Source organism: Nomascus leucogenys, chromosome 22a (genome assembly GCF_006542625.1).
Source record: "Nomascus leucogenys isolate Asia chromosome 22a, Asia_NLE_v1, whole genome shotgun sequence".
NCBI classification, from domain to species: domain Eukaryota; kingdom Metazoa; phylum Chordata; class Mammalia; order Primates; family Hylobatidae; genus Nomascus; species Nomascus leucogenys.
The window spans coordinates 81,793,297-82,310,200 of NC_044402.1; the positions used below are offsets into that span (position 1 = coordinate 81,793,297).

At 37.7% G+C, this 516,904-nt stretch overlaps 3 protein-coding genes and 2 pseudogenes across 8 annotated transcripts; 3 read left to right on the plus strand and 2 right to left on the minus strand.

The window, feature by feature from the left end:
- Positions 1-72,832: 72,832 nt before the first annotated feature.
- On the plus strand, positions 72,833-158,592 carry ITGA4 (integrin subunit alpha 4). Of its 2 annotated transcripts, XM_003253800.4 has the most exons (28): positions 73,174-73,799; positions 74,144-74,265; positions 96,275-96,381; positions 96,474-96,603; positions 100,086-100,153; positions 101,445-101,574; positions 102,910-102,995; positions 103,680-103,742; positions 103,834-103,971; positions 107,200-107,311; positions 114,313-114,407; positions 115,715-115,805; positions 116,369-116,414; positions 116,776-116,930; positions 119,657-119,811; positions 130,663-130,812; positions 132,712-132,788; positions 143,195-143,345; positions 144,420-144,515; positions 145,154-145,233; positions 146,192-146,281; positions 148,293-148,383; positions 150,489-150,596; positions 151,461-151,586; positions 152,614-152,733; positions 155,205-155,303; positions 155,750-155,869; positions 156,354-158,592. In XM_003253800.4, exons 1-28 carry the CDS (start codon positions 73,603-73,605, stop codon positions 156,447-156,449), a joined length of 3,099 nt encoding a protein of 1,032 aa, XP_003253848.1. In that variant the 5' UTR covers positions 73,174-73,602; the 3' UTR covers positions 156,450-158,592. The 2 variants fall into 2 exon arrangements, with proteins under 2 accessions (XP_030658252.1, XP_003253848.1); XM_030802392.1 differs by lacking the exons at positions 100,086-100,153; positions 101,445-101,574; positions 102,910-102,995; ... (19 more) ...; positions 155,750-155,869; positions 156,354-158,592 and adding an exon at positions 97,133-97,523 and having other exon boundaries at positions 72,833-73,799.
- Positions 158,593-158,924: 332 nt separating this feature from the next.
- CERKL (ceramide kinase like) lies at positions 158,925-287,714 on the minus strand. 5 transcript variants are annotated; one of them, XM_012501495.2, is made up of 14 exons: positions 287,376-287,711; positions 231,617-231,859; positions 201,060-201,191; positions 193,570-193,633; positions 192,950-193,027; positions 186,120-186,262; positions 170,977-171,051; positions 170,031-170,208; positions 169,894-169,953; positions 169,179-169,204; positions 168,975-169,083; positions 166,058-166,154; positions 159,888-160,063; positions 158,925-159,055 (listed from the first exon to the last, which is right to left on the minus strand). In XM_012501495.2, exons 1-14 carry the CDS (start codon positions 287,611-287,613, stop codon positions 158,995-158,997), a joined length of 1,680 nt encoding a protein of 559 aa, XP_012356949.2. In that variant the 5' UTR covers positions 287,614-287,711; the 3' UTR covers positions 158,925-158,994. The 5 variants fall into 5 exon arrangements, with proteins under 5 accessions (XP_012356949.2, XP_030658256.1, XP_030658253.1 ...); XM_030802396.1 differs by lacking the exon at positions 201,060-201,191; XM_030802393.1 differs by lacking the exon at positions 192,950-193,027.
- Positions 287,715-305,354: 17,640 nt separating this feature from the next.
- Positions 305,355-309,535, minus strand: NEUROD1 (neuronal differentiation 1). Its single transcript, XM_003253802.4, has 2 exons — positions 309,300-309,535; positions 305,355-307,740 (listed from the first exon to the last, which is right to left on the minus strand). The coding sequence occupies exon 2, from the start codon at positions 307,727-307,729 to the stop codon at positions 306,659-306,661; it is 1,071 nt and encodes a 356-aa protein (XP_003253850.1). The 5' UTR covers positions 307,730-307,740; positions 309,300-309,535; the 3' UTR covers positions 305,355-306,658.
- Positions 309,536-313,946: 4,411 nt separating this feature from the next.
- Positions 313,947-324,045, plus strand: LOC100603121 (annotated as a pseudogene).
- A 46,940-nt stretch (positions 324,046-370,985) lies between these two features.
- On the plus strand, positions 370,986-371,095 carry LOC115832692 (annotated as a pseudogene).
- The last annotated feature ends 145,809 nt before the right edge of the window (positions 371,096-516,904 follow it).

The following is a 516,904-nucleotide window of genomic DNA, read 5'->3' on the forward strand; positions in this document are numbered from 1 at the left end:
TGATGAGCAGAGAGCCTCCTAGGCATGTACCCCTTCCTGCATCTGTTTCTTCAGAAAGATATAAATGCAGTGTCCTATTTTTACCCACAAGCAAGTCCGTGATGAGATATTATTTATGAAATGGCGAAATAAAGAACCTCAATTTAACCGATGTAATAGCAAATGTGATTAATGGAATCCATGCAAAAGTTTGGCTTATTTATTTGCCTTAATTGAATGCCTAATCATGACTCACAGATGTTAGAGTTAGTTTTTTTTTTAATATGGGCATAAAATATGCAAACTTTTTGTCTAGTCCAGTTTCTTTTGGAGACTTAAATTAATATTTATTTTGCAATCCACTTCAGTTGTACTGTTTCCTCAAACCTTGCCCAACAAATGTTAACAAAAATGTTTTTGAATGAAATCTACTCACTAATATAAAAAAAATCTCACAAAACAATAAACCAAAAAAATGTAGCTCGAAATTTTACTATATTCATTTATAATGATTACTCAGAAAAACAGTATTAAATTAATATGTGCCCAAAAGGGATAAAAGCTTCATAAATGTGTTTATAATCTAAAAGAAGATGACAGACACAATGTATGTGAGTTTTAAGAAAAGGAAAAGAAAGAAAAAGAAAATTGCCATCAGATTTATTTAAGGTATGAGGCATCAAGGTAACTCTAGAGCCAAGTAGACTTAAATTCAAGATATTCTAGTCTTTGGCTTATTAACTTTGGTGGAGTAACTACAAACTTATACCTGGTGCTATGTTTATTTGTTAAAATTCTTCTGTTTTCTGAATTACCTGGATTTTTAACTTTTTATTTTCTATCATATTTATCTAAAACACCAATAATATCCTGCCTTCTAAGTTTTTCTTTGAGTTCTGCTGCTTTTCTTATATATTTTATGTAAGAATAAGACTCTGAATTAAATAAATACATTTAAAATGGAAACTTAAAATTCCTTACAGAAAAAATGCTATTTTAATAAAAATGCAAATAATGTGTCAAAGAAAAATTCTATTCTAAGTTAATTTGCATCCTTTGGATACCGGGAAACTGATCTTTGGTTTCAGCTTTAATTCTTACAAGAAGCAAATCACTATATTTATATAACATTTTTCAATATGCTTAATTGCTACAGTTGGAGGTTCTTGTATTTCTCTAATGAATTACTTTTCTATTATGAAGAAATGACTCTCTCAAAGGACAATCATTTGTTACACCTGAGCCTTCCTGGTCCCAATTGTGCCACATGCTGCTTAATAATTTGCAATGATTTAGGAAGATTGCCATAACCACTCAATTACTTAAACAACAGCTTTGGATGCAATCTATATAGCATGAGACACATCCTTAGCCCACATTTAGAACTGTCTTGTTAATTATATAGAATCCAGCAACCACTAGGTTCTGAGTATTTCACAGACAGCAGGTAACCTGTCCTAGAGGACTAAAAGTAGATGCTCATTTTCTTTGGCCTGTCTAGGCAGCTGCAGCATAACCATACAGTGGAATATAGCAGTGGGAAAAAAGAAGTCAACTAAGGTTTAGGAAACCTGATTTCTAATTCTGGCTCTATTGCTTTTTAGGTTTTGACCCTCAGGTAATGATATTCTCTGACCTTCAGTATTCTTCCCTTCATAGAATGTGTGCACTACAGCTGATAGTTTCTTAGACATTTGCCTAATCAATGGCCCATTTCTATATAACCTAAATTAAAGGTATAAGATATTTTGCAAATTGTACCAAAATGTTTATAAAAAGTCTTAGTAACTTATTTTTATGCAGCATTCTGAAACAACAAGATGAAAAATCAGTCAATCACTGTAAGACAGGGTAGCTCATTTAAAATTGTGATTGTCAAAAATTGTTAATTACTTCTGGGCCACTGAGATAGAATTGCTAGGCAATTTACTTTAACTAACATAGCTTTGTGGCCAGAATTAACCTTTCTATAAGGAAAAGAGACACATGTCCATGTGTCTACGTAATGAAATTTGAAGGCCAGGTAATATGAGTGAGTTCTGAAAATAAGTTTTACTGAATTCGCAATTATACCTTGGACAGGTCCTACACAATTAAGGTGTAAAATATGAACCCCTTCTGGTTATATTTTAGACTGTTGAAAATAAGTACAGTGTATTAAAATATGTAGTCATCTAAATAAATGAATTATCTTGGTACATAAATAAAACATTCAGATTTAAAGTAAACGCTTTTAGCTTCATTTATTTATCATATCATTTCACTAATAATCTACTTGTGAAATTCAGTGTTATCTTCATATCAAATTTTTTGCCCTTCATAAGTAAATGAGTATTAATTTACAAAGACTAAAATGTCTAGGGAAATATGACTATACAATTCTCTTTACCTAGTACCTAGTGTAGTGCAATAGAAATTCAAAATGTTTCCCGATGCTACTCTGCACAGTGGAAAGATCATAAGTTTTGGGGTATATCTAGTTTTGTTCTCAGATAATTTCCGATGGTTACTGGGTAATCCATTTAGACTTTCTGGGATGCTTTTCCCCATGTGTAAAAACAGGCATAATAATATTATCCATGACCTTTTCAATGTGTAATAATATGATTCATTCATTTTCAGGATAGTACGTGTCTATGCACATTCATTCAAGTAAATTACTATTCCTATGTCCATATTCATCCCTTAAGAACAAGAAGGGCATTTGATAACTTGTTCAGTAATAGGAAGGGGAATGTAGAAAGAGTGGAAGAACAAAACGCCATTTTGCAATTTTTCAGCAGGGACACTGTTTCGTGATATCTGGATTGCAACGAGAAGACTAGAAGTCAAGGGGCTAGAATTATCTGAAGGGTTACTCTCATATGTTTAGAGGTTAATGCTAGCCATCAGTTGGAGGCCAAACTTCTTCACAAGCTGGCTGGGCATCAAGAGCAAATAGATAGAGAGGGGCTACGTATGTGCACAGTAGATGAAGCTATATTGCATTTTATTACTTAGACTTCTGCTACATTCTATTAGTAGAAGCAGTTATAAAGGTCACCTAGGTTCAAAGGGAGGGGACATGGATCCCATCTCTCAATGGAGGAGTGTTGATGTCACGTTGTAAGAAAAACATGTGGCATGGGTTATATGTTGCTACCATCTTCGCAAAACAATATCTGCTCAAGCCAGTATAAGGGCTTTTGATTTATATCACCAAAGTGACCTTCAGTAATAGTATAAGATTTGATTTGTATCTTTCCCCGTCTAATGATAGGAAAAATTGTATTTCACTATTGTTTCTTTTTATAATTAAATATACCAAACATTGTTTTACAAGTTATTTGCCACTTACATTTTTTCATGATTAAAAAAATTATTTGACATAATCAGTATGCTCCTGTGGGTATTCACCTGCTTAATAACAGTTTATAAAACATCTTCAAACATTACACTAAGGAAACAACAGTTTCTCAGTTTTGTTGAAAATATTTCCCCTGGTGTGCTATTTTATTTTCACTTTGTTTTATTGCATTATTTATTCTTTATAAACTTTTTAATATGGTTGCTATATTATATACCATGCTTATAATGTATTCCTCATCCCAGGATTATAAAAATAATTTCTACTTGTATGCTACCTTTGTTCTTTATAAATTATATCAAAATAAATTCTGTATAAATTAAATAGAAGATCTAACATTTTTCAGGCTTTTAACTGTTCAGCTTCATTTGTTGAAAGAGTCAAAATAACAACTAGTTTTAGAAATAGTAGTATCCAAAGAAAACAGACATTATCTGTTGAATAAGCTTATACCTCCTCTACCAGTTAGAAATATTAAAATTATATATTGATTCATATATATACTTGAGTCTCTTTCTGGACACTTTATCATGGATCTTTCCTTTAATTCACTATCATTTTTTTAAATCATTACAGTATAAAAGTACATTTTAATATCTTAAAAGCCCCCCTCTGAACGTGGTTTGTAATTCATGAAGAGCTTTTCAATAATCAGTGCCCAACCTACTTCCTCCCTGATGATTTCATTCAGGCTCATGTCCATAGCAACAACTTCCTATTTATATCTCCAGTCCACATCTCTCCTGTGAGCCTCAAACTCTATTACCCACTGGAAGGTTGAACAAGTCTCTGTTTCAACTGATCAAAACTGAGCTCTTGATATTTTTCCCAAGTCTCCTCCTCCTCCAGTCTTCTTTATTCAAATAAAGGGCATTATACCAGCTAATCAGATACCAAAATGAAAGTGAAAGTTAATATCATTGTAGCCAATCTTTACATGAGAGTAAAAATGGTTGAATTCTTGTAATAGAAAATTAAAGTGGGGCTGGGCACGGTGGCTCACACCTGTAATCCCAGCACTTTGGGAGGCCGAGGCAGGCGGATCACGAGGTCAGGAGATCAAGACCATCCTGGCTAACACGATGAAACCCCATCTCTACTAAAAATACAAAAAATTAGCCAGGTATGGTGGCGGACGCCTGTAGTCCCAGCTACTCGGGAGGCTGAGGCAGGAGAATGGCGTGAACCCAGGAGGCAGAGCTTACTGTGAGCCAAGATCACGCCACTGCACTCCAGCCTGGGCAACAGAGCGAGACTCTGTCTCAAAAAAAAAAAAAAAAAAAAAAATTAAAGTGGGAAATGTGCCTTTTGGGGAGGCACAGTGTGGTTACATCTACACTGCATCTAAGATGTCAAAATCGTACCTGGTTTAGCATGTGAACAAGGAGTGCTAAAAAAAAAAAAAAGTTAAGGACCATTGATCCTGTGGAGCATTTCAAAAATTTATTTTTTATTTGTAGCAGGGGGTATGTATCTTAAGCCTCTTTCTCAAAGTTATTGCGGTTTCCTGCTAGTTTGGGAGTGCTAAACAATGCTAATAAGTCTGCCCATGAATGTACTATTACACTTCTACATGTCTCATAAGCAGCATTTTTTTCTTGAGAATATTTTATGTATTTTCCCATATATTTTTAAAAATCTAATTATGTAGTGATTTCTAAGAAGTAAATGCAAATATTAATAATCATATATTAAAATAAGATTAACTTCTAATTTTTACTACTGTTAGACTGATGGTTTAAAATATAGCAACTTAATAAAATGTAAAATCAATGGAATAATATAAGGTTATTTTCAGAAAAACCTTAGCTGTATGTGGAACAAATTATGTAATTTCATCTCCACATTGCTCTATTCCCAGCAGGAGGACTTATATAGACCGCACCATCTGATCTTCCTTGCACTTTTACTTCCAGTTGGTTTCATCCAATGACAGGGACCAGGTAGATATCAGAGAGCAGAAGTGGAGAGAGACACACAGACAGAGAGACAAACAGACATCAGGGTGTTTAGATGTGTGTCTCTAACCCTACTACCACTGCTGGCAAGTTTTGATATTGAGTACCTTGAACAATCTTAGCTCTGTTAGTTGGTCCATTTCCTGCTACCTAACTGTCATCTGGCTGTAACACTGCCATGCCTTCACCCCTGCAGGTCTTGAGGTGGTAAAAGCTTCTCACAGTTGCTACCCTGAGCTGCTTCACCATTCTTTGCTGGTTTCCACAATCCTGCCACCCTCCGTAAATATTCTCTTCATTAAAATGTCTCCCATCACTTCTGTGAGAAAGCCTTCTGTTTCCTGCCCTGACCTTGACTGATACAGGCTCCAACTTTGGTTCTTCTTCAGTTGTACTCATAAAAGGAAACAGTATAGCTCATGAACTCTACCATGATGGTACCTACAAAGCTTTTTGTAATCATTTACTACTCGTATTATTTTATAATTTCAGTCCAATTCAAACTTCCTTTGGGTGGTTTTCAATAAACCAACCACTAAGCAAATATTAGGATGATAAAGAGGAAGATATGACAGAGTACATTCCTCAAGAAGCTTGGTTTTTTCAGCAGACAATTCATAAACACTTGAAAAAGTTAAACAAGCTTATGTATGACAAAACGTTGCAAAGGAACACTAACAGACCGTAAATATAATTTGAAACTAGAGAAGAAAACAATGACATAGTCTAACAGGAAGGGCTTTGTTGAGGAGGTGGGACTTTAATTGGATCTTGGGGGATAGAGATTCTTCAGTGTGATTCCACCGTTGAATATTTCTTATCTGTTTTGTCACACAAAGAGTAATTTTTTTTTTTTTCATTTAGGTCCCTCTTTCAATGTCCTAGAGCCATTTATGGGCCACTTGAAATAGTGTCTACACATGACAGATAAATTGTTTTTCTTGCCTGACCTACCCTGAGTCAGGATAGGCTTTGAGAAGCATAACAATTCCTTTGCTTATCCATCTGATGCACATTGTGCCACACTGTGTCAGGTATCAGGAAGATTTGCATGAGAAGGAGTCCAGAGAAGTTCTAGATGATCACTTTTGGATTTGCCAAAAGTGACCCAAAAAGACTCCATGGGGCAAGCAATAACCCAGGCTCTGGGGTCGCTGGATCTGTATCTAATTTCCAGCTCCTCCAGCTACTGGTCATGTGATCTTAAGAAACTTTGTTGTCTCAGTTTCCTCTTTTATAAAATTGTGGTTTGCATGTCTTCTCAGCTTGTATCAAGAGAATTTGCTAAGCGTATACAATAGCAAAGTCATAATTTGTGACATATTTTAGATCAACTAGCAAGCCTCAAAACAATTTCACGTTAACATCCATTTTATTAGTATTTCAGGATAATTTTTCATATAGAAAAGCAAAGCTTCACTGAAACATAGTCTTTTGGTGAGTCATACCTTTAAATTTTAGGTTTATGTAAAAGGAGTATAATAATTGAGCTTTTATCAATCCTTTTAATCTTTTAAATTTGTATTCCCTTGCATAATGGCCTCAAATGACTTTTTAGTTAATAAATAAGCAATTGTGGTTTCAAAATACCAGTTGAATTCAGGGGCATAATTAATTACTGAAATTGAAAAAGAGTCCGTTATTTATATTACTAATTACAATGTAGAAATAGTCCTTAAGTCATGAATTCTGATTTTTTTAAAATTTCATTTATATTCCCTCTCTTTCATTTAATATTTTTCTCAAAAACAGCTTCTACTTTAAAAACAAAACACTTTTAGATATGAAGTGTTGGAAGTGTTAGATATGAAGTTATGGAACCCAAATTAATGAGGAATTTCCATAACCTAAGATGGCATGGTCATTAAGAATAAAACCTCTAAAATTTTACCTTGTGACTGACCACAGAAAATGATGTAAAGTACAATTATAGCCAGAAGAATTCTCCAACCCAAATGTGCTTGTTAAGTTTGTTTATCCAGTTGCACCACATGCCATGCAGCTGTGAACTATTTAGAGGTTTACTAGACACTCCTGTCTAGGAATTGTTTCTTTCTTTCTGATTTTCTGCCTCATATCACACCGGCGACAATTTAATGTGACTACATTAGGTGTTTTCTGAACTGCTGCTATTTCTAAATAGTTCCGATGTCTCTGGGGCATACTTTCCTCAAAAGCCAGATTTTCGTAAGACTTTGGTTCAATTAATTTAGTACATTGAGCATATAACTTGATATAAACAACAACAAATACTATTTTGTCTGACAAAGTCTAGGTTCTCGGGCTGAAACAGGGAGCAAGGCACACAGATGACTCTTTTGATGGGGAGTACGTTATGGCGGGGAAGACCTAGAAGCAATAAATAACCAAACAATTAAGAAAAAAATATTCCAGAAAGACATGATAGTCAAATAAGAGTTGGCTGGGCAACTACTTTCCTGGAAGGTCTTTTACAAGTCTACTCTCTGAGGAAGCTAGAAGAGCATAATTCTCATCAAGAGGTAGCAAATCCCTATCATGCCTCCTTTTGCCTGCTGGAACTTTAGAGGGAGAAAGAGGAACAGGCATGACTGAAGACAATAAATAAAAGAGCCAACAAAAAGGAATACAGAGCCAAAGGTGGCCAGATGAACATGTGCCCACGGGAATATGTGGGCATCCTGAGTGGCCAGCGCCGCCACAGAGGCTCTAAGTCACGTACCCCAAGCCCTCTTCTTTACAGATGGCATCTAAAGAATGACAACACTCACCCAATTCATATTTAGAGATTTTGAACCAGAGCTGGAAGTTAGACTCCCTGGTATATTTCATTTACATATCTACTAAGAATTGCCTTCATCTGACTTACTTGCAATGTGGGCACTAACAAATATGATTACTGAGCAAGAATCGAGGAATGATACTGTGGGGTTTACAGTACCCACAAAATTGGATATCTGCTAAATGAACTATGTGGCAGATAATAGATCAGTGTGTCAGAACATCTGAAAATTGCTAATGAGACTGGCACAAGTTGTCTCTTCGAATGGGGCTATGGAGAAGTGCAAGCTGTGCGCCTCTTCTCTAGGAACAAAAGCAGCCTGAAATGTTTAAGATAAACAACCTTCTATTCTGTTCAAAGAGAGGCACTTGAGAACAGGCCCAACTAGAAAGAAAGGAAAAATGGAGCTAAGATGATTAGTTTCTTAATTATTTGGAAGGAATTCTAGAGAAGATTAAAAAACATCATGGTCTGGTCTGTAGTTAAATCCCATGATATATAATTTTAGTGATCATCTGGGAGATGGCTAATGGCAGAGATAATTATGGAAATGCTGACACAGCAAAACACAGTCAAGGCCAAATTAATTCTCAACATGTATACCCAAGACATAATAAGAAAATTCCATTGATGACAAGAAAATAAATCAGAAGTAACAATAAAATGGTGAGTTAGAGTAGGTGAGTAAATAGAGAAAAGGAACTCAATTCCACTTACTCTTTCACTATCTTCTTTCCACTAGTTTCATCCTAAACTGAGAGACCAACATCAAAAGAATCTTCTCAAGTTTCTGAGTGATGGCAAGAAACTAGACTACTGTTACCAAGGAACTTTTTAAAGCAAACTGCTTTTGCTGATATGAGGAGAAAGTTAATTAATAAGAAAATACCTTAAATGTGTTTTGAAGCTGTTAAAAGTGTGTAACAATTACTCTGAATTTATTATAGCACCAGTTAGAGACCCAGGAAAACTATAAAATTGCACATGAGGGCAGAGCTGAGAGATGACATCTGCTTTGGGATTGAAAAAAAAAACACAGAAAGGGAACAAGAGAAATAGCAAGTCATTTAACATTTGGAATGCGGGACTCCAGACTCATCTGTAGGACCAAACTGCTCTTGAAATATACTAGATTTCCCTTGGCTCCAGAGGTTTTGCCTTCATCAAATGCCTATAACACCCTTATTGTCAAAAGGAATAAGTGATGGTGAACACTGTGCCAGATACGAGGTACCATACACAGGTTCAGCAAAAAGCAGAAGCAAGAGGTATATTTTTTGTTAGATCTTAGTTCATCCCTATATAACAGACATTTCAGGGAAGGGAGTAGAAAATAACAAAGCTACCTATGAGCAAAGGTAAATGGGATTCCCTATCCTTGTTTCCCAGTTTTGGTCATGGTATTGCTTATCCATTATTAGTTATCCACTGCTGTGCAACAAATTACTCCCAAACTTAGCAGCTTCAAACAACAATAAACATGTATTATGTCACATAGTTTGTTTCAGAACTTTGGGAGTGGCTTAGCTGAATGGTTGTAGCTCCAGGTGTTCTTGTGGTTGCAGTCAAGAAGTCAGCCCACTCGCATAGCTGCAGACAAAAGGACTCAGTTCCTTGCAAGCTGAGGCCTGATTAGGCAGGGGTCCTGAGTGTCTCGCCACATGGACCTCCCCATAGGGCTGCTTTTCATGGCATGGCAGCTGACTCCCCCCAGAACAGATGATCAAAAGCAGCAAAAGAGAAGCCTCACATGACTTTTGCCCTAGCCTTGGGAATCACACTCTTTCATTTCTACAATATCCTATTGGTTACAAAGCAGCCCTATCCAGTGTGGGAGGGAACTGTATACAGGCATGAATATCAGGAGTGGAAAACCACTAGACACTGGCTACCATGGTCATTTACACACCAACATGAAACATTCAGCCTTTCCACCACCTACCACTTATACTATATTTAATGTTTTTCCTGTTATGGACTTTAAAAAAGAAGCCATCATAAGCAATAATATCCATGAAATCATGGATATCATGTGATCTTTATATTTATTTTTATATATTAATTTCCAAATAAAAATAGAACTACTAAAACAAAATGTATGTTATCTTCTCATAGCAAGTCAAGCATCAGCAGTGTTATATGTACTACCGTTTGTGAAGTACCACTAGCCGCAAGCTCAAGCTGTTCTTGCTTGAGGGAGATCTTTATAAGCTCAGTGTAAGTCGGGAGGCATTTGTTTCACGTGCCATCCTCACTTACACTAAATTCCCTAGAAGTCCAAGGTAATAGTACTTGGGTGTAGGCTACAACGCTGCAACAAAGCCATTTGCTACAGTGGTTATAACTGTCACTTGCCAGCCATCGTTTGTAATTATTTAAAACAGAAACAGTTTAAAGAATTAAACCAGAAGGGTAAAGCAGATTGTTCTCAGGACATAAAACTAAACTCACCTTATTATGTATTGTTACACTGCTGTCCACTTTCATTACCAAAGGCAATAAAGCAATTTTAACTGTTCCCTGGAATGTCACCAGCAATAAGTGGTTTTGCTTTACTGTTCTGTTGAGCTGAATATAATAGTTATATTTTAGATCTCTTGCAGCTGGGAAATCTAGACATGCCTTCTGGTCTTTGTGAATTCATTAAAATATTTGATTTGGGTAACCTTGGTGTTACTTTAAGTATAGTTGGGGAAATCATGTCATAATCACTGAATTTTATTAGTGACTGGCCCTTTTTAATCATAAAATTCAGTGTTCTGAAACCTATTGCCTATTCTGTCCTCCACTTGTGACTTTATCTCTTCTCTTGATTGTACAACCATGAGCCCTCATTATGCTTTCCTGAGGGTGTTGTATTTACTGGTGTCCTTCATGGCCAAAGGTGACAATGCAGGGAATGTAGGAGTACAGCTGGCGAGAAGAATCTCTATTCCGAGTACACGGAGCATGTCCCATACTTCAGCCTGCAGAGCCCGTGACTACTAGCAGTGTCAAAATTGTGTCATTTAGGCTGGGCACAGTGGCTTGCACCTGTAATCCTGGCACTTCAGGAGGCAGAGGTGGGTGGATCGCTTGAGCCCAGGAGTTTGAGACCAGCCTGGGCAACATGGTGAAACTCCATCTCTACTAAAACGTACACACACACACACACAAGCCAGGCGTGGTGACACATGTCTGTGATCCCAGCTATGCAGAAGGCTGAGGCATGAGAATCGCTTGGACCCAGGAGGTGGAGGTTGCAGTGAGCCGAGATCACGCCACTGCACTATAGCCTGGGTGACAGAGCTAGATCATTTCTCAAAAAAAAAAAAAAAAAAGTCATTTTACCATATGCCTGTCAGGTTTACGTTTTTTACTTCATTTGATAAGACAATGATTTATTTTATTTAAATTCTAAATTCATATCTGAATTAAAATAACTATTATATTGTTAAGTAGGTTTTCTTCATCATTATTTTTCAGAAACCTGGAGAAAGTGTAGGAAGCTCCAAAGCAGTACGTACACTTACCACGCCAATGCCATTATTTTCCAGAGTACTTCTTCCTCCTTCACCCAGTTTCTTTATTACGAAATTTAACTTCCCAGAATAAAGGTTTTTCCACTTACAACTAATATGCCCTATTCTGCTTCATGAAGAGTAGAGGGAGAAATAGCACCCAGGACTATTCTGGAGACATTAATACCTGATCTCTGTTATACTATTTGTGATTTGGGCATATTTGAAGGTAATTTATACAGTTATTATTTCCCTCTTTTTTGACATCCAGGTAAGAAGTGCAATGAACCTTCATGATCAAAAACTCATTAAAACTAAATAAAATAAAAATAAATGTACTTAAGTCTATAAATAATCATAGTGCTTTGTAGTTAAAGAAGTTAAGTAGTTAAGATAAAAGAGTCCAGGCGGGGTGCACTGGCTCACGCCTGTAATCCCAGAACTTTGGGAGGCCAAGGTGGATGGATCACCTGAGGTCAGCAGTTCGAGACCAGCCTGGCCAACGTGGTGAAACCCTGCCTCTACTAAAAATACAAAAATTAGCTGGGTGTGGTGACATGTGCCTGTTATCCCAGCTACTTGGGAGGCTGAGGCAGGAGAATCGCTTGAACCTGGGAGGCAGAGGTTGCAGTGAGCCAAGATCGCACCATTGCACTCCAGCCTGGGTGACAGAGCAAGACTCCATCTCAAAAAAAAAGAAAAAGAAAAAGTGCAATTAGAGCTGGAGCTAAAAGTGGGGAGTCATGGTCAGGAGTTGTTCTTCATATCTCTCAAACACCATGTGTTTTCTATCATCCTTGTTTCTCCCTTTGCATCTCCACTCTCCAGTGACTTTCTCTGCTTCCCACTGGACCCCCACTTTTACAATACATAACTATTTCAATGCCAGCCATCATCTAATATTTCTCGGTATGTATCCATTCAAATTAGAGAAAGAAAGAGGTCTGAATGTTATTTATACTTTCTCCATAGAGATTCTAAGGAAGACAATATTAATGACAGTTTTTTGTTTACTGAATGGGACGAGGAATGTGCAAATAAAAGATTACATAAGAAATGAGATTTAAAATTTTTCGGGGAGAAGGAAAAGTTAAGAGAAAGATGAATCATCTTGAGAGCCAATAAGAAAGTTTGGTGAGTTGTTGAAAATGACACAGTGTTTAATGAGAACTTCTGTTACATTTTTTTGTATACTGTGTGATAGAATTCTCTTTCATTTCCTCATCGAACCTTCTGTAATACCTCTTTTGGCTAACCTTTGTGAGGCCAAGATTGCCTTCTGTGCCTGTGATTAAGTGTTAAGTCCAGGTATAGCTTGAGAAAGCAGAGAGACCACACTCAGTAATGTAGTCACACCTGTGGGATAGAAAAACACCCAGACTCTTTAGTTTCCTAAGTTCTTCCATGATTTAGCACATAGCTAGTTTTGCAGCTTTACTGACAAGAAATCATTCTCTCATACCCCAAATCCATCCAAGATGAACTTGTTTCTATAGGCCCCTTGTTTTTACATTTTTCTGTGCCTTTGCTCATGTTATTCTACCTCCTCATCAAAAACCATTTCAGCAATTGTGGAAGCTACTCTACCTCAACACCCAACCCAAATGCTACTCTTTGTAGCTAAAATTAACCTCTCCTTCTCAACTCTCATAGCACTTGGTTTGGTACTCATATAATATCTCTATCACATTTGCCTTGCACTAAACTTAATGATTGTATGCTTCATATATCCTATCAGAATATAAGCAACATCTTACATACCTCTCAGATTCTCCAAAGAAGCCAGGCTCAGTGCTTGACATATATGAACACTCGGTAAATGTTTCTTGAATTAAATGAAAAGGCCAGTAACTCAGTTCACTGTGTCTTTTTTTCCAGATTTTTACAGTACAACAGTAGAAAATAGTAAGCTAAAACATGTACACTTAAATAAATGCATTTTCATAATGAAGACATTTTGGCTTCTTACTGGTAAATAATGAGCTTTCCTCTACCTGCCATGTAGTCTGTTCTGAAGATAAATAGAAGTGTGAATATGCAAACACTTTGGGAAGTGAAAACATGCTACAGAGAGTGTTTATTGCTATAACTACTACATGGAGTCCATCCTCATAACTCAGTGTTTCTCTATATTATAGGGAATCATGATAGCTTAGGATAATTTGAAGCCCCCAAGTGAATGCTCCTCAATTTGTGAACTGTGGACCAGTACCAATCTGAGAACCGTTACTAGTCTATACAGAGATAAGTATAAACACTGGGACTAGGCATTTAAAAATTTGTATAGCAATTTGACAGAATGACTACTGAATTTAATAATAAATATGTGACTATGTCCATATGCCTTTCTCTTATTAATTTCCTTTTGCCAGCAATAGATTTTCATTGATTATATAATAAAGTTGATACACAACAGATTGCCAGCAAAAATAAAGCAACATCAAAAAACCTGGTACTTCAATATAGATAGGTTGAGAAGCACTGTTATAGATAATTCTCTCAAGAATGGATAATACCCACATTATGAACATGGAAGTTCTGGGGAAAAGAAGGAACATAAATTTGTAGATATTGTGGGTTATAAAATACTAGTTTCAACAAAGGTTATAAAATACTAGTTTCAACAAAGGTTAATATAAAAGAACAAGAGAGTGAATGGTAATGAGAATAAAGCATAATGTGACAGTCTGATTCATAATATTCGTTTTGATCATCTTTTTAAAGCTTTTTGTACATCTTTAACAATCCTCTGCAGGCTCCTCTCTCTAGGAACTGAACTTACATCTGGAACTTTCAGAGAAACTAACATTCTCTTCTGTTGTTAAGTGAATTTGGGGGTTTCGTTGGCTTGAAGAAAACAACTGTGCACCCATTTAATTAATATTAACAGTAATTCCCCAGTCATCTATAAATTTTCTCTATGAAAAAGTCCTTCAGGAAGCCAATAAATTATTGTCTTTAAAATACAATTGAGCTTTAGTAATCCTTTGCTTTTTTGCCAGTTTAACATTGACCTTTTTTTTTTTTTTCCCTTTTTTATTTTTTATTATACTTTAGGGTTTTAGGGTACATGTGCACAATGTGCAGGTTTGTTACATATGTATCCATGTGCCATGTTGATTTCCTGCACCCATTAACTCGTCATTTAGCATTAGGTGTATCTCCTAATGCTGTCCCTCCCCCCTCCCCCCACCCCACAACAGTCCCCGGAGTGTGATGATCCCCTTCCTGTGTCCATGAGTTCTCATTGTTCAATTCCCACCTATGAGTGAGAACATGCGGTGTTTGGTTTTTTGTCCTTGCGATAGTTTACTGAGAATGATGTTTTCCAGTTTCATCCATGTCCCTACAAAGGACACGAACTCATCATTTTTTATGGCTGCATAGTATTCCATGGTGTATATGTGCCACATTTTCTTAATCCAGTCTATCGTTGTTGGACATTTGGGTTGGTTCCAAGTCTTTGCTATTGTGAATAGTGCCGCAATAAACATACGTGTGCATGTGTCTTTATAGCAGCATGATTTATAGTCCTTTGGGTATATACCCAGTAATGGGATGGCTGGGTCAAATGGTATTTCTAGTTCGAGATCCCTGAGGAATCGCCACACTGACTTCCACAATGGTTGAACTAGTTTGCAGTCCCACCAACAGTGTAAAAGTGTTCCTATTTCTCCACATCCTCTCCAGAACCTGTTGTTTCCCAATTTTTTAATGATGGCCATTCTAACTGGTGTGAGATGGTATCTCACTGTGGTTTTGATTTGCATTTCTCTGATGGCCAGTGATGATGAGCATTTCTTCATGTGTTTTTTGGCTGCATAAATGTCTTCTTTTGAGAAGTGTCTGTTCATGTCCTCTGCCCACTTTTTGATGGGGTTGTTTGTTTTTTTCTTGTAAAGTTGTTTGAGTTCATTGTAGATTCTGGATATTAGCCCTTTGTCAGATGAGTAGGTTGCAAAAATTTTCTCCCATTCTGTAGGTTGCCTGTTCACTCTGATGATAGTTTCTTTTGCTGTGCAGAAGCTCTTTAGTTTAATGAGATCCCATTTTCGATTTTGGCTTTTGTTGCCATTGCTTTTGGTGTTTTAGACATGAAGTCCTTGCCCACGCCTATGTCCTGAATGGTATTGCCTAGGTTTTCTTGTAGGATTTTAATGGTTTTAGGTCTAACATATAAGTCTTTAATCCATCTTGAATTAATTTTTGTATAAGGTGTAAGGAAGGGATCCAGTTTCAGCTTTCTACATATGGCTAGCCAGTTTTCCCAGCACCATTTATTAAATAGAGAGTCCTTTCCCCATTTCTTGTTTTTGTCAGGTTTGTCAAAGATCAGATAGTTGTAGCTATGCGGCATCATTTCTGAGGGCTCTGTTCTGTTCCATTGATCTATGTCTCTGTTGTGGTACCAATACCATGCTGTTTTGGTTACTGTAGCCTTGTAGTATAGTTTAAAGTCAGGTAGCATGATGCCTCCAGCTTTGTTCTTTTGGCTTAGGATTGACTTGGCGATGCGGGCTCTTTTTTGGTTCCATATGAACTTTAAAGTAGTTTTTTCCAATTCTGTGAAGAAAGTCATTGGTAGCTTGATGGGGATGGCATTGAATCTATATATTACCTTGGGCAGTATGGCCATTTTCACGATATTGATTCTTCCAACCCATGAGCATGGAATGTTCTTCCATTTGTTTGTATCCTCTTTTATTTCACTGAGCAGTGGTTTGTAGTTCTCCTTGAAGAGGTCCTTCACATCCCTTGTAAGTTGGATTCCTAGGTATTTTATTCTCTTTGAAGCAATTGTGAATGGGAGTTCACTCATGATTTGGCTCTCTGTTTGTCTGTGATTGGTGTACAAACATGCTTGTGATTTTTGTAAATTAATTTTGTATCCTGAGACTTTGCTGAAGTTGCTAATCAGCTTAAGGAGATTTTGGGCTGAGACAATGGGGTTTTCTAGATATACAATCATGTCATCTGCAAACAGGGACAATTTGACTTCCTCTTTTCCTAATTGAATACCCTTTATTTCCTTCTCCTGCCTGATTGCCCTGGCCAGAACTTCCAGCACTATGTTGAATAGGAGCGGTGAGAGAGGGCATCCCTGTCTTGTGCCAGTTTTCAGAGGGAATGCTTCCAGTTTTTGCCCATTCAGTATGATATTGGCTGTGGGTTTGTCATAGATAGCTCTTATTATTTTGAGATACGTCCCATCAATACCTAATTTATTGAGAGTTTTTAGCATGAAGGGTTGTTGAATTTTGTCAAAGGCCTTTTCTGCATCTATTGAGATAATCATGTGGTTTTTGTCTTTGGTTCTGTTTATACGCTGGATTACATTTATTGATTTGCATATGTTGAACCAGCCTTGCATCCCAGGGATGAAGCCCACTTGATCATGGTGGATAAGCTTTTTGATGTGCTGCTGGATTCGGTTTGCCAGTATTTTATTGAGGATTTTTGCATCAATGTTCATCAAGGATATTGGTCTGAAATTCTCTTTTTTGGTTAAGTCTCTGCCAGGTTTTGGTATCAGAACGATGCTGGCTTCGTAAAATGTGTTAGGGAGGATTCCCTCTTTTTCTATCGATTGGAATAGTTTCAGAAGGAATGGTACCAGATCCTCCTTGTACCTCTGGTAGAATTCAGCTGTGAATCCATCAGGTCCTGGACTCTTTTTGGTTGGTAAGCTATTGATTATTGCCACAATTTCAGAACCTGTTATTGGTCTATTCAGAGATTCAACTTCTTCCTGGTTTAGTCTTGGGAGGGTGTATTTGTCAGGAATTTATCCATTTCTTCTAGATTTTCTAGTTTATTTGCATAGAGGTGTTTGTAGTATTCTCTGATGGTAGATTGTATTTCTGTGGGATCGGTGGTGATATCCCCTTTTTCGTTTTTTATTGCATCTATTTGATTCTTCTCTGTTTTCTTCTTTATTAGTCTTGCTAGCAGTCCATCAATTTTGTTGATCCTTTCAAAAAACCAGCTCCTGGATTCATTAATTTTTTGAAGGGTTTTTTGTGTCTCTATTTCCTTCAGTTCTGCTCTGATTTTAGTTATTTCTAGCCTTCTGCTAGCTTTTGAATGTGTTTGCTCTTGCTTTTCTAGTTCTTTTAATTGTGATGTTAGGGTGTCAATTTTGGATCTTTCCTGCTTTCTCTTGTGGGCATTTAGTGCTATAAATTTCCCTCTACACACTGCTTTGAATGTGTCCCAGAGATTCTGGTATGTTGTGTCTTTGTTCTCGTTGGTTTCAAAGAACATCTTTATTTCTGCCTTCATTTCATTATGTACCCAATAGTCATTCAGGAGCAGGTTGTTCAGTTTCCATGTAGTTGAGCGGTTTTGAGTGAGTTTCTTAATCCTGAGTTCTAGTTTGATTGCACTGTGGTCTGAGAGACAGTTTGTTATAATTTCTGTTCTTTTACATTTGCTGAGGAGAGCTTTACTTCCAACTATGTGGTCAATTTTGGAATAGGTGTGGTGTGGTGCTGAAAAAAATGTATATTCTGTTGACTTGGGGTGAAGAGTTCTGTAGATGTCTATTAGGTCCACTTTATGTAGAGCTGAGTTCAATTCCTGAATATTCTTGTTAACTTTCTGTCTCGTTGATCTGTCTAATGCTGACAGTGGGGTGTTAAAATCTCCCATTATTATTGTGTGGGAGTTTAAGTCCCTTTGTAGGTCACTGAGGACTTGCTTTATGAATCTGGGTGCTCCTGTGTTGGGTGCATATATATTTAGGATAGTTAGCTCTTCTTGTTGAATTGATCCCTTTACCATTATGTAATGGCCTTCTTTGTCTCTTTTGATCTTTGTTGGTTTAAAGTCTATTTTATCAGAGACTAGGATTGCAACCCCTGCCTTTTTTTGATTTCCAGTTGCTTGATAGATCTTCCTCCATCCCTTTATTTTGAGTCTATGTGTGTCTCTGCACGTGAGATGGGTTTCCTGAATACAGCACACTGATGGGTCCTGACTCCTTATCCAGTTTGCCAGTCTGTGTCTTTTGATTGGAGCATTTAGCCCATTTACATTTAACGTTAATATTGTTATGTGTGAATCTGATCCTGTCATTATGATGTTAGTTGGTTATTTTGCTCGTTAGTTGCTATAGTTTCTTCCTAGCCTCGATGGTCTTTACGGTTTGGCATGTTTTTGCAGTGGCTGGTGCCAGTTGTTCCTTTCCATGTTTAGTGCTTCCTTCAGGAGCTCTTTTAAGGCAGGCCTGGTGGTGACAAAATCACTCAGCGTTTGCTTATCTGTAAAGTATTTTATTTCTCCTTCACTTATGAAGCTTAGTTTGGCGGGATAGGAAATTCTAGGTTGAAAATTCTTTTCTTTAAGAATGTGAATATCGGCCCCCACTCTCTTCTGGCTTGTAGAGTTTCTGCTGAGAGATCAGCTGTTAGTCTGATGGGCTTCCCTTTGTGGGTAACCCGACCTTTCTCTCTGGCTGCCCTTAACATTTTTTCCTTCATTTCAACTTTGGTGAATCTGACAATTATGTGTCTTGGAGTTGCCCTTCTCAAGGAGTATGTTTGTGGCGTTCTCTGTATTTCCTGAATCTGAATGCTGGCCTGCCTTGCTAGATTGGGGAAGTTCTCCTGGATAATATCTTGCAGAGTGTTTTCCAACTTGGTTCCATTCTCCCCATCATTTTCAGGTACACCAGTCAGACATAGGTTTGGTCTTTTCACATAGTCCCAAATTTCTTGGAGGCTTTGTTCATTTCTTTTTATTCTTTTTTCTCTAAACTTCCCTTCTCTCTTCATTTGATTCATTTCATCTTCCATCAGCGATATCCTTTCTTCCAGTTGATCGCATCTGCTACTGAGGCTTCTGCAATCTTCGCGTAGTTCTCGAAACTTGGCTTTCAGCTCCATCAGCTCCTTTAAGCCCTTCTCTCCATTGGTTATTCTAGTTATCCATTCTTCTAATTTTTTTCAAAGTTTTTAACTTCTTTGCTATTGTTTTGAATTTCCTCTTGTAGCTCAGAGTAGTTTGATCGTCTGAAGCCTTCTTCTCTCAGTTCATCAAAGTCATCCTCCATCCAGCTTTGTTCCGTTGCTGGTGAGGAACTGCGTTCCTTTGGAGGAGGAGAGGTGCTCTGCTTTTTAGAGTTTCCAGTCTTTGTGCTCTGTTTTTTCCCCATCTTTGTGGTTTTATCTACTTTTGGTCTTTGATGATGGTGATGTACAGATGGGTTTTTGGTGTGGATGTCCTTTCTGTTTGTTAGTTTTCCTTCTACCAGACAGGACCCTCAGCTGCAGGTCTGTTGGAGTTTACTAGAGGTCCACTCCAGACCCTGTTTGGCTGGGTGTCAGCAGCGGTGGCTGCAGAACAGTGGATTTTCGTGAGACCACAAATTCAGCTGTCTGATAGTTCCTCTGAAAGTTTTGTCTCAGAGGAGTACCGGGTTGAATGAGGTGTCAGTCTGTCCCGACTGGGGGGGTGCCTCCCAGTTAGGCTGCTCAGGGGTGAGGGACCCACTTTAGGAGGCAGTCTGTCCGTTCTCAGATCTCCAGCTGCGTGCTGGGAGAACCACTACTCTCTTCAAAGCTGTCAGTCAGACAGGGACAATTAAGTCTGTGGAGGTTCTTGCTGAGTTTTTGTTTGTCTGTGCCCTGCCCCCAGAGGTGGAGCCTACAGAGGCAGGCAGGCCTCCTTGAGCTGTGGTGGGCTCCACCCAGTTCGAGCTTCCTGGCTGCTTTGTTTACCTAAGCAAGCCTGGGCAATGGCGGGCACCCCTCCCCCAGCCTCGCTGCCACCTTGCAGCTTGATCTCAGACTGCTGTGCTAGCAATTAGCGAGACTCCGTGGGCATAGGACCCTCTGAGCCAGGTGCGGGACACAATCTCCTAGTGTGCCGTTTTCCAGGCCCGTTGGAAAAGCGCAGTATTAGGATGGGACTGCCCCGATATTCCAGGTGCCGTCTGCTTCCCCTTTCTTTGACTAGGAAAGGGAACTCCCTGACCCCTTGTGCTTCCCGAGTGAGGCAATGCCTCGCCCTGCTTCGGCTCGCGCACAGTGTGCTTCACCGACTGTCCTGCACCCACTGTTAGGCACTCTCTAGTGAGATGAAACCGGTACCTCAAGCAGAAATGCAGAAATCACCCGTCTTCTGTGTCGCTGGGGCTGGGAGCTGGAGACCGGAGCTGTTCCTATTCGGCCATCTTGGCTCCACCCAGCAATAAAGCTTTTTTCTAACATTGACCTTTTATGAAAGTTTTCTTAAGTTGGGTCGAGATGACATTTGGAGCAAGCAATATGTGGTCTTCTTATTGTCAGAATATTTTGTTTTTCCAGATTACCAAGATAACATATTTCACGGGGGTTTAGAATGTGTTCTATAGATTTCTCAAACTATTGAAAATGATAATTTGCAAGTATATTAAAATTTAACATTTATGAGTCATGTTGCAAATGTTGACTTGAGAAATCTTGGTTTCATTATTTAGATCACAAAATCGGAGGACGAGGACTGAATTTGACATGAAGCTTTGTGCTATGCCTTCTGTGGTAGTATTGCTCAAAAAAGATTCTTAATGTAGAGGAGGTAGAGTCCCCAACAATGCATCCATTTAGACAAAACAGTGGGGTATGCTGAGGGTGGGGGTTGTTGAGCCATTTATAAAATACCTTTAACTTTGCTATATTTCATTTCTGCTTTCCTTCCTTTTGCTGCTAGGCAAATCTGGCCCCCTGCTGCACAGGTTCCATGTGAACTGAAATCAGGAACCTAAGAAGCCCTGTGTGATGGTTTTCTGGGGCCCACACACCATCTCTACTTTTCTCCTTCTACCTTTCAGGCTCTGATTATCTTCACTCATTTCACAAAGTAGCCCATTTTTCTTCAGCAGTCTTTAAAAAGGGGAATTGGGATGTTTTATGTAGATAATAATACTCCAATAAAAAGAAAATCAGTTTCCTGCTAACCAAATTGCTTCCTCTATATATTAATATCCAAATCTGCTCTAAAGTATGTGCATTTAAAGTTACTTCTTATATAACTGTGGGGGAGAGAGTAAAGAAGGTGTAAATTACACCCACTAAAAGTTCTGAAAGTTTTAACTTTTGAAATTCTTTAGTTCAGTAAGCACAGATTTAAATCCAAAAAGACAATAATTGTGAAAATAAGATGACTTCTTGATTTTTGACCTTATCTTTGCCTCTTGACCTTGCTATCTTAGGAATTCTTAATGGCCTTTTTCTGAATCTTTTTCCAATCTAACTTTGTTTAAGACACTGTTCCCAAAGCATGCTGTAGGCGTAATGCATTTTCTTCAGGCATGAGTTTAGCTGCAGCTGCTCCAGAACACACCCCCTGCAGACTCTTGACTTCCCAATCCATCAGACCATCCCTCAACAGCCCTCCCATTCTCCTGCCTCTGCCTTCCCTCTCAATGACAGATCCATCACATCTGATCCTAAGCTGCTTTAGGCATGTTGTTTTGATCTCCATTTGCCTTCTTCCCTGTTCTTATTGACAACTCAGCCTTCCTAAACACATAGTAGCTAGCTCCATCTCCACCATCACTCAGTTACCCCTTTTCTTTTAAATTCATCTTCACTCCCAAACCCAATTCTGACCTCAAGTGCTCAAGAGGAAAATCCAGACATCTTGAGATATGATCAGCCATCTTAATCATGAAATTGAGAGTGAGGGTGATTTCAACAGTGGCCAACCCTTCTCTGGCTCCACCCTACAGTTCTCTTTTACCCTTAGTTAAATTGTGAGCCCTATTTTGCGGAATGTACTTGTATCAATGATATTATTTTAACTATACCTGACCATTTACTAGAACTTAAATAACCTCAGTAACTCATGCTCCAATGGAAGCAGGAAGAGAGGCAAGTTTGGTGTGTCTTTTTGTTTGTTGACAAAATTATTGACAGTATACCTCTATCATCTATGCTTATCTACTCTTGATTGTTTAAAAAGCTGCCAATTTAGAAACCTAAAATGCAATTTTCCATTGTGCTTACTACTTTCCACCCTCTGAGGCTGATGTCTATACCTTGCCCTGAACTGCACTCCACCTATGGCATCCTATGTGAGCATTTCACTTGACACCAGCAACTGATGCTTTCTATGGCAAATCAGCTGTGAAAGCTCATCAGCCTAGACTTTTCACCTGAGTCCATTTAAACTTCAATGCATAAGATGTGACAGACATAACTAGACGTATCTTTCCAATTTACCATCTTAGCCTTATGCTTGGAACAAGCAAGAAGATTTGGTCTGTTCCTCAGGTATTAGGAAGAATACCAAAAGCTTCCTGTCATGAATAACACTTCTTTCTACACTAATCCTTCAAATCTCAGTGAATTTCTTGAGAACAAATAGAATTGACTTCCCCAGAGACTGACTTCTCTCTCATTGGGTTACAATATAACAAATTTCATCTTTTTGAAGTGAGCAGTCTGTCAGTTTCAACACATAATTTCTCTTTTTCTCCCATATTTACATCTGGAGCCAAAACTGATTCTTTTCACTTGCCAGCAACTCTCAGAAGAATTAAGATGGTTTTGTTTATACCTATCTATCTTTCTGTCTATCTATATACCTACTTACCCATCTATTATTTAATATGGTCCCTACCTTAGTCTCTGGTCTAGGTGACTGTCTTTTGAATGATCTGATATACTTTCTCTTCTACTCACCTATCCATTGATCTCTTCTTTCTTTCAACCTTATGGCTCCTGTTCCGCTGGCTTTCACCAGGCTAAGACTGTTTTGCTTTGCAGTTCCCTTCCTTTTCTGTCTGCTGCTCTGCTCCTAGACTAACACAATCCTATTGAACCTTTTGCTTATTATCATACTACCATGTGTGAGCTTCATTTCTGTTGAATACTATCTCTGAGATGCTAGTCCTCTACACCTGTACAGATCACAACTGTCGAAGAAAACAAAAGCTAGATCCTGTCCACTGTTGTACTCCTGGCAGATGTACTTGGGAAAGCCACTTCAGTGCAATCCCAAGAATTGCTGATGTTGTTATTTACATTGTAGATACACAATGTGGTCCATGTTCTAAGTGTTCTATACATATGCACTCATTGGATCCTTAGCAACCCAGGGAGGTTTAGAGCATCATTGTTCACATTCACAGGTAAGAGATTGAGTCAAAGAGGGATAAGTGACATGCTGGTCACATAACTTGTCAGTGAGAACTAGGTTTGAGCCAGGGAGTTTGGTTCCAGAACTCATGCTATTAACCACCATGCTCCAAATAGTGTTTCAACATCTAATACTTCTGCTTTCCATCTCTTCTCTTGGCCTCGTGAGGTTCTCCTATAGTCCCAGGCTCCTCTTCAGCCACATCCTGACAAACTAGAAGGAAATGAAGATGCCTTCTTGAACCTTGAAATCTCATGATTTCCTCTCTGCACACCACATCTTCATTTCTTTGTGCAAACTGAACTCAGTTCCTTTATCTTGATGGCCTTACTCATGACTCACTTTACCAAATATAGACAGACATTTGTAATCCTCTTACAAATGACATTTCCCGTCAGGAAGGGCAGCACCAGAGACAGCATAGCTCCTCTAAGGATGTGCACAGCCTCATCTCAGCTCCCAACTCTTGAGACTGTAGAATGAAAGTCTTTATTTTCCTATTTATATTACTTGATGACCATTACAGAGTTTAAGTAATTGTAAAGCACAGACAATTATTCGTAATCTGTTACCTTCTCAATGAGGGATGAAAACCAACCACATAATAAGGCAGGCTTTTAATCAGAACAGCTGGTGTGATGGCAAAGGAAGGAGCATTGACTCACATACTCACAAGGTGAGGTCCCACAATAGGTTGTCTGCAAGCTGAAGAGCAAGGAAATCAGTCTGAGTCCCAAAGCTGAAGAAACTGGGAGTCTGATGTTCGAGGCCAGGAAGCATCCAGCATGGGAGAAAGATGTAGGCCAGAAGACTAAACCAGTCTAGTCTTTTCACGTTCTTCTGCCTGCCTTTATTTGGCTGTGCTAACAGCTGATTAGATGGTGCCCACACAGATTAAGGGTGGGTCTGCCTTTCCCAGGCCACTGACTCAAATGTTAATCTCCTTTGGCAACACTGTCACAGACACACCCAGGATCAATACTTTGCATCCTTCAATCCAATCAAGTTGACACTCAGTATTAACCATCACACCTTCTGTGCTTGACACATAGTGGACCTTCAATAGATGTTTCATGAATGGCAATGGTTGTCTCAGCTGATTTATAACATAAAGTTAATGAGACCAAGTTCATATTCATTTGACTAAACATACTTCTTTTGGAACCAAAACACACTGTATCTTTATTTTCAGCTAGAAACTCACCATATACTGTATCCTTATTTCCATCACCCAAGTTACTCATTAGCCACAAAAGAAAATGAGCCAGAGAATGCTTCCAATTTAATATAACGTACACAACTTTTCAACAAAGGCTGATAATGTCACTTTCATATACCAAGAGCAGCATAAGTATATAAATAGATTGATTTAGGTAGATACATACATGTAAATATACACATATATACACAATGCATATAGGTGTGTGCATATATATAAAATATAGTGTATGTGTATAAACTGAAAAGATGTGTGAATCGATGTTATCATTATTTGTATAATAGATTGTTATAATTGCAAGGGGAAAACAGTTAATTGCTCATTATCACAGGCCTGACACACATTGAAGTTTTAGTGTGTGTTCGAGTGATCCCACTGAATAGCTAAATATATTTAAAGCAAATAAAAATAAAAGGTTTTTAAAAAATTGTGTTGAAACTCTTTACACAACAACTTTTATTCCACTTTCTGTCAAAGCTTATGTGTTTCCAAGGGAGTACAGTAATTGTGCATTTTCTATTTTTAAATCATTCATTGTTCTAGTTAAATATTATGAATGTATGCCAATTCTTAAAAGAGCCATGCAGAGATAGTAGGTATAATTGTGTTGTACTCAAAATAAATTCATGGTTAAAGCAAATATTTAACAACTGCCAAATACTGGATTGCATGTAGAAAATGAAGCCTGTATAGCTCTGGTAAATTAAAGCTTCAATCCAAACCTTCCTTCTGTGCTTTATAATTAGAAAACCAAATGAGGAACTTGTCCGGGCAGTCTGGTTTAGAAAGCCCACCTGTTTTCTGTTTTTGAAAATACATTTTTTCAAGTTAATATTTTTAAATAAAGGATTCAGATGACTCAAAAAAAAAAAAACTGGAACTGAGTTGTAGACTAAAGAATACCTTCTCATATTTAAATTACTATGTATGTTGTGGTACGCTGCAATTTGTTAACTGGCTTATGAGACATTAATTACAAATAAAATGCACTGAAAAAGAATTGGACTCAGGGTATGCAAAGAAGACAACACTTGAGATATGGCAACCTCCACATGAGGTCACTCATCAAGCCTTATATCCAATGACTTTCTATTTTCTCCACATCAGCTGCCCACCATCTGGGTTCATCCTGGGTTTTGTAAGAATTCAAAACTATACTGAAATATTAAATCAGACATTCAACTCCCTGGTCATCAGTTTCCACTATTATCCCCACCACATCTGTCTTCAGCCTTTCAGGGACATTTTAGTCCCTTGAATTTATAATTCTCTCCCTACCACTAGTTTCCCTATGCAAACTAAATTTTACGTTCCATCATTTGAAATATTCACTCTATAATTCCTTGACTCTTTTTTTCCTATTGTCCTTTAGTCTGAGTACTTGGAAAAACCCAGCCTTGGCTCAATCTAATTTTTCACCTTTTCTGAAATAATACCCATACTTCTCCTGTGCCTCTGGGGAAATTTCATACAACCTTGCAGATTGGTGTCAGTCTAAACGCATGATTTTAAAACTTAACTAGGTTCTCAGAGTTCTTTTCCCAAAAAATATTCAGAAGTTTCTCTTTTTTTTTTTTTTTTTTTTTTTGAGACGGAGTCTTGCTCTGTCGCCCAGGCTGGAGTGCAGCGGCGAAATCTCTGCTCACCGCAACTTCTGCCTCCCGGGTTCACGCCATTCTCCTGCCTCAGCCTCCCAAGTAGCTGGGACTACAGGCGCCCGCCACTACACCCGGCTAATTTTTTTGTGTTTTTAGTAGAGACAGGGTTTCACCGTGTTAGCCAGGATGGTCTCTATCTCCTGACTTCGTGATCCGCCCACCTTGGCCTCCCAAAGTGCTGGGATTACAGGCGTGAGCCACCACTGCCAGCCTTTCATTCTTAAATCTCCAAATCCATCACTCATTTTCACTTTCATCAGGTGACATTGCTTTTAGCTTCACAAGGAAAAGAGAAGCTATCAAAGCAGAATAATCTCATTGTTGTATTCAGATTTCCCTGCATACACAAACACACTTTCCTCCTGTGACTGCGGAATAGGGTCTCTTCTGTCTAACACTAGACTTTCTGTTAGGGGAAACTCTTTTCTCTCACCTTCCTAGGGGACCATGCATCCATTGCTAGCCTCCTTTTCTACCATCCTCAATCTCTCTTTCTCTACTGAGTTATATTCACAAATAATGAAATTGTCAAATGAAATGATCAAATCTTCATCTCTGGATGTTTCTTTGTGGATGCTACCACTTCTCTCTTCAACCTTTACTAGCTAACTTTTTTGAAAGAATAGTCTACTTGCCATTTTCTTTTCCTTGTCTCCCACTTACCCCTTGGTTTGTCTATAATGTAGCTTCTACCTCCATCACACCTGTGAAAAGGCTTTCACCAAGTCATAGATTACCCTAGTGCCTGTCACGATTCTAGTAGGAAAGAAATGGGATGAGACTGAGAAATACTTTAGATAAAATGGATAGAAATTCTAATTACAGGGGGCAGGACCAAGATAGCCAACTAGAAGCAGCGCCGTTGGGAGGCTCTCATAGGAAAAAACCATAATAAGCGTGTGAAACCTTCACCAGCAACAAAGGTATCCAGGTTCCCTCATCAAAATTCAGTAGAAGACTGGCAAGACCCACGGAGAGAAGGAAGAGCAGTGTGGTGTGGCAGCCCACCTGAGAGCCACACGGGGAAGGGTAACCTCCTTCCCCCAGCCAAGGGAGGTGGTGAGTGAGCCTGTTACACAGCTAGGGAAACTGTGCCTTTTCCACAGAACTATGCAGCCCACAGATCAGAAGATCCCACTTGTAAGCCTGTGCTACCAGGGCCTAGCATCCCAACCCTGGAACAGCACAGATTCTTACAGCCTTTCAGCTGGAAACTGCTTAAGCCTACTGAACTCCCGCGGGCGGAGGGGGAGGCGGTGGGGGGGAGTGGCGACCAGCACCAGCTGCCTTCTGTCTAAGCCTATTGAGCTCCTTGGGGGAGGGGCAGCGACCAGCACTGGGACTCGCAACTGCCTAACACACTAAGCTCCCTGGGTGGGGGAAGGGCGGCACCCATTTCTATAGCTCCAGGCTATGCTTTTCCTCTGCTGGAGCCAGGGAGGCTGGATGGCTGGGTCCCAAGACTTGTCCTCACAGCCCAACACACCGGCTGTGGCAGTCTGCAACCAGAGTGCCTCTTCAGATATAACCCTGACCCATCCTTCTTCAGTTGGGGGAGGATTCCCTGCAGGATCTCCAATAACTTCAGCCACAGGCTCAGGGATGGAATTCAGGTCTCCCTGGGCCTGAGCCCCTAGGAGGATGGGTGGTCACAGTCTCTGTGGACCAGCAGACTTAGCCTCCCCTCCTGGTAGTTCTGGGGAATCCAGCCAGTCCAGTGGGTTTTCCCCAAGTGAAACACACCCTCTCCACCAAGGGACAAAGTGCTTGGTTAAATGGGTCCTGCTCCCAATGACACCCAACTGGGTGAGGCCCTCCAACAGGGGTTGTCAGACATCCTATATAGGAGCAATCCTACTGGCATCAGGTTGGTGCCCCTTCAGGTCAGAGGTCCCAGAAGAAAGAGCAGGCACCCGTCTTTGCTGCTTTCCAGCCTCCTTGAGTGACATCTGCAGGCTTGGGAGCAAATCAGATGAATAAGGCCTGAAGTGAACTCCCAGCAAATGGCAGAAGCCCTACAGAAGAGAGACCTAACCATTGAAAGAAAAACAAACAAGCAGAAAGTGACACCAACAGCATCATCATCAACAACAATGACAAGAAAAAGGCCCCCCACAAACCCTATCCAAAGGTCAGCAGCCTCAAAGACCAAAACTAGACAAACTCACAAAGATGAGAAAGAATCAACAACAACAAAAAATGCTGAAAATGGGTAATAAAAAACTACAGTGGTTAACAAAAAAACTACAATGAGCTAAAGGAGCACGTTCTAACCCAATGCAAAGAAGCTAAAAACCTTGATAAAATATTAGAGGAATTGCAAACTAGAATATCCAGTTTAGAGAGGTATATAAATGGCATGATGGAGCCTGAAAAACACAGCATGAGAACTTTGTGAAGCATACAAAAGTATCAGCAGCCAAATCAAACAAGTGGAAGGAAGGATATCAAAGTTTGAAGACCACCTTACTGAAATAAGATGGGCAGACAAGAATAGAGAAAAAAGAATGAAAAGGAATGAACAAAGCCTCCAAGAAATATGGGACTTCATAAAAAGACTGAACCTATGATTGATTGGAGTACCAGAAGGAGAGAGGGAGAATGGAAATAAGCTGGAAAACACACTTCAGGATATTATCCAGGAGAACTTCCACAACCTAGCAAGGCAGGCCAAAATGCAAATTCAGGAAATACAGAGAACACCATTAAGATACTCCACAAGAAGATCAACCCCAAGACACGTAATCATCAGATTATGTGTCAAAATGAAGAAAGGTCAAAATGAAGAAAAAACTGTTAAGGGCAGCTAGAAAGAAAGGCCAGGTTACCTACAAAAGGAAGCCCATCAGACTAGCGGTGGACCTCTCAGCAGGAACTCTGCAGACCAGAAGAGATTGGGGCAAATATTCAATAGTCTTTAAAAAAAGAATTTTCAACCCAGAATTTCATATCCAGTCAAACTAAGCTTCATAAGTGAAGGAGAAATAAAATCATTTCCAGACAAGCAAATGCTGAGGGATTTAGTTAGCACCAGGCCCCTTCTGCAAGAGCTCCTAAAAGAAACACTAAATATGGAAAGGAAAAACCGGTACCAGCCACTGCAAAAGCACACCAAAATATAAAGAACAATGACACTATGAAGAAACTGCATCAACTAGTGTGCAAAATAACCAAATAGCATCATGATGAGAGGATGAAATTCACACATAACAATACTAACCTTAAACGTAAATGGGCTAAATGCCCCAATTAAATGACACAGACTGACAAATTGGATAAGGAGTCAAGACCCCATCAGTGTGCTGTATTCAGGAGACCCATCTTACATCCAAAGACACACACAGGCTTAAAATAAAGGGATGGAGGAAAATTTACCAAGCAAATGGAAAGAAAAAAAAAAAGAAGGCAAAGGTGGTAATCCTAATCTCTAAGAAAACAGACTTTAAACAAACAAAAATAAAAAAAGACAAAGAAGGGCATTACATAATGGTAAAGGGAATAATTCAACAAGAAGAGCTAACTATTCTAAATATATATGCACCCAATAAAGGAGCACCCAGATTCATAAAGTAAGTTCTTAGCGACCTACAAAGAGACTTAGACTCCCACACAATAATAGTGGAAGACTTTAACACCCCACTGTCAGTATTAGATCAACGAGAGAGAAAATTAACAAGGATATTCAGGACTTGAACTCAGCTCTAGATCAAGTGGACCTGGTAAATATCTACAGAACTCTCTAAACCATATCAACAGAAAATACATTCTTCTCAGTGCCACATGGCACTTATTCTAGAATCGACTGCATAATTGGAAGTAAAACACTCCTCAGGAAATGCAAAAGAACTGAAATCATAACAATCTCTCAGACCACAGTGCAATCAAAGTAGAACTCAGGATTAGAAACTCACTCGAACTCACAAAATTTCATGGAAATTGAAAAACTTGCTCCTGAATGACTCCTGGGTAAATAATGAAATTAAGGCAGAAATCAGTAAGTTCTTTGAAACTAATGAGAAAAAAGATAAAGTATACCAGAGATAAATATACCAGATAAAATCTCTGAGACACAGCTAAAGCAGTGTTAAGAGGGAAATTTATAGCACTAAATGTCTACATCAGAAAGCTAGAAAGATTTCAATTGACACCCTATCATCACAATTAAAAGAGCTAGAGATGCAAGAGTAAAGTAATCCAAAAGCTAGCAGAAGACAAGAAATAACTAAGATCAGAGACGAATTGAAGGAGATAGAGACACAAAAAACCCTTCAAAAAGTCAATGAATCCAGGAGCATTTTTTTTTTTGAAAAAATTAACAAAATAGATAGATCACTAGATAGATACTAATGAATAAGAGAGAGAAGAATCAAATAGGCACAATAAAAAAATGATAAAGGAGATATCACCACCACAGAAATACAAACTACCATCAGAGAATAATATAAACACCCCTATGCAAATAAACTAGAAAATCTAGAAGAAATGGATAAATTCCTGGACACATACACCCTACCAAGACTAAACCAGGAAGAAGTTGAATCTCTGAACAGACCAATAACAAGCTCTGAAATTGAGGCAGTAATTAATAGCCTACCAACCAAAAAAAGCCCAGGACCAGACAGATACATAGCTGAATTCTACCGGAAGTACAAAGAGGAGCTGGTACCATTTCTTCTGAAACTATTCCAAACAATGAAAAAGGAGGGACTCCTGCTCTAACTCATTTTATGAAGCCAGCATCATCCTGATACCAAAACTGGGAAGAGACATAACGAAAAAAGAAAACCTCAGGCCAATATCCCTGATGAACATCAGTGTGAAAATTTTCAATAAAATACTGGCAAGCCAAATCCAGCAGCACATCAAAAAGCTTATCCACCACAGCCAAGTCGACTTCATCCCTGGGATACAAGTCTGGTTCAACATACGCAAATCAGTAAACGTAATCCATCACATAAACAGAACCAATGACAAAAAAACACATTATTATCTTCATAGATGCAGAAAAGGCCTTTGATAAAATTCAACATCCCTTCATGTTAAAAACCCTCAATACACTAGGTACTGATGGAACATATCTCAAAATAATAGGAGGTATTTATTACAAACCCACAGCCAATATCATATTGAATGGGCAAAAGCTGGAAACATTCCCTTTGAAAACCAGTACAAGACAAGGATGCCCTCTCTCACCACTCCTATTCAACATAGTATTGGAAGTTCTGGCCAGGACAATCAGGCAAGAGAAAGAAATAAAGGTATTCGAATCAGAAGAGAGGAAGTCAAGTTGTCTCTGTTTGCAGATGACATGATTTTATGTTTAGAGAACCCCATCATCTCAACTCAAAAACCTCTTGACCTAATAAGCAACTTCAGTAAAGTCTCAATGTACAAAAATCACAAGCATTCCTTTATACCAACAATAGGCAAGGAGAGAGCCAAATCATGAATGAACTCCCATTCATAATTGCTACAGAGAGAATAAAATACCTAGGAATAGGCTAACAAAAGATGTGAAGGACTTCTTCAAGGAGAACTAAACCACTGCTCAAAGAAATAAGAGAGGACACAAACAAATGGAAAAACATTCCATTCTCATGGATAGGAAGACTCAATATCATAAAAATGGCCATACTGCCCAAAGTAATTTACAGATTCAATGCTATTCCCATCAAACTACCATTGACACTCTTCACAGAATTAGAAAAAACTATTTTAAATTTCATATGGAATCAAGAAGACACTGTATAGCCAAGATAATCCTAAGCAGAATGAACAAAGCTGGAGGCATCATGCTACCTGACTTCAAACTATACTACAAGGCTGTAATAACCAAAACAGCATGGTACTGGTTTCAAAACAGACATATAAACCAATAGAGAAGAACAGAGACCCCAGAAATAACACCACATATCTACAACCATCTGATCTTCAGCAAACCTGACAAAAATAAACAATGGGGAAAGGATCTCCTATTCAGTAAATGGTGTTGGGAAAACTGGCTAGCCATATGCTGAAAATTGAAACTGGACCCTTCCTTACACCTTATACAAAAATTAACTCAAGATGGATTAAAGACTTAAATATAAAACCCAAAACCATAAAAACCTTAGAAGAAAACCTATGCAATACTATTCAGGACAGAGGCATGGGCAGAGACTTCATGACGGAAATGCCAAAAGCAATTGTAACAAAAGCCAAAATTGGCAAATGGGATCTAATTAAACGAAAGAGATTCTGCACAGCAAAAGAAACTAGCATCAGAGTGTACAGGCAACCTACAGAATGGGAGAACATTTTTGCAATCTACCCTTCTGAGAAAGGGCAAATATCCAGAATTTACGGGGAATTTAAACATATTTACAAGAAAAAGACAACCACATCAAAAAGTGGGCAAAGGATATGAACAAACACTTCCCAAAAAAAGACACTGACATGGCCAAGAAACATGAAAAAAACTCCACATCACTGATCATCAGAGAAATGCAAATCAAAACCACAATGAGATACAATCTCACACCAGTCAGAATGGCAATTATTAAAAAGTCAGGGAACAATAGATGTTGGCAAGGCTGTGGAGAAATAGGAATGCTTTTACACTGTTGGTGGGAAAGTAAATTAGTTCAACCATTGTGGAAGACAGTGTGGCAATTCCTCATGGATCTAGAACCAAAAATACCATTTGACCCAGCAATCCCCATTACTAGGTATATACCCAAAGGAATATAAATTATTTTACTATAAAGACACATGCACATGTATGTGTTATTACTGCGGCACTATTTACAATAGCAAAGACATAGAACAAACCCAAATGCCCATCAATGATAGACTTGATAAAGGAAATGTGGCACATATACACCATGGAATACTATGCAGCCCTTAAAAGGACTGAGATCATGTCCTTTGCAGGGACATAGATGAAGCTGGATGCCGTCATCCTCAGCAAACTAACACAGGAACAGAAAACCAAACACCACATGTTCTCACTCATAAGTGGGAGTTGAACATTGAGAACACATAGACACAGAGAGGGGAACATCACACACTGGGGCCCGTTGCGGGGTAGTGGTGAGGGGAGGGAACTTAGAGAATGGGTCAATAGGTGCAGCAAACCACCATGGCACATGTAGACCTATGTAACAAACCTGTACATTCTGCACGTGTAGCTTGTATTTTTTTTTAAGAAGAAAAGCAAAAAAGAAATTCTAATTACAAGTAAATGTGTTAGGTCAAGGATGAATCCAAAATTTCTATTTTGGGCAACTGTAAGAATGATTGTTTCATTTGCTAAAGTAGGAAATATGAATGGAAAGGATTTGAGGTTGGATACGATAGTTCAATTTTGACATGTTGATCTTGAGGTATTTATGAGGCTTCGTAGTAAACATACACATAGACAGACAAGGAAGTGGGCCTGAAGCTCAGGAAAAATATCTGTGTTCAAAATATTCTTGGGAATCATGAAGCTGTTGCTGATGACTGAAACAATAGGAATAGATGAGACCCACTGAGGGCCAATGAGCGGAAAACAGCTTTTGAAGAGCCACAGCTCTGAGGGCATCAGCATTTAAATAAAGGGACAGATACTGCAAAGGAGGCTGAGGTAAAAGACAGGTAGATTGCACGGTCATAGGCCACAAAAGGAGTTTCAAGAAGTGGCCAAAATTGTTAAACACTACTATGAGCTTAAGGAAGATAAAGACCCAGAGGTGCATAATAGTGCTAGCAATAAGTTTGTGCAGGTTACCTTCTGTTTGCCCTCCTTCTTCATCTGGCTCCATGACCCAGGGGTTTGACTAACATGGATGGCGTCAACGACTCTACTGCCTTCTATCTTCTGTTGAAGTTAGAACAATGGTGAGCATTAGCATAAGATGACAGGGAGGGAATAAGGGAGAACAGTGAGTGGGAATATGTATTTTCCCCACTCTGGATATGTCTCAGGCTATGTGTTATTGGACTTAAGGTCAGAGTTCCTGCCTGCTTACCCCTTTTGGGCTAAAGTTGAAAATAGCTTCCTGCAGTTATTAGCACTGGGATACTGCACTACTACTTAGAAGTTATAACCTCATTGCAACCTCTAATTCTCTTTATAATTTTTCTTTCAAATATATTCCCCTTTCCAAATCCCTTATTCTGGTAAATGACAGCACTTTTCCCTTCATCTTCACTGCCTCTACACAAGTCTAGTCCACTATAAACTCACATCTGGGTTCCAAAAGCAGTCTCCTACCTGGTCCTTTGCTTCTTTTCTGGGCCCATGCTACAACCACCAGCCAGAGTATACTTTCTGTGACAAATCTGCTCGTCTTCTTTTCTTTCTTTAAAAGGCCGAATAGCTTCACATTTTTCTAAGATAAAGTCAAAGTTTTTTATCCTAACTTGCAAGATTTATCCTCTCCTTTCTTAGGTATCAATATATTACATTTTAACAAAGCAAAATTGCTTTCAATTACATAAACTAGCCATGCTCAGTCTCACCTCTAAACCTTCATACGTTATTTTCCTTCTGCTTGGTAGACTGCTTGACTGCACTTCACCAGGAAATTCCTGCTTTGCATTCAGGCCTCAGTGTGAGTATCACTACCTTTGAGAACCCTTCTCTGATGACCCAAGGGTATTTTATGCCTCTCCTATCCTATTGCATTTGGTACTTCACAACAACAAACTTGTTTGACTTGTCTGTGTCCTTCTGGACTCCAGATGATGTGTGCTCAAGGACTGTGTCTTTGATTTTCACTGCTGTATCCCCCAAGCTTTTTTTTTTTTTTTTTTTTTTTTTGAGACGGAGTCTCGCTCTGTCGCCCAGGCTGGAGTGCAGTGGCACGATCTTGGCTCACTGCAAGCTCCGCCTCCCGGATTCACGCCATTCTCCTGCCTCAGCCTCCCGAGTAGCTGGGACTACAGGTACCTGCCACTAGACCTGGCTAATTTTTCGTATTTTTCGTAGAGATAGGGTTTCACTGTGTTCACCAGGATGGTCTCGATCTCCTGACCTTGTGATCTGCCCACCTCGGTCTCCCAAAGTGCTGGGATTACAGGTGCGAGCCACCGCGCCCAGCCTGCAAGCATTTTTTTAACGAATTAATGAAATTACCTTTGAAACTATAAAGGCATTTTACAGGAGTAAGATTAAAGTATATAATGGGTGAGGTTCAGAGAGGCTGCATCTGCCTTAATGGTATTATAATTCCATCTGAAGTTTTTCATTTATTCTGAGGTCAGTGGAAGCCACAAAATAGTCCTTAACAACAGAGTGATAAACAGAAGTTGTGTTTTAGAGAGAGAAATTTGTTTACTGTGCACGGGATAAACCAAAAGAGAGGAGAACCTGGAGGCTGGGAAAACAACTTTGCAGACTGAATGAATTCAGGCAACTAATGAAACTTTCTAAAACTGCTAAAGAGGATATATTTATGGGAGCTGTTTGAAAAACGTAGAGAGCAGGACTTGGATATTAAATGCACGGTAGATGGAGAAGTACAAAACGACAATGATTTTGATTCGTAGTAACTAAGGAGAACAGTGCTGTCATTTACCAGAATAAGGGAGTTGAAAAGGGGAATTTATTTGAAGGTAAAATTATAAAGAGAATTAGAGGCTGCAATGAGGTCATAACTTTTAAGTAGAAATGTTCTACTAAGAGACAGAATATAGGGCAGGACTAAAATATCCCCATGGTTTATAAGAGAGAACGTCTTTTTCTGATCCCAAAACATGTGTTCTGGCACCAAAAGAAGCGCCCTAGGACCTACGTTCTTTTTGTGAACTGCTGCCTAAATTCTGAGTCCTAGAAAAGACTAATAATGGTGGTGGACAGATGACAGAGAGGTATAAACTGCATCATGTGTACATACGTCCCCTCTTGAATGAGAGGCACAGTTGAAGAACAGGCAAGAAAAATTTAACAGTTTTGTTTTGTCTATTGTAAGTCACCACCTTGCCGAAACAAGATTTCTAATTACAGCAATAATTTTTGCCACACTGCCTTGAGTTGATGTTTATTAGTTGAGAGAATGCTTAAAATATGCAGAGAAATACTTTTTAATTTTCAAACGTTGGGAGTCTGTGTACATGTACATGGTACATATGACGCTGCATGTGGGTAAATGGCCTCCATAGACTCTCTCTTCATTATAAAAAATGAATTATCACCTGACAAAAGAATACTCACTACACATAAGGATATTTGAGTATTTTTAAAAGAAAAGAAAACATATTTACAAATCAGAAACCAGCTTTCTTGTTTCTCCCTCACAGTCATTTAGAGCTGTTTTGTGGGACTGATTTTTTTCCTCCCCCTTGAAAGGTCCATGACTTCAATTCTCTGGGTTTGGCAAGTGTTTAAAGGGACCCTTTCTCTTGTGGGTATTTGCTTGGGCTCTTCTGAGATCCCTCATCTCTAGCGATATCTCACCTGCACTTCTCAAGTTCTCTGCTGGTTCCATTGTTTCTCCCTCAGCCACTGATTATCTAGTCACCCTGATTATCTAGTCACCACTAGACTTTCGGCTGAGGCCCCCTTAACCCTCCAGCAGCTTTCTGGGACAGAACCCAAGAAGACCCCAGATGGTATGTAATCCTCATCCGGGCCCCTGTAGGCCATGCAGTTACTTCCAAGTGCAGAACTCTCCTCTGTCACCGTGGGTTGCTTCAGCCAGTCACCTGTCATCATGAGACCCTCAGGCATGACTGAAGTTCATATGGGAGACGCATAGGAAACTCTGTGCATCGCCTCCTCAAAGCCCCTCTCACTTGACTCGAGGTAACAAAGGTACACCTTTCAACCCCAACCCTCTGTTCCTCAGAAAGAATCACAGCCCAATGACACTCCCCTTTAAGAATCCTCCTTTAAACCCTTTCTCCTCTCTTGAGCTTTCTTAACTTCTCTAAAAGCTAGAAGGGTAGTTTGCTAAGGGAAGCAAAGTCTCCCTCTTGTACCAGTCTGTTGAACTCGGTTAGCACTTCATTTTGAAGGTGGGGACACACTTGTCAACTCTTGTTTGGGCCTCAGCAGAAACCCAAACAGCAAAAGCCCTATGTAACATCCTGTTACCTATCACAATCATAAAATTAATATCAGTCTGTAAGACAAAGCTGTGTAAACAACGCCCAGAGACGGCTAATGAGGAAGATTCTGACTGGTGGGATGAGAGATAAGGCCCAAGTGCCTGAAATATGTACAACTCATCTAACCTGATCTTTGGTATTTGTTTTTATAGAAACTATACATTCAAATCCACATCGAACTTCAAAAAGAAACTTCTCTCTACATCTGTAAAGCAAAGTTACAAGGAGAAAGAAATGAGTCATTGTTTCACTTCAGAATGTCTGCATGTGTATTTTGTATGAAAGACTAGATAACAAATGAGGGATGTTTATTAACAATAAACACTAAATATATTCCACAAAATTATTCAGATATTGAAAGAATAGAAAACGGCAAATTTCACTTTTAGCTCATTTTATTTTTTTAGATGTTTTAATTGCAGGAGGACTTACATGATCTAAGAAGATACCTGATCTCTTAGAACCTCATTTCAACCTGAACATATGACCTCAGAGGGACTCATTGCTCTTTGGAAACTCTTTAACCTTTACAACAAAGGCACGTGCATGGGATTCATGATTCCTAAAAGCTCATATTGTTGTGGGTTAAATTGTGTTCTCCCAAAAGATATATTGAAATCCCATTCCCTAGTATCTGTGAATATATCCTTATTTTTAAAAAAAGATTTCTACAGATGTAATCAGGTTAAAAAGAGGCCATAGACGCACAGGGAAAATACCATGTGATAACAAAGGCAGAACTTGGAGTGATGCAGTTTCAAGCCAAGGAACGCCAGGGATTTGTAGCCGCCACCAGAGGGTAGGAGGAAGCAGGAGGAAATCTATCCAGAGCCAAAGAGGGAGCATAGCCTTGCTGACACTTTAATTCCAAAGTACTAGCTTCCAGATCTGTGAGATAATAAATATCTATTGTTTTAAAACACCCAGTTTGTGGCATTTTGTTAGGGCAGCACTAGGAAACTAAAACACACAGAAAGGTGCTTGGATTGATGGTCTTTTTCTTGAGGAGTGGCATTTCCAGTTTTGGTGCTGATAGAGAGAATACCAATGGAATCAGTTGTTTCAGTTCAGCAACTGGGTCTTGTCCTTTCTGCCTTGTGTATTGATCTAAATAGATTTCAAGCCCCATGTATCCGTAAAAAGAAACACTGTCATCTCTCAGAATGATTAAAGATCAGCTTGTAAAATTATCTGTAGAGATACGAATTGTATTTTTTTTCCTGTTTTAGGAAAACATTGCAACATACAAGTAATTCAGTTAAAATTTCAGCCATCTCCATGGTTGAATAAAATACTTAACAGCAACTACATTTTACCCAAAAAGCTCGTCAACTCAATGATAACAAAGATTTCTAGGTATTACTCTGACTACAAAATCCACAATTTAAGTAATAACTTCACTTTAGAGTATTTATAATCATATTTTTATATTGTTTTTATAAACAGGAGTCACTTATTTGCTGTTGTTTCACAAATTTAAAAATCAAGGAGTCTCTCTTTATGAAGTGATGCAATTGTTTTAAAATCAGATTGAGGTGATGGTCGCACAACTCTAAATTTATAGAAATCATCATGTTATACACTTAAAATGAGTCAATTTTATGGCATTCAAATTTTACCTTAATAAATCTACTTAAAAACAAAGATTCTACTCTCCTAGTAGGAAATGGCAGTTCTACAGAATTCCTTGCAGATTCAGCATTGAGCAAATGATAATTGGTGATGGTATTTACATCACTCTGGTAATATTGAAAGCAAAACAGAGATACCATGGATCTATTGCAATTTTGTCTTGCTCAGAGATGAATGTGAATAACTAGGGCCCTGCTGGATGAAAGAAATTCCAGATACAATGACCCTCAGAGAATACGTGTTTCTCCTACTGTCGATCTACAGCATGGGATTATTTTTTTGAAGACATTTCAAGGAATTATCTTTACCAGAATTTGTAGAGGAGAAACATCTCTAGGAATGTTATGTCAAATATATCAATCTCTATAATACTCAATTTTAAACAAGTTGTAAACATGACCAAAAAAATACAAGCAGAATTCCACTCAAATGACACATCGTGTTAGAAAATAATTCTCTATTGCCTAATAGAAATATAAAAGCTATATAGGCCTAAATGCAGGAGTTTCTATTATTTGAGATAGATAAAGCATGCTGATCCTTTTTTAATTACTTAGCTTAATTATAACAATCTTTAAGACGACAAATCCTTTGAATTGCAAGCAGAAGGAGAAATCATCTAGCATAAGAAGTCAGCAAAAGGAGGATTTTCTTTGTAACGAAATCACTGTTGAGTATCTCTTCCAGTTCTCACAGACACATCCGCTTCTGCTTTTAAAAATGGGACTGGAGTATTACTTACCTCAGTGAGGTTTTATGCGGTTCCAGTTTTATAAACCTTCCAAAGTCATAATTCTATGAGAAGTACTATATGCAGAACAGCAATAATTCAGATTTTATATCATATCATGTTTAATTTTGATTTACTAGTTAAGCTCTGAGTTTTCATTGATTTTTGTTGATTTTCCTAACATTGACATTGTCAGAAATAATTTTTCACAATATTTTTATATTTTTTGCATAAATCATCTTAAAACACTTTTATAGTAAATTGTTTGTGTAAATCCATTTTCTCTTTATTAAACAAGTCATATAAAATATGATTTAACTAATATCTTGCAAAATTTTTTTTTTGCTCCTAGCAAGTAATAACCTTTGTAACTTGAAATATGATTGCAGCATATTTGGTCTTATACTTTGAGACTATTTAAATAAATTTCCTGTAAGGGAAAAAATGTTACTTTCAAGTAATTGGGTTTTGACTATTCTCTAATATTAATAGACTTTGATAATATAGAAAAATTCCTTTTTAGCCATTTTTAGTCATTTTATTTTAAACGATGTTAAGTTCATTGTTATTATTAAATATGTTTACCTCAGAAGTAATATCTGAATATCAAAAAAGATAATACTAAAATAAAAGGTATTAATAATTAGAGTATATCTTGTGTTTATCTGTGACAATAGAACTGTATTTAGAATTAGAAAACCTGAGTTAAATCTGACTCCATGGCTAACTAGTTATGTGATTTGGGGGTGTCATTAAGCTCTATATAATTTAGTTTCCTCATTGGTAATATTGGAGTAAATAAAATGTGGCCAATCCACTGATAGGTAGTTATAAGTGTTAAATGAGAAGTTGTATGCAAATGTAGAGTACCCTAGACAGAACTGTTAACAAGATACTAACAAGAACTGTTATCAAGGATAATGTTACTCTACTAATATGTAAATTCCTTCTTTCAGCACTTAAAGATAATGTTGCCTTGGTAAATTCAGGGTATCAATATCAATTTCCTCTTTGCACTGTTCCCAACTATACCTCCGCATCCCCACCCCCCACACACTGATCATGTGAGAAGGGTTTAGTCAAGGAAATGATAAAACGTATGACCTTGGAAACACTTAATTGATGTTTGCATCTATAAGAGACTCAATCTATGACTGACAGCTAGCCAATTGCCCTGTTTCATGACATATTTACTCAGCAATGTTATCATACACTGAGTAAGTGAGTCAGTCGGGGAGAGAAGAATGAGAAAGATAATTTTTCAGGAATTAAAATACATCCTATATATTCAGGATGGTGGTGCCCCGCCTTTCTTCCTTAAAGAAGGTGGGCCAATCAATAAACCAAAAAGATGTCACAATCCCACCTACACTGTCAACATTGACACTGGTGTATATGAGCTTCCATTCAGTGACTTTTCTTTCACAAACAGCTCTCAAGCTTACATTTTAGGAAATCTGAGTATATCAAAGAGTCTTGTTCTTCCAGACTCATTTTATGTGCATCTTCAGTCTGCTCTGAGTGTCAGGAGGCCAATTTCTATAGGCTACATTAACCGTATTCTTACCCTCTTGCTTCTGGTTGACCTTAGTCATTGGGAGCCCCTGACAGAAGATTAAAGAGTACCAGGGGAAGAGATTTGTAAATTTTATTTCATGGCAGACCATGGGCTGTCAGTAGCTTGGTTCCCCCAACTGCCACAGCTCCTGTGGGGTAGCTCTCCATCGGCTACATCTATAGCTCTCTCTAGGACCCAATAGCTGCTCCCTCACCTTGCCTTTCAAGTCTAGTGGCGATCCTGGTGTCTTACCATCCCTTTTTAGCTACCCATAACGCTCACCTCACACTTTTAAATAGTATCTTTGTGACTCATGTCAGTAGTTAGTCAGACATGAGCCGGGCAAGACAGACACCCCTTCACGAATGTGAGGCAACCATCCAGTGATGGCCAGATGGTTGTTAAGCTGTCTCCCTATAATAATAATTGGTCATAGCTGGTGCCAGGAAGAGGCTGTCTCCCACCAGATAGAAACACCTGAATGTAATGATCAGCAGCTTCCCCGTAAGATCTCAGGAGTTAGGGGAATGAGTTCAAGCATGTGCACTAAGAGGCAAAATGGTGACGTTTAACTGGCAGGAACACTAGACTGGTAAGGGAAGAAAGCCTCAGGGGAGCATGCGTACAAATTCAGTAAACACACTGCACATGCGGTCTCTCCCACGTGCTGGCAGGGCACTGCACCTGCAGACAGCCCAACCCAAGAGAAGAATCAGGGGATAAGGGATGCAGCCCTCCAGAAACATGCCAATCTATAAAACCCCAAGTCAAAAGTCAAATCACCCACTTGAATCTCTCAAGTCACCTGCTTGGCCCTCTTCCAAGTGTACTTTACTTGCTTTCGTTCCTTCTCTAAACTTTTTAATAAACTTTAACTCTTGCTCTAATATTTGCCTGTCGCTTCTTCTGCCTTATGCTCCTTGGCCAAACTCTTTCTTCTGAGGCAGCAAGAATTGAGGTTCTTGCAGACTCGTACAGATTTGCCCCTGCTAACATATTTTGGTGCCATGTGACTTCGATATGTTCTGTAGTGGTAACACCCTGATTAAATTTATTTCAATTACCCTTTTTGAGCATCCCAACCCTTTCCTGACAGGATCTCTACTGTTAACACTGAGACCAGTTTTTCCATAGACAATTTCTGCTTGCCAAATTCTTTCTCAGGCTAGTCATTGGTGTTTCTTGAGACTTTGGAACTCAGTCCAATGTCAAATCATTGAGGATTATATTTTCAAGAGGGTAAATTGACTTTATATGTATCTGAGAGACCACAAAGTATTTTCCACAAATGATTATGTGTAACTAAGCTCATAGCTCATGGATATACCACTGCCCCCATTTACATCTTACAAACAATAAGAAAACACTATTCCAAAAACTATGTTTCAAAGTTCAAAACAAGCTTAAGGGATTTTTTTTTTTTAAATTGCATTTTAGGAAATACCTTTCACATACCACCTACCTAACTCCCACTAATTTCTACCAGGTGGGAAGGTAGAATCTACTAAGAAGGGAGGCCAGTGCCCTACTAAGACCTCCTTGATACATTGCTAAGGCACAAAGCAAAACACTAAAAACCACCTGTGATCTAAATTTATTATGAGGAAAGTGTTGTATAAACCGGTGGGACTCAAGGGTTGCTGTCTGGAAATCCTGATTTACTAAAAGAAGAAGAGATTTGTAGTTTCCACATCAAAGGAAACTGTGCAGAGTGGCGTTTGTTCATGTGGCAGTTACAGTGTTTGTACACTTCTCAAGTGCTTGAAAAGAGTCCTCCTCCAGCATTAAGGTAGAGGGGGGCACTATTCATTTGCTTAACAAGCTACTTTCCCTCCTCTCTTCCTTTCCCTCCCCTCTAAAGATAATACAAAAAGATAAACAGCACCCTAGGGCCAATTTAAATAATCATAAATTTTCTATCAGAGAAGCTTGAAAAACACACTTAATTTTCTTTGACCTTTTTATTTTTTGCATATTTTCAAACACTTATGTGCTCACAGATACTGAGCATCTTAACACAGTGATTTATTTTATGGTGAAGTTTTAGTCACGTGTAAAGCCTGTAGATTATTTTAACACTGTTTTTCAATAATATTACATAGAGAAAAGGTAAAGCCGTTTCATAAAGCTTTCAAATATACAATAATGAGCTATCAATTCAAGTATGAACAGTATAATCTTAGAATAACTGAAATTATTATAACCAAGTGTTCTTAAGACATGAGTTTTGATGTTTTATCCTTTTTCACTTTTAATGGTGGTACTTTTGGGTAAATTATTGAGTTTGTAGATTATTCTCAGAGGGGTGGTTTCTGAAAAGCAGAATATTTTACAGTTGAAGAGTTAAACCACTTTTCAGGACAATATAATTATTTTCATCTGTTCATCATTTAATCATGTTTGTGCTCAGATTTTCTCTTCACTGTAGAATAGACAGTGGTGCAGGTTATTAGTTAAGCTACTAGATATGATCATTCATAAGATAAACTAGTGTGTCAGTATTTCCAACTAAGGCAATCAGTCAGGAGTTTCTCCTTTCCCTCTATTTATATTTTTGAGTGTTTTGGTGAATGTTTTACACATTTTAATATGTATAATAATTAAATGAATGCATCTAGTTATAAGTAATTTCATCTGGAATATAAGGCATGCTATATATAAAATTTGAAATTATAAACATAGTTTGCAAATTACAGGTATGTGCATTCTACCAAGTAAAATATATTTTTTTGCATTTAGGATAAAAAATTATTTCTTGACCTCCTACCCCCCAAAAGATAATCTATAGCAGAAACCACAAATGGATTTGAGCATGAATCTGAGCAAATTCCTTTTATTGCAATAAATAGCTTCTCATATAAGCTGTTAAATCGTACATTGTGCAATTGTACATTGGTGCTTTCCCGGAAAGGATCTCTATGGTGCTCTGAGTACAGCACGATATTGTCCATGATTGAGGAAACTTAAAATTATAGAACTATATGTTTAGTCCATGTGTAAATTAAGTTATTGACCACAGACAAATTTATATTGTGGAAGCTTTTCTTTACAAAGGCATTATTTTATGTAAACTAGAAGAATGTTGGGATTTGGGGATTGATTTTTATGGAAGCACAGAGAATTAAATAGTTTTGCAAAAGAATGGCACTGGACCTAACTCCCTGATACATAAATGTGTAGTTTATTATTACATGGCACTGTAGCACTTTAAAGGTTAATTTAAGAGACTCCATTCAATGATGTTAAGGCAGTAGCCTGGGTAGGTAGGCATCCATAAAGAGGAGTCATCCTGTTTCCAAAATGATCTGATGGGCTAAAGCAAGTGTTTTTTTAATAGTAAATAATACATTTTGCATCACAACCCAGTACACATTCACACTCACCCTAATATTTATAGAATGTTGGAAACTAAATTTCCAATGGAAACTAAAATTTCACAAAACAATACTTGCTGGAATTATAGTTGAAGTACTATTATACAATTCTATTCTATTTATACTTTTTCATATGTTGACTATGATCCAGTAAGTTATTTCATATCCCATGAAAGAGTAGCACCCAGCAGTGTGCAAAGTATTAGAAAGTATGTTATAAAAACTGGGATGTAGAATGAAGACCTGTTATTCTCTGATTTATAAGTGGAGGTGGCCCAGAAAACATGAACATTCTTTGATCAGTGTCATCTACAAATTCTTTCACTTTTTGCCCCAAGACAATTAAGTTGGAAAGTGTGAGGCAGTACTCAGAAACTTTAAGCTTCTGATTCATTGTAGCAAGTAAATGGAAACTTCTGAAATCTAAGTTGAATCACGCAATCTCATTAGTTAAATTTGTTTACAGATAGTAGATAGGAATTGATATTTATTTAGTTCATGACTGTTTGAAACAATAAATTAAGCCTACATTTGAGACAATCTCTTACTTCTGGCCATCTAGCAAACAGTGACAAAGAAATGGGAACATCTCAGCCTCAATTTTCGTTCTTTTTCTGTCTTGGAAGGGAAAGCTGAGCTCTGCTCTTGCCTGAGAATCTGAAGGGAAAAAAGTTACCCCTTTTTTTTTTACAAAAGGTAAAATCCAACATTATAGAATATAATTGAAGAGACACTAGAATAATCTATGGACTTCTGCTGGAACTTCTGCCAATTAAAAAAAAATCTATTCATTTGGATTAAGTCACAACTCTGAGGTAAAATAGTGCCTTTTATCAGACATAATGGTCTATAAGCTTCTAAAACATTGACTGAGTTAATTAGATGCCTTAGAATGAGCCAAATAGGTAAAACTAAATGCAACAAAACTCAGGATTTAGAAGTCAAGCAAGCCAAAATCATGAAGAAAAGAATCCAAAACAGAGCACACATGCAGGTAGCTTCCTGAGGGTTCTGGCGAATGAGGAGCTACCGTGAAAAAAGAGCAGAACATGAAAGTGGGGTAGGAGGGCACCCAAGATGGCTTTAGCCCCTGTATTATTTAGCATAAAAGGCCAAATTGTTATAATGCTATTACGGTAAGTCTTCACAGTGGAGTGGCTTTTAAAATGGTTTTTATTTATTCCTTACATGTCAATCCAGAGCAAATAGGCAGCCTGCTGTGGTCCATACAGTCATTCTGGGATCAAGTCTTTCCATTTTCTCTCTCCATTATCATCTGGACTGTTGCCCTTAACCCCATGAGGGATGTTTCTAAGGAAATTTTCTTTAAATAGTATTTATTCCAGTTTATGGGAAGAGGAAAGAGCATCAACGAATATACACCCAATGTTTTAAATCCCAGCATTACCAGAAAAGGGTCCTGATCCAGACCCCAAGAGAGGGTTCTTGGAACTCGTGCAAGAGAGATTTTGAAGCAAGTCAAGGAATAAAAGAATGGGTCCTCCATAGGCCGAGCAGCCCCAAGGGTTGCTGTTTTGCTATTTTGATCGTCATTTATTGATTATATGCTAAACAAGGAGTGGATTATTCATGAGTTTTCCAGGAAAGTAGTGGGCAATTCCTATGAACTGAGGGTTCTTCTCTTTTAGACCGTATAGGGTAACTTCCTGACATTGCCATCACTTTGTAAATTGTCATGGCACTGGTGGGAGTATCTTTTAGCATGCTGATACATTATAATTAGCATGCAATGAGCAGTGAGGACCACTAGAGGTCCCTTTTATCACCATCTTGGTTTTGATAGGTTTTGGCTGGCTTCTTTATTGCAATCTGTTTTATCAGCAAGGTCTTTGTGACCTGTATCTTGTGCTAACCTCCTGTCTCATCCTGTGGCTTACAATGTCTAACCTCCTGGGAATGCAGCCCAGTAGGTCTCAGCCTTATTTTACCCAGCCCCTATTCAAGATGGAGTCACTCTGGTTCGAATGCCTCTGACACTAGGCCTGGAAGAGCTACATATCACTTCCATTTATTTTCCAGTGGTGAAAATGAAGTCATGCAGTCATGCTTTTCTGAAAGGATTGACAAGGGATGACAGTGCTAGAAAATGTAGTTCCTGTTTTTGTGGTCACCTCTTCAGCCCAACCGTATTACTAGAGCAGAAGAGGAGAATGAACTTTGGTGAACAGCCAGCAGTCCCTGCTACAGCTACTTCTTAGCCTTGTTTAACAGAACAGTTCTGTGTCTATTATCCAAATGGAGACTGTGACATGTGCAAGATGCAGTGACAATGTATAAAGCATTCTTAAAGGTGCAAATTTTACTGGAACATTTATCATTAGGTCATTGACATAACTCTAAAGGCTTTTGAAAAATAACCTCTCATTAATTTTAATCCAATTTTTCTATTAGCTTGGAATGCTTTACATTGCTAATATAAAGCTTCTGGGACTAAGGCCATGTTAAAAGTGAATGTCTTTAATCAGTTCCAGATTTTTAAAATATAACTTCTGTTATAAATCTTGCTACTTGAATTTAACATATAGAATAACAGACAAGGTATGATAGACAAGCAATAAGCTTTGAAAACATAACAGAAATTAAGCTGAGTGTTAAAGTCTGATGATATCATCTATACTCAAAATATTCTTGCATATAAAGAAAATTGGTTTGAGTCCTTTACATGTAAAACAATGCCCAACCCAGACAAAATTGTCTCTTAAATTTATGAATAATCTAGACTTAAATTTTAGTGTCTTAGAAGATGTTTTCTAAGGAAGTTTTCTTTAAATAGAATTTAATGTAAGGAAAGATCAGTTTTCGGATAAGTGGAAAACTGGAATTTAAAACCCAATAGTTGGAAGACACCTTAGATTCTGTCTAATTTAAAATGTTCATTTCAATCTATAATTTTCTCTAGGAATCAGTACTTTTTTCCTAAATCTTTATAGGTAGCTCTCCCTTATATTGGTAAGAAAAAGTCTCTAATTCCAGCATCTAATGTGGTAGAGTTGCAGATGCCAAAGTTGTCAGCAGAGAGCTCAGATGGGTCTCCAGATCGGATTATTAAGGCAGAACTTTCAAATCAAGCATTGCAAATGCATGTTATCACCTGAAACTACTTATTTAATTTTTCTTTAATAATTTTTGTTTTTATTTTAATGACTTTTGAGGTACAGGTGGTTTTTGGTTACACGGATAAATTTTTTAGTGGTAATTTCTGAGATTTTGGTGCACCCATCACTCGAGCAATGTACACTATACCCAATAGGTAGTCTTTTATCCCTCACCCCACCCCCAGCCATTGCACTCCACACACCGAGTCCTCAAAGTCCATTCTATCATTCTTATGCCTTTGCATCCTCATAGCTTAGCTCCCACTTGTAAGTGAGAACATACAATATTTGGTTTTCCAGTTCTGCCTGAGTTACTTCACTTAGAATAATGCCCTCCAGCTCCATCCAAGTTGCTGCAAAAGACATTATTTCATTCCTTTTTGTGAATGAGTAGTATTCTATGGTATATATATATATATACATTTTTTTTCTTTATCCACTTGTTGCCTGATAGACACTTAGGTTGGTTTCATATCTTTGAAACTGTGAATTGTACTGCTATAAACATGCATGTGCATGTGTCTTTTTCATATAATGACTTCTTTTTCCCCTGGATAGATACATTTAGTGGGATTGATGGATCAAATGGTAGTTCTCTTAGTTCTTTAAGGAATCTCTGTACTGTTTTCCATAGTGGTTGTACTAGTTTACATTCCCACCAATAGTGTAAAAGTGTTCCCTTTTCTCCACATCCATGCCAATCCATTGTTTTTGACTTTTTAATTATGGCCATTCACGCAGTAGTAAGGTGTTATCTCATTGTGGTTTTAATTTGCCTTTCCCTGGTAATTAGTGATGTTGAGCATTTTTCCTATGTTTATTGGCTGTTTGTATACTCTCTTTTGAGAATTGTCTATTTGTGTCCTTTGCCCACTTTCTGATGGGATTATTTGATTTTTTCTTGCTGATTTATTTGAATTCCTTGTAGATTCTACATATTATTCGTTTGTAGGATGCATAGTTTGTGAATATTTTCTCCCACTCTGTGGGTTTTCTGTTTACTCTGCTGATTATTTCTTTTGCTATGCAGAAGCTTTTTAGTTTAATTAGGTCCCACTTATTTATTTTTTTTTGTTGCATTGCAAATGCAGTTTTTTAGATTTGTTAACATCCAATAAATTCAGCCCCATCTCTGGGTCTAAATGAGATCAAAGATGTCAATAAGATTTTTGCTATTCAGAGTTTTCATTAGGTCTCCAAATGAGTGCCACTACTCTGTATTTTTTGTTTACAAACAACCCATCATCTTCTATTTTAACTGGCTATGAGTTTCTCTTTTAACTTTATAGATTTCATTCATGTAATCCACATATATTTGCTAGTCTACAATGTAAGACGGTTGTAGGTAATGACATTCAGCGATAAGCAAGATCAACTCATGTTTCCATATTTTAGTGGAGGTGACAGAACATAGACAAGTATATAATTAAAGGACAAAAAGAAAGCAGATAAGAAAAATAAAGCAGTGTCTTAGAGAGTCTGATCAGGAACATTGTCCCTGAGGAGGTGATACATGAACAAGAATAGGGGAGAAAGTCATGTGAAAATATGAAGAAAGAAACTTTCAAGCAAAAAAAAAGAAAGTATCAATGGTATGAGATTAAAAAAAATAACCTCGCATTTTGGAGGAAGAGCAAACAGCCAAGACTAGAATAAAGTGAACAAAGCATGAGATGAGGTTGTTATATGGTTTGGCTGTGTCCCCACCCAAATTTCATATTGAATTGTACCTCCCATAATTAATTCCCAAGTGTCATGGGGAGGGACCCAGTGGGAGATAATTGAATCATGGGGGGCTGGAGGAGTCTTTACCATGCTGTTCTCATGATCATGACTAATTCTCACGGGATCTGATGGTTTTATAAAGGGGAGTTCCCCTGCACATGCTCTCTCTTGCCTGCCACCACGGTAAGAAGTGACTTTGCTCCTCATTGCCTTCCACCATGATTGTGAGGCCTCCCTAGCCATGTGGAACTGTGAGTCCATTAAACCTCTTTTTTTTTTTTTTTGCAAATTACCCAGTTTTGGGTATGTCTTTATTAGCAGTGTGAGAACAGACTAATACAGGTTGCAAAAGTTCACAGGACTTTTTAGCCATGACCAAGGGCATGGAGTTTATACTAAATGAAATGGAAAGCCATTGGAGGGTTTGTAGCAGGGAAGTAACATGACTTGATTTATGGTTTTAAATGATCTTCCTGGCAGCCATCTGGAGGACTAATAGCAAGGGAATAAGAATGGAAGCATCAGCCCAAAGCTTCTGCAGAAATGAGAAAAGATTTTGGTTTAAACCAGTATGAAAGCAGTGAAAGTGATGCACACATTTTTCTAAAAAATTTCCTTTAGAGACTCTTAGTTACCTTCCCAGAAGCCATCCCTACTTCCATTTCTTGCTAATAGTGCTCCAGTGTTATGTGATGCATCAGCCCCAAGTGAAGAGTCACGATTGGGCCACTTGTGTATAAGGATGGTTCAACATATACAAGTCAATATTATTTACTACATAAATAGACTTAAAAACAAAATCATTTGGTCATCTCAATAGATGCAGAAAATATGATAAAAAGCCTCAATAAACTAAACATCAAAGGAGCATACTTCAAAATAATCAGAGCCATCTATGACAAATCCACAGCCAACATATTGAACGGAGAAACATTTAAAGCATTTCTCCTAAGAATGAGACCAAGACAAAGATGTCCGCTTTCACCCCTCCTGTTTAGCATAGTAGTGGAAGTCCTAGCCAGAGCAATCAGGCAAGATAAAAAAAAAAAGGCACTCAAATTAGAAAAGAATAAGTCAAATAATCTTTCTTCACTGGTGATATGATCTTTCTATCTAGAAAATTTTAAAGATTCCTTCACAAGACTCCTAGGCCTGATAAATGACTTCAGTAAAGTTTTAGGAGACAAAATTAACACACACAATCAGCTGCATTTCTATACACCAACAGTGCTCAAGCTGAGAACCAAAGTAAGAAAGCAATCCCATTTGTAATCGTGCCCACCCCACCCCCCCAAAAATGAAACTATCAAAACATCTAATAAATGGAGGACTTTCACCTCCATTTAACCAAGAAAGTGAAAGACCTCTATACGGAGAACTACAAAACACTGTGAAAGAAACTGGACAAACAAATGGTAAAACATCCCATGCTCATGGATAAGAAGAATTATTATTAAAATGACTATACTTTCTAAAGCAATCAACAGATTCAACACAATCCCTATCAAATTAACAATTTCCTTTTTCACAGAATTAGAAAAAGTAATTCTAAAATTCATATGGAAGCAAAAAGAGCCTAAATAGCCAAAGCAATCCTAAGCAAAAAGAACAAAGCCAGAGGCATCACATTACCCAACTTCAAACTATACTACAAGCCTATAGTAACCAAAACAGCATGTTATTGATACAAAAATAGACATACAGATCAATGGTATAGAATAGAGTACCCAGAAATAAAGCCACATAGCTACAATCCACTTATCTTTGACAAAGGCAACTAACATAAACGATAGGGAAAGGACACCCTACTCAATAAATAGTGCTGAGCAAACTGGCTAACCAAATGCAGAAGAATAAAACTGGACCCCTACTTATCATCCTATACAAAAATTAACTCAGTATGAATTAAAGACTTAAATGTAAGACCTCAAAAAATAAAAATCCTAGAAGAAAACCTGGGTATACTTTTCTGGACATGGGCTTAGGCAAAGAATTTATGACTGAGATCTCAAAAGCAAACACGACCAAAACAAAATTGACAACTGGAACCTAATTAAACTAAAGAGCTTCTGCATAGCAAAAGAAACTATCAATAGAGTAAGCAGACAACCTACAGAATGGGAGAAAATATTTGCAAACTATGCAAATATTTTTTGACGAAGAACTAATATCCAGAATGTATAAGTAACTTAAACAAATCCACAAGAAAAAAATAAATAACTGGTTTAAAAAGTGGGCAATGGACATGTACAGACACTTTTCAAAAGAAGGCATACAAATATCCAAAAACATGAAAAAGTGTTCAACATCACTGATCATCAGAAAAATGTAAATTAAAACCACACTGAGATACCATCTCATACCGATCAGAATGGGTATTAATAAAAGTCAAAAAATAACATTTTTAAAAAATTATAAAATTGTTTTCAGAGAGAAAAAGGAATACTTACACATTGTTGGTTGGAATGCAAATTAGTTCAACTACTGTGGAAATCAGCATAAAGATTCTCAAATAACTAAAAATAGAACTACCATTTGACCCAGCAATCCCACTATTGGGTATCTCCTCAAAGGAAAATAAATAGTTTTATTATAAAGAAATAGTTTTATTATAAAGATACCTGCCCTGGCATGTTCATCACAGCACTATGCACAATAGTAAAGTCACAGAATCAACCTAAGTGTCCATCAACAGTTGACTGGATAAAGAATATATATATATATATATATATATATATATATATATTCTTTGTATATATAAAGAATTTATATATTCTTGGTATATATAAAGAATACATATATTCTTAATATATATATATTCTTATGAATATATATTCTTAATATATATAAAGAATATACGTATATATAAAGAATATATATTCTTTATATATATTAAGAATATATGTATATATACTGGATAAAGAATTATATATATATATATATAAAATGGAATACTATGCAGCCATAAGAAAGAATGAAATCATGTCATTCACAGCAACATAGATGGAGCTGGAGGTCATTATTTTAAATGAAATAACTCTGAAACAGGAAATCAAATACCATATGTCCTCCCTTATAAGTGGGAGCTAAACAATGGCTCACATGGACATAAAGACGGAAATAATGAACACTGAGGATTCCAAAATAGGGGAGGATTGAGGGGGTGAGAGTTGAAAATTTACCTATTACATACGATGTTCACTATTTGAGTGATGGGTTTTCTAAAAGCCCAACCTCACCATTATGCAATATGCTGATGTAACAAACCTGCATGTGTACCCCCAAATCTAAAATAAACAAGAAAAGATTGGTCCAATTATGTCCTGATCATCCCGTTCTCCTTTGTTGACCATTCACTTGCATGGCACCTCACACAGCTCAGCATATCCTCCTTGTCCAAAAAAGACTTCAGAGATAGTCAACTGGGGAAATTTCTGCAAAGACTGTCACCTTACTAATGATAAAAGGAAAGGCATTCTGCCTAGTTCTTCCCTAAACCAAAAACTTGATTAATACGGGAACAGGTAGAAAAGTGGCAAAAGCAAACATTTTCCAAATTAAATGGACAATAAATTTGTGATAGAGTACAAAAATTGTTTTCATAACTTTTCAAATAATGATATGCTTTAGTTCTCTACAAAAGAGAACTAAAGTACCTAGATTTTTTTCAAACTTTATGTGACCATGGAACTCTCATTTGGGAAATAATAATCTTGTTCACAGAACCACTCTTCTTCAAAACACCGTTACTGGACAAAGGAGTGAATTTTACAGAATCAAATAGTATTTCTCAAAATCATGGCATATCAGTGATATGCTTTGAAAGCCCACAGCAGTCTGTAAACATCTAAAAATTTAAGCGTTAAAATCTTTCTTGGTGAAAAAGATCAACTATTTGGGAGAATTTACCAAAATTAATGCTTGCTGTTAAGATTTGGATTCTCAGAAATGTTATTAATTCTCAAGAATTAGAAGCCTTGTTTATATCAAAGTTCCTGTAAAGATATAGCTAGAAAATTGCTCCCTGTATTTTTCCCTTTCCCTTATTAATTAAAATCATTATAAATTTGAGTTATTAGAGAAGCTGCTATCCACCTCCTTCTCTTCCTTCTCCCCCAGAGGCAGGCAGGCAGACCCACAGGGAGGAAGGAAGAAAGAAAACAGGTAAAAGTATTTTTTATACATAGTTCCATTTGGTGGTATTTCAAAAAGGGCATTTAATTTAAGTTAAATATCTGTAACTACACTAGAAATTTTACCATGACAGTATCCAGACAGGGAGAGACAAAATTTCTAACTACAATTCATTGAATCTGGTCATTAAAAAATAGTATGCCACAAAATTTTATCTCATCTATAAAAAAGGATTTATATGACTTCTAACTAAATGTCAAAATAGATTTTCATTACATAGTCTAATTTAATTTTTCATCCACAAGATATTGACCCAAAATATTGATTTACACTTAGCTGCTCAGTTCAGATTTTCTTTGCTGGCATTTCTGACAACAGCGTTTATACTTCGCTGGTATAACTGTGTAATGAGACTCAACTAAGAATACTCTTAAAACTTTACTACCAAAGTGTGATCCATAGCCTAGCAGTTTGGTATCATCTGGGACATGTTAGAAATGCAGAATCTCAGGCCTCATCCAGACCTACTAAATCAGAATTTGCATTTTAACAAGATCTCCAGATGATTCACACCCACATTAAAATTTGAGACTCACGGTCTTGGAAGACATTCTCCAGGTGTTTTGCTATCATTGGGGATTGTTTTGTCACCACCTGGGGGTGATCAGCAAGTTTTCCTAAGAACGCAACACTGGAATTTCTGCTTAACCACTTAAAATGTATGACCTACAACTGACTGAAAATACTGCTTAGAGTGCAATATACGTAACACCTTTTGTGCAGATCTCACATTCTAATGTTGAATAGAAAATTAATTCCACAACTTGCCTATCTTCTCTCACTTTAGTAGAGCACAAGTTTACAAAACGTGTGTGTGTGTGTCTGTTTCACAGTCACTTTACATCCCTAGTTAACATCAGAGCTGCCTTAGCTTCAAGTTTACCAGTTAGCAAAAATGCAAACAGCCAAGTCTGTGGCCACTAAATTCTCCAGAATAAGATTCCCACTTTATTGAAAGTATTTGGTTCCTTGGAAATGGCTTCAAATTCTCCTAGATTCTGAAATCTCCAAGTTTATTTAAAACTCAACCTGCTCTCAGAAATATCACCAGAGCACCTGGGTGGGATGAGCTCACTTAACATTTCGAGAACTTCTGATCTTCTCGGAGAAGATCTGAGCTTCTCTATCCGCCTATCTGAAATGCAACAACATAATTACATGCTGACCGCTCAGCCCAAGCACTGTGCCATGGGGACAGTGAGAACAAGAAGATTTAACATCTGAGAATAGAGTCTGGCGTGTCATGTCCAAGTACAACCATGTCTTTGGCTGCATTCAGTATTTCCCTGCTGAGCCCCAAACTTGGGTTCTGTTGCCTCCTGCTTTTTCCAACACTCCTTATTATAGCTACATTCTCCATGTGAGGTTTTTAAGCACTGTGATTCATATGCCTATCACCTCCCTTCCTAAATTCGAAGAAACCGAAGTAGCGGGAATTTGGGGTAGTAAAGCTATCATGGTCCATTGTCATGCTTAGGGTCATCCTAAGAGGAGATAGGAAAATTAAAAATTAACACCAAAGCTGGTAGATGGAGATTTGTGAGAGGGTTTCGTATCTGGTAGTTATAGAAGAAAAAGAGAAGATGGGGCTTATGTCAGCAGAAAAGAGTGGGTAGGGAAATGAGATAACCAGCTGTATGGAAAAAACAATTTTCAGAACGAGCAGACTTCCTTTCCAGAGACTAATTTTTGGTCTTCATGCTGGTCCAGAGAATAAGCCTGTGATGATCTCAAAGGGCCGCCACTCAGGCCTCCCTCTTGGATAGAGCAAACATGCAGCCCCAGGGTCAGTTTCGAGACTAATTTTTCTCACCCATCTTCCCCCAGACACTCTAAGTCTTACAAACTATGTGTCCTCCCCAAACCCCTAATTGCTAAATCCCTGTTGTATTTCACCTGAAAGTCACATTCACGTGTAAGCCACTTTCTTCTTAAAACTCTACACTTTCGGTCTTCTGAGACACTTTCCTGGTTTTCCTAGCTCTCTAATGACTCTTTCTTAGATCTAATTATGGTTTGCTTTTCTTCTGCTGGACCCAGAAGTTTATTATCCTCCAAGATTCTTCCATAGCTCCCTTCTATTTTCCTTCCATATCTATCATCCACCTATATGTTAATAATGCTACTAAGATAATATCTTTAGCAAACATGTCTCTTGTGGGTCCCAAATTATATATATATTAGTTGTCTCTGGAACACATTCACTTGCATGTCTCAGAAAATTCAAGCTCAACACCCTAATCAACTCTACCCTAATTATCCTTCCATTGAGACCTGTTCCCCTCCTTTACACCTTATCACACTGAATGGCATTACCCAGTCCCCCAAAACTGTGGACACCATGCTCAAGTTCTCCCTTGCCCTCACCCCATCCATTTCTCTTTAGCCATTTAAGACATTTAATTAGGGCTCTTGGCATATTTCTGCTATACTAATACATCAGTCATTTAACTAGGCTGTGTATTAATTTCCCATCGCTTCAATCTATGTAAGCATTTTAGTCTACTGCATAAGGTAATTTTTTCTGACTTCACTAAAAATCCATACTTCTTAGCATGGCATATGAGCTTGACACAATCTAAACTTTGCCTACCTCTTCTGTCTGTTCCCACCACTCCCTGTTCTATGACAGGTGCATAAAGTTTCCTGAGTTCACACTGTCTTAGTGCTCCACCTTATCTCCCTGGTAAGCACCTACTCATACGGAGAGATTCGGGTGGCCCCCTCTGATAAAGCTTTACCTGACTCTCAGAATTGGCCATTCCTTTCTTTGTTCCCACACAGAATATTGCACTTTTTTTAAAGTATAGTATTTTATTCATTTGTTTTACATCAATCTCATTTGTACATACAGTAATTTCCTTGAATGTGGGATCCTGCCTTATTTATGTTTGTATTTGTAGCACCAGGCATACCTGGCATAGGGTAGATGCCTCTAAATATTCACAGAGAAAGAATGACGAGGCATAGAATGCTTTTGAAGAAAACAGCAAACTTGTGTATACTTTACTTGATGATGCCTAAAATTTGTCCATGAGGACAAAGCCAGTTTTAAAATCAAAAGCCTCTGGTAGACTGAACAGTATTTACAGTACAGGCTAAAGGGATAATATCGGAATCATTCTTGTTGTGATGAGGGGATCCTGAAAGAAGCAGATTCGAGTTCTAAGTATACTGACACTGACAGGTGGTCAGGGAGGTTGCAAAAGAAGAGGGGGGCAGATTTTAATCTGTTAACAGACATCTGAGTTACAAATCAGAGGGATATAGGAGAACAAGAAGGCTGCCTTTACCTGTTTCTTTCTTCAGTTCAACTCCCGTACAGGAGCTCTTCTGATGTTATTTACAAGTCAGACTGTGATCTCACTTCAAACAATACACTTAGCCTGTGTACACCTCCTGTCTCTTTTAACTGAGTTCTCTTGTGAAAAATAGGGAATTCCTCTGCGTTGAAGTCAAAAGCCCTTTGGAATTCCTGTCTGTGAAAGATTATCAAATGAGGTTATAAAATCTTGGGCTTTTGTTGTTGTTGTTCTTAAAGACAGTTCTCCTGAATTAAAAAAAATGTCTGATGCTACTGGCAGTCTGATTTAGAATGTGAGTCTATTATGAGGACAGTGAGAAAGGTTTAATCCTGTCCCCACCCCTTATTCTGCTCTTGTAGTTTTTATTTTATGAAAAACTCAAGGGACTCAAAGTTACACAAATGCCCATTGGCAGTATCTACTGTTAATACCAGCAGTGATCCCATAACAAGGATTCATTTCAGTCAAGCCAATAAAATTTTATTTGATTCAATGAAAATTTTTTCAGTGGAGCTATGAAAGCATTTTTGCCCATTCCCTAAACTATTACTTGTTGAAAACTGAATTGAATTTCATAAAGATTTATGAGCACTTCCAAAATCACTTAACAGCCAAAAGCCATGTAGTACCTTTACCAATGTTTGAATAAAACGTGATGCTAGTGGAAGTTACAGTTGTAAAAAGGAGTGGTAAGATTAGATTTGAATCATTTCCACCCAGACCTTGCTCTATCTGCTGCAGGGCCCACAGCTCTGCTGTTAGTCCATATCTGCTGGCCCTAAAGAATTATATGAGATTGCTAAAACCATGGGCCTTTACAGTATCAGCTTATTAAATTTTAGTATAACGCTCATAAATATGGACAGAAATGTAGGAGGGGCAATTACGTCTCAAGGGTAAATAACCTGATAATCATTCTAGAGTTTGAAATAGATTTATTTTTATATTTATACTTGAATATAGGAAGGTCAGTGGTCCAGTAATTATTTTAAATAAAAAGTTTCATTATGAAAACTGAACATAGATCTAAAAATCCATTCTGCTTTATTTCATTCCTTCAGGTCCATTTTTAAATATTTAACTCTTGCACATGAACAGCACTAAGCTAGTTAGGGTGGCTTCTCAAAACTGTCTTGATAAAGAGAATTATTAAGAGTTTGAATTTCTAAGACTTTCTTAATTTACAAGGAAAACAAATTGTCAATCTAAAATGAGCTAAGCTAGGAATTACATAAATAGGTGCTATCACCATTTAAAGGTAAGATTTCTTGGAGTAATCATAGGTGATTACTCAGGGTAGACTTTTTCTGATGTCTTCAGATACTGAGCTTCTCTTCTCTATACACAAATAACATATGTGTGTCTCTTCTCTATACATTGGGGGAAAAATAGTTTAAAAAAATAGTAAATTTGAATAGCTAACCAGACCTTGAACAAACACTGTCTCACTTGCTTGTTAAAATGTTATTGTTAACATGTTCCCTGGGCAATCTCCATATCTTTTTTTTTTTTTTTTTTTTTTTTTTTTTTTTTTTTTTAAGACAGTCTTGCTCTGTCACCCAGGCTGGAGCACAAAGGTGCAATCACGGCTCACTGCAGGCTGAAGCAATCCTCCCTCCTCAGCCCCCCGAGTAGCTGGGACTATAGGAGCATGCCACCATGGTGGTTAATTTTTGTAGTTTTTGGAGAGACCGGATTTTGCCATGTTGCCCAGGCTGGTCTTGAACTCCTGGGTTCAAGCAATCCTCCCATCTCAGCCTTGCGAACTGCTGAGATTACAGGTGTCAGCCACTGGCCCCCACCAATCTCAGTATCTTTAAGATACCAAAGACAAGTCATAGAAGTTTCAGCTCTGTTCACAGCCATTGCCCAGGAACATATGGACCTGTTGCTGTTTGGTTAGTTTCCACCTGTTTCCGAAACCTTACATGTGCGTTTTATATCATTGTCTATCATTTCATTGCACCATACAATGCTGCTTAGATCTCAAGCTTTACTGCAGCTTGAGAAAATGTATTTTATAAAGATCTAAACAAGTATAATTTATTATTATTATGATCATTTACCAGAAGGTTACATATGTAAGAGCACAAAGGAAAGAGAGTTTTAGGAAAGGCAATTGCAAAACACTAGAAAAGAGTGTTATCCAACAGTTCTGGAAAGAAAAGTTAAAGTTTCCTAATATGCTTATACTTAACAAGGTCATAATATGCTAAGAAGATGATATAGATAGATAGTTGATTACAGATGTTGATGTTTATTCATGATTCATATATTTCTTCTTATTGTTGCATCATCTCACCTTCTTGCACAGAGTTATCAACTGACTGAATGCTCTTTACCTGTTCATCTATCCGTGTTTGGTTTTCTGATTCCTATTGTGTGAAAGAAGAGGGTTCTCTCTGAAATAATGAGGGTTCTCTTGCTGCCTATGAAAACTGAAAACAATAACATTTTGGAAATGAATATAACTTCAGTGACAATCTGATTTACCCCTTTCATTTTAGTAACAAGACAGTTGTAAAAATACAAGGGCAGTTCCATTATTAGGAACTTCAGGTCTCTCAAATCCCTGTTTAGTTTCTAAAACTGGTTTTAAATAAGACTGCAGATTTTTATGTGAACCATGAAAAGAATAGGCAATATTTTTACATTCTACAATTATATTATTATTGTGTTGAATTAGTATTAGCAACCTTTTAGACAGAAGTAAAAAATGATTTGAATTTAAAATTTTTACTTTTATCCACCATTCTAACAAGTTTTTTTTTTAAAGAAATGAACAACATACAGTTTTAAAATCAAATAGTTATTCTAGTTTCTGTAAACAGAGGAAATTTACTTTACTGGATCAATATACCATGCAACTGTTATAAACAAAGCTGATTTCCAGTGTATACCAAAAATAGCACATCCAAGCTGTCTGCTGGTCTTTCAATGCACAGACGTAAGATAGAGCTGATATTATTTTTTATTGTAGTAATATGCACAATATTTTACTAATGAAAATTATAATTATTTTCCCCAAAATTCTGCTGGGTTCTAAACCCTTCAGGAGACTTCAGTGCATTAAATTATTTCTCTTATTTCCTGGTGTTGTTCTTACAAAGTCAGATAGCCTCATTTCACTGTTTTTTCTTCCTATTTACTGATGATATTTTAGTCTTTCATGTTCTCTTATCTCTTTTAACTAGTCTACAAGGACTCATGTTTATGTCCTTCTAGTTTGGTTGGTGAAAGAAAGAAATAAAGAGAGAGAAAGAGGAAGAAAAAGTAAGATTAAGTTTGAAGACTAATATTTAACTAAATTTCTTTTAGTCGCCCATTCAACATTTTGCTACTCTGAAAATCCCACTATTACATTATATTATTTGTGTTATATCCACAACATATTTTGTAATTTGTTTGAAATTGTTTCCTATTTTGAGTTTGTTACGTGTTTCTCCAGTTAGATTGCTAGCTGTTGATGAATAAGAACATATTGTTAGCTTCTTTTGTGTTTTCAGGGTGCTTGGATATATGTACATATGCTTGCTGTGTGATCTGACTTTTATAATTATACTTTTTTCACCATATTCCTTTCCAAAATGCCTGGAACTCTGTTTTTTCAAGATGAAGCCATGTGTGTGAGAATCTTGTGGTAAAACACCATTGTGTAGCACTTTTACGTAAAATAGATTCTAACTCCTGATAATAAAGGAAAGCGATGCTGCAAACTGTCTGTGTATCTTGTGAACCTTTGAGGGCCAGTGTGGACCAGTTGTTAAATCATCCCAGTGTATAAATTCAATCTTCCAGGTCAGATTACTTATGAGATAAAAGGTTGTCACATAATAACTATGTGCCCTGAGAGGAGAATGATTTTATACCAAGTCTTTTATATACTGTAACAAGAGGAGCAATTGTTTCTTCTTTTGAACGGAAGCATGAAATAGACTTGGTTTTAAAAGTAGCAGTAGTTTCAGGAGTTTTGAAAAGAAGTGTAAAAAGTAATATTTATCAAAATTACCCTCCTACTGCAGAAAAATTGCCCTGAACATCCCAGCCAGAAGAAACCTCTCCATCCATTCTCTGTTATGCACCATCTTGTGTGGCATTTGACATCTACTGGCTTGATCTGTCAATTTACCAAAGTAAAGGGAACGTGCTGAGATGGAAGGGAAAATAGATTATGTTTGGGGTGGATAGAAAGAGAGTTTGAGGCCAAACATGGATGGCATAAAGCCCCAGGCGAGAAATTCTAATTTACTTGAGTTGAGTAGAGGGAGGAACTATTAGGATACTCCTGAGGACAGGGTTGAGAAATGACATATTGATAGTTAAGCTGTAGAAAAAAATCTACTTGTATATATTAAAAAGCGACAAGTATATACTGAAAAGTGACAAGAAAAAAATGGAAAGATTTATTTATTATTTATTACCATGTTGCCCTTTTGGAATGCCCATCTAAACAAGATAATGATCCCAACACTTTTTGCCATGGTATGCATGGCATCTCTCAGTAACACGTAATAGGCGTTCAATAAATTTGTTGAATGAGTGAATAAGTATAAGCAAATACAGACATAAATAGCTCTTTATTAACTAAGATAATCTTCCACATATAGGTCATTGCCTTGATTTCAGATTTTTACACGTAGTTTATTTCTGTAGGTAGTTCATTTCTAAAAAAAAGGATAACATTCATGATGATGAAGCTAAAAGGGAAGAAAAGAGTGATGAAGGAGAAAGGTCTATTTACTCATTATTTGTTATGTGCTAAGCATTGTATTAAGTGCTTTGCCCTCATGTACTCATTTTCCCCATCTAACAAGAGAAAACTTAATTACACAAATAAAAAACCAGGTTTGAGCAATACTAACAAATCACTCACGGTTCTGATTGACAGTTGTAGCAGACGCTGTTGATGCCCTACCCCTTGGGCCACGTGAGCCCAACCTGTGGCTGGGTAGACAATCTCATAACATTGGCAGCTTCCTAGCTCCCACGTTTTTGTCTCTCATCGCTGCCTGAGCATACCTGGGAGCTTGCTTGCTGGCAAACAGGTACAATCTGCAAGTGTGGGGAGGTGATCTCTCTACTAGTGGAGGATGAGAGTCCTTAGATAGATGCCTCGGCCTCTCAGTCTTTCAGGGATCAGGGATTCTGAGCCATGCCTCATACACTTTCTCAGCAGGTTTCAGAAGTCTTACAGTTGAGGAGAAGCCTTTGTTTCATATTTCGTTTAAAGCAACCTTGTCACTGATACCTATAATAAAGCATCAGGGCCAAGTGTGGTGGCTCATGCCTGTAATCCCAGCACTTTGGGAGGCCAATGCAGGTAGATCACTTGAAGCCAGGAGTTCAAGAGCAGTGAACTCCTCTTGCGTTCAAGATGGTGAACCCATCTTTACTAAAAAAAAACAAAAAAATTAGCTGGGTGTGATGACACGCACCTGTAGTTCCAACTACTCAGAGAATCACTTTAACCCAGGCTTGGGCAACAGAGTGAGACTCTGTCTTAAAAAAAAAAAAAAAAAATCAAGGAATGTGGTCTAATAGTCTGTATCTGGATAGAAGAATTGAGCTTCTTGTTTCTGGTTGGGAACTTCAGTACTGTAAAAAAAAAAAAAAAAAAAAAAAGACAAAACAAAAAAAAAACTATCATCTTAGTTTGGATCCCCTAAAAGCTGACCTTGAGGCAAGCACTTGGGTGTAACAGTTTATTGTGGGCAAAGGGGTGTCTTAGAAGATTAGATTAGAGGGAGGCAGAGAAATTGTAAAAAATGTTTTATGCATCTCTAATTGTTTTACATGCTTTACCTTAGTAATTTTTTAAAATCTAATTTTAAAAAGTGTAACAAAAAACACTACTTGCCAGACGTATCTACATAAATGTCACACCAATACCTCAGACTTATCTCTAGAACCCAACGAGCACTATCTAAACACACTCTCCATCTCCCCCAGCACCATGCACCCCTCCACCCCACCCTGTTCTTCCCCATTCCAACTCTTCCATCTGGTTGCTTTATGTTTTGTTTTTCATGATGTTACCAGTGTCTCTGTCACCAGGTCTAAAAATGCTGGTCATATTTTACTTCCTTTTAGTACCTACACCACGCAATACACATCAGGTTTTTCCCCAATGCCTTACGAGTTCTTTCATTTTCCCTGCCCTGCTCTTTATGTAAGTTTGGGTCTTGAAACTGCCTTTATGCCTACACCATTTGTCAGCAACCGTCTCTTGTCTCCTCATTGTATATGATATTTAATTTGACTACATTTTATTATCTAAGGTATATCATATCTTCCTTTGTAAATGATAAACTGAGATTAGGACTCACTTTTTATACAGTTTCATATCTGCCAAAGGACTTAGCATATTGTTTTGCATGTAATAATGAATGAACATAAACCTATAAATTTCCAGTTTATGACATTAATGATGTAAAAAGCCAAAATCATGTAAAGGCCATTTAAAAAATACAGAGCACCTGCTACTTGCCAGGTAGCGTATAAAGTGCTAGAGATACAGTGGTAAACAACAGGAGCAAAACAAAGCATGTTTTCTACTCCCAAATTCTAGTGAGAAAGATATAATGAAAAAATATATGATTATAAATTAAAGAGTTCTGGAGATAATGAACAGGATTGTCTGGCAGATAATATTATAGTGACTTATTTTAAATTGGATGGGCAGAAAGTCCTCTGTGAGGACATCTTTAAGCTGAGATGGAAGAAAGAGAAAGAGGAATCATGTGAAAAGTCAGAGGCTATGTGTCCAAGGAGAGGTAATAATGCGGTCAAGACCTTGAGGATAAAAAACCTTGATGCGCTTAAGGAAATTGAGAAAGGCCAATATGACAAAAGCCAAGTGATCCAGGGGGAGTGGCCAATGCCAAGGCTGGTGCTGTAGTTAGAAGCCAGATCACAGGGTCCTTTTAGGCCACGTTGAATGTGGTTTGTACTACAAGAAAGCGATGGAAAACTATTTAAAGGATTTAAGCAAAGGAGTAGTTGCCTGATTCATTTAGAATCTTGAAAGTTCACTTTAGCTTCTGTGCAGAAATTTGATGAGGTGGGGGAATGACAAAGGGAGACCACGTAGCAGATTATTAAATAGCCCAGATGAAATTATCTTGAGAAATGGTAGTAGCTGTGCAAAAGAACATTCACATAAGATGGGCTTGAGATATATTTTAGAGGTCAAATTGATAGGACCTTCTGAATGATGGATTCTTTGTTTAACTTAGAGGGAGGTATTACTTTCCAAATTTCTGGCTTGAACAACTGGTCAGATAGAGTGCCCAGTTGTTTTGAAAAGAAAGAGATTGGGTGGAAGAATAGTTTAGATGAGAAGTCAGAGAACCAGAACTCAGTGTTAGGTATGTTACATGCACAATGCCCACTATACATCCAAGTGGAGATGTCTGGTAGGCAGTAGAACAAATGAACCTGGAGCTCTGAAGAAAGGTCAAGGCTGGAGACATAAACTGGAGACTCATGATATTTGTTTATTTTTTTCATGTCAAACAATTGAGGGTATATTTAAAAAACTCATGAAATAATCTGTTTGATTAACAGATATTTCAACATGTATATAAAAAATCAAACTTTTTTTACTATTATACTTTAAGTTCTGGGGTACATATGCACAACATGCAGGTTTGTTACATATGTACACATGTGCCATGTTCGTGTGCCGCACCCACTAACTCGTCATTTACATTAGGTATATCTCCTAATGCTCCCTCCCACCTCTCTGCACCCCCATGACAGGCCCCAGTGTGTGATGTTCCCCTTCCTGTGTCCAGGTGTTCTCATTGTTCAGTTCCCACCTATGAGTGGAAACATGCAGTGTTTGGTTTTTTGTCCTTGTGATAGTTTGCTGAGAATCATGGTTTCCAGCTTCATCCATGTCCCTATAAAGGACATGAACTCATCGTTTTTATGGCTGCATAGTATTCCATGGTGTATATGTGCCACATTTTCTTAATCCAGTCTATCGTTGTTGGACATTTGGGTTGGTTCCAAATCTTTGCTATTGTGAATAGTGCTGCAATAAACATACGTGTGCATGTGTCTTTATAGCAGCATGATTTATAGTCCTTTGGGCATATACCCAGTAATGGGATGGCTGGGTCAAATGGTATTTCTAGTTCTACATCCTTAAGGAATCGCCACACTGTCTTCCACAATGGTTGAACCAGTTTACAGTCCCACCAACAGTGTAAAAGTGTTCCTATTTCTCCACATCCTCTCCAGCACCTGTTATTTCCTGACTTTTTAATGATTGCCATTCTAACTGGTGTGAGATGGTATCTCACTGTGGTTTTGATTTGCATTTCTCTAATGGCCAGTGATGATGAGCATTTTTTCATGTGTCTTTTGGCTGCATAAATGTCTTCTTTTAAGAAGTGTCTGTTCATATCCTTCACCCACTTTTTGATGGGGTTGTTTTTTTCTTGTAAATTTGTTTGAGTTCTTTGTAGATTCTGGATATTAGCCCTTTGTCAGATAAGTAGATTGCAAAAATTTTCTCCCATTCTGTAGGTTGCCTGTTCACTCTGATGGTAGTTTCTTTTGCTGTGCAGAAGCTCTTTAGTTTAATTAGATCCTATTTATCAATTTTGGCTTTTGTTGCCATTGCTTTTGGTGTTTTAGACATGAAGTCCTTGCCCATGCCTATGTCCTGAATGGTATTGCCTAGGTTTTCTTCTAGAGTTTTTATGGTTTTAGGTCTAACATGTAAGTCTAAATTTAATCCATCTTGAATTAATTTTTGTATAAGGTGTAAGGAAGGGATCCGGTTTCAGCTTTCTGCATATGACTAGCCAGTTTTCCCAGCACCATTTATTAAATAGGAAATTCTTTCCCCATTTCTTGTTATTGTCAGGTTTGTCAAAGATCAGATGGTTGTAGATGAGTGGTATTATTTCTGAGGGCTCTGTTCTGTTCCATTCTGTTCTGTTCCATCTCTGTTCTGGTACCAGTACCATGCTGTTTTGGTTACTGCAGCCTTGTAGTATAGTTTGAAGTCAGGTAGTGTGATGCCTCCAGCTTTGTTCTTTTGGCTTAGGATTGACTTGGCAATGTGGCCTCTTTTTTGGTTCCATATGAACTCTAAAGTAGTTTTTTCCAATTCTGTGAAGAAAGTCATTGGTAGTTTGATGGGGATGGCATTGAATCTATAAATTACCTTGGGCAGTATGGCCATTTTCATGATATTGATTCTTCCTATCCATGAGCATGGAATGTTCTTCCATTTGTTTGTATCCTCTTTTGTTTTGTTGAGCAGTGGTTTGTAGTTCTCCTTGAAGAGGTCCTTCACATCCCTTGTAAGTTGGATTCCTAGGTATTTGATTCTCTTTGAAGCAATTGTGAATGGGAGTTCACTCATGATTTGGCTCTCTGTCTGTTATTGGTGTATAAGAATGCTTGTGATTTTTGCACATTGATTTTGTACCCTGAGACTTTGCTGAAGTTGCTTATCAGCTTAAGGAGATTTTGGGCTGAGATGATGGGGTTTTCTAAATATACAATCATGTCATCTGCAAACAGGGACAATTTGACTTCCTCTTTTCCTAATTGAATACCCTTTATTTCTTTCTCCTGCCTGATTGCCCTGGCCAGAACTTCCAACACTACGTTGAATAGGAGTGGTGAGAGAGGGCATCCCAGTCTTGTGCCATTTTTCAAAGGGAATGCTTCCAATTTTTGCCCATTCAGTATTATATTGACTGTGGGTTTGTCATAAATAGCTCTTAATATTTTGAGATACATCCCATCAATACCTAATTTATTGAGAGTTTTTAGCATGAAGCGCTGTTGAATTTTGTCAAAGGCCTTTTCTGCATCTATTGAGATAATAATGTGGTTTTTATCTTTGGTTGTGTTTATATGCTGGATTATGTTTATTGATTTGCATATGTTGAACCAGCCTTGCATCCCAGGGATGAAGGCCACTTGATCATGGTGGATAAGCTTTTTGATGTGCTGCTGGATTCGGTTTGCCAGTATTTTACTGAGGATTTTTGCATCGATGTTCTTCAGGGATATTGGTCTAAAATTCTCTTTTTTTGTTGTGTCTGTCAGCCTTTGGTATCAGGATGATGCTGGCCTCATAAAATGAGTTAGGTAGGATTCCCTCTTTTTCTATTGATTGGAATAGTTTCAGAAGGAATGGTACCAGCTCCTCCTTGTACCTCTGGTAGAATTCAGCTGTGAATCCCTCTGGTCCTGGACTTTTTTTGATTGGTAGGCTATTCAATATTGCCTCCATTTCAGAGCCTGTTATTGATCTATTCAGAGATTCAACTTCTTCCTGGTTTAGTCTTGGGAGGGTGTATGTGTCCAGGAATTTATCCATTTCTTCTAGATTTTCTAATTTATTTGCAGAGAGGTGTTTATACTCTTCTCTTCAAACTTTATTTTTAATTGATATATTTTTTTTACCTGCTGAGTAAAAGAACGTTACGCAAAAGCAAAACAAGGATTCCTCAAGGATTTAGAAGCCAATTATTTGGTGTGTAGAATATAGTAAGATAATATAATTTAAATTGTACCCTCTATGTACTCTTTCTTTTGTACTCTTCTATGAGGATGTTTAACACACAAAAAAAGACAGTCACGGATAATTTTAGAGGATTGTTTCTTCACGTATTTTAATTGTATCCCCCACTGACCATCCAATACAATTATTTGATATTAGTTGTGAATATATTTTTTCATTTTTTAACTTTGTTTTATTATGGTACAATATACATATAAAATTTATCATCTTTACCATTTTAAGTGTAAAGTCCAGTGGTAATAACTACATTTATATATATATTTTTCCCTTTATTGCCCTCCACCTACCCTTTCCTCCCCTGTAGTAACTACCATTCTACTGTCTATGTTCAGGAGATTCACTTTTTAAGCTCCCACATATGAGTGAGGGCATGCAATATTTGTCTTTCTGTGCTTGGCTTAGTTCACTTAACATAATTGCCTCCAGTTCCATCCAAGTTGCTGCAAATGACAGGATTTTAATTTTTTTTATGGTTGAATTATATTCCATTATGTATGTATATTTCTTTATCCATTCACTCGTTGATGGGCACTTAGGTTGATTCCATATTTTGGCTATTGTGAATAGTGCTGCAATAAACATGGGAGTACAGATATTTCTTCAATGTATTGATTTCCTTTCTTTTGGATATATACCCATAAGAATTGCCGGATCATATCATAGTTCTAGTTTTACTTTTTTGAGGGACCTCTATTCTGTTCTTCATAGTGGCTGTAATAACTTACATTTCCAGCAGCACTGTATGAGGGTTCCCCTTTGACACCACTTTGTCACCAGCATCTGTTTTTGCCTTTGTTATATAAGCCATTTTAACTGGAGTGAGATGATATCTCATTGTGGTTTTGATATGCATTTTTCTGATGATTAGTGATGTTGTACATGTTTTCATATACCCATTTGCCATTTGTATATCTTCTTTAGAGAAATATCTGTCGAGATCTTTTGCCAATTTTGAAATTACATTCTTTGTTAGGTTTTAGTTTTGTTGCTATTGAGTTGTTTGAGCTCCTTATATATTCTGGTTATTAATCCCTGGTCAGATAGTGTGCAAATGTTTTCTCTCATTATGTGGGTTCTCTCTACATTTTGTTGATGTTTTCTTTGCTGTGCAGAAGCTTTTTAGCTTGATGTAATCTCATTTGTCTATTTTTGTTCAGGTTGCCTGTGCTTTTTAGGTCTTACACAAAAAAATCTTTGCCCAGACCACTATCTTAGAGCATTTCCCCAATGTTTTCTTTTAGTAATTTCATAATTTCAGGTCTATAATTCATTTTGATTTGGTTTTTGTGTGTGGTGAGAAAGTTCTGATATTTTTTTGCATGCAGTTATTAAGTTTTCCCAGCACCATTTATTAAAGAGACTGTTTTTTTCCATTGTATGTTCTTTACAGCTTTGTCACAGATTAGTTGGTTGTAAGTGCATGGATTTATATGCAGATTCTCTATTCTGCTCCATTGGTCTATGTGTCTGTTTCTATGCCAATACTGTGCTGTTTTGGTTACTATAGCTTTGTAGTACATTTTGAAGTTAGGTAGTGTGATGCCTCCAGCTTTGTTCTTTTTGCTCAGGATTGCTTTGGCTATTCAGGGTCTTCTGTGGTTTCTTATAAATTTTAGGAATTTTTCTATTTCGTGAAGAATGTCATTGGTATTTTGATAGGAATTGCATTGAATCTGTAAATTGCTTTAGGTAGTATTGTAATTTTAACAATATTAGTTCTTCCAGTCCATCATGGAATATCTTTCTGCGTTTTTGTGTCCTCTTCAATTTCTTTTATCAGAGTTTTATAGTTTTTCCTTGCATAGATATTTTACTTTTTTAGTTAAATTGATTCCTAGGTATTGTATATTTTTGTAGCTATTGTAAAAGGAACTTCTTTCTTGATTTTTATTCAGATTGTTCACTGTTGGCATATATAAATGCTATTGATTTTTGTATGTTGATTTTGCATCCTGCAACTTTACTGAATCAGATCTAACAGCTTTTAGGTGGACTCTTTAGATTTTTCTAGGTATAAGATCATGTAGTCTGCAAACAAAGCTAATTTGACTTCTTCCTTTCCAATTTGGATACCCTTCCTTTCTTTCTCTTGCCTGATAGCTCTGGCCAGGACTTTTTGTACTATGTAGAGTAACAGTGGTGAGAGGGGGCATCCTTGTCTGTTTCAGTCCTTGGAGGAAAGGCCTTCATTTTTTCTGTGTTCAGTATGATGTTAACTGTAGGTTTGTCATATGTGGCCTTCATTATTTTGAAGTATGTTCCTTCTATATCCATTTTGGTGAGAATTTTTATCATAAAGGAATGTTGAATTTTATCAAATGCCATCTCAGCATCTATTGAAATAAGTATACCATTTCTGTTTTTGATTCTGTTAATGACTTATATTTAGATTGTATTTAAAGACATAGGAAATGGGTTAGATCTCCTAAAGAGGGAAGATGGAGAGAGAATGAAAGAGGTTCCAGAATATAGCCCTGGGGGATTTCCCACACTTACGGTGGAGGGAAAGGAGCCATCAGAGGAAACTTACAGTGGCCAGATAGAAAGGCAGGAAAAAGCTTAATAAGGTGGTATCATGAGAAGAGAGTCTTTCTAGAAGGAGAAATGCTTACTCTTGATAACAACTGAAAAATAGGGTGAGTCCACATTAGAATCCTCGCTACCGGGGAGGACTTTCTACACAAGGTTAGAGATCACTTGTATTTTGTCTACTATAACTTTAGTACATAATGCATTTTTTGGCATATAGTGGGCACTTGATACATGTTAATCTAATGACATTTAATAATTGAGTGCCCAAATATTTATGTCGAGTTGAGAGCTAGGGATAGGCATCAGTCTTTCTTAAACATCCTTCTCTTCTCCTTCCTCCACCCCCTCACTTGCCTTCAGAAGCATTGATCAGAGAGATAGCAGTATCTTCAGTTTTTTCTAAAGCAACATGAAACACACTTTATTCCTGCTCACATTAGGAAAAGCGAGCTGTTTTCCAAGCCCTGGAGGAAGGAAATTCAGCTAACATAACGCGAGATAATGTAGGGTGGCTATTTCTTGAAAGGTAGTGAATCATAACTGTAACCATACTATGGAAAAAAGTCCTGCCTTATCAACCACTCCACTGACTGCTCGTCACCAAAACTATGCTATGAAACGAGTTGTGTTGAGTGGCTTTCATTGTAAAAGACTTTGGTGAAGGGAGGGAAAGAAACTGGTAGGGGTTCAGATCAGAAGATCTGGCTTTGCCAGTTTCTGGAGGGTGTCAGAATGACTTCAACATACCTACTTCCTTGGCCTCAACTGGAGGTTTTGTAGCTGCAAACAAGAAGGATTGCGTAGTTCAGAATAACAACACCGTAAGCTAATTGTGGAACTGGGTTAAAATCAGCATGTAGATCTACTAAGAAAGAAACACACTCAGCACTACTACAGAAAGAAACAGCCATGGGCCCTGATTGTTAGCTTTCTGGAAGCCATTTCATTTTTACAATAGATTTATCACACACTGTATCGACTTTTTACGGTAAAGAGTAAGAGAAAGTTAATATTCCTCATGTTTTGTCTGTTGACAGAGTGAAAATAATTGCATTGAGTTTGGCTAGAATATCCTGTCATTCCACAAACATCTCAAACTCCACATGGCTAAAACTTAACCCATCAATGCCCCCATCTGCATGCACGCATACATGCGTATAACTTCATTTCTCAGTATTTTTTTCTCCATGAATGGTAGCACCACACACCCAGTTCCCAAATCCAAAACTGTCCTGAGGATTTTCAAAAATTATGGTGGAGGAAAATAAGCTAGCAAAGGAGATTCAGAGTGCCCAGATAGGAAAGGAGGAGAAAAAAGTTCAATAAATTGGTGCCCTGAGAGAAGAATCTTTCAAGAAAGAGAAATACTTCCCCTTGGGATTATCCTATCTCTACTTATTGCTGCAGGGGCTTCCAAAATTAGGTTTTCTGTGTTCAGTCTTGTGTTCACACTTCTGAAACCCAGAACTGACCGAGACAAATTCTTCAACTTCCTATCAGCCCCAACATAGATTTAAAATTCCTAACCTGGCTTATGAGGATCACCATGTATACCTGCTTCCCTAAATCAGCCTCATATCACACCAACCTGTGTGTGGGGTGGCTAAATACCCTAGCCAGGCAAGCTCTCTCAGTTCTTCTACCTGGCCCCGCTGGAGCCCTCCTTATTGCTCATCCCATTCTTAGCCTGATTCAAGATTCCTGGTCCTTCAAATCTCTCTTTAAGCGTCCTTACCTGGATCTTTCTCTAGTTAGTACAAATTTTTCTATCTACCATTGGAGCGAACATTTTTTGAAAGTTTGTATCAGTCCTGCCTTACTCTTGGTGGAATCCTGTGGTCCTAGCCAAGTGCCTGCTCCATGAATGTGCTGAATAAATGAATAAGCATTTTAATTGTGTATCTGTCATTAGTGTCAGATGTGTTATTCCAGCATGGTTTTAGCACACAGACACGCTCTTTGATGCAGACTTTTCGTTTCTTTTCTTTTTATATATAGCAACAATAAAAAACTAGACTTTCATCTCCTGAAAATATCAGTCTAATAATCACCTATGGCTGTCTCTCTGGTTGCTGAAGGAAAACAAGGCAGGGCACACCTGGATTGCATTAGAATGAGACTCACTACCCAGTTCAGGTGTGTTGCGTCGTGGGTCTCCGGCACATTTCAGAGGCTCATTAGGACCCCGACCCCACACTGGGGTTTACACCCCTAATAGCAGGTGTGTCCCGTGGCAACTGAATGGGTGCGTGAAAAGGGGGCTCATCAATTACCAGCTGGAGCAATCAGAATCGGTTAAAGTGAATCAAGTCACAGTGCTTCCTTAACCCAACGTCTCTGTTGGGGTCAGCCACAGCCTAAACCGCCTGCCGTTCAGCCTGAGTGGCTGCTGCTCGCCTGCTCACGCATGCAGCCCGGGCTGCAGAGGAAGTGTGAGGAGGAAGGAAGTGGGCATAGAAGGGTGCCGAGATGTGGGTCTTGAAGAGAATAGCCATTGTCACTAAAATGTTCTCCAGGGGCCTTCGGCGAGTCTTGTTAGGTTTTTTGTTTTTAATCTGTGGCTCTTGATAATTTATCTAGTGGTTGCCTACACCTGAAAAACAAGACACAGTGCTTAACTATCAACGAAAGAACTGGACGGCTCCCCGCCGCAGTCCCACTCCCCGAGTTTGTGGCTGGCATTTGGGCCACGCTGGGCTGGCCGCAGAGGCTGGGCGGTCACAGCGAGGGGCGCGCAGTTTGGGGTCACACAGCTCCGCTTCTAGGCCCCAACTACCGTTAAAAGGGGAAGCCCGTGCCCCATCCAGGTCCGCTCTTGCTGAGCCCAGAGCCATCCCGCGCTCTGCGGGCTGGGAGGCCCGGGCCAGGACGCGAGTCCTGCGCAGCCGAGGTTCCCCAGCGCCCCCTGCAGCCGCGCGTAGGCTGAGACGGAGCACGGCCCTGCGCCTCCGCACCACGCCCGGGACCCCACCCAGCGGCCCGTACCCGGAGAAGCAGCGCGAGCACCCGAAGCTCCCGACCGGCGGCAGAAACCGGGAGTGGGGCCGGGCGAGTGCGTGGCATCCCAGGCCAGCCAGATCGCTCCGCCCGCGGTGGGCCGACTTCCCCTCCTCTTCCCTCCCTCCTTCCTTTCCTCTAGCCCGCTGGCGCCGGACACGCTGCGCCTCATCTCTTGGGGCGTTCTTCCCCGTTGGCCAACCGTCGCATCCCGTGCAACTTTGGAGTAGTGGCCGTTTAGTGTTGAATGTTCCCCACCGAGAGCGCATGGCTTGGGAAGCGAGGCGCGAACCCGGCCCCCGAAGGGCCGCCGTCCGGGAGACGGTGATGCTGTTGCTGTGCCTGGGGGTCCCGACAGGCCGCCCCTACAACGTGGACACTGAGAGCGCGCTGCTTTACCAGGGCCCCCCCAACACACTGTTCGGCTACTCGGTCGTGCTGCACAGCCACGGGGCGAACCGATGGTGAGTAGAGTTGGACTGATGCGCCCTCAGCAGCTCAGAGCGGCGTGAGAACGGCGCCCTAGGGATTCCCTGCCCGGTTCAAACTTTCCTCCCGCCCAAGGAGGCAGGAGGGAAACGCTGCGAGAGCCAGTTCGCTGGAGATCTGCCAGGGGAACTAACTTATCTTCGGGTGGCAGCGCCCCGGGTGCGTTATGGCGCAAGGTCTTGGAGCTTCGAGTCGGGAGTGGTGGGCGGAGGAGGAGGTGGGGAAGCTGCCCTGCTGCGGACTGCACATCTGTGGCAACAGGGAGCTCAGTGGGCAGCACAGCTCACGTCTGAGCGCACGTGCACGTGTCTCGCTTTAGGCTCCTAGTGGGTGCGCCCACTGCCAACTGGCTCGCCAACGCTTCAGTGATCAATCCCGGGGCGATTTACAGATGCAGGATCGGAAAGAATCCCGGCCAGACGTGCGAACAGCTCCAGCTGGGTGAGTTGGGTATGGGACCAGGAGTTAGTGACCTCCCGACCCCCCCCATGTGGACCCCACCATAGGGCAAGTCCTGGAAAGATTCATGTCGCCTGTTACTTCTGGTTTAAAGAGCGTAAAGTTTTCAGTTTCAACTCCATCTCATCTTGCCCCCTTAATGTAAAAGGGATTCCCTTTCTGTTAACATGGTTATCCCTTTTCCTTATGGCAATGATTGCAGTACTCTGGCAACCATGCTAGAGAAATTTCTTATGATACCTTCTCTTCATCTCTCCCCCTGTCTCTCCGTGTGGAAAGCACATTTTAGATTCTCTCAGCGTATTAAGGACAGGATCCAGCTAAGCCAAGACTTGAGAATTTTATTTCCATCTTTGACCTATCAACCCTCTTAAAGAACAGGCTAAGGGGCATATCAGGAATAGCAATTGGAATTGATCCCATATCCCGTCGTTTAACCTAAAGGCCTAAAAAAAAAAAGTGATAGTTTTACTTAGAATATACAATCTAAAAGAAAAGGAAAATTGGCATCTTCATCGTTAATGTAGTATAATTTTCCATTCCCAAAACCGTCATCCAAAACTCTCATGTTATGTGGATCCATCTTTTTGCAGTCATTTCTCAATGTCTCAGATTTGTGACACGTTGAAAAATGTGTACTGATAGAGGGGAGAAGTTTCATGTTTCAAAGCCAAAGACAAGTTTGTTGCACACAGACAAGGGGGAAAGGGGAAGGAATATTAAATAACAAGACCTATCTTGTTCCAAAGTGTTGCTGCTATACGTATTGCTTAACTTTTTTCCCCTTAAAGCAACCCTGGGTCATGGTTGACATTGTTCCTAGTTTATGTATGAGTACTGTGGCTCAGAGTTGCAAATATCTTTTTAAAAGTTACTTAGCTAGTGACTGATAGGTGGGAGCTAAAGTCAAACTAGGGTCTGAATGGGTCCACAGCCTAAGCCATTTTCTTCCATGTATGCATCTTCGATGCAAATAAAATTAAGTGAATGGTTTAATATGTTGTCTGCTGAGCTGATGGGTCATCCGTAAACAGTGAATAAAATTGGTACTTCTTTATGTTTCTTTGCTATAAATGGACTTTTGAGATTAGTTATTGGATCTTTAACTTCTTTTGTATTTTATAGTAGTCTTTGCTCTTTTTCAAACTGAAGCTGGTTCCCTTCATTCGGATGAATTCAGATAGAGTATAAACATAATGGAATTTTTACTTTTAACTCAGAGCACCTATAAAAGTCTACGAGTTGTCTGTAGCATGTAGAATAAGCCCTAGCCTCTTGTTAAGAATCCTCAATACCAGAAATCACAGTAGGAATGCATAAAACATTCACAGACCCATACATTTTGGAATGATTTTGCAAAGCATCATTTTCATTGCATGAGAGAGTTGTGGGTGAAGAATTAGGGAGTGGAGCCCACAACTTTAGTCTGCCAGAGGATCTTGGCAAGGTCTTAGGAGGGAGCAATTTTATTTCTGTTGTCCTGTCATAGTTTCCTGATCCATGACATTATAACTACTGATATTTAGTGCCTACTTCCTGTCTGGATGGACACTGAATCTATTTCTGGATGTCTGTGTTTAACTGGATAAATCATGACATAATACTGTATTAAATTTAAGATAATGCCTGTCAATGGAAGGAAAAAATTGTTTGGGCATGTGTAGCATGGGGGTTGACTGTTCTTAGAGAAATGTAAACATAGTAGATATGTAATAGATATGAATTAAATGAAGATCTTTTGGATGGATGAATGAATAAAAGTGGAGTGAAAATTTATCAACCCGATTGATGAGTAAGATAATTGATTAGAAATGATGAACCAAACTGATATTTTTAACTTTCAAAATTTGGGCCAATCTACAAGGTGTTTACTGAGCTGAAAGGAAAAAAGGCAAGATTCCTAGTCAGTCAATGAGTTAAAACATTAATAGTGACAGTAATGCCTTGAGTATTTGCCGGAGTTGACTGAAGTTATTTCTCATGTAACATTCTAAAGAATACAGATATCTTTTATTCCTCATGTAAAGAAATGGCCTCTCTCTATTCGAATAAATTCAGTGGTAGCTTAAAGCTATAAAATAGGGATTGAGGCTGCAGTCTAGAAATAAAACACTAAAAACAATACATTGGTAATAAAGATAATTTAGGATTCTTAGGTTTGTGGGCTGTGCACTATTTTGTATGAAGAAGTTTCAAAAGTGTGTGTAAATATAGATAAGCCATCTTCTGTAGAAGAGTGTATGTGTGTGTGTGAATCTTCTGTATAAAATAGCTTCAGTTGTCCTGTTTCGAATGTGGGCGACTCTAATGTTTCAAAAATGCTTAGCTCAGTACTGACACATAATAGACATTCAAAAAATAGTGGTTCTTCTTCATTGTTTACTTAAATCTAGTATCTGTATGTTATCTGTAACAAGCAGGTTGAGGTTAATAGGGACAATTGATAGACTGAAGCAAAAATTTAAAAATTAAAAGGTAATACATTAAAAGGTAGAAGTTGAAATGAAACATAATGAGAAGTTTTTGTTGGCTGAAGAAAAAAATGTTATAATGACTAAAGATTGATCTATGATTGCCATGTCAGTAAGGTATCTTCTTTCCTTTGGAATAGCTTTACTTGCTATTAAGAACCTGAAGGTGTAGGGTCTTCAAATGGTGCCCATCTCCCACACAATTAAAAATATCCACATGGACTAGTCTTTCAGTCTCTGTAGAATTTCAGATCAGTGGTTGATTCAGATAGACTCCTCCCCTCAAAAGAGGAGGTCCATATCTCCCCTACCCTACCCTCTGTGGACAAGGTGTCCCATATGGTATATTGCCATAAGCAGAAGTGAGCCTGCCCGTTTGTCTAGAATGCCCAGGGTGAGAGACGTTAGGCATGAGATACCCCTTTTAGTTAAGCGAGTTGACTGCAGAGCCAACATCAAGAGAGTTGCCTGGATAGTACCGCAAGGTGCTTTTCTTCCTGCATATATATTGTTGGCCTCCTTTCACCTCCCTTACTCCCCAAGAGACATCTCTTCTCTCACTTCTTTTGTACCAGAGGAAAGTGGTCTCTCTGCCAGGAGGGTCTGGGCCCAGACTTGCTCATGAAGACTGTCTGAGGAGACCCAGGTGATTTCCACATGTCCACTTTCCACCTGGGCACTCTGCATCATCAGGCCTGTTTAAAGGAAACTTTAATCACAGCTGGTTCCTAAATTAAGGTGTCACAAAGAATGACTCGATTAATATAATTAAGCATAGTCCATCCATGGACTATTAATATTCAAATAGAACACAATAAAACATAGAAACGATTGTCAAATTAGACTAAAAAGATGGTCTTTATTTGGTTATTCAAAAAACACTCCAGATCTTTCATTAATTTGGAGTTACCACTGAAAACATTATACACACACTGACTCTCATTTGGGTAATAGTCTAAAGTTATGCAATTACACTATCCAGTATAGTATCCACTAACCACAGGTGGCTTTGAACACATATAATATGGCTAGTCAGCAATGAGAGGGCTGTAATGTAAATTACATACTGGCTTTTGAATACTTAGTATAAGAAAACTCATTAATTTTTATGATATATATTGAAACAAACAGTTTAAAATTATTGATTACATCATAATTTGGATTTATTAGGCGAAATAAAATTTTAGGTTAAATAAAATTTATTTTTACTTTATTTATGTGGCTACTATAAAATTTAAAATTTCCAATGGGCTTGTATTATATTTCTATTGGACAGCACTGCTATAGAGAAACATTAAGTTCTCTGTGTAAAAATAACACTATCTCTTTAGGAGATGCTTTCCTGATATTTACGCATAAATGAGTAGAACTTTCACTTTCTTTTCTAGACTAAGTGTTCTATAGTTACTGGGCCTTCAAGCTGCCTGCCTGTGCCTCTCTTACAGGAAAGACCCATCTCAAGTTAGTCACCATTACCCACATTTAGATTTCTTTCTGGAAATTTTATTACCTTAGCCAGCCTCCTGGTTCATATTATATAACCTATTTGAAAGAATTTAATTAGCATTGCATTATTAAACTAATGATTACCTAATCCTCACTTCTACTTGATTCATAGGCGTTATTAGCTTAACATTAAATAGCAAATATCTCACTGTTGAAACTTCAAATATGTTTTTCTTGATAACTTTTTACTGTTTCATTTGCAATGTGCTTTAAATTGTAGCTTATGAAGCTGAGATGGCAGATTGGTCATTTTGAAAAATCATCCCTGAATGAAGGCTGTTATACAATTATGTAGAAAATCAAGACAGAGAGCTTCACTAATAAACTATCAGGTTACCAGAAGGAAGTTTCCTTATTTTCAGCAGTTTCCCAAACTTCATGTCCAAAAGGATGAGGTTTCCACCCAATTTGAGAGATGAGGCTTTCTAAATGCACTTTAGTTTTTGCCCTAAGTTTACTTGGTCACTGAGTGATATACCCAATGACTTGAAAATATATCCCCTTGGCAACAGTTCTAGGGCCAGATGTGGAAATCCATTGCACATGTGGGTAATTTATCCATTCAGTTGTTCATTGAGGGATGCCTAAGGGCCTGAACCTGGGCATACAAAAGAAACATACTCCTTGTCCCAAAGGCTTCAAAGCTTATAAGATAGGTTATTATAAGAAAGTATGGTGAGATTTAATCTAGGCAAGACAATAAAGTGAGGCATTCCTGAGGAACTGGTGTTCAAGTGGGGGAACTGAAAAATAATCAGAAGTTAGCCAGAGGAAAAGGCTATGGAAAAGTTTGCCAGAAAGAGCAAACTGTGTGTATAAAGACCCTGAAGTCTTTGAGAGCATGATGCTTTTCAAGAATTAAAAAATGTGTACAGTTGCACTATGCAGTGTGAACTAAACTGTAAGTTAGAGAGGCAGGCAGGGATTACTTCTGATTCAACTCTGTAAGTATGAATTAACCCTAGGTTATTTAAAACTGGGGAGTGACATGATCAGATTTGTGTGTTTGACGGATTCTCTGGTTGCAGGTTAGTGAATGCTTTGGAGTAGCTGGGTCAAGACTGAAGGCGATGAGACAGTTGTAGGAAGATTTTGTTATAATTTAGACTACAAATGACAAGTGTCTGTACAAGGATACTGGCAGTAGCAATGGAGAAGAACATGGAGATGCTGAAGATATTTAGAAGATAGTATTTGGTAATTATTGAATGAAAGAGATGAGTGAGAAGTTTCCAAAGATGTTACTGAAGTTTCTAACTTGGGCTGTGACATGGATGATGGTCCAATGTAGTGAAGAGGGGAAGAGCAGCAGGTTTTCTGGCAAAATGATGAGCGTCATTGGCTTGAGATTCCTGTGAAACATAGAAGTAAAAATCTAGTGATCAGTTCCATGATCAGTTCCATGTATGGGTGTGGTGGACAGTAGAGAGGTCTGTACTAGCAAATCAGAGGTGAGTAATTGACATAACCCCATTCACCTCCAAGGCTTTGATTACCATCTCTCTGGGGTAAATAGATCAAATGGCCAATGGCAAATTTCTAAGGATTCCTACAGTTTGAGAAGTGGTTAGAATAGTGCTGCTCAAGTCTGGCTGCAACTGAAATTCTCATGCAGAGCTTTAACAGTTCTGGTGGCCCATCTCAAACTGATAAAATCTCTGGGGTAAGTCTATAGGGCACCAGAGGTCCCCAGATGATTCCAGTATTCATCCTTGCTTGAGAACCGCTGGAGAAGAAAGGAGGCTGAAAAAAAAATAAAAAAGGCCAAGAGGGTGAAGCCAAAGAGGCAGCAAGAAAAATCAGGTCTATCTGACATTAATCTGATTAAAGGAAGAGAGTGTTTTGAGAAGAGGTGAGTAGTTGGCAGTAGTAAAAGTTGCCAAGACATCAACCAGGGTGGTAAATTATGAGTTCTTATTAGATTTAGAGAGAATTAGTTCATTTGTAACCTCGGTAAGACAAGCTTTAATGGTGAATCCACTGCAGAGGGTTGAGAAGTGAGAAACAATAGCAAGTGTCAATAACTTTTATCTGGGTCCTTCCTTCATTAATACATTTTATTAATTACTTATGTACTGGAAATACATAGTTGAATAAGACATGGTTGAAGCCCTTGAGTAACTCAGTTGAGATGATGGGAGAGACAGGTAAATGGACAATTAATTATGAGATAATAAGCATGACAGTAGACAGGTACACAGTGATGAGAAGAAATGAATGGGAGAAGGCTTCCTGGAGGAGTGAAATCTGAGTAGTGGACCCAGTTCTGACTGGTTTTGAAGAGCACATGTAAGGGCTTAATGAATGTGAAATAATTTTCATCTTTTTTATAATTTGGGCAAAATCCCCTGGGATTTGCTGCACATTTCAGCCTCATTCCAAAGTGTCTAAGTCCGCCTTGGGTTCCAAAGACTCATATCAGGTAGTTCAGACAGTAACACCTGCTCCTGAAATAGGGAGCTTGGAAATGACTGTCTTTAAAAGCAGGGATTTTTAATTTTGAGATTAGCTGGAAACATCAAATTAGAATATGGAAGTGGACATACAGGTGATAGGTCTGGGCTCAGTGTGATTGTTCTCAGTTTACCTCTGATAATTTTTAAAAATCATAGAAAATCTTTTTTATATAAACTACATAAAACACTATACTTCACAAAAATGTTCAGAAAATAGTAAGATTGTAGACTTAGTTCTAAAAACCCCTTTTATGGGACTCCTTGTGTGCAGTGGATTAGACATGTTCTTTTGACATTATGCCCTATGTAGAAAATGCTGGTCAATGTGTACCATCTGTTTGTAAATCCCTTCAAGGTTTACCTCACCACAATACCAGTCTGTTTTCTTGTGGAAGTTTTCTAGAAGTCATTAGACTGTCATCATTTTGTCTGCCAGTCATTGTCAATATCACATTTTATCCTTTAAACTCTGCCCAGAGAAACGTCCTTTGATATCTGTAACTCTTCATCTCATTCTGATCCTCCATTGGTCAGGATAATATGATACATTCCTCACTGGTTTTTCTCTCATATATTTAAGCCTTCCTATCTTCCTGACCTCCTTTAATTCTTTCGTTGCTGTCTTTTTTTTTTTTTTTCAACCATCCTACCCTGTGAATTCCAAAACCAAGCATAGAACTTTAATACTGACCACCAAGCAGATTTACCTGGAGTATTTTCTGCTTACATTTTTGTATTTTCTTGTTTCAAAGATATACAAAGTGGCATCCACACATTAGTGATTGTTTTTCAAATGAATTTTTAAATCCAAGAGATTAATTGAAAACCATGGAGGTTCAGAATTTTCTTTCCTTATTTTCTAATGTTAGAGGTTAAAATATGATCTTTTAATAGGTTGTTTCACAATAGTATAGGTTTATTCAAAATCTCCATATTTGAAAATAATGGAAAAGTACTAACAACTAATTGTCTGACAGCATCAGATGGTGGTTGATAGTGTGAGTTTTAATCCCTTCCTTCCCCACTTACAAGTGGCATGACCTTGGGCAAGTGCTTAGTCATCCCTTGTTTCAGCTTCCTCATCTATAAAACTGGGATGATAATACTATTGTCTACTTCATAGGGATGTTATGAAAAGTGAGTTAATACATGTCTTTGCATGTATTAAAACTGTGGTATGTAGTAAGCATGCAGTAAGTATTAGTGATTAGAGAGTAACTTTCCCTCTTTAAATTATGCTTACAAAATGTATCAGCTGGGGCACATTTTTCAGCTTTAGTTATTAAAAAGACTTGTGTACATTTTCTGTGGGAATTTGAAGAAGTCTTGGCAGAGACCCCAAACCTAAAATCAAACCCACAAATGACCCAGTTGTTAGAGTTCTGAGGCCGCATGATGACTCAGGATCAGCCCAGATTTATAAAATTGGAACCATAAAGCTTGGCACTACTCTCCGGGGACATTTACCTCTTGAACTCTTTCTAAATAGAATAGAATAAGATAAAAAAGAGAGCTGAAATAACTGGCTTTCTCAGGCCTACAATTATATAAACTGTTTCTCACATAAATTGAGCATGATTATTGGCTGTTGTCAGATTTTGTTTAGGCAATATGAAAATAGAACATTTAAACACATTTTTTAAAAAAACATACTTTGAGAATGGTTTCCAACTTTGATGTTTTGCTCTTTTGACTTTTTTTTTATTATGCTTTTAAGTTTTAGGGTACATGTGCACAATGTGCAGGTTTGTTACATATGTATCCATGTGCCATGTTGTTGTGCTGCCCCCATTAACTCATCATTTAGCATTAGGTATATCTCCTAATGCTGTCCCACCCCCTACCCCCACCTGACAACAGTCCCCAGAGTATGATGTTCCCCTTCCTGTGTCCAAGTGTTCTCATTGTTCAATTCCCACCTATGAGTGAGAACATGTGGTGTTTGGTTTTTTGTCCTTGTGATAGTTTACTGAGAGTGATGGTTTCCAGTTTCATCCATGTCCCTACAAAGGACATGAACTCATCATATTTTATGGCCGCATAGTATTCCATGGTGTATATGTGCCACATTTTCTTAATCCAGTCTATCATTGTTGGACATTTGGGTTGGTTCCAAGTCTTTGCTATTGTGAATAGTGCCGCAATAGACATACGTGTGCATGTGTATTTATAGCAGCATGATTTATAGTACTTTGGGCATGTACTCAGTAATGGGATGGCTGGGTCAAATGGTATTTCTAGTTCTAGATCCCTGAGGAATTGCCACACTGACTTCCACAATGGTTGAACTAGTTTACAGTCCCACCAACAGTGTAAAAGTGTTCCTATTTCTCCACATCCTCTCCAGCACCTGTGGTTTCCTGACTTTTTAATGATGGCCATTCTAACTGGTGTGAGATAGTATCTCATTGTGGTTTTGATTTGCATTTCTCTGATGGCCAGTGATGATGAGCATTTTTTCATGTGTTTTTTGGCTGCATAAATACCTTCTTTTGAGAAGTGTCTGTTCATGTCCTTTGCCCACTTTTGATGGGGTTGTTTTTTTCTTGTAAATTTGAGTTCATTGTAGATTCTGGATATCAGTCCTTTGTCAGATGAGTAGGTTGTGAAAATTTTCTCCCATTCTGTAGGTTGCCTGTTCACTCTGATGGTAGTTTCTTTTGCTGTGCAGAAGCTCTTTAGTTTAATTAGATCCCATTTGTTAATTTTGGTTTTTGTTGCCATTGCTTTTGATGTTTTAGACATGAAGTCCTTGCCCATGCCTATGTCCTGAATGGTATTGCCTAGGTTTTCTTCTAGGGTTTTTATGGTTTTAGGTCTAACATTTAAGTCTTTAATCCATCTTGAATTAATTTCTGTATAAGGTGTAAGGAAGGGATCCAGTTTCAGCTTTCTACATATGGCTAGCCAGTTTTCCCAGCACCATTGATTAAATAGGGAATCCTTTCCCCATTTCTTGTTTTTGTCAGGTTTGTCAAAGATCAGATAGTTGTAGCTATGTGGCATCATTTCTGAGGACTCTGTTCTGTTCCGTTGATCTATGTCTCTGTTGTGGTACCAGTACCATGCTGTTTTGGTTACTGTAGCCTTGTAGTATAGTTTGAAGTCAGGTAGTGTGATGCCTCCAACTTTGTTCTTTTGGCCTAGGATTGACTTGGCAATGCGGGCTCTTTTTTGGTTCCATATGAACTTTAAAGTAGTTTTTTCCAATTCTGTGAAGAAAGTCATTGGTAGCTTGATGGGGATGGCATTGAATCTATAAATTACCGTGGGCAGTATGGCCATTTTCACAATATTGACTCTTCCAACCCATGAGCATGGAATGTTCTTCCATTTGTTTGTATCCTCTTTTATTTCATTGAGCAGTGGTTTGTACTTCTCCTTGAAGAGGTCCTTCACATCCCTTGTAAGCTGGATTCCTAGGTATTTTATTCTCCTTGCAGCAATTGTGAATGGGAGTTCACTCATGATTTGGCTCTCTGTTTGTCTGTGATTGGTGTACAAGCATGCTTGTGATTTTTGTACATTGATTTTGTATCCTGAGACTTTGCTGAAGTTGCTTATCAGCTTGAGGAGATTTTGGGCTGAGACAATGGGGTTTTCTAGATATACAATCATGTCATCTGCAAACAGGGACAGTTTGACTTCCTCTTTTCCTAATTGAATACCCTTTATTTCCTTTTCCTGCCTGATTGCCCTGGCCAGAACTTCCAGCACTATGTTGAATAGGAGTGGTGAGAGAGGGCATCACTGTCTTGTGCCACTTTTCAAAGGGAATGCTTCCAGTTTTTGCCCATTCAGTAAGATATTGGCTGTGGGTTTGTCATAGATAGCTCTTATTATTTTGAGATACGTCCCATCAATACCTAATTTATTGAGAGTTTTTAGCATGAAGGGTTGTTGAATTTTGTCAAAGGCCTTTTCTGCATCTATTGAGATAATCATGTGGTTTTTGTCTTTGGTTCTGTTTATATGCTGGATTACATTTATTGATTTGCATATGTTGAACCAGCCTTGCATCCCAGGGATGAAGCCCACTTGATCATGGTGGATAAGCTTTTTGATGTGCTGCTGGATTCGGTTTGCCAGTATTTTACTGAGGATTTTTGCATCAATGTTCGTCAAGGATATTGGTCTGAAATTCTCTTTTTTGGTTGTGTCTCTGCCAGGCTTTGGTATCAGGATGATGCTGGCCTCATAAAATGTGTTAGGGAGGATTCCCTCTTTTTCTGTTGATTGGAATAGTTTCAGAAGGAATGGTACCCGTTCCTCCTTGTACCTCTGATAGAATTCGGCTGTGAATCCATCAGGTCCTGGACTCTTTTTGGTTGGTAAGCTATTGATTATTGCCACAATTTCAGAGCCTGTTATTGGTCTATTCAGAGATTCAACTTCTTCCTGGTTTAGTCTTGGGAGGGTGTATTTGTCGAGGAATTTATCCATTTCTTCTAGATTGTCTAGTTTATTTGCATAGAGGTGTTTGTAGTATTCTCTGATGATAGATTGTATTTCTGTGGGATTGGTGGTGATATCCCTGTTATCATTTTTTATTGCATCTATTTGATTCTACTCTCTTTTCTTCTTTATTAGTCTTGCTAGTGGTCTATCAATTTTGTTGATCTTTTCAAAAAACCAGCTCCTGGATTCATTAATTTTTTGAAGGGTTTTTTGTGTGTCTATTTCCTTCAGTTCTGCTCTGATTTTAGTTATTTCTTGCCTTCTGCTAGCTTTTGAATGTGTTTGCTCTTGCTTTTCTTGTTCTTTTAATTGTGATGTTAGGGTGTCAATTTTGGATCTTTCCTGTTTTCTCTTGTGGGCATTTAGTGCTATAAATTTCCCTCTACACACTGCTTTGAATGTGTCCCAGAGATTCTGGTATGTTGTGTCTTTGTTCTCGTTGGTTTCAAAGAACGTCTTTATTTCTGCCTTCATTTCATTATGTACCCAGTAGTCATTCAGGAGCAGGTTGTTCAGTTTCCATGTAGTTGAGTGATTTTGAGTGAGTTTCTTAATCCTGAGTTCTAGTTTGATTGCACTGTGGTCTGAGAGACAGTTTGTTATAATTTCTGTTCTTTTACATTTGCTGAGGAGAGCTTTACTTCCAACTATGTGGTCAATTTTGGAATAGCTGTGGTGTGGTGCTAAAAAAAATGTATATTCTGTTGATTTGGGGTGGAGAGTTCTGGAGATGTCTATTAGGTCTGCTTGGTGCAGAGCTGAGTTCAATTCCTGGATATCCTTGTTAACTTTCTGTCTTGTTGATCTGTCTAATGTTGACAGTGGGGTGTTAAAATCTCCCATTATTATTGTGTGGGAGTCTAAGTCTCTTTGTAGGTCACTCAGGACTTGCTTTATGAATCTGGGTGCTCCTGTGTTGGGTGCATATATATTTAGGATAGTTAGCTCTTCTTGTTGAATTGATCCCTTTACTATTATGTAATGGCCTTCTTTGTCTCTTTTGATCTTTGTTGGTTTAAAGTCTATTTTATCAGAGACTAGGATTGCAACCCCTGCCTTTTTTTGTTTTCCATTTGCTTGGTAGATCTTCCTCCATCCCTTTATTTTGAGTCTATGTGTGTGCGTGTGCACATGAGATGGGTTTCCTGAATACAGCACACTGATGGGTCTTGACTCCTTATCCAATTTGCCAGTCTGTGTCTTTTAATTGGAGCATTTAGCCCATTTACATTTAAAGTTAATATTGTTATATGTGAATTTGATCCTGTCGTTATGATGTTAGCTGGTTATTTTGCTCGTTAGTTGATGCAGTTTCTTCCTAGCCTCAATGGTCTTTACAATTTGGCATGTTTTTGCAGTGGCTGGTACCGGTTGTTCCTTTCCATGTTTAGTGCTTCCTTCAGGAGCTCTTTTAGGGCAGGCCTGGTGGTGACAAAATCTCTCAGCATTTGCTTGTCTATAAAGTATTTTATTTCTCTTTCATTTATGAAGCTTAGTTTGGCTGGATATGAAATTCTGAGTTGAAAATTCTTTTCTTTTAGAATGTTGAATATTGGCCCCCACTCTCTTCTGGCTTGTAGAGTTTCTGCTGAGAGATCTGCTGTTAGTCTGATGGGCTTCCCTTTGTGGGTAACCCGACCTTTCTCTCTGGCTGCCCTTAACATTTTTTCCTTCATTTCAACTTTGGTGAACTGACAATTATGTGTCTTGGAGTTGCTCTTCTCGAGGAGTATCTTTGTAGCGTTCTCTGTATTTCCTGAATCTGAATGTTGGCCTGCCTTGCTAGATTGGGGAAGTTTTCCTGGATAATATCTTGCAGAGTGTTTTCCAGCTTGGTTCCATTCTCCCCGTCACTTTCAGGTACACCAGTCAGACGTAGGTTTGGTCTTTTCACATAGTCCCATATTTCTTGGAGGCTTTGTTCGTTGTTTTTTTTTTATTCTTTTTTCTCTAAACTTCGCTTCTCGCTTCATTTCATTCATTTCATCTTCCATCACTGATACCCTTTCTTCCAGTTGATCACATCGGCTGCTGAGGCTTCTGCAGTCTTCACGTAGTTCTCGAAACTTGGCTTTCAGCTCCATCAGCTCCTTTAAGCACTTCTCTGCATTGGGTATTTTAGTAAACATTCATCTATTTTTTTTTCAAAGTTTTTAACTTCTTTGCCATTGGTTTGAATTTCCTCCTGTAGCTCGGAGTAGTTTGATCATCTGAAGCCTTCTTCTCTCAACTCGTCAAAGTCATTCTCCGTCCAGCTTTGTTCGTTGCTGGTGAGGAACTGCGTTCCTTTGGAGGAGGAGAGGTGCTCTGCTTTTTAGAGTTTCCAGTTTTTCTGCTCTGTTTTCTCCCCATCTTTGTGGTTTTTTCTACTTTTGGTCTTTGATGATGGTGATGTACAGATGGGTTTTTGGTGTGGGCGTCCTTTCTGTTTGTTAGTTTTTCTTCTAACAGACAGGACCTTCAGCTGCAGGTCTGTTGGAGTTTGCTAGAGGTCCACTCCAGACCCTGTTTGGCTGGGTGTCAGCAGCGGTGGCTCAGATGGAGATGCAGAAAACACCCGTCTTCTGTGTCGCTCACGCTGGGAGCTGTAGACCAGAGCTGTTCCTGTTCGGCCATCTTGGCTCGGAAACTTCACTCTTTTGACTCTTATTTGCGACTAGACTAGCTGGAGGAAAAGAGTTCTAGAAGTTTAGTCCTTTATGTCTTGTATCACCTCTAAATCCCAAGGATATTTTACTTTTAATTACCCAAAATTATTTTTATTGTAGAATTCATAAACATTATCTTTTAGAAACATTGCCACCAGGTTTAACTAGATGTATGAAAAAAAGTACATAGTTTAATATAGTCAATTACTACATGGATTAGTATTAATGGATTTAGTATTAGGACTTAAAAGGAAACACTAAAGGGGCCATTTTAATTAAAAAGCTAAAGACTGCTAATCAATTCTTGCAGCATTGTGAGTGCCCTCTGCTGGCTCAGTTCAAAGCACCATAATGTACATACCCCGAGGAGCAGAGGCATTGATTATTTATTGACCACCTGCTAGGTGCCAGGCATTCTTGCATACACAGCATAAGTTTTCTGTCATCCTCATAGCCCTGCAATGGTAAATTTTGTCATGTTGTCATATTTGAATGGATTTTCTCACTTTTAATATATTTTTCCTAATCTGAAGTTATGTGAGCAAAGGGATTATATACTTTAATTTTTGCTTTTATAAAAAATATCTTGAATGAATGACTATAAAACATGGAATTGGAACAAGGGTCATTCATGTTTCAGGATTAAGGAAAACTTTAGAGTGGAACCGTTTGAAATGTATAGGATTTGTCTTACAATGGAATAGAGCTTCAGCTTAAAAAAAAGATGGTGGAAGGTAAGGGCTTCTACTGCTTTTCTGAAACTTCACATCACATCATGAGTTTTGAAAGATCAGGTAAGTATGTATGTTGTCTTAGTAGCCAGAAAGCCAGACTGAGAGCCCCAGTCAAATGTCTGAATTGGTGGGGAAGTCACAGTATGATGACGCAGGTAGATAAAGCAGACATTTACTTGCATTAGAAAGTCGCAAGCTTTCCTAGCCACAAAGTATTTCACTTGCACTGTCAAAAGTTATATAGAAAGAAGACCTTAGAGTCTGAACTTTTCCCTGGTCCTTCTTTCTTTAGTGGAAATGCCAAAATACTGAGAACCATTCTAAATGGAGGAAAAGAGCAGGGCAAGATAGGGAACAAGTAAGTGACCTTTTTCTTGAACAAGTGAAAGTTGATTGTACAGTCTGTGGGCATATTTGCTATATTTTATATATTTTCAGCTAAAAGCTTCAGAAAGTGGAATAGATTTCAGTTAATTCATATGTCTGAAATATTTATTTCTAGAGTTCTGTGCTATAGAGTGAAATAACTTAGAGATCAAAGATGTTATTTTTTATTCTAATCTTTCCACTTATGGATTTGGGCAAGTTATTTGATTCCTTTAAGACTCAATTTTCTCTTCTGTAGGATAGAATTAATAATACAGCCATCCTCTGCTACTACTGTGGGTGTAAAATGAGTTAATGTGTAGATTACAGTTCCCCAATAATGATATGCCACATATATTTTATGAGCCAGGTTATATGCTGCATTGCATGTGCAGCTTAATATGCTTACATTAATCTTTAATATGATGATGCCAATAGCAACTAACATTTGCATGTTTTCTCTGCCAGGCTGTCATCCGAGCACGTCACACATATCTCATTTACTCCACAGTCCTTGCAGAAACCCTCTGAGATAGGCATCTTCTGTGGACCCCAGCTGATTCTGTCTTAAGTCATCCCACTCACAAATCATCCTTTGTAAAGATCTTCAAACTCAGAGACTATTTGCTTTCAGCCCATCTGTTACTGTCTTAAAATTGAAGAAAATAATATTTTGGAAGAGAAGTAGGGAAGAATCATAGTAAAGAGAAAAGACCTTTCCAAAGCTTAGATCCCCGAATGTTTGGTGATAATTATGCAGTAGTACATTCTAGTAAAGGATTTTTTTTGTGGTGATATAATGTATTTCAAAATTCCCTCCCTCATACATACTGAGTTCCTGACTACTGCATGTAAGGCACTATCTTGAGCTATGGGAATGCTGCTGTCAACAAAAGTCAATCTGCCCTCATGGAGGTGACATACAAGGTCAAATATCTAATCTCCCATAGTCCCTGTCACACTTGGAGCAATGACACTAAAACTGGTGATATGAATAACAATGAAAGGGGGAGGAGTAAAGAATGTACTTAACTAGCTTTGTACTATTTCTTTGATCAAAATTCCTGTTTATTTGCATTTATATACACATTTATATATGCTGATACACATCAGTAGGAAGAAAGAAACTGAAGTAGTAAGCATGCATTTTTACATTTTCTTTCCCAAATTAAAAAAAAATAGGAAAGAGAAAGGCTTAAAAGGAGATGGTTTCTAATGTGGCTTTGTTTTTTAAATATCTAGTGGAAAAATGCATTTAACTATGCAAAGAATTATTCTAGTTGTTTAAAAGCAGGGAAAATTATCACATGTTAATTTCTGCTGACCTCTTTTATGTTAAACCATGTAAAGTACTTTTTCAATTATGGAGCTGATTTGATTTACTAAGAATTTAGATGAGTAACGTATGAACTGAATTGAAAACCAGATTATAAATCACCTCAGCATGGCATATGGATAAAATATAATCTGAGGTTGTTTATGGTGTTCTGTCAGAGAAATTCATGAGAATTAGCTCTCATGGCCATTATAATAATCGTCATTTTTGACCAAATTAGAAATATTGTATTTCTACCCAAAGACAATTTGCTTAACATTTGATATTTCAGTAGGTAACTAAACACAAGGGGGAACAAAGGATATTACTTTTATTTTTAAAACAGTAGGTTTCTAAATAATATAATACAGGAAAAGGCATAACCATCTGTTAATACATCAAGCTTGTCCATGTGGTCCAGGATGGCTTTGAATGTGGCCCAACACAAATCTACAAACTTAGAATGGTGATCATTAAAAAGTCAGGAAACAACTGGTGCTGGAGAGGATGTGGAGAAATAGGAACACTTTTACACTGTTGGTGGGACTGTAAACTAGTTCAAACATTGTGGAAGACAGTGTGGCGATTCCTCAAGGATCTAGAACTAGAAATACCATTTGACCCAGCAATCCCATTCCTGGCTATATACCCAAAGGATTATAAATCATGCTGCTATAAAGACACATGCACACGTATGTTTATTGCAGCACTATTCACAATAGCAAAGACTTGGAACCAACCAAATGTCCATCAGTGATAGACTGGAATAAGAAAATGTGGCATATATACACCATGGAATACTATGCAGCCATAAAAAAGGATGAATTCATGTCCTTTGTAGGGACATGGATGAAGCTGGAAACCATCATTCTGAGCAAACTTTCACAAGGACAAAAAACCAAACACCACATGTTCTCACTCACAGGTGGGAATCGAACAATGAGAACACTTGGACACAGGAAGGGGAACATTATCCACCGGGGCCTGTCGTGGGGTGGGGGGATGCGGGAGGGATAGCATTAGGAGATATACCTAATGTAAATCACGACTTAATGGGTGCAGCACACCAACATGGCACATGTATACATATGTAACAAACCTGCATGTTGTGCACATGTACCCTGGAACTTAAAGTATAATAATAAAAAAGATAAAAGATAAATGTTGGCAAGGATGTGGAAAAATGGGGAACCCCTGTCCACTGTTGATGGCAAAGTAAGTACAACTATAATGGAAAATAGTATGGAGATTCCTCAAAAATTTAAAAATAGAACTATTATATGATTCAGCAATCTCACTGAAGGTCTATATCCAAAGAAAATAAAATCAATATGTCAAAGAGAAAAAAAATACGAGATTTTCTTGCAATTTTTTTTTTAGCTCATCAGTTATCGTTAGTGTTAGTGTCCTTTATGTATGGCCCAAAACAATTCTTCCAGTATGGCCCAGGGAAGCCAAAATATTGGACACCCCTGAGCTACGTTGTAGAGCTATTGTTCACAAGCCCAACCATACTCTACAACTACCTGGGGGGCTTCAAAAAAATTCTTAGGTCTGGTTCTTAACCCAGACATGTCAAGTCTGAGCCTCTAAGAGTGGGGCCCAGGTGGAGGTACCGGTTTCAAACTCCCTTCAGTTGATTCTAATGTCCAGTCAAGGCTGAGTACTGAGTGGAAAAGGAGTGGACTCAGGATCACACAGGTTAAGGGAGAAAAGCTTTGGAGAAGGCCATGATCACAAGCTGATCATGTAGAGATCTTACCTCTTCTGCTAAGATTCCACAGGCACAACAAAAGAAAAGAGAAGCCGGGCATGGTGGTAGGCACCTATATCCCCAGCTACATAGGAGGCTGAAGTGGGAGGATTACATGAGCCCAGGAGTTTGAGGCTGCAATGAGCTATGATCATGCCACTGCACTGTAGCCTAGAAGACAGAGTGAGATCCTATCTCTCTAAAAATTAAAAAGATAAAAAGTCCCAGAAATTAAGAAAAAACCCAGAACACTAGGGGGAATAACAGGATGTTCTCTGAACAGATTCTAGCCTGTAACCAGTACTTGAAAGTTACCTCAATATTATCATTGCTGTTGGGGGCTGTCTCTATGGTAAAAGCAGTGTTAAGAAGTGAACAGGGGAAATATATCTAAATGTAGTATATGTATTTGCTCACTTATTAAGATTGGTTTTTCTTCTGTGGAAGAATGATTGTTTCATGACTATTTTCATGAACTTTCTTTCTGGCTGTGCATTCATTCTTTTTACACACGTTTTGAATTAAAATATATAAAATAAATAGAAGATGCTTAGTCAAACCATAATAGAAGCTTCGAATTGTTTTTTGTTTACTGACCTTTCCATTTCAGCACCCATTTCTGGGCTGTTTGTCGGGGGTGGGATTATGACAAAGATATAGTCCTGGGCAAGATGAATGAGGTCACTATTTACTAAGCCTTGGAAGTAGGCCAGAAACATTGTAAATAAATAAATGTAGTTAACCCTAACAAAAATGAAAATACTTCTTTCTACAAGATATTAATCAATTTCACCACAATTTCCTCTGAGTGATCGCATCCTGTGTGTCTAAGAACCCTTGAGTGCTGATGTTGAGAGTCATCTGTCAGTATCTAAGAGTGGATTAACTAACAACTGTATAGGAGATATTTGAAAATTAATCAGAAATTTTATCTATATATTAGAAGGCAACTATTTTTTGGAACCACATTGTAACAGATATGAGATTACATCTAGTGGCATTTTGACCCCCACCCCACCAATTTCCCACTTACACACCTGCCATATGTTTTTCTGTTTGAAATATCTTCTGCTCACGGGTGAATGAACCACATCACTGGCTTCCTGGGAAAGCTCTTCCTACATTTATTCTTAGGTAAACATCTCTTTCTTGTGGCTTCTGGAGGGCTAATTGTTCTCCTGTTTCTAAGAATCATTCTTTTTAACCTAGAATAAGAAGAAGGGAAGGGCATGAGCCACACTGGAAATAAAGTCCCAGGACTTTGGTGAAACTACATGGGACACATCTTAAAATGGCCTAATGATTTAGTGGCTCTTTTCCCAGAGAGGCTGAGAGGCACTCATGTGGAGAGAAAGAAGTTTCAGGGAAGTGATGTTAGTAAGTGGGAAAGTGAGTAGTTTGTGGTGTGTGTAAACCTCAGTGTGAGCCTGGGCAGTGATGACATTGTGATGTTACCTGATGGAGCTAAAACTAAAACAAGGAGGAGGCAATGCAGAATATTAAATAGATAACAGTTCATAATGCAAGACTTTGTCTAGTCTTCACTTAGAAATTTACAAAACAGTTCAGCTAAGAAACCGATAACAATATACTATTTTTGCACATAATTTTTCGGCCATTTTCATTAAGCTATTTACATGGTACTTTGTGGTTCTAAACTATTGTCTTTTTAATCTTCTGGGTGGCTCTCTCTAAAATAATAGATTTGTTTCTAAATATTGGATGTAATCATAATGAAAGTGTCTATTATACATGCCATGTTATTTGTGACCCCCATCCTCTCCTGTCCTTGATTTTCCTCTTGCTCAATTGTCTTAACTGAGTGTTGACTATAACTTCATAAAAATTTTAGTATTTTCAGAGGGAACTTATTAACATGGCTAGTGTAGTAAATAACAGGAACTTCATGTAGACTGAATCTACCATTTGTTATCTATTTTTGACAGTAAACAATTGATTTTAGTGAAAACTGAAAATGTTATTATAATGAAAATTAAAATGCCTTTTTTGTCATTCTCTTTTACTTTAAATTTTGTTGGTTTGGCATCAGGTAGCCACAATAACAACTCCCTGTTTTAGACCTTACCTATCTCCCACACACAATTTTTTTTTCTCCTACCATCTTCCCTCTGTTTTCCCCTTCTCTTTTCGTGTCATTTCTCTCTTCATCCCTTCCTTTCTCAATTTAACACGGAGACCTTATGTGTCCACCTGGACCGTTCTTTACCAAGGTTTGGGCCACAGCAAGACTCCTTTCTAATTCTAATAACAACCATTGCCAATCAACCCCAGCATTCTTTGTCCAGATGTAATCTTAGTCCTCCTCCCTTCAGTCTAGTTCTCCAGGAAGCCATTACCAGTTAGTGGGAGTTGTCATTTATTCTATGTGTATGCTGTCCAGAAAAACATTCTCTGCATTTCACAGTAACAGTGTTCCTGACCGTGAGAACCACTTAGGGCAGGGGTCCCCAATCCCTGGGCTGTGGATGGGTACTGGCCCGTGGCCTGGTAGGAACTGGGCCGCACAGCAGGAGGTGAGCGGTGGACCAGTGAGCATTCCCGCCTGAGCTTTGCCTCTGTCAGATCAGTGGTGGCATTAGATGCTCGTAGGAGTGCAAACCCTATTGCGAACTGCACAGCCGTGGGATCTAGGTTGTGCTTTCCTTAGGAGAATCTAATGCCAGATAATCTGAGGTGGAACAGTTTCACTCCAACCCTCACCACTGCCCATGGAAAAATTGTCTTCACGAAACCAGTCCTTGGTGCCAAAAAGATTGGGAACCACTGATCTAGGGTAATCAGGGCCTCACCTGGACCTGCTGGAGCAGAATCTCCAGAGAAGGGGCTCAAACGTTTTCTTCACTTCAGTTGTGATTAAAGGTTGTTTTTCCTGAATGACATTTTAGAAAACAAAAGTATAAACAAACATCTTCCCACACTCCTTAAACAAAATCTCTCCTACCCAGGAGACTTAGTGCAAATAATTTCACTTCTCAAATATTAGCCTTACCAGGCGTGGTGGCTTATGCTGGTAATCCCAGTAGTTTGGGAGGTCAAAGCAAGAGGATCACTTGAGGCAAGAGTTCAAGACCAGTATGGGTAACATAGTGAGATCCCCATTGGTACCACAAAAATAAAAATAAAAATGTTAGTCTGTATCTCTGTAAGTGTTCTGAGTTTGCCCAGGAAACTACATTTAGGGGTCAACATTATAGGAGGAGACAAAGTGCCAATGATATAGAGAATGATCACCATAAATTCATGAAAACTTGGTACCTAGTGACCAGTGTTCAAAATTAACAAACCCAAGTTCCACATCCTTATCCAATCAAATTGATGCTAATGTATTTGCCAGGAATTAAGAACAGATGCAATAGAATTGTCATATGCCAACTGAAGAGGGTGAAAATAAAGACAGCAAAAAGAATCTTAGGATACTGCATCTTACTCTCCCCCAAAGTAACTTATTTGAAATTACTTAACATAGGATTTTAATAGGAACCCAGCTATAACACAAATAATTTTTTCTAACAAAAGAAAAAAAAGATAACTGTGAAGACCACTTCTTATATAGAATGGAAGTACTATCTAGTACATGAGTATTTTATTTATGTTTGGCTATTCATGCATTTGCCAAAGTATGTATTAAAGTTTTTTATTTACTACTGAGATAATCTGGTTTCCAAATCACTTTTATCTCTGTTGAAAACATGAGTCATATTCCAATAAATGTAAACATAGGGCAGTTTCTTGTAAACGCAAGGCATTATTGGTATGCTAATTGTATGTTCCACTTTCTGCATGCTTAATCATCACCTTCCAGCTCCAATAAATTGTACCTTAATTGCTGAGGATGTATTATAGTCTTTCTATTCTTAATATCTCAGTAGAAGAAACATTTTTAAAAGTGCTCTGATAATATTGCTTACGTTGTTAGATAAATGGCTAATTCTTTTCCAAACGTTAGACACAGCAGTTGTAGTTGCACAACCTGGTATTAGCATTAAGTGGTTTTCCCCACTCCTAGTCCTGTTAGCTATCTCTTAGGTGAATGAGTCTGTCTCTTCATGGTGCTACCAGTAAGAGGTCATTTCTACAACAAAAGTCACCTTGTATTAGAGAATAATTATATTGGCACAGAGTAATTCACATTTATCCTCACATTGTGCACTGAATATAAGATAGAGTAGTTAACAGAAAAATACTGGGGATGAGTGCACAGTTTTCTCTTCTTTTGTAGAATGTTTTCAATACAACTGATAAAATTATTTTCACATGCTATAGGTAGCCCTAATGGAGAACCTTGTGGAAAGACTTGTTTGGAAGAGAGAGACAATCAGTGGTTGGGGGTCACACTTTCCAGACAGCCAGGAGAAAATGGGTCCATCGTGGTAGGTATTGGAACTGGTCCACTGATCCATCGTGAAATCAGCTATCCTGGGTGCAGCTTTCACATCATTTGGTCTACTTTTATTTTATTCAGACTTGTGGGCATAGATGGAAAAATATATTTTACATAAAGAATGAAAATAAGCTCCCCACTGGTGGTTGCTATGGAATGCCCCCTGATTTACGAACAGAACTGAGTAAAAGAATAGCTCCGTGTTATCAAGGTAAGGCACGATTTTGATATGAATTAGATAAAGATAAGTAAGTGAATACCTTTTAGTGTTTTAAATTTATGTTAAAGTTTAAATGTTCAGAGGAGAGGGAGATCTTCTAAGTAATTATGTTCTTCTTAGCTGCTCAATTTCTTTCTTTACCCAATTGCAATAGCATTATTTTTCATAAATGTACTTTGTGCTATAAAAATTCTACAATTTGAATAACTCTGAAATCTAGCTGGTTAACTACCCACTTTTGCATTAAATTTACTTTCAATTTGGTATAAGTGAGACTAGTACCCAGCAAATATAGGACATTTAAATTGTGAAATTATATTGGAAGTCTGATTAAAAAGAAAGACTTTAGGTTTCCTGTTTTACCTTTAGCTTCCAGGAGTAATCGGGAAGAATAATCAGTGTAAGCAAATCTCATTCGAACTCACTATCTCTTTTTCTAATTTACATATTTTCGTTCAAGCAGCAAGAGATTGGTGTCTTGAGTTGGAAACATTTTTCTCATGGTAACTCTATGCTATAGGTAGCATCAGCAAGTACAGAGCTAGGACATAACAGAAGTGAGCAGAATAGGGGTGAATGTCAACAAAGCATTTCAGAGGATATGTGCAGCAAAACTAAAATCCAACAATGTGTCTTTAGGAAGCTAAGAAACATATGAACGCAAATTTCTAATTTTCTAACCACCCTCACTCTCAAAAAAAATCCCTCGGCACCCAAAGAAAAATTTTATTGGTTGACAATACTTTGGCCAAGTATTTGAGTTCAATTATTGATGCTAATAAGACTTGGGTCTTTCTTCCCTGGAATGTGACATCACAGAGCAACTTATATTACATATATTCCTATTTTGCCTTTAGATAAAAAAGTGAATATTGATTCTCAGTTGCAATAAAACTCAGTCTTGGTTTCTGTATGTTTGCTATCTTCTTTTCCTAATAGTTTTTGGTTTATCTTTAAAATATTTTCGTAGTAGAGTTTTTAGTTTTTCTCAGATATACCTAGCCACATACTACAAAAATCTCAAGATGCCATAAACCTAACACGTCTATAATTGTAAACTACAGGATCAGGTAAGATATATATTTTTTTAAAGGGATGAAAACTCCTGACTGGAAATGGTCATTATAAATGACTTACCAATTTATTTAAATTTTCTGCTTAGCAAAGCCAAAAGGAAGCTGTGGTTCCAATTCTTATTTTCATAGAAGTTTTCTTTTATCATTTTTTGGAAGAAGTAAAGCTTTTCCCCCTTAGTAAGTTCCAAAAGCATTCATTCATGGGGCTTTGTAATAATAGACCTTTATGTCCATGCAGATCTTGATTCAGTCTATATTTTCAGTTGGGCAAAATCTAAGAAAGGATACTCTCTTCATTAAATGGTGTTAGCAATAGCAAAGACATGGAATCAACCTAAATGCACATCAGTGTTGGATTGGATAAAGAAAATGTGATACATACACACTGTAGAATACTACACAGCCATAAAAAATACCAAGATAATGTCCTTTGCAGCAACTTAGATGGTGCTGGAAGCCAATAACCTAAGCGAACTAACACAGGAACAGAAAACCAAATACCACATGTTCTCACTTATAAGTGGGAGCTAAACATTGGTACATATGGACACAAGGGACACAAAGTAGGCACAAACACTGGGGCCTACCTGGTGGTAGAGGGTGGGAGGAGAGAGAGGATCGAAAAACTACCTATCGGGTACTATGCTTATTACCTGCATGGGGAAATAATCTGTATATCAAACCCCCACAACACACAATTTGTCTATGCAACAAACTTGCACATGAACTCTGAACCTGAAAGTTTTTTTTAAAATGCCTTTGGGAAAATTGGCTATCCGCATGCAAAAGAATAAAATTGAACCCTTATCTTAGCAAATATACCAAAGTCAACTAAAATGGATTAAAGACTTAAACACAAATACCTGAAACCATAAAACTTCTAGTGGAAAACATAAGAGAAAAGCTACTTGACGTTAGTCTAGGCAATGAGTTTTTGGAAATTACACCAAAAGCTCAGACAACAAAAGCAAAAATAAACAAATGAGACTATATTAGAAAGCTCCTGCATAGCAAAGGAGATAATCAACAGAGTGGACAGTCTGCAGAATGGGAAATAATAATTGCATAAGTCCTATATATTTAAAATATATAAGGATCTCACCAACTCAATAGCAAAAAACCAAATAACTGATTAAAAAATAGTCAAGAGACCAAATGGCTTTCTTTCCAAAGAAGGCATCAAAATGGCCAATAAGCAGATGAAAAGGTGCTCAGCATCACCAATCATCAAGGAAATGCAAATTACAAACCACGATGAACTATCACTTCACACCTATTAGAACTGTCATTATCAAAAAGGCAAGAGATAACAAGTGTTGGCGAAGGTGTGAAGAAAAGGGAACCCTTGCACACTGTTGGTGGGAATGTAAATTGGTACAGCCATTATAGAAAACAGAGAAGTTACTCAAATTAAAAATAAAACTACCATATGGTCTAGCAATCCCTCTTCTGGGTATATATCCAAAGGAAATGAAATCAGTACCACATAAAGAGATCTGTGTTTTTATGTTCATTGCAGCAGCATTCACAATAGCCAAGTTACAGAAACAACCTTAGTGTCCATTGACAGATGAATGAATGGATAAGGAATTGTGTGAGGTATATATATATATATACACACATATATACCTAAACATATACAATGGAGTATTATTCAGCCTTTAAAAGAGGAAATCCTGACTTTTGTGACAACATGGATGACCCTGAAGGACATTATTTTAAGTGAAATAAGCTAGGCCCAGAAAGACAAATATCGTATGATCTCACCTATCTGTGGAATATAAAAAAGTCAAATACATAGAGAAGAGGGTGAGCAGAGAGAGGGTTAGGAATGGGGAGATGTTGATGAAAGTGTACAAAGCTGCATTTGTGTAGGATGAATAAGTCTAGAGATCTAATGTACAGCATGAGGACTGGAGTTAATAATTGTGCACTGGAAATTTGCCAAGAGAGTAGATTTCACTCTAAATGCACAAAAAAGATGACTGTGAGGAGGTATGTATGTTAAGTGTAGTAACTGTTTCACTATATATACATGTATATCAAACCTGATGTTATACACCTTAAATATATACAGTAAAAAGAAAACATGGACTCAAAATCACAAATCCTACCTCTTTCTTACTCATTTGACAAAAATTTTTTGAGTATATGCTGTGTGTGCTTCCTATGAAGAAGAAGCAGAGGGAGATATTTTTATTGCCATTTCATAGGGATATTTTGAATATTAATATGGAAGGGATTTGTTATATCAAGGTTACTGGTTTTTATTTTTAAAAAGTACAAACTATAGACCTTAAAGGATGTTTTTGTAAGGATTTATTCAAGAAACAAATTATGGAGATTATATCTTTATTTTAAGATAAAATTCTGAGTTGTTTTAATATTTCATTTTAGATTATGTGAAAAAATTTGGAGAAAATTTTGCATCATGTCAAGCTGGAATATCTAGTTTTTACACAAAGGTAATTGCTCAAAAAATAGCTACTATAAATGTTTACATATAGAGTCTTAATTCTTCTCATGGTTTGGAAGACTGATATGTTTTAAAGTAAAAATTGTGCAACATCTTCATCACGTCTCTTAAATTTGAGTATTACAACTTAATTTTTGCCACTCAAAATTCCACATGTATTTCAATAAAATATCAATATTTAGATGGCTATACTACATAAGATGAACTAAAATCTATACTGAAGAATATTTCTTTCATCAAGAATTTAATGAAAATCAAAAGTAGCTACAATTAATTGTCTTGTTAACTTAGGTATTGAAAATATCAACCCAAGTATGTTATTTTAAATTTCTAGTTGAGGGGCAAAGGAAGCATATCAGTCTATATTTTTCATTAAAATAATGATAATCGGGAAATTTAAGAACTTAATATCCCCTTAAATCAGATAGACAATATTCCCAAGATTTCTTACTCTCTTTCTAACATTCTAGGGTATGTATGAAAGGGCACAGTTGTACTCAACCCCAAATCTCTCAGTTTTTCTTAAAAACACACTATGAATTCAGGAATGTTTTTTGACTGCATGAAGATCAGGCGCTATATCAAGTTTGGGGTTGACAGTGTCTGCAAATATTAACAGTTATATTAAAATGCTTACAAAGAAGATGCTTTCTTCAGTTTAAGTTGACTTTTTTAAGTTTAGGATTGTTTAGGAGTATAGAAATATGCTAAAGATATTTAATTGCTGCAAGTGTTCATACTATACCAGGCAAGGGCATGCTCATTCCAATCTTCTCCTAAAGTCCTCTGTATAACAAAATATGCCCCACATTCCATTGGACTTTTTTTCCCTAAGCTAACATTATTAGAAAAATTAGTCAGTGGTTCTTTGCAAATAGAAATAAATTAAGTCTACTTTTTATTCTTTGGCAACACATGATTGTCTCCATAATTAGCACTAATGAATTACCCACATACGATTTTCTTTATAGGAACCACATTGCCTTTCTCCCAAAAGCTTACTCTAGCATTCAGTACTTCTCCCTTCAACTTTTGAAATCCACTGATAAACGCATTAAATGAGAGTTTCAGAGTTTCTTCTCTGAGATTTCACTTTTAGAAGTCCATTAGCCAACTTCTCTGGCTTTTTTTTTTCCTAGTATGTTTTAGCTTCACGGAATATTCCTACTTTGGGAATTTATTATTATAAAAGTATGTTCTCTTCACTATCGTGTATCTAGAGGAGGTTTGGGGTGGTGAGATTGAACTTTAAATAATAATAGTTTTTTTTTTTCTTACAGGATTTAATTGTGATGGGAGCTCCAGGATCATCTTATTGGACTGGCTCTCTTTTTGTCTACAATATAACTACAAATAAATACAAGGCTTTTTTAGACAAACAAAATCAAGTAAAATTTGGAAGTTATTTAGGTACTATAAAAATTGACAAACTTCAATGATCTCTGCCTTACAACTACTAATACTGTAATTATAAATAAGGAAAATGTATTTTCCAAAGATTTAAATGGCCAGTTATAATTACAGTAATAATTAGGCAGTTCAGAAACTGTCTCTTAAGGATAGGATTTATGAAACTTCAGTGAACTCACTATTTTACATTTACACATGTGACTAAAATCATCAATATATAATTCTTAATAGAACTCCTAGTTTAGTTTACTCTTTGTAGTTCACTTTAGGAAACACTAGTAAGTTTGTATCTCTGTGTAGTCAACTGATTATACAGGTTGTTTCTGTTGAGTGCCTCCCATATCTCAGGAACTTTTTGTGAGAACTTTACATGAATTAACTCATTTAAACATCTGTGTAAGTAAGTATAGTTTCCTAAGCACCAACCGAAAGCCAGTGGTACTGTCCACCACATTCCGGATGAGGGGCTCCATGAAGCATATGGGTCTAAAAACAGCTCACTGACCTTCACCTCATAAGTTCTTAGAATATTTCCCAGAGCTTAACTATTTTTATCACCTTCCTCCTCCTCACTGTCATCTCATAAGTCAATAGTAGGATACTTCATCATCTGCATTTCAACAGAAATGCAAAGTTTTCTGGCATTAATGTCCATTACAAGAAAATGAATGCTTTTCCTGTAGATTTTCAGAAAATCCAGGTTTGTTTAAACTGTATGTGTGTCAAATGTGAGCATCTTACACTCAGAAATAATTATAAAACAAGCACTCTTTCTTTCTACTCAAACAGAAAAAATTTCAAGTAGAAGAATTTGTTACAATTCAATGTTTTCTTGTTTATGATTAAAGGATACTTTGAAATAGTTCAAGAAATATAACTTGATATGCCTTTTATCACATAAAATACAAACAATTTTTTGTCATCAAAAAGTCATCACAAAATAAAGATTTGGTGGCAAAAAAAGTTGAACTTTAGCAGGATTTTTATTTAAAGTTTAAAGTTTTCATTTCCAATTGAGATTTTATATTTAATATACTCTAAAATATGTCTGTTGTAATCCTGGAAACTGATTATACTGCACCAGACGTAAAGATGCTATTTTCAATTTCTAGGACTCGGAAATACAAACCGTATGACTGCGGTTTTGTAACACATATCAAAATTGCATAAAACATAATGAATGACCAATTTTGAGTATCTCTATGCTAAATATTCTTAACTGCTTAATGTAGTCATTTTGAATTCAGTATCATTTAATTTTATGATCTATTTTACCCATATTGCCATATGATGTACTTTACCCAGGACTGTCATACTTTCTCCCTCTTCTTAAAGGATACTCAGTTGGAGCTGGTCATTTTCGGAGTCAGCACACTACCGAAGTAGTCGGAGGAGCTCCTCAACATGAGCAGATTGGTAAAGTAAGAATTACATTTTTATATTTATTTCTTCACAAAGGTTCAAATACATTGCATGAATAAGATACTAAAGGAGAAACTGCGAACGTTGTAAGGAAAGAAAGATTAGAAATGATGAACAGGTTATTACATTTAGTAGAATTGGTGAAAGATGTTATGGTTTTAGAAGAAATTTAGCAAAAACTTTCTGAAAAATTACAAAAGTCAAATGAGACTTTGTTTCCTTTAAGAAAATTATAAGATAGACCTATCTAAAAATGTCCAGGGAGTATATGGTGAACAGTTTCACAGCTGAAAAGAAGTTGAGGTAACTACATATTTTGTAGTAAGACTAGAAAGAAGGAAATATTATTTCTGGTTTTAGTTTTTGCTGTGTTGCTATGTGAACATTGGTCACTCAGCTTTTCTGAGCCTTACTTTTGAAAAGTGAGGCAAACAACACTTCCTGTGCCCCCTCTATAGGATCAATAAGATAATTCCTGAGAAAGTACTTTTGCAAGTAAGGCATATTAATGTAACAGTGGATCCCAAGCCCTTTTGTGTCACTCTTAAAAGGATTTATTTTTATATTTGAGCAATTAACTGCAAGTTGTAAAAATTCACGTTTTGATCAAACAGAAATGAGTGGAGTTTTAACAAATATATGTTATTCCTAAAAACTTTTCTAATTTTTTTCCCCAATTACAGGCATATATATTCAGCATTGATGAAAAAGAACTAAATATCTTACATGAAATGAAAGGTAAAAAGGTAATATGTCTCCACCTTTAGTATCTCTGTGGGCTTTTGCGAGTAACCCTGCTTTTTTCTTAATGAGTGGATCTGGTTTGTTTTGGGACAGCTTGGATCGTACTTTGGAGCTTCTGTCTGTGCTGTGGACCTCAATGCAGATGGCTTCTCAGATCTGCTCGTGGGAGCACCCATGCAGAGCACCATCAGAGAGGAAGGAAGAGTGTTTGTGTACATCAACTCTGGCTCGGTATGTCCAAGTGCCCCAACTGGAAGCTATTTATGGGATTATGATCAAAACTCAAATTGGTCTTATTCCAGAGATCTGAGATTGTTTTCAGGTGTCTTTTACTGACGAAAGTTAAAATTCTAATACTGTACTGATGCTCTAAAAATGAAATGGAATATGATGATGAATGGGAAAGTTTCCCATTTTGATATTCCAGAACAATCTATGAAATAGTTTGTCAAGGAGTTTCTCTGTTCACAGCTTGTATGTGTTCACTCTGGTAGCTGAAATTTCTTTCAGTTTTAGGTTGATACTAATCTAATTTGAAAGAATAATTTTTATACCTCCTTCAAAATGTAGATTTCTTAATAGTTCTAGTTAAGGTCCTTATATAAATTATAAAATATTACTAGGACTAGAAGATGAAGAATTAAGTATTTTTAATTTCTTAATTTGAAAACAATTAGAAACAAGATGTGTTTTGTTAAAACATTAATTTTCATAATTCATATATATTATGCTCTTGAGAAGAATATAAAACTGGCACAGTTTATTCCACAGTGGATATATCAATTGTATAAATAGGTAATCATTATGATTCGATTTTAAATTATTAGTGATAATTTGTGGTAGAAACTGACCACTTGATAATTCAAAGACTTCTGGCCTTATCTTGCCAGCCTAGATTCTTGACGTTAAGTCAAAACAAAAAATTGATAGAGTCTTAATGAGATCTTCTTGGCCTGTTCTTTGATTTGAAAACAAGAGTGGCCTTGTGAGAAGACCAGTTCATTTCTAATGGCATAGCATTTTTCAGTCAGGATTCAACAAAGTGGACTCTGTTTCAAGAAAGTATTTGTAACTATGTTCAGTCAATGGTTTCAGAGCATTTAGCAAGTTCTTATATTAAGCATCAGACTAAACTCTACAATTTAAGGAAGAAAACATCTAGTCTTATAAATGGAAGATTCTCTAAGCTTAAAATATAGAGCAGGGAAGTTATTTATGCTCTGGTATTTCCTAGACTGTATTTAACCTACATTTAATAGTAAAAGCAAATTATCTACACAGTGATCATTAAATCTCATTAATAGTGATATCAGATAATTTTCTTCCCTTTCTATCTCCAAAAATAGTGGTCTTTGTACTTGCTACATCCTCATGCTGCAAATTTCTCTTATTTTCCTCTTTACGACTAAACATCTGCATGTATACCTAAAGTAAAGCAATATAGAATCATTTTTCCCCCAATGAAATCTTAATCTCATTAAGAAAAAACAGATAAACCCTTCTACCCACTTGGCTACCCTCCTGTTCTTCCCTTATGCCTACCCCGAGGCACTACTCTTAGAAACACTTGGATTAATTTAATAATTGATTCCAGCTTTTAAGTCCTCTGATGTAGATTAGTCTTCCTTTGTTCCATCTGACCTCTCTCATTTCTCAACTCTCTGAAATGGCACTAACCACTAAGTGGCATTTATTTACATTGATTTGATTTGGTATTGTCTGTTCTACTGTAGTACAGATGCCTTATGGAGAGAGATTGTCTGTCTTGTTTACCGCAGTTTCATCAGGGCTTGGAAGAGTCCTAGACAAGTAGGTGAAATTGTTTTTGAATGAACTCAAGAAAGAATGATACTTGAGTGACTCTGGCTTCTACCTACTTGTACTAAAATAGCTCTCAGGGGTTCCTAGCGAACTCTCAGTCACCACTCTCTGTGACTAGGAAATACTTGAAGAAGAGTGATCACCTCTTCCTATTGAAACTCTCCTTCCAGAACTTCAGAGCCATTGCATTGTCTTAAGTCTATACCTTGTCTGTTCTCCCTGGAGCCTTTTCACCCTTCAGCTCCTTAATTTAGACATTTGCCCAGGGGCCAAGCTGTTTTATCCCTGACTCCTTTGAATCAATCATTCACTGCTTCGGCGTCAGTGATTATATTTATAAAGATGATTCCCAGTCATCTTAGTTCATTTAAAATAAAATAAATGACATTTAGTGAGTATCTGAAATGTAACCAGGACTATAAAAAGAGCTAATAATCTTAGAGCTGACCCCAGGACTTCAGGATCTTGTGAAGACACCAATGGAAGTAAACATTTGACTACGACATGGTACATGGCACGTTATAAGTACATACAAAGTGGAATAAGTGATTCCCTTTGGGTCAAGAAGCTTTTTCAAAGGAAGTAGTGTTTGAGAAAGACAAAAATCGGAATTTTTCTATTGGAAAATTCACAAGTGAAGACACTTGACAAAGAGCGTGTGTATGCTTAAGGAGTGCCAAGTAGATTTGAGAAGAATAAAGGACATGGCCTTTTTTTCTTTTTAATACAAAAGACTGACATGATCAAAGTTTGCGAAGAGAACTGGTAGCTGTTATTGCAACAGCTAATTATTACATTATTGAATGTCTTATTGTAGTAACTCATCTTCCTCCTTCCTAGTTATCAGTTGACTAATCTATGCTCCACTGCTGCTGGTTCCAAAGGCCAGCTTCTATCATGTCACTCCTCAACTCAGAAACCTTCAGTGTTTAGTATTGTTCCCTAAATTAAGAGTAAATTTTCCTCGATAATCAAGACACTACACTATAAGACTGCAGTCTGACATTTTTGTCTCATTCATTATACATACCATTCATTAGAGCCAAATTCTTTGGAATTTGTTTTGCTGCTAGTTTTTTCTGTATATCAAAATTATGCTTATCCTTCAATAGCCACCTGGCATGCCATTTCGTTTATGAAATCTCTTCTGTTATAATTAGATTTTTTTTTTTTGCATCTCGATATTGTAAAGGAGTTTCTCCTTCTCAGTCATTTATATGTTTGTGTTAAGCCTTTCCTATAACTGTGGGCTTATTGAAGAAAGGGAATGTGTTTTATACACACACTGCCTTGCCCCCTTTCACCTTTTCACTCTTTGCACAGTGTGTTGTCTTTAGTAAAGGCTCAATAAATATTTGCTAAATTGAATTATCAAAATGATTTATTGGATTTTCAAAGCTAGAGATCATGAGTTTGACAATTTTTTATGTCCTCTGAGCTCTAATCATACTATTAGGTGTTGACAGACTCAATAAATATTTATTGAATTGAACTGAGATGTGTGTACTAAAGCTCAGTCTGTAGTTTGTCCAACTTGTTTGACACATTAGAAAAAATCCATATCCAATTACAACAGTAAATCGTGTAAAGTTGTCAGGGAGTGTTATAATGACACCTTTTCTCTCCCTTGCTATCTAGGGAGCAGTAATGAATGCAATGGAAACAAACCTTGTTGGAAGTGACAAATATGCTGCAAGATTTGGGGAATCCATAGTTAATCTTGGCGACATTGACAATGATGGCTTTGAAGGTAATTAAAATTACCAATTTGGTGCTTGATTTCTGCTTTTAAAATGGTTTATGGAAGAAAATATGATTAAAGTTTTGTATTGTTTACCTTCCTATAGAAAATGGAGCCAGAATGACATGCTAAGTTTTTTCTTTTCTTTAGTATTATGTATGACTTCTCCTCAATTGTCACCCATTGATCTTTACCATGTTAATAATGGATGATATTCAAAATACCTTATTTCAGTGATTCTAAGGCACCATTGATTAGAAACTGCATTATTATTTATGTGTCCCTAAAAGCTACCTATTAAGCTGTTACACCCACCATTTTTCTGTTAAGGAAGATCCTGATTTCAGAAATAATAAAATATGGGCAGGAAATGTGTATCGTAGACTCATTGGACCACGGTATTTAACTAGCAGTACAATAAAGACACTGACCAAAGCCACCAGAGGCTGGCTGTGGAGCTGGAGCAGGGTTCTGGAAGCCCCTGCTCTGCCAGGCATTCCCTATAGCTATGTTGTGGGAGGATCTGGGGAATTCGAGAAGAGATTCTGAGCAGGCCACTGGGAAGCCTGGGGACAGTGGCTGTTTACCCACTGATATTGAAGTTTTTACTAATTGAATAGATGGTAGTGTGATAACTGTGCATATTGCCATGGATGTCAGTCTTGTTGTTGAAATCCCTGCATGTACTAGCATTCCCTGTTAAAAATTTGCTTTTATCAATCTAGTTCTAAGTGGTAAGTAACTGAGTCTGTTAAAACTGTGCGTAAAATGATGAATAGGTTTAAGAGGAGAGTGTGCAATTTCCTGGAGTTCAGCACATAAGTATTTGATACTTATTTTTAGAGTTCATAATTGTCTTCTTGATAAGGCCATTGGCAATTAGCATATGGGAATTTTATGCTAAAGCTTTTTCAGAGATTAAAGTGATGGGGTACTTTAAATTCTCATCTCCTTAATGTCTTCTTGTACCTAGATACCACAATCTACTTTAAATATATAAAATGCATTATTCTATACAAAAAGTCAGTTATTGAATACATGCTTCCAGTGAACCTTCTTAAACGTAAAATAGAGTAACTTGTTATACAAGTATTACTGTTCTGGACTTTTTGTTTACTATTTAAAAACTGAAAGAAAAAAATATGTGTATATACTTTTGGTTATTATGATTACACATAATTTTTTTAAAAAACATTTATGGAGGGGAGCCTCTCTGTACCCCACCCATCACTAGCTTCCCCCTACTTCCCTTACCCGCCCAGGACCCCAGGTTGGGCACTGGCTCATTTTCATAAATAACCTCATCCCGGACAGAGGTGAGGGAAGGTGTTGTGACTATTTTGTTTAATTGGAGCTGTAAGAGGGATCATGTTGTATTTTATGCCCTTCCTAGAAAGGGGGCAGGACACCTGGTTTGCACTCCTGTATTAGCCACTGCTGCCGTCACTCGTCACACTGAGTTCGCATCTCTTGAGAGTTTGTATAAATTCAGGTCAGCGCTGCTCCTATGCAGCCATCCAGTGTCATAGAAAACCAATTCACTGATAACTGATCTCTCCATTCAGAAGTGTGCAGTTTTAATGTACAGCAATAAGAAATTGTTATTTATCTTTTTATTAACAGCCTGATTTGATTAAAAAAATAAAGTTTTATTATGCTTGATGTTACATCTCATAAGTAACCAGCAATTCTGTGATATTTATTGAACATTTATTTTGGGTCAGATGTACCATACCAGGTACAGAATATGTGCCATAATAAATGAAAATGAAGAAAATAGTGGCACCGTTTTTTATAGTTCTACCATCAAGTAGAAAATAAAATTAATACTTGAAAACATAAGCCTTATTTAGTGGCAAGTTTAAGGGGTCTACCTAATAAAGACCTATGGATAAAACCATGTTTATGCATTTTCATTTGTCACGTGTGTTGTATGAGACAACCCAATTCTTAAAAACACAAAATCACTGTTTAGTAAAACACTTTGTCTATGATTTCTCTGTCTTGTTTTAATTGGCACATTTAAAGAAGACCATTCACTATTTTTACTCTTTTGAATGTGAAAAATATATGTATGTACACATGAGAAATTATTTTTGTGGCATCAAAATATCGATGACAAATTTGAATTATTGTTATAGTTAGAGCTGTAAAACTGTCATGAGCAATAGGCAAATTCCCTTATCAAAATTACTCTAGTACCTGGAAAAAGCCCAAGTAATTTTCCAGTGGTGTGAAGGACAGACAGAGAGTGTTCTGTCGATGAGATTTAGGAAGAGGACTTCGGAGGCGACTTTCAGGGGACAGTGCAGTCTCTCAATTTGTATATGAGACCCTGGGCTTCACACAGCTCTTGTCTCACTGAAATCCCTCAGTACCCCACTCCTAAAGGTAATACCTTTATGTCTGGAAGGTTATTATGCAAATGATTTTTGAAAATATTCTTGCATATTTTTGTGCTATTTATAATGTCATTTATAATTCACCACATATTTACATTTAGTGGCTACATTAACACTTCAATGAGTGTTTATAATGCCGTATATCTTTTTCTACTTGGTCCAGTTCTTTTTTTTTTTTTTTTGAGACGGAGTCTCACTGTGTCACCCAGGCCAGAGTGCAGTGGCATGATCTCGGCTCACTGCAAGCTCCAACTCCCGGGTTCACGCCATTCTCCTGCCTCAGCCTCCCAAGTAGCTGGGACTACAGGCACCTGCCACCACACCTGGCTAATTTTTTTGTGTTTTTAGTAGAGACAGGGTTTCACTGTGTTAACCAGGATGGTCTCTATCTCCTGACCTTGTGATCCACCCGCCTCGGCCTCCCAAAGTGCTGGGATTACAGGCATAAGCCACTGTACCCGGCCTCCAGTTCTGATTTTATCTTCTATTTTGTCCATGAGTAGGCATTTTCAATATATTAGCAAGACCATTGCTGATGTGGAAACAGGGGCAGTGTGTCCTAGTTCTTGGCTGAGGTCTTTTATTCCATTCCACCATGTCTGCCTGCATGAGGCAGCAGGAATTTACAAGGTATTTTTCTTTATGTATTTCTTTATTACTTTGCCCCATCTTCTCTTATTTTATTTTTCTGGGGTGGATGGGTAAAGACACTTTGTGTTCATGGCAAGAAGCGTAGGATTATGTAGAAAGAGACTCCAACATTGGATGCAAATCACACCTAATGTCTTTTTATTATGCAAATTTTGTGGTAATTTGCGTAGCAAACCTAAGTTACCTTGGCATTTGTCGTATCACTTTTCAATTGTTCTCAAATGGAAAAAAAAAATCAGACTATTTCCTGTGTCCTTAGAAAAGCAACACAAGCCATTTTCTAAAAACATGACCAATTGATTTGGCAAAAGTTTAGTGTAAAACTCATCAAAAGCATGAAAAAATTGGTCAGACAGACTAATATACCTGACATGACCAACAGCAGATCGCATTTTTTATTTCATATGTAAAATAGACTTGACAAGACCACTATTTATCGGTTTAGTTTTTTTTCACCTTGAGCCTTATTATCTTAATTTTAGACTATATGTTTTAATATTTTTAGAGCAGAACCATAGTAAGTTCTACAATTGTAAATTACAAGCTGTACTATTTTGTGTGCACCTGAAATATTGATATATCATCAAATCACTAAGTGAGCACTTCTGTTTTATTTGTTTATAGGGTACAAGTGAAATTTTGTTACATGCATCAATTACATAGTGATCAAGTCAGAGCTTGTGGGTATCCGTCATCCAAATAACATACATTTTTACCCATTAAGTAATTTCTCATCATCCACCCCCCACAACCTCTTTCCCTTCTGAGAATTCATTGTCTATCGAAATGTAGCAAGATGAGCCCCAGACACCGAGTTAAAGAAGGAAGGTGTTTATTCGGCCAGGGGCATCGTCAAGCCTCCTGTCTCAAGAGCTGAGCTCCCCGAGTGAGCAATTCTGTCCCTTTTAAGGGCTCACAAATCTAAGGGGGTGCACGTGAGAGGGTTGTGATCAATTGAGCAAGCAGGGGGTATGCGACTGGGGGCTGCATGCACCGGTAATTAGATTGGAACAAAACAGGATAGGGATTTTCACAGTGCTTTTCTATACAATGTCTGTAATCCATAGATAACATAACCGACTAGGTCGGGGTCGATCTTTAACTACCAGGCCCAGGGTGTGGCGCCGGGCTGTCTGCTTGTGGATTTCATTTCTGCCTTTTAGTTTTTCCTTTTTCTTTCTTTGGAGGCAGAAATTGGGCATAAGACAATATGAGGGGTGGTCTCCTCCTTTAATTCTACTTTATACATCCATGTGAACACATTTTTAAAGCACTGATTTATGAGTAAGAGCATGTGTTATTTTAATTGCTATGCCTGGCTCGTTTCACTTAAGATAATGACATCCCCCACCAGTTCCATCCCTGTTGCTGCAGAATACATGATTTCATTTTTTTTTTTTATGGCTGAATAGTGTGTGTATGTGTGTGAATGTGTGTGTGTGTGTGTGTGTGTGTGTGACAGAGAGAGAGAACCTCTTTGACACAGAACAGGAATCGGTATTAGGAAGGGAAATTTGGGGGTATGACCTCTGTTGTTAATGAGTTTATAGAGCATGGGAATAGCACAGGATCTGGGGCCAGGCTGCAGGGTTTAAATCCCAGCTCCACAATATCCTGGCTCTGTCACCTTGAGCAGGTTATACCCTGTGCCTCAGTTTCCTCATCTGTAAAGTTGGAGTCAGAGTATTTATTTAATATAGTGGTTGTGAGAGTTACTTGGGTAAATGTGCACAAAGCCCTTATCACTGCCTACATTGTAAACATAACATAAGTGTTGGCTGACATACTAATAATTTTGATTTATACTAAAAGAATGAAATAAAATGTTCGGATATGAAGTAAAAGCAATCATTAAATATCTATGTTCTGTATATTATGTCCCAAATTAAGTTGCATAGGCTTGGAAAACATTTATTGTATATATTTCAAAACATATCTTTCTCATTTGAATAATGATAGCTAGAACTTTATTATATAACAGATCCAAGTGTAATCCAGAAAGAGTTTGAATCTATATATGTGATAGTCAAAGACTGAATACACCCAAGTGTCCTCTGTATGGAAAAAAATTTATCTGGGCCTTTTTCGTATTTTGGCTGAAAAGGCTCATCTGTATTTTTCCTAAATATTTGCCTTAATCTAGATCACTCTTGCTAATAAGAGATACTGTAAGAATTACATCAACCACTTCACAATCAAGGCTTGTTACTTTCTTCATGTGTTATGAAGAATCAATATATAGCAAATTCTAGAGATTTAACCACAGCGGTAGAAGTATAAACCCAGCCCTGATTAAAGAAATTGCTGTCTTCCCTTCAATGGCTATAAAATACTTTTCCCCACTCCTTCTTCTCACGTCCCTCTTCTCTTCCTCCTCCTCTTTCTCTTCCTTCCCATTCCTGCTCCTCTGTTCCTGTATGTATATATTCTGCACAAATCTGACTCCAGTTATTCCAAACCAATTGTCATTCTTCACATGTGCCATGCTGCCTGTTGCTTCCCTGCTCTTGCACAGGCTTTTCCCTGTCTCTAAATTGCATTTCCCCTTTTCTTCACCTGTCTATGACCTATGGATACTTTAATCTTATCTTGGGCATCATCTTCTATGAGAAACCTTTCCTAATTTCCACCACTTCCTCCTCATATTATGCTGTGTTATTAGTCTATTCTTACTTGCCATTCCTCCCCACTAGACAATGAGTTTCGTTTTGTGATACTGCCCTGTTTTGCCAGCTCCTGGCAATTGCCTGGAATATAGTAGGTGCTCACTAGCTGTCCGATGAATGAATAAATGAGTGGGCATATTTGTATATGAAAGTTTGAAAAACTTTGTACAAGTCAAAAGAGGCTAGCCTTAGTATGTCTAAACAAAGTAAATATAGGTGTCTACCATTTCTTTTTAACTGAAAATAGAAAAGCTTTTACATTTTTAAAATTTTACATTGTTTAGCATGGAGTTATATATCAGAGAGATATTTTTATCCTCATTGAAATAGTAGCCAAAAATTACCACTATAGTTGATAAAATGATTTTCAATTTGATGGTAATAAGTAATATCATGAAGACAAACTACTTTAGGTTTCTATTAAAGTAATAAACCATTGCATATAAATAAATATGTGCATAAATAGACAATACTTGGTAAAATAATGAAATGCTCTTGCAACTGTAGAATATTATTTTTCTCCTTTGTGCTATATATTTATAGCACTTAAGCAACCATGTCATTTACTCAGGTTTTCTTATATTAGTTGATCAGATCTTTTTTTCCCTTGGTATCATAGTCTGACATAATTATCGATAATACAGAAAGGTGATATAATCATTATTTTACAGAACAAATCCTTTTTCTGAAATCCTGTGTGTCTGTGTGTGCAGATACCTCTAACAGATACCTTAATCATTTTCATTGGAATAGGAATTAATTTAAAAGTCATTTTGCAAATAAGGTAAGTCTAGACTCCCAAAATAAAAGTTCTTATGATCAAATATATATTCATAGATTATGAGAAGTTATTACATGCAAGGCACTGCTCTAAGCACTTTACATAAGTTATATCCTTTTATGCTGAGAGTGGTTTTTATTATTATCCCATTATATAGGTGAGGGAATTGAAACACAGATTAAGAAATGGGCCCAGCCTAGTGTGGCAGTGCCCAGTGGCAGAGCTCGGATCAGACCCCAGTGGTCTGGCTGTAGAGCCCATGCTCTAATCATTTTGTTCCACTGCCTCTCAGATGCTTCCACTCTGCTTTCTTCCATGTGCAAACTATTGTGTGCAATCCTGTATATATATGACGATGATCATATTTTCTTTTTTTCTGCCTGAGAAGACTTATTTTTCATAAAAGAGAGTTTTCTTATGTGATATGAATTAAGGTTCGTAAGGTTAGTTTTCGAAGTTGCATTCTTTGTATCAAGAATTTATTTTTCCACTGTTTAAATTATTGGATAGATGTTGCTATCGGAGCTCCACAAGAAGATGACTTGCAAGGTGCTATTTACATTTACAATGGCCGTGCAGATGGGATCTCGTCAACCTTCTCACAGGTAAGATACTATTCTATTTCCAAAGAAGCATTGGTTATAATGCGTATCCTTAAAACTTCCAGGGTTTATGTGGACTTATTTTTCTTAATTTTCTCTTTCAAATACTTAACACTTTATTTCACTGTTTATAGTGGCAAATGATCTTATTTTAAGGGATTAATAACTCTTCAATCTCCCTTTTTCCACAAATAAGAGTTGTGTAGTTCATTTCCACCCTAGCTTGTCTATAGCCCCTTAAAGATTTCTCTTTGTATTTCATTAAATTGTATTCTGAGGTAATAGCCATATGATTCTAAAATATGCCCATTTGGATTTGATTAACTGTGTCTTGGCCTTGTGGCTAGAGCCCCATATTTTGTGAAGATTGCACAGGGAGATCAAACACACATATGATTCTCTGGGTTTTTTTCACTGTTGAGTAGTAAGATGATAGCACTTTAATAATGTCTCAGGATCTTACTCTGACTTCACTTTTGTATGTTGAAAAATCATGGCATTTCAGTGCCTAGAAAAAAAAATGACATTCATATGCAGAGAAGAAAAGTTTTTCCCTTGATATTTGCATGGAAATATTGGCTGGCACAGTTATTTTTGATTAGGCAAAAATGTGCAAATGGTTCTCTGTAATTGATATAAAAGAAATGTATTTGTCTAGTAAAAAAAAATACTAATTTTCTTATTACGAATATCAGCTTAATATTTATAAACCCGCATGTGAACATGAAATTAGATATGTGGAATAGAAAGTACGTATCTGGCTAGGGTTGTTCTTGTTAAAAAGTCAGCTTTTATCAAAAGCCTCAGTCGCAGGCTCCACTAAGTGATTACAGACATCTTGTTTTACAAATTCTTATTTAGTTATTCATGTTGGGCAAGGAAGTCAATACAGAGCCTGAAGAGACCTAAGGAGGCCAGACATGGTGGTACACACCTGTAATCTCAGCTATTCAGGAGGCTGAGCTGGGAAGACTGCTTGAACCCAGGAGTTCAAGGCCAGCCCAGGTGCCATAGTGAGACCCCCATCTCTATAAAGACTTGAGAGGTAATCAGGACTATTTCAGAAAATCTGTACAGCATAATTTTCCCTTTGCTCGCAAAGTAAATTTTTTTAGTCACAAATGTCACCTGTTCATTTCAAGCTGGAAAAATTTTGTCACCCTTGGAAGTATTTGATTTAACTAAAATGCAACTTTGTTAGTAGATGTGCCAAGGCATGCCTGGGAAAGCTCATTATTTAGCTAAATTATTGCTTCTCTGGTATATTAGTATTCAAAAACCACTTCCCACTCAACTTTCCTATTTTTCAGAGAATTGAAGGACTTCAGATCAGCAAATCATTAAGTATGTTTGGACAGTCTATATCAGGACAAATTGATGCAGATAATAATGGCTATGTAGGTGAGTAACTAGTTTATCATAATTTATAAATTGGAATGAGCTCTATTATAGATACTGCTTTATAGTCAAGTACATAAAACTGGTATGAAAGACTTCATCTTACTGATAATTTTTTCTTCATTTTTAAAGTTCTCCTTAATTCATTCCTAAAATGATCAAGTAATTCCTCAGCTTAACAATGCTCGTTACTCAATGTTATAGTCTGTGTTTTTGAAAAAATGAAAGCATTCATGAAAATCAAATATATGAAGAGGAAAAGAAACAAAATTTTTATTTAGAAAGGAAATTTGAGTGAATGTTTCTAGTCCAAAAATTGAATTTTGTTTTAGTAAAGTTGTTTTTGTCATAAAGTTTATGATATATCATAATGGGATGAATGTTGTACATGAATAGATTCAGAGAAAAGTGGAATGAATCGTAAGATGTTAGCATATATTCTCTAATTTTCTATAAATAGCGTTTTTAGGTAGTCAAAGGTGATGCATAGTTAAGTATTTATGGCTGAAAAGTAATTCTCTTTGACTAATGATGATCATTAATCTGTGTTGTTTTTGATCCTCCAGATGTAGCAGTTGGTGCTTTTCGGTCTGATTCTGCTGTGTTGCTAAGGTAAGATTGATCTATTTCACTGCTTAATGGAAATTTGGTTTAACTGTAAAATGATGGGAGGCAGTGTTTAAAATCAGCAGTGGTAGTGACCTCATGATGCTCTTTTGGTATTCTGAAGTTTAATTATTGAATTTGAGGTATTTTTTTCACCTTACAGAGACATAATTAAATCATCAAAGTCAATATTTTTAGACATTTAAATAAAAAGTTATTTTGCCCTGTGCACAGATACGTAATTAGTATGTACACACATAATAAGACTCATGAAATTACTTGGTCAATGTAAACTGAAAATATGCACTTGTCTTCTTAAGGAAAAATAATTCTGCAATTAACATTGCTAATTTTATTTCCTTCTCAGGACAAGACCTGTAGTAATTGTTGAAGCTTCTTTAAGCCACCCTGAGTCAGTAAATAGAACGAAATTTGACTGTGTTGAAAATGGATGGCCTTCTGTGTGCATGGATCTAACACTTTGTTTCTCATATAAGGGCAAGGAAGTTCCAGGTTACATTGGTGAGTATGCGCTACAATATTAATGCTTGATGGGGTGCGGTTCATTAACCAATCCCACAATTCTGCTGGGAGCCCTCACCGGTTTTCACCGTGGAGATCTTTAGAGCAGGGGAGAGAAGCTACCTTCTCTTCCCGGGAGATGCGTGCTTTTCCTCTCCATCTTCCAGATTCTTGCGTTGTTCTAACCAGTGAGTCGGGCACATTAGAAGTCTGTAGTTGTTTAGAGATTATGAGAAGCAAAGGACATAGTATCACTTGCTATATTAGTTTAAGGTAAACCAACTGAGCTTAACCTGTGAAATCTCTTTCTTCTTGACATTGGATAAAATGTCAATTGACATTTTATCCAATGTCAATAATTGAAGAAAGCCAGTCATGGTAGCTCATGTCTATAATCCCAGCACTTGAGGAGGCTGAGGCTTGAGCCCAGGAGGTCCAGGCTACAGCGAGCTGTCATCACACCACTGCATTCCAGCCTGGGCAATGGAATGAGACCCTGTCTCAAAAAAATAATAACCATAAAAATAAATATTAAAAAAATTGAAGAAGCTAGACTTGATTCTGATTTCTATAAATAATACGCCTGTTAATAATTTACTGCGACTACAAGATCCTAAGAACCGTTACCTAGTTCCCTGTGTATAGACAACTCTCAGTTATCTGCTGTGGAGAAAGTATCACTGATATAGCTCATCCAACATTGTGGTGGGGAATCTCCAATCATGTATATGTGACTTTATAAGTATTTTTGCTAGCAGATTAATGTTCCTAATTATGTTTTATTTAGGCTAATATAAGAATAACTACTAGTGAAACGAGCCTGTGGTAGGAGAAGAGCATATCTGGGCATATCATTTAGAGATTAATAATTCACAACGTTTATGATCCCCTATTAGGACCTGTCAAGAGTTTATTGTATTCATGACCCTGCTGGCTGCTGTTATCTAAACATCGTGAAGGGCCCACATATTTATTAAATAATACCATGGATATGTAATAGAGGTCTCAGTATGCATTAGGTACACAATGAGCCTTTATCTGAAAGGTATACAATGAGCCTGGTATCTCTGCTTTAGATCAGACTGATTTTTAATAGTGTCCTGGAAAAGTCATGGCCAGAGCTACAGTAATAAGAGGGTGGGCAAGCCTTCATCTAGTTATGGATTGGAAAATGGCAGTTTGAGAGCCTGACCACAGAGTAAATTACACATTAACACAGACAAGCTGATGGATAATCTGAAAGACACACACTGAGTAGATGAGGCTCTTTCCTTTTATGTAAAACCAGTGTTTCCTCTACTAACAATTCAATTGTGACCAGATATTTTTAAAAATAGTTGAAGACAAACATATGAAACACATAAATAATCATCACATTATTAGAGAATCGTACCTTATAGTTATCATAAAATGACTCCCAGGAGAAATAATTCACATGGCAAGCATGTTTAATAAAACCAGGACATTGTGACTCTTACTAATAGTGGATTATTTTTCACCTCTTTTTCATTTACTCTTTTTCTGAACTCAGGGCAATGAACTTGTAGACAGCTATTTCAATTGCAGTGCTATTTCTCTGAGGTATTGAATCTCAGTTATTATAATTTTGAAATCCGATTAGCTTGGACTTCATTATTTTCCAACTAAAAAGATGATTGAAGGATTTATTTGAAATGTATAAAGAGTAATGTAGATTTTATGCTTATGTTTCCTTGAAATAAGTAGGTAAAATTCTTCTAGAAGTGTAAGTTACTCCTAAAATATAAATGAACATGTCAAGAATTACATAAATTCTTTAAACTATCACTTATGAATTATTGCCTCTATATGATGAGTGATACCTCAGCAGACTATTAGATTTAGCTTGCATGGCAAAGAACCCATTTAGATTCGTGAAATGGTTCTCACTTTCTTGGTAATATCTACCTTGGAAGTTTTTGTTTGCTTTTAAGATTTTTCTTTTTTTTTTTTTTTTTTTTTTACAAATTTGGAGATCTTCATGAGCAGATGAATATTGACTACATCAGATTTGAAATAAACTCTGCCAAACCGCTAGAATATTTATTGAGAGAATTTTTTAAAAATTGCACAAATTAACACTGGAAGGTCAAACTAGAAACCAATAACGCATAGAGGAAGGACAGATAATCAGGGCATAAGACTAGAAAGATGACATTTTTAAGAAAACCATATATATAGATTTGACTTAATCATGTGTGCACTTCATGTATAAAAAAAGCCTTTAAATCAGAAACAAATCTAAAATATAAAAAAGTCATATATAAAATTAGTCATATAACCACATAAGATAGAATTATTCCAAGTGACATTTGAGCAAAGTGCTGTGTCTATACTTCCTTAGTCAGTGTTCTGAGAAAAAAAGGACCGCAAAGGAATCTGAAACTTTATGCAAGACTTTTATTAGCAACAATTTTTATATTTTTGAAATTTTTATATGAGGATGAAGCAAATAACTAAAGATCTTAATGTTGTTAATAGAAACCTAGAGGAAAGTTCATAAATCTTTATGAAAGCAATTTTTTAAATTTGTATTTTTAATTGTTCCCTCTTTCATATTTCAGGTTAGTCTTTAAAAAGCTGTTTAATAAAGAGAATTCCAGATATTATTTCCAGTAGTCTATATACCTTTGACTATTATCACTTCAAAAATAACAATAGATGTATTTCAGTAATTAGATTAATTGCAATTCTCTATATTTTTGCAGTTTTGTTGTATAACATGAGTTTGGATGTGAACAGAAAGGCAGAGTCTCCACCAAGATTCTATTTTTCTTCCAATGGAACTTCTGATGTGATTACAGGAAGCATACAAGTGTCCAGCAGAGTAGCTAACTGTAGAACACATCAAGCATTTATGCGGGTAATGTAAGCTATTTTTTTATTAATGAATATGTGAACTTCAACGTTGTTGATAGAGAGAAACTTATTGTATTGGTATCTTTTTATAAAATGTAGATAAAAGCAACTGTTACCCCTCCTGAACCTGTTGCTACAGTTAAAGTATCAGGCAATCTCAACCCAAGTAATTCAGAGTCCTCTTATTGTATCATCCTTTTTCACATTTATCACATTTGACCTCATCATTTGAAAACACTTGCCTTTTCCTTTCTAAAATTTCATTTCTCATATCCCTGTTTATCTGCTTGCCTAGAAATATACATCTTCAGTAGCTCAACTGAGCCTCAAATCTATTCTGTGGTACCTTTTTTGGGGTGGGTCGAGGGAGGCGGGGAAGTTAGTTTGTTTTTCATACGACTCCAACGAAGCAGAATCCAAAATGACTGCTTTTGGATTATGTCTTTGTTTCCATGCCAGCTTTGTCAGTGATGTCAGTGGGAACTCACACAGTTGTGGCATGGTGGGGATCATCTGTGGGCCAGGACGACAGCTCTCATGATGGTTTGGGGTATGTCCTGCCAAAGCACAGCCGATTTCATGTTTCTTTTATTAAAACACTCATTCCCAAACTGATCATCTCACTCCTCACATTGGTCAAATTTTATCATATGAAGCTGTGCCAGGTCTTTTTCATTAGGGAACGGTGTACTTCATCAGAAAATCTATTGTCACAAAAAGCCAAACTATTCCCAGGAGCCCTTTCTGGGATTTCAAATAGTAGCTTCAGCTTAGGGCTTAATTTTCCCTTAGATACTTATTCCAAGCAAATGCAAGCAAGCATCAAGACTCCAATACGCTATTAAATGCTAAGAGCAATAATTCCCATGCTATTTCCTCATTTCCCTTAACAGTTTTTATTGTTGTACTAGAATAAAGCTATTAGATGGTTCAGAGCCAAAAGTATAGAATATTAATGTAACCATCATTTATATGGTAGGAATTAAAGAGGTTCTTTTTTTCATGCTTCATAGACATCGTTTTACTTACCTTAGTCAATTGTAGACACAAATATTGAGATCATTTTAAAGGCAATAAAAGGGCCAACATTAGATCTTCACAAAGAAACACATTGTGTTAAATTTGTAAAAGTGATCTGGTTTATTTAGTCCCGTGTTTCTTGGCATCGTTCCTATAAATAAGGGATCATTAAAATTGTACAGCTTTTTCGGAGTAAATTTGCAGCAGAAATGATTAGCAGAGGTAAGTGTTTTGTTGCATGTATATTTGTAGTGTTACCATGGTTTTGATGGTAGCAGGATTCAGCCATTGCCTTTGTACCATATTGCAAATATTAAATGATAGCACTTACTGCTGGGATTGTACATGGCAGAGACTTTTTAAGAAATGCTCGTTTCCTTCAGTATCTTTTTCTCTTCCTAAGTTACCTTGCTTGTGTTTGGAACACTTAAAACTCGTATATAGAACAGCAAAAAGTTACTCCAACCCTCTCCTTTGTAACAAACTCACACAGAAGATAAGAACCACAGTTGCAGCTACCCTGAACTTGAGTTCTGTCAAGGAGCTGTAGCTGTTACCTAAGAAGGTATAGGAATGTAATGAGTGTACTTTCCCACCTCCACCAGGGTAATAGCCCAAGGCATTAGGAAACATTAACACCTTAAGTTTCTACAGTCTGAAAGCATAAGACAGCAACCTGAATTCTTCCATCTTCCTAACACTAGAAAAGAAGACGCATAGCGGTTGGGATGCCTGGGTTGTTCCTGTGTTCCATAAAATGCATCTGGTACCATGGTACCAGGAGTGGGAGTGTTAACATATGTATCTATTTTATCTCTGCATTCCTTACAATGAAATGAAGTGACGCTTGTCAATTACGTACTGGGGCCCACAACCCCCTCTTGTCAGAGGACTCCCTGCCTGTCTGTTGGTTGGACATGCTTTACTTGTGTAGATGTCCCTACTGGCCGTTCACTCAATTAATTTGATTGGTATTTATTGAGTACCCAAATTCTGTATATACCAGTGAATAAGACATAAAAAGATAACTACCCTCATGGAGCTTATAGTCTGCTGGGGTGAGACAAAAAATAATATGATAAAAATATACATTTTATAGTATTTTGGAATTATATGGATGATAAAGGAAAAAGGAGGGCAGAGTATAGAAATTTGCAGTGCTGCAGAAGGAGTGAAGTGGAGAATTTTAAATCAGATACTCAGAGTAGGCTTTATTCAGAAAGTGACATTTGAGCAAAGACGTGAAGGAAGTGAGGAAGTTACCCATGCAGATATCTAGGGCAGTTGTTCTTAGTTTTAGGGTGTAATAGCAACAACACCTGTAGGGCTTCTGAAAATACAAATTGCTGGCCCCCATCTAGAATCCCTGATTTAGTAGGTCTGCAGTAAGGGCTGAGAATGTGCATTTCTGCAAAGTTCCCAGAGGACCCATACTTTGAGAACAGCTGGTTCAGGAGAAGAGTATTCCAGCAAGAAAAGCTGAGTCAAAAGGCCTCAAGAATGTACCTGGTTATTTTAAAGAACAATGGGGAGGCAAGGATGGCTAGAAATGTAAGCAAAGGGAAGAATGGTGGAGGGAGAGATTATATAGAACCTGTGGCTTTTTCTCTGAGAGAAAGGGAGATCTATAACAGCATTTTGGCAGAGAAGTCACATGATCTAACATACGTATACAAAGGAACACTCTAGCTGCTGTGCTGTGAATAGAGTAGGAGATCAAGAGTCGACACATGGAAAAGAGGCTACTGTGGTAACACAGGTGAGAGATGGTTCCAACCAAAGTGGTGGCAGTGGATATGGTAAGAAGTAGTTGAAGTCAATTTGCTGACATCCAATTTACAATTTGCTGAGAGACTGGATGTCTGGCATCTGAGAAGGAGGCTCTGTGATGACTCCAGGGTCTTTAGCCTGAGCCACTTGGAAATGTAGTTTTCATCAATCGAGACAATATTGCAGGAGAACACCTTTTGAGTGGAAAATTCTAGAGTTGAGTCGTAGGCCTGCTTAGCTAGAGAGACCTATTTTAAATGTAAATATCAACTAAGCCTTTGTACATACTCATCTTGAGTTGAGGACAGGCAGAGAACAGGAAAGGCAACTTAACATATCTTTGGCATATGGATGGTATTTAAAGCCGTATTAAGATGGCTGAGATCCGAAGAGGGCCACCGTCTGTACTCTGGGCCGCTACAACATGAAGAGGTTGGCGAGAAGAGGCCCACAGAGGAGATAAGAAGGTCCAATCTGTAAGAAAGGAAGAAAATCAACAGTGTGTGGCATCCTGGAAGTGAAGTGAAAAAAGGGAAAAGCATGATGATGTTTTCTATACTGCAGCTTGGTCGAATAAGATGAGGGCTGAAAACTCAGCATTGGATTTATAATGCAGAGGCTGTTGGTGGTGGTGACAAAAGCATTTCAGACATTAGTGGGGGGAGGGGGGGAAGGAAAGGAATCGGAAGCGTTATAGGTTATTCTTTCAAAAAGTTTTGCCCCAAAGGTGACCAAAGAAATAGAGTTGGGGGTCAGTAGCTGAACTGGAGTGTGAAGAGCTTTCTCGATTTTTGTCTTTTAAGACAGGAGAAGCATTAGCATGTTTTTCTGCTGATAGGCATGCTGCAATAGAGTGAAAAACTTGGGATATATGTGACGGGAGAAGAGCTGGAACTAAATTCTTGAAGGCAGAAAGGGAAGGATTAAATGTACAACTGAAAGGGTTGGTTCTACATAGCCATGTGCATGATTCATCTAAGTATGTGCTTGCAGGTGCTGGGTAGATGTGGTGGTGGGGACTGTGGAAGTTCTCATCTGATTGCTTTAATAATCTCAGTGAACTAAGAAGCAAACTCACCAACTAAAGTAGAGATGGAGGAAGTGGCATTTGGAGTTTGGGAAGATGTGAAATAGTCTTCTAGGAGAATGTGAGAGTAACAAAATACAGGATGGTTGTCAGATGGTGTTTGGGACCACCTGCACTTACTGTCATAAACTGAGTGTAGCCTGTGTGCTTGTGTTTTTCTTCCCAGTCACGTTCAATCTTGCAGGAGTAGATGAAGAGTTACAATTAACCAGGGTTGTGGTTTGGTCAAGAGAGTGAAGCAAGCAAGGAGCATGCAGCGGGAGGGAATGTACAAGGGAATGGTTATATTTTTGGTTGTGAAGTTGAAGCAGGCTAAGGAGGGGAGGGGGCACACCAAGACGGTGAGGGACCAGGAAAGAAATTTGAATTGGAGATCCCAGTACAATCAGCAAATTGTTGGAATTGACTATTAAAGGGATTGAGCTGCAAAGATGGCATAGATATTATAAAATAGAAAAGCCCTTGGAGACCTAAAAGTGAGGAAAAGATTGAATTTTGCTTTTATTTTTGCTGACATTTCTTTGATTACCTTATGCAAACGAAAGCCTTTAAATTTACTTAAAAATCCATCGCGTTCTTTGATGGCTGGGAATTCGGCTGTCAAAAAGACTCCAGATCTTAAGTTTATATAAAACTTATGTTTAAACAAAATTATTCTCTTTTAATCACAATTCTTCAGTTTTATGATAGATCTTCTTGGACTAGAGGTGCATTTTTAATAGTCTAATAAGGATCTATATCACTGGCATGTAGATTTTTGTTCTGGCATGTTATTTTTCTGAGGCTATATTTTCATTTATCTGGTTAGTAGGGGAATCAGTTTTCTTAAGTCTAATCATAAAAAAGTATCACACAGGATTACTTTGCTTGACTGGTCAAAATTTGTTCCTCATAAAATAAGAAAGAAGGAAGAAATTGTCTTTTTTTTTTTTTTTGCTTTAAAAAAACCTTTGTATTTTAGTTGATTATAATTATGCCAAGCTTTAATTTTTGCCACCAGAGCCATACAATTATTAGATTTTGCTAATGAGTTAGAATGATATTTCCATAATATAAAGGAAATGGTTAATTTCATTTATATCTTTTAGTGATTTATCTATTGAAATCGTCTTCTATTAGACATTGCTTTTTCCTCTATGAAAAGATGTTTCCCCATTTATGTAAGTATATGAAAATCTTTGTTTTTGCTTTATTTAAATATACAACTTCATCAAATTTTAGAGATTTCTTAGGACAAGGGATAATTTTGAAGCAGTTTTGATTTAGGGAAACCCAAACTGTAACTTGAAGCAGTTTTTAGACATGTTAGAGCAGCCATGGTAGTGAAACTTCCTTGAAATTTTGACAGATGATATCTCTTGGTTGAACTTGATGGATCTCTGCATCAAAATATCCACTGATATTTGAGAAGATAAGAAGGATGCTACATTGGGATAACAAAAGAAGCAATAAGATTTCCTGTTTGTCTGCATTTCCAGTAAAGTTAGAAATACTGGCTTAGCTGCTGAACGAAGAATGCCTGTCCCCAGAGATATTCTGAGAGCCAGTGAATTTTTTATTAAAATCATGACATCAATCTACCTGGGTAGATTAGTTAATTCTTTTCTTTCTTTGAGTTCTCAAATTTCTGAATTTTAGATTTCTGAAATACGGGTTTGTTTTGTTATGTAAATCTTTAGGTGACTTCTAAAACTCATCTTTTTTCCATAGTAGTTTCAGGAAAACAAATGTGTATTTGATTAGTAAATATATATTTTTCTTTTTTTTTTATTTCATTTGCTTATATTGTTGAGCGATACATGCACATAGTTTAATGAAATGTCATTTACTCCAAAGAAGAAATATTTTAACAATAGCACACTATGGACTGATTCATATCTGCAGACATTTCTGCTGAAAATCTAAGTGCGAGCAAACTATATCATTGTACTAATATTATGATATTCTAGAAGTGAACTGATTATTATAACATGTGAATTCTTTGTTAGATTGCAAGGTCTTTGAGGCAGGATATTATCTTTTGCATATTTTTGTATTCTTAGAGGTAGCACAATCCATTACATAAGGCAGAAACTTAATAAATATTTAACAAATTTATGGATGCTATGTTCTTGGTGCTATTTAAAAAATTCTATAAGAAAAATCTGAGAATGTTCTATTGGTATAATGGTTAGGGCATTTGTCTTGGGGGTGCTGTCTTTTCTCAGGAAATTGTAGTGCTAGATGTCTGACTGTTCTCTACCACTTGAGCCAAGCTTACTAGATAAAGGGACTGCAATCATACAAGATGGTGATGGTTCAGGTACCAACCTATGTCTTGGTCTCAGCTTTTCTTTCCCGAGCCCTGCATTAGCACCAGAGAGGTATTTCCAAAATCTGGTCATATTCCTTGCTTAAAATCTTCTTATGTAAGAGCCTCCCCAGCCCCTTTTATGTGTAGATTAGGTGGCCCTACTTCTTCTGTATTTGGACATGCCTCTATCAGAATATTCATGCCCCACACTGTCTATGTGGATTTGTGGAGCATAGATTGTGACAGGTACCGACTTTCAGTTTAGTATCCCTAGAGCTGCCTTGGACACAGTAGACCCATGAATAGATATCTTCAAATATTTATTTCTGACATTATTTTTTATTTAGTGATATCTTATAAATTTTTTTGCACCACCAAATTAACAGGAGGACATGGGCCTGTTGCTCAGCTCTCAAGTTGGCCAGAAATACAGATTTCCATGAAAGTCAAGCAAGAAGACAGACGTTATGTAATTTCAGGCATGTGCCAATTTGCATGCTTGTGGGCACCCTATTTTATGTAATTGTCCATAAAAATATGGCATGGAATCTTCATTATTTTTAATGTAGATAGCACATGCCCATCCAAATTTTAAAATGTAAACAAATCTACTTTTTACTCCCAAATATTTAATTAATCACTTTAAGACATTTTTGATATTACAGCTTTTGTCCTTAGGTGGAGCTGTTAAAGTTAAATAAGTGTGAAGGTCTGTCAAATACAGTTTTTGCAAGAGTGCATGTACATTTTATATATTTTAAGAAAAGCATAATTAATAGCTAATTAGGATAATGAAAGTAATATACAACAGATGTAGAGAAGACCTTGTGGAAAATTAGTATGAATTAGATAGCATGTGATTTGGTCAAAGCAAGCTTGTTGAGAAGAATTAACACAGTGGACATGTGGAGGGACAATCAGTGGCTGTCTAGCTCCTACACCTAGGGAATAATTTAATCAAGTTTGCTATTGTAATACTCAGGGCTTCAAGCTGTTCAGTTTTCACAAGTCGATAACTTGGGATTTGGCCTTGATTTGCAGCATTCCTATATGGTCAAGGTTTCATGTTGAGATGATCACTTACCAAGTAATTTAATAAAAGAATCTCTGTATCAGAATGGAAAAGTAATCAGGGATCTTGAGTACTCTGATTCAGGCTTCAAATCTTCTAAATACCATTTAATAAATAGAGCTCTATTCCTTGTTCTATAACTAATTTTCTGTTTAATGTTGATGGTTGGCAGTAGTTCAGTTTTCCTATTCCTTCCAAATGTTCACCAGAATCTCCTATTCTAGGAAACTGAAATTTAGTAATTTCTTAGTTGGCTTATATACCTGAATTTTGAAGCAACATACAAATCTTGTCATGTCTGCTTTACGGACATTATGTCGTTTAATCATCACAACAATAAGGTATAGGTATAACCACCATAATTGTTATTATTCCCATTTTCAGATAACATAACTAAGCTACAGACAAATTAAGAAACTTGTCCAATGTTACATAGATAAGTGGTGGACCCCAGATTTGAACACCAGTTCTTCACCTTCAGACCACTATTGCTTTTAACCACTATATACATAAATGGATAATGTTGTAAATGAAAAGAGAAAAAAGATTTTTGTTCATAATTACATAAAGACATAGAATATAGTCTTTTATGTGGTGTGTGTCATCTTTATTAAATTACTTCATTGATTTTTATCAAAAGTTACTATATAAATAATATAGCAACACAGCAATAATTTGTGTGATAGGGATATTTTTTTCCCTATTCCTTAAGGATTATTAATTGATGAGCTTTGAAAATATTCTATTCCTTATTTGCTTTGGGGCAGTAATGTTTAAGCCATATTACATTCCTGAAATGTCTATAGATAAATAGAAACCTGGTCCACTGACATTACTCAGTAGGAGGTCTGTCAATTGCAGTGTCATGGGTCTACCCTGAGGAACTCATCTAGCATAATATAAACCTCATTTATGGTTTAAGTTAATATGTCTAGCCTAGGTGAAAACACTTGACTCTTTAATGGTCAAGAGGGAATTTGTTCAATCTATTTTTTAAAATGGGAAGAACTTATAGATTGAAACGATCATATGAAAAGTAGAGTCAAAAACTCAGCCTTAAATTATTAGCATGAAAGACATCACAGTCTGTAACCAATTCATCAAATTGTTTGCTTCATATAGCAACAATTCTAATACCAAGAAAAACAAAAACTACATAGATTTTCTCCACTAGTTTCCGTGTAGGTGGGCTATATGTGGTGATGTGAACTGCTCTCTCATATCCTGAGATCATTTCTACTTTTAATTTTTGCAGTGTCTAAAATCTTATTTTATACATTTATCATCAACATGTCTTACTTTATGTAGTTTCTCAATTGAATTCTATTATAAATCCTCTTACGTTACTTTAGTAGTAAAATCTTATTAGTTTACCTTTTTAGATAAGGAGAAGTCTTTTGTTGAGTACCCTTTGAAAATCACATTTCTCTCTGCGCAGTGCTTGAACAGGTGCTTTCTAAGAGACACTGTGTTTTATATGTTACCTGATTTTCATATACACTTGCCCTGCAGTATCCATGGGGGATTGGTTCCAGGACCCCACTTGGATACAAAAATCCAAGGATCTTCAAGTCCCTTATATAAAATTGTGCCATATTTGCACTTTACCTTCGTAAATCCTCTCATATACTTTAAATCATCTCTAAATTACTTATAATATGTAATACAATGTAAATGCTATGTAAATACTTGTTATACTGTATTGGTTAGGGAATAATGACAAGAAAAAAAATCTGTACATGTTCAGCACTGATGCAACCATCCATTATTTGCCAACTATTTTTGATCCAAGGTGGCTGAACCCACAGATGTGGAACCGATGGGTACAGAGGGCTGACTCTTGGTTTTCATAGACTTGAGAGTCTAGGACACTTTAACTATCTAGTGAAGTGCTTACTTAATCGAATGACAAATGCTTTCAAAGATATTTTCTTGTTGATTATTTCACTGTGTGTAAGCAAATAATTTTGAAAATAATGTGGAATTTTTTAATGAGGCTAGCAAATAATCAAATGAAAAGAAAATCATTTATAAGTTGATAGAAAATATTTTTAAAAGAAAATAACGTCTGCATATAGAAATAAAGGTTAAAATGTAAGAATTGTCAATCAGTTGTAATAAACTCGAGCTGTTTCTTTGGAGACAGAAGACAATGAATTTTTAAAATCTGATTATTGAAAAAAAAAAACTTGTGACCACATATCAACAAGAATAGGAGTAATAAATGCTGTGTAGACATTAGTTAAGATATTAAGTTTAAATGAATGTTATACAGAGCAGAATGGACTGTGAATGGGTTACAATTTCTGCATAATTGGTAAATAAATTCAAGAGTTCTTTGTGAAGTATAAAAGCACAATAAACTAAAAAAAAAAAAAAAAAAAAAAATGGCCAGGCACGGTAGTTCAAGCCTGTAATCCCAGCACTTTGGGAGGCCGAGGGGGGTGGATCACTTGAGGTCAGGAATGTGAGACCAGCCCTACCAACATGGTGAAACCTGGTTTTTACTAAAAATACAAAAATTAGCTGGGTGTGGTTGTGCATGCCTATAATTCCAGCTACTCGGGAGACTAAAGTGGGAGGATCACTTGAACCCAGGAGAGGGAGATTATAGTGAGCTGAGATCATGCCACTGCCCTCAAGCCTAGGTGACAGAGCAAGACTGACTCAAAAACGAAAAATAAATAAATAAATAGATAAAAACTTTAACAACTAATAAGAAAATCAGTGAAGTGACCAGTGTATACAACTAGATGTACAAAACAAATACTTTTCCTATATACCATTCAGTATCTGTTAGAAAATATAATAGAAAAGTTCCATAAAGAAAGAAAAGGGCTGGGTAGGGTGGCTCACACCTGTAATCCCAGCTCTTTGGGAGGCCAAGACTGGAGGAGCCCTTGAGCCCAGGAGTTCAAGACCAGTCTGGGAAACATTGCAAGACCCTGTCTCTATAAATATGAAAATATTGGCTAGGCATGGTGGTGCACACCTGTAGTCCTAGCTACTCTGAAGGCTGAAGCAGAAGGATCGCTTGAGCCCAGGAGTTCAGAACTGTGGTGAGCTACACTTTGCTCCAGTCTGCTGACAGAGGGAGATCCCAGCTCTTTAAAAAAAACACAAAAAAACAAAAAAAGGAATGACTAAAAAGGATGTTTTATAATAAATCTGGAGTCAAATGAATCAAATTCCATCAAAATATTATTGAGAGAGATAAAGAGAAAACATATAGGGGAATGTTAAATGGGATAAAAAGCACTTTGAAATGATTTACAAAAAGTTTATCATGAAAGATACTTATGTTATAATATCAAGTTATCTTTTGAATGCATAGAAAATAGCATGGAAGAAAATACTCCCAAGTATAGACCTTTATAACTATTATTGGATGGTATTATTTTTCATTTTTATTCTTTTTGTGTTTTTCATAAGAAACAAATGATTTTGTGTGATATGAAAAAATATACATCTTTTTTTTAACAGTTTAGATAAAAGATAATTATTTGTTTTGTCTTCCATGTATAGTGTTTGGCCTTATTCAGGAAAGGAGTTTTATTTTTTTTTAATTTATGTGCTTCTTTTTGTTATTGATTCATATGGTTATTTTCCTTAGAAAGATGTGCGGGACATCCTCACCCCAATTCAGATTGAAGCTGCTTACCACCTTGGTCCTCATGTCATCAGTAAACGAAGCACAGAGGAATTCCCACCACTTCAGCCAATTCTTCAGCAGAAGAAAGAAAAAGACATCATTAAAAAAACAGTAGGAATTTTTTCCTTTATTCAAATTATTATGTGGCATTTAACTAAATTTTTAAAATATGGCATAATTCTGAAGAAGTGAACTATATGTCAGAATTTTTTAAAAAATTTTATGAATTTTTAAAAAATATAGATTCATGATGTGTCCTGTTTTCCATTTCTTTAAATTGTTTATATTCCCTTTAGGATATTGAACTGAATATTTTAAAATATGCATTAATCACAACAGTAGATTCTCATATAAAATGCTGATGTTCTATTTTTAATGCCTTGCCAGTGAAGAAAGATATATTACTAGAGAGAAATCATAATGGGAGAAGGTTGTATTTATAAGTTACTTATTCAGTGTCATCACGTGTCCTCAGTTTATCTTCCTCTTCTCATTTTCTCCCTTGCTTTCATCCTATTCACAGATTCACTCACGTCTTCATAATCAAATTTTCTTGCTTAGTTTTACCCATTTACAGACACATGTATTTATGTTATACAATAATTTCTTTTTAAAAATTTCATTATATGCTTTTCAGCCACATCCCAGGATCAATTGCATTTGAGATGGATCCTACATTCTAACCAGTGAACCGTTTTCTAAATTATCTCAAAATATTTAAGTTTCACTGACAGTGTATTTATTCTCAGGAGTCCTGTTGTTCAGACCTTTAGTGTCTATCAATACAAAGACATAGTGTTTGTCCAAAAACAGGATGTGTCTGGGCATGGTAAAAAGCCTTCATTAAAATGTTCACTAATGATACACAGAATGTAAAAGATGAAAGGGACATTTAAAGGTCTGGTTCATATCCTGTCCAGACAAAATTGCCCCATAGTCACTTTAAGATAATTGAGCTTACAATCACCACTAGTCTAGTCTAGAATACAGGATCAAGTGAAGATAACTGAAGAGCAGATTTTTCTCTGTACCCTCATATGAAAATATTTACGGAAGTCAGGGGTTGTTTTTACTCTTCTGTTAAACTTCAGTTGTCAACATCAACTATTTGTAAATGTCTTTAATAGTGAAAATCTCAATATTGCAAGTACACAAGCCAAAACCTTAGCAATTTGTAGTTATATTAATTTATATTTTGATTCTTAGAACAACCTGCTTTACCAATAGAAATGGCAGAAAAAAATCATATTTATTTAGAGAGATATTTACACTTCTCCCCCAGCTGTAGGCACGCTATTTGACAGTACTCTAGTCACTTTACACTTAATGAGCCTGGCTCCTTCTGACTTTCTAGATCTCTGTTTTCTGCATCTGTCTCTCTTTACCTATTCCCGTTATCTTCCCTTTTATCTCTTCCCATTTTTTCCTTTTGTCCAGCTTATGCCTTGGGTCTTCCTAGGTCCTTTGTAGTATTTATTGATCTTATTAAAAAGCTTAGAGTTAATTAAATTCTGAAACCCTTACTTATTTAATTTTGTTCAATGTTGCCTCTAAGTAAAATTTCTAAGTATCTCCATGTAGCTAATTTCAGTGAATATAAAATCACTGTCCCAACATCTGCCAAAGTTAAGTGCCATACTTACATGTAATAAATGGGATCAAACTGCAGCACCAGAAAATTGAGAGGAAACCAGTGAAAAACATCTTGGCTGCTAATAAACTCCTTTAATGCCTTTCATTTAACTTTTTTTCCAAATCTTATTTCACTTACAAAATTTGGGCTTTAAATTTCACCTATTTAGAAGTTAACTCTTTTAGCCCTGCAAGTAATTGTCATTTGAACCCTACTAATTCTCAATTTGAACTTTTTAAAAGAGATAAAATAGAGTTATCAATTTGATGTATCAATTTTATTTTCCTCATGCATCACAGATGTCGTCTTCTTTAAAATATATATAAATATACTTGCTGATTAAATCAAAATAAAAAACCTTGTCTTTTTATTTCCAGATAAACTTTGCAAGGTTTTGTGCCCATGAAAATTGTTCTGCTGATTTACAGGTTTCTGCAAAGATTGGGTTTTTGAAGTAAGTATATGTGGCATATAGTCTCTGTTATTTATCAAGAGGGGGTAATGAGTGTGTGCATTTGCATTCCCAAAAGAAAAGGAACAAGAGCTAACCCTTGAAAATTAACAGCATTTAAAGAATTAGCAACACAATGCTTAGTTTTTTATCGCCCAGAAAACTGGTTATATCACTCAGACTGATATATAATCCCAGTATGACAAATTTAAAAAGGAATAAACCATCTTGCTCTTCTAAATTCATAGAAGGGGAAACAGAGCAAAAAGGAAATAGATATGTGCTTTAGAATAGCATCTAGCACGTAGCAAAGACTGGATAAATGTTGGTTGCTGTTGTTATTTTATGATGGCAAATAAACCACTGCAATTTTTTATCATATCTGGATCCCCTATATTCAAATCATTTTGCATATCAAAGAGATGATGTGAAAACAAGGACCAGAGAGAGAGAATGAACACTTCAGGTTCAGGATTGATCGTAGAAGGCAAGTGAAAGAAGGGAAGGAGATGCATCAGTGACAGGGCAGGAAAACGGGCAACTATTTTTGGGAGATTGGGATATAAATGGAGCAGCTGTAATTTGGGGCATGTTGAATTTGGAGGGACTTTTCTATGTGGCATTCCACTTGAAAATCTAGTTCAGGATTATGTTTGGAAGTTCCTCCATACATTAGTGACTTGTGAGATGTCCCAAGGGATAGAAATGTTAATTTCATAGAGGAAAAAAATTATGGATCAAATCTTGGGGGACAATTCAAGGAGATTAAAAAGAATGGGGAGTCCCTGTAGGAGACTGAGAAGGCATCTTCAAGGAATTAAAGAGAACCAAGTCCCTGGTGAAATAGCCAATGGAGAATATAAAGAGGGAGACTTAATATTGTAAAATTTGTAAAAAGATCAGATAGCGTAATGTCTAAAGATTATGGAAGTTGGCATTTATTAATAAAATGTGATGGGTGGTGAAAAAATGGGTATCACTGGCAAATGTTAAGATAGAACTCTCGGTGCAGAAGTAGCCAAATGACAGGATTAGTGATTAAAGAAAGGAGAGTATACTGGGAACAAGTAGGTTCAAGTGAGGAATTTTTATGTATTTATCAAATGTTGTTATTTGTTTAATTATTAGAAGATGTAAATGTGAGGGCCAGAGGCAGGGAAAAGAATAAATTGGAGGGAGACATCCATACTTCAATTCCCCTCTGAAGCATTTCACCGTTGACTTCCTGTTTTGAATGTCTTATCCTTTAATTTTCATGATACTATCCTACTCCCATTGTCTTGGTAGTTACAGCCCTTTCTTTTCAGCTGTTTTTGATGGATCTTTGGTTTTGGCACCCTAAATGGTCCTCCCTCAGCCCTTTCTCTCACTACCACCTTCAACCTTGGTAGTCTTGCTCACAACTACAGCTTCAACTGGCATGCCTACACTGCTGATGCCTAAACCAGTGTTGCTTGAGTTTCACACCCACCTACATATCAAATTCCCTATTAGACATGTCCTTTTGGGTGCCCTATAGTTTCAATCTGCCTAGGCACTATCCAGGAATGACATGGACATTAGAAAGTTACCAAAGCCAGAAACCTAGGGCTCAATCTGCATTCTTTTCTCTTTCTTATTCCTGATATCAAGAATTATTAAGTTCTACAATACTACCAACTAGATGTCTTTCTTATCCATCATGTTTTGCTATCTCTACCACTGTTACTCCAAACTAGGCACTCACTATCCTACCTAGGTCACTAAGTTCTCCTGCTTTCTAGGATACTGGCCTTCGATTTTGCATTATTAACATACACATGTGATAACAGTGTTTCAGTGGCTCATTTTAGACTTAAAATCTAAACTCCTGGGTGGTATTTTTCACCAATTCCCCAGGGAGTTTTTTCATCAATGGCTGAATACTTACGGTGGTTTGGCCATGCCATGCTCTCCTGAACCTCGGTATCTTCTCACTTCTTCTGCCCATCTACCTGATTAACTTTTATTTATCTTTTAAATCTCACCTGTTTCCTAGGGGAAGCCCCCCTGGTCTTCAGCTACTTAAACTTAAGTTCTGTTGTGCCCTTGGTCCTATGGCACTGTGCTCACAATTATGGAGAGTCTGTCTCCACACTGTCCTGGAAGCTGCTGCAAAGCAGGGTCCTGTCCTTTCATCTTTGTGTTCCCAATGCCTAACAGTGCCTGGAGTGCTGCAGGTGACTGGAGAGGTTTGCTGAGAATGGAACAAGATCCCAGAAGGGATCGGATTCATAGGTAGAGGAATTAGCCTTAGTTAAGAATCTCCTTATCTTGAGCTAACAAGCTATGAAAAGATGCTTGACATTAAGAAATTTCAATGTGGAAGGAAGGGAAATACAGAGAACTCATGGATGGCTAGGATAAAAAGCAAGTTTATATATGGTAATTGAAGGCATTGAGGATATGTTTGGGAACTTGAAAGGAACGGAAAAAATTCAAAATAGATAAAGGACAGGGAGTCAACTTGGAATAAGTAAAAAGGTTGACAAACAGAGTTGAGTACCCTACTGTGGTAGGATCACATATGGCCAAGAATCAATCAATTATTTTCACTTAGGTAATGTCAGTTTAGCCTTGAGAGTCCATAGTTCAGGGCCAAAAAGCCTTGACCTATTTGATTGATGATTGGACTTTATACTTAAGTTACCCAGATTAACTGTAATCCAGAAACAGTGACTACTGACTACTTTGTATCCCAGCATGTAGGGCAGTGCCTTTGTTGATTTCTTAGTTGAATAACTTACAATCTTCCCATTTCTGTATTTATTTTCTTCCTAAACTGCTTAATTGTCTTGGTATTTTTACCCTCATGGGCCTTTGATAAGACGAGCTGTGTGGGGGAAATCTTTTCTAAGTTGCAAGCAAAGGAGTGTTTTCATTTTCTTAAATCAGACACTTGTGCTATCGCCTTTCATTGCAGTCTCTCTGGCCTATGAGAAAATGAGACATTGACATTTATAAGAAAATATTACTAACTATGCTTCTTTCCTGAATAATGAATGTGAATTATTTTTCTTTGTTACATGTTTTCTCACAGCAAAATATCTACTTTGCATTTTTAATTTAGTGATAATATTTCTTGCAGCTTATCAAACCCATTATGATTTTAAATGGCATAATGATTTTAAATGAAGTGTAAGGCTGTGTTTCTTAAGGTGTTGTCTCTGAGCCACCTTTATGAGAATCACCTGGATACTTGAAAGAAATGCAGGTTCCTAGGCCCCAGACCATCCACATCAGAACTAAAGGGGACCAGGCCACAGATCTTCACAATTAATAGAGCTCCAAGTTCTTATCACACTGAAACCTTAAGAACCAATGTTGTGGTGGTGAAGAGCTTCCAGATTTGAAGTCAAACTGACCTGGTTCAAATCCCATATCTACTGTATTACTAGTGACCTTTTCAGAGAAGACTTTTAACCTCTCTAGACCTCTTTCCTCATTGCTAAGTAGATAAAAATAGCACCGACTCTTTAAGGTTGTCTTAAAGGGTAATAATGCAGGCCAAGTGCCTAGTGCAAAGCCTGATTTACATGAAGGCTCAATAAAAGTCATTACTATTTCTATTTTTGATATATTATGGTTGGAATTTCTATAAATAAGCTTTTTTAGTTTGGCCATAAAATGAAACATTGCCAATTCTATACATAATTCTGTATATAAGCTTTATATCCTGAAAATACAGCTGGCTGTGACTGGCTCAGTAGTTGCAGTCTTACAAGGTTTGAAGTGGCATCAATGTCCATATAAGGTAGTAGGCATCATATTTTTTGTATCAACTAAGAAAGTTACAGGCTATGTATTTCTATTAGATAAATGATAATTTATTTGAGGAACTTTCAAATGACAGCCCTTCTAATTAATTTCTTAGACTCACAGTGAAAGGTTCTGACAAAGTGCTTTGTGTTTTAGTAAATTTTACTCTTATCAGACAAAAATATGTCTCTCCCACAAAGGTGTCCTCTCTCCTTTCTCAGAAACAGTAGGCGAATTGTGACCATATGTTCCGTGCATTCTCCCAGCTATAACTCTGCTGGTACTAATGGTATTTATGTGCCCCAGAGCAATAAACCTGTTTTAGGTAAATGTATTTACTCAGTGAAGAACATGAGTTTCTGAAGACTACAATAATAAACTGTCAACAGTACACTAAACAGTGCTTATCCACTCTCATCTCTTCATTAAGTTGAGGCTTCATCCTGTATGTCTAAATGCTTAGGACAATAAACTACATTTAAAAGGACTTCCAGTGCAAAATAAAGATGAACCAACACGACTTCAAGATTACAAATATAATAGAAGGCATTAGCCATCACATAGGAAGTTTAAAATCAAATCCTTGATACTCATGTAAATGACACCGCAATACATTTCTGCACCTCAGTTGTGCTTCCAGAATGAGTGATGTAAGCTTTCCCTGAAGAATTGCTTCTGTATTTGTTAGGAATACTTTTAATTGCAAGTTTTAGAGTAATTAACTAATAATGACTTAATAAAGATATTATTTTGCATAATAAGCAGTCTTGAGGAAGGACTTTCACAGGTTTGGTGAACAGCTACCAAAGACTAGACATTGATGGTTATCTTTCCAGCTCTCTCAGCTTTTCCTCATGATCACAGTATAGGCAAGCAGCATCAAGCTTCCAAGCAAGAGAAAAGGGAAAAGAGCAAAAGTGCTTTGTCATCTTTAAGTTGCCCTTCCAGGAAGGGCAGTGCCTCATTAGATGTATTCTGATTAACCAGACCTGTGTTACTTGTTTATCCCTGATTCTGTCATGGTTGAAGGAGAATGGAGTCACCATGATCATAGTAAATTGATCCTGAATCAATTATTTTGTTATTGTGATACATTCTCTGGAGTTGAACCTAGAGGTCTGTCTTCTGAAATATTAAGGGAATGCTGCCTGTCACCTGAATAATCCAGGGCTCTGTTGGCAGCTAAGAAGGGAAATCACCGTTGGCTAGACAATGAGCAATGAGCAACATCTGCCACTATGCTGTTAATCCCCCAAAGAGCTAGTCTGATGAAATTGTCCATTTTTAAAATGGAAATAGTAGGAATATTTGCCTCATTGACCGCATAAAGTTTTGAGAGAATGAATTATATGCTTTATAAACTAAGACATGCTAATTACTGGTTCAATCTTTCAATTTAAGTTTTTCTGCTGTTCTCCCCTTAACCTCAGTGAGTTTGCCTGTCTTTAATAAAATCTTCCTAAATGTCAGGTAACCTGTCTATTCCAACAGGCAAGAATTTTTCAGTATTGTCTTTTTCCCTGAAGTCAGTAGTAAAGGAAAAAAAGATAAAAATTTTACTTAGGCCTGTAGGCTACTTGCTGCAGGTTACTCTTTTGTCAAATAAATGAGTCACGTATCTTGACATAGTGAAGTGTGGTATCAGTTTACATTATATTTTATTCTAGCATCTTGATTAAAAACAAGTTAGCTATCAAGCCCTAATTCATTTTAGGGAGACAGGGTGAATTCATTATCCTAAGACTTGGGGAGCATTTCTTGCAAAATAAAGCTATATTATTCACTCAGAAAAAAACATACAGCCTGGTGCAGTACATAATTTTTCTATTTTTCCTCTGTCACTTATTAAGTTATGATTCTGTATGTACACAGTACCTTGATTTGTTTAAGTTACATGGATTCTAGGTTGCTTTGTAAATTTCAAGTCTGCATTATGCATGTTTTAATGAAGAATGAACTATGAGTCCTGGGGACAGCTCTGGTTCAGTCTTGTCGCACTTCCAGATGTGCACCTGGTTCCTTATTATGTCTCACATAGGAAGCTGGTAGGTATCTTTCTGAGAGCATCTTGTTAATCAATTTACAGTAAGATATATATTTGGGGGAAAAAAAGTAGAATTGCAGTTATGGTAATGTGGCAAAATAGCTTAAAAATGGAAAATAAACTAGGAGTCTAGCTGCTGAAATGTGAACATTGTGTTTCTCTTTAATTTGCTGTTGTCTTGGAACCTAGCTGTTTATGCAGTGCTTTCACCTTCTGTTGCTTGTCTAAGTGCCAACTTCTTTCCCAAAGGTGTTCAGTGACTAATGCTTTGGTTACAAGCCAGAATATTTTATAAATGTCTATTTCTGGGCAGCTCTTCTACAAGTCTTAATTAAACTTTAATGTCAAGCTGAAGTTTACTTTTAGAACCTCTTAGGTTGCTTTAGTCCTAACATGATTATAGAGTTTGCGGTGGGGGGGGCGGGATGTGGGACAGCCATGTTCCCACACATTTCCTCTCTCCCATTTAACAGTGCCACCAAGCAGATGCATACTACTTAACCCCAAGGTTTACAACACAGGCACGAGTAAATCACAGACATTCCCTAAAATGTTGTGGTAGCACACTGTCACTCAGACTCCTCCACCCTGCAGTGGTGCCCAGGGTTTGGAATTACTGCTTTGTTAGTTATTACACATTCTTCCAGCATATCCAACTGCTCAAATCAAGGATCCCAACGTAGAGATGATGCATGTGGAAGTAGCATTCTTTCCTTTCTTCTCCATGTCTGGAGGAGTTATGAGGACTGGGGGATCATTTTCTGTAATTCTGTATGGCTTATTGGGGTAATGAACTGCATCCTATGCCATCTGAAATAATGAAGCTTCTATTATAGTCAGAATAGTACAAAATAGATTTCAATTAAATATGGTAATATGTTATATGTTTATTTTGTAATTAATTTACTCATCGGATTGCTCTGTAGCAAGAGCCTGCATCTTTTTTCTGTGAAGGGACAGATAATAGATATTTGAGTTTTTGTGGGACAGAGATCTCTGTCCCAGCTACTCAACTCTGTCACTGTAGTGCAAAAGCATGGCTGTGTTCTCATAGAACTTTATTTACTAAAGTAGGCAGACATGTGAATTTGGCCTTCAGGCAGTAGTTTGCAGACTTCTACTCTATGATATGCTTGCTTTTTATATGGAAATTCTAAAGTATATATATTTTTATTAATTAAAAATAGTTCCTGATAGTATGTTTTGTTTTTTAAACATAGTTTATCAATATAACTTAGGCTGGTAGTGAAAGTAAGCCAAGATTCAAAGATCTTTAAGAAATTAATCCTGGGTTAAAAAATTATAAGAATCTCTCCTAGATAGATACAAAGATAGATATAAATATGTATCTAGCCTACAGAATTACATGTGTGTGTCGACCAAAAAACTATAATAGTTCCAAAAATGGAAATTGTCAAAAGTCCCATGGATAATTGAAAGGATAAATAAGATGTGGCATATTCATAAAATGGACTATATACACCAATGATAAGAAACATTTTACAACTACGTGTACCAATATATTAATCTCACAAACAAAATTTTGAATAAAAGCCATGCAAAAGAACAGATACTCAAAGATTACATTACATTTATGTAAAATACAAAACTGAACAAAACCAATTTATATTATTAAAAATCAAGGAGGGTGGGGCCAATAACTGGAAGAAAAAACCCCAGAGGGTTTTTCAGTGGTGCTGCTAATATTTGTTTCCTTGATCTAGGTGCTTAACACACGTATTCATAAAAAATATTGAGCTGTACAATTAGGATATCTGCATTTTTCAATGCATGTATTGTACTCTGATAAGTTTAAAATAGAAAAAAAGAGGAAGAATTTTCTAGCATTAAGTGAAGTGCCCATTTTCTTAGAAGTTATATTAGAGTTATAAAAGTGGGGAAAAATGTCCAAAATTATTTTATTTGCATATTCCGAGGTTCATAAGAATAATTCTCAAAAACTGTACTACATTTCCAGTTTTGATTTTGCCATGGTCATATGATGCCATTAATTCATAGGTCATTTCAGTAGGTTTATCACCACTAAAACATCAGGTTGTCTGGATGGGGTACAGATCACAATGTGATAATGCTAGATATTTACTTTCTTAGTGAGACATTTGCAATCTGTATACCATCACAGAACAGATAAACACGGTTTAAGGCTATAACGTGACAGTATTTATGCTGATAGTTTCATAGACTTCTAACAGTCAATAACTTACCGAATAATTTTCCCAGTTTTTTCTGACTTGTTGCTTGGACACCACCGAACCCTTCTTTACGTTTAATACAGACATGTACAAACCTGCTTATATTTTTTGAACACTGTGTTGTTAGGCTCTGAGAAAGCATGTGAATCACGATCCAGCATCTTCTCCCCAAGGCAAATTAGTCTAGTGATGAGAGGAACCAGAGACTTGACATTGTGAAAATACTGCATTTTTATAGAGGTGCCCAGTGTGCTTTGAGAGAGGGAGAAGCTGTCACCTTATCCTGTTAGGGGAGAGCAGTGCAGGGTGAAGGTGGTTAACAGTGAGTTTTGGCTAGAAGAACAACTAAGAATTATTGACGTCCAAGCTAAATCTTGAAGAATAAGTACAAGTCAGATGCATGAAGAGGAGATGTTGACGTCAGAGTGCCAGCTTGAAGGGAGACACAAAACATCCTGGTGTATTAGATGCCTGTTTATAGAAAAATATGACTGAAACAAAAGAATGAATTGTTCAGTGAAAGTGAAGCAGGGACCAACTCTGGAGGGCCTCTGTGTCATGCTAAGGAGTTGGAACTCTTATCTTGAAGGCAATGTAAGGTTCTCAACAGATACTTACCATTATCTAGTTTGCTTTCTTGAAAATGACCCTGTGGCAGTGTGAAGACTGGATTAAAGGAGAGGAGAAGGACTTGAGACAGATAAATCAATTAGAAACTCAATCCAAGTGAATTTAGGTTCAATCATGACATTTTCAGACTTAAAAAATATTTCTTGAGGCAGCCAATTTAACCATAGTAGTAGAGAAAGAATAAGTATCATGTCTTTACTACCTCAGGCAAAAAGTGGTTTCCCAGAGCCCTCTATTCATAACACTTGCTCATTTGTGTATCATTTTTTACATTTATTTACACATCTGTCCTTTATTATATCAGCTCTAGGAAGGAGTGAAGTTTGTTGGTATTTGGGAACGATGAACTTAGTGTCTGATTTATTGTACAGAAACTTTCAATTATATTCATGAATCTTCAAGTAATACTTAAAAGCAGAAATTTTGAAACATGTTCTTAAACTCTGTCCTTACATATGCTGTCTTTAATCAATTCACAAAAACAACTAAATTCCTACTGTATCTTTAGTATTTCCATAAATAGTTTATTCAAATACCAATCTTCTCTACAAATGTTGATTTGAATGACACAATTTAAACATTACTGAAGAAACTTTCTAAATTCTGCAGTGCTAGGTGGATATTTATCTTTTTTATCTATCCTCACCTGATATTTTGCTTTGGGTAACATGCTTCTCTACTTTGAACTCATTTTTCTAAATTTTAAATTAGTAGATATCTAAGAACTTCTATTCTTAGGGGAAAGTTTATAAAATGACCTGATATAATGGAAAGTGTTCCTTAGCACCTAGTTGTTCTAATCCTCTCACTGGGAAAAAAGAATGAACTGTGTAGAAATTTGCAATTGTTTCAAGACTTCAGAACATTCTAGCTGTGGCCTTTGAATAAGTTCCTTATGTCTCAAATACTTCATATTTAAAATATTTTAAGGACTTTATACAGTATACATAACCCAGATCTTCACTGAATGGTAGGTAGTATGGAATAGGATAACTGAGGCTTAAAGATGCTAAATTACTTCCCCACCAGAAAGAACTGCTGGCGGTGCCAGGACTTGAACTCGTGCATATGTGTGGATTTGCAGCAATCTATACTTTGCAATACACAGGAGGATGAAGCATGTCTCTAGTTCTGTTTTTAAATTTGGCCTAGTTACTGGTGGAGGTGACCAGCTGCTTCACAATTTAATTCTAGTTCTACAAATTTTAGTGCCACACACTTGTGGGTGGACATAGTAGTTCTTCCTCATGCCTTGCTCACTTCTACCAAGCATTCCTTCTAGTCTTCTCCTTTTCTACCAGTTCCTTTCATTTTCCTCCCTTGGTTCAGGCAGCAGCTAGTTCAATGTCTATTTTAGGCTTGCAAGAAAGAAAAAAACTGCTTTGCCTTTAGAAAACGTTATGAAATAATCAGGAAAATGTTAAAATTATAGAAGCAAGAGGTTATGCAGAAAAGAAATGAGAAAAGATACGAGTATAATTATAACTCATTAAACTTTCCTTGGGTAATAGGTGACTGAATTTACAAAAAAAAACATGAGAAAGAGTTCTTCTTAATATCAGCTCACATCTGCTTGCATAGGGTCAATCCCATGATTGGTTTTCCAAGAAAATTAGTATTTTATGTTCAGCATAAATTATATACATAGATCCTTGTACGCATATATATATATATAGAGAGAGAGAGAGAGAGAGAAGGATTTTTATTTCCTAAATAAGAACTAAATAATATAACTTAATTTTTAGGCCCCATGAAAATAAAACCTATCTTGCTGTTGGGAGTATGAAGACATTAATGTTGAATGTGTCCTTGTTTAATGCTGGAGATGATGCATATGAAACGACTCTACATGTCAAACTACCCATGGGTCTTTACTTCATTAAGATTTTAGAGCTGGTAAGTACTGTAAACCACAATAGCATGATGCTACTTAGTATTTTACTTAATTTTTAAAGAGTAAATTGTAGAATTCACTTCACTGATTTGGGGAATAAGTCTTAATATTTAGGCTCCTAGTTATTTTCAGACTTCTTCTGTGCCCCTGCTCAGAATGGCAAGTTCTTGGGTCTTAAGTCCAAAGGCATCAGCCTCCTGTTTTCCAGTGCTAGGAGTAGGGGGAAGCTGTTTGGGTGCCTTTACATTCTCACTGCTGTAGCCAGCACACGTCTGATGTTGGAACAGTATCCCCTTGATTGTGGTCCTTGCACAAGTAACATTGATCCTCCATCCTGGACTCCAGAGTTACCGTTCTTTATTTTAAGGTGACACTCAGACAATTAATGGAATTTTCTCTATCCTTTATCAAATTCACTCATCTTTTGTCCAGGGGCCACACCTTCACATCAAGAGTGACCTTTGACCTCTCACGAGTATCTGTTACCTTCTTTCTCTAGTGTTTGCACTACTTGCAAAAGTAACAGTGGAAACTCAGATATTCACGGACTGTATTTTTAAAGCATTTTATACTTACTGCAATTATAGCCTCATTACACCTATTGAGATTATAGCTATTTTGATTAAATACCTTAAACACATTCTCACATACCAGACAGAAGAGGACCATTAAAATATGAACCTTATGGATTCCTTGCCTCATGATTGTTCAAGGAATTCAGACCCTGGATTAAATAGGGAATATATCAAGATGAATGAAAGCTACAAGTCCAGAAATTTTTTTTGTGGAGAATCTGTTTGAATACTAGAGTATACATATATATATATACACACATACATACACACACACACATATATACACACATATATACATATATACACATATATACATATATACACACATGCACACATTTATATCATATTTCTATTTATCTCAAACATATAAATAGAAAATAGTTTTCCTAGGAAAGCAAATACTTCTGGGATGATATTCTTTTCATTAACCATCCTCAAACATATGTTACAAACTTTTTATTTCCTTCCTGTCCAAAACAGTTGTTTCATTTTTCCCATTAGGAAGAGAAGCAAATAAACTGCGAAGTCACAGATAACTCTGGCATGGTACAACTTGACTGCAGTATTGGCTATATATATGTAGATCATCTCTCAAGGGTAAGTGTTTCACATTTATGGCTTTTGTTCACTATCATGAATGTTTTTCTATTCTTCCCTATCCTTATGTGGCATATAAAATATTATAAATATTTTAGCTTAGGGTAGGTAGCTGAGTGATGAAATAAAACTGGTTCTTGAAATCTTTGAGCTTTGTGTTTATATTCTTGGCAAAGTTTGCTGTTTTAAAGGGGGTGGCATGTTTACATCGAAATGGGCATGTGCATCTGTCAATCAGAATTCTGCTCCCCCTACACACCCTTCCCCAAAACCCCCCACCCCCACCGCAGGTGGTCCTGTCTGCCAGGCATGTTACCTCTGCTATACAAAAAGGTGTTTTTGGCAAGAGTCTTCACTCAAGTTGTGAAAGCATTTCTAATTTTGTCTGGACTTGCCTGCGTTCACATTCAGAGAAGGCTTTGTCTCTGAATGTTACTTGTGGATAATGTGTGTACTTTAAAATTGCCACAAACCCAGCAACTTCACTGAATCTTACTGCCAAGGGAGGAGTAGCTGATGCCTTTACAATAGATTCAATTCTACATTCCATAGAACATAAACTTTTAAGAAAAAATTCAGATTATAAAAAATGTACTTAAGATTTTTTTTAATGGGCTTTCCTGCTCTATGTTTTACAGATAGATACTAGCTTTCTCCTGGATGTGAGCTCACTCAGCAGAGCGGAAGAGGACCTCACTATCACAGTGCATGCTACCTGGTATAACTTATTGTTAATAAAATGAACTAGAAATGTACCCCCATATTTTGAGGGGGGAATTAGGAGAACCATAAAACTGTGTTCCATTAATTGTAAGAGAAAACTTCTCTTACATGGTATGCTTTTAAAAAAACCAAACAACATAGTTAAATGGGAGTTACTGGTAATGTTTTAGCTCTTGAGCTATGTTAAGTATTTATTAGATTAGATTAGAGTGGACATGATGTGTCACGAATCAAACTGTGTATTTGAAATCAAAAACAGAATAAACCGTTTACAAGTAATAACTCTACAAGATTTAAAAGTGAGTGTAATGACTGACATAGATATGTCTCCTAGAGTAAATAGGAAATCATTAATGACTATTTCATGAGTGAAGTTTCAATATATTTTTAAAAATTCAGAGTAAACATCAAGATGGACTTCATTTTACCTAACACAACAATTTGGTCACCCTCTCATCCTAAAAATCTCTATAAGTAAAACTGATTATAAAGATACGTTAAGGCAGTACATGACTTGCTATACAGTTTAAAAAATTATATGATTGATGTGCTTTCTTTGGTCATTGAATTAAGTCTTGCAAAAATACTTCTTCAACCTAAAGAGAGTAATAAATTTGTTTCTAAACTACCCATTTATTCTGGTTTTTGTACCACCTAGAACATAAATGTTAAAAAATCTTTTAATCTAATAAATGTAACTATTTGTAAAAAAAAAAACAAAAAATTCCTCTATCTAGCATTAGAAGCAAATGATAACAGTTTAAGTAATGAGAGAAATTTTCCGCCAACCTTGTCCTAAAAAATTTTTACTACCATATCTGCTTTTATCCCCACTCCTCAAAAAGCATTTAAGCAAACCTCTGAGTATATTACGTATACAGGATATGTAATTAGTTCTCTCTGAAGACTTTTCTGCTTGGTGAATTCTAACAGGGTGTTTTCTATTTGTGTAGTGAAAATGAAGGGGAAATGGACAATCTAAAGCACAGCAGAGTGACTGTAGCAATACCTTTAAAATATGAGGTTAAGCTGACTGTTCATGGGTAAGTAGACATCAAGGCCTCCTTTCAAATTTAGAGCTGATTTACAGTTTCCTTGCTTCTTACATTAATGAAAAAACTGTATTCTAGAATTTTTTTTAAATAAAAAGGATACTCTATCTTTTAATAATTACCTCGTTGTTATAGTCCCTTACTTAGCTGTCCATTATAATAATCCATTCTATAATCAACACTGATACTACATCAAACTAGTACCCAGCTGGAGGAGATTTCCTACTGTGAGAGCCCCAATAAGATAGCAAGGCCACACTGAGCCTTTCAGTTGTGCACTGTGTAATCCTAATCCGGAATTAGGCAGTATGCAGTCTGCATAATCATACTCAATGCCCATGTCAAGTGTGAAGTTCAGAGAAGTGTGAAGTTAGTCAAATCACGATTCTGCAGACCCATATCTACACATGTGGCAAATGGATTGAGATGTGAGAGATCTGGCTGCAAGGTGTCCCTTGTCCACTTTTTATACCTATGGGATCACCGAATTCCTCAACCACAGTATCAGAATTCATTGCTTCCTCGTGATTTTAATGATTGAGTGGATCCCCCTCTCATTCAAGAAGGAGATGTGTGGAGAAAGAATAAAAGGGGGCTTACAGAAACCTTCAGTAATTCCACTGGAACTTATTCATGCTGTTAGTCCTTAAAACTACATTTTTATACAGTAGAAGATATGAGTTACAGAACAAATAGACAGATGAGCCTTTCCTGTTGCTCTAAATCTAAACCATCCCACAGTCATTTTATCCACTTAGAAAGATGATATACAGTCATGTAAATGTAAAATGTTGGTGTCTGATGGAATTGAGTATCAAGTTTGAGATAAAGCAAATGGATGGAAAAAGGCCATTCACAGGAGAATAAGACCTAGAGAATCACAAGTAAGCAAATAAAAAGTTCATTGCATGTTTCCTGGTTTTCAGTGTTTATCTTGCCATTCCTCCTGGCTTATGATGAGTGTCTTCCTATTTTTCTCTTATTCACATCTCATTATTTTGAACATGGAATGTTCACCTGTTAAACTGCCTAAATCTATGCTGATTACTTTCCTGTTTCATGAGTTTCTAATTTGGTATTACCTAATATTAGCTGCCAAATGTGAGCACCTTATGGAGTAGAGGTCTCCCTAGAAACATATTTCTTAAAGTTTATTGCAGACAAAAATGTCGAATCACAGGCCTTTAAAAGAGAGTGACAGCCTTGTATTGTAACAAAAAATTATCATACTTAATGTTAGACTTGCTCCCCAGATTTGGGGTTCATTATAAGTAGCCAGCAGGGATCATGAGATTGGAAGAAATAATTCAAACATGGGTAACATAAATTGAGGTATGAGAACCTTAGGAAAAAACTAAGAAGTTATCCCACATTACATTTGCCAAATTTACATGAATCACGTAAGGGCTGAAAGAGAAGGAATGGTCAGTAGAATGAAAAAGGTGTAGTATTGCGGAAAGCAAGAAAAGAATATCGGTGAGGACAGCTTTGTCATCCAGGTCAGAGCACATGGCTTTTTTTTTTTTTTTTTTTTTTTTTTTTAGACAGAGTCTCGCTCTATTGCCCCTGCTGGAGGGCAGTGGTGTGACCTCAGCTCGGTGTGACCTCAGTTCACTGCAACCTCCGCTTCTTGGGTTCAAGCGATTCTCCTGCCTCAGCCTCCTGAGTTGCTGGAACTACAGGCATGCACCACCACGCCCAGCTAATTTTTTTTGTATTTTTAGTAGAGATTGGGTTTCACCATGTTGGCCAGGCTGCCCTCAAACTCCTGACCTCAGGTGATGCACCCTCCTCGGCCTCCCAAATTGCTGGGATTACAGGCATGAGCCACTGCGCCTGGCCCTAATTTAATTTCTTTTTAAATAAAATGTATATCTGACCACAAAACCAAAAGTATTCCATGGTGACTTGTAAATATGCTATAATCCAGACTGTAGAAAAGACTCTTTATAATACGTCATCGAATAAGACAGTTAATTAAATTTGAATTTGTTTCTACCAGGTTTGTAAACCCAACTTCATTTGTGTATGGATCAAATGATGAAAATGAACCTGAAACGTGCATGGTGGAGAAAATGAACTTAACTTTCCATGTAAGAAAAGTTAATTGTGTTGATATTTGTAACAACCTAAAAGGATGTCACTGACGCATTGCTCCAAGGGACATTGTACACCTATGAAGTCCCTCAGCCTCTGTAGACCACGGCTGGCTGGAATGGGGCAGCAGCAGTGGTACTCCTGCCTCTCAGACCCCTGCTGCTTTCCTTCCACTTGTCTTGTCCCTGGTATTCAAGCCCGTATCTCCTTACAGCACAGGTGAGAAAGAGCATGCAGGAACAGAGATAATGCCTGAAACAGGCAAAGTTACGGGATGAGCTGAATTTGCTAGAGACACATACAGAAAACAGGACAGGCTAAGGGAAGGCACCTTTGGGTGCAAATCAGTGAAATTTCTTCTTGGTTCAAACTTATAAAAACCTCAGCACTACAAAGTAAAGGAGGCTCTTACCTCCCGTCTCCATTTAAGATCACGTTGGTCAGCCTTTCAAGCCATAAGTTTATGACCTGTGACAAGTGCTTTATCAATTATTAAATAACCTTTTAAAGAGTACTATCATAATTCGGAAGTATTAGGAGACTCATGTAAACCTAAGTTTTTAAAAACATTTTCTGCTGTCAAACTGATATTTTTATTGTATCAAAGATGTTGGTGATTAGTAAATGCAATTTCCAAAAAAAATTCTTTGAACCAAAAGCACTGTCCAAGAATTCTTATAGAATAATCTATATATGTGAGTAAATCTTGGATTAGGTATAATATTTTGTAAGACAGTGCTTTTCAAAATGTGTATTAGAATCACTTGGGGTACCTATCCAAAATGCAAATTCCTTGGCTTTGCCCCAGATCTGTGGAAAAAGAATGACCTTGAAATCCTGTTGATTCTATGTGTACTCCAATTTTTGTTACACTAGTTGATACTAATGTTGAAAAATTTTAGTTCTCCACTTTGAAGTCCCAAGAAATGCTCTTTAAAACCCAATGGGAGTTTGTGCTTTGATAAACTAAAACAGAAACCAAACTGGACTCTAGAATGTTTATTTATTAATTTACAATTAATAGTTAAAAATTTTCTACTAAATTTATAATGTAGTGACTGGGACTGGAGAAACTTGTGGTATATAGGATTTCTGTGTCTAGCCAACTATGTAGATATTCTTAGAGGTTTAATTGTTGTTAGGCAAACAGAGATGTTTGTGATTTAGATTGATATTTAATGGCATCGAGAAGACCTTGTCTGTAGTATTGGGCACTGCTAGGTATCTGTTGCTGACATTTCCTTCTGCAACTGCCCTGTGCTTTTATGGATTAGCAGTTACCACCTGTTCCCAATTTGGAGACACTTTCTTCATCTATGTCACATGCATTCATAAAATGACTGCAGGTCTGCAAGTCGTCTTTTTTAATCGAGGTATTGGGATGCATCTTTCTGACTTAACTGTATTGGTTTTACAGTTAAGCTGCCAGTTCAGTAAGCTATATTTTGGCCCCATTTCCCTTTTCAGGAATCTTCAGTCCCCAAATTTATCATCCTCTTATGCATTTTTTGACAAGTATTGTTAAAAACCTTTTGTGCTTTCTCAAAATCCAACAACATACTTTTTTTTCTGAATGCATCAGCATATAGATGCTGATTATCCTCTTAGCACAGAGTGCTTTTGCGATAACATCATAGGATTTAGAATTACAATACCTGAGTTTTGGTCATAACTCTTGTCATTTTTTAACTTTTGTCTTGGGAACACTAAGAACACCTGTTAGCATTTCCCTTAGCTGGTGAATACCAAAATGTTGGCCTACCTCATGAGAACCAAATGATATTTTTAAAACATGTAATGTAACATACAAATATGTATTGTTTATGTCTCCTAAGACTGTTTCTCCAATAAACCATCAGCCTGTACTTTTTGTTTTCAACAATACCAAAACTAGGTTAGAAATAATGACTCATTTGAAATTATTAGCAAACTTTAAAAATTCTGACTATGGATATCCTGTCTCCCTTTGTTATGCAGCTGCCAACTATAAACCTCCACCACTATAAATGTTGCATGGAATATGGGATCACCTAAAAGCTAACTCATATCTGTACTTACATTTATAGAAAACATTTGTTAAAAAAATTTTCCTCCTTATCAGGTTATCAACACTGGCAATAGCATGGCTCCCAATGTTAGTGTGGAAATAATGGTACCAAATTCTTTTAGCCCCAAAACTGATAAGCTGTTCAACATTTTGGATGTCCAGGTAAAAATGTATTTCTTCCACTTAACCTTTATTGTGTGTCTTAAATACTAAAATAAATGCAAACCAATCCTTTATTCAAGTAATGATGCGAAAATGGGTAATTGTTATCTTACTTCAGTCACACTCTATGAATTCACCATGCATTTATTGAGTTATGCTTTGAATATTATATATTTCTTTAGAACTGTAGTTACAGTGCAACTTTTACATTTGATTTAAATAACAACAGAACTATATTCGACCATCTCCATTGAATAATTATTTTAAGATACGTGTTTGTGTGATACGGACCTATACAGGTAAGTTGATTGGTAGAATTCTTCATAAAACTTGAAACTACTGTGCAAATATGAGGATTATAGCCTTTTTTTTTTAAGGAAGCACACTATTCAAACCACTTCTTAAGAACCAATATTCTTGCATTGATGGTTCCATAAGAATTGTTTTGAGCTTAACAGGTTGAAGACAGAAGTCAACAAATCTAAATAGGTTTGAGGTCTGATTTTTAAAAATCCTAGTTAAATTCCAGATTGAGAGAGAAGAATATGGTGTTACATTGTTTCGTCTATAAAGGCAAAGAAATATTTAATATCATGCTAATGTTCCAATATCATTTTTCACATTTCTGCAAGGTTAAGGCCATTTTATCAGCTTAGAACCTATATCCAACCTTCTGTAATTCGGCTGGATTTTTGTGTTTCTGCCACAGACATTTAATCACTCCCAAATCTGTCAAAAAAATTTCTACAATTTCAGAGGTACTTGATATATTTTAGCAAAGATAAGCTACTGGAACTTCTAAAACCTTTTGCTGTTTTTTCCAATGTTGAAAGATAAGATTTCTCTTGCTTTCTATCTTCATAGACTACTACTGGAGAATGCCACTTTGAAAATTATCAAAGAGTGTGTGCATTAGAGCAGCAAAAGAGTGCAATGGAAACTTTGAAAGGCATAGTCCAGTTCTTGTCCAAGACTGATAAGAGGCTATTGGTAAGTTTCAGTTTTTCAGGTTGTAGTTCCTGCTTTCCAACAGAGAAGTGAGACACTTAAAATCAAGTCAATGGGTTTGAGCTGTCACTTCAATGATAAGAGAGAAGACAAATTAGGTAGTATTCTTGCATGGAAGGAACAAGCATGGTTGGAGAGTTGAGATAGACCCAGGGTCTATCCCATATATAAATGTGTTGGCCAGGTGTGGTGGCTCATGCCTGTAATCCCAGCACTTTGGGAGGCTTTGGTGGGCGGATCACAAGGTCAGGGGTTCGAGACCAGCCTGGCCAACAGAGTGAAACCCCGTCTCTACTAAAAATACAAAAATTAGCCAGGCGTGGTGGCAGGTGCCTGTAGTCCCAGCTACTCGGGAGGCTGAGGCAGGAGAATTGCTTGAATCCAGGAGGTGGAGGTTGCAGTGAGCCGAGATCATGCCACTGCACTCCAGCCTGGGTGACAGAGCAAGACTCCATCTGAAAAAGAAAAAAAAATGTTATACAGTTTCATTTTTTTTATCTAACAAATGCCCACTATTTGCCAATGACATTGTTCCAGACCCTTCAGGACACCAAGAGGTTGTCTTCACCTGGGCAGCCTCTGTAGCATGGGTTAATTTTCATTCTTTTCAGCTTAGTGAATGTATGAAAAGAAACTGGAGAAGCAGTCATCACCTTGAAATGATCCATGTTTTACAACAAACATAGAATATGTAACTTAGCAAGACTCTGATTAGGAACATTTTTTTAAAAATTCTGTCCCAGAAGATTATGTTAATACAAATAATAAAAACATATGCTCCAGTTTAAATACTTTATTATAATTTAGAAAATAAACATTCATGTCTTGTTTAAAGGTAATTTAAATGCCACTAAGGAAAGCAGATGTTTAATTTCATATTTATGGAAAGATGATTTTCAAAATGCCATTAGAGTATATATTAAATTCTACATAAAATACTTTAAAAATATTTTTAAAATATTTTCCAATGTTGAAAATTTTAATGTAGCACTTTAATATTCCCTTCAAGTACTGCATAAAAGCTGATCCACATTGTTTAAACTTCCTATGTAATTTTGGGAAAATGGAAAGTGGAAAAGAAGCCAGTGTTCATATCCAGTTGGAAGGCCGGCCATCCATTTTAGAAATGGTAAGTCTAAAACATTGACAACTTGGTGGCTAAGTTTACATAAAATCTATAAATTCAGTCATATAGGCAGGATAGTATGAAGGCATTCAACAAATTAAAGTTTAAATAAAATTTTGGAGTAAAACTCTAAAACTGTATTTCTATCACTTCAACTATCTACATTGACTAAGTGAAATGGCTTTAGAAATTAACAGGTAATAAAGGCTAAAATAGGCCAGGCACAGTGGCTCATGCCTGTAATCCCAGCACTTTGGGAGGCCAAGGCAGGAAGATCACTTGAGGCCAGGAGTTTGAGACCAGTTGTATTCCTAGGTAGATGTCTGGTGTTATTTCTGAGGCCTCTGTTCTGTTCCATTGGCCTGTGTATCTGTTTTGGTTAGCCTTGTAAGTATAGTTTGAAGTCGGGTAGCCTGATGCCTCCAGCTTTCCTTTTTGCTTAGGATTGTCTTGACTATATGGGCTCTTTTATGGTTCCATATGAAATTTAAAGTAGTTTTTTCTAATTTTGCAAAGAAAGTCAATGGTAGCTTGATGGGAGTAGCCTTGAATCTATAAATTACTTTGGGCGGTATGGCCATTTTCACGATATTGATTCTTCCTATCCATGAGCATAGAATATTTTTTTCCATTTGTTTGTGTCCTCTTATTTCCTTGAGCAGTGGTTTGTAGTGCTCCTTGAAGAGGTCCTTCACATCCCTTGTAAGTTGGATTCCTAGGTATTTTATTCTCTTTGTAGTGATTCACTCATGATTTGGCTCTCTGCTTGGCTATTGTTGTATAGGAATGCTTGTGATTTTTGCACATTGATTTTTGTATCCTGAGACTTTGCTGAAGTTGCTTATAAGCTTAAGGAGTTTTGGGGCTGAGACCATGGAGTTTTCTAAATATACAATCATGTCACCTGCAAACAATTTGACTTCCTCTCTTCCTATTTGAATACCCTTTGTTGCTTTCTCTTGCCTGATTGCCGTGGCCAGAACTTCCAATACTACGTTGAATAGGAGTGGTGTGAAGGCATCCTTGTCTTGTGCCGGTTTTCAAAGGGAATGCTTCCAGTTTTTGCCCATTCAGTATGATATTGGCTGTGGGTCTGTCATAAATAGCTCTTATTGAGATATGTTCCATCAACACCTAGTTTATTGAGAGTTTTTAGCATGAAGGGATTTTTATTGAAGGCCTTTAATTTTAAAAATATAGCTCAGAAGAAAAACTAAGGCTTTCATAAAATCAAATAAAAACATCAAAATTCATCAACAAAAACATATTTAAATTTTAAAAATAATTAAATATATCTTGGACTTCTTCCTACAAAGGAGCATGTATATTTATGAGGAGTAGTTTGAGATGAAACTAGTTTTATGTGGAGTTCTGTTTTTCAGTTTTCTCATCTGTTCAATATGGATAAATGAGATGATTTTTATAAGCACTTAGTTCATAGAACATAGGAAGCCAAAGGAAATGGCAGCTGTTATGTTCAAGTGGAATTTTTGAAATTGCCAAACAGTGCTTAAGAGGAAGACACACTAGACAGGCAAAGAAGAAATATCCATTTTAGTTTCAACTGTGCTAAAAGCAAAGTCATTGAACCATCAGCAAGTCATTTAACCTTTTGCACTTTGCCTTCTCTTTTTCTCTAGGTCTAGGTTTCCCATCAGTGGCCATAATTTGCATTTTGAACCAGATAATTTTGTTTTGGGGGGCTGTCCTGTGCATTGTAGGATATTTAGTATCATCCTCAGCCTCTATACACTCACTGCTGGTAGTACTACCTCCCATGTTCTGACACTTGACAGTTTCTTTAGACATTCTTGACTGTCCCTTAGGTGATAAAACCCTCCCTGCTGAGAACCACTGCTCTAGATCTATATGAAGCTTGTCATTTTCAGCTCTAAAATGTTAAATAACATTTACACAGTAGTTTTAAAGGTCATATCCCTCTTTAAATATATTCTCATCTCCCTCAGCAAATGCACACATGAAAACATCTCCTAAAGATTCTTAGAATTTATAAAGCCCATCTACAGGTCCCCAAGCTTCATGGATTCTGCGTTATAAAATCCCTGTTTTAGACAGTAAAGTTCTGAGTTCATCCACTGATTTTATATTTGAATTCTATAATTTATTTAATTTAGAAAGAAAGAAAAAGCCCAAATAAGATAGATTCAATATGCGGTGGTGGGGTGGAGAACACTGGTAAATGGTAACTTACCTCTTTCTGTAGTCTAATATTTAAATCAAGTTATTTGCAAGGTAGCTATGTTTAATCGAAGGATTTCAATAAAATGATACTATATAAATTAATACCAAGACCACACTTTGGGAACCAAAGGAAGCACTGCAGTTAATTTTAAGTGGTGAAATAAATTGGGGAAGGTAAATTGTGAAAACCTCTAGCTAGAAGGTAAAGATCCTGATAAATTATGTCTTTATGAAATAAACCAGGCTATGGTGATCTTTCTTTTATTAAACAGGATGAGACTTCAGCACTCAAGTTTGAAATAAGAGCAACAGGTTTTCCAGAGCCAAATCCAAGAGTTATTGAACTAAACAAGGATGAGAATGTTGCACATGTAAGATTACCCTGTTAACTGCTACATTAAAATTATAGGAAAACACATTTCAAGGGTGTCTATAATTACTTCCTTTTGAGTAACTGAGTTGGGAAAGTAGAGTGTGACCAGCTTATGCAGGGCCCCCAATACTTGATTGAGAGTTGGCATTTTCCACAACTGGCAGGAGGGAACAATACAGCAGTTCTTTTAGAGAGGTGAATTGGGCAGCAGTGAGAATTGAATAGATTGGAGGAAAAGTCATGGATACAGCCCATTATACTCACTGTTTCTGCTAAACAGTTACCAGTGTTTCCTGCAATTATATTAGAACCAGCAAGAAAATGGAGTGGATAGTTCTAAATACTACTGGAGATTATGGCAGGGCTTTAAAGGAAATATAAGCAACTTTTTAAACTGATTTTTTTTTTTTGGTTTTTGAGTTTTATTTTTCTTAATTCACATAGGTTCTACTGGAAGGACTACATCATCAAAGACCCAAACGTTATTTCACCATAGTGATTATTTCAAGTAGCTTGCTACTTGGACTTATTGTACTTCTGTTGATCTCATATGTTATGTGGAAGGTAAGCATTTATTAATTACCAACATTAAACTACTAAAAATGACATTTTCTCAAAGCCAATTTGACTTCCAAGTTATTAGATTTAAATATTTCACTATTTTAATGTTAACTTTTTATGTTGCTCAGTACTGATCTCACATTTCTCTTCAAAACCAAAGTCTTTCTAGAAAAATATGCCTTAATTTGTTTTGAAAGATGTTCCTTTTAAAAAACCATCTGGAAAAGATTGTAGATCACACTGAATGTCAATTTTGGAGAGAATGTGGTGTGTATCACTGAGAATTTCTGCATTAAAAACAAAAATGTTTCTTTAACCCAGTATGTCCCCACTAATTTTTACTGATTATCTGTTAAACCTTTATGATCGATGTTACAAGGAATGCAGTTTAAGAAATATTGGTCTTAACTGCTTAGATATTAGAAATGAGTATAGTAGATAAAGTGTTCATAACTATACACTAGTGATTATGTAATGCTATTTTCAGGCCGGCTTCTTTAAAAGACAATACAAATCTATCCTACAAGAAGAAAACAGAAGAGACAGTTGGAGTTATATCAACAGTAAAAGCAATGATGATTAAGGACTTCTTTCAAATTGAGAGAATGGAAAACAGACTCAGGTTGTAGTAAAGAAATTTAAGAGACACTGTTTACAGGAAAAAATGAATTTTGTTCGGACTTCTTTTACTCATGATCTTGTGACATATTATGTCTTCATGCAAGGGGAAAATCTCAGCAATGATTACTCTTTGAGATAGAAGAACTGCAAAGGTAATAATACAGCCAAAGATAATCTCTCAGCTTTTAAATGGGTAGAGAAACACTAAAGCATTCAATTTATTCAAGAAAAGTAAACCCTTGAAGATCTCTTGAAATGAAAGTATAACTGAGTTAAATTATACTGGAGAAGTCTTAGACTTGAAATACTACTTACCATATGTGCTTGCCTCGGTAAAATGAACCCCACTGGGTGGGCAGAGGTTCATTTCAAATACATCTTTGATACTTGTTCAAAATATGTTCTTTAAAAATAGAGAGAGAGCTGTTCCCCAATTTTCTAATGAGTAGAAGTGGACCATTATCACTTTAAAGCCCTTTATTTATAATACATTTCCTATGGGCTTTGTTCTAACAGCCATTTTTTTTTCAGCAGACTATGAATATTATAGGCCTAATTGGCAAACTTCAGACTGAACATATACACTGGTTTGAGCTTAGTGAAATGACTTCCGGATAATTATTTTTTTATACAGCTATGGATTTCCCCATCTTTCTGTATATACATGTATTTTTATGTAGGTATACATTTACCATTCTTCCTATAACACACCTTTATCAAGCATACCCAGGAGTAAATAGTTAAGAACCATCTTCAAATCTTTTGTTATAAAATATTCGAATTTATATTCTGAAACAAAAGATTGTGAGTGTTGCACTTTACCTGATATACACTGATTTAAAAAATACAGAAACCATACCTCACTAATAACTTTAAAATCAAAGCTGTGCAAAGACTAGGGGGCCTATACTTCATAGGTATTATGTACTATGTAAAATATTGACTATCACACAAATATTTGCTTGGATGTAATTCTTTGTTACTCTTTACAAATATAAAAGTGTTCCCTTACATGGAAATGAAGAAACAAAATTCAAAAGTTTAGCTGAACGATATGGATTCAATTTGTATACAGTGAATATAAATGAGACATCAACATTTTCATGAAATGTTAAGTGACAGGTAAAATATTTTTGTAGTTCATACTATATGAGGTTCTATTTTAAATGACTTTCTGGATTTTAAATAATTTCTTTAAATACAATCATTTTTGTAATATTTATTTTATGCTTATGATCTAGATAATTGCAGAATATAATTTTATCTGACTCTGTCTTCATAATTTGAACATGTTATAGGAAGTGATCAAATTAGAAGGCAATTTGGAAAAACAATTCTGGAAAAGATTTCTTTATATGAAGTCCCTGCCACTAGCCAGCCATCCTAATTGATGAAAGTTATCTGTTCACAGGCCTGCAGTGATGGTGAGGAATGTTATGAGATTTGTGAAGGCGTTTGAGTAGTGAAACGCAAGCACAAAACCTCCTGAACCCAGAGTGTGTATACAAGGAATAAACTTTATGACATTTATGTGTTTTTAAAAAACTTTGTATCAATCATTATAAACAGGCTAGTTGTTCTTTCAGGAGAAAATCAAGCCCCGATTTAAAACTGTCTTCTCCAGGAAGGTCTCTAAGGAAATTTAAATTTGGTTCTTTCCCACTCAGAAACAACTATATATTTCAGGTGAAAGCAGAGTACTATGATTGTCCAACACAGGCCTCTCAGATACTTACATATTGGGCTAGATTTTGTCCAGTTCAAAATAGTATTTGTTATCAACTTTGTTACTTGTATGATGAATTTTAAAACCCTACCACTTTAAGAAGACAGGAATGGGTTATTCTTTTTTGGCAGGTAGTCTATATAACTATGTGATTTTGAAATTTAACCACTCTGGATTAGGGAGCAGTAAATCAGTGCAGACTTACGAAATCCGTATTATGTTTGTAACAGAATATAGGAAATTTAACATAATCCTGAAAAATGAAAGAATGCAAATTACAGAATTATCTAGGTTAAATATTGATGTATTATGATGGGTGCAAAGTTTTTTGTGTGTCCAATAAACACATTGTAAAAAACCAGAATTTGAATTGATATTTCATCTTGACTTTTAAAGCCCTAGAAGCTAATTGTTAGTAACATCAAAAATAGCAATGTCTATTAGGATATCTGTTTGGCCACACAGCAGGAGGTTAGAGCAATGGAGCATTACTGAGTTCCTCCCCCTGTCAGATCAGCAGCAGCATTAGATTCTCACAGAAGTGCGAACCGTATAGTGAACTGGTATGTGAGGGATCTAGAGTGCCATGTTCCTTAAGAGAATCTAATGCCTCATGATCTGAGGTGGAACAGTTCATCCTGAAACCATTCCCCCATCCAGGGAAAAATTGTCTTCCATGAAACTGGTCCCAAAAAGGGTGGGGACCACAGGTTTAAAGCGTGGCCATATTTCTTTATATTAAAATTCTACTTTGTACATTTCTTTTAGAAACAATTGCATGTTACTTTGGAATCATTTCTTCCATGCTTCCTCCATAAAGACTGATAAGTCTTGGATGCAATCTGTAAAGAAAATACATTATTTTATCAACTTATTTTGTTATTTTTCACACATACACCTAATAAGTATGGTACACAATGCCAAATACAAATTGATAACAAACATAGCATTCACAACAGAGCTGTAATCTAGAAAACTGAGAAGGTCTGATAAATCATCAACAACAGTAATTACTCTAAAGCCTCCTTAACTGACTTCCTTGATTGTCCAGTGCTCTCCATGGCCTCTGTAAAACAGTCAGTCATGCCTCTAGAACACCCATGTCTAGTGGGCACCCCTGCATGCTTCTTCTAACCACTGAGTGTCACAATGCCTACCAAGGATGCGTTTGCAGGTTCCTAAACCTGTTTATACCAGTTGCTATGTAAAATTGTTCCCAAGGGAAGTTGAATGCTTTGTAAAGGCCTAATAAAAGCAAATTGCTGAACAAAACGTGTTACAGTAATTATGAGTGAGAGGAAACTAAGATGGAAGGATAAAAATCTAACACTTTACTACTCAGATGGCTCCACTAAAAGGTTTAAGATCTTGATCCATTTTTAAAAATCCAAAATGGAAGTTGTAGACATTATCTGTAGTTTATGCACAACAATAAATTAGAAAGCCAATGTAGACACGCATAACCAAAGAAAATGCCTTGGTTCTACATAACAGTTGAATAAATGTAAAGTTACTTTTTATTTATTGAAATTTGTGCATGTCTCTTTATGCTTCCCTGATTTACTGATTTTTTAAAAACTAACCAACTGCCTGCTTTGATAGTTCAGAGAGTTTTCATTGTACCATTAGATTTATGTTTACTGGTTGACATATAAAGCAGTGAAATAGACTTACCTAATATGGACCTCTGACGCAACTTCCATTAAATCACCATCTACATTCCAAGGGAAACAATTTTCTGAAGCAGTTTCATCCTCCACCTCCTCCTCTGGATTATAGCCACCAGTATTATTCCTTGGATGAACTTTTACTTCCTCAACAGTGTAAGTCTCAACAAATGGAAAACTGAACTAAAAATAATACAAATAATCATTATACTTGGTTTATCTCTAGCTACTAACGCAAATCAAATTCACTGTGCTCTCTCTCACAAGTAAATATCAACATGTATGCTGACATTTTAATAGCTTTGAGACTATGAACAGGAATCTCCAATTTTTTTTGGAAGAAGGAATCTCTTATCCAAAGCCTTTTGGGTTCTTTTAGATCTAGCACCTAGAAATCTTTTTTGGAAGAAGGAATCTCTTATCCGAAGCATTTTGGGTTTAGATCTAGCACCTAGAAATCTTGTTTTATGACAAATAGTACATATCTGTGAGAAGTTGCATACAATAGTGATACTGTAGATTAGAAATCTTGTTTTATGACAAATAGTACATATCTGTGAGAAGTTGCATACAATAGTGATACTGTAGACTTTTTCAATTAAAGATAATCTTTAATACTGGCCTGTAGATACAGAAGACATATAATCCATTGAGTTTATCAACTTGTCAATTAGTTTAGCTGACATAAAGCAAACTAGTACAAGTTTCACACTTGGAATTTAATTTGGAAGAACACCAGTCTAAACTTCTGAAGATAAAATGGGATGTATGTCTTCTTTTAAAAGAGAAAGCCAATCAAATATGGATTTTAACAGGTGTTTGCCTGCCCCATTCCCACTTTAACAATGGACACAAGCTGCAAGATCACTGTTTACTTACCACTATAGAATGGTGCAACGTAAACTTCAACTTGTGTTTTTTCTTGTTTGCCTAAGGAAACTATACTGAAAAAGCACTATGTATTTTCTGAAGATCACTGTTTACTTACCACTATAGAATGGTGCAACGTAAACTTCAACTTGTGTTTTTTCTTGTTTGCCTAAGGAAACTATACTGAAAAAGCACTATGTATTTTCTGAAATAATTAATATAGCCAAAAAACTTGAGCAGAAATGTATAACTACTCATTTCAGTTTTCAGAAAAATGACATGAGATACATTCCTAATTAAACATCATCTACATAGTTTTTCCCCTTTTCCACATGTAAACCTCAATGAAGCATAGTTTCAAAAGTTGACAGAAAACTAATATTTTCCCCAACACCCATATTTTACATATGTAGATACCAAGGTCCAGCCGACTTTCCAGTTTATACTGTAAACACAGTTAAACAGTAGATGATATGATGGCATCAGCTGTTGTGACTGAGGTACAGAATTAGAGGGCCCCAAGCAAAACTGTTTGACAGTAACTGCATTAGACCTCCTACCTCGGGTATAAAGCCTTGGCTACATGCCTCATCTTTGTAGAATTATCTACATAATCATTCATGTTAGTTGATAATTCATTTAAAACATACAACTGCCTGTTATGGGCTAAATTATATTTCCCTCCCCTACCCCAACTATGTTCAAGTCCTAACCCCTGGTACCTGTGAATGTCCCCTGTTTAGAAGTACGGTCTTTGCAGGTAGAATCAACTTAAGATGAAGTCATTAGGGTGGGCCCTAATCCAATATGACTGATGTCCTTATGAGAGAAGAATGCCAAGGATGGTAGAGTCAGAGACTGGAGTGATGCAGCTGTAAGCCAAGGAATGCCAAGAATTGACAGCCACCACCAGTAAGTCTATTATCTTAAATCAGCAGTTGTCATGTGCACACCTCACAAAAGGAAGATACAGCCATCCTTCAAATGCTTTAACTGTGAAGCCACAGACACTGTTAAGTGGGACTTTAGGGAACCAAGAGCTTAGTATCCTGTGTGAGGGTATGTTTGGGGCATGGGGAGGAGAAGTAAACAGTTACAACTGTGATACAGAGAAGTGCCATGATGGTGCAAGCATGGAGTTCAATGGAGGAAACGAGAGGAGGCAAACAGGCTACAGATGTTGGGAAAGCTTCCCATTTGAATTGAGCCTTAAAGAACATAGAAGATTTAGCCTGGAGAAGAAAGTCTGGAGAGAGGAAGCATTTACAAAACTAGAGGCAAACAATGGTCAAGCAACTACACGGAATTCAGTGTGACTCCTAGGTGCTCAATCATGCCCCTTGGCCCTCAAATTCCTGTATTGAAATCCTCGCCCTGTATACCTCAGAACATAACTGTATTTGGAGATTAGATCTTTAAAGAGATGATTAAGCTAAAATGATGTCTTTAGGCCCTCATCCAATATGGTGTCCTTATAAGAAGAGGAAATTTGGACATAGGAAAAGGCATCGGGGATGAACAGAGGAAAGACCACTCACTTGTGGGTGCTGTGAGAAAGCAGCCATGTGCCAGCCAGAGAGAGAAGACTCAGGACAAACCAAACCTGCTGACATCGTCTTGCAGCTCTAGCCTCCAGAACCATGAAGAAATACGTTTCTGTTTGTTTAAGCCATCTTTTCTGTGGTATTTGTTATGGCAACCTTAGCCAATGAATAAAATGCCAAAACACTGGGAATGTGGTGGAGGGTGGTAATAAGAGGTGGGCTTGCAACACAGGCAGGGACCTGGATACAAAGGCCACGTGTTCCAGACTGAGGAAATTCCATATTATTCTGACAACAAGAGAAAGGCACTGAATAATTAAGCACGAGAGAAATACAATGTGTGTCTTAGAAAAAAGTTTCTCTAAAAAGAGGTATGGAAGACAAGACCAGAGAACCTGAAGGCCAAAAGGAGGCTACTGTAAGCAAGAAAGGATTAAAGTTTGAATTAAGGTGAGGGAGAATTTTTTTTTTTTTTTTTTTTTTTTTTTTTTTTTTTTTTTTTTTGAGACAGAGTCTCGCTCTGTCACCCAGGCTGGAGTGCAGTGGCGCGATCTCGGCTCACTGCAAGCTCTGCCTCCCGGGTTCATGCCATTCTCCTGCCTCAGCCTCTCCGAGTAGCTAGGACTACAGGCGCCCGCCACCACGCCCGGCTAATTTTTTGTATTTTTAGTAGAGACGGGGTTTCACCGTGGTCTCGATCTCCTGATCTCGTGATCCGCCCGCCTCAGCCTCCCAAAGTGCTGGGATTATAAGCGTGAGCCACCGCGCCCGGCCAAGGGAGAAATTTTAGAAACATTTAAGAGGAGACCAACAGAACAAGTTAGGGGACTGGTAGTGAGGAATGAGGAAGAAGGAACAGTTCAGGGTAACCTGGATGGATAGAAAGTGGTGCCATTGACCCGCACAGAGCAACGCAGAAGGAACAACTTTAGGGGAAAAGATACGGTCAGCTGTAGACATGTTGGCCTCCAGATGCCAGTGAGTTTCAGAACCTCTTCAGCATACAAGAAGACAGAGGTCCTGCAGATAAGACGAGATGACAGAACGCTTGGGAGTGCATGATGCTCAGATAGTTCAAAAGTGAGGGGCAATGAGGCCGTCCAGGAGACGGCATCCTGAGAAGATGAGAGGGCTGCAAAGAAATCCCGGGGGAAGCACTCACATTTAAGGTTTTAAACTCCCTACCAAAAATGATCACAATGAAAGAGAAAAGTGTGGACAGTGAGGAGGGGGGAAAAGCAATAGGATGGAGCTGCAAGGGCTTTGAAAGGTAGTGTTCAGCCTCTATCTAATTTACACAGAGATGGGGAAGGAACAGGATCCACTCTGCACATGGTGGTTGCAATCCGTTTTACAGTGTTATACAGTAACATTCGCTTATTCAACCTGGTAAACATGGTTCAGAGAAGCAGATGTTACTCTCCTTAAACTGAATTGCCACATTTTCCTTCCTGAATACCAGCACTGCTACGAATTATGCAGTAGACATGATTTTTACATAGATCTGATTTTCATAATCTTATAAAATTTATATAAATTCACATTTTTAATGTCACCATGAAGGAAAGAGCCTAAATACACACACCTGTGTGGATAATTAACAAATCAAATTAACATTGCTTGAAAGCAGTCACCCTGAGAATCAATCTAATTATTCTTACTATATACACTATGCAAAATATTTTAGAATTCTTTGCAAAAAAAAAAACAATAGCATGGATTTTAATTTTTGAAAGTTGATAAATAAATCAGAGTTAAGGCCAGTGAATCACATACAGGCAACTGTTTCTTGTGTCAAAAGCAAGATATGCCTCATAGAGTACATGAGAAAATATGATAAATCCTGCATAATATTATCTCTTTTAGAAAACATCCTCCTATCAATACAGATTTTTATTATTTTCTGTATGTCTGTCTTTATGTGTAAGGTAACCATTGCTTTTAAAATCAGAAGAAAGGTATATTGATTAAAAAAAATGAAGAAGAATGTTTACAAAAATTGCCTGAGAGACTTGCCCCATAGGCAATTCAAAAGAGACCTTCCATAAACAATTTGTGCAACATACACCTCCCCAAAATAAATACAGAACTTCTCAGGGGTACATTAATAGGTTAATACTATTTAAGTTCTCAAATAGAGGTACATGAATGAGGTTAATACTTACTTTACTTCTCATTTATTTAATAAAAAAGGATTCAGAAAAAATTCTACCAAGGTAATGATACTAATCTTGAGGAACATGGAATTTTGATTGCTTTAAATCATTTTCTTGTTTCTATTTTCTGACTTAAAAACAGCAATGAATATATAGTGCTTTGGGTTTTTTAAAAATTGGTTTTAATGTTCAGAAATTTATTAAAATGTGAAAAGGCATATATTCCTTTGAAAATCAATAAATCTCCATATTCCACCCAAACATATACATAAAGGTGTTATGTAGGCTCACAACCTACATTATATGCCTTCTCATCTACTTTGACATATAAAGAAAGTGGGACTGTAACTAAGTTTATATGATTTAAGTTCCTAAGCAGCCCAGTTAGTTGTTCAATACATGAGGATCAAATAATGTTATAGACAGAAGATCAAACTTCATGAAGATGGCCTAAGAAAGTTTGAAAATATAATGAGGCAAAAATGGAGAGACTTGCTATGGCTAAGGTACATAAGCAAGGTTCAGCTGCCAGTCATTGGCTGGGTTTACTCTCCTCCTCCTCCCTTCTGTTCTCTCTCAACTATATCCAAGCACCATTTTATACCTTTAAGAATGTGTGGGCCGGGCGTGGTGGCTCGCGCCTGTAATCCCAGCACTTTGGGAGGCCAAGGTGGACACATCACGAGGTCAGGAGTTTCGAGACCAGCCTGACCAACATGTGAAACCCCATCTCTACCACAAATATAAAACTTAGCTGGGCGTGGTGGTGTGGGCCTGTAATCCCACCTACTTGGGAGGCTGAGGCAGGAGAATCGCTTGAACGTAGGCAGAGGTTGCAGTGAGCAGATTACGCCACTGCACTCTAGCCTGGGTGACACAGCAAGGCTCTAACTAAAAAAAAAAAAAAAAAAAAAAAAAGTGTGAAACTATAGGGTTTTACAACCATACCTGTGTACTTCAAAGACTCACAATTTCAGAAATTCACATATTTCAAGGATCATTTTCTTAATAATCAGGTAAAAATAGCTGCCAAAATAATATGGCTTGTAATAGTTACTGTTTCTCTTTAAAGCAAATCACTTACGTGGAAATATATATCTTCACATATTCTCATTTTTAATATTTGTATAAAAGTGTCATATTTTTAAATACATATCTACAGATCTATTTCAATCAATGAGCATAGGCAGATATGCAAACAAATGTCAGGAAGATCTAAAGATCATAACTTTAGAAAGTCTGCTGCCATAATATCAAGAAGGCTAAACTCTCAAATTTCATTTCTTTTCATTCTGAAGAACAGCCTGAGTATGTAATTTTATCCTTAATTTATTTCACATTGCAATATAACACTACATTTCCTATTTTATCTTTGTGGTTACATATACATAACCACTAATTCATCATTCAAAAAAGGCCAATCAATATTAATCCTGGTGGATGCTTTTCAAAATTTGGATGAAACAGATTGGAAAAAAAAAAAGATTAATATATTCAGAAGAAAATAAAACCTTCTTATGAGGCAGGACTCGATGTCAATTCTTGTAGCATCTTTTTCTACATGATTAATAGCTTTGCAAATAAGTAACAAAAATAATTTACTATACCTGATTTTTTACACTGGCATATCTTTTCAGGTGTTTTATAAACTCTGGCCGAGAAGTGTTTCGGGCAATTATAAGAGCCATACTTCCATTATTTAATCTGAAATTAAATATTTCTATTAGACATTAAGAAGTTTACTAAGAGATTATACCAAAAATTATGACATACTGTTCCTTATAACAAGTATACTGTTTACTGAAAGTATTGGACAAGATAGATAAATCACCATGTTACATTTACGTAAAATTCATAGACCATATCTTGCTATTATTTTTTAAATGATGCAGGCTTTCAAATGAGTTTTATTAAGTCATTGGCTTCCTTCTCAATAAGCTCTTACACGACAGCATTTTACAAAACAAACCATCAAGCGCCCTACTCACATATCAAGACATAATTTAAAATACAATGTAATTAGAAATTCTAAATGTGAAACTATGTTGTTAAAAGAGGTATTATAGAAGAGTTAATATGCACAAGTGGTGTAATAAATAGCTCAACATTTTCTAAAATCTAAAGTGTGATTTAAATATTTATTTATAGACAGAAGGTCTAAGTGACATAGGAAATGAAATAAATCAAAGTGGCCTTTGGATGGATGAAATGGAGTGAACAAATGCTGCCACACATGTTCAGTCAAATGACTGAACATTTTAATCTTGCATAACTGTTCCATCCAATATAAGAGACTGAAAATTCAGAGGTGTGATTTAGTGCCAAAACAGCCACTCGCAAATGCATCAAGCTATAGAATGCAGTTTGCAGAAATACATACAAATGACTTCTAGCTTGATTTCAGTGCAAACATGAAGTTAATCTAAGAATAACAACAAAATGAAAAAAGAGCACTTAGTATCTTATGGAAACTCAGGTCAGAGCTCTAAGGGACCTTAGAGATTATCTCATCATTCTCTCATTTCATGTAGAAGGAAAAGACAACTCCAAGTTTAAGTGATTTGTTCAAAGGCACACAGAGAAAAAACGGTCATCAGCACCAATACTCCAAGTGCTCAGTATGCTTTCCACCATGCTTCTTCTTCCCAATTCAAAATAAACAGCACCAAAACTTTCATGGTAGTGTTACTGTGCATCTTTTTTTTTAATTGCATAATTTTATAAACATTAAAAGCATTATCCTATGCCTGCTTTGCAATATTTACTTGAAATAGAAACACAACTTACATGGCTGGCACTGCTTTAAATGTCTCACATATATGAGCACATTTAATCTTAGAATACTTAGAATATAAGAATATTAGTTCCTATTGGCAGTTTGCACTGAGATATTTTAACATAAATTATTATTTATCATGGTGGGGGAAAAAGAAGAAAGTGAAATCTCCTGTTCAATTGTCCTGAATCATCAGAAGCTACATCTCTGAAAAAATCTCTGATCAAATGAGTCTTGATCAAAAGGTCTTTGCAAAGATGGCATGTTGTGATTATAAACCACAGAAGAAATCTCTAATTAGTCATCCTTCTCTGAAAAATTCAATACTGATTAAGCCTGCAGAGTCAACAATGGAATTCTAGTCAAGCTGAACATTTACGGAGTGGCTTTGAAGGAGCTATGAATCGATTGTTCCCAGAAGAGCAGGTCTACCCTCCCAAGAAGGTCCTTAAACAAATAGGGTTAGATAAACATTGTCTCAAGTCCTGCAGAACATAGCTCCTTGGTCAGCTAGCCACGTCTTCAAGTTTAGTCAGGGAAACTACATTACGAAAGCACACACCTATCTAGGATTTCTGAGGGTGTGGGAGAAAACCACCAGCTCAATTTCTAAATCACATGAGGTTCAAAATACTCAAGTTTTAGCACTAGATATAATTAATGAAGATCTTGCCATCTGGGTTTTCAATATCAAAGTTTGCAGTTTCTCTTTTTTCTTCTCTAACTTTGAATATTTCCCTGTTATTGGCTATATTTCACAACACTCATGATCCTTTCTCCTACACTCTACAGGATTGGATTCAGGAAAGAAATATTTTCAGCCCCATAATGGACAGCTGCTTAAGAAGAATGTGCAAGAAAAGGAATGTCTATATCCTATGGATAAAAAGATATATATAAGATGTCTCATATTTTATTCAATTGAAAATGTGGGCAGGAGATTGATATGCACTACTATTCACATTAAATAGAACTGAAATGTTTCTTTTGACTAAAGGTATCTGATATGGTTTGGCTTTGTGTTCCCACCCAAATCTCATCTTGTAGCTCTCATAATTACCATGTGTTGTGGGAGAGACCTAGTGGGAGATAACTGAATCATGGGGGTGGGTCTTTCCTGTGCTGCTCTCATGGTAATGAATAAGTCTCATGAGATCTGATGGTTTTAAAATAGGAGTTTCCCTGCACAAGCTCTCTTGTCTGCTGCCATGTGAGATGTGCCTTTCATCTTCCACCATGATTGTGGAGCCTTGCCAGCAACGTGGAACTGTAAATCCATTAAACCTCTTTCTTTTGTAAATTACCCAGTCTCGCGTATGTCTTTATCAGCAGCATGAAAACAGACTAATACAGTATCAAATATACATATGTGTGATTTTCATGCTAAGGATATTTATGTTTGCATTAAAGTTGGAAAGCAAAGACATTCACAAGAAATATCAGTATTTAATATAATGTTCTCCACAACTAAATGAATAAGTCAAGCAAAGTAGGCATAAAATTCTATCAATAAAACTTAGGAAATATTATTTTAGCCTCAGTGACGTTAAATAGTCAATGATTATCTGATAATTATTCCAGTTCAACAGTTGTTCTCAACCTACTGTGATGACAAATCCCTTAGAATCTCTAATATACAAAGATAAACTACCTGTTAAGTTTCTAGCTAACCAACAGTTAATTGGATATCCTGGAAAAAAATGGTCTATAAGAAATGTATCAACAATTCAATAAAAATGCTTACTAACCTGGTATTAGGTGCCAAGCCTCTAGGTGCCACTGAACATAGGCAAGGAATTGCCATAATGCTGACATTCAAGAACTGACCCTGGATCATTTGCCATTGATCATTACAGTCTAAAGGTAATGAAAGTGATTGGTTATTTTCCCTCACCAGAGCAAAACGTCAACAGAACCTGGCACAGTTCTCAAGGAGATACTTTTCGACTCACCAGATTTGGGAGATCCCTGTGCCCTCCTAAAAGAAAGAAAACAAAACAAAGACATAAAACAGGTAACGTGCGCACACACACACACAAATCTATTAAATACGAGAAAATTAGAGAACTCATCATTACATATGTTACTTTCTTCGATTAGATAGTAAGTAAAAACGTGTATAATTTTGTTGCTGCCAACATAATGTGTTGATTCATTTAAAGGTAAACTAGTATTATAAGGAACAATAATGTAATATTTCTTCAAAGACTATAACCCTTCTTTAATATGGCTTTAATATTTGTACTACACACTAGGCCAAAATTATCATGAGGGACAAAACTCTGTGTTTTGTTCATTTTTTGGTGGATTGTTGTATTCAAAGTGCCTGGCATATAGTAGGCACTCAAAAGAAAAGAGAAAGGGAAAATGAAAGAAAGGGAAAAAAATAAAGGAAAGAAAGGGGAAGGGAAGGGAAAAAGAGAACAGAAGGAGGGAGGGAGGGAGAGAGAGGGGGAAGGAAGGGAGGAAAGAAGGAAGGAAAAAAAGAAAAGGCTGAGCGAGTGGTTGTTTGCTTACTAGGACCTGTAAGAGTCTCTGATTCTATATTCTTTACTACTATGTTAGAAAAATAACCAAAGATCCTAAGTCTGATCAATTGTTTGTCAGAATGTTTTACGCTTTAAAGAAAGATATAGGTTATTTGTATTACATTGAGCTTTTACCTACCTTTCTTGCACATCATCAGAGCTGTTAAATGGTAAAAATGATATTTCACAGTCTTCTGCCCTAAAATGTAATGAAATCTGTTATTAACAGTCATTGAACCTGGGATACAAAATTTTTGGCTTAAGAAAAAGACTTACTTAAGGTTTGCCAGCGCCTTAACAACAGCAAAATCTCTCCGTTGGTTAGGGGACATCCATCGATATTTTTCTGCCAGAGCCAAAGTTCTTCCACCAAAGCCAAACATGGCTGAGAACCCAAAGCGAAGAAGCTTGCCAGCAGTGCTGAAGGTGCAGACGTCGACCAGCTGTACATGCCCTTGAATATTACATTAAATATTAGTCAGTGAGTACAGTAGGACTTGTATCAAAACAGCAAACATAAAAGAGCATATTTATTGGCTTATAGGAGAATATCTGAAGGTACTCTAGACCATGAACATCCTCACTTTCTCTTCAGTTCCTTTTACCTATGATTACAACAATTACCATTTTTAACTTGTTCAGGTACTAGTGAAGAAACACAGAGTGCTAAATTTTTCAGCTTATTGCTATTTCCTATAAAACATGGTCAAAGAAACAAAGTAGACAGGCAAGGTAAACTTAGATTTAACAGTAGTTTGGTGTTACATATACCTGAGCTTATATGCTTTCTACCAATTGGGATAATAAAATATCTATAGACATATACAGGCTGAAATTTTTTTTCTGGTATATTTTTTCATTAATAACACAATCCTAGTCCTAGAGTCTTGGTACAGTCCTACATCAGTGTTGGATATACTTAAGGAGTATTCATTAATGTTCTTTATCTGGTTATAAAATTATTATTTTGAGCACACTACATATTTTTTTCTATAGAGACTACAATAAAACTTCATTTACTGCTCTTTACAAAGCAAGTATTTTGAAAAGACAGGCAATCCACATAGTAAAGCATTGCTTTTTGGTTTTTTAATCAAACATTTCTCTACTTTAAGAGACAAAGAATCTGCCCTTTCTTCAAGTCTGATGGAAATAAGATGGCCTTCTTTACATAAATCAAAATTTCCTTATAAAATATGAACTGCTTTGGAAGAATTCTTACCCATTATAATGTGCAATGTTGCAGTTATCACATGAGGAACTCCATGAAGAGAATGTGCCAATACATTGGTAGATCCTGCCAAAGCAATTTTAAACATGCACTATTAGGGTAGAATGTGTTCAAATTAACACTTGCTCTTACTTTATATAAATGTCATTCTGCAATGTTCAGATGAAAAATAAATGAGAATTTATAAAATCATGAAAGTTAATGTGAATATTAGAAGTTTAAGTTCTTATTCACAGTATAGATGCACATCAAATGTCTACACATTTGTTGAATATTTAAAATACTTAGAAATTTAAAAATAGTTTATAGTAACTGCTTACAGCTTTTTTGATCACGAATGTCTATTTTCTACCTCCCAAATGCTAGCTATATCAAAGCCCACTCCATCCAACCTTAATGAATGGGTTTTTAGCTTCAATGCCAAAATGAGGATCAACAGCAAAAGGGTGCCTCTGGGGAGCAGAGACAAATGCATACATAAATAAAAGAGAAAATAATCCAAATAATAACTCAGAAAAATAAAATAACTAGAAACTACAAAAAATATGCTCTAAATACATTTAATGAATCTTAGAGGTAAACTCTTAGCCAAATGAGAATCCCCTGTTATCTGACAAATGTCTCCTACATTGAAGAAAATGTTTAATTCAATTGTATTTTCCATGTATGAAGATTTGTATTTGAAACATTATGATTTCTGATTTTCATGATTATTAAAATTTAGGACACACCTGGATTTTCCCCACCAGTCCACAGAGGCAAAGAGCTCCCTAAGTCAGGCCCCTTTAATGTTTATGTGTGACTGAAATCTGAGATACAGGGGACAATACCAGCTAGCCTCTCCCATTCCCAGGAGGCTAGAGAATTTAAAATTATTAAGAACAGAATGAATGAAGCTACAATTTTTCTTGAATTAAAGAATATAATAAGTAAGTCCAATAATAGCCAAGAGCTGTGAAACCATGGATGTGGTGTGTTCCGGTTATCAAGGAAAAGACCAGTCCTCTGGATTTTGTTAATCAGAAGCATTTCTATGTGATCATACATAATTGCTTCAATTTGTGTTACTTTGAACTCATATGTACTTGGGTTGTTAATTGGAGAAGCTGAGGTGGCTTAGCCATTATCAACCAGGAGGTCATTAAAATCATAATTTTTTAGGTAGCTAAGAATAAGCATATTTAATTATTATTAATTATAAATAAGCACAATTACTTCTGGTAATACCAATGCAAAGAAAAGTTTATTTTAACTAACTGGCAAACTGGTTCCAACTGATTCACCAAAAGGCAAGTTATGCTGTGACCCTTGTTACTCAAAATATGGCCTACTGTCAAACAGGAATGACAATACTTGAGTGCTTATTAAAATGACTCTCGAGGTGGAGCCAAGATGGCCGAATAGGAACAGCTCCGGTCTACAGCTCCCAGCATGAGCGATGCAGAAGACGGGTGATTTCTGCATTTCCATCTGAGGTACTGGGTTCATCTCACTAGGGAGTGCCAAACAGTGGGTGCAGGACAGTCGGTGAAGTGCACTGTGCACGAGCCAAAGCAGGGTGAGGCATTGTCTCACTCGGGAGGCGCAAGGGGTCAGGGAGTTCCCTTTCCTAGTCAAAGAAAGGGGTGACAAACGGCACCTGGAAAATCAGGTCACTCCTACCCTAATACTGCGCTTTTCTAATGGGCTTGGAAAACGGCACACCAGGAGATTGTGTACCGCACCTGGCTCAGAGGGTCCTACGCCCACGGAGTCTCGCTGATTGCTAGCACAGCAGTCTGAGATCAAACTGCAAGGCGGCAGCGAGGCTGGGGGAGGGGCTCCCACCGTTGCCCAGGCTTGCTTAGGTAAACAAAGCAGCCAGGAAGCTCGAACTGGGTGGAGCCCACCACAGCTCAAGGAGGCCTGCCTGCCTCTGTAGGCACCACCTCTGGGGGCAGGGCACAGACAAACAGTCAGCAGTAACCTCTGCAGACTTAAATGTCCCTGTCTGACAGCTTTGAAGAGAGTAGTGGTTCTCCCAGCATGCAGCTGGAGATCTGAGAACAGGCAGACTGCCTCCTAAAGTGGGTCCCTGACCCCTGAGCAGCCTAACTGGGAGGCACCCCCCACTAGGGACAGACTGACACCTCACTCGGCCGGGTACTCTGAGACAAAACTTCCAGAGGAACGATCAGACAGCTGAATTTGCGGTTCATGAAAATCCACTGTTCTGCAGCCACCGCTGCTGACACCCAGGCAAACAGGGTCTGGAGTGCACCTCTAGCAAACTCCAACAGACCTGCAGCTGAGGGTCCTGTCTGTTACAAGGAAAACTAACAAACAGAAAGGACATCCACGCCAAAAACCCATCAGTACATCACCATCATCAAAGACCAAAACTAGAAAAAACTACAAAGATGGGGAGAAAACAGAGCAGAAAAACTGGAAACTCTAAAAAGCAAAGCACCTCTCCCCCTCCAAAGGAACACAGTTCCTCACCAGCAATGGAACAAAGCTGGACGGAGAATGACTTTGACCAGTTGAGAGAAGAAGGCTTCAGACAATCAAACTACTCCAAACTACAGGAGGAAATTCAAACCAATGGCAAAGAAGTTAAAAACTTTGAAAAAAAATTAGATGAATGTATAACTAAAATGACCAATGCAGAGAAGTGCTTCAAGGAGCTGATGGAGCTGAAAGCCAAGTTTCAAGAACTACGTGAAGAATATAGAAGCCTCAGTAGCCGATGCGATCAACTGGAAGAAAGGTATCAGTGATGGAAAATGAAATGAATGAAATGAAGCGAGAAGGGAAGTTTAGAGAAAAAAGAATAAAAAGAAACGAACAAAGCCTCCAAGAAATATGGGACCATGTGAAAAGACCAAACCTACGTCTGATTGGTGTACCTGAAAGTGACGGGGAGAATGGAACCAAGCTGGAAAACACTCTGCAAGATATTATCCAGGAGAACTTCCCCAATCTAGCAAGGCAGGCCAACATTCAGATTCAGGAAATACAGAGAACGCCACAAAGATACTCCTCGAGAAGAGCAACCCCAAGACACATAATTGTCAGATTCACCAAAGTTGAAATGAAGGAAAAAATGTTAAGGGCAGCCAGAGAGAAAGGTCGGGTTACCCACAAAGGGAAGCCCATCAGACTAACAGCTGATCTCTCAGCAGAAACTCTACAAGCCAGAAGAGAGTGGGGGCCAATATTCAACATTCTTAAAGAATTTTCAACTCAGAATTTCATATCCAGCCAAAATAAACTTCATAAGTGAAGGAGAAATAAAATACTTTACAGACAAGCAAATGCTGAGAGATTTTGTCACCACCAGGCCTGCCCTAAAAGAGCTCCTGAAGGAAGCACTAAACATGGAAAGGAACAACCAGTACCAGCCACTGCAAAAACATGCCAAATTGTAAAGACCATTGAGGCTAGGAAGAAACTGCATCAACTAACGAGCAAAATAACCAGCTAACATCATAATGACAGGATCAAATTCACATATAACAATATTAACTTTAAATGTAAATTGGCTAAATGCTCCAATTAAAAGACACAGACTGGCAAATTGGATAAGGAGTCAAGACCCATCAGTGTGCTGTATTCAGGAAACCCATCTCACGTGCAGAGACACACATAGACTCAAAATAAAGAGATGGAGGAAGATCTACCAAGCAAATGGAAAACAAAAAAGGCAGGGGTTGCAATCCTAGTCTCTGATAAAATAGACTTTAAACCAACAAAGATCAAAAGAGACAAAGAAGGCCATTACATAATGGTAAAGGGATCAATTCAACAAGAAGAGCTAACTATCCTAAATATATATGCACCCAACACAGGAGCACCCAGATTCATAAAGCAAGTCCTGAGTGACCTACAAAGAGACTTAGACTCCCACACAATAATAATGACAGATTTTAACACCCCACTGTCAACATTAGACAGATCAACGAGACAGAAAGTTAACAAGGATACCCAGGAATTGAACTCAGCTCTGCACCAAGCAGACCTAACAGACATCTCCAGAACTCTCCACCCCAAATCAACAGAATATACATTTTTTTTTAGCACCACACCACACCTATTCCAAAATTGACCACATAGTTGGAAGTAAAGCTCTCCTCAGCAAATGTAAAAGAACAGAAATTACAACAAACTGTCTCTCAGACCACAGTGAAATCAAACTAGAACTCAGGATTAAGAAACTCACTCAAAACCACTCAACCACATGGAAACTGAACAACCTGCTCCTGAATGACTACTGGGTACATAACAAAATGAAGGCAGAAATTTCATTTCTTTGAAACCAATGAAAACAAAGACACAACATACCAGAATCTCTGGGAAACATTCAAAGCAGTGTGTAGAGGGAAATTTATAGCACTAAATGCCCACAAGAGAAAGCAGGAAAGATCCAAAATCGGCATGCTAACATCACAATTAAAAGAACTAGAAAAGCAAGAGCAAACACATTAAAAAGCTAGCAGAAGGCAAGAAATAACTAAAATCAGAGCAGAACTTTAGGAAATAGAGACACAAAAAACCTTCAAAAAATGAATGAATCCAGGAGCTGGTTTTTTGAAAAGATCAACAAAATTGATAGACCGCTAGCAAGACAAAGAGGAAGAGAGAAGAATCAAATAGATGCAATAAAAAATGATAAAGGGGATATCACCACCAATCCCACAGAAATACAATCTACCATCAGAGAATATTACAAACACCTCTATGCAAATAAACTAGAAAATCTAGAAGAAATGGATAAATTTCTTGACAAATACACCCTCCCAAGACTAAACCAGGAAGGAGCTGAATCTCTGAATAGACCAATAACAGGCTCTGAAACTGTGGCAATAATCAATAGCTTACCAACCAAAAAAGGTCCAGGACCAGATGGATGCACAGCCAAATTCTACCAGAGGTACAAGGAGGAACTGGTACCATTCCTTCTGAAACTATTCCAATCAATAGAAAAAGAGGGAATCCTCCCTAACACATTTTATGAGGCCAGCATCATCCTGATACCAAAGCCTGGAAGAGACACAACCAAAAAACAGAATTTCAGACCAATATCCTTGATGAACATTGATGCAAAAATCCTCAATAAAATACTGGCAAACGGAATCCAGCAGCACATCAAAAAGCTCATCCACCATGATCAAGTGGGCTTCATCCCTGGGATGCAAGGCTGGTTCAACATACACAAATCAATAAATGTAATCCAGCATATAAACAGAACCAAAGACAAAAACCACATGATTATCTCAAAAGATGCAGAAAAGGCCTTTGACAAAATTCAACAACCCTTCATGCTAAAAACTCTCAATAAATTAGGTATTGATGGGACATATCTCAAAATAATAAGAGCTATCTATGACAAACCCACAGCCAATATCATACTGAATGGGCAAAAACTGGAAGCATTCCCTTTGAAAACTGGCACAAGACAGGGATGCCCTCTCTCACCACTCCTATTCAACATAGTGTTGGAAGTTCTGGCCAGGGCAATCAGGCAGGAGAAGAAAATAAAGGTCATTCAATTAGGAAAAGAGGAAGTCAAATTGTCCCTGTTTGCAGATGACATGATTGTATACCTAGAAAACCCCACTGTCTCAGCCCAAAATCTCCTTAAGCTGATAAGCAACTTCAGCAAAGTCTCAGGATACAAAATCAATGTACAAAAATCACAAGCATTCTTGTACACCAATCACAGACAAACAGAGAGCCAAATCATGAGTGAACTCCCATTCACAATTGCTTCAAAGAGAAGAAAATACCTAGGAATCCAGCTTACAAGGGATGTGAAGGACCTCTTCAAGGAGAAGTACAAACCACTGCTCAATGAAATAAAAGAGGATATAAACAAATGGAAGAACATTCCATGCTCATGGGTTGGAAGAATCAATATCGTGAAAATGGCCATACTGCCCAAGGTAATTTATAGATTCAAAGCCATCCCCATCAAGCTACCAATGACCTTCTTCACAGAATTGGAAAAAACTACTTTAAAGTTCATATGGAGCCCGCATTGCCAAGTCAATCCTAAGCCAAAAGAACAAAGCTGGAGGCATCACGCTACCTGACTTCAAACTATACTACAAAGCTACAGTAACCAAAACAGCATGGTACTGGTACCAAAACAGAGATATAGATCAATGGAACAGAACAGAGCCCTCAGAAATAATGCCGCAGATCTACAACTATCTGATCTTTGACAAACCTGACAAAAACAAGAAATGGGGAAAGGATTCTGTATTTAATAAATGGTGCTGGGAAAACTGGCTAGCCTTATGTAGAAAGCTGAAACTAGATACCTTCCTTACACCTTATACAAAAATTAATTCAAGATGGATTAAAGATTTACATGTTAGACCTAAAACCATAAAAACCCTAGAAGAAAACCTAGGCAATACCATTCAGGACATAGGCATGGGCAAGGACTTCATGTCTAAAACAACAAAAGCAATGGCAACAAAAGCTAAAATTGACAAATGGGATCTAATTAAACTCAAGAGCTTCTGCACAGCAAAAGAAACTACCATCAGAGTGAACAGGCAACCTACAGAATGGGAGAAAATTTTTGCAATCTACTCATCTGACACAGGGCTAATATCCAGAATCTACAATGAACTCAAACAAATTTACAAGAAAAAAACAAACAACCCCATCAAAAAGTGGGCAAAGGACATGAACAGATACTTCTCAAAAGAAGACATTTATGCAGCCAAAAAACACATGAAAAAATGCCCATTATCACTGGCCATCAGAGAAATGCAAATCAAAACCACAATGACATACTGTCTCACACCAGTTAAAATGGCCATCATTAAAAAGTCAGGAAACAACAGGTGCTGGAGAGGATGTGGAGAAATAGGAACACTTTTACACTGTTGGTGGGACTGTAAACTAGTTCAACTATTGTGGAAGTCAGTGTGGCGATTCCTCAGGGATCTAGAACTAGAAATACTATTTGACCCAGCCATCCCATTACTGGGTATATGCCCAAAGGACCATAAATCATGCTGCTATAAAGACACATGCACACGTATGTTTATTGCGGCACTATTCACAATAGCAAAGACCTGGAACCAACCCAAATGTCCAACAACAATAGACTGGATTAAGGAAATGTGGCACATATACACCATGGAATACTATGCAGCCATAAAAAAGGATGAGTTCCTGTCCTTTGTAGGGACATGGATGAAACTGGAAACCATGATTCTCAGCAAACTATCGCAAGGACAAAGAACCAAACACCGCATGTTCTCACTCATAGGTGGGAATTGAACAATGAGAACTCATGGACACAGGAAGGGGAACATCACACTCTTGGGACTGTTGTGGGGTGGGGGTAGGGGGGAGGGACAGCATTAGGAGATATACCTAATGCTAAATGACGAGTTAATGGGTACAGCACACCAACATGGCACATGGATACATATGTAACAAACCTGCACATTGTGCACATGTACCCTAAAACTTAAAGTATAATAATTAAAAAATAATAATAAAAATAAAATAAAATAAAATGACTCCCATGATTTGAGAAACAATGGCTTGTTCCTCAAGAAGACAATAATACCCATTCTCACCACTGTCATTAAAATAGTACTGGAAGTTCTAGCCAGAGCAATTAGGCAAGAGAAAGAAATAAAAGGCTTGCAAATTGTAAAGACGGAAGCTAAATTGCCTTTGTTCGTAGGCATGATCTTATTTATTTAGGAAACCCTAAAGGCTCCATGAATGAATTGTCAGAGCTAATAAACAAACTCAGTTAAGTTGCAGGACAAAAAATCAACATACAAAAATCCGTAGCATTTCTGTACACTTACAACTATCTGAAAAAGAAACCAAGAAAACAATCCCTGCACAGCAAAATAAACCATCATCAGAGTGAACAGGCAACCTACAGAATGGGAGAGCATTTTTACAATGTACCTGTCTGACAAAGGTCTAACATCCAGAGTCCACAAGGAACTTAAACATATTTACAAGAAAAAAAAAATTCCATCAAAAAGTGGGCAAAGGATATGAACACACACTTCTCAAAAGAAGACATTTACATGGCCAACGAACATATGAAAAAAAAGCTAAATATCACTGATCATCAGAGAAATGCAAATCAAAACCACACTCACACCAGTCAGAATGGCGATTATTAATAAAAGTCAGGAAACAACAGATGCTGGCAAGGCTGTGGAGAAATGGGAATACTTTTACACTGTTGGTGTAATGAGGTATCTGGGGGGTGGGACCCAAGTCTAAACATAAAAGTTTTATACATCTTATACACATAGCCTGAAGATAATTTTATATAATATTTAAAATATTTTTCTATATGAAACAAAGGTTTGACTGCACTTTGACTGCTACCCATCACACGAGGTGTGGAATTTTCCAGTTGGGGCATCATGCTGGCACTCAAAATTTTCTAATTTTGTAGCATTTTAGATTTCAAGTCTTCAGATTAGGGACAATCAGCTTGTTTATATACACAATGGAATACTATTTGGCATTAAAGAGTTCCTGTCATGTACAATACGTGGATGAACCTGGAGGACATTATGCTAGGTGAAATAAGACAGACACAGAAAGACAAATACCACATGATCTTACTTTAACGTAGAATCTGAAAAACTTCAACTCATAAAAGCAAAGAGTAAAATAGTGGTTACTGGGGCTAATGGGTGGGAAGGATTGGGGAGATACTGGTCCAGGATATAAAATTTCAGTTAAAAGGAATAAATTCAAGAGATCTGTTATACAACCTGGTGACTATAGTTGATATGGTTAGGCTTTGTGTCCCTACCCAAATCTCATCTTGAATTTTCATCCCCATAATCCCCACATGTCAAGGGAGAGACCAGGTAGGAGTAATTGAATCATGGGGGGTGGTTTCCCCCATGCTGTTCTTGTGATAGTGAGTGAGTTCTCATGAGATCTGATGGTTTCATAAGGGGCTCTTCCCCACTTCACTCAGCATTTCTCCTTCCTGCCACCTTGTGAAGAATGTGCCTTGCTTCTCCTTTGCCTTCCACCATGGTTGTAAGTTTCTTGAGGCCTCCCCAGCCATGCTGAACTGCGAGTCAATTAAACCTCTTTCCTTTATAAATTACCCAGTCTTGGGTGATTTCCTTATAGCAGCATGAGAACAGGCTAAAACAATAGTAACAATGCATTATATACTTGGAAATTTCCAACGGAGATTTTAAGTGTTCTCAATGTAAAATCAGTATATGATCATTATGTCAATTTTATGCATGTTTATCTTTAGCCATTTCACAATGTATACATGTTTCAAAACATCACATTGTACACAATAAATATATAAAATTTTTGTCCATTTAAAAATAAGGATAATAGGTATTAAAACTAATAGAAGTATTAATGGAAGTAAAAATATTATTTTTAAAATGTTGTCTCTCAGGCACCATTCCAGACACACTGAATCAGAGTCTGCAATTTATTAGATCCCCAGGTGGTTTGTATGCACAGTGACTTGGTGAGAAACTCCTCTGGAATGCATGGTCCAAGCAGCATCATTACCTGGGAGCTTGTTAAAAACATACATTCCTGGGTTCTACCTCCAACTCATGGAATCAGAATGTGTTTGGAGGAGGGAGGACCCAGGTATCTCTGTTTTAGCAAGTTCACAAGGTGAGTCCATGGACCCTAAGTTTTGAGAACAAGTAGTGTAGAAACCGGTTACTCAGTGGATCTTTACCCAGGTCTTTCCAATGATCTTGTGGCCCTCTACAGCCTGCCCTTTGACCATCTAATTGCTAATAAATCTGGAATGGACTGGGAGAAAAGGAAGAAACAAGTCAATCCATTGTGCTTCCCAATCAGATTTGTGGTAAAGATTTTGGAGGAGGCCACATAATTAGAGTGAGATATTTAGGATTATCGATGGATTACAGTACTCCATAAAACAGATTTCCTCCATTACCATGGTTAATTATGAGTAGACCATAAAAGCATTCCTCTAGAAAGGCTATTAAAAAACATAATATAATGTCATGTGCAATAGAGAATGACACATATCATGACTTAAGAAAATAAAGACCATTTATTCCCTGTGAGTTTGAAGTATGCTGCATATGCCCAAGTACAAATTTTTTTTTAGAATGCTAGAGATGGCTTTAAAAATTGTTTATGTCTTCTCAGGCTTTGCAACTTTTCTCTAATTCTGTAGAAGTTGGCAGTGATAACAGACATGACTAGAAGTCAGAAAATTATTTTAGTCATTGACTACTCATTAATCTGTATCTTAGTCTTTAAATGTGGTTTTTGACACTCTGAAGAAAAAAGGAAAGTTTATGAGAAAGTATATGTAAAATTGCAAAATGATAGCTTGTTCTATATTTTGTTGGGATAATCTGAAAGATGGATTACATTTTGTTTCAGGAAACCGTACTCTATTTGAAAAGATGTCTACATGCCAAAAGAACATGCTGCTCACATAAATAACAATGGTGTAATTTCAATGTTCTCACAAAAGCTATAAATGTTCTACCTCAAGGTAAACATTTTAATTAGCCTGAAAGTTATTTTTCTTAACACCACCAGAAACTTTGCCCACCACTCCCTCCCGAGAGCTGCTAAAATGTTCCAAATACAAAAAAGTAAGGACAGAAGTAGTAGTTCATGTAAAGAATTACTGATGAAATACCACGGAGAAACTATGGAGGCAAAAAAAAAAAAAAAATTGTCCTTGAAAGTGCAAGCACTTCTGCAGAACAATTAACTTAATTAACCAGATACCATGAATATTCATAAGGCTGTTAATGTCTCCCACATCCAAACAGATAAATGTGATGTAATGACTTCCTAGTCAAGCATATCTAAAATTCTCATGAAAACGGCACCTACACTTTGGTTCTTTGCCTGAAATATCATAGAAATTAACAGTCCCTCGGCAATATTTTACTCTCCTCAAATTAATTGGAAAGCATGAATTTATTTATGCAAACTCTATAGGAATATGTGGTTCACAGCCATCAGTATGTGGATTGAGCCTTGTTTTACAACAACTGGATTGCTTTTTTATTTTTATGTCCTCTCAGGCTTTTTTCTCCATTCCCCCTCCCCCTTTTAATCAGAGTCTCTCAGTATAGTTCCTTAGCACCAGTTCCCATAGCAACAAACACCATTCCTAATGGCCAGCAGTTCAAATACAGGCTTCTCCACATCTGATCCATTTGAGTCTGACCATAATTCAGCGGCTTAGTCTGTTGGCTCAGTGGATTAATTTACTAAACACTCTCCCTCTGGGTGTCTCTCTTCAGGAGGCAAATGGCTTCAAAGGCACACTGTCTCCTCATGTTCAGCTTGAAAACGTCCTGCCTAGTTCTAGTTCCCATTCTCTATCAAAAGCCCTGACTAGGCATAGAGTCCTCATATTAAATATACCCCACACATGACTTTCCCCTCCTATTAGACGGAATTAGAATGTTGGAACTCCTATGCAATGACCAGAGTTTTGGCAGCACACTGTGTCTTCTAAACATGACATATTAAAATGGCATTACTACAAATAACCAAAGAATATATAAAATGCTCCCCAAATCAGAAATAGTCTTAAAAATTATAATAGTGATAAAACTCAATGCTATTCCTTTATAAAATCTGAATTGCATACTAAAACATAAGAATAACCACCAGTTTTTATAGCCAACCACCAAATTTATGTCAAAGGCACACCTGTAAGGACACCCATCTTTCTATTTCTGATGTATGGCAGTCAATGAATGACCTCAGGAATTTAAGTACTAACGAAGTGTCCTAAGCACATCCACTTTGCATGGAAGGAAATGTTGGAAAGTTTCCACCATTACAGTCAGAACTACTAAAGTAAAGCAAAAAGGTCAAGAAATAAAATGCCATGAAAAGATGGCCCAAAATGCATCATTTTTCTCTTTGAGTCAAAATCATCTTGTTGTCTTCTACTTAGAAACCATTTTAGGTTTTCCTATATACTCTAGAATTATCAGATTATATCTGAATATCTCTCTCCTTTTAAATTCTGACTTTTCTGAAAGACTTTACACTCTAAAAGGGCATTTGAATATCTTATGCTCTGTCAACTTATCAACAATACTAAGTACACTAAAATCCATACTAAATGAATAGGGTTATGAAAATATGAATTTTTTTCAACCATGTGCATTGTTTTCTACAATCATAGGGAAAAATATTTTCCTTTTTTCAGTGATAATGTGTGACTTTTTAAAATGAAAAAATAATTTCCTTCACAATCATTTATTTATTCATTAATTTTGTGATAGCCTTTATACAATAAATTTCTCATATACATTTCAGTTGATTCTTCTAATAGCCCTGCGGGGATGGACATTATTAAACTTTTTTTTTCTTTTGAGACAGCCTTGCTCTGTCACCCAGGCTGGAGTACAGTGGCACAATCTCAACTCACTGCAACCTCCTCCACCCGGGTTCAAGTTATTCTCCTGCCCCAGCCTCCCCAGTAGCTGGGATCCAGGTGCACACCACCATGCCCAGCTCATTTCTGTATTTTTAGTAGAGATAGGGTTTCACATGTTGGCCAGGCTGGTCTTCAACTCCTGATCTCAGGTGATACACCCACCTCGGACTCCCAAAGTGCTGGGATTACAGGTATGAGCCCCTGCACCCGGCCTTATTAAACCTTTTAAATGTGTAATCAAGACTAATAAAGGCTAATTACCCACCCAAAGTCAAGTACCAAACTGAAATTCAAGTCCAGTCTATCTTACTCTTAATGTCTCCTCTGCCAGGCTATTGAGTACTTCAAGTAATGCTATTTTGCCTAACTTTCCTTTATATATATATATTTGTATTATACTTTAAGTTCTAGGGTACATGTGCACAATGTGCAGGTTTGTTACATATGTATACATGTGCCATGCTGGTGTGCTGCACCCATTAACTCATCATTTACATTAGGTATTTCTCCTAATGCTATCCCTCCCCACTTCCCCCACCCCACGACAGTCCCCGGAGTGTGATGTTCCCCTTCCTGTGTCCAAGTGTTCTCATTGTTCAATTCCCACCTATGAGTGAGAACATGCGGTGTTTGGTTTTCTGTCCTCGTGATAGTTTGCTGAGAATCCTGGTTTCCAGCTTCATCCATGTCCCTACAAAGGACATGAACTCATCATTTTTTATGGCTGCATAGTATTCCATGGTGTGTATGTGCCATATTTTCTTAATACAGTCTATCATTGTTGGACATTTGGGTTGGTTCCAAGTCTTTGCTATTGTGAGTAGTGCCGCAATAAACATACGTGTGCATGTGTCTTTATAGCAGCATGATTTATGGTCCTTTGGGTATATACCCAGTAATGGGATGGCTGGGTCAAATGGTATTTCTAGTTCTAGATCCCTGAGGAATCGCCACACTGACTTCCACAATGGTTGAACTAGTTTACAGTCCCACCAACAGTGTAAAAGTGTTCCTATTTCTCCACATCCTCTCCAGCACCTGTTGTTTCCTGACTTTTTAATGATTGCCATTCTAACTGGTGTGAGATGGTATCTCACTGTGGTTTTGATTTGCATTTCTCTGATGGCCAGTGATGATGGGCATTTTTTCATGTGTTTTTTGGCTGCATAAATGTCTTCTTTTGAGAAGTGTCTGTTCATGTCCTTTGCCCACTTTTTGATGGGGTTGTTTTTTTCTTGTAAATTTGTTTGAGTTCATTGTAGATTCTGGGTATTAGCCCTTTGTCAGATGAGTAGATTGCAAAAATTTTCTCCCATTCTGTAGGTTGCCTGTTCACTCTGATGGTAGTTTCTTTTGCTGTGCAGAGGCTCTTGAGTTTAATTAGATCCCATTTGTCAATTTTGGCTTTTGTTGCCATTGCTTTTGGTGTTTTAGACATGAACTCCTTGCCCATCCCTATGTCCTGACTGGTATTGCCTAGGTTTTCTTCTAGAGTTTTTATGGTTTTAGGTCTAACATGTAAATCTTTAATCCATCTTGAATTAATTTTTGTATAAGGTGTAAGGAAGGGATCCAGTTTCAGCTTTCTACATATGGCTAGCCAGTTTTCCCAGCATCATTTGTTAAATAGGGATGAGTGATTGTGTAATACAATCAGCTTTTGAATGGTGTTTCCTTTTTCTGGGTCACAGTGTTGCTCTCACGGTTCTCCCCGTCTCTGACCTCTACTTTCTCCTGCTCCCATCCTCTAATCATTCCACATGGTGAGGCAAAATGAATCCTCCTTGAACAAGCTCCAGTCAGGTTGCCCCCTTGCTCTGAAACATCCCATTATTCCCTACTGCTTATCAAATACAATTCAGAGCCCTTACTGTGGCATGCAGGAGCCTCCATGGTTGGGCCTATTTTGATACCATTATCTTCCATTGAATGGCCTTTTCACTATTCCTCTAACACTCCTGGGTTTTGTCTTTGCTTTATTACTTTTGCAGCCAAGAAAATAACTCATTCTCACCTTTTCAGGCCAGCTCCAACCCATTTTAGACCTAATCCAAGTGTCATTTACTGTATAAAGTCTTCTTTACATGCATTCACTTAATAGGCTTCAGTGAGCATCACTGTGGCATAGTCTATTCTGGATGCTGAAAAACTGCAGTGAGTAGAAAGATTAAAAAGCCTTGCCCTTAAGAATCTCACCCTTCCAAACCTTATCCTCCTTCCAGTCACAAGTAATTTTGGCATTCTCAAGGTTATCTGGTTATACTTCAATTATGCAAGTTACCATATTCACCTCATATGGAACTATAAGCAGCTAGACTGGAGTGGCCCTGTTTTGAAACTTCCTACCTGGTACTGTGTAATCATTAGATCTTTTTATGGGAAGGGAGAATAATAACCATTCCATATACTGATGGTTTAACTATATATTAAACCCTTTACTAAACCAAAGGTTAGTACTACAATAACCTTGTAATAAAGTGAATAATTTATCTGTGATCCCTATTCTATAGACTAGAAAAATAAGGCTCAAAGAGATTAAATGACTTGTCAAAAGTCTCACATTTGCTAGTGGGGATGCCAGAAGTCTGGATCTTTCAAAGTCTGTTCATTAATTCTGTGTTGTGCTGTCTAGGTTAGCAAGTAAGAAAGGAAAAGAGGGAGAAGGGTCAGTTTAATGAATCTGTAGCCATTCCCTTGCCTGCTGGTATTAAGCCAAGTGGAAGCTGTGCTCTGACAGGAGTCAGGATTCGGTCTGTTTCCATCCCAGCATTCTTCTGAGCTCTCAGAAGCAAAGCATGGGCGACTTCGCTAGCAGATCCATCTCCACCAACACAGACAACACTAGAAAAATACAAATTAAGCAAAGAAGGCAAAACTTCAGAATGATTGGTAATAAGTCATGAAATCTAGACTTCAAAATACTTTACTAATTTGTAGTCTATGTGCATGACTGCTCACATGTACCTTCAAACATGTTAATATGCGTCAATGGGTAAGACACAAATACTACACAGGTAAGTTTACTTCACAGATATAATAACTGGATAATTCCCCATAGACAAAATAGCTTTAAGTGTGTTAAGAGATATGAAAACACTTGAACATGTTAACTCACATCTGACCAGCGTTTTGCTCTGTTAACATCCAAAAGCATATAATTCTCATTTTTTGTTAATAATACTGTCATCTGCAATTCATTTAACTAACACCAACCAAAGTCATAAAATCCTGCTAATTCTCAATAAAGCTCTGAAAAGACAGGTAGCAATAAAAATCATGTAAAATATGAAGCTTTAAGAAACTGCTAATTATCATTAGTATATGAATGTAGTAATTACAAACCTGACCTGAATTTCATCTCCTTGACATTATTGCTATATGGTACTTCTAGATGTAATATTATTAGCCTTTGAGCCTAGATAGTACTACTGGTATATTTTTTAAGACTTTATGTTAAGTAGACTATGGGGGCAGAATCCATTAAAATAACACATAAGATACCAGAAATTCATTTCATAATCATTTGTGTTCAAAAGAAGCAAAATATTCTTATGTATCAAAATGTTACCAGTTAACCCAACGTAAAGTGGATTTTGCCTCAGTGAAGGCAGGTGTCACAACTCAAGGGCTACAAGGGCCCAGCAGGAATGGAAGAGTAGACTCAATCTAAAGGCGCAGCCACTTCTTTGCTGTGGCCCACTCACACCACGTGTGAGGCCTAATGGACCCAGATCTGGTTTTTCTAGAGAAGCCAGAGATTCTGATTTAAGGCTGAGTCTCCTAATTTGTAAATACTACCAACTAGCATTCAGTGTATGTAAAAACACTATTTCAAACAAAACTGCCTATGGGCCACAGTCAGCAGTAGTTACTGGTTCTCTAAGTTTCCGAAGCTCTGGAGGGTGGCGAACAGAGGCTGAAAGTGTCTTTCCAGCCAGTTCTCACCATCTTTCTCTCAGCCATCTATTCCCTCTAGTCCCCATCTTCCTCATCCCGCTAGCTCCACATAGCCTGGGCAATCCAAGTCTACTCTGGTTAGAAGACTCAAGATATGACCCAGGTCATGTTTGATTAGGTGTGTTTTATTCTTATGTCTAAACTGATTCCAGAGGTTCGCAATGTGACCACCTATTCAGAGAAAAGGAATGATGTTTACTAAGGACAAATTATATCAGGTAGCGTGTTTACTAATTTCTATTAAATCCTCAGAAGTCTGCAAAATAGGCCACAGTCCCATCTTTATGAATGAAAAAACCAAGGTTTGACTTGAAACTTACCTGATTTCAAAAATCTCCATGAGATTTCTAATCTATAAACTTAAACGTAACTCTCAATCCATGGCTGTCTAAATGCTGACATATGGGTGTGACCAAAAAGACTATGTGAAGTCATACCCCAAAAAATCTAATTTAGCACCAAAGAACTTGACCCTTACATACATAGGATGCGAACACTTAACTCCTAGAATCTTGCATACAATTATAGCATCATGCATATGTTAACATATTGCTAGGGTTATTAGAGGTGGCCTCCCTATGAGCATGTTCTGAAACATCTGAAATTTTGTCATAATACATTCTGTGTTAAATCTTTTGAAACTAATACAAATGACAATTATAATAATAAAGAAATATTTAGTGAATAATTACTATATATATATATCAGACATTTTCCTAAGCACTCTCCATGTATTAACTCATTTAAGTGGAAAAATAACTGTATGCAATAGGTACTATTACCTTCAATTTACAGATTAGGAAACTAAGACATAGAAAGATTAAGTAACTTTTTCAAGATTGTACCACTAGTAAGCAATAGAACAAGGATTTGAAATAAGACATTTTGGCCTTAGAAACTGCAATATTATTCAATATATTAGATACCTTTTCTATATATGAAACCTAATAAAAATAGCCTTATGAGAATTTTATTATTTTGAAAAACAGTTTACCAGTAGAACCACTGTGAAATTAAGTGAGTTAGAAAGAATATATATTTATTTATGTTAACAACTATTCAATCATTAAGATCATGTTCAGGTACAGTGACTCAACCTAGGAAATAAGTTTTGTAAAACAAAAATAAAATTCTAAGTCCTCCAACTAACTGAATGGACCCTCCCCTTTTGGCCATGAAGGTCACAAAGAAAATCTGAAAAACTATTCAGGTCATAACAGGAAGGGAGGTTGGATATGCCTCCTTATACCCTGTTGTCTTTTGGAGTTTAGGCACAAATGACCAGCACTGACATTAAGATGTAGATCACAGGCCAGGCGCGGTGGCTCATGCATGTAATTCCAGCACTTTGGGAGGCCAAGGGTGGATCACGAGGTCAGGAGTTCAAGATCATCCTGGCCAATATGGTGAAACCCCGTCTCTTACTAAAGACACAAAAAATTAGCTGAGCATGGTGGTGCATGCCTGTAATCCCAGCTACTCAGGAGGCTGGGGCAAGAGAATCGCTTGAACCTGGGAGACAGAGGTTGCAGTCAGCCGAGATCACGCCACTGCACTCCAGCCTGGGTGACAGGGTGAGACTTTATCTCAAAAAAAAAAAAAAAAGAGTAGATCATAAGACCGACAAAACAGACTTGGTAGCAATAAGATCCCCAACTCCAACCTGACTCTGGTATAGCATTAAATAACAAATAGCAGGCCCTAGAGGAAATCAAAGTATTTTATCTCAAAATGTATTTTGTTGACATATTTTGAAATGGCCCTGCAAAGCCATCATTTGCAGAAGAAATTTGCATTCTATAGAGAATCTCCTTCCCTTTCCAGGTCTTCTCCTGATCCAGGAGAGATTTAACTAAGAGTTTGACACCTTTTAACGTCTGATAAGAGATACTGACCATCTGTTCTCTCTGAAGCCTGATATCTGGAGGCTTCATCTACATAACAAGAACCTGTGTTTCCACAACCCCATTTATCTTTATTTTTATAATTTTTTATTTTATTTTATTTATTTTTTTTTTTTTGAGACAGAGTCTCACTCTGTTGCCCAGGCTGGAGAACAATGCTGTGATCTCAGCTCACTGCAACCTCTGCCTCCTGGGTCCAAGTGATTCTCCTGCTTCAGCCTCCCAAGTAGCTGAGACTACAGGCACACGCCATCACACCCGGCTAATTTTTGTATTTTTACTAGAGACGGGGTTTTGCCATGTTGGCCAGGCTGATCTCAAACTCCTGACCTCAGGTGATCTCCCCTCTTAGGCCTCCTAAAGTGCTGGGATTACAGGTGTAAGCCACTACTGAGCCACTGCACCCAGCCTACACCACCCTGTTTATCTTAACTCAAGCATTTCTTTCTGCTGACTTCTAATCTTTCAGCAAAGCTTATCAACCAACTGACAATCAGAAAATCATTGAATTCACCTGTGAGCTCCCCTCCCCACCAGCTCCATGATATCCCGCCTCTCTGGGCCAAACCAATGAATACCCTACATTTATCGATTTATGTCTTTGGCTATAACTTCTGTATCCCTAAAACGTATAAAACCAAGTTGTAACCCAACTACTGTGGGCACATGTTCTCAGGACCCCCTGGGGCTGTCATAGGCCATGATTACTCATATTTGGCTCAAAATAAACCTCTTTAAATATTTTACAGTTTGGCTTTTTTCATCAACAGCTTCTTACAAAAATATCACAAGAGTCTAAATACTACAAGAAAGGCAAAAAGCAAAATATTCAATCATTTATAGTGAGTTAATCACACTTGTGTCACTCTAAAACATCAACCTTAGAGTAACTAATCCTTGCCATGGCTCCAAACAGAATTACTCTGTCTAGAAAAGAAACACTGGGTGATAATGTATCCTTTTTTAAGGAGTGATAAAGATTTTTTTAATGAATTTTTTTATACTTATCTATGAACCCATCACCTATGAAATGTTCAATATATTATTGTAGTTTTGATTCACAGTTTTTTTCTTTCTGGAAAAAGGTTTGTTTTTGTTTTTTACCTTACTAAGTAATACAGATATGTTCAATCTGATAAAATGTCAATATAATCCAAATAATGTCTAGATTATTATGGGTCTAATTAATGGTGAAATGAACAAGAGAAAAGTAACTCAACAATTTTTTAAAAAATTCTGAAACAAATATTAATAGCGAGGAATTCAGATGTTTACAATTGCATAAAATCTACAGATTTTTTAAACTATACTCACACTTATAAATGCAAGTGTTACTGCTTCAAGTCTATGCAGCTGATATTCTTTTATTTTCCTTCCTAAAACTTCCTACTCATGCCTGGTAAAATAGGGAGCAATATAGAATCTGAAGCTCTCATAAGGTTTAACAGTGGATCTTAGAGTGTTTCCTAGGACACACTGCAGTGGAGAACCAGCTGTCATAAGTGCTGATACACTGTTTCTGTTGGGTTTAGAAATGTCACAAGATGTCTCGTAGAAACATATGTAATTCATTAAAAAAATAAATATACAACTCCAAAATCTTAGGAAATAGCATTTCTTAAACATTACTTACCAAATCGCTTTGCTTTACTAAATACTATACATAGAATCTTTCTTGGCTCTTAACTTCTTCAGCCTGTATCTAGAAACCAAACTGTTAGGTGATTTCCTAATCACTCCCTATTAATAATTCCACTAGTGTCAGACGGAGGTGCTTCAGGCTAAAGTTCTTAAAGAAATTTGAGTCTGTCTCTCATCAAAATGCCATAGCCTTTTGGGGTTAACCTTCTCTCCTCTCTGCATCTTTTCTAAAAATTTCTCCCCAAATTTTCCTTCAGCCACTCTTTGGAACAGGTTCAGGAATAGAAAACTCACCAATGTAAAATATTCCATTTTCAAACAATTTTACTTGCAAGAGAATTGTTCCTTTGAAGTACCTGAAGAAACTGTTTCTATTATTCTCCTCATACATCTCTCTATGTAATTCTAAGTACAGTGACTTAAAATTGCCATTTTATTAAGATAATTACCCAACTACCATATCAGCTTCTACTGGGAAAACTGAACCCACAAAAATAAATAAGCTATTTAAAGTGGTCCCCAATCTTTTCGGCACCAAGAACCTTTTTTTGTGGGAAGATAATTTTTCCATGGACTGCAGGGTGGGGTGGGAGACAGATGGTTTCAGGATGAAACTGTTCCACCTCAGATCATCAAGCATTAGATTCTCATCAACAGCGTGCAACCTAGATCCCTCGCATGCCCAGTTATATCCCTCGCATGCCCAGTTCACAATAGGGTTCGCACTCTTGTGAGAATCTACTGCTGCTGCTGACCTGACAGGAGGTGGAGCTCAGGCGGAAATGATCCCTCTCCTGCCACTCACCTCCTGCTGTGCTTCCCAGTTCCTAAAAGGCCACTGACTGATATTGGTCTGCAGCCTCGGAGTTGGGGACCCCTGATTTAAAGAGTCTTAGAACACGGAAGATGACTTTCAGTAGAAATTTGAAATTATTGTAAGTCTGAAATAAATCAGCATGCCATAGAGTTTAGAAACACTTACATAACTCAATTCATATAATGGTTAGGCCAAACTATTTGGTTTGTAAAATATAATAACTGAAAAATCTATATATCTTTTAGCTCTACACTGAAAAATAACAACACCTGCCATGAAAAATAAATAAGGATTAAATATGTTCAGGTAAAGAGAAAAATATTACTGTACTACACTTCAGCAATAGTCTTTCTTCATTCTGCGAAGTTCTTTTCATCCCTTTACCCAGTACAAATACCAGTAAAACATATTGATAGATACTGCATTCATCAGAACATTTGTAATGCTGCTGTGTAAGACCAAGTTTAATATCTGTGATATCTTTATTCTCTTTATCTAATCAAGTTTTGAAGCAGGGACTCATTTACAATGCAGCTACCTTCATGTACTGATGAGGTCTGGTGAGGGACTATGCAGCATATTCAAATAGGTAGTTGGTGTGCATGATTCCCACAAGGAGTTTTCTTAAATTGTATACTTGTAAGACAATTTTCTAAATGAAGCCTATTAATGTTTTTGTCTACCTCTAAGTATAAAGTTCTGAAGTAATCTCCTACCCCATATTTTTGATTCCCAATGCTTATATATTATGGCTATCTAGATTTACTTCCCTCAATTAGATTCCTTTGGGAAAAATCATGTTTTACTTACCACATTTTCTTTCTCAACAGCTATTGTTTTCTCTTCATCCAATAAATAAATAAATATGCATTTCTGAAAAACAGCCCTGCCAATGCTCCATTTTGATTGCATCACTTCCCTCCCCAGAACATTCAAATCAGTCTTTGGGAAGGTTAATGCCTTTCACTTTGGTGAAAGTACAGACCTAACTCCCTTTCCTGACCTTATGGGTCTTTGCCCCCTGCCCATCACCATGTAACACAAATAATTCACACACTTGTCAACTTTTTAAATTATCAAATATCTACTCACGTAAAAAAAACTTCCCTAAAGGAATATAATACGTTTTAGTCTTACACATCAATCCAACACTTTAGCAAATTGGTTCACCTAATTTTAAAAAATGGCAATGAAATTTATATCACTTGCCTTAGTTCTAATGTTTGCATGACAGTGAACAATCTCTGTACACTCCAATGTATTGCAAACAATGGTTTCCGATGCCCACTGTGAATAACATACCTAAATTGTAGTCACTACATTATGAGATTAAAATTATTTCTTATTCTTTCTGAAAATAATGCATTTATTTACTTGTATTTATAAAATATCTTCCCTCAATCTATCACAGACAAATTAACCAATGGGTAGCTATTAAACCTATCAATTAATTTGCAAAAGAGGATCATCATATAGTTATGCCATGTGACCAGTATAACATCTTCCATTAGTGCTTCTCTAGATATATGGTAAAAGCCAATAATTATAGATGCAAATGTATGCACATCAGTAAGTATAGGGTAGTACACTGTCATTTCCCAGTATTTATAATTAGATTCCTCTTTTTGCTTTCCTATGCCAGATCCTGAGAGATAGATGACCATGTCATATTATCATTAATTATTGTTACATAGATATGAACAAGATAGAGCCAAAGTACATAGATTACAAATATTTTTAAATGTTAGGTTCCAAATATGGAGCTAAAACTAGTGAAGGCATTTAATACATAAATGATATAACATATATTGATTAATAATATAACCTACCCATCAAATCCCTGGAGTTCACATTCCTTAAGCAGTGACAGAGCGTGCCCTTCATATTCCATTACTATTAAAAAAACACATACACATACACAAAATAAAAGTTTCAAACAATGATCACACTTTTTAACTTGTTCTGACAAAATAATATGATAAACATATGGTCAAGTCATAAAACAACATTTATTCTTGAATAGTTATATTTTAATTATGGGCAAGAGGGACTAAGTGTTACTGGCCTGATGTTTTATAGCTTTATGTAAGAGAAGGTCATATATTTGCTTCAACTACATAAGTCATTTGGGAATATCCCACACATAGTGGTTACAGAATTTATCCTGGTGCCTGTTTAGTATTCCCTAAATAAGACACATGTCCTTTAAATCAGAGGCTTAGGAGGAGCAGTATTTTGGAAATAAGGCATATTAGCTGGCATTGAACAGTCAATGTTAAATCGGTTTGGCAACCTTACATGAATAAATTAGTCAAAAGGTTAGTGTAAGATTTACAAACTAGAAGAATGTGTACTGGAACTGTTAGACTAAAAAGAGGAAGAGTTGGATGTGAAAATACAAAGTAAAGCCAACACCAATTATAGGAGACCCAGACCCAAGAAGGAGGGTGGCACACAGGCCCACCAGAGCTCAGACCCTCTGAGGAAATGAATCTGTCACTCCGTATCGCTGTCTCCACAGTCACCGATGCCCTACGCAGTATTGTAAATGCCAGTGAAGACAGGATAAACGGGCACACTGCAGATGGCACCAAGCATCACAACCACATTTAGCATTTTCCAGGGCAGCTCTGCCAGAAGAGACAGCCCAGCTGTATCTACCCATCAAAGATTTCTGCTGACTGACATGACATTGCAGATGGATTTTTTTGTGTAAGAATGTGTGTCATTATATGCAAGATTACATTAATCTTTCATGCCTGTCTGTCCCTGGTGCCAGCATGGTTCAAGCTTTTCCTACAATGTTTTTAGATATTGTTAAAAATTATTAGTCCTGGTGTCTAAAAGAATCATTCTGTATCCAGCAGTGTTACATTGTAATTCTCCCATAGCTTATTCAAAATGCCTTAACACTCACATGAATAAAACCTCTCTATATTAAATTCCAATCAGAAGAAAGCCATAATAAAACTACATATAAAATATTAATATTAATAAAGTTGAAAGGTTATCAAAGATGTGCACTGATCATTCATTTATAACTACAGCAAGTAGTTACAACCTTAAAATGCAAAATAAAACATCTTACATATACACATTAAAAATAAGATTATGAAAAAATATTTATGCTAAGAATCAGTTTACCAAGCCTTACTTTTATACCAAAGCTTACATTGGTAAAGTTTTTCAAATCCAATAATGAGCTTTAGAACTGTGTTATTATTGAATGCTATTTTTATTTTTTTTAATTTGTAATAGTCTTTTTTTGATATTATGGGTGGAATTTGATTATACACTAATGCAACCTGTCTGAAAATAGCAATTTTTAAAGTAACATTGTAAAAGTTCAGTAAAATCAAAGATCTAGAACAAAGAAAGAAAATGAAAAGAACCTGACTATCTACATCTATAAAATATATCAGCAAACTGAACAAAATGAATTAATCTTTGGCCTCAGGAATTTGCATTCTGGAGAAAGACAATATATGCTAATGAAATAATGAATTGTAATATGGAGTAATAGGTGGTTATAAAAAACGATATTAGGCAAAAGGATAAAGAGTGATCTGAATTACTATTTAGATATAGTAGAAAGGACCAAATATGTATTTAGACAGGCTATTGTGGGCCCTGGAACCAGTGACAGCCAGATTCAAATCATCCCCCTACAAACAAACATAAAGGATTGCTAGACAAATGTAATTCCAAAAAATGTAACCCAGCCTCTTCTTTCATCTATTTGCCTTTTCCTATGAGATTGCCAACCTGTGCTGTTTCTAAATAGGAGATGTGAAGCTTTCACAGTTTACAGGTCTTTGAACACAGTTCTCACTGCTGGGAATTTCCCCCTCCCCTCTTTGGTGCAAATGCAACTTCTTCAGGAAGACAAGAGAAAGTCTTAAGGTTGATACTCAATGTTGATGGGAAAATCAGCTGAAATAAAATCAGGCGAGATTTGATTTGGACATAAGGAAACATTTCTTGGTCTGGTGATAAAATTCTAGTGTGGGATATGATACTGAAATGTCATTTTCTTTCCTGTCCTGTAGGTACTTTAAAGTTAGTAAGCTCAAAACAGAATCCATTATGTATACCTTCAAATATATTCTCTCTCAAATATATTGTTCTTTTTGTGTTCCCTCATCTACTCCAAGACAGGAAAATGACTTCTTTCTAGATTGTCCCTTTCCTCCACTCTCCAGAACCACTCCATGGCCAAGGCCAGTGGTTTCTGTCTTTAAATTATGCCATAGCATTCCTCCATTTCTCCCAGCTAATTCCCCAAATTAGCTGATTGATCTGATCACTAAATATCTTTCATGTGTAGACAAGTTAAGTATCTGTAACCAGAAAATCTAAAATCCAAAACACTTCAACATCTAAAAATTTTGGAGCACTGACATGACGTTCAAAGTAAATGCTCATTGGAGTATTTTCAATTTCAGATTTTCAAATTAGAGAGATGCTGAAGTGGTTAAGTATAATGCAAATATTCCAAAAGCTAAAAACATCCTAAATCTGTAACAGTTCTGGTCCCAAGCCTTTCAGATAAGGGATACTCCACCTGTACTACAATAGCCTTTTATCTTGTCTCCCTCAAACCTCTCGCCCACTCTAGCCAGAATAACCATTTTCAGATACATATTTAATCATATCACTTTTTTGTATATACCCCATTAGTGAGTCTTCATTGTCCCCAGGTATAAAGTTCCAACTTCCTAACTCACATCTGAATGTTGGGAACAGGATTGGCCATATACACCTACAATTATTTAAGAGGTAATAAAAAGAATCTTTTACACAGAATTATCTTTCTCTCTAGCTAGATATGATGCATGAACATTTACTTTTCAGATTTTGTATTAAAATGCAGGTAAAATTGGAAGGAGTGATGCCTCAGGCTACTGCAATCTTTTGTGACACAGTTTCATTAGATGGCCTAGCTTTCTGCTGGGTGAGATTTAGAAAGGCAAGAGGCATTTCCAAGAAACGGACAGCTTCAAGTAGAGCCAAAAACAACTAGAGAAACACTATAAAGAGGCTTGTTAACAGCCATGTTAGAAGCATGATTTTAGGAGAAAGAAGAGGAAAATGATAACAAACACCACTTTCTTGACAACTCTACCCAGGAAGTAAAATTATCTGGTGACTAGGCACTCCCAAGAGCCCTGAGCTGGCAGAGATCAAGGTTTCCTTCAGATAAATGTCTTTGACTATGATAATGATAATGACCATGATAAGGTCTAGCAGCTCTGTTAATGCAAAAAGTAACTGAAGGCGATGGAAGTACCTATCGTGAACAAGAGATGAGGGGCAGACAGGATATCTGTCTTCAAATATCTCAATGACTCTTATACAACACATGGGGCACATTTATTTCATATCACAAGAGATAACATTAACTCTAGTACATAAAAATTACAAAGAGGCAAATGTCAGCTCACAAGTTCTCATTTTGTACAGTTTATGCCTAGCGCAAAGGTACTTGGCGACGGGAATGATGAATTTGCAATCTAACAAATGACCTTAGGATGAATCTAGTGACCTTGGGCTGAATATTTTTGAAATATGAATATTTTGAAAGTATGAAATATTTTTTCATAAATATCGAGCCAATATGCATACTAAAATGGTTTCATAAGCAAATGATGAATTAGCCTGGAAGAAAGGGCACCTTTTTGTAGGTCAACACAGAGGACACGCCTTTTCTAATCTGCCCAAAGGTACAGTAACTCTGAACGTTCATCAGAATGTCAAACAGTATTGTCCAGTAACAACATACTCTGCCTCTAGTGTAGGTGGCCAAGCCAAAGTTGAGTGCCACACACCTGTGCTCCACCCACAAGGAGAAAATTGAACCATATGGCCTCGAAAGTTCTTTTCAGTCTGATTTCTCTGCTGCCTTAACTTTTTCACTCTATTGCTCTATGAATTATCCTATGGATCTCTGATCCTCAAAATATCTGTCACACATTTAATGGCACAATCTCTAAAACTTGCTTTGTTTTAGAAGCAAGAGAAATGATATCATATGCCAGCATGGGCTCATTGTTCATACTCTTCTTTGTGTATGAATAGGTAATTAGGAAAAAATAATTCTTTCCAGGTTCTCCCAGAAGTTTTTCTGATGCTATTAGATAAGATACTACCTTGGTGGTGGTAGCAGATTGGGGATGCAACTTTAGCACGAATACTTCAAAAGATGCTGATCTATATTCAGAAGTAGTTAGGATTCCAGCACAGCCCAAAATGAAAGATGTATATTTTTATTAATGTGGCAAGATCCATTTTTAAAATAAATTTATGAAAAAATTACAGTACCTTAGAGTGTATATATCTAGCTGTAATTGATCATATTATACTTCATATTTATATAGCACTATTTCCTAATTAACTCATCATATAGGGTTTATTTGTAATTCCAATTCCATTTGGACTCAACCATTCACACAAGGATACATTAAAACAATGTCCCACTGGACATGCAGAAGATATGTCCTCTTTCTGCTTTACTTTGCCATATACTTTTCAAATAAAGTACGAATTCAATCTTATTATGACATAATTTTTGAAACTGAAACTAACAGTATTATGAGCATCTTTCTGTAGTATAATATACAAAGTTTCAAATACATTATTTCAACTACAAAAATAACACTGTAAGATAGGCAGGAAGACTAAAACTTTTCAAATATTCACAGGTTTATTCAAGAAATATTTTTCATAAATATTGAGCCAATACGCATACTAAAATGGTTTTATAAGCGAATGATGTAATTTTATAAATTTGCCTGTAGGAGGAGTGTTAGGCAGCTAATAATTAGCCATTCTGCACAAATGTAAGTAAATTCTAAATTTGCTTTACGGAATATTCTATTGTTTTACGTTTAAATATGGTACTTAGTAATATTTACAAATTTAGAGAAAAAAATCCTAGAACATAATATTTTTGTCTCCAATACAATTAAGAAGGAAAGCACATTTAGATGATTTCCTCTGCCTTAGTTCAGGCCTTGTATATCAGTTTTCTTGTCTCCAGTCTCTTTTTCTCTCTTCCTTTTTAATTTTAATTCTGCTGGTAGAGTCATCTTTGCCAAACCAGATTGCAACACTATGATAAAAAAAATATTTACACCAACTGTGGATCAATACATGATGAGTAAACTGCTGAGTGCAGCATAAGGATCCATCCATAACCTGGAATTATACCTCCTGTAGTATACATTGTTGAGAGCCTTCCTAGAAGTCATTTTGCCCTTTCTTCTCCCTAACAGAATCCAGATTCAACTGAGGCATTTCAGTCATCAGGAAAAGGGGATCTGGCCTCAGCCCCTGGGAAGAGTCTTGATGGTTAAATAAATGATTATTCCAGATTGACTGCGCTAATACAGTATCTGTGCCCAAACTTAAAAAAGGAAATTTTAATTCATCTTCAGGATTAAAGCATGTTGGGTCTCTCTTGCACACATATGCACACCTCTCCCTATCCCACTGGATATTAATAAGAAAGGATGAAACTCACGGGCAGCTATTTTATGATGATAGAATAAGATTTCAGATAATGTCAAAACTGAGGAAAGTAGAGCAAAGTTATGGCACAAACTCTCCAGATGTATGGGTGTAACACACGTTGACTCTCTCACACACACACACACACACACTCTCTCTCTTCGCCCCCCTCCCAACTTTTACAGTACATGCCTGTTAGCCTGACTTCCTTCCCTTTCTGTCTGCCTCTTAAAAACTGCATAGTTCAAATGCTTTTCTTGAATCTTCCGATCAAAATATCATCTCTGAGACATCAAAGTTACTTTACATATACCCCAGCTATAATGGTTTTAAGTATCTCTTTGAATCTCTAATAATGTAGAAAGTCATCCAATTGCAAGTATGATAGCTTATTCATCTCGCATCCTGCACAATGTTGAACACAGAGCACGCATACAATGAGATTCCTGAAGTGAATGCTATATAGCAATATCCATGTTAAGCTGCTTTGTAGTATTCACATGTAAAAGCAATGAACAAAATAGTCATTGAGTATGCCAATGTGTTTATTCAACTTTTAATTGTCTCACCCTAATACAAATCTCAAACTTTTCCTTCAGCCAATCTTTGGAAATCTTCAGTAGAAAAAAACCATAAATCTAAGTCTTCTCTTTTACTTTTAAATCACCTCTAAATAAGCCAAAGGTCACAAACATGAAAGGTTAACTTCTTCACTATAACTTTATTTTAATTCAAAAATTCCTTTTGAGTTTTTCACTGTAGTTTCTCTCAAACCTCTATAGTTATGCACATTTCATGGGGGCTGACCTTCCTACAAAACTTGCTTTTTTTCTTTTTTTGGAACTCTCTTCTACCTCAATCCATCAAATCACCAGGTGTAGGCTTCAATGACATTATTAACATCTTGAAACCTCTCTCCTTTGTTTACAGCTGAGTAAAGCCACATCACTGTGAATCCCTTCCCTAGGAATCTATAAATGGGACTAGGAAGTTCCAATTGCACTCTGGGCTTGTCCCCTGAGTAGTCTTATTTTATAATACTTTTCATCAATTAAAATTTATTGCAAATTTCCACTGTTAGCGAAGCCACATAAAATAAAGCTAGGAAGGTTGCGATTCTCCATAGCATCAACTCTTCTACTCAGTTCCCCACCATATGAAAATAAGTCTCAAAGAAACAAAGAAGTGTGACCACCAAATTTAAAAAATCAAAAAGGATATTACTAATCATCTATTAATTTTAGCATTAACAAGTTTATATTTTCATTGGCACAAACCTAAATACATTTCTTAGTTTAGACAACGAATTTCAGCTTTTAGCATCTCTAAATTCATCTATTAATAAAACCAGCAGTTCAGTGCTTAGTTTTGACCTAACCAGCAGGGGTCAGAGTCAGAACGAAAACAACCCAAGGAAGAATTCCATGGAAAGACATCAACTATATAAGTGAGCAAAAAATCAATTTCTTGCCTAACTGCAAAATTAATGTGTAAATAGCAAACATCTCCATAAAGATGTAAACAAGTATACTTGTTTACAAGCTTCCTTTGTAATTATATCTAACAATTGTTTAGGTCTGAAAAAAAATCTGAAAAAGTTATAAAGAGAAAATATTAATATTCTAATAAAAATAACACAACAAAAATAATTAAATTATAACCCTCGAGCTGGCTGCAGTAGGTTACAAAGACATAAAAATGCTGTAGATATTACAAGTAGTTTCCCAAGTTTGCATTAAGGACAAATTCAGATTATCTTGCTTTTGTATGTTTTTATAGATGGTGAAATTATATTCTGAAAATTACTTACTTGTTACATCAGTTTTTATTCCTGCAAGCTTCAACAGAGGTTCAACCTTCTCATAATAAACCTGGGTAGCTTCTTTTTTGTGACTTTGGGGGTTAAGGAGTATTTTTAATGACTTCGGTCTGTTTGGAAAGCCTAAGAAGAAATTTTAAAGACAAAGTTGTAAAGTCCTTGTCATCATTTTTTTTCTTTCCCTTTAAAATGACACACAAGTCTGCTAGAATGTTATATGCATTTAAATAGTATTTGCTATTTTTATTTGAAATTCTTGCAAGAGTATTCTGAATATAACTTTATTTGAAAACATTTTCCTAGCTGTGAAATAGGTATATCCTTCTTAAAATAAATCATGAGTTAGAACAATATATTTAATTTATGGAAGAAGATGCAAAAAAAAAAAGAGGCAACTTTGTGAATATTAGGCAGTGCATATGTGTATTTACCAAACCACAATATATCAAACGTTCTTTTAGCATTTGTTTCTGGAAAAAAAGCAATGGACTGTAACAAATAGAAAGGTACATTTCCTCTCCTTAGCTAAATGTGCTCATTATTGGAATTGGGCACCCCAGTGACCCCAGGGCTACCAACGCCTGCCTGACCTACTGATGAGTCCAGTGCAGAATAGAGGAAGCAGGGATGGGTCAGTGTCAGTACCAAGTGCAGTGCATGCTGGGAGTTAAAAAGAGGGTTTCGGTCAAAGTTCAAGCCTGAAAAGGGGCCAGGGGAGAAAGAACTCTTTTGGGAATTGGGAAAGCAACGCCTCTCAGCAGGGATTCGATGATAGTGCTGCCTCACAGTTGGGGCTGAGATTTGATACTACAATTTTCTGGGCTTGCAAGATGCTTATCTCTTCAAACCCAGTTGGAGCAGGTGCAAAGCAAATTTTCTGTTGTTAGGAAGGGGCAGGAGGGACTGAGGAGCAAAAAGAAAGCTGACAACCGTTTCTTTTATGGTCAGCTGCTCTCAGAGGGCCACGTTTAAAGATTAAAGAAGCAGTTATTAACATCTATTTTTAATAAAAACCATTACTAAAAAGACAAGTGAAAATTGTCCACTACAAGGAGTCAGTGTTACATACGTCAAGTAGAGAGAATATTTTACTTCTCATTATATTTGACACAATAAAGTATTTCAACAGGACATACCGTTTTGATTTTAAGGAGAGTTTTAGACGAGGAAGAGATAGGGTCATGATAAACTCCTTAAACATTCCTGGTGAAACTGCCTAGGGCCCTTTTTGGTAAAAAGCCTGCGTCAGCCTCCAATCACTCAGGCTGGAAACCTCAAAACCGTGCTCAATGCCTTCCTTTTTCCTTGCCACCTTTGAATGGGTGCTCAGATTCATAAGATGGTAGCTGCTTGCTTCCGTGCCTTCTCCCTTCTCCCACTGATGTCCTCTGACTTGGGGACCATGCCCAGGCATGCTGGCTGTCCTCCCCTTCCACTGCATCCTCTGGCATCACAGCTCTGATAAGTGCTGCACAGTTCAAAGGCAGCTATGGCTCATTGCTGCCTCAAGAGCGAGCCCAAACCCCTTAAAATGACATTCAGAACCCTCCTGCTCCCAATCCCACTCACTCTCCTCTCCTTCCTGTTACACGTGTTAAAGAAACATGTTTTGAGCATTTGTGCTAAGTACTGGGAAGAAGGGCCAAGGGATTAAGATATGATTCGTGCTTTAAAGGAGGAAGATGTATGCACAAATACAGACAGCACAAAACACAGAGGCTGGTTAACAGAGAAGCACAAAGTACAACTGAGTGTGTGAGAGACGGTGGTTAATTCTTATTAGGGATCTGGAAAAGGCTTCAAGAGAAGGGAGTATCTGAGCGGGGTTTTTGGCTTGTGCTGTTTTCACCCCCTAAAATTTCCTCCCTCATTACCCCTCATCCCACCCTTGAGCAAAACAGCAGGGGTGAAAATTTTAGGCAGTGAGAGCTGCCTGAGCAAATAAATGGGCTAAATGCAGAGGGTTTTTATGTTCCATTTCAACTTCCTTATCAAGGTCCAAAACCACTGTATTATTGCCAAATTCCTAGTCTGCTGGGCCTTCCTTTGTTCAGACAGTTTTTCCTTTATGCTCTACCCCATCCCCACTTTTGTCAAAATTTTATGACTTTTCAAAGCTCACTTCAAACAACACTTCCTCAGTAAAGCCTTTCTTAATCAGCAACAGAGTTCACCTCTCTGAAGTTTGTCTCAGAGTAAGGCTTCTCTGCTCACACTTTACTCTATGTTCCTCTATTACTGATCTTTATACTATTTACATGAAAGGACTCGGATGAAAGACCCAAACTGAGACAATACAACATCGAATAATAACAGTATTATACAACATTGAATTTTCTAAACACCCAACTTCATGAGTAATACTGACACTAAACAAACAAAAGATGAGAAGGGAACATTCTGTTCTATAGAATATTAAGGTAATTAATAAATATAGAAGAATTATACAGTGAGAGAAATCACTATTTTCAGTCATCACAATAATTACTGATTCAGGCAAGAATCACCAATGGGTGCCAAAGCCATCCAGTGACAGTCAGTTGGGGACAAAATATATATTCTTAAACTCTGTCCCTCATCACTCTAATTATTAATACAAATAGCACACTTTTAATGGAGACTAAAGGCATGAAAATTAAATGCAATGTGTGATTCGGGATTGGGTTTTAAAAATATCATGCAGGACAATATTGCTGTCCTTTAACCATGAAGGACTAAGCTTACTTTTACCAAAACACAACGGGAAAAGAAACTTGCTTAAGGCCCAGAGGCCAAGTGTCAGATTAAATATCCTGATTAAGTTTACTTTACCTGGTAAACTTATTGGAATGCCCTGCTTTACTTCTCAAGCAGGGGTAGTCCCAATAAGGACAGTGTTATCACACACAAAAAAACAACTTTTATTTATCTTCCTATATTCATTCATTTATTCACAAATAACTGCATGCCTGCTCAGTACAAGGCAGGGTTCCAGAAACTGAGGCTCTGTCAGTGAACAAGAAAAGCCTCTGCCCTTGTGAAGCTTCCACTCTAATGGCACAAGACAGAAAGGAACAAGAATATGTCACGTGGTAATGAAATACATTCTAAAGATAAAAATGAAGATCACTAGTAGTGGGAGAAAGGGAGGGCAAAGATGGGCGTGACTTCCTGGCCAGGGAAGTTCAGATCACCCTAGAGCCTTACAGGCATTTACAAGGACTTTGGCTTTTGTAGAGAAAGAGGTGAAGCATGGTGAATTTCGATCAGTGAAGCCCTATAACCTTAGGTGTTGAAAGAAACACTCTGGCTGCTTTGTGTAAAGTAGGGCCAAGGGCCACCAAACAAGAACAGTTGCAATACTCCAGGTGGGAAATGGTTGTGCTTGGACTGGAGTGACTGCAGTGGAGGTTAAAAGTTAGATTGTATATGTATTTTGAAGGTATAGCTGACAGCATTTGTTGACTCTTTGGATATAGCATGTGAAAGAGAAGAGTTAAGGAATACTCAAATGTCTGGCTGGTACGGGGAAAGTAAGGACTTAAGATGGGTAAGTACTAGTGAAAAATTGGTAGATTCAAATTGTGGTCTCAGAGAAAGTTGTCAGTAATGACAATAACAAGATCTAAGGAACTGGCATATTCATCAGAATCACCTGAAGTGCCTCTTAAAACATAGATTCTGGGCTCCAGCCCCCAGAATTTTGGGCTTAGTAGTCTGGGGTGTGGTCTGGGGATTCATATTTATAACAGGTTCCCAGGTGCTGATGATGTTTGCAAAGGGACCACATTTTGAGAACCAACATTCTAGAAATCATCTTCATTGAAGGAGAGGAGACCAAAAACTGAAAGAATAGCTAAAGAAACGTAATATTTTAACAGGAGTAGCGTCAGAGAGAGTGAGAGTAAGACAGAGTTTAAGTCTTCAAGGAGTAAAGAAAATGACTCAGTAGTCTGCACAGGACTGCAACTAGTAGTGCCAGCTGGAGGTATCTAATGGATTGAGTTTCAACACTGAGAACTTTTAAGACAGGAAAAAGGAATTATGGTCTCAAAATTTAAGTGAGATGGAAGGAAGACATTAAGACATTGACAATATCTCCAGGACCAGTGGTATGAAATGTATGGCAGAGAAACCAGTTACCACTTTAGAGGACTGCAAGGAAAGCTATACATTCCTGGGAAAGCTGGGTCTCTATTACAACAAGAATGTGGGGAAAATATTTAGAAAGGAGGTTGAAAATAAAGGAGATTTTGCTAATAATGGACAATTCCAGAGGATAGAGTAAAATGGTGTCTGGAGTTGAGGAGGGTTGGGGACAGTGTCAGGCTAGGGGATGTATGGAGACTTAGAGGCATGGGAGGCCAGGTGATGAAGGGTTTTAGGCAGTGACATGGGGTGGAAGAGGTAAGAATTGTTTGCAGCAGTTATGGTTGGAGAGTAAGGCAGTGGGGGGAAGGGGTCTTGCCCCAGGCACATAGAGCTCTAAGAACTTGTCCTCCCTCCAGCTAATGTCAAAGCTGGGAAAGGAGCAATGTTGCCTGGAGCTGAAGGAGATCCAATGCCCCTTTCCCTTTCAGCAGTCCTGGAAGTCCTGGAATCTGAACCTACATCTGTCTGACATGGCTATACTTTTCACCAAGTGACCTTGCAAACGTTCTATATTTGAGAAACACATGCTCAACTGCTTTCTCTATAGGTAAATCATACACATGCTACAGAATTCAAAAATCACCTTATTTAGCTCATTCACTGATACCTAGTTTCCTTCTTGCACAACAATCACTGATATCACTTTGAGAATCCTTCTAGAAATATATATATATACACACACATATATATACACACACATATATGTGTGTGTATATATATATGTGTGTGTGTGTATGTGTGTGTGTAGACAGAGAAAGAGAGAGATAAGAGAGAGAGAGAGGGAGAGAGACGAATGGTGTCTTGCTCCGTCACCCAAGCTGCAGTGCAGTGGCATGATCTTGGCTCACTACAACCTTCGCCTCCTGGGCTCAAGCAATCCTCTTGCCTCAGCCTCCCAAGTAACTGGGACCACAGGCATGCACCACCAGACCCAGCTAATTTTTATATTTTTTCTAGAGATGGGTTTTTGCCATGTTGGCCAGGCTCATCCTGAACTCTTGGAGCCAAGTGAATCACCCGCCTCAGCCTCCCAAAGTGCTAGGATTACAGGTGTGAACCACCATGTTTGGCCTTGTCTAGGAATATTCTATGCATATACAAAAATGCATGTATATTCTACAGCTTTTCACATAGCAGCATCCCTACATGCTATTCTGTATTTTGCATTTTCCTTTTACTGTATTTTAAAGATGACTCCATATCACTACATAGGATGCCATCTCACTCTATCTAAAGCTGCCTCATATTCATCTGGATGAATTTACTTCAATTCTTTTGTATGGATGAGTCCTTGAGGATAAATGTTTAGGTTGTTTCCAATCTTCCTTTACCACAAATAACAATGCAATGAATGCTATTCTCCATCTATTTGATGCAAAATGGACAAATTTCCGGAAGTAGAATCACTGGATCAAAGAGTATGTACTCTTTTTTTTTTCTTTTTTTATTATTATTATACTTTAAGTTTTAGGGTACATGTGCACAATGTATGTACTCTTAAGGTTTCATCATATATTGTTAAATCACTCACTATAGAAACAACAGAGTTGCGACCAAAAGTGGACACTTGAGTAAAAGGAAATGGTCTGAAATCTTCACTCTGTCATTTATTAACTGTGTGACTTTGAATTACTTGTCTAACTTTTCTTCAAATTCCTCATGTATAATACAGAAATAATAGTACTTTCTGGATAAGTTAATTGAGATAATTAAATGCAAAGTGCTTAGAAAAGCACCCGGCACAAAGTATTCAGTAAATTTTTCTCTTGTTATTACCAATTTACACTTTACAAGGAATTTAGATTGCCTGTTTTCTTACATCCTTATAAACATAAACCCACAGTATGTTCAAACTTTTTGATCTTTGACAAATGAAAAGTGAAATACCGTATGTGACTAATTTCAATTTCCATTTCTCTTTTTTATGAGGGAAGTTGTAAAATTTTGTAAATGTTTAAGAGTTATTTTTTCCATGAACTTTCTGTGTATGTCACTTGCCAATTCTTCATATTTTCTTTGTCAATTATGGCAATACTTTATACAGTAAGAAAACTAGGCTTGTTATGAGTTACAAATGCTTTTCCTAGTGTGTCATTTGCCTTAATAATTTATGATGTTTTCTCCATACTGAAAGTTTTCGCTTATATGGACCTATATTTGAATTTATCAATCATCTCTTTTATGGTCTCTGGGCTTTGTATCATATTTAAGTTTTTGACTTAAAACTTTTTTCTTCTTTTTTTTTTTTTTTTTTCATCGTATTGTTTTTTGTGTTTTTTGCTTTTTTTTTGTGTTTCTATCCCTTTTCATTGAAATTCTTTCACGATTTTAATGTCTTTAGAGTACTATTTTTGTATGTGTTTGGATCTCTTTCTGAATGCATCTGGATCATGATCTTCATATGTTATCATGTTTAAATATTATTTTCGACTTATATATAGACTGTTCTCTTACTTTAATTTTTCACATCTATTTTTTTTTTTTATATCTTTGAATATTTGTCTAGCTAAACATTTCCTTTTTCATGATTGCATTTATTTTTTAATATATTTTTGTTTTTTTTTATAGCATGTATGTTTTTTTATTTCTTGTTCATAATTTAAATTTTAATGTTGACATTCTAGTTTTAGCTTTTTTTTTGTTTTTTTTCCCTAATCATCTTATGCTATAGCTGCATTTATCAAAACTATTGATTTCTATACCTAGCCCTTTCCTTAACTCCTTAATTGTAGGCCTTCCCTTTATTCTCTTGGATTTTCCAGGTTAACAATTATTTTATCCGTAAATAATAATCATTTAATTTCCCCTTTCCAATGTTCATACCATTCATTTTCTTCGCTAGTCTACTTACATTAGTCCCACCAGAAAATTTTGACTAATAGTGCTCATAATAAAGGACATTCCTGTCAGTTCTAGAATAAGAAAACCTCAAATGTTTCTCCATGTAGGCTTTAAATTTGATAAACATACTTATCATGCTGATAACCATATCCATCTATTCTTATTTTATTAAGAGCTGTTTGACATTTATAAGTAACACTGATCTCTAGTTTTCCTTTTTGAACTTGCATTGTCAGAATTTGGTATCAATTTCATGCAAGTTCTATAAATAAAATCTGGAGTTTTCTTTCCTTTTCTATCCTCTAAAATAGTTTAAATAGTATAGAAGTTTTCTGTTTCTGTTCCTTAAGGGTATAACGAACATCTCTGTGAAAATATCAGTCTGGTACTTTTTTAGAAGTACCAAAAAATGCCTGTTTCTTTGGTGTTAATTCATCTGTTTAGATTTTCTATGTCTTCTGGGTTCAGTTTGGTCGTGTTCCCTTTCTTTGACAAGGTACTCACTCATTTTACCCTGCTACAAGGAGGCAACCCAGGTTTCCTCCTAGTTTCTAGACGTATAGTCTTCCTCCTGAGTAACAGTAGCAATACTATTTCTCCCAGTAATCAAAATTAATCATCTTTGCCAGGGTAGCATCTTCATTTTTTTCATTTGTTGTTTCAGTTATACAGTTCAGTAATGTGGCCAGGTTATTCTAAATGTCCAGTTCAACTGAACAACTATCAGGTTCCCATGTGAAAGTATTGTTTCCTCACACTAAAACCTCGGTCTATCAGCAAAGTTCAAAGTTGCAGAGGCAAGATGAAAAAATATTTTGAACACGTGATTAGACGTGAAGTAAAAGACAACACTTCTACCTCCACTTCTTGATTCATAGACCCCTGTATTATGTTTATGGAACTAAAAACTAATGTCACAAGGTTTTATCTTCCAGGTAGAATACAATATGCTACAACAGGAACATGGTAAGACCAGTGAATCCTGTAGCTGTCAGCCAATTGCCTCACTTATTTTTATGTGAATGAGTCTCCTGATCAAAAGCAATTATTATATAGGATGTCATATTATTGAATAAGGCTTTAATAAGGCCATGATGTTATTGCTGGCAGAAACATGGTGGGCAGGGAATGCAAATCCAAACGTACAGTAAGCATTCATCGCAGCAGTGACAAACCACGGACCTTCCATAATGGAGCAAATCCAATGTAATCAACCTGCCACCAGGTGGCTGGCTGGTTGCTCTGAGACATGGTGCCATATCCAGAGCTCAAGGTTGATCTGTTTGCAGGTAGAACACTTGGCAATAGTGGCAATTCAATCAATCTTGGTAAGCAGCAGTGCTTATTAAATCCATTTATTTCTCCTATCCCTGCACCAGTGCTACTTTAAGTGTCCACTGCATAAGCCCTGAGGTTGCTTTGCAGTGATGCTGACTAACATCTGTAGGATGGGGCATCTTGCCTACCTATTTCCTCCTTTGAACAAATTTTCTTTGTTGAACATTTACAAAAAAACATAAATCTCATTTTCTGTTCTTTTTCTGTGAAAGTATACTTTCCACCTCATACATCTTTGTCACCAATCTTTCTCTTTCAAATCGACTAATTCACCAAACTCTGAACCACTGTCCATACACTGATAAACATCAATCCCTTGGCCATCACACCTTGACAATTAGTATCAACTGATTAAAAGGCCAGCCCTACTATTTGAGGCGGGGGGAACACTCTTGAGTGGGACTGTAATGCTTTAGTAGCTCATTTTTGTTGTATCATGCAGAACCATCTCTAAAATAGGTTCCTTTTATTCCTTCAGTGTGCTGGTCATAGAAAATGTTTCATGAGGCTGCATATGTGTGGTGAAGAGGAAAAAGCAACACAGCAACAGTTGTAGGCCATCAGTATATTTAATGTACTACAGTCATATCTTCTTACCCTTTAGTAGTAGTATCGGTATAAAATGCCTTTCTACCTAAAATAGCTAGAATATTTTATTTTATTCAACTGAAATATTGTCAACATATATATATATATGGTGTTTTTTTGAGATGGAGTCTTGCTCTGTCACCCAGGCTGAAGTGCAGTGGCTGGCAGGATCTTGGCTCACTGCAACCTCTGCCTCCTGGGTTCAAGTGATTCTCCTGCCTCAGCCTCCCAAATAGCTGGGATTACTGGGATTACAGGTGCATGCCACCATGCCCAGCTAATTTTTGTATTTTTAGTAAACACAGGGTTTCACATGTTGGCCAGGCTCGTCTTGAACCCCTGACTTCAGGTGATTTGCCCGCCTCAGCCTCCCAAAGTACTGAGATTACAGGTGTGAGCCATTGCACCTGGCCTCGTCAACATATGTTTCTAATAGACATCTCAAACTTAACATATTCAAAACTGATATTCTGATTTTCCCACCAAATCTAGTCTATCTATCCACAGTCTTGCCCATCTCACTAAACGACCCCTTTATCTTTCCACTTTATCTTTGCTCAAGTCAGAAACTTTAGTGCCTTACAGTGAAAACTGGTAATTAAAAATTGCTTAATTAGTTAACTAAGCATTTATCCTACCTTTTTAATATGCACTATATTTCTTGGTAATCAAATAACCCCAGATGTGAAGTAACATCCATTTAAAAATAAAAACAAGGCCATTCATTTAGAAAAAAAAAAAAAGATTGAATTAGGAAGTCTCCATGTTGCCATCCCTAATTAAATAATTAGTTCAGGCAAGGATGATCAATGTGTGTTAAAACCATTAGGTGAAATATTTATTGAAAACTAGTTTTCTCTTCCCTACCACCACCACCCCTGACTCCCCCCACTCCCGTCTCTAACTTCCACTCAACAAATTATCTAGGAGTTTGACATGAAACATTACAATAGAGGGATCAGGCTGTCACCTCCTTAGGTTAGCCTCATGAATAGTGAAACAGTCAGAATTAAGTGCTACCTAACATTAAGCACTACAACTTATGAAGTATTCTTGCCCAAAGTATCAAACATGAATCTCAGTAAGCCTTTAGATTGAAAATTCAGTTTAGAGGAAATACAGGCAACAGAACAAGTTAAACAATATCACAAAGAAGCCATCAGATAGTGGTACAGCAGTAGTGCTCAGAGTATGGTCTTCAGAATGAAAGCCAAGCATCACCAGCAGCTCATTGGAAAGAGCCACTGAAGCAAAATTTCTGAGAGTGGGGACTAGTAATCTAAGCTCTCCTAGTGACTCTTATGTACGATAAAATGTCTACAGGACAAATAATCTAGTCTCTTCCATAAGTCAATGTGAGAGAGGACAAAACATATGAAAAAACATGTTGTAATGTTATAGTTTAAATGGAATTAGTTAAATGAATGATTCTTGATTAGACACTAGTTGGTAAAAGTTAAATATAAAAGACATTATGGAAAATATGGAGAATTTGACTATGGACCAAGTATTAAATGTCAATAAGCAATTATCATTCATTGATTTGGCAGGTTAATGATATTTGGTTATCTGAAAAATATCTATTTTTAGAGCTACACGCTGAAGCATTTTGGAGAGAACTATCACAATATCAACAATTTACTTTAAAATACATTGGCAGAATAAAATGTTTGAAGCAGATATAGAAAAATGTTAAGACCTGTAGAATCAAGGTGATAAAAATATGGGTGCCCATTGGAATACTGTTTATATTTTCTATATGTTTGACACTTTTCATAACAGAATATTCATGTCATCTTTGACTTATCCTCTTAATAACTGCCATATTGGCCAGGCATGGTGGCTCACTCCTATAATCCAGCACTCTGAGAGGCTAAGGTAGGAGGATTGCTTGAGGCCAGGAGTTAAAGGCTACCCTAGGCAACACAGAGAGACACTGTCTCTACAGAAAAAAAAAAAAAATTAGTTAGCTGGATACAGTGGCATATGCCTGTAATCTCAACTACTAGGGAGGCTGAGGTGGGAGGATCACTTGATATCAAGAGTCTGAGGCTGCCATGAGCTATGGTCACACCATTGCACTCCAGCCTGGACAACAGAGCAGCACCTTGTTTCAGAAAAGAAAAAAAAAAATCTGCCATGTCTATGTCGGTAAATGACATGTCTCTGTCGGCCAGCTCTATCTGGAAAAATGAATCCAAAGTCTAAGCATGTCTCACCATCTCTCTTACTCCCGGCTTAATTTAAGTCACCATCTTTTGCCTGGATTAATCCATTTTTCATTTAACCTGTGTCCTGCTTGCCTGTTTCAATTATTCCATCCACTCACATAGACCACTCTCTCCACTTAGCAGCCACATATCCATTTTAAAAGGAAATTATGTTACTTTTCTATTAAAATCCCCAAATAGCTCCCCGATTTCTGTTTTTTTGTTTTTTGTTTTTCAGAATAAAAGCAAAAACTCATACAAAGCTTGTAAGGCCCTTCATGACCCACCCTCAGCCGCATTTGTGACCTACTCTTTCCCCTGCTGACTACATTTGAACATGACTTTCTTGCTCAATTCTTTGCACTTTTTGTTTCCTCTGCTTGGACCATGTTTTCCTTCATATATCGATATGGCTCTCTTTCCCCATTACTTTCAGCTTTCTTCTAAAACTCCACAGTCAACGAAGCCTTCCTTGCCCACTCTGTATAGAAGAGGAAGTATTTTCATCTCATTGCCTGGTAGTACATACCATCACTTGACATAATAGAAATATTTGGTTTTTTTGAATTCCCCCTCTACCACTAGGATTTAAGCTCCTTGAAGTCAAGAACTTCGTGATTCTGCTCTCTGCTATGTTTACTAGTTCCTAGAATAGTGTCTGGCACACAGTAGATGCCCAATAAACATACATAAATAACTAATATTCTTTTAAAAACTCCAAATTAAAAAATAAACTATAAAGCTGCAATTTCAACTGCATTAAAGAAAACAAAAGCACAACACTGCAAAACAATCATTTAAGAAAAAGCTTCTCTTTAAATTGCTGTTTTATAAAGGAAGTCTAAAATTACAACTATTTCTATTAATTCCTAAAGTAAGACAAAAATACTTAATAAAGTACCAGAGTTATCAAAGGTAAGTTTTCTGATAGATATCTAGATCCCTTAGAAAAAATATTTAGCATGAAAAAATAAGCAACCCCTTATTACTGCCAAGTTTTAAAAACAAAAAAGTAATTCAGTCCCTATCTCATGTCTACTCATATCTACAAACTTAAAGACAGTAGAAAAATCATATTTGAGAGCTGGTAAAAAATCTTTTCTAAATTAAAACTCTAAATTAATAGTAGCATTGAAAATAAACACTGACCCTTTTGCTCAGAACTTAAATCAGTTTGCCTTCCAGAAACAAACCATCAGTGATAATAAAAATCAGACAGTGGACCTGAAAGCAGCAGCCCGTATGACACTAGTTTGTTTTGAAAAGCAAGCCCATTGCCTTATCCTAGGGTTGGACTCAGAGTGCTGTCCCTCAGCCCCATCGGGGCAGAGAGCTTCATCACCTCATGAGAGAAAGGAAAATGCAAAAAAGCAGGTGGCCCAGGGGATGACAACCAGTAAGGAAAGATGAAGCCAAGACAAAATTCACCCTCTGAAACTGCCAAATGATGCAGTAAACCTATCTCCCATGAAAGGAACTGTTCACCCTCTGAAACTGCCAAATGATGCAGTAAACCTATCTCCCATGAAAGGAACTGTAACAATAAGATGGCCTTAGCAACTAGGTTAGGAAAGTAAGAAAAAAATGCCTTTAGATTGTAAGAAAATTGATAAAAAAGGGAACAGCTTAATTTATTTCATGAGAAAACAGACGCACATCCTAACCCTCTTGACTAAACAATTAACATTTTTAGGTGACCTAGAAATACAGTATAATGTAAGGACTTATGTAAAGTCATTAGGTACAAATAACTCTCTGGGAAACATTTTTAAAATGCTCCAACACAAGGCGTCAGGTAGTCATGACCTTGCTCTGCTCTCATCCAATTATGACAAACTGTTTAATATGAAAGCTATATTGAGACACCTAAATCCCCTAAACTCCTTGAAAAAAAAAGATGAATTTTAAAGTGGTAATTATCATTTATTCATAACTTGACAACAGTGTAAGCATCCCCCAAGTAGACAATCCAAGATTAAAATATAGGTATAATTCAACATTAATATGCAACTGACTTGGTTCTCAGTCCTTTGGTAACTTCCCAATTCATACTCCAGAGTATAGACCTTTTTAGCACGCCAGTTTGCAATGAACCAGCAATGTAAAACAGAATGGCCAACTGTTCCTCTGTTGGTAACAAATGTGCTAATATATACTAGTTTAAACTTGATCTATCAGTGAGTCAATGAACCGTGAAGGGTGGGGGTTAATCAGGGTGTTCTCCAAACAAAGGCTCATGAGAGCGGCAGGGACGCCACTCCCAGACTCACATCTGTGCTGTTTTGAGTGCAGCATGATGGAAATGGCATGGTGTTCATCAAAGTTAAGAGCCCAGAACCCTGTCATACTCTTGTGTGTATTCACTACTATTTTACACAGAAAAGCAACCAAGTTGTTGCAAAGATAAAACCCAAACACAGGAAATAGAAACCTCAGTTAACCACAAGTCTCAGGAGCTATTAATATTAAACTATGCCCAGTTAATGTGTAACAGTGATGGTAAAAGCCTTTCCTACATAAGATTTGACAACTTTCCAGTAGAGGTCTGAGTTAGAGATACTTTATATTGGCAATTTATATTAAAATGCATCAATTTCACCTTATTATTCACAAAAGCTTACAGATGCAGATCTTTACATATACAGATGAAAATAATTTTAATGCCGTAAGTCAAAGTAAAAACAAAGCCATGTAACTTCTAAATTTACATGCAGCCCAGCAATGTAAACATATCTCTGTTTCTAATAGCTAAAACTGACTGAACAGTAATTAGTAGAATCACCTGCTGCCGGAATAATCACCTCAATACTTCAGAATTTAAATGATAAAAGAGCTAAGACTATTTAAATAGAGAGCAAGAGAACAGCGAAGAAAGAAGAAAAATTCAGCCAAATGTGTCATCCATATATCTTCATCATTTTTTATCCTGATATAATGAATTTTTATTCATTTTAGAAGATGCTATAGAGTAGACCTATTTAACTATATCACTTTTCCTAATTAAAAATCCAGACTAAGAAGAGATATATGTAACTGGCTTTAGGAAATTTTTTTTCCCTACTCTACATAGAAGTCAACCACAAAATTGGTTAAAATAATTTGCATTTAAATGCAATTAACCTCATAAAAAATCCAATTCAAATGAGATAATTGTATATTTAATCTTTCATGAACTAGAAAATTATAAAATTATTAGAGAATACTTTTATGAATATGTTTTACCTTAATAGTTTTATCAGTTAAAAAGCTATTTCAAAGTATCCTTTCTGGATCATATGTAAGTAATTAGGTGTGGCTTTTAAGATAAATTTTTAGTTATTTGCAGGGCCTCCAAAAAAAAATAGTTTTTAGCATTCCAAGAACATATGTTCCATTATAAAGAGTCGTGAAAAGATTTGTGTACTATATGTTGAAGACCAATTAGAGCTTAAAACTTTTAATTAAAATGAACTGTATATTTATCATGTACATCATGTTGTTTTGAAATATATATACATTGTGAAATGGCTAAATTGAGCCAATTTACATATGCATTATCTCACATACTTATCATTTTGTGTTATGAACAGAAAATCTACTCTTAACAATTTTCAAGTATACTTTATTATTAACTATACTCACCATGGTATACAATAGACCTCTTGAACTTCTTCCTCCCATCTAACTGAAATCTTCTATCCTGTGACCAACATCTCCTTGATCCCTCAGCCTATCGCATACCCCTGGTCACTACCATTCTGTTCTATTTCCATGAGTTCAACTTTTTAAAATTCCACATATAAGAAAGATCATGTGGTATTTTTCTTTTGGTGCCTGGCTTATTACACTCAGCTAATGTCCTCCAGGTTCAACCACGTTGATGCAAGTGACAGGATTTCCTTCTCTTCAAAGGCTGAATGGTATCCCATTGTGTATACACACCGTATTTTATCACTTGTCCACTGATACTTAGATTGATCCCTTATCTTGGCTATTGGGAATAATGCTGCAATAATCACTAAAATACAGATCTCTTCAATATACTGATTTCATTTCCTTTGGATATATTCCCAGGAGTGGAACTGCTGGATCATATGGTAGTTCTACTTTTAACTGTTTGAGGAATCTCCATTCTCTTTTCCATCATGGCTATACTAATTTACACTGTCACTAACAGTGTGCTAGAGTTCCTTTTTCTCCATACCCCACCAATACTTATCTTTTGTCTTTCTGATAACAGCCATTCTAACAAGTGTGAGGCGATATCTCACTGTGGTTTTAATTTGCATTTCCCTGATTGTTAGTGATGCTGAGCATTTTTTCATGTTGTCCATTGGTATGTCTTCTTTCGAGAAATGTCTATTCAGATCCTTTGCTCATTTTTTATTCATGTTATTTGCTTTCTTGCTATTGAGTTGTTGCAGTTCTTTATATACTTTGGATATTAACCCTCTGTCAGATGTGTGGCTTAGAAGTATTTTCTCCCATTCCATAGGTTGTCTCTTCACTCAATTGACTGTTTCCTTTGCTGTGCAGAGCTTTTGGGTTTGATGTAATCCAATGTACCTATTTTTGCTTTTGCTGCCTGTTCAAGTTCACATCTTAAAAATGATTGCCAGACTTAAATATAAATATTTCTATTTGTGTATCCTTTCTTCCATATTAAGAACTGTGGTTCCCAACAACAAGGCATCTGCCCATTTGCCCAATCGTATGATGTATAAAAACTAGTTTCAGAAAAGTGGCAGCCAAACCACTAAGAAAAATAAACTCGCTGAAATGAGTTCAAGATTTATTGGCAGCTCTTTTTTTGGCTCCCTAGACTGAAAGTATATATTTCAAGTACTGTGTTCAAAAGTTACTTGGGTTAGCTTTTTCCACCTTTTATAATAGTGATATTATTGCCAGACCAATGGCATGAAGTATTCAATGGCATGAAGCTTTCCGCCTATGTTTTCTTTCTAGGAAGAAAGGATACACAAGTAGAAATCTTTATATTTAAGTCTTTAATTCATTTTGTTCCAGTCTATCTGGGACAAAGATGGACTTTTTAATAACTGGTTTTGGGACAACTGGGTAACAACTATTTGGAAAAAGATAGGATCAATACCTTCTACCATACAAAAAATAAACTCCAAATGGACTAGAGATCTAAAATTCAACTATACAAGTACTAGAAGAAACCATGGGTGAATTTATCTGTAAGTTGAGTGTAAAGAAAGTCTTACTACAATGCAAAAGCCAGAGCCAATAAAGAAAAAGTGTGTAAATTTAACTCCATAAAAGGTATGTATGTATGTATGTATTTAGAGAAATGGTCTCACTCTGTTGCCTAGGCTGGAGTGCAATGGCACAATCACTGCTCACTGCAGCCTTGACCTCCCCAGGCTCATGTGACCAGCCTGAGTAACTGGGACTAGTGGTGAATGCTACCACACCCAGCTAATTTTTTTTTTTTTTTTTTTTTTTTTTTGGAGAGACGGGGTTTTCCCATGTTGCCCAGGCTGGTCTGTCCAGTTCCGTGGCTCAAATGATTCAACTACCTTGACCTCCCAAAGTGCTGAGATTATAGGGATGAGCCACTGCACCTGGCCCATAATGGTTTTGTTTATATATTTATTTAATTTTGAGACAGAGTCTCACTCTGTTGCCCACTCTGAAGTGCAGTGGCACGATCTTGACTCACTGCAACCTCCACCCGCTGGGTTCAAGTGATTCTTATGCCTCAGCCTCCTGAGTAACTGGGATTACAAGCATGTGCCACCAAGCCCAGCTAATTTTTTTTCTATTTTTAGTAGAGACAGGGTTTCACTGTGTTGGTCAGGCTGGTCTCGAACTCCTGGCCTTAAATGATCTGCCCACCTCAGCCTTTCAAAGTGCTGGAATTACAGGTGTGAGCCACTACACCTGGGCCCATAAAAGGTTTTAATTAAAAACTTTGCATGAAAAAAATCGTTATAAGAGAAAAGTTATATATTGGGAGAAAAATATTTGCAACATATCAAATAAAATGGATAATATTCCTGAAATATAAAGAACTTGTAAGAATTGAGGAGGAAAAAGACCAAAAGTATTATGGAATATGGGAAAATAATATGAAGACAATTCACAAGATATTAAGAATAGCCCTGAGACTAGCTGAACATGAAAAGATGCTGAACTTTAATGTAAATTAAAACTGTATTGATATACCATTGTTTACCTATCACATTGGAAAAATTCTAAAACATAAAAGTACTTAAAACATACAATCTGTTGGTGAGGCTTTGAAGTAATGGACACTTTTATACGTTGCTGGTAAATATTAAAAAAATGATATAAACCCCATGGAAAGGAATTTATCAATATCTAACAAAACTACATATGTGCTTAACCTTTAACCCAGAAATCCACGTCTAGAAATTTAGCAAGATACGATATGCACAAAGTTTACTGCAGCATTATTAGTAATTGCAGATACTTGAAACAGTCAAAATGTCCACACATGGGGAAGTGAATAAAATATGGTACAGACAACACAATGAAGTCTTATACAGCTATTAAAAAATATAAGGAAGCTCTCTGCGACATGATATGTAGTGATTTCCAGTATACACTGTTAAGTTTAAAAGGAAAGTGGCAAAGTATATACTGCACGTTACTTTCTGTGTAAAAAAATATAAAAATTTAAAAAACATACATATATGTGGTAACTTTTCAAATAGGAATATAAGTAAGATAAACCAGAAACCAGTGCAATTGGTCACCTATAAGGGGTGAGAGAGATGAGATGGAAATGATACAGGAAGGAGTGTTTTCTTCTTTTGGAAACATGTTAATGTCCTACATATTAAATATATATATATATATAATGAAATTAATGAAGATAGAAAAAAACAAACTGAATATAGAAACAAAGCCAACTGTATTTCAAGTAAATAATATTACTATTACGAAAGGTGGAAAAAGCTAACCCAAGTAATTTTTGAACACAATACTTGAAATATATACCTTCAGTCTAGGGACCAAAAAAAGAGCTGCCAATAAATCTTGAACTCATTTCAGCAAGTTTATTTTTCTTAGTGGTTTGGCTGCCACTTTTCTCAAAGTAGTTTTTATACATAATACGATTGGGCAAATGGGCAGATGCCTTGTTGTTGGGAGCCACAGTTCTTAATATGGAAGAAAGGATACACAAATAGAAAGGAGAGACACAGGGAAGAATCTTGTAGGATTGGACAGATCCTAGCAAGATCAATATAAACTCATGATTTCTAATAAATATGTCCTAACTCCCGTCGGCTGCAAGCGTCTACAAATTATGACCTCCTAACCACTAGGAGTATATTTAGCTCCCAGATCTTGGTTTCCCAATACTGTTCCCCACCACAACGAACCAGAGTTTCTTAGAGAAATGACTAATTCCTGGGCTGGGGCAAGGAAGGCATGAGATAAACCTAGAATATTCTGTTGTGCCGAAAAGTGAGGATATGTTGCCAAATTGATGGAAACAGGTTGAAAAACCACATTAGAGAGTTTTAACGAGTTTCTTAAAACATCTTCACCTCTATATCTCAAAGGAAACTCAATTTCAACTTGCATAAAGCGAAGACTTCTTTATCTTTCTCCCTCCCTACACCTTCTCCTTTATTTCAGTTCCAAGCACTTACATCCACCAGTACAAGAAATCTGAATCATCTTTCTCTTTCTCTCTCGACTCAGCTGATTTAATGTTATAAACATTTTAAATGTTTCTCTCGTCTCCTGGGTCTGACAGCTCTAAAACTGCCAGATCAATTTCAACTGTTACTTACAGACATGTTAGCAACATGAGAATGGTATCAACTGTATAATTAATATGAGCAAAGCTTATTGTTTTAACTAAAAGTCAAATATAGAGCAGTATTTTAGAACCAGCCTTCAAACATATAGAACACAGATTACATAAGTATTAACTGTAAAATATTTTATTGGCACCTATCACTTTTTGAGTATTTATATATTTGATACTGTTACATATACAACCAAGGTAGGTGTCATAAGGATAGCACAAACTGAATGGCATATCAAAGACAGCAACCAATAAACTTCACTGGATTTAAAATTAGATTCTCTTTGCGGCAACATTACAGGCTATGGAGTATGCCTCCTAACTTTTCAAGTGTCAGGAGAGCATGGTGGGTTAAGAACATGGACTGTGGGGACAGACTGACTGAGTTTGAATCCCAATTTCACAACTTTATAGCTGCATGACCTTATCTGTAAAATGTAATCATAGTTTTTTGTCTCAGGGATGTTGTGAAAATTAACATCTGTTGGTAATGTGAAACACAGTACATTCCATGACACACCAAGAAATCATGATGATGATGATGATGATGATGGTGATAATGACAAATTCTATTAGTATAATGGCAATCTCTCTCACCCTCTCCTCTGGAAAGACAATGCTTAATCTTGGTCTCAAAGGGCTAAAGAGTTTGGGGCTATGGATTGTATAGCAGCTCAATACATACCTGGAGAGCTATGCAATAATAGTAAGAGTTACCCTTTATTGACTACCTGCTGCTTTGCATACATTACATATTTAAGCATCTCAATAACCTAGCTAGATTGTCATTATCAACTTCCCCTTTACAGATAGGACACCATAGAAGACAGAAAGACCCCAAGTAAGTGGTAAAGCTAGGAACCAAACCCAGATTATCCATATAAAAATTCTATCAGTCACAATGACTAATTGATTAATCTGAATGATGTATTTTCCAATCAAGTAAAAAGAGATAAATAGAGGACCCATCCATGCTATCTAGGGTGATCATCCTTCCCACATATCTGGTGGGACAAGGATAAGTAAGTCACCTCATTTCTGACAGATTTACTAATATCCATGGTAAACAGTTTAAAGAGCTTCAAAATAAACATTTGTGGAGTTAGGACTTGAAAGTCTTTTGATTCTGTATGTACTGCAAAATGAAAATTTTTATTTTTGATAAGATAGACAATTCAGAAGTATATAAAGAATTAGATCATTTTCCTTTTGGAAAAAAAAAAAACAAAATCAAAATACCACTGGTAAAAGTTGGGCATTAGACTGTCTGGAGCTTACCTATTCTGCTCCAAACTTGGAGAATAGGAAAGTTCTGTTCCCTTAGATTTCAAAGGACCCTCTCTTTTGCCAATATCAAGGGTTCACAACTTGATGGCTTTCCTTGCTAACCAAATTTATCAGTTTCTCATCTACAAATCCTTCAGCTTGCACAGCCCATTGATGGACTCCTTTCCAGTGTTGCGACATATTTAATATACTTAACAATAATATACTTAGTCCCAAATACACAGCATAGTCAGTTATACCCTGCCTTTCCAGAAAACACTACTCAAAAAAAAAAAAAAAAAATGTGCTTTTGAATCCGAAGGCCTGGATAGGAATCTTGTTCTACCACTTTCTAAGCACCTTACCCAAAGCAAGTAAACCAATCTCTCAGAGTGCTGATTCCTTAGCCATCTGTGAGGATTAAAAAATATTGACCACAATAAAAGTCCTGTGATAAGGATTAAATGAGTTGGTTTATAACAGAAGCAACTAGAATAATGCCTACCACATAATAGATAAGCAGTATACTCAGTTCACTTCACCAACATTTACCCAGCTAGGCACTGTGCCAAGTGTTAGAAATAAAAAAAAAAAAAACATTTATTGAACACTTATTATATGTGAAACTCTGTTTCACGTACTTACTAATCTCTGTGCTAAGAAGAGTTACAGTCTTCTTACAGTAAAAGTATCCCCTTTGTGAGCCCACAGTTAGCATTAAGTGATGATGTTTTCTATCAGAGTATCAGCAGTGCCACAAACATATAAAAGAGTAAGTGCCTGGTTTGCTCAGGTACAGTTAGTTTTGCAGAGGATCACCTGGTTTGTATCAGACTTTGAACTTCAAAGCAGATTTCACTGGGCAAACAAGAGATGGGGGACATTCTAGACAGACGGAAGTCCCTAGCTCTGTCACATAATTAGCAAGTGGGGAGGCACTGACATACAAGAGAACACAGCTTGGCATTAGATGCTATGAAGGGCCCAGGAACCTGACCGTACACACAGGCTTCACCTTTGCCTATCTCTGCTCTTTCCATTGAAAAAATAACAAAGGTGTGAAACTAGTAAAAACAGAAAATGAACTTTTTCAAAATATATAATTTTACACCTAATGTATTTTTTCAAAAAATATAGTAAAAAAAGGTGCTTTTGCTTTAAAGATGATCGACAAGGAGAAAAAAATGGTTGATTTGAAAACTATTACCAGAATGCTTCAGCATATAGCCACTGCAAATATCCAACTACCTGCCTCAAACAACAAATATATTCATACACAATTATAACAAAATTCCTGGAGTTACATATAATATCTGTATAAATACCACACAATTTTATTATCATTAATGATAGTCTAATGAATGCTGGGGGCTTAATGATTTGTTGCCTAATTTAAAATATTATGTATTTCTTATTTATTCATACTGTGAGAGTAGAACTTTATTACTTTTTACATCATTCATTTTCAGTGACAAAAGTTATTAAGTGATAATCCATTATACTCTCATCTAAGGATTGAGTCAATGTTTTATCTAATTCTGTAGATTTACAGAATTTGTGTTTTGCTTAGGAAACCCTGCTAAACATAAAGCCTGGTAATCTGTCACAAACCAGTGTGTTTATATGTGTTTTTAAAATTCCTTTAGGTTATCAAAAAGAAATGTCTGCCATTTTTTTTCATAGTGCACACCCAATTCAGGCCAAGACATCTGAGAAATCTCCATAATAGCAACAGTCATGAGGAAACTTTTTTAAGTATTGAGAAATTACTAATGCTGACCCTAAGGGTTGCCCTGCTTCAAGAGTTTGGAGTTCTGAATCATCATGATTAGAAAAGAACACTAGAGCGGAACAACTTTCAAACAAGATGATATGGATACTTTCTAACAGGTGTCTGAAGTCCTTGTTTTTACAGTAGAGTCTAAATCTACTATAAATCTAAATATAGTAAATAAAGTATACCTAATGCTAAATGACGAGTTAATGGGTGCAGCAAACCAGCACGGCACATGGATACATATGTAACAAACCTGCACATTGTGCACATGTACCCTAAAACCTAAAGTATAATAATAAAAATAAATAAATAAATAATAAAGTATACTTAATAGGTATTGTAGAATAACTGATGACCTGCTGGAATGACACATCAGTTAAGGGTTCCTGCTCCAGATTCAGACATGTACAGATTTATTCCCAGCTCCTCCACCACCTACCAGTTGTTTAACCTTGTTAACTGATTTTTACATTATGTAAGCCTTAGTTTTTTATTTATAAACGAAGATGATGATGATAATAATAAAATTCACTTAATTATACTATTTTCTAAGTCATGCATTGTTTTCATTCTTCAAACATCACAGCAAAACTCATAATTTTACTTTCCTTCTTACATGAAAACATATTTGTAGTTCTTGATGCTATTATTATGAAGATTTAATGAGGTAATTCATAAAAGTTGCTATCAAAAAAATGGTACATACTAAATGCTTAATAAATGTCAGCTATTATCATTAGGATTTAAATTTTTATAATAATGACTTCAGTAAAGGAAGAAATGTTAACTTATTTAACAGCATGAAAACTTAGTTCAACATTTTGCTGAAAATATTTAGAGAATCTTCAATTAGCATTTTGAATATAATCACATAAGATCTGACAAAGTTTATCTAAATTGTTTCTCCGAAGAAGTTCTGTTATACAAAGCACAGTCAAAAGGGCTTCTTCCTAGCAAAAGAATTTGAAATATACCAGAAATAAGATGACAATGAATATACTTCTTAACTCCTATTCTCAGGATACTCTGTCAATGACTAAAGCAGAAATATAATTTTCTTGTATAAGACACCAATTACTTGTTTTTAGTATAATTATGACCAATTACATGTAAACATATATCCCTCCCTTAGAATAAAAATGCCACCAGGGCCCGTGAGAAGCCCTAGGAAAGACTGCCTGATGTTACTTATCCCACCAAGTATAAATAGAATGAATCATTTATTTAGAGCTAATTGCTTTCGGCTGAAAGGGTAGAGGTTATGAGCTGGGGCTGCTGATGGACAAAAAGAAACACTGCAGGAACCTTTGCCATGTCTGTCGACCTCTTCCAAGGATCCCAAAAACCAGCCATACAGTAAAACTCTTGGAAAATAAGTGAGAACTTTACATGAATCAGGAATGGGTATTGGTTAACTTTTAATAATATTTAATAAGAATATAGCATGTTCTGTCACCTATAATTAATCTTTGGAAAGGTTTCTTTGGTTAAGTGTGGCATTCAGGGTTCTACATAAGTTCATTCAATCAAACTGCACTGCTGAGATCTTGGCTATCCATGGTTCTTGGTCCTGGCAACACATTAGAATCCCTGGAGAGACTTTTAAAGAAAGCCCATGCCTGGAACCCACTGAGACCTATTTTATCAGAACCTCTCAATGCTTGGACTCAGGAATAAGTCCTAAGAAGGATGAAATTCTAAAAAGTGATATTTATGTGTACATATGTCATAACATAAATGCTATCCTTTTTTGATAGCACCCTGTTTATGTTTTCAATTTCTTTTTTTGATCATTTTTAACATACTTATTTGACATTCTCTGCTTGCTCTATTATGTGGAGGTCTTGGCAGTCTAATGATAGTTTGTTATGTCTGCAGACTCCTACAATGAATTTTTCCCACCACTACTTACTAGAGTAGAAAGGGTTCAAATGTCAAACTAACATGCTCTCAGTCCAAGATAAATAGTAGTTTTTCCTATTCTTTTATTGAGCAAATTTTACATAATACCTATGTTTTCATACATTTATATTTTCAGTTACAATTCTAATAAAATTAGGAGTTTGGTTTAAAAAGATTTTCTTTTGTTAACAATCCTTTGAAGAGTTAACCAGTGCCACTAGTCTTTCAGAATTTAATACAAACTAGTTTTTTTCTCCTTCTTTTTTCCAACATAGCTGACCACAGACCTTGGATGCCAGTTCTTCTTAGAAAGAAGATCAAAGTTACTGTCAAATGGACAAGTTTCTAATGGAAAACTGCGGAAAGAGAGCCAGGACCTTTTGGAGTGCCCATGGAAAGAAGCTGGGGTGCAAAAAGGAAAAGTAGCTAGAGTCTGGCAGAGATCAACCCCCAAAGAACTCAAGGCCCCACCCTTGTGACCCAGGGCAATGTTATTGGTGGCAATTTGGGAATTTCCCAGGGATAGAGAACTGGGTGGCTAGCTCCTGCAGGGGTTCCCATACTCCCCTCGGACCCAAACTGAGATGGTGGTCACCATATTGCTTGTGCACCAGTGGTGAGCCTCTGCTCTGCCCAGGGATTCTCCACCCTTGAGTCTCTGTAACACCAGACCCCCTGCAAACATACCTCATAACCTGTTCTGACTTTGAAAAGCCCAGGGGGCCAGCAAGTTCCCAGGGAGCTGTGGAACCTCTAGAGATCTAACCCCGCAGTGTAGGCCACCTATAAGGGAGAGGGGCACAACTTGCCAAAACCCCTTTGGGACAAATGAAAGGTGGGCACAGTGCCAATCGCTAAAGGGGGCAACACCATGTCAAGGAATGGATATGGAGAGGGGGTCGTCTGTGGCAATATCCTCCCACCCCATATACAGTTGAAGACGCAGCAGTGGTTCTTCCCATTGGGGTCCAGCACAGGTACTCAAAGAAAGAGTTTTTCATATTTTTCAAGATGGCTCCACCCCTGCTGAAAGTGAGCCAATGCCACTTAGACTTACATAAGGGGTGGGGCCCAACTCCCCATCCCTACACAGAGCAGCAGTGTCCCAGCAATGGAGGACATACAAGTCATGGAGTTGCCTGCCCCAGACTGGGGGAAGAGGCTCTGCCCCAAGACCATTTTGGTGGTTGCCTTCAGAGAAGCATATACATAACCTACAGTCACACTATGACTGGGAACCAAAGGACAAAATCTTTATGAACTGAAGGTCATGAGCCCTGTGATGGGGTATAATAGAAAAGCACATCGCATTCCTGCCAGCACTGGATGAGGAGCTAGTGCACCTCCCCCGCCCCCCACAACCAGCGACCCCAAAGGCCTCAGCACACACCAACACGATCTCTTCCTGCCACTCCCCTGTCAGGACAGGTGCTTCTACTGGACATCAGCCTAACTGAGGGCAAGCTGGCTCTTAAATTTTTTAAGTGCCACCTACTGGATTGCAGCCTGAACTGTACTACCAGAAAGGCTTAGCGCTACTCCACAAAATAAGCTTCCTGAGACTTCTGCACCCTCAGCCCCACATGAGATAGAATGTCAGCTCACAAATCCAATACATTGCTACAACAAGCAGCATCTAAGAAAGCTACCACATCCAAGGAATCCATAAAGAGCCTTGGCCCCCTGAAAGCACCCAGAAACAAAGTCGAATGATCACACACAACATACACCATAGTCATACCCTCAAGGGAAAAAAAAATGTTTAAGTCCCGCCCAACCAATAGGAAATTCAAAAATAAGAATCAACAGCTCCCTCAGATAAGAAGGAATCAGCCCAAGAACTCCAACACTACAAAAAGAGTGTCTTCATACCTACAAAGAATTGCACTAGCTCTATAGCAATGGATCCTAACCAAGTTGAAAACTTTGAAATGACAGATTAAAAAAACAAAATATGTATTGCAAGGAAACTCAGTGAGATCCAAGAGAAACTTAAAATCCATTTCAAATAAACCAGAAACACAATGCAGGATATGAAACATGAGATAGCCATATTAAGATAAAACCAAATAGAACTTTTGGAATTGAAAAATTCACTAAAGGGAACATCAAAATACAATTGGAAGCAGGCCAGGCATGGTGGCTCACACCTGTAATCACAGCACTTTGGGAGGCCAAGGTGGGTAAATCACCTGAGTTCAGGAGTTCAAGACCAGCCCAGCCAACATGGCAAAACCTTGTCTCTACTAAAAATACAAAAATTAGTCGGGTGTGGTGGCACGCGCCTGTGATCCCAGCTACTCTAGAAGGTGAGGCAGGAGAATCGCTTGAACCCAGGAGGCAGAGGTTGCAGTGAGTCAAGATCATGCCACTGCACTCCAGCCTAGGCAACAGAGTGAGACTCCATCTCAAAACAAAACAACACTTGGAAGCTTTAACAATAGACTACACCAAGCAGAAGACAAGATTTCAGAGCTTGAAGACCAGCCTTTCGAATTAACCCAGTTAGACAAAAACAAAGAACCTGAGAAATGAACAAAGCCTTTGATAAATATGGGATTATGTAAAGCAACCAAACCTATGACTTACTGGCATTCTTGATGGAGAAGAGGAAGAAGTAAGCAAATTGGAAAACATATTTCAGGCAATAATTCAGGAAAGTTTCCCTAATCTTGCTAGAGAGGTTAACATCCAGATACAAGAAATTCAGAAAACACCTGCAAGATACAAGATGACCATCCCCAAGGAATACAGCCCATCAGACTATGCAAGGTCAACACCAAAGAAAAAATCTGAAAGGCATCTAGAGAAAAGGGCCAAATTACCTATAAAGGAAATCCCATCAGACTAATAGACGACTTCCCAGCAGAAACCTTACAAGCAAGAAGAGATCAGGGGCCTACTTTTAGCCTCCTTAAAGAAAAAAAAATGCCAGCCAAGAATTTCATAATCTGCCAAACTAAGCTTCATAAATGAAGGAGAAATAAAGTCTTTCCCAGGCAAGCAAACACTAAGGGAATTTGTTACCACCACACCTGCCATACAAGAAATACTCAAAGGAGTTCTAAACATGGAAACAAAAGAACAATACTTGCTACCATATAAGCACACAAAAGTACAAAGCTCAGAGATCTTATAAAGCAATTACACAATTCAAACTAGAAAACAACTACCTAACAATACTCAAATATCAAATGTATAGGAACAAAACCTCAAATATCAATATTAACTTAGAACATAAATGGCCTAAATGCTCCACTTAAAGGACACAGAGTGGCAAATTAGTTTTTTTAAATGACCCAACCTTCTGCTGAATTCAAGAGACCCATCTCACATGTAATTACAACCATGGGCTCCAAGTGAAGGGATGGAGAAAGATCTAGCATGCAAATAGAAAATTAAAAAAGAACAGATGTTGCTATACTTGTATGAGAAAAAACAGACAAACCAATAACATCAAAAAGAGACAAAGGAGGGCATTATATAATGATAAAGAGTTCAATTCAACCAGAAGATTTAACTATCCTAAATAAATATGCACTCAATGTTGGAGCACCCAGGTTCATAAAACAAATACTACTAGACCTACGGAAAAAGAAAGCTATACAATAATAGTGGGGGACTTCAACACCCCACTGACAGCACCAGACAGATCACCACGGCAGAAAACTAACAAAGGTATACTCTGGACTTAAATCAGACTCTTGACCAAATGGACCTGACAGACATCTTCTACAGAATATTCCACCCAACAACACAGAATATACATTTTTCACATCTGTACATGGAACATTCTCTAAAATTGACCACATAGTCGTAAGTCAAGTCTCAATAAGATAAAACAAATCAAAATCATTTCATGTGTCTTCTGAGGTCATAATGAAATAAAATTAGAAATGAAGAACAAGAGGAATTCTCAAAACGACACAAATACATGGAAACTAAACAACTTGCACCTGAATTTTGAATAAACAAAATTAATGCATAAATCAAAAAAATTGAAACATGAAAATTGAAACACAACATACCAAAACCCCTGGGATAGGCACTTTAATGAATACCAGAACTACATGGACCTGCAATTGAAAGAAGATTCTTAAAGAAAAAACTTCTTAAGATATTAATTTTAAGAGAAGTGCCAGCCAGGTGCTGTGGCTAACGCCTGTAATCCCAGCACTTTGGGAGACCAAGGTGGGCAGATTGCCTGAGCTCAGGAGTTCAAGACCAGCCTGTCCAACATGGCGAAACCCCATCTCTACTAAGTAATGCAAAAATTAGCCAGGCATAGTGGCGGGTGCCTGTAATCCCAGCTACTCAGGAGGCTGAGGCAGGGAGAATGGCTCAAACCCGGGAGGCAAAGGGTGCGGTGAGCCAAGATCACGCCACTGCACTCCAGCCAGGGTGACAGAGTGAGACTCCATTCAAAAATAAATAAAAAATAAATAAATTTTTTAAAAAGTGCCAGTGTAACACAAGAATTGGTAGAGAGCTTTGGAGCCTCTACCATTCATTTGTGTCTGATGAAGATAGCCAAGAACTGTCTTTGTGGGGAGTAGGATAAGGAGTTGGCATCTCCTACAAGCCTCCCTGAGTCCACTTTGGTGCAGAGATGGAGCAGTAATGTATCAGTCAGTCTTGGTTAGGTTTCTTCACTCTCATTAGAGGATTTTAACAGTTTGTTTGTATGAGTTGATTTTAAAAGTCAATCTATTTGCTTTTAATCAGGAAAATCACTCTGTACTCCAAGACCATGCCAGAGAATGACTCCATGAGTGCCTCCAGCTCTTATCAAAATCAAAGTTTAAAAAAGTAACATTTTCAGAGGATGGTAGACTAAAGGATATGTAGTTTATTCATCTCTGTAATTTGTCTAGATTTTAACCCTAGATCAAACCAAAACATCACTCATTAAGCTGAATAAATATTTGAACTTTTTGTTGTTGTTGTTGTTTTTGTTTTTAACAAATCCCTCTACTCCTATAAAATTGCTTTTACTGAATTGAGCTTTGTTGTGATGTCCTCTGCTTCTTACTTTCTCTTGGTTTTATGGCTGAGATATATTGAGGAAGTTGCCTCAGCATAGCCCTTCATAAGCCCCATGGGAGAAGAGTTCCTCAGACCTTAAGTGCAAGAAAGAGCTCTGACTCTCCTAATTAAATGACATATCCTTATTTTATAGACAAGACCATGCAAGTTTTATGTATTCCTGGTCATGTTAATAAATTTACTTCCACTGAAATTATTTTCATTTTTATTTTTACTTTTTAAATCACTTGACATAAATTTCAAATAACACTGTAAAGGATTCACTATTAAAGTGTTTTTATTTAATTATACATATTTTCTATGTTTCCAGAGAGATAAACTAAACTACGGCCTCTGTGGGTTCTTGCCTTCTTGAAATAATCAAGTCTTCTTGGAAGTCCCGAAGGGGCTAGCAGGGAAGCATGGAGCTACTTAGTAAGAGGGTTTTCCAATTTTAATGTAATGTCACTTCAGCTCATCTCCCACGAGCATAATATTATTGGCTGGCTGCCTTTGATCAACTTGGGTCCTCATGGTTTTCTTGATCAATGATGCTGGAACTGGAAATTTCTAACATCGCTCTGTAACTGCTCTTTGTCTAGCACCCATTTCTATCCTGTGCCATCTAACCCTAAACTGTGCCATCAACTATACAAGCTGCCTCTACTCTGATCTGATTGATGTGGCAAACAAGAAGAAATGAATTAACAGAAAAACAAGCAAGATTCATAAATCTAAGACCAAAAAAAAAAAAATCCTGAGATCATATTTTAACTAGATAACTTCTAGAAATCCAAATTGCATTATATTTGTACTTATGAATTGCATTATATTTGTACTTATGAATTTTATTTATTATGCAAAATATGAAAATGTCATTTAGAAATTTCAGATACACTGAATTCATTAAGAGATATATCCTAACAAACATGTTCTCTTTTCTCTGGAAATTAACCTTTAGAAAAAGCTACTGTGAAATAGGTAATTCTCAATTACTACAGTATAAAGCATGGCCTCTTAAGATTATTCAAAAAATTCTTATTTCAGGCCACAGAGTACATATACACACTTGCCATCAATGTGTGAGTGGAAGGAGAACACATTCTTATATAGTTCAAAAGAGACATTAATAGAAAAATAAATACGCTTCTAAAAACAACTCTCAGGTGAACTAAATTATTTAAGTATTTTATTTCAGGTTATTGAAGCTTCTTCATGAAAATAGTCATTCAAGAGCTACTTCCTAACTCATTCTATGGGGCCAGTATTACCCTGATGCCAAAGTCAGACAAACAGTACAGAAAAACTGCAGAACAATATGTTTTATAAATATTGATGCAAACATCCTCAACAAAATATTAACAAACCAAATTCAATAGCATCTTTAAAAGATTATACACCATGGCCGTGGGGGAGTTATTCCTGGAATGCAAGGATGTTAAACATATGAAAATCAATTAATGTAAGATACCATATTAACAGGATGTAGGAAAAATATGATTATCTCAATTAATGTAGAAAAAGTATTTCACAAATTTCAACACTTTCTCACGACAAAAACTAGGAACAGAAGGAAACTATCTCAACATCACTAAAATTGTTTTTACTCAAAACATGTCTAGATTAATCATCTATATCAAGGAAACTGGGCTGATTAAAATTTCCCATGAGGAGTACTTACCTGCCAATATTTTCTTGAACTGTCTAAACCATATGTCACAGTGGTCTTCACTTAAATTAATAAGATCAAGTGTAGAATTCTTTAGTTTATTTTGTTCCTTTTTCAAGCAGATGAACAGTGTGATACCTAATAAAGTACCACTTCTCTGCTGTTTAACAGAACAACGCCGTTTCAGTTTCACAGAGAATATGTCTTTGAGTTCAATAAATTCTTCTTTAGATAGCAAGTCATACTTAGAATCACCTGAAAAAAAATTAAATTTTCCAATTAAAACCATTGTGTTTCATAGAGGGGAACAACAAACACTGGGGCTTACCAGAGGGTAGAAAGTGGGCGAAGGGAAAGGATCAAGAAAAATAACTAATGGGTACTAGGCTTAATACCTGGGTGATGAAATAATCTGTACAACAAACCCACATGACACAAATGTACCTATATAACAAACCTGCACGTGTACCCCTGAACCTAAAAGTTAAAAAATAAAATGAATTACTGGTAAGAAATAAAAACTGAGTCCATATCTTAAATGTATGAATAATAGTTAAAACCAAAAAAAATCATCATTTGTAATTTTATGGATTGCCCTTTATGCCAGTCCCTACAGGAGATGGAAAGGGGAAGAAAAGAAAAATTGGGTTTATTTTGTCAAGAATTAGATTAAAAATAGAATAAATGGAAGAGAGTCCTGCCACACAGGCCTACAACATTCAACATCCGAGGACAGTCAATGTATGAAGAATTCCAAGAACATAAACAAAGCAACATTTTAGTAATAAATTGGTGTCACACAAGGAGCTCTTTGGTACTAAGGATAAAGTAACAGAAAAAATAGAATTCACTAATAGAAATGACTTTATGACAAATTGTTGAAGGCAGCCTTAAAGAAAAGGAAATATACATTTCCATTAAAGTAACACATGCAAAGAGGAAGCAGAAGTACAATTATTGTGAGTAGGAAACATTATAAACTCAGTCAATCTAGGAGGAAATAGCCCCCTGAATTTATCCATAATCAGACTTAAAAAAAAAAGTGGCATAAAATTTTCATGACTTATCTCTAAACCATAGGTCAGAAAATAATTATTGTGGAAAAGACCATTTCAATTGACTCTCAAAGTAGAAGTGTTTTAGACATTAAAAAAAGACTTCCAAAACTTCTGCTTTGGCCAGTGTGGGATAATAAGAAACTAGTCTTACCTTTCACCTAAAACTACAAAAGCACACAAGATACGTGAAACAGTAGTTTTCAGACATTGGACATCAGGTAACACAGGACAGTGAAGCCAAAGAGGAGGAAAACAATGTGAACTCTATGACTGTCCTAACCTATTGCCTGCAGAGAGTCTCCAGGTCACAGGGCAGATACAGGAATCCTGGTGGGGCCTGGTAGTCTCCCTGAGTTAAGAAGAACTGGGGGTTCAGGAAGGCTAAGGGGACTAGAGTTCACTGTGAAATTTGCTACAGAAGAGAAAGCTGAACAGTGAACACTGTAGATTTGCAGAGATCCCCTTGAAACTTTAGCTGAAAGTATTGATCAGCAGATGTACAAAACCAGATAAGAACTACTAGAAGAATTAACAGAACAATGCTTAGAGATGACACAGGTGTTCCTACCAGCCGAAGTGGAAAAACATGGAAATTCATAAGACATTATGGTAAATATTTAGAAGAGTATTGGTCCTTAGTGAGCTGACTAAAGACTGCTGTGATTCCACCTAACAAAGCTTAAAAGCAAGCCTCTCAAAAGGATGTCACTTTTTCCACGTAACTTAACTACCTCCTAGAACAATGCCAAAAAATATTTACAGGAATAAAAAAAAATTCAGCAATTCTGCACGGTAAAATTCACAATATCAGTCATCTAATCCAAAATCACTAAACAAGCAAAGAAGCAGAAAACATATGAACCAAAATAGGAGAAAAAGTAATCAATAGAAACACATGCAGAAATGAATCGAGTGCTAAAGGTAACAGAAAGCAGAAGCAGAGACCCTCTCTCAGCTTTTTAGCCCTTGAAGTATGAACAATGTTATCCTCCGATTGGAGTGAGGATGTTCATATGCTCACTAAGAAGTTCCTTGCTTGCATTCTCAGGGGCATTTTTTGGCCTCTCCCAACTATTCTGCAAGCTATAGTCTGATTGCTCACAAAGTACACATACCACTAAAAACAAAGAAAGAATGGAAGGAATAAAAGAAGAGAGAAGGCAAGTAAAAGGGAAATTAAAAAAAGGAAGAGTGAGGAAGAAAGAGAAAGAGAGAAAGAGAAAGAAAGGAAAGGCAAGACAGAGAGAAGGTGACAAAGAGAAGGGGACAGACAGAGAGGAGGGGAGACAGGAAGGAAAGAAGGAAAAGGAAAGAAAGGAAAGGAAAGACAGACAGGAAGGAAGGAAGGGAGGATGGAAGACAAGGAGGAAGGAAGACAGGGAGGAAGACAGGGAGTGGGGGGAGGAGGAAGACGGGGGGAGGGGGACAGAGAGGGAGGGGGGAAGGTTGGGAGGGGTGAGGGAGAGGAGGGAGAGGAGGAGGGAGGGAGAGGAGGGGAAGGGGAGAGGAGGGAGAGGAGGAGGGAGGGAGAGGAGGGGAAGGGGAGAGGAGGGGGAGAGGAGGGGGAGGGGAGAGGGAGGGCAGAGGAGGGGGAGGGGAGAGGAGGGAGGGGAGAGGAGGGAGGGGAGGGGAGAGGAGGGGGAGGGCAAAGGAGGGGGAGGGGGAGGAGGGGGAAGGAGAGGGGAGGGGAGGGGAGGGGAGGGGAGAGGGAACGGACAGGCCTTTTTCTCAATTATTGTGGTCATGGGATAGGGTAACACTAAACATTTTTCAGGTCTTTTATTTCTTAGAAGGCTTAAGTTTCAGTTCTTCTCCTGGTCCATTTCTAGAGTCACCCAGTGACCTAAAACTCAACACCCTCAAAGTATCAATTCAACAGGCTCTTTTTCCTTCAGGTATCAGAAAACTAAACAATCATTACCGTTACTAAAATCACCACTTAATCAGAGTAAAAGTATTTTAGTGAAATGCTCTGTGTGTCTTTATAAAATGAATGGTTTGTCCTGCCCCGGTCAGTAAATACTAATTGATTAACCCCCATCAGTAAGACTGACTTTTCTCTAGAACATCAATTCCCAAACTCTTGAGTCTCAGGCCCCACTGTGCACCCTTGAAGACTGAGGGCCGCAAATAACTTTGGTTTATGTAGGTTATATCTAGCTATAATTATTGTATTCAAAATTAAAACCAAGCATTTTTAAAGGACAAAAATGCAAAGCACAAAGCACACACTCCATTAGGGCAAGGCTATCGCCACATATCCCATAGCTTCTGGAAAACTCCACCGTATCGTGGGAGAGAAGGAGAGTGAAATACATTCTTAGCAATATTATAAAAACAGTTGTGACCTCACCAACCCTGAGACTCCCTGGACCCCACTTTGAAAATGCTACTTTAACACATTTTAGATTGTTTGTTCCCCTCGATCATATTATGAAGTTATAGCCTTTTACAAACTCAACATTCCAATTAACTAAAATTCTTGTCTCCATTTTAATACTCATACTTCTCAAAGACTGAACAGTGAGAGTCCCTTCAATCTAACTCCTTTGTTACGAACTATAGGTGTCTTTGAAAACAGCCATTCTCTTACAAAAACAGTGTTTCAAGCTCATCTGGATTCCCCAAGAAGTCCTGGTTCCTTAAGGAAGAATATATTGGAAACAAAAAGCTGGATAGTATATGCAGAGGAAACCAAACTCAGTCACAGCAAATCATTGGCGGTACACTTGCATCTGGTCAGCATATTATCAGTCATTTGCACCTGTTGAGCAAGTAGGCTTATGACCAGGGTCCCCAAAACGCTTGGGAGAGACCAGGGAAGTCTTGCACCCTTCCTCTACCCTCAAGAATGAAAGCAAGCAGGTTTACCAAAGGTCCTGAAAAATCCTCACCCTATGATGGACTACATGGGAAATACTGTCCTGTGAAGTTTAAGGAAGCTTGTCTTCCACATGGGGGTGTTACTGGGTGTCTGCTTCACATAGGTGAATGCATATAGATAAGATGTATCTCTTACCCACCTTAAGAAAACTTGTAGGCATGGTTATATTTGTGGGTATTTTCCAAAAATCAGCTAGTCAAACAATTAATAAAACTGAATATCTTTTCATTTCTTTTTTTTTTAAGACACGGTCTTCTTATGTTTGCCCCGTCTAGAGTGGAGTGGTTATTCACAGGTGTGACTGTGGTGCACTACAGCCCTGAACTCCTGGGCTCAAGTGATCCTCCTGCCTCAGCCTCCCTAGTAACTGGGACCACAGGTGTGCATCATCACACCGAGCTCACTTTTTTTTTTTTTTAAGAGTTGCCTCTACACATGCTTTGCCTTATTCTAAATGGTTGCCTATTTTTTTCTTACCAATTTTTAAAGTCCTTCAAATAATCCTGAAATTAGTCCCTTATTATATAGGTTGCAAATAACTTCTTCTAGACTAATTTTATAATATTAGTTATGCTCTTGTATCACATATAAATTTAGAGTCTCTTTTTATGTAGTCAAACCTAGAACAATAAGAGCACAAAGGAAGGAAGCTGGGGGGTGGAGTGGGGTGGGGGGGTACAAACAGCCACTGAGGGAAAGAAAAAATGAAAGTGATGAAATAAACTCTTTTCACTTTTCATTGAAGTCCTGTACTTCAGTCTGAATTTAACATGTTTGTGCTTTACTTTACTTAACAACTCAATGACTATTCCAATGTAAAATATCTTGTAAATTGCAAATTTAAAGATACTAAACCAAGAGCCAACATCACACTGAAATCCAGAAGGATTTCCAAAAACAGCACAAGAATATCTATTATTACTCATACCATTCAATTATTCAAGGCATTCTAGTCAATACATAAGGAAAGTAAAATAAAAGACAGTAATTGACAGAGTTAAGGGGAAAGGAGGAGTTGAAACTAACTAAAGATGTTACATTTATATAACTAAAGATGTTATATATTTTGGATTTTTTTTGTAAAATCCAAAATAATAAACTTAATGCCATTAGGCCTAATAAAAAATATGCAGGGAGGAAGCTGGCTACAAATATGTCTACACCCAAGAAGAAGGTATAATGGAGACAAAAAAAAATCCCATATCAATTAGCATATTATATCTAGGAATAAACTTAGCAAAATGATTCTAGACTCGTGTGGGATAAACAGCCATTCAAAATCAACTGAGAGACAAAGGACTGAATAAGTGGAGAAACAACAAGTTCCAAGATTACATATTTTCCATGCCAGTATTCTCTTTATTAATAACTACTTATAATAGAACTTCAATCAAAATCTCAGTGGTACTTTTTGATGTAAGGAATGGACAAGGAATCTCACGAAATATTTGAAAATTCTCTTGGAATAAATATATTACAGTAAGAAAATGTTTTAAACGCAATGAGGGGGCCAGGCACAGTGGCTCACACCTGTAATCCCAGCACTTTGGGAGGCCGAGAAGGGCAGATCACCTGAGATCAGAAGTTCGAGACCAGCCTGGCCACCATGGCGAAACCCTGTCTCTACTAAAAATAAAAAAATAAAAAATAAAAAAACACAAAAATTAGCCAGGTGTGGTGGCACGCACCTGTAATCCCAGCTATTCAAGAGGTTGAGGCAGGAGAATCCCTTGAACCCAGGAGGCGGAGGTTGCAGTGAGCCGAGTTCGTGCCACTGCACTCCAGCCTGGGTGACTGAGTGAGACTCTGTCTCTAAATAAATAAATAAATAAATAAATAAAGTAATGAGGGGGAGTACACACCCTATCAGATATATTTGGTAAAGCTATTACAATAGAAGTTATCTAGGAATAGAGAAGTGAATAGATCAGGAAACAATTACACATTTAAAAATTCACTGATGTGATAATGGTGGCATCTAAGCTCTGCTGGAAATAGCAAAGGATGATTTAGAACTGACTAATCTTTTGTAAAGAAAAATAGGGCCCTATTTCATAATATACACCAATATTTGTAGATTAGAAATTTACATAACCATAAACAGAAAAGCCCTCAGACACAAAGGAAGACAGAGATCAATATATTTAACGTTAAAATTATTGAATACCTAATAAAGACCTCTAAAGTTCTAAAGACTCATAAAAAGTCATAAGCAAAGGCCAAATGGACAGAAATATTTGCAACATATGACAGTTACATCATCTATTTAATCAAGAAAAACACTTTAATGGTAAAGTACATAAAAGACCCAAGCAGGCATTTCACAAAAGAAGAAATGCAAATTGACCAATGAACATGTGAAAAAGTTCAATCTAATTAGTAATCAAAGAAATGCAAATTAAAACAACAAGATACCACTTTTTGCCTTTTAGATTGGCACAAGATCAAAAATAATGCTAAATTATGGTGCAACTAAAGGGAAGTAGCCCCAGTACTGGTGGGAATGCAAAAATGGTAATTGCTGGAGAACAACTTGGGAATATGTATCAAAAGACTTTAAAATGTTAATTGCACTAATATTTATAATAACAAAAATATCTGAAGCAATATTCATGCTCTTCAACAGGAGAATGGTTGAATAAATCATAGTCATCTTCTGCAGCTCATAAATGAGTAAGTGAAATCTCTGTATTCTGGTCTGGAAAGACATTCATGCTAAGAGGTATGAAAAAGTAGAATAAAAGCAGTTACAAAGTAATCTGAGGGATCTGATCCTGCTTTTATTAAAGGAGATAGAAAGAAATCCCAGTGGAAAACACACAACAAATTTAACACTGGTTACCTATTAAATATGCAATATGAGGTATGAAATATGAGACTAATTTTTTCTTATGAAGCTCCATAATTTTCCTTTCTTGTAATCAGAATTATAATTATTTTTAATGTAGAAAAGGAAAATTCTTTAAAATATACCTGGTTTTGATCCAGCAATTTACTTCCAGGAAGTTACTCTAAGGGATAAATATGCACAATTTAGCTAAAAGAATATTTATCCAGGCCAGGCGTGGTGGCTCACGGCCTGTAATCCCAGCACTTTGGAAGGCGGAGGTGGGCGGATCACACGGTCAGGAGTTCGAAACCAGCCTGACCAACATGCTGAAACCCCATCTCTACTAAAAACATAAAAATGAGCCAGGCATGATGGTGTGCACCTGTAATCCCAGCTACTCAGGAGGTGGAGACAAGAGAATCGCTTGAACCCAGGAGGCGGAGGTTGCAGTGAGTCAAGATCACACCACTGCACTTCAGCCTGGGCAACAGAGTGAAACTCCATCTCAAAAAAATAGTAATAATAAATACAAATACTTACTTACCCAAGCATTATTTGAGTGAAACTTGGAAACAACCTAAATGTACAATAATGGAGTATTGGTTCTGTTAAAAAAAAAAGTATATTCATATAACAGAAGGCTACTCAGCTATTAAAATGTAGAGGTCAGTGTAGTGGCTAATGCCTGTGATCGCAGTGTTTTGGGAGGCTGAGGCAGGAGGATCACTTGAGCCCCAGGAGTTTGAGACCGGCCTGGGCAACATAGTGAGACCTCATCTCTACAAAAAAAAATAAATAAAAAAAAATAAACCAAATAAGCTGGGCATGGTGGTGCTTTCCTGTGGTCCCAGCTACTCAGGAGGCTGAGGTAGGAGGATTCCTTTAGCCCAGGACATCCAGGCTCCAGTGAGCTGAGATCACACTACTGCACTCAAGCCTGGGCAACAGAGTGAGACCCTGTCTCAAAAGTAAATAAAATGCAGGGCTGACTAGAAAGATGTTCCAAATAGTACAGCACATTTCCATTACTGTTTTGTATATATTTATAGAATACATATGTGTAATGCTTTCATATGCATGTATGAATATGCATATGAAAATCTGAATGGTAATGACACTGTAGTTTGCTTATATAAATGCCTAATTTGTCTTTAGTGAAAATATTTGTGATAGATTGAAAAAAAAAGATTGTTTCACTTGCTTATCCTAAAATAGTTTGATTAGTTTTAATTTAAAAATTTCCATTCCCTAAAAAATAAGGGTAGCTAATAATGAACATGTGTTATACACCAGACGCTGCTCTCTGTACTTCATTTGTATTATCTAATTTAATCTCTACAACAAAAACTAGATGCTTTTTCCTAAAAGAGAAGAAACTGAAGACGGAATGTAAGTAACTTGTCTGTGGTCATACATCTGGTAGGAACAGATCTAAGATTTGAATCCAAGCATTTTGGATGGTTTTTACTACAACTTGTTGACAACAGACCCATGTAAAGAACTTCTTCAAGGAAACAATCACTAACCCTCTCATCTGTTTTGTTTTTTATTAAGGTATAAATTACCAAAAAAAATTACAGATTTTTAAGGGCATAATTCCATGAGTTTTTTTAAGTATATGCACTCACATAATCACTATCCCAATAAAGATATAGAATTTTCCCACTATTCTAGAAAGCTCCCTCATACCACTCTCTAGTTATTCCCTCAGGACCATGATTTTGATTTTTACTATAGCTGTTTTGCCTTTTCTAGAACTTCATATAAATGTAACCATAAAGTATGTGCTTCTTTGTATCTGGTTTATTTTACTCAACTTTAAGGTTTTTAGATTTATCCACAGTGTTCTCATACTTAATTGGATTAATAAGTGTCAAGAAATTATACATATTAAATATTGTAAGATTAATAATGGACTTAAAAAAAAAAAGATGTATGACTCTCCTTGGAGGACTTATTGGTCCCATCTTCCTCAATCTCCAACCACTTGCTAATTTTTTCTTCCAAATTATTTTTTAATTACAACTTTATTTTTTGCAGTTTTATTACAGTATAATTGACCAATAAAAATCATACATATTTCTGTATCTATTACAATATAATTGACCACTAAAAACTGTATCTATGTTGTACAAGATATTATAAACAAAAAGCAGTATTTTTCTGATTCACATGGAAAATAAAACGAGGTACTGATACATGTTTACAATGTGAAATGATTAAATCAAGCTAATTAACATATTCATTACCTCACACCTTTCTTTGGTATGTTGTGAGAACATTTAAGACGTAGTCTCTTAGCGATTTTCAGGTATTAGCAATATTCAAGTATACATTATTAGCCATAGTCACAATGCTATACAATAGATCCAGAACTTATTCATTCTAACTGAAATTTTGTACCTTTAACCATCATCTCCTTGTCTCCCCTCCCCTAGCTCTTGACAACCGCAATTGTACTCTCTGCTTCTATAAGTTTGACTTTTTTGGATTCCACATAGAAGTAAGATAATCTGTTTTTAAATCTAGCCAAACTTATAACAGTAGGTGAATCACAGTTCTGCCTGTAGTCCTTAGGAAAACAGCAAGACAGCATATGTATAAATTAACTGAATAGTATTTCATCAGAAACTGGGGCTGCCTTCAAGGAGATGGGAAGTTAGACTGCAGCAACCCGGAGGACCCAACAGTGAAAATTCTGAAAATCCTTGTAAGGATCTGAGCAGTATTTCCTGCTTTGCCAGCTCAAGCTTCCAAACTCTACTCCTGCATTTGTGTACAGATCAAAATCTGAGGTTTTCACATGAATGGTCTTTTTGCCAATGTTACAAGAAGAAATTAAAAAGAAAAACTATAGGCTTAGAAGAAATATTTAGTTATTATTTGAAATTAGTAATTTCTTAATTCTTTTACAAATGTATAACAATAGACAAATGTTCTTCAGCACTCCATTTTTCACAACAGTGAAACACTGTAAATCTCTCAGGTGTCAATATCTCACATAGAAAATCTGATCTATTACTCATTTTGGCAATATTAACCATTTATGCTACATGAATAAATCTGACCAGTTCTAATCACAAGATGCACTTGATTTTGCATATAACTAGTTCCTAACATATATGAACATGTGTATAATATTAGTTTTAAGGAAAATTGTTTTCTCACTCTGAATAAAGTCTTTGAGAATAAAACTTGTTAGTATTCTAAAGAAGCTTAAAATGTTTTTATTTAAAGTCTTGAGCCATCTAAATATTGTTTAATGAGTTATCAGATTAGATGGTGCTTTGCTATGTCTTTGTATTGTTACTGAAGTTCTTATATGAGGAGTGGACCAGCTGGCTCCGTGAGGCCGTAGGCCACTGGCTTCCTAGACTTGAGAGAGAGCTAAAGCAGAAGGTTTCTAAGGTTTCTCAGGTTTCCAGGTGAAAAGCCCTCCAGCTAACTTCAGTGAAGGTTGAAGGTTCAAGGTTCTAGAGATCATCTGATAGGATCAGCTGAAATCTAAAAAGGTCTTTCTTTCTCCTCAACCCCCACTGCAAAACATTTTTTGGACATTCTTAAAATATACAAATACTATGGGAAACATGATTAAAGAGAAAAAAGGGAAAACAAATCATATCGAGAGAAAAAACTGTTGTTTCGGGTATATTTAAAAATGGACTTATCTATATACCTTTGCGGTATCACCTTAAGAATGACTCAGACTCATTTTATTTTCCACATGAATCAGAAAAAAACTGCTTTTTGTTTATAAAATTTTACTTATAAATTTTTGAGTGCTGAAAAAATATTACATCTTTTATGTCTGCTTCAGTTTTCATCTACAAGATAACTACTCTGATTCCCATGCTAGCCACTTCTGCTACAGTACAAGTTTCTGCCAGAAATAAAAGCAATTGTTTTCCTAATTGTAGGTAAAAGCTACATTTCCATATACAGCCCAATACATGCAGACAGTATAGTAAAACAGGAGTTAAAAAAAAAAATCACCGCATACTTTGGGGCATGTATTTTAAATATAACTTTAATTCTATCTTAATGTTAAAACATACCTTTATTGGTAAAAAATATGAAATAAAACTCTATTCATAAATTGATATTTGATATCAGTAGATAAAAATCCAGAAATCATGTATTGACACTTTTTTGCAAGTTATGATAATTAAATCCTTATGAATGATATATAATTTTGCTTGGCGGCATGTGGTTTATTATTTGAAATCTACTGGTTCATTAGTATCATACTGGTTATAGCTAGTTGTTTCAGAACATTAACTGTCCTCTCACATTACTTACAGAGATACTGGAGACCATCTGCTCTTGCAAGGGACTTAAGTATACATCTACTGGGTATCATGCTATTTATTTAATTCAGCACCCACTTCCTATTGTTGTATTTTCTTGGGGGGAAAAGTCAACTTAATTACAGGGAATAAAGATAACCTCTCCTGGCAGGTTACCTTGTCACCATGAGAGCAAAGCGGGACCTGCTTAAAGTAGGTTACAGTGGTTAATAAGAAGAGCAAAACCAGCAAGACTTAAGAATATTTAGCAAAGGTTTAACAAAAATAGAACAGTGAATGGCACTTTTAAAAATATTACTGTAAGCCTCGGGCTTGTCTAAATCAATCTTGGCACATCTGTCTGATGTAGACCGTAAACAGGATTAGAGCTGGATTTATCTGCTTGGCGCTAATTGTGCTCACAGTTTCTGCACATGTCCACTTTTTAAAATACTGCCTGAAAAACAAGCCTGCCTGATAGATGGCTCCCACAGCATAGTGTATACACACTTAAGGTATATTAGATGGTTAAGCAATATGATGCCTAACAATCTTTTTGGCTCTTCAGAATTGGTTATCTAATCCCCTAATTAAAAATACAAAATTCTGTTTGAATACACCACATACTGAGATAAATCTGTGAAGCAAGGGACCAATAAATTTAAATACACTTTAATTGTTAGAAGAAAACACAATTTAATTGTTAATAATCAGGTTAAACTAGGGTTTAAACAAATAGGGCTGCTCCTGTAGTTTACTGAAAACCCATCACAACATACTACTATCCTCAAGAATTATGACATAACATTTGTTAGCAGAAAAGCTTAAGCTCCTAAATACACACATATATCAAGAGTTACAATGAAGTAGGTTTCTTATCTAGTAAAAGAATTAGAGGGAAATTTTTGAACTTATTTTCAGAGAGAAAGACAGAAAATTACAGTCCAATTCGCAAATGTCACATTTTTATCAGATCAAATAAAAAATATTGAATTTCCAACTGCAATTTTTTTCCATTTAGTTATTTCTATCATGTGTAAACGGCTGAGATACTTCTTAAGAATGTAAGCATTTGAGGATACACAGATATTTTCACGTGAAGTCTAAGATGAATTAATGAAACAGTCAAGAATCTAAATTTTTTTTTTTTTTTTTTTTAAGACAGAGTCTCGCTCTTTCGCCCAGGATGAAGTGCAGTGGTGCGATCTTGGCTCACTGCAAGCTCCGCCTCCCAGGTTCACGCCATTCTCCTGCTTCAGCCTCCCGAGTAGCTGGGACCACAGGCGCCCACCACTATGCCCAGCTAATTTTTGTATTTTTAGTAGAGACGGTGTTTCACTGTGTTAGCCAGGATGGTCTCAATCTCCTGACCTCGTGATCCGCCTGCCTCGGCCTCCCAAAGTGCTGGGATTACAGGCGTGAGCCGCTGCACCCAGCCTAAATGTTATTCTTTGAGCTTTAAAATATAGACAATAAAAATGCTAATCTTTAATACCTATGATGTAAAAGTGACATTAAAAAATGTTAAATTACATGGTGTATGTTTAATCATAAGTACCATATAAAATTGGTAAATTCTTTCAAAAAGAACAGTATAATAGAAAATGAGAGCTGTTTGACTTTCAATCGTAGACAATCTTCTAAAGCTTTTTTCTGGATATATGATTTATTCACATTCCAAATATCCTGGCTAGTTCTTAGAAATTAATTTTCCTAGATTTCTACCATTAATAAAAGGGTAGGTCTATACATATAGTCTTGTTTTATATAAACAAATATTCAGGAGAAATTGGTGAATTAAGTAAATCTTTTCAGTGCTTATGATAAACTAAAACACCTTCATCAGCAATTCTCATTGTGTAGTTTCAAAGAGTATACAGGGTAAAAACGATTTTTATAATAATACTAAAGATGTCATTTACCTTTCCTACCATATTAACATTTGCACTAAAGGTACAAAAGAAATAGTGGGTAAAACTCCTGGAGTGTCAGTATGAATCAAGGTGGAGCACCAAATTTTACTAATAATTGCTGCATTCTTCATTAACTCAAACTCAGTTTAAAAAATCCAGTTTCATTTAACTGTTCTTGATGAAGCAATAACACTTATTTTTTAAAAAGTCTCCACCCTTGAGTATATTTTTAAAAATGTTACGGGTAATAACAATGGACAGTATACATACAGCATTTCTGCTACAAATGGAAGTGGTGGTTTGCTCCAGGAGAAACACTTATATCATTTCAGTTGCAGCTGAACTAGCTGTTTTTCATAGAACACCACTTTTTACTTGAAAGATCAACTGACAGTACAGACTCTGGTATTCAGGCAGCAGCATTTGGTAAACATTTTCTGGAAAATGAACAAAGTGAGTCAGTCACTAAGGAAAGCAACTGAGAGCTTTGTCAATGATAAAATATAAAGTTTTGAGTAAAATCAGAATTTTGTAAAACTTGTAAGTGTGATCATGATCTTAACGGCTTTCTAATCTTAAAGAATTTTCTGATGAGACTGGCAGGGACATTAGACTTTTTTAAATATCCTATAATAAAATTTGTCAACATTTAGAAACTCTGTAATAGTAAATCAAATTTTCCAAAAGGCCAATACAGGATGTTATAAAATCATACATGGGCAAAATATCCATTCAAAGTACAAGACAGACCAATAAATTTTCAAATAGCAGACGACAATTAATAGATATGTTTTCAGATTTCAAATTATAACCAGCCTTTAAGAAATTAGCACTTGAAAAGTTTTGCTATAGTATCAAAGGAGAATATCCACAATTATCTGAACATATTAAAAGATGTTTCCTTTTCAGCTACACATCTGTGTTAAACTGGATTTTCCTTAGATACTTCAATCAAAGCAACATATTCACAACAGACTGGATGAAGAAGCATTCTGAGATTTCAGCTGTCTTCTATTAAGCCAGAGTTGAAAAAACTCAAAGTCAAATACCACATGTTCTCACTTTAAGTGGGTACTAAATAATGTGTACATAGGAACAGAGTGTGGAATGATAGACAAAGGAGACTCAAGAGGGTGAGAGGGGGGTGGGTGTTGAAAAATTATCTAATGGGTACAACGTATGTTATTTGGGTGATGATACACTAAATTCTCAGACTTCACCACTAAGCAATATATCCGTGCAACAAAATTGCACTTGTACCCCTTAAACTTACACAATATTTTTTTTTTTTAGAAAAGGGAGATTTGAAAAAACTTAAAATAGAAGAGTGGTATTGCTTTTTTGATTGTTTTGGAAAATAGTTATTTTTAATACAAATATGTTATTTATGTTAATATGCAATGAACTTACTGTTATTTTTATTTTTATTTATTTTTTTTGAGACAGAGTCTCACTCTGTTACCCAGGTTGGAGTCCAGTGGTGCAATCTCGGCTCACTGCAACCTCCATCTCCCTGGGTTCAAGCGATTCCCGTGCCTCAGCCTCCTGAGTAGCTGGGATTACAAGCGCCCACCACCACGCCTGGCTAATTTTTGTATTTTAGTAGAGACAGGGTTTCACCATGTTGGCTGGTCTCGAACTCCTGACCTCAAGTGATCCACCCACCTCAGCCTCGCATAGTGTTGAGATTATAGGCGTGGGCCACCATGCCCATCTTTTCGGTTATTTTTAAATAGTAAATATTTTTAATATCTATTTAATTTCTAATATAACAAATATCAATGGTTATAACTTAAATAAATGGTCTTTGTGGTTTTCAACGATTTAAGAGAATAAAAGGGTTCCAAGACCAAAAGGCTTGAGAACTCCTGGTATATAGTCTTATAAAGACAGGCATAGCCTTATGAAAATTAAGCCTAAAATGGCATGATTTATGCATTGCATCTTTCTTCACTTGTATTAAATACCTAAGATTTTATTACTAGATTGTTTTTACACCATCTATGCAACAAGTTCCTATTACATCTGAAACATCATGAAATAAAGCAATTTTAAATATTTCATATTCTATACACCAAGTTCATCATGCAACGTGATTGGCTTTCATCATTTTCATCCATTTCAAGAAGGGCAATTTTGTTGAGATCATTTGTTCCTTGATTTTACTACCTACTTATGCATTTGCCCAGACCTTTCCTTTTATATGTCCACTTCCATCTCAGTCCCTCAAGAAAAACATTTATAAATGTGTAGGGTTGGAGGAGGTCTCCAAGAATGGCACCAACAGAAAATATGACCTTGATGGATTCATCTTAATCAAAAACCTAGTCATTTTTTTTTGGCATTATCAGTTCAGCTACACATATCAGTTTGTATATACAGTTCATATATATCATACCAGATGATCTTTGCACCAATTCCTCCTGAGCCTCAGATTATGGTAATTGGCCCTTTCTCTAGCTTCTCAGCAATTCACTTCAACAATATCTTCATCATTATCTTCATCTCTAATCTCTGTATCCCAGCACCTAGCTTAATGCTTCAAACACAGGCTAGGCTTCCAATAAAAGTTTTTTATTGACTATATTTACTATCAATCAGAAAATCCCTTAATCACACTGTATACATTTCCACCTCTGGACCTTTGCTCCTTCATTTCCTAGCACATGGAAGGCCTTCTTGACTCCAGTCTTTTCAAATATTAACCAACTGTCGAAGCACACTGAGCCACTCTTCTAAACAATAACCTTCATTTCTCAGTCCCTCTGAACTCTTAAGGCCCACTACTACTCAGCTGACATTTAATCGCATATCAGAAGTTATTAACTTACCAGAGGGTGAAGTTTCAAAGGTCTTTGAAAGCCTTTAATAACTTGTTATAAAATACTAATTAAATGGTGGTTTTAAGATGGTGGTAGTGGGAGGGGTTAGAGAAAGAATAAAACTGTAGTAGTTCAAGGTACGTCCGAAAGTTTGCTTCTTTCATTTAACAAGTTTGAATACCTACTACATTCCAGGCACTTCTTTGTGTATATTAAAATGTTAATATTAGTGTAACTGAACCTCCATGGGCAACTGTTGCTATGAGAACAAAGGAAAAAGTGCTTAAACCTTTTGTGGCCTGAACTTGCTGGACTGTAGGAACAGGATGAGATCTAAACCACAATGATGGTTTCTACTGCCAGGGTGTAAGGATTATGTCTGGGCACGGGCTTCCTTATTGGTAAAGGCCCTTACATCTCATAGTTCAACTGACTAATACTCTTTTTTTCCTGAGGACCTCAAGGATAGTCATACGTACTTTGCTCTCACCTTTGTCATTACTGTCAGCCAATGTAGTACCTCTGCAGGTCAGATCCCATTACTTCCCAGCAGTCATGGTGAGGATATCGCACAGCCCTCTAAATTATCCAAAGGGTTCTGCTACTTAGAAACACTAAAAGTCTGACTTTTATACCATGCCCATTCAGTTATCCCCTCAATGCTCTCATTATTTGATCATAAGATGACAAAAAAGTATTCAGAACAACTGTTGAAAGTTCAGAGTATTTGAACTCGTCACAGGAGATCTGTGTTGCTGGAAGGGAGAAGAACCTTTACCTGGGAGATTAAAGTAATTGTTATTTTTACTTGAAGACTGGTCCTAGGACCAGGAAAGAGGTAGAAGAGATTCACCTAACAGCCTCTAGGATACCTGAACTCCTCAGTCTATCTTCCTGATGCCAGCAATGGGACCACTGTGGTCAGGGATCACTTTGGGGTGCACAGTGGCAGGGAATAGAGAGAAGATAAAAAGAAACTGTCAGAAACCTTGTTGACCGAACATCCAAAAGTAAGCTTCAAACACACATATAATTCAAGATGTTCTAAAAAGTATTTGTAAAACTTTATTTATTCGTATGATGAGTATTTTTAGGCCCAGACTTACTGGAGACAAAGGGAAGGTGATAAGCAATTTTAATATAGCTTATCATGGTTTGATTTTTAAAAACAACATTCAAGACAAAGGTCATGTTTATTTTTAATATGCTAGGCAAATGGGGGATATGAACCTTTCATTTCCACAATTAAAAGAATATAGTCGACAAATATATTTGGTTTTCATTTTTGCCATTGAAAAAAGATAGTTAAGTAAATCAGTAAGAATTGTTTCCACAAGAAAGAAAAATTACAAGGAAATTACTTATAAAATGTAGTCAAATTTCCTAAGTCTCTAAGTTATTTTCAATTGGACTTACTCAAAATGTAAGGAAAAAAGTTAAGTCTTAATAAAATTGTAAGTCTTAATAAAAACTTTAAATTTTAATAAACACACATATACTTCACAAATTATGCCAGTCAGCTGATGTAGTTTAGGCTCCTAGTCACATGAAATATGATACCCTACCAACGTATTTGAAGTAAAACAAAATTTTAACCATTTTGGAGTAGAAATTAGAGGAAGCCAATTTCATTGAAAAAGACTTAAATTGATTCAAAGAGTCTGATACTAAAATAAGCTAAATGTTTATACCTTGGCATTCTACATAGATGGTAATTATACAAGTGTGTCTCCACTTTATAATAGTTTTAAAATAATAATTTCTTCTCCATGTCCTTCATCATAACACAATTACTACCGCATAGTTAGTACTATGATAAGCCAAAATTAAAGGTGAAGTTGAGAAAGTATTATCTGATAAGAAAATTTTAGAGAAAACTTAAACATTCTAGATCAAGTATTTTATATACTTAGGTACATTATGTAGCATGTAATCAATGTAAAATAGCTTACAGGATTACAGCAAGCCATCTTCTCCTCTGTGCTGTAATACTGTCAGTTTTTTTTTAGAAAGATAAATTTGATATCAATACGATGTGACACAACTGCATCAAACCTTAATTTCACTCACAGTAAGAACTCACAGGATTAAATAACACTGTGCAGTCTTTTAGAAAAGTTTATTGCTTCCAGATGGATTCAAGTTTCCTTTCAGCCCTGATTACATCTAATATGCACAGGGTGCCAACATTATAAAGGACAGAGTCAAAAATATCATTTATATAGATAGTGAGGGGTGGAGCAGGGGAACTCTGGCTTCTAAATAGGTTCTGCTAATCAAGTCTTGACTATTTTTAAGAAATCATAATAAGCATTTAATGAAAAACAAACATCATACTATATAAATGTCTTCAATAATGGCTGTTCCACAGAAAAACACAAATCTACAGCAAAGTAGCCATAAAATGACTCCTAGCTCAAGCCGCATGCTCTTTGCCCCCATGTTGGGCTGTGCCATGTGTCACACCGCATGGGGCTTGCTACCAAGATGTCCACCTGTGCCTCTGTGGCAGAAGAGGCATCCATTTTTATTTCATTTAGTAGGAGTACTATTGAATATAAGCCATTGCAATCAGATATAAAGACCTTCAAAAATAGTGACTACTCAAAGGCATGTTTGCTAACTTTAAGGCTGCACACAAATGACCACTTATATTTAAAAGAACATTTTCTTATGCAACTGAAGTATCACTAACAAAATAAATGAAGTCTTTTTCATTTATTTCATTATTTCATTATTGAAATATATTTCATGTATTTCATATATTCATTACCCCCAAAAAAGTACTCTCCATAATGCAAATTAAAAAATAAAATCACATCCATTCTATCTAATCTTGGGGAGAAAAACAAAAATGATTGAAGGATTTCAGTCAGTAGATCAGATGTCATCTTTTTAAAATATAGTAGAACTAAGAATACTTCTATATTTCCCATTTTCTTAAAAATTGTTCAAATGTTACCCTGAAAAATTTATACAAATTACAAAGTTGATTGAATATAAATGTTAAACAATTTATTACAATTCCTTAAAACAGATTAGCAATTTAAATACAATTATGGTCCCAAAGCTCTAAAGAGGAGGAAAATGATTTCTAGAAATACGTAAAGTCTTTCTTACTGTAAAACTGTTTGAGAATGTGGGACTACAATAATTCCTGCTCATGCCTAACTTTCTCCTGTGAAGTACACTTAACCAAAACTAAGACAAATATCATTATGACACTTTATTACTCATAATTCTTTAGAGAGACTAAGTTCTTCTATGTAAGGAAAGTGAATGCTAAAATTTCAGGTGATCCTCACAAAAGTTTTTCACTATCTTGTATTTTCGATTAGTTCCATAAGTGATACTTAAAATGAATGTAGTAAAAATTTTAAGTAGATTGAAATAGTGATAATATCTTTCAACTATCTATCAACTGCTTAAAAATGCTTGAAGACACAAGGTGATCAGAAAAGGATGAAATTACATTAAAATGTAACTTGAAGTTACAGGCCAAATCAATAACAGATCAATAAAACAGAGTTCAACCAGTTAGGCTACCAGGAACTAAAATGGATAATGGGTTTTATATCAGCACATGACTCATCCATTAAGTATTTCACATATCCCTAATACTAATAAATGTTTGTGTTAACTATCCCTAATCAAATAGTACTTTGTTTCCAATAATGATTATTCTTAAACTGGCCACTGTCTTCTAAATAGTATGTATTTGAGTGAAAAAATGATTTGAGCTTCACTCTTTCAATATCGTTAATTGGAAACTCCACATGCCAGTCTTGTTCTACACAGAGAAGCCTTTTAGACAGAGATCTTCCTTGACTACCCAATAAATAATCGTTGAACAAAGACTGGAACAAAATAAGGGAGCATGCTGTGTAGGTACAGGTCTAGAATCTCTCATCTGCAATTCTGAAATCCCCAAAGCTCCAAAAACTTTTTTTCTTAAGTCATTTGGCAGCAAATCCTGGGCTGACCTCATTCTGCAGCTGAACTGATAATGAGATTTGAGTCTTTACTCATCCCTCTTAGCATGGGCATTCTTAATGTTTCATTCAGAAATATTGTTTAATTATGAAATGCTACCACAAACCAGCTGTGAGTGTTATGTAATATATATATCCCATTTTAGCTCTCTAAAATCAGTAAATATCTGAATTTTAACACATAGCTGGTTCGAAGGGTTTCTGGGCAAAGGGAACAGTAAACATCAAGGTCCTGTGACAAACGCATACTTGGTGTGTTCAAGGAACGGTAAGATGTGGCTGGTGCTAGTGAGAAAGCAGGAGAGGGATAAGACATAAGAGTAGAGGGCTCAGGCACAAGTAGCCCACGTAGGGTAATATAGACTACATTAAGGACATTGGATTTTACGCTGAACATGCAGAAGAACGATGTGCTCTAATGTACACTTTAAAATTAATCTGGGCCAGGCATGGTGGCTCATGCCTATAATCTCAACACTTTGGGAGGCTGGCCGAAGGATTACTTCAGGCCAGGAGTTCAAGACTAGACTGGGCAGCAAAGGGAGACCCCATCTCTAGTAAAAGTTAAAAAAAAAAAATTAGTCAAGTGTGGTTGTGTGCCTGTAGTCCTAGCTACTGGAGAAGCTAAGGCAAGAGGATCACTTGAGCCCAGGAATTAAAGGCTACAGCGAGTTATGATCATCACTGCATTCCAGCCAAGGCGAAAGTAAGACCCGATCTTAAAACAAAAACAAAATTGCTACATGGAGAACAGACTGATGGGGGACATGGTTGGACAGACACTACTCCAGATGAGAAATAAAATACTCCAGGTGAGAAATGAGAGTGTATAATACCAAGTGGTGACAACGATGCTGCTCAAACGTGGATATATTTCAAAGGAAGAGGCAACAGGATTTGTTGATGGGTTGGATGTAGAATGAAAGACAAAGAGTGGAATGTAGCAGGTTTCCAAGTGTTTTTGGTTTGGACAATCAGAATAACGAAGTTCCCACTTACTGAAATGGGAAAATCTATAGGAGGTACATATTTAGAGGTTGCAGGAGAAAATGTGGAATTTGTTGTAGAACATAAGTTTGAGAAGTTTATTAGACCTCTAATATTTAAGTAGAAGATTTATAAAACTGGAATTCAGAGGAGAGGTCTAGACTAGAGATGTAAATTTGAAAGACATGAGCATTTAGATAGTATTTGAAGCCAGAAACTAGAGAACGTCCGACCAGGGAAAGAACAGAAACAGAGACAATAAGAAGTCAGAGGACAGACATGGGAAAATGAGAATACCCAAGAATGGAGACTGGGAAAAAGCAGCCCAGTGGGGTAGGAGGAGAACAACAAGAATGACATCCAAGAAGGTAGGTGAAGAAAGTTGTATCAAGGAGCATATGTGACTACTTGTCAGACTCTTAACAGGTCAAGTCAGATGAGGACTGACCTTGACGAGAGAGCTGTAGAGTGACAGGGGTCAAGTCTGACCACAGGAGATTCAAGAAGGAATGAAAAACAAAGTGAATGTATAAGTTATCTAGCTAGAAAGTTGGGGGGTGGGGTGAGCAAAAAAAAAAAAAAAAAGGGACCAGGTGCTCTACAAAGATTAGTTCAGTTAATCCTCACGACAGTTCTATAAGGTAGAAATCACCTCACTTTACATATGAAAATGTAGAAGATAAATGGTATGCTATGTTTTAAATGAGAATGTTAGAATTTGATAGCAAGTATACCTCATTATCAAAGTTTATCCTCTTATACTACCATACAGCTTCCTACCAATTTACCATATAAATAAATATCATAAATTTATTTATCATAATATTGAGAAAATGGTTTCGTGTTCCCAGAAAGGACACTGGTGTAGGAAGAGAAAGCCTTAGATTTAGTCCCCAACTCTGTCACCAATCTTGAGGGAAATGCTTTCACTTTTCAGCCTGACGGGTCATTCCTAAAACAAGAGGATTAGAATAGATGCATTCATTCATTCAACAAACATTTGTTGAATCTCTATGTGCTGGAAACTATTCTAGGAGTTAGAGAAACACGGGCAAACAAAACAGAAACTTACCCTGTGGTAAGAAAAATGATAAATATTCAATTTAATCCAAAGTTTCTTCCATGCCTAAAATACTACATTGTTTAATAGACAAAAATTCTGTTCTATGTAGTGCAAATAAGTTTAGATTCATTGTGTCACTGAATGCTCACTACACCATAAACTGGGTGCCATTATTATGATCCCATTTTACAGAATGTGAGGAGGGACAGATAAGCTTAGAGTTTAAATAGCTCGCCCCAGTCTCAAGAGTGGCAAATTCCAAATTCTAACAGATATTCTGACTCCAAAAACCACCCTTCAATTACTTTAAAAAGTATAGTAATATACTATTATAATACTTCATCTGACTGGTGTTTACCTCTCCTTTCCTGTTATTTTACTTTTTTTGATGGATCTCTGAATGTTCAAAATGGAAAACAATGAAGACTAAGAGAAAAAGCAAACAATAGAGGAACTGCAGTAGAAGTGAATAGCGATATTTGCTTGAAAAAAACTCAAGAAAAACCAACGTAGTGGAGTAACAAGAACAAAAAAGAGATCTGAGAAGGCACAGGAAGGAAAGAACAGCCGCCATTGAGATGGTGGCTCTGGTCAGTCACCCACTGATGCCACACGCCTAATTGTACAGGACAGTTAGCAGGTAGATCAACCACAGCTCCCCAGGTTTGCTCTATCAGAGGGGACTGGCTTCTCCTATTCTCTCCCAAATCACCCAAACATGTTGTCCATTTAAGAACCCTACCAAGAAGCCAAACCTCTAATGAGTCTGACAAAGTAAATACGCTTCCTAAATTCCTCAGAAAGGAAATCAAGGTACTGTTTGATACATTTTGGTATGATCACGTTAAAAAGGAAAACAATTCCTGAGAGTGGGTACCGGGGAAAAAGGAGAGATCCTTATACAAATCAGAAGAGGATAAAAGATGCGGGGATGAGTCATTGGCCTTACTACCAGAGAGGTCATCTTCTGATTTTCAGCAGACAACCAGTATCTGGCTCTTGCCTTTGGACCAGGGATCTCCAGCCAGCACTAGGTCCACATGGACTCTCATTGGCTGGAAGCCAGTTTATCTTCCCTAGCTTTCAACATAGAGAGGTGATATGAGAGTAGCTGGATTTTCCTTTTTGAAGAATTATTCTTATAATACAGTATTTGCCCCTAGTAGTCTGAAGATATTTAGAGATCGTATTGGTTTCATATTGCTTGTAGAGGCAAGAAACGTTTTCTATCAATAATCTATTTAGCTGCAAAATTTGAGTGTCTCTTCTATGCCAAGTGTTTTCTGATCTAAATATTGAGGATTTGAGGTTGATTTAATATGGTTCTTTCCCTGTAGCAGTTTGGTACAATGGGGAATGGAAACTAACCGTCATGAGGACCTTCACCAAATTCTTATTTTCAATTTACTGCCTTACAAAAGGGGGCATCCTGAGTGCCTCCTAAAGCAAACTAGGAAACCCTCATTGGTACAAAGGTTCTACTAAGAAATTTACAGGATACATTAAGAGGAGAAAAATAGAAATTGAGAGATACAGAAAATAATAAAAAGATATCATTGAAATAAAAGCAAGAAGAAAAACTTACCAGGAGTTGCCTCATGTGATGCTGCTACTCTTGCTGTTCCTAGGGAGGAATAAATCTTTTCCCAAACATTTTGGGGAAATCTATCAAATTCCATTTGTACTCATCCTAAAAACTTTTATGTGTCCTAGTCACAATGCAAAATTCTTTACCAATTCCAACCCAGGATAGGATGAGTATTTCTTTTGATGAAAACTAATAATCATGCAGTGGGGAATAGAAATTTGATCACAGTCATCTGGTTTCATCACCTTGTGGTTTTCCTTTGGATCCTGAGAGTTCAGCTGTGGAAATACACAGACTTTGCCGAAGAGGAAAACATTCCCACACTCCATGGCTCTAAGGAACACTGCATACATCACTGTCCTCAGTACTAAAACACTAGATGTTGCGACAGCACACCAGCCCTGAAATGTGCCACTCTTATTAGTCACCATCTTTTCTTAACAGATGGCAAAACTGTGCTACAGCAATATTCTACTGATGAAGGAGCTGTTAGGAATTAGAAACTAGGTGATAGCACATTTATAAGATCATCACCAACAACAAAAAATACATGCTGATCATTAAGATATGTAAAATAAGATACATGACAGGAATCATTTAAGAATATTCTCAAAACATAAATGTCTTGTCCTGAAGGTTTCATTTGTGTTCAGAATATTTTTTTGTGTTAAAAAAAATTAGATGACCTTGGTAGTAACCGGCTATTTAGACCATGACCACTGACAAACTCTTATTTAAGCTTCAGACTGCAAAATGCAACACCACCAACTTCAGAAATTTTTGTAAGGGCGACTTTGTAGCTGCTTATTTAAGAAATAGTTTGCAGAGTGGTTCTCAAACTGACCTCCAGATAATTCTCCATAACCCAGTCCTAAGCAGCTCTGCCTTACTTTACCCACTGGGAGAGGAGAAAGAGGGTGTTTTAAAATGGCCTTGGAATGGAAGAGATAATACAGAAAGCACTGTTTTAATACAGTCATTGGTAAAAATAACTATGGATTTGTTTCAAAGAGCTGCTGACATGCTTAAAGATCAGAGATCAGTTCATTTGTTTGAAATGCTCTATTTTCAGTGGGCATAAAAAAAGGCAGTAACCCCCAAAGATTAGTCCAAAGCCTCAGTATCAATATACATATTAGGATTTGGAATCCTGGAAACCTCTTCCAAAAGCTGTTCAAAGAACTTTCAAATAATGAAATTGAGATCTTTTCTGCTCTTCAAGGGGATACATGAGCTAAAGTTTATGCAAGTTCATTTTCCTTTTAATGTACGTATTTTAGAATTATATGTTGTAATATATGCATGCAGTTACCACCTACACAAGATTATTATAATCTAACCCAAGTAATTACTGCTGAGATCAGCAAGTTAATGCCCTTTGTTTGCCAAATTTTTGTTTCCCCAAGAACAAATCCCACTCAATAAAGATGTGTTTCCAGGATACATATAATTATGCTGGGTACAACATCTGTTGCTTTGCATTTTCAGAGCCTTACCAAATCAAGATAAGAACACGCTTCTATGTCTACTTTAGGGAGAATGACTAGAGTAGTAAAAGCTTAAATACTCAGAAGATTTTTCAAAAAGCAGTATCCATCAAAAACAGAAGCAAATTCTAATTTAACCATTTCCAAATTGAATTAACTCATTTTAGTCCTTATCATCTTTTAACATGATTATATAATTTTTCAATATGATTAATCCTGAAAATTATCTTTCCTATGATTTTATATAAGAATCTTAGTTCTACTAACTTCGACCTCAGTTATCTTTCAGAAGCAGAATGCCTAACCAAAAAAAAAGGTAATCACTTATGATCAAGAACAGCAGAAAAATAATATTGGTGCCCTCTTTTCTGGTATTTCCTCTCAGGAACACAATGGATTTAGATAACAGGGCAGTGTTGCACTTTTAAATGTAGGTCAGTATTCTGATTGTAGTAGGAAAGTAAATGCTTAGACTTGAATAAAGTAGGGTAATAGCCACCTAAGTCAATTTTCTGCATGGCCTTTTAAGGTTGCCCCCAGCAACCTGATAATCCTAAGAACTTTCAATATGGAAGGTAATTACTTATTGGCAAGATTTATCAGGAAGACACAAAATGAACACTGATTTCAGTACCAAATATGAAATAAACATGTAATAAACGGGGCGGGGGGGGGTTCTGACACTACTCTCTCCTCAAACATTAGTAGTCATAGGCAAAAAAAAAATCCCAATTATGAATTCATACTTTCAGAAAACTTTAAAACAAGCAAATTCATGACATCATTAGTGAGATTCAGATGTATTTCACTATCTTTGAGAGCTACTATTGCTATTTCTCCTGTCCATATAACTAAGATTATTATTTGTGCTACACTTAGACTGATTAGATTGACCAAGTTCCACAGAGTTAGGGTTGAGAAAACCTACTTAAAATGTAAAAAATTACCCATCTTTCCAAGCCATTTTAATATGTTCCTTCTCACTTAACAATTCTTTATTTCTTGGTGTTATATATCATTTTTAAGTAATCACACCTTAACCATTGTCTTGAAAAAAAAAAAAAAAAACAGGAAGCCTCACCTCACTATTAATAGGAATTTAAGGGGAAGAATAAAACCTACTTTTTTTTTTCTTTGAGACACGTTCTCACTCTGTAACCCAGGTGCTCATTGTGACCTCTGCCTCCTGGGCTGTAGCGATCCTCCAGCCTCAGCCTCAGCCTCTTGAGTAGGTGGGACTACAGGTGAACACCACCAAGCCCAGCTAATTCCCCCACTCCCCCTGCCCCCGCCCCCAGAGTTGGGGTTTTGCCATGTTGCCCAGGCTGATCTTGAACTTCTGGGCTTAGGCAATCTACCTTCCCTGGCCTCCCAAAGTGCTGGGATTACAGGTGTGAGCCACCACACCTGGCCAAAACCCACTCTCAAGGTTGGAAAAGATTCAGTAAAGGAGAACTATAGCAAATCACCTGTTATGGACTGACTTGTGTTCCCCTAAAATATGTTGAAGCCCTAACCCCCAGAGTGACTATATTTGGAGACAGGGCCTTAAATAGGATAATTAGGTTAAATGAGGTCATAGCATAGGGTCCTAATCCAATAGGACTGGTGTTCTTACAAGGAAGACACCAGAGATCTCTATCCATGCAGGCAAAGAGAAAAGGCCACGTGAGGATGCTGTATGAAGGTGGCCACCTGAAAGCCAGGAAGAGAACCCTCTTCAGAAACCAACCCCAATGGCACCTTGATCTTGGACTTCCAGCCTCAAGAACTGTGAGAAGATAAATTTCTGTTCAAGCCTCCTGGGCTGTAGTATTTTGCTATGGCAGCCGTAGCAGACTCCTACACTATCCTGCCTTGACTTATCTTCAGTTTTAATTTCTATTTTAGCATCTCTGAATTTTCTTCAAAGGGTGACCTGATGTCGTATTGCCATATCAAGGAAAACATGGCAAGCAGAGAAACTGATTGTATCTTTTTTCATTTCTGTGTTCCAATATTTCCAAATGTGGGCACTGAAGAATATTTAATGCAAATGAGAGAAAAACCAAATAATTTCTTAGCTTATTAATTAGAATGCCAGATTATATTGGGAGGCCATTGAATTATTTTAGGTGGGAATTAGTCAAGATAGCAAGGGATGCAATACGGTCTAGGGAGTACAAATGAAGGTAACTAAGAACCTTGTGTAAGATTTGAAAGCACCATTTACAAGAATTTCTCATGCTGCCCACTTGAAGGGAAAAGACGAAAATTTCTCAAGTCTTCAATATTTTTACTCCCAGGTTTTCATTGGTTCTTTAAAAGTCTTTTTTTTTCATTACTTTCTTAAAAATTGTTTTATTTTTCTGGTTCTTTAAAAGTCTTGTGATTGAACTAGAACCAGCGCTTCTCAGAGCTTCCAAACCCAGGAGAAATCAGCATAGCTATACACTTGGAAAGTTAAGAGTCAAGATTAGCCCAGGACTAAGTGGAGAAACAGGTACACTGGAAAAGGTTCATCAAAGCCCAGAGGCCAACTAGAAAAATGGCCCTTTAACCACTTCACATCTCATTGCCTTTACACCCCTCCACCCCACCTTCCCCCATGCTAATGCTGCTTTTTGCATCTTACACCCCTCCATACCACCCCTCTTCGTGCTAATGCCGCTTTCCACGTGACCTCTGTCCTAGGAGCTCATGCTCTCATTTAAAGGGTTTGAAGGGAGGGCTTGAGGAAGGTCCCATATGGAGGAAAACTTTGCCTCAAGCAAAGCACTCTCCCCTTTTACCACCCACCCTGCTATTTATCCTCTCCAAGGCCCACACATGACTTAAGAGTCTCAGAAAAGGGAAAGGGGAAAGAGAAGGAAATGGGAATAGAGTTTATTCTGAGAGTTTCTCTAAAGGTAACAGAGCTGGGCTGTCACATTTTGCTTTTCCCTATGTCATTTTTACCCCAACCATTTTGTTAAACTAAACCATCTGTAGATATTAAAATACCATTTTCAGGAAAGCATTTATCTGAAAGAAGAAAATATATAGTACTAAATTTAGTATTTTGAGTACAAATTTAAATAAAACTATGTAAACAGTGAGTTTATTTATATTTCTGAATAATTTATTGCAAAGATAAATACATCACTATTTTAAAAGTGTTTCCAGTTTGCTGTTTTTCACTAGTTTTTGTATGTTTGCCTTTGCCAAATCTAAAATTCTCAACCTTACATTACATTCTATATCATCCATAAACTTTGAGAAGTATTATTAAATTTCAGTGGTTAAGAGAACTTTTTAATCTAGAAATATTTATTATCCTAAGACACTATTAGATTTTTTTCTCATATAGAGGGATCAGAGGAACAAAGGAAAGAAATCCAATTATTTAAAACAGTAATCCCTTAACACTGGGATTTTGTTTTAATTATAAAGAGTGTGTCTTATTAAAAACAAAACAAAGCCTTGTCCTTTAAGGGAGAAACCCAATGTTCCTCTAGTGAACAAGCATGCAAGAGTTCCCATGGAATGATTAAACAAATTAACTTTGCTATTCTTCAATTTCTGATGATATAATTGACTTATTAAAAAGAACATCAAGTAAACAATTATGGGTGTACCTGTTCAGGATATCATACCAAGCACCATACAAAGTTAATGGGAATATTTCTATTTTCTTCACCCCCACGATAGGCAAAACTTACTGTACTAAAACCAAACAAGTATAGGCAGTAATAAGTATCAGAGGAAAATTGTTAAAGAGTCTTTTAAACTTTAAATGTTACTCCAGACATACCCAGTACCTGAAGGCGCTTTTCCATGAATCTCCTCCCTCATCCTGTGGCTCCTCCAGGGCCTTGGATGGGGTAGTGGGGACAGACAGATGGGAAGCTACAACTGAAAGTAAATGGCCTGCTCCTCAGGAGGCAGAAAGGTCACTAGGGACTTTCCTTACTTGGTCCTACTCCAGTCCTACTCACAGGGAAACTAAACCACAATTTAGGGAAATTATACTAACCAGCTCACTTAAATGGTTGAGTGCTGGGCCCAGAGAGCTGAGGGAAATCTCTCTTTCTCAAGGGACACAGAGGCGCCTGACTCTCCTATTTCAGGCCTAAATGAAAGCTACTTAGACACTCAGCAAAGCCACGCTTGGGTTTTGTCACTGAAACTAAAGCTTCCAGTCACCCTGCCACCACCGGCAGAACGGAGTTTGGAGTAGAAGGCACACAGATATCACAGAGGCCCAAACTGAGCCATGAAAGGTGCCACACCTAATGCAACTGGCAAGGGCCTCAGCTCAGTTTCGGCCAAGTGGGGACAGAAGGTTGTCCTAATGACATAAGTCACCCAAGGGACAAAAAGGGGACTAAGAGCAGCAAGGATGACTGAATGAGCACAGAGATGTAAATGATGACATGCTTCGAGGCTGAGGGAGGACAACAGCTGATGCACAGAAAGCAGATGAGTAGAAAATAAAAGTAAATTGTTCTAGTTATGATCTTAAACAGAGGGATATGCAGTAACACAGGACACACTTTCTTGGGTTTAGGTTTGGTATCAAGTGTGAACGTAATACAAAATTGTATTGATAGCATCCTCTAATAAAATAAAGTCGGAAAGGTAGTTTTGTTTGTTCTTTGTTTTGTTGATGTTCCAGGTTTAAGTCCAATAAATAAAAGTTCATGTTTTTGAATAAATAGCTGTCTTTAAAAATGTAAGAGAAACAAAAAGAAAAGTAGAAGAGAAGGCATCAGGCAATGGAAATCTCAATTGTGGCTTCTCAGTCAAGATCACGAAAAGCAAGTAAAAGAAGGGATCCTAACTACAACAGAATGAGTGCCTTCTTTTATTTAGAAATTTCTCTAGTCTCCATAAAGTAAAGACTTCACAGTTTTATAGAAATTCCACTTCCTTTTTCTTTGCCTGTCTTCACACACGCATCGAAGAAACTAAGTAAGATTAGCAATTAGCACAGGATATAAACTGACCAAGGATACACCACAAATACTACATACTTATCAAATTCAGAGAGTAATTTCAGGACCAATAGACAGAAATTTTCAACTTAAGATTTTGGAACCTAAAGGATCCATTAAAAGGGCACTTTTCAATTTTAAAGTGTCAATCAATGACAAAAATTTAAACGCACAATTGTGAAAAGGGCATTTTTAAAATAACATCCATAGACAGCTTCAGTTTCTCTCTGAATTATGCCATAAAACTGACTCAATTTTGTTAATATCAATAGCATAAAAACTAGAAAGGAATACAACTCAAATACTGTAGATTCACGTTAAAAAGTGACTGACAGGTCAAATTCTAAAAAAGAAACAGTAGATACCACCACAAAACTAGCAGATGTTTCTTGGGGTCATTTGTACAAAAACATAAGCATATGTTAAAGAAATCTGACACTATCATGGAATCAGTTGGTGTCTAAAATAATAGCAGCTCCTTATGGCAATATGATAATATCCGTATCAAATGCACAACACATTATGTTGCAACAGTATGTGCAGACAAAAGAGCATCAATAGCAGCAGTAATGACCAGTGGTTTCATTAAGGTGAAAAAAATTTTTTCCAGTGCATAGTATTGTTTAACAGTAAATTGAACATGATAGACAATATGTAGAATTTTCAGAGTTTAAATTTACCTGATTTTATTGAAACTCTTATAAAGGGACTTACCAAATAAGACTGAAGTTTCTACAGGGACCTCTAACATGGGTTTTCTGATTTATCCAGTCTACTCAAGAATAATGGAAAGATCATTGTTATTCTCAAAGTTAATGAACACACTTGGTTAGTTTAAGATATAAACAAGAATTCTTCACTTCAAAATCAATTATTTCAACCTGATGTCCTATTCCCACTAGTTAAGCAATAAGTAACTGCTGCAACATTATTTTAATGTAAAGCAACACATAACTTAGTAGTGTATTATCACCTTCAATAGCAGAAGGCTGAGATCTTCTAGAATATTCCTTTGGAACTAGCCATATCCACGAAAGTGTACAATGTACACAATGAATGCTAATTAAATATTACTGACTGAAAATCTTTGAAAAGTAAAGGCCAAAAGGCATTCCATAGTTTTCCTAATTGTTGGGACTCATATTATTCTCTAAGAAGGTCAAATTTGAAAAGGCACTTAGAATTTCAATGCACGTATTTTCCATGCAGAAGAACTGGATGCAAGATGAGTCTGGCATGTACCTACGAAGGTCTTCAACTGCCAAGAACATTTCATAAAAATAAAGCTCACCCATGAGATATTTCCAGAGTAGGTTGATCCCAATGAAAAACATTAAAACAACCTGTAAAATGACAGATGTGTTTTTAGTTCAGAAGCTAGGGTACCAAGACATAATGTTTTTTTCCTCAAATATGAAAAATGCTAAATTTAAAAAATAAAAATAACTTAGAGAAATTTATTTCTACTTTTTAAAAAACATAAATCACATGACAAAAATGTATCCATGTTATTTATTTTACTGTGTCTAAATATCTAGATAAACGGGTGAGGAATGGAAATTTCAAAATGTATTATGTTCACCAAGATTTCAACTGTAATAAGTTTTTATCTGTATGATGAAAACCACAACAAAACATACTGTCATCCCTTTACACCTTCAAAACATGAAAACACACTTAAAATATAAGGAAACCAATACATGCTAACAGCTGCTCAATTGTATTGATCTTATTTTTCCTGCACAGATGGACACTAAACAGTGCTTTGAATTATGTTTGTAACATTTAGTAAACTTAAAAGCTTAATTTGGGGTAAATATTAATTACTTGTATTAGACAAAATAATATCAACATGGATATTTTAAGAAGTAAATGCAGAACTTTTAAGCTTAAAATGGTATGAACAGCTATTTTCCACAGATAAAAATTGACATCTTTACAAATGACTATTTCACTGACTTTTTACACTCCAATAATGCAGAAATATTATGAACGTATGAAGATTACATTATTTACTAACATCTAATGAATAATATTTTCTGAAAATAGAGAGCTTTAAACTATGATTATTTTTAAGTAGCCTCTAATAAGAAACAAGATACACAAGGAAAGAGCCTAGGGCTCATAGGAAACACAGATCTTAGGCTTGAAAGGGTTCAACTTACAGTCCTTCAGGAGCAATTTCTCCAGTTTGTGCACTTTTCAAGCTACTTCCCTTCTGTTTACACATTTTGCTAGTCACTGGCACATTTGATGCTAAGATCTGGTAGAATATATTTCAAATAAGATACTTCTCATTCTGCTGATTTAAAAATTAATTTGCGCCATGTCTACTATCTATCCCACTGCCCAAGCTAGAAATCTCAGCATCACTATTATTTATTTCCCTTTTAAGCCTCACATCCTCCAAATTCTGTCTTTGACAATATCCCTTGCATCCAGGCTTACCTCGCCATTCTCCCAGCTTTGCAGCCACTGCCTCCTGATCTGCTGGATCAGCCATCACACTGGGCTCCTCAGTGTGGAGCCCATTAATAATCTGTCCTGCTACCTAATTTACCAAAAAAACAGAAATACTTGATCTCACCTAATGCCCAGCCTTTGTCACACCTTCCTCAATTTTCAGGCTGAGACGCCAACTTCCTTGCATGCTATTCAAAGTCCTGTATAAACTACTGACTAAAAACAAAGCACTGTCATCTCCTCCACAAACAAGACAATGTTATTTTCCAAATAGGCCAAAGCATCCGTTTCTTGAGATTTTTCAAAATTTTCTTTTTCTAGAATGGTTTCCTTGCTCCTTTGTCTGTCTTGCTAACTCCTAATCATACTTCAAGGCCCACATTCAAGTTTACCCTCGAACCTCTCTGTAGCTTTTCCTGACTTCCCCCTCAGCCCACCCAACAGAGAACGATTTTCTCCTTTACCTATTTTTCCATGTGCTTTTATAATGCTCTGTAAGTACTACCTAAGTTGCACACAAAATAGATCATGTAGTTATTCTTTTGTCAATATATCTTCCTGAAGATTGTGAATATCTTAAGACAGAAATTAGTCAAATTGATTATAGCATCCTGGAACCTTCTAGAGACCCCATAATTGGTGCTCCCTAAATGTTAGGAGGAATAGACTAAAAACAATGAATGATTTAATAAGAAAAATGCAAATTTAAACTATGCTGAGATATCATTTATTATGTATCAGGTTGTTTTTTTAAAGTTTGGCAATAAGCTTTTCTGGAGAAATTTTCAGGAAATACATGCCCTTATACAATAATGATTTTAAAAAGCAAAATTCCACAACCCTTTTGAAAGAGCTTGGTAATATTGAGCAAAATTATTAACACATTTATTCTTTGACTCAACAATCTCACTTCTAGGCATCTATCCTAAAAGCACATTGAAAAAAAAAATTGAAAGTAAAGTTTTTTATTAAACCACTATTTGTGATAACAAAAATGACTAGAAACAATCCAAATTTCTCTAACAGAGAGGTCGATAAACGATAGTACATAATGGATTTTGATGCTGATATAAAGTGCTACAGAGTGAACTTCTGGGGATATTGTTAAGTAAGAAAGAAATCAAGGTAGAAAAACACATACATGGTACATGTGTTTAAGATGGTGGGTACTGTGGGCGTGATGAAAAGAATATATGCACATGTTGGTTTATATAAAATAAAAGAACAACTCAGAGCTTTGAGGAACAAATAAGCTTTCCTACCTACAGGAAGGAAAGAAAAGCACAGAAGGGAAACAGATAAAAGCTATACTTCCCAGAATATAGTTTGTTTAGTAGATTTGACTTTGGAACCATATAAGTATTTCAGGTAATTATAAAACTGTTTTTTAAAAAAGAAATGCCTAAACATCAAAAGCAAAATGAAACAATAATACAAAAAACAAATAAGTTGGGGGTATAATTTCACAGATATGAATTATTCCAAGTGTCTTTAAAACATAGTAATTTGACTACACCTCCCTAGTAGTGTACACTCTATGAACAAAAAAAAATTGCAGGACTCTCTTAAGTGGGTTTCAGTAATTATACTTTTGATTGGCAGCATTGGTGTTGTTACTCTATTGTGTCTATATAATGCAGGATAAAGCAAATGAGTGATGATGTTGTTATAGTTAGGAATCAGGACTTTAAGGGTAGGAGAAAAGAGACAATGTGAAAAGCTTAGGCCTGCACTTGAATTGGAAGTTATCAGCATAATCCTATGATACATTCTCAAAAAAAAAACAAAAAAACAAACAAAAACCCAACATATTTTCTAGCTCTGTTCTTTGAAAAACCTAAGTAACAAGGTACACATAGGAGAAGTTTTAGCAATGATGTTGCTTAGTTGTCAAATTGTGGTCTCTAATACCACTACCCAGTAAAAGGAACCAGGACCCTCTGATGATGAGCTTGATTCCATATCTCAAGCATGAAATGTTCAAGATGAACCTGGAATATCTTGCCATTCCAGAAAGCAGGGAAGCTATCAGACAGCTGAGGGAATGTCAAAAGAACTCAGAAGTCAAGATGAAGCGGCTCCCATTGGTCTAAAAATCCAAAATGTGACAATTTGAAGATCAGTAAAAATAATCATTGCTGTGAATTGAAAAATATTTAATAGGTTTAAATCCTTCAGTTTATAGTGATCATAATAAAAAAAAACCTCATTGGTCATGGTGGATGCTAGGATCCACCTTTGAGGAGGAACTTGCCATGCCATTGCAATGAGTGTAGTTATTGTTATAATGGCCACCAGGGATTGGTACCCTCAAGCTCCACCTCAACTTCAGAGGAGCTGAGGTCCTACATTTCCAAGGCAGCCCATAGCCTGTGACAGCACAGCTGAAGTTTGGCCACTTTCGCCCAAGGCAGGACTCCTAATGGGCAATCTTTTTCCCAAGTCCTCACCCTAGGTAAGCAAAGACCTTGTGACATCTGATCATGATCTGAGGCTTTCCCTTCCCCAGCCTGCCTCATCCCCTTTATAGGTATCAGAGTGATGGGCATCCCAGTCTGAAGGTTATTCTTGCCCATGAGAAACTATAGGCCAAACTAGTTTGTTCAAAACATAAATTGAAAGGAAAAAAAAGGAAGAAGAATCTGTGGATGAGAAAATTTAAAAGGCATAGCCATCAACTATAATATGGACCTCATTTCAAGGTTGACATATTAAAAAAGATAGAGAAAATATCAGGAAAATCTGGACACTAACTGGATATGTAAAACTATAAAGATTATTTTAAATTTGAAGAGTAGTAATATGATTTTTTAGAAAATCTTTATCTCCTAGAGATACATGCTGAGATGCTTATAGATGAAATTATATGATGCCTAGGAATTACTTCAATCATTCCAGGGGAAGAAGGGATGTGGGTAGAGTATAGATGAAATAAGACTGGCCAAATGGTATTTCTAGTTCTAGATCCCTGAGGAATCACCATACTGACTTTCACAATGGTTGAACTAGTTTACAGTCCCACCAACAGTGTAAAAGTGTTCCTATTTCTCCACATCCTCTCTAGCACCTGTTGTTTCCTGACTTTTTTTTTTTTTTTAGAGATTGAGTCTTGCTCTGTCGCCCAGGCTTTCCTGACTTTTTAATGATGGCCATTCTAACGGGTATGAGATGGTATCTCATTGTGGTTTTGATTTGCATTTCTCTGATGGCCAGTGATGATGAGCATTTTTTGCATGTGTTTTTTGGCTGCATAAATGACTTCTTTTGAGAAGTGTCTGTTCATGTCCTTCACCCACTTTTTGATGGGTATATACCCAAAGGACTATAAATCATGCTGCTATAAAGACACATGCACACGTATGTTTATTGTGGCACTATTCACAATAGCAAAGACTTGGAACCAACCCAAATGTCCAACAACGATAGACTAAGAAAATGTGGCACATATACACCATGGAATACTATGCAGCCATAAAAAAATGATGAGTTCATGTCCTTTGTAGGGACATGGATGAAACTGGAAATCATCATTCTCAGTAAACTATCGCAAGGACAAAAAACCAAACACCGCATGTTCTCACTCATAGATGGGAATTGAACAATGAGAACTCATGGACACAGGAAGGGGAACATCATACTCCAGGGACTGTTGTGGGGTGGGGGGAGGGGGGAGGGACAGCATTAGGAGATATACCTAATGCTAAATGATGAGTTAATGGGTACAGCAAACCAACATGGCACATGGATACATATGTAACAAACCTGCACATTGTGCACATGTACCATAAAACTTAAAGTATAATAATAATAAAAAAAAAAGAAATAAGACTGGCCATAAATTGAAAACTGTTTAAACTCAGTAATGGGTCACATAGAGCCTCACCCCTCTTAGGATTGAACATGAAGGCTTATTACATAATTATTCCTACATTTGGGTATGTTTGGTGGTTTCCATGAAAAAATATTAGATTAAAAAAAACTTGTTAAAAACTCCAATTTATCACTCCCATTTTCTTCATTTGTTCAGAAATTGGAAGTGTCCAGAGAAATGGAACAAGCTATTGATGATGGAACTGTCTTAAAAGCCTGAAAGAAGTCAGATAATGTTGCTTCAAAGGTTTTTATTATTTTGGTTCAGACCATGATGCTTTACTACCACCAACTCGGATGTCAGACAGACTCCTGATGGCATGAGGGGGAATTCTTGCTTGCTTAACTGGGGAAGCAACATAACCAAATGGGGACAGTGCAGGCTCTGGAGTCAGACTGCCTAGCTTTGAACCCCAGCAACTGAAATTACTGGTATGACCTTGGGCAAGTTATTTAACACCTCTGGGCCCTAGAGATAAAAATCCTATCTAGACTACATAGTTTCTTTGCTAAGGTTAAACAAGATAAGATACTTAGCACAGAACCTGGCAGAGTAAACAAATGTAAGTGTTCACTATTTTCAGTCAAGCACTGGGCACTGCTATGTAGCAGCAGTGGTAGTTTCCAGAACACTGTTTCTAATGAAAATCTAGGAATGTACACGGGAATTCCCTGATGCCCGCTGGTACATTATTTTAGACTCACCCTTAGACTTAATATAAGTTCGTAACACCATGCCAATGACAAAAACAAAAATGCTCACCAATGGTAAATACTTTTGGCACCTATACCTTCCTGATGGCCTGTCTACCTCTGAATTCAGTCACCCATTACACTAAGATTCCTCAAATTCTGGTTTGCATGCCAAAAGTTGGCAAATGGTTTAATGTCCTGCAACTTCATGCCTCTCTCTCCTTTGTGTTTCTCCTCCTAGCTTATACCAATTTTGGCCAACACAAGAGCATTTAGAGCCATGGCTAAGAGTTCCTTCCTGTTGCTCACCACACCCACATACACATGCAGACACACACAATCAAAACTCACTTGCTCAGCATATATACTACCCCCATCATTGGCATAGTACTTCTAAAACTTGGGCAGGAATACAGTCAGAAGGCTTTAAAGAAGTCTGTGTTTAGGATTTTAATGATGCTTGTAGATTTGTCAATGTCTGAAATGTAATCTAATAACCCAATCAAGTGGCAGGCTAGGTGGGATAACAAGCGATATGGTTATGATGAGTATTGTAGTGCTGAGATTACACAACTGCAATGAATTATATATACTACATCCCTGACCATTTCAACATGGATGGTCCATTTTCTCAAATTACAAAGGGTACAAAAACTTCCAGTCTAGGCAACAGCATCTTCCTGCATACCCAACTGCTCTGTTCTCTATATCCATTGCCCTGGTTCTCCATTCCTTTAGCTTTGCCATGTTTGGATTTCTGCAATTCACTTCAGAACTTCCTACTTTGGACAACCCCATCTGGATTGCCCTCTCTGGTTTAATGACCTTGGTCCAGTCTATCTGATTCTCAATTTGCATGTCCCTTGGCTTCAATGAACCCACTCCTAGGGGAATAGTTATGTGCCAGTTCCAGCCCCAAAGGGCCCCACGGGGGGTGCAGGAAAGAGAGAGAGGAAGGGTCCACAAAAGTAGATCAGTTTTAAAAAGTGTTTGCCTTCAGATGGTGCCATGTGGACATAGCATATTTAGGAATAACATTAGTCTCCAGACATTCACAGGGTCACAGTACACAGACTAAGAGAGTTACCATTTCAAATCTATGTACTATTCTTGTAGTTAGAAACAGATTGAATTTGCCAAATTTCAGTTCAAACAATGTATCACAATGACCATGAAAAATACAATGATTTCTATAGACAAGACTTCAACTTTACTAGTAACCAACTAATCTACACATAATAAAAATATTTTTTGTACACACAAAATATGTTTATATGTGTGTGTATATATGTATATATGTGTATGAATATATATATATATATGCGCACATTTTTTCCCAAGATGGGGTCTTGCTATGTTGCCCAAGCTGGTCTCGAACTCCTGGGCTCAAGCAATCCTCCCACCTCAGCCTCCCAAAGTGCTAGGATTACAGGTATGAGCTACTGTGGCCAGCGCACGAAATATGTTAAAGGACTCTGTCACTTTGAAATCTCTAAACTCAGTTGCTTTATCTTTAAATAGGCAGCTCAAATTGCATAACCATATCAGTTCTACATTCAGGTTCATTTTTCGAAAGCTATATCTTCCCTTCTATGTAGAAACAAAGACTAAAATGAAAGCTTGGGAAGAAAGTAAACAAACATTTTCAACTCTCCATGTGTCAGAGCTGTGTTGTACAATGCAGTTGCCACTTGCCACATGCAGTTATTGAATTCAAATTAATAAAAATTAAATATAATTAAAAATTCAGTTTCTCAGTCACACTAGCCATGTTTCTGTTCAATAGCCACGTGTAGCTGGTGGTAACTGTATTGAACACTTCAGATATAGTGCACTCCCATCATTTCAGGAAGTCTAACTGGACAGCCCTGCTTTAGAAAATTCACTCTACATTTGTTTTCTGTGAGACCCAACCTACCCTAACAAAAAGCTAAAACCTTTGAGGCTATTTTTATGATAAATTAGTAGACCTGTCAAAACATTTTAAAACTTTATAAGCAGATAGTATTTGCAGTTACTATGGAAATTTGAGTCTTTGCATACATCTTAAAAATTTCCTTAAATGTGACAGCTTAGGAACAGAACTAAATTTTTTTCTAAAGAGGCTTTTTTCTTAACGTGTAGACTGATGAATCAAAGCATCATGTTTTACTGAGTAATTAGCCCTTCAATAATTCACATGAGTAATAGGTCATATTGGGGTTTAACCCCTGCTTCCATTATTTCTGACCACACAGTCTACCAACAGATGTCTCACTTGGGGTGTACACAGCAGAACACCGGGTATCTGTTTCACGTACATCTGTTCCCAAACAGCTTAGACAGATTAATACTTAGAATATACTCTGCTCTGCTAAGTCTCACATAATCACCAACTCTTGTTTTGAAATTGTTTTTTCTCATTTTCACATTTTTGCACATTATCTTTTAAACTACTAGGTTTCAAGTAAATACTTATATAAACTTAAAGCTCAAGAAAATCATTTTGACTCTCTTGTAACAATAAGAAACACTTTCCAGACCTTATTTTGAAGCTCAGCCTTCTCAGATTTTCTAGTCACTGCTCTAATTCAGCTGAGCTCTGGGTTGTGGCAGGAATACTCTTTTGAAAAAAACATAACGTGAAATTGGTAACTTGAGATAGTAAGTATGTGAAAAATAGTTATAAGCCATAATTATGATTCAAAGCCCCAGTTTTATTTTTTAAAAATCTTTGAAACATATTTGAATGCTAATCAAGCATAGTATAAAATCTTGACTCAGAAATTTGATAGAGGATACAGAGAAATGAATGAGGAATAGATGAGCTAGTCCTTTTGTCCATCATGAAACAGCTGCTTACAGCTAGCCTCAACCAATTCTTCTCTTCCAGAAAATGGTTTCTTCCTTTCCAATGACAATACCTGTGCCAAAGCGATTGCCCACCTCTAGTCACTGTGCCCTAAAGCTGAGTAAGGGGAGCAAAGGGCTTTGACTTATATTTCCCAGGTGGTTCCTCTAATTAGAAATTCATGAGGGCTGTGAAGTTCCTGATGTAAAATACAACACCCCTCCACACACACACCAGACAGTGGGCCCCACTGACTATCAAATCTTACTGAGATTTATTTAATTTGACAAAATTTCCTAATGCCTAAAGGCCATAGAAATAGGTATTTTCTTTAAAATGGAAGTTCATAGGTGGTCAGAACTGATAGTACTTAGAGACAATATAATATAAGCCCTTCATTTTGCCAGTGAATAAACTGTAACTCAGACATGTTAAACAACCTGTCCAAAGTCTGTTACGCACCTTGCTATCTGTTGAAACAAGATCTTAGGGCCCTCAGTGGCCACTGCTGAAATCTTTCCTACACCACAGATGGGAGCAGATTACAGAGAGCTGGAGGAAGGAAGCTATAAAAGATATTGTAGTGCTTTTAATACTTCAAGGTGTTATCCATTAGGAAATTGTGAAGTTAATTTCACAAATCATAATGAGTATTTGTTTGCAATGGAAACAAGAGCATATCAAAGTGACTCTTAAATGGCAATGGTAAGAATTGTTTTGTGAAACTTTGTTTTAGACAAATCACATATCAGCACAGAAATATGTATAGTATCTGTCAATCCCTAAAGGGTCGTCATTTCAGAGGACCGAGGAAAAGTGGAGGAGACACATGTTTCCAACATGAGATAGCACTGTGAGCATTTGGCATCTCTGTCACAGAGATCCCTAAATTGATCACTCTTAAACATACTAACATATGAGCTTAACATTGCCTAATCTTACCCATTACTTACTCTCCCCATCAGCTTTTCCTTTACGGGAAATAATGACATTATATTTATTCACACAGGACAGTAAACAAATCTTTCTTTGGGGAGGCACAAAAAAATGCCTGACTCTTCTGCTTTAATCGAACATTTCAAATAAAAGCTTACCCCTTGTTAAACAGATGTCCCAAAAGTTTGTACTTGGTTGAGATGTAAAACAATGCCAACAGGTGATCAGTGATGCTTTTGAAAATACTGAACTCTGAAAATATCTGATCCAATATCAGCACAAGCTAAGGGCTAAATCATGAAATATGCAAATCAGTCTGTGGCATCTGTCCATGTCCCCTTTCTGAGGTGTATTCTCAATTTTTGGCTTTTCACACCCAGTCCCTGGCACCATACTGGGGGCTGGCCCCACTGGGCACAGCACTTGACCTGCTCTGCCTTGGCAGGGTCCCATGACCCAGAGTGGTCTGACCTTTCACACTTGACTTCAAAAACAGTCACCTGATCCCTTCATCATTTCTTCAGGATTTTTCTCATAGGTCACAGCTAGCTTGATAATTACCTTATTTTAACATAAATAAACCCATGTATGATTCCATAATTAAAATGACCATAATTTAAGACTGTAATAGAAAGATCATCAGGCACCACTGTAGTCAATGAAAAAGATATTTTCTGAATTGATGATGCCCTTTTGTAAACACAGTTTATATTATAATGGCAGTATCCTAATCTATTTATGCCCTGCTCAGTATTTTCTACTCTGCAGCTGAGCAACATGGAACCTTCCTGCCATGAACCTCACATCAGAGGAGTGGACCAGCGTTAACTCTTACAATAGAAATCCTGGAATAAAGCAAAGTTGAAAAGAACCTCAAGGAGCTCAACATATAATGGGGAAAAAAACAATCAAAGTTTCATTCAAAGTCTCAGTATAGGAGATCCAATTATGCCTAAACAGAAAACAACTGTAATGAATCATTAATTTTAATGAATGTAAACATGTAATCATTCAAATAAAAAAAAGCACAAAGGAAGCTAATTCCCAGCAGCTGGAACAGCACGAAAGCGTGTATAGAGAAACAGCTTTGTAATTCTTTCAATTACAGGATGGTAAAATATGAGGAAACTACTGAGAAATGAGGATGCAGAGACAGGCAGAAGCCAAGCATGGAAAACTTATGCCATGTTGAAGAGTGTGTCTCTCATCCCGTTTTCTACTTCAGTGGGCTTCAAACAAGACAGTCACATTCCTGCTAGGCAAAGAGGGAACCCAGACAGACAGACTCGGGATCATTTACCCACTACTCCAATCAAGGCACCCATGCTTTTATCTGTTATATACTGGTGATGCATTTAAGAATGTTTTTTTAAAAAGAGTTTTGATGTTTAAAAGGGGGAGAGGGGAATACTGCCTTTGTAGTTAATAGGAGTCGGTATCAAGTATGTAGGAATGTATCACCAAGTTATAATAGAATAGGCAAAACTAAAGTTCATGAGGCCAGTAAACCAGTAACAAATTCATTCATTCAATAAATATTATCCATATGCCAGGCACTCTTCAAGGTGCTGACAGTAAAGAAAAAAGATATTCTGAATATCTTCCCTCTCCTCCATCTAGATTTAGTTTCTATCCTCCACCTGCCCTGTTCACTGGGAGGCCATACTGCATGGACTGCATCAAGTGCTCCCCTTGCCCTCTGGCTTAAAGTTGGCTTTGGACTGTGAAATGGGCCAGAAAAGAAGGAACTTGGGTAATTCGGGATTAGTGAGGATTAGTGAGGTAATCAGTCAAGCTGAGGCAAAGGCCACAGCTCCTGCCTAGTGGTCTCCTCTACATAGTCTCTCTGAATCCAGGTTCAGGCACCTGCTCCTTCACTATGCCCTTTTGGGCTTAGAAATGGTATCACCTGCCCAATTATTACTAGTCCCAAGAGTACTTCACTATCTCTATATCTACACCTTTATAAATAATGACTTTTTAAAATTCTTCTCAAGTTACTCTCATATAAATGTGCCAATTTTTTTCCTATTAGGACAGTCACTAATATAACAGACAAATCCTTGCCATCTTGAAGTGGGGTGGTAATAGAAAGGACAGAGATTAGAAATTATATAGTATACAAGAAGACAAATGCCACTGAGGAATATAAGGCAATACAGGGAACCAGGATGTATGTAGCAGATGGGAATTTTATACAGGTGACCAGAGAAAGCCTTAGGAAGAAGCTAACTTTTGTGCACAGGTTCAAAGGAGGTGAAGGAGTAGGTCAAATGAGAGATTATAAAGGCCTGAGCTAGGGCAGTGATTGGTCGGACAGAGAAGGATGGTAGATTGGAGAAATACTAAGTAAATAAAGTAGGCAGGATTGATGGGTGTTTAGAAATAGTGAGTAAGGGACAGTGAGGCTGGAGTTACCTTCAGAATCCTGACTTAGATAACATTCCAGATAGCTTCCTAAATACTCCTTCACTTACTAAGCCAAAATATTCACTACTTACATATGCAATTGTATGATCTATCCCACATAAGCTACAAGCTAATTCTAGTTATCCTAGTTATCGTCCCATAACTTACACAAACCTAAATAGCAAAGTTAAATATTCTGACAGCTGATGCTGGTTAGTGAGTTCCATAACCATGATAGGGAACAAAAGATCAGCGTTAGTCTACGGAGCAAGAAAAGTTGCTTTTCTTGTAAACTTACTAAATTTATGGCACTCCTGGAGGTGGATGATGGTAGATGAGAACCACAGTGGGCAATACTGACCAGAAAGCATGTAATGAGGAACAGCAGATCAGACCACACTCCTTGGGACTCCACCATTTGGCAGGCAGATAGAATGAAGTTCCCATGAGAGACTGATAAACTAGGTGCTGGTGGTATTACAAAAACCAAGAGAGTTAAGTCAAAGTCAAATGAAGGAGAAATATAGAAAAATAAGGACTGAAAGTTTCCATTTCATTGGGCAATTAGAAGACTTCTGCTAATCTCTGCCTGAAGAGTTTCAGTAGAGAAAGAACAAAGCCAGGTCTCAGATGGTTGAAGAATAATTAAGAAGTGAACTAATGGAGGTGGTGAGAGTAAGCCAATTTTTCTAGGAGATTATCAGAGCAAGTGAGAAAAAAATAAAAATAAAAAGCAAGGTAGCAGCTAGAGAGAAAAGCTTGTAGGATCAAGGCAGGGAACTGTTAGAATGGGAGAGTCCTGAACATATCTCTGTGCTTAAGTGAAAGAGCTGGTAGACAGTGAAGGCTAAAAACCAAAGAAAGAAAGTGTAACAGATGAAACAAATTTCTAGATGAAGCTGAAGAGATGGGATGGGTTTGCCTTCAATAGAGATGAGTACATCTATTCTGTGGTCATGAATGGAAGCGAATGAAGGCTGAAGGCCACTAAAATGGAAAAGGTGTAGAAAGTCTGAAATTGTAATAATGATTGCAATATGACCACCACCACTGGCCAGACTTTAGATGAACACTGTGAGCCAGACAACAAAGTTTTAAATAAACACAGAAGAAAAGCTGGAAAATCATACTTTCTCTTCCCTGGGGAGCCCAAAAGACAGCTTGTCAGCCCTCCAAGCCTGCAAGTGTCTGGCCTGACAACTAGCATGACATGCCTGTCCCTAGCAAAACTATACCACCATCAAAAACTCCTGCAGCCTAGGCCACTGAGGACATCAGACATTGCTGATGAAGATTACAGCTGAAGAAACTACACAGAGACCATGGTACTGAATCCACCCCAAACCAATGCGAATGTACCATACCCAACCAACACTCTAGGACCCATCTACAGGAAAAGTCTCTCCCTGTGAAAGCTACTGCATACAACTGGAAAATGTGACTATCCTACTATATGTGCAGATGTCACAAGAAACATGAAAAAGCAAGGACACATGACACCACCAAAGGAACACAGTGAGTCTCTAGTAACAGACCCAAAGAAAAGGGTGTTTATAAAATGCCTGAAACAAAATTAAAATTATCTTAAAGAAATTCAGCAGGATACAAGAGAATACAAACAACCCAATGAAATCAGGAAAGTTATAAAATGAGAAATTAAAACAAGATCTATCATTTAAAACACAGAAATCTGAAGAATGCAGTGAATAAAAGACACAATTGAGAGCTTCATGAATAGACCAGATCAAGCAAAAGAAAGAATTTCAAAATCTGAAAATAGGTTTTGTGAAATAACCTAAAGTTTAAAAAAAAAACTAAGCAAAGAAATTTTTGCATTATAGAACTGGCAGATGGAGAAAAGTTGAAGAAAGGCACAGAAAACCTATTTAATGAAATAATAGCTAAATACTTCCCAAATACTGGGGGAGATATAGACATCCAGATGAAGGAACCACAAAGATTCCCAATTAGATTCAACCCAAAAAGATTCTCTCTGTGGCACATTATAGTCAAACTGTCAAAAGTTGAAGACAGAGAATTCTAAAATCTTCAAGAGAAAAGCATCAAGTTACATGCAAGGGAATCCTCATTAGACTATCAGTAGATTTCTCATCAGTAACCTTAAATTACTGATGTATGCCAGGAGAGAAAGGGATAATTTATTCAAGATGCTAAAAGAACAAAAAAAAACAAGTCTCAGCCAAGGACAAAAGATACTATATCTAGCAAAACTATCCTGGAGGAGAATAAAGGCCTTCCCAGACAAACAAAAGCTGAGGGAATTCACCCCTACACCAGCCTTACAAGAAATGCTTAGAGGAGTGCTACAGCTGTAAATGAAAAAATGATCACTATCATGAACACATGTGAGAATATAACCCTCACCAATAGAGGTAAATTTATAAATCTAACTCAGAATGCCCCAGTGATATCATGTTACTATGTAAACCTCTCAAGCCTCTAGACGAAGGTTTAAAGTAAAACTGGTCAAAAACAACAACAGCTACAATGGCTAGGGAACACATACTAAAGAAAAAAAGGCAACAAAAATATAAATTAGGGATAGCGCAAGAAAAAAGTCTAGAGTATTTTTATGTGACCAAAGTTAACTTGCTATCAGCTTAAAATAGTTTATTATAACTACAAGACTCTTTATGTTAGCCCCATGGTAGCCACAAAGAAAGCAATTACAACAGATACATAAACAAGAGACAGAAGGAAAACAAAGCTTAGGACCACAAAAAATGACCAAACCACAGAGGTAAACAAGAGAGAAAGAAGAACTGAGAATCTACAAGACAACCAGAAAACAAATAACAAAATGGCAGAAATAAGTTCTTATCAATAAAAACCTTGAATGTAAATAAATTATCTAATGAAAAGATATAAAGTAGCTGCAGGACTGGAAAAAAACATTCAACTACATGCTGCCTAAAAGAGGCTTACCTCACCACTAAAGACAGACCAAAAGCGAAGAAATGGAAAAAGATATTCCATGCAATCAGAATCTAAAAGTGAGCAGGAGTAGCAATACTCGTATCAGACAAAATAGACTTAAAGTCAAAAACTGTAAAAAGAGACAAAGAAGGTCATAATATGATAAAGGGATCAATTCAACAACAATATATAACAATTATAAACATACATATACCTAATACCTAAGTACCCAGATACATACAGCAAATATTCAACCTAAAGAGATAAACTCTGATACAATAATAGTAAGAGACTTTAACAGCCCACTTACAATAATGAATAAATTATCTAGACATATATACACAAACACACACAGAGAGATCAAGAAATATTGGACTTAAATTAGGTATTGATGGGACGTATCTCAAAATAATAAGAGCTATCTATGACAAACCCACAGCCAATATCATACTGAATGGGCAAAAACTGGAAGCATTCCCTTTGAAAACGGGCACAAGACAGAAATGCCCTCTCTCACCACTCCTATTCAACACAGTGTTGGAAGTTCTGGCCAGGGCAATCAGGCAGGAGAAGGAAATAAAGGGTATTCAGTTAGGAAAAGAGGAAGTCAAATTGTCCCTGTTTGCAGATGATATGATTATATATCTAGAAAACCCCATCATCTCAGCCCAAAATCTCCTTAAGCTGATAAGCAACTTCAGCAAAGTCTCAGGATACAAAATCAATGTACAAAAATCACAAGCATTCTTATACAACAATAACAGACAAACAGAGAGCCAAATCATGAGTGAACTCCCATTCATAATTGCTTCAAAGAGAAGAAAATACCTAGGAATCCAACTTACAAGGGATGTGAAGGACCTCTTCAAGGAGAACTACAAACCACTGCTCAATGAAATAAAAGAGGATACAAACAAATGGAAGAACATTCCATGCTCATGGGTAGGAAGAATCAATATCGTGAAAATGGCCATACTGCCCAAGGTAATTTATAGATTCAAAGCCATCCCCATCAAGCTACCAATGACTTACTTCACAGAATTGGAAAAAACTGCTTTAAAGTTCATATGGAACCAAAAAAGAGCCCACATCGCCAAGTCAATCCTAACCCAAAAGAACAAAGCTGGGGGCATCACGCTACCTGACTTCAAACTATACTACAAAGCTACAGTAACCAAAACAGCATGGTACTGGTACCAAAACAGAGATATAGACAAATGGAACAGAAGAGAGCCCTCAGAAATAATGTCGCATATCTACAACTATCTGATCTTTGACAAACCTGACAAAAACAAGAAATGGGGAAAGGATTCCCTATTTAATAAATGGTGCTGGGAAAACTGGCTAGCCATATGTAGAAAGCTGAAACTGGATCCCTTCCTTACACCTTATACAAAAACTAATTCAAGATGGATTAAAGACTTACATGTTAGACCTAAAACCATAAAAACCCTAGAAGAAAACCTAGGCATTACCATTCAGGACATAGGCATGGGCAAGGACTTCATGTCTAAAACACCAAAAGCAATGGCAACAAAAGCCAAAATTGACAAATGGGATCTAATTAAACTCAAGAGCTTCTGCACAGCAAAAGAAACTACCATCAGAGTGAACAGGCAACCTACAGAATGGGAGAAAATTTTTGCAACCTACTCATCTGACAAAGGGCTAATATCCAGAATCTACAATGAACTCAAACAAATTTGCAAGAAAAAAACAAACAACCCCATCAAAAAGTGGGCAAAGGACATGAACAGACACTTCTCAAAAGAAGACGTTTATGCAGCCAAAAAACACATGCAAAAATGCTCATCATCACTGGTCATCAGAGAAATGCAAATCAAAACCACAATGAGATAACATCTCACCCCAGTTAGAATGGCCATCGTTAAAAAGTCAGGAAACAACAGGTGCTGGAGAGCATGTGGGAGAAATAGGAACACTTTTACACTGTTGGTGGGACTGCAAACTAGTTCAACCATTGTGGAAGTCAGTGTGGCGATTCCTCAGGGATCTAGAACTAGAAATACCATTTGACCCAGCCATCCCATTACTGGGTATATACCCAAAGGAATATAAATCATGCTGCTATAAAGACACATGCACACATATGTTTATTGCGGCACTATTCACAATAGCAAAGACCTGGAACCAACCCAAATGTCCAACAACGATAGACTGGATTAAGAAAATGTGGCACATATACACCATGGAATACTATGCAGCCATAAAAAAAATGATGAGTTCATGTCCTTTGTAGGGACATGGATGAAAGTGGAAATCATCATTCTCAGTAAACTATTGCAAGGACAAAAAACCAAACACCGCATGTTCTCACTCATAGATGGGAATTGAACAACGAGAACACATGGACACAGGAAGGGGAACATCACACTCCAGGGACTGTTGTGGGGTGGGGGGAGGGGGGAGGGATAGCATTAGGAGATATACCTAATGCTAAATGATGAGTTAATGGGTACAGCACACCAACATGGCACATGTATACATATGAAACAAACCTGCACATTGTGCACATGTACCCTAAAACTTAAAGTATAATAATAATAAACAAAAAAGAAATATTGGACTTAAGCTGCACCATAGACCAAATGCACCTAGCCGACACTTACAGAACATTCCGTCCAACAGCTGCAGATATACATTCTTCTCAAATGCACATGGAACATTCTTGAGGACAGATCACATGTTAGGCCACAAAACAAGTCTTAACAAATTTTAAAAGATTAAAATAATATCAAGTATCTTTACTGACCACAGCATTATAATACTAGAAATCAGGCCAGGCGCAGTGGCTCATGGCTGCAATCCCAGCACTTTGGGGAGCCAGGGTGGGCAGGTTGCTTGAGCCCAGCAATTTGAGAACAGCCTGGGCAACATGGCAAAATGGTGAAAGCCATCTCTGCTAAGCATACAAAACAAAACAAACAAAGAAAAAACAAATTTAACCAGGCACAGTGACACACACCTGTAGGCACAGTGACACACACCTGTAGTCCCAGCTACTTGGGAGGCTGAGGTGAGAGGATTGCTTGAGCCCAGGAGGCAGAGGTTGCAGTAAGCCAAGATCGCACCTCTGCACTTGGGCCTGGGAGACAAAGCAATACAGAAGGAAGGAAGAAGGGAGACAGGGAGGGAGGGAGGGAGGAAGGAAGGAAAAAGAAAAGAAATAAACTAGAAATCAACAACAAGAAAAACTGACGACTTCACAAATCATGGAAACAAAATGCTCCTAACCAACCAATGGGTCAATGAAGAAATTAAAAAGGAAATTAAAATTTTTCTTGAGATAAGTGAGAATGAAAATACACCATAACAAAACCTATGAAACATAGCACAAGCAGTTTTAAGAGGTAAGTTTATAGCAATAAATGCCTATATCAAAAAAGACAACAGATTTCTGACAAACAGCCTAATGATGCACCTCAAAGCACTACAAAATCAAGAATAAACTAATCGGCCAGGCACGGTGGCTCACGCCTGTAATCCCAACACTTTGGGAGGCCACAGCCGGCAGATCACCTAAGGTCGTGAGTTCGAGACCAGCCTGACCAACACGGAGAAACCCCGTCTCTACTGAAAATACAAAATTAGTTAGGTGTGGTGGCACATGCCTGTAATCCCAGCTACTCAGGAAGGCTGAGGCAGTAGAATTGCTTGAACCCGGGAGGCAGAGGTTGCAGCGAGCCAAGATCACACCATTGCACTCCAGCCTGGGTAGCAAGAGCGAAACTCCATCTCAAAAAAAAAGTAAAAGAAAAAAAGAAAAAAAAGAACAGAACAAACTAATCCCAAAGTTGGTAGAAGTAAGGAAATAATTCAACTCAGAGGAGAAATAAATGAAATAGAGACTAAAAATAATTTCAAAAGATGAACAAAATTTAGAGTTGGTTTTCAACAAATTTCATCAAATTTGACAACACAGAAAAAATGAAGTCCCAGACACATACAACCTACCAAGATTAAATTAGGAAGACATATAAAATCTGACCAGACCAATAATAAGTGAGGAAATTGAATCAGTAATAAAGTCTTTCATCAAAGAAAAGCCCAGAAACTAATGGCTTCACTGCTGAACTCAACCAAACATTTAACAAACCAATATCAATTCCTCTCAAAATATTTCAGAAAACTGAAGCAAAGGGAATACTTCCAAACATTTCATGAGTCAAGCATAACCCTGATTCCAAAATCAGATAACAATACAACACAGAAAACTATAGTACAATATCCCTGATGAACACAGGTGCAAAAATTCTCAAGATATTAGCAAACCAAATCCAACAGCACATTAGAAAGATAACTTGCTATGTTCAAGTGCGATTCATCAGTGGGATCAGAGGGATGCAAGAATGGTTTAACATATACAAAGCAGTAAATGTGATACATATTAACAGAAAGACAAAAACTGTATGATCATTTTAATAGATGCATTAAAAGCCTTTGACAAAATGTGGCATAATTTCATGATTAAAAACCCAACAAATTAGGTATGGAAGGTTTGTACTTCAACACAAAGGCCACATATGACAAATACACAGCTAACATTATACTGAATGGGAAAAGAGCAATAACGAGATCAATTCTAAGATCAATAACAAGAAAAGGATGCCCACTTTCACAATTTCTATTCAACATACTACTGAAAGTTCTAGCCAGATAAACTGGGCAAGAGAAAGAAGTAACGAGCATCCAAATTGGAAAGAAGCATGTCAAACTGTCCCTGTTTGCAGAAGATATGATCTTATAGATAGAAAACCCAAAATGCTCCACAAAAGAACTGTTAGAATTCAGTAAAGTTGCAAGACACAAAATCAACATATAAAAATCAGTAGCATTTCTATACACTAATATTGTACTATGTGAAAAATGAAGAAAATTCCATTTATAGTAGTTACTTTAAAAAAAAAAAAAAGATACCTAGAAATAACCAAGGAAGTGAAAGAATCTCTACACTGAAAAGTATAAAACTTTGATGAAAGAAAGTATCTTCCCACATCAATAAATGGGAAGATAGTACATGTTCATGGATTGAAATAATTATATTGTTAAATGGCCATGCTACCCAAAGTGATCTATGGATTTAATGCAATCGCTATCAGAATACCAACACCATTCTTTACAGAAATGAAACAATCTGAAAATTCATGTACAACCACAAAAAAACCCCAAATAGCCAAAGCAATCCTGAGCAAAAAGAACAAAACTGGAAGTATCATACTACCTGACTTTGAAATACACGATAAAACTATATTAACACAGCATGGTACTAGCATAAAACCAGACAGACCAATGAAATAAAATGGAAAGCCCAGAAATAAATTTTTGCACCTACAGCAGCCAACTGATTTTTTAAGATGTCAAGAACATGCACTGGGAAAAAGACAGTCTCTTCAACAAATGGTACTAGGAAAATTAGATATTCACATGCAGAAGAATGAGATTAAACCCCTCCCCTCTCACCATATACAAAAATAAAAATAGATTAAAGATTTAAAATGTAAAACTTGAAACTATAAAATTACAAGAAAAAGGGAAATTATTCTCGACACTGAACTGAGCAAGGATTTTTAAAATAAGACCTCAAAAGCACAGACAAAATAAGATTACATCAAACTAAAAAACTTTGCACCTTGAAGAAAACTATTAACAAAGTGAAAACAGCTGCAGAATGGGAGAAAAATATTTGCAATCTATTCATGCAACAAAGGGATAAAACCCAAAATATATAAGAAACTTAATTCACTAGAAAAAATAAAAACGATTTTTTTTTTTTTTTGAAATGAAGTCTCACTCTGTTACCAGGCTGGAGTGCACTGGCACTATCTCGGCTCACTGCAATCTCCACCTCCTGGGTTCAAGCAATTCTCCTGCCTCAGCCTCCCAAGTAGCTGTGACTATAGGCATGTACCAGCACACCCGGCTAATTTTTGTATTTTTAGTAGAGACAGGGTTTCCCCATGTTGGCTAGGATGGTCTCGATCTCCTGACCTCGTGATCTGCCCGCCTCAGCCTCCCAAAGTGCTGGGATTACAGGCGTCAGCCACTGTGCCTGGCCAACTTGGTTTTTTAAATGGGCAAAAGACTTTAATTGATAGGTCTCAAAAGAAGGCGTACAAATGATCAACAGGTACATTTAAAAGATGCTTGACATCACTAATCGTCAGGGAAATGCAAATCAAAACCACAATTAGATACACCTCACTCCAGTTAGAATGGCTATTGCCAAAAAGACAAAAGAAAATAAGTATTGACACAGATATGGAGAAAAGGGAACACTTACACACTGTTGGTATGATTGTAAACTAGTACAGTCATTATGGAAAACAGCATGGAAGTTCCTAAAACAATTAAAAATAGAAGTATCATACGATCCAGCAATCCCACTACTGGGTATGCATCCAAAGGAAATAAAATGAGTATGTTGAAGAGATCTGCACTCCCATGTTTATTGCAGCACTACTCACAATGGCCAAGATAGGGAATCAACCTAAGCATACAACAATGGATGAATAAAGAAAATGTGATATAGAAACATAATGGGATACTAGTCAGCCATTAAAAAATAAAGTCCTGTCAATTGTGAATGCTAAGCCTGGAGGACATCATGTTAAAGAAGTAACCCAGACACAGAAAGACAAATACCACACGATGTCACTCACATGTAGAATCTTTTTGTATTATAGAAGGTTGATACAGATAAGGCAGAGATTAGAATAGTTACCAGAGACTGGGAAGGGGAGGGGAGAAGGAAGGATGGGGAGAGGTTAGTCAACAGACACAAAGTTATAACTAAGTAGGAAGAATAAATTCTGGTGTTTCGTTGCATAGTATGGTGACTATGGTTAACAGTAAAACACTATATATTACAAAATAACTAGAAGAGAGTCTTTTGAATGTTCTAACCCACAAGGAAATGATGAAAGTGTGAGGTGAAGGACACACTACTTTGATTGGATAACTGTACAACATAAATATCAAAACATCAAATAGTATCTCATAAATATGTACAATTACAATGTGTCCATTAAAATTTTTTTAAACAATTAAAGTTATTAGACCAGCTGTTGGATCTGGTTGAGTTAATGTGCTTAAGAAGCACATGCATAACATTATATCACACATTTAAAATATTTCTCTACTTAAAAAAAAATCCCCAAAAAGCGCTGATACTTTGTGCCTCCCAACTCGACTTATAGCCTCTTTTCGAAAGCCTCACTTCTACAAGGAAGGGTGATAACACATCCATTATTCCAGGTCACCCCTGAACCCAATAAAAAGAACTACAATTACTACGGTGATGCTCATTTACCCTGCCAACAAGACCATCAATTTGTCCCAATTTTGGCAGTCATAGCCTTCATAAAATACATTAATGTCTTTGCTCATTACTCAAGATGGAAAATTAGAAAAAAATCACATAGTATTTTATTTCATCAGTGAAAACAAAGTACTATGAGGTTTAAAAACTAAGCAGTCTTGAAAACATAGGTATGTTCTAATAATCTCCAGTGACCTCCCCTACCCACCCTCATCCTTTTCTGAAGCAGCCAGTCACTTGCCAACCAGCAATGGACGTGCTCTCCCCCGACCACATCTTACCATATCATGTCCTCCCAAGTACAGTAACTTTGATGTAGCTCTTCTTCCATTTAATCTTTTACCACTCACATCTAAGCTTATTCAACGACAGAGTATTTCTAACATTTAAATAGATCATCTCTTAATATCTCCTTCTTATTTCCCAGTGTTTGTTTTTGTTTGTTTGTGGTGCTTTTTGAGGTGGAGTTTCACTCTTTTTGCCCAGGCTGCAGTGCAGTGGCGTGATCTTGGCTCACAGCAACCTCCACCTCCCAGGTGCAAGCGATTCACCTGCCTCAGCCTCCCAAGTAGCTGGGATTACAGGCGCGCACCACCACGCCTGGCTATATTTTACCTAAATAAAACATCTCTTGGTTTCTTCCATAAACAGAAGTATTTACTAAGGCTCTAGGCTTCTGTGCCCCCAGTTTTAGAGGCCCAAAGTGGTTTGAATACCAGGTATTAATTACAAAGAAAAAGGGTACACCTGTATGAAGGAAAAGACCACCAAATGGTTTTAGGGCATAATTAAACAAAGAATCAGTACTTGCAACCTTTAAAGTTACAAATCTGTCAAGATGTATTTTAGAACTCTACTGCCAGGGGTGCGCTAATTAAACCTATTTTGCCTTAATCACCACTCAATATAAAAGAGCATTTCTTTTCTCATGTCATTGTTTGCTTTTTTTGTACACAAATACTGCAACATTGGTTTGTATGACCTCTCATTGCGCAATGTCTCATTTTAATTCTATAGTATTTCAGCTGTAGGTTAAATTGGCTCTTTGGGTTAATCCAAACTCTAATTATAAACTTCTATATTGCATAACTCGAATTGCCTGAAAGACTTACAAATAATTCTATAGCTATATCCCTAGCTTTTAACTTAAAAGGTTCAAGAAAATACACCTTGGTTTTTAAAACACCTGAAAACACTTTAAGGTCAAAGACTGTTTTCGTGAAGTGAGCGAGCATGGCACATGCAGCACAGGCAGAATTCACAGTCGCAACCAGTGCTGAATCCCTGGCTAGTTGGTTTCCTTTTGTTAGACTTTTGAGTAAGACTTTAAGACAGTGAGTCTATTCTGTAACATAAGTAGCACACTGTGTCTTGTTTTCCAACAGGAGAAGGCAATTTTTTTAATTTCATAAACTTGTATTTAGCTAAAAGAGGTTGAATACCAAATTCCGTTTCCCCCAAGTTATCTCCTTGCAAGTAGAGTAACCTTGATGCAGTTCCTCCCCCGTTTCATCTTTCACCACTCACATCTAAGCTAATTCAACAATGGGGAGTATTTCTCAAGTTTGGACTTAGAAATAAGACTATATGAAAGTCTACTTATAAGACTTGTAAAATGGTCTTTATAAAATATCTGTTAAGTCTATAAGTCTATTTGACTAAGACGTGAAAATAGACTCGAAGTATTTCTGTTGTAAACTACAGCATTATAACTTTTTTAGGTAACTAAAATTTTAAGTCAATAAAAGGCAAACGTAAGCAAACCGCTTGACGTAACTAAGCATCACAAAACTGTGATCCAATATTCTAGGGTCAATATGAAAAATCAAAAGTTTCTGGACCGAACCTGAAGAAATCTTAATTCTAGACAATGCCAAGGAAGTTGAGGGGCAGAAAAAAATCCAGAAACACTCCCAAAGCTCTGGAGTTACATTTTCAAGTCAGCAAAATGAGAGTTGGATTCAGAACTCTTGTGTAGGCATAATCTGTAAGATGTTTACAGTTTCAATGTACCATCAAAGTTGATGGATTAAAACTTTTTCAACTTGGAGGGGCGGAGTAGGTGACCTTCTCACATTTGTAAATTACCTCCCCTTTGGGGCTCAAGATTTTCTGCTGAGACTGAGCAAAAGCTGAGTGTGACGTTTGTCCGGGGAAGGTCCCGGAGGCGGGAGAAGGCTAGGTAGCGAAAGAATCCCTGGGGCTTCTGGGGTTGGGTTCTGGGATGGGGCGAGGGGCGTGAGTTCCCGGTTGGGAAGGAGGAGGCGGCGACTTGGGGACTCGGTAACACGTCCGGGCAGTGAGGAGAGCACGGGGAGGGGAGGAGAGAAAAGGGGAGGTTGGAGCGAAAGCGCGTGGGTGCAGGCCTTGGGCCGGGGAGAGGGAGGAAGCGCGGAGGGAGGCGAAGACGCTTGGGGCCGGGCACTCACCCGCCGGGCGCTCGGGCTGAATGGGCCGCCACCGCAGTGCTCGCTCGCCCAGCACCACGTCACAGCTGTCCCTCCCGATCTCGAAGATGCCCCGGAGCAGAATCCGCTCGGCCGCCGCCTCCGTCTGCTGCGGGGACGTTAACAGCGCCGAAGGCACAGCGGCAGCCTCCGGTGGCGCCTCTTCCTCCCGGCCGCCCTCCAGGGCACTCACCCGGTTCCTGCGCCTCCTCCAGGGCATGGCGGAGTCGCAGGCTGGGCCCGAGCCAGGGGTCCGGGGAGGCCTTTGGAGAAGGAGGTAGAAGGCGCGGCAGGCCCAGCTCTAGCCGCGTCCTGCGCTGCCACAGCAACGGCGCGCAGGGCAGGGACCCAGGAGGGAGGCGGGGCCGCGCCTGACCCAGTCCAGCACCCTGGCCTGCCAGCCTCGCCGCTTCGCCACTCACCACAAAAAGACCCAGCTGCAAGAGGAAGAATAAGTGGCTCCCTCCGCCTAGCTTCTCGTGTAAAGTACGATTTCGTACTTTTCGTTACCCTCGAGTTAAACCAGCCCTCCTCAATCTTAAACTTGCATATCATCCCTTGGGCATCTTGTTCAAATGGAGATTCTTATTGAATAGGTGTGGGACTGGCCCCCAAATACCACATATCTAAGAAAATACTAGGTGATGGATCCCGCTGGCCAAGGAACACACTTAAGAGTTGCAAAGGTGGAAGCCTCTGTTTCTCCACCTCCCTTCCAGAGGGTTCCCTGGAGAGCGGAGGTGATGCTTTACAACCCTGTTTCAGAGTACTAGCGCACTTCCCAAAACCCCTGAGGGGAAGCTAGAAATAAGGCCCTGGTTTGCATAGACAAATTCGCATCTGACAAATTCAGTATTAAAGGTAATTACGTGCCTCCAGGTGTAAGTATTTAGGGTCCTACTTTCCCCCAAGGTATCTCCTCTGCAGTCTTGTCTTTGCCTGGATCTTGCACTCCCTTGAGGGAGATTACAAGCAGCAGGGCTTCTCTTTCACGCACTGCCATAAAGAAGTGTCAACTGGAAAAGGAGAAGAGCCCTGGGGGGATTCACCCTTTTCTCCTGATAACAGATTTCTAAAATCAGCTGCTCAATTTTGAAAACACAGAGAGTCTGGAGGCTAGTGATTCTCAATAGTGGTTGCACATTAAAGTTACATAGGGAACTTTTGAAAACCCAAATGTCCAGGCCACGCTCAAGACAATTAAGCTGGAATCTCTGGAGGCGAGACCCAGACTTCCGGATTTTTAAAAGTTCCCAGGTAATTCCAGTGTTCAGCCAAGGCTGATAATGGCTGCTCTAAGCAGGGTGATAACACAGGGAGCTGAGTACTTGTAATGCGGAAGCAGTCAGGAAGAAAGTGAGTCCCTGGGAAGAGGAGCAGGTGGGAAGTAAAGCAGAAGGCTTTTTTTTTTTTTTTTTTTAACAAGGTCATTATCATCATATTGAAAAAAAGGAGTAGGAGAGTTGAAGAGGAAATTAAATTCATAGGGTTGTAGATCTAGTTCCAGTGTTCTAGTGCCTAAACAGTTCTATCATAGAGGCAGCAAATTCTTATTCTGTCCTCATTCCTGGTCACACTGCAAAGTCACAGAAAGAGCTAACTATAGCAGGAGTTTCTCAAGGTTCTTAGCTCAGATGGTTTGTAGGCCTAACCAGATCCCTACCAAACATAAAGCACTGTGCACCAGTTAAGCTAGGACTCTTACTGTTTAATGCTCTGACAATAAGTATCCAAGCTTCGAGGAAAAGCAAGGAAGAGCTTCAGTTTGGTCAGACTGCAATGAGCTATTTCTTAGAGCAGAAGTGCAGCTGCTGCTAAACCCCGTGCAGGCTTCAGGTGGCTCTGTTCAGCAGTCATTAGAGGGAAAAGGATGGTGCCCTTCGCAGAATGAGTTGCAGTTCTGGAGTCAGCATCTTGTATTCACAGCTGTTAGGCAATCAACACAATTAGAGCTCACTGGCATTTTAAAAGCTCACCCAGAGCCAGTGCAAACAGGCCAAGCCAATGGCTACTCCTTAGGAGCTTTGCAAAGGGGCAAGCTGCCATTTTTCAAGCTTCACTCAAGCCAGGAAGTCAAAAACAGTGGCTTTGAATTGTCCTGAAGATGGAAGTAATAAGAGTTGTGTTTCCTTCTTTCTTTCTTTTTCCTTTGATAAGCTGCCCTCTTCCAGGGCTGGAGTGCCCTAGGGCTCTGTCTTTAGGATCTATCCACACACTGTCCCATGCTTTATGTACAGTCCAGCGTTCTGCAAATGATGTCACCAGCTCCAACCACTCTCCTGAACTTTAGGTATTATGTCCAACTGCCTACCTGACATCTCTACTTGGCTGTCCAATAAGCTTCTAAAACATATCTAAAACCAGACTCATGATTTTCCATCACAAACCTGTCCCTCTCAGAATGTTTCAAATCTGTAGTATCAAAATCCTTGATATCATCCATGTCTCCTTTGTCTCATGCCTTCAATCCAATCTGCCAGCAAATCCTGTCCGTTCCGTCGAGAACATATAGTCCTTTCTGCCTGCTGTCATTGCAGTCTGCATTTCTGCACCCCTCGGCTGGCCAACTTCAGTCTCTGCTCTCCCAGCCCAGCTCTCTGCTTTCCGTTTCCCCTGTGCTGGCACCTCCAGCCCAGAGCCGATTTTCCATTTTGGAGTTACATTGTGCCTTTAAAAAATAACGAGCGCATATAACCCTGCTCACAACCTTCCATTGACTTTCCATTATTCTTGGAATAAAGTCAAAATGCTTAGGAAGGCGAGAGGTCCTTTATAATCTGGACCCCGGCTATGTCTCCGAGATCACCTACTAACTTTTTCCCCTTGCTCATTCACACAAAGCCTTCTTGCCAGTCCTCAAACACATTGAGAAGAATAATCTCTTCTCAGAGCATTTGCATTTGCTGTTGCCTCTGACTGGAATGCTTTTCTCCCCACCAGATGGTTCTTTCCTTCACTTTGCTCATTTTTCTGTTTAAAGGCCACCACCTCAAAGAGGCCATTCCTGAACACCCTCCATAATTCACCATCCTGTAAACCTGTGTATTCATTTCTTACTGCTGCTCTATCTAATTACCACAAATTTAGTGACTTGAAACAAAACCAATGCATTGTTTTACATTTCTGGAGGTCAGAAATCCAAAATCAGTTTCAAAGGACTAAAATCAAGGTGCCAGCAGGCCTGTATTCCTTCTGTAGGCTCTAGAGGAAAATATATCTCCTCTTTTCCAGCATCTAGAGCAGCGGTCCCCAACCTTTTTGGCACCGGGGACTGGTTTTGTGGAAGACAGTTTTTCCACGGATGGGGGCAGTTTGGAGGGGTGGGCATTTTGGAGGCATTAGATTCTCATAAGGAGCACAAATTAGATCCCTTGCATATGCAGTTCACAGTAGGATTCAGGCTGCTATGAGAATCTGATGCTGCCACTGACCTAACAGGAGACAGGGCTCAGGTGGTAAGGCTTGCTTGTCCACCAGTCACCACTCACCTCCTGCTGGGCGGCCTGATTCCTAACAGGCCACAGACAGGTACTGGTCCATGGCCCAGAGATTGGGGACCCCTTTTCTAGAGATCACCTGTGGATTTTCTTTTGTTCTGTTTTGTTTGTTTTGGCTCATGTTCACTTTTTCCATCTTCAAAGCCAGCAGTCTAACATCTCTCCTCTTTGCTTCTATCCTTAAATCGTCCCTTTTCCTCTGTCTTTGACCTTTCTCGCCCCGTCTTATAAGGACTCTTATGATTACATTGGGCCTGCCCAGATAACTCTTAATTATGTTTTCAAAGCCTCTTTTGCTATGTAAGGTAACATATCCACAGGTTCTGGGGATTGAAACATGGACATCTTCAGGCTGCCATTAATCTGTCTACCATAACCTGCTTTAGTATTCTTTACAGCACTTACTGTTGATTCTTATTACATACTTCTTTTTTTATTGTCTAGCTTCCCCACTAAGTTAGTGCACTTAGTAACAATACGGAAATACAGAGAACACTCAGTAAATTTTAAGTTTGTTAGAATATAAGCTCCTTGATGGCAGAGAATTTATCTTGTTCACCATTAAATTCCCAGTATCTATCACAGTTCTTAGTACACAGTAAGTGCTCAATTAATATCTGAAAGAATGAATGAACTTCTTCAACATTTATCTATAAAAATAATACCAAGATACCCCAATTATTTCACATTAGTTCCTGAAGATCAATTGTCTCATTAGTGATTCATGCATGTATATATATATAATACTAATGCATGAAAATTGCTTTCAAAAAACTTTCAGGAAGCTTCCTGAACATAGCTTTCCCTCCTTTGCCTGAAACTTGGGTATTTGTTTCCAGAGCATTAAACAGTACAGGTCCTAGTTTAAAAGGCACTTTGTTGCTTTATGTTTGGAAGGGATTTGACTAGATCTGGAAACACAGTCTCCATCTCTGGTTCTTAAAAATCCAAGTCTGAGTAGAAGACCATAAAATACATTCTGCTATTGTTAACATTGCTTTCAGGAGGCCTTTAAGTATGCTCTGAAAACAAATACTGAAACTTCCAGAAGAAGGGCAGCAAATCCCCAAGTAATAGGCCAATGAGACAGACTCTGGAAGTCTGGGCCACCTTCTCAGTGCCACAGATAGAGGGAGAAAAATTCACAGCTGACAGAGACATTCAGACCCACTGCAATGAGGGCAACAGACAAGGAAGTCTAATTCCAATAAGGACCAACTGCCACGGATCTGAATTTTAGCCAGTGGGTAATCCTATGATAGTCCCTTTGATCTCCCTGAGTCTCTGCTGAAGTTTGGAGTTTATGTGACAAATGATTGAGGGCTTATGCTATCATCAATATAGTTCTTTCTCAAACTCCAGTTTATGGAATTTTTTTTATTAAGAACTTCTCACTGAATGTAGAATAAAATCCAAACTTCTATTATGACATATGAGACACCATATTGTCCAATTCCTGCCCACCTGCTCAAACCCTCTTTTCTATCAGTTTTCTTCTATTATTAGTATGTGTCCTACCACACTGGCCTTCATTCTGCTCTGCAGATAAGCGAAGTTCATTCTCATTCAGGGCCTCTGCTGTTGCTGTCTACTCTGTCTGGAACACTTTTCATCATGGTAGAGCTTCACATGGTGCCCAGGCCAACTTCTTGTCACCTCAGAAGGTCTTCCCTGCCCAACCATTCCAAAATTGACCATTATTCAATAATATTTTCTTAATTGCACTTTATACCATGTAAAAGTATGTAGTTGATTTATAATGTTTACTTATTTCTGTCTCCTCTCTTATATCAGATTAGTACCTCAGTTGAGAATAGTGATTTAATCTGCTTATTTATGGTTCTATCTCTTGTGCCTAAAACAGTGTATTTATATAACAGATGCTCAATAAATGTGTTAAATGCATGATGAGTAAACTTTTTAAATTTAATTCCTTTATTAATTTCAGATATTTAACATGTCTCAATGGTGAGAAGAGAGGTTAATAACAGCGAATTGTATTTACTTTCTCCGTGTCAATATATATTTTGAGTGAGGTGAGTTTTAGTTGTGTCCACCTCTTAAACACTTGTAATGCTAAATGGGCACATCATCAATGTATCAAGGGGACTGCTTCCCTCTCATGCTGAGTGGGAATTTTGTCAGAATGTTCCTGCTATTCTGGCTCCTGCTGCCCAAAAGATACAGGGCCATATGTCCCTACAACAATTACAGAAAAAAATAGGACAAATCCTAGAATCCCGCCAAGTCAGAATATCAAATTTTCTGCACATACCAGTTTTTTGTACTCAGATGGAAACTGTTAAAAGTGAATTGCTCAGCTGTATTCTAAGACACATCTCACCCAATATGATCTCTAGCATCTCAATCAGCAGTAACAAGAAGTAACACAGGCAAGAAAAGTAGGCCCTCCCTTTTCCTTTCCTCAAGTTTTTGAAAGCTCCTTTTTAGGTAGGTTCTAATATTCATAAACTTGGAACAAAAAAATGAAATGTATTTCCAGCAAATAGGGAGCTTGAAATATTCTCACAGTAATTGCTAGCAATGCTGTATTGTAGAGTCTTAAATTAGGTGTAACCAGGCACACAAATGAAATAGGCAGTTTAAGTCAGAAATCTATCCTCATTTTCTATACTATATGTATATATGGTTTCTATGATAGCTATGTAAAAGGCATTATACTAAGTGGCAACATCCCTTCTCACTATTGAAAATAGCTGACTAATGTATACATCTATATACCCACAAAAATAAAAATAAATTTAAAAAAGAAAGAGAATAGCTCACTTTCTTGAGCTTCTTACCCATAGGCATCAAAAAATTTGGCACTAGACTTGCTTTGACTTTTGCCTCATTATTCATCACCATTTGGGGGCACTTCAGTGCCTGTGTCAACAACCTGTACAACTAAGAGTGGTTTACAAATAAGATTTTATTTCTGACATTAAAAGAAGTCCAGAGTCAGGCTGTTCCTGGGTTGGTTCATCCCATATGATGTCATTAGAAATCAAGAGCTTTGTAGCTTTCTACTTCACTATCACCAGGTAGCAACAAGGATTCTATTGTTGGTCCCGAGATGGCTGCAGAAGTGCTAAGCATCATACCCTCTCCCAAAAAATGTCCAAAAGCAAGAATGGAAGGGGCATTTGTAGGTTTTCCTTGGGCATTTCTTTTTTCTTAACCAGAAAAAAAAGTATTTTCAAAAATCCCACCCAGCAGACCTCCTCTCATGTCCTATTGTTTAGAATTGGGCAACATGCCTGGCTGTCGCTTCCAGAGAGACTGGGAAAGGTGTTTTCAGCTTCCAGGTGACTGGGAAAGGTGTTTGCAGCTTCCAGGTGGGAGGTGAGACCTACTAAAAAGGAAAAAGAAGTTGGGGATGAATATTGATGAGGCAACTAAGAGTGTGCTTTCTCCTTTTTCCCCCCAAGCTGTATAATTCATCTACAACTGGATAACAAAAATATTTAAATGTATTGACTTAAAGCAACAATGATTTGTTATTTCTTAAAATTCTGTGAGTTGGATGAAGTCAGCTCAGTAGTTCTGCTCTATGAGGTATCAACTGAATGTACTTGCATTTAGCTGGAAGCTCAGCTGGGGCTGAAATATCCAAGATGGCTTCATTTGCATGTCTGGCATCTCATCTGGAGTGGCTGGAATGAGTGGAAATTAGCTGGGCCTATCTCTTTTCATGTGGTCCCTCATGATGAGTAGTCTAGCCTGAGCTTTCAAAAAATGACATTGAGTTTCAAGAGAGTAAAAGCAGAAGCTGTCATGCCTCTTAAGGCCCAGGTCAAGAATTGGAATAGCGTTACTTTTGCTTCTTGCTGTTAGTCAAACAAGTCACAAGGGGAAATGGAAATAAAGCCCTTCAGTTGCTGGCAGTTGAAACAGTCACATTAAAAAAGGGAATGTATATATGGACAGAAGGAATTGTTGGCAGCCATCTTTGCAGACAGGATAATACAGTGGACCCTGTGGATGTGGTTGTCAGTGGTTAACATCCCTCCCATTTGCAAAATATGCTCACTTTCTTTCAAGTCTCACCCAATTATGATATCAAGTGAAAAATCCAGTAGCTCATAAATGTTGCTCTTTGAGTGTGCTCCTCTTATTCTGGGAACCTAGGAACTAAAAACACATGTTATCTTCCCACACAAATCCAACATACAATAATGAGACAGAGGATAATCATGATAGATGCACCCATTCAAAAGGGAAAAATATAGAAAGCACATCACAGTCACTGGTCCATAGCAATTCTGAAATTCAGGAGAGCATGTGTTGCCAGTTTTATAGACCCTGAGAAAGAGAATGTTCCTATCTCACATCCAGATCTGCTCTCTGAGCGTGGTTCCCTAATTCATCATTCTCAGCAGCTCTTGGCTCTAGCCTCTGGGCTTTTGGTTCTGCCCTCCATTTTATTCTTCTTTTCAGCAAGAAATGGCCCATGATTATAGCCAAGTAGCTTTTTCAGCCTTCTTTTTATCCATAAAACATTGGAGGTACAGAGGCTTTTAATGTTAAACTTGTAAACCAAAAATAAAATTCCAAGCCACCCAACCATCTCAATGGACTCCTCCTCTCAGCCAAGGACATTCCAAAGTTAACCTGAAAAACTAGTTCATGCCATGGTGGGAAAAGGGACTCAGACATGCCTCATTATACCCTCCTCGCTTTTGGAATTCAGGCACAGCTGACCAGCATTAACATCAACACTGAGACCTAAAGACTGTTAGAACAGACTCTTTAAGTCTGATAAGAAACCTTTAAAATCTAGTCTCTCTGAAGCCTGCTACCTAAAGCTTCATCTGCATGATAAATTCCCTTTTATTAATTCCAGGTCTTTAGATAATAACTCAACCAATTCCCAATCAGAAATTCTTTGAATCTGCTTATGACCTGGAATCCTCCACTTTCAGTAGTCCTGCTTTTCTGGACTGAGCTAATATTCATCTTACATGTATTGATTGATGTCTTATGTCTCCCTAAATGTACAAAACCAAGCTGTAGCCTGATCACCTTGGGCACATGTCATCAGGACCTTCTGAGGCTGTGTCACAGACATGTCCTTAACATTGGAAAAATGAACTTCTAAATTGATTGAGACTTGTCACAGATACTTTTAGCTTACAAACTGTTTGTAAATGGACAAAACTCCTATAGAAACTTTGTGAGCTTACTTTATGTAGTTCACTTATCTTATGGATATCATGTACATGTGTGAAATTGTGATATAAGAAGAAATATGTATTTTGATCTTCATCACTGGCTTCTGGACAGAGCTCCTAAAATCCTTATAATTCCCAAGAGATAAAAGCAAAAGTTGAATTTTTTGTTGTTGTTGTTATAGTATTAGTCTTTTTTCCCTAGCTCCTGAAACAACTCAGAAAGATAAAGGAAAAAGGCGCATCTTTTGTTATTTCAAACCATCCCCTTTCAACCACACTTGAGTTTATGTTAATGAGGTGACTTTCAGAAGCGCCGTAAGGATGGGGGCACTAGTTGCCAGGAAAGCTCACCCTGTGATTACAGAGTTGGAACTTTTAGCTTCACTCCCAATGTTGAGGGAGGGGAAAGTGGCTGGAGGTTAAGTTAATCACCAATGCCAGTATTTCATGAATCATTCCTACTTGATAAAGCTCCATAAAAGCCCTATATGAAGGAGTTCTGAGAGCTTCTGGGTTGGTGAACACATGGAGGTGCTGAGAGAGTTGTGCTCCATGCCTTTCCCCCATTTTTCACCCTATGTATCTATTCCATTTGGCTGTTTCTGAGTTATATCCTTTATAATAAATTGTTAACCATAAGTAAATGTTTCCCAGAGTTTTGTGAGCCATTCTAGCAAATTATTGAACGAAAGAGGGGTTTCCTCCAATTTATAGCTGGCCCTTCAGAAGTAAACGAAGTCGAGACTTGTGATTGACATCTAAAGTGGGGGGTAGTCTTTTGGGGCTGAGCCTTTAATCTGTGGGTCTGCAGTGACTCTGGGCAGTTGTGTGAGAATTGAGTTGAATTGTAGGACATCCAGGAGGTGCCAGCAAGAACTAAAGAATTGCTTAGTGTGTGAAAAACTACTCATTTGTTGTCAGAAGGGTTATATGAAAGAACCGAAGGAAAAATAGGGTTTTTTTTCTTTTTAATATGATATATATGATATGTAACATATATGTATATAAAGTATCGTATTATGCAAAAGCCATTCCCTCAAATTTTTTTGAGACTGGCCTCTCTCAACTTTGGGTCCAAGTCTGGTTATTGTGGTATATGCTCCTAATATTCTTAGAAGCACTTTTGTCCAGGTGAGCTGTGCCTTCTAGCCACACTCTTGATTGAGGCTTGCCCTTATGACATGTTTAATTGGAAGTACCCTACTTTTCATCTTTGCTTTGGGCTAATTTCTTGCTATCAGAATAATTTTCTAGCCATAGAGTCTGCCTGGGACCCACTATAGTTCTTCTAAATTATGCTCATTTATCTCTCCCTTGTAAAACCCTATCTCATATAGTTAAGAGAAGCCAATTAGCCTTACAATATTCTGCCAAAAATCTCCTTACCCAGATCTATAATTTCATTAGGTATTTTTTCTATCTTCCAACTTACTGCAGAATTGTTCAGGACCATCCTTGCCCGTGTACCAGATGGATCAGCTCTGCTTTTCTGAGCCCCATGGTGTTTCACTTCAACTTCTCTCTTACCAGTGCTTTTACTTCTGTTGTCCAAATGCCATAAAACACTGCCACTGCTAAGTATGGCCTATTGAGAAAATGCTGCAAAATTAGACGGATTGAGGCCACTACAAACTACTATAATATCATGGTCTCTGAATTTGCTTGGCGTTAAGCCCTGCTGCCCTATTATTGATTAGTCTTGATGAAACTTTCTCTTTCTATCCTTAGAGAAGTTATTCTAAACCTTCAGTGTTCTCCTTTAACTCCCCTACTCAGAAGGTCAACATGCCTCCACTGTCACATAACAGGACCCCGGTAAGAATAAACTTCTGCTACTCTGTTACCCTTACTCCTAAAATTCTCTCTTTCTACCCTGACTCCTATATCTGGATATAAGTGTCCTTCCTGTTTTATGTAGTTCTGTACCTATGTTACAGGTCTTCTACCCTCCACTCTACCCAACACCTTCTTCAATTTCGTCTTCACTATGTCCAGGGTTTTCTCCATCTTAGTGTGTAAAAATGAGCAAGCAACAACAAAATCAAAGCCTCTCTTGTATCAGGCAATTCTTGTGTGTGACTGAAAACCCATCTCAAACCAGCTTAAAATAATAAAACCTACTTAGAGGCATAGGGATGGCTTATGGAAAGACTTGATCCCACAGTTCAAATAATATAATGCAAAAAACAATTCCCCTTTCTTTCTTCACTCTGCTTTCTACTGGGTGAGAATCATCCTCTGCTCCCTGTCTATCTTTCTACCCTACTCAAATTCTCCCCTCCAAGTACCCAAATGCTGCCACATTCCAGACCTCTAATCCACACACATACCACATTTGTCACAAGAAAGGCACATGTCTCTGTTGATACTTCTTACATAAAAAGGAAGTTTCTCTATTCCAATAAAGTCTTCTTGCATAACATTTTGTCTTAATAAGTTAGCATCTTTATCAGTCAGCAGAGGCAGAGTTATTATGTGGTTTTTAAATTTTTTCAGTGGCTTAAAACAATAAAATTTTATTCCTTACTGATGTTCACCTAAGGGTGGGCACAAAATGAAAAAGAAAGCAAGCATAAGAAATGAAAGTACCAACTATCCCAAAACAAACAGACCAATCAGGATTAAAAACAAGACAGAACCCCAGATCTACATAAAACCAAAACTTATAATGAAATACATTCAGATGAAATAAACACTAACTTGTATTTAGAGCAATCAAAATAGACAAGTAATCAGATGAAAGCCCCATATAACTAAAGTTGAAGTCTTAGCCTCTTAAGCTCACCAGAAGAGTACTGGCTCAAGTCCTATAAAACCCAAAAATAGAGACAGAATTTTTAGAAGTCATGGCACTTAAATTCATTTGGGCTAGAAATTTTTTTTAATTATGTACTTTAAAATATGAAATTGTGTGTTAAATGAGTGTCTGCAAAATCGGGAAAATGCTACATTTGTTCTTTCAAAAGCTCTATTAATATATATGCTAATCCACAAATCAAATAAATATGACATTTTCTTCACATGAAGAATACATAATAGCTGATATTTGATACTTTTTTGTGAGTTCAAAGATGAGACTTTAAAAAAATTACCCATAATTTATTGGCTAGGCCCATTCACACTTCACTAAATGTAGATGTCAGTTTAAGTCATTCACATGAACAATAAACAATACAATTTTTATATAATTCAGATGTTTATTAAATAGCTGTTTTTTGTCAGCTTGTTTAAATGTCAAACCTGATACCAACTACGTATACTGGTTTTTATATACTGTATCATTAAAAGTTTAAGAAGACATTTTCAGAAGAATTTGAATGAACTCTCCTATACTTACATATATTTAACATCAATTCATTAGAGATTTTAGTATACCTGTCAGTTTCCTAGGGCTGCCATAACAAATCACCAGAAACTGGGTAGCTTCAACAGAAATGTATTGTATTACAGTTCTGGAGACAAGAAGTTTAAAATCAAGGTGTCAGCAGGGTTGATTCCTTCTTAGGGATTCAGAAGGAGAAGCTGAGAATTCCTGTCTCTTTCCCAGCTTCTGATGTTTGCCCCAAATCCTTGGGGCCCCTTGGTTTGTAGACACATCGCTCCAGTCTCTGCTTTTGCCTTCACATGCCATTCTTCCTGTATGCTGTGTGTCTGTGTGTTCTGTCTGCTTCTTATCAGGACATCAGTGATTGGATTTAGGGCCCACCGTAATCCAGCATGAACTTGTATCAATTTACATCTTATATCTTAATTAAATCTGGAAAGACAGTATTTCAAATGAGGCCACATTTTGAGGTTCTGGATGGACATAAATTTGGGAGAGAGGTGGGCAAGGGAAGGGGAAACTACTCAGCCAAGTATAGCATATGTATACACACACACACACACAAACACACACACACCCCATATATATATATATATATATATATATATATATATATATATATATGTTTTCCCTTGACAAAATGTTTTAATATAAATGCACCAGTAGTTAATTAGACAAAAATAAAACCTTGTGAAGCAAAGATCTCTTTGCTTAATATTTTTAATATGCCAATCAGAGTCAAGGAATCGTTAATTTATTTATCCAAAAATCTTATGTTGATATTTTAAGATATCTAAACAAGTAGCCTTGCCTCTATTAACAAAGAAATTCTTCTAGTAAAGAAATATTGTGATAAATATCACTACTTATATTTAGTTATAATTTATATGCATTTGTACTATCATTTATTATGTATTTAGGCACTGGCTAGAATAAAGATTATTCAGTTAACAAACAATGACAAGTGATGTTATCTCAAATCATCCACGTCTCACTGCAGCCTTGACCTCCCCAGGTTCAGGTGATCCTCCCATCTGAGCCTCCCGAGTAGCTGGGACTATAGATGCATGCCATCATGCACCACTAGTTTTTGTATTTTTTGTAGACACGAGGTTTCACCATGTTGCCCAGACTGGTCTTGAACTCCTAGGCTCAAACTATCTATCCCCATCAGCCTCTCAAAAGTGCTGGGATTACAGGTGTGAGCCACTCCACCCAGCCACCAAATTTTCTTTTTAGAACACTCTATTATCCTCTTTCTGCTTTGATGTTAACATTACTTAGTCACGTACCTGCTATGAGTAAACAAGCGCTACAATTGTTAGTGACACCAGTGGAAAGGGATTAACAGTTCTCTTAAGCACAGTAATATCCCTTCATTGACGTCACCAAAAGTGATGGTGATCTCTTAACTGACATCATTGAGCATGAACACTAAAAAGATAGTATTGATGTGCTAAGTTTATACACTGAACACTTTAAAATAGAAATTATGAGCTAGAGTAATTTTACATAACACTAAAAATAGAACAAGAACAATTACTGAAAGAATAATGAACAGAAAGGAAAAAATAATATGCATTGAAATACACGGTCTGGAAAAAACCTATAATAGTTTTTCTTTTATTCCAATTCCAGATTATATTTAACCAATTGATATCAATAAAAAGAAACAATGACAGATAACTCACGATCCTCAAGAAGGAAGTGGGGGGAGTTTGGTGCCATGCAATGTAATAAGAAATTAGTTTCAATTGTTTTCTTTTTATAGAATTAATGTTAATAACATTTGCTGGACTGAAAATAATTTGTGATCCTCTCCATTCTCAACTGACTTGACTTATAGCATAGTGGTTAAGGCAACAGGCTTTAGCATCACCTTAGTGTTCTTCAGTTCTCTTGGAAAGTTAATATATATTGAGGATCCTCTAGGTCTTCTAAGCACCAGAGAAACAGCAACACACAGAAGAGACAACTTTGTCTCTGTTTCTCAGGTGCTTAGAAGACCTAGAGATAGGTAGTTTAAAAATAAGCTATACAAGTAAATACATAAGATAACATTTGATAGGCAAATGCTCTGGAAAGAGGGAGGGGCAATATAGTGATTTTGGTGGAGTCGAAGTCAGTTGCTATTTTAAATGGGAATCAGTAAAAGCTTCTTTGAGGAAACAGCAATGAAAGAAAAACCTGAATGAAGAAAGGAAGACAGGAATGCAAATATCTAGGTATCTCAACTTCCTGAAGCTTCCCCATCTATAAATAAGACAGGAGGATGCTTTGATGATGAAATATGCAAGTGAATGAAAAGCACTTAGCACTGGCCTAGTGTGTGAAGCCACCTCTCTGGTTGGCTGTCCTTAGACATGAAATTGTAAAGCAGGTTAGCTTTTGATCTTGTTAACAGAAAAGTCAGTTACAAAATTACTTCATATATGCTAGATTGAACTTACTCTGTCTCTCCATATCATTTCACAATTCGATCCATCTCTTAGAATTGTGGATCTGTAGAGATGGTTATTGTCACCATCCATCTACCTCTGAATTAACTGGGCAAATAACATAATAATGCTTAGATGCCCAAATCCACATTTAATGTATCTGAAGATTTAATCCAGCATTAACATAATACTCTGCATTTTAAAATTAGCAATTTAACCAGAAGTCTCCAGAGACTGTGGCCTTGTCTTGTCAATGCCACTAGTTTGGCTGCACAGTTAATTCCATCAGAGCCACTGGACCAAGCCTTAATGTATGTGAAGAGAGTCCATGAGTCAATTGCCAGCACAGAATTCTTCCTGTCATAGGAAGGCAGATGATCTCAACTTTTGAGTGCATACAGTGCAGATTTCTAGTTGAATGGTTCTTGACAATAGTGTCCTCTGAAACATAATGCCTGGCCAGGAGCCAATGATTATGCCACCATACAAATCACTGTGCATCTGACGCCAGAACGCCTCTTTGCAATGGTAACAACAAGAGTTCTCAGTCCTGGTGTTCCACAAGATGTTGCATTGGCTCTTTTATTCTTCATCAGACTCTGGAATTAAAGGTTTCATTTAGATGATTTTCAGGAAATAAGGGGTGTTAGAGAGAGAGAAAAAGAGAAGCGAGGAGGTTTTTGTGTAGTTTAAGAAACAGTTTTGCTATTTTACATTTCCCATTAGGAGAAAATCAGCCAGTATTTTGAAACCGTTTTATTAATTGCTTAATAGGTATTTTCACTTTAAATTTCTCGTATAATTATAGAACTAAAACAGCTTGGTTCAAACTGTTAGCTAATGATCCATATATCATTTTAGTAATTGCTAGCTTCTTTCAGAAAATGCATTAATTTTGTAAGAATGTAAGGACTTTCAAATGTAAAAACAGAGATATTTTAAGATTAATAAATTAGAACACAAAATGTATTTCGAATGGTATTTTACTGTAACATATTATAAACCTAAAATTAGTAGAACATTCTTAAGATATTATAATCTTTCATTTTAATTTATATATAATTGTTTTAATGATTAAAAGTAGATAGATCATACTATATAGCTGCAATTGGTTATATAAAATAAAATATGTTATGTGAAGTGTTCCTATTCAATAGTAATTATGCATGTTACAATATTTAGACCAATTTCATCTTTATGAAATTTCCCCCTGATTTTACATACTGGCTTTTTCTAGAAATAACTATTCATAGGATTTTCACATTAAACAAGTATACCTAAGCATCTTATTTGATAGGAATAGTCGTGGCTCAAGATGAAGAAACACATAGAATCCCAAATATTATTCATGACAAGCATTAAACAGCAAAACTAAAAGAAATATTTTTCCGTGAAGCCAAACTTCCCAGCATTTTTTTTTGGTTGGTTTTCATTTAGTAAAATATGTTCTTTTCTTACAAACTGGGTATAAGCATTAGCCAATTACAAAAACTGTAAGAATTTCTTTTAAATATGGGTAGGAATTCATAAAAGAAGATAATTTAAAATGTTTCTTATGGTTTGAAAATGCCTTCCAAATATTCATTAAACATTTAAGTGAGTAAATTTGTAGAATATGTTTCTGACATTGGCACTGGTTCTGTGGTATTTCTCTGATCAGATGGAAGTGCTATGTGTTATGCAGAGTGCATGCAGTTCATTCATGCATAAACAATATCATTTTCATAAATTAAATCCTCCCCTGCAGAAGGAACATCTGTGCCTGCCTTTGAATAAAAGATGGTGGCATGTGAGTTACTCCTTGACTGACTGAAAGAATCCCTATGTTTTAGAATGAAGTTGTGTTGGCAAAATGGAAAAAAAAAAAAACAACAAAACACCTAACTTTTAGTCTTCATTTCTACCTTACAAAAGAACACAGTCTAGATTTCCCTGTTTGCTATTTTGGAAGCTGGAATTCTTAAAATGTCATTCTTTTATTTCTTCTCTTCACTACAGCAACAGATTTTAGTTTGCATGAAGATGTCTAATTTTAATTGCAGGTGAAATTGAGCTACTTAATAGGTTAGATCAGATCCGAATGCTCACTTCATTACCTCCTACATTGGAAGGCTGGTAGTTTTCAAGTATCATATAAGTATTATATCTCTTAAAGTAAGAACAGTGGGAACAATCCAGCATATAGAAAGCAACAGCTTGATTCCAAAATAACAACTCTGATTCACTTGGAATGAGATTGCTGCATTTTAGATAAAGTTGGGACTAACTTAAAAGTATTTCTGTCATGTGATGAAGGCTGATAGAAAACATGTTAAAATAATATATTTTAAATTGCTCTCAAACATTTTTTTAACGTCGAAGTATTCCTTACTGCTACTGTCACAGCTTGACGCAGCCTCATTGGCAATGTTATTAGTATGACTAATTGTTCCTGTCCATTACATTACTCACATTTTTCTGGAGCAGCTTGCTAAATGAGGTCAGCTTTCTGGAACCCCTAAATCACCAATGAGAAGGAGATTAAAGGAACAAGCTTGGGAAGGGGGGTAGTCATCCAATGTGGCACCCGAATCAGAGTAGAAACAATGGAGTTACTAATGACAGTAATCAGAGCACCACAGTAGAGCCAGGGCACAAGCGCCAAAATGATATTCCCTAGGAATCATGACTGTCAGTCAATACATCCAGAGGAAAAGAAATGCCAAACTCTTTTTTTTTTTTTTGAAGTGGACTTAACAATAGACAGAATCATCCCTAAGTTTTTCCAGTGAGTTGTGTTCATGAAACAACAGAATAGTGCCCCAAAGGGTGGGGGGAGGAAATAATTACACCTTCCTAAAATACAGTACAAATAGTGTGTTCTTCAGTACAAATAATCTATTATGCTTTTTCATGGAAAAATGACAGAAATCATCACAAGATGTTTATAGAAAAATTATAAAATGTTACTTCTCTTGGATTCTTTAAATTAATTAACTCATTTCCCTTTGGTACTTTCTAAGGGTATATAAATTTCTCTGGGACAGTACTAGTTTGCGAGATAAAACTGTTTAGTTCAGAAAAATGTACAGATAACAGAAGATCAAGAAAATAGTAATGTTTTCTATGTCTTAAATGTATAGACAAACTAAGCTAGGATACTTGTTTATGTCCTGTTTGTTAATAATTATTAAAATCCACCTTTTAAAAAAAAGAAATAGAAGAAAACATGTAACAATCATTTTTAAAAATGGAAATAAAAAACCTAAAGGCTAAGCCACTTAAAACAAAGAAAAAACACACTGTTTCTACTGCCGTCCAGTCCAACATTCCAAATAATGAAATATCAGTTAGGTCTTTTCATTATCTACAAAGAACTGGTGACTCCCTGTGCAAGAAAAACAGACAAGAGCATATGCCAAGATAAACTTTTTTCTTTTCTTTTATTCTACATATAGTGTTTATTATTTTTTAACTCGGCAAAAAAGCAACTGTTTTCCCCAGAAATAAAAATAAAATCCCTTTAAGAAGAAATGCAACAATTGCTCTCACTTTCAATACTATTTTATTGCAACTGGATGAATGTTTTCTAAATTGTGCATTACACCATAATATACAGGATTACAAACAAAATTACAGTACAGATCGATTCCAGTGGTACCAGCATCACATCTCAAACAGCACTTATTCTGGACTGCATTTTACATGCAATAGCTATTGTTCTAATTATGAATTAAATGGTTTGAATTTATTTAAGCTACTGTACTAATTGACTACAATAGATATAAATCCCAACATTAACAACCTGATTAGATTTAGGCTCAGATTTATTACATGAATATATGACAAACCACCATTTTTGTGACTATGTATAAAATCATGCATTTATATTTTCTGGAAACATCAATAGCTTCAGATTCTCTGTAAAATCATGGAATGCAAAGGAGTAAAAGACTAAAAAGTAACAGTGCAAATGGTATGTGATAGTCAAGCAGCTTTTGATTTAAAGAAGGGTATGTTCGCATTTCTTTATAATACGTATATACAAGCTTGTGCAAGTAATGTGTTGAATTGATATGTTTTCATAGGGAATGTATCTCTTAATTTTTTATTCTCTTGAAAATTGTGATTCTGGTTTTTATTTTAGGGAGAGGGAAAGACTTTAAAGTGAAATGAATTGCTCAAATTGTGCAATTTTTTTTTTTTTTTTACAATTGGAGAGGAAAGAAGTGCTAAGGCAACACAATAACTTTCTAAGCACTTTTCTGCTGGTTTAAATTAGTTAAATTATTTAGTATAAATTAGATATAATTCTACTTTTCTGATATGTATAAAAATTGATGAAGCTGCATGGTTTTAAAATAGGAAATCCACATTATAAAAAGTCATTAAAAATTCTGTACAAAATCACAATAAAATAATTCAGCATGGGAAAGGTAACAAGTAGTAAAATGCTGGTTGAAAAATATATATTTATATATATTTTAATTGGCCCATTACTAGTTTAAAAATTGCATAGATCCTAATTATTGCTTGTGATTTTGTTATCCCGATCAGATAATTAATACGATCTGAATACAGCTACACCAAATTCGTGGTGTATTTTTTTAACTTTACTGTATTTTTTTTTTTTTAAATAGAAGAGCTATAGAAAATAATACATAAGGTGAACAGGAACTTTGATCCCCTGTTTCTTCCAAAGGCAGTAATGACAATAAATACATATATCACTTGAAGCTTGGAGTATTTGCACTTTGCAGCAGTAGTACCCAAAGGGCTGCCTTTTGTAAACACGACAGTCACTGTAAGCACAGTGGGTTCGTTTCCCGGAAATGGTGAAACTGGCGTGCCTCTAATCATGAAAGATGGCATTGAGCTGGGCACTCATGACTCGCTCATGATGTGAATGGCTATCGAAGGACATAATATTGTCTATGGGGATCTCGCAGCGAGGGGCAGCGGTGCCCGAGAAGATTGATCCGTGGCTTTGGGCCCCTGCCAGGGTCGCTGCAGGATAGTGCATGGTAAAGGCATAATTTTTCTCAAACTCGGCGGACGGTTCGTGTTTGAAAGAGAAGTTGCCATTGATGCTGAGCGGCGGGCTGAGGGGTCCATCAAAGGAAGGGCTGGTGCAATCAGTCAGAGGGCTTTCAAAGAAGGGCTCCAGCGCTGCGCTGTAGGCGTGCGGCGGCGGCTTAACGTGGAAGACATGGGAGCTGTCCATGGTACCGTAAGGCGGACTGGGCAGCCCAGGCGACTGGTAGGAGTAGGGGTGTACAGGGAAGGAAGCGCTGGCCGTCGGCAGGTGCGGGGGCATGTCCTGGTTCTGCTCAGGCAGAAAAGTCCGAGGATTGAGTTGCAGGCAGCCCGCAACCAGGTTGGTGGTGGGTTGGGATAAGCCCTTGCAAAGCGTCTGAACGAAGGAGACCAGGTCTGGGCTTTTGCCTGAGCGCAGGATCTCCGACAGAGCCCAGATGTAGTTCTTGGCCAAGCGCAGAGTCTCGATTTTGGACAGCTTCTGCGTCTTAGAATAGCAAGGCACCACCTTGCGCAGGTTGTCTAGCGCCGCGTTCAGTCCGTGCATGCGGTTCCGCTCCCGGGCGTTAGCCTTCATGCGTCTCAATTTAAAACGCTCCAGGCGAGCCTTGGTCATCTTCTTCTTTTTGGGGCCGCGTCTCTTGGGCTTTTGATCGTCATCCTCCTCTTCCTCTTCTTCCTCCTCTTCCAGGTCCTCATCTTCGTCCTCCTCCTCTCCCCCGTTCCTCAGTGAGTCCTCCTCTGCGTTCACGGCTTCGAGGTCGTCCTCCTTCTTGTCTGCCTCGTGCTCCTCGTCCTGAGAACTGAGACACTCGTCTGTCCAGCTTGGAGGACCTTGGGGCTGAGGCTCGCCCATCAGCCCACTCTCGCTGTACGATTTGGTCATGTTTCGATTTCCTACATTCAACAGGGGAGAGGCAAACAGAAAGAAAAGCAGAAAAACGCTATATTCAGAAGCCAGATACGCCTTTAGCTTCCACTCCCTAAACTTGTACAAATGCTTGCGAAAAGTACCTGCCCATTACAAAATGAATGCCTCTGAGAAAAAGTTAAATGCAGTGTTTTATAATGGCGCGTGCGTGCGTGTGCCCCGCTAGTACGTAGGAGTGAGGACAGGACTGGGGGAGGGCAGTGAATATGTATATGTGTACACCACTCACGCATATGTGTTTGTATCCTAGTGATTAACTTAAATGTGTTTATGGTGGTTGCCCGACAGGATAATGTGTGTGGAAATGAGTGTACATTTCAGCGACTTCATGTTTATCCAAATGTGTTCAAAGTCACTCATAACTCCACAAAAAAAAAAAAAAAAGCTAAAAAATCACACATTCTACTTCCATTTCTGTCCTGGCTTCCAGATACTTAGCGATTTAAGTTGAACAGCCATTGCGTAATTTACTAATACTGGCAGCGATTTTTAAGAAGATTACACCGACGGGATACTGAAAAGCAAATGCAGAAAGGAGGAAAAATAGTTTCCACCAAATTGTTTCACCATCAATGTAACATTTGGCAACAAAAGTGGACAGGGTCTTCCACCCCTCCCTCGCCTTTCTTTTCTTGTTTTCCATCTCTGGCCCGCCGCTAAATTTCCACCTTGTACAAAAGCGCTCGCTGCAGGGCGAGGGCTGGGGGCGCGGCGCAGAGCGCTCTCCCACGCGCCGGGGATCAGGTGCGGAAGGCTCCTCTCTAATAAACAGCCCATTGAAAGGGCCGCCCGCTCTTTATTGGGGCTTTTCAAAGTTCGCCTCAAACCTCCCTTTAAAAGATTGAGTAATTATAATGGTCAGCGATTGGCAACCGCGAAGTTGCCGCTTCTAGTAAGGAAAATAAAAAGCCTTTAGTAAAACAGAGAATTTCTGGCTCCAGTAGTGGCTGCTGGGGACTTGGCCGCCTCTGGAGCGGTAACAGGTAGCAGGAGTGAGTCCCTCTCCCTTTCTCCACTTTCCCCCCTCTCAACTAAACTATCTCTGAACCTGATTTATTTTCCATGGTGTGAATACTCAAGGTATCCATGTCCCTTTCATTCACTGAAAACACAGTTTCACACTCCCAATGTGCGTAAAATACATGCACACTAAATATATATTGATAACACAGATTTTTTCTTACTGTAAGAAGTGAGAAAGTGAAGTCATTATCGCTTTTGGGCTTTAAAATCAGCACTAGCAGATAATCATAGTTAGCGTGTATTCTTTTAAAAAATCCAAGAAGCTCCTATGCTATCCACAAAAGAAACCCAAATTTTTAAAATTTAAATTAGAAAGCCTGCAGGGGGTACTTGAGTGACAGGACTCATTATGTGTGAGTACTTATGGGCAATTATGGAGAGGGGTGCTGTTCTCAACACACATACACACTCTCGCAAACGCACACATACAGAATATGTAGGTGCATCAGTCTTCAGTTATTGCTTCTATTCTAGGGCAAAAAAATGAAAGAACTGTAATTACCTTTGTTGTTAGTAGGTCCTGAGCAGTGATAGTCTCATAACCCTGGGGCCTCCGGACGCCGTGCCTCCTGCGTGGGCGAATTCCTCGTGTCCTGGCCTCGCGGGCGCTCAGGTTATATAGCCCAGTTAGTGATGCTAAGCGCGGGCGGGGCCGCTAGCTGAGGGGCTAGCCGGTCTCTGCGCCTGACGCCTGCGCACGCGTCCAGGCTGTGCGCTCCCGGTTCTCCCCTCCTCCCCACTTCTCCCCACGCCTTGCTCGTCTCCCGCCCTCCTCCGACAACCGCTCCCCTCACCCTCCACCCCTACCCCCGCCCCTTCTCCTTCCTCCCCGGCATGCGCCATATGGTCTTCCCGGTCCAGCCAAGAGCCTGGAACCACGTGACCTGCCCATTTGTATGCCGCGGAGCGCTCCATTCCGGCCCCTTTGTGGCCAGAAGAAAGTGGCCCATCTGTCGCCAGTTAGAGACTCCGCGGACCTGTTTTTACCCGCAGGAGAGATTAACCCTTTCAGGCGGCAGAAGGGACAGGGGATAGAGGGGGGAGGGGATGGAAGGGAAAAGCTAATGTGAACTAGGTCTAGATCAGAGCGAGTGGCCTGCTTTCGCGCCGGAAGTAGGACAGAGGTGAAAGAGGCAGAAGCGGGGAGACTGAGGCACGCAGTGAAGAGTCCTCGCTCCTTTCGATTTCTTGCCCTGACACTGGCATCCAGAGCAGCATGACTCCTTGCTCTCTCTGAAAGGCCCATCCCTTGGCTTCTTCTCCTTGGCAGACGCTTTGACCATTGGCGCCAAAGGATGGCTTCTCCTAATCTCCGTCCGCCCCTCTAAGCAAACATATACGCCATATAAAAGCGGCTTCATCTGTAAACGCAGCGTTGACATTAGTTCCCCAACCTCCCTAACCGGATCGTCCTCTTCCTGTTCCTTCAGTACAGAAGATTTGTACCTGCCATTCTATCCCTACCATACATGCAATCCTTCATGTCCTGACCCTCAGCTACCACTGTCCCGCCAGACCCTCTCACTACGTCATTCCCCACCTCCATCCCCAGGATCTTGTCCTCAAAGCGAGCTAGTTCTCGAGAGGAGGCCTTGGCTCCATTGGCCTTTGCGCTCTCTTATGTGGGAGCTGGGGACTTCTTTGACGGTTGGGTTCTGCCTTTTATCCATGGCCACTGGGTTGCTGCAAAGGGCACCCTCACTCAGCCAGTCCAGGGACGCTTCTGGTTCCTTGGCCAGCCTGCCCTGCACGGCCTCGGCTCTCTAGTCCAGGCATTGAACACAAGTACGGTGGTGGACACCTCGCCACAGCCGGACCTGCGCGCTTGCTCTCCTCAATCTCGGGTCTGTATAAAATACTTGATTCAGACAAGCCTTTTCAAAGAGAAGATGCAATGGGCCTGTGCTGAACAGGTCTTTCCGATCTCTTTCTAGAAACGCCTTTAGCACAACCCCGGGAAGGATTAATGGCTGCAAACTCCTCCAGACTTCAAAGCCTCTGATTTGAAACTCCCACCTTGAAGGTCAAGCAAAGACCACAGAAATTCTCGATCAGTTCTGAAGGAGCCATATTTTTGCCTAAATAGTAATTCTTTACTCTTTTCGAACAACGGTTTTCCAGAATAATAGATTTTAAAAAGAAAGAAAGAAACTGGCCTGTCTATTCGTTCTTTCCCAGCTTTGCTTCTAATCCTTCATTAACTAGCTCCTTACCCCCTCCCAGACCTGAAACCCTCTGCAATAAATACCTCTTACGTGAATTGCTTATTTAAAGGCAATTGCACTAAACATCCCTAGAGTTTGCAAACAGTGTCAGGGTTGAGAGGCTGGATTGGGGTGCATCTGGGAGAGGGTGGGGACGGGAAGAGAAAGTAGGGGTAGAGGAAGAGGGTTCTAGCCAGATCGCCGGTGTCTGAAGGTAGCAGGTGCAGCCTTAGCTGCACAGTACTAATCTAAAAGGGGAAGAAAAGAGTTGTGCCACCGAAGCGTGGCGTGAATCGTTGTGGGGTTCCGGAGTTTTGCTTGTTTTTCTACATTCACTCGGCTGACAAAGCACATAGGGGAGGATAAAATAATTCACTCAGGAGCCTGGTCCCAGGATTTACCCCTGTACTGTCTGTATCTTCAGTGTTGGGCTAAAACTCGAGGGCGTCGGAGTACTAGCCCTTAGAAGGTAGTACACAGCCCGAGGTTCGAGGACGTTTGCGGCAGGGCCAGGTTAAGTGCTGCCGCTCACCCGGCAGCTGCCCCGACTGGCAGCACACCATGCCGCAGGCATATGGAACTCGTGCCTAGGCTCTCATTTTTCCAACTTTGGGGAGTTCCGGAGGAGATCTGGGGACGGACTGGGAGAAAGGACTCCAGCTAACTTCGAGGTCAGGGGTAGCCTAGAGGTCCCTCTGCTAAATCCTTGTCCTCACCCCCAGAAAGCAGAAACTTCTCCAGTTCGCGACATCCTGTGCAATACCGGAGAATTATGGTGGAGTCAGATGTTCTTGAGCAAGAGGGACGCCCGAGTGTTTTGCCAGACGGAGACTCAAATGCGTAAAGTGCGGGAATTACTAGTCTGTTTCCTCCCTCTACCCTCGATAAATTCATCTCTAATCCCACTGCGCGTTGTTCGCTCAGGCCTGGGGATTTGTACAAAGGAAAGGCCACTCCAGGATGTTTCAGAGACCGGGCTGAGGTTGGGTCTCACGGTGGCTGTCCTTGGGCTTCCCATCCCGCAGCGCTCCGATGTGTCCCTCCTCTGCGCGGAAAATTTCGACCTCGGGCGCCGGCATCGCGACGCTCAGCCAGTGCCCGCGAGGCTCCCGGGAGATGCGGGGTAGTAAGGCCCTAAAGGGAGGAGCCTGGACACGGCCTGGATTGAGATGCGTTTTGTTTGGGGTTGAAGGCGCGAGAAATTGGGGCGAGAGAAGAGTGTCAGCCGGATCCGGGAGAGGACAGAGCTGAAGGCGCGGCGGAGCTTAGCTCTGAGGACCTTCTCCGCGGCCCTCCTTATTTTCTTCTCTTTGGACTTGTTTGGACGGTTGCACACTTTTCCCCCTCCTGATTCCCTAAGTTTTTTTTATCTCTCCCCTCGCTGCGGGTTAGCTGTACTCCCCCAGCTCCCGTCCCTACTGGGCGCTGCAGGCTACCCAGCGGCACGCGAACCGCACGCGCGGACAACAAAAGCCGCTTTCATGACTCACTGCCCTCGAGCAATGCCCCAAATCTGCCGCCTCCCGGGTCCCCGCTCTGAGCGCGCGGCGCGGGCCGGGCGTCCCGGCCGTTACAGCGGCAGCCGGAGCGCCCGCGGGAAGGGGGGCGGGAGGAGGCGTGTGGCCGGGGGTGGGGAGAGGGGAGTGTGGCCTGGGCCGGGTGGAGGGGAAGGGGGAGGCGTGTGGGGGGATGGGGGTGGGGAAGGGATGGAAGCGTGTGGCCCGGACGTAGGAGGTGGGAAGCGTGTGGCTGGAGGCGAAAGCGGGGGGGCGGGAGGTGGGGGGCGAAGCATTCACAGGGCCAAGATAAAGAGCAGGGGCCGGGCCGGCGTCCCTGGCGGTGACCTGTTTCTCAGGGAAACAGATGCTCGCTCTTGCAAAGGGAGGTTTGCGTTCAATGAAAGGATCAAGTGTGGCCAGGGCAGCCCGGCCGACCTCGAGAGGTTCCCGCGTCCTCTCCCCGCCCTGCCTAGGAGGGGGGTGTCGGGGCCTGGGCGCGGGAGAGGGGGGTGAGGGGGCCGGGTGGCTGAGGGCCCCGCGAGACCGTGGGGCTCAGGGGCCGCAGGAACGGAGGGCCGAGAGCTGCAGGTCCTGCACGGGCTGGGTAGCTCGGAGGCTCTTGAGAGCTTCGGGGGATGAAGGGGGGTTGATGCGGGTTCTGACCAGACCGCCGACGCGGCGCCTCCGCCCCGGGGGAGGCAGTTGGGCTCCCGGGTCCTGGCCTGAGGCTGGAGCTGCCCAGGCTCGACAGGCAGGCGACCCGGGAGAGCCAAGAGCAACGAGAGACGCTATTAAAATGCCTCGCCGTCGCCCCGAGCGCAAAACCCATCCTCCCCAAATCTCCTGGGCTTGCGGCATAATCTTAATTAAGATAATTGATTCATATTGCACCTGCGAGAACGGAAAAAATTGATTTCAACCCCCAACCCCACAAATCGCTTAGAGCTATTGGATGGAGCACGACGCGACTGTGATTTAGGGAGTGATTTAGTGCCAGGCTTCCCCAGCTCGGCCTGCCTGGGCCTTTTTATTTATTATTTATGCCCTCCCGGTACCGACGGGGCTTTGGTGGCTCCTTTCTCGGCTCCCAAAGACCTTGGAAGGACTTGTCTCTGATTCCCTGTCAGGATCGAGGGGCTTTCCTTAAACCATCCAACACTCAGAATCAACAAAGTAAAATCAACTCAGTAGAAGCATCTTGACAGGCGTAGGTCGCGGGTACAATTGCTCAAGGCCTCGTGCGTTCGATGCCGTGTGTGTGCAAAAGTGTGTGATTGCACTTGAATGTACGTGTGTGAATCCGTGTGTGTGCAAGATTATGTGAATGTGTGTGCAAATCGTGTGTGCATATAAATAATGTGTGTGATTGTTAGTGTGTGAACATATGAATGTGTGCAAGTGTGTGTCAATGAATGTGAATGTGTATGTGAGTGTGGACATAAGTGAATGGGTGTGAGAGTGTCTGTAAGTGTATGTCCACGGTCGCACCTGCTCTCTGATGAGGAGCGTGAGCAGAGGGCGCACACCTGTTTCCCGGGGATCGAGGAACAGCTTGCTGTCCAAAGGGGATCGCAGGGCCACGGAACTGACAAACACACGCTATTTGCCAACCTTTGCCTTAATAGAAAGAAGCAAGCAAACAAAAATCCTCGGTAGCTGTGTGTAGCTTCAGGAATGGAGAGCCGAGACACACCGACGGCGCCGGAGCGTCCCAAGAACAATGGCTGCTGCAGTGGGTTGGAAGAGAAGACCCGGACAAGTTCCTAAAGGCACGGGAGGAACGCGGGCAAACCAGGTTTAGGGCCCCAGGCGAATTGTGGAAGGAATGACTGCCTCAACCTATCAGCACCGTGGACAATTCCCACTCCAAAGGCCCTGACCTTCGGCCTACTAGATTCAGCAAAATCTCTCTTCCTCCCTTCCTTCCTCCTTTCCTTCCTCCCTTCCTCCTTTCCTTCCCTCCCTCCCCTTCCTCCTCCTTTCCTTCCTTTCCTCCCTCCCCTTCTTCCTCCTTTCTTTCCCTTCCTCCTTTCCACTCTTCCCTGTTTGCTTTGTTTCAAAAACAAAAACAAACAGACAAACAAAAAACATGGGGCACCATGACTGAGCTTTTAGTCAGAGTCCTGTAACTCTGCATCTAATTAGCCACATCCTCACAGTAAGTTTCATATAAAACTAAGTAGCCAGATTTAGGGGTAAGGAAAGAGCTTAAACTATAATTTGAGCTGGCTAGTCTGAAACAAAGACAGAAATCATAAATTGAATAGCTTTCAAAAAGATAGTCATTATTCCAATATTTGCACTTATTTGCCACACAGCTTCAAAACCAAAATGAATTTCTTTTTTACTGTCCATAGAAGTAATAAAATATCTCTAAAAATGTTTTTGATTTTGCTTGTGTTTTATGGAGTATAAGTTTTATTGAAAATATAAAATCTTTTTCACCATCACTTTATCAACACTTCAGTTATTTCATACTGTAAACAATTTCTGGTAAATTCATGAAAAAATAAGCCAACAGAAGTTAAATGGTATTATTCACTCAGATTCAGTGAGCCACACAATTAGCTAAATCATGCCAGATCTAAAATATTACAAACTGAGTAGTCATAACTTATCCAACATATACTGGAAAAGTCTAGTAAAGACATAACTGAGAAGAGAAAGCTCCTTTGGTACTTCGAACATCTGAGAAATATATACACCATATCCCCCTCCCCCACCACACACTTATTGATGTAATTTTCAAAACATCATTATTATTAGTAAAAAAATCCTTATCAAGTATTATTCACACTTCACTGTAATGAGAAATATAATCATTTTTGATTAAAGAATTCATCCCTGAAGTCTCACCTTCTTTAAATAAAATGTTTTCTTTCCTTTATAACAAATGCATTTCACTCAAATTAAATATTGATAATTTGACCTTTTATGTCTTTAACTAATCAAAGGGGGAAAATTCCAAATGTAGATCTTGGAGTTTGGCCTTGGTGGGTCTTTCCGCTTGAGTAGGCACTGAGATTAAAGGAGTCAAACTTCCTCTTTCACTGCTCTCTCCTTGCACTAATTGCTTATGCAAAAAATGCAGATTTGTATTAATTAGTAACTCCACTGATTAGTTTTGTGGTATTTTCACATAATAAATCATGCTGCAGACATGAATTTTGGCACATCACCCAGTGGTGGCTCGGCTGCAATACAGGTTTCTTATTAAAATAAAATCTCTGACTAAATCTACCTTTCGGATGCAGGTACCGTGAGCAGCCACCTGCTGGGAGCACCTGCCATGGGAAATTACTTTCACTCAGTGACAAGCCACTTTAGGGGCTCAAACAGAACAATTTGATTATGAGGTTAGGCTCTAATAATAAACAAATAGTTAAACACATACATACATACGTGACACAAATGTGCCTAAGCTTTAGACACATTTTGCAGACAATGATGTAACAACAGATAATTTACTTGTAATGGGACTAGATGTTTAAAAACAACTTCCCAAGTTATCAATAAATACCTCAGTCTGTTTTTCTCCTGTAACATCTTTGCTCATTTGTGAGATGGTCTGATATTTTGAGACTCTCACATAACTCACACTCATTGACTTTACCCACTCCCGAGACAGGCAAGCTAGTTCTGGAAGGAAAAGAGCCACAGAAGCATCAAGGAGAGGAATATGAATGCCAAGAGCCCTCCCAGAGGGAATTGGGCACCCCTGCCGTCCTAGCATCAGATGAGAAGCTGTGAGGCCAGACACCTACAGTTGCATGATGTGAGGCAAATTCTTCCTTTCCCATTGTTCACTACACAAACTTTTACACAACTTCTTCCTTTTGAAAAGTATTTAATTTGATAAAGCAGATTACAACCAATCTTGCCAAGATTATGAATTAGGCCCAGGTATGTTCTGTGCTCTTTTAACCCTTTACATGTCCTTGTTTTCTAATCACTAGTGACGCCTTTCCAAGACCCCTCAGGTGCTCTCAGCACCTTTATGTTCTTTCTGTTACCTGCCAATCTATAGCTGCTGCTTGCTGCAAGGAACCTGGAAATTTACGCATCTTAAGAAGTTGAGAATGTTGCTGAATCTGATGCCTGTACCTGGGGAGGTTGCAGAATCACAAGGTACAAAGAAAAAAAAATAAACACTTAATATTGACATTCAGAGATTAATAAAGGCTAAGAGAGGTATATTTCAGATGGAGGCTGGGGCATGACATTCTGTTCAGTTTATGCTACGCAGGTCTCAGCCTCCATCTTCCTTCATGACTTGTCCTGAAGCAGGTGGGTATGTGGGGGCTGGGGATTGTGAAGCCTCTAGGGAGGCTCTCTCTCTCTCGACATCATTTACTAACCCTTTCAAACTTAGGTGGTGAAAGGAAGAGGTCATTTATTTTGTGATGTTTTTATTTATTTGTCTTTGATGTGGGCAATTATTTATTTATTTATTTATTTATTTATTTATTTATTTTGAGATGCAATTTCGCTCTTGTTGCCCAGGCTGGAGTGCAATGGCAAGATCTCGGCTCACCACAACCTCCGCCTCCCGGGTTCAAGCAATTCTCCTGCCTCAGCCTCCGAGTAGCTGGGATTACAGGCATGTGCCACCATGCCCAGCTAATTTTTGTATTTTTAGTAGAGACGGGGTTTCTCCATGTTGGTCAGGCTGGTCTCGAACTCCTGGCTCAGATGATCCGCCCACCTCGGCCTCCCAAAGTGCTGGGATTACAGGCGTGAGCCACTGCACCTAGCCTGGCAGTTTTTTAAAGTTAACCCAAAAGTTGGGAAAGAACATAAAATTTAAAGCAGCTAAGTCAAATACACTTTTTCTCCTTTGAATTTACCCTGGATCCTACTTCTTCTGGAATCACATGACTAGATTAATTTGTTTTTCTCAAGAAAAACAAACAGACAAAAAACAAAACAAAAATAACAGTCCTAAATTTTTATGTTTGTCCACAATGCTAGAGTGATAGACAATATGGAGAGCACCAGGGCTCAGCATAAGCAAAGGCTATAAAACTGCTTCAGGTTTTCTTCAGAGAGCTTGTCTCCTCCTTCCCCTCCTTTCAGAAACTGCTGATTCACTGGGCAATAAGCATATCAGCAAATCTATATTGAGTGCCACTATGTGCTAGGTACTGTGCTGCTAGGTGCTAGGGGCACAGGAGTAAATAGACATTAGATTCAGCCTTCTTGACACTTTCTTTCTAGTGGGAGAGACGGACTTTAACGAGGTTTACTCACAAGTGAGTATGTACCTACCCGACTTGAAACAAGTGCAGGAGTACTCAATACCCAATCTCACTTCCTTCTCGCATGCTTTTCTAGAGTAAACAGTCTGGAAAATTAACACAAATAAATTAATTAAAAGTTTCCTATGTGTCCTAGTTGTGGTATACATTCTGCTAACCAGATGCATTAGACTTTTATTCAGAACCAGTTACTTGAGAGAGCCAGGATACAGAAGATTGATTTGTCTGGCACAAATTCTAGTGCAAGGTATTAAAGTCAGCAAGTGTGGTGACGGCTTTCTGATCAGGACTCAAGCAAAGGTAGAAGCTTTCTTAGCCTAGTTTTGTGGTATGGTTTTTGATACCATTCCTGGAATCTCAGGCTAGAGTCTGTTTCTTCAAGCCTCCTAACACATTTCTTGTAAAGCTCTCCAGGTGATGAGGCACACTAAAGTTTGAAAACCCCTAATGGTTCTCAATAACACACCACACCTACCTTCTGATCTCTTACATCAAGGAGCAAAAACTGAGAATTATAATGACAACATTTGGGAAGATTTAAATAGCTCCAGCTACTCTGAATACTCAAGTTCCACTGAAAGCCTTCTTTTACACCATAAGCACTCCCTCCTGCCATATCAAATGAGGCTGATCTTCGTTTGCTTGAAGGTTCCTCTGACGTACTCAACTTGCAAGAGAATGTAAATCCTCTTTATCACCCATTCCTTCCCCTTACCATTGCTTCCAACCTGTGACTAATAGGGTCAGGTAGGACAAGAAGAATTTTGTACCTAGAAGAAGGCTAATAAGTAATTGCAAGGTTTTGTTCATTTTTATTGTGCTAAATGTGGGGGCAAATGTGTGGGTAAAGATTTTGCAGATGTTAGCCTAGGGGGGATAGAATGTTACTTTACATCAGGCTGAATTTCTGAATACTGTTGTAATTGTTATTAATTCTGGATTCAAAGTGCTGCTGAAACCTCTGAGTATAGGTTTCATTGTCTGCTCAGAAGGTTGAACAAAATATACATTCAAAGCTGACTTACATTGCATGAAGCTTAAATACCAAAAATTTCTCAATGTGATGTAGAAAAAGCAACCCAAAGTTTTAGACAGAAAAGATTAGAGTGAATTCATTATTGGCAAACTTCTCACCTACCTCCTAACTATCCCCAACACATGTGCATTTCCTTGGGAGGGACCGCATCTTTGAAAAATCCCCTTCAGGCTGGGAAGGAAGGTGGACGTTACTGTTGAATGGGATCCCTGATAGAAATTGGGATAATTGGTTTCTGGGATGACCGTCCAGGGGGCACACATAAGAGTCAGCAGCAAAGTGGGATTTTTACTATAACCCAGAGTAATCAGGGTGATCTAACACAGGAAAACCTGTGGCAGTGTCTTAACCTTCTATGGGATTCATATAATTGTATGAGGTCTGAATAATAACAACAATAATACATGGCATGATAAAACCTGATCAAGGCCTGTCGTGAATTACCATGATGTCATGATAGCTGCTCACTCAATTCTGAAACTTGGGTTTATTTCCAAACATTGAATATAAAGGAAGCCAGGTAACCTGAAGAAGGACCTTGTGATATCATCAGAAGTACTTCCTATAAATCTTTCTCCCAGCCTTCTCCAGAAGTATCTTTCGTCATTTACCATGGTAACTGTGTAGTGGGAGATGGGAAATAGCCAGATCTTTCAGGGAGTATTGGCTCCTGAATATAAATGAACACAATGCAGAATGTCACTGTGATGTATCTGGCAGAATCTGGGACACATGCAATTTAGGTGACAATTGGATTTGCGGGCCTAATTCTGTCACAATGGCACTTATAGGTTTGTAAAAGCATCCTGTGATTGTTTCCACATTTCCTTCAGATAGAGATGAGTGAATGTCCATATTTCCTTTCTGACCCCCAAAATGAGGGTCGTTATGGGAGAAAAGGTCAAATATTGAGCTTCCTCTTCTTACCAAAAGTACAACTGCACACTGGGGGAATTGCAGAGATTCATCAGCATCAAAGATTTGAAAGACATCAAGTGATACGACAGTAGCCACTAGTTATCCCCCAGTAGCTGTACTCTCTTTTTCTCTCACAGAAATAATATCTCCAAATTTTACCTAGGGTAACAGCCATTCTGAAAAAAGACTACATTTCCTGTCACATTGCAGCTGCATATGACCATGTGACTAAATTTTGGCCAATGGGATGTGAGTGACAGTGATGAGAACAACTCCTGGATCTTGTCATTAAAATAAAGTGATGTGTCTATCCCTTCTTCTTTCTCCTTTGTGCTGGCTGAAATGCAGACCCAAGGCACCACCATAGAGACCATGTGGCAATAAGATAGAAGGAATTGGGTCATTGATAGCATAACCATACTAGCTCTAGTCTGCTTACACAAGGACTTTCATTTGAATGAGAAAGAAATTTTTATTTTGTTTATGCCTGTATCATTGTGAATCTCTCTCCAGCAACTGAATTGATATGCTAACAAACATAGGTAGTGATCCCTGTCACATCTCCATTATAGAACCCCTTTCCTTGCCTTGTGCAGATGAGAGTCTTAGAGAATGTCAGTAGAATTACTGTAAACTTATTCTTGGCCCACTGCAACCTCCACCTTCCGGGCTCAAGAGATTCTCCTGCCTCAGTCTCCAGAGTAGCTAGGATTACAGGCGCCCAACACCATGCCCAGCTATTTCTTTTTTTTAATTTTTAGTAGAGATGGGGTTTCACCATGTTGGCCAGGCTGGTTTTGAACTCCTGACCTCAAGTGATCTGCACACCCCGGCCTCCCAATCAAGTGGTGATTTTTCAATGCAGATGCTATTCCACATGATATCTTTTAGTTGAGTAAATCAACACAATCCTGACACGGGACATTCAGCATTTGTTCTGGCAATTTTTTTTTATAAGAGGAAAAGGGTCTCACTATGTTGCCCAGGCTGTCTTGAACTCCTGGCCTCAGGCAATCCTCCTGCCCTGAGTAGCTGGGATTACAGGCTTGAGCCATAATGCCAAACTAAAAACTTTTTGAAAAATCCCAATAAGTAAAGAGCACAAAAAGTAGCTTGCTTTGAGACATTCTATTTCAGGTATACCAACTCTTTCACTCCTTGTAATATAAGAAGTGGCAGATACCCTAATTGCATCAAAAAGGTGCATGATTGACAGAGAGTGAGGAGTAAATCCAAGGAAAATTTAGGGTCCTGATATCTCAGTGAAAATACGGGGGATCCAATGAAATGGGGCAACTGAGATTCTTCCAAAATAAAAAGCAATTTACTTCACTTTGCACCATCTATGACTAATATATTTTGCAGAGTTTTCTCCCAAGACTATTAAATTAGATTAAATTAATTTAATTGAAGAGAAAAGGAAGCTAAATAAACTCACTGTGCTTATCCATATCTAACTTTTGATTTTTTTTGTGGTTATAAGCAGCCTGGACAAATGGCTTGAAATATGAAAGACGTAGTGGTCTTCATAGTTTGAATAAATTCTATACAGTGTGGGATAGGAAAGCCACAAATGATTTGCAATGTGAAGAAAATTTATTGTATAGATAGTTAGGAGATAACTTTAGAAATGTGAAATAAGAAAGTCAAAGATGCAAGGAAGAAATGTGCATGGTTAAATAAAATGAGAAACTAGAAGAATAAAATGAGTAAAAATATTTATATGTAAGGTTTTTGAAAAAGAATCTTCACAAATTTCCCATAGAAATGTAAACTGGTATGGCCATTGTAGAAACATTCACATGGTTTCTCAAAACGTGGGAGTTAACATATGACCCAGCAATTTTACTCCTAGGTATATCCCTAAGAATAGAGAAGAAATATCCCTAAGAAACTAGAAAACATATTATCATAAAAACTTGTACACAAATGTTCATAGCAATATTATTTGTAATAGTTCAAAAGTAGAAACAAGCCAAGTATCTATCATCTGATAAATGGATAACAAATTTGGTATATCCATACAATAGAATATTATTCGGCTATAAAAGTAATAAATGCTACAACAAAAACAATCACTGGAGACACTATGCTAAGTGAAATAAACCAATCACAAAAGGACAAATACTGTATTATTCTACTTATATGAGGTATCTAGTGTAGTTACAGTCATAGAGACAGAATGCAGTTTAGTGATTTCCAGGGACTGGAACGAGGGAAGAATGGAGAGTAAACAGCTAGTGGGTAATGGGTTTCTTTCCGGGGTGATGAAAATATTCTGGAATTAGATAATGGTAATGGTTGCTCAACTCTATGAGTATACTAAAAACCACTGAATTGTATACTTCAAAATGGTGAATCTTATGGAATGTTAATTAGAGCTCATTTTTAAAAAATGAGTGGGAAATGCAATTGCAATACGTCTTCTCTTACCTTGTGTGACACCATATGCTCTGGTTTTCCTCTTTACCTCTTTGACCACTCTTTATGAGTTACTGTGCAGATTTCTCTTTTGCTCATCCCTTAAATCTTTGGTTTTCCTCAGGGTTCTCTCCTAGGCTTTCTTCTGTTTTCTTCTTACACAATCTCTGCATTAGTTAGGAAGGCAGTCAATGCTTTGAACAATTTTCATATGCACAAATTTCATTTACTACTGTTCAGTTAAATGACACTAGACCCCACATGGTTTAAATTTCGGTTACGCAGTGTATTAATTGTAACTGCTTAAAGTATAAGCTTCACTGCTAGCTCTTTAGTACACGAATCTCTACGTAAATAAGAGACATTTATCATGGTCAGTGACCAATCACATCAGTTGTTTCAAATTCTGTTAGTGATTGGTCACTGCCCATCTGTTATTTAGTTTATGCACAGACAGCAAAGCCTTAGTTGGGTGGCCTCCTTCTTTCCTAGTATTAAGCCCATATGACATTAAAGAAATGAATATTAGAGAAAAGGGACCAACAGCAATGAAAGTGCAGCAAATAAATTAAAAACGATAATGCTGGAAGTGAAATTGAATGTGATCAGGAGATTTGAAAATGGAGACAGCAAAGTAAAGACAGGATGAGACCTAGGCCTGCCTGAAGCTAGTGAACAAATGATGTTGAAGAAGTCAGATCATTCAAAAACAAGGTAATGTAGCTTCAACATTGTTTAGTTTAAGTTGCACTCAGAACAGAAAGCTGCTTAGGGTAAAAATGGAGCATTTACTTCTACTTAGGATTGAACAGTGTAATGAAAACAAAAACCCAATCAGCTTAACAACTATCATGCAGGCCAAACTCTGAAGTCAGGTGCTGCATTGAAAGGAATCAGTAATTACAAGGAGACTGAAGATAAATATTTCCCTGACAGTGAAGGCAGATTTTAGTGTTTTAGAAACTGGCATGACTTCACAGTGTTTGAATTGAACATTAATGAGATTTTAGAAGAAATAGTTGACTGGGAATGTTGACACTTGCTATTCAAAAGACATGAGGCTGGCAGCCACAGGAACTTCATGAAGGCAAATGTATAGACTTAAAAGAGTAAAGTGGTTATGACAAAAAGGATGACAACATCCCAGAGGAAGTAACCACAGTAAAGAAAAACAGGCAGGCCGTAGGAGGAAGATGGGTGGAGTCGCGCGTTACCCGGGAGGAGATTAAGAATGAGCTAGAGAAGCCAATCAACCGTGAGAAAACATGCCTTGCTGCTACTGCGCATGTTCACCACCAATAATGGCCACCACCACCGAACGGACGAGTTCTCCCGGGGAAACGTACAGTGCAGAGAGTTGCAGATCTACACTTAGATGGATGCAACCTTGAAAGAACTGACAAGCTTGGTAAAAGAAGTCTACCCAGAAGCCAGAAAGAAGGGCACTCACTTCAATTTTGCAGTAGTTTTTACAGATGTTAAAAGACCTGGCTATCGAGTTAAGGAAGTTGGCAGCACCATGTCTGGCAGAAAGGGGACTGATGATTCTATGACCCTGCCGTCGCAGAAGTTCCAGGTAGATTACTTGGACATAGCAATTACCCCTCCACATCGGGCACCTCCTGCTTCAGGGCACATGAGGCCACATTAAATTCTATTTACTATTTCTTGTATTTATTTTTTGGTCAGTTATGTAAAATAAACTTACTCTTTTTCCTCCCCAGATTATTGTCATTAAGGCTTTGAATTCTAAACAAATTATAATCCATCATCTATTTAGGAATTAGATTTGGATGTGCTATTGTATGATTACTAATAGAAAGTCCGTATGTTTCAAGCCTTTTTGTAAAATATGAAGAAAGTGCTCTTAGCATTCTATGTAAAACTGTACTGTTAAATATATGTGTGTAATTAAAAAAGCAACAGAAAAACAGACAAAAACCCTTCAAATTAAAGGAAATCTCAGAGATATTTTACAGCATTGAAAGGGCAAAAGGTAAAATGTTGGAAGGTGATCCAAACTTATAAATGAGTATAATTCACTAAGACAGAAAAAATGCTTGTCCAAACTACTTTTGATATACTTTTACAAAGAAATACAACATTTGAACGCTTAATTATCTAATAAATTTTAGTATACTAAATAAATATTAGTTTTATAGCTTTTTAGTTTCTCCAAATAAGAGTCTTCTTTAATATTTTAACAAAAAAAATCTAAAGGTCTTGGACAAACTTTTCAGAGTTTCAGCTTGTAAAGTCATTTTTATTTATTTATTTTTAAGACAGAGTCTCACTCTCACCCAGGCTGGAGTGCAGTGGCATGGTCTTGGCACACTGCAACTTCCACCTCCTGGTTTCAAGCAATACTCCCACCTCAGCTCCCGAGTAGCTGGAACTACAGGCATGTGCCACCACACCCAGCTAATTTTTGTGTTTTTAGTAGAGACAGCATTTCGCCATATTGGCCAGGCTGGTCTTGAACTCCTGACCTCAAGTGATCCACTGCCTCACCCTCCCAAAGTGCTGGGATTACAGGCATGAGCCACCGCACCTGGTGGTAAAGTCATTTTTTATGGTCCTGCACTACTATGCAGAGCAAGGACTGCCTATATTCATTAGGATACAACTCAAACTGATATAAGAAAAGCAGGCACTTCATTGGCTGACATATTTGAAATGCCTAGTCTTTGGTCTTGCTTCAGGCATGGCTGGATTCAGATTTGAAATGACATAAAAAGAACTCAATTACCCTTCATCTCAAACTTATATATTAGATTCCTTCTCAGGCTCAATGTGATGGCCTCCAGTTGCTGTCATCCTCATGGTGGCAAGATGGCTTCAAAAGCTCTAATTTCGTATTTTTCCTGGTTCCTAGGAAAACCTGGTTCCTGGTTCATATTTTTCATAGGTTCCTAGTCTAATGGGATTGAGTGGAGTAGACTTTTATTTCTTAGTCAGCAACTCCTGCACACATCCTTAGACTGACACTTACTTTACTAGTTGAGGCTGCCAACCTTACACCCCAATCGCTGTGGCCAGGTGTGTTTCATATTCTATCCTTGGGGACAAATTTGGGTGGAGCCCCATCCAAATCACACAGATTATTGGTGAAGAAATGCAAAATACTCAAAAAAATTAAGGAGAATATGCTGGCAGACAGACAATAAACATCCATGAACTACCCTTGGTCCTACACCTTTAATTATCCTCCACATGAGAAGGGCTCCAAGATCTGTCCAGAAATAATGAAGTATGTTCCCTAACAAGACAACTCCCCTTGGACTCCCTGCAAATACCTCAAAATCAATGCGTTTGAAGGTGAACCTCTTATGTCCTCCACCCCCAACCCCAACCAAGTCTGTCTCCTCTTTGTTCTCTATCTCAATGCATGTCATCACTATCCACCTTAGTTGCTCACACTAGAAATCTGGGAAATAGCTTAACTCCTTACTTTCCCTCACCCAAGACTAAAATTAATCACCAATAGACTCTTGTTAACTGTAACCCTAGTATTTTTTAATTCAACCTATTTCTCTTCATCAATACTTCTCTTGTCTCATTTCAGCTGCCATCTTTATCTTTTGCCTGCATCTCAGCAATAACCTTTTAAACTTAATACCCAGTCATTGCTTTTGGTTTTTAAAAGGTTTGTTAAAATACACATGACATAAATCTTTTTTTTTTTTTTTTGGTGGAAACTCGCTCTGTCGCCCAGGCTGGAGTGCAATGGTGCGATCTTGGCTCACTGCAACCTCCGCCTCCTGGGTTCAAGCGATTCTCCTGTCTCAGCTTCCCAAGTAGCTGGTACTACAGGCACATGCCACCATGCCCAGCTACTTTTTTTGTATTTTTTGTAGAGACAGGGTTTCACCGTGTTATCCAGGATTGTCTTGATCTCCTGTCCTTGTGATCTGCCCACCTCGGCCTCCCAAAGTGCTGGGATTATAGGCATGAGCCACCGTGTGTGGCCATCTTAACCATTTTTAAGTGTACAGTTCACTAATATTAAAAACATTCACATTGTTTTGCAACCATCACCACCACCATTCATTTCCACAACTCTTTTCAGCTTGCAAAACTGAAACTCTCTACCCTTTTTTGTTCCCCCTATCCCTGGCAACCACTATTCTGCTTTCTGTTTCTCTGATTTTGACTATTCTAGGTACCTCATATAAGTGGGATCAAGTGGTATTTATCTTTCTGTAATTAGCTTATTTCAGTTAGCATGTATCAGAATTTCCTTCACTTTTAAGGCTCGAATGACACCCTATTGTATGTATATATCATATTTTGCTTACCCATCTATCTGTCTATGGATACTTGGCTAGCTTTCATGTTTTAGATATTGTAAATAATGTTGTTATGAACATGGGTGTACAAATATCTCTTTGATCCTTCTTTCAGTTCTCCTGGGTATATATCGAGAAGTGGTATTGCTGGATTATGTGGTAATTCTATTTTTAATTTTTTGAGGAAGGGCCATACTGCTTTTCTCAGTGACTGCAACATTTTATGTTACTAACAATAGCGCACAAGGGTTTCAGTTTCTTCACATCCTCACCCACCAATGCTTGTTCTGTTGTTTTTTTGTTTGTTTTTGATAGTAGCCGTCTTATGGGTGTGAGACACTAGACATTGATTATCTTCTAAACTTTTTCCATACTGTAGCCAGAATTATCTTCAGTAAACATATCATGATCACGTAACCTTCAGTTGCATGTTTAAATCCTTCAGTGGCTTCTCATTAACTTCAGGGTAGTCTGACCTCCTTTAACATGTTTTATAAAAACTCATTCATGATTTTTTCCCTGGCTAACTTTTCTAGCCTTACTTCTCAACTGCTCCCTTTTCCACCTCTTCCCCTATAGCTCATCCTCCAATTCCTATATACACATAGACACTCTATGCATCAGTCACTCTGAAATTTGCTCAGGTCTGTGAAAATGCTATACTTCCCCTCATCCCCAACACTATACCTTCTGATAGATGCGCTTTCTCCCTCATCACCTGGCCCGCTCCTGCTTATCCTAGAGGTCTCAAGATAGCATTTCTTCCAGGAAAATTTCCTTAATAAATTCCCTCCACCAAGCTTCATTAGTACCCTTACTATGTGTTCCCAGAGCACTCGATCTTTGTCCTAACACAGTACTCTGTGTCAATCACACTCTGTAATTGTCTGCTTACTTATCACCTTTCCTCTAATCCCATGCTGTCCTATGTGGCTCTTGGACACTAAACTGTAACTAGTATGACTGAGGAACTGAATTCTTAACTTCAATTGTTACAAATTGTAAATTAACACTGATATCTGAATCAGTTATAGTAAAAATTTAAAGATGTTTGGAACAACTTGGGTATGTGAATCTACTTTTTCAACTGTAAATTGATGAGATCTAAATACAGATGAGAATTAAGCATCTGAATTGAGATGTGCTGTAAGTAGAAAATACACTGAATTTTGAAGACTTAGTGCAAAATAAGGAATATAACTTTTTAGATAGGTTACCTGTAGAAATAATATTTTTGATATAGCAGTTTACATAAACTATTTAAATCAATCTTATTTATAATTCAGTCACTTTTTAGTATAGCCATTAGAAATTTTTAATTACATATGTGGCTTACCTTATATTTCTATTAAACAGTACTGACCTAGACTATAAATTCTGTAGAGACAGGAATCACAATTGTCTTATTTACTTATTTTTAAAATTTTTATAGCATTCACCATGCGTTGGGTGTTAATCTATGCATTAACTAGGAATTGCAAGCATTAACTATTTTGATCCTTATAACAACCTTTTGAGCTAAGTAGTATCATTATCCACATTATACATATGAAGAAATTTACACAAAAAGATTCATTTAACTAGCTCAAGGTCACAGAGTTGACCCTATGGAGTTAGACTGTAGAGGGGATACAGAAATTATACTCCCAATGACTTTGTTATACTGTTTCTTGTTTGTTCTCTTACTACAGGTGTCCAGAGAAACAATTACTACCCAACTTTTTAAATTAACAACCATCATCGTTCAATTACTCTTTTAAAATTAATCAATCTGTTCATTACATAAGTATTAATTGAACTCTTTTACTGTGCTGGGTAATAAGGACTGTAAGTTGAGTGAAACAAATGCTTTATTTATAAAGAAACTCTTTCTGATGGTGGTGACAATCATACAATGAAATAATAATTAACAAAATATTATATTATACAACACAAATATACATGAAGGATCACCCATATCAGCCTGGAGAAAAGGAACACGAGGGAAAAAGTGAGAGAACATCTTGAACAATGAGTAGGAGTAAACTAAAAGTGGGTGAGTGGGAGGGGAGAGGTAGTTGAAGCAGGGGAGAAGGTGAGCACTGCTAAGAAATAGCCTGGCGTTGGCGGGGCGCGGTGGCTCATGCCTGTAATCCCAGCACTTTGGGAGGCCGAGGCGGGCGGATCACGAGGTCAGGAGATGGAGATCATCCTGGATAACACGGTGAAACCCCATCTCTACTAAAAATACGAAAAATTAGCCAGGTGTGGTGGCGGGCACCTGTAGTCCCAGCTACTCGGGAGGCTGAGGTAGGAGAATGGCGTGCACCCAGGAGGCAGAGCTTGCAGTGAGCAGAGATCGTGCCACTGCACTCCAGCCTGGGCGACAGAGCAAGACTCCGTCTCAAAAAAAAAAAAAAAAAAAGAAAGAGCCTGGTGCTGGTCATGGAAGTGGCTTAAGGCAGTAAATAACAAGTTCATATTTACCTACATAAAAGATCACTCTGGGTGAAGTTGGAAAAGAGATTGGTGGAAAGTAATTATCACTTAAACCAGAGAAACAATTAAAAGCCTATTGCTGTAGCTCTGAACACAGATGATAGTAGTTTACATTAAAATTGGGGCAGTGGTGAAGGAATAGACATATTTTCAAGATATTTAAAGGATGAGACCCAACTTGATATTTGGTTGGCAGAAAGGTGGGGGTGGGGATTTGTTGCTGATATTTCAAGTTATTTAGTCAATATGTATTTTCCCTTTTTTCGTGCTAAAGGAACTCTGGCTTTCTGAAGAGCCAACGTGTTCATCTTGAATAAATAGATCTTGTTTGGAATAGTTCAATTATAACAATCCTGTTCCCTGTTTTCTCAGTTTCCCTTGTAGCTGGGGTAGTGATCTGGCCTATTCTGACAAGTGAAGTGTAAAGAGAAGTCTGCTGGGAGGCTCTTCAGGAAAAACTGTTTCCTTGTAAAAGAGACTCACAAGACTGCTTCTTTCTACGTCTGTTTCTTTTGAACATGAAGGTGATGCAGTTCTGTCTCAATTCAATCAGGGAATACCGCATGAATTGTAGAAATATTGCTGGACATTTTTAGGTTATTGAATCAACACCACAGCAATCTGCCTTGAACCTACTTATGTGAGAAAAAGAAAACAACAACATTTCAGCTACTGTAAATTGAGTTGTCTATAACTTGTAACTGCACATAACTATTTGATATTGGGTTAAATGAGAGTAGTCAAGGGTTTTCTCTGGTTTCTGATTTAAGCAATTAGGTAAATGGTACAGGGAAGTCTGGGAGTGGAGCAAGGTTAATGAGAAATTTGTTGGGCTAAAGACTGTTTATGCTAAGTTTGATGGTTGTGTGCATATCCAGCTGACAAGTGGACCATTTGATATACATGTTCAAATTTTGAAAGAGAGCTCTGCCCTTGAGACACAGATTTGGGACACATGAGCATACTAGCATCAATTCATCTAGAAAGAGAAAGATACAATAAAAGAAAAATATATTGCATATAAAATCATACCTTTCAAGTACAAATATGACATGCAATTACCTGCCTTGCCTCAAGATACGTAGAGCTGGGATGTTACCTGGCTGCCTAGTTTGAAGATAGGATACAACATCACTTGAATATAGACTAGAAGTATGTAAGAAAATAAGGAAATCCAGTAGCAATACGTAGGTTTGGGTTCCTTAAAAGTAGACCCTGAGACAAAAATTCAAGTTATTTGTGAAGTTATCCCAGCACACATAGATAGGAGAGTGGAGAGAAGTGATTTAGGAAAATCAAGGAAGTTAACAAATGATGTGTTATTAGGCAATTACTTCTGTGGGTAACTGGAGCTTTTACTGCTGGAGAAATCACAAAGCCATTATACTACATATGCCTCAGAGTTGTTCCACCTGGGTATGAGAGACCTGGCCTGTGTATGGACTAGTTTCTGTTGGTCAGTACTAAAGGCTGCTCCTACGTGCACAGGCAGAACAGGCTGTACAATAAGATGCATGTGCTGGCAGTGGAAAGTCTGTCTAGCAAACACTGTAATGGTAAGGTCCAAGGATTATGGGTGAGGTTTATTGACAGCATCAGAGATGGAGCATAATCAAAGCCAGGAAAGTCATAGGATAACAATGGGGCCATTAGAAAAGAGTAAGAAGAGTTAAAACAAAAAAGGAGACAGAGCCTAAGGGAATTTTCTGAGTTAAACAAGGTGTTTACATTGACTCAGATTATTCCAGCCATCTTGGGTATCAGCAAGAAGAGACCTAAGGAACACTATGCTATAAAACTGCAACTTTGGTGGCATTTGAAAAGTAATTCCTGCTTTTACCACTAACTGTCAATTCTCAGTAGACTAAAAATACATTTTCTCATCTTAAGAAAGAACAGTCCTTGAGAGAAAATGAAACAAAGCAACCAAAACCTCGGTCCACTCCTAAAATATTTCACTCCATCTTGTTTTTCTTCTTGTAGTTGTTTTGTAATTTTTAAAAATTTAAGTTTCATTTTAAGTTCAGGTGTACATGAGCAGGTTTGTTTCATAGGTAAAATTGTGTCATGGGGATTTGCTGTACAGATTATTTCATCACCCAGGTACTAAGCCTAGTATCCATTAGTTATTTTTCCTGATCCCCTCACTCCTCCCACACTCCAACCTCCACCCTCCAATAGGCCCTAGTGTGTGTTGTTCCCTTCTTTGTGTCCATGTATTCTCATCATTTAGTTCCCACTTATAAGTGAGAACATGTGATATTTGGTTTTCTGTTTCTGTGTTAGTTTGCTAAGCATAATGGCCTCCAGATTCATCCATGTTCCTACAAAGGGCATGATCTTTTTCTTTCTCATGGCTGCATAGTATTCCATGGTGTATGTATTAGCCCGTTTTCACATTGCTATAAAGAAATGCCCAAATCTGCATAATTTGTAAAGAAAAGAGGTTTAATTGACTTACAGTTCCACATGGCTGGGGAGGCCTCAGGAAACTTACAATCATGTGAAATGGGAAGAAGGCACATCCTACATTGCAGCAGGCAAGAGAAGTGAAGTGCAAACAAAGGAAAAACTGCCACTTTTAAAACCATCAGATCTCATAAGACTCACTCACTATAATGAGAACAGCATGGGGGGAAATGGCCCCCATAATCCAATCACCTGTTATTAGTTTTCTCCCTTGATACATGGGGATTACAATTCAAGATGAGATTTGGGTGGGGACACAGAGCCAAACCATATAATTCTGCCACTGGCCTCTCCAAAATCTCATGTCTTCACATTTCAAAACACAATCATGACTTCCTAACAGTCCCCCAAAGTCTTAACTCATTCCAGCATTAACTCAAAAGTCCAAGTCCAAAGTCTCATCCAAGACAAGTCCCTTCTACCTATGAGCCTTAAAATCAAAATTGAGTTGGTTACTTTCAAGACAAAATGAGGGTACAGGCATTGGGTAAATGTTCCCATTTTAAATGGGAGAAATTGGCCAAAATGAAGGGGCCACAGGCCCCATGCAAGTCGGAAACCCAGCCAGGCAGTCATTAAATCTTAAAACTCCAAAGTAATCTCCTTTGACTCCACGTCTCACATCCAGGGTACTCTGATGCAAAGATTGGGCTCTCAATGCCTTGGGTAGTTCCCTCATGGGCTGACATTGAGTGCCTGCAGCTTTTCCAGGTGCAAGGTACAAGCTGTCGGTGGATCTACATTTCTGGAGACTGGAGGATGGTGGCCCTCACCTCACAACTCCTAGGCAGTACCCCAGTGGGAATTCTGTGAGGGGATTCCAACTCCACATTTCCCTTCCATACTGCCCTAGCAGAGGTTTTCCATGAGGGCTCCACCCCTGCAGCAGACTTAGGCCTGGACATCCAGGCATTTCCACACATCCTCTGAAATCTAGGTAGAGGTTTCCAAAGCTCAATTTTTGTCTTCTGTGCAACTAACTGCAGGCCAAATACCACATGGAAGCTGCCAAGGCTTGGGGCTTCCACCCTCTGAAGCAATGGCCCAAGATGTACCTTGACCCCTTTTAGCCACAGCCAGAGCTGGAGCAGCTGAGATGCAGGGCACCAAGTCTTGAGACTGCACAGAGTCGTGGGGTCCTGGACCCAGCCCACGAAACCATTTTTCCCTCTTAGGCCTGGCCTGTGATGGGAGGGGCTGCTGCAAAGATCTCTGACATGCCCTGGAGACATTTTCCCCATTGTTTTGGCTATTATAGTAACATTTGGCTCCTCGTTACTTATGCAAATTTCGTAGCCAGCTTGAATTCCTCCCCAGAAAATGAGTTTTTTCTTTCTGCTACATGGTCAGGCTGCAAATTTTTCAAACCTTTATGCTCTGCTTTCATTTTAAACATAAGTTTCAATTTCAAACCATTTATTTGTGAATGCATAAAACTGAAGTCTTTCAGAATCAACCAGGTCACCTCTTGAATGTTTTGCTATTTAGAAATTTCTTCCACCAGATAGTGTTGCAGGAAGTCAGGGACCCCGAATGGAGGGACCAGCTGAAGCCACGGCAGAAGAACATAAATTGTGAAGATTTCATGGACATTTATTAGTTCCCAGAATTAATACTTTTATAATTTCTTATGCCTGTCTTACTTTAATCTCTTAATCCCGTCATCTTCGTAAGCTGAGGATGTATGTTGCCTCAGGCCCCTGTGATGATTGTGTTAACTGTATAAATTGTTTGTAAAACGTGTGTTTGAACAATATGAAATCTGATTGTAAAACATGGGTATTTGAACAATATGAAATCAGTGCACCCTGAAAAGGAACAGAGTAACAGCGATTTTCAGGGAAACAGGGAAGATAACCATAAGGTCTGACTGCCTGCGGGGTTGGGCAGAATATACCCATATTTTGCTTCTTGCAGAGAGCCTATAGATGGACGTGTGAATAAGAGAATATCACTGAATTCTTTTCCCAGCAAGGAATATTAATAATTAATACCCTGGGAAAGGAATGCGTTCCCGGGGGTAGGTCTAGAGATGGTTGCTCTGGGGTTGAGATAATGACTGAAATACGCCCTGGCCTCCTGCAGTGCCCTCAGGCTTACTAGGATTGGGAAATTCCAGCCTGGTGAATTCTAGTCAGACCAGTTGTCTGCTCTCGAACACTGTTTCCTGTTAAGATGTTTATCAAGACAATGTGTGCACAGCGAGACAGGGACCCTCATCAGTAATTCTAATTTTGCCCTTGCCTTGTGATCTTCATGGCCCTTTGAAGCATGTGATCTTTGTGACTTACTCCCTGTTCGTACGCCCCCTCCCCTTTCAAAATCCCTAATAAAAACTTGCTGGTTTCGTGGCTCAGGGGGCATGATGGAACCTGCCGATATGTGATGTAACCCCTGGAGGCCCAGCTGTAAAATTCTTCTCTTTGTACTGTTTCTCTTTATTTCTCAGACTGGCCAACACTTAGGGAAAATAGAAAGGACCCACATTCAGATATTGGGGGCTGGTTCCCCTGATAAGATACCCTAACTCATCTCTCTCAAGTTCAAAGTTCCACAGATTCTAGAGTAGGGGCAAAATGCCACCAGTCTCTTTGCTAAAGCATAGCAAGAGTCACCCTTGCTATGGTTCCCAACAAGTTTTTCATCTCCATCTAAGACCACCTCAGCCTGGACTTCATTGTCCATATTACTATTAGCATTTTGGTCAAAGACATTCAAAAAGTCTCTAGGAAGTTCCAAATTTTCCCACATCTTACTGTCTTCTTCTGAGCCCTCCAAACTATTCCAATTTTTGCCTGTTACCCAGTTCCAAAGTTGCTTCCACATTTTTGGGTATCTTTATGGCAGTATCCCACTCTGCTGGTACCAATTCTCTGTATTAGTCTACTTTCACACAGCTATAAAGAAATGCCTGAGACTGGGTGATTTAAAAGAAAAGAGGCTTAATTGACTCACAGTATTGCATGGCTGGGAAGGCCTCAGGAAACTTACAATCATGGTGGAAGGGGACACAGGGACATCTTACATGGTGATAGGCAAGAAAAGTGAAGTATGAACACAGGAAAAACTGCCACTTTTAAAACCATCAGATCTCATGAGACTCACTCACTATCATGAGAACAGCATGGGGGAAACAGCCCCCATAATCCAATCAACTCCCATCAGGTTCCTACCTTCATACATGGAGATTACAATTCTAGATATTTGGGGGGAGACACAGAGCCAAACCATATCACTGTGTATGCACCACATTTTCTTTATCTATCAATGATGGGCATAAAGGTTGATTCCACGTCTTTGTTATTGCAAATAGTGCTGCAATGAACATAAGTATGCATGTGTGTTTATAATAGAATGATTTATATTCCTTTGGGTATATACCCTGTAATGGAATTGTTGGGTTGAATGGCTTTTCTGTTTTTAGGTTTATGAGGAATCACCACACTGTTTCCGCAATGGCTGAACTAATTTACACTCTCACCAACAGTGTATAAGTGTTCGTTTTTCTCTACAACCTCACCAGCATCTGCTATTTTTTGACTTTTTAGTAGCAGCTATTCTGACTGGTGTGAGATGGTATCTCATTGTGGTTTTGATTTGTATTTCTCTAGTGAGAGTGATGTTGTGCTTTTTTTCATATGCTTGTTGGCCACATGTATGTCTTCTTTTGAAAAGTGTTCATGTCCTTGCCCACTTTTTAATGGGGTTGTCTTTGAAACTAATGAGAACAAAGATACAACATACCAGAATCTCTCAGACACAGCTAAGACAATGTTAAGAGGGACATTTATAGCACTAAATGCCCACATCAAAAAGATGTGATCAAAAAGATCTCAATTTAACAACCTAACATCACAATTAAAAGAACTAAAGAACCAAGAGCAAACCAATCCCAAAGCTAGCAGAAGACAGGAAATAACCAAAATCAGAGCTGAACTCAGAGGAGATTGAGACACGAAAAACCATGGAAAAGATCAGTGAATCCAGGACCTGTTTTTCTGAAAAAATTAATAAAATATATAGACTGCTAGCTAGACTAATAAAGAAGAAAAGCAAGAAGACCCAAATAAATACAATCAGAAACAAGAAGGGTGGTACTAGTACTTACCACACAGTAATACAAATAACCATCAGAGAATATTATGAACACTTCTATGCATATAAACTAGAAAATCTAGAAGAAATAAATACATTCCTGGACACATACACCCTCCCAAGACCAAACTAGGAAACCATTATTTTAGTGGAAGGAACATTCTCAATACAAATTCTTTGGAGATTTTGGAAGATAAAATGAAAGCACTCCTATTTTTGTAATAATTTGTTAGCGAGTGACTTATCTTAGTTTCAATGCCAAGACATTGATGAGCTGGAATCTTTTATATGACATTTCTATGCCAGAAAATGCTGTTAAATTCCCGAAAGGGCTAGTATATTGTGATGTGAATTATATGGAACTGAAGGAGGGCACATCTGTAATCAGAGATGAAAATATGTTGCTGGCAGTCTGATTTTCACAGTTTGCTTATGGAGTTTGTTTTTAATAACTGGATAACCTATATGCAGTCATACTTCTCATTGAGTTTGAAATTTTGCCATGTGGGAATCCAAAAGAGGCTTATGCTAAAGGATGGCTGATGTGCCCTGATGATTTAGAATACATCAGACTCAAATGACCCAGTATTTGATAAGCTGTCTATCCCCAAGGTCAGGCTTTCCTGCTGTTATTTGAGGCTTCCCATGAATGCAGATAAACCTGACCATTACAAAAGAACTGAAAGTTGGTTGATCCATGAATACTTTATTTGAAGGAGAATATATTATGTTATATCTGGCTACAAAAGCCCAAGAAATTTAATTGGCTATTCTGAAACATCTCACACATTTCTCCTGATTGCTTATATGGCAGGGTGATGTTTGAAACACCATTGCAGGATAACACGGTGGTGGTTCTGGCTTTGATCTAATGCCTGATGTGTGTAGAACACATTGTAAACACCTAAGAGAAATACTTCTTTTTTAATGGGGAAATCTTAGTTCCTTGTAGCACAACACCCTGCATGCTGAGTACACACAGTTTTTTTAGAGAGAAAATACAAAATCTTAGTGCATTCTCTCTGAATAACTTTTCCCAAATGGTGATGAGAACATAGCAAAATCATGCACAAGTTAAGTAACTGTGATAAACAGCTTCTAAAAAGTTGTGATTCAAGTAAGAACATTCGAATATGTATTGTTTTCAAGCAGAAAGTGTCAAAATTGAATGAATTATTGAGCCATCTCTATTATAAATCTCTCGGTTTCCTGCTTTATTAAAAAAACCTAAACCAAAATGCAATAAAACAAATGTAAATAAAAACATCAGATGGCTAGCTTAGGCAGAGTCAGGAAATATAAGGCTTAAGTTCAGCACCTTACTTGTCCAGTTTTGACACCTCCAAATGTGTCCTTAAAGGAATGAGAAGTTTGTTTTGAAAATATCTGCCATACGGCCTATCTGTTCCTCCTCCTGCTCTCCCAAACGATGCTGATTCAAGTCTCCTTTTAAAACAAAGCTAATATTCAAATTTTTAATTACTCACTTGGGATTAAGGGCTAATTTACATTCCAGTTCAAACAGAAAGAGAAGACTTGGCTGGAGGTAGGGGTGATGGGTGGATTGTGGTGGTGGGAGGGGGTTGTTGCATGGTGGTTCATGCCTGTAATCTCAGTATTTTGGAAGGCCAAGGTGGGAAGATCCCTTGAGGCCAGGAGTTTGAGACCAGCCTGGGCAATATAGGGAAACCACGTCTCTACAAAAAATTAAAAAATTAACTGGGCATGGTGGTGCTCACCTGTGGTCCCAGCTACTTGGGAGGCTGAGGCAGGAGGATCACTTGAGCCCAGGAGTTCAAGCCTGCAGTGAGCTATGATTATGCCACTGCACTCTAGCCTGGGCAACAGAGACCTTACCTCTAAAAACAAAACAAAACAAAAAGATAAAATTAATAAAGAGAAAATAAAGTGGCAAGAAAAACATTTTGCAATTTATTTTGAACATAAATCCTGGCTACAAGTATTGTATTTGGAGAGGAGAAAAAAGAGGATCCATCACTGCAGTGCTTTAGTTTGTCCTTTTCTACCCAGACACAAATTTAATTCCAGGACCTTTCCTCACCGAGAACCTGCTTTCCACATTCTATCAGAGCCCAACTCTCACTTTCTCTCAATCTCCTCTTATGTAATCTATGTATATTCCTGTACTACACCTCCAGGCAACATGTTTGCATTATAATAATGGCCTTCTGGAAATAATGCATTTTACCAAAGGAGTCATTCAAATGATGGGGATTTGGAGTAGTATAACAGGCCATAGAAAGATACATTTGGGAAAGTAGGTCTTTTCAAATCATGTACATGTTCCACCCAGACCCACACCGGTGTTCTTAGAATAGGACTTCCTAAGGTATGTGTTGCAAAATATTAGTACTTGGAATTGCTGTATAGGAGAATGAATTTGCTCAATCAAGTAAAACGCTTGGTGCCATGCTGTCCTCTTGGAGGGTCACAGGGCCAAAGTAAAGGTCCTAAGAAATCCTGTAGTAACTGTTAGGGTTACGGAATTTACTTCACTTCCAAACTAACAAGATAGTCTGTCACCTTTTCATGGATGCTGGCAGAAGACATGAGATTCCTGGGTCAGAAATAAAGAACATGATGATGGCACAGCGTGTAGCATGAGCATCATGCTTACCTTAATTCTCCTTGCCTTCTAAGACCCATAAGGAGATGCGGAGGGGACCCACTGGATGCTGTTCATGCAATGGGTTTATGTTGCAGCCAGGGAATTCACCTTTAAGCTTGGGGAATCCAACTCTTTTTTCAGCAAGCCCACTTTTATCCAGAGAGAGACTTTACCTCATCATTCACGGTAATGGTTACCCACTGCGATACAACCATGATAAATGTGCTAGGAAAAGAGTGATCAGGGTCTTACAATGGTGCCATAGCTGGCAACAATATACAGGGGTGCTCTGGGATGATAGGAGATTGCTTCTCCTAACAGTAACAAAATGTACTTACTGTTATTTAATCCAGAAATTCCCAATATGTTTGACTAGACAACAACATTTAGTGGAATATATTTTGAGAAAGTCGATTTCCATTTGTTCACAATTTTGGACTTTACATAGTGGAAGTGGGTCAGGGCTTTTGACTTTAGGTTCCTCCATGTTTTTTTTTTTATCTTTTAAAATGTTATTTAATATAAGGGAGAGTTTTTCAAACATGGGACCAGATAGGCAATTTTTTCCAGGATTTACACTTCCTCCCAGTTTGTCTTTGAACCAAGTATGGATCTCATATATGCTTTTTGTTTTCCAGTCAATGTATAAGATAATCACTTACAAGACCAAATAAAAATGATTGCAGAATTTTCTGTCATTAATTATAATTCTAGTTTTATTATTTAGTCTTCTGTTGAGTGGAATGTCTGCTGGAATTTTAAATAACACCCTTGTTACAGAAGCTCTGTTTCATTCTGCCTGGCCTTTATCTTTCTCCTAATATGAAGAATCTCCAAAAATATAACTCCTTTAACCAATTCCAGAGATCATTCCTTTAAAGAAGAGAATTATACAGCTTAGTTATATAATTTCATTCATCCCTTAGCCACCTTTTTCATCTTTCTCCTGAACCTTGATCATACCTCTCTACTCTTTCATCCTGACCTCTTCTGATTGTGGAGAATTCTTCTGGAAGTCATTCTTTGTGTTTCCACCTCTCTCTATTTTCCCTCCATTTTTGTGGGCCTGGGTGCTATTTTAATTAAATTACCATGTAGACTTTCATTTTCTTATCTGTTGAATTCACTCCAGCAATATGCAATTGATGGCTGCTGTTCTCTTGTTCCTTTCCTCAAATTTTATCTTTTTTTAATCGATTCATAATATTTGTACATATTTGTGGAGTGCGTGCGATATTTTGATGCATGCATACAATGTATAATGACTAAATCAGGGTAACTGAGATATCCGTCACCTGTAACATTTATCTTTTCTGTATGTTGGGAACATTCCAATTCTTTAACTATTTTAAATGATATGATAAATTATGGCTCAAACTTTATCTTGATCATTTACAGCCTAATTGTCACTCATATCTTCATCATTGTTAGAATGTCTCTAAATAGCAGACTTTTCAACCTCCTTTTAAAATTGTAACCCCATGACCTTCTTTTTGTTGTTAAGTCTTGCGTTATTTTGTAAAGATGAAAAGGCATGAGTTGGTCTTTCAAATCTTGTACTTATACACCCAGTAAAACATAGCATTAGATTTTCCTTTTTGCTTTAATTAACTAAAATATATATCTTCTATCAAAAATTTAAATTTTGGTATATAAAGATACTTAGTTTTACCTTTATTTTTATTTTGTATTATAAATGATTATTCTCAGTTCTCTCTGTAACAATATTTCACATATTCAATAGAACTGTGTTTAATTGCAGTTCCAATATGATATTTCCTTGAAATTAAGGGTGGTAAACATCTGTTTGCTTATCTTATAACTCTGAAAGTAGAAGCTGAATGAAACATGCATGATAAATCATTAGCCATGAATCAGTCTTACACATGGTAAGATGTTGTTTTCCCCTAGATCATTGCAGGGTGTTGGAATTTTTCAAAATGACTACATACCTATATTGCAGTCATTTAACCTGATTCTTCTTTGCCATTTCCTCATTAGGAAATTGGGCCACATCTAAACGCATAGCTGGTTTGGCTTTAGAAACCTCACATTTCTACACAAATGATCAAGCTGGCCATACAGCCAAGCAAACACATTTCTTTCAGTATAGGAGGTTCCCCAGTGACTTGAGGGAATCAGAGTTTCTCTGAATATCTCATCAAATAACAGAAAGATAAGGGACCCTTGGAACTATCCAGGTGGAGACATTTTTTAATAAGATTGGTAGCTCTGGCCTCATGCCACATGTTCAGTTAGTTTTCAGGACATTTATTATTTGGAAGCAGCTAAAACTTACAGGGCCTCAGTAAATTTCTGCTTTTATATTTTTATGGGAAAGTTTGTTTTTAGTTCTGATTTTTCTGCCCTACCAACACCCTCCAAAAAAAGCATTCTTGTTCTAGAAATAGGAAACTAAAGTAATCAGAGGGAGGGAACTCTTTCCAGGTGAAGATAAAATTCTCCCCCACCCCTCATAAACTAGAATGATTTAGTACCAAGAAAGATGAAAAGAATGAGTCCATGAAATCACTAGGACAGAGCTAGGATGAATAATTCCACTGACTACTTTGTGCTACTCCAGGTGCATAGATCAGAGACAAAAATACCTGCCCTCACGGAGCATATACTTTAGTGGAGGGAGACAGACAATAAACTATGAAAGTGTATTGATATGGTTTGGCTCTATGTCCCCACCAAAATCTCATCTTGAATTGTACTCCCATAATTCCCATGTGTTGTAGGAGGGTCCTGGTGGGAGATAATTTGAATCATGGGGGTGGTTTCTCACATACTGTTCTCGTGGTAGTGAATAAGTCTCATGAGATCTGATGGTTTATCAGGGGTTTCTGTTTTTGCATCTTCCTCATTTTCTCTTGCTGCTGTCATGTTAAGAAGTGCCTTTCACCTCCCACCATGATTCTGAGGCCTCCCCAGCCATGTGGAACTGTAAGTCCAATTAAACCTCTTTTTCTTCCCAGTCATGTGTATCTCTTTATTAGTAGCATGAAAATGAACTAATAGAGTACATTTGTACCAGTAAAGTGGGGCATTGCTGAAAGATATGCAAAAATGTGGAAGCAACTTTGGAATTGTGTAACAGCAGAGATTGGAACAATTTGGAGGGCTCAGAGGAAGACAGGAAAATATGGGAAGTTTAGAACCTCCTAGAGACTTGTTGAATGGTTTTGACAAAAGTGCTGATAGTGATATGAGCAATAACGTCCCTGCTGAAGTGGTCTCAGATGGAGATGAGGAACTTGTTGGGAACTGGAGCAAAGGTGACTCTTATTATGTTTTAGCAAAGAGACTGGCGGCATTTTGCCCCTGACCTAGAGATTTGTGGAACTTTGAACTTGAGAGAGATGATTTAAGGTATCTGGTGGAAGAAATTTCTAAGAAGCAAAGCATTCAAAAGCTGACTTGGGTACGGTTAAAAGCATGACATTTAAAAAAGGAAACAGCATAAAAGCTCAAAAAATTTGCAGCCTGATGATGCAGTACAAAAGAAAAACCCATTTTTTGAGGAAAAATTCAAGTTGTCTGCAGCAATTTGCATAAGTAACAAGGAGGCGAACGTTAATCCCCAAGACAAGGGGGAAAATGTCCCCAAGGTATGTCAGAGGTCTTCACAGCAGCCCCACCCACCACAGACCTGGAAGCCTAGAAGGAAAAAATAATTTTGTGGGCCGGGCCCAGGGTCCCCATGCTGTGTGCAGCCTTGGAACTTGGTACCCTGCATCCCAGCTGCTCCAGCTGTTGCTAAAAGGGGCCAAGGTACAGCTTGGCCCATGGTTTCAGAGGATGCAAGCTCCAGATTTTGGCAGCTTCCACGTGCTGTTGAGCCTGCGGGTGCACAGAAGTCAGTAACTGAAGTTTGGGAACCTCCACCTAGATTTCAGAATATATATGGAAATGCCTGGATGCCCAGGCAAAGGGGGTGGGGCCCTCATGGAGAACCTCTGCTAAGGCAGTGCAAAAAGGAAATATGGAATCAGAACCCCCACACGGAGTCCCTACTGGGGCACTGCCTAGTGGAGCTGTGAGAAGAGGGCCACCATCCTCCAGAACCCAGAATGGTAGATCCACCAACACTTTGCACCATGTGCCCAGAAAAGCCACAGACACACTCAATGTCAGCCCATGAAAGCAGCCAGTAGGGAGGCTGTACCCTGCAAAGCCACAGGGGCAGAGCTGCCCAAGACTATGGGAAGCTACCTCTTGCATCAGCGTGACTTGGATATGACACATGGAGTCAAAGGAAATCATCTTGGAACTTTAGAATTTGACTGCCCCACTGAACTTCAGACTTGCATGGGTCTGTAACCCCTTTGTTTTGACCAATTTCTCCCATTTGGAATGGCTGTATTTACCCAATACCTGTACCCCCCATTGTATCTAGGAAGTAACTAGTTTGCTTTTGATTTTACAGGCTCACAGGCAGGAGGGACTTGCTTTGTCTCAGATGAGACTTTGGACTGTAGACTTTTGGGTTAATGCTGAAATGAGTTAAGGCTTTGGGGACGATTGGGAAGGCATGATTGGTTTTGAAATGTGAGGGCATGAGATTTGGAGGGGTCAGGAGTGGAATGATATGTTTTGGCTCTGTGTCCCCAACCAAATCTCACCTTGAATTGTATTCCCATAATTCCCATGTGTTGTGGGAGGGGAGGGACCTGGTGGGAGATAATTTGAATCCTGGGGGCAGTTTCCCCCACACTGTTCTCATGGTAGTGAATAAGTCTCACAAAATCTGACGGTTTATCAGGGGTTTCCACTTTTGCATCTTCCTCATTTTCTCTTGCTGCTGCCACGTAAGAAGTGTCTTTCACCACCCCGCCATGATTCTGAGGCCTCCCCAGCCATGCAGAACTGTAAGTCTAATTAAACCTCTTTTTCTTCCCAGTCTCCAGTATGTATCAGCAGCATGAAAATGGACTAATACATGTATTAGGTGTAATAAGAGCTAAGGAGAAAAATAAAGCAGGGAGAGGGATAGGGACATTGGCAGTGGGTAGGGGGAATGGATTGGATGGTCAGAAAATACTCCACGCTCAATGTTGCATTTGAAAAAAATTTGAAGCAGGTAAGGGAGAGAGCCACACAGAAATCTGGGGGAAGTGCATTTTAGGTGCAAAGGCCTTGAGGCAGGATCATGGCTGGCAGTTAGAGAAGAAACAAAGAGGCCAAGCTAGAGGAAGCAAGTTAGAAGAACAAGCAAGGAGGTTGAAGCAAAGAAATAAAGGAGAGTCTCAGCTGACAATGTCAGAAAGGTAAGGTGAGGGAGGCAGATGATATAAGGCTGATACGGTTTGGCTGTGTCTCCACCCAAATCTCATCTTGAATTATAGCTCCCATAATTCCCACATGTCATCAGAGGGACCCTGTGGGAGGTAATTGAATCATGGGGTCAGGTCTTTCCCATGCTGTTCTAGTGATAGTGCATAAGTCTCACGAGATCTGATGGTTTTATAAAGGAGAGTTCCCTTACACATGCTCCCTTGCCTGTTGCCATATTGGATATGCCTTACTCCTGCTTTGCCTTCCGCCATGATTGTGAGGCCTCCCCAGCCATGTGGAACTGTGAGTCCATTACACCTCTTTTTCTTTATAAATTACCCAGTCTCTGGTATGTCTTTATTAGCAGCGTGAGAACGGACTAATACAAAGGCCTTATAGGACATCGTAAGAATGTTGTGTAAGAACATCGTCCCTGACTTCACAGAGTTTATAATAGGGTAGAGGAGAAAATAAACAATAATGATAAGATGAGATGCCTATTAAAATTGGGAAGGTACATGATGCTATGGAGTCATAGAGTGGTGGGTCCTGATGTGCTCTAGGGAACTCTTTCTATTAAAAAATAATGTTCTCACTGAGATCTACAACGTGAACCAGAATTAGATAGATGGAGGTTTGGTGGCTGGGCCTATGGAAGAGGAGTAAATTGCAGCTGCTGCTGGAGCACAAGCAGGATCAGGAAAAATAAACAATCCTGATGTGAACATACTAGGAACTGGAAAGAAATCTTATGACTGAGGCTAAACAACAAGTGGGATAGTTTTGTTGCAAGATGAAGCTAGAGAAGTGGGAGACAGCTAGATTCTAAAAAAGCCTTGTAGACTACAAAGGAGTGTGGATTTTTATTGAAAGCACTAGGGAGCCATAGAAGATTGTAAATGGATGGGGGGTGCATTACATGATCAGGTCTATCTTTCTGAAAGATCACTCTAGATGAAGAGAGCAGATTGAGATGAGCAAACTGTGTGAAAGGGGAAAGAGTTAATCCACTCGTGCAATACCGCAGGGAGGAGGTAATGGTGTTGTTAGACTTTACTTAGCAGTGGCAGTGGGAATGGAGAGACATGGACACAACTGAGACATTTAGGGATTAGAATAGATAGGACTGGGTGATTGATTGGGATGTGGAGTTACTGGTATGGAAGGTTAAAATAGAAGGATCAAAGACGTCATTCAAGTTTCTGACTTCGACCACTTGATGGATGGCTACAAATAGGAAACAAAGGAGAAAGAACAAGATTAGAGATGGAATTTGGCTTTCAGAAAATGCCACTGATCTAACTCAAAATAGCATCGACTGTATTTTTTTTTCTGTAATTCCTTCTCTTAACTGAAAATTTAAAGATAATTGAATCAGATTGTTCCTTGGGTGACTTAGTTTTATATCTATACTTAACACAGGAATATCATTTCAAGGTGGCATTTCCTACAGATCTTCCTATAAGTCTGTGTATCTGTTTCTTAGACGGTGGTTTCAGAAATCACCAAATGATACAGGTAGAAAACATAGCTAAGCACGTGGCGCCATCTTCAGGACAGTCTGTTAAAAGCGTATAAACCAACCAGACTGAAAGGCAAGTTTCTCACAGCAGAACACTGACTGACTCCATCTTGTTTGGTAATAAGGAGCTGAAAAAAATGTTTCTGCCAGCTCCAATTGTGTGATCAAATTCTTTGTCTTCATGAGAACTGTAGTTTATCACAGGATATAGAAAAGATGGTAGCAGATTTTTCTTCAAAATACTTCCAATTTGAAAGTGTCTGTGAGCTAGAAAATGAGCTTTTGCTGTGGAGGAGACAAGAAACTATGGCACCATCCCTTCAGGTTTTTTGCCTTGCCATTCAGATTCTCTGACGATTTTCCCATTTTAGATATTTATGTTCTGTTCTTTACTAGGTGCTTCATCAAATATGTGGTCAAGTGGAATTTAACTTATAAGCATTCACAATGCTTTACAAATGCATGAATAGAAAAAGTAGGGGGGAAAAACATTTGTCAGATTTTGTACTCAAGGTTTTGGTTCAGGAAAGGCAATCTTATAGATTTATACAGTTTGCATTTTAAAAACAAAAGGTTGTTAATAAGAAATCATGGTAGACCCACAGCTAACCACATAAGAAAGACAAACAGAGCTTACTAGATGACTTTTATTTTTCAAATCCTCTCAGCTTTTAATTATTCTATTTGAGTAAGCTCTACCTTTTCTTTGTGTAGAGTTGGGCTATAAAGACACACACATATACCTGTGTTTGTGATAATGCATCTGCCACCTTTCTGTGCTGGATGCAGCGTTTAACCTACACTGAGCATTTGGCATGGCCTCGCTGAATAACTGGGAGGTAAACTGCTTGGATTTCACATGGAGGCAAATGCTTTCTACCATCTTGCAGCATTCACTCCCAAATGGGCTTTCTTTCTAAACTTTTCTCATTAGAATGTATGCCTTGGGTTGAGGAATCTTAAATCCCAGATTTCCTTTCAATCCTGAAAGAGGTAACATGTTAATCTAAATTCCATTTCTATATAAATTGAGGCCCTGGCCGCCCCATCAATGGTGGGTTTGGGTTTCCTAGAGTCTGAATTGGGCTTATGACAGGTGGGCAGAAAGAGGGTATATACAGAAGGTATAGTATCTTATGGTAATTACATGTTTACAACAGACCAGGTGCTTTACATGGGTTATTTCACGTAATCCTCATAACAACCTATGGGCACTTTTTAAATGATGAGTATTTTTAATATCTGTATTTTACAGATCAGGAAACAAAAACAGAGAATGAAATAATTTGCCCAAGGTCTCACACTCTCCTTTAAAGTAAACTTATAGGAATGAATTCTAACTCAGGCATTCGCCCTCTAAACCCGACAAACTTGATAGAAACCTCAAACTACCTCTTAAATTGAAAATATCCTTATGGCACAGACCTGAAATAAACCTCCAATCAAGAATCAAGCCAATAATTCAGGTAGAAGATTCAGAGAGCAAAAGATTTGGAACTGAAGGCAGAGGGCAGAACCTGGAATGATTCTCTGGAGTGTAGAAGTTCTTTTTAATGGTTTGAGAGTCTTGGAACTGCTTGGGCCACATGTGACAACACAGGTCCTTGAGATTTCAGAGGATGAGTGTGGGAGAGATTGGCATGGCCAGAGATGAGCCTGGAGGAATCCAGGAATTTACCGTTGTCCTCTTCACAATTGTTTTTAGTATCAGGCCTAGAGATAAAGAGCCATGTTCTCTGAAAATAATGTTGAAAACACACTTACAACACTGAGCAGAAGCAGAAATAAATGACATATTTCACTCTGTTCATTCAGGCAGAGGTGGGTGCACAGAGCGTGGTACTGCAATGGTGCCCTGAAGCTGAGGCCAGCTAAGAGGCCCGCAGGCAAGTCAATGGGATGACCAGCACATGGGTGGCACCAGCAACAGGGACAAGCATAGGGCTTGGAGTCCGAAACCCTGGTTCCAGGCTGAACACTGTCACTAACTATATAACTCTGGGCAATTCATTTAAATTATTTGATCTTTAATTTACTCAGCTGAAAAATGGCTGTAATAGCCACCAAATAGGATTGTTGGGGTATCAGAGAAATCACATGTGTGAAACACTGTAAGCTTTAATACTCACTGAGGGCCTTGTGTGTGCTACACATTAGGAATAGAAAATTGAGACACAGTTTTTGCTCTGAAGAAGTTTGCAATCTAATGATATACACTGTAAATGTTAATTCTCTTTATTCTTATAAGCCCCTCCTCTTTCTAATTCTCTCCCATCCCCTTAATTTGGATTTTGTCTCAGTTTAGTTTTTCTCAAAAGTAGATCCTTAGGCAAGGACTTGCACACAAGGGGTTTATTTGGAGATGCAAATAAACAGATGAGGTGAGAAAAAGTGACACAGGAAAGGCAAAATCGTCAGTATAGGGTGCACTGTTAAGTCGACTACCATGACAGGCCACTCTGGAAAATGCTGCAAAACACACAACTCAGAGATTTTCTACTTGAGGCAGCGGGGAGCTAGAGTATTTTTACACCAACGTCCATTCATCAATAGTAGAAGGCTTCTTTTACTGGGTGTTAACTCCTGGGCACTTTTGGCCTGCCAGGTGTACGGGCAGAAAGTATCTTGCAGCAGCCTCTGAAAAAGGTCTTGGTCAAAGAAATGGAGATACTGGCAGTTGGAAAGTGGCTGGTGCACACTGAAGTCAAGAGAGCCAGGGACTGGGCAGGGTGCTGACAGCATCTGCAAAGATTGGCCCATTTGTCCGTGGGTGCCTGGGTGGGCCCCCTCTTTCCCTACCACCCAAGGCAAAACCAAGAGAGAAGAATTTTTCAACAACACTGTAGAGGCAGGAAATAAAAAGATGTGTGGATTGGTGGTTCTTAAATATATGCTAATGCTGTCTAGTGGCAACTTTGACTCATGAATCATTGCGCTTTTTCAGAAATGAGGCAGAGCTGTAGGTCAGTAGAACTATTGTTTAACAGTTCAACTTTCTGTGATAATAGAAATATTCTATATCTTCACTGTACAGTATAGTAGCCACAAGTAACTTGAGCCCATGAATGTGGTAGGTGTGACTGAGGAACTGCATTTTTACTTTTATTTAATTTCAATTAATTTAAATCACACATGGCTAGTGGCTACCATATTAGACAGTATAGCTTTAGAGTATTTAAAACTATGTTTCATTATTCGCAAGTCATCTTAATAATTTTTAAAATAAAGGATAGAGGTAAATAAGTTATATTACTGCATGTTAAAATCAATATTAAGCTGATTTTTTTTTTTTTGAGATGGAGTCTCACTCTATTGCCCAGGCTGGAGTGCAGTGGCTCAATCACAGTTCACTGCAGCCTCGACCACTTGGGCTCAAGTGATCCTTTCACCTAAGCCTCCTGAGTAGTTGAGACCACAGGTGGGCATCATCATGCCTGGCTAATTTTTTTTATTATTATTTGTAGAGACTAGGTATCACTATGTTGCCCAGGCTGGTCTCGAACTCCTGGGCTCAAGTGATCCCCTGGCTTTGACCTCCCAAAGTGCTGGGATTATAGGCATGAACCACCGCAACCAGTCTTAAGCTGCTTTTAACAACATTAAATGGAAATTGAGCTGAGGTCACAACCAAATATCACGATTCTAATAGAAACTTTGGGACATGGGAATAAATATGAAATCTTATCTACATTTATTATAAAATCTATGATAAGAATTTTAGTAGTCAAATTTCTAAAGTTTGACGTAATACTGTAGGAACAATAATATCTCAGCAGCTCTACTGCATATTGATGATTCTAAGTAAAGGATCACTTTGGACTGATTACTGTTGATGGAGGAGAAAGATATTTTGAGATACAGGATTTTTCTTTATAATCTTTTATTCACAATCTCACTAATTATATCTCATATTATTATACAAATTTCTATAAATATTTGTCTACTCAAAATCTATATATAGCATACTTTACCATTTTAACTGTTTATTAGCTTTACATTCTCTTAAAAGTCATATTAATTGTAATCTAGTTTCCACTGTAACTATTTGAAAGTCTTTAATCATTGTTTTTGTACATAATTAATAGCTTTCAGAATCATCATTATTGCCATATTTTACGCCTACAGTTTGTTCTACTATAATATGTGTTTCTGCACTGTGAAGCAGCTCATATGCACTAGGATCAGAGGATGGTGTTATCTTGGAGATCACATTGGTTTACATGGGATATTTTCCAGCATATTAATGTTTTGTACCAGTGTGTAATGGCATCTGAATGCAAAGTGCACTAACCCAGCTGAATGTCTTGAGCTGGGTTGCACTGTGCTATTCATTCACCATCCTCCTCTTGGCTCCCTGGCAACATGCCCTTTCCTGGAGGTACTTATGGCATAGTTCTCCCTGATCTTTGTGTACTTTGCCCTCGTCTCCATAACTCAGCAGCCCCAATCCTTCATCGTATTCCCTTCCACAGATTAGTTTTAGGCTTTTGTTGTTATTCTTTGCAAAGTCCTATTTATACAATAGTATTTCTTTATTTATTAGTCATTTAACTTTTCAAAAGCTGTGCTGGCATTTTTACTAGGCATATTATCATATTTGTTAGCACATTAATTATAAAGTTTGTATGTTTTGAGTGGAATTGCATACAATTAGAGTGACTTCACCCTGATACTATTTTGCCTCTATTGTTTTTAGTGTATAATCTTGTAGACTTGAGTTCACTCCTTTTTAAAGAAATACATTTGTTGCATTAAGGCAAAACAACTGTACATCAATTTTTCAATTGAATGAGAAGATAGCAACAAAAACAATAACAAAAACCATAAGGAGGTCTAGACTCCAGATTGCGTTCAGAATGATTACCTACATTTGAAAGTGAATATTCAGATATGAACGATGTTTCAAATTATATGCTTTATGTTATTGGTTTTGTTAAGCCAATTAGATATGATGGTAATTTCCAAATAATCTCATTGGTCTTATATAAGTCCTGGGATGCCAGAAACGACAGTGAAGTTGGTTATTCATGATCTTCCAAAATCCTAGATCAAAGACAAATGAAAGCATAGATGTTGGCTGAATACTTGGGCCAAAGACAAAGAAATAAATGCACACTGACCTACATAAACTTTATTTATATAAAATTTAAGTATATGTAAGTATATATATATATATATAATTTAAGTATATTTGTATACATACATCGGTTTTTTTTTTTTTTTGAGATTTTGGTACTTGTTCTTTTTAGGTCCTAAAAAGCCTAAAGAATGGCCAGGCGCGGTGGCTCATGCCTGTAATCCCCGCACTTTAGGGGGCAAAGGTGGGTGGATCACAAGGTCAGGAGTTCGAGACCAGCCTGACCAACATGGTGAAACCCTGTCTTTACTAAAATTACAAAAATTAGCTGGGTGTGGTAGCAGGTGCCTGTAATCCCAGCTACTCAGGAGGCTGAGGCAGGAGAATCACTTGAAATTAGGAGGCGGAGGTTTCAGTGAGCCTAGATCACACCATTGTAGTCCATCCTGGATGACAGAGTGAGACTGTCTCAAAAAAAAAAAAAAAAAGCCTGAAAAATATAACACACTTCTCCTCCATTTAGGGGGCCTCCTCTTTGGCCAAATATAATGCTATTTCTTAGAATATGTATATACATGTAGGAAAAAGCATCCATGAATGGCATGTTCATTCTCAGGAGTTTGAGTGCTTGTATCTCAGATCAAAGAAGTTTGCTAGCAAGTGGTATTAATATTTTGGGAGAAGTTGTTTCCTAGGTGTATGTTTGTAGGGAGGAAGTATAAAGATCAATTCATATGTACCCAACTCAGTTTAATGCCCTTAAAGTATTTGTCTTTTGAAGAAAACTACAATAATATTAACATCCCTTAAAATGTATGTGCATTAATTTCAGTTACATACTTTTAACTGCCTGCCATCACATTTAGGGCTTCACACTGCCAGTATAACTCAGGAATGCTGCCCAGTGACAAACAGGAAAGGCTAAGACGAATTTGGAGCTTGATGCAAAATGTTCTCTGGGTCAATATCCACCATTCCAGGTGCCATCTGGAGATCAAGTGCCTGGAGATTGTGCCTTGAGACATTCTATTGGTTAGAAAGGCAGACTCTGGGTTCAAAGCTCAGCTACATCACCTTGCTGCTGTGTGAACTTGGTAAATTACTTAATATCTTTGTCTCAATTTTCTCTTTTTTGAAAGTCTGGGTAAAATGATTCCAATTATATTGGATTGCTGAGAGGATTAAATGAAATAAACATAAAGTAATTAGTATAATGCCTGGCACATTATGAATGTTTGACGCATGCTAGCCTTCATGATGATGAGGTTTTCTGAGTGTTTTTTTCCAAGTTATAAGTAAAATCATGACTGTGAAATAGCTAGCATTGCAAAGAGGCTCCCAGCTGAAAAGGCATAGAATGCTGTCATCACTGGAGTCAGGATTAAGGTAATCAGTTGTATTGAAAAGGCAAACTGATCACCAGCATTGATTAACTACGTGGAAGGAAAGCATCTGACCCCATAGACAAGAGGATGTTACATTATGACCAAACAAAAATTTCTGTCAAAGAGAACATAGGAACTAATGCAACTAATGGCCTAGGCTAACACTTAGTATACAATTGGATATGCCAGTGACATTTGGTCTATTTCATGAACAAGCATTTTAATATATTCTTTTTTCATAACCCATGTATTTCCTGTATACATTCATGTTATATACCTTAAAAGGACATAATGTCTATGACCATATGTTGAGAACTCATGGAGGGCATGGGTAAGAGTACAGGCTCTGGCTTCACATTTTCCAGCTCTTCCATGAACCAGATGTGTAATTCTGGCAAATTGCTAAGGACTCTGGGTCTTGGTTTTCTCATCAGTACAATGGAGGTAAAAATGATTCCTACTGCATAGATTTATTATGACGACTGTATAATTTAATTGACATCAAATATATGGTGCCTTGAGCATAATTAGTCAATAAATACTACCTATTAATAGTTGTAAATTATCATTATTTTTAAGCATTTATAAATGATCCACCATTTTACAGAGACTTAAACATCACCTAAATCCAGAGTTCCTGCTATGCGTGTTAGGTCATATGTCTGAAAATGAGTGGAAATGGCAGTTAAGAAGGAGGCACGGAGCAAGTTTCTATTTCCATTTAGTTAGAGAAAGCTCACTGGGGAATAATCTTCACAGCTCTTAAGGAGAGAAGATATATAACACGGTGGTCTTAACGGAGACAAGAAAGAAATACAAGAATTCACAAAGGTGAGGAGGTGGACAATGAAGGAAATGAAAGGTAAGGAGGACTACTTTTGAAGAAAAAAGGATGGATAGTGGGGGTAGAAAAATAATAAGATACTTAATTGTGGGCTATTGCAAGAATGGCATTAAAATTGTATTAGTTATGATAATGCTGGCTGCTATAATACATAAATGCTGAAATATCAGTGGCTCAACACAACAGTATTTTCCAATTCTGTCAGAGTCCAGTAGAGCAGTTCCTGGTTAGGTAACTCTCTTCCTATATTGCATTTCAGGATCCCCTGCCATCTTGTAGATCCACCATCTTCCACATGTAGATCCCATAAGTCACTCTGTGAGGACCTTCATTCCAACCAACTGGAAGAGGACATCACATGGAATATTGCAGGCAGGAGGTTTTTTTATAGTCCAGGCCTGGCAGTGCAGCTTATCATTTTAACCCGCATTCCACTAGTCAGAATCTATGACCTTACAACATCTAATTGTGTGTCCAAGAGGAAAAGACAAGAGTTTTGAAGCAGATCCTAGCCTCTGCCCCAGAGACTTTTGTATAAAGTTACTATATTACCTTTTAAAATAGGGACCATAATACAAATTTGTAATCTAACTAGGAAAAAGAGAAAACTGAATTGTATCTGGAGATTCAGGAACAACTGAACTCAATATATCTCATTACTACAGAATAAAGATCTATGAATTAATTTTTATGCAAATCAAAATTCAATTTCTTCGGAAAGCTCTTTGATGATTACAAGAACAAAAACTAGCAGTTAATTCTTAATCTGGATGAGGCACTGTGCTAAGAGCTTTATACATTTATCTAATTTACTTACTGTTGCTATATCTTAATGAAGTAGGAGTGATTATTTCTATTTTATATACTGAATTTCTATTTTATACTGAATCCCAAGAAAGTCAACATCCAAGAAATGTGCTGACTTGCCTAAGATCATAGAGACAGTACAAGGTGGAATAGAGGCCGGGCGTGGTGGCTCACGCCTGTAATCCCAGCACTTTGAGAGGCTGAGGCAGGCAGATCACCAGGTCAGGAGATCGAGACCATCCTGGCCAACATGGTGAAACCCCATCGCTACTAAAAATACAAAAAAATTAGCCAGGTGTGGCAGTGTGCTCCTGTAGTCCCAGCTATTCGGGAGGCTAAGGCAGGAGAATTGCTTGAACTCGGGAGGCAGAGGCTGCAGTGAGCCAAGGTGGGGCCACTGCACTCCAGCCTGGCAACTGAGTGAAACTCCGTCTCAAAAAAAAAAAAAGAGGTGGAATAGAAATGCAAACACAGGTTTTGTTCCCAAAGCCATCAGACTCTACTGCTTCTTGTAACTTCTAATTATTCCTCTATTCAGAAATCCTTGTGTATAACCATCTGATGCTCCTATATGTCTCTCTGCAAATTTTGGTATGTATGTTGATTTCTAAGCTGTATTGGTTAATTATTACTGTGTAACAAACACTCTTAAAGTACTGAGCTTTAAAGCAAGAATGACTTGTTATTTCTCAAGATTCTGCAGGTTCTCTGAATGGTTTTTCTCTTTCAGTTGGGATTGGCTGGAGTCACATATGAAGCTGTATCCAACTGGTGGCTGGCTGGGCTGGCTGGAGGGTCCAAGAAAACTCCACTCACATGCCTGGGGCCCTTGTGTGATCAGCTGTGATAACTAAATTCTCCTTCATGTGGAGTCTCTCCTCATAGCTTTTTCTCTTCCAGAACCTCTCCACTATTTTTATAGAATAGTCTGGAATTCCTTACAGCATGGAGGCTGTTTTCCAACAGCAAGAAAATAGAGGCTCCCAGTCCTCTTTAGGGCGAGGCCCAGAACTGGCTCAGCATTACTTCTGCCACATCCTATTGGACAAAGGAGTCATGAGGCTAGCTCAGATTAAAAGAGTGGGGAAAGAGATTTCACTGCTCAGTGGAAGAAGCAGCAAATAATTTATGGCCATCCTTTAATCCACCACATGCCATTGTTTGTAGGAACATCTGGCACTGTCATCCAACTAAACTCCTGAAGGCAACATCTGGATCTTCTTGATGTTGCAATTGGTTCTTAACAGCTAGAACTATGCTCTTCTGCACACAATGAGTCTAAAAAATTTTGATCAATTGAAAGTAGAAAAACCATAATCTATTAAATTTCCCTGGGAGAAAAAGCAGCTAGAACACTCACAACAGAACAGAGACCCTCAGGACATCTTAGGCTTATCACCTGTGGAATTTGTTAAATAACTCCTTCCAATCATTTTCTTTCCAGAGAAATTGTGGCAATGCACCTACATCCCTTTATGGGTTCTCTGCTTCTGTGCACACCCAATCTTAGGTGCTCACTGATCATCTACTTGTCTGAGCTGAAATATGGAGGCTTTCTACTGATTTGCATCTGAAAGTCACAAAAAGTGGTACATTTGGAATTTAGGGCAAATGATAATTTAACATTGTACAATGAACTAACAATCCCGTCAAAAGATTCTGCTAAAATGATTGCCCATTTTTTGTTGGCTGTCTATTAGAAGAAAAAGTTGCTTAGGGCACACATAAAAAAATATGTTGGCTCTTACATGAACTATTTTCAAGCATAGGTGCCTTATAGGGCTCACCCTAGGCATGGTAATCTTGGCTATAGGGTATGGCATCAGCCCTTAATTGTTCACTACTTTATAAGGGATTTTTTTCTAGGTAAGGCATACACACACGTGTACAAGCCAATAAATAAATAATAAAAGATGATAAAGTTGTACAAGTATAAAACTATGAGACTGAATAGGAATCAGCAATTGGGTAATCTTATCAGTAAAACACAGGGATGCCCCTTGTGAAAGTGAAACAGCTTGGTTAAATTTGCCCTGTCTTTCTTTGCACTAAACATCCAAAACCATGCATTCACATATGGTTTGCTGTAGTAGAAGTAACACCTTTTGCTTCCATTCAAGCCTCCTTATTTGCCAAGATCCCTGTAAGCAGATAATGACAAAAATTTATGAGGGTTAGATCCAAAAACAAAGGCCTGGAGGCATATTGTTGGAAAGATAAAAACTGCTCTTTTGGGACTTCTCTGTTTCTTTATTACCTGAGAAAAGATGGAGTAGTAATTGACATGTGGTTCTTGACAGATGTTGACAAGGGAAAAGCATGTAACTAAGCCCCTCGGAGTTTTTGCAAAGGATTATGATGCTTGTCTCCATGTTCCATAACCTCAAGAGTACAATCAAATATCCTCCCTTACTCCAAGTGCCAAACAGACATCCATGCAGATGCTATAGGACTGTATCAGCATCTGGCCAAAGAATATAATTCTCTTGTCTCACATAAAGGGCATACACAATAGAGACCATTGAATGTGGAGTGAGTGCTTTGATATATTCTATTGTTAATCTCTCTTGAAATACAGTGATTGTTGTGGAGAAGTAATTCACCAAAAATTTTCCTTTTTAAAACTCAGAGCTTGTATTGTGGCATGCACTATAAAATTAAACAATTTATTGTTTTGCTCCAAAATTGTATCCATATTTTATTTGATAAAATAGTAAGATGATAGGAATATTAACAAATATGCTATTAGAATACTACTGGATGAGAGTAAAAATTAGATTTAGACAGGAAACATTTTCTCCATATTTGCCAAACATCCAGATGAAAAGTTGAAAAATTTTCAGTCATGCAGATGTTCTAAATATCCCAGATGTTATGTAGAGAGGATATTTGCAACAAATAAAACTTTCTTTATTCATCCATATGTTTCATTCTACTTTCATTTTGTAGAAAATTGTAGAATAATGGAAATTACAAGCATATTTTAGTTTATAAAACCAAAAATCAAGCAAAATGTAGTAATACCATTTTCACATTTCTTTTCAGTATGTCTGCAGTAGTAAACTAAGAATTCCTAGGGTTTTAATGAAAGAAGAATTGTTTATGATTTTAAAAAATCACACTCTGATTTCAGTATGCGCTGTATTCCTTTCTCACTTTATATTACTCCATGTTTTAATAATATGGCTAAATAATGATTTGAGATTTTCATTTGCCATAACCCTTATATTTTTAAGTTTACCTCTCTTCTGTATTAACTCCAGCAGTAGTTTCTGTGGTTCTACCAGAGAGGGAGTACATATCAGAGTGAAGGGCACAGATAGCTATAAAATCACCCTAAATTTGGTTTCCAAAACTTAAGCCTCAAAGAAAAGAGTCTGGTTAATATGAGGAAAAATAAAGACACACATTTTTTCTTGGACTTCTAAGTTTGTGGGCAGATACACTAAAATTGAATAGTGCATGCAGAGGTTATGCTATCATGATTGTATCAGTCAGCTTAGGTGAGCTTAGGTATGCTTTAGGAACAATCAAGTCCAAAATCTCTTTGTAAAAGCAAAGGGTTATTTCTAACACTACATGTCTGCTATGGATTCTCTCTACTGGATATTTAGGCTGAAGGAGAACCTCCTTGTTGAAACAATGACTTTCCTTTGACAAAAGGGGGAAAGAGCCAGGCGTAGTGGCACACATCTGTAATCCCAGCTCCTCAGGAGGCTGAGGTGGGAGGATCGCTTGAACCCAGGAGTTCAAGACCAACCTGGGCAACATAGCAAGATTCCATCTCAAAAAAAAGGAGAGAGAAAAAGAATGATGGTGGACCCCACAATGGCTCTTAAATCTTCTGTTCAGAAGTGACCTATGTTACTTCTGCTCAAAAATAATTGGATGAATCAAGTCATATGACCAATCCTGATATCTTTGGCCAGTAATTACAATCTTAATATTGGGACAGGCTCTAAGGGAAAGATTTGGCAGGGAGTGGAAACATTTTTACCTCAATAAAACTGACCACAATTCTCATTTAAGCATGCATTATGTGCTTAATTGTTCGTATTTCTGGGTTAGATGTGTCAAAATAATTATTCATCTATATTTTCCCCATGGGAGAATGTAAAATATGAGAGAAAACATCACCTAAGACAGATAGAAAACAGGATGAGAAGAGTGAAGCAGCGTGGGATGTTTCCAGATAAGTATGCAGTATTGTTTTATAAATCACATATAGAAGGAGAGTAAATTCATGTTCAGAATAGAGGAAACTGGTCTCCATCTTATCAAACTGAAAAAAGTTTGTGAAGGAAAAGTTTGTGGCTTAGGAGTCATTTGAATGGGGGAGAAAAGTAATAAATAATGATAACTAACATTTGAGTGTCCTCTTACAATTTATAACTGTAATTTTATTTAATACTTTTAGCAACCACCTGAGGGAGATAGCATTGCTTCCATTTACAAGTGAGGGCACCGAGGCTCAGGTTAAATGGTTGGCCCATATTTTCAGAATAAATTTCAGAAGGAGAATTTGAGCAATTGCTCTACTTCTGTACATTGTATGCTTTACACGCAAAAAAGGACGAGCCAGGAAAAGCATGTGGCATACCTCAGGAGAGGGCCCCAAATGAGGGGATAGAATGGAAGGGAATGGCCTGAGCACATTGTTGGATTTGGTTGGTGGAATTCTCCTATGTGAGAACATGAAGGAAGTGAAGCAGTCAGGTATATATGACCTCAAGTGTTTTGAAGTCCTTAATTGGTGATATGGGAAGAAATACAATGATTTCACTTAAGAAATATTTGTTGAAGACCTGCAGACAGGATGATAGACAAGGAAGGCATTGCTGATACAGACTGTGGACATGGAAGAATTTAGCTGGGCCTAAAAGTTAGGTTAAAATTTTTAACAATTTAATTCTATTTTCCATCTCCCACCTTCAGCTGCCTTAGGCTAGCAGGATATTAAGTAAAACTGTTTATAATTATTAGAATTATAAGGAAAGATTGGAAAATGGGTCTTGGTTCTCTTTGGAGAAGGATATTCTGATTTCTTTCATTAGTGGAAAGAGCCAGGGTACTAGCACTGTTGAAAAAAATTGTGATGTTGACCACTTCTGGCCAGAGACAACAGTGAGGAATGTTCCAATGGATTTGGTTTCTGTGTTCATTCAGGTCTTCTAAGAAGTAGTTACCAAGATGAGACTAGACCTGCAAGAGATATGTTTGGTGAAAAACCTATGAAGGATAGCAGAGAGGGATCAGGAGAAGGTAGGGAAAGCACTCAGACTATGATGCAGGTCTCACACTTGTGAAAGAGAGGGGAAACAGAAGAGTCGGGTAGAAAGGGTCTCAGGTTGCAATGGAGTTTTAAGAAAGCTTTGGCCAGGCTTGAGAAGCTGGGGTGTTCTCAAAGCAAAATGGCCAGTCACAGGAATTCTGTGTCTAGTGGGAATGGGCTAGGAATACTACCCTCGTTCCACTCAGTCTTTGGCTGGCAGCTCCCTGTGGAAGATGTGGCCTCAGTGTGAACACAGTAATGGATCTAGAGGAGCAGGAATTGGGGCCATCAGTCAACTATGCTCCCCACAGCAGGACATCTGCACCACCACAGTCCACCCCTTGCACTGCGAGCATCTACTTCTCCATTCAGGTTTGGGGGAGAATTCCTCCATGGCTCCCATCAGCCTCCCTTCATGAGAGGATCTTAGAGGGAAGTTAGTGGAACACATTATTGCCCCTGTCACTGCAGTTGGTCTCAGGGCTACAATTGGTATTCATCCCCTTACTCCTCTATTATGAATTCTAAATTCCCCACCCCAGCTACCACCTTGGCACGTGTAATTGCCTTACCTGGTGGTATTATCTGAATCTTTATTTCTAAGGTGTCTGGGCTTCTGACAGTAATATATTTCTCAGACTAGTTTGCTGTACATGTTTGTTAACCACTATAGTGGGCCAAAGATGTATCAGGAGGTGCCCAGTTGCATCACCTGAGTTGTACACATATTCCTTCCTAGCCCTATTGGTTAAAAGCAGCCCTACCTCCTCCCGCTGATCGCAGTAAATTACCCTGCCAGAAAGGTTATTCTTTTCCTGGTCTGCTGGTCCACGGACACAAGGAGTCCAAAATGCCCTGTTAGCAGTCAGAGCTTATAGTTTAATGGTAATCTTTCTTTAGCTCCTGAAATGAGAGTTCTCTCTTTGCAAACCAGTACTTCTAAGCTTGTAGAGTTCATAACTGTGGGAAATATGCAAACCACCCTCTCTAGTGTATTATTTGGAAGGATGGTAAGTGGGACCAATCCTGCTTCTACTCCTTGGTTCCCAGTTCCATGTAGTTTTCCTATTAGGAACACAGCACCGTACAGAAGTTTCTGATTTAATGCACATACTGCATCCTGAAGAATAGTACCCTATCTTTTCAGAGAATTGCCTCTGAGCTGAAGCTTCATCTATGTCTTTAGAAGGTTATCCAAGTACTCTCTAAGGCTGGCTGCTTATGCATGTGCTTATGCATAAGATCAGTGGATGCGATGGTCTTGTCAGGAGTCCAGCCTTCTGAGTCGGGTGGTATATGATAAGATCAGTGTATCTTATCCAATGTATCCAGTCCTGTACTGGATTTTGAAGTGGTTACTTTGTTTTGAAGTGGTTACCCTGGTTGGATGCTATGCTGCATAGGATCCATGCCTGTGGATCAAAGCAGTTCATAAGTCTCCAGATAGCAGAGCTGGCTAAGGCTCTGTAAGCAGCAAAGGCAAATCTATACTTGAAATGGGTATCTTTTCCTGTGATGATGAACCAATGGCCTCTCTAGAATGGATGGAGCCCAGTGTAGCCAATTTGCCATGAAGTAGCTTGCTGGTCTTTATCAAACATAGTACCATGCCAGGGGCTTGGTATTGAAATTCAGAGGCAGAGATAATTACATTGGCCTTGTAAATAGGAGTCTATGCTGATGGACTTGCACACAGCCTTTGTACTCACAGGCTGTTTCTGGAGTGGCCAATGAGAAAGAATAGCTAACATCAACCAGGCAAGTCATTTTGTGGACTTTGTTGTTCAGTACTTCTTCAATGGTAGATGCTTTCTGGTGGCTGTTAACATGTAATACAAAAACACATTTTGTGCAACTCTCACATGTCCCACATGACTCTCCTGACAACTTCTTGCATCTTATTTTCTAGTCCTTTTTCTTCCAAGCCCCTACCAATTGGCCAATGTCTAGGAATCTTTATATATTCTCACCTTGGACCATTTCTCCTTGCATATCAAAAGAATAATCAAGTACGCTGTTCTTAGCTGTGCCAATGGGAAGATTTTTTCCTCTCCACTGTTTCTCAAGTGTACCCCTGAATGTGTTTGTAATACAGTCACTGTCCATTTTCAGTCAAATTTTGGTCCTACACCATATGGGTCCTGCAGTCCAGGGCCTCTCTACACCATATGCCCTAACTATGAAATGAGCCTGGAAAAACCTTTTCAAATAGATATTTCTCATGCTGTAGCATATAAGTTATGCATTTTCTTTTCTTAGTCTCTTACTTTATATGTATTTGATGCCTCAAAAACAAGAATTATATATTCTAATCAATAAACAACACAAATACATATCTTATTCCAAGGTGCCAAACTTGACAGTATTCAGGAATATATCTTATTTGCATGCACATTTGTGTTTATTCTAAATTAAAAGAAAATAAATGTATACAAGCCCAATCCTTGCTTGCATGAATATCTTTCTCACTAATTGCTTCCTACTGTATTTCCACCCAGAAAAGCAGGAAGCTGAAATCATTTACAGTTAGTAAAGCAACACCATTGCCATTCTTTTTATTACACAACAAACCATAACTGGATGCTCAACAATTTCTGTATGCTTTAGGAACAATCAAGCCCAAAATCTCTTTGTAAAAGCAAAGGATTATTTCTAACACTACATATCTGCTATGGATTCTCTCTACTGGATATTTAAGTTGAAGGAGTACCTCTTTATTGAAACACTTTCTTGTGACAAAAGGGGGAAAGAGCCAGGCATAGTGGCACACATCTGTAATCCCAGCTCCTCAGGAGGCTGAGGTGGGAGGATCGCTTGAACCCAGGAGTTCAAGACCAACCTGGGCAACATAGCAAGATTCCATCTCAAAAAAAAGGGGGGAGAAAAAGAATGATGGTGGACCCCACAATGGCTCTTAAATCTTCTGTTCAGAAGTGACCTATGTCACTTCTGCTCAAAAATAATTGGAGAATCAAGTCATATGACTAATTCTGATATCTTTGGGCAGTAAGTACAATCTTATCATTGGGACAGGCTCTAAGGGAAATATTTGGCAGAGAGTGGCAACATTTTTACTTCAATACAACTTGCCACAATTCTCATTTTAAGCATGCATTATGAGCTTAATTGTTCCGATTTCTGGGTTAGATGTGTCAAAATAGTTATTCATCTATATTTTCCCCCTGGGAGAATGTAAAATATGAGAGAAAATATCACTTAAGACAGATAGTGGTTCTGTTCCAAGACGGCCGAATAGGAACAGCTCCGATCTGCAGCTCCCAGCGGGATCGAAACAGAAGACGGGTGATTTCTGCATTTCCAACTGAGGTACCTGGTTCATCTCGTTGGGACCGGTTGGACAGTGGGTGCAGCCCACGGAGGGCAAGCCAAAGCAGGGTGGGGCATCGCCTTATCCAGGAAGCGCAAGGGGTTGGGAGATTTCCCTTTCCTAGCCAAGGGAAGATGTGACAGATGATACCTGGAAAAATGGATCACTCCTGCCCAAATACTGTGCTTTTCCAACAGTCTTAGCAAATGGCACACCAGAAGATTATATCCCATGCCTGGCTTGGCAGGTCCCATGCCCAGAGAGCCTTGCTCACTACTAGCACAGCAGTCTGAGATTGACCTGCAAGGCAGGGGGCAGGGTGTCTGCCATTGCTGAGGCTTGAGTAGGCAAACAAAGCAGCTGGGGAAGCTTGAACCGGGTGGAGCCCACCACAGCTCAGCAAGGCCTGTTGCCTCTGTAGACTCCACCTCTTGGGGCAGAGCATAGCTGAACAAAAGGTGGCAGGAACTTCTGCAGACTTAAACATCCCTGGCTGACAGCTCTGAAGAGAGCAGTGGTTCTCCCAGCATGGTGTTTGAGCTCGAAGAATGGACAGACTGTCTCCTCAAGTGGGTCCCTGACCCCTGTGTAGCCTAACTGGGAGACACCTCCCAGTAGGGGCCAACTGACACCTCATACAGGCGGGTGCCCCTCTGGGATGAAGCTTCCAGAGGAAGGATCAAGCAGTAATATTTGCTGTTCTGCAGCCTCTGCTGATAATACCCAGGCAAACAGGGTCTGGAGTGGACCTCCAGCAAACTCCAACAGACCTGCAGCTGAGGGACCTGACTGTTAGAAGGAAAACTGACAAGCAGAAAGGAATAGCATCAACATCAACAAAAAGGACATCTACACCAAAACTCCATCCGTAGGTCACCATCATCAAAGACCAAAGGTAGATGAAACCACAAAGATGGCAAGAAACCAGAGCATAAAAGCTGAAAATTCTAAAGACCAGGGCACCTCTTCTCCTCCAAAGGATTGCAGCTTCTTGCCAGCAATGGAACAAAGCTGGATGGAGAATGGCTTTGACAAGTTGACAGAAGTAGGTTTCAGAAGATTGATAATAACAAACTTCTCTGAGCTAAAGGAGGATGTACAAACCCATTGCAAGGAAGCTAAAAACCTTGAAAAGAGATTAGACGAATGGCTAACTAGAATAAATAGTGAAGAGAAGACCTTAAATGACCTGATAGAGCTGAAAAACCTGGCACGAGAACTACATTACACATGTACAAGCTTCAATAGCCAATTCGATCAAGTGGAAGAAAGGGTATCAGTGATTGAAGATCAAATTAATGAAATAAAGTGAGAAGAGAAGTTTAGAGAAAAAAGAGTAAAAAGAAATGAACAAAGCCTCCAAGAAATATGGGACTATGTGAAAAGACCAAATTTACATTTCACTGGTGTACCTGAAAGTGACAGGGAAAATAGAAGTTGGAAAACACCCTTCAGGATATTAACCAGGAGAACTTCCCCAACCTAGCAAGGCAGGCCAACATTCAAATTCAGGAAATACAGAGAACACCACAAAGATACTCCTCGAGAAGAGCAAAACCAAGACCCACAATTATCAGATTCACCAAGGTTGAAGTGAAGGAAAAAATATTAAGGGCTGCCAGAGAGAAAGGTCGGGTTACCCACAAAGGGAAGCCAGTCAGACTAACAGTGGATCTCTTGGAAGGAACTCTACAAGCCAGAAGACAGTGGGGGCCAATATTCAACATTTTTAAAGAAAAGAATTTTCAACCCAGAATTTCATATCCACCCAAAGAAAGCCTCATAAGTGAAGGAGAAATAAAATCCTTTACAGACAAGCAAATGCTGAGAGATTTTGTCACCACCAGGCCTGCCTTGCAAGAGCTCCTGAAGGAAGCACTAAACATGGAAAGGAACAACCAGCACCAGCCACTGCAAAACATGCCAAATTGTAAAGACCATCAATGCTACAAAGAAACTGCATCAACTAACAGGCAAAATTACCAGCTAACATCAAAATGACAGGATCAAATTCACATATGACAATATTAATCTAAAATGTAAATGGGCTAAATGCCCCAGTTAAAAGACACAGACTTGCAAATTGGATAAAGAGTCAAGACCCATCAGTGTGCTGTATTCAGGAGACTCATCTCACTGCAGAGACACACATAGACTCAAAATAAAGGGATGGAGGAAGATCTACCAAGCAAATGGAAAGCAAAAAAAAAGCAGGGGTTGCAATGCTAGTCTCTGAAAAAACAGACTTTAAGCCAATAAAGATGAAAAGAGACAAAGAAGGCCATTACATAATGATAAAGGGATCAATTCAACAAGAAGAGCTAACTATCCTAAATATATATGCACCCAATACAGGAGCACCCAGATTCATAAAGCAAGTCCTTAGAGACCTGAAAAGAGACTTAGACTCCCACACAATAATAATGGGAGACTTTAACACCCCACTGTCAATATTAGACAGATCAATGAAACAGAAGGTTAAAAAGGATATCCAGGACTTGAACTCAGCCAACTCTCCACCCCAAATCCACAGAATATACATTCTTCTCAGCACCACATTGCACTTATTCCAAAATTGACCACATAATTGGAAGTAAAGCACTCCTCAGCAAATGTAAAAAAACAGAAATCAAAACAAACTGTCTCTCAGACCACAGTGCAATCAAATTAGAACTCGAGATATAGGAAACTCACTAAAAACCGCACAACTACAAGGAAACTGAACAACCTGCTCCTGAATGACTACAGGGTGAATAATGAAATGAAGGCAGAAATAAAGATGTTCTTTGAAACCACAGAGAACAAAAATACACTGTACCAGAATCTCTGGGACACATTTAAAGCAGTGTGTAGAGGGAAATTTAGAGCACTAAATGCCCACAAGAGAAAGCAGGAAAGATCTAAAATCAACACCCTAACATCACAATTAAAAGAATTAGAGAAGCAAGGGCAAACAAATTCAAAAGCTATCAGAAGGCAAGAAATAACTAAGATCAGAGCAGAATGGAAGGAGATAGAGATGCAAAAAATCCTTCAAAACATCAATGAACCCAGGAGCTGGTTTTTTTTAAAAGATCAACAAAATTGATAGACTGCTAACAAGACTAATAAAGAAGAAAAGAGAGAAGAATCAAATAGATGCAATAAAAAATGATAAAGGGGATATCATCACCAATCCCACAGAAATACAAACTACCATCAGAGAATACTATAAACACCTCTATGCAAATAAACAAGAAAATCTAGAAGAAATGGATACATTCCTGGACACATACACCCTCCCAAGACTAAACCAGGAAGAAGTTGAGGTTCTGAATAGACCAATAACAGGCTCGGAAATTGAGGCAATAATTAATAGCCTGCCAACCAAAAAAAAGTCCAGGACCAGATGGATTCACAGCCAAATTCTACCAGAGGTACAAAGAGGAGCTGGTACCATCCCTTCTGAAACTATTCCAATCAATAGAAAAAGAGGGAATCCTACCTAACTCATTTTATGAGGCCAGCATCATCCTGATACCAAAGCCTGGCAGAGACACAACAAAAAAAGAGAATTTTAGACCAATATCCCTGATGAACATTTATGCGAAAATCCTCAATAAAATACTGGCAAACCAAATCCAGCAACACATCAAGAAGCTTATCCACCACGATCAAGTTGGCTTCATCCCTGGGATGCAAGGCTGGTTCAACATACACAAATCAATAAACATAATCCATCAGATAAACAGAACCAACAACAAAAACCATGATTATCTCAATAGATGCAGAAAAGGCCATTGACAAAATTCGACAGCCCTTCATGCTAAGAACTCTCAATAAACTAGGTATAGATGGAACGTATCTCAAAATATTAAGAGCTATCTAGGACAAACCCACAGCCAATATTATACTGAATGGGCAAAAACTGGAAGCATTCCCTTTGAAAACTGGCACAAGACAGGGATGCCCTCTCTCACCACTCCTATTCAACATAGTGTTGGAAGTTCTGGCCAGGGAAATCAGGCAGGAGAAGGAAGTAAAGGGCATTCAATTAGGAAAAAAGAAAGTCAAATTGTCCCTGTTTGCAGATGACATGACTGTATATCTAGAAAACCCCATCGTCTCAGCCCAAAATCTCCTTAAGCTGATAGGCAACTTCAGCAAAGTCTCAGGATACAAAATCAATGGCAAAAATCACAAGCATTCTTATACACCAATAGCAGACAAACAGAGAGCCAAATCATGAGTGAACTCCCATTCACAATTGCTTCAAAGAGAATAAAATACCAGGAATCCAGCTTAAAAGGGACGTGAAGGACCTCTTCAAGGAGAACTACAAACCACTGCCCAATGAAATAGAAAAGGATACAAACAAATGGAAGAACATTCCATGCTCACAGATAGGAAGAATCAATATCGTGGAAATGGCCATACTGCCCAAGGTAATTTATGGACTCAATGCCATCCCCATCAAGCTACCAATGACTTTCTTTACAGAATTGGAAAAAACGACTTTAAAGTTCATATGGAACCAAAAAATAGCCTGCATCAAGACAATCCTAAGCAAAAAGAACAAAGCTGGAGGCATGCTACCTGAATTAAAACTATACTCCAAGTAACCAAACTTACTACAGTAACCAAAAGAGCAGGGTACTGGTACCAAAACAGAGATGTAGACCAATGGAACAGAACAGAGCCCTCAGAAATAACACCACACATCTACAACCATTTGATATTTGAGAAACCTGACAAAAACAAGAAATGGGGAAAGGATTACCTATTTAATAAATGGTGCTGAGAAAACTGGCTAGTCATATGCAGAAAGCTGAAACTGGATCCCTTCCTTACACCTTATACAAAAATTAATTCAAGATGGTTTAAAGACTTCAATGTTAGACCTAAAACCATAAAAACCCTAGAAGAAAACCTAGGCAATACCATTCAAGACATAGGCATGGGCAAAGACTTCATGACTAAAACACCAAAAGCAATGGCAACAAAAGCCAAAATTGATAAATGGGATCTAATTAAACTAAAGAACTTCTGCACAGCAAAAAAAACTACCATCACAGTGAACAGGTAACCTACAGAATGGGAGAAAATTTTTGCAATCTATCCTTCTGACAAAGGGCTAAAATCCAGAATCTACAAAGAACTTAAAGAAATTTACAAGGAAAAAACAAACAACCCCATCAAAAAGTGGGCAAAGGATATGAACAGACACTTCTTAAAAGAAGACATTTATGCAGCCAACAGACACATGAAAAAATGCTCATCATCACTGGTCATCAGAGAAATGCAAATCAAAACCACAATGAAATACCATCTCACACCAGTTAGAATGGTGATCATTAAAAAGTCAGGAAACAATAGATGCTGGAGAGGATGTGGAAAAATAGGAATGCTGTTACACTGTTGGTGGGACTGTAAACTATTTCAACCTTTGTGGAAGACAGTGTGGTGATTCCTCAAGGATTGAACTAGAAATACCATTTGACCCAGCGATCCCATTACTGGGTATATATCCAAAGGATTATAAATCATTCTACTATAAAGACACATGCACACGTATGTTTATTGCAGCACTATTCACAATAGCAAAGACTTGGAACCAACCCAAATGCCCATCAATGATAGACTGGATAAAGAAAATGTGGCACATATACACCATGGAATAGTATGCAGCCATAAAAATGATGACATCATGTCCTTTGCAGGGACATGGATGCAGCTGGAAACCATGATTCTGAGCAAACTATCACAAGGACAGAAAACCAAACACCACATGTTCTCACTTATAGGTGGGAACTGAACAATGAGAACACTTGGACACAAGGTGGGGAACAACAGACCCCACGGCCTGTCATGGGATGAGGGGCAGGGGGATAGATAGCATTAGGAGAAATATCTAATGTAAATGACAAGTTAATGGGTGCAGCAAACAAACATGGCACATGTATACATATGTAACAAACCCGCACGTTGTGCACATGTACCCTAGAACTTAAAGTATATATGTATAAAAAAAAAAGACAGATAGAAAACAGGATGAGGAGAGTGAAGCAACATTGGATGTTTCCAGATGGGTATGCAGTATTGTTTTATAAATCACATACAGAAGGAGAGTAAATTCTATGTTTTTCTTTTCTTTTTTTCCCCTCAAGGATGTGACTTCAAAGGTTATAGTTTATTGTAACCTTATTTCCTCTGAGTGCTTTCAGTGGTGAAGGCTCTGTATGATTTCCTTGGTTATAGGAAGTCTTTCTCAGATGTTGGTTGTATTAACGATGTGCTGAATGTGTCAGCAGGTTTACTGTATACAGTGGGGTTGGGATGGCAGAGGTCTCATGATGCTTATCTCATTCTCCAGTGGTGTCCTTTTAATTTATTTTTCCCCCAGTATTTTATTCATTGGTTTGAGCAGTTCAGGTTTCAGGTCAGTAGGAGATGCTCATGGATAAAAGCCAGCTGTGGCTAAAGCAGGTGGTAAATGCCCAATGGTGGGCAGAGGTCCTAGCCTTGACAGTGGTGGCTGGGGGAGCTCTAAGTGAAACACAATGCAGTCTTTTCGGGGAGAAGGGAGGGAGCCACCCCAAGTCACCTACAAGGCCAGCAGGAAAGCAATCCACCTCCCAGTCACACTCTTGACTGAGTGTTCTAGGTATTCAGATCAGACAGGCACCTCTTTTCATTTGCAGGAATTCTGATATTCCATGTAGGGAGGGATTGTGACTTTACCCCTTGTGCAAGCCTGAACCTAGAGGGCACTCCTCCTGTGTGGATGTAGAAAACCTGAAATGTCCCACAAAGGCTATCTACAGGTGCACCCACACCAAGCTCCCATGGGAGAAGCCCTAGCTGTGTCTGGTGGGCAAGGGGGAGAGATCCCCTTCTCCAAGACCCTTCATCTGCACCAGGGCTGCCTGACTATTGGGGTAGAGTAGCAGACTTTCCCCGCTGAGCCCAGCACTGCATCTGTACCTCTGTTGAAAGGCATTTCCCACAGGCAGACATTTCTGCGACTCAAGGCCTGACATCTGGATTCTTTTGTCCCACAGGATGCTCCCTAGATCTGGTACACTCCTGCTTCCTCTAGGAGTAGGAGTCCCTGAGGGCCAGGCTACTGTGAATCCTGCTGCTCCTCTGGGTCTAGCAACCCAGTGGGGCTGCCACACTCCAGGCTGGTGCTGGGGAATGTCTGAAAGGGATCCAGTGATGTGATGTGACCAGCCGCAGGTACCAGCACCAGCTCTGATGGAGGTGGCAGGGGAATAACATAGATGCTGAGAGATTTCCTTTGTTACAAATAGCCTTACTTGTGTTGGCTTTCCCAAACGCCCATTCTAGTAGTAATAAACTGGTCACACTCAGTCAGGAGTGTGACTGGGAGGTGGATCGCTTTCTTGCTGGCCTTGTAGGGGACTTGGGGTGGCTCCCTCCCTTCTCCCTGAAAAGACTTCAATGTGTTTCACTTAGAGCTCCCCCAGCCACCACTGTCAAGGCTAGGACCTCTGCCCACCACTGGGTATTGCATTTACCACCTGCTTTAGTCACAGCTGGCTTTTACCCATGAGCATCTCCTACTGGCCTGAAACCTGAACTGCTCAAACCAAAGAATAAAATACTGGGGAGAAAATAAACTAAAAGGACACCACTGGAGAATGAGATAAGCATCATGAGACCTCTGCCATCCCAACCCCACTGTATACAGTAAACCTGCTGACACATTCAGCACATCGTTAATACAACCGGCATCTGAGAAAGCCATCAAAGACTTCCTATAACCAAGGAAATCATACAGAGCCTTCACCGCTGAAAGCACTCAGAGCCAAATAAGGTTAGTAGTAGAATTAAACTGGTCACTCACATTCTCCTGGTTAGGCAGGATGTTGCAGGCAATGGTGATAGCTGAAGTCACTCATAAATTTTATTCTTCCTTGGTGCTGTGTTATTCTACCAGGAGATGCTGTAATGGATTGTGTCAGTTGGCCTTCAGCAAGGAGGTGACACTTGCAAAAGAGCATCAGCTATGGTGGTAGCAGTGGGATTTGTGCTTGCTTTATGTTATCCAAGGGAGGTACTCTAATGTCTCAGGCAATGGGAAGGGCCACAGAGCTCCCCAAAGTCTCCATTCTTTGTGTTAAGCTATGAGGGCAGGTGGAGGGGCAAAGCCAGGTGGCGGCTGGGTCAGGCAAGTCTGTGCTCTGGCTCCCCATGTGTGCGCACAAGCAACAGCCCCAGTGGGGATCAGAGGGAAGTTCTCTGGCTTCTGGGGTGGTACTCCAGGGGAGAGTGCAGCTGCCTCTGCTGCACATAAGAATCCACACAGGGAGTGGGGAGTAGCAGCTGGCAGTAAGCCCCACACAGCTCCCATGCACTTAGCAAAGCAGGTCTCGCACCCACATTGTTCCACTAGCAGCAGCTAGCTAGGTTCCAGACAGCCTGTGCTCAGAACCCAGAACTGCCCCAGGCCATAAACCTTCCCCACTAAGAGAGAAACCACAGCTTTCAGGTCATGCCTCTCCCAGTCTGACCCCAAAGCAGGGGCATCCAGCTTCCACACCTGTGGCTACAGCACCCTTTCTGCCCGTGGTCTAGGGGGTTCGTCCCTACTTGAGATTATATCATGAATCTCAGTTGGGAGCTTCTCTCCACCTGTGACCACCGCCTGAGTTAACTGGCCAACTTCCATGACATCCACTGTGAGGTAGGATCAGAAATGGCTTTCCTTTGTCCCCACTGGCATCTGGGAGCGCACACAAAGCGTGTCCCAATGCCACTCCTTCTCATATACTCCCCGCTGCTCACTAAATCAGCTCCAGCTCTGGGTAGGGTTGAGGGCTTCCTCTGCGGACTGGATTGCCAGGTTCCCCAGTGGGAGTGTATATCCCTGAGGCAGTTTCTCCCCCTGAACACTCTGGGGACTTATAGTTATCCGCCTGGCTCATGGTGTAGGCTGCAGCCTGCTGCTTCTTTCAAAGAGTCTGTGGTTTCTTCAGTTTTCCTGTTAAGTTCCTGTATTGCTTCTTGGAAAAAAGTTCACAGCATGAGTCTCGACACTATTTTGTCTTTGCAAGTGGGAGAGGCATGCTAACGACCCCTCTAATTCACCATCTTAAAAAAACAAAAAAAAAGAGGCATAAGTTTAAACCAGAAGCTAATAGCCATGCCAACTTTGTCAGACTACACCATTTTCTCTTCTATAAATGGGAATAATAATAATATCAACCCTGCAACATTTTGTAAAAGTTTAATATAATAAACATGTAACTAATAGAATGCCTAGCACATAGCTCTGTTTAATAAAATTTCCTATTATACTCTGATTTTATGCAGTTAAACCTTATGAAGCTGCCAACATTTGATCTTTTTAACCTACAAAAATTGTAATTTCAATGTTTCATGAAAGGAGAACAGGTTAACACTCCCCTATCCGGCCTTTGGGCCTAATAGCATACATACAGTTCAGGCATTGCCACCTCGTGGAATCTAACCATCATTTTTACAAAGTTCCAGTTAGATCACAGGAATAAGCTTTAGTGATCTATGGTTTGGATCTGTGTTCCCACCCAATCTCATGTTCACCTGTAATCCCCAATGTTGGAGGTGGGGCCTGGAGGGAGGTGATTGGACCAAAGGGGTGGAGTTCTCATGAGTAGATTAGCACCATCTCCTCGGTGATGTTCTTATGATAGTGAGTTATCATGAGATCTGGTTGTTTAAAAGTGTGTAGCACCTCTTCCCTCTCTCTCTTCCTCCTGCTCTAGCCTTGTATGATGTCTCACTCCTCCTCTGCCTTCTGCCATGATTGAAAGATCCCTGAGGCCTCACCAGAAGCAGATGCTGCCCTGCTTCCTGTACAGCCTGCAGAACCATAAGCCAATTATTAATCCTCTTTTATTTATAAATTACTCAGTCTCAGGTATTCCTTGATAGTAGAACAAGTATGGACTAACACAGTTAATAATAATGTATATTTCTAAATCGCTAGAATAATAGATTTTTAATGTTCTCACCACAAAAAAATGATGTCAGATGATGGCTATGTTAATTAGCTTGACTGAATCTTTCTATACTGCGTATACATATATCAAACCATCACATTATACTACATAAATATACACAATTATTTGTCAATTAAAAAATGGTAATTTCATGTGATCTAACCTGTTATTAACAAAGCTATGTATAATTCAATCCCAATTCCTAAAATGCCTAAGATTCTAAGAATCAGATTTAGGATCTAACATTTGTGATTTGATAAGCATCAAATCATAACAATTTCTAAGAATTCTTTTGATTTCTAAGAATTATTTATTGTTTTATAGCACAAAAATAGGATGATAATGTAGAAGTTAGAATTCTTCTTTTTGGTTCCATGCCATTTCAAATGATTAGGATTACCTCTGATCTGTGGTCTACGCCTTGGGTGTAAACCCCTTGATTAGACAGAATTCCAAAACCCACAGGACTGGAAAGTACATCTCACAAACTAAAGGTGGGGGAGGATGGGAAGAAGGGAGACATATGAACGGAGAAGTCATATAGTATATCTTCCATTCTCCAGCCTTATGCTCTGACAATTAAAGCCAATTACCAAGGAGAATTCAGGCAATAATGTTAACTGATGCTGTCCATGTCAATTTGTTCTCTCAAAGCAGCTGAAAACAAGTGTGAGAATAAATGGACATTTCTGTAAATAATTTTTTTTTTGCAAATTCTGGCATATTTCTTACAAGTGTTGGAGCTTTAGTATTTGTACTCTCCCATGGGCTAGAATTGAAAATTTCTATTATAATTACTTTCAGCTACTGAAGTCATGTAGGTCCATTTGAGGTATTTGCATAAGTGTATTTTAAGGCAATCTATTTCCTAACATTAAGTAAGTGTTTGACGCTTTAATTATAACTCATCAAGAAAGACCATCTATTTACCTGTCTGTTATCAAAATTTCTAAATTATAGATTGAGGAAAAATGTGAATGCCAGCTGTACTTAAAAGAATTAATAATAATTTACTTATGCAAGAAAATTATAGAGTGCATACACAAAGCTATGCTGGATAATGCTTTGGTAAACTAATTGGATATATCAGTTATATCATTATTCTAGAACCTATATTTCTAACCACTCATATTAAAATAAAACAAATTCCCACTACCTGGATTCTTTACATATACAAAGAGAGGCACAGATCGTAACAAAAAAAAAAAAGAAAAACTACCTATAAAAGTGACTGCTAATAACTACTAACTTATAGATTAAATGACAACTTAAACTATAATCTATTGCTTTAGCAGAGATATCACTGTTATTATAATTGTTCATTTATACCTGGAATGATAAAAAAAGTTTTTTTTTTAGATGGCAAACAGGCACGGTTCTGAAAATGAAAAAGTTTCTGTACCAGCAAAGCTGAGAAGATGAATCCTGAAACATTTAATCAATTTTTAAAAATTTCCTCATAGATCATAGCAAAGATTACTGCAAAGTTTTATGAATCAACATTGGGTTCATAGCTTAGGTCTAAGAGAGGGGAAAAAATATATCAGGAAACAAAGGAACAATAAGTGCAGCCAGTTGTCAGTCTAGAAATATGGCAGATGGTTAAAAGCAGAAGTCATATAGTTAACTCAAAGAGCCAAGGTCCAAACCACCAGGCAGAAGTTGTGAGAAGAACACCACTGAGCTCCAACCTCCAAACTGGGGATAGAAGCTGAGCAGAGGTGCCTAGTCACAGAACCCAAAAGTTAGTTGTTTTTTGTTCTCTGCGCTTTAAAAATACAACAGAAGACAATGGCTGGCCCTCTCTGGCATGGTCAGTCTAGAGCCAAGTATGAGCTGATTTGAGTGTTGCACCTGTCCAACAAAATCAGGATGTGTTCTTATTTCCTAGAGGTCATTGTAAGGGACCATGAGGATGTAGACAAGTCAGCAGCAATCAGACACACTGAACACTCTTGGACTAACTCACCTTGCCCAGGTGACATTTTTGCATGTTTGTTTATTTCAGGACAGGAGAAAGAGAACCAGAAATTTGAGCTGTTTTGCATGGCGAATGTGGACAATCTTTAGAAAAAAAAATTCTCGTATTACTTTTAGTTGGCATTAGGACTGGACTCCAGTTCTCTCCTCAGGAAAGTAGAGTGTTGGGCCTGTTTGGCTCCTTCATTGGAACCAATAGGAGAGAAGTAACAAGTGAAGGGGGAAATGACTTAATTGAATAGTTTGTAACTTTGAAACATGCCATAATCCATTTCCATATTCCACAGAGAAGGCACTTGATTTTCCTTGATGATTTTCCACTCCTGCCCTGAGCATTTGCAGAGTGTAAATCGGAGACTGAGAGGCACCAGCAGCCCATTCTACTCCTGGGATAATAAAAACACATTCCCTAGAGCTTAAGTTAGTGGGTTCCCAACCCATCAACAAATGGAATTTCTAACATTGCTCCCTAGTGATTGTATTAACGGGATAATTTTCTCTGACAGGATGTATTTTTTTCTGAAATTATCTGAAGTTTCCTCCTCCAAACTCTATCTTACTGCCCACTCCCATGATTATCTCCTTGTGCAATGGAAAACAATATCAACTCCCATGTTAGTTTTCTATTTTTAGACCTGGTTTGGTCAGTCTATAGAGTAAAAAGGTTTATATTTAGCTCCTAAGTTTCTCCCTTTAGTAATTCAGACTCGTCACTCCCTTCGTCATTTTTATTGGCTGGTTGGTTGTCAGTTTCATGATGCTTGACCTAAGAATGAAAACAGTATTTCCAGGGATAGTTCATAAGGGTGGGGTCAGATATTTTTGTCTATAGACTATAATGAATCTATATATACCTTGGAAGCCAGTCTAACTTCTTATCCTTTTACAACCCATATTTTTTTTTAGCCTCACATGATAAATTCTGAGTTCTTTTTATTAATGATATCTTCTCATCTTGGAAAACAGTTCCTATGCTATGTTGTTATCCCTAGAACTTAGCCCATATGCCTGACATAGTTAGAACTCAAGATATACTTGATGAATAAATGAATAAATAAATAAATGATTCAAACATTACTGGTAAGAGTTATTTCCAAATTATTTTTTGTCTGGATTTATGAGATTAAATTTTTTTTCTATTTTTCTTTAACATCTTTTAGTGTTTTACTTCAATTGAGGTGTGTTATCAGTTCAACTATTAGAGTACAATCTCATACTGTACAAGCACACATGTCCATGTTTTGCATAAAATTTGTGGAGCCACATGACTTGAATGATCTTTGACGTAGGATTTCTGGCCTGTTAAGTGACTTTAGAAATCATCTGGTCCGATTCCAACATTTTGTAGACTTTAAACCTGACACCTAGAAAAGATTCTAGGGGATATAGTTAAATGTTTTCTATTATAGTTTTCTCTTTTGTTCACACTTTATTCTTTGTATTTGAAGACCATACCATGTCGTCTGGAACGGTCAACTCTTTCATACCACTCAAACATACATTTTTTCTTACATTTGAAAATCTAGCTACGTTTTAAAGGACTTATCTCCATCTGTGTTTCAAACTCAGCAATTTGCAAGCTCTCTGGCGATCCACTGATGATCCCTGAAGTTTCCTAGATGAAAACGGTTAATTCTAGATAGTTAAAAGTTGACCTCTCAGAGTTCTGAGATTCATTGAGGTCCATAATCAGCATCCATCTGAGGTTCATGCTGTGGTCTCTTTTCTGCACGTAATTATGTTTCTTCACGTTTGCCCTTTTGATTATACGTGGAATTTTGAGGTTGGTCGCTTGGTGGCACTGTAGTTAATAGCTTGATTTTCTTGTGTATTTTTCCACTGCCTTCATAGCTTTTGTTTTTAAATCGCAATTATGTGAAATATGTGCGTCTTTTAAATTCTGCTGCAGGTGAAATGATTTAATGGTTCTTGACTTCTGGATTAATTTTAAACATTATAAACATTGTGAAAACAGACTCTTGCTAATAATGATCATTATCGTAATGGCTTGAGGCATAATCATTTACTAACATTAGCCAAGTGATTAAAATCCATCATGAGTTTAATTTGAAAAAATTTTGTTCCTTTGCAACAAATGGCTAATGATATTAGCCTCATCTTTGTGAGGCCAAAATTTATCATATGACTTTGTACTTTCACTACTTGATAGAAATCTTCTCTTTTTAACACAGGCCATATTATCCCTATTGTTTACCAAGCCTGTGGTATTCTCTATATTGGTACTGAATTGGGCCATATGGTGCACAATGTACATGCAATTGTCACTTTTCTTTTATGGCCCTGCTATTTGATAATTTGTCATTTTACAAAGCAAGTGACCTTAACAGATGTTAAAATTAATTACCACGGCCAGTCAAACCTGTAGGGAAAGGGAAACATTCTCGTTTTATGACTTACTTTTGTCAAAACTGGGTATGATATTTATAATAATCAGATTTTTTGACATATTTGTATAACTTTGTAACGATGCCTTTAAAAAGTGTCCAATCTTAAAGTTAGTAATAATTTTCCAAAAATATTATCTTTCAACTGATTGTTTTTTCTTTCTACCTCTTATCTCTACAACCCTCTGCCCTGCTCACAGACCAGCATTCTGGAAAGACTGAGTTTTGAAACAACCGAAGGAAAGTGATTAGAGAGCAAGTGTGTAGTTGCCATTTTTTTTTCCACAAAGAACCTGAGTCTGGACTTTAAATTTACTTACTGCCTCATTATTTCCTTTGATGAATCATGCAAAAATCTTGACCTTCAAGGGTACTCTACCCAGCAGATACCCAGGAGGATAATGATCTTATTTCCAAAACACCTTAAACAATTAGAAAAGGAAAAAAATAAGTATAACAAACAACCCCCAAAATAAACAAACTTTGGCAACTGTGGAAGGGAAAAAACCTGTATTTCTTAATGGGTACTATTTTGTTTCCAGAAGTTTTCCCCAAAGGAAGCAACCAGGTGAATATCGCACACTGACGGATATTAGAGATTAGCCTTCCACAGGCTCACTGATGAACTGTAATCTTTATGGCTATGTTAGCTGTTTCCTCTTCAAAACAAGTCAATGTTGTTATTCTCATTTTTTAAAGAACCAGAGAGACCCACAATGGAGAATTAACATGCCCAAGGTTGTTTAGTGAGTGGGTAGAAGGCATGTTAATTGGCCATTGAATGCTATGTAAAAACTACACACTTGCTCTCTAATCAATTTCTTTCAATTATTTCAAAACTCAATCTCTTCAGAATGCTCGTCTGTGAACAGGGCAGAGGATTGCAGAGGTAAGAGGTAAAAAGAATAAAAATCCCCGAAGGAAAATCAGATAATTTAAAAGTCACATACAGAATTTACTATTATATATATGTGTGTGTGTATGTGTGTGTGTGTTGTATTTAATTTTTTTTTTTTTGAGATGGAGTCTCACTCTTGTTACCCAGGCTGGAGTGCAATGGTGCAACCTTGGCTCACTGCAACCTCCACCTCCTGGGTTCAAGCGATTCTCCTGCCTCAGCCTCCTGAGTAGCTGGAATTACAGGTGCACGCCACCACGCCTGGCTAATTTTCTGTATTTTCAGTAGAGATGGGGTTTTCTCCATGTTGGCCAGGCTGGTCTTGAACTCTTGACCTCAGGTGATCCACCCCACTCGGCCTCCCAAAGACCTGGGATTACAGGTGTGAATCACTGTGCCTGGCTTACTATAATATTTTAATAAGGTAAAAGTCACAGATTTTCAGTCAAATTATGAGCATTAGCAACTCCCTGAGCTAAAGCTATCCATTAATTATTCAAAAACATAGTGTGCAGCACCTACGCCATGTAACATGTTGGGCATTAGGGGTACTAGGGAAGTTAGTATAGCCAAGGTGACCCCTCTGATGATTTATAACACTGCAAACCTGCCCCAAATACTTGTGTTACATGGTTAAATAGCATGTCTTTTAGTTAACAGTAAAGTCAAAATATGGAATCTAGCAAAATTTATTAGAATTGAATCAACCATAAGAGAAAATCTATACTAGAAAACTGAGTTCTAGAAAAGTAACACCACTTAATCAAGATCTCATAGCTAGATAGTGGCAAAGAGAAGTTGATTACCAGTATTTTATTGTATTTTTTGAGACAGGGTCTTTCTCTGTCACCCAGGCTGGAGTGTAATGTCACAATCTCGGCTCGCTGCAACCTCCACCTCCTGGGTTCAAGTGATTCTCGTGCTTCAACCTCCTGAGTAGCTGGGATTATAGACGTGCACCACCACACCCAGCTAATTTTTGTATTTTTAGTAGAGACGGGGTTTCACTACGTTGGCCAGGCTGATCTCGAACTCTGGGCCTCATGTGATCCACCCACCTTGGCCTCCAAAGTGCTGGGATTACAGACGTGAGCCACCTTTGCCCAGCCTTGATTTCCACTTTTTAAGAGTTCACTCTATTGTAAAATACTCTTTTCCAAAGACCATCCAAAAGAAGAATTTTAATTCCCCAAACCTATATATAATGGGTGTATACTGAGATAGATTTTTTTAACCTGCGGGATGATACAGTAGAATGTAATAATGACTTATGTTTGTATTAATGTGCATCTCAATAGGAACTACCCAGTGAAATTTTATATGGCTTAAAGATATGAAAATTGTTTTCCCTGTGTTTTATGAAGCTTTAATAATGACTCTAATGCATTTGTGGACTGAAAATTTTCCCTTTTCAAATAAAGAGGGAAAAACATATCCTTCTACAGGAAATAGTGACCATAAATTTGTTTTGTGGTAACAGATTTATTATTTCTAATACATTTTTTAAAAGTGCTTTTGGTTGTTGCTGCTGTTGTTTGAAAGTTCTTTGTTCTAGTTATTTAGTACTTTTCAGCCAATAAAAGTTTACACATTCACATGTCAAGTTTTATAAAACTTTTCATTTCCTTAAGGTGTTAATAATTATTTTAATATTTCTAATATTTAAGAATTAAACTATGATGATGATATTAAAATCATACTATGACAAAATCCAGACTCTGTAGAGCAAAATGGGGTTTCAGGACAGGCGGAGACAGACTGAGCTGCTGGTCCATTAAGGCTGCCAGGTAATGGTCTGACCACTTATCTGCTGAATTTCCTGCTAGCCAGACATGATCACATCAATTTCCTTCATAGACAATTCTTACACAGTTATAACTTTGAGGGGGAGCAAAGTCATTTTAGAGTCTGAACACCAGGACCAGGAGTTAATTGAGCCCCTCCACCAGGAAGGAACAGTAACTCCTGCCCTGTTTGGAAAATTTAATTGTGAAGAATGTGGTATATGCCACATTGTGAAAGATGTCTCATAAAAAACTCAGAAATTAAACCACATATATTTTATTTCTTTTGTTGTTGTTTGATTGGCATGAAAAAATTTTTGCCAAGGAAAGAGGATTTAAGATTTTTATTTTTCCTTTTCTTTTTAAAAAAATCTCCAAATGACAAGAATGTCTGCTTTTGGCAAAATATGTACATAAAAGTTTGTCTTATGGCCATACTACTTTTCTCAGTTAGGGGAAACAACTATAGCAACTGTTGTGTCCATTTATTCAGTTTTTCTTTTAACAATTCATTGCTTTTCTTGATCACTTTACTAAATCTCTACAGAAATGATTTTAAATTTGCCTAGATTCCAACTTCATATAAATGGATTCATATGTTCTCTTTTGTGATTTGCTTCCTTCACTCAGCATTATGTTTCCAGGTTCTTCCATGTTGACAAATGCAGTCTATGAGTCATCCTTTTGCACTGTTACATAGTTTTCTATTGTATGACTGGTAACATTCAATTATCCATTCTGTAGTTAATGTATATTTGAGTAAATATTGAGCATTTTGTTGCTGTGAGTAGAACTTCTCTAACATTCTTGGACTTGACTCCAGATGCACATGTCTAACAGTTTTTCTAAGCTGCATACCTAAGAATAAATTTGCTGAGCCAGAGGGTATTTTTTCCAAAGTAGTTGTACCAATTACCCACCCACAAGCAATGGATAAGAGCTCTATTGCTCCAACCCAGGCAAGACTTGAAATTCTCCAACTTTAAAAAATTGTGGCCAAACGGAAGAGTAAAAAAATTAGTATTTCAGTGTGGTTCTAATTTGCATGTCTTTGATTTCTAACAAAGTTACATGTCTATGTTTTTTGCCCACTTTCCTACATTATTCATCTTTTCCTATTAACTTACAGGTTTTCTTTAAATATTTTGGATTCTAATCCTCCACTGGTTATGCTCTTATAGATATCTTTTGCCAGTTTGTGACTTGTATTTTAACTTTTTAAAAAATAGTACACATAATAAATAGATGCTCTTAATTTTAATATAGTAAAAATTATCTGTATTAGACCATTCTTGCATTGCTATAAAGAATACTTGAAACTGGGTAATTTATAAAGAAGAGAGACTTCATTGGCTCATAGTTCTGCAGGCTTTATGGGAAGCATGGTGCTGACATCTGCTTCTGGTGAGGCCTCAGGAAACTTACAGTCATGGCAGAAAGCAAATGGAGAGGCAGCATGTCACATGGCAAGAGCACGAGCAAGAGAGTGAGGTTAGGGGAGGTCCCAGACTTTTAAGCAACCACATCTCACATGATCTAACTGAGTGAGAACTCACCACCAAGGAGATGGTTCTAAACTATTCATGAGGGATGATCCGCCCCCATGATCCTGTTACCTCCCAACAGGCCACAACTTCAACACTGAGAATCATATTTTAGAATAAATGTGATGTGATGCTGAGAAGAATTTATATTCTGTTGATTTGGGGCAGAGTGTTCTGTAGATGTCTATTAGTTCCACTTGGTCCAGAGTTGAGTTCAAGTCCTGAATATCCTTGTTAATTTTCTGTCTCATTGATCTAATATTGACAGTTGGGTATTAAAGTCTCCCACTATTATTGTGTGGGAGTCTAAATTTCTTTGTAAGTCTCTAGGAATTTGCTTCATGAACCTGGGTGCTCCTGTATTGGGTGCATATATACTTAGGATAGTTAGTTCTTCTTGTTGCATTGATCTCTTTACCATTATGTAATGCCCTTCTTTGTCTCTTTTGATCATCTGTTTTATCAGAGACTAGGATTGTAACCCCTGCTTTTTTTGCTTTCCATTTGCTTGGCAGATCTTCCTCCATCCCTTTATTTTGAGCCTATATGTGTCTTTGCACGTGAGATGGGTCTCCTGAATACAGCACACCGATGGGTATTGACTCTTTATCCAATTTGCCAGTCTGTGTCTTTTAATTGGGGCACTTAGCCCATTTAGATTTAAGGTTAATATTGTTATGTGTGAATCTGATCCTGTCATTATGATACTAGCTGGTTATTTTGCCCGTTAGTTGATGCAGTTTCTTCATAGCGTCTATGGTCTTTACAATTTGGTATGTTTTTGCAGTGGCTGGTACCATTTTTTCCTTTCCATATTTAGTGCTTCCTTCAGGAGCTCTTGTAAGGCAGTCCTGGTGGTGACAAAATCTCTCAGCATTTGCTTGTCTGTAAAGGATTTTATTTCTACTTCACTTATGAAGCTTAGTTTGGCTGGATATGAAATTCTGAGTTGAAAATTCTTTTCTTTAATAATGTTGAATATTGGCCCCCTGTCTCTTCTGGCTTGTAGGGTTTCTGCAGAGAGATCCACTGTTAGTCTGATGGGCTTCTCTTTGTGGGTAACCCAACCTTTTTTCAGATTGCCCTTAACATTTTTTTCCTTCATTTAAATCTTGGTGAATCTGTCAATTATGTGTCTTGGGGTTGCTCTTCTCGAGGAGTATCTTTGTGGTGTTCTCTGTATTTCCTGAATTTGAATGTTGTCCTGTCTTGCTAGGTTGGGGAAGTTCTCCTGGATAATATCCTGAAGAATGTTTTCCAACTTGGTTCCATTCTCCCCATCACTTTCAGGTACACCAATCAAATGTAGGTTTGGTCTTTTCACATAGTTCCATATTTCTTGGAGGCTTTGTTCATTCTTTTTTCTCTAATCTTGTCTTCAGGCTTTATTTCATTAAGTTGATTTTCAATCTCTGATATCCTTTCTTCCGCTTGATTGATTCAACTATTGATACTTGTGTGTGCTTCACAAAGTTCTCATGCTGTGTTTTTCAGCTCCATTGGGTCATTTGTGTTCTTCTTTAAACTGGTTATTTTAGTTAGAAATACCTCTAACCTTTTATCAAGGTTTTTAGCTTCCTTGCATTGGGTTAGAACATGCTCCTTTATCTTGGAGGAGTTTTTATTCACCTTCTGAAGCCTACTTCTGTCAATTCGTCAAACTCATTCTACTTCCAGTTTTGCTCCTGTGCTGGCAAGGAGTTGTGATCCTTTAGAGGAGAAGAGGTGTTCTGGTTTTTGGAATTTTCAAACTTTTTGCACTGGTTTTTCTTCATCTTCCTGGATTTATCTACCATTGGCCTTTGATGTTGGTGACCTTCAGATGGGGTTTTGTGTGGACGTCCTTTTGGTTGAAGTTGATGATATTCCTTTCTGTTTGTTAGTTTTCCTTCTAACAGTCAGGCCCCTTTGCTACAGGTCTGCTGGAGTTTGTTGGAGGCCCACTCCTGACCCTGTTTGCCTGGGTACAACCAGCAAAGGCTGTAGAACAGCAAAGATTGCTGCCTGTTCCTTCCTCTGGAAGCTTCGTCCCAGAGGCGCACCTGCCAGATGCCAGCTGGAGCTCTCCTGTATGAGGTGTCTGTCAATCCCTGCTGGGAAGTGTCTCCCAGTTGGGAGGCACAGGGGTTATGGACCCACTTGAGCAGGCAGTTTGTCCCTTAGCAGAGCTCGAGCTCTGTGCTGGGAGATCCAATGCTCTCTTCACAGCAGTCTGTTGAAGCTGTGCCCACAGCCACCCCTTCCCCCAGGTGCTCTGTCCCAGAGAGATGGGAGTTTTATCTATAAGCCCCTGACTGGGGCTGCTGCCTTTCTTTCAGAGATGCCCTGTGCGGAGAGGAGGAATCTAGAGAGGTAGTCTGGCTACAGCAGCTTTTTGGCACTGTGGTAAGCTCCTCCCAGTTCGAACTCCCCAGTGGCTTTGTTTACACTGTGAGGGGAAATCTGACTACTCCAGCCTCAGTAATGCCAGATGCCCCTCCCCCCACCAAGCTCCAGGGTCCCAGGTCAACTTCAGACTGCCTTGCTGGCAGCGAGAATTTCAAGCCAGTGAATCTTAGCTTGCTGGGCTTTGTGGGGGTGGGATCCGCTGAGCTGGACTACTTGGCTCCCTGGTGTCAGCCCCCTTTCCAGGGAAGTGAAGGGTTCTGTCTCGCTGGCATTCCAGGCACCACTGGGGTATGAAAAAATACTCCTGCAGCTAGCTTGGTGTCTGCCCAAACAGCCGCCCAGTTTTGTGCTTGAAATCCAGATCCCTGGTAGTGTAGACACCCGAGGGAATCTCCTGGTCTGTGGGTTGCGGAGACCGTGGGAAAAGCATAATATCTGTGCTGGAATGCACCGTTCCTCATGGCACAGTCCCTCATGGCTTCTCTTGGCTAGGGGAGGGAGTTCCCCAGCCCCTTGCGCTTCCCTAAAGGAAGTAAACCATGCAAACCAAAAGAAAGCCTGATTTTTGAGACATTCAGTTCTTTCAAGGTCTATATAGGAACAAAAGAAAGTGGGAAAAGAAGGCTTTGAAGATTGACTCCTGCCTACATTTCCAGCCTGTTTCTCTTGCTACTCCACTGGAGCTTCCCACGTGCCTACTACTCTGAATTGCTTTCATTTCTCCCAACTGCCATGTTTCATTGCTTCCATACCTTTGTACAGACTGTTTCTCCTCTGCCTGGAATGCCTTTCTGTCCTCTTCATCCTTCCCACAACTAACTTGAACTCATTGTTCAGCCCTGGGTTAAGCCTCATCTCCTTCAGGAAGCTATTACTAAAGGAGGTGTCCATTCTCCGTGGCTCTGTGACCCCTTTATGAGTCCTTGCTTTACCTATGCTGCAACTGCCTGTGTACTTGTATGTCTCCCCAGCTGTAAATTAGCACCTTCAGGGCAAAGACTGTATCCTTTATCATGGTACTATGCACATCTAATATTTGTTAGATCGATGGTAAAATTTGTGGATTTGTTATACACCTTGGGTATCACTGTAATGACTGCCATCAGTAAGTAGAGTTAAGAAGAAATATCCTAGAGCTGGGCCGGGTGTGGCTCATGCCTGTGATCCCAGCACTTTAGCAGGCTGAGGTGGCTGGATCACCTAAGGTCAGGAACTGGAAACCAGCCTGGCCAACATGGCGAAATTCCATCTCCACTAAAAATACAAAATTAGCTGGGCATGGTGGTGGGCACCTGTAATCCCAGCTATTCAGGAGGCTGAGGCAGGAGGATCACTTGAACGCGGGAGGCAGAGGTTGCAGTGAGCTGAGATCATGCCACTGTACTCCAGCCTGGGCAACAGAGCAAGACTGTCAAAAAAAAAAAAAAGAGAAAGAAGAAAGGAAGGAAGGGAAGGGAAGGAGAAGGGAATGGGAAGGGAAGGGGAAGGGAATGGGAAGGGAAGGAGAAGGGGAAGGGAAGGGGAAAGGAAGGGGAAAGATCCTAGAGCCTGGGGCCCTGAGTTCTTGGTGTTCTTGGGAGTTGTCCCCTTGCAGTGGTGGTCTCACTGGAACATCTGAAAATTGTCACTCCTTATAATTTTGGTGTTTTCTTTCAACTTCTGGTCAAATGATCATAGACTGCCCCACACTGTGCTCAGGAACTTAAGGGTTAAAATAGGAAGAAATTCTTGTATTCAGAGACGACTGTGCTTCTGGAAATCTACCCACCCGTCTGCTACTGACACCTATTTTAGGCATGGTATGTAGAATGGAAGGCCCATTCTTTTATTAGGGAAACTTTCATGGGCTATGTACATATATATATTATTGATGATGAAGATGAGAATGTCCCAAGTTCAAGTCGTGGGCATTGTAGAATGAATATAATAGCTTTTTTTCTGCTGCTAAGTCACATGGTAGAACTTAAAGCTTCATTCCATGGCATTTCTGCCTTATATAAGAGCAACACTCTCTTCTCCAAAAGATTCAGCCACAATTTTCTTTATCTTTGAAGGCTGCTTATGCAGTTTGCGTAGTTTTCTCTGTCTCTTCCTGATTAGAGGTTGGCATCTAAATACTTTCTCTGATCTTATCACTGCTGCAATGTATTCTTTGACCAGAGTGTTGCAATTTAGATTTCTTTTGTCTCATTAAGCAAGTGATTTGCTGGAATACTATTAGCAGTGACATCATCACATTTGCTTTGGTAGTTGACATCTTAGGTTATCAATGGAAGCTTTGTAAGAAACTGTACAGGGTCAAGATCCATTTTGTTCAGAGAATTTGTACAGTATGTGGGCTGAGAATTCTCAAAGCCCATGCTTCATAGGATGTGAAGGGAGTCTCAAATATTATGTTCTTAAGTTCAGCATGGCTATTATACACTGCACTTTATTTCTCCCTGAGGATAGGGGTTGAGAAGGAGTTGATACAAAAGTAAAGATAAATTACTGATACTTTCTATTTAATGATGTGTTTCAACAGATAAAATTATCTGAGAACTAATTGTTCTCAATCTTGGCAGGCCACTAAGTTTCAAATGTACCTATTGATATTACAGGAGTGAAAATATTGGTAGCTGCTTTCGATGCAGTGGAATGAATTTGTTTCCTGTGCAACTCTGCAAGGGTAAGATGGATATAAAACTTGCAGACAAGACTACCTTCAGAAACTGAATAGGGAATGAAAAATCTGTGAAACTTCAGAGGTACCTTTTAGTCTCAACCTTTTCGAAAAATTGGTCACAGTGTGCCTTTATCAATTTTTTGTTCAGAAATTTTTCCTGTGGTTCATATTGCTTTTGTAAAATATCAGACACTGGCTCTAATTGTGGGTGGATACAGAGCTATCTAAATGTTTATATATGGAGACCAATACAAGATCCACCTGTTCCAAAATGCCTCCTTCAAGGACCTAAAATTTCCATCCTTTGAGACATTTCTATGGATTAAGACATAGTGTCCAAATGTTCCCATAACAGGTTCTCACGTCAGTAGAAAAGAAAAGCCATCAGGACTAGGCCTGTTCCACTAAACCTATTAATAATCAATACATATCAATACATTGGTTTTGTTCTTATTTTTGTTTGGTCTGGCTTGGTTTTAGTTTTGTGTGTAATTTATTGGAACCACTAGTAGTCATCTTGGAAATCAGGAGAGAGTACATGAAATAAATAAGGTAAGATTTGTTTTTTCTAGTGCTAAGAAACTTGTTCCACTTATTTTTAGGGTAGCACTCACACTAAAAATGCAATTTTGAAGTAGAAAGAAAAGTGTCACCCACAAATAGAATCCCAGATGTGCCCAGGTCCGGAAGCAGGTAAAAACACAGCTTCTGGGAAAGAAACCTAGGAAGTGACCGAAGGCAGTTGAAATCAACCCGATAATAGTTTGGGGAAAAGAATCAGAAGAGAGACAGCACAGTCTCTACACTGGGCTGCGGGGCTCAGACAAGTTGCTAACATTGGCTTCTTTGTGTTGCTGCTGAAATGGCATCCATGTCCCATAAGTTTTAAGGGGAAGCCATATGAGCTCCTTGGAATGCTGGGTGTTGAGTAACTGTGGGAAGATTAGCCTCATTATGTTTTCTGAGAATGCCTTTTGTTGGTTCCACTGCCCCAAGCATTTGGAAGATAAATGTTTAAATTCAGAATTTAGGGTCTCATCAAGCTTTTGGAACATCTACCAAAATTACAACTATCATTACTACACTATTTTCTCCTATCTCTCTTTACTTTTACTCAAAAACATCGATCACATTTGCAAGCCATAGACAGAACTGGGCTGTACACAGTGACTCTGAATTCAAATGCTGAATTCCTTTTATAAACCTGTTACCTTGGTTGCTGGCTAGAACTCTTTGAAGTGTTAACGTGGATTTACACTGTCACATAGGCTCCCAAGGAAGGAACTGTGTGAAAGCAGAAATGGGGTGTTTCCATACAGAGCCCATTATCTTGCTAGATACAGCCCTAATCTGTTGACCATGGCATAGCTCATGTTTCATTTGAAAGGATTGCTTTTTCCTGAGAAGGGAGGGACAGTCCTTTTTCCTGGGCACAGGTCATAAATCTTGTTTTTTTCCTGTTCCACTTTGCAATTTTCTTGGAAAATTGGAATTTTATAGTAATCTCAGTTAAATACACGTAAGGAGAAAGAAAGCACATCTAACTCTATGATTCTGAAAAGATAAGATGATCTATTTAATTCATTATTTTGTTTCTTTCAAATAAACGTAGCACAACTTTATCTTAGCTCTTTGGGGGAAAACCCCTAAATAAATCCAATAAAGTTTGAATTTCCTTATCATGTCCATTTTATCCTTCATAAAGGAGCTTTCAGTGTTTCTGACGTCCTGTCTGTTCTGCACTTACAAATCAACTCCCTTATACCCGCCCCTGCAAGTCCCCAAAACTATAGTAAATTTATTCTAGGAGGAAGAGCCAGAAACTCAAATAAGATATTTGTGGCTGAAAACATACATGTCAAACTGAGTATCTCCAAAGGGAGAAATTACAACTCATATATGGAAATTTCTCGAGTCTCACAGACATATATGTCATTTAAAATAGCAACCAATTTCAGTAATCTGGTCCTAAGTCTGCCTTTCCGTGTATCCATGAATATATTTGTCTGGTTTAACTGGGTATGGGGAAGAAAATAGAAGCAAAAGATCAGGACCTCACCTAACTTCCCAAATGCTGATCTACATGTTTTTCTTTAAGCCTATATTGTATAAAGTGCTGATTTTAAAAGTTATGATTGAAAATACAAGGCACTGTGTGATCCTCCTCTGGCCTGGGGTGTTTGAATGTATGCATATATAAGAGAAAAAAATCATCACAGACCACATGTAAAGATATAGTTGCCTATGGGTATGTCAAGTATGAAAAACTGCTGTCACTTATGACCCCTGGTAGACCACAGGTTATGCCTTGGGTTTGTTACCTTGGTGTACACTGTCATTTTGTAGTCATCCATGTATTATAGAATGAAGACTTTTCTTGACAAAATGTGGCCAAAAAACATAACAGTCATGACTTCCAGAGGTAGAAAGTGAAGCATGCAGTATTGTGGCATGATGAGACAGGTTAAATAACTTCTGCAGAGTAATGATGGCAAAAACATAGATTACACACCATAGCATGTATTCTCTTTCTTTCCACTATTATATCTGAAGTAATATTTTCACTCTTTATAACTCTAAACTCACAATATTTACATTTATAGAGAGATGCATGGAATGAAAAATTTAGGGCTTGCTGTATTAGTAGAATTGATAATATGGCTCTGAAGGAAAGATAATTTATAACTTGACCCTGAGAATAGCATGGAAGTCAGTCAAAGAAAGTTAACTTAATATGATCCACAAGTCATGGCATATGCAATCCTTTCTTAAATGATTTTCATTTCCAGTTTGTAAAACCCTGCGGCGGAACTTGTTGCATAAATTTACAATGTTATGCCTCTTTTAGTTTTATTGAGACTACCCTGCCCCCTCCCCCATTCAGGCACCAAGGAAGACTCATTGAATCTCAAATCCCAGAGTAGAATGAATAGTCTGTTTTCAATCTGTTTTTATTCTTTATTATTTCAGATACTTCAATAATCTCACCTTGAGGTTCATATTTTTGTTCTGCACAGTACTCCTGAAGACGCTCTACTCCTTCAGCTCCTCTCTTGCTCTGCATCAGCTCAGAGTACTGCACCAATGACAGTTTCATTGGCCAAATCAGCTCAATGGATGCAACACACAAAATATGTATAACTTAGATTTCTTCAAAGATTTTATAGAAGAGGCTGCTGACAGTGGAATAAGGAAATGGAAGGTAAAACATGAGATGGAGAGAGGAAGGAGGGACTTGGAAAGGTGGGAGAAGAGCAAGAACACAGATATGGAGAGAGTGTGGCTAGCAAGATGGGGTGTGTAGTAGAGAAGAAAGAGCCAGGAAGTCAAAAATAAAGAAAATGGGGAGATGCAGGAACGTGTGGTGTTCTTTAAGGTTGTGAATGATAGAAAAAAGAAAACACTGACATTTTTAGTCATTCTTCTCTTAAGAGCAGAACGTGCTTCAGAGTGTTAACTGCTGCTCCATCTTAGCTGAGTTCAGATGTATTTGTCTCTAGAATGTGTCGAGGAACTTTCTGGATGAAGAAAACGACAGCCAACTACCCATCACAGCAGTCTGTTGCTCTGAGCTGCCACTGGCGTTTTCATAAGGAAAGGTGAGGGTATGTGTATGTGTGTAGCCATATTTTCTCAACTATTTGAGGGCCATACAATGGAATGTGAGCAATCGGGATCTCCAGCGAAACATCCTCCAATGACATATTTGGTACACTGGCTTTGGATTACCACAGCTAATATTTACTGAGCTCATGAGCCAGATGCTATCTGGCTCTTCACAGAGATTAGCTCATTTAATCCACAGACCCTAAGTAAGACTTACAGTTTCAGAGCTTCATTCTACACATCAGGAAACTGAGGCTTACAGAGGCAAAGTAACATCTCTGAGCTAGTAAGTGTTGGAATTAGATTTTTGTATCTTAAAATGTAAACTCAATAAAGAGTATATGTTTGATTTCAGTCTAGGCTCTACAAAAGCATTAAGAATAAAGATACAGCCAACAAATATTTAACAATTTTGTAATCAAATTGGTAATCTGTTATTTTTAAGATATTTGAATTCTTTTTAATTACTCAGTGATCTTGCCCCTATTAACATATTCACATGTTAATAAAGCCAGTGGATTTCCTAAGCCTTCCTGAGCAGAGTACAAGCTCTCTTTTAGAAGTCATTAGAGAATTAAAAAAAGCAGAATGACATCTCTAGTACAGGCCTCTGTATAAAAGGGCCAATTGAGCTCCATACTAATAGGCCTAGTTTACTGAATCCCTCCTTTTTATAATATGCCTAATGTAATAATCTAAGGACAATTGAAAAGTCAACTTCATTCTTCATTGTAAGACTGTCCCTTTTCTCACTCTGCTTTATGAAACCTCTCCGGGCATAGTACTCCTATTGAATTCAGAGGAGGCTTAATGCTTGGATCATTCCCAAGGGTGCAGAGGATAGTTTAGATTTTCTTGGAAATGTCTGCCATATTCTCTCACACTCGAACCTGTGTATAGCACTTGTGCACTAAAAGAGTCCTGTGAGTGAGCCAGGTGCGGTGGCTCACGCCTGTAGTCCCAGCACTTTGGGAGGCTGAGGCGGGCAGATCACGAGGTCAGGAGATCAAGACCATTCTTGCTAACATGGTGAAACCTGTCTCTACTAAAAACACAAAAAATTAGCTGGGCGTGGTGGTGGGTGCCTGTAGTCCCAGCTACTCGGGAGGCTGAGCCAGGAGAATGGTGTGAACCCGGGAGGTGGAGCTTGCAATGAGCAGAGATTGTGCCACTGCACTCCAACCTGCACAACAGAGTGAGACTCCATCTCAAAAAAAAATAAAATAAAATAAAGAGTCCTGCGAGTGTTAAATCCGTGATGGTAATAGTGCTCCCTTAAATTCAGTGTGAGTTGTTCAGTGAGATGGGATGATGTTAACTTGCATTTTGACTTTTTTGATTGCCTGGCCCCTGCTGGAACTGGTTGTTAAATTACTCAATACTCTTTTTTTAATTTTAAATTTTTAATTTTCATTTTTTAGAGACAGAGTCTAGTTCTGCTGCCTAGGCTTGAGTGCAATGGTGTGATCACAACTCATGGCACCCTCAAACTTCTGGCCTCAAGTGATCCTCCCACCTCAGCCTCTTAAAGTGCTTGGATTACAGGCGTGAGCTGCTACACCTGGCCAAATTACTCATTATCTTATTAAGCTTTATTTTTGCCGTTTATGAAGAATTTTATACATGCCATGTGCTAAGTGCTTTTGATAGATCAACTTTCTTTAGTCCCTACACTTGTGCCTTGAGCTAAGAAATATTATTATACATAAGGAAGAACTGAGACTTTCATGTCACAGTTAGCATAAGGTAGGGCTCAGATTTGAACCATCAGTCTGACACCAGAGTCCACATTCTCACCCACTATGTGAGGTAACCTTTCCATTTCAGGACCTCATTGTAGCCACCTCATTAGCTCTTTCAGGCCAATAGATCACTGGCATCTAGCCAAGATCTAAGGGAACCTGTACCATGCAGTGGATAGAAGAACCACATATTTAGAGGGTGTGGGAGGTAATATACAAAGTGTATGTCAGTCTGTCTTGGTACAGGGATGTCACCTTTCCTAGCATACGTCATCACAAAATCAGAATCATACTGGTTAAAAGTGTTATAAATTGAACACAAGGGATCAGCTAGTCCCCATTTTCTCTCTAGAGCAGAACAGCTGATTCACAAAATCGGTTGGGTGAATTATTCCTCAGGTCTAAAAGCAGTGTGATTTAATGGCAACAACACTGGACTGAGCAACGAGGGGATCAAGGTGTTAATTCCCACAAAATAGATTTGTCAGGACCCAGTTCTGTTCATCTGTAATTGTAGTACCAAGGGATATGTCCATTCATTTAGTCAACATTGACTTATTATTAAATGCTTACCATAAACCAAACCCTAAGCTAGAGGTTGGGATATCAAGACTGCAAGGGATAGTCACTCCCACTTAGAAGCTTATAGTTTGCAGGAGGGGATAAGACAAGTAAGTAATTGTAATTCTGAGTGGTGAGTGCAAGGATGGAAATATACAGACTGTTCTGTGGCAACACCTAGTGAAGGGACTTGGCCTAGTTGTGGGCAGAGGTGTTCAGGGCAAAGCTTCTTGCAGAAGATGAGTGAGAATGGACAAATCCTGGAAGGAGGAAAACAAGTCGTCCGGATCAAGAGAGGTTGTAAGGAGTGGGTGGGAAGGAAAAAGAAAGAGCCCTTCAGGAGGAGGGAACAATGTACAGAGCCTAGGGGTGAGTAGTGTATCTGCAGAACTTCAAGGAGCTCAGAATGACTGGAACTCAGTGGATGTGTGAATTGCGAGTGTGCACCTGTGCATGCATGTGGGCTGGCGGGCAAGGGAGGGTGGAGTGATCAGAAGAAGTCGGGAAGATGAAGCCGCAGAGCTAATCAGGGACCAGTGGGTGAAGAGCCTTAAATACCGTGAATATCCTGACCCAACTACAACAGGAAACTTCTAAAGTTCTAAACTCTGAGTTTTAAGGAAGGGGGTGGCATAATTAAATCAGTATTATTTTATTTTATTTTTCTTCAAGTTTTAAGTTCTGGAGTACATGTGCAGGATATGCAGGTTTGTTACATAGACAGATGTGTGCCATGGTGGTTTGCTGCACAGATTCACCTAGGTATTAAGCCCAGGATGCATTAGCCATTCTTCCTGATGCTCTCCTTGCCTCCACCCCTGATAGGTGCCAATGTGTGTTGCTCCCTTTCCTCTGTCCCTTGTTCTCATTGTCCAGCTCCCACTTATAAGTGGGAACATGTGGTGTTTGGTTTTCTGTTCCTGCATTAGTTTACTGAGGATAACGGCTTCTAGTTCCAACCATGTCCCTGCAAAGGACATGATCTCATTCCTTTTTATGGCTGCATAGTATTCCATGGTGTATATGTACCACATTTTCTTTATCCAGCCTATAATGATGGGCATTTGGGTTGAATTCATGTTTATTTTGTTATTGTGAATAGTGCTGCAATGAACATACATGTGCATGTGTCTTTATAATAGAATGTACATCAATATTTTTAAAGGGCATTGTGGAGACATTGTGGAGAATAATTAGTGGATGCAAACCTGGAGACAAGTAGGTTGGATAGGAGGCTGGGGGTACTTTTCTAAGCCAGTAGTTTTTAAACTTGAGTGAGCAACAAAATCACCTAAAGAGCTTGTGAAAACAGATTGCAGGGCTCCAGCCCCAGCTTTTGGGTCAGTAAGTCTTGAGTGTGGCCTAAGAGCATGCATTTCTACCAAGTTGCTAAATGATACTGATGCTGAGTGTCCAGGGACTACACTTGGAGAACGACTGTTTGAAGCAATGTTGATTGCTAATTGTGAAGTTCTAGGATTCTTCCTTAGGGACATTCAGGCCTTGCTTAAAAAGCAGTTTTACTTTCATGAATCTATATTCTTGTAAAACACACTCATTCCACCCAAAAGCCTTTTTTATAAGATGAACATGGGCCTACTGATAAATGGAATTAATTATTGTTGTCCTAGATCATTCTTATTTGCTTCAATTTTGTTTCTTCTGTTTTCCGAAACTGAATTTTATTTGACATGTCAGAGAAAAATTTCATGGTACATCCAGTCATTTGCAGCAGGATTAAAAGACTGAAATGCCACTGCAGTTAACTAAAAACCCTTTGTCAGGCTGAAATACAATAGACCAATTGAAGGCTGTAATACATGGACTCAGATTTTAGAAATGAAACCTTGTCAAGGGCGGAGTCTTATCTGCTTTAAGTGAATTAAAAAATCCATTCCTCCTATTTTGATACCGGAAAAAGAAAAAGAGGTTATAACTGCAAACTGCATACAAACCCAGTAATCACACATTCTTTTTCTTATCAAGTCTCTAAGAAGGAATATTATATCAAAGAGAAACAATCCCTCTTCAGAAAAAAGGAACTCAGTTACTTTAGAACAAGGCCTGCATGTCCCTGTCTCAGTATAATTGAAACAAAAAAGTTCTGTGTTAGGTTTTTTCATCTAAAGACAGTGAATGTGTAAAACTGTCAGGCTGCTCTTTCTTGATGGCAGACTATTCAGACTGCTAAATTATCTTAACAGCACAGAGTCTGTTAGTGCTGAAATATATCTATCTCATAAAAAAGATGAGATCAAAATGAACAGTCAACATGTCATAATTTATTAAGACCATTTTTCCTAGGAGTTTTCTTCCTGTGATTCTACATGGATTCTCTTTCCTTCATCCATGAGGCGTGACTTCAGCAATACTCTGAATTCTTGGTATCAGGTGTCTTTTTCAGAAAGATTCACCTCATTATGTTTGGCCAGAGTGTGCCGGTTACAATCAGTTGCAATATATTGATGTCACAACTCCCTTGAAAATGTGAGGATGCCTCCGTGTTAATAAAAAAAGTCAACCATCTACATTTTTCTTTAAGAGACAAGGTCTCACTCTGTTGCCCAGGCTGGAGTGCAGTGGCATGATCATAGCTCATGGCAGTCTCAAACTCCTGGGTTCAAGCAATCCTCCTGCCCTCACCCTCCCTACTAGCTGAGACTACAGGCACACAACATTGCTATTTATTTATTTAGTAGAGACAGAGGTCTTGCTTTGTTGCCCAAGATGGTCATGTACTCCTGGCTTCAATCCTCCTGCCTCAGCCACTCAAAATGCTGGGATTACAGGCATGAGCCACCATACCTGGCTACATCTTAACAGAAGGTTAAGTGCAGTCAGAATAACCAATGAAAGGGGCTAATGAAGCTGATTCTACCAATTTGGGCAATCTCTGCTAATAACTCAGTTTGTGAACTCACAACTGGTTTCACTAGAAAGGATTACAGCATCCCAAGCAGTGGGTCTTAATTATAATTACAGGTGTGGCGTAGACTGCAGGAGCAGATGAGCTCATTAGAAACAAAGATTCGCTCTGCTAGATCATCTATCTTTACTAAAGAACAAAGAGCAGGAGCATGAATAAGTGAGTTACTATGTAAACAAATTAAGCAATCAGTAACATACAAACAGAATGCGTGTTCCTCAGCCAATTTATACACTTCTCTGTTACAGAGAACCTCTCTCTACCACCTCCATCCTTTCTCTGGTGGAGGTGAGCTTTTCTTCTCTGCACTCTCCAACTTCCAGTTGGTGGGCAGGGGCTGACTGGGTAACAGTAATGAAGTCTTATTCCTTTCATTTTTCACCATCCCCCCTCATCTCCAGTCCTATTGTGCAACTATCACAAGAGGACAGCATAGGCAATGACCTTGAATGAGAATGTTAAGGCTTCACTTCTCTCTCAGCTAGAAGGACAGAAACCACACTTTTTTTTAGGGCTCAGATACTACAGTGATAGGCACTGATTTAATTTTTCTCTAAAAAGTTCTCTTTTAGTCCAACAGCGAATTAGCTCAGATTTGAGGCTAATTGGAGCAACATGGTTTACTTCTTGACTTCCAGTATTTTATAAAAGCAGTTTACAGGGCTAGGAGCCAATTCCCCACTGGCAAAGTGAATCAAAAGAATACTGCAATTATGCAAATGATCAAGAAATAAAGAAAAAAAATGCTACAACAAAAGATACTATTTGCCTACACTTAGGTGGGGCAATTGTACCCCCTTTCTCTATTTTTGTTTGTCTGTGTTCTCCAAGATGGATCTACTCCAAGTGGGCTGAATGATGAAGGATATAGTATTGAGGGCCTCACACGGGTTTGGGTTCCAGTGGGGCCTTTCGGATGATGATCATGAAATGGATTATAAGCCCTTCCAGGCAAGCAAGACTTTAACTTGGTACTGTACTGTTTTATAATGTCTTCTCGCCTTGGATGTGAAGTGTATTGAGGCCAGCAAAAGGGCATTACAAAGATGCAAAAAGAAAAATAAGACCAAAAACTGACAAAAAAAATCCTTAAGAAAGGTATCCATTGAGCCATGGTCTCGAGGAATCTCGGAAGCTTTCATGATCAGGTAAATTAATTCTCCCCACTTTCTCAACCCTTATGCTTATCGGTATCTTATTCTAATCTAGAGATCATTGAAAATGAGGGGGTGGGGCTTAACCTCTCAAGTGGTTGTCCTCATTCTGCACTGGTGAGAGTGCACATATCTGGGAAAATGACATGAGTCTCACCTACATAAGCTTGTTAGTGTTCAAAGTCAATAAAGTACTTGAAAAGAAATAGCATTTGAAATCATCTTCACTGTGGTCTTTAATGCTGATGGTTAAATTAAGGGCAACCCTTACCTTCTTTTACTTTGCTTTCATAATACTTTCCACTGGGCAATATTACTATAACTATAGGGGCCAAAGTAAAACTTCCCTTTGCTCTTTGAAGGTTCTCTGAAAATCAACTGACAGTAGGCAGATTAACAAGAGAAAAGTTATACAAATTTATTAATGTGTACAGGAGAGAATCCCAGAGTGAAAAATCAACCACACAGTGGGATACAGATGGTTATACACCCTTCTTTATAGGGAAAGGGGAGATAAGGAAGTGTGGATGATATTAGGGGAGTAGTAAAGGATTTTTAGGGGAATTCAATGCACTTAAAGAACACTGTATGCAATGGCCTGGGACAAAGTCGACTGGGCCTGCAGAGAAGACAATAGCTTGTGACAAAAGTCCATCCAGGTGTTATTGACAGACTTCAGTCTTTCTTCCTGTGATATTTCAGTTCCTGAAAACTCAGGGAAGGGACCAGAGGTAATTGCTTTCTTTTTCAGCGTGTCCTGACTTTAGGCAGATAAGAGAACTTTAGGGAATAACTTCATCCTGTGCGTTGGAAGAGACAGAAGATTGAGAGAGAGGTGGGGGTAGGTCAGAGAGACCTTGAAACTTCTTCAGTTCACCATGTTAAAGCACCATTTTATTGTGCAGTGGCCCAATGTTGGCTCACCACAACCTCTAACCTCCTGGGTTCAAGAGATTGTCCTGCCTTAGCCTCCTGAGTAGCTGAGATTACAGGCGCCCATCACCACACCCGGCTAATTTTTGTATTTTTAGTAGAGACGGGGTTTCACCCTGTTGGCCAGGCTGGTCTCAAACTCCTGACCTCAAGTGATCCTCCCACCTTGGCCTCCCAAAGTGCTGGGATTACAGGCGTGAGCCACTGTGCCCAGCTAATTACTCTTAATTCTATTCCAATTAATGTGTGCAAGGTTAAAATTCCACCCAGACCTTGACTTCTAGAATATTTTGATGAACCATTTGCTGCCACATCTGCATGGCAGACTTCTTATCTGATTTCGTACACTGCATCAAAACACCGTCAGCCAGGGGACGTGCCTTATCTGTCTGTTGCAGAGAAGGCTCCATCTGTCCTTTGCAGAAGGAACTGAAGGCCTTGCCTGTAACAGCTCTTGGCTGTAGCATCTGGGCTCCCCAAAATCTTCCCTCTTCTCTACTAGCCCCAGAACGAGTGTGCCTGCAAGCAATTCCACAGTGACCCCTTTTCACAGCAATTTGGAGCCAAATAAATAACTAAGAAAGATAAAGGATTCAAAGAGGCCTGTCTCAGTCCTCTCCTCCCACATGGGGGCTGGGAACAGCACCCCAGGACCTGTGTCTCATGTGACAAGAGCATCAGACCTGGCTTTGTGCAGGTTTTCAGGCAGAGCCCAGCAGCCTTAGTATCTATGCTGTGTGGACTGGAGCAAACTAACCAGAAAGCCGGTCAGCTAGTCCTGGGAAACAATAGAAGTCACTATTGAAAGGAGCTTGCTTGTCAAAGACTAATCTTTAATAGCTTTCAAAGGGCTTGGTCCTCTCATTAGTCTTTGTTCCACCTGCTGGAGGGGATAATGCTGCCATTCTTTTGTTACAATGTCCAGGCCTTGCTTTTGACCAGCCACGCTTGGTAAACACTGAACTTTCTCCTCTGTCATTGAGGGCCCCAGTTGCCAAACCAATGTCTACGAACTAATAAAGGGCATGCAGTTTTGTGTATTGAAAACATGGAAATAAGACTACCATATATCTATTTCTATGCATATTTTCAGGGGTGTCTCCCCAACAAGATTCCTAAGAAAGAGCTGCCCGTCATCAAGAGTTTTATGCTCATCATAGGCTGGGTGCGGTGGCTCATGCCTGTGATCCTAGCACTTTGGAAGGGCAAAGCAGGTGGACTGCTTGAGCTCAGGAGTTCGAGACCAGCCTGGGCCACATGGTGAAACCTTGTCTCTACTAAAATACAAAAAAATTAGCTGGGCACGGCAGCATGTGCCTGTAATCCCAGCTACTTGGGAGGCTGAGGCAAGAGAATCACCTGAACCGGGGAGGCAGAGGTTGCAGTGAGCTGAGATCATGCCATTGCACTCTAGCCTGGGTGACAGTGAGACTCCATCTCAAAAAAAAAGAAAAAAGAAAAAAGAGCTTTATGCTCATCGTAAAGCTCTTAATTACTTTAACAAATGCATTCCCCAATCCCTTTTATCAGTAGTCACCCTCCAGTTGGAAACTCCTTATACAAAGCCAATTTTCTGTTATGAAGGAAGTTGTTTTTATTTAAGACTTTAATTCACATACAACAATAAAAATAGTTGAGGAAAGATGCAGGAGTCTTACTTTGTCATTTCTTAATAGGTTCCTTTATAGTTCCTCCTGCCAGCCTTACTCCACTTTAGCTTATAAGTATATACTTCTAAACAACAGATCCATTCTCTCTTATCTGCAATAACTAACAGGACACCACAAACATAAAATGAAATTACCTTCATTACTGATTTTATTACTGCTCATGATTAATGGGCAAAGTGTTTAATTCTCTCATTTCTCACAACAACGACTCTTAGGTTAGGTGTTATTATTATTATCTCACTTAGAGATGAGGAAACGGAAGAAAGAAGAAGAGCCATGGAGGGGTAGATGGAGGGGTGTGGGGTGGGTGTTAAGAGTTGAATGCAGCCAGATCTACGAATTTAAGTGTAATGACAATGAAAAATTTTCCCCTTCCAAAGAGTAACATAGGGTAAGAACTTGGTAAGCTTTTCCCTCACACTCAACTTTTTCTTTTTTCTGCCCCTAGCCCCCCCAACCACCCAAAAAAGAGCTTGGATTTACCAGGAAATGACATTTAAAACCAGCATTAATTTTACTCTTCTGGTCATAGCTAATGCCATCAGGCTTTGTGTGAATACTTTGCTGCCCCTTTTGGTTTGACACAAAGAGTGCTATAATTTTATGCTTTATAGATTTATGTTGTCTAACAGACTAGATCTGCTACCTAACAGAGCATGTGACATTAAACTTCCAGAGGAAGCCACTATCCTACTCTTGGAGAATGAGTCACAGCTTAATGGGAGAGGTAGGGACGGAGGTGCTTTTATGTGTCTTCAGTATTCAACCTACTCTTCTCTTTGAGGTTTTCAAGGAAGCCAGGCCCACTCTGGAGAAGGAAAGGGTAACAGCCTCTTAGAAATGGGCCACAGGCTTTATGCCTGTAAAAGATACATCATGACATCTTTTCAATTGGTTACCTAACTGATCTCTCAGCAGTATAGCAGAGGGAGAGGATGTAAACATCTCTAGTTAGAGGATGAGATAGCTAAGGACCAATAAAGTAAAATAATTTTATAAGAAGGGTATAAATTTGAGTGCCATTATCAGAATGCTGTAGCCTTTTATTAAATTTTTTTATTATACTTTAAGTTTTAGGGTACATGTGCACAACGTGTAGGTTTGTTACATATGTATACATGTACCATGTGGTGTGCTGCACCCATTAACTCGTCATTTAACATTAGGTATATCTCCTAATGCTATCCTTCCCCCTCCCCCACCCCACAACAGGCCCCAGTGTGTGATGTTCCCCTTCCTGTGTCCATGTGTTCTCATTGTTCAATTCCCACCTATGAGTGAGAACATGCGGTGTTTGGTTTTTTGTCCTTGCGATAGTTTGCTGAGAATGATGGTTTCCAGCTTCATCCATGTCCCTACAAAGGACATGAACTCATCCTTTTTTATGGCTGCGTAGTATTCCATGGTGTATATGTGCCACATTTTCTTAATCCAGTCTATCATTGTTGGACATTTGGGTTGGTTCCAAGTCTTTGGTATTGTGAATAGTGCCACAATAAACATACGTGTGCATGTGCCTTTATAGCAGCATAATTTATAATCCTTTGGGTGTATACCCAGTAATGGGATGGCTGGGTCAAATGGTATTTCTAGTTCTAGATCCCTGAGGAATCACCACACTGTCTTCCACAATGGTTGAACTAGTTTACAGTCCCACCAACAGTGTAAAAGTGTTCCTATTTCTCTACATCCTTTCCAGCACCTATTGTTTCCTGACTTTTTAATGATTGCCATTCTAACTGGGGTGAGATGGTATCTCATTGTAGTTTTGATTTGCATTTCTCTGATGGCCAGTGATGATGAGCATTTTTTCATGTGTCTTTTGCTGCATAAATGTCTTCTTTTGAGAAGTGTCTGTTCATATCCTTCACCCACTTTTTGATGGGGTTGTTTTTTTCTTGTAAATTTGTTTGAGTTCTTTGTAGATTCTGGATATTAGACCTTTGTCAGATGAGTAGATTGCAAAAATTTTCTCCCATTGTGTTGGTTGCCTGATCACTCTGATGGTAGTTCCTGTTGCTGTGCAGAAACTCTTTAGTTTAATGAGATCCCATTTATCAATTTTGGCTTTTGTTGCCATTGCTTTTGGTGTTTTAGACATGAAGTCCTTGCCCAAGCCTATGTCTTGAATGGTATTGCCTAGGTTTTCTTCTAGGGTTTTTATGGTTTTAGGTCTGACATTTAAGTCTTTAATCCATCTTCAATTAATTTTTGTATAAGGTGTAAGGAAGGGATCCAGTTTCAGCTTTCTGCATATGGCTAGCCAGTTTTCCCAGCACCATTTATTAAATAGGGAATCCTTTCCCCATTTCTTGTTTTTGTCAGGTTTGTCAAAGATCAGATAGTTGTAGATATGTGGCATTATTTTTGAGGGCTCTGTTCCGTTCCATTGATCTGTATTTCTGTTTTGGTACCAGTACCATGCTGTTTTGGTTACTGTAGCCTTGTAGTATAGTTTGAAGTCAGCTAGCGTGATGCCTCCAGCTTTGTTCTTTTGGCTTAGGATTGACTTGGCGATGCGGGCTCTTTTTTGGTTCCATATGAACTTTAAAGTCGTTTTTTCCAATTCTGTGAAAAAAGTCATTGGTAGCTTGATGGGGATGACACTGAATCTATAAATTACCTTGGGCAGTATGGCCATTTTCACAACATTCATTCTTCCTACCCATGAGCATGGAATGTTCTTCCATTTGTTTGTATCCTCTTTTGTTTCGCTGAGCAGTGGTTTGTAGTTCTCCTTGAAGAGGTCCTTCACATCCCTTGTAAGTTGGATTCCTGGGTATTTTCTTCTCTTTGAAGCAATTATGAATGGGATTTCACTCATGATTTGGCTCTCTGTTTGTCTGTTATTGGTGTATAGGAATGCTTGTGATTTTTGCACATTGATTTTGTATCCTGAGACTTTGCTGAAGTTGCTTATCAGCTTGAGGAGATTTTGGGCTGAGACAATGGGGTTTTCTAGATATACAATCATGTCATCTGCAAACAGGGACAATTTGACTTCCTCTTTTCCTAATTGAATACCCTTTACTTCCTTCTCCTGCCTGATTGCCCTGCCAGAACTTCCAACACTATGTTGAATAGGAGTGGTGAGAGAGGGTATCCCTGTCTTGTGCCCATTTTCAAAGGGAATGCTTCCAGTTTTTGCCCATGCAGTATGATATTGGCTGTGGGTTTGTCATAGATAGCTCTTATTATTTTGAGATACATCCCATCAATACCTAATTTATTGAGAGTTTTTAGCATGAAGTGCTGTTGAATTTTGTCAAAGGCCTTTTCTGCATCTATTGAGATAATCATGTGGTTTTTGTCTTTGGTTCTGTTTATATGCTAGATTACATTTATTGATTTGCATATGTTGAACCAGCCTTGCATCCCAGGGATGAAGCCCACTTGATCATGGTGGATAAGCTTTTTGATGTGCTGCTGGATTCGTTTTGCCAGTATTTTATTGAGGATTTTTGCATCAATGTTCATCAGGGATATTGGTCGAAAATTCTCTTTTTTTTCTTATGTCTCTGTCAGGCTTTGGTATCAGGATGATGCTGGCCTCATAAAATGAGTTAGGGAGGATTCCCTCTTTTTCTATTTATTGGAATAGTTTCAGAAGGAATGGTACCAGCTCCTCCTTGTACCTCTAGTAGAATTTGGCTGCGAATCCATCTGGTCCTGGACTTTTTTTGGTTGGTAAGCTGTTAATTATTGCCTCAAGTTCAGAGCCTGTTATTGGTCTATTCAGAGATTCAACTTCTTCCTGGTTTAGTCTTGGGAGGGTGTATGTGTCCAGGAATTTATCCATTTCTTGTAGATTTTCTAGTTTATTTGCATAGAGGTCTTTCTAGTATTCTCTGACGGTAATTTGTATTTCTGTGGGATCGGTGGTGATATCCCCTTTATCATTTTTTATTGTGTTTATTTGATCCTTCTCTCTTTTCTTTTTTATTAGTCTTCCTAGTGGTCTATCAATTTTGTTGATCTTTTCAAAAAACCAGCTCCTGGATTCATTGATTTTTTGAAGGCTTTTTTGTGTCTCTATTTCCTTCAGTTCTGCTCTGATCTTAGTTATTTCTTGCCTTCTGATAGCTTTTGAATGTGTTTGCTCTTGCTTCTCTAATTCTTTTAATTGTGATGTTAGGGTGTCAATTTTAGATCTTTCCTGCTTTCTCTTGTGGGCATTTAGTGCTATAAATTTCCCTCTACACACTGCTTTAAATGTGTCCCAGAGATTCTGGTATGTTGTGTCTTTGTTCTCGTTGGTTTCAAAGAACATCTTTATTTCTGCCTTCATTTCGTTATGTACCTAGTAGTCAGAATGCTGTAGTCTAAAGCATCCCTTCTACCAATGCTTTCTAGGCAGCAACATAAAAATATCTTTCTATGTTTCTGAAAGTGTTAGGTTGTCTTTCAAATATAGTGAAGTTTTTGTGCTCAAAATCTAAACTTCTCAGTTTTAAATGAACACTTACAAGATTGTTGCAGGCATTCTCCAGGCATCCACAGGCTTGCTTGTATTAAAAATTGCTTTATACAAATAAATAATTGGAGTATTGAGGAGAGCTGTTGATGGTCTTGGTTTTTTACTCTCACAGCTAGCTCCTTTTAATTTTCATTGTGGAATAATGCAGTATTTCTCAAATAAATAAGACCTCCGTCAATGTTGTGAGTGTCTATGCTGGTCTTTAATAACTGGCATAGGTGGTTGATGGCAAGAGGCCTTTAGGCACATACCTAACAAGGCCTTTAGGCTTTCATTGTTACCTAATCCCACAAGATCTGTCATGTTTTATTGGCTTCTCTGGTTAGTCATTGTATGGTTTGGCACTATAGTAAAATTTCATATTTTTGGAAACAATAGTGTGAACAAAGATCAGAGGTTTTTTTTTTTTTCTGTTATGTGTTATTCAATTTGCTCTGATGCTTTTTGAAAAAAAAAACATATTCAGCCAATTATATACTCTCTCCTGTACTATCCCAATCTTTTGATCAGGGGTATTAGATTCATGACTTGTATTTGAGGACTTTGTGGATAGGGAAAGGTGTGATTGCACTCGTGGAGAAATAAAGATTGGGCTAGTAGCTTGGAAGAGAATAAACAGGGGTATTTATTATAGTGGAGGCAGATAATTGATTAGAATAATGGCAAGTCTATAACATGCCTTAGCTAGCTGTGCCTGTGTGTTTGTGTGTGTGTGTGTGTGTCTATGTGTATTGTGTTACATACCCTATTAATTCTTTAGTGTGTAGGCTGTAGGCACTGGTATGGTGGTACTGGCAAAGCATTTAGAATATTATAGGCCCTTAGTAAATGTTAGGAAACCCAACTTAGAATTTTTTTAAATGTAAAGTTTTCTTTTCTAGGTAGGCAGTCAAAGGCTTTTTCCCCTCCATTCTTAAGAAAGGATTATTAAAAAGAAAACTTCTCAGAATATTGGTCCTTTGTTTTCTAGTTCTCTCTAACTTTAGGTAAGAACACTTGAAGTTCAATTTTGAAATTTAAAAATGTTTTAATTTAGCACCTATTATGTACCAATCAATGTAAAATTACACTGAAACACAGAGAACACTGTCCTCTGATTTCCCAAAACTTACCATCTTAGCACTGGAAAATACAGGGTTTTTTTTAATATTCTAGAGCATATTTAAAATTTAAGTTTGTGTTGTAAATTTTAGATCCAAATCTTTTGTTATCTGGGCAGATTTTATCTTTCTAGAAAAGGAATAGATGAGAATCCAGTGATCCTGCTTCTTGTTTTGTCAATAAACAACTATACTTTTTGTACCTAATTATCTCTTCTTAGTCAGCTATTATTTATTCTTTTTTCCTTCTGGGCCATGAACAAAAATGAATGTGGCTTATTGTGACACTAATGTTTTATTTCCTGTGGTTTTTAACAAAGTAGCTCCAATACTAAACAGAAGAAGCTGCAGCATCTCACCAGAACTTGGGGACAGCAAACTTGTTAAATCCCCAGGAATGAGCTCTTGAAAACTTTACCAGTGTTCGCTATTTCACGGAGCTATTCTGGACCTCAGCTGCCATTGACAGCTGTGAAACTGGCAGCTCAGAGACACAAGAGAGACGTATCATTTATCTCATCTTAGCCATATTTTCCAGAGTCTAGGAAGCAACTCAAATGTTTCTCAGCAGGTTAACCTGAAGGTTTTTCTCAGTTGCCTTGAGGTTTCTCAGTGAAGACAGCTTGCTGATTTATACATAAATCATAATTTTCTAGAAATCATGGCTAATTCCAAGCTCTATTAGGATGTCTGGACAGTAGCTGAACAGCCTTTTGGCAGGAAGTACTAGGAGGGAGATGGGGATGCAGAGTGCAATTCCACATCATCACTCAATAGAAGTTTAGAAGGTGAGGAAAGTACATGGAGGTTAGTTGTTGATGTGTTAATGCTCATAGCTATACATTTAGGATGGGTCTTTATATTCAGTCTAAATTCATCTTCAAATATCTGTCTAGGATGGGTAATGGGTGAATGTATCTTTCAAAATCTAAGGAGAGATCTAAGTGCTACCACCTTTTTTCTAGAAACCACCAGGAAAATACATTTCTAGCCTTATGTATTCTCTTCAGTTTGCTAATTGCATTGTGACTTGTCACTGAATTTGTCATGAATTGATTTCTGTATCCCCATCTGAACATTACTGGGTTTTTACAAGTTTATGGCTATTCCATCTCCTTCCCAAAAGAATTTAAGGGAGCTTATAAAAGTATAATCAATAATTTTTTGTAACTTTAAGGCTCATATTTCAAATGCAAGAAGTCCTTAAGATTCTCTTAAATAATAATGGCAAATGTGAACTAACCAGAAGTAACAAGTAAGCAGCAAAAATAAATATTACTTCATGTGATTTTCCCTGGTCTTATCATCACAGTAATAACCAAGAATAGTCTGCCACCTGAAACTGGGCAGAGCTGCTGGGCTAGCCAAAGTCAGTACCACACACCCAGGAGTGTTGTCAGAATGCTCTTGCTTTCATCACCCTTGGGTGTTCATGGAGGAGGGATGACACTAAGAGGAATGCAGCCAAACAGTAATTGTTAGGTGGCACCTTCTGCTGGGAAATAGGATAATTAAGTAATTGTCTTTATTTCATACCACCACTTACAGATACCGTGGCCTATCTTTGGGAAAAATAATAACCCTTAAACTGAACCAAGCCCATACTTTATAACATACTAACCTTTCAGGGCTCTGCATTGTTTAGTATTTGAGATTGCTGTTTGGATACATTTCAAAGGAACACAGCAAAGCTGGCTAACCAAGCTAACCTGGCTAACCTGAACCAGCTAAACTGGACCTCTTCAGAAACTGGTTATCAGGCTGAATCTTTCAGGGTCTCGTCTTCCCCCTCCTATTTCCCTCTCCATTATATTACTGTGTTTATAGCTCATTGGTGCTGCCAGCAGAAATGTTGGCTGAAACTGTCAGGAAAAGCACAATCAGTCCGAATTGAAGGACATTAGGCATGTAGATGAAAGATTTGGTGGGAAATGAAATATGGTTTTAAATGAATTTTAAGTAAGTTTTCAGATCCGTAATATCTCGGATTAAGAAAAAAAAGTACCTTTTTATGTTCTTCTCAACTATAAATGTGTGCAAGTGAATCCCATTTTTTACAATCAGTTAGCAAATACCATCTTTCCGCATTGGTTTCCCCATAGTATTGTCACAGATTTACACTTCTCCAAAGAAGAGTTCTGCTACTTGCTTTCTTCCCATTTGCTTCTCTGTCCTCACACCTGACTTCCTCTTCTATCACTCTGATAGCATAATTCTCTCCAGGGACACTAAATGCCTTATTAATTGCTAAATCCAGTGGATGCTTTCAGTCCTTATCTTGCTGGGCCTCTGCTGCATTTGGTGCTATGGATCATTCTTTATTTTCTGAAGCTTCCTTTTCTCTTAATATTTGCTAAACTGCAGCCCTCTAGCTATTCTTGTATCATTCTGACCATCCATTTCCAGAAACCTCTTCTTCTACCCATAATATAAATGTTGCCATACTCTTGGGTTACATCTTCCATATACTGCTCTTCTCATTCCAGATGCTTCATCTGAGTAAAATTGTTATGGTCTGAATGTTTGTGTTCTCTCCAAGTTCATGTGTTGAAACCTAATCTCCAATGCGATGGTATTAGAAGGCAGGGCCTTTGGGAGATGATTACATCAAGAAGGCTCCTCCCTCATGAATGGAATTAGTACCTTTATAAGAGGTACCAAAGAGCCACCTTGCCCCTTTGTCCATGTGAGAACATAGCTAGAACGTGCTGTCTGTGAGGAACAGGCCCTCATGAGACACTGAATCTGCTGGTGCTTTGATCTTGGACTTCCCAGCTTCCAGAGCTGTGAGGAATAAATATTTGTTGCTTATAAGCCACTCAAGTTATGATATTTTTGTTATAGCAACCAAAACAGATTAAGATAAAAATCTCTTTTGATTGAACTAATACCTACTTGCTAATGACTACCATATATATATATATGCACACATATATGGGGGGTGTATGTGTGTTCAGTCTATTCTTCAAGTTTTAAATTTTTACATCTATTTTTTATTGGTCATTGTCACCTAGATAGCTCGCTGGCCTCTCAAGTGGAACTGACTGTGTTGAATTTCATCTTTCCTCTTCCACTGGCTCCTCTTAGAGTATAGTAGTCCCCGTTTAACCGTGGGGGATGCATTCCAAGACCCCCAGTAGATACCAAAAACCTCTGGTAGAACCAAGCCCCATTGTCCTCATTTAGAACATGTTTCTCCTCATGCCTTCCACCCACAAATTTAATGCCTCTTCTTTCATAACTAAGCACTTATCATGCACTTTGGCTATGACTTATCATGCACTTTTGGCTATGACAGCAAAACTAGCACACATTTCTTTTTCTTGCTTCAAAATCTCATAGGTAGAAGATTCACTCTTACTATACATCTTAGCAACCTCAGTATATGATTTTTTTCTTTCCTTATTAAGTGGAGAACTTTTACTTTTTTAGTTAAAGGAAGCACTTTATAGCTTCTCTTTGGCATTTCCATGTTGCCAGCATCATTACTCTTGTGCTTTGGGGCCACTATTAAGTAAAATAAGAGTGACTTGGGCACAATTGCTGCAAATTGCTATGGCTGATCTGATATCCAAGACAGCTACTAGGATGCATAGCATCTACAGTGTGGATATGACGGACAAAGGGATGATTCATGTCACGGGTGGGGTGGTGTGGGATGGTATGAGATTTCATCATACTACTCAGAATGGCATGCAATTTAAAACTTATGAATTGTTTATTTCTGGAATATTCCATTTAATATTTTCAGACCACAGTTGACTGCAGGTAACTGAAACCACAGAAAGCGAAACTGGATGAGGGGGAACCACTGCATTCTCTTTCCTTTGTTGACTGCACCAAACTTTCAATTACTCAAATGAAAATTCCGGAAGTTCATTTTACACCTCTTACCCTATCAGTTGCCTTGCCTGGCTAGATTTGTCTCCAAATCCATCTTGAGTGAATTCCTTTTCTCCATTCCTACTACCACAACCTTAGTTCGGATCTTTGTCATCTCTTGCTTAGATTAATGCAAGTTTTCTAACTGTTCTTGCTCCTCTAGCCTTTCTACTCAAATGTATCCTCCACAAGACTATCTGAAAGCTCTAGCGAAAATACAAATTTGGCCCATTTTGCTCCCTTGTTTAAATGTCTTCAACAGCTATTCATCGTCTATACTGTCTTATGGATCCTCTACAGAGCACTTAAAATTCTTTATATGAAAATAGGCTTCTAGGCCAGGCACGGTGGCTCACTCCTGTAATCCTAGCACTTTGGGAGGCTGAGGCGGGCAGATCAGAAGTTTGAGACAAGCCTGGCCAACATGGTGAAACCCCATCTCTACTAAAAATACAAAATTAGCCGGGCATGGCGGCATGCACATGTAGTCCCAGCTACTTGGGAGGCTGAGGCAGGAGAATCGCTTGAACTCAGGAGGCGGAGGTTGCAGTGAGCTGAGATCACACCAGTGCACTCCAGCCTGGCGACAGAATGAGACTCCACCTCAAAACAAGAAAAAAAAAGAAAAAGGAAAAGAAAAAAGAAATAAAAAGAAAATAGGCTTCTCCACAAACTGCATACCACTGTTCTTTCTTGCCATTGTCTGTTGTATGCTAAGCTTCCACATCAACTTGCTTACTGTTCTCTGTAAATGCTGTTTCTTACCTGTAAGGCTTTTTTTTTTTTTTTTAAATCTGGTCTCATATTGTTGGAATGGTCTTTCCTTCCTAATTTACCAGCAGCTAACTCCTACTCATGCTTTAAGGCTTAGATCTGGTATTACATCTGCCAAGAATTCTCTGAAACCTTCCAAGTAAGATTACCTTCCCTTAGTGATTCTATAACACTGTATTCACAAATGGTATGGTGCTGTATAGCATTAAAATTATAAATTTTAAATTCACCTCTAGCATTAAACTATATATCTGAAGTCAGACAGTTTCATATTAGCATATTCCACATGGCTTCCATAGTACATTGTATACAATAGGCACTAAGTGAATGTTGGATGACTGCACAATAGTTAAGTGTTGATTAAATATTGGTATGTACCTTACCTAATACTCTTGGGTACCAGTATCTGTTGATTAATGATTGCTAGATCTTTCATGTCTTATAGTTTCTTCCCAAGTGCTATGTATTTAAGATTTCTTAACAATTATATTTCTTTTACAGAAATTTTATAATAATAGTTCTTGTAAGTTTTAACTCCTCAGACAGCTAACTCCTTCAGAGGCTTTAATTTATATTTTTATAAAATAGTTATATGTGCTCTGCCAACACCCACAGGTTTCTCTGGAAACCCCTGTAAAAAAGGAAAGCAACTTCAACACACATTTCTAACTCATTGATATGCCAAGTTCCTTTTGGGATGATAAGTTGCCAAGCACCAAAGCACTGTGACTTGTCATCCCCAGTGAATGAGAGGAAGAGGTGGTGTGGAAAGAACATCCTGTTGTGCAGAACCTCAGTAACTAAAGTGTTGTCATCTCACATTATTTTTTTTCTCATTAGTGCATCTGTTTAATCTTATACTGCCCCTGATACTACATGGTTGACTTAGATAACTAAAATCCAGCTGATCCAAATAAGCTGGAGCAAAAGAAAAGCAGTACAGTTTGAGTGAATTCCTTACTTCACAGTCCTAAGTGGTAATAGTAGCGCACGAGACAGTTCTGAGTCTCACAAGCCCCATCTTCCAGCTCCTGAAGATCTTGGAATGTTATAATGCCAATCCCGATGACTTTGCCTTAGCTCACCTATCAGACCCATGGCATTACCAGAAAAAATATAGTTCTGTTTTAGAAAAATACATAGTTTGAGAATATCAAGCAGTATAGAAGCAAGTTTTCGTTAATAACAATACTTGAGGTCAGGCACTGTGGCTCATGCCTGTAATCCCCTCAATTTGGGAAGCCAAGGTGGGTGGATCACTTTAGCCCAGGAGTTCCAGACCAGCCTGGGCAACATAGGGAGACCTCATCTTTGCAAAAAAATTAAAAAATTATTCGGGCATGTTGGCACATACCTGTAGTCCCAGCTACTAGGGAGGCTGAGGTGGGAGGATCATTTTAGCCAAGGAGTTTGAGGCTACAGTAAGCCATGATCACACCATTACACTCAAGCCTGGGTGACCGAGTGAGTCCCTGTCTTAAAAATAAAGTAAAATGAAACAAAGTAAACCTTTTTATTAAAAAAAACCTACAATATTTGCTTTCTATAAAAAAATAGTTCTACTAGTTGAGTGTGTACTGTTTCAAGCATGCAGTACTTGCTGTACATGTTCTCTTGCTTAATCTATACAATAATATTCTGAAATAATATCCAATTTTAATACATGTAAACCAAAGCTTAGAGGGAATAAGTACTTCGCTTAAGGTTATATGGTTGGTAAGTACCTGAACTGAGATGAAAATGTAAGTCAGTTTTTGTCTCAATTTAAGTATTCTAAAACTCCTTGTTCTTTTTGCTAAAATATAGCTCAGTTTTACTCTTACAGTACTGTTGGATATTTTTTATCTTTAAGTAACTATACATTGAAAGTATTGAATATTTCATTTCAAATTCTTGAGGGAAGGGTACATTTATTACTGTCAGTCTCAAATGCAAGAACTTGACAAATGTTAGCCATAATTAAGTGCTAGCATTTGCTATGTATTTTAAAGTAAAATGACAGTGGTAAGCACTTTCATTCACAAGGAAGGATGCGAAATATCTCTTGCTTTCATGGGTCATATAACCTGTTTGGGTTAGTCAGTCCCTGTATTTGTGATGACAGCTTAGCAAATTGATAGTGCTTATCTTTATGGCTCTTTAGTTGAACTTGATTTTGATCTATTGAAATGGAAGTATTGGAAGTACTAACTTCACATTACTTATACACTCACAAAATATGAGTTTATCAAACATGAGAAAAATTACTTAAAGAAATGACAACACTGGCCTTTAAGCCCATTTGAAAGTTCTGTACTTTTTCATAATCTGCAGGAAACCTACATCTTCAGAAACTCACTCAGAAGCAATTCTTGAGTTACAAGACAAATCATTAATAATTAGGAACTCTAACATGAAGTTTCCAAATCCTTGAAATCTTCCTAAGGAAAGGAGATATACACCCTTAATATGAAATTAAACCTTTTGTTTCTTTTCTAATAAGGGCAGGGCTGATTTTATCTTATTTGAAAAAATATTTTGATTTTGTCATTTTATTTTAATAAAAACATCTAGCTAAATTCCTTCTTTGCTGTTTTCTCAAGTTTATCTTGGCTAGATGAGATTGTCTTTCCTGATGTTAGATTAAAATGTAAAATGTGGTTAATTGCACTTTCCTGCATACTATCATCTTTAAAAATTAAGTTAGAGAAGATGAGAAATGGGCTTATACCTTCACCTTTCCTTTAAAAATAAAACACATGTTAATTATTATGTGGACATATCATATTATAAAGTTATACCATAGAGTCATAGTTTCCCAGAAGTATGTCAATATTATATTTTAAATTGCAAGGAAAAGATTATATCAGCATAATAGTTAGATCCAATGAACTGACAGACACAATTTTATGGGATAGCTATTAACAAGTTGTACAGTTCAAATACAACTTCTGAGTTCACTTAAACCTAGCTGTGCTGTGTAAAAAGACAAAGGAGGCAGTGAGAGCTTAGCTGGGTTTCAAACCCATAAAGCTGGCTCTCAACAGCATGAGTCACTCAGAGATAAAGGCATTCAGTGATTTACTTGAATCCATTCGGTGCCAGCCTGGAAAAGATTTGGGAAATTAGCAGTGTCCTCACTTTTTTGATGGCATGGCTAAAGAAAGGCTAATTCATGAAAAGGAGAAACCCTTTTCATTTGACATTGGATTTCCTCCTAGCTCAAACACAAATGGCATTACTAATAACACAATGTGCTGGGAGACTAGCGGGATATTGTGTCCCTTTAAGAATAGGCTACCATCTTGAGCATAATAAGTAACTGGTGACCTGGGTAATTTTGAATCCATAAACAATTTCATTTGACAGATTATCCCTTCTTGCTTAAAAAAAAAAAAAGACTTCTATAAGAGTTCACTAATTTCCCAAGCAGCTGTGATTTGTAATGAACTTGACAGTTTCCATTTTTACTCTGTGAATGATTTCTTGGCCTGGTTAGAATGTTTGATTCAGGTACATGCAGATTCTTTGTGGAACATTAGACTCATAAAGTATGCTTACAATGAGAAAGTACATTATCCGCCTTCTTTTCTCTTTGAAGATATTGACAGTCTGACCATAATTTGACCATTAGCATAACTGAGAAATTGGGCTTTGTTAAGTTAACCACAAACTCATCATCATGACACTAGATGGTATTTGAGTCTCCTCCCCAAAGACAACACTGCCTCTTCTGAATTCAGGAAAGATGTCAGAGCTCATTTCTGGTTCATCCAGGCCCGCACAGGGTCTCCTTGTCAGTGGGTGGAATGATATAGAATGTATACTGGGACCTTCCCAGAGATGGAATGAAAGAAACAGGAAACAGTTACTTAATGCCAAGAGCTTGTCAACCCCAGACTTCAGGAAAGACCAGAAGGTGATCAATCATTTACTTTGACCTGAATGCATGTTTTGTCAGGTTATATCTGTAGGAGCTGCAGCCATGCTTTATGTCTTCTTGTTGGCTTCCTTATTAAGAAAGCACCAACCCAGGGTTGATGGCTGTTCTTGCCCTCCAAGGTCGCTTCATGACTGAAACTTGAATGAGTTTCACTGTATCCTTAAGAGAAGCTCTTTCCTCAGTTTTCTAGTTACCAGCCTTGACAACCCGGGAAGAGTGTTTTACTTGTCCTCCTTAATGTCCTCTGCTCACGCAGATGATTTGCAGGGAGTATGATTCTACTTCTGGCCTTGGTTTCCCTCCCACCTAAAGTGTCTCTCTCTGTAATTGGCACAGTCTCCTGATACATGGATTGAAGGTAAACTTATTTTAAAAACCGATTTCTGCTAATGTGCACGTATCACTCCTAGTTTAATCATAAACCTTTTTTGTTGTTGCTCCTAGCATAATTTGTAAATTACTTCCCAGAGCCGCCTTTACTAAATGTCTGTGACCTTATTGTCAAGAAAGGCTTGACAAGCAGAAGCTGCTGCCTGGGGGCTGGAATGTCCCACTTCCTGTTCTTTCTCTCCAAGCTGCAGCATTGTATCCAAACAAAAACTGAACTCAGTGCACATGTGACCCAGAATTAGTTTGAAACGAAACTCTCTGAAGATGAAAAACTTTACACATTAACTCCTTGTTCCACTCCATCTACTTACAGTGCTAAGACCACAAAGAGGGCCTTTTAAAAAGAACCAAAATAAACAAATGGATGGCTCAAGCTGTGGATAGAAAAAACAAGCAAACAGCAGCTGCATATAGCATCAGATTAACTGCTGCTGAGCTCTGACAAAATGGCAAGAATCTAAGACAAAGGAGTAGTACTGATCAAGTAAATGAACCCATACCCTTGGACTTTACTCAATCCCGGTAGAGTATTTTAGTGTAAAGGAAATCGGTTCTTGGACCCCAACCAAGGGTGTTTATGACTAGAAGGAGCAAAAGAATCCTATGTCTTCACTACAAAAATACTATTACTAGAGAGCCATTTCTTCTGTTATAGAAACCTGGAAGAACTACCATACCATTTCTTCTGTTATAGACACCTGGAACTCATCTTGATGTTTTCCTTGTAGCCATGACTCTAGTTTTTCTATCAATCATTTACTAAGATACAATAAAGAAAGGGCACAAAGCTAGATATTAAACTGAAGGTTTGCTTTCCTTCCTTTAGGAGATGATTTAGCAATAAGTCACAATATGAACGGAGAGAGGAAATCACCAGCCAATCACCAAGGTGGCTTCCCTTAAAATGACAGATATAAGGAAAGAAAGCTCAATTTTTAAAGAGGAGTTGCCACCCAGGAGAGGGAAGAAGTTGGGAAGAGGGAAGGAGTTGGAAAGATGGTGATCTGGGGTCCATGAGGAGGTAGTGAGTACCTAGCAGGTGGCTGTTTGTGAGCTGTGAGAAGGCTGCGCACCAGGGCTATAAATCCCCTGGGTTCTTGCCAGGCAGGGAATAAAAACCCATGGCTAAGTATGACACTGTTGGTGGTGGTGGGGGTGGGGGTGCCTTTCCCCTAGGAGCTTCTGTGGCAGTCCTCTGCTGTAGTCCTAGTGGTAGCCATTGGAACAGTGGGCCTTGCCTGTGCAGGGTTCTGAGGCAACCTTTAGGGCATAGGCAGCACTTCCCCTTTCTTAAGCCCACTCACTGCCTGCCTCCTCCCCAGTGAGATCCCTAGAATCCAGCATTCATAAAGACTTTTCACAGCTAATGAGCAACAAAGCAGTGCCCAGCAAGATAAGTACAATACAACCTGAATTTACACTGTTCGACACCAGTGAGTTGGCCAAAACTTCAAAGAGCTATAACTCACAAGGCATGGCCACTCTGTGGGAGGAATCCACCAGGATGTGCCCACATCTCACTGAAGATGGGAAGCACTTCCTCACCCTGAATTTTTGCTTCCATAGAGTAGGATGCTACCTTGGTTCCTGTGGTTGCTACAGGAGCTGGGGTTTGCTATCAGCTTGTATCCTTTACTCACAAGTTTCCATGGCCAAGTTCTTAAGCCACTAGTATCATTCCCTGTTATCAGGGCTTTGACAGAGACCAAGGTAGGCAATATTCCCTTTTCCTGGACTCCAACATTTTCCTAAGCATTAACGAATCCCTGGATATGCAATCAGGAAGGAATGGGAGCTCTGGATGAGGGATAGAAAGGACTTCTCTTGCAGGTGGAGATAATGAGATGTTGCACATCAAGGCAAATTAACTGTACAGTGGGGTGATTAACTAACTGAGGGGGTCCTCAGGATATTGAACTTTTAGTGCTAAAATGGAAAATCCTGGGCAGACCAAGATGAATGGGTTATCTGTTGCACATCAAGCTGTATAAGGGACGCACTTTTTTTTTTCTGCATATGGAATAAAACTTTGAGTTCTGCTAATTTGGAACTTGATTCAAATAGGGGCTGATAAACACACATATATATATTATATAATTTGACATTTATAATAATGTCAAATATATTTATATAATTTGACAAATTATATAATAAACATATATGTAGCACACAATCAAGAGGAAAAAAATCAAAGTTTTCTGCAAGTACTTACACACTGACAGAGATCTGTCAATGTAACAGTGTTCTTATGTTATACTTTAAAGTGAGATTCAAGACTTTCAACTGGAAAGTGCTACTCTGAAGTCCTTCTGTATACTGAACAGTAAATTATTAAGTTTGGAGCAAAGGAAAAAAATACAATTTGAGATAACAAACACTGTGGAAACTGTGAAATAAATGAGTTTTGTCATTTTCCCCCCAGAATATTTTCTTGCTTTGGCCACTGGAAGTGAGGATGTTTCTATCTATATTTTTTCACTTATGAAATTTTTCCTTTTTACTCCCACGGTAGTAAGTTGGATAGCGCCCTTCCCAAAATTTATGTCACTTGGAACTTTAAAATATGACCTTATTTAGAAAAAGACTTTGCAGAGGTAACTAGTTAAAGATGTCAAGATAGAATCATCCTGGGTTTAGGGTGGGCCCTAAGTCCAATGACTGGTGTCCTTATAAGAAGAGTAAAGGAAACAGAGACACAGAGAGGAATGCTGTGTGAAGATTGAGGCAGGGATTAGAGTTATACAGCTGCAAGCCTAGGAAGGCCTGGGGCCACCTCCTGTGCTGGAAAGGTCAAGGAACCTTTCTTCCCTACAGACTTCAAAGGGAACTCACCCTGCTGACACCTTGGTTTCAGTATTCTGGCCTCCAGAACTATGAGAGTATAAATTTTTGTTGTTTTAAGACAACAAGTCTGTGATAATTTGTTATGGCAGCCCTGGGAAACTAATACACCCACTAAATAAATGTTGAACAAATGGTTTGCTATTGTCTGGGTTTTGGTCCAACCCTGTTCTCTGGTTTCTGGCAAGTGCAATAGGGAATAAATCATGCACTTTTCATTAGGAAACACTAGCAGAAAGGAGGTTTGGATGCAAAACAGAATTCAGAATTAGACATATTGAGTTTCAGTTGTCTGTGCCATATCTAAGTGGAGATGTTGAAGTGTCAATCAGATGTATCATTATGGATTTCAGAGTCCAGGTTTGGGCTGGGTATATATGTTGAAATTTGTCTGCATACAAATGGTACATGAAACACAAAAATGGTTAAGAGTGCCTAGGAAGTGAGTGAGAAAAGAGGAGCACTTCAAACAGTTCCCCAAGGAGTCCCATCATTCAAACATGGAGTAGAGGAGAAAGAGATACTAAAGGAGACTGGGAGGGAAAAATAGAGAAGACAGAGAAAAGCCAGGAAAGGAAGTGGCATATCAGCCAGAGAAGGGGGCTATTTCAAGAAGAAGAGAACATTCCCCATGTTGAATGCTGAGAAGATGTCAGATAAGATCCAGATTGAAACTGGCCATTGGTGTTAGCAACACAAAGGTCACTGGTGACTTAAGCAAGAGTAGTTTAGGCAGAGTGGTATTCAGATTGAAGTAGGTTGAGAAGTATATACATATTTGAAATATTTTAATACATTTTGTAAAAGGAAGAAAGAAATTCAAGATAGCAAGGCTTGCAAAGTTTAGCTGTGAAGGAGAGCAGGACAGGAGGGTTGTGTGTGTGTTAAGATGAAAAAGACTTAGGCAGGTTTAAATGCTGTTGAAAGGGAAGGTTAAGGGGGAGAATTAATGAGAGGAAACGAGTTTGAGGATACAGTGAGGGGAGAGTAGAGATAATAGTGCAAAGTCTATATAGAAGGTGTTCACAGATGGGATTCACAAGACACATGGAGGAATTTGGGCTTAGATAGGAGGGGGAATCATTTCCTCCTGTGTGACAGCAGAGAAGTTAAAGACAGGTGAGAGTAGCTGTGGACAAGCAGGTCACAGACGTTTTTTGATGGGAGGCCAAGGCTATGTTATCATCTAACGTGTATATTTTCCCAGAATATTAAAAGGCTATACATTTACGTTCTTCTAGTTCATATTGTACACTATGCTGAGATTCCCTTCTCTGCCTATAATTAATTCAAATCAGTGATATGTTAGGGTAGTGACTTCTCTCTCTAAAACTTCAGGCCATATAACTAGGTATATTGTGTCAGGGCGCTATGCTATTCTTATAAAATAAAGAGTTCTACAATTATGTTTGGTCATTAATATCACCAGAAAATCTCACACATATCCATAGAATGAAATGTTTTGCTACCTTCCCAAGAGAGAAAAATTATGTTTTCAAAAAGGAAAAAAATATGGTATATTCATGAAAAGAATTGTTTTGAGGATTTCCTTGTAGACAACCAAATTTTTAAAAATGTAAGCAGTCTTATAATAGCATAATTGTTTTATGATTATTCCCAAAGCAAACTGAGTAAATATTGGAATGAGGGGCTGTCCATACATTTACACACAGTGTAAAGCAAGTATAATGATAGACACACAGATAAGTGATTAGGTAGGTGGGTAGGTAGCAAAACTCCTTAACAGCTATCCTACTGCTCCTGTTACCAGGCACATGATTAAGCTGAATATAGCAGCTGGCTGTTGATTTAACCTTTGAGTTTTCTGGCCCCTGGCATGTAAGAATTCTAACATTATGCCTGAGCAGCACTGAATAATAAGCCAGATACTGCTTTGAAAATGTGTGTGGTCACACACATATAATTTTTTTTTGATGAGCTGTTTTTCTTTTAACCATAATCCTTTTAGTTTGTTATGAAATTCCTTATGGCATAATCACCCTCAGGAATGGCAAGGATAGATAGAGCCTTTCCCCTCACAACCCTCCCACCCCACCCATTTTCTTTGACATGACCATTATTGTCTGATAATGATGTGGTAGAAACAGCAGCATCCTTGAGAATCAAGATTTAACTACTAATGAATGTCGATTCACTACTTTAACCTAGTACTTTCGTTTTGATCCTGTCCATGTCAGCCTTCTGATCTATGGTTCGTAAGCTGCTCTATTTGAGTGTATTACTGGGAGGAAGGTGTTCTATTTGAGTGTATTACTGGGAATTACTTTACATCATTGAAGTTAAGTAAATTTTGCCACACTATATCTTTTGTTTTATAAATCACAGCAGTTACCATAATTCATTTCAGTAATTTATTCATAGGGCAATTATATAGTTATTAATGGAATAGTAATGGAGTAAAGGTTTTCTTTTAAAACCCAAGTACTGTACCTTTAAAAATATCGTAAACTTTATCAGTCTTCTGATAACAAAATACTAATAACCTTTCATTTATATTTTGAAAAGAAACACTATATCTGTATATACTTTTTCAGTTTCTGAATTTTAGTTGTGGACTTGTAATTCAAAGTTATAAAACTGTCATTTAGAGAATATTGGGTTTTATTATTGAAATGGGAAGGTTAAAAAATGGTGATACAGAGAACATTATACATTTAAATTTCCAGGATTAGCAAATTTGGTTCATATAGGCCCCTAAAAATGTTTGTGGAAACCAACAAACAAACTGGAATAAGAGTTCAGAGAACAAGCGTCTAAGGTTATATACAACTGACTGCAAGATCTTCAGCAAATCATTCAATGTCTCTAAGCTCCTGTTTCTTGGATCATAAAATAAGTGTATCAGACTAGACATTCCTTCTAATACTCTTTTTAGCTCTAACATTTTCAGGACAACCACACTTTATGGGTCAGAGAGTAATAACTATAAATAATGATTTATTTCTTCCAGAAAAAACATGCTCAATAAATTACTGTATTACAAAACACAGGAGGAGCCTAGCCTAATAAAAAGGACATGGAATGAGTCAGACTGAGGCTGAAATCCTAGCTTCACCATTACTGGCCTTAAGCAGTTCTGCCAGTTTCCTCACCTGTCCAGGTAGAATGCTATCTCTGCTTTATTGTTTTTATCATGGAGGATTGCTATGAAGATAAAGGTGTCTAGCACAGTTTAGGTGCTCAGTAGGTTATATATGTTCTTGACTCCTTTTAAAATTTCATTGAAAGTGCAAAGTATATGTGTAGTAGATGTCTAGGGGTATAAGATTAGTCACACAGTATAAGAAAGAAGCATTAAAAAATAGCCAGAAAAATTCCCAAGTCATGAGATTGAGGCAAGGAGTTTCTCAATAAGGTCAGTAACTGCATACTGGGGAAGTGGGAATAATGATGTTAACTCAAAGTAGAACTCCATTATAGTTAGCATTAAGAAATACACCAATGTAGAAAATAAGGCAAAGGGAATAGAAAGACTATTAAAAAAAAAAACAAACCATCTTCAACAAGCAGGAAGTCAATTAACTCAACTGCAAAAATCAGCCAGGTAGGAAGGTTTGTGAAGGGAAATCAATGGAATGAGAATTTTTTTGTGCGTCCAGGCATGAGCAAGGTGCTGTGCTGAGTTCCCATTAACAGACTTGCCCTAAACTTTCTTGACCTCCTCTGGCTGCTTTTCTCAGTACATTTTTGACACAGAAGTGCACTGGACTAGAAATTGGAATGCTCACTCTGCTGTGCTGTGGAAATGTGATTGTAGATTAGTCTCTTATCAACTTGAAGCCTGTTTTCTCCTACCTAGAGAATGCATTGTAAGGAAAGATGCAATGTAAGCTGCTCCTAGGTCATTCATATTCCAAAGGTGCAACCCTTAATTTTCAAATTATAATTTTAGAGTGAACCTTCCAATGGTCTATTTGCTTGAAATAAGCTCCTCTCAAAGTTTTACCCCAGCTATTTCGGAGAGAGTTCCTCAGTGATCTCATGATCTCTGATAGAATCCTTACAGTTTCTTCTGATCTCTTTCTTCCATTTCCCTGTTGATTCTGTTGTTGCTCACACTTTTGAGGTAATCATTTGGGAAAACAGTACTCTACAGGCATCCCCGCTCTTAGACCTGGGCAAGGGTGCTTGCTTCATCCTTCCTTCAGCCATGCTGCTCTCCATGGGGTGTGAAATCCATTGGGTTTACTTCCCCTTTTCTAGACCATGCTCTGGGTACCAAGGGCTCAAGACTCTTCTGCTTAGAAGGACTTCAGTCTTCTCTGGTCCTTCATTCTGAGGCTAACAAATGACAATGTGCAACTCTGGGGGCTCAAAGTGCAGCAAAAGGTGACTGTTTTCTGTGGCAGGATGTGTGGAGCTTGGAAGCATGACCTGGGATATCCACACATAGTGAGCAAGGCCCTTCCTCATATGAGACAGAGAGAGTGAGCATGGAAAAAGAAGGCTGTGGGTGTCGGCAGGAGAGAGAGGAGGTGGTGGAGAATTCTAAATTTCAACTGTCCTTCAAGTCATTATGAAGAGAGATTTGTCAAGGTAGGAGGATGAGACATATTCCAGGAAATTAGGTAGCTTGATTTATAACATTTAAATATTTGGACATAGGTATGCAAGTCTCCTTTGTGCTCCAGCCCAGGCCTGTGGATGTTGGGGTATACCTGTCTGAGGTGAAGTGATCACCACTGATACCTCTTCAGCACTAGGGAGGGCTCTAATTCCTCTTAGCGCAGGTGACACCAGTCTGTGAGTTTAACAAGACCTCCTTGAAGACCTGGAAATAACAGAAGTCTAATACAAAGTAACCAACAGCTATTATCAGTGGTGGTTACTTAGGACTCACAGACCCAACTGGACTGCAGAGTTCCTTACACACTCCCACAGCTTCTGGGATCATGGAGATCCGCTCAAACCCACAAATGGGAGTCTCCAGACACCTCCAAACACTAGTCTAGGCCTGTTCATTCTGGTTCCTGTTGTTTTAAATGAGGTCATACTTGTTTCATTGATTGACAGTGGCACTATCTGTTTCCTTCAGATGAGATGCCACTTCCCCTTCAGCCTCTACTTGTGTGTAATATGACAACAGTGGTCTGGAAGAGATCATCACAGTTGTTCCCCTTATTTATCAAAATCACGATTGTTTTATTTTAAACAGCACACATCTGAGCTACTAACAGTTTGGTCCAGGCACCAGAGCACAAACCCAACACCAATTTCCTGTCACAGCCTCACCTGCAATGGGAGGTGGGAGAACGATGAGATTGGTTGGTCCCTCCTGTCACACGGCCTGGTCTCAATTCCTAGAGTCCTGTGAGCAACTATCTGGATTAAAAAAAGACAAACTAGCTGGGCACAGTGGCTCATGCCTGTAATCCCAGCACTTTGGGAGGCTGAGTCAGGTGAATCGCTTGAGCCCAGGAGTTTGTGACCAGCTGGGCAACATGGTGAAGTGTTGTCTCTACTAAAAACACAGAAATTAGCCAGACACGGTGGCATGCACCTGTAGTCCTAGCTACTTGGGGAACCGAGGCATGAGAATTGCTTGAAACTGGGAGGTGGAGGTTGCAGTGAGCTGGGATGGACCACTAAACTCCAGCCTGGGCAACAGAGTGAGACCCCATCTCACAACAAAACAAGAGACAAACCTTCTAAGAACAAGATTTTTTTTTTTAAATCATAAGGCAGTCTAAATTAAGACTAGGGCAGAGACGAATTCTCTAAATCTCCAGGGCTGAAGTCTGCTAATAGTCTCAATTATGGAATTAAATAGAACTGAATACATCTGTCTGAAGCAGCAGCACTTGGGTTAAATTTTTATAATCCAGAGATTCCCGAAAATATGGGTTTCCATCTATATCTGTATCTTCAAGATTTTAAAAGCTCACCAAAGTCAATTCTCCCAGAGCAAAATGAGGTATAAACTGCCCACTACCCCTCTCGGCTTGTCAGTTTTCAATCTTCAAAATTATTGGAATCAAATATCCACTATACATAACTAAATATGTGTACTACTAAAGACATTAGTATTTATTACTAACATGGATAATAACTGTCCTGTCTGTATCATGCACCACTGTGAAGTCTGAAAAAAAGAAGATGTAGTACAAGAGTAACACAGTAGCACCAGTAATACCATCAAGCAGGAATAGCTCAAGTGCAGTACTGTTACAAACGTGGTTTTCAAAAGCAGGTTGCATACCATAAAATGATCCAAAGCTTCGGTAATTCTGTCACCTTTCCCTTCCTTACTGAGGCTAGCTGTTCTAGTGAACATATTTGGATACAATTCAATATGTTTTATCGAGTGTCTTCTAAGTACAAGTTAGTATGATAGGTGGTGAAACTCAAACTATCTCCTTGGCTCAAAGCAACATTTTCAATGTTACTGCTCAGCTGCATTTATACACAGCCTGGAAAACCTGTAAGAGCTCTGCTACTGCTGAAGACCAAGGATTTCTTTTGTTTTTCTCCATTTTCCTTAGTAATTTTACATGAACAGGGAGAAAGAATGTTAGGATCTTCCTTCATCTAACAAATGAATCATTGTGTTTTGTTAGCATGAATACTATCTGTAACATACAGCTATAATGGTAAAGACCAAATTCTAGAGTCAGCAGACCTGTTTTCAACTCTTAACGGTTGAGTTGTTTAACGTCATCAATTCAATTCAGACTTTGATCGTATGTCAAATTGGATTGAGGATAGGACCTAGCTCATGGGAAGGCTGTGAAGATTAAGGGAGATAACAAATACGAAGTATGTAGCACAGTAAGGACTCAAATATTAATCATTTTAAATTAGTAATTGTATTATTTCTGAACTGGGTGCTTGCTAAAGGAGATACACAGATTGTAAAATGAGATCTCCATTGTCGAGCATAGAATCCTTCTACATGGAATAAGCTGTACACCAATAATGTCATTTACCCTAAGAGACATGTAGAAACTCTTTGTTATCCAGAATGCCATCTATGCAAAATATATTTAAGAGGTGGGAAGTGAAAAATGAATCAATGCAGCTAAATTAGGTACCAGACAGTATATATATACCTTGTACAAGTGATGGGTCCAAAATAGTAGATGAGTAATTGCCAATAGTAGGTTTTTGTTGTAGTTACCTACAAGAGTAATCATGATTCTTCTCATGTGGCACTATTATTATTGATCTTTCACAGAGAGAGTCATGTTATCCATGCTTATGTGCAATGGACAAAGCTTTTCCAACTTCGTCCTATTCTAGATGTTACATGCCAGAAGTTCACTCCTGCAATCAGCAAGTGGGATGCAGGTAGAGAAAGACAGAGATTTCAGAGCCACACAGACAGAGCAGTCATTCCCAGACCGTCACTAACTCCACACCCACATTCAGTAGAGAGCACTGAAGGAAAGCCTTATCTGCACTTTCAAAACTGATACGACAGCTTTTAAGGTCTAACACTGAGCAGCTGTGGACTCAGAGACAGAGAATGTCCTGAAAAATAGTAACAAGGTCCATGATAGAAAGAAATAACATGAGCTACACATAAAGGATTTAGAAGAGTTCTGCAAATGTGGAAAGTCCTTAAGAAAAGTTAGCTTTTATTATTATTTTTTTCTAGGAAAAAAGCAACTTGGACCCACAAAACAGCAACAGTGGAAACTGGACAGCTGAAAAATATGTAGAACCATTGGAAACTTAGAAATTTAGACCCCCAAATCACCAAAGAATATTTTATTTGTTCAAGAGAACAAACTCCTTAGTAGATAGGGGCACTTATAATACACTTGAAGACTTTTTTGTGGTTGATTTCTTGTGTGGGTTAACTCTAAAGTAATCTGCATATACAGGTTATTCCTTAGTTTTAAATTTGTCATCTTCATAAAGTTCCAACCTAAAACCCTTCCAGGTATTATTGCACCTGAGAGTATATGGATCTACTTTAGCTGTTAAAGTCTGAGGGACCACCCAGAGTGGGCAGATCAGATAAGCACGTCGCCCCACAGGAAGCTGCTTTCAGTTGTTTGCTGGGGCATGCCTTGGTATCAGTCACAGATGTTACTCAAAGATGAGACCCCTTCAGCCCTTATTCATAGCCCTTCCACTCTTCTTTGTTTCAATTCTGTAATAAACATTTATCGAATTTTAGATATTGACAAGGCCAGGAATATGTGTCTGGCCAGCCACAGCCAGGTAAACGTCATACGCAAACTAAAAGACAAATGCAGTCAGGGGAGCTGTGAACACCCTCAAGCCCCCGAACTATGACCTATGCTTTGAGTTCTGTGTGTGACTGAAAAAGAAAAACAGAAGAGTTGCCTGTTAGAGATAGTTTTGTTTTCCTGGTTTTGAAGATATAATCCTTAGATTTGTAAATCATTCTTTGTAAGGGCGAGACACTGCTTTCCAGTTGTCTACCATTTGACTCACCTGAACTTTTTGAATGCATACTCCTATACATTCTTTGTCAGTACATTGATTTTGAAGTTGTTTTATAAAAGTTAATGACTCATGGGGCCATCTGTGCAACTTAAACACAATGGCAACCTATGCAGGTTGTTGCTGTGTGTCATATACTGTGCCTGCTGTGTATATTTCTTCTAATTAGTCATACATCCTGAATCAGTTAAGGATGACTGTGGTGAGACATACAAATCGTACCAGGACTGCTTTTAGCCTGACCTATGGTGAACTTGAATGGGTAAAGTACTCCCTGGAGAGAAAATTGCTCACTGTATAGGTAGGCGTACTCCTTTCTTTCAAGGCAACAGGATACATTTAACAACAAGGAAAAAGGAGTTTATCAAATATATCCTGAGTAAGACCCTTTGGTGGCTGGTTGTTTTTCAGGCCCAATTTCTTGGCTTCTCAGATGTATCCTTTAGAAAAAGAAAAAAGAGTAGTCCAAAAGCTGAAATTTGTCAAGAAACATATCCTGTTCATGAAGAAGTCCTAGTAGAGGATGGAAACAACTTTAATTTAGGTTCTAGTAAACAGTCTGGGGTGATTTTCAGATAAACCATGAAGCCATCAACTTGTATTTAATTTGCTGTCATAAAATTTAATTGCTCTCAAGCAAAACAAGTTCTAATTAGATGTGATATGAAAAAATTAAAACACAGCATATTAACAAGGGAAACTGATCTCTAGATAATAAAAGTGATAGAAAGGACATATTGAACTTAAGGAGTGGTCTGGAGAGAGTACCAACAACTAAATGAGGAAAATTTAGTGTGGTCGTGGTAGGAGGAAAGGTAGCCAAAGAAAAGAATCCTGTGTTAATGAGCCTCTGGTCAGAGACTGAGACTACAGAAAAGAGTAAAAAATAAAATGAAAAAGGTCAAAGGAACTCTAGGTTATCTGAACTCACCTCATTATACAACAGATGAAGAAACTGAGGCCTCTCATGGCAAAGTGACTTGTTCAAGGACACAAAGCAAGACAATGTTATTACTAAGGCATATGTATGTCCTCTTCTTCATTGTTAGGTAACGTATGCTAAAGTATAGTGGGCACTGTCTTCATACTTGGATGTGAAAAGAGGAAGTTTCTAGTAGTATTTAAGATTATAGGTAGACTACCAATAAAACAATTTGCTAAATATACATGATACTCATTTAAAATAGATTCCTTCTACCAGTGATGTCACAATTGGTAGTGTACGGAGGGTTTTGTCCATGTAATCCAAAGTTGTGGCAAATTTTAGAAATTTTTCTTGGGAAAGAATATGTAATAAGAAAGTGATACAAACTTGAAATATAGCTTTAACAATCAATAAATTCTCTAAGTACTTTTAAATGGACTGGAAGACCAAAGAAGATGTACACATGGCAAACAAGTGTATGAAAAGGTGTTCAACATCATTTGTCACTGGGAAATTAAAAATTAAAACAACAATGAAATTATACTACACACCTATTAGAGTGGCTAAAATTCCAAAAACAGATAATACCAATTGTTGGTGAGGATGTGGAAAAAAGAATTCTCATTGATTGCTGGCAGAAATGCAAAATAGTCTAGCCATTTTGGAAAGCAGTTTGGCAGTTTGCAGGAAGCTAAACATAGTCCTAATATATGATCTAGCAATTGTTCTCCTAGGTGTTTACCCAACTGAATTGAAAACTTATGTCTACCCCCAAATCGCCATGCAAATGTTTAGAGCAGCTTCATTCATAATTGTCCCAAACTGGAAGCAACAAAGATGTTCTTCACCAGGTGAATGAATGAAAAAATAAATAAATAAAACTATGGTACATCCATACAATGGAATACTATTCAGTAATAAAAAGAAATGAGCCATCAAGCAATGAAAAGACATGGATGAATTTTAAATGCATATTGCTATGTCAAAGAAGTCTGTCTGAAAGGCTATATGCAGTATGATTCCAATTATATCACATTCTGGAAAAGACAAAACTACAGAGATGGAAGCAATTAGTGATTGCCAGAGGTTTGGTGTGGGAGAAGGGGAGCACAGAACAAGTGCAGCACAGGAGAAGTTTTAGAGTGATGAAACTATTTTGAGAGGTACAATTGTGGATATGTGTCACTATGTATTTGTCAAAATCCATAGAAATGTACAGTAGAGAGAGTAGAGCTTAATGTATACAAATTAAAGAAAAATCATTTATGAGGTTGGGAGAATCCCAGGATGAAATGTCCAACATGACAAAAATTGTAACTGTATTACAAATGTGGGAAACAACCTCACTGTAGGTTCTATAGGGGAAGGTTACTGACCTAAGTAACTGGAAATAAGTGAGGTCTGTATGACTAAAAAAGATGGCAAAAGAAATTATACATAAGCACTATACACTCATTGATGAAGTTGTTTCCCACAGGGATAAAAGTTTTAATACCATTATACATATATACTGAAATTGAACAATTAAGTAAATGGATGATGAGTATTAGATGTCAGGTATCTCACTTTTGGAAAGAGAGGTTACAGATAAACAAGGTGACGAGGCCAGAATAAGCCATGTGGTAATGGATTAGTCAGAGGCATCAGTATGAATTCATGTTTAGCTTCATATAGCTAAAACATGGTTACATATGGAAATATTTAGAGATATGTGCATATGTATAGGTTAGTATTCACACAAATATCTTGCTGATCTGTCAGCTGAGAGGGCCAAGAAGCAATGACACTTTAGTAGCATGGACACTAAGCATCCAGTTCTTGGGTTCCCATACCTTTCTGCAATAAAAGGAATGAGGGCTTCTTGGGGGAAATGTCTGATTCTAAGACAGGAACAAGAAATATACAAGTGAAGTTTAGAGAAAAAAGAATAAAAAGAAATGAACAAAGCCTCCAGAAATGTGGGACTATGTGAAAAGACCAAATCTACGTCTGATTGGTGTACCTGAAAGTGACGGGGAGAATGGAACCAAGTTGGAAAACACTCTGCAGGATATTATCCAAGAGAACTTCCCCAATCTAGCAAGGCAGGCCAACCTTCAAATTCAGGAAATACAGAGAATGCCACAAAGATACTCCTCGAGAAGAGCAACTCCAAGACACATAATTGTCAGATTCACCAAAGTTGAAATAAAGGAAAAAATGTTAAGGGCAGCCAGAGAGAAAGGTCGGGTTACCCACAAAGGGAAGCCCGTCAGACTAACAGCTGATCTCTCAGCAGAAACTCTACAAGCCAGAAGAGAGTGGGGACCAATATTCAACATTCTTCAAGAAAAGAATTTTCAACCCAGAATTTCATATCCAGACAAACTAAGCTTCATAAGTGAAGGAGAAATAAAATTTTTTACAGACAAGCAAATGCTGAGAGATTTTGTCACCACCAGGCATGCCCTAAAAAAGCTCCTGAAGGAAGCACTAAACATGGAAAGGAACAACCAGTACCAGCCACTGCAAAAACATGCCAAATTGTAAAGACCATTAAGGCTAGGAAGAAACTGCATCAACTAACGAGCAAAATAACCAGCTAACATCATAATGACAGGATCAAATTCACACATAACAATATTAACTTTAAATGTAAATGGGCTAAATGCTCCAATTAAAAGACACAGACTGGCAAATTGGATACAGAGTCAAGACCATCAGTGTACTGTATTCAGGAAACCCATCTCACATGCAGAGATACACATAGGCTCAAAATAAAGGGATGGAGGAAGATCTATCAAGCAAATGGAAAACAAAAAAAGGCAGGGGTTGCAATCCTAGTCTCTGATAAAACAGACTTTAAACCAACAAAGATCAAAAGAGACAAAGAAGGCCATTACATAATGGTAAAGGGATCAATTTAACAAGAAGAGCTAACTGTCCTAAATATATATGCACCTAATACAGGAGCACCCAGATTCATAAAGCAAGTCCTGAGTGACCTACAAACAGACTTAGACTCCCACACAATAATAATGGGAGACTTTAACACCCCACTGTCAACATTAGACAGATCAACGAGACAGAAGGTTAACAAGGATACCCAGGAATTGAACTCAGCTCTGTACCAAGCGGAACTAAGGGACATCTCCAGAACTCTCCACCCCAAATCAACAGAATATACATTCTTTTCAGCACCACACCACACCTATTCCAAAACTGACCACATAATTGGAAGTAAAGCACTCCTCAGCAAATGTAAAAGAACAGAAATTATAACAAACTGTCTCTCACACCACAGTGCAATCAAACTAGAACTCAGGATTAAGAAACTCACTCAAAACCGCTCAACTACGTGGAAACTGAACAACCTGCTCCTGAATGACTACTGGGTACATAATGAAATGAAGGCAGAAACAAAGATGTTCTTTGAAACCAATGAGAACAAAGACACAACATACCAGAATCTCTGGGACACATTCAAAGCAGTGTGTAGAGGGAAATTTATAGCACTAAATGCCCACAAGAGAAAGCAGAAGAGATCTAAAATTGACACTCTAACATCACAATTAAAAGAACTAGAAAAGCAAGAGCAAACACATTCAAAAGCTATCAGAAGGCAAGAAATAACTAAGATCAGAGCAGAATGGAAGGAAATAGAAACACAAAAAACCCTTCAAAAAATTAATGAATTCAGGGGCTGGTTTTTGGAAAAGATCAACAAAATTGGTAGACCACTAGCAAGACTAATAAAGAAGAAAATAGAGAAGAATCAAATAGACGCAATAAAAAATGATAAAGGGGATATCACCACCAATCCCACAGAAATACAAACTGCCATCAGAGAATACTAGAAACACCTCTACGCAAATAAACTAGAAAATCTAGAAGAAATGGATAAATTCCTGGATACATAAGTCCTCCCAAGACTAAACCAGGAAGAAGTTGAATCTCTGAATAGACCAATAACAGGCTCTGAAATTGAGGCAATAATCAATAGCTTACCAACCAAAAAAAGTCCAGGACCAGATGGATTCACAGCCGAATTCTACCAGAGGTACAAAGAGGAGCTGCTACCATTCCTTCTGAAACTATTCCAGTCAATAGAAAAAGAGGGAATCCTCCCTTACTCATTTTATGAGGCCAGCATCATCCTGATACCAAAGCCTGACAGAGACACAACCAAAAAAGGGAATTTTAGGCCAATATCCTTGATGAACACTGATGCAAAAATCCTCAATAAAATACTGGCAAACTGAATCCAGCAGCATGTTAAAAAGCTTATCCACCATGATCAAGTGGGCTTCATCCCTGGGATGCAAGGCTGGTTCAACATATGCAAATCAATAAATGTAATCCAGCATATAAACAGAACCAAAGACAAAAACCACATGATTATCTCAATAGATGCAGAAAAGGCCTTGACAAAATTCAACAACCCTTCATCTTAAAAACTCTCAATAAATTAGATATTGATGGGACGTATCTCAAAATAATAAGAGCTATCTATGACAAACCAACAGCCAATATCATACTGAATGGCCAAAGCTGGAAGCATTCACTTTGAAACCAGGTACAAGACAGGGATGCCCTCTCTCACCACTCCTATTCAACATAGTGTTGGAATTTCTGGCCAGGGAAATCAGGCAGGAGAAGGAAATAAAGGGTATTCAATTAGGGAAAGAGGAAGTCAAATTGTCCCTGTTTGCAGATGACATGATTGTATATCTAGAAAACCCCATCGTCTCAGCCCAAAATCTCCTCAAGCTGATAAGCAACTTCAGCAAAGTCTCAGGATACAAAATCAATGTACAAAAATCACAAGCACTTATACACCAATAACAGACAAACAGAGAGCCAAATCATGAGTGAACTCCCATTCACAATTGCTTCAAAGAGAAGAAAATACCTAGGAATCCAACTTACAAGGGATGTGAAGGACCTCTTCAAGGAGAACTACAAACCACTGCTCAATGAAATAAAAGAGGATACAAACAAATGGAAGAACATTCCATGTTCATGGGTAGGAAGAATCAATGTTGTGAAAATGGCCATACTGCCCAAGGTAATTTATAGATTCAATGCCATCCCCATCAAGCTACCAATGCCTTTCTTCACAGAATTGGAAAAAACGACTTTAAAGTTCATATGGAACCAAAAAAGAGCCTGTATCGCCAAGTCAATCCTAAGCCAAAAGAACAAAGCTGGAGGCATCACGCTACATGACTTCAAACTATACTACAAGGCTACAGTAACCAAAACAGCATGGTACTGCTACCAAAACAGAGATATAGACCACTGGAACAGAACAGAGCCCTCAGAAATAATGCCACATATCTACAACTATCTGATCTTTGACAAACCTGACAAAAACAAGCAATCGGGAAAAGATTCCCTATTTAATAAATGGTGCTGGGAAAACTGGCTAGCCATATGTAGAAAGCTGAAACTGGATCCCTTCCTTATACCTTATACAAAAATTAATTCAAGATGGATTAAAGACTTACATGTTAGACCTAAAACCATAAAAACCCTAGAAGAAAACCTAGGCAATACCATTCAGGACATAGGCAAGGGCAAGGACTTCATGTCTAAAACACCAAAAGCAATGGCAACAAAAGCCAAAATTGATAAATGGGATCTAATTAAACTAAAGAGCTTCCGCACAGCAAAAGAAAGTACCATCAGAGTGAACAGGCAACTTACAGAATTGGAGAAAATTTTTGCAACCTACTCATCTCACAAAGGGCTAATATCCAGAATCTACAATGAACTCAAACAAATTTACAAGAAAAAAACAAACAACCCCATCAAAAAGTAGGCAAAGGATATGAAAAGACACTTCTCAAAAGAAGACATTTATGCAGCCAAAAAACACATGAAAAAATGCTCATCATCACTGGCCATCAGAGAAATGCAAATCAACACCACGTTGAGATACCATCTTGCACCAGTTAGAATGGCGGTCATTAAAAAGTCAGGAAACACCAGGTGCTGGAGAGGATGTGGAGAAATAGGAACACTTTTACACTGTTGGTGGGACTGTAAACTAGTTCAACCATTGTGGAAGTCAGTGTGGCGATTCCTCTGGGATCTAGAACTAGAAATACCATTTGACCCAGCCATCCCATTACTGGGTATATACCCAAAGGATTATAAATCCTGCTGCTATAAAGACACATGCATATGTATGTTTATAGCAGCACTATTCACAATAGCAATGACTTGGAACCAACCTAAATGTCCAACAATGATAGACTGGATTAAGAAAATGTGGCACATATACACCATGGAATACTATGCAGCCATAAAAAATGATGAGTTCATGTCCTTTGTAGGGACATGGATGAAACTGGAAACCATTATTCTCAGCAAACTATCACAAGGAGAAAAAACCAAACACCGGATGTTCTCACTCATAGGTGGGAATTGAACAACCAACGAGAACACATGGACACAGGAAGGGGAACATCACACACCGGGGACTGTTGTGGGGTGGGGGGAGGGGGGAGGGATAGCATTAGGAGATATGCCTAATGCTAAATGATGAGTTAATGGGTGCAGCACACCAACATGGCACATGTATACATATGTAACAAACCTGCACGTTGTGCACATGTACCCTAAAACTTAAAGTATAATAATAATAAAATTAAAAAAAAAGAATATGCAAGTAAGATTTGGGTATTTGAAGTACCACAAAAAAGGAAGTACTCAGAAAAAGCCAACAAACAAACAAAACACAGTGATAGGGGCACATCAAAGGGACACAAGATCTCACTGAAAGAGCTCCCAGTAGTAAAAATTGGAACAATTTGAGCAACCAAAATAAATAAAGTAGCATCAGATTATAATCCAAAGTATAAAACAAATATTCATGAATCCATACTGACATAAATGATTGAATAAATAAACAAATAGAAGGAGAGAGACCACCTCCCTTGCAGAAGTATTTCAAATAATTTAGGTAGATAGTCCTCAAGGAGGTAGAGCATAATTCCCCAGTCCTTAAGTGGGAGCTGTACATAGGGACTCCCAACCAACGAGTACATGATAGAAAGGGGTGAAGAGAATAACTTCATAGTGGAGACACCTGATAAACACAGCTCAGTCAGGTGATCAACACCAACAGTGATATCAATATATCACCGTAGTGATGGCAATATGCCCTTGATAGATGTGATGAAAATGGCATTTTCACTCTTTGGGCTTTCTCCCCAAAACGTATAACCTCAGTTTAATTGTTAGTCAAATCCCAACTGAGGGATATTTTATAAACTATCGGACCAGTACTTCTCAAAACCAAATGTTATCAAAAACAAGTTATGAGCCACATGTGATGGCTCATGCCTGTAATCCCAGCACTTTGGGAGGCCAAGGCAGGAGGATCACTTGAACCCAGAAGTTTGGGATAGTGAGACCTCGTCCCTGCAAAAATTTAAGAAAAATTGGCTGGGTGTGGTGGTGCATGCCTGTTCCAGCTACTAAGGAGGCTAAGGCAGGAAGATCACTTGAGCCCGGGAGATTGAGGCTGCAATGAGCCATGATTGTGCCAGTGCACTCCAGCCTGGGTAACAAAGTGAGACCCTGTCTCAAAAACCAAAAAGAGACTAAACCAAAAAACAAGATAAGTTTGAGAAACTGACATAGCCAAGAAGAGTCTACAGAGACATAATACTACATGCAATATGGTATCTTGGATGGGATCCTGACACAGAAAATGAACATTAGGTAAAAATGAAAGAAAACTGATTAAAGTATGTACTTTAGTTAATAATGTGTCAATATTGGTTCATTAATTGGAAGGTATATCATACTAATGTAAGATATTAATAATAAGGGAAACTGAGTGTGGTGTATATGCAAACTCTCTGTACTATCTTCCCAATTTTTTTCATACTGTTCTAAAACAAGAAAAGTTTACTTAAAAAATGTGTTGGGGGAAGAGGTTCATATTGGGGTGCTGAGTTTCATATGTTTGCAGGACAAATAATGAGATTAGGTATTCCACAATGCCCTGAATCATAGGGCTGGCCATTTTGATCTTGCCAATAGTTTCAAAGTAATTTTTTTAGAGGTAGAGGGGTGGAAATTGTTTCAACAGGTATGCACTACTGTATTTTAAGATGGAATGAAGTGGGAAACACTATTTTGCTTTAATCTTAGAGGATATTAATATCACAAAAGTAATAATTTTTTAATACTCACCTTACATTTCTTCAGGTTTCCACTTCCGCGGATGACCAATTAGTAACCAGGGATCAGTTGAAAGAAGAAAAATCTTGATGTTTTCTAAATTGGGAAATACAATTATGTATCACTTACTGATGGACATATACTCTGAGAATTAGGCAATTTTGTCCTTGCGAGCATTATAGAGTGCACTTACACAAACCTAGATGGTACAGCCTACTATACACCTAAGTTATATTGTACAGTCTATTGCTCCTAAGTTGCAAACCTATATAGCATGTTACCGTACTGAATACTGTATTCAATTGTGATACAGTGGTACTTGTGTATCTAAACATAGAAAAGGGACATTAAAAATTCAGTATCATAATCTTATGGGACCACCACTACACATGTGGTTCATCACTAACTGAAACGGTGTTATGCAGCACTTTACTATACTAAACATAGAGTCTTTAGGATTTTCCATGCTAAAATCTTTCTGAAATGATACATCCTCAGCCCATTCAATTGTTCAGGGACAGACTATCTAGTTTGTAAATTCTGCATTTCTTTAGCTTTCCTCATTATCCTCTCTTCCAGTCTCTCATTAGATGGAAAAAGATTATTTTTACAGGGTGAAAAGAAAAAATACAGAGCATCAAAAGTATTATCCAAAATGGGCTTCTTGAATTATCTGCAGATCTGATTTTTGTATGCTATTTTTCCCACTTAATGCATTATCACTTGCCCATATCTGGGCATATTTGAGATGCCCAGAATTGAGATTGTTTGCAGAAAGCAGTCCTGCAAGCAGATTGTTCATGGTTCAGAATCTCCTGTCCTTTCTTCACTCTGACCAAGTTACACTTGTTCATGGCCTTGGGTTTATAAGGCATCCTTAAAGATCCACTTAACTTTGTGCTCAGAACTGATGCTGACTTCAAGTGTGATCTGGTCATCAGGTTGCCAGTATCCAATATGATACTTTATCAACTTAGAGGCGGATGAATCATCAGTACCATTTCTTCCCACACCTGAATCCTGCTTAGAGGCCTTGGCCTCAAACACTGCTTTTATAGTCTCTTACAGGAGAAAATCAGCAGCAAAGTCTTACTTAGGCCATTTAATGAATTTATAACATGTTTGAGAGCAAGGGAAACAAAGAGGTTTTTACAAAAGTTGGGCCAGTCTGTAAACACAGTACTGGTCAAATTCCAGCAAACCTGAACTAGAGGGCACACATACTAAATATCCTACAGTTTCAGTTTTCTTAATAACAAGCAACAGAGTGTCTGTTGAGTTCATAACACAACACAGTTCTTTTACTTTCCATCATTCTCTTTATTTCTGAATATACTCTATGTCAGTCTTTCAAATACACTATTCTTCAATAGCTTGTGCTAGTCTGCTCTCGTATCACTTTCTCAACATCTTACCAGACCACTGAGCACACACTAATGCCATTGGAACATTTTCTATAGTGTGAGTGTGTATGTGTTTGTGTGTGAGTGTCAGTGGGTGTGCATGTCAGGAGGGAGTAATTTCTTTCATAGGCCAACATAAATGAAAGGCTCTTATTAGCTTTGTGGAGAGAATTTCAGCCCTTTTGGTCAAAGGAAAGGGAATTTACTAGGATAAGGGCCCCATATCCCTGTAAAATGACACACTAACTTCCCAACGAAGTCAGACAAGAAAATTTACAATGAAGGGTGAGCTTCTTATAGCCAGGTAGCCACTGGGGTCCACATGAAAGGCTGGCTGTGCTTTCCCTCTATAGAGAGCATGGGCTAAGAAAGTCAGCAAGTCGGTTGCCTTGTGAACCACCTCTACAATGGCATGGGGTCTGGGTACACAGGGGACAGGAGGGTAAGGCAGGTGAATGAATGAGAAGGGAACGTGGTCATGCCTCTGTTTCATGAGTCTTTCTTTGCTTTGATACCTTGTGTCATGTGTGAAAGGGGTGGTAAAATTTAGGTTTTTTTTTAAAAGTCTGATAGCTGTGAGTTTTCTGGGGCTGCCATAACAGAGTATCACAAACTTGGGAGCTTAGAACAACAGAAATGTATTATCTCAAAATTCTGGAGGCCGGAAGTCTGATATCAAGATGTTGGCAAGGCCATGCTCCTTTCAAGGGCATTAGGGAAGCTCCTTTTCCAGGCCCCTCTCCTAGCTTCTGAGAGCTCCTTGCCTTATGGCAGTATAATTCCAATCTTCACATGGTATTCCTGTGTGCATGTCTGTGTGTCCAAATTTCCCCTTGATATAAAGGCATGAGTCATATTGGTTAAGGGGCCTACAGTACTCCATTATAGCTTCATTTTAACTGTATCTTCAACATTGCTATTTCCAAATAAGATCACATTCTGAGGTACTGGGGGTTAGAACTCCAGTGTGTGAATTTTTACACAGTCCAACTCATAAGAACATCAAACTGTATACAGACACTTAGCAATTATCCTGAAAAGAGCAGTTCTTTGAGTTGATAGGTTTCTGTGCTAGAAGCCTTTCTTTTTGATCTGTGAAGTAATTAAACCAGTGTTCTGGCCAGGATATGTTAAAATCATAACAATGGCATGCATTTGGGCTGGATATAATTGTACATTTTTTTAGGTAAAATTACAATATTTATGTTAAAATAATATGAAATATTTGCATAACAAAAGCTTTAATATGTGTGATCCATTTTCCTTTGAATTCAAAATATACCTGCAGATGGAAATACACGAAGGTATTAAAAGCAGTTACTACTGGTGGGAAGGAATATAAAGTCTATCTTTTCTTCCCTTTCTGATTTTCGAATTGTATAGGTAGCAGGATTTTTTTTAATACTTTAAGTTCTAGGGTACATGTGCACAACATGCAGGTTTGATACATAGGTATACATGTGCCATGTTGGTTTGCTGCGCCCATCAACTCATCATTTACATTAGGTATTTCTCCTAATGCTGTCCCTCCCCCAGGCCCCTACCGACCGAAAGGCCCCAGTGTGTGATGTTCCCCACACTGTGTCCGAGTAATCTCATTGTTCAATTCCCACCTATGAGTGAGAACATGTGGTGTTTGGTTTTCTGTCCTTGTGATAATTTCCTGAGAATGATGGTTTCCAGTTTCACCCATGTCCCTGCAAAGGACATGAACTCATCCTTTTTTATGGCTGCATAGTATTTCACGGTGTATATGTGCCACATTTTCTTTATCCAGTCTATCATTGATGGACATTTGGATTGGTTCCAAGTCTTTGCTATTGTGAATAGTGCCACAATAAACATAGGTATGCATGTGTGTTTATAGTAGCATGATTTATAATCCTTTGGGTATATACCCAGTAATGGGATGGCTGGGTCAAATGGTATTTCTAGTTCTAGATCCTTGAGGAATTGCCACACTGTCTGCCACAATGGTTGAACTAATTTACACTCCCACCAACAGTGTAAAAGCTTTCCTATTTCTCCACATCCTTTTCAGGATCTTGTTGTTTCCTGACTTTTTAATGATTGCCATTCTAACTGGCATGAGATGGTATCTCAATGTGGTGTTGATTTGCATTTCTCTGAAGACCAGTGATGATGAGCATTTTTTCATGTGTTTTTTGGCTGCATAGATGTCTTCTTTTGAGAAGTGTCTGTTCATATCCTTTGCCCACTTTTTGATGGGGTTGTTTGTTTTTTTCTTATAAATCTGCTTAAGTTCTTTATAGATTCTGGATATTAGCCCTTTGTCAGATGGGTAGATTGGAAAAATTTTCTCCCATTCTGTAGGTTGCCTGTTTACTCCGATGGTAGTTTCTTTTGCCGTGCAGAAGCTCTTTAGTTTAATTAGATCCCATTTGTCTATTTTGGCTTTTGTTGCCATTGTTTTTGGTGTTTTAATCATGAAGTCCTTGCCCATGCCTATGTCCTGAATGGTATTGCCTAGGTTTCCTTCTAGGGTTTTTATGGTTTTAGGGCTAACATTTAAGTCTTTAATCCATCTTGAATTAATTTTTGTATAAGGTATAAGGAAGGGATCCAGTTTCAGCTTTCTGCACATGTCTAGCCAGTTTTCCCAGCACCATTTATTAAATAGGGAATCCTTTCCACATTGCTTGTTTTTGTCAGGTTTGTCAAAGATCAGATGATTGTGGATGTGTGGTATTATTTCTGAGGGCTCTGTTCTGTTCCAGTGGTCTATATCTCTGTTTTGGTACCAGTACCATGCTGTTTTGATTACTGTAGCCTTGTAGTATAGTTTGAAGTCAGGTAGTGTGATGCCTCCAGCTTTGTTCTTTTTGCTTAGGATTGTCTTGGCAATGCAGGCTCTTTTTTGGTTCCACATGAACTTTAAAGCAGTTTTTTCCAATTCTGTGAAGAAAGTCTTTGGTAGCTTGATGGGGATGACATTGAATCTATAAATTACCTTGGGCTGTATGGCCATTTTCACAATATAGATTCTTCCTATCCATGACCATGGAATGATTTTTCATTTGTTTGTATCCTCTTTTATTTCATTGAGCAGTGGTTTGTAGTTCTCCTTGAAGAGGTCCTTCATGTCCCTTGTAAGTTGGATTCCTAGGTATTTTCTTCTCTTTGACGCAATTGTGAATGGGAGTTCACTCGTGATTTGGTTCTCTGTCTGTTACGGGTATGTAGGAATGCTTGTGATTTTTGCACATTGATTTTGTATCCTGAGACTTTGCTGAAGTTGCTTATCAGCTTAAGGAGATTTTGGGCTGAGATGATGGGGTTTTCTAAATATACAGTCATGTCATCTGCAAACAGGGACAATTTGACTTTCTCTTTTCCTAATTGAATACCCTTTATTTCTTTCTGTTGTCTGATTGTCCTGGCCAGAACTTCCAACACTATGTTGAATAGGAGTGGTGAGAGAGGGCATCCCTGTCTTGTGCCAGTTTTCAAAGGGAATGCTTCTGGTTTTTGCCCATTCAGTATGATATTGGCTGGGGATTTGTCATAAACAGCTCTTATTATTTTGAGATACGTTCCATCTATACCTAGTTTATTGAGAGTTCTTAGCATGAAGGGCTGTTGAATTTTGTCAAAGGCCTTTTCTGCATCTATTGAGATAATCATGTGGTTTTTGTCTTTGGTTCTGTTTATGTGATGGATTATGTTTATTAATTTGCGTATGTTGAACCAGCCTTGCATCCCAGGGATGAAACTGACCTGATCATGGTGGATAAGATTTTTTATGTGCTGCTGGATTTGGTTTGCCAGTATTTTATTGAGGATTTTTGCATAATGTTCATCAGGGATATTGGTCTAAAATTCTCTTTTGTTGTTGTGTCTCTGCCAGCCTTTGGTATCAGGATGATGTTGGCCTCAAAATGAGTTGGGGAGGATTCCCTATTTTTCTATTGATTGGAATAATTTCAGAAGGAATGGTACCAGCTCCTGTTTGCACCTCTGGTAGAATTTGGCTGTGAATCCCTCTGGTCCTGGACTTTTTTTGGTTGGTAGGTTACTAATTACTGCCTCAATTTCAGAGCCTGTTGTTAGTCTATTCAGTGATTCAACTTCTTCCTGGTTTAGTCTTGGGAGGGTGTATGTGTCCAGGAATTTATCTATTTCTTCTAGATTTTCTAGTTTATTTGCATAGAGGTGTTTATAGTATTCTCTGATGGTAGTTTGTATTTCTGTGAGATCGGTGGTGATATATATCCCCTTTATCATTTTTTATTGTGCCTATTTGAATCTTCTCTCTTTTCTTCTTTATTAGTCTTGCTAGTGGTCTATCAATTTTGTTGATCTTTTCAAAAAACCAGCTCCTGGGTTCATCGATTTTTTGAAGGGTTTTTTGTGTCTCTGTTTCCTTCACTTCTGCTCTGATCTTAGTTATTTCTTGCCTTCTGCTGGCTTTTGAATGTGTTTGCTCTTCCTTCTCTAGTTATTTTAATTGTGATGTTAGGGTGTCAATTTTAGATCTTTCCTGCTTTCTCTTGTGGGCATTTGGTGCTATAAATTTCCCTCTACACACTGCTTTAAATGTGTCCCAGAGATTCTGATACGTTGTGTCTTTGTTCTCATTGGTTTCAAAGAACATCTTTATTTCTGCCTTCATTGCGTTATTTACCCAGTAGTCATTTAGGAGCAAGTTGTTCAGTTTCCATGTAGTTGTGCAGTTTTGAATGAGTTTCTTAATCCTTAGTTCTAATTTGATTGCATTGTGGTCTGAGAGACAGTTTGCTTTGATTTCTGTTCTTTCACATTTGCTGAGGAGTGCTTTACTTCCAATTATGTGGTCAATTTTAGAATAAGTGCAATGTGATGCTGAGAAGAATGTATATTCTGTTGATTTGGGTTGGAGAGTTCTGTAGATGTCTATTAGTTCTGGTTGGTGCAGAGCTGAGTTCAAGTCCTGGATATCCTTGTTAACCTTCTGTCTCGTTGATCTAATATTGGCAGTGGGGTGTTCAAGTCTCCCATTATTATTGTGTGGGAGTCTAAGTCTCTTTGTAGGTCTCTAAGGACTTGCTTTATGAATCTGGGTGCTCCTGTATTGGATACATATATATTTAGGATAGTTAGCTCTTCTTGTTGAATTGATCCCTTTACCATTATGTAATGGCCTTCTTTGTCTCTTTTGATCTTTGTTGGTTTAAAGTCTGTTTTATCAGAGACTAGGATCGCAACCCCCGCCTTTTTTTGTTTTCCATTTGCTTGGTAGATCTTCCTCCATCCCTTTATTTTGAGCCTATGTGTGTCTCTGCACGTGAGATGGGTTTCCTGAATACAGAATATTGATGGGTCTGGACTCTTTATCCAATTTGCCAGTCTGTGTCTTTTAATTGGAGCATTTAGCCCATTTACATTTAAAGTTAATATTGTTATATGTGAATTTGATCCTGTCATTGTGATGTTAGCTGGTTATTCTGACCATTAATTGATGCAGTTTCTTCATAGCATGGATGGTCTTTATAATTTGGCATGTTTTTGCAGTGGCTGGTACTGGTTGTTTGTTTCTATGTTTAGTGCTTCCTTCAGGAGCTCTTGCAAGGCAGGCCTGGTGGTGACAAAATCTCTCAGCATTTGCTTGTCTGTAAAAAATTTTATTTCTCCTTCACTTATGAAGCTTAGTTTGGCTGGATATGAAATTCTGGTTTGAAAATTCTTTTCTTTAAGAATGTTGAATATTGGTCCCCACTCTCTTCTAACTTGTAGGGTTTCTGCAGAAAGAACTGCTGTTAGTCTGATGGGCTTTGCTTTATGGGTAACTCGACCTTTCTCTCTGGCTGCCCTTAACACTTTTTCCTTCATTTCAACCTCAGTGAATCTGATAATTATGTGTCTTGGGGTTGCTTCTCTTGAGGAGTATCTTTATGGTGTTGTCTGTATTTCCTGAATTTGAATGTTGGCCTGCCTTGCTAGATTGGGGAAGTTCTCCCAGATAATATCCGAAGGGTGTTTTCCAACTTGGTTCCATTCTTCACATCACTTTCAGGTACACCAATCGAACATAGATTTGGTCTTTTCACATAATCCCATATTTCTCGGAGGCTTTGTTCATTTCTTTTTACTCTTTTTTATCTAACCTTGTCTTCTTGCTTTATTTCATTAATTTGATCTTCAACCACTGATACACTTTCTTCCACTCGATCAAATTGGCTATTGAAGCTTGTGCATGTGTCACCAAGTTCTCGTGCCATGGTTCAGATCCATCAGGTCATTTAAGGTCTTATGTACACTGTTTATTCTAGTTAGCCATTCATATAACCTTTTTTCAAGATTGTTAGCTTCATTGCAATGGGCTCGGATGTGCTCCTTTAGCTCAGAGAAGTTTGTTATTACTGACCTTCTGAAGCCTACTTCTGTCAACTCATCAAAGTCATTCTCTGTCCAGCTTCTTTCCATTGCTGACGAGGAGCTACGATCCTTTGGAGTAGAAGAGGTGCTCTGATTTTTAGAATTTTCAGCCTTTCTTCTCTGATTTCTCCCTATTTTTGTGGTTTTATCTACCTTTGGTCTTTGATGTTGGTGACCTACAATGGGGTTTTGGTGTAGATGTCCTTTTTGTTGATGTTGATGCTATTCCTTTCTGTTTGTTAGTTTTCCTTTTAACAGTCATGTCCCTCAGCTGCAGGTCTGTTGGAGTTTGCTGGAGGTCCACTCCAGACCCTGTTTGGCTGGGTATCACCAGCAGAGGCTGCAGAACAGCAAATATTGCAGAATAGCAAGTATTGCTGCCTGATCCTTCTCCGGAATCTTCGTCCCAGAGGGGTACCCACCTATATGAGGTGTCTGTTGGCCCCTACTGGGAGGTATCTCCCAGTTGGGCTACATGGGGGTCAGGGACCCACTTGAAGAGGCAGTCTGTCTGTTCTCAGAGCTCAAACGCCGTGCTGGGAGAACCACCACTGTCTTCAGAGCTGTCAGACAGGGACATTTAAGTCTATAGAGGTTGTCTGCTGCCTTTTGTTCAACTAAGCCCTGCCCACAGAGGTGGAGTCTAGTGGCAGTAGGCCTTGCTGAGCTGCGGTGGGCTCCGCCCAGTTTGAGCTCCCCAGCTGCTTTGTTTACTTATTCAAGCCTCAGCAATGGTGGACACCCCTCCCCCGTCCAGGCTGCCACCTTGTATTTTGATCTCAAGACTGCTGTGCTAGCAGTGAGCAAGGCTCTGTGGGCATGGGACCTGCCAAGTCAGGCATGGGAGAGAATCTCCTTGTCTGCTGGTTGCTAAGACCTTGGGAAAAGCACAGTATTTGGGTGGGAGTGTCCCGTTTTTCCAGGTACAGTCTGTCACAACTTCCCTTGGCTAGGAAAGGGAAATCCCCCAACCCCTTGCACTTTCCAGGTGAGGTGATGTCCCGCCCTGCTTCGGCTCACCCTCTGTGGGCTGCGCCCACTGACCAACCGGTCCCAATGTGATGAACCAGGTACCTCAGTTGGAAATGCAAAAGTCACCTGTCTTCTGCGTCAATCACGCCGGAAGCTGCAGACTGGAGCTGTTCCTATTTGGCCATCTTGGAACGGATCTCAGTTGTACATATCTTCAAAAGGTAAATTGTCTCTTTAGAAATAACCCGTTTGTTTATCAAAATGTTCATCTTCTTACTTCGATGAGATTACCATTTCCTTTAGTGTACTTCCAAAATGCCTCCTGAATAATTCTGCATCCTGATTTTCCAACTTGGTGAAAATGCTTGAGGAGCAGTCAATTAGAAGCAATGGGGCATATGGTGATTTTATGATCAGTAAACTATGTAGAATGGGATTCTCTTATTTTTTTTCCCTGATGCCTTGGTCCTTGCTGAAACTCTGCATTTCTTAAAACTTGAGGAGAAACAATAATTTTAGTTGTTTGGTGTAAGACAGAGAGCATTTCAGAATTAATTCTGCCTTGAATTAGAAGTTCTAGAGTGGCTAATACATCTAGTGGACCCCAGATCTCTGATTCTATACTAAGTTTTAATAGTTCCATGTTAACTTTATTCTAAAAATGAATCCATCAAAGGTTTCCCGTTGTGAGCATGCTTATTGTTAATTAACAATAGAATGTAACATACAATAAAGAAGAAGTATGGGCTTGGCAAAAGCATTCAACTGTTACTTTTTAAAGAAACTAGAGTCTGAATAGGAAGTGAATCATACTTTTTATTTTTTTAAACTTCACAACAAACCCAGAATTCTTATTTTACTTCACTGAGAGAAAGTCTGAGAACCTTGATATTCTCCAGAGCACATAACAGATGCAGTGATAATTCTAAGCCTTAGACATTTGGCATAGTTGAGGTTTTATGACAAGGTATTCTGGCAGAACAGAGAAGACCCTAATGAGCAAATTAACCTTGTTAACCTTTAAAGTATTGTCCTTTTGGATCCCATGAGGTTTTTTAACAGATACACTATTTGTTTAGATCATTTCAGTTTTACGACTTGATATATTTCCAAAACTGGCTTCAAGGTCTTATTTATTTTATCCTCCAAATGAGCCTAGTAAAGTAGAAACATAACTGCATTGTTGAAAGTCACTTGCAAGCTTCTTCTGTCTTCCTTCCCATAAAATACAATTTAGTACTTAAGCTTTTTCTTTCAATAATGTATGCTGAAGCGTTGTCCATCGATGCCACATTTCCCTTTGTATGTTACAAATAAGGGTGGCTGTGTGAAATAAGACGATATCTGATTACGTGGCCTGGAACTTCCTCTTTCCTAGTTTTTGCACAGCTACAAGGCTGAGAATTAAACAAAGGGAACAGGACAGTAAGACCTGGTGAGAGCCAGATATGAAGCCTGGTGTGACAGTGGCTGCCCCAAGTTTGGAGGGACCTCAGGAGACCCATTTTATTCTAGGTCCAGGAGGAGACTGGCCTCTGCTTGCTTTAGATATAGACTTCATGGATGCAGCAAGGAGGGTCTGAAGTTTACAGGGAAAGGCAAGGATTTTGTAGCTCTTAGGAGCTTCATTATTACCATCAGGTAGCTGCCAAGCTCAGTGCCCTTTTGCTTGGCAATCAGTCTGAGTACTATTTCCCCTCCTGCCAACTTGCCCAAGGAAGGTCTGAGCCACAGGCTACTAAGTAACAATTTGCCAAATATACTAATTTCCTTTTGGTTATTTGTTCTCTAGAAGCCCAGCATTTCTGAAATCACTAAAACTTCACAGTGTGGAAACTATCACACACACATTTATTTTTGCTTCTCTCTTCATTACAGGGATAGGAATGTGCATATATTAGGAGAGTTTTACCTCCATGGCATTTGCTGCTTATACCCCATTATGTAGTGATAATAGTAGAGAATATATACAGAAGAAGAAAGCCCCCCTCCCACCAAAACAAACAACATTATTAAAAATTAGCCCTTGCAGAGAAAAAGAAGTGCTTATACACTGTTAGTGTGTAAATTAGTTCAACCATTGTGGAAAGCAGTGTGACGATTCCTCAAAGAGCTAAAAACAGAACCACGATTCAACCCAGCAATCCCATTCAACCCAGCAATCCCATTCAACCCAGCAATCCCATTACTGGGTATATACCCCAAGGAATATAAATTGTCCTATCATAAAGACACATGCATACGTATGTTCACTGCAGCACTATTCACAATAGCAAAGACATAGAATCAACCTAAATGCCCATCAATTATATACTAAAGAAAATATGGTACATATACACCATGGAATACTATGCAGCCACAAAACAGAATGAGATCATGTCCTTTGCAAGAACATGGCTGGAGCTAAATGCCATTATCCTTAGAAAACTAACACAGGAACAGAAAACCAAATACTACCTCTTCTCACTTATAAGTGGGAGCTAGGTAATGGGTACACATGGACACATAGAGGGGAACAATACACACTGGGGCTTCCTGGAGGGTGGAAGGTGAGAGGAGGGAGAGGATTAAGAAAAATAATTAATGGGTACTAGGCTTAATAGGTGGGTGACAAACCCCCATAATGTGGTATAACAAACCCCCATGATGTGGGTTTACCTATATAACAAGCCTTCACATGTACTCCTGAACTTAAGAGTTAAAAAAAAAAGATTAACCTTTACTGCGTGCTTCCTCTGCACCAGACACTGAGTTAACCATTGCACATGTATTATTTTAGTTAGCCCTCAAAATAGCTTGAAGAGGTTGGTTTGAGAGGTTGGGTGTCTGACAGGTCACACAGTTTTCTATGCATGATCCATAAACTGACCTTTATCCCATTCTTTAGAATGGGATGGTAACCTATGACTGCCTATTACAGAGTGAAGCTCTTAATTGTGCTACATATTGGCTACCTTTCTTTCCATGTCCCATTTAGTTTGTGATGGGAATAGAACAGGAGCATAGGAAGAAAATGAATAGTTACAAACCAACTCAGTAAACACAGAATAATTAGAATGTGTGTACTGTCTACTTATTGACTGTAAATTGTGATTTGCTAGCGTTCTGGGTTGTGAATGCTTGCTAGCAGGGTTCATGAGTACATAATTACCTAACATTGCTAAATGTGGCCAGGAGAATCTGTCCTTTGATGAACCCAAGTGTGAGAGAGAGATCTTAGGTTTCTGGATTAAAATTCTTCCTGAGATTTGTAACCTCAAACATTTGGCCAGCTTCCTTACTGTGCATCCCCAGTTTGAAGCCCAAAGGATTCTTAGGCAGAATGGACTGGTTCATTAAGCATCTTTCCACTGGCTGTGGGTTTGAGTGCCTATGCTCTGTCCTGAAGCATCCACAACTGATTTCTACTCTTGAAGTCTGGGGGTTAGACATGAGCTGGTCCTAAACTCAGGTAGTGAACTCTGTCTGGTTTGAATCTTCCTATAGGAACAAAAACCAGTCTAGAAACTGAGTGCTGTACAATGCAGAATTGATTGGCTGCTATATCACAAGTGAAAAATGATATCTGGATGCCCTGAGATTATTTGGACCTGTGTTTTCCTTCAAAGAAAAGTAATTTTTATTTGCTTTTTAGAAATCCACTTTTGTTAAATAATAAGATATTTTTTAAAAATACAGACTATATAAAAAGAAAACTATAAACCGTAGTTCCATTGCCCAAAGATCAACATTAACAGGTCTATTAACATCCAGTCTTTTTTCTAGTTTTATTAAAGAGACGTATGTGTATGCATGTGTTTACATTAAAAATTATTTGCACCTTATTAATTGGTCCTTAGTAAATATTTGTTGAGTAAATAAAAAATTAACATTAGATTCTGACATTTTTTCAGAGGAATTTTTAAATACACAATTACAGTGTTGTCCCCATAATGAGATACACATTTCATAATAAAATTATTTACTTTGAATCCAAATGCTATCGTGAGAGTAATTTGGCACCAACAATATCACATTATTGAAAGAATATTAATGTGGTCAGTTTAGTCAGGTGTGGTTTGTTTTTTAGGACTTCTCTGATGTAATGAATATTTTACGTGTTGATGGTAATAATAATTGCTAACATGTACCGAGTGCTTAGAATACATTAGCAATCAGGAAAATTTCTCATTGCTCTCCATTTATTAACTAATTTAATGTTCAAAACAACCATAAGATTACCTACAGGTTACAGAGGAAGAAACAAAGCCTTTGAGTATAGCTACTATACTATAACAGGGCACTCTTCCAGGCATGTTATACCATGATTTCCCTTTCTGGAATTTTTATGTTAGTTAATCATTAGTCAATTTGAGTATATTTTCACTAGGTGTTACATTTAATATACTTTTGAGAGCAAGTAACAGAAAATATTATTCAAACTGGCTTAAACCAGTGGTTCTCAAACTTTAGTCTGCATCAGAATACCCTGAAGGGCATCTTAAAATACGGATTGCTGAGCGAGCTCCACCCTGAGTTTCTGATTCTACATTTCTGGGATAGGGCTTTAGATTTTGTATTTGAACAGATTCCCAGGTGAGGCTGGTGCTTCTGGTCTAGGACTATGCTTTGAGAAAACTCACTGACCTTAGTCAAGATTTATGCCTTAGGCTGGCTTAATACAATTCTATAGCTCTATTTCTCTGAATCTCTCTTAGCTATTATCTCCTCTGTGTGTCTTCCTAATCTTCAAACCGTAGCAAGAAGACTGCAGCAGTTTTAAGCCTTGAATCTATGCACACAAGTATCCAACAAAGAAGAACACAGTTATTTCAGCAATTTTTGTAAGAACAAGGAAATTTCCTTATCAATGACTTTGAAAAATTTCTTTGGGTCTTGACCTACATTAGATCATCTCTCTGTTGTTGAACAAATTCTAATGGACAGGGGAGCTCTGCTTGCTGATTGGCTTAGGCTTAGGTGGAAAAAGAACTTTTCTATTTAGTCTTCCTTTCTACTGTTAGGTTCAAAGCATGTTTTTAAAAAAGCATTTCTTTTTTCAGGCAAAATCTTCAGAATCTATCTCTGAAAAACTGTAGACTATAAAATTTTACCTTCCCAGGTCAACTTTAAAGCCAATACTTTAAGTTTACATATTAATAACAATATAACAATATTTACAATGATAGAACAAATGCATGTATTTAAACAGTGCCTTTACACATACTACTGAACAAGATTTTTCTCCTAAATACCTATCTATATCCAAAGTCTCACTGTAGTTATGAAAAGGTCATTGATTTATATAGAGTGCCTGCAAAATGCTAGGAGCCGCACTTCATTGCATTGTCCAATTTTATCCGCTTGCCAACCTTATTAGGCCATATTATTATCTATGTTTTGCAGATAAGGGCTATAAAGCATCTATACTATAATAGTACACGTCTAATTTAACTTAAATGAATATAACAATTTATTTTTCTTGAAACTATATAATGTCTACTGTGGCATAATATATAATTGTTTCAGAAATTATCTCTATGAGGTACATATAAAAAATAACCAATCTTGGGCCAGGCGTGGTGGCTCATGCCTGTAATCCCAGCACTTTGGGAGGCCGAGGCGGGTGGATCACGAGGTCAGGAGATTGAGACCATCCTGGCTAATGTGGTGAAACCCCGTCTCTACTAAAAAATACAAAAAAATTAGCCAGGTGTGGTGGTGGGCGCCTGTAGTCCCAGCTGCTCAAGAGGCTGAGGCAGGAGAATGGCATGAACCCGGGAGGCAGAGGTTGCAGTGAGCTGAGATCGTGCCACTGCACTCTAGCCTGGGCGACAGAATGAGACTCTATCTCAAAAAATAAAATAAAATAATCTTAAGGGAGTTATGCTGATGTATATTGTTTTCATATCTAGTTTAAATTTAAATGTCTATACTTAAGTATTTATTATATATAAGATATTATGTATTATGTATAAAACACACATAATATACTTATATGTTTATTTTACATATGTATACAATATGTGTGTGTGTTTACAGAGAGTGAGAAAAAAAAATCTCTTATTATAATGCCTGGCTCATAGAAAGTACCCTATAATAACGTTATATTTTTATTTAATTCAATGTAACAGCTATTTATTGGGGAATTATTAGCTATGAAGTATTGTGCAAGGAAATGAGTAAATATTAATATATACTGACATTAAATACTGTATATTAAACACCATGCCCTTTAACATAGGCTCTTCTTAATACACTCATTACAGAGGTAATTTCTCAAGCAAATTAGTCATGTAACTTGTTTCTTGATAACAGCACAGGGAGTTAAGACTGCCAAAATCAACAGCGTATTTCAAAGGCTTCCAGGTTCTCTGTAACAAAGGCTGAGTAAGCCATGACTCATAATCGGGAAACTTCTATTTGAGGGCCTGATTATCTTTCTTCATATCTGGGGTGTGGGAAAGACTGGTAGCAGTGGGCAGCAGGCTAGGGAGGAGTTCCGTTCTGTTTCCAGGGCCACAAAGGGAGTGAGAAGCACATAGTGAAAGTTCTCCAGAGTAGCTTTTTCTCTTTCAAGGGAGCCCTAGAGACACACAGAGTGATCTGAAACATATTTGGGACAATGGAGCTGTTAGAATTCATGATTTACTGCAGTATCTGGTTAAGTCCATCATGTACCATCACCCAGGAGTCAACTAGCCTCTGTCTTGCACCAAGCCACTCTGGGTTGCTTGCTGCTTCTGTCTGTGTGTTTTATTTACTTACATGGGCAGGAGGAGGGAGGAGTAGGGTTGGAGGAGGGAGGAGAAGGGTTAGGGGAGGTGTGTTTTTAAGGCTCTGTTTTGAACCTGCACATAATATAATTGAAAGAGAACGGTTTTCCAGTTGCCCAGAAATGCATCTAAATTTTGGCTATCACATACCGTTGTGTGGCCTTGGGTAATGCCTTAACATTTCTGAATCACAGTTTCCTGTTATTTAAGACAGTGACATTATCTACATAGTGGATTTGTTGTAAAAACAATTAATTAGAGTGCAAGTGAAAAAGAGCCATGGCAATGCCTGGCATGTAGTAAGCTCTCAAAAAAGAAAATAAGGAATAAAAAAATAAACCTAGTGAGTTGGTGTTATGCTAAATAACCATTATATTTAAAATGACTATGTAATTTATATCCCAAAGACGTTTTTGAGAATAAAAGGATCACTATTAATAATTAGGTCAGGGCTGGATGCAGTGGCTCTTGCCTGTAATCCCAGCACTTTGGAAGGCCGAGGTAGGCAGATCGCTTGAGCTCAGGAGTTCGAGACTAGCCTGGGAAATACAGCAAAACCTCATCTCTACAAAAAGTTTGGTGGCACACCCCTGTAGTCCCAGCTACTTGGGGCACTGAGGTGGGAGAATCCACTGGAGCCCGAGAGGCAGAGGTTTCAGTGAGCTGAGATCAAAACACTGCACTATGGCCTGGGTGAGACAGCGATATCCTGTCTCAAAAAAATAAAAATAAAAATAAAAATTAGTTCAGAACAACAGACCAAACAAGCACTGTCCTGAGCAAATCTGAAGGCATGCTCATTCTAATTATAATCATGCTGCTCTATTGATGGGGCTAAAGGTAAGAGTCAGAAGTCCTTATTTCTAGAGATCATAAATTTGCAATCATATAACTTTTCTCTAGGTTTCTCTCAGATACTTAATGGTTGTCATTAGATCATGCATACAACATAGTCTGTGATAAGTGATAGGGTAGAGAAAGGAACGTGGATGGCCCAGTTTTCTTCTTCCCCTAAACTAAAAAAAAACCTAAATCTCACTTTTTCCCCTAAACTTAAAAAAAAAAAAAAGAAAAGAAATCTCCCTCTTGCCTGAACAGCAACTGCAAGACTTAGAACCCACAAAAATACCACTTAGCTCAGACATCAGAGAAATGTCCGTGCAGTTGGTGGGCTGAGGGTAGGGAGGAGACTTTTCATAAAAGTTTGCTTTGTAATTCCATAATTTAAGCTCATGATCTGGAAAGTATTTCCTCCTTCCTTTTGTTGTGTAATCCAGGATATACTTTTATGATATACTCAATGGCATTCAAGACAATGACTAGATTCAGAGGCAGTGGAATATTGTTATATCTACTAATTTAAATTCCTATTTTATATGGCACAAAGAGTCCTGCCATTCTCCTAAAGAAACTTAAAAAATGTGGGCTAAAAAGAATAAATGTGATCATTTTAAACACTTTATATTTTGTAAAATTCCAATTTTAAAACATGGGAAAAAAGAAATACAATGTATAAAACAGATACATTAAAAATCTGGCATTATCTCTTTATTTTGAATATTGATCCTGAACTGTCTTAACTTTTGCTGTTAAATTCTGACTTTTCTAAGAAATCAAAAGGAGGCACTTTGATCCTCGATCCAAGAAATTGTCTGGGCCTTACCATTTACATTTTAGGAAAGAAGTCTAGAAAAAGTCAAGCTGAAAGGCTGTATGCTACTTCATCTGGCCACTCTCCTACTCACTAAAGTGAACCTGGGCAGATCCTTTATTGGTTCATTCATTCATTCATTTAACAGGAATTTATTATGCTCCTACTAAGTGCCATATTCCAGGCCAAATGCTGGAGATTAAAGCATGGTCATGCCATTTCCAGGCTTAAAGTCCAATGAAGCAGATGGCATTGCTGTAAAGAATTATTACTAGAAAACGAGATCAAGATTAATGATAGAGGAAGCTCAAGACACTATGAGAGCCCATAGCAGTCTATGGGTCAGGGAAGGCTCTCTGAATATGGATCTTTTTCCAGCTGAATAAGGTGAGCAGGAATTGGTCATTTTATAATAGAAATGGTGTCTAAGGCAGGAAGGACAATCTGTGAGGGAGGGGAAAAAAGAGAGAAGTTGGTGTGAGGATCTGAAAATATACACGTATGGCTAGAATGAGGGCACTCAGTCACCATGAGGCTAAAGAGGCAAGCAAGGGCCCAATTATAGAGGCTTTGAAGTCATATTAGGAGTTCAGGGTTTACCCTATTGGTGTTTCTAAACATTGAGCGATTTTATGAAGAAGGTTGACATGATCAAGTGTGCATTTTATAGAGAGAATTCTAGCTTCAGAAGATCAATTAGAGAATGACATGATGGTCAAGATCAAAATTAATAGCAATTTCTACAAAGATGTTGTCACTGGAAATGGAGAAATTTAGGAAGGAATATTAACAGGACATGGTGATTCCTGAGTAGATGGTGATGCCCCTAAATGACATGGAGAATATAAGGAGAAGAAGTGGGTTTAGAAGGTGGTGATACCCATCAAACAGTTGAATGTGAAATGTCCTTAACATATTCAAGTGAAGGTTTCCAGCAGAAAGTTGATTGTATGGGCCAAGGGCTCAGGAGGGCATGGTGAACCATATTTAGAGACTGGGGAGTCATTAGGGTATAAGTGGCCTTTGAAGCCTAGGGAGTAGATGAGACACCCTGAAGAGGGTAGGCAGAATGAGAGAAGAAGCGGGTCAAGGACAGTCTCCCAAGGAACATCAACATATAAAGGAGCAGGAAGGCCGCTCTTGTGTTTCTCTGGCCCTGAGGTTTCAAAAGGTCTTCATAACAACAGGCAGCATGTGACCGCGATCTAACTGGTGATAAGATGAAGTGTCTGATATTATGCATGGGGTTAGAGTGTCAGTCAATATCTACTGGTAGTTCTAAAACTAGATTCCAACTTGAGAAAAACATTTCTTGATGTCCCGTGGAAATGAAGAGGAGTCACAGTCTGACTATGTCACTAATGTTTCTGCAGTTTCTTTGCTTTTCTTTCCCTTCTTTGGTAATGCTCCATCCAGCACATGCTGGCCTGGCAACATTCCAGGCATAAACAGCTTAAAGACTGCTCTCAGTTTATTCTTACATAATATTCTCACTCGTATTATAGAAAAAGGAAGTTTTATGATGGGGTAGTTGGAAAATAAAGTATATGCTTAACCTAGCCATGAACTATACTTAGAAAGACCAAAAATACCTTAAGTGGTAATTCAAGACTCACTTTTCTCAAGAATCTCATAAAAAATAAGGAATGCAAAGGTCCTGATAAAAGCTTTTAAATATACACCGACAATGAAATAGATGCTCTTATTTGTCTGTTTCCAGTCTGCCTCACATCCACTTACACACACTGTCTCTTCATTCTAATAGACAAATCTTAGAATCAAGGCATACTAAATCTGAAAAGATCTCAAAAAGAGTCTCTAACTCAAGCCGTCTTCCCACTGGCCCCTTGCCTACTTTCTAGATGAGAAACATAAGATGCTAGAATGATAACACTAAGAACTTTTACACGTTGCTGTATATGTAAATAATAATGTTTACATTCAAGAGAAAATAAGTTAATCACATTGGTTAATATCCTCAGCTCTTGGAATTGACTATCTGGGTTTGACCTTGGGCAAATTACTTAACCTCTCATTTCCTTAGTTTTTGCACCTATAAAATTAGTTAATGATAGTATCTATTCACAGACGTTGGGAGATAATTCTCCACAGGTTTCTCACATTTCTGCCTGTCTTGAGTGCAGAAACACTGACAATTCTTGTTTCAGACTATATTTTAAAAGATGTTAGTATAGTAAACTGCCTTGAAAAATACATATAGTATTTTCCTCCAGAGCAAACGGCAGGTGTGCTGACTGTCTAGCATAATAAAGATAATATCTCCCTCTGGAGCAAAGGTGAGCATACTTCCTGCCTTTTTGAAATATTTGAGTTCCCTAATCTAAGGATTTCAGTCATGTAAGAGTACCATCTCCAAATGTAGGCGTCATCTGGCCCTCAGAGAATTGGTACAAATGGTGGTACTCTATTATTCTTAATGTGAATACAAGTTGAGCATCCCTAATCCCAAAATTCAAAATCCAAAATGCTCCAAAATCTGAAATGTTTGGAGTACCGACATACCACCGCATCTGGGAAATAGCACACCTGACCTCATGTGATGAGCCACAGTCAAAACGCAGGAAGAACTTTTGTTTCATGCACAAGTATTTTAGAAAATATTTTATAAAATTACCAGTTACCTTCAGGCGATGTGTATAAGGTATATGAGACTTTGGTCCCATTCTCAAGATGTCTCCTTACATACATCCAGATATTCCAAAATCTGAAAAATCCCAAATCTGAAACACTTCTTGTCCCAAGATAAGAGATAATCAACCTGTAATGAAGTCCTCTGTCTCTGACCCAGAGTCGCATATCTTTTGTCAGGATCCATGCATTTGTGACAAGCTAGCATGTTAGCTTACAAGTATGATAAAATCTCAGACTCTTCACAGTTCTTGGCAATGGATTTTGGTTAAGAAATCAGTAAATAAACATAAAGAGCTTAGAAGAGTATTTGACACAAAGCAACTAAAGAACAGTTACATCAGTCCTACCCCTTCAGCAAGCCACTCACCAACAGCCTCATTCTAACTGTATGCTCTTGGGTAGAATGTGACATTTTTAAAAAATATATAATACATTTTCTTATTTCCCTCTCTCCAACTCTCCCTGCCTCACCCATTTGAATATCATGTTTTCAATTGTGGGAAGGTTAAAAATCAATATGTAGTGTGACCAATGTTTGAGTGACAGTGTTTCTAAAAAAATTCACTTTTCTCCATTATCGTCAACTCATTTTGTTATTTCTCTTTCTGATTCACTACATCAGCTCTTTTAAAACACTGGTGACTTTTTTCCTGATGTGTGTTCTATGCTATTTTCAGAGTTCTGTTTTCTATCTGTAAGCCTGTCAAACACAGTAGTTCCATCTTTTAAAAATAATGTTTCACCTTTTCTTTTCTTCTATACTATAACTCATACTTTTGAAAAATCAGCATGACCTTTTTCATTCTTGATCAACACTTAACATAACAGCCTCCCTGAAGCAAAAGGAAGTAACTAGAAGAGGCAATATGCTGAATGATCAGGATGTGGGGCCTAAATCTTGGCTTATACTCAGCTGGTGTGCTTGACCACCTACTTTATGTAAGTTTAGAGATTTCAAAATCCCCCATGTCTCCAGATCTTTTGAACACTGATTTGCCATGATCTTTGGTCATTATCAGTTTAGATAGATAGGGGCCTTGTCTTTAGCTGGCCACTGTTAAAACACCATAGTCAAGGATGATTATTATTAGAAGATTATTATTATCAACTAAAGCTCCAAGAACATGAGCATTTTACTGTGCAGGGAGAAAACAGGGAGTAAGGGAAGAGTGTCCGGAGTGAGATCTGTACCTGGGCAGAACACAGGAGGACATGATACTAGAGAGGTCTAGAATTTGGCAATGTATGGGAACTTGGAAGACTTTATTTATTTCCTTATGTGTCCATCAATAGGGAAACTACTTGAAGGATGAAAATGCTAAGAGGTAGACTCTGCTTTTAAAGTACTTCTAGTCTAGCTGGGGAAATTAAGCCCACACAACCTAGGTAGAACACTGCATGTAATTATACTTGTGGTATAGACATAACTATACATATTGACAAGACTATTGACTTTATACAGGACTCTTAAGACTTCAGAGAACGGAGACATTCTTAACTCAGGATTATTGACAGCTTTCTCCGGAAATGGCAATGAAAAATTAAAGAGGAGAAAGGAGAGTGGTCAAAGAAAGGAACAGCAATGTACGCTCTGCCCGTACAGGGGTTGTGTGGGAGCAGTTACCAAAAGATGAGTCAAAACAGTTTCCAGCACAATTTGGCTTTGAGCTGGGGACACCTTAGAAGGGAGACTTGGAGTTTGTGTGTGGCCATGACTCATACAAAACTCCGTCATTCAATTCCTATATTTGTAAAAACAAATTAAATGGAATTTGCTTGTTACTTTCCTAATTTGTGATGTGTTTGGCTCCATTAGGTTATAGCAGGCATTACCTGAAAGCATCTATTATATGGCAATTTTGGCACGGTATTAAGGACTGAATTAATAGAACCCTATAAGCCATATTTTTGCCCTGTAGATGATTATAATATTGTTACCAGATATACTAAGGAAACACTGATAATGGGAATATCATTAGCACATTCTTTGTAAGATGACTGGAAATGAGTGGCCTGTGCTGTAATACTATGCTTTCAGTTACTCTGTCCTTATTCCTCAGCCTTCTCTTCTCTACGTTCTTATTTCTTCTCAAACTTGCCGGGTAAATCTTGGCAGAAAGTTTAGCAAGCTATATCTAGCAGATAGTAAAAGAATCACATTTCAGGATGTGGGAAATCCTGCATTTGGCCTTTCTGGATCTTGAAGAGATACTGCTTTAAGGACTGAAGGCCAGCTCTCCTCTTGGAAAAATTTGGCAGATAATTGCCAATGATATGTACATTACAACAGGATCAGAGTTTTCAGAGTGAATCCAATTGGTGAGAAGGAATATTTCAAAAGAATAAAAACTAAATAATTTAGGGAATTTAGACCCACTCCTAATGCTTCAAATAGCAGCTTTATTTTTCCCTCAGAGAAGTCATTGCCAAAATGGACATATAGAAAAACCAACGGTTAATTAAAAAAACCCATTAGCTTGAATCATGAAGAAATAATTATAAGAACCAGGGCTTGTTCCTCTCAATTTTGACCTTTTGTTTTACTGTTCAATGTAGAATTTTTGATAACCTTTGGATTCAGTACAGTGAAGATTTATCTTGCATAGTGAACTCTATAAAGAACAGACTTGACTTGGAAATAACTTACTGGCTTAAAAAGAGTCACTTACAATTTCTTTGGCAGTAAATAAGGCATAATGCTATTGCTTATGGTTTTCGTTAGCTGGGTTTTTTTTCCTGGTGAAAAGAGATGTTGAATAAGAATTTCTTTCCTACAAAAGCTTTGGTATTACTAACATAATTGACTAGGATTTGAAATTCTATGAAAACAAATGCCCTTTCACCAGTTCTTGTTTTGAATATGTGTATTCATTTAGTGCTTACTTGAGGATTTAGGATCTTGTTCACTATTGTTCTTTAGGATAACTTTGAAGAAAATATTGTTGTATGAAACCATGGATGGTATTAACATAGCTAATATCCTGGATGTTTTATGAATACTTTTATGAATCCTGATATTTTATGAATACAAAAGCTTCATTGAAAATACTTTTTCCATTTTATTTTCTTAAGTAGAATTTTCTATATTGAAAAGTATAAGACTAAAAAGATCAGAGTGCCATAATAAGAGAGAAGGATGACCATATAAAGTGTTGGAAGAGGTTCAGTAGGTATTTTCTCTAGACATTAAGGACATATGTGCTAGACAGTTCCTGGAACATAGTTAGAGCTTTGATGTATTGTTTTTGGTTGATTGATATACTAAGGAAATGGTTGCCCTTCACTGTCAGAAGTGAACATAGGATGTGAAAAGTAAATAAAGCCTGAAAGGGTAGCTTATACTGTATCATTTTAAATTCTTTCTGTCTCTGGGCACCACACTTCCCCACAGCTTGTTTTACAAAGGCCTATAGTATGGCGAAGATTCAGGAGGAATGAATAATAGGGCCTCTGACCAGGGGAAAAGAGAAAAGAAAGATCTGAAATGAAGGTGGGGCTCTGAATTAAAAGCAAAAGTATACTTTTGAGGAAGGTGGTATAATCTCTGATTTAAGAAATCTGTAGTACTAAAGGGGGAAAAATATATCAGAGAAGTAGAACTGGAAACTGGGGCTTTGGATCCAAATTGTACACATCATTGGCTTCTCCAATATCAGCTATGTGTTCCCAGCTCATGGCAGGGAAGAGCCCTGAGGGATTCTCATCATTACTTCCTCACCTTGGGGTAGCTTGAACTCTGAGGAGATAAAGCAGGGACTGTTTCCTGATGCTGTATATCCCTAAACTCTTTGATTGTTTTTTTTTTTTCAGTCCCCTGATGGGGTAATTAGTAATAGTAATTCCTAGCTACCCCAAAACTAGGAACACAGCCTAATTCCTTTTGCAAAAAAAAAGATTCTAATGCCAGCCTCATAATTAATGGGATATCTAAAATGTGGGCTAATGGCCTCTGTGTGTTTCAATTTCCTCTTTTAATAAACAATATCTACTGATATCCTGTGTTAAGATTAACGATATACAACACTTTTAGAGGAATAAGGCATGAGATTTGTATCTGAGTTACTAGTGCACTTTATTTTGTGCTTAGCATGGGAAGAGCCTCAGACAAGGTACCTGTGTGGAATTCTGATGCATCTGCCATTAGAAAAGTAAATCTTCAGGATTTGTTCTTGTATTTATTTGTGGGAGGGCATTGAGGACGGTCAGATAGTGCAGGAAATAGAAAAGGGACCAAATAAAGTGAAATGGCTATGAAGAAGACCAAAGGGTACCTTTCTTATATGATTCACTTAAACCTCATCTAGGAATGTGCTTTTGTTTTCTACATTGAAATAAAACAGATGTTTAAAGGGATTCTTTCTTATAGCATATTTATGTCAGTGTCACTTCTTTTATTTACCTACAAACTCCTTGAGAACAGAAGCCATGTCTCATATTTTCTACTCTTACAAGATACATCATAGAGACATTCACTCATAAACATCTAGTGTGTGAATATGAGCTGCTTATTTTGCCAGTTGCTATATGGAAATAAATCTCTAGTCACATGCTATGTAATGATAGTGGTGGGCACAGATAATAAAAGGGGACTAGATAAATGGGTCAGCAGACTGTGGTTTCCATTTCCAAAAAGTGCTTTGAATGGTCAAGGGAAATTTATTTATTTATTGAGACGGAGTCTCACTGTGTCACCAGGCCTGGGGTATAGCGTTGCCACCTCAGCTCACTGCAACATTCGTTTCCAGGGTTCACGTGATTCTCCTGCCTTAGGCTCCCAGAGAGCTGGGATTACAGATGTGTACAACCATGCCTAGCTAATTTTTGTATTTTTATTGGAGACGGGCTTTCACCATGTTGGCCAGGCTGGTCTCGAACTCCCGACCTCAGGTGATCCACCCACCTCGGCTTCCCAAAGTGCTGGAATTACAGGCATGAGCGACCATGCCGTGCTGGTAAGGGAAAAATTTTAAGAACTGCTAAAGTTTCATCATTTATATATGGTCATCATTCAAATTTCTGTGCTTTTTTGTTTGTTTTTAATTAGGGCCCGCTGTCATTTCCAAAATATATGTTCCTCAACAACTGACTCTGTTTCATCATCTTTAGGACAAAGAATACCAGCTCTCTTTAAAGCAGTGTTTTGAAATACAGTTTGGGAGGTAAATATAGATGTAAAATTGTATCTCCTAGTTCAAAGAGAACTGTTGAAAGAAAGGTAGCTGCTTTGTTTTTCTAGAATGTCAGTGTCACTATCTTTACAGCTCCTTTTGAGAAACGCTAATTTGTGAAAGGAACGCTTCTCAGAAGGTAAAGTTGATGGTGTAAATTCTTATGCCTGTTGTGTTCTGAGGAATATAATTAATGGGAAGACAATGAGAGGCTGAATACAGCCTTGTTAAACTTCTTCACAGAGCCAGTGAAATGATTCTGAATTGAGCTTTCAAAGTCTGAAAGAAGAAAGTGTAGTATGCTTTAGACAGAAAGCCACAAGGTGATTGGGAAAATGCGAGATACGAGCAGGTGTTATGGTAGCATTCTAGTGAAGTTTCCAAACTTTCAGAATAAGCAAGGTCCCTTCCCACACTGATAAACACATACTTGTAGATGGCATTCCACTCTTTGAGGCAGATTTAAATAGTATGTTCGTTTATTATTGTCTGGAAAGGGATGCCAGTGAAAAACTTGCTAATTTGGTCCATTTCAAGAAATCAAACCTAAACTTGTTGCTGTCAATCATTTTTTGATAGATTTAATAATGAAACCACTTTGTGGGCAGATCTTAAGACATGGAAACTGTCATTTGCACTATGGAGAAGTTTCAAGAAAAAAAGCAGCTATGGTTAAAAATCAACAAAGAACTGCAAACTTCAGGACCTAGATTTCTTTAAACCTGTATAACTTATTACTTTTGAGTTTCTTGAGGGGAGGGGGAATTTGGGATTTTATCCTTCTCTTGTTATCATTGGTCCTTCCATCTCACCTCATTGCTACTAGGAAAATTACATGGTCAGGATGGGTGTAGTGGCTTACCCCTGTAATCCCAGCACTTCGGAAGGCTGAAAAGCGGGAGGATTGCTTGAGCCCTTGAGTTTGAGCCCAGCCTGGGCAACATAAGGAGAACTCTCTCTCTGAAAAAAATTTAACAATAAAAATTAAGCTGGAAGCAAGATGCTGCATACCTATAGTCCCAGCTACTGGGAAAGCTGAGGTGGGAGGATTACTTGAGCTCAGGAAGCTGAGGCTGCAATGAGCTATCATCATGCCACTGCGCTCCAGGCTGGGTGACCGAGCAAGACCCTATCTCAAAATAAAATAAAAAATAACATGGTCACATGATATTAATGATAGTTATGTAGAGTTTCCTTTGAGGACATTTAACTTTGAGGCAAAATTGAGGTTGAGTTATATGACTCAAGATGGAGATAGGGAGAAGGTTGGTGGCAGTGAGAATATTGCTATTAGAAAACAAGTGGGGGAGACCAGCTCGAATCTGAGAAATACCCCGGGGACAGGCCTTGCCAAGGCCACAGAACTATTTCCAATGGCAGGAGCTGGAGCTGAGGTCATCTACACAGCTACTGACTGGTTAGTGGGTGGGTACTGGGTAGGAAGGGAGGTGTCTTGGTCTCTCATTTAAAGCTTCTGTGTCAGGAGATTTCATAAAAGAATATTTTCCTGAAGGAAATTACTGCTGCTATATACATAGTACTCTGTGAAACAAAGATACTGAGTAATTATTATTTCAGTGAATAAGAGAGTGAATGAATAGAGATTTTTCCCCCCATGGAAGTTCTTTTCTATTAGGATAAGTTTATATAGTCCATCCAAATGTATCCTAATTTATCTATTAGGATAAATGTATACAGTCAATCCATATACATACATGTAGAACGTAACAAATATTTTTATTGACTTTCTACATGCTATATTATATTGTCTAGGGGTGTTATATGGATAACACTACAAAGGGAAAATATATTGAGTTTTAAATCAGTGATTTAAAAGCAGGATTTTACAAATACTAGTAACAGTCATAACTTTCATTTGAGTGCTTATCAAGTCTCACACTGCTGAGTCTTGTACATGTATCATGTCTTTTTGTGTTCACAGAAAAAAAAACCAATGAGGTCAGTATAAGCATCCCCCTTTTACACAGGAAACAGACTGAGATTGCTGAGCCATATGCTGAAAACTGCACAGCTAGTAAGGGACAGAGCAAGGGGTTACATTCAGAGAGGTCAGACTCCAAGTCACATCATCTTTTTAAAAAGTTGTACTAATTTATGGGGTACTTGTGTAATTTTGTTACATGCACAGATTGCATAGTGATTAAGCTAGGGCTTGGTTATCTATCACTTACATGATGTACATTTTACCCATTAACCAGTTTCTCATCATCCTCCCTGCTCCAAGCCTCTCACCATTCTGAGTCTCCATTATCTATAATTCTACTCTATGTCCACGTGAATACTTTTTAGTACCAATTTTTGAGAACATGTGACATTTGTCTTTCTGTGCCTGACTTGTTTTACTTAAGATAATGACCTTCAGTTCCATCTTTGTTGCTGCAAAGACATGATTTCACTTTTTATGGCTGAATAGTGTTCCATTGTGTGTATGTGTGTGGTGTATACACACATACATATATACATATACACATACTTTACACAGGAAACAGACACTCAGATTATTAAAGCATACACTGAAAATTGCACAGCTAGTAAGGGACAGAGAAAGGGGTTACATTCAGAGTAGTCCGATTCCAAGATATGTGGGTGTATGTGTGTATACACCACACAGATATACACACACACACACACACACGTATATTTCTGAGTCTCACTCTGTCATCCAGGCTGGAACGCAGTGGCACAAACATTGCTCACTGCAGCCTTGACTTCCTTGGCTCAAGCAATCCTATTGTGTAGCCAGGACTACAGGTGCATGACACTATGACCAGCTAATTTTTTTTTATTTTTTCAAGAGAGAGGTTTTCACCATATTCCCCAGGCTGGTCTCGAGTTCCTGGCCACAAGCAATCCTCTACCTTGGCCTCACAAAGTACTGGGATTACAGGCATGAGTCACCATGCCTGGCCTCCATTACATATATACATACACAACACCACATTTTCTCTCTCTTCATCTTGCAATAGACATTTAGGTTTGATTCCATATATTCTATTGTGAATAGTGCTGCAACTGCAGGTATCTTTTTGATATATTTATTTCTTTTTCCTTTTGGAAGATGCTCAGTAGTGGAATTACCAGATCAAATGGTAGTTCTATTTTATTTTAGTTCTTTGAGAAATCTCCATACTATTTTCCATACAGGTTGTACTAATTTACATTCCCATCCATAATTTAACAGTTCATTTTATCCACATCCTCATTAACATTTCTTATTTTTTGACTTTTTAGTAATACTCATTCCAACTGAGGTAAGATGATATCTCATTGTGGTTTTGATTTGGGTTTTCCTGATGGTTAGTGATCATGAGTATTTTTTCACAGACCTGTTGGCCTTTTGTATGTCCTCTTTTTGAAAAATGTCTATTCATGTTCTTTGCCCACTTTTTAATGGAATTGGTTTGTTGTTGTTGGTGTTGTTGTTATTGAGTTCCTTGTATATTCTGGATATTAGTCCCCTGTTGGATGTGTGCAAATATTTTCTCCCATTCAACAGGTAGTCTCTTCACTCTGTTATTTCTTTTTCTGTGCAAAAGCTTAAGTCCCATTTGCTTATTTTTGTTTCTGTTGTCTGTGTTTTTAAGGCCTTAGTCATAAATTCTTTGCCTAGACCAGTGTCCAGACGAGTTTTCTGTAGGTTTTCTTCTCCTAATTTTATAGTTTTGGGTTTTACATTTAAGTCTTTAATCCATCTTGAGTTGATTTTTGTATATGGTGAGTTAGGGGTCCAGTTTCATTTTTCTGCATGTGGCTGTCTAATTTTCTCAGCACCATTTATTGAAGAGGGCATTCTTCCCCCAGGGTATGTTCTTCTTGGCTTTGTCGAAGATCAGTTGACTATAAATATGACAAGGTATACATTCTTAAATCTAAATTATCTTATAAATAGTCAATGAATATTTTAAATTTTTTTTGACATGTAGGCCTATTTAAGAATACAAAAAAGCTATAGTTCTCTCCCCAAGACTAAATATACATATGTACGTTGACATGTAATTTCCAGGTATATGGACATACATACTGCCACCCCTCCCATTATGAACTCCATGTTATTCATATAAATACCAGCCTTAAGAAGGCAGAAAATCTACAAAATTATGTTGAGAAATGGAAAGAAATATGAAAATTACAATAAAAAGATTTCTGAAGCCCTCACTACAGAAATAAATATTAAGAGGAAAATTCAGGGGCACTGAATTTGAGAGTAGTTGCATGTTCAAACATGGAATTTGCTGCACCAATACTTCAAACACCTACAAATCTTTCCTACTCACAGTTTTAAACTGCATAAGGTTTCTTCTCCCTTTGTTCCTTTCACCTTCTTCTGTAATCCTGTACACGCCCCTTGTCTCCTTGATTCTTGGAATCCTCAAGTATTTAGTGCCTACTACACATCAGGCACTCTTCTGAGTGTTTGTGATATACCAGCAAAAAGAAAAAAGGAAAAACAGAGGGACAGAAAATCACTGTCTTCCTGGAGTTTATATTTTAGTGGGAAGACAAATGGTAAAAAGAAATCTACAAAAGAAAATATATATTATGTTAGAAAGTGATAAATGCTATGGGGAAAACATTGGGCAAATTAGGGCTAGAAGAATGACAGGCTGCAATTTAAAAGAGGATGGTCCAGGATAGCCTCATTGAGAAGGGCATATTTAGGCAAAAATTTGAAGGCATTAACCCTGTGACTTTTGGAGAGAACACTGTTCTAGACAGAGGGCACAGCCAGTGTCTAAGTCCAAGGCAGGAGGGTGCTTGATGTGTTTCAGGTACAGTGTGGAGGGTGTGGAGCCACATGGAGTGAGTGAAGAGGTAGAACTAGGAGATGAGGTCACAGAGGTAAGGGGTGGAGCAGAACATACAGGGTCAAGGTGGCCTTATAAGGTCTTTGATGTTTACACTGAGAAAAACGGAAAATCAATGTAGATTTTGAGCAGAGTGGCATAATCTGACATAGGATTTAAATGAATCAGTCTAGCTGCTGTATTAAGAAGACCGCAGCAGGCAAGGGTAGAAGTTACAAAATCAGTTAGGAGGTTTTTAATAACCTGGGTGAGGAAGAGTGATAGATCGTAAGTAGAATTGAGTAGTTGAATTCTGCATATATTTTGTCATAAAAGGTTTTACTACTGTATGTTTCTCTCTATGCACTGCTTTAGCTGCATCCCACAAATTGATTTGTTATGCCTTAATTTCATTCAGTTCAAAACGATTTCTAATTTCCCTTGTAATTTCCTCTTTTGACAAATGGATTACTTAGAAATAATTAGTTTTATTTTCTAATATTTGGAGACTTTCTAGATGTTTTTTGAGAGGTCTCAAACATTTTACATTATTTCAATTAATTTAAGTGTATTCATGTATTAAGATTTGTTGTATGACCCAGAAGATGGTCATTCTTAATAAATGTTCCATAATAAGTTGAAAAAACATGTGTACTCAACAACTGGTGAAGTGTTCTCTCTATATAAGCTCAAACTGACAGATAATGTTGTTCAGGTCTTCTATATCCTTAATGATTTTCTTTCTTTTTGTCCTATCAATTCCTGCAAGAATAGTGTTGAAATCTCCAACCACAATTGTGGATTTGCCTTATTTTTATCAAGTTTTGCTTCATGTATTTTTAAGTCCTTTTGCTAAATGCCTACACATGTTGAATTTTCTTGGAGAACCAATCCCTTTATCATTATGTAATATCTCTATCCCTGGTAAATTTCATTGAGTCCTACTTCAGTTATTAATATAGCTACTCTCGTTTTCTTTTGTTTAGTTTTAATGGTGTATCTTTTCCCATCTCTTTACTTTGTACTTATGTCTTATATTTAAAATAAATTTCTCACAGATAGTGTACAGTTGGATCTTGCTTTAAAAAAATCTAATTTGACAATATGTATCTGAAATTGATGTGTTTATATTGTTTACATTTAATTATTTATGGTTTGATTCAACTACCATCTTACTAGCTTTTCCTAATGTTCCATCTGTTCTTAGTTTCTTTTCTCCTATTTTTATTTTCACCTTCTTTTGGATTTTTTTAAAATTCTGTTTTATTCCTACCATGTGCATATTAGATACACCTTTCTATAAATATTTTAGTTATTTCTGTATGTTTTAAAATATACATGTTTAATTAATCAGGATATATCTTAAAATAATACTACTTCATATGTAGTATAAGAACCTTAAAACAGTATATATCCAATTCCTTCCTCCCAACTTTGGTGCAATTTTTTTTTTTTTTGAGACAGTGTCTCACTGTTGTTGCCCAGGCTGGAGTGCAATGGCATGGTCTCTGCTCACTGCAACCTCTGCCTCCTGGGTTCAAGCAATTCTCCTGCCTCAGTTTCCTGAGTAGCTGGAATTGCAGGTGCCCGCCACCATGCCTGGCTAATTTTTTGTATTTTTAGTAGAGACAGGGTTTCATCATATTGGCCAGGCTGGTCTCAAACTCCTGACCTTGTGATCCATCTTCCTCAGCCTCCCAAAGTGCTGGGATTACAGGCGTGAGCCACCACACCTGGCCATGTTTTACTTTTACATTTGCAACAAACATATAATGCATTACTACTGTTTTTGCTTTAGATAATCAATTATTTTTGAGAGCAAATTAAAGTAAGAAAATTTTCTATTACTTTGATTTATTTAATTTCCAGCACTGTTCATTTCTTTATATAGATCCAGGTTTATGGCTGGTCTAATATTCGTTTCGACTAAGAACTTCCTAAATTTGAAATTTTAAATGCAGACCCTAAGAGATTTCCAGACATATTAGGTACAGCCATGGAAGGAAAAGCCAGAGATGACCCCAGAGTTTATAATAGAGGTGATGATAAATCACAATGATCACAGCAAATAATTAAAATAATTATTTAAGAGGGGATACTGGTATAAAAACAAATTCAGCTCTAAAAGAGGAAAACCACTTGATACACCAAATATATTTTGTAATCTAGATATTTGGTATGAATTTTTCTACACCTCAAAGTTCAAATTTCAATGACCTATAGAAGTTCAAGGCTTTTCATAATTCCCAAGGAGGTGGAGGAGGGATTAGATACTGTGTATGACTCCCATATCGACAGATGCCTAAATCTTCTCCTCCACCTCAGTCTGGATAAAAAACTCAGTCCCTTCACTGGTTTCAACAAGAAATCTTCTCTCCTGTTATGCTAAAGCCCTATTAACCTCGGTAGGGAAGGCACCAGGTTCAAGAGGCCTAAGAGACCCGCAGCCAGCAAAGGAGACGTGGGGCTTTATTAGAGGCTCAGGAAAGAGCCCAGTGGTGGCAGCCTGGACAGGAGAACCTCCTTACATACAGAAATGTTCCAGTGGCAATGAGCTAGACAAGATATCTGCCTTACTTACAGTCTAGTGGCAGCCGGCTGGACAACATAACTGCATGGCCCAGTGGTAGCAGGCTAGTCAGGAAAATAGCAACCACTTGCAAACAGCATGCAGTTGATACAGCATTTTCACTTAACACCCTCCACCTGATGACCTCCACTTGGCAACCTTCATTTAATCCAGAACTCAGGGCTTCAATCCCCTCTACAGCCTGTGTTCCACAGGATGGGCCAGGACTCAGATGTTTATCATAAAGAACAAATGTCTGAGTTGGCCACTTCCGGATTCCCGAGCTCAGAAAACACATTCAGATGTGACTGTCCTACAGGTTCATTCTAAGGGTATGCTTAAGTTACTGCTATCAGGTGCATTTACCCTACATCCTCCCCACGCTCCACCCCTCCCTACACATTTTTCAGTTTTTCTTAACTCATTTTCATTCCCTCTTGTGATCTTCCTTCCCTTGCTATGAAATTGCTTCCTGTGAGTTCCAAATTCTTTCCCTTATTTTAGGCAGAATATGTATCTCCTACACTCAGCATTATATAGACAACCCCTTAAGGAGGTTATCAGAATAAAGAAGGCAGGCCAGACATGGTGGCTCACAACTGTAATCCCAGCACTTTGAGAGGTTCAGGCAAGAGGATCACTAGAGGCCAGGAGTTTGAGACCAGCCTGGGCAACATAGTGAGACCCCCATTTCTACAAAAAAATAAAAAAAATAAATGGAGTTATGATTGCACGACTGCACTCCAACCTGGACCACAAAGCAAGACCCTGTTTCTAAAAAGATAAATAAATAAAGGAGGCATCAGGATCTTCCTTTTTTGGAGATTCAGCTTTATAAATATACCCTACTGGCACAGGTAAAATTTCCTAGGGATTTGCATGCAGGAGTTTACTAGAAGTGCTTTTGAAAGCTGTATCTGTGAAGGTGCAAGAAAAACAACACAGGGCAGATGCAGAAGTGAAATGAGGTGTGGCTGAAACATTTGCCTTACCCAATGCCACAGAGACTTTGCAAGGCTGAAATGCTCCTACAAAGATGTCCTTCATTACGGAATCAATCATTGGATATAGGCTGCCCCAAAGAATTGGGGTGTAGATTTGGGCAAGGCAGCTTCCTTCAGCTGAGAGCACAGAGTTGGACACAGCTGCTAGTTGTCAGAGCCAATATCCCAGACATCTGGAGTGTGCGCTGATCATGAAGGGGATCTGGGAGATATTCAAATGTATCCACCGCAATCCAGCCTGTGCCACTCCACTCCACTAGCCTCATATAGTATGTTCCCCCCACAAGGGAACAACACTTCCAAAATTGTAATTTGTCTCCTACTTACAATTCTGGAAAAGTTTTAAGATGAAGTTTAGTGGGACAAGCTATAATGTCAGCCCTTCCCCCATCTCCCTCCTTCCTCCCAACCCCTTGCCATTATCCTACCCCCACCTCTACCCCTCCAGCTATTCTCTAGATTGCACCTGATGTTTATAGTCTCTCTCATCTACTAACCCCATCTACTAGATTCCTCTCACCCTTAACTATCTTTTCTGTTCATCTTGGTTACTTACCTGGTGGGGTGACTCAGACCCTTCTCCCTGAGGGGGTCTGGGCCCCTAGTTGCTGTGCCTTTCTCAGGGTTAACTTCTGCATGTGTCCCTTTACCACCAAAATTGGTCAGGAGAATACCAAGAGCCCTCCTCCCTCTCTCCCAACAGATCACCTGAGTACCTTCATCTTCAGTCCTCCCCCTACCATGAATTCCATTTGCCTGTTAAATATTCTCCTCCTGCTCCACTTGGAAAGATCCCATTAGTAACTATTATGAGAAAGTATTTCTCATAATCTAAAAGGATTTCCATTTACTGCCTTTATGTTATTACTTCAACCTGGAATTTCCCTCCTATTCCATCACCCCGAACCCTCCATCATTATTTTTATGATCCAACTCAAATCTTTCAGGAAGTGAGACATTAATAAATTGAGTCTCCATGAAGAAACTCCTGTCAAAAATAGATCTTCCCTCCTCTGAATGCCGTGAAATCTTTAATGTTAGAGCTCACATCTTACTATCTTTATATCACTGCACAAAGCACACAGCAGGTGCATAAAGTTGGATGAATAAATGTCTTAACACCTTACGCTTGGAACACACAGCCTTGTATTATATTTTGGAGTCATTTATCTGTCCTGTAAGTTAAAAATCTCCTTGAAGTCAGAGACCAGGTCACAATTTTGATTTTTATCACATCTTGCAAAGTGTCTTTACATCCAGTTAGAACCAGTTAACGTGTTAAAAGAATTACTGTTAACCCAGGACACATGAGAAGAGAAGCTGACGTATGCCGTAATTACAGGAATAGATTCTGTCTATCCTATAGGGTTTTCTGCAGGTGCAGTGGCCATTTAGAAGTGTCCTGAATCGAGGCTTTGGGGACAAACTTTTGTTCTCTGCATTGCCTAGGCATTGGATGTGCTCTGTGTGCCAGGGCGAACTGATAGCCTTAGGTGAGACAGCTTCCTTCACCTAAGGGCAAGTCCTAAAGTAGGACACAGCTGTGAGCCCTCAGCATCCAAAATTCCAGTCAACTAGGATAGTGACTACCTTGATTCTAGAAGGGGATCTGGGTGGCACACAACAGCATTAAATATAGCATCCCTGAGTGGGAAAAACACAGACACTTGTCATGTTTCATGAAGAATCCTCTTCTTGAGGCATGGGGGGAAAGACAACATGGAATTTACCTGTAGCACCCAAGCCTCAACCTCCTCCTCTGAGCCCAAATAAGTCCCTATTCTCTTTGGGGATTTGGACTAGCCCTTGAGGTATTGATCTCTGGCTCTGCTCTATCACTTGGATAAGGGGAAGTTTTCTCCTCCTTACCTGCGCAGTGCTTGTCTTCATACTAGTACTGTCACTGCGTCAGCCTAATCAGGAGGCATCTCCTTACATTAGTAAGATATCCCATGATATGTGAATTGCCAGGGGCTATACAATTGTTCCTAAAGATCATAGCAGTAGAAAATATGGGGCCTGAAAAAATACAATTCTCTTCAGTATATTCTACCATCTTCTACTCTCAGAATAAAGGCTTACTTCTGGGTTAATGACACCTACATACAGGGAAGGTGCATCAGCCTCTGTTCTTCTTAGCCACTAATTGGATGATCTCTGCCTCCTACAAAAAGGGTCCAGAATATCTATGGGGCGTTTTGCTTGCAAGGATGACCTATCTACTTGGTTCCTCCTTGTTTTTTACTTCAATTTCCAGATAGCTATGGAAAGTCTCCCATAGCAAGTGTCATTTCCTAGAAAATACTGATATTTTCTATAACCAAATTTGGAGAGGGGAAGGAAAGACACTTTCATTTCATCTGGCAACTCTATACACTTTCCTGAATGTGCACCACACAAATGGGAACCACCTAAATGTGATTTGTACTTGGATGGTCACAGGTGTTCTCTCTGCAGTCAGATCTCATAAACTAAAAGTAAATTAATGAACCTAGTCTCTCCCTAGGACTTCCCATTTTTTCTGGATTTCGGGCCAGAGCAGAGGTTAGAGAAAATTTCCTGGGGCCCTACTTGCAGGGAAGTTAATTGACTGGGAAGGCTGTTAAACCAGCATCATCATCATCATCTTCAATTTTCAAGTCTCAACTGAAACCTTCAGTTCAACTCTGCCATTTGGTTTGGTTGCATAAAAACATCGGTCATCCTTTTCTCTTCTCTTCTTGTGTAAAGATTTGCTAACAAGGATAATTTAGATCTCCCATGAGTTTTAAAGCTTCTCTTATAATGCCTTACTGTATATTGCTCTTGTAATAACATGCTTCAGCTGAACCTGATTTTCCAAACTGTTCAATAGCACCTTGTCATATGGCTTATTGCAAAATACTCTAGTATCAACACACATCCAGGGAGCTTTTCTCCTTCCTGTTGGTACATGGTGGGCAAGTGGATTTACAAGTTCCAGCAATTTGTCACAGTATCAAGTATGCTTTTTGATGCTGTCAAGGATTTCATCAATGAGGTGAAGCCCTGGCAGGACTGAGATCGTGTGTAACTCCTAATGCCAGGCCCTATAAACTTTCTTTTAATCTCCTTCACACTCCTGCTTCAGAAACATACCACTACTGCAACACAGGATGCTCTCTTCAAACTCAAAATCCTTCTGTCTGTTCCCTGAACTGGACTGGCTGAAAGTGTGTTTAGCTAATGGTCAACAGGTAGTTCTCCTGAGGCTGCAATGCTTAACCTGATAACCGATTCAATAGATCAGGATCTGATCTATTGACAGTCCCCAAGATCAGAGGGACTCTCAACAAATGCATCAAGGTAGCAATATTTGATCAGGCAAAGCATGCTTCTTCCAAAATGAATGTTGTATTTTAGAGTATGCTGAGGTAAACTTCTAAAAAAGACCCTCACCTTCAACTCGGGGTTTTTGGGGGTCATGTAATGGTATGATACCTCGTTTAGCTTAAAATATTCAATGTTGAACAGCGTGTCCATATATAAAAATGAATGGCACAGTTGATCTCAGAGTAGATCTCTACCTTGGGCTCCCTATGAGTCTTATAAAATTATTCTCTAAGATTTTTAGAAAAATAATATTTAACATTGAGAGTCTTCGAGGCACATACTGGAAATCCACAGAAGGCCTTTTGAAAGAGTTTATGAGATATTGCCTTAAATCCTTCTAATGTCTTAAGAAAATGTTTTACCGCCACACACTTGAATTCATATTTATCATGTTTTCTGACAGCATTCTAGATTTGATCTTTGCCCCAGAGTTCTTTCTTGTTTTTAAGGGTTGTCTTCTGGGAGAGACTAGAGGTGAAAAACAGTTTTATTTCTGAACTCAGTAAATTCTGTCCCACTTATATTTGTTTTCATTCTGCTTCAAAAAAATGAGTAATTTCTTCCTTAGCTTATATCCCTTTGCCTTCATTTTATGATATTCAGCTTAAATAAATTACTTGTCATTTTCAACACTTAGCCTAGAAATATCCTTAGCCAGATCAATTAATTCATTAGGTACATTTCTATTTTTACAGGTGACAGATTTCCTAAACTTTCCACCACTACATATCCAAGGGCTCCTATCTTCCAGGCTCAAATAACATTTCACTCACTCTACTTTAAGCCTTCACTGACACCGTCTTTGAGGCTCACCGGTCCTAGAAACACTTTATTTCTGAGAAATAATAATCTGTTACTCTTGCTACATAGTAAATCTACCCAAAACCTAGTTGTGTAACACAACATTTATTTTGTCTTGCTCATGATTTTGTTTAACAAATTTTGGGAAGGCCTCTGCTGGGCAGATCCTACCTCAAGCCTCTCTTGCATTTTAGTCAAATGTTGGTTAGGCCTATAATCATCTGAAGGCTTGACTGGGCTGGACATGTAAAGCTCGCTGTCATGGCCAGCAGTTGACATTAGCTGCCAACCAGAGTGCCCACAGGCAGCCTCTACGTATAACTTAGCTTCCTCATATCATGGCAGCTTCTGGTAGGTGGACTTCTTAAATGGTAACTCAGAACCCCACATGTGAGCGTTCTCATGAAAAAGGTGGAAGTCGTATCACCTTTTATGATCTAGCTTTAGAAATTATATAGCATCATTTGTCCCAAATTCTATTAGTTAAACATGCTCAGATTTAAAGTGAGGGAATTCTGTCAGTTAAACGCCTCAGATTTAAAGTTAGGGAATGTGTATTTGCTTCTCAATTTCAGAAATGTCTAAAAATTTTGCAGCCACTTTTAAAAGCCCAACACAGGGTGCCTTGCTGTTAGGCTTTCTCGTGCATTACCAGCCATGTGATAGTACCAGACAGATAAGGGATGTTGTATAAGCATTTGTCGAAGTCATGAATTTTGGTAGGGAAAGAAAAGGAATTCTGTGAGTGACAGTAAAACTAATAAGGCACCATGTGAGGTCTCTTTCTCTTGGTTCTTCAAGAAGAGAAGAGACACTACTTTTGCCACCGTTGCATGATGTAATCACCTGTCTGTCTAAAGGACTGACTGCTGTTCTCTTTTTTTTTTTTTCAATTTTTTTATTTTTTGACCTTTCTAGGCCTAAGAGAGAGACTCCTAGGTTGCTGTATTAGTCTGTTTTCATACTGCTATAAAGAAAGACCTGAGACGGGGTAATTTATAAACAAGAGAGGTTTAATTGACCCACAGTTCTGCATGGCTGAGGAAGCCCCAGGAAATTTACAATCATGGTGGAAGGCAAAGGGGAAGCAAGGCACATCTTACATGGTGGTAGGAGAGAGAAAGAGAGCATGGGGGATGGGGAAGTGCCACACTTTAAAACCATCAGCTCCAGTGAGAACTCATTATCACGAGAACAGCAAGGGAGAAATCTGCCCCCATGATCCAATCATCTTCCACCAGGCTCCTCCTACAACACTTGGGGATTAAAATTCAAGATGAGATTTGGGTGAGGACACAGAGCCAAACCATATCAATTGCCAAATCTTTTATTTGAATTTTTGAAAAAGAGTCAGATTTCCATACTCCAAGAAGATGTGGAGTTATGATAATCTTGTAGCAACCTCGAGTAACATAAGGCAAACAAGTGATCTGGAAGAAGTAGGGATGATCTTCAAGTCCTCTGTTCCGGGGAGCAACTTTGGCCACACAGCTATACAACTGAATGTCTTTCTCTGTTCTAAGTTAGTATCATAAAGGGTCTTAATTTTCTTGTGTTACTGGATACAGGGGAATTCTTCATGTGGAGGAGAGGAGCTACAGGAATATTATATGCCAAGACCGAATACCTAGACTCCAAGTTAGGATGAGTTTCAGTAAATGCACTTTTTATTCATCATAAAAAGTTATAAACAGGACAAAAGCCTTAAAAAGTTTGGTTATTGTCCCTTAACACTCCCATGCAACAAGTTATCACGCTCATAAATGGAAATATCTACTGAGAAATATCAGGCATCCTGTTCGAAGCTTTTGAAACAAAACAATTTCTGTGATGCATGTCTAGCGATGCCAAGAAGTCCATCTGCCAGCCAGAATTTCATCCTTTAAAAACCTTGTTATGGCAGCACAGAAGAACACAATAAGATTTGTTTAGAGTGTCAGTTTTCCATCTCTGGGCTAAAGGGATTAGGTCTAAATTGCACATCATTAGGTAAGACTGTGCATGAAAATGTTTGCTTCTTTTGTCCGTAAAATTACTTGCTGTTATTTTAGAAATAGCCAAAAAATATTAATTGGACTAAATAAATCCATTCATAGCGTCACAAGTGGTAAATTTATCAGTCATTCTCATTTATGTTGTTATTTGACACACAAAAGTAGTGGGAAGTTTCAAGTACAAATGTTTATTGGACATGGCAAGAGGTTGAGGAGAGGCCATATAGTGTGGTAGTTAAAAGCATATATTATTTTAGAGTTAGTCTGGGTTTTAGAGTTAGATTGGGTTTTAGCCCCTCTGGTAAATAACTGTAACTTCCAGAATATAACCTCTCTGTGGCTCATTTTCCTCACTTATAACATTGAATATCAGTGCTTAGTAGAGAGTAGATGCACAGTTAACAATCTGGGTAAGAATGAGCACACAATTTCAATAGGTTGTGGTGTGTGTGGGGTGTGTGTGTGTGTGTGTGTGTGTGTAAGAGAGAAAGAATGAGAATATTTTGGAGGAGTACATACATAGAGAATATTATTGAAGACAATAGGGATATGATGGTCAGTTTTTAATATACTGATGATGAGATTTTGAATTTTGAAGATGTTGGAAATGAACAAGAATAAAATGTCAAGAGACTTATGATGATATACATCACTTTGAGAGAGCCACTTCACTCTTGTACCTAGTACAAAGCAGAAAGCCCAAAGCATTTCTCATGTCTCAGCAAGGCTCAGCTGTCTAGTAGATGAAAAAGTTGGAAAGCCACCAGGCCATTACTTGTCATAGTAATCAACTTAAAGGTATTTTCATTTCATTTTGGGTGGAAAGTTCAGTGTGATATACAAGTAAAAGGGAACTTTCCTGAGAAAGAAGACTGGCGAAGGAGTGGAGGAAAGATTTAGAGGTTGCCTAGCCCTTTCTTCCTTTTTGAAATGAACTGGAAAGGTCATCCTTGCTCTTAATTCTTCTATGTTAGGCAATTTGGAAGAAAGACATCTGCAATATAATGCTGTCATCTTGCCATTATCAATTGGGATAATCATTTCCATTGCTAAGGCTTATTTCTATAATGATTTTGTTCAAAAAAATAAGATTTAGACATGTATGTAAAGAAATCGAGTATAGAGGGCAAATTTCTAGATTTTAAAAAATGCTTTCACCAAAAATAGGTTTTTATTTCCTTTAAATGCTGTCCTATTCAAAAACAATTGCTTTTAACACCCTTCACACAACCTTTTAAAATATTACTTATGAATCTATGCACCTTGATAAAATGTTTCCTGTTTTTCATTCCCCAAGGCTAAGGTGACACAATTATTAGCTTTCGATAGGGTTAAACAATAACTACCCAAGCTTACTTTTGTGAAAGTACAGAAAACAAATATACCTTGAAGCCCTGTAACAGTTGAAAAGGTTCCCATACTTTGGATCTTTCTTATTTTTCTTTTTCCTAGAAGAGCACAGAAGAATTGGAAGAAAAAGAACAATACTTTTAAATAAATGTTTTATCCACTTCTAGTGCTGAATATATCCTTTCTATCCCTAAATTTTAACCATGTAATTTTTTTTAATGGGGACTATTTTTAATCCTCTGTAGTAGCAGTTACAATATACCAGGCAATATTCTAGATGCAGGGAGTACACCAGTAAATAGGACAGATCAAAATCCCTGCTATCTGGAGCTTACAGTCTAATGGGGGAGACAGAAAATGAACAATATAAGTAAGTATAGAATGTGTCAATAAGCATAGAATGAAAGAAAAAATAAGGTAGGAAGAGAATGGGGAGTGTCAGTGGGGTGGGCAGGGGCTGCAGTTTTAGAGAAGGTGGTTAGGGAAGGGCTTTTGAGAAAATGACAGTTAAGGGAAGATGTGAGGGAAATGAAGGAGGATGCCTTGTTTTAAGGAACAGTTGCTGGACCGAGTGCAGTCAGCCAGGGGAGACCGTGAGAAATGAAAAGTAAGAGGAGGTCAGCTTGGTAGTCTATTGTGATGACTTTGGCTTCTATGCCATTACATTAAATGGCATTGCAGGTAGAGATGGGAGGCCATTATAGGTCTGTCTACATCTTCCGTACATCTCCACCCTTCTCCATTCTGTTCTCTGGCCTAGGGAAGCTGAAATATCTTTTCCTATTTTCCCTTATGACCAATCATACTTCCTTTTGGCCACCTTCCTCCTCTTTCATTGTCCAAAGGTTCCTTCTGTTAGAGAAGCAGACACACCGAGCTACCTGTGTTTCCCTGGATCAGTAGCTCTTAACAGTGGCCGTAAGCCCACCTATGTCAGTCCCAGAAACTTATTAAAATGCAGATTAGTCAGCCTCCCCCAATGCATATTCAATCAGTATTTCTACAACTGGGGCTTGAGAATCTGCATGTTTGAAAATTTTCCCAGAGCATTTCTTTCTTGTAAAGTCTGAAAATTAGAATCCTAGATTATAGAAACAATACACTTCTGATGGGCATCCAAGCGGTTTCTTAAACCTAATTTTTTTCTAATCTCCAAAAAGGAGAACTTAGAAATAATTTGTTTGACTCTGCTCTATTTTGACTGAGTATAATCTGCTAGGCTTTTATTTCTAGTTTATTCAATGCCTGTAAAATATTTCATTTTGTGATGTATTTCGTAATTTTTTTTTTTTTTGAGACAGAGTCTCACTTTGTTGCCCAGACTGAAGTGCAGTGGCATGATCTTGGCTCACTGCAACCTCTACCTCCTGGGTTCAAGCTATTCTCCTGCCTCAGCCTCCAGAGTAACTGGGATTACAGGCACACACCACCACGCCTGGCCAATTTTTTGTATTTTTAGTAGAGACGGGGTTTCACCATGTTAGCCAGGCTGGTCTTGAACTCCTGACCTCAAGTGATCCACCCACGTCGGCCTCCCAAAGTGCTGGGATTACAGGTATGAGCCACCGCGCCCAGCCCAGTATTTCATCATTAAGTACTATCCATAAGAATCACTTTGCACATTTCTCATCAACTTGTGTAACATGAGATTCAATGTCTGGCTTGAAATTTTATAAACTGAAAAGATTATGACTTTCATGTTTTTTACTAAGTCTAATCCCATGACAGATTATTCCATATATTTTTGTATAACAGTACTGAGTTTTTTATTTGCATGCTAATGTTTCTATGATAAATTATATTTCAACATTTTACTTGTATTACAAATAAAGTCATTCAAAAATTACTAATCAATGCTATGCTTTTATGCTTTTCTCTGAGTCATAGAGGGGAAATGAGTCTGTGACTTAGATTGTTATAGAATTTTTCATGAGGAATCTATGTTTCCCAAAAGCGTATGCAGCACTGCTTTCACATTATACCCAATCTTCTGGAAGACAGACACTAGACTGATATTTTCCAGAGTTTCTGTTACAATTTCCAGAGTTTAGCACTTTTAAACAAATATTGTCCTTTCATTTTCTTCAGATTTCATAGGTGGATTTCCCCGCACCAGAAATTATTTCAAGATATTAGGGCAAGTCAAGGTTGTCATAAATAAAGAACAAGGCAGAGGTAAAGTCATCCGCCAAGCAGATAATAAATATCTAGCTGAGTAGCTAAATGCAGTCCCATCAGAGAAGACTGGTTCTATTGGTCTCTTATTAATAATGTTGGATTATTTCCTGACACAGAATGGGTGTGGTATATTGATTGCAAGAGCTGTGTAATAGATTGGGCTGAGATTTAAATTAAAACAGGCTTTTAAGCTGGAAAGGATCAGATGATGGAGACTTTATGTTCCGCTTTGGCTGAACTGTGTTTATAGTGAACACACAAAAGCATGCATTTCTTTTCAAACATTAAGATTTGCAGCTGTTGGTTAAAAATACATCCAAAAGGGTACCAAAAGCAAATGGTCCATACATTTTAAGAATGTGAGGAAAACGCTGATGAATCTTTTACTAGTTATATTGCATGAGATAAAAGGTCTCATAAGAAAAGACTCTTACAGAATTTCTGCTCCTCTATGCCTCTGGTTAAATTATTTAAGTCAATGTGTTTAACATGAATGCATTTTTCAGAAAGAGAAAAAAATTTCCACTTTTCAAAATAATTGTGTATTTTCTTTTATTGGCAAAAAGGCTTATAAAACCTCCAGATTCTAGAAGTATAGATGAATAAATAAGGAGTAATATGTAAAAAAGGGAAAGAAAATAATTTTGTATTATATACACCAAAATCTTTATTTACATTACTTTAAGATTTTTACACAGGGATTATATAGGATTTTGGAAATCCTAAATTTGAAATGAAGCTTGAAATTTATCAAGTTCAGAACTACTAATAATGATAACAAAAATGATGTTAATAATATAGCTAAATTTTGAGCACTTATCATCTGCTGCAAATTTTTAAAAGAAGCTTTACATATGTAATCTTAGTCAATCCTCACGACAACCCTATGATGTAAATATTATTAACTTCATTTGACATTATGATAAAGGAACTGAGACACAGAATGTTTAAAAAATCTGCGTGAGGTCATAGAGCTAGCAAGTGGAAGAGCTAGTATTAAGACTGAAGAAACACTTGTAAAATTAGCCCAGCCAGTTCTGTCCAGGGAAAGTGTACACAGCTGTAGAGAGTATGATTTGAAGATGCCAGAAGGTCTATCCAAAGTCTATCCAAACACAGTACCTTCAGCAGTTTACAACACTGCTTCAAATTCCCACCAATAAAGAAAGTGCTTTGTGCTAAGATATTGCCTAGAAAGGATATGTATTTAAAATATTACCTAAGAAGAATTGCTCATTAATGATAGCAAGACAAGGTGGACACATTTTAGGGAAATTTGGATGATAAAAGAGAGAAAAAAACAAAAGAGCTTTGGAGGTAAAGCATCATCGTGTATACTTTTCTTCAATCCTGGCAAAGTGGAAGGGTAATAAAGATAAAAATCATCTAATTTGGTTTTGATTGGATATGGAAATCGTACATCTTAAGTTGTCTTCTCATTTGGGAGGTATAACCATAATAGATAGTTAAAGCTTTACCGTTTGCAATTGTCAAGTTTGATCAATAGCAAAAATTATCTAGGTATAATATATTTGCAATTGTTAAGTTTGATTAATAGCAAAAATTATCTAGGTATAATATAGCAAAAATGATCTAGGTATAATATCTAGTCAAGTCAAGGAGACTTGCCTCCTTGAGCAGAGATTCTTAAACAAGGGTCCACATAAGAACCCCTATTGATATATGAAATTTCAAGTGTGTATGTGAGAATACACAGCACCCTGAAAAGATTGTCCAAATTCATTAAATTCTCATGTGGATGTAAATCTTTTAAAACTGTCAAGATAGCATGGAATCAACCTAGCACAGCTGAACTTCTTACATATCATCCAAAATTAGTGCCTTCTGGAAGTGGTCTTTAACAGCTAAGAGAATATAACATACAACTGTTTTGAATTTTGTTTCCTAACGAGCACCTAGAGCTACATTTAAGCTGATATTTTAGAAAGCAAAATATGATATCAAAATACTCAAGATAATATCACACACCACTGGTTTGCTAGAACTACCTTTTACTTTTCCAGTGTGTTTCTGCAGCAACAGATGCAACTATTTGGGATTGGGGTTTTAAGGAAAGAATATGCTACAAGGAAATGGGAAGGTGTGTCAATAGATGTTCTTAGCAAAGAGTTAGGCAATTGGAGGCAGCAGTCTATTAATTAAAAATACTTTCCAAAATGAACAAACTGATCTGACTTTCTTGATGAGTTATTACCAGGTTCCTTTTAGCTCTTAAAACATTTTCTTTACTCTGTGTTAAACAACAAATGGTGGGCCAATTGCTGTGAGTTAATTGAAAAGGATTGTTTTCTAGTTGCCAAGAAACAGTGCTTTCTTAGATTATGTAGGCCATTATGTGCACAGATCAAGCTTCCTGATTTTTCTTTTAGGATTTAAGAATATAGGCTGCTGTGATTTAGTTGTCCCTTGAGGAGAGGAGAGCAAATCAAGAAGGCTTTTGGGAGTGTTGTTCTATTTCCATTTACCAGGTAAGATTTGGATTTGAAAGTGCTACCTTCTTTCTTGTGCTTAACCTTTCCTAAATCACTTAAATGCTTTTATGTTGAGTGAATGAGTAGATCTAAAATAACGATATTACTTGACATAGTTTCATGTAAGATCATGCCACGCTGATATTCTTCCAGTTGAAGATTCTGAGAAAAAAGAGGTAGAGATAATAATAGACGTCTGTGAGACTGGTTCTAGAGCTTGTTGTTGGTTTCAGAGAAGTAAATATATGTAAATCAAGAGGTTTTGAGTGTGCTTAGGGTTAAAATATTGATATTGCTTTGGAAGCAAATATCATTATTTCTATTTAAAGGAAAGATTTCAAATCTTGTTTGGTTCCAACTACAAAATGGGTTTTATAGCTTGTTAACTTCAAAAAGATTAGTTGATCTTGTATCTAAGTATAACTTGGTTACTTCTGGCTCTTAAAAAAACACACCTGTATATATTTTCAGCATCTTTTTTTCCTCTTTTTTGTTGACTATTTTCTTGATGATTTTCGCTTAACAATGAAGGTAAAATTAGGGTCCTTGCACTTAATGGAGTATACTAATAGGTATGATACAAACAAAAAAGTCATTTGTCATGCTCAGGAAGAAAAGAAACATTTCCTTTTCTTTTCTCTCTCTCTTTTACTTTGGATCATTTGAATTAAAAGAAAAACAGCATTTGTTGTTTCAAAATTAGTAGCTTCCAGGCTCACAAATGCAGTGCTCACTGTGTGTAATGTAGGGCAAGGGTTGAAATGGACTCTGTGAGTTAAGTTTGTTGGGTCAAAGCATCATCCCATTCTTGAATTCATGCTTTCATAGGTTTAGGTTGAACTCTGCAAGTTCGTGAACTTATACCTAGCATCATGGAGTTTACATTGATTGCACGTTGAAAACATGTCTTGCCAACTTTGCAGATGAACCTAGTTGAAAGCTGTTATTGATCCCTTCTTTCAAAGATTTTACCTCCTGTCTTGCATACTTCTTTAGGAACGTATTTCCTTTAAAAGGAAGATCACCAAAATGGATACAAGTCAGGTCAAATATTTGTTGTCTCATTAGGTAAGTTTCCATTTGTTCAGGGTTTGAAGCCACCTAAGTATAAATATTACCTGTGTAATGTGAATCCTAGTTAATGCTGGAGAGAAATGATTGCAGCATGCCTTTATCAGATAAAGATCTGATAATATGATTTGGGTTTTCCACATGTGAACAAACACTTTGGTAAGGACACTATTATGTGAAATAATGTCAATGAAGTGATAGTTGAATATGAACATGCAATCCATTCATTTATTTTTAACTCTTCATACCGGAGTCTCCTTTCTTGAATTACTATTTACGTTTTAATTAAAATAAAGAATCACAGTACCACCGGCTGTCACAAATTCATTACACTGCATTTTTAATTCATATAATAGTAAAATTGAAGTAGCTCATTTAAATAAATGCATGGTTTGTGGTTGTGTATGCTTGGTGTGATATTACTTTTAGTTTTGTTGGGATTGTGCATTTCTTTCCAAGCAAGATGCAATTAAACAATTCTGTTGTAGTTTACATTCTTTTCTTCACTTTTTTTCTGGCCAAAAAGTGCTCTTTGTCCTGAAAATGTACTCTTGATATTATTGGTACTATGGTGCTTAAAATATCTATGCTGGTGAAAATTTTTACTTACTCCTTTTTTTTTTTTTTTTTTTTTGCCACTGCTAGAGCAAGGTGACATGTGATTGTGTGGGGTGGGTGGAGTGGTTTGAAAATCAGCCTGAGATGGTACCTTATAAGTAGATTTCTTTCCGTATCTAGCACACTGTTTCTTCTTTGTCAGTAAAGCAGAGTGGTTGTGACATTAATAAAATACCTACATAGGAAATATTAGGTAGTGCAGCAAAAAACCTTGATTTAATCTCTGAAAATTTTTTGTTTAATAAATATTAACTGATATTAATTTGCTTCTCTGTGGATTAAAAATTTTGTAAAAAGAATAATGTCCATCTAGGTTGGGATGGAAATTATGCTATACAATTTTTGTTTATCCCTAATTAAGGAGAGACTGAATTGCATTCATTGGTAGTTTGTAGAACATAGTGATTGAAATTCCATAAAATCATAAGGGCATTTATTGCTTATTGAATCTAATGGCTTTAAAACTTTATTTTGAGGAGCCTTAGAAATTCCCAAAAGCATTATAACAAGGATGGATGTGTGGAAGAGGGGGGAATGGTTACCTCTTCGTGTGGAGTAAATAAGCCATGTTTCAACTAGCCCATGGTTTTTAAATTTGTCCGCAAGAACACAGATAGCGTAAGAGGTTTTGGCAAACTTTTCATGACAATAGAATACACTAGATTTACCCTATAGCATTACTCTGATCAACCATTCAAGAAATCCAGTCAAGTATGAGGTTAACTTGACATACCTCATTTATAGTGAACTCAAGATGCTTTTTGATAACCAGTTCTCCTATTGCAGGCACTCAGCATTTCTTTCATTGTTCTAGAATTTAGAATTATTTCAGGGATCCTTACTAAGTAGTTTATCAATTTTTTTAAAACTCTACCTACTTTTTTTTTGAAATTGGGTTATTTATCTTATGGTACTTTTTTTTTTTTTTTTAAGGCTCTTGATATGTAGCCCAGGCTGGTCTTAAACCCCTGGCCTTAAGCAATTCTGCCTGGGTCTCCCAAAGTGTTCGATTACAGGCATGTGCCACTGTGCACAGCCTATGGGTCATCTTTTGAATGTTGTTTCAAGGATTTCTGAAAACATTATTGTGCCTTTGATTGCTAATTTCCCTCATAGTCTTTTGGTATGAAATTTACCTAAGTTTAGAAATGCAGAATAATATATATATTAATAAAGTGCTTTCTTATTATCGATTTTCCTAAAAATGTTCTCTATAATATTAGAAGATCATTCACCTAAATGAAGGAGATAGATATATACAAAATATTCCAATAATTTTAATTGTTCTATTGTTTATATAAATACAATTAGTACCAATCTTCAATCTTGCTCTGATAGCCATAGGGACATTCTTTTCTTTTTGCCTTAAAATTTTTGTTATGCTGAAATTTTAACCCTTTCCTCAACTGCTGTGGTGTTATTTCTCATATGTTCCTATTTCCATGTTTTCTGTAGACATTTCTAGTACTTGAGAGTGTTTGCTCTCTCTGTCTCTTCCTTTTGAGTAGTTCTCAGTTTGGCAATGTGTGAAGATTTTTTTTGGTTGTCACAACAGAGCGGGGTGGAGTACTCCTGGCATCTCATAGGTAGAGGACAGGCGGGCTGCTAAACATCATACAATACGTGGACATTCCCCCACAACAAAGAAGTGTTCAATTCCAAATGTCAATAAGAAATCCTGCTTTACAGGTCTCATGTATCTGATTGTGGCTAAAAACATAATTATGGGTGAGAATTTTTGTTTTGAGAATGTCTTCAAGTCCCATGTAACTTTATTCCTTTTATTCATAATATTAGCCTATAAGATCACACCTATTTGTTAATTGAACTTTCTGGAATCTGCCTATTCAAAGTCTAGGAATCATGATCTGACTGGATTATCCAGTTTTCTCTTCCTTGATTATTACCAGTACTAAAATGACAATGGTCACATTATCTTTAAGCTGTGCATATAACTAAATAGTGCTTTGTCTGAATGACTTGCGGATTATTTCCCTCATTGCTTCTAAAAGCAATGGATAAAGAAGGATTCATTAAAGCAAGACAATAATCATCTGTTGAATCACTGTGCTCCTGGATTTCCATGCCCAAATCATTGTTCAATAGTCATTTGCTCATTCTACAGATATTTCATTCTATAGAATAATCATTTGCTCATTCTACAGATATTTCATTCTATAGAATAATCATTTGCTCATTCTACAGATATTTATTGAGCACCTATAAAAAGAAAAGGACAAGAAAAAATGAAAAAATGAAATGAAATGAAAAAATGAAACAAAATAGAGGAAAAGAAAAAGAGCAGTACTGTATCTTTCCAGTGCAACCATAACTCAGAGTAATTCTTTTCCTCTGGTGAATTATCTGTCTGTAGTGAATTCTTTAAAATTCCTTACTTATTTTATATTTTATTACTCAATGGTCTGGGGTGAAGCAGAGTATTGTAATTTTAATATTCTGATATTGCTATTTCATCTTATTTTGTAGTTTCTTCCCTTCCTTCCTTAATGCTTCTGTTTGTTTTGTTCATTTGTTTGTTTTTGAGACATGGGCTCACTCCTAGAGTGCAGTGGCATAATCTCAGCTTACTGCAACCTCTGCCTCCAGGCCTCAGGTGATCCTCCCACTTAAGCCTCCCAGGTAGCTGGGACTACAGGCACATACCACCACCATTTTTGTAATTTTTTTTGTAGAAACAGGATTTCGCCATAGTGCGTAGGCTGGTCTCAAACTCCTGGACTCAAGTAATCCTCTTGCCTTGCCTTCCAAAGTGTTGGGATTACAGGTGTGAGCCACCTCGACCAACCTTGTTTACGTGATATATGCAGAAATACATGCATCTTCCTGTTAAATGTTCTACTACCGTGTTAAAATATGGAGAAGAATTTGATGCTCTAAAATTCTCACTTTGTAAAGCTATAAATTTTAAGTAATCATTTAGCTTACTACAATTTTGTTTACCAAAAGTTGATTCCTCTTCTCTTCAAATTAGAAATTGAATTTTGCTCACTAGGAGTTTATTGGCATACAAAATTCCAAAGAAACAATATAAATAGTAGCTATAGAAAATGTTGAAAAATTGTGTGAGTATATTTTTGGAGTTTATTGGAAATGAGAGATATTCTAATACTTTGCCTTATAATTTTCTAGTGATGATTTTGAAAAAATTGATTTTATCTTAAAAGTCTTAGTGGTAACTTACCGATTGCAATGAAATTGCCTTTGTTATGCAAGCAAAACAAAGAGGAGTCATTTGTTCTTTGAAGTCCAGACTTTGCAATTTATTAGCTCTCCAAATGTGCGTAAGTTACTTAGTCTTTATGAACCTAGATTTCTTCTACTGTGAACTGGATAAAAATATTTATCTCATAGTGTCATTATGGAAACTAAATGCATAAATACAGTTTAGTACTTGTCACAGAGAAATTATGTAATGATATGAAGTTCCCTTTTCTTCATAACTTTAGGCCTAGGCCATCACAATTCATTCACAGAAAAGACTCTAAATGAACCTTAAGGATCATCTAGTGTACCACACGTGATGCTTGCATAGTTTAATGTTCCCCAGTAACTAGCTTATACTTTATTAGCTTTAATAAACTAAAAAGTGTTACCTCCTAAGGCAACAGACATTTATAAATATTATGTTGAAACCTATGAAATTGCTACTTCTGTAGGCCAAAACAGCCCAATATTGACAAATTTTGTATGAGTCAACCCAGTAAATATAACATAGCCAATCCTATTTCTGCAAATAATTCTATATTATAAAACATTGACATGACTTGATAAGGTTATAGATATAGTTCTATTAAAAAACATTATAAAAAGACACTACTAGGGAGAGAGAGTATAATCAGTAAGAGCTTAGAGCAGAGGTTAACAAACCGCAGTCTATGGGCCAAATCCAGCCCACTACCTGTTTTTGTGTAGCCTGTGTGGTAAGAATTGTTTTTACATTTTTAGACAGTTGGAAAAAGATCAAAAGAAGGACAATTCTTTGCGACACATGGAAATTATATGAAATTTAAATTTCTGTGTCCATAAATAAAGTTTTATTGGAACAGAGCCATATACCTGCATGTATATATTGTCTAAGTCTGCTTTTGTGCTCCAGAGACAGTTAAATAGTTAAGACAGAGATTTTATGGTGTATAAGCCTAAAGTATTTACTACCTCAACCTTTACAGCAAAGGTTTGCTGACCCCTGCCCTAAAGTCAGACTGCCTGCTTTCAAATGCCAGTGTCAACACTTCTTGGCTGTGTGATTTAGTCAAGTTACTTAACTTTTCTAAGCCTCAATTTCCACATTTTAAAATGAGCATAATAATAGTCCTTACCTCAAGGATAATTGTAACTGCCTAGTATATCATAAGTACTCTATAAATATTACTATAATTATTAATATTATTTGGGGGTGCCATTGTAAATGACTTTAAAATCCCTTAGATTGTAGCCCAGCTTCTGTAGCTGAAAAGCTTAGATGGGCTACAATTGTTGTATCACCATATTATGACGTGAAGTCCAAACAACCAACAGTCACCAGCATTCTGTGGACTTTAATAGTAAAACGTAACCACTTGCTCATATAAATGATTTTAATATTTACATCTCATTCATACCAAATGGATCATTTCAAGTTAAAAATATTTAAGCTTCTAAATGTGCAATTGCTAAGCTGCAAAGTAGGGGCTGTTTTCTCCCTGGGACAATGAGCATCTGCTGAAACAATTTGTCCCGTGGAGCATTTGCCTCTGCTGGCCATTTTTTTTTTTTTTTTTTCTGAAATGGAAAAAGGATCATTGTTTAACTTCAACTCTTCTAAACCAAGAAACAGTTTCTCTTGGGACTAGATGTTTCTAGGATTTGGGAAAGTAAAGGGGCCTTAGCTTTTTATTTATTTTTTTCTTATTTTCCAGTAAGGGTAAGTGGAGTTTTACTTAGAATGCCATATTCTTTTTTCCTTTTTATTTTAATATTGTTTGAAAGACCACAGCCCTTTCTAGATGATTTTAAGATTTGTGTATTGAATTGACCTCTGCAGCACTTTCTAAATCTGAGAGAGACTGGGGGTGGGGTTAGTGGTTATCAAACAGCAGAAAAAGAGTCAGGTTTTAAATTAGAAAGGCTTTTGAGAAATAGCTCAGATCTATTACTTTTTGTATGCAAAGTCAGAGGGGTTTGGAGGGAAGATGATCCAAAATCTTGAAAATAAAATAAAATCCTCTCAAAGCTAACATCTAATAGCCTACTAGAGATAACGGATGGGTAAGTAGAACTGCTGATAAACTTCAAGTCCAGGACTTATCAGTCACCTTTCTTCTCCAGCTTTTCTACATTGATTTCCCCAGGGAAAGTTGGAGAGAGGACACTTAAGGCACTCAGCTTTATAGTGCATACTTAAGAAGTCAGTGAATAATAACTACTAGAATTCTCTGGGTAAACCAGTTTGAATTAAAGATGCATTTCCTTTTGTTTCCTTGCTTTAAAGCAGTTCTTGGTCTTTCGAGGTTACCTCAAGAGCAGTGAGTCATATCCAAGATGAGGAAAGGAAAGTGTTGCCAAATTTCATGTTGATTCATAAGAAGGAGCATAAAGTATTATTCACCGTTCTATTTGCTAGAAAAAAATTGATGAACTTCACTATGTCCAAATAGAATAAATTCTATAATATATAATTTCTGATTTTTAAATATTCAACCTAGTATTTTCCTGATAAAATGGTCAAGTATGTAAATTTTAAAAGTATAGCTATCAAGTCAAAAGCTTTTGCCACTTGCTTTGTATTTTGTCAGTCAATTAAAATCTTTAACATTCTTTGCTACAGAGGCTTAAGATGCTTGTGGGATGGAGGGAAATTTTCCTCTGAGTGAACTGTTAGAATCTTTTGGATGATAGTCAAACACTTCTGTAATTTCCTTCACCATTTTTAGCTCCTTTTGGCATCATTTATTTCAAGTATGTCTCTGGAATGTCAAGAAGATGCCATTATTTTAAATGTTGTGTTTTAATATAATATCAAGCTAAATTTGTTCCTAGAGAATTCAGAAATAAAGGTAGAGTTCTTTTTTCTTATCTTTCAGCAAAATGGAAAACTTCAAAGACCAAACAGAGCCTTTGATCAATCTCCTACCTATGAAAGCAGATTAGAATTTTTATCCTCTGGCTACAGTCAATACAGATTTATGTGTGGTAGGAAAAAGAACTGAGTCAAAGGGAAACTAGAAGCTAGACCTCTCACTCAAATATTTGGTCCAAAGTCAACTGCATTGTTCTGTCCTGATACTGGCTTTTGAGTGTTCTTCATTTAAACCTTTAGAAGAATGATTTTGGTAATACTTTGGAATAAACTTCCTATGGTTATTTCTGAAGTTGAATACATCTACAATTCGAAATTCTATAATTCCTGGCTACTGTAATTCCCTTAAACATACATGTGAAGTTCATTGTGCTGGCACCAGTAGGCACCGGGAAAGATAGAGCCAGGAGGGACCTCATTAGATCATCTAATTCATACCAAAATCATTCAAAACTGAGTCAAAGGTTTCCAAAGGATTTGTTACAACTGCAATTGCAATATAACTAGGTCTGTAACAATAAAAGAGGCTTGCTTGCCTTTCTGATCAAGAATCATTACAATATCAAACAAAAGATGAATTCTTTCCTAAGAATCTTACGCTGATTCAGGTCTCTACAAGCACTCCACGAACAAGATTCTTTTTAGTTACCAAGATCATAGTAAGTGTGATTTTGGCCCAAAGGCTTAAAAAGCAAAGCACATATGATGTGTCCCACTGGTCTATGGGCTAGTTCTCTTTTCATTCCTATGCTCTAGATTTTTTTCTATCCTTGTTATATTGGGAAACAACAAGTATAAGTATTTTTAGCTGGCTTACCTGAATTAATCTCTTATAGGGCTGACATATTTAAACTAACAACAACAAATATTTAGCAGAGAAAACTCTCCCTGCTCTTAATTTCTAGCTCCTATCCCACTATTTTTAGCTTTGTGGCCTTGGGCAAGTCATTTAAATTCTCTGGATCTCAGTTTCTCCTTCTGTATAAAGAGAATGAATCTAGATGACTGAAAGAATCTCTTTTAGCTCTGACAGTCTATACCCCAGTCTATCATAAAGCTAAACTAAAACAATTCTGTGACCTTTATCAGGAAGAAAGGACAGTGGGAGGGAGACACGTTAGGAATTTTCTCTCATTTCTCCCACTCACACAATTGCTGCTGCAAAGGGCTCAAGTTGGTGACCCCAAATTTTATTAGTTATGTTAATTATTTGGGTAAAGTTTCATGCAAAGCTTATGTATTTGAAGCTGAAGGGGAGAGAGATTCTAAGCTGTAATCTTTAATTTTTTTTAAATTTGTGACCAATCTTAAGGCTTGAAACCTGTCGTTCTAGAATAGACCATTGAGTAACATATGTATTCCTTTCTCAGGAAATAACAGCTAACTGAAGTTATTATTCTTTCTTATTAATAAAATATAATTTTTCATCTTTTCTGCCCAAATTTGTAATAAATGTACTTACTCCTGTAAATGGCTTATATTTCTCTTTAGCACTCCTATGCTGAAACTCTCCAAAAAAGTTCAAAATACTCACATTCTAGTAATAAAATAATGCTAAAGGTGTACTTTTAATGAGTTTATTCCATGCACACAAATAGTTTTTTTTCTTATAGTCCAACTCCTTATTGTAGCTATTAGTGGGGGAAGAGAAGGAGAAAATTTTATTGATGAATTTCCTATTGCTATTTTTGAAATTTCCTCAAATGACAGATATATCCAGAGAGAACTATGGCTATGAGAAAACTATTTGAGAGGTCTGATAATTGTAAACTAAGCAATTTCAGTCAGATAGTGTAATTAACAGACTGGGTATAGGAAAAGGAGCTAGTTATGTTTCATTTCCTGAATTTTTATGTTTAAAAACAGAAATGTTTTATCCACTTCCCATTTTGTAAAGCTATTGCAAAAATTTCCTGCCATCACAAATGTTAGAGATAGTGTGTTTTACTAAAAAGTTGTATGTGGAAAGCCTACTAAATTTATGCCAAAGTGTCACTGTAGACATGGTTTAACATGAAAGATCAAGGAGTATATCTTGTTTTTTTGTTCTTAGAGAGAGGATCTTGGATCTTGCCATGTTGCCCTGGGTGGTCTGAAACTGAAAGCATATCTTTTCTATTAGATGATGTTATGAACCAGTCTTAGTGACAAGTTAAATAATCTTTCAAAGACAAAAACAATTCTTCATTTTAACTGCCACCTGCTTAGTATGTCAAGATGGTGAAAGTATTTCAGTGACACCATTGACTATTGTTATTCATTGCAAATAATTGTACATGCCAGATAGTAGATGTAACAAGAGCCAGTGACCAATTACAATGCTAACGTATGTATTTTTCCATCACTACTGAAAAACGGAAATGAATTTAATTTTAACATTTCCACAGAATCTATAAAACCTAATTCATGTAAAGTTAAAAATAGATCCATATTATAGAATCAAAATCATGTAAACAGTTTTATTCATTTTAATGGAAGGATATACAAATACAGAGGAGACTCCAAACCAAGCACTGATGGCTTTTTACTTTAAAAACCTCTCATTTTCCAGTTTATTTTCAGGGAACATTCTATTAAATCTTATTTGAAAATCAAGAGTAGCCTACAGATTTAATTGATCTCAACAGGGGGAGAAAATGATCTAATTTTTCATTAGCGTTCCTGTGGTAACCACAGAGAGAGCCAGTAACTTGGTAAATACAGTTATGTCTCTATGGGCCTGTGAAAAGCAGAATGAAGAACATGGCTGTATAAAAGATTAACCCATGAGGATAATTTCCAAGTACATCATTTATTTTCACTGCCCTGCATCAAGGAGGCCTCATTGGCGAGTAATTTAAACAATAAGAAAACAAACTTTAAAAAAATTAAATAAAACGTTTTAATACATTTTTCTGAAAGAATCTATTTCGCAGGCTCAGTACATATTCCAGATATAAAGGCACTAGCTTTTTACTGGAATTTAGATATTTTTACTAATTCAGAAGTCTTAAAATTCTACCTATTGCTGAAGCACTAAGAAGAGATTCATTAAGATTAACAATTTTCCAATATTATCTGTCCTCCAGACAATATTATTTTGTTGTGTTCCAACACTCAGCTCTTCCATCATTTAACTGGTACCTTTCATGTATGATACAGATCATAGCTGTTTGTTTGTTTGTTTGTTTGTTTGTTTGTTTGTTTTGGAGATGAAGTCTCACTCTGTCACCAGGCTGGAGTGCAGTGGTGTGATCTCAGCTCACTGCAACCTCTGCCTCCAGGGTTCAAGAGATTCTCCTGCCTCAGCCTCCCAAGTAGCTGGGACTACAGGTGGTGCCACCATGCCCAGCTAATTTTTGTATTTTTAGTAGAGAACGGGTTTCACCATGTTGGCCAGGATGGTCCCGATCTCCTGACCTCGTGATCCACCCGCCTCGGCCTCCCAAAGTGCTGGGATTACAGGCATGAGCCACCACACCTGGGCAATCATAGCTCTTTTAATACTCTGAACCATTAGATATTTGTCCCAGATAATCTACATTCACAAATAGAGGAGTACTTTCATTTTTACACAGAAGTGAAGAATGAGGAAATTTGCAAGTTAGAATTCTTAAGAAAGATAATTGAAAAGATTCTGTTAGATGTTTACCCATGTATTGGCTGTCTGGGTGGCTCTAATCATCCAACTTGCTCAGAGTTTTGTAGCCTTACAATAGTTGAATAAAAATGACCCCACTTTTGTCCCTACCCTAGGTTTCATGAATAGTGTGAAACACATCGTTTTCTTTTTTCCCCTGCTGCATCCACACCTCCCATTTCACTTCTTATTGCTATCCCCTTCTATCCATTCTGCATGGACCCAGATGTGAAACACATATGTTTTCATTTATTTCCATAAAACACATTCACACCAGGCAGTAGGGTTGAAGATTTGTTGTGTGTCTTGGAATACAAGGGCATTATATTCACAGCACAGCATGGCCCATAGCATTAACCTAAGTATCAAACATCCCTGTTCTTTAGCAGGACTGGCCACCAGCCAGCCCATTTTCTCAGGACCTGGCTCTGGATGTCTTGCTGGGCCATCTTCTTTACCTTCTGTTATCTCCCATTGCTTTCCCTAGTCTTGGAACACTTGACTCATCTATCTCTAGCTGAAGCAAAACATTCTTCTTACTTTATTATGCAAGCAATATAATTTTATTTATCAAATTGCTAGCTCATTTTAGACAACTTCCAAATGCAGAACCAAAGATGGCTCACCAAGGTGTTTTTGCTAAACTGGGAAATTTTTTCCATGAGAAGTTCTTTCACCTGCTTTTAACCTATCTGGCCCCTCCCATCTATCACCACACCCACACAGATCCCAACACAAGGTTTTGTAGCACGTTCTACCTGTTGAAGGCCATTCAGCCAGCAAAAATTTAGGCTTTGACGGACCCTTGGAAGAGACCTGGGATTCATTTCCATTTCTCCCCACTCCTTTCCGACCATAGCCAACCCCAAGCCCTGTTGATTCTACAGCATTTGAAACACTTCACTGCCCTTTGCTGCTACCTTAGTCCAAGCCACCATTATCTTTTCACAGGATTGGTGCAACAGCCTCCCAACCTATTTTTGGGAGAAAAAAACTTTTCCTCTACAAACTTTATTGGTTGGTAGTGGTTGGGAGGTGTGGGGGAGTCTGAAAATTAATTGACAATGACAGATTAAATGGAGAAAAGTTTATTTTCACATGCGTGAGGGAGCACTCCATAAGAGGTGGCTCTATAAAAAGCTAGGGGTAAGATTTACACACCAGCTTAATACAGGGGGAGTTTAGGGTATCAAATAACAGAGGTTTTAATTAGGATTGTTTATACTTTTTTTTTTTTAATGTCCCAGTTCTCAAGGCTCAAGTGCCTCTCTTATAGAGACTACCCAGGATGGGTGGTGGCAGCTGACTCTACTTTTGTCAGATAGGGAAGTTCAGATAAGACTTTTTTCTGCATCTGTTAGAGCTCAGGTGTTTTCACTTTGAAGAAATCTTCATACTATTTTGGTGGGTTGTTGGTCCCTATACCATCTCCCTACTTCCAGTCTTATTTCCCACAAATCTGTTCTCCACATTACAGCCAGAATGACATTTCTAAAACACCTGATCATGGCACTCTCCTTCTTAAAAACACTTCAGTGGCTTTTCACTGCCAAGGATTATGATTTATAATCCTAGATTTACCAACTTGCCTAATAAAGCTTAAAGAACAAAAGGCTAAAATTGTATAAATCTAGCCTAGTTGGCTAAAGTTGATTTACATGGCAGGAGAGGTAAGGCAAGGTGGATAAATTATGATATACAAAAAGTTAGTGTTTAGTGCCATCCCACATTTGTATCGTTTCTGATTTCACTTCTGAAAATCACTGCTTTGGGCTATATGCCAGCTATTAAATCTTTTTCTCTTTCCTTAAATTTTAATTAGCACTTCATTCCTTCAGGGCCTTACCGAAATGCCTGGCTAAGTTCATAAGCTTATTCTTATGAGTGTTAATTCTTATGAGTGTTAATAAGTTAATATACTATGAATTTCCACATGCAGTGTTTCTATTTCACCAAGGCCCTTCATGACTTACTCCACAGGGTGACTGTAAAAGGCATTTTAGACCCTGAAACAAAACACTGAGGAGAAATTTTGAGCAACGGGCTTTTGAGCACCTTTTAAATGATAGGCTTTTTGCACTGCCTATGAATAGAACTGGTCCTGGAGGGAAGAATTCTATTGCCTTTGTATAATCTGAGGCCCTCTAGGAGAAGAGTTCATGCACCACTATATGGCTTTATTATGTAGGACAACTTCAGTGACTACAGTGATATTTTTCTAACCGTCTGTGATTTCTACTTGAATTGACCATTTTTTAATAGCTTTATTTAGATATAATTTACATGCCCTAAAATTCACCCATTTAAAACGTACGTTTCAATAATTGTTTGTATATTGACAGACTTGTGCAACCATCACTACTATCTAATTTTCAAATATTCTCATCATCCCCAGAAGAAGCCCTATACTCTCATTAGCAGTCATTCTCTATTTCTGCTTCCATTACCCCAGCCCAGCACTGGGTAACAAATAGTCTATTTTCTGGCTCTATAGGTTTCCCCACTCTGGATTTTTCATATAAATAGAATTATACAATATGTAATCTTTCTTTTTTGACTGGCTTCTTTCATCTAGCATAATGTTTTCAATGTTCATCCATACTGCAGCATGTATTAATACTTAATTCCTTTTAATTGCCAAATAATATTTTATTATAAGAATGTACCACAATTGTTTATTCATAATCAGTTACTGGACATTTGGGTTGTTTCCACTTTTTAGCTACTATGACTAATGCTGCTATGAATATTGATATACAAGTTTGTATGTGGACATGTTTTCAATTCTCTTGTGTATATACCTAGTTGTGGAATTGCTAGGTCATATGGTAATTCTATGTTTAACATTTTGAGGAATCGCCAAATTGTTTTCAAAGTGGCTACACCAGTTTACATTCCCATCAGCAATATATGAGGGTTCCAATTTCTCTGCATCCTAACCACCCCTTTTATTGCTATCCTAGTGGGTATAAGTGGTATCTCATTATAATTTTGATTTGCATGTCCCTAATAACTAATAAGGTTGATCATATTTTCATGTGATTTTGGCCATTTGTATATCTTCTTTGGAGAAATGCCTATTAAAGTCCTTTTCCAGTTTTTATTTTCTAAAAAATTATCCAGTTATGAGTTGTTTATATATTCTTCATATGTGACTTGCAAATATTGTTTCCCATTCTGTGGGCTGTCTTTCCTTTCTTGTTGTCGTCTTTTGAAACATTGAACTTTCTAATATTAAAGAAGTCAAATTTATCTATTTTTTGTTGCTTATATTTTTGGAGTCATATCCAAGAAACGATTGCCTAACCCAATGTCATATTTACTCATGTTTTCTTCTGTGAGTTTTATAATTTTAACTTTCGCCTTAGTTTTATGATCCATTTTGAATCAATTTTTGTATAGAGTGTGAGATAGGGGTCTACCTTAATTCTTTTCCACATACTTATTCACTTGTCCTAGTACCATATTTTGAAGTTAACTGTGGTTTTAAACCACTAACAAGGAAGCTATAACTTTAGTATTATGTTAGTTATCTGTCACTGAGTACCCTAGCAAGCAAATTCAACTCTGAGGGGCTTTATGTATCAATATTTGTTCTGTAAATTTGTACACATTGTACACTGTTCTTGCTTTTGAATATTGTGTTGATATTGTTCTTTTAAATATCTCAGATATTTGGATGTATTTCTTACCTCCAAAAAATTATTTACTATATTTAAGGTGAAAATGGATGATAATTTTCAAAAGTAATTTAATCTTGACCTACACAGAACTTAGCAATTCATCCATTTATTCCCTTCACAAACACTTATTGAGGAAAAGATATGTGCCAGGTATTCAATACTGAGGACATAATAATGAACAAAACATAGTCCCTGTCCTCGAGGAACATTTTCTAGAGAGAAGAGGTGAAAAGTGTATGAAAATAGGTATATAATAGGTCAGATATCAATATGTGTTATAAAGAAAATGAAAGAGTAAGAGGATACAGAGTGATACAGAAAGGGGTTACTATAAATAGTATAGCATAGCATCTATTTATATAAACCTGCTATACTATAAATAGTATAGTTATCTATTTATATAATAGTATAGTAATCTATTTATATAAATAGATATTTATATAAATTTAAATTTATAGCTATTTATTAGTAAAGCAGATATACTAATAAAGAGTGTTTCATACAATGGGAACAGCAAGTGCGAAATCTGAGATTCAGTATGCTTGGTTCAGCTCAATTTTTCCCTTTCTTCTATTTCTAACAGAAATGGCATAATTTCTGTACCAACTCCATTTACCACAGTTTCTTTTCACAAAGGATTTAGCCATAATGGATTATACATTGTATCATACCTAAGAAGGTTTGTTTAGATAATGTTTCAAAATTCAGTACATTTACAAACTAAAACAACTAACAAAACATTCTACTATGATACATTTTGCATCCTTGCAGAAGCACTATTTATGATGTAACTTCAATCCAATTCAACAAACTTTATTGAGCACCTATGGTGGTATTTCCAAAGTCATAATCTGTGGATCATATTTGTGGTTTAGAACTTCCACTAGAGACTTGACAATTGTTTAGGTAATTAGGAACAGTTAGTTAGGACTTAGTAATTTATGATAACTAGATTTATATTTTGACAATGCAGAATGTAGTCAACGTTGTCACTGGAATGACTTAATTCCAAGGAGCTATATGTTGAGAAATCTGGATGGTTTATAAACAGTCTACCTTGAGCATCATCAGTTATGACACACTGGGTGTGTACAGTGGGATCAGTTCATCACTTATGCCATATAGGGCTCTGGTGATTCAATGACTCACTGGAGCTAATGTTGGAAATTAGACGTTGTTACCTATGTACTATTTTCCCACTGAATATTAATATCCAAAGAAAAAATCTACTTGCTACAAAAAGGTTCAGTGCATTTTACAGTCATTACTGTCTTCAATAGTCACTACTTTTCGGGAACAATACCCTGAAAATCCACGCCCCACCTTTCTCTGTTCATCCTTGCCCCTGTTTGTGATCCCTATTTCAGATTACCTAAGGCAGCTGGCTAATATTCTGTGGCCTAGATATGTGAAAGTAAGATGATATAATACCTTCCCTATTTAGACTCAAATATTCCAAGGTTTCCCCAAATCACATTTACTAGATGATCCTAGGTGCACTTAGACTTGCTCTCTGTATTTTGGCAGATAAAGCAAACATCCCAAAGTTTCAATGTTTCCAAGGAGTACCACTGCAAGTTGATCTATGATTCAGGCATATACACAGTTAAAAAATTTAAATTAAAAAATTAAAATGCAATTATAGAATGCCCTCTTGTGTTTACACCAAATATATTCAGTTCTTATCTACTGCTTATGGTAAAATAATCCTTCTTGACCCTGACCTCACATTAAGACTATTTTCTCTTGGCTAGCATTTCTTATGTTCTATTTTCCACATTAAATCGTATATGTGTCCTTTGACTGTCATGACCTAGAAGCATATTCATATTCTGCCTGTAGAGGGGTCTCAAAAAGTATTTACTAATTTATTATTACTATGCTTAGAAGTATTAGGGAGATAAATAGAACAATGATCCCTTCGGGTTCAACTTTGTTTCTATTTCGGTTTTTGGTTTTGCTTGTTTGGTAAGAATTGGGTTTTTTTTTTTTTTAAATAGAAGATGAGTGGGAAGAAAAGTTTAAAGTGTGTTATTTCTTTAGTAATATTTTTTCTTGTTTTACCTGCCTTGTAATCAGAAATAGATTTTAACTTAAAGAAAAAAATATTGTGAGTCCTAATTGCTATTTCCTTTAAATGTGGCTGAAGTGACCGTCTTTAAAGGGTGTTACCACATTTAAGCTTTGCCAAGTGAGGAAGGTGGAGCTGTGTGGGAATGAGGTTTTGTTTAATCAGGTTGTATAATATTTTGCTGAGACATGTTAGGGAAAGCAATCCAATGTGATGTGGACTCAGTATGAAATCACAGTCTGAAACTCACCTTATAAAATTTAGAGAACTTTTGCCATCCTCTTATAAAATTATATAGCAGTAATGCTAGGAAAATGAACTCTTGATTCAATGTATACATACAAGCCTTTCCCTAACATTTATGGGACTAGAAAGAGTATAAGCAGTGGCCCACATACAATATGCTGAATTATAAACCCTCCTAAATATCTTTAATCAAGTGGGTTCTATCCGCCTACCTTAGAAAATATACCTAAAGGCAAGGTTCAAATTTAAATTAAAATTATTTGATTCCTTGAAGCTTCATGTCGAAGAAGTAGAGATGCTGGAAGATCCTGATTTAAAGCACATAGCCCAGGCAGCTCCTCCTTGCAAGATGAGAGATCTCAAGAGTATGCATGAAGCCACTTCTGCCCACATATCCAAATTCCATCCAGACACCCTGCAAACAGCTGCCACTTGGGCATTCCTCAGGCCTGGAAGTGTTTCGTACCCATGGGATGGTCCATTCCTGGGAACAGGCCTGTGGAAGAAGCTGAAGCAGGTACATGGCCACTTGGGGTGGGGAATGAAATTCAGGGATTTCAAGTAACCACAGAAGGCAAAGAAGAGGTTATGGCTCAAGCTATGGGTGGGTACAATCCTTTGATTCCAAAATTCTTTGTCCTGGTCAAAGAACTGTAGCCAGAGGAAGGACAGAGAGATTCTCTGAAGCATGAGGCCCACAACAGAGACCCTCTTGCCTGGGATAAAAGTCATACTCTGTAGTGTGTGTGAACACACATATGTATATCAACAATGCCAAGCCCTGTGTAATCATGTATTGATTATCTTATCTAAGGGAGAGCTATAATGTTATAAATGATCCAAAAGAGTGAGTAATACAACACATTTATGACTGGGTATATACTGCAATGATTAGTTGATTGTAGATATAGAAATACTTCATTTTATTAAAAAAAAGACTCAAGCCCCTCTCAGAAAAGCTTGGAAAGCTACCAATTTTCCCTAATTTATACACTGAAGGATCAACTTCATCTTGCTCCTTGCTGGAATGCACTGCACTGCACTGCACTGCCTGCACTAGCAAAAAAGCTGACTTGGTGATGCCCACTTCAACTAGGTTCCTCCTCTCTCACTGGTGGCTTCACATCTTCTTCCTTTGAGTGTCCTTGCTGTTCTTGTATGCATGCTGGAAGGGGCTCTCTTATATGTTCTTAACACTTTAATCCCCTGAGCCGCCAACTACCTTTGGCAAAGGAGAGAATTGAAGCTTGATCTTCAGTCTTTGGAATAAAAAATATTGAAGCCTTAACTATATTTACTTTTGTCATAGGTTGATACAGAGAGAAGATAATTAGAAAAATGGAGCATATGAATGTGAAACAATTACTTTATTATGTGTGAATGTGAATTTTTTTTAAAGAGTTAATGTTTTAGCTAAGGTCTGTATTTCAGGAGTGCAGAAGTCAAAGACGAGTGTGGGACATAGGAGAAGCTATCAAGTTATATAAAATGCAGTAAAGTAATTCTTAATATAAATGGCAGCAGATGTCTGAGCAAATATTACAAATACATATGTGTGAACTATTCTGCTATAATGCTATATTTAATAGTCAGATAACTCGAAACAGTGAATTTAATCTGTTGTGATCTGATTTGCCAGAATTTGCAATGAGACAAGATATTTTACTAATATTTTAAGTGATCCACATCGTGGATTACGATCATTACATCTTTGGGCTTCCTTATTGCCTAACCATGTTCTCAAATATTTTATTACTCTGTGAAGAAGAAAGTGGTTAATTGGCATGTATAAATAAACAGAGCAAGTAAGCAAGAGTATAAGATCCCTGAGGATAAGGATGTCCTGTTTGCTCACCACCATATTTCTAGAAACCTAGAACCTAGAACAGTTTATATATAGTATGGTTCTCAGTAAGTATTTGTTGGCTAACAAAAGAATAATAGAAGTAATAAGAGAATAATATAACTAATGGAAATAATTTATATCAAGTGCCAGCTCTGGCCTGAGCAATAGTATTTTGGTAGGATAGTGTTAGGTTGATTAGTATTTTCTATACTGTATGGCATTAAATCTTCTGGTATAGATGAAGAAAATGAGGTTCAATGAGGTTATATAACTTTCCCAAGATAACACAGCTTGTGAAATGATGGGCTTACCTATAAATATCATAAGTGATCAAATATTAATCTTGATATAATGTATTAATATAATAATCAAATATGTGAATGAAAATAACAAAATAACTCTTGTTATTGGCACATCTAGAGTATAACAGGTATATATGGCCAGTCACTTCCTTTCAAAGTTGGAATCTTGGTTTAAAACAGGGAAGTCAGGAATCTGGGATGTAAAATCACAAAACTCTGTGCCCTAAGTGGTCCCAGTTCCTCTGACTCAGTGAGAGCAGAATTCCCAAGCAAACGTTTGATCTCTTTCTGGTAGTAATTAGTGGTCAAGGGCCTATGATGGCCGCACTTGGTGGGAAGAACAAAGGAAGGCAGAAATCAAATGACTTCTGCCCTTCGCTGTCGCTTGCTCTCCTCAACCTTTCTTTCCAACTCGCTGCCTTCCTGGACTCTGGGCTTTGGTTACTCAGAACAATGGTCCTTGCAAGCTCGTGGCTGGCCTTACCTGACTTCCCTGGACTCCAGCCTGAAGTATAACAACTTTGTGCCCCTCCCAGCGTTGTCTCTACCTCCCACAGCCTTCTTGAGGCTCTCTAAGTCTGTGACTGCCAGAACCTCCTACCTGGCTAGTTAGACTCCTGTGCATTTTGTCTTAGTCTGGGTAACCTCACAACCACCTAAGAAATGAACTGCAGAAAACCTTAGCAGTTCTTACAAAATTGGGGGAAAATAAATTAGCTCTTATTCTAAATTATATTATCTGTTAGTATATTATAATACTTACATGGTCTTTTCTCCGTTCATATAGGCCTGAAAGATGAATCTTTAAGGATGTAATGAGTATCTGGTGACCATTTTTGTTTATCTGCAGGTACCTGGCAGTTGCAAAAGGGCTGGAGTGTGTTTGTGTGTGTGTGATTTGGGTTACTTTGGATTGTTTTGCTAGGGTGTTGTTAATGTTACTTAGGGCTGAAATGAAATTGTCTTGCAAAAAACACAATGATGTCTTAACTGTAAATACTGATCAAACCAAATAAACTCACATCATATGCTATTCCTACCATAAGCAGCAAGTATCTTTACATGGGATGACAGACTGACCACTGGGATTTAAAATGGTTAATAATATCGTCACATATTTTAATATCTTTAGGGGATCGTTTTACTCACCAAGGGCAGAGTCAGAGGAGGAGAGGGAAAGAAACAGAGAGAAAATGTTAACTGGCCTTACCTAACAAGAGCTGAGCTAGTGTTATCTATACTGTTTCACTGCAAAATGATGTGTCTTCAAAAAAAAGTTCCTGTTCTTAAATGTGAATTTTATTATCAGAAAAACTTTTTCAAAGTCGTAATAGGAAAGGTTATCAAAGTGTTGTCTCATTTCTAACCTGAGAAACTAAACAACAGCTAGATAAAATCTGGGAAGTTCTTCAACTGAACTAATTTGCTTAACAGCTGATATTAAATATTTGATTAAAATTTTACTTCTCAAAACTCAGTTTGGAATTGTAGTGAATGTTAATTTCAGAATGTCTCAGAGTAAAGGTACTTTTATATGGTCACTAGATTGGTCTATAGATTGGGTACCCACTAGATTGGGTATGTCTGCTGTCTGAGCTAAAACTGTTGACGTCTGGGAGTTTTGTGAATTTATTTGAAGGTGGAATGGCACGTAAAATGAGCAACAGAGTGGAAATAAGAATTCCACTGGCTTCTGGTTCTATTAGCTTTGTCAATAACTAGTTTAGTGAGCTTGAGCAGGTCATTTAATCCCTATTGGCCTTAAAATTTTTCTTTGCAAATGAGGGGCCGAGCTTTGATATCTAAGGTCAATTAAAGCTACGGAATCATGTGACTCTTCCAGAAGTTTCTTTCAAAATACACATTGCTTATTTATTTATATCTGAGCCTATTTTAAAGGTTTTACTGGACTTTATCCAATCATAGCTTCAGCAAACAATACGGCCACAGAAAGCCTACTTGCGTCACTTGGTTTTATTTTTTCACACTCAAACAATACCTGGCAAACAAAAAAAAGGTTTCTGAATTGTGATTGGCACAATGATACACGGTCAGCTGCACTTAGAATTTAGGCAAACTATATACATAGTCAGGGTGCAGAATGAAGGTGAGGGCTGATTTGTAGTTACTTGCATTTGTGAACCAAACAAATGCTGTAAATTGTGGGTGTGAGACGAATGCCAAAACCCAACAATTTTACTACTCTCCTACTCATTTGGCTTTTCCACTAGAATGCACACATACACAGAGACATTTTCTGGTTTTCTTTCCTAGATCTTCCATTGAATGTACCACCATAGTCCATGCTTATTGTTTGCACTTCCTTGTTTCTGTGACATTACACATCCTTCTAACTCTGCTCTCCTTTCCATATCTTAAATTTAGTCGTACTACAAGACATATTCCTAAATCTTTTGGTCTTCTATGTTGGATCTTGCTCCCTTAGCATTTTCTCAACTGTAGTTGTCACTAATATGTGAATAGCTCCACAATTTAAATCTTTGATCACTTTTATATAGTTTAAAACTAACTGTTCACTGGCTAAATTCTTATTAATTCATTTATTAAATAGACAGGAGGTATATTATGAAAGGATTATTTTAGATACAATGAGGTATTTGAGGAATTGTTTTTTTAAAATATGTCCTTTCAAGAAAGAAGTGGTATATGATGTGTATCAGTTCTTGCTGAATGCTTAGAAGGCATTCACATTTTTGAATAGGACTAAATTAGATATCCTATTTTTATTTCTACTTTTTTGAAACAGGGTCTCACTCTGCCACCCAGGCTGGAGTATGGTGGCACGATCATGGCTCCATGCAGCCTCAACCTCCCACGCTCAAGTGATCCTCCCACCTCAGCCTCCCAAGTACCTGGGAATACAGGCGTGTGCCACCACACCTGGCTATTTTTTTTTTTTTTTGTAGAGACAGGGTCCCACTATGTGGTCCAGGCTAGTCTCAAACTCCTGTGCTCAAGCAGTCCTCCCATCTCAGCCTCCCAAAGTGCTGAGATTACAAGTATGAGCCACTGTGCCCGGCCCCCACTATTTTTAGAAAGTCAGTAACTCATGATCTGTTATGATTTAGAAGTTATTTAGAGGAAAGAGAATTCAAGAATAAGACTTTTGGGGTTTTAGAATATATTAATTTCTATTTCAAAGAAATCTTGCTCTTGGTTATAAAACATAAGATGCTGATATACTGCCATTATTTGAAACATGACTGTAGTCAAATTATTCCTCCTCTTATTCTCCAGTACCCTACTTTCCACACCTGTGGCCCAAGTCAGCATTCCTCATCTCTGTTTATGATAATCATCATTACTGTGGTCACCCAGCCTTAAAATATTAGTCAAGCCTATGGTTCTTCCCTTTCCCTCTTCCTCATGCTCCAGTATCTTGTCAGACATTGAATTCTATAAATTCCTGCTTCATATTATCTTTCAAAAGCACCCTTTGTATTCCCTTCGGCCCCAACCCAAGTCAATGTTCTCACACCCTGCATCTGCAATATTGCAACAGTCTTTTAGCTGCAGTCTAAATTCCATAACTCCCTTCTAAATCCCTACTGAAACCCTCCAGTTGAATCTTTGTAAAGCATTTTACCCAACTCATTGCCATTAGTAGCTCTCCAATGACTACAGAATAAAGTCTAAATCCGTCACTTTCAAGAACCTACCACAAATTACCTAATCTGTTCAAGAAAAGTTTAACTGCTATATTCAGAAAAAGGAGAGAGATTGTTCATAACTGAGAACTTAATGTAAGGAGAGTTTTGATTTCTAGTGTAGTTTGTTTGCTTAATCTCCTATCTGAAATAAAAATATAATAACTGTGAAAATATATTTTTAAGCAAATAAATTGACAAAGAATGCAGAAAGCAGAGGGATCTAGGATTTCTGTCTAAGTGAACTTGGGGACCTCCTAGATATCACCAGGATGCTTTAGAAGCTTGTGGAAGTAATATATTGAATGAGAACTTTTAGTATCAAGGTTAGACTAAAAGTGAAGCAAGAATTTAATGTGTTTATATATTGAGGCCTATGAGAAAGACTTATGGGCTAAACTAAGAAAATTATAATTATTCTAGATATTTGGTATTTTTCCTTAATTTGGAATGAAATACCTTAAAACATATTTTAAGAAGGATCTTAATGAGATCCTTTTTGAATCTATACAACTTACTCAATAGAAAGAGCAAAAGTACTGCCTCATAAGATTTTCTGAAAGCTGAAAATACATGAAAATAAAGATCCTCAAATATAACATCCTTATTTTATCTAGTAGAACTGGTAGCTCAATCCAATTATTTGAACCACACTCTAGAAGTTATGCAACAAAGTGAAATGCAGTATAGAACTTACGAGTGCTCTGGAGTTAGGCTGTCTGGTTTCAGATCCTAGTTAAGTCTTTATTAGCTGTGTATCCTTGGACAAGGTACTTAATCTTTCCATGTTTTAGCTTCCTGAACTATAAAATATTGGTAGTAACACTACATACTTCATAAAGTTTTGCTGAGCAATAAATGAGATCATGCATGCAAGGTGCTTAGAAAAGGCACCAAGTACATATTTGGGTATGTGTTAACAATCCTACAAAGTAAGCAGTGTTCTACTTATTTTACAGATAGGAACCAAGCCATTAAGAGATTGAGACTTGCCCAAGATAATATTACTACTAAGTGCTCAGCCTCCACAACTCCAAAATCTTTGCTCTTTTCCCACATAGCCTCATTGTTTTTGTATTGCTGGAGATATAATAATGGATAAGACACAGGCTCTGCCTTCAAGGATAACACTTTAAATAGAGAAAAAAAGAAGAAGTGAATGGATAATTCTATGTAAGTGTTCTGGGAGCACTGGTAATGGGACATTTAACCCAGCGTTGAAGGGCTGGGGATGGCTTATGTAGAGGTTTGCAGGTAAGCTAGGTCTTGAAATGTGGGTAGGAATTAGGTCATGGGTTTGGGCGGGTAGAAAGTATCCTAAGCAGAAGAAATGTCAGGCAAAGGAATGGAGAGGATGCTGTACATGCAAAGGGGCAAAGGCTGTGAGAAGACGTGGGACAGTAGTATTTGCAATAGCTTATCAGGCTGGAATATGGAATTTAGCATAGGGTGGAGGACTGATTTTAAAGGGGTAAGGTTAAAGAAGTTCTCTTTCACCAACCATGGAAATATAAATCAAGGAGGAGGAGTACAAATGCATGTACACAATGATGTATACCCCAGAGCCAAATAATCAGTATCCTTAGATGTATAGGCTGGTGCTCATAGACATTGAGGCATAGGCTAAAATCCTTTTAAATATAATGTATGCCACAGGCTTGAGGAAGTCAAATGTATCTATAGTTAATATATACTTCACAGAAAAAATAACCTCATTAGCAACTGAGAGAACTATTCCCTACTTCCTGCTTCTAGATATCTTTTCCTAAGGAAACTTATCTACATTAGAATTATATGTTCAAATTCCTGTGTTTCTAATAGGAAAGCATCTTTCTGACTTGTGTGAAAAATATTATTGGTAGTGTTTTACTGTAACCTTCATCATGGCAATAGATCAACCAAGTTACACCTAGTAACCAAGTCAGTGCCCATAGATGGGCTACAGAGAAGAAGTGTTGAGTTAAGGATCTACTCCTAAAGATATATTATCTCAAGATATATTAACAGTGGGTTTCAACCATTGTGGAAAGCAGTATCATGATTGAGCTAAAAGTAAAACTACCATTTGACCCAGCAATCCCATTACTGGGTATATACCCAGAATAATATAAATTATTCTCCCATAAAGACACATGCACATGAATGTTCACTGCACCTCTATTCACAGTAACAAAGACACGGAATCAACCTAAATGCCTATCGATGACAGCCATAGAATACTATGCAGCCAAAGAAAAGAGCAAGATCATGTCTTTTGAAGGAACATAGATGAAGCTGGAGGCTATTATCCTTAGCAAACTAATGCAAAGACCGCATATTCTCACTTATAAGTGGGAACTAAATGATAAGAACTTATGAATGCAAAGAAGGAAACAACAGACACTGGGGTCTCCTTGATGGGGAAGGGTGAGAGGAGGGAGAGGAGCAGAAAAGATAACTTGGTAACTGGGCTTAATACCTGGGTGATGAAATAATATATATGACAAACCCCCATGACACGTGTGTACCTATGTAACAAATCTTCGTATGTACCCCCAAACCTAAAACAAAAGTTTAAAAATGTGGGTTTCACTAGTCAGTGCAAGTTTACTGTTGAAAACATTTATCAAGAAGTAATTAAAATATAAAACGAGTTGGGCACCTTAGGAAATTTCAACATAGTACTTTCTTAACTATGAAAGACAACCTTGTACATAGAAAAAGTGGTCCATCTAATGCCTCCCTGTATAGTTTGTGAAAAAGTTATTTGTATGGTGCCAGCATGTTGAGAAACCATATATATTAACAATACTAATTTCAGATTCAGTGCAACTTCTTGTGATATCATTAACCAATAAAGTGTGTGCTAAGTGCCAGGCACTAGGGATACTGTGAGTAATATATAGTTGTCCCTACAGACAACTCATTTTATATGGATAAAAACAGAAATATTCATGACGTAACATAGTAAGTACAAAAATAGAAATATGCATCAAACTCATATCAGACTTGATAATCAAGAGAGGGCATCCCAAACCTGAGAAAAAAGATAATTAGGCAGTTTGGTGTTTTTTTCCTCCAATAACTAGATGTGGGAGTGTTGAATCATTTTATGTAGGTCAGAAAAACATCTGATTAGCACTAACTTGTCTAGATTTGATCCTAATTCAAATAAGTGATAATGTTACTGGAATTGTTAGTTCCCTTATCTTTTAAAACACTCTGGTCTCCCTTATAAGTGCTTTAAAAATGCAAATGTTGTAATGTGCACCTACTTAATTAGAACTGTTTCCTTAGATTATGTAACATATCATAAAATATTTTTTAAAGTCATTTCACTAGCTAACATGTGATAGTGTTCCTAAGAACACTGAATGTGGATATCATAATTTATATCAAATAAGGTTGCTTTGAGACTGAAAGCTACAAAACATATTTTCTCTTTTTTATTTTTATTTCACTTTCTGCAGTTTCAGTTACAAAACATATTTCTCTAAAAATGTGAAGAAATTTTTTTGTTGTTGCCTTTAAAGCAGGAAAGTTTTAATTAATCTGCGAGCTGTTGTAATCTGAATTCTTTAATTTATAATGGATAAAGCATAATTTTTAATCTGAACAATATTTAATGTATATAGCTAGCTTGGATCAGATCTTATATTTCCTCATGTACACAGAGAAGTTCACGTTTAGTATCTCCTTGACTTTTCCACGTAAAGTTGACATCAGCTTCCATTGTCGATGAAGCTGTTAATTTCTTTTGGCTGTTCCAAACAAAGTAAGCATCACTTCTTCAACTTGTTTCCTTCTTCCCCAAGTTTCTTATCCCCAATAATCATATGGCAGTAATGCTGATTTTAAAGTCAATCAGAAGGATTATTGAATACGGGATATGTGTTTCATTTTAAAAACTAGTATCTGCCTGTTTTTCAAGTTGTAGAAAAGAAACAGTGCCAGTTCCATGTATTTAAACACACCATGTTGAAATGTATCAAATTAATTTTAAACAAATTTCCTAGTTATGATAGAACTAACCAGAATAGAGAGTCATAAATATTTCCAGGCCTTCCCAAATGTTAGAGACATGAAATAATTTTCATCTATTGTAATATTTAAAAATGCATCCTAATATATTTGAAGGTAAGTAATACCCATTTTACATATAAATGTTTGACTATTTCATGTTTGTAATCATACCACAGTTCACTTATAGATGAAAATGCTTCCAGATTTTAAAGTGCTTTGTATTCGCTTGATCCTCATAATCCTCACAATAACTCTAGAGAGTAAGAAGTGTTTTTCAATCATCTTTGTTAATCAGAGAAAATAGAAAAAGGCTGTATGTAGTCAGCAAACTATAGCCTGAAGGCCAAATCTAATCTACTACCTCTTTTTGAAAATAAAGTTTTATTAAAAGACAGCCCCATGTTCATTCATTTACATATTGCATTTGGCTGCTTTTGTGCTATGAGGGCAGAATTGAGTAGTTGTAATTAAGAATCGTAGGCCCACAAAGTCTACTAAGGCCACAAAATCTATTAAGACTATAAGACTACAACTATAAGGCCAAGAAGTCTACTAAGTCTATAATGCCTACAAAGTTGCTACCTGGGCTGGGCGTGGTGGCTCACGCCTGTCATACCAGCACTTTGGGAGGCTGAGGCAGGCAGATCACGAGGTCAGGAGATTGAGACCATCCTGGCTAACACGGTGAAACCCCATCTCTACTAAAAATAAAAAAAAAAAAAAAACATTAGCCCGGTGTGGTGGCGGGTGCCTGTAGTCCCAGCTACTCGGGAGGCTGAGGCAGGAGAATGGCGTGAACCCGGGAGGTGGAGCTTGCAGTGAGCCGAGATCCCACCACTGCACTCCAGCCTGGGTGACAGAGCAAGACTCCGTCTCAAAAAAAAAAAAAAAAAAAAAGTTGCTACCCGACCTCTTATGAAAAAAAATTTCTGACCCTATTATACAGAAATTTGTTCTTAAGAATCGTATCTTAAGAAACCAATTTAAAATTATTTTTCTCACTTTACAATGTCAAAATTTATCATGTGCCACATTATATGTACATTTTCTATGAGAAATCTGCATACTGCAAGAGATGAAATAGAATTTCATAGCATTTAATGTTGATATTTTACAATAAAGGCATATCAAAAAATGCATGTTAACAAAATAATTAGAAGAATTTTGGTTTGTTGATAATGATATGACTAGCATCAAGTACTCCAAAAAAGTCTCATTTTAAATTGAAACTAATACTGTTCTAATTTAATGTGGCTTGTAATTCCATTCATATTGATTCTTTAGGTTAGCTTGCACTAAGCTTGTTCTTCACAGAAACAATTACCAAACAGTTCCTGTAGCCTTAGAATATGCAGTAAGGCTAATTTAACCTTACTTTTGGGCATCTTTTTCATTTCAGGAGGTTTTAAACTTGAACGCAAGTGTCTGCCTCTTTCTTTAGAAACATCATCTTCATACTAGATGTGCTACACTTCTATGATACATAAAATTGTACCAAGGATAATAAATTATCACCAGTTAAACATAAAGTGAACTAAATCTATATTTTCTAGTAGGGACACATAATTTCAAATGATGAGGTTTGCCTCTTGCCTTTCTCCCCTTAAAATACTTAACTTTGGGGAAACTGGAAAAAACAGACTTTTCTTTATTATTACTAGAAATTTGAGGAAAATTTGATTTGGAGCATAAAAGAAAGAACTGAGATAGATAAATGGTACACAAATGTAAAGTTAGATTTTCAAAAAATGAAACTGCAACATTTTAACCACCAGGATGCTTTTCTTTTGGTTTTTATTTTGATGTATTTGAGTTATTTAAAAATACTGGGTTCTTTTCCTTAAAGCCACAAAGTCAACATCTTTCTAAAAAGGAATACACAACCAACTTTCAACTTTCTTTTCATGGCCTTTCTATTCTTGTGGGCCTTATCAATAGCAATTATATTCAAGTGTTTATGGGTGGCATCTACTCCAGAAACTTGTATCTGTAATATCTTCTGAGCATCACCTTTAATTTACTCATTTTTTTCTTATAACTTTCAGATTAATTAAGCCAAACAAAACATTGATGAGCTACTAAATCCAAGGCACTGATGAGTTTGAGAGAAAATCTTACTTGACATTCTCCATTATTTGATGCTTAGGTACTCGTCTCTCAAGGAATGATCAATTGAGACAGAGCTGAATGGAGCCAAAATAAAAACATTATATCCTATTTGTCCTAGCTGCACTCCCACTTATGCCTCAATGGATTCAGTAGCTTTATAGCTAGTTTCCTCTAAGAATAAACGTACTTTCGTAACAGACAGAAAAGCCCAATAGCTCCCTTTCTTTCTTATCTAACTTCTTTACCCTTCCCCTCACCTTCAGACTTTCCCTAATCAAAATCATCCTTCCTGTCAAACCTTTTTTTTTTTTTATTACAGTGCTTTTAAAGCCGGTTAATGTATGTATGGGAGGAGGGAGAGTAAATGTGACCAGGAATTCCTCATTGCTTTTCCAGGCAAAAAAGTTCCCCTTTGATTCACCTCAGATCTCAAATGCTTTTTCACATTCAAAGATGTGATTTTAAAGCAATGCCTATATCACTAAGATGATAATTGGCTTATTCTGCAGTTCCTTATTATGGTCCTTATTAGTGTGCAAGTTTCTGGGTATCAAATCTTAGTACTCAATTCCTATTAAGTTAGGTAAATCATCTTGTACAAAAGGTAGCACAACACTTTAATGAACAGGAAAAATGTACATGGACTGAATATTTTTAATTATTATTTTTAATTGACACAAAATTGTACATATTTATGGGCTAAGTGTGATATTTCAATACATGTGTACAATGTGTAATGATTAAATAAGAGTAATTAGCATATTCGTTATTTCAAACCTGAATCATTTCTTTGAGTTTAGAACATTCAACAAAGAATGAAATTCTGAATATTCTCAATTTAAGCATATTTAAATTATTTATATAACTTTTCAATAATAAGGGCACTGTGTTAAATTTCACTAAATTTTTTAAGTTATATGTACAATTTATTTCTAGAGTTTAATTCATTAGAAATGACTTTAACAATAAATATTTATAAAATTATACATATGCATACACACATATATACAAATACATACACACGTAGATGAATTAGCTTTTCTATTGAGATTTTCACGTTATAAATCTATATTTAAACTGGAATATTTTGGTAAAAAACTAGCAGCAGTATCAACAGTTGTTGTGATCAAGCAGAATATGGCATTTTTTTATTGATAGCTGAGTCAAGTTCATCTGATGAGAAAACCAGGCATTCTAAAAAATTTATAGATGTTGGCAGTCACATTAAGGTATGCTGCAGTTAAAAGCAGCAACAGTTTATTTAACAGGTTGCCTGAATCAAGTGGAACTTACTGTTTTTTGCCTGCCTTTTTTTTTCCATTTACAAATGAACCAGTGCACCATAGAAATAGTTTTTAAATATAGCCAAACTGAAATGTCCCAATTTCACCAATATATTTTATTAACTGGAGTGGTAGTACTTTTTAGTGGTATTTGTCTGACACTGGGTTTGTGTATTTCTTCACACATTCTGTTCAGTGAACACATGCCAAAGCAAATATCTGAATGATATTTATACCAGATTGTTTCTATGCAGGAACACTATGTTACACTGCTTGCATCCTTGAAGTAATACAGAAGATTAGAAGTTGTGAATATTGAATACAAACTTTGGTTACTTAAAAAATGCTACCTCAAAGTAGAATTTTCAAAACTGAAATTTACTGATAAAAGGTAATCCACAAACCAGAACACAAATGAAACACAATTGTTCAAATTGTTCATCAATCCTAGATTCTTATTTTTATCAAACATTATAAAACATTTTTTTCTAAGGAAACGTAAGAAAAAATATTGACCTAATACAACTACAGAACATTGAAATAGCAGAGGCATGAATCTTTTTTTTTTTCATTTGTCTTGACTGATGCTTGCATTATGAAGCTTTTCAGCCTCTATGTATGACCTCTGACAGCCAAGTTCATTGTTTTTAAGGTCGAGGAAAGAGATTTGCTCAAGCCCGCACAGAAAGGGAGTGGCAGAGCCAAGACCAAGGTTTCTGCCATTTCTACAAAGTGTTTCTTGAATTCCTGGAGGAGCCACAGGAGCTACCTGTGGAAGGGTCACGCAGGCAGCTCCTCACCTCTCGCCTCACACACTGCACTCTCTTTAACAAGAGTCTCTCCATTGGCATCTCTTCCACGTGTTTGAGGTTCTGGGTAAGAATGAGTGTAAGAAAAATAAATCCTTGTAAAAAGCAATTTTTAAAACCACGGTATTACCACATGCACCATGGAGACAAAAGAGAGACTATCATGGAGAACTAAATCTGAAATGATGTCACTGTTGGTAACTCACATGAGAAATGCCTAGAAATTGCACTCCAGAATAAGAGGAAAGGAGTCCTGTATGTACCTTTTTAAAACAAGTAAAAATTTATTGTTTGTTTTCTTTCTTGTTCTCTGGTTGTTGACTTTAGTGTTTCTGGAAATTTGAATTCACAGATTTAAACAATGAATAAACAAACTTTGGTAGAGAAATTTCTAGTATGTTTCAGAATGCAAGGGCAGATGGAGGCTATAGGAGAGCGTTAAGAATAAACCAGTTAGTTAGTAGTCAGAACAATGGAATGCTAAACTCATACTGAGTATAGAACACCACATGGACTGGAAAACTCAGAAAGAGCTTTCTGGAAAAGGTAAATGTTGAAAGGCTCAAGCAAGAGAGGAAGATAAAGGAGATGACATTCTTGGTGGACAGAAACAACAGGGATGAAGCGGGGGCGGGGGTGGAGCAGGGGTCATGTTCACTAAAGAGAAAGAAGACAGATTCAAATGGAGAAAAGTGTTTCTGTAAGTGGATAGGCTTCAATTGTAAATGGGGTCATATTGAAGAAGGACTTTTTTTTATCATTCTTTTTTTTTTTTTTTGGTCTGAGATAGAGTATCACTCTGTCTCCCAGGCTGGAATGCAGCAGTGCATATACATTAAGGTATTTTGCTTATGGTAAGCTCTATTAGTTTGAGAAATATTTGAAGTAAAACAGTCTTTCTTAAGGTAGTATAGAAATATTATTTGACTATATTAGAAAAACAATGGATATTACCAAAGATTTGAGTTAAAAGATGCCGGAGAAATGTTCTTTTCCATTTATCAGTTTTATTTCCAGTTTTTTTTTGTTGTTGTTGTTGTTATGCAAGATGTAGAGACAAAATTTTACCTAGTATGAATAAATAATAAAAAGAGGGAATCCTTGGACTGGAAATATATTTCCAAGGTAAATTCAATGAATGATCCTTAGAGTTTATTGTGTGATTATTAATTTTTAAGGGAGAGCAAATCAATATTTTTTAAAAAAGTAACAGATCTTGATATATAGGTTAAATGAATTCCAAACAAAAAGCATCCTACAAAAAGATTTATCTTCTAAATATATTTCTTCAATTGTCAATGTTCTTAGACCACCTAATTAAAATGTTAAATGTTTCTGCTCCTCCTTCCTTTTTGTTCTCTCAAGTTCACTGTTCTTATTTTGGGGTATGTGTGTTTGCATGCATGTATGTGCCATGTTGTTTTGTTTCTACATTCTGATACAGAGAATATTAATTTTTTTCTAAGGGGCAAATTTTTTCCTTTATGGGACTCACCTGGTTTTGCTGAATGAACACTAAAATATGCTTGTTGGGGGGTGTATAAGAGATGTCTGTCAAGAAGTATGTTTAAGTGAGAATAGTGGTAATCGGACAGTATTTTAACATGAATGCTTTTTATAATATAACTGAAATGTTTCTGTTTTTCTTAGATAAGAAAACTTGGAAGGAAAGCTGAATTGCATTTAAGTAAGATTGTGTTAGGAAAGAGAGAGGAGAAGAGTGATGAGGTGGCTAGAGATCAGAGCAGAATTTGAGGGGTACTGCTATGTCAGGTGACAATGTGTACTGTAAACTTCTCCGTGTTCCCTCCTTCCATTTCCCACCCTGGAAACGTTTAGTAAAACTGATTTTACTTGCTCTGGTTTTGTGAGTCTGGATCTGCCTTAATGATGGGCATGGAGGAAAGAGCAGAGAGAGGCTTCTTGTGTGGGGAGAACATTCACCTCTAGGCCACTCACAAGCATAAATGTGCACACATGCACACAAATGTATATCACCATTTGTGATAGACATCTGTATAAGCCTGTAAGCTTAGGCCATTTTCTTCACTGACCATGAGAAGTCACTTCGTGTAAAACTTCCTCTCTTCTAGAATCACTGTGGTTATACCAATGGTAGAATTTTAAGAGTATTCACAAACCTGGTTTGGGCTTCTGGTAAATCTTTGGATGTGAATAGAAAATGTCAACTTGTATTGCTTCCAGGGCCACATAGCCTGTAAAATTATCTAAAAATTTTCCATTGTTTATCTTATTTTCTTTTGCCTGAGATTATTTTGTTCTTTTGGGATACTAAAAGGCAAAACTATAAACTTATATGGATAAAAGATTACATTCTAACTTTTACTCATAACTCAAGAAACACCAGGTAGAAGTTACTGAATTACTGCTTTTCATGATGGTGGTGTTATAAATATAATCCTCTTAATTCTTAAAACAAGTGGCTACTGTCAAAAAAGCCTTTTATCATATCATTAATTTTAATATTGGATAATCTCTGTGGTATGGCTTAATTGTTAAGTGCTTTCACAATTAAGAAAGTATCTGCCCCACCTTTACATCTTTTATATCATATCCTCATTTGTCTATAGTAACAATAATATTTTCTGAACTACAATATATCTTAGAAATCATCCAATCCAGCCAAACCGTACAGATGAATACATCAACATGTTATGTATTTTGCAAAAATAATCTTTACGAAGTGCTACACAAAGACATAAAATTATGAATTCTTAAAACATAGATGCATTTTATATTGAAGAACCTTCACAGAGACTTTTTGAAAATACAAACTAGAATTTCTAAGTTGACACTTAGGGACGAACAATATGTTATCATCCTGCTCAATGACAGAGATGATAAAACTCTATCAGTTAGTAAACTTTGGGCTGTAAGTAACAGAAAATGCAGAGAGAACTGGCTTAACAGCAAGGAAAACTTGCCCAATATTAATTAAAATGTTTTGAATTAGGACATTCCAGATTTAGCTTAGCTCACACAGCAGCTCAATTACTTCTTCATTGAGCCAGAATCTTTCTTTCTCTTTTTTCATCCACACCAACCAGAATTGCCAGATTAAATACATACATCACTGAAATCTGAATTTTGGAAAAACAATGCATAATTTTAAGGTGCATCCCATGCAATATTATTTGTTGTCTAAAACTGGTATTTAACTGGATGCCCTGCATTTCTGTTTCCCAAATGTGGGAACCTTGTCAGCATATTGGCTTATCTTCTTAGGCTAGCCTCTCTCATGGCCACGAGATGGCTGCCATAGCTCTTAGTGTTATGTGAAGATGCCAATATCCACTGGCATAAAAGTGATTCTTTTGGTAAAGAAGAAGGTGGAGGAATGGTGGTTTGATAGCTAACCAACAATATAAATCACCAAGGCAAATCTGATTTTTTGTTGATTAAAACATAGTTTCTGCCAATATTAAGTACTTAGTTCTGTAACAGGATGTAATTTACCCTGCCTTCTGATTTAAGGACAGAAAGTTATCGACTGTAGTATTTATGTAGAAGTTTCTGGCCCTTATTTTTCCTCTGTGAAAATGTATATTTTGTTTTGAGACTCTTTGTTAGAGCTGGGAAATCCCCTATCACTGAATCTGAAATAATTTTTATTGAGACTGAAATGAGGGAAGGAGACGGCTCATTTGCAGTTTCCCCTTTTCCACAATATTCCCGGGGCACGTAGTAAGTAGTTCTCCATGTTCACCATTCTTTTCTCCTCCCTTATATGTTAGTTGTTCACATTACCCCTAGCCAAATTCCATCTTAATTTTCCATGTTCCCTTCCTCCTTCCACCAATCCTCCTTTTAAAATGTGTCTTTATCTCCAGGCCCCTATTTATACTTAAGTGATAATGATTTTTAAATGGGCTAGATAAACTAATCTGTGTTAATATTACCATATTAATATTACTGTGTTAATATTTACTTTGCTAATGTGTTGGACCTCTGGGGTAATTTAAGCCTTTTATCATTTCAAAAGTTCAACCCCGTTAAAAAGCTCTTTAGGAATGCTGCCAGTTGGGGCACCTTAGTGGCACAGCACTTTTGGCTTCCCCATCATGCTTAGAGAGGTAGGTGGCTAAAAGAAAGGGTGGCCTGTATGACTGCTCTCTGCAGTCTGTTCATCATGGCTGTCTGGTCTCTGAACTTACTTTATCTTAGATTATTCTCTCATCAGACTCACACTGCAATCCACTGGTCTCTGAAGTCCTTTTCTCCACCCCTTCCTGTCTCATCCTGAGTGATTCATCTGTGACTTCAGTATTTATAGGGATGCCCCACCCAGCACCCTAGACTCATAATTTCTTGACCTCCTCTTCTACAGAGGATTTTAATGCCTTTGGACTTCAGTGTTCTCCCAGTGCCACACCCCAGTGCTACCTAGTCATCCAGTAATTCACCTCCCACAATTACACTTCAAAATGATGTGTTGCAATCTAAGCTCCTGCCCCTTTCAACTATCTTACTGCCCCTTACTTCTATCAGGCTAGCCCACTGACCTCATAAGGAATTTAAAACCTTAGGAAAATAGCAAGAATCAAGTATTTGAGCCCCTCTACAAGCCCACTTGCTTCGCTCCTGCCTTCTCTCTTCCAACTAGTCTGCACTCTGTGGATTATCTCAACAACTAAGCCCTCATTTTCCTCCATATCTCAAACTTCTATCACATTCAACCTCTGAACTCCTATCCTGGATGAATCTTAAAACACTGGTCTTTTGAAATTCAACATCTATATACCTAAACCTGCTAAATAAACTCATATCATTGCCATGTGGGCCTTTTAGAATGCTGAACAATTAGGAGGCAGCATTGCAAAGTGGTTCAGAGCATGAAGCTCAGTTCCTGGCTCCTCCACTAGCTGGGTGCCTTTGGGAAAATAGCATGACCACTTTGTGCCTGATTTTCTTCTTCTGCAAAAAGAATAATTGAACATATCTCACAGGTATGTTACTATGAGCAAACGAGTTAATCTTTACAAGGTGCTTAACTGTTGAATAAATGAATATTTTACTGCTCCCTTGTAGTTTTATTTCCAATTTGAATAATAGCTATTCAAAATCTTTACCCTTTTAAATTATCCAAACATCTCAGGCTCCATCACTTCAGCAGATTATCTGGCCTAGTTCTTAGAATACATATAGGACATTAGGTGTGAATGCCTTTAAATTATCTCCCCCTGAAAATTTAAGTACATTGGCGCATTTATATCTCCTTTCCATCTAAAAAAAGACCTTCTAAAATTGATTTTTTTCTTCTTCTCAAGATCTTATCTTTTCAAATATCTAACCTTTCTTTATTTGTTCCTGTCTTTAGCTAATAAACATATGTTATTCCCATGTATCCCTGACAAAAAATAATAAAAAATCCTTTTTCAATCATACATTTCTTTTAGCTATTTTCCTATTTCCATCCTTCCTCTTATCATGCATATATTTGTATATATGTGTTTGTGTATGTATGTGTGTATACACATATACACACATATATATTATACATATGCATGTCTACATTTACTGTTTCTACCTTACCTCCCTCATTACTGCATTAATGAGAAATTATAAGTAAGAAGGCCTAACACTACAATTAACTGGTAATTAACTCAGAAGGGTCAAAACTTCAGGATTTTGCTTTTTCTCAGGCTTAGCCAAGTATAGACATCTGTGATTTTGAATAGCCATATATTTGTATAATGGCTTTCCTGATCTTTTGTTCTATGTTAGCCAATTCATTGTTTTATTTTGAATACCCCTGCTATTTCTTATTTCTCTCTCTTAAAAGGAACCAGCCCATAGATTCCCACTCTAATCAAGGTGTCCTTCATGATTTCACCACAATTATTGTCAAAGTCAGCAATAAACATCTATATTGCCAAATCCAGAAGTTAATTCTCAGTGTTCATTTTAACTTCTCAGGAAGATGGTGGAGTTGATCATTTCTTTCTCTTTAAAACCCGTTTTTACAGTCACCTTCTGGACAACACTTTCTCTTCGTTCTCTTCCTACCTCACTAGTTGATTTTTCTCAGCCTCCTTTGCTGGGATCTTCTCATTTATCTGCCTCTAAATTGTGGAATACCCAAGACACTATCCTTGGACATCTCCTCTTTTCATTCTTCACCAACCCCTCCCTGGTGGCCCCAACTAGTTTTCAGCTTTAGATACCATCTATATGCTTATGACTCCTTAATTTATGTTCCAGTCCAAAATTTTCCTCGCAACTCTGTATCTGTGTCCAAGTGCCTATTCAGTATCACTACTTGAATGCCTAACAGGCTTTTCAAACTTAACGTAGTCAACAAACTTTTGTTTCCCTGAAAACTGCTCCACTGGAAGTCTTAACCATCTCATTCTTCTTACTCCAGTCTTCTAGTTGCTCATCTCAAAAAAAAAATTCTTTTTGTATTCCTTTCTTTCTTTGACATACCACCTCACATGAATAAATAAATCCTATTGACTTTATCTTCATAATCCTTACCAGTTATCATTTCCATAGCTCCCACTCTGGTACAATCCTAGATTATTTCGTAATCCTCCTGTTATTTTCTCTACCTCTATCTCGACCCCATTTGTCTATTTTACACATAGTATTTAGTCTTTTAAAACCTAAGTCAGCCCATGGCATCCCTCTGCTAAACATCGCAAATTATCTCTGTTCTTTCAAGTGGTTCTCCTCTGCCTCGCTTACTTTCTACCACTCTCTCCTCACCCAGAAGAGTGTATGAACTGAAGAGAGAGCTCTTCTCAGAACAATAAAGCTGGCAGAAGAATAAAAGCCAATGAAGGAGACTCAGAAGTAGGAGAATCATAAAATGTAAGGTCAAGAAAGAAATCAGATGAGTCAATCCTACCAAAAGCTATGAGAATACTATAAAATGAGAGCTGAAAAGTATCCACTGGATTTGGTGTTTTAGAGGTCATTGATGATTATTGCCTCAGTAGGTTTGGAATAGCTTACTTGGAAAATAGGAATAGGGCTGACCAAGAACATATAAAAACATGGCTGTCTGGTATGAATGGTTCAAAACACACACAGACACACATACACACACACACTCTCTCTCTCTCTCTCTCTCTCTCTATATATATATATATATATATATATACACCAAACTTTCATCCAGAGTTTCATCTCTGAGTGATATTTCTGAATGCTTGGGGCTACATCTCCATCTGCATGTAT

Bases quoted from the DNA above. Each gene is read 5' to 3' on its own strand.
- ITGA4 (XM_003253800.4), top strand. From the start codon at position 73,603: ATGGCTTGGGAAGCGAGGCGCGAACCCGGCCCCCGAAGGGCCGCCGTC. The intron at 115,806-116,368 runs GTGAGTAACTAG...TTGATCCTCCAG, and splicing joins AGATAATAATGGCTATGTAG to ATGTAGCAGTTGGTGCTTTT. The intron at 150,597-151,460 runs GTAAAAATGTAT...CTATCTTCATAG, and splicing joins TCAACATTTTGGATGTCCAG to ACTACTACTGGAGAATGCCA.
- CERKL (XM_012501495.2), bottom strand. From the start codon at position 287,613: ATGCCCTGGAGGAGGCGCAGGAACCGGGTGAGTGCCCTGGAGGGCGGC. The intron at 171,052-186,119 runs GCAAGGGAATGG...TTGCTTTGGCAG, and splicing joins ACTTGGCTTAATACCAGCAG to GATCTACCAATGTATTGGCA. The intron at 166,155-168,974 runs GTTAGTAAGCAT...ATTTAATTTCAG, and splicing joins GGCTTGGCACCTAATACCAG to ATTAAATAATGGAAGTATGG.
- NEUROD1 (XM_003253802.4), bottom strand. From the start codon at position 307,729: ATGACCAAATCGTACAGCGAGAGTGGGCTGATGGGCGAGCCTCAGCCC.